General features: G+C 41.1%; 1 long non-coding RNA gene across 1 annotated transcript; it reads right to left on the bottom strand.

Moving 5' to 3' along the window:
- Positions 1 to 101,041: 101,041 nt before the first annotated feature.
- LOC141992880 (uncharacterized) lies at positions 101,042 to 570,747 on the bottom strand. Its single transcript, XR_012640682.1, has 3 exons — positions 570,719 to 570,747; positions 215,640 to 215,761; positions 101,042 to 101,512 (listed from the first exon to the last, which is right to left on the bottom strand). It is a non-coding gene; the product is annotated as an uncharacterized LOC141992880 (long non-coding RNA).
- Between the last annotated feature and the right edge of the window lie 5,969 nt (positions 570,748 to 576,716).

Genomic DNA, 576,716 nt, shown 5'->3' with positions numbered 1-576,716 from the left:
AGTTGCTTTCTGCTAAGTCTGCAGCTTTGGGGCACGTGGTTCAGACCCTGGGTCTGTGTTGGAGAAGATGGGCGAATCCCAAGCTGGCAGGGAAAGCAGGGGCAGAAGTAGTCTTCGCACATCAGTTGGCAACCCCAAGGGGGTTTCTGTGATCCAATCTGTCACACAGGCTCACCAAAAATCATTAGATTGGCTTTAAAATCATGAGAGTATATAAAGAGAATAGATTTGGTGTTCTTTTTATTTGCCTTCTGCTTTTTGAGCCATTAGGTGCACTGGGGTTACATTTTGAAGCTTTCTCCACAACCATGAGGGCTAAAAATATACATTTTCTTTAAGAATGAAGGCTGAAATAATCACATATTCAATTGACTCCAGGAGCTGGGGCTTTAAGGAAAACAATAATCATCATTAGACTCATGACAACATCGTAAGAGTTGACAACACTGGAATTTCAAAAGTGCTTAGCATTTAAGTGCCTAAAACATTGACTTCAGCAGCCTAATTTTACTCACCCAGTTTTGAAAAGTCATGTACATATTTCCACTTCCATGATGTTACTGCAAATGTTTGGGGGTTTTTTTTATTAACCATGTATAATACAGCACAGCAAGTCATTTTAAACTCTTTTAATTAAAATAATTTTTTTGAAAAAAAAATTATTACTTGGAGAACCGAAAATTTAAAATGGATATTTACAAAACTTTCCAATTTTACCGATATGGATGGGAAAAGATTGAGTTCCACAAAGATAAACTATTAAGCTTTTGTTTAGCTGACATGAATGATTACTGAAACTATTTGTCTGAAAGTTCTTGCAGACAGGTACATAATGTATTTAAATCATTAAAGTCTTCTGTCTATATTTATAATTACAACTTGGGAGCTGGTAAACTCTTGGCTCATTTAAACTGAAAAAATGTGGTCATATAATCATGATGGTTCTCCAATGACTGTGCCCTTTTCTGCATGCTGCGCAGCTTTGCCTGGACTCTTGGATGCTATTATAGACACAGTCAAAAATGTAAGTCACTTTCACAAGCTTCTTAGTTTAAAAACAATATTATCAACAAGGAAAAAGGTGAACATGAGCCTGTTCTTTTAATTGCTTTGGCTCTTATACCCCTCTCTTCTGAATGAGATATAAAACTGAGGTCCTGACTCTTGGTTATGAAAAGCAGAATTTTCGAAAACTTGCGTGTATGACCTTGGCTAACTGTGTATCTAAAAGTCACTTTAAAGCGAATATGGCTACACAGAACATTGTCAGAGGTCTAGAGCAATGGCTGTGTGCGCGCAGAGGATGACTCAGCCAAAGGCTTGGTTCTGGGGTATTGTGACATTGTCGGGTGCTCCTGTGGGAATTTCAAAAGTATCCCAGGGGTTTCACATCTGTGCAACAAGGTACTGCTGAGATGGTAATCCCTGTGGCATGACTAACTTAGAAGAACCAAGCTGATTCTTCTCCGCCTTTCACCTCCCCGAACCAGGCAGGACTGGCTTGAGAGCATGACAAAAGGATAAATGCAGGCTTGGCTCAACTTCCCCCCCCCACCAATCTCACTACCTCTAGTAGACACCAGGATAACAACAAAATCATCATTTTATAGTTCGTTGTTTTAAGAAAGCAGGAGGAAAAAGATTGTTCACTTCACATGGTTCAGGCTGCAGAACATCTATAACTACACTAGTAAGGAGGCAGCTTTCCCTTCTCCCACACAAAACCAGTTACCTTAATCTATGCTGCCCAGGGTGTTCAGGCCCTCTGGCAGAGCGTAACTAGTCATCTGGAGTATTTAAAGGAGCAAGACAGAGCACAGATATAAGTGAAGAGATGGATTTTGGGTCTGCATTCCCAGTTCCCACCTTCGGCAAGCTTCAAACTGTTTTTCAGAATCACATACTAATGTACACGCAATGTAGATCATATTCAATTCACCAAATACCCTAGATACAGCTGTCTCTGGGATGACATGAAGCAGCCATAGCAACAGCAACACTACACAATAGTTTAAAGCAAGAAGCAAGAAAGAATAAAGTGAAATGTTCTTATCTTGGAGAGTCTCATGCTTTTTTCATAGCCTGGGCCATATCTAAAGAGGTGTCTCATGGATTGCATTTCATTCCCATTTGTGATCAGTGATATGATGACATGGAAAAATAATAGAAAAATATTTTATATATATTAGCCGCTTTTAGTGCAATTTAGCATCTGGACACTAAGAAGAGGAGGAGCCAGCAGCCAACTCACCACAGACCACCAATAGGGTACTCCACTGCCCACTAATGACTGCAGTTTGGGAACCTCTTTTTAATACGATTAAATAAAAAAAATTATGCAGCCAGAATACAATTATCTATGATGAATTAGGCCAGCACAGTGTGGCTAATATCACTGCACGTGTAATTAAAAACTATTCAATCTCTAAACACCCAAGATCTAAATTTTATGTCTTCTCCCCAAAGACAATAGCTAAAATAGTGCTGTGGCCCATAGCAATATCCTGGGAACTGGTTCAAATCTAGGTCATTCTACAATACCATCTACTGTATCACCCACGCCACATTTTGAAAATCTTTGTTTTGCTTTAGAAAGTTTCTCCCCATGCAAGTATTGACCGAACCTAACTCAACCCAAAAGTATTCAGATTTCACTACATTCCATCCATTCTCAGTCATACTTCCTCTAATGGGGATCAAGATGGGTTAAGGTTTTGTCCTGCATACACTAGCAGGTAAATTATTTTTAACTGCAGCTGAGGGACAGCCAAGAATGCGAACAACAGTTGTTGTTGTTGGCTCCATAGGCCATGCTTATGGAGCACACAGTCCCCTAGAATCCTAGATAAGCAGCTGTCTCAATTAAGAGGTAGTGTTAAATAAATCTGCAAACAAACAAAATACTATAGTGAATTAACAATTCAAAAATCCAAAATAATGTCAACTCCTTTACATTTTTATTCCTTTAAAACAGGTATTTGGCTACTTCCATCTTAAATGACAAGACCTTAGAATTGTACCCTACTTACCACCTGGTTAAACACCACTTAACCCCATGTCACTGGATGCCTACATTCATAGAAGCTGAATTTTGACTAATAATGTCTCAGTTAAGCAGCAATCATTGCCATTCATTATTGTTAGGGTAAAGTGGCTTCTTGGGAGACGTCCCAATATAGCAGTCATCCTGGTTAAGTGCTTCCCAATTAAGTAGGATGTGATGAAGCGAAAAGGAATTGTAAATGGAAAAAACCACAACCATCACTTATTATTGTTATTTCTATTTTGATTATTTTCTAAATTACTGCAGTTGTTCAGTTACAAAAGTATCAAAATCATATGCAGGAGCAGAGAAGTTAGATTATTAGTGGCTAAAACAATGCTTTCCAGATATGAAAGTGTCAGCGCGAGTGCCCTCCCTCACTAAACCCAGTGTAATGTATGGTGAAAAATACTGTATGTACTGTGACATGGAGGAAAAACTAAAACAAGCAATGGATCAAGAAAATTCCATGGGAGAAGATATGAGAGGCTTATTTACTGTGTCCTCTGTATTTAACAATACAGCTAGAGGGTAACATTTTCAAAATCACCGACCTTGACTTGGAAACCTAAGTTTCATTTTCAAAAGGGATTTAGACACTTTGGGTCAGTTTTACAAAAGTATTTATATACCTAAAGATGCAGAGAGGTGTCCAAAACTGCCTAAGTGTGTTAGACACCTAACTTCAGTGGAATGTCAAGACTTAGGCTCCTAAACACTGAAGTTACTTTTGAAAGTGGGACTTATGTGCCTAAATCACTTAGGTGCCTTGAAAATTTTACCCATAGTCATCTACTTTTTATTATGCTTCTATGCAATACGCACAAAACTATAGCTACACCTCTCTCATCTGCTTTTTCACCTCAGCAAAATGGCAGATAGACCATTTTACCCTGTCCACGTGAACTGGAACTGGTGCAACAAACAACTCAATGCAACAGCCAGTTTAGTTCTTGTTGTTCATGTGTTTAAAACAAAGTGGTGAATAAAGGTTATTGGGTTTCATGTTGGAGTTCCATTAAAAAAATCAGGAGAATGGAGGACTGGGAAAGAAAAATGTGAAGCTAGGAGTAGGGGATGTGGGAAGTATTTTGCTGAGACACACACACAGAAAGGAGTGCAGCTTGAGAGAGCAGGTGAAAAAATGGATGAGGATTCTAACGTAATTTAAAGGAGGAAGGCAAAAAATTCCCAAACTTCTCTATCAATCATGTTCAGTAAGTTTACTCTCAAACTGCAAATCGCCGAGCACCCTAACCTCTAGTTGAGGGCACTTTACCATTTGAATCTCTACTCCAAAGAAAGAGTCAGTCCAAGGAAAACTTCACGCAAGAGGCTCATTCTGTGCAGTAGGAAGCAATCCCAGGTTCCATCGTGAAGATGGTCATCCTCCTTTGCAGCAGCTGTTAATGGTAGGTTTGTACCACACAGACTGCAAGCAGATGTGTGCACACAGATCACTGGCAGGTGTAGGAAAGTCACATGCAGAGATAATTTGCTGAGGAAAACAGTGGTTTTACATTCTATTTTTTCCTTTCAAAATGTAACATTCATCATGTGGATTTATGCAACATGGGTCTAGTGGGATTCAGGAGACTTGGCTCCCTACTCTGCCACTGACTTGCTGTATCATCTTGGGGGAGGCATTTGACCTCTGCACCGGTTTCCTCCATCCCCTCCTCCATCTTTGTTTGTCTTGTCTACTTAGTTCCTGCCTGGAAAGCTTACACTGTCACTCACTATGTGTATATACAGTGCCTAGCACAATGAGGCCCTGCTCTCCATGAGAGCTTCTCGATGCTACTGGAAATCAAAAAATAAATCACAGTGATTATGAGGCGGGAGGCAGAATCATGGCATGGCCACACTACACAATTAAGGTGACCTAATTAACATCAGCAGACAGCCTTCCCAATAATGACATCGCTTGTGCGCAGCTACACTTTACTTCTCCTGTTGGCGGTGTGCATCTTCACCAGGAGCAATTGTATCGATTGTACGATCAGTGTGGGGCATTGCGGGACGACTTCTGACAGCCAGTATCAATCGACGTAAGCAACGCAGTGAGTGCACTGGCACTGCACCAACCTAACTACATCGACATTGACTCGACGCTTCTCGTGGAGCTGGAGTTAAGTGAGGGCTAGACTACACTAGAAACACTACAATGCTGCAGCTGTGCCACTGTAACACATCTGGTGAAGATGTTCTAAGATTAAGGGAGAGAGCTCTCCCGTCGGCATAATAAAACCACCTCAGCGAGAAGCAGTAGCTATGTCGGTGGGAGAAGCTCTCCTGCCAACATAGCGCTGTCCACACTGGCGCTTAGGTCAGTGTCACTTATGTCACTCGGGGGGTGGCTTATTCACATCTAGGGTTGCCAACCCTCCAGGATTGGCCTGGAATCTCCAGGAATTAAAGATTAATCTTTAATTAAAGATTATGTCATGTGATGAAATCTCCAGGAATAGATCTAACCAAAATTGGCAACCCTACCTGAGCGATGTAAGTTATACTGACATAAGTGGTAGTGTGTACAAGCCTTCAGTGTAACGGGCAGTTATGTCGGCAGGAGTGAAATTTTAGTGTAGTTGCTTCTATAGTTAGCTCGACATAAGTGCCTTGCGTCAGCCTAGCTCTGTAGCATAGACTAGGCCTCAGATTCAGAACAGACATTAGGAACCACTCGGGACCTTGCAGAATCAGACATTTTCCAAGGCATACCCCTTGCATTAGGGGTTGTGATATAGAGGTGGCAAGTCTGGCTCTTTGCAACTTGGAGATACCCTCTCCCTAGAGGAATCCTCAGTAGCCACTGGAGCCAGCTTTAAAGCTGCTGCATGCCACTGGAGCTGGCATGAGCTTTATCAGGGCTGATGATCTGGCCTTTTCATCTTCTGTTCTTAGAGCAATAAAAATACAGCAGCGAGTCTAAGAGGAATCCAATAATTTACCCATATTTTTCATATTGTTTACCTGATCATTAAAACAAACTAAAGCTGAATAGCTGTATATAAATCTCACAGCGCCTTGGGCAGATGAATAGGTTAGAGACTATTATACAGTATAGTATCCAGTATTCAATTATGGCAAACAGATCTAAGATGGCCTAGCATAATGTATGGTTCTTAGACAACAATGTGATAAATTAAGCTCATCCTACTATTTTGTGCGGGGTGAGATTCCAGCCTATATCACTGTTTAGACCTTGAATCTGAAATAAATAGTCAGCTCAGGGCTAGCTTAAGACAATTTTGGGCACTAGGCACAGCAAGACATGCCTCCCCCCTCAATATGACATGATTCTGTCACTGACTTGAAGTAGCAGTGACAGGCAGCACCCTCTTGTTGCAGAGAGGCAGCATTGGAGCAGTGGCATGGGGACTCCCCCTCCTCCACCCCAAAGGATGGCAGGAAGCATGTATTAGCTTGGGTGGATGGTCCACACCCAGAGGCCTTTGCTGGGTGGTACTGGCAGGGCACCCCACAGCAGTCAGTCTTACAAAGAACACTCCATTGGAGATACATAGGGCAGTTTGTCCCTCTCAGAGCATTGGGTTCAAGTTTCTCTTCTGACCCAGGGAGATATCACTGCATTGGTTACACTGGTGAGCAATTTTTGAAGCGTTTTTTTGTTTGATTGTTTTTTGCAACCGGCATGAATAGACACTTACTTAAAAAAAAAAAAAAAAAAAAACCCCTGTGATTCGAACATAACCATGTAGCTTCAGGAGCTAGGACTTTAGGCTTGAGCTTATAATGCTGATGCCTTAAACTGGCCCTGGACCAGCTTTCGTACTGCTCAAGATTGGGGAAGCCTATTTTTCTAATTAAACCTACAATTAAGTTTGTAAAATTATTTTTTTTCTTTGTTATGGAAATGCTGTCTGCCAATGCTGACTGTGAGGAAATTAGAAAACAAGCAAACATGACATATTTTAAAAAGGGCATTCTGAAAAGGTGCACTGGGAGATGCCACAGTCTTTGTTGGAAATTATCTGCCTAGAAATGAAGCAGTGTTTGCAGAGGCTGCTGTTGACTTCAGGGACTAATGCACGGTTAGGTTTTTTCCCCAGAGACCCTACAGAAACTGAGACACTGAAATGCAGCAGGGATGCATGTGGAGCTAAAGGGCTGTTTTGGGAAAACGGACACTGCCAGATGTTCCAACTCTCTCACAGTGTCGCTCTACTGTACGCTTCTTTGTATTTCAGATGTTATCGTACTTTAAAAGGATTATATGCTCAGCTATGTTCACCCAACTGTACAGCCCCAAACTGGAATGCCATTTCAGGGGTTTGGTGACACCATAAAACCATGTAAATGAAACTCATTTTTGTATACGTATACAACCCCACCCCCAACATCCAAAACCCATGAATCAGTTCCTACCACCCTCTCAAAACTTGTGACTTTTTAAGACAAAAAAATATATATTTTGAGTCCTTTTCACTCTGCTTTCTGAGCCTTTCCGCTGCCCTCAGGTCACATTTTAAAGATTTTCTCTGTAACCAGGAGGCCTAGAAAGTTACTTGAAACCTCAGGGTTTTTTGAGATTTTCTAAGATTCTTATGAAATCTCCTGATTCCAACAACTACATTTTGGGAAGAATACTGATATGAGAAGTGGCAACACTGTACCTGTTTTGTAGAGTTCATGATGGAATGCCACCTGTCATGAGTGGGTCCTTTGCAGCTGGAGTCCTTCTGCTGCAGGGGTGAGAATCACCCCATTCACCATTATTCCTGGTCTGCCCCATGAAAGGGGTGGGATTCTCCCCTGCCCCTCCCTCAGGTAACTCTGATATTATCCAGCTTTGGTGCTCTTGGGGATCTGATTGTGCTGCTCATCTCCTCCGGGCTCTGAGTCTATGGTGCAGTGCAGTATGGCACAGTCTACACTTGTTTGCTGTCCTCCCCCTGTCACCATATACTTTATGAGCGTGGTCATTTAACTCATAGGTTGGTGTGCGCAGAAGAGGCTCCCCTTTTGCTTTGGCTATGAGCAAATCTCCTCTGGAGTCAAGAGGGAATTTCCTGGACTGCAGACTGACCTAGCCATTGTTTTTCACTGGCCCCAGAACATTTGGCAGGGCTATGGTTTGGGATTAGAAGGGGTTATGATTTATTGTTTTGCACATATGTCACAAATGTGTGGTTGCTGTAAGAGCAGTGGCAGCAAGTATGGAAGCCATTTACTTAGCAGGTTTTGGCTGCGTGCTGATGTAACGGCTGGTCATAAAAGTAGAAAGCTACCAGGTCAAAACTGCAATGGGGTTCTGCACAGGTGCAGCATTCAGGGCCAGGGCCAAAATGCAGGACCAGGGCCACAGAGCTTGTGTAAGTATGGATCATTAAATCATCCCCCATCCTGCTGAAGCTTCCTGTTGCATTTAGAATTACATAGAACCTTTTAACTTTGAATTTGTTTTTGGGCAGAGGGGACAAGGGAAGGAAGAAAAATCAGGATGTTAAAGCTCTTAATTTAGATTTCTTAACAGAAAATAGGCATTTAATGTTGCTATAGCCCCTAATAGCTACAATGCACATTTCAATGGAAGGAGACCCCCCCACACACACTCCTTTTTACGTTTCTTTGCAATAATGTCTTTATTACTATTTATTCAGTGACACTGTTTCATTTCTCATTTCACATGGATGCCACTGCCAAACAGTAATAGTATTGATCTGAAGAGGTTTATTTCAATAGTACTATACATTAGCAATGTATTAATGAGCACTGCTAACTCCCCATTTGTCACATTCTGCTGGTATCTAACTAATAATCTGTGCACCTTCAACATCCTATCAATATCACAGGAACACAGCAAGTTGCTCATGCAAATTTATGTATGGACTTCTGTCCTGCATTTCATCAGCAATAACTGCATAATAGATAAATGCCTGAAATTTTAAACTCATTGGAATACTTTTAATGTGAAGTGACCTTTGGTATTGATTGCAGTTCCTTCTGGTGCTTGCTTTAAAAATAACTGAAAGGATTAATGAGTTCTTGAGGCTTTTATGCCAAGCTGGGTGTTCCTGGCTGTATAGATCTTCTTTTCAATCCAATAAAATGATTAAAACAAATTATGGTTCTACACAGGAAATAATCAGGCAAATGACTTTGAAATAAAGAAAAGTGCTTTTAAAGAGACAAAATGAATCTAGAGAAGAGATATCCTGGGTTCCTTGAACATGGGGTGCCCATACTATGTTGTAAAATGAGTGAAGGGATAGAAGTTGCTACTCACCTCCGGATTCCTTGTCAGAGTGACATTGCATCTCTTAATATGCAAGAGTATACAGCACGTTCAGTAATGATGCCTTAGCATGGTGGACTGAGAGGCCAGTGACATACTGCAGGCTAAGGCATACACCTCTTATATTTTTTTCTGGTCATGTTACAGAGTAAAAGAATTTCAGTATATTAGGATGGGTTATTTGTCCCAAAGGAGCAACCTGTCCCCAGTCTAATAACCTGGATAGGCATAAGCCCTTCCCAAATCTCTGTAAGATATCTCATCATCCTCTGTCTTTCAGTGTTTGCCTGTCTGATCCTTGTCGGTACTTAGATTGGTCTGTAAGTTTCTCAGTGTAGGAGCTCTGTCCTCCTGCAAGTTAACAGGACTTGCAGGAGCTCATGCACTCTCTCTTCAACTCATCTCCAAGCAGTGTTTGAGATCCTCCCCTGCTACAAGGTCTAGACTGTAGCCACTCTAAGCGCCTCCTACCCAGGGACATAACAGGCAGAAATGTATGGCACACCCCTGATACTAGATTCTTCCTGCTCCCTCCCCTAGATCTCAACAACCCGAAGATTGACCTTTTCTCCTCTAGCCCAGGTCCTCCATGTTTTATAACATTTTGGGGGGCACAGGGGAATCTTGGGCCTGCCAGAATTCCTTATTGCAAGCTAGGCCCATACCTGCTAAAAGAAAAATAGGGACCATGAAATGTTTAGGGCAGCATTTCTCAAACTGTGGTCGTGACACCATTTTAATGGGGTCACTAGGGCTAACTTAGACTTGCTGGGGCCAGGTGCCAAAGCCAAAGCCCAAGCCCCACTGTCCGGGGCTGAAGTCTGAGAGCAGCAGTCTTGGGCAGTGGGGCTGAGATTACAGGCCCCCTGCCTGGCGCTGAAGTCCTTGGACTTCGGCTTGCCCCCCCTCCCACCTACCCCAAGGGTGGCAGGGATCAGGCGGGCTCTACTACCCCAACCCCTCTGGGGTCGTGGAGTAATTTTTTATTTTTTTTTTTTTGGTCAGAAAGGGGTCGCAGTGCAATGAAGTTTGAGAACCCCTGGTTTAGGGTGTTCAGTTTTAGTTGTAATAGTTGCTCAGTTTTAAGTATCTGAAAGTATGGGTTTTCCTAAGGAAGGCCTGAGAGTGCAAAAAAAAATGGGGAGGGAGTATAAAGAGCCTTCAAGGAGCGAGGCTGAAGAGTCAGTAGGGAGGTGACATGAGAATCCACAGATTAGTGGGTAAAATGACAGAAGATGTAAAAAGAGGAGTACAACAAGCCCTCAGAAACCCAACAAGCACCAGAGTGAGGCACCACCAGGAATGGGAAAGGCAATAAGGAGCCTTCAGGAGAAAAATGGTCAAGGGATTGAGACTGTAAAGAATGGGGTATGAAAATCCTTCCAGGATCCATTGGGCAGGACACCTAAGAAGTTGAGGGACACTAGGAACCATCAAGTGCAGAATGTACCTAGAATAATCTATATTCTTTCTGGCTTCAATGATAGGACATGCCATAAATAAAGTCAGCTTCTTTGTGGGGGAGGACCTGGTTTTATCAAGGTTGTCTGATCAACCACACAATGTAGGCCCATCGTGTTTTCACTGAACTTAAGTATCAAACTGTTGTGCTTGTAGACAAGTAGGGTACCATCATGGAAAATGGTCGGATACTTTGTCTCTGTTTGCTACTTAATGCTTCCATGAATTTGTGGCAAAACATACAGGTTATATTCCTATTTTATCTCTAACACGGGTCTCTGTCTCATTTTTCTCTTTCAGCACCTTTTCCCTCTCCACTCTGCATGGAGAAAAGATGACCAGAGGCTGATTTGGTTATCCCTGTAAGATCAATGCAGACTATGTGATCATTTTTAGGATGACATTTCACTTACATTTTCCTTTGTATTCTTTGCATGGGTGAAATTCAACCTGTGGAGAGGGCCAACACCAGGCTTATGCACTGGGGCTAAAGTGAGACTTAAGTGATGCACAGGCTTTGTGCTGCTGATGCTCTGTACAGTATGAGTTCCACCCAAAGTGAATAGTGTAGACCCAATTGCATCTCATAGTACTTTACGGCAGAGCAAAAAGAATGGAAAGTGGGTTTAAAATACTAACAAATCAGTTTACACTAGTGTAAATGACTACACAAAAAATGCAAGGCAATTGTGAATCAGGTCCTGTTGTGGAACATATTCAGTATATAGTAAAAGATGTGAAATCTTAAAGTATTGAACTGCAGTATAAAAACTATTTGTGATAGTAACAACTTTCAGGAACTGCTTAAAACACCTTATCATCCATTTTTAATCTGTGCACTTGTAACCCATACACCTTCTGGGTGTGGTGTTCTGTCCCATCTAGTGGCACTGAGACCACTTAGAGAGATTAAGGAGTCTGCTCAACAGTCTAAGCAAAGAGGCAGCTGGCTTTTGGCTCATGTGGTAGAGGCTCATGCACTAATCTCCCAGGTTCAATCCTGCCCGACAACAACCGGGATCTGTCAGTGTTACACAATACAATTAGAAACACTTCCAAGTGAATAGCCTGAAAATTTAAACCTACAACAGAATGTTGGCCATTATAAAGTCAGCATTCACTAACAGTTACCAGACCAATATCTGAGATTATACTAAGAACAGGAAATGTTTGTGGTGACTGATGATAGTTGGCAAAAGTTGGCTTTTACAGTATCTTACCTTATAATGTGATATGTAATGTACTCTGGACACTACAAACTCATTTATTTAAACTCACTATTTCTCCACAAGAAAGATCTACTCTTTTTGCAGGACCCACAAACACCTATTTGGTTCTTTTTGTTTTTTCCTTATGGCTATGCTGCATTACTTAAACATTATTCCCATTCAGTGTTTGTTTCACCAATGCATAAAAAAACAAGGAAGCTAAAATAGCCATATTGTTTCCAACTCTAAAAATAGTCATCATGTTAGGTTGAATAGCAAAGGATATTGTTGGTAGAGAAAGTGTGATTCCCCAGCTTCTGTATTACATAAATACAAAGAAAGCTATGAAAAGAGGAGTCTTAAGGGAAAAAGAAAAGGAGTACTTGTGGCACCTTAGAGACTAACCAATTTATTTGAGCATAAGCTTTCGTGAGCTACAGCTCACTTCATCGGATGCATCCGATGAAGTGAGCTGTAGCTCACGAAAGCTTATGCTCAAATAAATTGGTTAGTCTCTAAGGTGCCACAAGTACTCCTTTTCTTTTTGCGAATACAGACTAACACGGCTGTTACTCTGAAACCTGTCATTAAGGGAAAGCTTTTCAGTATTAATGTTTGGAGTGGGATCCACAATTTACAGTAGACCTTTTAAAAACCTTGATTGTAGTAAGCAATTTACAAGTCATCATTTCATCTGAACAAAGGAGGGGAAATGAAAAGTAAAAAAAAAAAAAAATGGTCAAGTCACATTTTGTTGAACAATGAAATAAATTTAAGCAGAAATAGTTCATTTCATGGTTTTTGTTAATTTCTAGCAGCACGGAATATGTTTGCAATGAAAATTTCTCTATGATTCTGAAAGCCTTTTGTGAATACAAACAGCCTCCTGCTGCATTCTCATTATGGTCCAAATTCATCCCTGATGTAGTTCCAGAGTTACACCAGGAATGAATTTGACTCATGTTTTAGATTAGATTACTCACCCATGTGATGTCAGCAGATCAGATGCCAACTCATGCCAAGATCCCAGTGTCTCAACTGAACGTTGACAAATACATATCTGGAATCAGTCGGTCTCACTTGTATGTTAGTATTGTTAAAAATTATATTATATTATTAGAATTATAAAAATGTGTTTAGTGTCTAGACTTTATTGAATGCTTGTGAGTTGCTGAATACATTAATCTCACTTATAACATTAGTATCACACACTGAGCAGTTGTATTGTGAGGCTCTGTGACTGTGTAAGTGACCAGACAGGAGAGAGGCATTAATTAAGATGAAGGGCTGATCTTCAACAAAAGGTGTTATGCCCTTCCGAAAAAAAAAAAGGGTCCATTGATACCAAGAGGACTATTGTGGGACATTGCACCTAGAATTTCCCTGTGTACCATCAACAAGAGGACAGAAAGACTTTTGTTGTTGTTCTGCCTCCTCCCCATGGAGAAGAGTCATGCAAGGAACTCCTCCCATCAGCTGAGCTTTGCAGCTGAAAGCAGGTGGGATGAGGATAATAAAACCCCTAACAAGAAGGAACTGATTATCTCTATGGTGCTTGGACTCTGGAGGGCAAGGTATTTCTAGGCAAAGCAAGAGATAGTCAGCTGCTTGTCCTTTAGAGCTAACCCAGGCTATGTCTACACTGCAATTAAAAACCCACAGCTGGCGTGTGCCAGCTAACTCAAATTCGCAGGGCTCAGGCTAAGGGGCTGTTTAATTGTGGTGTAGACATTCGGGCTCACTCTGGAGCCCAGACTCTGGGACCCCACCAGTGGGGAGGGGCTCAGAACCCGGGCTCCAGCCTGGGCATAGAAGTCTATACTGCAATTCTATAGCCCTGCAGCTGAGCACCACAAGCCCAAGTCAGTTGACACAGGCTTGCTGCACATATTTGATTGAAGTGTAGACATACCCATAGACATTGGAGCCCCAGGCTGGGATCTAGGGTTCAATCCTGAGCCTGGGGTTATAAATGAGTCTAGATGCTCAAGCCCTAAATTAAAAAAAATTTAAAGCTAACTTGAGTTCTACTAACCCTGGGCTTACATTGCAGTGTGCACATACATTATGGATAACTCATTTGTGTATCTGTTTACCTGCTTTACCCTTGTAAAGAACTTGTTTCCTTTTGCTATTTAATAAATCTTTGTATAGTTTATTATAGGTTTGGCTATAAGTAGCGCTATCAAGCGATTAAAAAAATTAATCGCACAATTAAAAAAATTGTTAAACAATAAATACCATTTATTTAAATATTTTTGGTTGTTTTCTACATTTTCAAATATATTGATTTCAATTACAACACAGAATACAAAGTGCACAGTGCTCGCTTCATATTTATTTTTGATTACAAGTTTTTGTACTATAAAATACAAAAGAAATAGTATTTTTCAATTTACCTCATACAAGTACTATAGTACAATCTCTTTATCATGAAAGCTGAACTTACAAATAGAGAATTATGTACAAAAATACTGCATTAAAAAACAATGTAAAATTTTTAGACCTCGCAAGTCGACTCAGTCATACTTCTTGTTCAGCCAATCGCTCAGAGAAACAGGTTCATTTACATTTGCAAGAGATTATACTGCCTTGTTTACAAGGTCACCTGAAAGTGAGAACAGGTGTTCTCATGGCACTATTGTCGCTGGCATCACAAGATATTTATGTGCCAGATGCACATCCTTCAACCACCATTCCAGGGGACATGCGTCCATGTTGATGATGGGTTCTGCTAGAAAACCATCCAAAGCAGTGCAGACCAAGGCATGTTCATTTTATCTGAGTCAGATGCCACCAGCGGAAGGTTGATTTTCTTTTTTGGTGGTTCGGGTTCTGTAGTTTCCACATTGGAGTGTTGCCCTTTTGAGACTTCCAAAAGCATGCTCCCTACCTCGTCCCTCTCAAATTTTGACAGGCACTTCAGATTCGTAAATCTTGGGTCAAGGGCTGTAGCTATCTTTAGAAATCTCACATTGGTACCTTCTTTGCATTTTGTAAAATCTGCAGTGAAAGTGTTCTTAAAATGAACATGTGCTCGGTCATCATCCGAAACTGCTATAGCATGAAATATATGGCAGAATGTGGGTAAAATAGAGCAGGAGACACACTATTCTCTCCGAAGGAGTTCAGTCACAAATTTAATTAACGCATTTTTTTTTATGAGCATCATCAGCATGGAAGCATGTCCTCTGGAATGGTTGCCGAAGCATGAAGGGGCATACATATGTTTGGCATATCTGGCACATAAATACCTTGCAATGCCGGCTACAAAAGTGCCATGCAAATGCCGGTTCTCACTTTCTGGTGACATTGTAAATAAGAAGAGGGCAGCATTATCTCCTGTAAACAAACTTGTTTGTCTTAGCAATTGGCTGAACAAGAAGTAGGACCGAGTGGACTTGTAGCTGCTGAAGTTTTACTTGGTTTTGTTTTTGGGTGCAGTTATGTAACAAACAAAATCTACATTTGTAAGTTGCACTTTCAGGATAAAAAGATTGCACTACAGTACTTGTATGAGGTGAATAGAAAAATACTATTTCTTCTGTTTACAAATATTTGCACTGTAAAAATGATAATCAAAAGATACACTTCGATTTCAATTACAACACAGAATACAAGATATATATGAAAATGTAGAAAAATCCAAAATATTTAATAAATTTCAATTGGTAGTCTCTTGTCTAACAGTGCGATTAAAACTGCGATTAATTTTTTTTAGTTAGTTAATCGCGATAAATCAATAGCCCTAGCTATAAGCATTATCTTTGATGTAAGATCTAAGGTGCAATTTACCTGGGATAAGTGACTAGTCCTTTGAGACTGGGAGTAACCTGAATATTACTCTGATGCTTGGTGTAGCTATCACACAGGTATACTCACCTAGGTGGTGAGATAAATCAGAGTACCCCAGGGGATTATCTGTGAGTCCACATTAAGGCTATTATATGCCTGAGGAGTTTACACTTAGTAATTGATTGGTGAATTCTAAGTATAGAACTCACAACCAATTTGAGGTTTCTGCCCTGGTTGCTAAGTCGGCAGAGATTGGTACTCAAGCTCTTGCATCACTGCAGGCAGCATTACCCACCCCCACACCCAATATGAGTTACACTGAGAATAATAATAGTCCACAATGTTCATTTACACCAACACAGCAAAGTCTATGGCATGCAAGTCTAATAGATGTTAATGTAATAAAAACATTGTCCTGTGCGCCATAAGAGCAAAGCAACAATGTACGCTATTAGAATCTAATGCAACATAATGCTCAAACATTCCAGAGGGAAATGAGAGATTTACATCAGTGGAACAAGCAGCAGTGTATAGGATTTAGAGCAGATTTAACCCACTAAAAGAAACTAAGTGTGATCATATTTCACACTAACAGGATGTGAATTTGATTTCCCTGTGAGTCTAATACAATCCAAAGCTCATATCACATTAACTAACATCTCATCCTATTCTTAATACAAAAGCACGTTCCTTCCTCTTATGCTTCTTTAAATGTGCTTATATTATATTATCTCTTGAATAGTATATTTATGTTGACCACATTATTTATAGATGCTTCATTTATTCTAACCTTTGTTCCCTCTAAAAGCAAAATCTGCAGTATTACACAACACACCAATTATCTGTCAAGTGGATAATAACTAGAACAATTTAAAAACACAGTGATTTTACTTCAGTGGTTCACGTGACCTTTTCCTAATCCAAAAATCTCAAAGTGAAAAATACATGTTTACATTTTTAGATCATCCCCTCTTTAGAAGGAACATAATTGCCATGTTTTGGTTCTATTCCTTCATATTATTACAATTTTTAGGATAATGATTTTCTATATATGTGTATATGGTTTGAAATACACACACAGAAAATTATCCTAAAAATTGGTTTGAAAAAATTATATATATATATCATACTAACACCAGTTGTGGGTGGAACTTGTGCTAAATTTTTCACACTCCAATTGCTGGTAAATGAGCATAATATAGGCATATCACTATTAGACTGAACTGTGATTGGCTGTTTTCCTGGATGACAGAGAAATGAATGGACACAGACAAAAGGTAATTTTTCCCAGCCTATAGTCTCTGAGCATATCTGTGGATGAAATAACCATCTATATCTGGAGGTATTAAGGCCCTGATCCTGCAAAGTCTTATGCACATGCTTAACTTTACACACTCCGAGTAGTCCATTGACTTAATGGATAAGAATAGACCGGGTAGAAAATATAAAGGAGGTTTAGCAATGAGCCCTGAATTCCAGAAAAAGGGTGGAGTGAACATGGGCAGCCCAAGATGTGCTGGTGCATGGCAGGCTTTGGGAAGAGAGGATTCAGACAGATTCTGGTGGGTTTACATTAAATTAACCCGAGTTCACATGGTTTCGCATTGTGTGTGTTTTTTTTTTATCTTAATGAACTGAATCTCAACACAAACTCAGGGGTCTGGAAACTGCGTGACTCTATAGATAAGGTTAGCTGAAATGGTTCCAAATAGCCCTAGTCCTTGCTGCCAGTCCTCACTGATCTTACCACTAGATAAAAAAAACCTCTCTCCTATTTTGTGTCCTGCAGAGAGACCTCTTTAATTTAATTTACTTATTGCACTGGGGCATTCACAGGTAGAGACAGAAACATGCAAGATTTTTTATGTTCCTGATTGTGGTAAATGAGTATAGGTTGTGACTTTTTGACACAATTACTAATAATTAGCACTATTTATTACTTATATTATGGCAGAATCTACATGCCCCATTAAGAATGAGGGCCTCCTTGTATGAGACATTATACTGACATATAGAAAGACACCATCTCTGCCCCTTACAATCCACCTAGACAAGGTGAAGGAGTTAAAAAACAATAGAAAGATAGGGAGAATAGACAAGGGCTAGTCCATTTTGTGCCTTTCTTGACATCAGGGAAGATTATATCATGGTGGTAGATTATTGTTCTTAATATATATTAAGACAGTTCAGAGGTTTTTGGGGGTGATAATGGGAAAATCTCAGAGAAAAATGTAAGGGGGCAGCGGGAATTCTGCACCAGCTGAGACTCCATTCTCCTTTGTCAAAACCAAATCTAAACTATGGAAATCTGAATATAAATTTTTACTTCCACCCATCAACTTCCAAATCCCTTGGATATCTGGCCTGTCAATGTATCGGTCGGTAGGCCTATAAATAGCTGCCAAGTTTCATGCACCTCAGTAACATTTTATACAACTTGTATGTAACTCTTGCTGACACAACGTGGTGCTCTTTCCCTCTCTAGTAATTGGACTGCAGAGAGGCTGATGAGTACAAGCCATCACACTAAGACCGTAGTCTTCTATGTCAGGCAGAAGAGGATCAAACGTTTAGAACCAAAAGTTCTGGGGTTGATCCATGATGCAGACAACCCACCCAGGGGTGTCAGATTAATACATAATGCCTTAAATTTGCATATCACAGAATAGAATCTTAGAAATATAGGGCTAGAAGGGACCTTGAGAGGTCATCTAGTCCAGCCCTCCCACCTTGAGGCAACACATGGTGCCTCAAGTAGTTGCAGGGATACGGCACACAGCTGCACAAAATTTGGCAGCGGTGGCTGGGTTGTACTGCAGTAGGTAGGTAGGCGGGTGCCTGGGGTGCTGGACTGGTGAATATTAGCATGACTGTCTGGGGAAAGCTGTGGCCTGAAAGGGTGTTGGGGTTGGAGTGGAGCTGGAGTCTATAAACCAGCCAGTACTGGGCCTCTCACGTTTATCAATGGCTACTGCTGCTTGTCACTCCTCCTATCCATCCCTTTCCCATTGTGATCCAGCAGAGGGGGACAGAGACCACATAGCTGTCCAGCTAGTGGCAAAGCAGATGTCACTGTGGCCTCTGGAATCTGCCAGCAGTAACGGCAGTGCATTCCTGCAGCATGCGTGACATCACAGCTGTGCTGTGGGAACGAGTGAAATGGATGCCAAATACATGAGTGTCACAAGAGATCCGCAACACTTGGCAACCCTACTAGGCACTGCCGTGCCCTCTACCTAGAGCTGTACAAGAATTGGAATTTCAGTTTCATGGGGAGTATTGTAATTTCATTTTTGAAAATTCCAAATCAGAACAAAAGATCAAATTTTGAAATTTTCCAAAAAATGAATGTTTTTGAACATTCTTTGGTCATTCAAAATACTTTGTTTCATTATCAAATTTTAAATATTACATTATAATTTGTGATATAAAATAAATTTCAAAGTAACTTTTTGCTTTTAAGAAACTTTGTTTCTTTTTATTTTGTTTTGGAAACAAGATGTTGTTGAATTCCACATGCTCCTGCAGGAATGTGTCCTTTTTGATGGATTTGGCATTTTCTGATGTGAAAAGCATTCTACAGAAAATCTGACCAGCTCTTCCTCCACTTTTATCATCCTGAGTTCAGGCCCCTTAGAACACCAAAGATCATCTCACAAGGTTATGCATGTGAGTTAAAGAAAAGAAATAACAGTGACCCAAGTTCTGACCTTTCACAGCTAGGGGATCCTTTCTCTGCTCTGACTGACTACTGGACACAGGCAGGGTTTTCCAGAAATGGAGTCTGGTTTGACCCTCCTGCAATCACTGCACCACAGGGTGTCCTCTTACCCTCTTAAAAAGACAGCTCTTATTAATGTTGTTAAGCATTTATATTATGGGTTAATGTAACAGGGCATCTACGGCAGAAATGGAAACTACAGAACTACAATAGGAAAAATAAATATTAAAAACATTCCCATTCACTTCTAGATCTAAAATGAAGCATCCTACAAGTGAAAACCCATTTCAACAGCGTAAACTTTTCCAGGTTCCTCTCACATGTTGAGAAAACCCTAGGATTCCTAGGCTGTCTAAATTAGGCTGATAGTGTTGCCCATGGACAGAAGCATCAGTTTAATCAGGGAGAGGAATACAAAAGTATAAGAGACTAGCTAGGGTTTAACTGGACAGATGAGCTTTCTGGGCAGCTACTGAGGCTGGGATGAAGGGACAGAGATCTTAACATAGTTATCATTGTAAATCTACTGATCTCCAGTATGAAAACAATGATAATGTCTGAAGCACATCAACACTGCACCTTTAGCAGCAAAAAATAAATAAATAAAGGAAGCTATATATGAATATCAGACATCTAGCAGCCACTTGGGATGCTTGAATAAGTACAGGATCCTTCTGGAGCTTATCCAAATGTTCTGAGACTCCACCATCACTACTGGAATTCATAACAACCAATAGATACCCATATTCTGTAGGCAGAAAGGTAAAGGAGCAGGTATCATTACATGTGCTGATATCAGCATTTTCCTAATGTGTCTCTTCGTTCCAATCAGCTTTGATTTTCGTTTGACTTTCTCACCTAAACATCTACTTCCTTTAAGAAATACACAGTCGTACTAAATATGAAACAAAATAGAGAGCCACTGCAACAATATCTAAAGAACAAATTAAAATGCATTCACATTAGAGAAGAATAAACTGTATTTACTGTTTTCTCTCTCTCTATTTCAAAAATAATTTTCCTTAATGAAAGCACTAATAGGATGAAACTGGACAATAATGCAATGCGAAAAAGGGTTTTATTAAACCAAATTACTTTGCCATCAGTTTAATGACATCAGTATTTTGGATAACGGGATTCCACGTTAACAGTGGAGGTTAATTAAAAGTGCACCTTCAAAACATTTCATATATAATTTGCATTATTTTTGTCTTTTTGCCCTATGTAATTTTTACGTAACTTTTGTTTTCTAAAATTTCTCCTTGACTATGTAAGAGAAGGTTATTTAGCTAAACTCAGTGCTTCCTTTTTATAAAACTCTGTAGTAAATTAACCATTGCTGGCAAATTCCCATACCACTTGTTAAACACAGTGCCTCCGTTTAGCTTTAGCCAGCCGATTTGGTGTCTCAGAACTGGGGAGCCTTCAGGGTATGTCTACACTGCAATGAAACACCCACAGCTGGCCTGTGTCAGCTGAGTTGGGCTTTCAGGGCTATAATACTGCAATGTAGATGTGGGCTCTGGTACCTTCCCCCCTCATGAGATTCCAGAGCCCAGGGTCCAACCCAAGCCTGAACATCTACGCTGCACATTTATAGCCCTGCAGCCCAAGCCCTGCAAGCCAGTGTCAGCTGATACAGGCCAGCCACTGGTGTTTTATTTCATTGTAGACATACCCTCAGACTTACAGTCTTGTTCACTGAGTAAAGCAGTGCCCCAATGGTAGCATCACAACTGGAGAGGCCAGTAGTGAGGCTGGCTGAATTCTATATAAAGATAGGCATTTTTAAAAATAGCTTATTTGCCAAAACAATGCAGATTCAATCAGCCTGAAACAGTTCACGAATTTGACACAAGTTCACTGAATGGTTTTGGACAGATATATATGTATTTTTCAGACTACATTAGCAGAAAGGATAGGGAGGTGGGGTGCAAGAGAGAGAAGTAGGTGGCTTTTCCTCACCTCTTATAATGGATGTAAGAGACCCAGGTTTGAATCCTGTAGAGGAGGGATTTGAACCCAGGTCTCTTGCATGCCACATGATCATCCTAATCACCAGGCTATAACCTATTCGGGGGCAGGGTTCTCCTGGTCTCTCCTGCTGAAGCTGTTCCACTTTGTATAAATAATTCAACATTCATTGGATCAATATTTGGTGTCTCCCACCTCCAAGGTGAGTGCCCTAGACACCAGGCTAAAGAGTCATATTCTCTCTCTGTGACTGTTACAAAATGCAATACAAAGCTGAACTTGAAACAGACTTCTTTGGTTCACTGACATACTTTTTAATTCTGATCCACCCACACATTGTGTGTTTTTTCCAGAATTGCCAGCAAACCAAAACATTAGTTATTTTCCCAGCTCTGGCTGTAGATGATTTCTAGTACACTTGCATTTCTAGTACATTCTGAAAGTGTTACATGCTTGGATGGACAGGAAAGATAGCAAAGGGACGCACTGGCTCCTAGGAACTGGCTAAGATAGATTAGTTACCGTTGGATCCAAATCACACAGTGTTTGTATTTATTTTTAACAGGGCTGACGACTGGGTAATTTAAACTTGAAATCAGAGCAAGAGAAAGTAGAGGAGGGTATAGCAGACAGAACAAAGAGCTGAAGCACTCCCCCCCCCCTTACCCCACCAATTTTGCTAAAATATTTCTGATGAGAAATTTTCAGTAACACCTTCAAGAATTTAAGAGTTTTCTTGTAAAATTGGCACAAGCTGAAACTATGTCCATACTGTAAGCTTGCATTAAGACAAGGGTAAAAATATTGGCTAGCACAAATCCTTCTAGCATTCCCTACTCCTAATATATTTATCTATTTATTGCTCCAGAATCAATTTTTTTAAACCCGAGATTGGATTTTACCATAGGTTATTTTTTGTTTGGCGATTCTCACACATTATAATGAAGTGAACATTGCCTGAATGGTTGAGCTATACGCTACAAAGATGAATTATACATTTAGCAAATGTTCTGTATTTGAAATATTATTGTTTTAAAAAACTGTCCAAGCAAATTAATCTCTTTTTAAAGTGTTTACATGGAGAATAAAGCTACTTAGTTCAGCAGGCAGAAAATCACTGTTGCATAGAATCAATAAACATTCACCTGCCAAATAAAATAAAATAAAATAAAAGGGATAATCATTCCCCATAAGGGATCATAAAAGGGGGATCTGAACCAGAAGTCCAAGAGGATGCAGTGTCACATAAGGGATGGCATGGCTTGTTCAGAAACTGAATGTGCTCTTCTGATGGCAGATTTCTTGCCAAACCAAGGCCTTGTCATTGGATTCCCCTGATGCTGGAATCAGGGTGAGACTTTGCATAAGAGTTTGCAGGATTAGGGCCTAAATTAGTTGTTCAAGGTGACACTAGCAACTGTGGTAGATGTATGAATGTCACCCACCTTTCAAAAGTTCTAGTCCAGTTCCTCAACCCACAAGACCATCCTTCCTCATCTCGGTGTGCTGAAAGCACTTCACCTTCCACTTCAGTCCTAACATCTGAAAATTCAGATATGACTTTACAAATAAAAAAAGTTTCACCCTGCTTCCAGCATCAGGGGAATCCAATGACAAGGCCCTGGTTTTCAAAGAAATCTGTCATGAGAAGAGCACATTCAGTTTATGAACAACCCATGCCACCACTTATGTGACACAGCATCCTCTTGGACTTGTGGTTCTGTCATAAATATAAAGGGAAGGGTAATCACCTTTAAAATCCCTCCTGGCCAGAGGAAAAACCCTTTCACCTGTAAGGGTTAAGAAGCTATGATAACTTCGCTGGCACCTGACCAAAATGACCAATGAGGAGACAAGATACTTTCAAAAGCTGGGAGGAGGGAGAAAAACAAAGGGTCTGTGTCTGTCTGTGTGATGCTTTTGCCGGGGACAGAACAGGAATGGAATATTAGAATTTAGTAAGTAATCTAGCTAGATATGCATTAGATTATGATTTCTTTAAATGGCTGAGAAAATTAAGCTGAGCTGAATAGAATGGATATTCCTGTCTGTGTGTCTTTTTTGTAACTTAAGGTTTTGCCTGGAGGGAGTCTCTATGTTTTGAATCTAATTACCCTGTAAAGTATTTACCATCCTGATTTTACAGAGGTGATTCTTTTTACTGTTTCTTCTATTAAAATGGTTCTTTTCAAGAACTGAATGTTTTTTCATTGGTCTAAGATCCAAGGGTTTGGGTCTGTGGTCACCTATGCAAATTGGTGAGGATTTTTACCAAACCTTCCCCAGGAAGTGGGGTGCAAGGGTTGGGAGGGTTTGGGGGGGGGGGGGGAGACGTTTCCAAACAACATTTTCCCAATAAACCCAGATAAATGTTTGGTGGTGGCAGTGGAAGTCCAAGAGCAAAGGGTAAAATAGTTTGTACCTTGGGGAAGTTTTAACCTAAGCTGGTAAAAGTAAGCTTAGGAGGTTTTCATGCAGGTCCCCACATCTGTACCCTAGAGTTCAGAGTGGGGAAGGAACCTTGACAGGTTCATATTCACCCTTTTATGATCTCTTATGGGGAATGATTATCCCTTTTTTATTTTATTTTATTTGGCAGGTGAATGTTTATAGATTCTATGCAACAGTGATTTTCTGCCTGCTGAACTAAGTAGCTTTATTGTGCATGTAAACACTTAAGTGGCCCCACTGAAATCAATGAGGTTATCGAGGTGCTTAAAGCTAAGCATGCATATGTTCAGAGGACTAGGACTTTTTGCTTTCTGTGCCCCAGTTACCCATTTTACAGATGAGGTATAATAATATTTCCTTACTTCATAGCATTACTGGGCTGATGAACTCATAATGTTTGTGAAGTGGGCCATATAAACAGATAGATAGAACATAGGCTTTTACTGACATCAGTGAAGGATGGGAAAGTGGCTGCAGTGGCATTTCTCTAGTTACTACTCTGGCATTGGGGGAAAATGAGTGGCGTACCTGTGACATTTAAAAATTACCATGAGATCCATACTTCTATTGCACTGCTTTTAACTCATTCACTTTATGCCACTTTAACCCAAGCTGCTGGTGGTGCCAAACACGGACTCTTAAAAATGGTTCTACCAGCATCCGATGAAGTGAGCTGTAGCTCACGAAAGCTCATGCTCACATAAATTGGTTAGTCTCTAAGGTGCCACAAGTCCTCCTTTTCTTTTTGCAGATACAGACTAACACAGCTGTTACTCTGAAACCAGCTATATAATGTATCTCACAAAGTGATTAAAAACAGTGAGTGAAGTGGTGTAAAAATAATTTACATAGAAAATAAATTGATACGGTCTAGCTTGTAATATTTTCCTTCCTAGCGTGCATGCACACACACAAAATCAGTTTATGTCTTTTCAAGGCAGCCTGCTGATTTTTGCAACTGCTATTTTTATAACACCTTGTGTGTTACAGTGGCAGGTCAAAAGGTAAAATCTGCTTGCTGTAACATCTCTTGTGAGATGGTCCTATTTTGATCTGAGCACTGAGAAACTTGCTAAGGGACTGGAGAGTGGCAGAGCTTTAGCAGGGTGTGTGAAAGAAAATTTTAACACCTTCTTGTACATGGAAAGAAAAAAATCATTTGAGGAAGGCTGTGTTGCAGGTTAATTATTGACAAATACATGACAACACATGCAATATGTAATGATGATACTGGCATAGTTATTTATGTGCTCTAAATTGGCATATTTTAATTAGATTTAAAAAGTGCAAGTTAAAGTTATCTATTTTTGGAGCTACCCCAACGTACCATAAAGGTTAGCACTTGCTACATGAAACCTACGTGGTTGCTATAAATAATTTTAGGATACATATCAGTGCTTATAAAATGAAGTGGTACCAAACACAGACTCCCAGGTGACAGCTCTTAAAAATAATTCTCAAACCACTAAACTGAGAGACTGATTGTGCTATACTAATGTGCTTGAATAGTTTATTTTATTGTCCCTAGGTGATATCAATGAATATATGGAGGAGTATGTATGTCACCTCCAAGTGCCTTAGAGTGATGCTTTTACCAATAACAATCTCTCTCTACCTTTCTCTTTCTGCTGTTTAATTAGGAAAGAGATGGTTTTCAAATGAAGACAAGAACGTCTGAGATACAGATGTGCCTGGACTCAAAGCCCAACGCTGCCTGTAAAGTAATTTCATTTATCTGCTCCACAAACCCAAGGTAATCCAACTCAATAGCTACAAATGTAAAAGGAAAACAAATCTTTACTTCAATTGGGGAAGAAAGAATTAAAAAACCCTCAACAACTTTAAAATAGTTCTCATTACATTGATATACATGTACATAAGTAGTGACAGTCTCACCTTACTCCTAAGGAATTAAAAAGTTACTAGAACTCTGGATTTAGGGAGCAGGCAACCCAGGTGACCGCCTGGTGTGATGGGCTTGGGGGGAGGGGGGCATTGGGCTCGGGGTGCTGTAAGCTATTCAAAAGTTTAACAAATGGAGGGGGAGGGGCACTGAAGACACTCCTTGCCTGGGGCACCATTTGGTCTGGGGGACCAGCCCGGTTCCTGAGTTTCCTTTTATTGTTAACTGAAACGACAACAGAAAAGTATAAAATTCAGACTAAGCCTTCTCATGATCTTGGCTAGGAAAAACTGAGTTTTTCGTAACTTTTGCCCCATCTCAGCAAGGCACTCAAAATCTTTTTATATTACTAGCTAGCAGCTATTAGTACCCACCTGATCAGTAAGCAGAATGAGTCAGCCTATAACTCTCCAGCTCTGCGCAGGATCCTGGCACCTAATATTAGCATGAGTAGGCAAGAAGAACCCTACATCTATATGCGGTCATCTAAATTCTCAGAGGGGTAGCAGTGTTAGTCTGTATCCACAAAAACAATGAGGAGTCTTTAAGGTGCCACCAGACTAACAGATTTATTTGGGCATAACTCCGTGCATCTGAAGAAGTGCATTTTTTACCCACGAAAGTTTATGCCCAAATAAATCTGTTAGTCTATGGAATCTGTTAGTCTTTAAGGTGCCACTGGACTCCACATCTAAACACCTGGTGAGACTGGCCTCATGGAGTGTCTACCCTTCTCATGCATCAGCCTCTCTCATCATCTCTGCCTCCCTATTTCAGAAAGAAGATGAATCAGTTGTGTGGTTGGGGGACTCTCTCATTCAGATCAGATGCAGGTCCACTCAGAAGTGAAATCTGCCTCAGCTCCATCCAATATCTGTGTCCACCTGAAATCCCACAGTCTCCCTGTTTTCTTGACCTCTACATCAAACCCGGAAACTATATTCACATACATTACATTGTTCTGATTACCACCACATTTAGTTGACAACAGCAAAGTGTGACAGTAATGCCATTAGGTGTGAGAATGCTAAGATAGTCACAATGGTGTCTATTTTATTGTTCAAAATGCTTAAAATTCCTGGATAATAATAATAATACCTCAAAATTAAAGTCAGAGAAATATATCCACATCAACAATATTTATTACTTTAGAGAGACTGAATGTCAGAAATATATTAAAGTTAAATATCAGTAGAACACCTGATAGATTAATTTCAACCCATTCACAAAAAGATGACAGGTAAGGGCTGAGAGTGAACAAGGTATAAATTCAGGTAAGGCATACCTGGCTTATTTCCAGTGAAGAATGCAAAAGGCAAGATATCTGAGCTGGGATATCACTGTCATCCAATCTTTGTTGCAGTGCAGAAGGTGCTTTAAAGGGAGATTTAGCTTTTTGAGCACCTTTCATAGGCTTCCTCAGAGTTTTAATTAGTAAGAGATCCAAGCAGTAGCTGACAGCTGGCAGAATCTCCTGTCGTGAGTTAAAGTCAACCTAATTAAGATTCTAGACGGAAAACATATTCCTTCCAGCACCCTTAATCAGTCAGCCTTGGTTAGAAAAGCAATATGGAACTTTTTGCCTTAACAACTGCATAACCTTGGAAATGTGAAACTTCTCCATTTTGAGAAATCAGTCAATTATTTAGATTCTGATTTCTTCAGTAAAGCCATTAAATACATGTTCCACCATTTCACTTAATAATGTTAATGTCATAAAAAACTGGTATTCAATGGCTGAGTAAGGTCACTTTGCGCTGCTACAGTGCTGCGCAGTGACATTAACGTTGCTCTAGGGGGCAACTAAAGATTCCTCTCCCACCCTCAATTTGCAGAGGTCATATTGGAACAGGGTGGAAATGGGCTAGAGTGCAATGTGTTGTGCTGATCACCGGCTGATGGAATGGCCCCAATAGTACCAATCTAGCTGGTCTAAATTAGAGTACCCTTGTGGTTGCTGTAGCTTGCTCGAAGGATTGAGTCAGCCCCCAACCAGCCTCAGACCACAGGAAAGGCAAAGGTGGCTTTGAACAAAATCAGATTTTGAAATACAAGGCTTCGTTTTCCTGATACCCTATGTACCCTTTTACAGCGTGCAAGGATTTGGTAGGATTTATACCTACCTTGTACTCATTTTGCACAGGGTCTGGTTCTCCACAGCCTTCACAATGTACAGTCATTTACTCCTGTGCAAATTTAGAGCAAAATTCAACACGTGCTACCATTTAGACCAGTGGTGCTCAAACCTTTCCAGTCACGCCCCCCCCCCCATTATCATTAGCAGAATCGGTCCATGCTCCTGCTCCATTACTGCACATCTAAGGCTTCTTCACCAGCGGACCTTGGGCTGAAGGTTGAACTGAGGGTGGAACTGGGGCTGCAGGAGGAGCTGGGGCCAGAGGCAGAGCTAGTCTGGGGTCAGAGAGGAAATGAAGGCAAAGATGGGCTGGGGGCAGGGCAGAGGACAAAGTGAAACTGGTGCTAGGAGAGGAGTGGACTGGGGGTGGAAAAGGACTGAGGGCTGTATGGGATTGGGGGAAGAGCGAGTCTGGGTGCGGAGCAGGGCTGGAAGTGTAGTGTTCCCTCCCTGCGAGGGCTGGCCTGGGCCCCACCGTGTGCCCCCCAAAGCAGAACGTGCTCCATAGTTTGGGGACCACAGATATAGACAGTAGCAAATGACTACACAAGGTTTAAGGCAGTTGAGAAACAGGCCCGCAGTACTTAGTAAAGTAATTACCATAGGGATGGCAGTAATCCTGGTCTTTGTAAAACAAAATCCTAGCAAACGTGCATATGCTGAGGTTAAAGCTTCCTGGAGCAGTTGCTAAGATGCTGTTTAGACTACTAAATTATATTTTAAACTGACAGTCTAGCAAGTGTTTTGAGTCCAGGATTTCCTCTATACATAATATGTGAAGTAGAGGACAACATTGGTTTTGATAATGGGGGAGATACAAAAATGCCCCAGCTAGTGAATGCTACAAACTATTAAGAGAGCAGTTCCCTTTCCTATTTCCCCAGTTTCTCCCTCCCCACGCCCCAAGTAATCCTGCCTGCACAACCAATTTGGCTTTAGATATTAAATCAGCCTCGTAGCTCACATCCAAGTGTTTCACTTTAATTTTCAGGGCCAAGTCATGCAAGGTCCCAGGTTCCTCACACAAGATGCAGAGTGCCGTGAGGGAAATCAATGGGATTTGAGGGTGTTCAGCAAGTCACAGGATTGGGCCCTGACCATGAAACAGACTAAGCCACATTCTGAGTACAAATGAGGGCAAGATTGAATCCATAATTTGATCATGTTTGTAACAAAAGTAGCTAAACAGTTAATATCTGAGCCATTTTTAAAATTAATAACTTCTAGATTGTGCCTTCTTACTTGTAGCACAGATATCACCTAGCAAAGGCAAAGGAAGAGCTGTATTATATTAATGATGCACGATGTTGGTCTTTAGGTATTTGGATGGGCACGCACAGGGCAATAGCCAGGAAAACTACATTTCATTGAAGCTGCCTACCCTACTGAAGCAGACTCTCTGCTTTACATTTTCAGTAATACATGCCTCTGTTTCTTAAGTCAGCTAATTTCACTTCTGCCTTTTTCACTTCAGCTCAATTTACACTTCCAAGTCCAGTCTAGTTAACATCTTATTTTCTGTCTTTCCATCACAGTATTTTCCTCTGCACATATGCAACACAATGATTTATTTCCATTACCAGGAAACCTCCCTTGACATAAGCTGCTGTGGCGTTCATGTTGAGCACAGAGTTACAACATTTCTACTTCTATTTGACCCTAAGTGCCAGCGGGTGGCAGGACAGAGATGGCGGTTCTCCCAGTTTAAGGTAATTTTTCCCACCCAGTCCAGTCCACCCCTTCTTTGGTCACTGTCATCGCCCTCTGTCATTGTGACTCACCACGAGTGCTTCCATGATCCTTCTTTTGCATTTTAATCACTCAGTTTTGCCAGGATATATTATCTATCAGCTACCTTTGAGGAAAAGGGTCCGGCTAACACAATTCATACCATTATGCTGAAATTTAAACTTTACTGGTGTGAAGTCTATTTACAGTAGCAGGAATACTGGATTACTGGTGGTATGAGAGGATTAATATAGGTCCCATGCATATGTATACTGTCCACACAAACACTAGGATTATATTCTCCTCTTGATCTACACATACCTCCCATTTATATCAGGGGCATGTTTATGTGGTAACAGACAACTTTGGTATACAGGTTAGATTAGAAATTAAATTACAGTAGGCTCTCTATACAATATTTATATTCAAGTTATACAATACACGTACCATATGTGTGTGCATTGTCCATCTGTCTTTCCCAAGCCGTTAACAAGATATCTGTAACATTGTGAACATGACAAGTACTACAGAAAGCCTGAACCAAAGCCAGTTAAAGTCAATTGAAGAAATCCCACTGACAGGAATGTACTTTGGGCAGGCCCTAATTGACGACTAATTATTATTTTTAGTATTTTTATGGCAACTATTCATACCGTATGCATGGAATTTTATGTCATACCATATTCATACCATTGTACCGTATGCATGGAAGCTAACTTCTGACCCAGTCCCCCTTGCTGCCCCCTTTTCCCTTCTCTTTCAACTTCCTTCTTAAAAAAAAAACACAACCCCTACTTAAACATAAGCAATATCATTATTAGAAAACCCACCCTCCTTCAAAAAACAAAAACTACCAAGTCACACTTCAGTTCCCAATCATCTGGCTTTATGTTGTAATCCTTCTTCCCACCTTTGTCTATTTGTTCTTTGATATGATTGTGTGCCCCACAGGACATGGAACTTATTTGTAGGCATCTGTAAATCACCTAGCACACTTCAGGGGCTAGCTTAGTGCTATCACAAACCAGAACGTCAAAGGCAAGCAATTCCTCCTTGTCTGAATTTCAAAAGATTGTTGGATTTGGATGCCCAGAGCTTCAGGACAATAAGAATAAGAAGGCAGAGGTAAGCTATTTCATGAGATTTCTATCATTTTAGCCTGTAATTTCATAAAAATCACATATAATAAAAAAGATATCGTACAACTGGAACAGTTAAACCTCTCATCTGCAGGACCCTCAGAGCACAGTCAATACCTTATAACTTTGAATATGTGGAGGTGTCTTCTGCCACTCCCCCAGGAAATCCCACTCAAAACTATTCCCTATCCTTGACTGTGTGATCAGGCCCTTCTGCTATTGAGGTACCTGCTAGAACACACGTGCACCTGCTTCCTGTTTGGGGAAGGCCAGGAAAAACAAAATAGAGCCACGAACCAGAGTCAGTAGATGTCTTGCCTGTCCTTTCCCCTAGCTGTCTATAGCTACAGAAAGCAGCTCTTCCAGCAGTGCTACATTACTAGAGATGTATTTGCCAGAAATGCAAGGAGAAATGCGGGAAACACTAGGCAATTAAGATAAGAAGGATGGAGAGCAGAGTTCATCTGGGACCTTGAAAGGAGATCTCTGAAAGCAGAGAAATTTGGGGAGGAGAAACTGTGGGGACAATGAGGGCTTGAAAAGGGGGCATATTGGGGTCAAAGAAAAGGGACATCTGAAGCACTTCTGAAAAATCAAGCCACCTATTTAAGTATATGAATATGGATATAGGATCCTAAAGACACCCATTTAAAAAAAACACAACCTCTTGCTCTTGGTCACACAACTCAGCAAGACAGTAAAGTCCCCAATGAAGACAACGGGAGTCTTTTTACTGATTTAAAACAAAAAACACAGATCCAACCTTGATAAAGGAAATGAGGCATCAATATAGCAATATCATGTATTGGTGACTTTCAAAATTGAATGTTAGCAAGTTGTGGAGTGTTTACATTATGCTACTGGGACCGGTGTGTGTGGGAGGGGTGTATGGATCAAGAGGAGACAAAATCCCCAGGTTTGCAACGTATATCAACAGGTTAGGGCTAAGGATATCAAATGACTGTAGCAGAATAATTTAAATAAATAATGAGTCCTCAATTTTCACAGAAAATTTTCACTTTGGTTTACTTTTAAAACCTCTTACCTGACCAAGACGTTGGTTAGCTTCCATTTATTTTAGATGTATTTTTCCCTTAAAGCGGTTTGATAAATAACTAATAAATTAAATGAACAACATCTATTATTCACCAGACATGGTCAAGATGTCAAAGTATCAGGACACAAAGTAAATCCTATTCTGAATCCAAAATACATTGGAGTAGAACTTCTTATACATGCATGTTTTTAAATATGCCTCACTCTGAAGTGTACATTGAATATCGTCAGTAGGATAGATGGGCAGTAAGTGCCCTCAAATGTGAACAAAAAGGACTGGCATAGTAATAGAGAAATGCGTCAGTGGCTACATCTTCAGTGTACTGTCCACACTGTGACATGATGCCCGGACCTCAAATATTTGTAGAGGTTTCTTATTATATGAATCAGAAAACAAAGGGATTTAATAATTATGGGCTACACCCTGAGCTGATGTAAACTGTTGTAGCTCCATTAACTTGACTGAGCTCTGGTAACATACATTAACTGAGGACCTACTCCAAAGAGCATTTGATTGTTGTTAACTGCCTTCTAGGAGTATTTATAAGCAGATATACTAACCAGGGGGTTGTAATTATAGTACACAGAATAGTGAATACAATATAGACTAAGACTAAATAAGAATCTAATGCAAACCGTTTGCTCTCAATTATAGGGGTCCTCCCTCTCCCTCATTTGTCATGTTTAGAAATAAAATATAGATAATTGCCCTCTTTTACGTATTAGACCATTGGTCTATATGATCCTGCCACAAGGAGTGGACAAACACTGATGCTTCAAAAGAAACTCTTTTTTCCTGACCCATAACAACTCCAGGCAGTTCAATGATGCAGTATAAGAGGTAAGTGTATGGAGATGAATTCTTCCTGGCCCCTGCAGGCAATCAGTGTACTCCCTGGAGCATGAAATTTGATTACACTTATTATCTTAGCTTGCATAACTATGACTGTCATTAGTGTGCATAAAATCTTTCAATCCTCTTAGAAATCCTGTGACAATATTTGACTTGATGGCTTCTTCTGGCAGTGAATTCCACAGGTGGACTGTACAATGTGAAATCCCACTGAGCTGAATGCCATAATATTAGATTTCACCACTAGAAGTGACTCCCCAGGGCCAAAGCGGAAGTACATTACTGAAGCAGCATGGTGAAGCTTGAATTGCCATTGCTCATACAGCAACTGTTCTGTAAATAAAATATATGTATACTCCAGCCTTTGTGGTTGCCAGTGTTGGTCCTTTCATGAACACTAAAATTAATTTTATAGTTGGCAAGAAGAGCGAAACGATTGAACCTAACTGAATAAGAAATCACAAAATACCTGAAATGAAGAATCATGTTTTTAGTTGCTTACTTCTCTCCCTCTCTCTAAGGTCTGTCTATGATGGATGATGTGACAAAAGAAGCCTCACTAAAATCTAAGTAAATTAAGATTAGCAGAAGTGCCACTACATTTATCTTCTTCAGTAATGGACCTATTGTTTCTCTTTGGCACCATCCCTTTGCTTTACTTTGTGGCATTAGTCAGTGCAGGGGCTGAGATAAAAAGGCTAGGAGATTAATGGAGTGGGATGAAGGGGTGAAGGCCAAGTCTTCTGATAATGGTGCGTTGTATGTGTTTAGCAAATGTTTTACCATCAAAACCTGCCTTTCCCCCAAAGATAACATCTGTGAAACTACCCAAGGGTGAGCGGTGACATTTTTGTAGTTCACACACTTTGTTCTGCCTATTGCTGGCAAAAGGTTACATTTTATAAATGAAAATATACAAAGTGAGATTTAATGTATTCATTGTCCAACTACCATACAAAAGAGATTAACATAAATTACTTAAACAGCAGCAATTTTCTAAGGCTATTGACGTCAATGGGAGCTGCTGGTGCCCAGTACCTTCGAAAATCAGGCATTATTATTTCTTCATTTTGCAAGGTGTTGCACAATTAAATAGCAAGCATTATTATATCTATATGGAACATTGACATATTGTATTATATAACATCTCAGAAATGGGGGCATTGGTTAAATGCTGGCTAAAAAGGAAGAAATGATACACCTTGAAGTTACTAATACCGTATATTACAGGAGAACTCCATTATTTGGCTTCCAGTGAAGACATATGTGCAATGGCTTTGAGAACACAGTAGTGACTCAGATGGCATGGTAACTGCAAGTTCATTTATTCACTCAGATACTTACAGTACTACAGGTTTCAGAGTAGCAGCCGGGTTAGTCTGTATTCGCAAAAAGAAAAGGAGTACTTCTGGCACCTTAGAGACTAAACACATTTATTTGAGCATAAGCTTTCGTGAGCTACAGCTCACTTCATCGGATGCATTCAGTGGAAAATACAGTGGGGAGAGTTATATACATAGAGAACATGAAACAATGGGTGGTACCACACACACTGTAATGAGAGTGATCACGTAAGGTGAGCTATTACCAGCAGGGGAGCGGGGGAAGAGGGAACGGGGGGGGGGGGGGGGGGGCTTTTGTAGTGATAATCAAGGTGGGCCATTTCCAGCAGTTGACAAGAACGTGTGAGGAACAGTGGGCAGTGGTGGGGGGGAAATAAACATAGGGACACAGTCGGCAACGGGCTTTGTTGCAAGGATAGGTTCCTGGGTTAGTGGTTCTGTTGTGTGGTTGCTGGTGAGTATTTGCCTCAGGTTGGGGGGCTGTCTGTAAGCAAGGACTGGCCTGTCTTCCAAGACATGTAGGTAGGAATAGCGGTCAGTAGGTTTCCAGATGAGATGTCATCAATGTAGCGCAAGTAGAGTAGGGGCATTAGGGGACGAGAGCTGAGGAAGCATTGTTCTAAGTCAGCTCTCGTCCCCTAATGGCCCTACCCTTCATCTGGACCCATGGAAAAGAAGCCCTTGAGGAATTCCACCGTGATTTCAACAATTTCCATCCCACCATCAACCTCAGCCTGGACCAGTCCACACAAGAGATCCACTTCCTAGACACTACGGTGCTAATTAGCGATGGTCACATAAACACCACCCTATACCGCAAACCTACTGACCACTATTCCTACCTACATGCCTCCAGCTTTCATCCAGACCACACCACATGATCCATTGTCTACAGCCAAGCTCTACGATACAACCGCATTTGCTCCAACCCCTCAGACAGAGACAAACACCTACAAGATCTCTATCAAGCATTCTTACATCTACAATACCCAACTGCTGAAGTGAAGAAAAAGATTGACAGAGCCAGAAGAGTACCCAGAAGTCATCTACTACAGGACAGGCCCAACAAAGAAAACAACAGAACGCCGCTAGCTGTCACCTTCATCCCCCAACTCAAACCTCTCCAACGCATCATCAAGGATCTACAACCTATCCTGAAGGACGACTCATCACTCTCACAGATCTTGGGAGACAGGCCAGTCCTTGCTTACAGACAGCCCCCCAACCTGAAGCAAATACTCACCAGCCACCACACAACAGAACCACTAACCCAGGAACCTATCCTTGCAACAAAGCCCGTTGCCAACATTGTCCACGTATCTATTCAGGAGACATCATCATAGGGCCTAATCACATCAGCCATGCCATCAGAGGCTTGTTCACCTATGCATCTACCAATGTGATATGTGCCATCATGTGCCAGCAATGCCCCTCTGCCATGTACATTGGTCAAACTGGACAGTCTCTACGTAAAAGAATAAATGGACACAAATCAGACGTCAAGAATTATAACGTTCAAAAACCAGTTGGAGAACACTTCAAATCTCTTTGGTCACTCGATTACAGACCTAGAAGTTGCAATTTTTCAACAAAAAAACTTCAAAAACAGACTGCAACGAGAGACTGCTGAATTGGAATTAATTTGCAAACTGGATACAATTAACTTAGGCTTGAATAGAGACTGGGAGTGGATGGGTCATTACACAAAGTAAAACTATTTCCCCATGTTTATTCCCCCCACCACCCCCCACTGTTCCTCAGATGTTCTTATCAACTGCTGGAAATGGCCCACCTTGATTATCACTACAAAAGGTTCCCCCCTCCCCCCCCACGCTCTCCTGATGGCAATAGCTCACCTTAAGCGATCACTCTCGTTACAGTGTGTATGGTAACAGCCCATTGTTTCATGTTCTCTGTGTATATAAATCTCCCCACTGTATTTTCCACTGAATGCATGCACTGATGAAGTGAGCTATAGCTCACGAAAGCTTATGCGCAAATAAATTTGTTAGTCTCTAAGGTGCCACAAGTCCTCCTTTTCTTTTTACAGTACTACAGTATTCATTCGCTGCAATACTACATGAGCACCTCAGAACATAGGAATAATTATTTAACAAAATGCATGCTGCTAAGGTTGGTAGAAATTAATTTTGGAAACACACAGTATATACATGAGTGTGTTTTCATTACTATTTGTGTGCCTTCAACAGTATCCTAGTAAGTACTTTTGGAGAAATAATTGACTTGGCCATTGAATCTGAACATGTATATGATGGTTATTAAACTCAGACACATGTCCATGGAATTCAAATATTCAAAGCTCAATTAAAATTGAAATACAAAAATCAGTCTTCCATTCATAATACAATTGTGCACTGTTATGACAGTATAATATAACCACCTTCATATCAGCTGCTGACACTTAATTCCACTTGTTGTTCTTGAACCACTCTCTCTCTCTCTTTTGGCAAGTTCCCAACTCCTCCAAAGATTGACTAGTACAGATTTAAATACCTGCAGTTGCAAGTAACCGTCTGTTAATTAGAAAAGTGTGCTCTACTTACTGCTAACAATGATCTGGACACGCTATGAGCAACTCTAAACTTGGGAGTAAACAGCATGCCTGATGAGGTCAAGGTGTTTTCATGCCCCCCATTTTCTATGAAATATGGATCTGTATGGCTATGAATACGCAGATGTATACTTGGCATGGCTCAGCTGTGTCACCGCGGCTGCTACGCACGCTACTATGGCTATGCTGCTATTTATACTCCAGCTAGCTTGACAAGAGCTAGGGAGAATATATGTACATTAACCAGGGAATCGCACCCCTAGCTCGTAGTGTAGACATAGTGTAAGTCACCACTTCAAATCAATCCCACATTGGCAATAGCTAAATTTATTGCTATCTAATGGATAGTCTGTAGTCTACCATACCTTAAATGAATTAGTTGTCATAGTTCATTTTCTAGTAGACTAGTACCTACTGAACAACACTCACACAATTACAGCTGGCCCTGAGCAGTATCCTTGTAGTACTCTCAATAGAAATGCCAAAAGCAGCACAGGACTACATCCTTTGCCCCCTTCTAACAGTCCCTGCTGCATGAGTTGAGGCATATAAGGGGGTCAGTTTGTGGGAGCCTGCACTGCCCCCATTCTGGGAACCAATAAAGTATTTTGGCCATTAAGGTTGTCCATTTGGCAATATTCATGAGAATAAGTTCTTAGTCCTTTGTTCCTTCCTCTTCTTTAAAGTGATCCAATTTAGGAGCATGCAATTCCTTACAAAATAGTAAATAGTGCAAGGTTTGGGGAGGACACTTTTCTCCTCAGTGGCACAGCTGCAGTCTGAATAAGCTCATCCGCTGGGACGGAACCATGCTAGCCTTTCTGTGAAAGCAGCAGCATCTATAAATTCCATCTAAGGAACAGTTATTTACAGGAACTGAACCATGCACTACTTATAATCATCATCTCCAAACTCACTCCTTTAGCAGCCACATTTTTCTCACTCCCAGATAACTCCTGGTTTAGTTGCCTGTGAGTGAGTCCTCTTACAAGGTCGAGCAGATACATCAGGACATTCTATACAACCAATAGCCCGCGCAGTATACACCAGTTCCTAATTTAGGGTCACATTCTGGTCAGGCCTCAGTGAATGCAAGGAGTGTAAACTCCCTTCTCTTTTGCATTCCTGCCAAGTGGCTAGCCAGAATCTACAAGGGAGTGTAATCTCTGTTCCTTCTTAATGCGCATATGCATGCTATGTGTCTGAAAAGAGTGTGGCCATAGCCCCATGCTCCTTCTCAACCAGGTTCACAGGACAGGAGTATGCTGCACCCTCTGCATTCTATGCAGTACTCCTCACAGTGCAGGCGGGATCCAGCCATAATGGGTTTTAAGCAGAAAGAGGTGGCACCTTGCATAGGAGAAGTTTAGCATATACATATGATTTATTGATTTGTCACAAATGTTACATTAAACCTCAAACTGCAAAATTCAATCATCATAATTCAATAGTGATCAGATTTGAGGGTTTGGTTCAACCCATCATAAATATAGGGGCCATTTGCAAAATGTGGGTCTAGAATCAAGTTTGGCATTTCTCAAACTTGGGGTTTTTGCTTGGTCCAATTGACAAAGTAAGTAAATATTAGCACAAATATTACTAATTATTAATTGGTCATTTTTAATATATCCACCATGCAAATTCACATGTTAAGTAACAGAAGATGGGACTACAAATTCCATATAATTGGAAAATTTGTCCTATAATACATCACTACTAAACAAATAGTGAGAGCTGGATTGTGCCTTTTAACATCTGAGTCAAGATCAAGAATGATTTCTGTAGACTTTGTTTCTATAGGCTGGGGGTTGATACATTCACAATGAAAGAGCATATCCAATTTCCTAGTAGACTTTTGGTGAGGTTAGATATACATTCAGTGGAAAAATGTAGTTTATCAGGTTTTTTTGTAATCTTTCCAAGGGACTAGCCTAGATGCAAGACTCTTAATTTGATCTCAGTGAAATCACGAATTCTTTGTTTTGTTTTTTGTTTCAACTTTCACTGTGACCAAGACCTCACATGTGAAGTTTCAAGCCCAAGAAAAGTTTTATGATTGAGTTAGATTCTTGAGACTACACCAGGGGTGCTGGAACAATTTGTATCGTGGGGGTGCTGAGAGCCATTGAACCAAACTGTAAACCCTGTGTATAATGGAAACCACTTCAAGCCAGGGGGTGCAACAAGCACCCCCAGTACCTCTACCTATGTTCTACACTGGTAAACTTGAAGACTCAGCTGAAAAAAATGCATAATGGAAAATATTACTTGAGGCTCTGTAAATTACTAATCATATTTTCTACTCACAAAATCAATCATTTTGGTGATAACAGTGGCAGTTATCACAAATCAATCAAGGGAAGTTTGTGACAGCAGTAACAAAGTTTAAGACTATCCTACACAACTTTCCCCAATATTTCTCAGAATTATTTCACAAGTGGGATTTTTCTGACAAAGCAGTTTGACGCACAGTGTAAGAGTCTCTCAGTAGCGGATATCAGGGTGAAACACACCCCCATGTTCTGTGCGGGTGGTGTATTTCCATATTATTGTGTCTGGTCTAATATTAGGTTAGATCAAGAGTCTGGCCTACCAGTTAGAGCTGGACTCAGAAGGGACAGGTCCTGAAGCAGAGCCAAGGACTGGAACCGGGAATCAGAAGCCAAAGCCAAAGGGTTAACCAGAATCACAGTCAGGAGGTGTAGGCGAGGGTCAGAGCTGAAAGTCTGAAGCCAGGACAAAGCTGGGGGATGGGCAGGAACGGCTACAGGCTGGGACTGCAGCTGAAGCAGGGCTAGAGACAGCAGAGGCAGGGACAGGACCAAGCACAGCATTGGGCAAGAGCACATCGAGCTGTTGTTGCTGCTAAGCTTATAAAGCTGGCTGCTGTCCCTGCAGCCAACTGGTCACTGTGATTAATCAAGCAGTTCCAGGGCAGGGCGTCTAGGCCTATGAGTTGCCTAGCAGCAAAGTTAGCAGGGAAGCAGGGCAGTAGCTGTTCCTAGCTGGTCTACCCCCCCCCCCCAAACAGCTGTGTGGCACTGTTTAGCATCCACCATCTCTACAGAATCATGGAGCTGGCACAGGTCTGTACTATTCTCATGAATGTTGCCATGACAGGAGGCATGATTCTCCAGTAATATCAGAGCTGCAGCAGTGGAGGACATGATGAGGTTGTTGAGGACAGACTGCTAAGAACCATAGAGAAAAACATTTCAAGGCTTTTCATGTGGTGCTGGTGAAGCAGTTGAAGATGGTGGAGCACTGCTTCCGGGCCCAAGAAACGAGCTCTGGCTGGTGGGATTGCATCACAATGCATGCCTGGACAACGAGCAGTGGCTGCAGAACTTTCAGATTCGAAAGGCCACATTCCTGGATCTGTGTGTTGAGCTCGCCCCAGCCCTCCACACACAGACACCAGAACGAGAGCTGTGTTGACAGTTGGGAAGCAAGTGGTGATCACACTCTGCAAGCTTGCAACACTGGACTGCGAATGGTCAGGGGATTTTGGAGTTGGGAAATCCACAATGGGGGCTGTTGCCATGCAAGTATGTAGGGCCATTAATCATGGCCTGCAGGACTCTGACTCTCGTCCTCTTCTTTCTCCTCTGAATCAGGGTCAGGAGTTCCATGGGTGTGGAGGGAGCAACATTCAAGTCCACAGTGTCAGCAGGTACAGATAAAACAGAGAGCTGTGTCATTGTATTTATAGTCACATCAGAAAGCAGAAAATAAGTCAAGACTCCCTTCCCTGATTCTCAATGATTTTTTATTAAGACATGCTTATTGACACTTCAGCAGTGGAGTGCCTCTGCACCTGCACAGCTCCACTCTCCAGCCCCAGCCAGGGTGAGTATCACCTACAAGTGGCAGGGGGGCAGAAGAAGAAAGGAGGGCATTAATATTTCCACTATTACAAGTACAGGGCAATATCCCCCACTTAATCCTACAGGGAATGAAAAGCAGATGCAAACTCTACCTCTGTTTGTTGCACCTCTACCTCTTCTCATAGAATTAAAACAATGAAGAGTCAATATGTGCGTTTGATAATTTGGGATAGGTTGGGAGCTATCTTTACATGCACACACTTGCCCAAGGTTTCTTCCCATGGATTGGGCTCACCTGGGTTTGGCTGGCAGGACTGGCTAGACTGTGGTTGCTCTTCTGGCTTGTGGCATAGCTGGACCTTTCTGCCATGTCTCCTTCCTCCTCCTCACTGTTCATAGCAGGCGTCTCTGGCTCCACTGAGATATCCACAGTGGCCTGCAGAGTGTTGGTAAGGTCTCCACCAAGGATGGCATGCAGCTCCTCGTAAAAGAGGCAGGACTCACCACAGCACCAGATCAGTTGTTGACCTTCCTGGCCTTAGGGTATGCCTACCTCAGTTTCTGTGCTTTCATGAAGTGTTCCTGGTGATCCCTGTTGTACCCCTTCACCTCTGCACCCCTGTGCAGTTCTTTTGTAGGGGGTCCATGTTTATATGACTCCTTTGTAGCTGTGCCTGCACAGCCTCTTCTCCCCAAAGGCCCAGGAGATCCCATAAATTGTCTACTCCACACGGGAGGGTGTCTAAAGCAGTGGCTTTCCACCTGTGGTGTGTGGACCCCTCAGGTCTGTGCCTCAATTTGAAAATGTTTAGGGGTCTGCGAATGAAAACAAGGTTGACAACCACTGGTCTAAAGTATGGTTTCAGAGTATCTCCCCACTGTATTTTCCACTGAATGCATCTGATGAAGTGAGCTGTAGCTCACGAAAGCTTATGCTCAAATAAATTTGTTAGTGTCTAAGGTGCCACAAGTACTCCTTTTCTTTTTGATCTGAAGTATGTAGCCAACATGGTTGGTTGGGCAGTGCACACAACAAGGGAGAGCTGCTAGGCATGCTTACCAAGCTGGACAATCAGGAAAAGGCATTTCAAAAAATACACGGGGTTTGTTTGGTTGGTTGGTTTTTTTTTTTTTTGGGGGGGGGGGGAAGGGGCAGAGAGAGTGGCTTCTAGTCTCCATAACCAATGGGCAGTGGAGTTCACGACTGACCAGAGCAGTGAGCGATGGGCATCTTGGGACAGCTGCTGGAGGACCGTTAGGCTATGCAGTGTCTATACTCACATTGACCAGGGCTCAACACAATTCGGAAAAGTAGTTTTACTGTGTCACCGTAATAGGACGCTTACAGTGGTGTGAGAAAAAATTGAGTGTAACCTGCATAAATAGATAAATGTAAGTTGCCTTGCATCGAGCTAACTTTGTGGTGTAGACCAGTGTTGTGAGCTTCGGCAAATCATTTAAGCTCTCTATGCTATAAAATGCAGTTTTGTCTTGCCTAAATTTAGATTGAACCAAAGAGTTTACAAGGTCAGGAACTGTTTGTTACTGTGTGCATAACAGGGCACTGATCTCTCATGTTGCTTCTAAGAACGCAGTAACTAATGGTAATTCAAGTAATTTAACTATCCTAATTCAGGAACAAAGATAGTGTGATAGTGGCTGGGAACAGATGCATGTATATTTGGTTACCCTATGACTAATCTTCACTGCAGAAAAACAGAGTGAAACATGCAAACTCAACACCACATGGCTCTTCCAATGCGTCTGATTTTGAGAAGGGCAAGTGAACAAATCTCTGAGTGCTAGTATTTCAATATAGACATGCAACGTATGAAGGAACAAATTTACTTTGACACATTATCTTAAAAAAAAAAAAAAGAAATTAAACAGCACCTTTGGGTGCTGCCAATTCATTCAGTTTCGATCACACTTGATTTGAATATCAGACTTCAGCTGTAATAAAATTGAGTGCGTTAATATAAGATAGTTTCCTTTGTTTACTTAATGCAGAGCAATTACCACTTTTCATTCCACCAATCACAATTTTCTCATAAATGGTGAGTGTTTCTGCCTCTTGCTTACAGTGTTCAAATGATAAGGGTCATTACTCACATTTTATTGTTGCCCAGAGCTCTTGGTTATAGTGAAATAGAGGAGTTGTGGTGATTTAAATAGGTAACATGTAGCCTAACTAATCAGGTTTGTTTGAAAGAGGTATGATTAACAATATGATTAAAAAAGCATAACGTATAAAACATTCTATAAATTTAATCTTGGAATGTTCTATCCACTCATAACAATATTCCAATAGTGTGTGTATATTACAGACAATTTCTCATCAGCTCAAATATTATAAATAGGACTAACATTCATGAGTCATCAATATTGCATTCTATCAGCAATGCCCTTTTCAAAATGGGCTTAGGTCACCCTAATTTAATTTCTCAGTTGTTGGATTCTCACAAAATAAAAGTATTTCAAGTTGGATTTTAAAAAGCACTCTTTGATTACCACCATAACCCGGTGGGATACTGCAGATTTATTTTTCAGTTACTACCATAATTTCTCTCTGGTGATACTTCTGTGCTTTAGCCAAATAACTTCAACCAAAGACTTTCCACAGGGAATAGTGATACTATTTTTTTTTTTTCCTGTTCAATCTTCATTATAGGGGCCTGATCCTCCTCTATCCTAAGGTTACTTTACATCACTCTGGCACCCTTAAAGTGGGAGTACATTATTTTAACTCACTTTAAGATCCCTTTGTACTACTAGAGTGGTGTAAAGAAGTCTTAGTATCAATGGGAATCAGGTCCCAGGAGTGAAATTCTGCAACCAAGGAATTTTGCCATTGACTTCAGTGGGGCTGGGATTTTACCCTCTCTTTCTTCCATGCTGAGGCTCTTATTGCCTATTCTGAAATTGTTCTGTTTGTATAATAGAGGGACAATCAATTTGAGGTCCTTTTTGCCTTCTCGGGTGAAAGTAAAGAACTCCATGACACTTTCAAACAATTACTCTGGTATCTTGCCCATTTATCCTTCTTTTAAATTAAGACAAGTCAAAATGTGTGAGTGAGCTATTTCTAAGGGCTAGATCCAAAACCCACCTAAATCCAAAAGGAGCTTTGGATCAGGCTCTAAGTGCCTGATGGCTGAAATAATCACTTACACAATCACTAATTCCAGGAAATAACTTGTTCATAGTAGATATCTTGAGTACCGGAGGCCTATATGTGAGTAATTTTATTCAGAGTCTAAAATGGCACTGAAAAGAACAGAAAGAGTTAAACTGTGCAGTTCTGAGGGAAAAAAGAAAAAGCAGGTCAAAAGATTTTCAAAAAGATTTTAGTAACAGATGACGTGAGAGAAGTACAACAGAGCCACGAAAGTTTGATGATTTTCCTGCTCTCTGTCACCAGGCATGCCGATTGCTCCCTGCTATCTACAGCTGGGACACGATTCTTTTAAAAAAAAAAAAAAAACCACACATTTTTGTAATCCTAAACTTCACACTTATGTTTTTATGAAGCCCACTCACAAGGGAGCTGCAATAGCTTCTTTGAAAAGAAGAGAGTATATTAAAGAGGGATTTAACTTTGCAAATCTGCTATCTGTAAACAGGAAGGGGAAAGATAACAAATACAATAAAATATAAACACTGGAAAAACAACCAGGCATATATTTTAACTAGAGCTCTGCTGGTTTTAAAATACCTACTGCTTTGGGTTGGCCTCTTCCAAATGAGGCAGACTCAGCTCATCCACATTAGGGATATCTGCTCAAAAGCAATTACACAGTGCAAACCACTAATGTAGGTGGACGACCCCGGTGTAAAGCAGAGTCTGTTCTGGTGGGACTTACCATGGTTCAATATATGATTGAAGTGCTACGACATGCAACAAAACTGGAGTGCCTAGAAAAAACCTAGTAATCCTATTATTAGGGTGTCTTTTGATATTTCCATAAAACATTTAGATGCAATATATTGCATTACTATTTACTGTCCTGCTTCATGGAGAGTGGGAGTCTGTGTCCTAGGCTCTACTGCTAGATAACCTTGGGCAAGTAGCTTCAATCTGTGCCTCAGTTTCCCCATTTGTAAAAACTGGGGATAATGAGATCGACCTCCTTGCTAAAGCACTTTGAGATCTACTGATGAAAAGTGCTATATAAGAGCTAGGTATTACATTCTTCATCGTGTAACCCATAATAATGTTACTGATGAACCAAAAACAACACACCATAAACTGCAGCTTTAGAAGTAACATGGACACATTTCAATCATTCTAAATAAAATGTCACTGAGATAAATATTATTGGAAAACAGTTTCAGGGCCTGATCCTCTTGCTCTCTGGTTCTGAGCTTCAAGCCACTTTTGCCCCTTATAAATGCTGGCCCCCAGAGACGACCCGTACCTGCCAATAGTGTGTGGGACGGGGTGTGTGTGCGTGCGCGCGCAGAGTGATGGCAGCAGCTTCAGCATATGTTACTGAACATGCTCAGTACAAGCCAAGCAGCAACACATGACCCCATGTGCCCCCCCATGTGTTGCCTCTGCTGGCCCCAGCTGCAGACCTTGCTGGCCCCTCCTGCTGGCCACGGCCCAGTTCTGATACTCCCCACACAATGCCACAGGGCTGGAGGGCAGCCAGAAAAAAAAAGATCTATGCTGCCAAACACAGGGGTTTCTCTGGGGACTGTTTGCATCCTTGTATATGGATAGAGAATCTTTTCTGATAGAAGATATTGGAATGAGTTACTCTGTACTGGATGAGGCTGCCCATCCATGTGCTCGACACCCAAGTGTTGTACTAAAAAGACCTGGAGAAATACCACAAAAAATATTCACAAAAGTTTGTTTGAATAACTCTGTGACATGATTTGATGATGTTTGTGAATCCTTTTATTTGCTTTCACAAAAACATGAAATTTTGTTTGCAAGGATATTTGTAGAAAGGAAAAAGGTGCTGTGAATATTCATTTGCATGTGTTTCTGAATTTGAATATTTTTATGAATACTTCCATTCTAACAAGTACCTACAAACGCTTGTGGTGGTTTTTTTTTTGTTTGTTTGTTTGTTTTTTTAAAAAGACTGTTTGTGGGAAGTAAAACACAATACAATGTGACTTGGAGCCGTGATTAGGTGTCCAATCACAGAGCACCACAACTAACAGAAACTTGAAGCTAGAGTAGCAGAAATTGCTTACAAGCAGTGTCTAGGGTGAACTATACGAACATAAGTATGGCCACACTGGATCAGACCAAAGGTCCATCCAGCCCAGTATCCTGTCTGCCAACAGTGGCCAATTCCAGGTGCCCCAGAGGGAGTGAACTCTCTCCTGCCATCCATCTCTACCCTCTGACAAACAGAAGCTAGGGACACCATTCCTTACCCATCCTGGCTAATAGCCATTAATGGATTTAACTGGATAAATTCATGGAGGTTCTCTTTTAAACCCTGTTATAGTCCTAGCCATCACAACCTCCTCAGGCAAGGAATTCCACAGGTTGACTGTGCGCTGAGTGAAGAACTTCTTTTTATTTGTTTTAAACCTGCTACCCATTAATGTCATTTGGTAGCCCCTAGTTCTTATATTATGGGAACAAGTAAATAACTTTTCCTTATTCACTTTCTCCACACCACTCTGGTTTTATATACCTATCCTATCCCGCCTTAGTCTCCTCTGTTCCAAGCTGAAGAGTCCTAGCCTCTTTAATCTCTCCTCAAATGGGACCCATTCCAAACCCCTAATCATTTTAGTTGTCCCTTTTCTGAACCTTTTCTAATGCCAGTAGCTTTTTTGAGATGAGGGGACTACATCTGTATGCAGATGTTTCAACAATTTGAAGTAAGGGGCACTCAATCAGTGGGAAAAGAGGGCACTCCGCATCTCTTAGGACAGACCATTTCTCCCATTGCTATCTTCCACTCTGTACGAATTTGCTAAGGTTTCCTAAATGATGCTAACAGTTCAGCTTTTATGATGATCATCATCTGATCAAAAGAAAAAGAAAGACATCCCTTAATAGCACCACATCTGAGGAATCAGAGAGAGAATTGATATAGTCACATTCATCTGGCAGAAAAGCAATTCAAGTACAGTGAGCAAAGGTCCACTTATAGTAATTACAATACATTTCCTTTAAATGACACTGCTGTTTTAAGTATCAGGGGGTAGCTGTGTTAGTCTGTATCCACAAAAACAAGGAGTCCGGTGGCACCTTAAAGACTAACAGATTTATTTGGGCATAAGTAAAAAACCCACTTCTTCACTTATGCCCAAATAAATCTGTTAGTCTTTAAGGTACCACTGATGTTTTAAGAAAAGGAGTACTTGTGGCACCTTAGAGACTAACCAATTTATTTGAGCATAAGCTTTCGTGAATACTACTGGAAGACTGAGAAGTACAAGTGTTATCAGATACCAGGAGGGAGGTCCTGTGGTGAGAATAAAGAAGGTGTTGGGAGGAGGCCATGGGGGAAGTAGCCCAGGGAGTTGTAGCTGTCATGCAGCTCTTACAGGAGCCACTGTAGACACCTGCAATCCACAGGGCCCTGGGCCGGAACCCAGAATAGAGGGCGGGCCTGGGTTTCCCCCATCCCCCCAACTCCCTACTTGATACCGGAGGAGTTGAACTGGACTGTGGGGACCACCAGAGGGGAAGGTCGCTGGCCTGTTCCCCGATCCACTAGGTGGATCAGCAGAGACTGCGGGGATTGTTCTTCTTCCTTTCCCCATGCTGGCCAGTGATGAGGCTAACTGAGGGAACGGCAGAGTTGAGCTATGAAAGTGGTGAAATTGAGGGCTGCCGTGAACCTCTGAGGTGAGAAAATCTGCCAATAAGCACAGGACCCACCAAAGCAGGAGGAACTTTGTCACAACTGGTGTGAGAAGTGGGATTTGGTGCGTACAGCACGGAGGAAGAAGGAGGGTGTTATTTCCCCCCCCACCCCAATGGAGGACATAGTGCGGGCACTGATACAAGCCACGGCTGCCCAGCAGGAAGCTACCTGTGTCCAGGCAGCCGCTCAACAGGAGGCATAGCAGCTGCAGCAAGAGACTAATCGCCTGCTGATGGACCAGGCTGCTCAAGACCGGGCTATATTGCGGGAACTGGTAAATCAAGTGAAGGCCCTTACGGAGATGAACCATGGCCATGATGGGACGTGGATCATACGGGCCAGCAATTGCCTGCAGAAAATGACAGGGGAGGATGACAGAGGCATATCTCCAGGCCTTTGAGAGGACAGCCCTACGGGAGGCCTGGCCTCAAGATCAGTGGTCTGGCATCCTCGCCCCATTCCTGGGGGGGGCGGGGAGGGGCAGAAGGCCTACTATGATCTGCCTGAAGAAGCTGCAGCAGACTACCCCCAGCTGAAAGCAGAGATCCTGGCCAGATCTGGAGTAACGACCACAGTGCGGGCCCAGCGGTATCACGAGTGGAGGTACCAGGAAAACAAAACCCCGCGGTCCCAATTGTTTGACCTCATCCATCTCACATGAAAGTGGTTGCGAACTTAGTCCTGGAGGCTGGAGGAGATACTAGAGGTTCTAGTCATCGACCAGTACATGAGGGGACTACCGCCAGACCTTCGCACATGGGTAAGCCAGAATGAACCTTCCACCTATGATGAGGTTGTTGCACTGGTAGAGAGGCAAAGGACAGCAAGGGAGCTGACCTGACCAGTTAAGGAAGAAGCACCCCGGGTTAAACTAGAAGCACCAAGCCCTAGAGCTTGGGTGACTGGGCCACCAGGAGAGCCCAGGTGGAAAAAGAGAGGGGCTGAAGGCCCACCAGAAGCCACAAAGAGTCGGAGCACTGAGGGAGAAGAGGATCATGATGTTAGAAGACCAAAACCAAGAGACTGGGGAATGCCTAGGGCTCCACACAGATGTTATGCCTGCGGGGAGTGGGGACACATAGCTACACAGTGTCCCAATGCCAAGGAGCCTATGCAGTGTAACCTGGGGAACTGGGTAGACCCATGCTCCCTAATCCACCTTGAGGGGGTCTCACTAACCCCATATAGGTACACCAGACCAGTGAAACTGAATGGGGTAGAGACAACAGCACTGGTTGATTCGGGGAGTGCTATCACGCTTGTCTCTGGGAAGCAAGTGAAGCATAGTCAGCTGCTGTGGGCTAAGCATATGGGTAGAACATGCGTCCATAGGACAGTTGGTTATTACCCCACCATCCCAGTTAAAAAAAAAAAATCAAATAGAGATTCAGGGGAACACTACTGAGGTAGCAGCAGGTGCAGTCCCTAAACTCCCATACCCGGTGCTCATAGGGAGGGACTTCCAAGGGTTTGGAGACTTACTCCTGGTAGGGGAATTGGAGAAAGGGGGGAGCCCTGAAGTTAGTGAGGCATCCACAGTGGACTGTCAACCCCCAATCTTCTCTGAAATATCCCCAGATTTGTTCTCCACTCCCAGACAGGGTAGAAAGTCAAAAAGGGAAAGGAAGGCAGCTAAGGCCTTGGGAACCCGAATCCTGACCCAAACCCAGAGGGTTGCTCTTGTAGGTAGGCGGACCCGAGCAGCTGAAAAAGAGGCCACCCAGAAGGGAGAAGCACCCAGGTCTGACCCACACCCTAACGCCTCTGAACCAGTAGAGGCAACAGAGACTGGCCCCCCTAGATCTCAGGCAGATTAGCCCCAGGAGAGGAAATTTTGGACAGGACCAGGCTGAAGACCCAAGGTTTGACAACATTAGGAAGGAGGTTACCGAAATAGATGGGGTCCCCGTGGAACGGAAAACCCAGGGACCAGGACCCTACTTCATAATGAAGAAGAATCTCTTATACCGGATTGCACCAGTGCAGGGGCAGAAGGTACAGCAGATCCTAATACCTCAAACACACCTGTCAAGGTTCCTTCCCCACTCTGAACTCTAGGGTACAGATGTGGGGACCTGAATGAAAGACCCCCTAACCTAAGCTGGTAAGAAAAAGCTTAAGAACTTCCTCAAGGTACAAACTTTGCCTTGTCCTTGAATCCTATGCTGCCACCACTAAGCGTGTTAAAGAACAGGGAAGGAGCCCACTTGGAGACATCTTCCCAACCAAAATATCCCCCCCAAGCCCTACACCCCCTTTCCTGGGGAAGGCTTGATGATAATATCCTCACTAATTAGTACAGGTGAACACTGACCCAAACCCTTGGATCTTAAGAACAATGAAAAAATCAATCAGGTTCTTAAAAGAAGAATTTTAATTAAAGAAAAGGTAAAAGAATCACCTCTATAAAATCAGGATGGTAAATACTTTACAGGGTAATCAGATTCAAAACATAGAGAATCCCTCTAGGCAAAACCTTAAGTTACAAAAAGACACAAAAACAGGAATATACATTCCATTCAGCACAGCTATTTTACCAGCCATTAAACAAAAGGAAATCCAATGCATTTCTAGCTAGATTACTTACTAATTTAAGTAGCTATGAAGAGCATTCCTGATCTGTTCCCGGCAAAAGCATCACTCAGACAGACCGACCCTGTGTTTCCCCCCCACCGCACCTTTGAAAGTATCTGGTCTCCTCGTTGGTCATTTTGGTCAGGTGCCAGCGAGGTTATCTTAGTTTCTTAACCCTTAATCCCTGGCCAGGAGGGATTTTATAGTTCTGTCTACAGAAAGGTGGTTACCCTTCCCTTTATGACAACACCAGAATGCTGTATTAAGTCTTGCCCATTGTCATCTTTTTGGGGGGCATTTGGGGGTAGAGAAGACCCTGGCATGGGTCCTGCAACGATTCTTCTGGCCTGGAGTACATGAAGAAGTGCAGAGGTACTGTGCATCCTGCCCAGAGTGCCAGCTGCACAGTCCCTGTCCCCACCTGAGGGCACCTTTAGTACCCCTTCCCATCATAGAGGTCCCCTTCGAGCAAATAGCCATGGACCTAGTGGGACCTCTGGAGAAGACAGCCCAAGGCAGAGGAGGAACTTTGTCACAAAGGATTGTAGGCTAGCATCAATGACAAACTGTAACCTATCATTATTAGATTAGTTAGTAGTATGCCAAAAAAAACAACTTCCTGGTATTACATGAGTCTCTTAGTAGAAGAGACAAAGAAGGATATAATGTATAACATGTACAGGAAAGAAAACACTAATTTTTTTTCAGCATTTCAAAGTAAATGTACCCTATTTTATATTTCAGGGTGATGTATACTATCACTTTATGGGACGGTTTAGTCATAGCAAATGTTAAACTAAAAAAAAAATTCATATAAGAAACCTCTATTTTTACCTCCTTTATTTTCCTATCACTGCTAAAAATGGATGATCTGAACCCTCAGTAGCATTTCTCAACCCAGCAACCTCAATATGTATGTTGTTAAAGATGAATGGATAAGGTGTTCAGAGTTAATGATCTGTATCATATTGCATCCATTTAGCTAAAGATATATAATCTCACACTGTTTGGTTTATATTGACTCTTATTCAGGAACCACACTTCAAAAGGCCGTCATGCTACCCTGACAGGTTGGAAGATTAAAATAAATAAGACAATAAAGTCCACTTTCTGTTTTTTAGATAAACCTGACAGAGTATTTGATGTAGTTACTCCTTTCTGTTTTATACTGGTATTAGAATTATAGATCACCAAATCACTATCACACTGCATTTCATCACCTCAGCTTTATTTCTTCTTTGGAAATATTTACAGTTCATTACATTTTTGCTAGCATACACAGATTTCTGTGTATGTGTGCATGTAAGTTTCTACAGTCAAAGCAAATGCATTAAGCTTTATTCATCTTGAGGGCCCAACCAGGTGCAATTTGAAACGCTTTGCATCTGCGGAGCGACATTCATCCCCAATGAATGTCAATGGAAATCAAATACCACTGTGGCTATTGCACTCTCCAGGAGTTGTGCCAGGGAGTAAAACAGCCTTAAGTTTCAGAAAAGTCTTCATAGAAGACCACTGGTAGGGGTTTCCTAGGACATGAGTAAACTAGAACCATTGCCGACTGCTGTGGCCTCTCCGGCTAATTCTGCTTTTTGAGTTGCACTGGCCAGCTTTCAGTCAACTGATAAGCCATGGATGGTGGACAGGTTGAACCACTTCTACCTGCCTCTCTCTTAATGGACTTTCTGCCAGTTGGAGCCCACAACCCTTATTTTGCTTCTAAAAGTGAACTGGGTCCATTGTACTTATACATGACATTCTCATTCAGTGTAACCAGCTCATTTCATGAGGCTGTAACTAGATGGGAGCAAAGTAAAGTGACTCACCTAGGTGAGCTCTTTAAAAAACCTGTTAGCAATTAAATCTTCAAAGAACTTTGAGTGTGAAATCTGAAAGTTCCAATTATCATAAATTTTTAACATTTGAGGCCTGACACCCATTCAAATTAATGGAAGGACTCCCTCTTACTCAAGTGAGCAGAAGTATTAACTCCACATCAGCACAGACCTAGCAGATATACTACAGACCAGGCCCAAATCCAAAAACAAACTGTACAATGCAAAGAAGCAGGAAAAGTTAAGGAGAAATTGCCATTCTCCATGAAGTTCTATAATACATACAGACACAAAACAAAAAGTAAGCAGCAGAATTTTCAGATACCATAGACCTTTGTGGAAATCCTCAAAAACCACATTCACTGCCACTTCCTATCCATTGTGGAAAAAAATCTCTCTGAAAAGCAGCCATATCCTTTGCCCACAGCCCACTAATCACCACAAATAACTAACTGAAATTATCTTAATTCCCCAGAGAGGACATGGGCCTGTAGATTACTCCTCATAGATTTCCTGGGACTACTGAGAAAGCCAAACATTTTGGTTATACACATATAAGAGACCACAGAATATTTTCAACATACATTTTGACAAAGACACCCAATCTATTATGTTCTAGGAAACACACCCTGCACCACCAACGAACCAACTCTGTGCAGTATCCGCAAAAAGGATCATCCTTCTGGAAAGGAGCAGTGTAGCCGGGCGCAGACTCACCAGCAGCACCTCCACCACCACCAGCAGGTTGTCTCAGGGAATTAGCTCACCAGCCCCCGGAGCACCCTCTTCCGGCTGGTGTCTCGCCTTGCTGCTGGCTCCTATGTCCCTCCCAGGAACCCGGTGCCCCTTTCACTGGGTGCTGCCCCCTAGCAGTACCCCACAGTTCTGGGTCTCCCCCTCTCAGGGGAACCCCCACCCACTATCCCTACCTTACCTCAGTCGTAGGCTCCTGCCAGTCACCAGCTAGCCCCCGTGCCCTGGGACAGACTGCAGTATGAGCCACTCATCACAGGCAAGGTTGGGTTTGGACCTGCTGCCTCTGCCTACCTGTGGCTGCCCCTGCAACCCCCGTACCTAATAGGCCTTCCCAGGCCTGCAGCCTAGGGCTTTCCTAGGCCAGAGCTCCCCGGCTCCCTTGGCCTTTCCCCAGCCCTGCTCCAAACTAGGTCCTCTAGTCGGTCCCTGCAGCCAGTTCCCTCCCTCTGAGAGTGAGAGAGAGAGAGAGAATGTTCCTCTGCTCCTGGCTTCCTGGGCTTTTATAAGCCCTGCCGGGTCTGTTAGGGGCATGGCCCCCAGCTGCAGCTGCTCTGGGAATCAACCCAGCTTTTCCCCTGCCCCAGCCCTCTCCCAGGGCTATTTTAAACCCCTCTGGGCCCGAGCATGTGTCCACCCCACTACAGGCAGTCATATAATTTGGAAGAGAAAACACTGCTAATCCTTTGAACATGCACTTCTTTATAGAATATATGCTGTATGAGGCACCAGGCAGCAAGCAGATCTAACTATAGTCCTGTTACCACTTGGCCTAAGTGGTTAGCCAATATTCAGGGTCTTGCCAGGCTGTTTCCAGTAGGAGGAAAAATTGATTATATACTTCCAAGTATTTCTTTGGTATACTCCTCACCTCTAGGACAGCCTCTCATGCATGGACATGGCCTTGCAGGGGACTTTGCCTCTCGCTCTCCACCCCCTAGAAGCCACTTCCTTGGCCCTGCAATGGTCTGTCCCAGGCGACATTTTCTCCCAATTCCCTCTCTGGGTTTTCTGTGGTTCAGCCCTCTGGCCAAATCACATGACAGTTCACATGTCCTTCTGGGCTAACTAAAGCTCCAACTTAAAGTTCTCAACATATCCAGATTTATAGCTCTTTTGCCCCCTCAGCCTCATTTGAAATCCTCTGCTTCCGGCCCCTTCTGAGAGTCCCTTGAACCTGCTCCTTATAGGCTCCCGCAACAGGCATCTACTCTAATCTTTGTGGGTCTCTCTCTCCTGTTGAAGACACTAACTCAAGGCTCACCCCAAAAGGAGCACACACTGCTCCCTATGGGTGAATCAGCATGACTGCCTCAGGCTCTTCGCAATTGGAACTCCTCTTGTTCCCCTCTACACTGAGTTCCCAGTTCTATTTCATTTGTTTTCTTCTTGCTTTACCACCACATCTGGGATCAGTTTTTCTAATTAAGCCCTATTACACCCAGTTGGGGCCAGTAACTAGCCTTTATGTTGCCAGCTCATCAGTGAGGTTGAGGGATTGTTGCTAAGTCATGGGCAAGATTGAGCCCAGCTTGCCTCAAGGGGCCAGCCAGCCCATGACAGTCCTGTTTCCCTGAACACAGTAGAAACAAACAACATCAGGTAATTTCTAAGCCTGCCTTTCCAGTCAGCCTGTACTGCTGCGCAGAGCCTCTGTCTCTGCTCCCTGTCAGGGCCACACTCATGACTGCTTCTCAACTGTCTGTTGCCTTTCTCTTGTCTTTCTGCCTTGTCATACACAGACATATACAGCTACAACCATTCAACACCCCAGCCTCTGTGTTTTCAATCAGTCCCAGGAAAATCCCTCAGTTATCACTGAATTAGTTCAAGCTCAGGCCTTTCCACATGGCCCAGTGCCTTGGGTGGAGGCTTCTTATTATTTCCAGGCATCTACTCCATTAAGGGGCTTAATTGCTTCTTCCATTTAGCCTGAATGAAGGCTGGTCATCATCCCCATCTGCTTTAATGAGATCTTTGATTGCCTATAGATCAAAGACATGCTTGAAGGCAGCCATTAATACCTTCCAGCATAACAGCACCTTACTGGCAGATTTTGTGTCTATGGTTTGGCAGCTGGAAAAATAGCTATTGCTTCCTCAGCTCCCAAATTAATGCTAGAATAGACTCCTACATGTGTGTTATCCTGGGGGTAAAAGTTTCCCCATGTCCTCTTCCCCTACACACATACCCACGTACTACAGAGCAGGATTTGGCCCTAAGTTAAGAAATGAGGCCCCACAAACCAAAACCTCTGATTTTTGTACACTCTACTAGGCAAATCTCCCATGTGACAATCTCTCTGAGATATGCCTTCTCCTAGGCAGACAGCAAGATTTTTCTCCTCTCCAGTTATGTAATTCTGCATACCTCAGCTTCTCAGCTGACAGCCCTCTCTCACACTTGCCTGATCTATTTTTCCTCACCTCAGATAGGATTTCTCTCTATCAGGCACTTCACATAGCACTAAAAATGTCGGAAATAGAATGGGCAAGAGGGGATTGTTTTGATGCTACAAATGTTAGTGCATAGAGGACATTGATTCAAAATCAAAAGCGAATTTCGATACGGTCACGTAACCCTTACATATAACCTTTCCGTGGACATTTAAGTGGTAGATAGAATCTGGGTCGGATTTTCATCTTATTTGTGACTTGATCTAGCAAGATACATAAGTACATGTGAAACTTTAAACAGCCAATTTGGTTTCAAGCCTTCCCATTTGGGACAACTCAGGTGCCTACATTTATGTACGTGTTTTTCTGATTTGGCCCCATATTGGTATAAGTCAGGAACAACTCCACTGATGTTAACAGAATTAGGCTGAAGATAAACCCAGGTAAGTGAGACAAAAACCACTTGAATTAAAATGTACATGTTCCATTCCCATATGTGGCAATGACCCATGTTATTTAGAGAGGATTTAGCCTTTAGATTTTGTCAAGTCTTTACATCTCTGTTTCCAAGGTGCTTTGTTATTTTGATCATAAGTCTTGCTGTGTTTAGTGATGAACTATATAATAATAGACATTATACTCTAGGCTTGAATTACATAACAGTTGTTTCACCCAAGGAATGCAGTTCCTTGTATAACACAATACTGAAATACATATGTTATTAGCAAACTAATTTCTCTCTAGTTTTATGTTTAAAATAATGCAAATGGCATGTTCAATTATGTTTATGCTGTTTTTAAGTGTATTTCATAACATTTTATGAGGCTTTCTACTATTACCATTGGACCTGAGGGTTTCATTAAAAGCCTAGTGAGTGACTCTAGGCCAATGACAATAACAGAAAAAGGGAAAAGCTTATTCTGTCAGAAGCATGGATTGTATTATAGAGACTTTGTTTGCAGTAGTGAGCCCTAGAACAATGGTTTAATACTGGGTTAGAACTTTCCGTCAGCTCACAGTGAAATCAGTTTAGAAAAGGGTTGATAAGCAGCAAAGGGAAAATGAGGAAAATCTGTATGATGGTTTCAGGATTTACTCATACAAAGCCATCAGCTTTTCATAGTGATAGTTTTATCATGTAGAGAAGTCCTTAATATTACTTATATATGTTACACAAGAGGGGGAAGCAAGAAATTAAATTTTCCCATAGGTGAAACATGATTTAGAAGTGTATATAAATAAATTTAACATTGAGCACACACATATATAATATGCTCAATGTTAAATATATGTATATATATAAAATACATGAATGAATGTTGAATAAATATGCTGTGGAACATATCAGAATTGCATTTTTAGTGTCTCTCTAAAACTGATGGACTGATTTTTACTGATGGTTAATTTTACTGGAATGCCATTGTATTATCAGAATATGATTCAAATAAAATTTTACATACAGGATTATAGTGGTTGCTTACCATTCAGAATAGTTTTGCCTTATGACTACCAAATTTTTTTCTATCAACTACTAATCAGATTCTCCTATCTTCCTCCTTTCACTGTCACAGAAGTTATCACTACCTTTCTCCCTGCCAGTCAACCATATAATCTTGGCTTTATCTCTGATATGGCCTTCTCTTTTGATTCCCACATCTAGGCTGCATTTAAATCTTGCAACTTCTTCCTGCACAGCATCTCCAAGATCTTACCTTTCCTCCTGCCTGCACTGCCAAAAATCAGATTAACCCTGATCATTTTTCACCTTAACTACTCCAATTCCTCTTCTGTGGTCTTGATGCCTGTAACTTCACTCCCTTAAATCCATTCAAAATGTTGCTGTTAAAATAATCTTCCTGGATCATCACTGATTAGGTCGCTCCCTGTTTAAGTCCCCCTCCACTGGCTCCCCCTCCTTCCACCACTTCTCATGCAAACTTTTTGTCCTTCCTTTTAAAGCCCCTCACTATCTGACCTGTTATCAGGTTACAAGGTCAGCTCATGCCTTCACACCGCCAGTGATGCCAGACTTCATCTCCCACTTCTCTGACAAGCACATCAATGCTTCCTCCCATACCTACTGGGAAAAGCTCCTAATCAAAGCCTGGAAAGACACCTGCTTCATGGCGCTCCTCAAAACTCACCTCTTCCATAATGCCGTCAGAAAATTGCAGCTGGATAACTGATTACTGCTCCTGATTGGCTAAAAATTGTAAATATCCCATTATTGTTTTCCTTACTAACCTGCATCCCCCTCCTTATCACCCCCATAGATCCCCTTGTTTATTCATCCATCTGTTGTTTCTTGACTTTTAGATTACAATCTCTTTGCATATGGGCTATCATTTGCTATATATTTGTGCAGCACCTAACACAATGGGGACCCACCTGGTTAGTCTCTAGCCACAACAATAATAGAAATGTCAAATAATAACTATTAGTTTTATTTGTAGCCAACATGAATGAGAACTTTACATCAGAGCAAGAGGGAATCACTCTTTAAATGGTAGGATTATTTATCCCCCTGGATCAGTTAGCAGTGGCTACCAACTGAAGAAACACTGAGAACTTGTTTTTTACCTTTTAATTTCTACTATTTCCTAACACCTTTCCATTTACAAAGAGAAACAGAGTCCACTTAGTTACAATGATGTAAATCCAGAGTAACTACATTGGCTGCTAGTGAATGTTCCAACGTAATGGAGAGCAGAATGCCAGACTGCCCCCACAAATGGAGAGAAAAGACAAGACTGAATACAAAAGAGGGGAGAGAGAGAGAGAGAGAGGAGGAAAAAAGGGAGGGGAAGCAGAGTGAGAATGTAAGTGAATGAACACTGATGGCAGAATTAGAGAAGACAGAATGATGTTTAATCCTCACCACATTCAGAAATAAGGCCCTGATCCTGTGACTTCCAAACACAAAGGCAGACGCCTTCCCCTGCATGGAGCCCCATCAGAGTCACCAGGCCCAGCGGCCCGCCCATGTGCACCCATAGAACTGGGGGCTAAATTCAAACGTCATCTCTGATAGCTGTCTTGCAATAACTCTTGCGATCACAGCAGCACCCTCACTTTACACATAAGTTTAAAAAAAACCAACCACTTGGTAGGAGTTAGGTTTATTCCTGCCAAAAGGGCTGGGGGTGGGGGGGAGAGAGATTTTAGTGTTTATTTCTACACGATGGCGCTCAGATGCCATGGTGAAGGGTGACCTTATGAAAAATTAAACAGACATATTGATAAAGAAAGGCTGAATTAGGAAGAGGGGGAAATGGCATGAGGATTGAGATAGTGTTTTAGAAGGAAAAATGGAAAGCAATTAAAGACGATTGAAAATTACAGAAAATTAGCCTGGGGGAAAAAACACAGCTACTATAAAAGATTGAAGAAAAGACATAAAGCTGTTGAGAGGAGGTAAAAAGGGAAAGGAGGAAGAAACAGCACAGAGGTGTAGTAAGTCATTCTAGCCCTCTTGCTTTATCATGGGCTTAACTTTATTCCAAACTTTGCAATCTATGATTTCATGGTGATTTTAGCTTAGGATTACCGGACAGGAAGTGTGAAAAATCGGGACGGGGTGGGGGGGTAATAGGCACCTATATAAGACACAGCCCCAAATATCGGGACTGTCCTATAAAATTGGGACATCTGGTCACCCTATTTTAGCCACTTTCAATGCAGTAAAATGACACTTTCTGGCCCTTCACCAGCGATGCACTTGTGGTATATGTAGCTATTAGGGTGACCAGATGTCCCAATTTTATAGGGAGAGTCCCGATTTTGGGGTCTTTTTCTTATTTAGGCTCTATTACCCCCGTCCCGGTTTTTCACACTTGCTGTCTGGTCACCCTAGTAGCTATGTAACTGAAAAGATATGATGTCCTTCTGTTTTGTGAACACTGCTCCTTTAAAAGGACCAGAGTCTCCCTGCCTGCTAAGGTGGCAGCTGTGAGGCCACTGCCATGCTGTCTTTCAGTTCCAATGTAGAATTGAGTTACTGTTGCCTCTTTAATTTATGGAGACATTAGGTAGGTTCTCTCTTTGCTATTTGCCTTAAGCCTTTTTTTCCTGCATCTAGATTGAAAATGTTTTGCTCCATATGTAGCAGGGAAATCAGGTCAGTGGTGATAGCTGTTTAGTTGCCCTGACTGTATTTCTATACTGTAGATTGATATATTATCTATATAGACAATCTGAGAAGCTGACTGGCATGCAACTGCAACTTCCTAAGTGGACTAGCCTGTCTGCTTTCTTCCTCTTCAGCTTCTCTACTCTTCCCCTACACCTGTCATTGGTCCCCCAGCACCAAGTAGTTTCTCAGTGACTCTTTATGTTTACATCTGCACTTGTCCCCTAATAGCTGCAAATACTTCTACTGAGAAGCAGTGTCCACAAGAGACGTGTAACCAAAATTTGTGACCTGTGTAAGGTATGAGTGTCTACCTCACTCAGTACACGTCATTCCAGGGTTGAGTCTTTTTATATTAAAGCAAATTACACGTACTCCCACCACTGCCAGAGTGATGTAAGGGGGTATGGAAGGGGGCTTAGTCTGAATGAGAGTCATGCCATATATGTCCTTTTACCACTTTGGTGAGGGAATCACACTCATCATTCCCTGAACCCCTGTCAGTCTCTTAGCATTAGTGGACTTCTTCTGAAGACCATTAACTTGGGGTGGGGCAGCATGGCTTCCAACAGGATTCCACTGTCTACATATGTAGATAGGACCCAGCATATCTAATAACTTGTGTGAGAGCAAGATAATTCAACATAGCTGGAAGCCCAATGAAGAGCCAACAGATTCACAGCTGCATGAATAATTTTGGATCTTTTCCTCCTTCTGACCTTTTGCGGTTTGTTCAACTCCAATATATAACTTCGCTTTCATAAGTGAAAGATATTATTTAATGAATTATGAAACTGAAAGCCAGATTCACCAATACAGTGTTGCACAGCCAAATGGATAGTTCTAGTTAACACAATTTTCCATTTTAAATTGTTCCAACTATTCTGCACCACCAAAAAATGAATAGTAATGTTAACATAAAATTTCAGAAATCTATAAAATATATCCTAATTTCTGATATTGCCAATTACACCTCTTTGGGACAAATATTCTACCAACTTCAAGAGGGTTTAAATTGTTAAGTGTAAACCAGTTTGTTTGACTCGAGTATTTTTCTTCTTTTCTTTAAAATAAAATAAATAAATAAAGTACATGCCTCCCAGGGAACAGACTTTGTAAAATCTTAAATTAGGATTTTACCTCAGAGCAAAAATGGAAAAAAATTAGAATAAGACTTTTGCATGGAACTTTGCATTGCACTTTAACCTATCAGAATTACATCAGGCTTGGATTTTCACACTGGCAAGGGATATGCTGTAGAATTCTGAATAGGATTCTTTATCTTAGAGTGACACCTGAGAGTGTTAAATTACAGAATAATTTCTAAGTTCAAGTACTGGAAAAACTTCTTCTTGGGTTAGTGGCAATTCGCAAGCAGGGACCATTTTGTACTTTCAGTGACATCTTTTAATAATAAAAAAGCTCTCTGTCTCCTAGAGTTTTTGTCTTAGGTTGTTGCTAGAAGACTTACATTTTAAAATGTCAAAGTCTATTAGGAATGAAAATATTCCTATGGGAAAGTGAATCAACTCATGTATTAATCATCAAGGGACAACCTGACATGGGAAAGACCTTTACATTTAGAGAAAAAACTGGTACTATAGGCAAAGCAGCTGCTCAGCTCCAACTCTGCAGTCAAGACTGACTTAATGGGACCAGTCCCATGCATGAAGTTAAGAACTTGGTTAAGTGTTTGCAGGATTGGGGCCTTAGTGTTAAGGGAAGCTGCACATATTGATAAAAGAGTCCCAATATGAGACTAATACTAAAGCACAGTTACACTACATTACAATACTAAAGCACAGTAACAAACATTAATTCTGGATGGGTTTCAGAGTAGCAGCTGTGTTAGTCTGTATTCACAAAAAGAAAAGGAGTACTTGTGGCACCTTAGAGACTAACCAATTTATTTGAGCATAAGCTTAATTCTGGAGTGAAATTATCAATAGCGATACTTTCATGGGACTTCAAGGCCCAGGATTCCATCCATGTCCTTTAAAAAAAACGTGTAGTATATAACCTGAAAAAACACCACCACTTAATCTCCCTCTAAGGAAGGACAGCAGGATTTTCATGGGGACATGTTTGTATGCAGAGTATGAAGTCATTGAGCTTAATATTTTTTTAGCATTTATGACATTTTTTTGGCAATTTTTTTGTATTTTCACCTAGATCAGCGATCGGCAACCTTTGGCCTGCGGCCTGCCAGGGCAAGCCCCCTGGCGGGCTGGGCCAGTTTGTTTACCTGCCACGTCCACAGGTTCGGCCAATTGCAGCTCCCACTGGCCGCGGTTCACCGCTCCAGTCTAAGGACTCAGTCCTGCAAACACTGAAGCACGTGCATAACTTTACTCACATGAATAAAGTTATGAACATGTGATTCATGTTTGCAGGACTGAGTCCTTAGATTGATTTATATTTCTAACTTCAGCTTTCACTACAGAAACCATTGTCAATTTTGGATTATAAACTACTGTTTAATGTGCATTTTAGTGCATATTGCACTTCAGTGGGCTATTATAAGTTTTGTTATATTGTTTACTATGAATTTTAGTAAATATACTACATTGGGGAATATTGCAAGTAGTAATAAGATAGAGTTTTTGTGAGGCTGGCAGACCAGGTCATGTCAGAGTGTATTCAGGCTAGTTCACTTGTGTATTAGTATAGATCAAAGCGATTGTTAAATGTATAAGTGTATTGGGTGTTTAAACTTCATAAAACGAATGGGACATTATGTGCATTGTTTTCTCTTATCTGTATTCTCATGATGCAGCAACAAACATTTACATTGTAAATACCCCTATAACTAAATAACTCATCAAATATCAAAGAAGCTTTGTGGAATGCTAATGAAGGAAGGGCTTGAACAGAAAAAAGTGCTAATTCCAAAGCAAATGGCCATTGTGTGGGATGACCAGAGGTGAGAGACTCAAAGTGCATTCCTCTCTCACCATCATCAAAGTAAAAGCCCAAATGGGTAGAGAGTCTGTCAGCTTGTTTTCTGTGAGAAACAGCAATAAGAAGGGATTCAAAGAAAGATCCTGCATCTATGGACTGTTTGGACTCTTACAGGGAAGTGTACCAGATGCAAAGCAGAGATCCCCAGAGACAATCTGGGTACCCTGAAAAGACTTTTGGGAAACTGGCACTTTATCACATCACTGCCACCATTTGGAATTACAAACTGTAATTCACCTGTATATATATTTTACCAGCTTTAACCACTCAATAACTCATTTAATTTTCTTAGCTAATAAATCTTTAATTGTCTTTGAGGTAAGATCAGGAGTACCAATTGATCTGGGGTAAGTGATTCATATCTTGGGCTGGGAGAAACCTGATCTGGTGTGATTTTAGGTTTAAGTGACCTTTTACCACAAAGTCCAGTTTGTCTGAGTGGCAAGATAGAATGGAGAGTCTGAGGGAACTGTCTTTGACTCCATGGTAAGACTGGTACAGTAGTCCAGGAGTTCACATTTGATACTGGCTTGGTGAAATCTAATTATAGAACACTGAGATGATAGCTTATATGGTGTGGAGTCCTCAGAGTGTGAGAGTATTCAATCAGGGGGGAGCAAATACAAGTTGCTCATAAGCTTTTTACTAGGACAAATAATTGTTGCACTCTAGAAGTAATAGATATTGTCTGGCACAAGGAAGGAGCTATATAAGAAATGAACTGGAATATTAATTGATACAGTTATAGGTCTGTTAAAATCTTAGTAATACTGACATACACATTTGTAGCACCATATGCTTTAAAGCAGTAGTGGGCAACCTGGGGCCTGTCAGGGTAACCCGCTGGCGGGCTGCAAGAAAGTTTGTTTACATTGACCGTCCACAGACCCGGCTGCCTGCATTGGCAGGGAACAGGAGCTGTGGGCGGCCGTGCCTGCAGATGGTAAATGTAAACAAACTGTCTCGCCACCCGCCAGGGGATTATCCTGACGGGCACAGGTTGCCCACCACTGCTTCAAAGGCTCTGTTCAGTACAGTGAAAAGTACGCACGCTGACATATTGCATGATGTCTTAAAGAGTGATACGCTGCATGAGGTAATATCTTTTACTGGACCAACTTCTGATGGTGAAAAAGACAAGTTTGAAGAATTCTGTGAAGCTCAGAGAAGGTTTTTTAAGTTTGTCAGATTTTTAAGTATATCATAAAAATCATAACCACTCAAACTGATGGTGAAGCTTTCTGGTAATATTGTTCTTTTAATACCTGAGAAACAATCCTTAAAATGTTTATTGGTATGAGCAATTCTTACTCCTGTGAGCAATCAATCAATCTCATTGAAGCCAATGAAAATTTGATGCAGACACAGCAGAGATACAAGGAGAGACACATTGATGGAGTTTAAGCCGCAGGCTGCAACTTTTAGAAAAAAATAAATACAGGGAAGAACCACTACCCAGCCATCACCCATAGTCTCCTGTACCAGACATTTAATTGGTTCCATAGTGGGGTACAAGGCTCCTACCATATAACTCATAACCAGTGGAAGGGCTACAGGGATTCTAGCATACAACTGGTAACTTGGGTTAGGCTTGCCTCAGCCTATGCCCCAGGACTCAGCTCGTTCTGAGTCCTACCACCACCACCCCTGTAAAGAAAGGGTGCAGAATGGTGGTGACCTCGGCCCGCGAGGGCCACAAGGTCTCACCCTATCTCATGAGCCCCAAGCCCCTCCGCAAAATCCCAGATCTTATCTCTGGGAAATGTTCATTTTATCCTTTTAACTGCACTGGAAACCAACCACAAACTGCAATAAATTAACTACGCAAGCAAGTACCTCAGTTAGGTACTAAGCACATTCCCACAAGCCTAACCCACTGTGGCTTGAAGGTGCTGCAAGAAAGGCAAAAAACTCGCTGATCCTCTGCCAATTTGCTCATGGCAGAAAAATTTCCTTGCTGACCTCAAAACAGGCAATTGGCTAGACCTGCAACATTCTCAGGCCAGATTCCCCTTACCAGTTTGGGGTGGAGCTGCTTGAATGGAGCCAAAAGGGGCTCCAAATGGTCCTTGTTCTCGGTAAAATTGGAGGCGCTAGGGAATACTAGTCAATCAGAACTCCTCCCCCACAACTGCCTAATGGATGCCAGAGACTCCAAAGGGCATGGGGGGGAAGGAGCTATCTGATGTCCCCCACCAGGTAACAAATTTCCTTGCTGATGGGGCTGTCCTCCTTTCACTGCTGGCCCCATCAAATTCTCCCACCCACTCAGGCAGGTGGGTGACATGTGTGAGTGAGTAAGGACTACTAATATAGTCATATGTTTTTAAGACCAGAAGGAACCATTATGATGATCTTTTCTGACCACCTGTACAACACAGGCCATAGAAATCCCCCCAGTAATTCCTGCATCAAGCATAAAAGGCCTAGATGAGCTAAAGCATATCTTTTAGAAAGACATCCAGTCTTGATTCAAAGACTTCCAAGTCACAGAGAGGCTACCACACATCTAGGAAAGCTATTCCAATGACTAATTACCATTAATGTTAAAAAAATTGTTTCCAACTATCTCCACTTTGAGTTTGTCCATCTTCAGCTTCTGGCCATTGGATTTTTGTCTGCTATTGCTATCAGAAATCTTCTCTCCATGATGTTACTTCTATATTATGATCATCTCATCTCTTAATGTTCCCTTGGATGAACCAAATAGATTGTTGCATTGGAGTGAGACTAAAAAAAAAAAAAAATCAATCGGTCAACATCCTTTTTTAAAGTGTGGACACAGTATTTCAGAAGTGATCTCATTACTACTATATTCTGTGGTAATATCACCTCCCCACTTCTACTCTATATTCCCTTGCTGATACATCCAAAGGTCTCATTAGATCTCTTAGCCACTGCATTGCATTGGCAGCTCATGTTTATTTAGTTATCCACTGTGATGCATAAATCCTTTTCAGACTCACTGCTTGACCAAATACAGTCTCCTATCCTGTAAGTGTGACCGCCATTTCTGGTTCCCAGATGTATGACCTCTCATTTGGTGGTATAAAAATGCATATTGTTCAAGTGAACCCATCTTTGTAGATCTCTCCTGTCCTAAATAGCCTGTATATGATTGTTCACGGCTTAAGACCAAAGTACATATTGTGAAAGAGCAAACAAGAGGGCTGTATATAATTCAATAGCATCTTTATTATATAGAAAACTATGCTTATGAAAAATTGGCTATAGTACACAGTGACACACATTAAATGGAAAAATTAATTTGTTCTAGTGTCACATGTGATACCACAAGGATTTCAGAGCCCATATGTGGCATGTAATAGCACCAGAGCAGTCATTTACACATCACAGAACCTACAAACGGGCAGTGTCCTATTGTAAGGGATATATAGAACAGATATGCCTAGAACGATGCATAACTACTGATTCCTTCTGGTCCTCAAAAATTGGAAAAAGCTATCCATCTCTGTTTATCCCAAAATTGGATCCACTAAGAAAGTATGAAAAATGTTTCACATCATGTGAGACACTTTATCTAAGGACCCACAGATCAGCCAAGGTCACGAGTTCCTCACCTCAAGAATAGAAACTAAACAGGCTAAATGAGAATATTGTTAACTGCCTAGGCAAGAATATTTCATAATTTTCATATGGATACTTTCTCCCTCCCAACCTAGTTAAAAAGAACTCTAAGTTAGCAAACTACGATGACACCCTGCTTTCCTATGGAAAGTGGCTCATTGCATGTTGAGTGGATTAGGAGATGGGTGGGGAAGATGAAAATTAAGCAATCTAGAAATGACTGGCTGTAAGATTAAACGTCAAACTGGGTACACTACCTGTTATCCCAAGAAATCCAAGCTGTGTGTTTTCACCCCAAATTATGAACTTTACATGGTTTTCCTTGTAAATCCAACATACCATGGATAGTCTTTCACCTCAAATTAGATGTCACACATTTGTTTGCCTTGAGACTCCGAACTATATCATTCTATATATGGATAACGTTTCTTGTTCTACAGTTTGTCCTAAATAATGTGAAATGCTTTTGTACTATCAAAGAATGTATGTAATGTGTCCTCCACATTTAGAAGATTATAAAGGATTTTGTTGGTTTTTCTTGTAAATAATTGTTGCAGTCTAAAAATAATAGAAGTTGTCTGGCATAAGGAAGAAGGAATGTTCAAAGATATAATCCAGGGTATGATTTTGGAATATTAAGAAAACACTCTTAAAGGGGGATCCCAACTGATAGCAGGGGCTAATAATAAAATACAGTACTTGAAATGAAACAAATATAAAAAGCCTCCGATATGAAAAGGATTGAAGAAATTTATTATACACTAGTGCCATCTACTGGATACCAATGGAAGCAGCAGAGAAACTGAGCTGAAAGCTGAGCACTCACTTGGCATGTGTCCAATAGAAATCAGAGGGTGGCCCCATCCTGCAAACCCTGCAATAAGGTATATAAAATGGAGGTCACCCTGTACAACTGCAGAGTTGACTGAACCTGACAAAAGCTCCAGAATCCTAAGTGTGACTGATGCTCAGACCAGCCATGTGGAAAAGACTCCCCTTCTCGCAATACCAGGGTTAAGAAGATAAAAAAAAAAAAAAAAAACCTCACCACATCTTATTTTCCCCTCGATTGTATTTCCCCTTCTGTTCCTTAATATAAAGGACTGTGGGTTATTTTGCCAAATCTGCATTCTCTAGTGAGACCTACTAACCATATTTTAGATTTCAACTCCTTTATAAATCCAAGCAAATTGGCCGGAGAGAGACTGAAAACAATAACTTCAAGCAATTGCTTTTGATATTCTAAACTTTGTCCCTTTTGGACCAATCCATTCAAAAAGTACTAACCACATGGTTAAAAAAACGTTTTAAGACAAACACATCCTTGGAGGTGTGATAAAAATGTGCAGGGTGACCATATTTCCCAAAGGGGAAATGGGACACTGCATTGGGCCAGCCTGAGCCTCCCCCACTCCCTGTGGAGCTGGCCTGAGCTGCTTGTCTGAGCCCTGCACTCCCCTTCCAGCGTGCTTGCCCGGGCCGTGCCTTCCCTCCGTGTGAAGCTGGGGCTGGCGTTGCTGCTTGCTCAAGCCCTGCCTGCCCCATGTCTGAGCCCTGCCTCTCCCTCTGTGGGGCTGGCATTGCTGCTTGACCCCCCCATGTTCCTCCACACCCCACTTTTTTTTTTTTTTTTGGACAAAAGTGGGCAACGGGACAAATACACACTTCTGTCAAAAAAGTTGTGACAGCCAGGACAGGGCTTAAAAAAAAAAAAAAGGGATTGTCCTGGCTAAAACAGGATGTATGGTAATTCTAAAAAATGTGTTTGTACCAAGAAACAATGCAAATTGCCTCGATTTTGTATTACATGTACTTATGATAATTCATTTTCATTTATTTAGTACTAACTGCTGAGTCTCAACTCTAGTCCGTGATAATTGCTTGCAAGACTGTATTGTGTCTACTACACAAAGAACATTGGTTGTGTTTACACTTGAGTGATGAAGTATTGATTGTAAGTAATGTGGGTCTGGGTGAATTAGTACATTGTTGATTAAGAATAAGCAAGTGTCCTGATTTGAGAAATACTGTTCAAGTTTAAAGTTGACCTGAAAAGAACCCAACGTTAAAATTAGTAAGTTAATTTACCCTAGACTCCATTCTATATTGGCTACAATGCTTACTCAATTGGCAAACCTAGTCAATTAGATTTTAGATTGCACCTCAAGAAATTTATAAATACCCCCTTTCACACTGACACCATTTAGCTTCATATTTCCATCTGTAACATTATGGAGGCAGAAAATGTAAAAAGATGTAATATATTCTCCCTAGAGTTCATTTGGCTGCAATCTCAAAAACACCAGCATTCTATCAGTTAAGAAACCACATGGTACAGTGAATCTAGGGTTGACAACTTTCCCCACCCCTTGCCCAATCCCTTTTATGAGGCCACGCCCCTGCACACTCCATTCCCCTCCCTCCGTCGCTCATTCGCCCCCACCGTCGGGGCTGGGTTGTGGGAGGAGTGGCAGGGAGAGCTCTGGCTGTGGGTACAGGCTCTGGGGTGAGGCCAAAGATGTAGGGTTTGGGGTGCAGGAGAGGGCAGGGGATTGGTGTGTGGGAGGGAGTGGGGGTGTGGGATCTGGGGTGGGGATGGAGATGAGAGGTTTGGAGTGCAGGACAGGGCTCCAGGCTGGGGGTGTGGGCACCTGGGTGGGCCATAAATGAGGGGCTCAGGGTGCTGGAGGGGGATCCGGGATGGGGCCAGGGGTTGGGGTGCAGGCTCCAGCTGTGGGTATGGGCTCTGGTGTGGGGCTGGAGATTAGGGATTTGGGGTGCAGGAGAGGGCTCCGGGCTGGGGAAGGGGGTTGGGGTGCAGGAGGAGGTGAGGGCTCTAGCTGGGGGTGTGGGCTCTGGGGTGGGGCCAGGGATGAGTTTGGGGTGCTGGAGAAGGCTCTGGGCTGAGGAGGAGGTATGGACTCTGGGTGGTGCTTACCTCAGGCGGCTCCCAGGAAGCTGCCAGTGTCTCCCTCCAGCTCCTAAGTGGAGGCACACCCACGTGGCTCTGGGTGCCTGCAGGCACTGGCCTCTCAACTCCTATTGGCCATGGTTCCTGGCCAATGGGAGCAGCTGAGCTGGAGCTGGGGGTCGGGGCTGTGCTCAGAGTCCCTGTGGTCATCCCTCCACCTAGGAGCCAGAATGAGATACTAGCAGTTTCCCGGGAGTTGCACAGAAGTGGGTAGGCAGCCTGCCTGGGCTGCCAACTTGATTTTTAACGGCCCAATCAGCAGTGCTGACCAGAGCTGCCAGGGTCCCTTTGCAACTGGGCATTCCGATCGAAAACCAGACACCTGGCAACCCTAAGTGAATCATATGCTACTCAGAATGCAGCACCATTCATCGGGGTCACAACAAGTTCAAGCTTGCAGCTTTTAAGAGATTTGGCCCATCATGTTGCACTAGGTTGGTTTTTGGACTCAAATACTATTAAGATAATAGCAATGCCAGATTACGGTGTTTGACTTTAAACAAAAAGACCAAAAATAATATGACTGGATTCTAAGGTAGTGACCCTGACCTTAAAAAACTCCCTCCCAAGCAGGCTAAATATTAATTCATTGTTTGCCAAATATTATACTTATGGCAAGTATGAAAGTACATAGCTGGAATATTCCCAAAGCTTATATATTATGCAGGCAGAACAGAACAATGATTATAAATCTCTCCAGATGCAGTAGCTAAAGACCCTACCAGCCCTCTCTTATTTTGAGGGGGAAGGAGGAGAGGAAATTTAGTCGGAGAACTTTGTTGTTGCCTCACAAATTACTTCATCCATTGCCACTAATTCAGCTCGGTTAGCCTGTATTAATTTCTTTGCCACCATGGTCTCTTCTTCTAGTGCAGAGATCAAGGTCACGTTACATCAGCAGAACATCAAACAGCTGTGTATTACTCTTCATGAGACATCCCAGTTTTTATTCTTGAGCTGGTAGTCACTAGTGGCTTATTAACAATTATATATTGTAAGGTCTTTCATACATTACTGTTATTCACAGCTCCTACAAACTGCCTCTGCACACTGTAGTAATACATCTGGCTTAGAAAACTGACCTCTAAAGAATATTAAACAGCGATGTGGCAGCTAAAAAGCAATTAACTTTGTGACTATTTAGATACACCTAAGTAATTTTTAGCATTTATAGTGTTAGTAATGGTTCCTCTCAGTATCTTGATATACCAAATCGCAGTTAATCTATTCCCAATTTTTGTGTGTTACAAATGCAAATGTGTTTGTATTGATATAAATATTAGATGAAATTAATAAGACATTAATTTCATTTTAAGTTTATACATGCACAGCTACTTGGAGCTGTCATTTTCTTTTCTATGATCTAATTACGAGGCCTTGAGTGATCTGAAGAGGGAAGAAAGCACCTGAGAAACTGGGATAAGAAGTCTCCAAGGTTAGTCAAGAGTTCACCAAGCAGTGTTAATAGGGCCCAACCATTCTAAAACTCCTACATTAACATTCACTAGAAAACATAACAATGATAAATTATATTTAGAATTATAAATGAAAAAAATTATAGGAGAATGTCACCATGCAATGTAACTAAACTTGTATGAAGGCAAAACATTTTTATATAGGGTATTAACAGAGAAACAAAAAGAAAAAAGGAGTCAGAGGTAATTCTCCCCACTCCTAGCCTGCTGTACATCTGCCCAGTGCCTGAACTGGGCTGGATGCTAAGTAAAGGATTTACCCATTTTAATGGCTACTGCTGCAAAATACAGCAGTCACAAAATTGGCAAAAGATATTTAGTTTTTCCTAAGAGTTCTCCCATCTATTAACATTAATGTTTAATTTCACAGAGACTTTAATACAATTTAATATGGCTCCTTTCCTTAACAGATTCGTCAGTATGCCTGAAGACAAATCCTATCACAATAATAAAGAGAGCCATTTAGCATGCCTAAGGGATATTTTTGTAAGGGGAAAAATGACTATGAAATGGAGAACAAAATTGATATAAGGCCAAATTTTGCCATCTTGCTCACATTGAGAAGTACCTCAAAAGCAGTGCCACTGAAGAAAAGGAGAGTATTCAGCCAATAAGGTACTACTCGATTTAAGGATGGCAGGATCCTGCCCATAGTGAATAAGCATATATTCATCACTGTAGCTCTGTTAGTAGCAATCCCTCTCTGTGACTCGACTTTCTTGATCAAGGCCCAAAACTTCTTTGAATTTGGATCAAAAAGGGATCAAAACATTACGCAGTCAGCACTTCAGTATATTTTGGAGCCATTCTCACCTGACTGATGACACAAATGTTTTAATTATCCTGTATAGTGTAGAGAGCTATGGGTATATCATTTGATTTTATTTTCACCTTATTCCAAACTTTAGAAATTAGCTCTGAAACTTTCCAACTTTCATGCAAGTTGCTTCTATAACAGTAGAAATTTAAAAACCCTGTGGAAGGATGTGTTGGAAATTGCCTGTTCTAAGAAATTTATGATTTTATTATAGCTGCATATTGACTATTCCTGCAATAACCTGAAGGCAGAACCAAACACTTTATTTATTTAAACTGCAAATGAAATTGGGCAAGAAAAGTAATTAGCAAGCAACAAAAAAAATAATGGAAAAGCACCATAAAAGCAGTTCTGAATTTATGTGGGTTGTCAGATGGTTAGAAAAATAACAACTTACATTTAAAAAGATCAACTTTTTATATGCATACCAACTGCATACAGCGTATAGAGATTTACCACAAACTTGGCTTAAAAAAAGCCCAGCACCCTTGATTCATATTGCATCTAGTCTAGCCATTTCTCCTGCTTTTAAATGGCTGAAGTACTAGCTCACAGACAAGTAGTAAGTGCTTCTGGAAAGTCAAACTAGAGCATATACAAAAACAAAAAACAAAAAAAACACAAACTGACCAAACATAACCTAAAATATTTTCACTAAAAAGGAAGATGTTGCTGATGGGCCTTCCCAGAGATTTTTATATTCAAAACTGACATTTTGCCATCAGTTGACAGGTTCAAGGCCAGGTGAAGCTATGCAGGGGATCTGGCCCCTTTTCCTTAACTTCTCCATTCAAGCATGTACCTAACATCACAGGATTCGATTGTCCCTCGTGGGCACAGCCCAGCATATGGAGCTGCAGCACCATAGCCGTAATGCTGAATGACCCCTGGAGCTCCTGGCCATGCTGTGGTAGCTTCAATGCTACAATGCCTATTCAAGGAGTACACCTTTCTCTCCTTTGCACACTGGCCCTACTCTGTTGGTGCCAAACCATTTCTCCACCTCCTCTGTATCAACTTTGAGGCACTATTCATCTCTAAGAAGGCACGGATTGCAGCTCTGCTTGGCCCTCTAAACCATCTCTCTTCCCCACTTCCTTCATTTCCACTGACAACTCCATCAAGCTCCCAGTCACTCAAGTTGTTAAGCTTAGGTAAGTTTTGACTGTCTGTTGAATTTCCACCCATAATGTTTAGGGTCAGATCCTCAGCTGGTATAAAGTGACATAGCCATGTTACTTTGTCATATGTAAGCTCCTCCATTCCATTTATCAACTTGTTTACTTCATACAGTTCTGTCTCCAACTAAATGGTCTTTTTTCCCCCAAGTAGAGTGACTAGGAAGTAGGCATCGTACTCTAAAGGTGGTTGAACCCAGGGGTTCTCACAACAAATATTTTGGTGGCCTCAGAGCGCTGCTACCAACTCTTGCTGGTGGCTACTCTGACAAATTTTCCGAAAATACTTAATTAACTCTAGGAAAAAAAAATATGCACATATACATGTCCAAATCATTGTAATTTATTCACATAGGTCGCTTTTTGTAGACTCAATAATAGAAGTAATGTACAGTTGTATTTTGTTGGCCTTGGCCCTCGCTGCCTCCCCCCGGTCCCCACTGCCTCCCCCCAGGCTCCCCATCACCCCCTGTGGGCCTGCTCCTTCCTTCCCATTGCTCCGAGCTCCCTTCCACGGCCTCACACCCCAAGCTCACCCCGCTCCTTGCCTCTTGACCATGGCGCCTGGTAAGTCTCGCCCTGCTGAAGCCCCACCACCCTGGGCTGAAGCTCAGAGCCAGAGCCCCGTGGCTGGATTTGGGGTGGGGAGCTGAAGCGTGGACCTGCCGCCAGAGCCCCAAGGCTGAAGAGGGGAAAGTGGGTTAAGCCTGCCCCTGGAACCATGCAGCTGATTTGGGGGGAAGGTGAAGCCTGCTGCCGGAGTCCCTCAGCTGAAGCTAGACAGGGAGGCCTGAACCCCTCCCACTGAGCCCCCGGGCACTGCATTGAGGGGTCACTGCTTTTCCCCCTCCTCCATCTCTGCCCAGGAGGCTGTCACTGGTCACAGGCATAATGCGGGAACTAGGAGTGCTGGGGGTGCTGCTACACCCCTAGCTTGAAGTGGATTCCATTATATTCAGGGTTTACAATTTGGTTTTATGGCTCTCAACATACCCACTATAAAAATTGTTCCAGCATCCCTGGCCACAGGAAAAAACCCTGGTGGCCGCATGCAGCTGTGTTGGCTTCATTTAAGAAATGTGGGTCTAACCAATGCTTCACTAAGTAGTAGCCCAATATTCTTTGATTAATATAACAGATCCTATTTGATACAAACCAGCATTCCATTAACCTATTTACTGCAGCTGCCAGAGTTTAATGTTGGATCTATAGAACATACCTTGCTCCTTTTCCTCTAATATCTTAACTGATTCAATATAGTTTAAACTGTACTTATCTTGGATATTATTTCTACCCAATTATAAGACATTCTACTTACATTTAAATTTTATATTCCATCTCCAAGCCTATTCACCTAAACCCATCCTATCACTCCAAACATGTCTTCACTGCTCAGAAAGGTAGAGTTATTTACAGTAAAGAACACATGCATATTAGCTTTCTCTCTGTAAAATCCTAGCGGAGACGAGGTGCAGATAATTTTTACAGCAATGTAGCAAGGCAAAGTCAACTGCAGGTAGGGGAGGGATAGTGTTAATCTTGCCTAGCTACACTGAGGTAAAAATTACTTGCACCTTGTCTGCACTACAATTTTACAGGAAGATAGTTAACTCACATTATCTATCTCACTTTTTTTGGCAGTGAAGACGTAGCCTGAGTTTTAACTACTATCCGCAGTAGTAACTCCTGGAAATGCATTGATCACCGGCAGCAGGTATGCCAAAATATTAACATATTGTAGCAAGGCACTTCTTGGCAACTTCCATCTAAAACAGGGGTGGGCAAACTACAGCCCGTGGGCCGGATACGGCCTGCCAGCCATTTGAAGCTGGCCCTCGAGCTCCCGCTGGGGAGCGGGGTCTGGAGCTTGCCCCGCTCCAGCACTCTAGCCATGGCGAGGGTCGGGAGCCACTCCACGCTTCTCCTGGAAGCAGCAGCATGGTCCCACTCCGGCACTCCAGACAGGGACCAGGGTCGGGGGCTGCTCCATGCGGCTCCCGGAAGCAGTGGCCTGGCCTCCCTCTGGCTCCTACACATAGGGGCAGCCAGGGAGCTCCACTTTGCACGCTACCCCTGCCCCAAGCACTGCCACCATAGCTCCCATTGGCCAGGAACTGCAGCCAATGGGAGCTGCAGGGGTGGTGCCTGCAGATGGAGCAGCGTGCAGAGCCACCTGGCCACGCCTCTGTGTAGGAGCCGAAGAAGGATATGCTGCTGCTTCCGGGATCCGCTTGAGATAAGCGCTGCCTGGAGCCTGCACCCCTAAGCCTCTCCCCCTGACCCAGCCCTGATTACCCTCCGAACCCCTTGGTCCCAGCCCAGAGCACCCGCCTACACCCCAAACCCCTCATCCCCAGCCCCAATCCTGCACCCCTAGCTGGAAGCCTTCACCCCCTCCCACCCCAACCCCAATTTTGTGAGCATTCATGGCCCACCATACAATTTGTATTCCCTGATGTGGCCCTCAGGCCAAAAAGTTTTCCCACCCCAATCTAAAATACACACTTCTAGGTCCAACTTTGCTTCCTTCCTACCGCCTTAATTGTTCATCTTTTTCTTTATTTTTCATTGACTCATTGCTGTGTTGGCTTTAATTCTCTCACTTCTGTTAGTAATTCACCTGCATTTGCCCAATCAACATCTAAATCCCACAGAGGTCCAACTCTTATTTATTAGAGCTCTGTTTCCGTTTCACCTTAACTGACCTTTTACAGTTACTTAAATGTGTTTTACCAATTCCCAGTCTCCACTTTCTCCTCTCCCCACTGTCCAATCTCACCTAAGTATTTGTGTGCTGTTTAATATAGCCATGAATTTTGAAATATTCAAGGAAAAAGAGGGAATGAGGGTTTCAAAAAACAGCTGTGGTGTGTCTTTGGCAGTTCCCCTTTGTGTGGTCACTTTGCTCTCACTGTGGAAAGGACATAAATGATGGCTATTAAGATTTTAATAAATCAGCCCCTACAACCTTTTCAACTGTGAGCACGTGATGAGTGTTTTTGTGAATAAAAAAAAGGAATTCTCATTTCTGATAATTTTGTTTGTGTGGGGGGGGAGGGGGGGACACGACAACCTTCATGCTCACTCACATTCCACTATATTTTACTAGGTGGGTGTATTCTTTTTGAATATGCCTTAACAACATAATATCCAAACCATATATCATCCATGCATTATAATTATATAATAATAAATACACATATATACACACACACACACACTAAATTCAGACTTACCATCATTTTCAATGAAACTGTAGTAAGTTGCACAGTTTGATTATTATGACTACACTACATCAGTTAAAAGCAGTCCCAAATGTTCAATATTTTCTTCACAATCATGAGGGTTAGAAACATTTTATTTTGAAAGAAATCTGTGCTTCTTATGTCATCATATGCTCCGGCAGCTGAAGCCATAGGCATGTGACTGTAGCACATAAGCCTATGCCTATAATAGCCTTGCATCTAAAGCATAGAAGCTGAAGGAAAACATTGAGGAACCAAAATATTTTACCTTCCAAAGTTTGTCCATTAAAACATTCATAGGTAAAACATGCCAAAGGGAACATGTTTCATGCACAGGAAACACAGCATTCTTTGTGTAGGGATTTTTTTCTCTTTTGGATGTGCTGTTCTTTTAATCATTTATAGCTTCATGCTTTTTCCTCCCTAGGAGAGCATGCAAGACAGAGCATCCAAACTGTGTCAAGTGGCAACAATGTATATTAAATGGCAGAATCATTCCACAAATAGACTCAGTAATGTTCTGATTCCAAGCCCACACAGACTGGTGATTTGCTATGTACATTCTGGTAAATGGTGACATTTATTTGGAGCCAATGATTCACTGAATGCTGCAAATGAATTTAATGAGTTTTTTGGTACATTTTATGTTTTAAACAAAAACACATTCACCTGCTAGAGAGCTTCTCTGGGCAGCGTGGAGAGTCTCTGGGTAAAAAAGTCAAATGACTTCAGAAATAGAATCTGTTGTGCTCCTTGGCCTGACAAAAAATAGAGTAGTTATATACAATCATTTAATTAAAAGTAATACTTTATATACTACTAATGTGCTTACAAATAAGTATGGGCAAAGAGGCCCAGATTCAGCAAAATGTTTAAGCAATTTTTAGCATACACTTAAGTCCCATGGAATCAGTGGGACTTATGTGCATGGTTGTCTTCAGCTGCATAGGAGCCAGAGAGAATCTCATATACATGTTATATCATGTCCATATAATACACTGAGATTATTGGATGAAAATACAAATTACTTTAAAATACCTTAGAACACCTCTGGTAGATAACTATTAGAGTGCCTGTTTTAGAGATAGGAAAACTGAAGTGCAGACAGGGCTAGAGACAAGTTATATACAGATTTTGGTGGCAAGACTAAGCATAGACACCAGGAATCCAATTCCATTTTTTTTTTTGGTATTTTTCTCATAACAAAGCTGCAGATTTAAAGAGTTCTCTGAAAAGCAGCGGTGAGCTGGTATTGCCATAGAGTGATGCATCTCCACAGGTGAAGACATACCTTCTCAGTGCTTTCCCTATTGTCAATTCTTCCGAACAGGTGAAAGTCATTTGTTTAATGTACGGACCGGTTCAATAGTTCAATTCACTCCCCTAGCAATATGTCCATTGAGTGAAATCCTGGCCTCACTGAAGTCAACAGTAAAACTCCCATTGAGGTGGTTGGGGTGCAGGAGGGGGCTCTGGGCTGGGGCAGTGGGTTGGGGTGTGTGAGGGGGTGAGGGCTCCGTCTGGCAGTGTGGGCTCTGGGGTGGGGCCAGGGATGAGAGGTTTGGGGTGCGGGAGAGGACTCCGGGCTGGGGCAGGGGTGTGGGAGCAGGGGGCAGGGTCCTGGCGGCACTTAACCACAGCTCTGAGGAAGCGGCCACCAGGTCCCTGTGGCCCCTAGGCACATGGGCGACCAGGGAGGTTCTGTGCACTGCCTTCTCGCCCTCAGGCCCTGCTCCCTGCAGCTCCCATTCATCATGGTTCCTGGCCAATGGGAGTGCAAAGGTGGCACTGGGGCGTGGGCAGTGTGCAGAGCCTCCGAGTCCCGGTCCGCAGGGACCTGGCTGCTGTTTCCAGGAGCGGCATGGAGCTAGGGCAGGCAGGGAGCCTGCCTTAGCCCCAGGCTCCCACTGCACTGTCGACCGGACATTTAATGGTCCGGTCGGCAGTGCCAACCAGAGCTGCAAGGGTCCCATTTCAACCGAACGTTCCGGTTGAACACTGGACACCTGGCAACCCTAAGTTATACTGATCTAACCCTCCATGTAGACTGCGTTATGTTGGCAGAAGACAAGTACGTGTATGTGAAGACAAGCCCCCAGTCTCACCCCCAATCTCCCCACAGGTTTGGCTCTTGTCCCTTCTGCATTTGAATCAGGCATTTTCTTCCCTCATGCTGCCTGAGGTTTATTAATTATTATTAATATTGTTGAAAGAACAGAAGATACAGCCTTCCTGCTCTTAGTTCAGGTTCCAGACTGCATCAGCCTAAAACTGTAATTGCACGAAAAGTTCTGCTCAGCCCTAGGCTGGAGCATGCTCACTGTGGGTGGAATCAGCTGCTAAAATCTAAGAACTCTACTGAGTATGTGCAAACTGTGACTATTCCATCGGCTTATAACTTTGCCAAATGAGGGTGGATTTTCACAGGGACAGCAATAGGCAAAAGCCAATATAACCACCACCCCTCTGCCAAATTTCAAGTTTGTGCTCCAACATATGGGGTCACTATAGCTATTCAAAGAAAAGGTTGCCAGAACTTTTTGAACTTTAAGTTTAGCTTCTTTGTAAATTGTAATTAATTGAACTAGGGCCACTTTAATTCTGAATGAGGGTGTCCACACAGGGATTTGATGCAGTATAACTAATCCACTTTAAATTCACATCTTTAGTTAATTTGGATTAATTTCCCTAGATGTGCCAATGTAGACAAGCCTAAAACTGATTTTTTTCACCTAAGCTATGGTAGCCTTACTTTGTATTATATTTGTGAAAATGAATACATACTTAATTCAATAATGGGACAGTGAAAAATGTCGTTCACGTTTATTAATACATATTTCTCCTTCCACTTCTTTTTCTATACTTCCCCCAAATACAGGCCCTGAATTTATAGTTACTCTGATAAAAGACTCCAGGACTCACCCCTAAACTAAAGGTTGAATGTACAAAGTCAAAAATGGAACCTACAAATAACTTCTGATGCAGCTCCATAAGTAGCAGCAAGGGTGGAATGCCATCATAGACAGGGCTTATCCGATTTCAAGCCTGTGTACCACTGTGCCATTTAACCCTGCAGCTTCCACCATTGTTCCCACCACTAGAGATACACCAGTAATGAATGACAGTAGACAAGACCATAATGTCCTTCAGTTTTGATGAAGTTCCACTCACATTATGTCTTCAATTTATATGTGCTTTTCATTCCAAAGAATTTTTAAAAAAACACTTTAAAACCTGTACCCAGTACCATTACAATGCAGCCACGTAGTAGCAGCTGGGTGGATGGCTAACATATAGCTCATTGCCTAACACTGATGGCATAGAATATTTGGCCATTGCAACTGGTACAAGCCCCTCCTCTTATAAAAAGAAAACTGTCATGGGATTTTAGTGACCTCACTAAGCAGACAGAACCTCATTTTTTAAATGACTCAACTGACAAATCTCTCCACGGTAAACTGCCTGGAACCAATGTATCGACCTTGGAAGGCTAAAGGAAGGAATTAAAATCTCTCAACCAGAGTTCTTCTTTGGCACATAAACTACATAGTGTGGGTCAAAGTTAGCCTTGGCATATCCAGATACAATTCCTATTGTGTATAAGCTACACCTGCTTAAGGCCTGATTCTGGTTCCACATCTCCAGATTTCTTTTGCTTTCCAGCCTTTTGGCTTTGGCCTTAAACAAGTCATTTATTCCATAACTTCCTTGGCATACTGAATCAAGATGATAAAAACCAGTTAGAGGTCCCTATATGACAATAATGGATGCAATGGAGCTGTCTCAAAGAATTACATTTATGAATAAATGCCAATTACAGGCCTGAAACATCATGATGAATTTACTTCATTATTGTAAATGTAATTATACATTTATTGCTAATATGACTAAGTTTCCATCTCAGCTGATCTCTTGTACACCTATTAAACATATTGTACATGCTTTATTTCATTATCAAATGATATAACATACAATCGCTTTATTAAATCAGGATAAAATGCTTAATTTTGACACTTCATTTTACCTCAAAAATGTACACACATCAGCTATTTATAAATTTTTAGTGTGTAGTCGGTAAATTTTGCTAACCTTGGAAAGTGCACTGTCTAAATGTCATGCTACACAATTAGGCAAATATATACAAGTTCTGAATGGCTTAATTACAGCAGTATATACTTGGGTAGCATTTAGAGAACAGAACTGGAATTGTTGGCATTGTTTGTTCCTGATATATAGTGGAATATTAGAAATATGTCAATAGTTAGAACTATAATTTTCTCTGTAATATTTCTGTAACTGCAACTATAATTTCAGTTGATCAATAAGCCCATGTTGAGTAAGCTGTTTGGACTTCCCATTTTTTCTTGGGAATACAGTACTTATTAAAATAATCTGTACGGCAGAGTTGTATCTCCATACTTATATCATACTTAGAGTATAAATACCAGGAGAAATGTTTCCTTCCGTCCTTCATATATGCATGTGCAATTCCCAATGAAACCAAGGGGAGACAAGTGTAGAACTTGGATCCTGCATCTTTAACATTCAGAAGTCCCTTTATGCTGTGAATTAAATAGCATAGATTTACTCTTATTAATGACCTTTTTTGCGTGGTTTTGGTGGAGAATAAGATCATTTTTGTTGGTAATTACTGGTATTCAGTTTCATCCCATTGCAGAAAGCCTTTAAAAGGCTCAGCTCCATGGCCTTAGGAGGGATTGTGTCAAAGTTTCTCTGCTGCATGCCCCCAGCCATACATTATTCATATATGCATTATGGAAAAATTTACTTAAAAGTAACCCTCGGAAATTTCATTGTTTCTTTTTTGAGTGAAAGACTTGTCCCAAAGAAAAAATGGAATGATCAATTAGAGACAATTTATTAAAAAGCAAAGAGGATAGAACTAACAACTCATCCTATCCAACTGCAAAATTCCATTATTAAAAAAGGAAGAGCAAGAGGCAATTTTCAGATAGGTCTAAAGTTTAAACAGCAGCAGCAAGGGATGCCTTTGAGAGTCTCATGCAGGGAGCAGACTAGACAGTAAAGACCTGCAGGAGGTCACTGCGTGATAAGTATTTTAAGCAGCGATGTTTGCTAATTTGAAACATTTTAATTTTATTTCACTTCCATGTAAAAATTTTTTAATAGAAACGTATCCTTTCATGTCACATAGGGGGCACAGATCTCTAGTCACGTCACTCATTCAAATCTAGGAATCCAGAGACCTACTACTTTGCCACCTTGTGACTGAAAAGTAGAACTTGAAGTGAGGCAGCAGCTGCTTTACAGCTCAAACAGAAGTGATGACTGGGAGACAACACCACAGCATACCTTTCACTCTTCTTCTCTGTCCCATTCAGTCACACGTTGTAATATCTCCATAGGCCAAATCCACCAACTGCTTAATCTTAGGACTTGTCTATATGGTGGCATAATACGCTGTACAGGGGTACGGTTTCTGAAGTGTAGTAACTTTAGTTACTTAGTGCTGCACATTAATTGGTTCGTGTAGACCTTGCTGGTGCACACTAAAGGTTTCCTAGAGCACTTTTCTGCGAGTAGTAGTGTAATGTAGCACAGTAAGTAATATATGACATGACTCACGCAGGCCAAGAGAGACATCGGTATTAAAACTGCTTCCCTACACACTAGGAAGTGGATATTGCAATATTTTGTTGTTTGACTCACTCCAAAGTCTCTTCAGAGGAAAGAAACTTGCACTATGATTATTTCTCAGTTCTCCTTTCATTAAACTTTTGCACCAGAATAGAAGCGGACTTGGTAGTGCTATGCCCTGTAGACCTATTTTCCTCACTCACCATGTTTCAATGAATGACATGGCTTTAGCAGTGAAACAGTTGCTTGTGGATCTTTCTTCACAACAAACACAAAAACCAAAAAAAAAAAAAGAAGGACCACGATTTGGCATGACTAGCAGAAGTTCAGAAGATGCATACATTAGATCAGACCCTTACAGGAAAATGCAGGTTTGCTAGATTTCAGAGATGGAGTGTTTTGGAAAAGGTGTTTGGGAAATACCTACTTACACTTAAAAATACCTGTGGGATCTATTGATACTTTGCATAACTATTTACATTTGTCCAAACTGATTACAAGAAGGGAAGAGCAACACATTTTTCTATTGCTACTTTAACAATTCACAAACAAACCATGGCTTATTTAGGCTGCCAGTACTTAGTATGAGTCTCTCTCTCTCTCCCTTCCCTCCACCCTAAGCAAACAACTTGTGATACACCCACATGGTTAGCACTTTAAAAGAGAATTGTGATAGAAGTCTTGCCAGTAGCTTCCTTTATATCTTCCTTTATCTACTCTCAATGATCTAAATTCTGATTTACATCTGATGGTTACATCACTGTCAATCTTGAGTAATTGCATGGTGGTAAACTGGGTTATTTTAATTTACATCCTTGCAACTGAGAGCAAAAAATCTGCTCAATCTACTTTGCTAGAAGAACTGAAAAAGGCAGCTTTTGGAACGGTACCATTTACAACCACTAGTTTCTTTTCTTGATTCATTTTACTTAGCTGTTGTGAGCTCTGCCTAAGTCCATGACAAAACAGAATGGAATGTACAAAGAGGAAGAAAAAAAAAATCGGCTCTTCCCCTCTACTTGCCTTACCTGAGTATCAGAAGCAACTTTTCTTAGGAAACACTGAGACCCAGCCTATCGGATGGAAGTATGTGATGCACTGAGGGGCAAGAATGAATTCTATATACAAGATGATTTAATGTCTATTAAAAGACAAAGGTACTTTAACTATTGCTCAGAGTGTGTGATGTGTCAGGGAGTAATGCCATCCCTGTAGCAGTGGGTAATCAGGTTACATAGCTACCTCATTTTCGGGAGCTATAGGACTTTCACCTTGCATATATTTCTAATAATTATGTGACACAGGGGTTCTGGGAAAAAGCTGAACTTTATTGCCTGACTTCAGTCACCCAACCTTGGTCAGAGTTACAAAAATGAATATCCTGGCTGTCACATGATTGGCTCAGTATCTACTGACTCCATTGAGTACAATGTCTCAACAAGGGTCTCGTCAGCTAGAAAGGTGGTGGGGAGGTATATAACTTGATGCTAGTTAGGTTATTTCTTAACTTTATCCAAAAGTTAAATATAACTTTCATGAAGAATATCCTTAACTGTGGCACTATTTAGACAGTATAAGAGATTTTTCTTCTCAACAAACATAGTATAGGTTTAATAAAAAAAACACCAATTGGTGGCTACATGAACCAATAAAAGCTTAAAGGAATGCACATAAAAACTATGTGCAAGTATCAAGTTGAATTCTCAAAGAAAAAAGTCATTAAGGTGAAATTAAAATCATAGGGAAAGAATAGCCTGAATAAGAGATTTAATCATGAGGTTGATTGAGATGTCCATGAAATTTGATAATGAGTGGCAATAAGATTTATAAGTAAATTAGGTATAATAAAAAGGTGTTAATTTTTAATGAGATGAGTTCTCATTAGAGATTAAAAAAGAACACCAGAGTTTGAAAGTTTCACATTTCTTTTATGAAGTACCGGTACTCTGAATTTGGTCTGAAATATGTCACTTCTTTGTTGAAATTACAGCAAATATTTTATAAAATGTGGAAGGTTGTTCTGTATGTGAGTTGGTATAAAAGTGCGATAACCATTAGCTACAGTATACATTAGTTAATCCCAATTTTATTTTGCACAAAGGGAGGGTTTTTCCCCTTAAAGATTTACAGTGATATGTTTATACGGTTTTTTTATCTGCAGAATATTCTGCATGTTGCTAATGTGTTGAGTTTTAAATGAGTTAACAACTAGCACCATAGCTCAACACACAGGGGAGAACTGGGGGTGAGTTTACATCACAGTTTGAGTCCTACATAGCTAATCAAGATAAAAATCAAACTTCAGGGAGCATGGCGCTCCTGGATGATACAAGAGTTGTTCTTAAGAAAACATGGACTCCAGGGAACCTGTAAATACTATAGAAAAAGTGAGAGAAAAAGAAAACTGTAAGTAAACTAAACAGCTATGCGACCAGGAACCTAAATCCAAACATTTCAAGCTCTGAAAGTTGGGCAGGATAAAAATATTGGTTTTAGACACAGTCGACACTGTGAAAAGGATCAAGGACACAAAATGTGACTGCCCTCAGTATGGTGGATTAAGGGGTGGGAAGATACAATGAGTGTCCTCAGCTTGTGTCTTCTGTGAGGAGGCCAGGGCACAATATCCATCTCTGCACTAATTTTCTCCCTCCCTCCTGGCAATGCTGGCCAGGGAAGCAGGGGGCAGCAGTCTACATAAAAAACAGTACATCAGGCATTTATGCCAGAGATCCATGAGAAATTGTTCTTTTTTTGCCATGTTCTCTGCCAGAATTCCCCCCAGGATAGTGGAGAGCCACACCACCCCCAACTGCTTAAAAATAACCACAATGGAAATTAAAAAAAAATGTTAGGCTACCATTTTGTGAGCAGGGGGAAGAGGGATGTACAGTGCATTAAATACACACACACGTCCATTAACAAATAAGGCATGCTAGTTCATGTAGAATTTATAATTAATGCACAGGCAAAACTTTCATGTGCGAGTAGGGACTAGAAGTTTGCCTCTAAGGAAGAAGTAGCAGGTAAGGGGAGAATTTCAACAGATCTCTCTGCATAAGGTACTGGCAACAGAACTTCAACCAGATTGCACTCTTCCACACAGTTCTGAGATCTTAAGGTTTTTACAGAACCACATTTCCGAAACAGAGGGTCACTATTCAGACAATAAAAAACTTCCAATAATGTGACTAGATTTAAACACAGTGTTGATTTGTGTTGTCATATTCTGATATCACACACACGCTATCCTAGTTATTTTCTTATCTGCAGATACTGTATTGAATCTCTTTCCTGACCTGGTAGTAGCATCAACTAAAGTGCCTTTATGTTGTTGCTAAAATAGCAGATTTCCAAAAGACACAGTACCTGAAGTTATTATTGCATACTAGATTATCCCAGAAATTCAGCAAATCTATCACAAGTTGTATAATTAATTTATGCTTAAGGGTATAGTCATGTTCTTTTCTAAGACCATCTTTCACCAAAAGTCTATGAAGACTTTGAGCCAGATTTTTTATGTTAGTGGGTATCTAAATTTGCATGGACCTATGATTATACACAAATATCTGGCCATGCACGGTGAAATCAGGATTTCTCTATGTATATTCCCAGTTGGGTGCGTTTTCAGCACAAATTAGACACATAAAAGTATGTGGACACAACTATGCATTTTGAACTTTGAAAACCCACCCATATGTTTGTGTAATATGCCTGCTTTAGGAAAATATAACACAGCCTGTGTGCATCACATCCTCCTGTAATGGTTTTCTCACACAGAAGACAAGAACCCATTACTGTGCCTAACTTATACTACTACTCCTCTAGTTCAAGCCACAAATGCTTGAATTACTTAAACATCTCTGGTTCTATTGCCAATGATGGCCAGCTGTGGGGTCCTTACAGAAAAGGAATAATTACAGTCATTTCTTTCTCTTGAGCGGCAGAATTTTACTTTAATTTTGGTTCTTTTCCTCAAAAGAAGGGGAAAGAAGATAAAAAAGCCAATCCTACTTTTTATCCAGTTCTCCTCCTTCAAGCCCACTGTTACTTATTTTGAGCCAAAATGACTACATTCAGGATAAACCCAAGAGGCAAATGACCTAGGGCTCATGACACACAGCTTGCACCTGCCTAGTGACTTGCTTGAAATGCTGGTGACTCATTAGCTGCTATATACAGCATAGGACTGCAATTAGTAGTAGTATTCTGATTTCTCTGTATGCCATTTCATATATCACATTTGACCAAGAAATTGATCTCCCTAAGAGCCATCAGGCACAATTTAATCACGTGATTAATGGGCCCAAAAGACTCTTGCATTCCTCTGGAGGGGTGGCAGGTCAGTTTCTGCAGCACTGCCAATATAGTATTAATTAAAATTTACATACATTTAAAAAAAAAAGGCAAAAACAGGCATCAAAGACCAAAATTAACTGTTAGAACCAAATCCAAAGACAAATCCAAGAATCCCATGCACTGCTACAGAATAGGGACCGAGTGGCTAGGAAGCAGTTCTGCAGAAAAGGATCTAGGGGTTACAGTGAACGAGAAGCTGGATATGAGTCAGTGTGTCCTTGTTGCCAAAAAGGCTAACAGTATTTTGGGCTGTATAAGTAGGAGCATTGCCAGCAGGGGTGGTGGGCAGGGGAGTGGATGGGGTCAGGGCGGTCAGAGGGTGGGGAACAGAGGGGTTGAATGGGGGCAGGAGTCCCCGGGGAGGGGCAGTCAGGAAGAAGGTTTGGTTGGAGGGGGTAGGGATCCCAGGGGTCGGGGGGGCAGTCAGGAATGAGAGGAGGGGTTGGATGGGCAGCGGAAGGGATAGGGGGCGGGGACCAGGCCACGCCACGCCTGGCTGTTTGGGAAGGCACAGCCTCCCCTAACCGGCCTTTCATACAATTTCCAAAGCACGATGTGGCCCTCAGGCCAAAAAGTTTGCCCACCCTGATCTAGACTGTTCTCAGTGGTAGCAGATGACAGAACAAGGAGTAATGGTCTCAAGTTGCAATGGGGGAGGTTTAAGTTGGATATTAGGAAAAACTATTTCACTCTGAGCGTGGTGAAGCACTGGAATGGGTTACCTAGGGAGGTGGTGGAAACCTTAGAGGTTTTTAAGGTCAGGCTTGACAAAGCCCTGGCTGGGATGATTTAGTTGGGGATTGGTCCTGCTTTGAGCAGGGGGTTGGACTAGATGACCTCCTGAGGTCCCTTCCAACCCTGATATTCTATGATAGTTTGAATAAAATCTCACTTACTGACCTAACAGGCTCAATGATAAATAGCACATAAAAAAGGCTATTTCCTCTTGGTTCATTGTGGGAAATTATTTTCCCCACATAATTTATGAATGTAACTTTGTTTTTAAATGTAAGTAATGAAGTCTTTTATTCTACCCTGGATATGGATGCATTGGGCTTCTGAAGAGAAGGGAAATACAACCAACCAATAAAGGTGGGTTATTACACGTCCTTCTCAAAGTTTCATTGCACAAGAGGACTAGACCACAGAAAAATTTAAGTAATGGAAAGCATGGCTGTTCTGTTTTCCCTTGTTTTTCTACAGTAAATAGTATTGGCCTCTATATATTAATCTTATTGATTTTTTAAATGATATGCACAGAAAAGTAATGCCCAAATGTTCACGCTGTCACTATGACTAATCATTTTTCCCCTGCTCTAGATTTTACACCTTGAGGAAACAGTTGTGACAATGATGCTTTCCACTAAAGTGTCCTGCAGATGTCAAGAGGAACACATTAATGGCCAGATAAACCTTATAAATGGCAAGCATGCTGTTTAAATACTAAATACAAAGAATAGTCAATAGAAAAGGCAGTACCAGGGTATGAATTTGCCCATTTTAAATAATTTCCGGCAGTCAGATAAAAAGCAGTTGCTGACTTTTTAAAATCCTATTTCCCCCTAACTTTTTCAATGAAAATTTATTTATGGTCTTTTGGCTTCCCTCTCATGGGTCATTTTAATGATCATATAAATATAGCTGTAAACTGACACTACTGAGGAGTGCTGCTAACTCACTACAAGTAGATAGCTATGGCTTTTTAGAATGTAAACTGCTTGAGTAACAAGTTGGGATGGAATTTGAAGAACAGAGTATGTCCTGACATGTAAAGAGGGCAGAAAGCTGCCAGAAAAAACAGCCTCGGAAGCTCAAATAATAGTTTTACATGCATTATTATTGTTTACAAAGAAAAATTTATAATTTAAGAATAAATGGCATGTGAAAAAATGTTAAGCAGTTTTAAGAACACCAGTTAGCTGTGCACAAGTCACATGCAGAAACAGTGGGATAATCCTGTTCTTAAAAGTAAGTATCCTTTTGAAGATACAATTAAAAACGTTTAAAGAAAAGGAAAACCCATATAGTCTACCTATTGCCAAAAAAAAAAAAAAAACATGATACACCTCAATCTAAGTCCTAAAGCAAGGAGGAAAACACCCAGCTTTGGGGATAATTATTGTTTCTACCTCCTGTTGAAATCTGATGTTTCTTATGTGTCATATGACGTGCTCTATTCTGACCGATTTTGAAGCATGCATGGATTTGGATCACAACTAAAAAGAAACAGCATTTTTAAAAGTAGTACAACAAGATACTTAGCAGGCTGGTAGCAGTATACAAATTTGCTGCGACATAGCATGGTATATCTTTTCCCCTGGAATTCACAAAGAATCTTGCCATGATCATTAAGGGTTATGCCATATAGGTATAACCCACAATAAGTAATGGTGCAGTCACACTGCTCTGGGTGTAGCATCAGGAGATATTCTGCCTCAAGGGGGCAAAGTGGTTCTGACTTTCTCACATCTGCATAACCAATACTATACCCCTTTGTGTGTGCAGCTTACACCCTCTCTGGAAGGCTGCCAAGCTGTGCTTTCCTGTGTGTGGAGAGGACTGAGCCATGGCACGGCCCAGCCCTGTCTGAATCCTAAAATAAATGGGGATGTAGGAGCTGTTCCACCCCTCAGAAGGCAGGGGTTGCAATTTTCCTGGACCCTTGTATAGGCTTGAAAATGCAAGGAGGAAACACTCCTTATGCCTTCTACCCCCACACTGCACGCTCACATAAAAGCCAGGTAGAGTCTGGCTCTAAAAGAATGACTTCCATGTATTGTCAACAACGTCTTGAGAGGCCCATTGGGGGTGGATTTTTCCAAAGTGCTCACATTGGCCTAAATCTGTTCTTATTGAATGGGAGTTTTACCACTATCTGCAATGCAAACAGACTAGGTCAATGCTGAACTCATCCACATTTTCAGATCATGGTGGCTGAATAAGTATAAGAATCAAAAGACGTGGATATAGAGTGACATATGGACATGATATATGAGTGGGTGGAGAGCTGTAATCCTTCTCAATGATAAATTTTGTATCTTTTGAATTAAATTATTCACTTCTCTGACTTTAAAAAAATTTTTCAAGCAGTCTTTTGAAAAAAATAACCCCCTTTCCCAATGTCAATCATTTACTCACTGCCAATTTACAGACTTATACTGTAGGTCAGTCATTTCTGGAAGAACAAACAATGTTCCTTAGACTTCAAAGATAAAATTGCAAATGTATGTGTAAAATTCAAACAAGAAAACTACCTGAACATGGGAGATTCATTCCCAAATATCACTTAAAAGGAACACATGTATGTCCTGCAGAATGCTGGCAGCACTCTGAGTGGATGGCAATTAGACCCATTCTAGAAATGCACCCTTATAGAGCACAGAACAAGGAAGGCATGAGGAAAATCTGGAATTTTAGATTTCTGGATAGAGCTTTCATAAGCCATGGCAAGAATATTCTTACAGCAGGTTAGCTTCCCTCATGGCACTCTCCTATGAGCCAGCTATCAGAAGCAGTGTTGGGCCAAGGGTGTTCTAGGCCCAGTTTGAAGACGCAATCCTCCCTCCCCCCGGTCACCCATACTCACCACTAGGTACTTTTACAAAGGGACCATGTAGGGACAGGATTTTATAATTGTACTATAAAAATAGATGGAAACCTTGATTTCATTCTGCCAGCCACTCTTTTTGAATAAAAAAAGGAATGACTGTCCGAGACTGGGATCTTGTTTCCTATATGCATTATAAACTTCCCTCTAGTCATTTCTTTGGTTTAAGGTTTAGTGAGTAAAAGACAGGATCTTGTATTGTGTCTATGTTAATTAGATTAAAGGAATGTTAAAAGGCCTGAGCCACAATATAAACTGTTTTGACCACAAGATTTAGTGAAGTTTAATTTACAATGTATTCTGCTGAACTTAAAATAGTGCTGTCTTCTCTGTGAGAGATTGTGTGTGTGAATGAGGAATGCATGCATCAGGAAAAGACAAGGTGTGAAAGCCATCACAAATGTCCAGATGGTCAAGAAAGAGAGAGACTTGGAAACACCAGGAGACAATCAGAAAACATCCATTGTATCTGAGGCTAAACATGTTAGCGGCATTGACGGCCTCAGAGGTGAGGCAACCACCCCTGAAGGCAAGACAACAAATAGCAGATAACATGGGAAGCCCGACAATAACCATCAAATGATAACAGCGGAAAATCCCAAGATTACCACCACTTCAGGACTAATGATTACAGGAGGACATTGCAAAATGCATCAACTCAAATGGGAATTTACAAGTATAAAGCTAGGGTGTTTTGCCTTGAAACTCTGGGTTCAGTCCTGCCAAAACCTCGGAGCATTGGATCGCGACCGACAGAGCCCAGCTCCTCACTCGTGGTCAATCTGATGTGTGGCTGATGTGATTAGGCCCCATCAGAGGCTCATTCACCTGCCCATCTACCAATGTGATATATGCCATCATGTACATTGGCCAAACTGGACAGTCTCTACATAAAAAGACTAAATGGACACAAATCAGACGTCAAGAATTATAACATTCAAAAACCAGTCGGAGAACACTTCAATCTCTTTGGTCACTCGATTACAGACCTAAAAGTGGCAATTCTTCAACAAAAAAACCTTCAAAACCAGACTCCAGCGAGAGACTGCTGAATTGGAATTAATTTGCAAACTGGACATAATAAACTTAGACTTGAATAAAGACTGGGAGTGGATGTGTCATTACACAAAGTAAAATTTCCCCATGTTTATTCCCCCCCCCCCCCCCCCACACACACACACTGTTCCTCAATTGCTGGAAATGGCCCACCTTGATCATCACTACAAAGGGTTCCCTCCCCCCGGTAATAGCTCACCTTACCTGATCACTCTCTTTACAGTGTGTATGGTAACACCCATTGTTTCATGTTTTCTGTGGATATAAAAATCTCCCCACTGTATTTTCTACTGCATGCATCTGATGAAGTGAGCTGTAGCTCACGAAAGCTTATGCTCAAATAAATTTGTTAGTCTAAGATGCCACAAGTACTCCTTTTCTCTTTGCAGGGTGACACCAACAACCCTTTCAGTCCCAACTCTCTCCAAATATATCCTCCTTGAATTTGTAATTAATAGACACTCTGACCATTCCCCTCTGGTTTGTCACCCCTAAAGGAGTGAAAACAGCCACTTGTTTATCAGCCTTCTTTGGCATATGCACTCCACACAGTTTGCACACCAGAGAAAACATTTATTGAATAGAAAAATCAGATTCAAAAGATGAAAGAGTAAGGGAAAGCAAACATATACAAGTTACACAGAAAAGAAACAAAGACAAATTCAGGCTTTACACTTTCATATTAGATAAAATCCATTTTCTAAGAAGAGTTACCCATTGCCTTGAAACAGTTTGAGAGTACTCCATAGCTATAAGAGGGATCCAGCGTTCACAAACGGCCTCCCATCTCAAGACTGCCCCTTAAGTTCTGGATAAAAAAACCCTCAGTCCCAATCCCACATTTACAAGACTTTTTTTATTTAAACTCTGTCCACCTTGACTCATGATTAAGCAGAGGGGGAAATTCCCTCCTGATCTGGTGTTTGGGGGCCAGGATGTTCGTTTCAATATCGAGTTGTCTCAATGTATTTCCATTTACTGACTAATTGTAATTGCCCACACATTCTAGACAGACTTGATTTCAGTGACAGCTCTTCCTGTAGGTGTAGCTACTCTGTTTCTAAGTGCTATTGTTCACTGGCAGCAAGTGACTGAAGAGGATATCTTCATGCTTAGAGATTTTCACTCATTGGGCCTTATCACATAAGTCAATGGGAGCAGAGAGTGCTCAGCATCGTATGGGGCATTCAAAAACTTGCAGGCACAAACAGGCCCCACAATCTCTATTTTTTACTTGTTGTCCTTATCTGGACTGACCCTGTGCCTCATCCAAACTTCTCCAGCTCTCTCAGGAAGTACCATTTTGAATACAGTCTCCCAGGTTTATGAAGATGAATTCAGCAATCCTACAAAATAATCTTGTGTTTCTCAGATTCTGGGCAGGCCACATAAATGTAAGTATATTTTTCCCAGATATTCCAGACAATGACCATTATTACACTGTCATTCTATAGCGTATCTGCGGAAAACATTAGCATTACAGATATCTTACACGATTAAAGTTTATTTTACATATTACCACTGAAACTGTTTCTTCTCTAGCCTTTCCCCCTAGACTAGAGAAGACTAGATATCATGTCAGCACTTACCCCTTCATATATCTGACTTGCGCAGACTTCAGTCAGAATAGTGACAGTCTTGTCTGTCACTTGCACAAACACCCCTTGACTTGCCAAACCATGATTTAGGATGGGCCTCACCCAATTTGTTAAAATGGAGTTAAGGTTGTGAGTTTCTGTCAGTTACTTAAAAGGAAAAATATAGCTTGAGAGAATGTTGCAGTTTCTCTTAATAATAAAATATTAGAAATCCTGGAAATTCAAAGTATGTTCTCTTTAACAAAAGAAAGCAAAAACCCACCACAAAGCAAATGAATGCTCATACAGGAAATTCATTGTTGAAGTTCACACAAGGAATGTTATTGTTGCTACATACAGAATAGAAAACCAGGATACAATCCTATCCTCAAAAATATGCATATTTTCATTGCATCAAGGATTCATGACATTGAGAAGAGATCTAACTAGACTGCCTTGCTCTAATGGATGCATTATACAGTGATGATCATGATGATAGAGTCTCCCATCAATGTTGACGTACAACATGTACGGTCAGACCAATACAAGAATCACAATCATGGTTGTGTGTGGGACTAACAGGATTGTCCAGGACCATTGTATCTTTGCTTTGTGCTGTTCATGTTTTTCACATAAGGTGTTAATGCCCTTTGCTTCCAAGTGGTTAAGAGCAACATGACAAATCTGCTGCCACCTTGCTCTGTCATGGACTGTTGCTTCCCAATTGCTGAGGTCAGACTGACATGCTTTCAAGTATGACTTCAACGTGTCTTTATATTGTTAGTGCTGGCCACCATGAGAACTGACCATAAAAATATAGCTTTGGGTGTTCGAGTTGGCCAGACAAATACGATGCCCAGATCAACACAGCTGAGCTTCTGAGCATGCTTTGAATGCCAAACATACAACAATTAAGGATTTTTATATTGGGAATCTTGTCCCATTGTTTAACCCTGCAAACTCTGAAGACTGTGCATATGGAACTGAACAAAATTCCTAATGTGGCAGCAATATGTTGTCCAGGTCTCAACTATATAGAAGCATTGTAAGCATGACTGCCCAATAGACATTTAGCTTGGTATTTATTCTGACACCCCTATCACTCCATAGGCGCAGTGACAGCATTCCAATGCAGAGCTGTCCTTGGCTATGCGATAGGTAATCGCATCAATTGTGGCATTCTGTGACAGCACATTCCCTAGGTAGGAAAATATCTCCACAGACTTGAGAGGAGTGATGTTGATCTTCATAATTGGATAGACGTAATTGGCTCCCCCAGCACACATTCAGCTCTCTTTAGGCTGATTGTAAAACCAAAACAATTGACTGCATGAGTTAAGTGATCAGTTATAAACTGAAGGTCATCAATTGAGTGAGCGACCAGTGCACAGTATCAACAAATAAAAGCTCCTTAAAAAAAAAAAAAAAAAAAAAAGAGAGAGTAAATCTTCCACTTTTGTGCAAATGGAAGTGTTGCAGATTAAACAGCCTCCCATCAGTGCAGAACTGGATAAATATGCCACTATCAGTGTAATGATGGCATCCATAAGCATACCCCCCCAAAAAAGGATGGAAAAGAATGTAAGAATGTGTGGTATCATTAGTAACTGGAAAGGGATCAGATCTCTCACAATTTTCCCCCCACTCTGGCCATCATAAGTCCAAGTGATGGAAATAAACTTTGCAAGACACCCAAAGATGAACAAAAGTTTCCAGATTCAGTCACAATTTACAGAGTCAAAAGCATTATCTAAGTCAATGAACACCACAAAGACCATGGTTTTGCTCCTGGCACTTTTCCTGAAATTGATGGGCTGTGAAGATCAAGTCTATCATGCCCCCATCCAGACCGAAATCCACACTGAAACTCAGATGATGGTTTCCACAAGTCTATTCAATATGATCCTTGCAAGAATTTTCCCAGCAACAGAGTAAGGAAATACCATGGTAGTTATCACAGTTTGCCCTTCCACCCTTACGTTTACAGAGATGGACAATGTTGGCATCCTTCAAATCCTGTGGCAAGGACTCTTGCTTTCAGATACCACAGACAGGCCACGTGAGGGGTCTCGCAGCATGGTAACCATCCTGCTTATAGATCTCTGCTGGAATTCCATCTGGTCTAGGTGCTTTCCCTTGTGACATCTGCTCAACTGCTGCCATGGTCACATAAGCTGGGGCGAGTGCAAGTTCTTTTTAACAAATGTTGTGGAAGAGAATTAATTACTTCCTTGAAAATGTTGGAAGGATGATTGAGACGCAAACTGAAATGTTTCCTTCATCAGTCAATGCCTCTGTCATCTGAGAGTTGATTGCAGTCTAATGTGCATACAGTGGTTATCCCATTGCACCTGGGATCATCCACCACGTGAAGGCCAGCAAAAAAGCTGTTGGTGTCTTTGAGGTCTCCTGCCAGTTGTAACTTCACTGCTTTCTTTTCTCACCACTGGGTTTTTCATTTGCTGAACTCTGGTCTGAGCCATCTGTTTTGTGCAATGATATGTGGCCTTCCTAGTTGCTGAATTCTTGTCCACTATGTAGGCTCGATGGATGGCATGCAGTGAATTCAAAAGCCAATATATTTTGGGACCTTTTTCCATCAAACAAGACCTCATGTTTCCTCATAACGAAGCTGAGAGTTTCAGGAGCCTTATTACAAGTTATACCCTAAAAATTATTCCAGGCTGTCTCAACACCAGCAGAGGCTTCTGTTATTGAGGGAAAAGGCTTTCCATGAGTTTTAGTTAGAATTCAGTGTGTCACAGTTTTCCAGGCTTGAAATACTGATTTTCTTCACTGACTTGAATCACTATGTTGCTTGAGGAAAAAAAAAAAGGGAGGGAAATTTGACTTCTCACAAGTCTACAATCTGATCCATAGTCAGCATCTCGCATGACCCAAGTGAGTCTGGCATTGCAGAGATCCCTTCACTGTAAAAATATCGTAATCGATTATGTGCCAGTGTTTTGAACAAGGGTGCATCCAGGCCATCTTATACTTGTTGGCCTGCTGAAACCCTGTGTTTGTGATGACCAGGTTGTACACGGTGCATTCAGAAAGTAATAGCAACCTGTTAGGGTTTGTGTTGCCAACTCTGTGATGACCTATTGCATTGGCCCATGATGCATAGTCACTACCAACTCTGGCATTGAAATCACCTAAAATGATTGTAGTTGTAAAGCTAAATGCATGTACCTTCATTAGACCACACTACTTCTGCCTTCTTTGAGGCCATACATATCAACAGAAACAGCCAGGTTTTTAAAATATTTCTTAAGCAAAAATGACCACATTCAGGATAATCCTTAAGGACAATTCTCTAAAAGTACATGGAGTTGCATATATTAAAAATGTTGTTATAACTAACTAAAATAGATCTTATCTTAATCCTCTTCCAGACTGTAGCAATAATTAACTAACTTACCAACCAGAACAAAGGTTGGAAGAGGAATTTCATATATCATACCCATACGTATCAAAACACAGCCATGTATTTCAGTGTTCCTTGACTCCAATTCAAGAACTCCACAACCTGCAAACGTCTTAAAGTCTTGATTAAAAAAAAAAATCTCCTTAATGGAAATGTTCACACCTTTCTTGTGAGACAAAAACAACAAAGGTGGAAAGTCACCAGGAGACAGGGTCACAGTTAACACTGATTGGAAATTCAAAGTTAGTATTATACTTTTAGCAAAATAAAAAAATATGGAAATGCAAAGTTATCCAGACTATTATGTTTGTGTTCATGGAGAATATTTAAAGGTCTTACCCCCTAAGTACTAGATAGATTATAATTCCAGTTTTATATTTTTGCATGATAGTAATTTTCATTTCAATCTAAACTGAAGTGAGCAGAGGTAATCTAGAAAGAGTAAAATACTCAGCAGTTCTATAGACCAGGAATCAAACCTGAAGCATGGCCTCCTGAGACCAGGGGGCAGATCCTTAGGTGGTATAAGCTCCAAAGACGACACTGGAACTATATCAGTTTATACCAGCTGAAGATCTGATCCCATCTGATAGCTCAAGGAATAAGCTGGTCGTGGCTGACTTCACATAAAGGAATCATAACTAGAGCGAGTTGGGAATTTTGCAACTCATTTTTTTCCCCCCCTCAAAAAATGTAGAGCCCACAAATCTGACACCGTATGCAGGAAAGGATCAGTTTTGCTGAATTTCCTAACTCAAACACAGTTGGAAAACTACCAAAATTATTAAAACATCCCATTTTAACCACTTCTGAAGTTAAAACTTTAAAGTTTTTGGTTTGAAACAGCTTTTATATATCAACGTTTAACTTAATTTATACAAACAAAGGTTTACACAGAATAAATGGTCAAAATCCAAATGAAGTGTTTCAAAATTATCAAAATGAAATGTTTAGAGTGACCTGAACTGGTTGGGTTGCTAGTGTTTTTTGGTTTGTCATTTTGCAATTTTTTTTTTTTAAGCTTTGACTTTAAAACTTGAATTGGGACAGGAAAATTTTTGAAATCTCGAAAATTCTGACAAGACAGGAAGGCTTTCCCCATGTAGCCCTAATCATAACCTGTATACAGCAAGTTGAGATGTTTGGGTTCTGAATTGCAAGTCTGCTGTTTTGGGAAGAAGATGGACTCAAATTTTTGTTCAGACTGTACCCAGCTGATTTAAAAGAAAAAAAAACCAAACATCTGTTTTTTAGCCAGGAACATAAAAGACACTACTCATGGTAAAGACAGATAGGCACAGAAAAAAAAAAATGTCTTTCACATATGGGTTCTGAATACTCTATATGTGCTACTTTCCTTATCTGCAAAGCTGATTGAATAGTGTTTGCCAGAATATATTAAGCAAAATGTACCACTTTTAATTTAATAGTTTATTCAATGAATATTTATGGTTGCATTCAGAGCACATTGATTATTTATTATTGTTTGGATTCTGGTAACACCTAGAAGGCCCCAAGTTAGGATCAGGGCCACACTGAGCTGAGCAATGTGCACACACATAATCGAACGACATCCCTTGCCCCAAAGAATTTACAATCCTACTACTGTAGGGGTATGTCTACACTACGGAATAAGGTCGAATTTATAGAAGTCGGTTTTTTAGAAATCGGTTTTATATATTCGAGTGTGTGTGTCCCCACAGAAGTGCATTAAGTGCATTAACTCGGCGGAGTGCTTCCACAGTACCGAGGCTAGAGTCGACTTCTGGAGCGTTGCACTGTGGGTAGCTATCCCACAGTTCCCGCAGTCTCCGCTGCCCATTGGAATTCTGGATTGAGATCCCAATGCCTGATGGGGCTGAAACATTGTCGCGGGTGGTTCTGGGTACATATCGTCAGTCCCCCCCTTCCCTCCCTCCCTCCGTGAAAGCAAGGGCAGACAATTGTTTCGTGCCTTTTTTCCTGAGTTACCTGTGCGGACGCCATACCACCGCAAGCATGGAGCCCGCTCAGGTAACCGTCACCGTATGTCTCCTGGGTGCTGGCAGATGCGGCACGGCATTGCTACACAGTAGCAGCAACCCATTGCCTTGTGGCAGCAGACGGTACAATACGACTGGTAGCCGTCCTCGTCATGTCCGAGGTGTTCCTGGTCGCCTGTGTGATCAGGAGCGCCTGGGCAGACATGGGCGCAGGGACTAAATTTTTGGTGACTTGACCAGGTCATTTTTTTTAGTCCGGCAGTCAGTCCTATTGAACCGTCTTATGGTGAGCAGGCAGGCAATATGTCCTTCTGCACCGTCTGCTGCCAGCCAAAGATGTAAAAGATAGATGGAGTGGATCAAAACAAGAAATAGACCAGATTTGTTTGTACTCATTTGCCTCCTCCCCTGTCTAGGGGAATCATTCCTCTAGGTCACACTGCAGTCACCCACAGAGAAGGTGCAGCGAGGTAGATCTAGCCATGTATCAATCAGAGGCCAGGCTAACCTCCTTGTTCCAATAAGAACAATAACTTAGGTGCACCATTTCTTATTGGAACCCTCCGTGAAGTCAACCCTGTAAGCCGTGTCCTCAGTCGCCCCTCCCTGCATCAGAGCAACGGCAAACAATCGTGCATCTGAGTTGAGAGTGCTGTCCAGAGCAGTCACAATGGAGCACTCTGATTGGGCTAAAACATTGTCGCGGGTGGTTCTGGGTACATATTGTCCGGCCCCTGTTCCTTCCCTCCCTCCGTGAAGGCAAGGGCAGACAATTGTTTCGCGCCTTTTTTCCTGAGTTACCTGTGCGGACGCCATACCACCGCAAGCATGGAGCCCGCTCAGGTAACCGTCACCATATGTCTCCTGGGTGCTGGCAGACGCGGTACGGCATTGCTACACAGTAGCAGCAACCCATTGCCTTCTGGCAGCAGACGGTACAGTACGACTGGTAGCCGTCCTCGTTATGTCCGAGGTGTTCCTGGTCGCCTGTGTGAGGTCGATCAGGAGCGCCTGGGCAGACATGGGCGCAGGGACTAAATTTTTAGTGACTTGACCAGGTCATTTTTTTTAGTCCGGCAGTCAGTCCTATTGAACCGTCTTATGGTGAGCAGGCAGGCAATATGGATTGCTAGCAGTCCTATTGCACCGTCTTCTGCCGAGCAGCCATGAGATGTGGATGGCATGCAGTCCTTCTGCACCGTCTGCTGCTAGCCAAAGATGTAAAAGATAGATGGAGTGGATCAAAACAAGAAATAGACCAGATTTGTTTTGTACTCATTTGCCTTCTCCCCTGTCTAGGGGAATCATTCCTCTAGGTCACACTGCAGTCACGCACAGAGAAGGTGCAGCGAGGTAGATCTAGCCATGTATCAATCAGAGGCCAGGCTAACCTCCTTGTTCCAATAAGAACAATAACTTAGGTGCACCATTTCTTATTGGAACCCTCCGTGAACTCTACCCTTGTAAGCCGTGTCCTCAGTCGCCCCTCCCTGCGTCAGAGCAACGGCAAACAATCGTGCATCTGAGTTGAGAGTGCTGTCCAGAGCAGCCCAATGGAGCACTCTGATTGGGCTAAAACATTGTCGCGGGTGGTTCTGGGTACATATTGTCCGGCCCCTGTTCCCTCCCTCCCTCCGTGAAGGCAAGGGCAGACAATTGTTTCGCGCCTTTTTTCCTGAGTTACCTGTGCGGACGCCATACCACCGCAAGCATGGAGCCCGCTCAGGTAACCGTCACCGTATGTCTCCTGGGTGCTGGCAGACGCGGTACGGCATTGCTACACAGTAGCAGCAACCCATTGCCTTCTGGCAGCAGACGGTGCAGTATGACTGGTACCCGTCCTCGTCATGTCCGAGGTGCTCCTGGCCACGTCGGCTGGGAGCGCCTGGGCAGACATGGGCGCAGGGACTAAATTTTTGGTGACTTGACCAGGTCATTCTCTTTAGTCCTGCAGTCAGTCGTATTGAACCGTCTAATGGTGAGCAGGCAGGCAATACGGATTGCTAGCAGTCGTATTGTACCATCTTCTGCCGGGCAGGCAAGAGATGACGATGGCTAGCAATCGTATTGTACCATCTTCTGCCGGGCAGGCAAGAGATGACGATGGCTAGCAATCGTACTGTGCCATCTTCTGCCAGGCAGGCAAGAGATGAGGATGGCTTGCAGTCCTTCTGCACCGTCTGCTGCCAGCCAAAGATGTAAAAGATAGATGGAGTGGATCAAAACAAGAAATAGACCAGATTTGTTTTGTACTCATTTGCCTCCTGCCCTGTCTAGGGGACTCATTCCTCTAGGTCACACTGCAGTCACTCACAGAGAAGGTGCTGCGAGGTAGATCTAGCCATGTATCAATCAGAGGCCAGGCTAACCTCCTTGTTCCAATAAGAACAATAACTTAGGTGCACCATTTCTTATTGGAACCCTCCGTGAAGTCCTGCCTGAACTACTCCTTGATGTAAAGCCACCCCCTTTGTGGATTTTAGCCTCCTGAAGCCAACCCTGTAAGCCGTGTCGTCAGTCGCCCCTCCCTCCGTCAGAGCAACGGCAGACAATCATTCCGCGCCTTTTTTCTGTGCGGACGCCATACCAAGGCAAGCATGGAGTCCGCTCAGCTCACTTTGGCAATTAGGAGCACATTAAACACCACACGCATTATCCAGCAGTATATGCAGCACCAGAACTGGCAAAGCGCTACCGGGCGAGGAGGCGACGTCAGCGCGGTCACGTGAGTGATCAGGACATGGACACAGATTTCTCTGAAAGCATGGGCCCTGCCAATGCATGCATAATGGTGCTAATGGGGCAGGTTCATGCTGTGGAACGCCGATTCTGGGCTCGGGAAACAAGCACAGACTGGTGGGACCGCATAGTGTTGCAGGTCTGGGACGATTCCCAGTGGCTGCGAAACTTTCGCATGCGTAAGGGCACTTTCATGGAACTTTGTGACTTGCTTTCCCCTGCCCTGAAGCGCATGAATACCAAGATGAGAGCAGCCCTCACAGTTGAGAAACGAGTGCCGATAGCCCTGTGGAAGCTTGCAACGCCAGACAGCTACCGGTCAGTTGGGAATCAATTTGGAGTGGGCAAATCTACTGTGGGGGCTGCTGTGATGCAAGTAGCCCACGCAATCAAAGATCTGCTGATATCAAGGGTAGTGACCTTGGGAAATGTGCAGGTCATAGTGGATGGCTTTGCTGCAATGGGATTCCCTAACTGTGGTGGGGCCATAGACGGAACCCATATCCCTATCTTGGCACCGGAGCACCAAGCCGGCGAGTACATAAACCGCAAGGGGTACTTTTCAATAGTGCTGCAAGCTCTGGTGGATCACAAGGGACGTTTCACCAACATCAACGTGGGATGGCCGGGAAAGGTACATGACGCTCGCATCTTCAGGAACTCTGGTCTGTTTCAAAAGCTGCAAGAAGGGACTTTATTCCCAGACCAGAAAATAACTGTTGGTGATGTTGAAATGCCTATATGTATCCTTTGGGACCCAGCCTACCCCTTAATGCCATGGCTCATGAAGCCGTACACAGGCAGCCTGGACAGCAGTCAGGAGCTGTTCAACTACAGGCTGAGCAAGTGCAGAATGGTGGTAGAATGTGCATTTGGACGTTTAAAGGCGCGCTGGCGCAGTTTACTGACTCGGTTAGACCTCAGCGAAACCAATATTCCCACTGTTATTACTGCTTGCTGTGTGCTCCACAATATCTGTGAGAGTAAGGGGGAGACGTTTATGGCGGGGTGGGAGGTTGAGGCAAATCGCCTGGCTGCTGGTTATGCGCAGCCAGACACCAGGGCGGTTAGAAGAGCACAGGAGGGTGCGGTACGCATCAGAGAGGCTTTGAAAACCAGTTTCATGACTGGCCAGGCTACGGTGTGAAAGTTCTGTTTGTTTCTCCTTGATGAAACCCCCCGCCCCTTGGTTCACTCTACTTCCTTGTAAGCTAACCACCCTCCCCTCCTCCCTTTGATCACCTCTTGCAGAGGCAATAAAGTCATTGTTGCTTCACATTCATGCATTCTTTATTCATTCATCACACAAATAGGGGGATGACTACCAAGGTAGCCCAGGAGGGGTGGTGGAGGAGGGAAGGAAAATGCCACACAGCACTTTAAAAGTTATTGAATGACAGCCTTCTTTTTTTGGGGCAATCCTCTGTGGTGGAGTGGCTGGTTGGCCGGTGGCCCCCCCACCGCGTTCTTGGGCGTCTGGGTGTGGAGGCTATGGAACTTGGGGAGGAGGGCGGTTGGTTACACAGGGGCTGTAGTGGCAGTCTGTGCTCCAGCTGCCTTTGCTGCAGCTCAACCATACACTGGAGCATACTGGTTTGGTCCTCCAGCAGCCTCAGCATTGAATCCTGCCTCCTCTCATCACGCTGTCGCCACATTCGAGCTTCAGCCCTCTCTTCAGCCCGCCACTTACTCTCTTCAGCCCGCCACCTCTCCTCCTGGTCATTTTGTGCTTTCCTGCAGTCTGACATTATTTGCCTCCACGCATTCGTCTGTGCTCTGTCAGTGTGGGAGGACAGCATGAGCTCGGAGAACATTTCATCTCGAGTGCGTTTTTTTTTCTTTCTAATCTTCACTAGCCTCTGGGAAGGAGAAGATCCTGTGATCATTGAAACACAGGCAGCTGGTGGAGAAAAGAAAAGGGACAGCGGTATTTAAAAAGACACATTTTATAAAACACTGGCTACACTCTTTCAGGGTAAACCTTGCTGTTAACATTACATACATAGCACATGTGCTTTCGTTACAAGGTCGCATTTTGCCTCCCCCCACCGCGTGGCTACCCCCTCAACCCTCCCCCCTCCCTGTGGCTAACAGCGGGGAACATTTCTGTTCAGCCGCAGGCAAACAGCCCAGCAGGAATGGGCTCCTCTGAGTGTCCCCTGAAGAAAAGCACCCTATTTCAACCAGGTGACCATGGATTATATCTCACTCTCCTGAGGATAACACATGAACGGATGTTGCTTGAACGCCAGCAAACATACACTGCAATGCTTTGTTGTACAATGATTCCCGAGTACGTGTTACTGGCCTGGAGTGGTATAGTGTCCTACCATGAAGGACGCAATAAGTCTGCCCTCCCCAGAAACCTTTTGCAAAGGCTTTGGGAGTATATCCAGGAGAGCCGCGAATGCCAGGGCAGAGTAATCCTTTCACATGCTTGCTTTTAAACCATGTATAGTATTTTAAAAGGTCCCTTTTCCGCCTGCTGGGTCCAGGAGGCAGCCTTGGGTGGGTTCAGGGGGTACTGGCTCCAGGTCCAGGGTGAGAAACAGTTCCTGGCTGTCGGGAAAACCGGTTTCTCCGCTTGCTTGCTGTGAGCTATCATCTTCTTCGTCCCCAAAACCTGCTTCCGTATTGCCTCCATCTCCATTGAAGGAGTCAAACAACACGGCTGGGGTAGTGGTGGCTGAACCCCCTAAAATGGCATGCAGCTCATCATAGAAGCGGCATGTTTGGGGCTCTGACCCGGAGTGGCTGTTCGCCTCTCTGGTTTTCTGATAGGCTTGCCTCAGCTCCTTCAGTTTCACGCGGCACTGCTTCGGGTCCCTGTTATGGCCTCTGTCCTTCATGCCCTGGGAGATCTTGACAAAGGTTTTGGCATTTCGAAAACTGGAACGGAGTTCTGATAGCACGGATTCCTCTCCCCATACAGCGATCAGATCCTGTACCTCCCGTTCGGTCCATGCTGGAGCTCTTTTGTGATTCTGAGACTCCATCATGGTCACCTCTGCTGATGAGCTCTGCATGGTCACCTGCAGCTTGCCACGCTGGCCAAACAGGAAATGAGATTCAAAAGTTCGCGGTTCTTTTCCTGTCTACCTGGCCAGTGCATCTGAGTTGAGAGTGCTGTCCAGAGCGGTCAAAATGGAGCACTCTGGGATAGCTCCCGGAGGCCAATACCGTCGAATTGTGTCCATAGTACCCCAAATTCGACCCGGCAAGGCCGATTTAAGCGCTAATCCGCTTGTCAGGGGTGGAGTAAGGAAATCGATTTTAAGAGCCCTTTAAGTCGAAATAAAGGGCTTCATCGTGTGGACGGGTGCAGGTTTACATCGATTTAATGCTGCTAAATTCGACCTAAAGTCCTAGTGTAGACCAGGGCTAGTAAACAAAACAGCAAGACATGGTTTGTGCCCAGGCAAGTATACTGAATGCCTCTGCTATATACTCATAAGAAAATACATAGTTTTCTCTTGGAAGTTGGGTGCTCTTTTCTTTTCCAGTTCACAGCTTTTTAGTGAGTAGTTTGCAGAAGTGACTAGTTGAGTATGAAGCAAGTGGGATTTCATGCATCTCCAAAGCCCAAACCTAACCTGAAAAGGCCATATTTTCTGAGTAAACAGTGGAAGTCCTGTGCCAGTTAGGCATGATTGTTTTATGAACTGGACTGAATGACATTAGCAACACTGTGCAACAGTTGCTCATGGTCTCAGATGCTATATCTGTGCACCATTATTTTAGGATGGTGGTGGTGGTGGTGCTGGGGCGTGTATGTGTGTGTGGATGGGTCTAATTCAGCACTGCCCAACAACTTGGGCAGTCATTTTACTCCAGTGTCAAGTGCATATAAAATGCTACTGAATCAGAACTATGACATTTTACATTCATATTACAATGATGTCAAATAACTACACAAATTGCAGGCCAGCGGTGGAATTAGGCTCAACATGAGTAAATCAGGCTCATAACTCAGGCAAGAAAAAAAATGAAAATATGAGTTTTGTTGAAAATATATAGAGACTTCCATGAAGCAAAAAGAACGCAATAATGGTACTAGTCCCTAAAAATGGTCAATGACAATAACCCATAGCCTTTTTAATTTTCAGTAAATTTAATAAGACAGTGACTATGAAAGTGGATTGTGTCTTTAACTTCTGCCCTCCGATTCACAAAAAAAAAAAGCTTTGGAAATCACAGGATATTGTGTTTATCTGTTGCCTACCAGCCATTATTCCTGATGTCTAAACTATTTGCTGGCAGTATGAGAGTAACACGTGTATCTGTCAACAAAATGGGTCATCTCTATACTCCTCTATATTTTCTTTAGTTGAAATCAATAAAGAAGAAATCAGAAACATCAGACACTGGAGGGCAAGAATGATGAAGTGTTTAACATTGCTCCCTGGTGTCTCTATCCCAAGGCACGTTGCCAGTTCATAACTATTTTAGCAGATTTCATGTTTTACTCGACCATGTGTCAGCCAACCCTTCAGACTGCTTTATATACTAACATTTTTCTGTCTATGTCATACATTTATGGGCAATAATTAGAAATCTGAAGCAGATTATTGATTCTGTTCTTAACGCTCTGTATAACATTGTTATGCAAACAGATTTTCAGATTGCATCTCCTTCTGTGTATCAGGCATACACAAATTATATCTGATAACAAAAAAAAAAATCTGTAAACAAGGCCTTGCTAATATTTTTGGAATGAGCATATATGGTTTTCATTCATAAGCAAATGAAGACTGGGTTATAATTACAGCCCTGTGAAAATAAATATTGAGGATAATTCATTCATTTATTCCCAATCACTTCTGAGATAAGCCTTTATGACCTAGAGTAAAAACTATGTTTTGTCTTCTAATGTTATTACATCACATACAGTGAAATGTAGATCAATATTAATGCAAAGTGGGAGGGGGGAAAAACAGCAATAAAAGTCACAGAAACACAAAGAGACATTAAATTCCACAACTGCTAAAGTGAATCTCCAGAGCATGCATCAACTGCAAGGTCAACTACTGCAGATATGACCTTAAAGCATTATTCCTTGGCAGAGATGGCATAATGGATGATTGAATAGGTAACTGATTATGACATCTGGCAAAGCATAAAGGTAAATTTGAAAGTGACTGGATGATTAAAATGCATATTTATCAGAAGTATTGTTTTTAGAAACGCCAACAGAAATAATTGCATCTACCACAATGAACTAAGTACAGAATGTGTTAGGGACAGTGTTTCTTGTGCTACTGTGAATATTGTTCCATATTTACCACAGGGTAAAAACATGAGAAAGTAACAGCATGGTTCTGGCACAGCTGCAAAATTCATATTCTCATCCAAATTTCAAATCCCTCACCGTTCAATGGGATTTGGATAAAAATCTCTGATTCAGCTAATTATAGACAACCCTAAAGTGTAGCTCAGGATCCCAAACCACTCTGCAGTTCAAGAGCATTTGGATTTGGGGATTTTTGTTCAGGCTAATCTCTGTAAGCTGAAAACATGGAGAGAGAGTGTGGTATCAAAAGTGTTCAGCCTGGCACACACAAGCAGCTCAGTGGCAGCCATTGCAGTGCGGAAGCTTACAAGTACTCCAGTCATATTTCCTAATGGCAATCACTGGAAGACATTGCCTGTGTATATTAGAAGTGCCAGTGATGGCAGTAGGAGATAATGGAAAACAAATACCAGAAAATATTATAACAACACCTGTGACAAAATATTGAGTATAGCACATTTCTTTTAGGAAAATATTCAGAAAAACATATTCTAATCAGAGCTCAAAATGCAGTGAAGTTATTGGAATTCTTGCTGTTACAGTAGGAGCAGCAAATATTCCCAGTGTTTGTTTAATATAAGTGATCACGATGAATCATAAGGCTGGCAACGCATAAGTCATGTTCTTTCCTTATTAAGCAAGCTTTGATTGTGTAGGGCTCCACAGATCTAAAACTCAAACCTCTAGACCTCCCAGGCAACTGACATCTCCAGGCTGCCAACAACAGAAGCTGTAACCAACTTGTGCTCCACTTCCTAGGACCTGCTGTGGCCCATGGAAAGCTCGACCTCAAAGGTTTGATGGACAGCAGCCCCATGGCTCCCTGCCCTATATAAACTCAAGGCGCATTCTAGGAAGTGTCCAGACAACAGTGCAGATCTTCTGTACTTGTCATAACTGTTCCAGCTCCTTGCTCTTGAATTCCTGGCTTGACTTGGACTTTGCCTCCTGACTCAGACCCTGAAACCTGATTCTGACCCTTAGTATCAACCCTGCGTGGATTGGATTACGAACTCCTCTGGTACTCCCAGTCTCAGTTTTGCCCCTGACTGCCCTTGCTGGGATCCAGACAAAAAGAAAGAAAAAATAATGGAATGTTTTGTAATGCACTTGTGTTTAAAACCACAAAAATCAAAACAGAAAGATCTACAAATTGGTCGTTGTCAAAATAGTCTAACAACATACATGGTTATGGCTCTCCTGAATAATCCCTCATTTAGGAGCATCTAGAAAAAGATTTTAGTGATCAATTTTAGAAAAGAGAAATGCCTGTGAACTTCCACAGTCTCATTTTCTTGAACAATTGAAAGAAATATAAATAACCCGTAACTAGTATGCAATTAGCTAGAAGTACAGTGCCTGCAATTTTTTTGCCTTTACATTCTGTATTTCTACCTTTTAGATTAGGTACTGAATTAGGGTACCATGTGTGATGGTGAGCTACCAGTGAAAACAACACAGCAGGAGGTGTCTGCTATGTGTATCTGTAGCATGGCAAGACTCACCCCTGCGGCACCTCCCACTGGTCATGCAGGGAATTAGCTCATCAGCCTCCAGAGCTCCCCCTGCCGACCGGTGTCCCGCCTCTCACTGTCCCCTGTGTCCCTTCCAGACCCCAGTGCCCCTTTATCTGGGGGGTTCTGCCCCAGCAGTATCCACCCAGTCTCTGGGTCTCCTCTTCCCAGGGAACCCCAAAGCCCCCTAATCCCACCTTGCCTCAGCCTATGGGCTACTGCCAGTCACCATCTAGCCCCCTTTCACTGGGGCCGACAACAATCTGTTAAAGCCAGTCATTATAGGCAAGGGGGGGTAGGACCCACTGTCTCTACCCAGCCCCAGCCTGCCCCTTTGCAGCCCCAGAACCTGTTTATGCCCCGCACAAGGCCCTGCAGCCTGGGGGGTTTCCAGGAGGGAGCTCCCCAGCTCCTCTTGCCTTTCCCCCAGCACTGCCCCACCTCAGGTTCCTGTTTAGCTCCCAGGCAGCCAGGTCCTTCCCTCTCTGCCATCAGAAAGAGACTACCTGCTCCTGGCCCACTGCCCTCTTATAAGGGCCAGCTGGGCCCTGATTGAACTGGCCACAGCTGCGGCTGCTCCGTTAATTAGCCTGGGCTTTTCTCCCAGCCCCTAGCCCTCTACCAGGGCTGGCTTTAACCCTATCAGGGCTGGAGCAGGTCACCGCCCCGCTACAGTATCTATGACTTTTACTGGAATTTGAATCAGCCTGAAGTATTAAAGTATGGCATACAATGCATGTTCAAGTTAATATACTGATAGAGTGGAAAATTCTTAATGACATTGTAAAATGCTGCTCCCCTGGGATAATTAAGAAGATGTAAAGACATAACCTTGGATGCAACAAAGCCTCCAATTCTGAAAATAAAAATAACGGAGTGGTCACAATTGTCAAGGACATGATGGCACACTCCACAAGACGGTACATCAGCCAGAGAGTGGAAATGGAAAACTATATTTTCTTTTAGAAATAATGGAAATCAAAACCAAGAACTGCTTTAATTACTGTAAAAAGAATGAGGAATACTTGTAACACCTCAGAGACTAACAAATTTATGTGAGAATAAGCTTTCGTGGGCTAAAACCTACTTCATCAGATACATGGATACATACAGGCATCTGATGAAATGGGTTTTAGCCCACGAAAGCTTATGCCGAAATAAATTTGTTAGTCTCTAAGTACTCCTCATTCTTTTTGCTGATACAGACTAACACGGCTACCACTCTGAAACCTTTAATTACTATGTTCATCCGGTCTTGTGATATTGATACCACTTTGAAAGTGTTCTAGAGAGTCTTAAGTTGAATTCCTATCTGAATTCTTCCAAATGCGTGTTGGTGGGTATGAACCTCTTTAAAAGGCAAGATCCAGCAACAGAAAGTTATTGTCCTCTATTTTGACCTTTCTTGCACCCCATGCAGACCCAGTGCCATGTGTTTCACTGGTGCACCTGCAAATTAGTGTATGAGGATTTAGCTGTATGACTCAAACTGGTGTAAAACAAGGTTTGTGCTCCTAAATTCACTCCATCATTTCCAGTGGTGTTTCACTGAAGCAGTACAATTTAACTAATAGGACATAGGGCCTTATGGAGGCTATACTAGGGGGACATATGCTGTACATAAAAAGGCATTAAAGTGATGAAATTTCTGGTGAATTATTATGTGCAGTCAAAGTTCAACCTTAAGATATGTTTGGTTAAACCTTGGGCCTACAGTTTCATATGTCAATGGGATATGTCAAAAGTCTTCAGGTAGGCCTAAAAAAAAAGTTGATTTTACTAGAGGCAGTGAGCAATTACTCCACTCATTAGCTACTGACAATGGCACTTTCCCATAGGTTATAGATGCTTGCTGTGTATCAAGTTGCCTATTTATACCATCCAAGCAGTTCACAAGAGGCTGATTAAGGTATTCTGCATGATTTACCTTTTATTTGTCTTTGTATGCCTCTCTCTTTTTTGCTCTCTAAATCTGCCACAGGCCTCAAGAAAGGAAATGTTGCCAGTCTGCTGTTGTCATAATTAGCCTACTCAGACATTATCAGACACCATCCATGCTACTTAAAAACAAAGATGCATATGAATTGTTTTTCATGGCTTCCTGAAATGCTAGTGCTGCACAAACAAACATCCCTTTCCCAACACATTAACACGTTCATTGTATAGTACTCAATTACCAGGAACTTTAAATATAAATACTCTATGGCAACAGACTTACAAACCCTGTACCCGATAAAAGTTGCCAATCTTTTGATTAAATGTTACATTCCAATTATCTGTGACTGTGCAAAGTTATACACTCCAGTTGATCATTTCACATATAGAAATCATAAGTGATATTCAAACTCAGCACCCAGGGCATCAAAGCACTGCTACCACACCCATTAATGTTAAAAACAAAAAAAGAAAAAAGAAAAAAAAAGGAGCTCTGGTAGCTCAGCTAATAGGCTTTTTGTATTTTTCTATCATAGATAAATACTGTGTATTAAGAAACACTGCTCTTAACATTTTAAATAACGTTTTAAAAAAGGTTTCAGAGTAACAGCCGTGTTAGTCTGTATTCGCAAAAAGAAAAGGAGTACTTGTGGCACCTTAGAGACTAACCAATTTATTTGAGCATAAGCTTTCGTGAGCTACAGCTCACTTAAAAAAGAGTTGATACATTTAATAAACTTCCAGTGTTCTGTGTTCCAGGGTGGCTGGCCAAGGCTACCAGTGATCGGCTTTTTTAAAGCGAACAAGCCCTTCTTGTCCCACCTGTTAGTAATGAATCACCTAGGCGGCTGACTGGCAGCTTATTGGCTAACAAGCACCTGGACTTAATAAAAGGCTACCAGAGCTCAGCTGGACGGGTGACACTAAAGAGAGAGAAGGGCCTAGGGAGAAGTCTCTTATGTTGTTGTTGAACTTGCTGTTAATAAATAAGACCCCCAGAAAGGGGGGAGGGGCACTGTTCGATAATAAAAACCTTACTAAACCTATCATCAACCCAGTTGTGGAAATTAAGGACTGAAATACCTGCAGCACTGCATCTGGCCTCAAGGCCATGTGTGGGGATGGTAGGCGCCTTTTACTTTCTCATTCAAATATGCACATATTGAAATGCAATGTAATACTCAACCTCATATTGGTGTAATGATTCATGACAATGCCAAGCTTAGGTTCTGGAAGAACTGCTCACAGAAAACTCCAGATTTAAAACTCTATCCAAAGAAAAAAAGAGAAGCATCCTCTGATTGCCATGGTGATTGAGGTTAAAGTCTCTCCAAATTCAGATTCGGAGGTGCTTTAATTTTTTTCATGCCCAACTATTTCAGAGACTTCATACAATCTCTCAGTTTTCTTGCCATGTATCATCAAAGGCCAGCAAATTTTTAGTTAAAATTGTTAAAGCTTTGCTCTAGTCCTTCAAGACACATCACAGCCAAAAGAAACCCAGCATTTCACTGAATCCAGTGATTATGGAAGCAGCACCTTTCTCAATTTTTGCATCAACTTTTGCATCTAAAAGAAAACATTTAACATATCCAGATATTTTGGCACATCCCTGATAGTTATGTAAGCAAAATGGAAAATAATATCCAGCTGGCTATACAGTAACTCCTCACTTAACGTTGTAGTTATATTTCTGAAAAATGTGACTTTAACGATGTTAAGCAAATCTAATTTCCCCATAAGAATTAATGTAAATGGGGGCAGGGGGGTGTTAAGGTTCCAAGGAATTTTTTTTTTTGCCAGACAAAAGGCAGTGTATACATCTACAGTATAAGTTTTAAACAATTTTAAACAAGCAATTTAATACAGGTATAAGTTTGAAATGGTTTTAAACAAACAATTTAATACTACAATCATCATTGCTGAGTATGAAGCTTGGTGGAGTCAGAGAGTGGAAGAGGGTGGATTGTCCAGCTGCTCCTCTTGCTGAACTTTCCAAACTTGAAAAAACACACCTAGAGATTGTTGTTTTGCTTTCCTTTTTTTTTTTCTTGGTAAACATTTTTCTAGCAAGTCATTAGATGACCAACTCCCCTAATCACTTTGGAGCTGCGTTCCCTGTCCAGGATTGTCTTCAATCATCTGGAAAGCTTCAGAAAGATGTTTATTAGTCAAATTTCGATGGGTTGGTTCTTCTTTTACTTCTTGGCCCTCTTCTTCCATTGCTCTCATCACCTCTCGTTGCATCAGATCTTCATTGGTTAGCTCTTCTCCATGTGATTGCAGAAGTTGTGTAACATCAGCTTCTTCCACTCATCAAAACCTGCTTTCTTGGCCAAGCTGAGGATAGCTTTCTTCATAGCGGGAACAACATTTTAAAATCCTTTTAAGTCATTGACACATTCAGGCCACAACTTCTCCCACACGCCATTCATGCATGCCTGAGTAACTTAAGCCCAGGACTCACCAATATTATTGATGCACTTGCGGATGTTGTAGTCACACCAAAATTGCTGAATTGTAGGTTTGCCTTCCCCATCGGTGCCTCTGATGAGCTGGTCGAAAGTACGGTGTAAGTAATATGCCTTACATGCAGTGATGGCTCCATGGTCCATGGGTTGGATGAGTGATGTGGTGTTAGGTGGACAACATTGATGTTTTTGCACAGGTCATCCAGGATGATTGGATGAGCCGTTGCATTATCAATAAGCAATAAAATCTTGAAATCAAGATTTCCCTTGGCACAGTATTTCTTTCATGCAGGGGCGGCATAGAGAGTCAGCCACTCTGAAAAAATAGCTCCAATTATCCATGCCTTCTTACTGGATCTCCAAATGACTGGAAGGTGTTCGTTTGAAAATCCCTGGAGAGTGTGTGGTGTTTCAGATTGGTACACTGTCAGTGGCTTCATCTTCCTGTCTCCGGCAGCATTACCCCGTAGAAGCAAAGTTAGGTGGTTTTTAGCTGCTTTAAATCCAGGTGCTGTCTTCTTCTCTCGGGAAATGTAAGACAACACAGGTATCCTCTTCCAGTACAGGCCCATTTCACCAACATTGAAGACTTGTTTAGGGGAATAGCCACCTTCCTCAATTATTTTCTTGAGATAGTCGGGGAATTTTTTAGCTGCTGCTGCTGTATCAGCACTAGCTGCCTCACTGGACATCTTGATGTTATCCAGGTGGAAGCACATCTTGAACCAATCAAACCATCCCCGACTTGCTGTGAAAGTCTCTGTCTGTGATCCTTCACCTTGGTCTCTCTTCAAATTGTCGTACAAACTTTTTGCCTTAGCTTGTATCACTAGCAAACTTAGAGGTATGTTCTGCTGGTTTTGGTCCTCTATCCACAGTGAGAGAAGACACTCCATGTTTTCCAGTAAACTACTTCTTGATTGACTTCTTGTCGTAGCATTAAGTGGCGTTACACACCAAGCACTAGCCCTGGCCTTGTCGGAATTACTCCGAATTGTTCTCACAGTGGTTGGAGTACGATCTAGAGTGATGCCAATGTCTACCGCATGCTCACCTGCATCAAAACCCCTTAAAATATCTAATTTAGTACCCAAACTAATGGTTTTCTGGCTGCTAGTGGTACTGCTACTGCTAGGCACTCCACTATCACTTGCTGGACATTTTTGACTCATGATGCTGGGTGATGCTCCTCCGGACGGCACATGCAAGTGTTACTCTTCACTCCCTTCAGCCTGGAGTGGCCAGGGTCATGCAGCATCAATCAACTATTGCAAGGGAAAGAATTTGGAAAACCCATGTCATTCTCCATGGTAATCTGCTCTCCTACTGGAAGCCCTGTGTGCTTAGGCTAGGACTAGTTAAGGAGGTTCTTACTTCCTTGCAGGTTCTTACTTTCGCAGGAGCCCTGCTGGAGGACCAAAGGCCTGTCTTCTAGGGTGCCCTGGAGAAGCTGGCCCTGCTGTATCTCCCCTAGTAACCATGCACTCAGCACCTGAGCAGCATTGCAGCCAATGTAGTAAGAGGAGGAAAATAACATTTACTGCTGGGCTGTGCCCCTCCCTTCTGTGTGTGCATGCAGGGACAGGGAGATGCAGCTGGCATTAAAGTTAATGGCAAAGCTCTCGTGGATTTCCCAGACTTTCATAGGAGCAGGGCCAAGTTCTGTGCCTCTCTACGCTGCTTCTCCCCCTTGCTACAGCGAAGAAGGCACTGGAATGTTATTACTGTCACTTGCTTTGGGCTGGCTGCTGCCTCCTGTGTTCTTACCTCCCTCCAGCGAAGGGTGGGGGGAGCAGATGGAACATTGTTTATTCAGCCACAAGACAGCAAGGCAGGGCTGCTGCTGTGCACCCCCTTTGCAGGCAGCTGGTGGCCTCGCATGCGCTTGGCGTAGCGCCCTATTCCCGAGCAGGGCGGCGGCTGAGCCATAAAGCAACGGTGAATCGCTGTGGAGGCTGGGTAGAGTGCACGTGGTGTGTGTTTACAATACGTACTGTACAGTCCTGTAGTTGGGAGCTGCCCTCGCCTTACCCCACACAGGCACAGTCCACTGCAGACAATAAGGCAGGCAAGGAGGCTGCCATGTTAGGCTAGGAAGAGCCTTGAGCAGCAGCTTCCCCTACTGTGCAAGCACAGGCGCTGAATTTGCCAAGGGGTGCTCAACCCCCGGCTCTGCCTCAGGCCCACCCCCACCCCACCCCTTCCCCGAAGTCCCCTCCCCTGCCCTGTCTCTTCCCACCCCCACTCCACCTCCACCCCAGAGCACATCACGTCCTCGCTCCTCCCCCTACAAGCCTCCTGAACACAGCAGAACAGCTAATTGCCGCAGGCAGGAGGCAGGAGAAGGAGGAAGGGGGAAGGCACTGATCTGCGGAGTCTGCCAGTGGGTGGGAGGCGCTGGGAGGGGGGGGGAGTGTAGGGGAGCTGACTGGGGGGGCTGCCAGCCCACTCTGGTTACAAGTTGTGCAATGCAGTCTAATAAAGTCGCTGCTCTTCCAGAGAATCCTGCAAGCCCTGGACAAAGAAGGTAGCCAAATGACGTTATAAGGGAGCACTGCACAACTTTAAACGAGCATGTTCTCTAATAGAGCATGGATGTAACATCAAAACAACATTAACCGGGAGGACGTTAAGTGAGGAGCTACTGTATAAGAACTAAGGGCCAGAACTAAAGTTACTGTCATGATTACACAGCCACATGGTAGACATTAGTTATCATTAATGTTTGCAATGTGCATCTTTTCTGAGATGCTGAAGTTGCTTTTTATGTCAAAAACATAGTGGGATCTTCATAAGTGGTGAGGTGCCCAGGAGTTTGATGCCTAGGTGCTTTTGATAATCCCAGTAGGTGCCTATCTGTACCAACCTCTGAAAATGTGGCCTCAAAGCTAGAAGTGTCAGTGCATTGATCTTTGAAGAAATTGATGAGCAGCATACTGAAAGACACTTGTTGACATGAAAAGTGGCTTAAACATCTCTAAAAAGATGCAAATCTAAAACACTAATGATAACTAAAGGGTGTTGTTATGGTCCAGTAGCTGTTGGTATTTAATTAAAAAAAAAATAAAACAACAGCATTGTCCTCTCTCAACCTCTTCTGTGTGGCTGTGTAAACATGACAGTAACTTTAAATCTGGTTGACAACTACTTCTTCACCTGTCAGCACGCAGTGAGTTGCAGTTCAAACAGTGTTACACAGGAAAACATGTCCTAATCCCCCTCCTCTACTCCAAATCCAACAGGAAAAATTTGGAGCACAGTTGAATGCTGGGTCAAAAATGTCATAGCTTAGCAAGCAACTAAACAATTAAAAATGTAACTTTGGAACAAAGAAAGATGATTCACTAGAACAAGAAAATTAGCAAGAACTCGAAACAGGTTAGAATACACTTGCACGCTACCATTGTAGAGAATTACACTGAACTTGAAAAATTATAACCTTATGGAAATTAAATCTTCAACCTTGTACCCAGATTTTTATTTATATACACACACACACACGTGTGATATTAGCAAAAATCTTTGCTGATGGGTAATCTGGATTCTCATCGAAAGCTCCCGTGTCATTATTAGGGAGATGTTCTGAAAAGATAGGGAGACTCAGACAAGAGGCAATAAATGTCCCCTTGCTATGCTTAGCCATTATATAAATCAATGACATTCAAAATTACATAGAAAAGAATACATCTTATGATATTTAATTGAACTGCACTTATCCAACACATCTACATCTTCAGAAATGGTGATTCCTAGACTATGCAATCTGGAGTTTTGTAATACATTCAGCAAAATTTTGATTGAAATTGTCTAAAGTAACAATTTACATACAGCACCATCTTTATGAAGCAGACCTGCTGAAGCCCAGATACAATAGGCCTGTCTAATTGTAGGCGGAACATGATCATATGACACCTGAACTTACCAGAAATAATATAACTGCCTATAGCTTGTCAAGTGGTCCCAATAGTTTATTCCATTTTCTTTAGCAGGGTGTTGCTCTAAATAACCCCTTAAGTCCATGTGAATAACAAATCAAATCAAATCGACATTGTACTGGGAATGTTTGTCTTTTGATTTCTAAATTCTGCTGTGTTTTAATATTCATCCTCATAGTAATCTTAGCCACCAGCAGCATAAGTGCTTACAGGCTTCTAATACAGAAAAATTTCCATTGCAAAATTTGGCACATTTCTAATTATATTCCAACCCCCTAGAGACTGCTCTCATATTGTAACTGCAGACTGGGCATTAGTGTCTGGAATTTCTTGAACTAAAGGAAGGTAGCATTAGCAATTTGATTAGTGGAATCTGGTTGCTTTCCCTCAATATTACAGTATGTTGAACTAGAGTCTGCATAAAACAAATAAATGAAACAGGTGCAAGACAGATTCTGATTTGGAAGGCTGCCAACTGATCAGCTCCACCAAGGTTTTATAATCTAACCAGAAACACATTTTGTTGATACGTAGCTCTTCTCCCACAAGAATAACTTCTGCCAACCTTGGAAAGAGCTTAATGAATAGAATGCCCATATTGAAGGTTCAGGTAAATGCACTATAATACGTATTGTACCCAACAAGCTCTCTGCTCTACACACACAGATGACTAGTCTGACAATACATACCTATCTTTATGCCCGCCAGAAAATATCAACAGAAATGACAAAGGACTATCTAAAAGAGACACCCGTGTTTTTCATGCTCTTTTTGATAGACATTAACACAGTGATTGGACAGAAAATGTTACTCTCAGTAGCTTGGAGGATATATTTCCCAACTGGCTAGCTTTCCCTGGGTCCAGATAAACAATGGGAGGGAATGGATGGGGAATTTGGTAGCATTTTACACATGAACTTTATTTATCCTTCCATAAAATGTTTGAATGGTTCACAATACAAAACCATGTCTGTAACATCTCCCATTTCATCGTACAATGCCAGCATCATCTGCAAAGGATGTCTGGTGCTGTACTACTAACATGCTCATTGTATCATAGATTAATACTGTGTATTTATAGTTTTAACCGATATTTTTACGCTGTATCCAGCTTTTCTGCTACTATTTCCCACTGTTTCTTTCTAATTCCTATTTCCAGGCTTTTGGACTAATTTTCTTGTACCGTATGCTTTGTAGTGTTGAATCGGTCTAAGCTTTCTGATTTCTACACCTTTTGGTACATATGAAGACACAGCGAGTACTCTTTAAGTAGATGCCCAGGAGTTTGCAGTGGCAACAATAGCTAAGATTTTAGGTATCAGCTTTTTGAGCATAAAAGCTGGTAGTTTCAAGAGTCTCAAAATCAGCTGACTGTGCTAAGGCAATTCCTCCATTTTGTACTATAAAACCTGCCAACTAGTTTCTGTGCATTAGGCTGCCTCTTCGTTGCTCTATATAGTCCACTCGAGACTTAAATTGTTCTCTCGTGCTGTGAATCCGTGGCAAGGAAAATCATACACTATATTTGAAATCTACACTCAAACATGTGTTGAGGTTTCATTATAATTGATTATATATTTACCCACCTAGGTACTCTGCATGCAGAAGTTCCCATCATCTCGTGGAGCAATTCTGAAGGATGAATGGTCTACTTCTATACAGACTAACTGAAACAAATATACCTAGCTAGTCTCATTGTGCTGAATTTCATCACCTCTTAAAAAGGGGGAAAAGCAAGTCTCTAATCACCAAAGGTAAAATTTTCAAAAGTGCCTAAATGACTAAGGAACCTAAGTCCCACTGACTTTCAATCAGTGACTTTAGGCACTTCAGTACATTTTATCTCAAACCTGTGTATCAAAATATTATAATGAGTCCACGGTCTTTTCCCTCCCCAAAAGGTCTTTAAAGGAGCAAACATATAATTTTCAGAGAGATGGAGAAATTCCTGGTACCTATTCAAGGTGTTTATATGGCCGGAAGTTTAAAAAACTGCATCTTGCAAGTCCTTAGATAACTCCTTGGAACACACTCAAGAGGGCATCTGTGATCAAATTCAACCAGGTTAGAGAGGACACTTTCACCTTTCCATTCTGACATTGTTTACTTGCCAAGAGAGAGACTTGCTCTAACACAATTCATTTTGTCATCAAAACAAGATGGCAAATTGCTTACAACTTTCAAATGATGAGTCTGAATTAGGGAAAAATAAGTCTGGATGGAGCAGATTCTTCACTAGCCTGTATAACTTTATTGGGCAATTCTTTGCTGAATATACAGCAGATAGAACAGTATTTTATCTCCACTATAGCTCTGTACATGCCTGAACCAAACCTTGATAGAGCTTCCTGTCCCTCTCAAATCCAGTCTCTTTCAACCAACTATCCATTTTCTTCCATGCTTTTTCATTTCCAGAAGATGAGCCATATTGTAAGATTCCACAACGTCTGGCATTCTATCAGGAGTGAAGACACGTACAGGCAAATTTACAAAGGGCTCTAAATTTATATGCCTAGGTTTTGGCACACTTCCTTTTTGCTACCTTAGTTTAAGTGGACAGAAAACCTTAGCTGTGAATTTGCAAATGGTATTTGTGCTTGCAAACCAGGTAGTTGCATGCCTAATTACTAGAATTAGTGGTAAAATGGAGTGGGGAGCTTCATACAAAATGCTGACAGAGGAGAAAAATCCAAATCCAAATTATTTGAGTGAAAAAATGGATTCTGAAATACTGCCACAGTGCCTTGTGGATTTGTAGTTTGGCTGCCTTATGTTGCCCTTTTCCTCTGTAGACTGTGTCCTGTAATTTGACTACATCTCCCATGATGCACCATGCTCTCCCCCAATCTGAAATTTTAATGTATGATTTTTCCAAGAAACACAAGTAATCTTAAATTCTAACCACACTGATACTTCCTCAAATATAGATTTTCCCAGTAGACTAGCTATGTCCTGTACTGTGATATGCTTTATTTTGCCTCTCAGTAATTAATTGGGTAAAGCCCATCACTAAGGTGCAAAAAAAAAGTCTCCAGAAAAAAAAAAGCAGTAATCAGCATTTTTCTGTAATTAAAATTCACAAGAAGTTACCAACAGCCTTGAGGACTTGGAGAAATGAAGAGAGAAGCCCAACAATTGAAGAGAGAAATGCAGCAGCATACTCATGTAGATAATATACCAACAGAATTTTTAAGCAAGAATCTTCCCATGAGTACAACTTTAGGGACATATACTGAAAAGATCCACAATCTTGGGATGAACACCTAGAGCATATGGGATCTGATTATATTAACATAGTGATACTGCCCCTTTTATTTCCCCCAGGTCTGGACCCAGCCTGGATCAGATATCCAGCATGAGGCTCTATTTATAATTCAAGTTGAAACATGGCCCACGCAGCCACTAGAGCCTCAGATCAGTCCAGTCATGCCCACTGGCAGGCTGGAAAGATAATAAAAGTAAATAAACCACATTCCCAACAAATCCTTCCTTACTTACATCTATTCCACCTCCCACATGAAGAAGCCTATGCCATGAACTCCTCAGACCCATATGCAAGTATAACAACACTTCAGCAAAGATCTCAGCAGAGAAGAAGGCACCAAGGATTTCTCACAGTTGAATATTGATCATTTGTGTACTTATGACATTCAGCTTTGAAAGGTCCAGGCTTTAAAATACATTCCTGAGTGTTTGGAATCCTGGAGACTATTTAAACTAAAATGATGTGAAATATTATGTAAACAGTAACAATTATGTGTCATAATACTTAGGAATTGTTTTTAGGTCTGTCAAGAGATTAACAGTGCGATTAATCGTGATTCATTTTTTTAAACAATAATAGAATACCATTTATTTAAATATTTTGGATATTTTCTACATTTTTAAATATACTGATTTCAATTACAACACAGAATACAAAGTGTACAATGCTCACTTATTTTTTATTACAAATATTTGCACTGTAAAAACAAAAGAAATACTATATTTTAATTCACCTAATACAAATACTGTCATGCAATCTCTTTATAATGAAAGTTGAACTCACAAATGTAGAATTATGTACAAAAAATAACTGCATTCAAAAATAAAACAATGTAAAACTTTAGAACCTACAAGTCCACTCAGTCCTACTTCAGCCAATTGCTCAGACAAACAAGTTTGGTAACAATTTGCAGGAGTAATGCTGCTCATGTCTTGCTTACAATGTCACCTGAAAGTGAGAACAGGCATTCGCATAGCACAGTTGTAGCGGGCATCACAAGATATTTATGTGCCAGATGCGCTAAAAATTCATATGTCCCTTTCATGCTTCAATCACCATTCCAGAAGACATGCGTCCATGCTGATGACGGGTTCTGCTCGATAACAATCCAAAGCAGAGTGGACCGCCACATGTTCATTTTCATCATCTGAGTCAGATGCCACCAGCAGAAGGTTGATTTTCTTTTTTGGTGGTTCGGGTTCTGTAGTTTCCGCATCGGAGTGTTGCTCTTTTAAGACATCTGAAAGCATTCTCCACACCTCGTCCCTCTCAGATTTTGGAAGGCACGTCAGTTCTTAAACCTGGGTCGAGTACTGTATCTATCCTTAAAAATCTCACATTGGTACCATCTTTGTGTTTTGTCAAATCTGCTGTGAAAAGTGTTCTTAAAATGAACATGTGCTGGGTCATCATCTGAGACTGCTATAACATGAAATATATCGCAGAATGCAAGTAAAACAGAGCAGGGGACAGACAATTCTCTCCCAAGGAGTTCAGTCACAAATTTAATTAATGCATTCTTTTTTTAACGAGCATCATCAGCATGGAAGCATGTCTTCTGGAACGGGTGGCTGAAGCATGAAGGGGCACATGAATGTGTTGCATATCTGGTACGTAAATACCTTGCAATGCCGGCTACAAAAGTGCAATGCCATGCGAATGCCTGTTCTCATGTTCAGGTGATGTAAATAAGAAGCAGTCAGCAGTATCTCCCATAAATGTAAAGAAACTTGCTTGTCTTAGCTATTGGCTGAACAGGATGTAGGACTGAGTGGACCTGTAGGGTCTAAAGATTTACATTGTTTTGTTTTTGAGTGCAGTTATGTAACAAAAAAAAAATCTACATGTGTAAGTTACACTTTCACGATAAAGAGATTGCACTACAGTGTTTGTATGAGGTGAACTGAAAAACACTATTTCTTTTATCATTTTTACAGTGCAAATATTTGTAATAAAATAATAATATAAAGTAAGCACGTACACTTTGTATTCTGTGTTGTAATAGAAATCAATATATTTGAAAATGTAGAAAAACATCCAAAAATATTTAATAAATTTCAATTGGTATTCTATTGTTTAACAGTGTTAATTGTGTTTAATCACAATTAATTTTTTTAATCACAGTTAATTTTTTTAGTTAATCGCGTGAGTTAACTGTGATTAATCGACGGCCCTATTTTTTTTTAACTTTATCCTATTTGACTATATCAGAACTCACTTTCAACTTTTGAATGCTCAAATGTGGAAAACTGAAAAAAAGGGACTAAAAATAAGAGATACAAAAAACGTTATTCATGTAAGAAACTTAAGATGATCTGGGATTCATTTCTTTAGCGTAAATAACTATAATTACAGTTTCATGATACTTTATTTCTGATGTAAATAATTTTCAACAATAAAAGTGAGGGAATATGAAATTTGTCTTGAACCTGGGTAATTCTGGAACTAAAATAAATGATGCACCCCAAAACGAGGAACATTTGAGAGGTATGTATAGATTTACCAGATATCCCATTTTGATGTTTCTGTTTTTTTAATTTATTTTGCAGTGAGAGGGAGAAAGCAGTATTTTTAGAATTTTGTGACATTAACTCTAGGACTAAGTTTTGTCAGCACAGAAGATATGTTTAAACAGCAAGCATGGGCTAGCCTATCAGACCTACCTTAAATCTAGCTGAGCGCAGGTAACAATAGCAGTGAAGACAGTGCAATGCAGGCTTCAGCATGGGTCGTAGTAGCTCAGCACGGACACTGGTTATGGACTTGGCTTACTCTCCCACTCTGAAGTCTGTTCTGCACACTTAGTGTACAGCAGGCTGGAGCACTATAGATTTACACAGCAGCTTGCCATGCAGTAAATACTCGTGTAGTCACACTCCATATCTAGACCGTAGACAAACCAAAGCGCCTGTAAGCTCTTCAAGCCTCATTGATCTGGATATTTAATTTTTCCTTTGTTTCTGAACTCACACCACACCAGGAGGAACTCTGAGGCATTCTGAGCTCCCTGGAAAGCAGGGGGATGCATCATTCCTTAAAAAATTGTGGAACACCCACTCCCTCTGTGGCTCACCAGCCTTGCTAGTTAGCATAAGAAGGGAATGGGGTCATTACTACACTTTCTCCCTGGAGGTGCTAGAAGAACAAAGCTCATGTGCTCAAGAGATGCTGGAGAATGTAAATACGTCAGACTTATGCTCAGAGTCAAAAGAGATGTGAGTTGCTCTTTGTGCATCTACACAAAGGCCTAACCATAATATTATTTATCAATATCTGATCAACTATTCTGACAAATAACTTCTGTAAATTTCATTTGATCATAGTCTATAATCAGAAATTACTCATAGAAAAAAATCAGTCATCTAGTCCATCACTTTGTCAATTTAGGATTGTTTACTTCTGTATACTAATGTATACTCCAGTAATTTGCCAATCCAGATCTGAGTGACTCAACAAACAAAACATCTGTCACTTCTCTTGGGAGACCATTCCACATTAGAACCTCCTGGTGGGAATTATTTTCCCGATACGCAACCTACATTTCCAATCCATAGTCCTTAAGTGACATTTGCCCTCAACACCAGTTGCTCCACCACAGCACAACCAGCAGACTGTGTAAGTAAAGCACAGAGACAAGGTGAGGGAGGTAATATCTTTTATTGGACCAACATCGGCTGGTGAAAGAGAGAAGCTTTCGAGCTCACACAGAGCTCTTCTTCAAGTCTGAGTTATTTTAAAAAATGAAGCGCAGTCAGTACCAGAAACGCAAGCCGAGGTGCAGCATGTCAGGAGAGAGGCATAGTGGTGCAACGAAGTTGGGAAACTCACTCATGGCCTCTTTTGCTTAATCAAAAGCAAAACCAAAAAATGTACAGTTGTCTTACAACCAAAGCACTAAATTAATAAAGCTGGTACAGACGCAATTGCCTGGAGTATGTCTCAGAAAACTTAAAAAAACAGTCCCCAGCAGCCTGGACTGCTGAAACAGCAGGGCCCCTTGAGCAGCTGCTGCTACTTTGTCACCTTTCTCTGCTGACAGTTTTTTTAAAAATGCAGAAAAAAAAGCAGTCAATACCTACTACTACAGTTCAAAACTGGTGTTAAAATGGGCTTTGAACGGGAAACACAACTGCAGCGTCTCAAGGTAAAGAGAAGCCACTCTGCATCAGCTTGCATCTTTATGTAGGTTGAAAGGAGTGGCAAACATCACCATCCACATATAGTGAAAATGTTCTAAAATAAGTTAAAACATGTGCTCTCAGCAATTAGGATCAAACAAAACACTCCTACATTCTAACCCACCTGGTTTAAAATAGGAGGGACCATATTCTGCTCTCTTACACTCATGTAACTCCATCGTCCATGGATGTAACTTTGGTTCAATTACTTCAATTTCCACATCAAAAAAAGGAAGAAGAAAAAGGTGCGAGGAGAAGAGGATTAGAAACAAGGTGTGAGACAAGCAAAGTATACAGCTCACAGCGAAAGAAAAGAACCCCTCCTGGCATGCCCTTTTCTAGCTGAAGGAAGTGAAGCGTGCACAGTATGCATTTATTACCTACATCCAAGGATTTTCGTACAACAGGTCGAACCTTTAACATTTATTTATTTTGACTACAAATTCAATATTCTTAGGACTGGGTTGTCTAACTAGATTCAGTCCCTTTCCTTTCCTCAAGAGGCATAAAGGGGACACAATCTGGCCAGCAGAGAATTTTCGTGGTATAGAGGAAACCCCTGTTGGTGCAAGTATGCTGGCAAATACACTTTGTCACACAGAGGATTGCAGAGAAGGTAGGGGGAGAAGAGGGAGCATGAGGGAGCTTTGCTCTCCTCCACCTGCACAGGGTCTGTGAAGGACCCTAAACCAGTAGCGGAACTTAGAAATGCTTGACACATCTCTAAATGGTATCAGGGCCAGGACTATTCCCAGAAATAACACTTCCCACTCTCTCTTGCACCAAGCAGAGCTCTGGCACAGAAGAGAATCTTCTCCACATGTTAGCATTCTTATAAAATGACTCAAACACAAATCTCTAATGATCAGGTCCATTCTGCTGAGCTTTCTGAAACTGGACTTTTCAAATTGCAGTGAACAGGAATCTTAGCAAGAGCTCAGAGAGATTTTCCTCTTTTGATTTAAAAGATGTAGGCTAATGGTTTTGGAGCAGAAGATTTAGAATTTTGCTCCCAGTAGCTGGCAAACATGGTATGTCTATGAATGCTGCTATAGATTACCATTTGCAAGTCTGTTTTTGATGACACTCAGTACTGAAACAGAATTTCTTCTTGGTGAATCCCCTGGGCACTCAGCACTGTAAGCCATAGAAGCACATATACTTTGTGCCCCCAGCAGGAAATGTGCAGTGACCCATTGCCCAATTTTGACACCTGAAGACAAGATATATTCACTACATTCAGTTTGTTTAAAATAATTCTTTTTTATCAAGGCAAAATCTAAAAAATCCTCTGATGCTCTACAAAGTAGTTCAAAGGAAAGGGGTCATAAAAAAGCACTTACATGTTCAGTAGCTTAATATGTAGACAGGAATTTTTAAAAAAAAGTTTCTCTCCCATACACATACAATTCACCTAACTGGTTTGCCTCAAAGAAACTGATCTAGCCTAAAGATAACTGCTGCTTAATCAGGAAATAGTAGCATACCTTCTGCTTAATGGGGATGCAGTTGGCCAGTGCCAACCAGGGCTTACCCGGATATTACATAGATGTGAAATTCTAAGCTCCACCTTTTACTACAACCTAAGAAATAAAAGACCAAATGCATTAAATGTTTTAATTTTTGTATTCAGATTCATATTCAAAAGGACATATATTATATCATTTTCTGTCTTCATAAATGAGAACTGAGATGGCAGACCACCCACTAAGGGACCCTAATTAAAAGAATTTTGCGTGTGTATGTGTGTGTTGGGCAGTAATGCATGTTATATATACATAAAACAAAATAAACAGCCTTCTCCTCTTTATTTCATAATCAAATTAAGTTTACTGAGTAGAGCTGCGTGAATTTTTTTTTTACCAAACAATTTTCAGTGAAAAATCCAGATTTGGATCGACAAACATTTTGCAAATTCATATCAAATTCACTGAATTGTTTCTGTCAAAAAATCAAAAAAAAATCAGAATATTTTGTTTCAATATTTTCCAAATGAAACGTTTTGATGTTTGGATTCAAAATGACTTTTCATTTATATATTTCCTTCAATTTTATTTAAAACAAAAACCTTTAAAATCTTAAAAAGAAAAAAGAAAAGGAGTACTTGTGGCACCTTAGAGACTAACCAGTTTATTTGAGCATGAGCTTTCGTGAGCTACAGCTCACTTCATCGGATGCATAGCATATCGTGGAAACTGCAGAAGACATTATATACACACAGAGACCATGAAACAAAACTTCCTCCCACCCCACTGTCCTGCTGGTAACAGCTTATCTAAAGTGATCATCAAGGAGGGCCATTTCCAGCACAAATCCAGGTTTTCTCACCCTTCCCCCCCCCCCACAGACACACATACAAACTCACTCTCCTGCTGGTAATAGCCCATCCCTCTTTGAAACCTCTCTTTATAATGCGCATGATAATCAAGGTGGGTCATTTCCAGCACTAATCCAGGTTTTCTCACCACCACCACCCCCCCCCACACACACACCCCCCTCCAAAAACCACACACACAAACTCACTCTCCTGCTGGCAATAGCTCATCTTACAATGTGCACAGCAATAATCCAAGTTTAACCAGAACGTCTTGGGGGGGGGGTTTGTAGGAAAAAAACAAGGGGAGATAGGCTACCTTGCATAATGACTTAGCCACTCCCAGTCTCTATTCAAGCCCAAATTAATAGTATCCAATTTGCAAATGAATTCCAATTCAGCAGTTTCTCGCTGGAGCTGTAGCTCACGAAAGCTCATGCTCAAATAAACTGGTTAGTCTCTAAGGTGCCACAAGTACTCCTTTTCTTTTTTCTTTTTACGAATACAGACTAACACGGCTGTTACTCTGAAACCTTTAAAATCTTGAAACTGAAACATAATGCTTTGTTTTGGGTCAAATCAAAATGTTTAATTCAACCCCAAACAATTTTTTTTGACTTTTCACTTTGCCAAAAATTTGTCATCATTTTGGGTCAAAACATTTTTTTTCCAATTCTTCAGAACTGCCAGTGAACTGAAAAGTCAGTTACTTCACAGCTCTGTTACTGAGTAGCAACCATGTAGCATCACATGGTTCATCATCTGCAGCAGCCAAACACTTCAAACTAAGTAAGTGAATAGCTCAGGAGACTGTAAATCTTGCACTACATACATAGTAAACAAGTTATTCTTCTCAAGTATAAAGTAATGGACTTTCACAACACCATCTTTACTTTGAAAGAATACTATTTATTTTGGGTCAGAGTTAATAAACTAAACTCCACTGCAAAGCTGTATCTAGAGCCTACCATTTCAGCTAAAGGAAGCTCTTGCTTAGCTATCAGCTACACAAGGACTTGTATGTCCTGTCTAAGCAGCAGCTGCTGAAAATATTACAAGGGGACCAATTTTTACCTCCCAAAAGAATTCAGCTCCTATTTAGGCACATAAATAAAGGGCCAAATTTTCTGAAGTGTTCAGCCCCCAACTGCTCACACTGTGAGACTTATGGCCAGATTTTCAAAGGAGCCCAGCATGTTGGATGCTAAACTCTTTTGAAAATGTGGCCACCTATTTTGGAGCCCAAATGGGAGATGAACCGTTTCGAAAATCTCCCCCAGAGGATCCAAACCTGCTCCCTTTGAGGTCAATGGCAAAAGACCGCCCCAAAGAGATCAATGGGAACAGATTAGGACCCATAACTCCCTATGAAATCAAAAGAAGCAGTTCGAGACTCCAACAAAAATATAGCTTTGCTTAACTACAGTCTACTGGCTTTAAATACAGGCATTCACAAGCTTTTACATAGATTTAAATACATGGAAAGTTTACAGGGTAAGAAACAAGTTTGTTTGGAGCTAAAAGGACCCAAACAAATGGAAGACAAAAGTCAAAATTTCAAATACAATTATTTTAAATTACCTCTTAAAAATTAAAAAAATTGAAGAATTTTCTTTAACCTCATCATGAACATTCTCCTTTGCCATCATAGTAATGCTGGTAATTTTCTGGTCAGACCAGTTTTCCCAATCAAAGTCATAAGGACACTAAAGGAGGTTTACAACCTTAATTACGGCAAAGTGCTGCCACTACGTAATGCAGTAGCAGCAGGCACTTGGAATCACTTCACTTCCGTCATCTACTGAAATGTAACTTCCTTGGGCATGAAACATGCCAACTGCAAAACAATAAACCAAAATAAAACATTACCATGACTTCAAAACAATTTAAGAAAGGAATTGGAGAATACCCTGCCAAATGAGGCTGCAGGGAGACTGTAACTATGCACTGGGGAACCACACAAGCCCTTATTCAGAAAGTCTAACTTAAGCACCTTTGATTTCAATGTGACTATGCCTGTGCTTAACGTTAGGCTTATTTATGTCAAACCAACATCCCCAAATTGGAAAGTCACACCTCATAACCTTTCTCAAAAAAAAAAAAAAACAAAGTCACAATCTTTAATCCCTGCAAGTTTGGTACTGACCCAGAAGGAAGTCTGCCATCTGCTGATTCACAAACATCACTTCCGGTACAAAATGGGCAAAGGTAGCATACATCATTACGTCTCTTCCTTTCTTTTCTATTTATAGCAGTGACCGCACAGACAAGGATATGTTTTGCAGAATCAGACTCTTCATATTTGAGTGGCTCTATTTTAATAAAAAGAAGAGCAGCATTTTTGCAGGTAATTGGTTTGTTAAGCTTATCCACGGGTCATTTTTAAATGAAGGCACTAAATGGAAGTACTATTTACATTATGTTTTTTTTCCACAGGACATTGATAATACACAGTTCAGTTTAGAATTTCTGCCCCTGGACAACTGGGTCTAGAGTACCTTGTGAAAACCTAAGCCAAGAGGTAAAGTGAGGCAACCCTAACCAACAGTTTTATTGGCTGTTGCATGTTACAGTGTAGGCCAAAATGATCCTAACAGACTTTTTCTCCCATTAAATTCAAGAAATATTCTGTTGTCCAGGAATGGAGACACAGGAGCTTGAAGGTCAAAGAGGAGTGTTATGATGACCATGGGAGGAGGGGCTGATAATACAACTAACTGGTGTAGAGGGAATTGGGTATGCGTGTGGCATACATTGAATCCACAAGGGTGTTTATTCCCTAATTTAAAATAACACATTGCTCTTCCTCTGACATGAATTCTGCAGGAAAGATGTACAGGAGGTCTATAAATCAGCCTCAAGGCAAATTGGAGTAGATTAGAAATGGGATGACGCTCCAAAGATGGAGCTGCCTACTGTTCCTGTTGACGAGTAGATATATTAATCCCTGAATACATAAAAGAGCCATAATTTTCTCTTTTTGGCTCTTTTATATTTCCCTCCTTTTGTGATCCTCCAAGATGCTTTAAAAATCCGAAGGAATAACTAATTTTTTACACTACCAGCAACATAAATGTAAAAAGCTGGGCAGTCTAGAGTATTTACTTTCCCCATAGTTGCAAAATCACAAACTTTTCAGGAGGGTCATAACCAAGATGGGATGAAGGAAACCAGATGGACTACTTAAAGGTTATAAGAAGGAAGGTAGCTGTGGTCATTTAAGTAGTCAGAAGGATATATTTATCAGAATACATTAAAACCTGATACAAGTTTTTTGTTTTCTCTCTCCCGCTCTCATAGACATCCAGCTCTATTTTGTTTGTCTGCACAGGTGTGGTATCGGACCTTCAAATTTGAGTTAAGAGGATATAACTTCTATAACTCCTAGGGTGACCAGATGTCCCAATTTTACAGAGAGTGTCCTGATATTTGGGGCTTTGTCTTATACAGGTGCCTATTATGCTCCACTGCCTGTCCCGATTTTTCACACTTGCTGCCTGGTTACCCCAATAACTCTTGTGATGATTATTTGCCATGTGCAATCTTAGGAATGAGATATGCATCTTGGTATAATTACACTGAATGAGCAGCACAATCAGTAAAAAAGTTACTTTTCATTGACTGTGCTGTGCATAGTGATAAAATAGCTAGATGAATAGGAACGCTAACAGACTGTCAGGATGCTAGCATATGATATTGAAAACTGGGACTGGCTGTTCAGCAAACATTGTTTTTATTCAGGGTTGGCTTGCTGTTACAATTTCAAGAGAGGTCATCAATGAATCCAAGGAGGAAGGGAGAGTCTATGTCTGAACAGGGTATTTTACTTTGAAACAAGAGGACTTTCAGCTTACTCGGTAATTACACCAGACAGAATCCTCAAACTATGTTCTAGCGGGAGAATGGATGGCCCAGTGCTTAGGGTTCTAAGGTAGAACACAAGCTACAGCACTTGGGAGAGCTGTATTCAACTCCCTGGTCCACCAGGGACTTCCTGTGTGACCTCAGGCAAGTTACTCAATCTTATGGTGCCTTAGTTCCCCATCTGTGAAATGGAGAGAAAAGCACTTCCCTCCTTTCTGTGAGGATAAATGCATTAAAAGAACACAAAGCACAGATATATTATGGTAATGGATGCCATGTCAGTACATTACATAGCTATATTACCACCCCCTTACCTATTTAATGGCTTGTGTGCATTTGATGCATTGCTTCATATTTATATTGTCCTGAATTGACTGTTCATTGATGATGCTTGCTATATAGAGGATGTCTCCAAGATGTGGTCATCTTTCTAAGTCCATACTTGTGTGGATCTATAATTTCTTGCACGACAGAATAACATTAAACCACCATTCTTCTATTAAATGTATTATTAAAAAAGTTTTGAAAGAAATTAATTATTCCTAAAACTTATTTAACATTTTTCATTTAACCCCCCCCCCCAAGACACTATCTTCACATTTCAACATTAATTGGCTCCGTCTTTCCTTGTATGTCCAGCATAAATAATCAAAAATGGACTAGCAAAACTATGGAAATATTAAACACACATTACATTTTCTCTGTTGGACTTTCTGTTCTAGGAATCTTTCTGGTACAGAATCAGTTACTCTCATTAACAATGTTTAGGCCATGATGCAGGCTAAGCACTAAGCACATACTTAGATTTAAACACATAAGAAGCTCCAAAGAGTTCAATAGGAGTACTCATGTGCTTAAAGTTAAACTCAAGACAAATCAAATCATGTGTAAATGTTTGGTTGATTGGGGCCTTACTTCACTACTTTTCTAATGTGAAGTGCTCTATACTAAAACTATCACTACAGAAGAGGAAACTTCCATGGTATTATGCAAAAGTTTTCCAGAAGTGATTGAGGTGAATGAAATGTTTGGCCAGGAGTGGTACAAGTGATACTGTAATGTAACTTCACTTAGCACCAATCCAAGGACCCAGGATCCAGCACATGGTACCAGGTTATGCTTCTGCAGCTCAGAGATGAACTATAAAAGTATGTAATGTTCGTTACAGTGGTGAATGGCAGACACATTTGAAAACAATTACTGAGAAGTAGAAACAAACCACCAACCACCAGAAATTTGCTAATAGCTGCCTAAGACTATAATTCTGAAAGTAGTAACACCTGGCCACCAACCTACAAAAGCCAAACATTTAAAAATATCCAGATTAAAAAAAAAAGACTCTGAAGATTGATACTGTTTTATAATTGAATCATTTTAATATTCAGCGACTTTCTTTACAAACCAACCAAACAAATCCTCCTATGTATCCCTTACTACAGGGGGGTGAACAACTGAAAAAACAAACAAATTTGTAGCTTTTGACTAGCAATGTAGACAAATCAAACTTTTACCCTTTTTAGCCAAATCAATCTTTTATTTCAAAAATGCATATTTTGGAAGCAACAACTGTTTGCAAAAATAAGCCCAGAGTCTTTCACAGCAGCAAATAACTAACTTCTTGTAGGTGAATTTGCCATAAACACATATGCAAGCATACATAAATATCACATGTGTACACATTGTAGAAATACAATCCACACAAAGAAAAAAACATACTCTGGAAGGAGCAGCAGCTACCCTTCTATTAATGTTGACTAATACTTTCCATTATACAAATTCTTCTGGGCTTTTTTTAAAAGCTCTAAAACCTCCATGGTTTGCAGCAAGCATCTGAGGGTTGTCAGGGGGAATCATCCTAGGCTCGAGGTACTGATCCCTTGAAAATCCATACCTATTTGGGTAACTTATGAGCCTGAGAAAAATCTCCATTTCCCATCTATGTTTTGCTCAGTACAGTCATTCCAGGCTTGCTGCCAAAAATGCTGGACATTCTCTGAGCACTGCACATATGCCATTCCAGCATCTTCCTTTAGCAATGCTGCCAACCACAAGCATTCAAACCCATGAGTAAGGCTCCCCAAAATCTTGAGATTACTTTAAAATAATGAGAATTTACATGCAATACACGTGGGATTCTTTTTACTGGCCTTCTGGGTTTTGAGCCTTTGGGATTTATATTTTCAAGCTTTTCTCAGCAAAGAGGAGGCTAGACATTTACTTTTTAAAGAAATGAAAGATTTTCATGTAATCCTGACTCCTGGAGTTGGGGCTTTAAGAAAAGACATGCCAAATATTATGAAGTTTGTGAGAGTTAGTGACACTGTTAGAAGGCCACACAGAATGGCACCAGCGCGATAAGTGAGGAAGAAAAAGGGAGGGAGCAGCAGCAGCATCCTTCTCTAGTGTCTGGTAACAGCCTACTCATGCTACTAGCTACCATAATTAACTTTTTAGTTCAAATGCTATAGATCTGTGCTGCAGTGCTTCATGATGCTGATGCAATGGGCAAGGCAGCTTTGCCATTATGTGTAATAAAAACTGTTTGTTCTTTCTTTAAAAACCATTGGAAATTAAATATAGGTCCTCCATCCATGACCCAAAGAACAGCTCTATGAAAAAGAATGTAGTACGATTGCAAAGCAATGTATCCAGAAGTTAGGAAATGCCAGAATTAAAGTTGCTCAGACATCCTGAGTTCTGGCCTCGTGTATGCGTGCCTAGGGTGACCATGCATCCTGTTTTGGCTGGGACAGTCCCTTTTTTAAGCCCTATCCCAGCCCTTTTTTTTTTGGCCAAAATGGGCATTTGTCCCATGTGGTCTTGCCAACTTCATCAGTTGGCAAGAGTAAATGGGATAAATGCCCACTCTTGTCAAAAAAAAGTGGGGTGTGGAGGGATGTGCAGGGCGGGCAAGCGGTGATGTGTAGGGGGGAGGCAAGGCTTGGGCATGGGGGGCAGGCAGGGCTCAGGCGAGCAGTGACGCCAGGCCCAGCCTCATGCGGGGATGCAGGCAGGGCTCAGGTGTCACCCCTCCCGTTTTCCCTTTGGGAAATATGGTCACCCTATCCATGCATCATGATTCCCTCCTTAATAACATGATCACCTACTATTTTCTCCACAGGATCCCTACTTCATTCAGTGAACAAGATGGACAGATGGACCTTTCTCAGGACATGAAGCTGGGCTATGTCATGAATAAGTTGGAAGGTGTATAGAGAATGAGGCAGAGGACTGCAAAAAGAGATATGGTGGTCATACAAAAAGAACGAGGAGTACTTGTGGCACCTTAGAGACTAACAAATTTATTTGAGCACAAGCTAAAACCTTGTATGAGGTGGGTTTTAGCCCACAAAAGCTTATGCGCAAATACGTTTGTTAGTCTCTAAGGTACCACAGGTACTCCTCGTTCTTTTTGCTGATACAGACTAACATGGCTACCACTCTGAAACCGGTGATCATATAGTTAAAGCAATTGAATGCCACAAAGGAGAATTGGTTTTACTTCTGCCTCTGCCAAAAACTTCCTGGAGTGGAGACTGAGGCCGAAGATATATTTCATATTTTAAAAAAAAACTATTTTAAGAGATTAAGAGAACAAATTACACAGATATGCACTCCAAGTCAGTAAACAGAGTTGCATATGTGGACACACATCCACACATTAATGTTGCAACATCACAGTTACAGTTAAACCACTCCAAGTCAAGAAAATGGCTGTTAAGGATGAATATGTAACCTTAAAATAGAGCATGAATAGTGTGCATGAATTATGACACAGCCTTTAACTGTGTGAACACAAAATTATTTCTCCAACAAAATGCTATATGAAATATATATTTCCTTCAAACTAAACACTTGATAGTCAGTGAGGTACTGAGTATCTTCAACTCAACTGAGAGTGCTCAGCAGCAAGCAGAATTGGACCCATGGAATTACATGTATAACAACCCCTTCTAATATTTCTGTCTTTATTCTTACTCTAAAGACAAGATATTAAAAAATGGACACCTAAGGTTAAGCTCTTAAATTCATGATTAGGCACTTAATTGGCCCGATTTTCATAAGTGCTGAGCACCAAGTGTTCTCAGGGAGGTCTAAGAAGCTATCCCAGTTTACACCATCTGAGGCTCTGGCCCTTTATATCTGTATTTAGCCACACAAAAACACACAAATTGTGTGTCACACATGTATGCAATTTCTCTCTCCTCTCTCTGTCTCTCTCACACTCATGCACACCACACATTATATATGTTTAATGATAATATCTGAATATTTAACTAGTGTTCTATTGTGTTGGTTTGCTGCTTGGCATTCTTTGTTACTAACTCAGCTGATTTGGCAATAGCAGAACAGGACTGACACTAATGATAAGGAATTTCAGGCTAAGCTATTACTGTTTGCTCACAGGTGCCAGCAGATGTCACCCTTGCTAAAAGACTGTCAATACCATTGTATAGGAGGGGTAATCACCTGCTACAGTTATGATCAGATTCTCTAGTTGTGAAGAATTTAACCCTGACCCTCTTTTCACCTTACCATCTACTTTACACATACAATACTGACAACAGGCTCAGTAAATTAAAACTGTCAGCTGCCCTACCTCCAGTCTCCAAAGGTGCTTGGTCTAACTATAATTTATGGTCAATGCTTATATAAGAAGCGTTGCCAAATCTCATGAAGTGAGCTGTAGCCCATGAAAGCTTAAGCTCAAATAAATTTGTTAGTCTCTAAGGTGCCACAAGTACTCCTTTTCTTTTTGCGAATACAGACTAACACAGCTGCTACTCTGAAACCTATTACAGAGATGTAACTAGACACAGAAAATATTTTTCTACAAGTTTAAAGACAGCTCTGACATTACTGTAATTAGGCTCGTGATTCATGTCAGATGGGTCTTTTAGAAGGTTTCCACAATGGCTGCAGAAGTGAATTTCATTTTTCTGAGAAAAAGTAAATCCTGGAATTTAAGTGTGCTTTCAGGTATCAGAGATGCAGCTAGATTTTCAGCCGTTTTTTACTGAAAAGACCAACATGTTTTTTAAATCAGTGGTCTTGCATTATGTAGAATAGTGCCTTAACATTTTATTGGCGAAATCCTGTTTGTTGGAGAGATTTGTGGATTTAGGAGATTTTTTTGAGAGTCTGATGAATACTAATAAAATGAAATATTAAGATGAATGAAGCACTGTATCAATAGTTGCTGCTGATTTTAACATACCTGAAAGATTGAAGGTGTGATCTTTCCCACAAATTATGTTGGTGTGCATTGCTGAGCATCTTGTAAAATCACTTGTGAGCAAGAATACAATATACTAGTGCACATGGGTTGTTTTAAAAGAGATGGGCAAACTGCACTCAAACGCCCACAGGATCAAGCTAACTGGATGTTCTGCCAATATGCACTACGATGACAGTGAGAAATTGACAGTGAAATCAAACCCCAAAATGTATTTGCCTTTACATTTTAGCACAATGCATTGTATCTGTATGTTGTACTACTGATGTTTGCTCACTGCATATTGCATCCTCAGGCAGTGCAGAATCTGTTACATACAGAGTATGACCAGAGTAGCCTCAGAATGGTGCCATTCTTCACACAGCTGGTGACCTGCTCTACCAGAATTTAACCCATTTGTATAATTAGATCATCACAAAAGCAGCTGCTATTGAAACGTTTGGCAATATTCCAAAAATTCAGATAATCCAACACACTTGTCACACCACAATGGCCCCCTCCCTCAGGGAGTCTCCGGGGAAGGCAGATTAGCAGTGTATGTGGCTAACACTGTTGCAAGCAACGCAAAGCATTTTGGGGAGGGTGTGTAAGTGAAAAGTGAAAGTTTTCTTTGCAGAATATGAGAGGCTAGGGGGATGGGGGGAGAAAGAAGAAGAGCAGAGAACGGGTTAACTCAACACTTCAGCTAGCTCCATGTGAAAATAAGATGCTGGCCCTGGCCCAAGATTATGGGCTTGACAAAATATTAGTGGCTGCCCAGCCATGTGAAGAGGAGAACTAAGGTAAGCAGAGCTGCAGAGATAGCAGCGAGAACAGTGAGAGCAAATAAAACGGCGACAGCGAAGGCCAATATAAGGAAAAACAAGGTCTCTGGAGCCAGGATGTTTTGGGAAACTGAGGAGGCCACAGCAAGCCAGTTTGAACTGACACAAAAGGCACCAGAAGCAGAGGTCCCTGAGTAGAATCTCCCCCCCAAGAAGCCCAGAACTTAAAACCCTCCTGAGAGCTGGAGCAACTCGGAGATCAACAGCAGATCCTCGGATGACCTGGGCCCAGGACACCACTCCCATCCACCCTTCCCCACCTCTTTTTCTGACGTTACATCCAGGCCTGGCCAGTCTCAGGTAGTGCTTGCGTGAGTATGAAAGTGGGTTAGGGCTTGGGGCACTAACACTTTTTTTCCCCCCTGAGTGACATGGAAGTGTTCCCAGCACTCTCTGCTGTTATTTTATTATTTTATCAATAAAGCTTTAAAACTTAAACACTTAATGTGTCCGTACCTCCTCCCCAAACGATCCTGCGGCATCAGCCTAATCAACTAATGCCCCAGGCAGATTGGTAACAAAAATCTGTCACACATTCACACCAGCTCCGACAGTGCCCAGACTTTGTGCCCTTGTGCGTAGGTTGGGCATGACAATCCATGTGCACCAGAAGTGCAAGTAAGCCGGTGACCTGGGGAAAGCCGGTGTGCCGTACCAGATCGGCTTCCCCAGGTGGCAATTTAAAGGGCCTGGGGCTCCCAGCAGTGGCTGGCGCCCTGGGCCCTTTAAATTGCCGCCAGAGCCCCGCTGCCGGAGTCCCCAGGTAGTGGATGTGGCCGGGACCCCCGGGGCTCCAGCAGCGATTTAAAGGGCCCGGGGCTCTGGCAGCGGGGCTTGGGCAGTGATTTAAAGGGCCCAGGGCCAGAGCTGCGGCCAGAGCCCCAGACCCTTTAAATCGCCGCTGGAGCCCTGGGGTAGCAGCGGTCAGAGCCCTGGGCCCTTTAAATGGCCCCGAGCCCTGGGGCTCCCAGCCGCCTCTGCAGCTGGTAGCTCTGGCAGTGATTTAAAGGGTCCGGGGCTCCCAGCCACCACTACCACAGCTGGAGCCCGGGGCCCTTTAAATCTTGATTTAAAGGGCCCAGGGCTCTAACGGCTCCGCCTCTTCCAGTTGAGGCCATGCCCCTTCTGGTTGAGCCCCACCGTCCCACGCCCCCTGCTCAGGACTCAGGCATACCTGTAGGATTCATATAAGGTTCATGCACTTGGCAACATTCAGGGCACACCCGGAGTGTTGTGTAGGAGCAGTGCACACACTGCTCCATCCAAGGGCATGAACCTTGGAATCTCGCCCAGATGACATGAACCGTGGGAAGCCTCCCAGGACTGGGCTCAAGGCCCTAGAGCAAAGAATGCGGTAGATTGAAATTGGTAAATCAGAATGTTAAACAAAGCCAGTGTATTCCTTTTATCTGTTGGAGAATGTAATGCGCGGGGGGAGAGAAAGAATAAAGGAGAGGGTGGAAAGCTGACAGGACCAGTCCGTTGGCAGACCAGCCTGCTTGCTTGCTTAAAGCTTTGTGCTGTCTTGTCATTGAACTGCAACAACTGGTGCCCAAACATGGGGCCCTCAGCACTCACCTCGCCCGGCAAGGGTTTCAGACGCGTCACTCATCCGCTTCGCGGATCCCGGTGCGTATTTTTCATTGTGGTAAGTATGGGAAGCTCCCTCTCTGCTTTGCAAGTGCAACACTGTAATGAGCTACAGTATTTGCTGCGTAAGGCTCAGCATGACTTCCCCACTCGAGAACTCAATCTCCTGCTACAGGAGGTGAGTGCCCAATGCCCGTGGTACCCTGAAGCCGGAATCCTTAAGCTAGCGGACTGGGAGCGGTTGGGCCAGACATTGCACAAAGAGCCTCGGGCGCCCGTGCAGGCTTTACATGCCTGGCACCTCTGCCGCAACGCGATACAGCGTGTCGCCTAGGAAAGGCCCTCCCTCGCGGGGCTGGTGATCTCGCCTCCTGCAGCCATCCCCCCTCCTGGCGATGCGACACAGCGTGTCGCCTCGGCAAGGCCCTCTCCCGCGCCAACAGAGGGGCTGCCGATCTCGCCACCCCCATCCGCTCCTGCAGCCATCCCTCCCCCTGCTTCGCCCCCAGTGCCTCTATTACCACCGCCTCCCTTGCCTTCCCCACCGGAGCCGGTGTGTGATCACCATCCCCCCGTGGGGCCCCAAGCTCCGGGGCCCCCCGGGGGGTCGTCCGCGTCTGCTCAGGGGCTTTCGCTGGTGCAACAAATGGTTCATGCAGCGAAGACTCGCTCAGATATTACAGCAGAGCAGCTGGCTGATCTGGTCTCCGTTTGTCCGGTGATGATGGCCAGGGCAACCAGGTTGCAAACTGGGTCAATTTGCCCTACTCGGTGATCCGGGACGTAAAGAAAGCGATTCGCGAGTTCGGCCTGACTAGCACGTATGTATGTGGTCTCATTGAAGGGCTAGGTACTGGGTACACCCTGATCCCTGAAGATTGGAAGGCGCTGTTGCGCATGATGCTGACGCCCAGTCAGTATGTTATTTGGCTTAGTGAGTATCGGCAGATGGCGGAACGCCAAGCCCAGGTATATAGAGAGCAAGGTATCATTTATGAGCACTTGGCAGTGGAGGGCCAGTTTGCTACCGTTCAGATGCAGTCTCAACTCCCTCAGGCCGTCTTCCCCATTATTTCCGCCTGCGCCCAGCATGCTTTCCGGAAGGTCCCGGATTCAGGCAGGCCTACTAAAAGTTTTGCCAGTATCTGTCAGGGTGCATCAGAGTCCTTTATGGATTTTACCAACAGATTGCAGGAGGCTATCCTCCGACAGGTGGATAACCCTGCGGCAGCTCAGGAGATCCTGCTAAAAATGGCGGTTGAAAATGCGAACAAGGATTGCCGCCGTGCTCTCCAGGCGGCACAAGCCGCTTGCGTTCTAGAGCTGTCGGACATGCTGTGGGCGTGCCAAAACATCGGCACACAAGCACATAAAGCTGGGGTTCTGGCTGCCGCCCTGCGGAAAAGCAGGAAGGAGGGGAAGCGTTGTTACCACTGTGGTAAGGAGGGTCACTTTCAGCGGGAGTGCCGCTCATCGACGGCGCCCGCCCGCCCCTCAAAGAAGTGCCCCACGTGTCGGAAGGGCTATCACTGGGCTACTCAGTGTCGTAGCGGGTCGGGAAACCGCACGATGGGTTCCCCCCGAACCCAGGGCCAAACGGGGGTGTTTCCCACTCAGACAACTGTTCCTCTGCCTTAAAATCCATAGACTCCATGAGGGCGGCGACTGCCGGAAGTGCAGGGCTTGATTTGATTATGCAGGAGGAGGCTGATTTTCAGTTGCCAGGGGAGGTTTGCGCCATACCTACACAGGTGACGGGACCTCTCCCTGCCGGATTTGTGGGTCTGGTTCTCCCTCGCTCACACGCTGGGAAACAGGGCTTTTTTGTCATCCCAGGGGTCATTGACGCCGATTACACCGGCGTTATTAAGGTTCAGGTGTGGACCCATCTTCCGCAGTCGCTCCTGCGTGGACGGTCAATTGCACAATTGATTTTAGTCCCCTATCAGGTGCCAGCCGCAGAGGATCAAGCCCGGGGCGGGAACGGCTTTGGATCGACGCTGTCTCAGTTGTCGTCTCACAACACGTCCTCTCCACTTGTTGCTCTAACAATGTCGGTCCGCCCCTCGAAACCTCAGTTAACACTTCTCTTAAATAATGTTCCTTTTACAGGGCTGGTGGACACTGGAGCTGACGTTACGGTGATTCGTGATCCGGAGTGGCCGCTCAGTTGGCCAACAGTTCCTTCTAAAGAGTTGTGGGGGATCGGGGGTAGTAAACCCGGGCGCCAAAGTTTGTCTTGGGTCACGGTCTCTAAACCAGGAGGCCGTGCCATTGCTACGATCCGCCCTTTTGTGCTCCCTGTCCACCTCAATATTTGGGGCCGTGACTTACTTACAAAGCTGGACACCACCCTCGATATTAATATATAATGGCCCAAAATCCTCCCTCACCCACCTTGCCCTCCGCATTACCATTGGTATGGCAATCCTTAGAGCCCGTATGGATTGACCAGTGGCCCCTCCCTCTAGAAAAGCTGAAAGCGCTTCATTCGCTAGTGCAACAACATTTGCATGCACAGTGCTTGGAGAGCTTCACTAGTCCTTGGAACTAGCTACTGTTATTTTGGCCTTTCAACTTTTTGCTGATTGTCCCTTTAATTTGATCGTGGACACACATTATGTTTATCAGGTAATTGATCATTTACCCCTTGCCCTCATTACCCCTCAGGTCGATGCGGACCTTCTTCGCCTGTTTTTGTCCTTACAGTATCTCATCACCACTCGTAATTTCCCTTATTTTGTTGCTCATATTCGCAGTCACACCCCTCTGCCTGGGCTACTCACTGAGGGCAATGCGCACGCTGATCGCGCGTTACGTGGTCAGGTAAATTCCCTTTTTTCTGATCCCATTGAAAGCCATTCTTTTTTTCATCAGTCTGCCTCTGTTTTGGCCCAACAGTTTCACATTCCTGCTGATCATGCACGTTCTATTGTTCGTTCCTGCCCCCACTGTGCTGCTGCTGCCCCTACCTTTTCTTATGCCGTTAACCCTAGAGGTACCGCAGCGAATCAGCTGTGGCACATGGATGTCACTCACGTGCCACAATTCTGCCCCTATTTGTTTTTACATGTTTCCATTGATACCTATTCGGGATTCCTCTGGGCGACCCCACAGCGTGGGGAAGCCACTCCCAAAGTTATTCACCATTTGCTAGCCTGTTTTGCTGTTATGGGTCGCCCGAGCCAGATAAAAACGGATAATGCCCCAGCCTATTGCTCCATAGCCCTCTCCACCTTTTGTGTCCAATGGGATGTCCGTCTCAAACACGGGATCCCTTATAATTCCACAGGCCAAGCTATTGTTGAACGTGCAAATCGCACGCTAAAAACCTTGCTTGACAAAAAATTAAAACAAGGGGAGCTGCGTCTCCGAACCTTAGGAGACATTCAGCAACAATTGCATATCCTTTTGTTTACTTTAAATAATTTAACGCTGAACGCAGATCAGCAGACCCCCGCGGATCGGCATTTTCACAAATCTGAGGTACTGGAAAGACCGCGTGTCTATTACCGTCAGCTGCCCGATCCGCAATGGCTGGGCCCAGTGCCTTTAATCACTTGGGATCAGGGATATGCTGCTGTCTCTCTCCCTGCAGGACCGTTGTGGGTTCTGGTGTGTGCGACCGGCACTGAAACAGCATGGCGTGGCACCAGGGGCTATCGAACCCCATACCGGAGTTTCAGCTGACCTTGGAGGAGAACGCGGTGCCTCCCGGGTCGACAACGGCGGGACGGAAACGGAGGAGGCGTAGCGTCCCAAGCCAGCCCGTGACATGGGGAGCAGTAAAAGGATTGGTCGCCGCGACTCAATGAAGACTGGCAGCAAACCAACAGCCAGAGACTCCTGAGACTTTGTTTGTGGCAATTCTCGCCCAAATTACTGTTAATTCTGTATTGATTGTATGCCTTTTGTGCCTGCTATTTCCTGTAGGGGTTGGCTCGGGAGCGCTTCCTCCGTTACGGGCCCGAATGACATATAACCTATGGGAAAGATTGGCTTCAATAGCAAATGTTACCCACTTTTGTTTATTTGATTTTGTAGCAGCTGAAGAATTGTTAGGTACGTGCCTTATTCCAGTATGTCATCACCCTGAGGAAATAGGGAATGAGATGATGCTCGCTGCTTACGCGAACCTGTCTTCCCAGTACTCTAGCATAGCTAATTGGGGCCCGGCCAATTACACTTTACCTTCTTGGGCTTATTTTTTGCTGTTGCTGTGTGCAATGTATTTCCTTTTTGTTAAGACTTTGTCGAGACCCGCCCTGGCAGGCTCCACGAGTTATGACCTTGTCTGTCCGGGAGTTAATTGGCTTGCAAAAGCAAATTGATGGCTACCATGAGATGGCCGAGCACAAATAAACAAAAAAGGAGGGGATGTAGGATTCATACAAGGTTCATGCACTTGACAACATTCAGGGCACACCCGGAGTGTCATGTAGGAGCAGTGCACACACTGCTCCATCCTGGGCTCAAGGCCCGAGAGCAAAGAATGCGGTAGATAGAAATTGGTAACTAAGAATGTTAAACAAAGCCAGTGTATTCCTTTTATCTGTTGGAGAATGTAATGCGCAGGGGGAGAGAAAGAATAAAGGAGAGGGTGGAAAGCTGACAGGACCAGTCCGTTGGCAGACCAGCCTGCTTGCTTGCTTAAAGCTTTGTGCTGTCTTGTCATTGAACCGCAACACATACCGGTACCTCCTTTAAGTTACTTTCACCCCTGGTGCGCACCTCTGAAAGCAAGGCCTGCTTCAAGCAGCGTTGCTAGCAACTGTATCTTCCACAAATAGGGCAGGAGACGGACAAAGCAATGACCCCACACCTCTACCAGCTCATATGACACTCTGTGCTGTGGTGCAACAGCGGCTCTGCCCCTTCACTTGAGGCATTACACTTGTAAGAGGCAAAATGCCTCCTGGCAGGGCTTGTTCAAGTATATCTGGGGACCCTAGCTGAGCCATTAGGTCCATGTAATAGTTATACCCTTCTCCCCCACGCTTATAATTTGAATTGGGAGAGGAGATTCAGTGGCAGGAACAGGACCTGGCCTATAGGAGCTTCCTAAAGTGGAAGAAGAACATAAAGCAGCTAGCTGCTGAGGGCCCTAACCCCCATCCCAAATGCCATACATTCTTCCTTCTCTTGACCTCATGGCTCAGAGGGTCCACAGTTTCCAGCCTGTGCCTGGGGGTGGTTAGGGGTTGGGTCTCTTAATCTTTTTTATGAGGCACAACTTGCAAAATCTTAGGGTGTTGAGGAAGTGTGAGGAGCAAGACTTGAAAAATGTCCTTTTGGTCCAAGGCCTAAGCCTACTAGCCCAGGTGAAAAAACAAAAGCATTGCCAGGCCCCACAACAGCCACCCCACCAAAGTCATGAATATTTAATTGTCATATCTACACACACCCCCAGTAAATCAACCATTCCCAAATCCCACAAAACAAATTCAATCTTACCACTTTTCCCTCTTTTGACACAATAACTCTTGCTGCTGCCCCCTCTGTTCTCCTGGGCATATGGGAGGCTCTCAGCCACCCTACTTTTCCTCCTTCAGCTGGGCCCTCTACTCTTTGCTTCCCCTCCCCTATCAAGCAGCTAGAGATTGCTCTGCACTTTACCCTTCTTCCTGGTACAGGAGCAGCAGTACTTACTGCTTTTCCCCTGCAGTGAGGGCATAATTCTGTCACCTTATGGGGGCCATTCCTCACCTGGAGCCTTGCTTCCCACTTCAGATTGTGATAACCAACCTGCTTCTAGGAGTTCCCAGGCCAGGGCACCCCCACCTCAGGCTGACATTAAGTCCTAACATTCTTGTTGTCATAGGCCCTGTTCCACATATGTCATCTTTCGTCCATGGATTTTTACCAATGTTTCTTCTTTAGCTGGTGGCATAATTAAGAACACAAGAATGGCCATACTGGGTCAGACCGAAGGTCCATCTAGCCCATTATCCTGTCTTCTGACAGTGGCCAATGCCAGGGGCTTCAGAGGGAATGAACAGAACAGGTAATCATCAAGTGATCCATCCCCTGTTGCCCATTCCCAACTCCTGGCAAAATTTGGACACAATATTCTTTTCAACAGAGGAGAATTTACAAAGACAGTTAAACCTATCACGTCTCTTGGACTGAGTCTGAATTCCTCATGTTAACATTCTTTTTCATGCTTTAGCAAAGTTTGTTAAAAATTGGCTAACACGCTAAGTTTAGGCAGCATGTGAGAAACTGAAGTTCTCATTTTACATCATACTTGTAGCCTTCACTGCTCAAGTGAACCAGGAGCAAAATAGGAGTGCTTATAGAAGTACTAACGCTTAGACAACTTTTCTCATATTGACTGAAAATGGTTAGGCAGTTGGCCAGCAGGGATTATAGACTCCATTAATAATACCTATTGTTTATATACTGGAAAAATAAAGATTTACAATCTACAGGCTGGGAACATAGCTGGTCTCCCTAACTATATGTACCTTTCTCTATTAACTTCAGAAGCTCTCATATTGTTTGTTACAACCAGGTGTTGAGACTTGTCTTTGCTTCGATTTTGGCCTTGATTCTCCCTCTCACTTTCCCCAGTTTTCCACTCCCTTGACTTGGAGTTGCTCCTGATTTACTCTGGTACAAGCCAGAGGAGAATTATACCCAGTAAGCTCTTCACAGTAGGAATTGTTTTTCACTATGTGTCCAGTACAATGTGCCCTGCCCCTTAACAGAGGCCTCTTGCCATTAATGTAAATAGTAAGTACTTCTTTACAAATATTAATGCATACTTACAACAGCACTGGGAGGTGGGGCAAATATAGTGAGGTCTGATTCATCATTGCCTTGAACATCGTATAGTCATTTACACTTGTGCTACAATTCTGATACAGTAATGTTTCACATTGACCTTGCACATATGAATGATGACACAAGTTGAAAGGAAGTGAAGAATCAGACCCAATAACTCGATTAACTTCCATCAATAACAGTGAAATGGAGATAGGAAGTTTAAGTTAGCTGTTCAAGGCTATAGGCATCATTGTCAGAGTGGCACAAGAATTCAGGAACTCTTGGTAGCTATGCCTATGCTTAGACTTTTTGGCTCATCAGACCTAACTTGCAATCATCAGCACATTCCGGAGTCGTCCTCATCATCCCACTCTCTGTCCCTGAGGACAGCCCATTTGCTTTTCATCTTCAATTATTCCATCAGCGACCACACACTAAAATCCCGCTGAACCTAACTTTCAGTGAAGAAGAAAATCTGATCTAGAGTCTTTCTAGGGAAGAAATGTTCTTCCTCAGTCATTCATTGCTAAAGAACTACTTTTGGTGAACAGAAGCCATTAGAATAGATTCTAATGGCACCTACTGGCATTCCAGTAGTTGGAACCCATCTTTTTCTTTGCTTAGTTACTGTAGATCTCCAAATTACAGAAATTGCTGCTTCACCCTCTTGAAATAATGGGACATGCACCACTGGTCTGTTATGCTAATAAGCAAATTTTACAGTCATTCGTCTTATAACCAGATGGTAATGGATATCTATAAGACTTTCACAGTAATTCATAGCAAAACCTTGCAAAGAAAATAGTTTTAATAAGGAATCGAACATGGCAAGTAGCACAGACATGTTTTAGTCTTGCAAGCTAAAGGTCTGCTTGTCTTAGACAATTTATCCTTAAAATTTTATGATGAAAAATAAACCTAAATTGCATTTCCTTTAAAAGAAATAAATTCATTGTTACCCTCAACATAAACAATTGTATCAATCCTAATTCTCCATTCTATGACATTATTTAGGATAAAAAGCTGTTTTCATGTCAGCTTGTGATTTTATATTCCCACAAATGTTATTTGGGAAATAAGATTGAAAGATGAAGCATGCAAGAAAATGACATTTGTGTACCATCTAATTACCAATTATCTGCCAGTGGAACTAATCAAATTGTATAAATTTAGACCGCAGATTCATCAGCCAATTACCTTAGAGAACATGCTATGCCCCTTGTCAGTGATTCAACCAACAGTCCAAGTATTAAGCAACTTACTAAGATATTACGGGGATCCAGTTTGATAGAATAAACACATCCCCAAGCACAATATTTAAAAGTGGATGCAAATTATATTTTTGCTAAAGTCATAGTACAGATGTAAGCATATTTCAAAATAACCTAATATTTGTTTATTATTTAAGCTATAGAAAAGGAGAGATGCACTGTATTTTACCAATTCACTTTTGGTAACCTATGATTATTACATAAGTTTAATTAACTGATGAAATAAAGCTAGAAACTAGCTTAAGTCTTTGTGCATTCAGTTTGATGATTTGTTTAAATTTAGAAGAAAGATTTGGAAACTACACCAGGCCAGCTTATATCTAATGTAATAATCTTTCTGCTTTATGAAAATGTTCCATTTTAAACAATTTTTATTTTTGTAGAACAGCAACTTCAACTAAAGTTACTCTGCAGAAGTTCATTTGAAAAAAAATCACTTGCCATCTTTGAAAGTACTCTAAAAATATGTCTTAGAAGAAGAAAAATAAAATATTTCCCTTTTTATTCCATCAGCTAATAGAGTCTCATATAAATACTAATTAAAAGCACTAGTGCATCTATCCATCATCACCAAATCTCAGCCATCTGTGATTTTTCCTCTCCTGCTTGCTGGATTCATTTTCATATCATTTTGTAAATACTGTTACAAAATTATTCCCAACATAATAGATAATGAAAACATAAGTATTCTCAATATGCTGAGGCTGACACTGTCTGGAACAAACAATTGTAATTTTTGTAGACAGACAGCCCATTCAACCAATGCAGTGAAGGAAATGCAATGCAAGCCACTAACTAAATTATATGTGGATAATTCACAAATTTCTTATTTGACTAGATAATAGTTTTTTTGTTCCAAAGAGAGAAAACTATCTAATGCCCAATTTCCAGTATATATCTATGACTCAGATGTAAGAAGGTGGTTCTAATTATTAATCCAAGCAGCAGAGATATAAAACTCATTTGCGTGACTTCATTAAAATTTTCACCACGTTGAACCTCTGTGCCTGGCAAATAAAGTGCAGCATGGTACAGATTTTCCCTAGTTCTTTCAGGGTAAACAGGTAGTAAGTGAGTTTAACAAGCCTTCTTCACTCTCCACTCTCTCCTTCCCCCTTCCTCCTCTGCCACCCTGTCATGGAGAGGCCAGCTAATATCATAGTCCCAGCAATTTCCTGAGTACAGGTACTGCTCCCAGTGGTGTCAACCACCCCAAAATGTAGAGGGGAGAGGTGGTCAGGCTGTGGCCATTCCCCAGTCTGCACAAGCCCGTGGAGTTGGCTGGATATGCAGAGGAAAGCATGCTGTGCCCCTCAGAGGGAAAATGTAGTATTGCACTCCCTTACATGATAGGAAGGCCCATTCTAGCACAATGTCTCTCACAGCTGTCCCTTGAGCAGCATAGTTCTACACCTTCTTCAACCCCAGCCCTGTGCCTTGAGGTCAGGATTTTCAGTGCACTCAACATTGACCCAACTCTGCTCCCATTAATGTCCATACCTAACAGCACAATTTACCCCATGTGTGGACAGTATGTAAGTGCAAATACTTTCCCCATCTATTACATTTCAGCATGCTACATCAAAAATAACTCCTCAACTTCTCTAAACAGATTTGGGAATGTCTGCTCCACCAGGGTATTAATTAGAGCTGGACAAAAGTTTGTTATTAATACCCGAACCAGGCAAAAATTATGTGAATCCAGTTCACCCACAGAAAAAAAGAAAGAAAAAAAAGAAAAAAAAGACTTCCATTAAATTAGCAGTCTTTTCTCCAAATTTGGGGGCACGGATGTCAGGATGAGGTTACCAACCTTGCAATATAATTTTTGCTCTGTCATCTTTAGGCATATATTTCACTTTTGCTTTTGTTTTGGAAGAGGCTCCTGGTTTCAGGTTAACTGAACACACAATTAGTGGACATTTTTGAAGATATCAGAATTTTTAATTTGGGGTACTCAACCTGAGACCTTTATGACCTGATTTTTAAAAATGCTGAGCACCTCCTTTTCCCTTGACTTGAATGGGAGCTGTGGGTGCTCAGTGCCTCTGAAAATCAGGCCACATGAACTGAGACCTCTGTTTTCTTTCCCCACTAAAGGTCTCAATCTGCAGGTACTTAGTATATTGTAGTTTGAGAATAATATACACACTGAAAATGAGCACTGGGGATTCCTTTTCTATTATTAACATGGATGTAATATCTCCACATCACTCTTCTGACAATATTGTCAGTAAGAGTTTGTCTAGTTATAATGCCCCCTTTGGGAGTTAGGTACAAAGGGAAGCTCACTTTACAACTTAATTAAAGGCAACAAAGGGGAAAAATAATAATAAAGCTTGGCTAAGCGGCTACATAAAAGTTAGATACAAAGGAGGAGATTGCCAAGTGTCTTACCACTATCATCCCAAACTCTTTTCCCAGTTTTGATTTATTGTAGATAAATACTCTGGTAGGGTCTGTGCTGCAGGTCTGAGCTGTTGCCCCATCATTGGCATCTCTACACTTATATACCATATATTTAAAGAAGAATGAGGCTAATGAGATGTGTTTTAAGCAGATGAATAACATAAGCATATTTGTGACACACCCCATGGCCAGTTATGCATTGGGGACATGACAAAGCCTGACGGGGTAGTCACCAGGTTCTTCAGGAGGCCATTGAGGGTGTTGTGCCAGCAAGCAGGGAAGGTCTTTAGTAACGGGGAAGAGGAAGCCAGGTCAGGACTCCTGTAAAGAGCCATTGCTACTGACTCCCTGTCAGGAACAAGGACTTGCAGCTTCACCTGCTCAGTCTCCAGCCATGGGTCCAGGCTCCCTGTCTCTCCTACTGGGAGCATGGAAGCCATGGAAGCCCTGGCTCTCAGTGTCTAGGTTCCCATTACCACAACAGGGAGCCTGGGAGCCCAGACAGCGGCAACTCAAGCTGAGGCTCTCAAGGTTTCCAGGCTTCCTGCCACTGAGCCAGACTCCCAGGCCAACTGGTTCCTTGGAGCAGCAGGAGTCAGGCAGCCCACGGAATCAGCTGGCCCTGAAATTTAGAAGCTCTGAGGTCCCTAGCCCTGGGGTAGTCCACATGGCTAGGTGTTCCCAGAACCAGCAGACTCCAAGATCCCCAGCAGCTGCAGGGCATATGAAGAGCATATTTTGTTTCAGAAACATCATGTTGCAACATTTCCAAACATTTTCTTTTGCAAAATCTCTGATTCACATGAATTTTTTTTGGGGTGGGGGGGAATGGTTTCAGTCCAAATCAGTTCCTATTGTGTCTGTGGTCAGAAGTCACATCTATCCATGATACCTAGGTTTTTGGTCTCCACTGTTCACATGGCAACAAAGTGCATACAGGATGTGATAGGCGACATTCTTGTATATCAACATTTTAAAGCCAACTTAATGGCAATGGCAATTAATATCTTACATATATCTTTTCTCATTAGTTTACTCACCAATACTGGAATGGCAAAGGAGGAATCTTCTTCAGCCATAGAAGGCTGAATGTAAGTCATGACAAGTTCAAAGGCAAACAGAATCAGAACCTTATAGGAACATATCAGAGGTAATGCCAGGTAAATCATTATGTCAGTAGGACTGATTAAATATTAGCAAAGAATGTGTATTGATCTTAAGAGAGAGAAGAAATAAGCTTTGTATTTTATTACACTGTAAATATTTCCTTACTATGCTGCTATTACCGTATTATTGACCTTATGATAAAAACACGTTTGTCTCAATAAGGTTGAGCAAATTTTAATTTAAAATCCATAAAGGTGAATCTCAAGTAAAAATAATTCACAGCTAGCCAATACTATATAATTCTTATTCAAAACATTGTAATCCTTTCACATAAATCTAGAAGAATAAATCTTGGAACCCACTGTAAATCTCAAATCCAAGCATTGACTTTCATGTGATTAATGTGCAAGCAAAACTGTCATATTTCAAGTGTAACAAGGAAATCACCACCAGTCTCATTGCCTCAAATTATGGGGTCAGTGTAAATTGAATATGATTAAGTAACGGTGTTGGAAACAGCAACAAGGAAAATGTTGATATAAAAAAAATATCTATCACCCATGAATATAGAGGAGAGTCAGATGCATAAACATGCTGATGATGAGAATGTTTCTGTGTTGCTCTATGTTTTTCAAAATTCCAGAGAAGTTCCTTTTAGTTTCCACACTTTGGGGAAGAAGTAGAGTTTCCACTGTGACTTATTGTAAATCCTAAGCACATGGGGGTTTATTAGAAACGTCATCTTGTGACACTGCGGAGTAACAGAAAACAGCCCAATTTGTAACTAAAATCATAGAGCATAAGGTGCTGCCGTAACTGATTAGATTTAAAGGAAAAATTGTATGAAAAAAGTAAAACCTGTATTAAAGATTTCTTCCATACCTTGTTTAAAAAGATTTTCTAAGTACTGTACCTACGTGCAAAGGCAAGGAAATGACTCATTTCCTTTAACAAAATGAATAACTAACAAGGAAAGCACCAATCTGAGAGCCTAGCTGTAAAATCCCAAGGTTACTGGAGCCATGGAAGAGGTGGGGGAGTTTAAGACAAAGAAAGTGTAGCTCAGCCATTGAAAGGCAGAAGTTCAACAGGGCTGGACAGGCTACCTGGTAGATTTTTACGAGCATCACAATGAACTAACAGTCACATATTGTCTAGAATACTGTAGAACTCTAAGCTTTTAAAAATAGATTTTCTTGGCTTAGAAACTTGATGCAGTGAAGGAGGTGGCAACATGTAGGAAAACAAATGAACACATCAAAGTATGGTAGAACATCAGTTATTTGGAGTCAAAAGTCATTTAAAGGTCGATAACTTAAGTCCATAAACCTGAGTAACTAATTTTCAGTACTAGGATTTAAGGCTGATGGGGCTTACTCAGCATCTTGTAGCCTGAGCCGGGGTGCATAACTGTAGAGCAGCCCCTTGGCAGAAAATACTCTGCACTGGAGCAGCAGCTCCAGCCTTTCCACACTTGGCGATAGTGAATCTGCATCATCATGGTTCCAATAGCCCCTCCAATAGCCCAACTCCCAAAGCCTCCCTCTATGCTGACCCCCAATTCTTGCTAACTCGAGCAACACCTCTTCCCTCTCCCTCCCTCCCTCACCCAACACACACACACACACACGTAGGAAATTTGGGGTTTACGTGTCACAGAGAGCCTTGCATGATCTTACTAGACGGGAGTGAACCTGGAAGAACAGAATATTCTTTTCAGACTATTTAATTGGGTCACTCTTAGCAAATTTAATCCTTAAGGTTATTTATTAATCTAACCATACTGTAATGGACAAGATGGCTACCAGTAGTTTTGCTGATGGTTTGATAGCTCTTCAAAAACAATAGCCCCCTGAGATGGTCTCAGGAACAGCTTCACGAACCTTTGCTGACATCATCAGTCTTTTCTGTGGGGGATTTTGGTAAGGTGTGCAATTAAGCTGCATACTGCAAGTTTTGCTCTGTGAGAATTTCTTTTGTTAAGTATTCATTATGGCTCTGTACCATTAAAACCTATGTCAGAAAAGCAGAACCTCAGACTGAGGCAGAGACTTACAGCAGGTGGCTTTATAATGAGAGTGATAAATATCCATTTTATATGACTTTTTTCTTAAATCATCTTCATAAGAGATAAACTATCCATTAGAAATGTATTGGCTAGGTAGTGCTTATCTGAGCCTTTTGATGCACATTGTATTTCTATTACCATACGAGCCAGGGGGCTTTACAAAGCATTGGTTACTGTATTCTTAGATTTAATACAATCACATTCTCCACTAACCTAGCTAGTAGCTGACTACAGATTAAAAATATATGAAAGGCTACATTTGTAAAAAGAGAAACTGTAATATAGCTGATAATGAGATTTTCTAGATTTTTGCCATTCCTTGGTCAACAGCAAGTGTTCTATATGCATTTGAAAATCAAAATGATCTTCTTCATTAGAAAACAGTTGGCTCCCTGACTATGCAACTGTAGAAGCTGCTCCCTTATACCAAGGGGCACTGCCCTTTCAGTAACAACCCATAATGCCAATTTAGACCCTAAGTAGCCACCTTACAATACCTGCCACCCACAGACAATGTGGAGTAGCTGTTTAGGGCCTAATTGGCATAACTTGCATGTTAGTGAATGGGTAGTACCCATTGGTATAAGGGAGCAGTTACTACAGTTGCACAGTTAAGGAGCTAACTGTTTTCTGATGGAGAAGACTGTTTCTAGTATGTATTGTAAATTGTAGACGCTACACAGACTGATTGACATATACAGCAATTGAGCTCATAGGAATCACACTGGGGGACACACTGAGTGGGTTTGAAGAGACAGTCATTATTACTTATAATTATTTATAGAGCCCCATAGATGCACAAAGCACTTTACACATGAAAGAGAGAGAGAGAGGCCCTGTCTTCAGGAGTTTACAGTCTAATTGAGACAGAGCAGAGCAATAGATGACATGAACCAGGATGTGTAATGGTCAGATATAGAGGATTAGGACTATAACAGTGGAAGACTGAAATGTTCTTCTATTAGGTGTACATCATGTTAGTTCCCTTTTCATTTTAAAAGTAAGATGGGCTTTTTAGTCAGGACTGAAAGATTATCTAAAAGTATTTAAGACTCTTCAGGACAAGGACTGTGTTTTATTACATGTGTGCATAGTGTCTACTATTATTACAGCCGTATTGCATAGCTTGAAAGCTTGTCTCTCTGACCAACAAAAGTTGGTCCAATAAAAGAGATTATCCCACCCATCTTGTCTCTCTATAGTGCCCACTGTAATATGGCCTCAACCTGGCTGGGATCTCTGGGTACTAGTGTAACACAAATATTGTAATAAAAGTAGTGAGTCTCAAGGAAGGGCATGAAGGAAGAGAATATGGTTGAACGGCATACCACAACATGGAGAGGAAACAGTGGGAGTAAAAGAAGCATTGGTATGGTGGTCCAGGATTGAAAAAGACATGGTCAGAAGCAAGGAGAGGAAACAAGAAGAAGCAGAGCTGAGAGAAAGATCTGCAAGAGAGGGAATGGTATTGCTGGGTGTGGCAGTTGGTTAATAAGAAAGTAAAGTTGCTGGATGGCAAAGAAGTGAGGAAGGAGAATAGATTAATGGTAAAGGGAGACTGGGGTAGGATTGCGGTGACTAAAGATGGAGAGAAGGAGCAGATGCAGAGGAGAAGGATGAGGAGCATGGTGTAAGTTCAGTATATAATTACACTGAAATTGGGTAGGACACTATTCTTCATGCTGCACAACTGCTCATGTGGAAGGTTCTCTGTTTGTTCTCTAAGAGAGGGACAGGCTGTTCCATGTAAGACTGACTTTCTGTCAACCACAAACCAAATATTCAGAAGCTGTTTATCATCCTGGCTGACAGCTGCATTGCTTAGCTCAGCAAGGGAGAAGAGAAGGGCAACTGTCAGAGAATCTCTCTCAGAACCTTGCCTTAATCAAGTGATTGAGCTGTGTGATCACTTGGATGGATTTGGGGATCCAGTAGCAAGAGCGTACGAGCAGCTTGCCCGCCCCAACAGACAGGTCATTTTTGTTCAGATGGCACGTAAGCCAGTAAAGGAAGCAAGATTCTTCTCAACTTTGGTACTGCTCATAGGATTACTCCAGCTCTAGGGCTGCAGAACCTACCTTAGGTTACATGATTGTAGAGCAAGGGATATGGGAAGCTCATTTATATAACTTGCTCCCAAAGCTATTCTACAACATCTCGCTCTATGTTACTGGTTTATTTACATGGCCTGCCAGTGCAAGTCAAATTCCCCTTGCATACTATTGCCAAAGCTACTAATCAAACAAAAAACACTGAAGTGATCTCCCAGCAAAACACCAAGCTTTCTGATGTGTAATAGGAAATATAAATCACTGATTAAACTCTATCATGACAAACAGACTCAGAAGCTAGGAAACCTGCTTCTTTTGACTATTACCAAGTTACAGCCACCATCAGAATGCATTGCATGGATGGAAGGGCATGGCTATTTTCTACTGGATGGATTTAAATGCAATTAAGTCTTTTAAATTTAAAAGCAAATTCCACTTTAAATACATTAATTTTGCAAATTATTATTATTTTTCTCAGTGAGAGTTTTTAGGGCATGATCCTAAAAGGTACTAAGTGGCACAAAGCACTCACTTGAGTGGAAGATGAAAGCTATTTAGCCCTTGAAGGGTCAGGCTCATACTTTGTATAAAAATGCAAACAGAAGTTAACACGCTGACCTTTGAATGGTATAACGTTCCACTGAGGTATTTTTCAGCATTCAAATAAAGAGTATATATTTAACTGTAAAATTTGCATAATATTTATTTCACCTTGGGATAATGAAACATTTTAAGAACTAGGTTTAATTGCACATAACAATCCTTTAAATCCTGTGAATAGTATGCAGATGTCCTTCACTATGATCTAGTGATAGTGATTTTCAAACAATCTAAAGTTATGTTTAATCTATGCTTCACAATTATTCCTCTAGCTTTTCTTTAAAACATAACACAGCTCAGTAGCTTTATATTCCGGCAAAAAGACCAAAATTGATACAAAGGAATATTTCTATCTAACCATAAAATGCTGCCAGAAACCCAACAGGGACTGAACACCATGTTGGAACAAAAATAGTCCAGAGATACACTTTTAAAGTTGAGCACCTGCTGTAAAATAACCATCTGTGTTTAACTGTAATTTAATTATAGGTTCATTCCTTTTGTGTATACTGGAAGGATCTCATAGGTCTTCCCCAGTTGGCCTGCAATCAACTTCTGGCATTTTGCAAAGGCAACAGACATGTTCTCTTAATAACACCTGCTAACTCTGTCTCATTCCAGTTTCAGTAAAGGACTTCTGGGATTTTACAATGGTGTTGATAGGCAAAATAAAATATTATTAAATCTGGAATAAAAAGCTGCATTAATTAATCCCTATTTAGGAAGTGAATGTCCTTGGTTAACATACAGATCAATTTTACACTTTGTAAAACCAATCTAAGAACCACAAAGCTGAAGCATTTTAGTTTTACTTTTGGGGAGAGAAATATCAGTAGTCTCTGAAGATCACCAAGCTACTACTGCAGAGACAAAATGATCTTTAATATCTGCTGAAACCAAACCCTTTATTTTATTTTTGTTTGTTTGTTTTTAATTATAAAATTCCAGTAACACTAAGGCTAATACATTTACTTCTAGCGGGTAAAGCAAGTGACTGGGAGACAGGAGTCCTGTGTTCTAATTTTGATTTGGCCACAATATGATGGAAGATAAGCAAGACAGCCAGGGATGCAACCCTATGATCTGGGTGTCCCTATACTTCTGACTGCTAGAAGCTGGGACTGGACAACAGGAGATTGGATCACTCGATAAATGCCCTGTTCTTTTCATTACCTCTGAGGCATCTGGCACTGGCCACTGTTGGAAGACAGGATATTGGGCTAGATAAACCATTAGTATGACCCAGTATGGCCATTCTTATGATTTTATGTGATAGAAGCCAACTGACTTAGACCAAATTTTTCAAACCTGCCAAATTACCCAAATTTAGGCACCTAAATAAAAGTAACTTGATTTCAGAGTTGCCCAGAAAAATCAGGGCACTTATTTAAATCCCTGATTTTAGGTATCCAAGTTTGAAAAACGTGTTGTAATCTTTTTGTGCCTCAATTTATTTGTATGTAAAATGAACATAATAATAATGCTGACCTACTTGCCAGTGGTGCTGTTGATCTAACTTGTTTAATGAATGGGGGTAAAGACCTTTGAAATCCTTGAAGAAAGATACAAATACAAAGATAATACATTAAAATACACAGGAATAATTTTAAGGGTATGGGGAGTCCCTGAGTCTGAACTGATTTGTACCCTGTACTGCCACATACATATTCAAACAAATCAGCTTCCCAACTTTACCAGTATATAAATAATGTATGCTTAAAATGGTGATCACACATCATGATTCTAAATAAGGTTCAGTTCCTTCCCTCTCCTCCTTTTTCATACTGTAGCTACTGACCTCACTCCAGGTCTCTGCTAAGGCTTCCAGTTGCTCTCTCCTGCTGTCCAACACTCTCACACCAAAACTCCCCAGTGCCCGAGACACTCTCTTCTTTCCCCAGCTGCCTGGCTCCATGATAATCAGTGGCTGTACTGAGATTCAGTATCCATCAGATACAAATAACTACACTCTGGTCTTCAAAAAAGGCAAAGTACATGGATTCATCATCACCATTATTATCCATCCTTTATTAATTATAACTCTTTAATTCTGACATATTATTAAAGTAGTTCATTGAATACATCTTGATTAAAAGGTTGTAGCTACCTCACAGCAGTGCAACTGTCTTTGTAGAAGAACAGTCTGTCCTGAGCTGGCTCTGCTGATGGTGCCCCGGCAGGGCAACTCCATATAGTTGTGTAGGTGCCCTACCAACAAGTTCGATCCCTTCACTTACTAGCTTACTCTGCTTGGCACCTGCCTCTTCTATTCTACTCTTTCCCCCTTTCAGCCCCGGGAACATAAAATACATACACACAGCTGCCACGCTACCCACCCAAATCCTACTCACCAATTTTCCCTAACCACTAGCTTCCCCATTACTCAATTTTTTACATGATCAGGAATGAATGGAGTTAATACATGATCTACCAGCACTATGTTCAGAAAGCATAAGATACTTTATAGAGCATGAACAGTGTGCTATGGAAAGTATGATATGATGCTGATTAGTGGAAGGTATCAAAAACCAATTATTTATGATTTGTGGCAACAACAAGTTAAGAACTTTACGGAGTGGTATGAAGACAAGGTCTTTTGCAACAAGTGTTTCTAAATGGAAAATATGCAGACAAAGAGAAGGAATGGGATGCAATGAGTGGGTGGTGAAATTGGGAATGTATCTTGTTATTTCCATGATTTTTGTTGGAAACTGTATGTGTCTGTGTTGTGCTGTGTTTCAAACTTTCAGTTGCCTGGTTAGTTACCACCTCATTCTGGAGGGGACTAAGCTTTATTGGCCTTTAGGAATGGGTGTGTTTTGAGAAGAGACTTGGAGGACAAGAGGATATAGGTATAGCAGAAGGGTTTGGGAGTGCATTTCAGGCCTATGGAACAGTGTATAAAGAGCCCTGAGATGAGAGTGAGAGGACACCGTGTGCAAAGTCAAAGAAAACTAGCAGGTTATAACCCCAAGTTGGAATACAAAAACTGAAAAGACAGAGCAAAACTACTCCTTTAACAAATCTATATGACCTCACTTACTTTGTATTTCTTCCACACAAAAATATGTGCCCAGTTTGTTAGGTCAGATTACCATTTGAAATATATGCCATCTGGCCAAAATGCCATCTTCTAAGGATCACTCACATCATTACGGTAAGGAGTCATTTCACTGAACCACTGTATATTACATCAACTTCTGGCAGACCCAGCAAGCAGAACCAGGGAGAGGGAGAAGTCTGGATATTCAGGACTGCCGAGAGATGTGTCAGACTAGACATTTTGCAGGCCGGGACATGAGTAAAGTGTATGTGACAGACTCCCTCTCTGCTGATGACTCCTCTGGCATTTACTGTCCTCAGCAGGGTTATAACTTTTCTCGGGACCATTGAATTGACTGAAAATCTTATTCTGAAGTAACCTTGAAGACAGAGATAGAGAGTTTGAAGTATTTTTGACATTTAGCCAAATGGTCTTGCAGATATTGTCCGACAAAAGGATTTGTATTTTTGTTTCCCATTTAATGGAAGTTTAATATTATGGTTACCAATATATTGTAAGAAGTGAAGACACCAATATATTGCAAGACAGAGAGCTCCACAAATATGACTGTAAATAGTGTTAATAATTGAGTGAGGTTATGTTTACCTTATCTCCCATTTACTTGTTTTATCCACCTGTTGTGTCTCATCCAATGTATCAACTATAAAGTCTTTGGAGCTGAGCACAGTGGAAACTTGATCCCTGACTGGAGCTTCTAGGAACTAATATTAATAAAATAATAATAGCATAAAAGAAATGTTAAAACTACACAATTTATAGTCATCTTATCTACCATAGACCTTTGTTCCGATATCAATGCTTTCTTCAACTGAAATGCAAATACGCAAGCAACCAATAAGTAAAAGCTTATGATAACATCACCTTATCTGAACAAATTGGAAGGCAAGCAGCCATGTGTCCTGGAATGTATGTCAGAACAGAACAAAATAGGGCTACATGAAAATAAGATTCAGGGAACATAAAATACATACACTTCAAGGGAAAAGGTGAGCAATATCTATTAGAGCTAGTTCGAGAAACTTTGACCTAACCATATTCCCTCGGAATATGGTATTTCATTGAAATCAAAATACTTCACAAAATCGGATCAGTTTTGCCAGAATTTTGTTTTTGTAGAAAACTGGAAAAAGCTTCAACATTTTCGGAATCAGATGTTTAGATTTTTTGTTTTGAAATGACTTTGTTTTGATTTTTAAAAAATATATATTATAATACACATTTTTTTTAAAAGTCAAAATCAAAACAAAGCATTTCAATTACCTTAACAATGACACCATCATATTTTCCTTTCTTGCAATAGCCTTGTTTCATTCACTACACACTTTCTATCTTCTGCAACAAATGAAGCAGGAGTGCTAAAGACAACAGCTTCCTTCACTACACAACCTTGATTCAACCCCAGAGCAGGTCTATCCTGTGCACCGAATAAAGCAGGGGTCCTATTGAAAAAAAATGTATGTGATCATGTAATTGAAGACTGCATCATAATGTACAGGCACAGAGGGCCAAGTTAAAGTTTCACAGGCAACTTTAAGTCTGACATTTCCTAACTTTTGGGTTCTTGACTTTGCAACTTTAATAATGTTATTTTAACATAGTGTCTTTGTTTGTTAATAATTCCCTAGAAATTATTTCCTTAAAAAAATGAACTGAACAAATCTGAAATTCCATTATGTGGCATCATACTGACACTCACATGGTCCATCAACAGGGTTGAAACCTTCAGATTTACTGCGCAGACCTCTACCACTTGAGTAACTGATAGTAGGAAGCTGTCATCTTACATGTGAACAGATACTGGAGGAAGATGGGACATACAATTTGCCCGTGGGCTTCACTGATGTCTGCTGAGGAATGATGAGACTCAGGACTTCTTTCTTGTCCCTGGTAATGTGTATCTGTCCTAGCTCTTCCCCACTCCTGGCTCCTTTTACTAGTTCCAAGTTTCTTTCCTACCGAGTCTCAGTCTCCACTTCAAAGGCTTCTTGACCTCGTCTCCTTTCCCAGCCATTAACAGTTCTCTCCTGTATCCCCAAGCTCCTTATCCAACCTGAGTGTCTCCACCTCCAGCCTGGTTTCCAGTCTTGTTTCCCTCACTGGCTCCCATTCCCAGCCTCCCTCCCATTCCCAGCCTCCCCTTCTCACACCTGCCTCACCATCCAAGTCTCCTTTGCCAACCAGGCTCAATTTCTCTTCCCAACCCCTGTCATAGTCTTACCAGTTTCCTTGTGCCAATCTACTCCTTTCCCACCCCCTGGATTAGCTTTTGATCCCACTACAATCAAAATAGATGACTTCTTCCTTCATGCAGTGTGGGTGTCAGCGGGGGCACTGAGAGCTACATAGAGTCAGGCTCCCTGCTCCCAGTTCAAGTACCTGACCCAGACCCAGGGAAAGTCCACCTTCCCTCCTGTAGCCCTGGGAGAGAGGGAGAATGCTCCATCACTGTAGGCATGGTGCATGTGCAATCTGGTCAGTGCTAGGAGCTTTGGGAAGCTCAAGAATGTGGATGTGAGAATGGAATCTGCAGAGATTTTAGCTGCTAAAAGTGAAGATGTCTCTACAGAGCTGGTGCAATCTGCACTTTTTCAAAGGTTTATAACTTAGCCAAATTTTGTCAGATTTTCCTAGGGAGGGGAAAAGGCCTGTTGCTGACACAAAGGCCACTCCCCTGATAAATTTCAAGTTTTTGATCACGTTGGTGGAATTTTTTAACATGGGCAATGATATATATTTTCCCCATGTCTTCTTTTTGGAAATATCTGATCAGCTTTGGTTAAAATTTTCCAGAAAAGTTCAGCCAGAGGTAGACACCTGTCATGTAAAATTTCATCCCAAACACTAAAGTTTTATATTCAACTGAAAACAGACTTTTATAATGGAAAATGTCAAGCAACTTTAATAACAGAGAGCACTACCAGCCTTGCCTAAAATACTTAACAACTTCTGCTAAGCAGATATCATGAGTGGTTGGTGCATTAACACCACTGACAGTTATTGCAGATAAAATGGAATCCTTACAGAAGGTCAAGGATAAGTGTTTAAAAATTAACTTAAACTGACATGAAGGATAAGCTCTGGAAAACATTTATGTGTTGGCCCTGATTCAGGAAGGAGCTCATACATGAGTGTAAGTTTAAGCACGATTGCTCGTACTGATTTCAATAGGACTATTTGCTTGCTCCTAATTAAGCCCATGTGGAAGGACCTTGCTGAACTAGCAGCATTATCTCTGATCACTGGACTTATGCTATGCGGTGATATGAGGAGAGTTCCTCCATCAGAAGGAAACTAACAGGCATCTTTCATCCTACAACTGGATAAAAAGTCTAGAATGGCTAAATCTGTTTCCATTGTACAAGCTGGAGGCAAGAGATGACTATTTTGGCTGGCTGCTGAAGGCTCTGTCTAATGGTACCAATGGAGACATCACAGCTAAGCACCTTATTGATTCTCTCTTTTAAAATCCCTAAGGGAAGGTTATAGTGATACTAGTCAGAGTTACTAACTGCCTAGAGACACCAGCATTGTAACATATATATGTGTATGCCATGGAGCAATGAGCCTCTTATTGCCTAGTACTTGATACCCACTCATACTGCTGAGCTACTATCCCTGGAGCAGGTAGGCAGGGAGTAAGAAGACAGAAGCACGGAGTAGTTGGAGCCTTGGTTTCAACTTCTAAATACATGGACCAGTACAACTGACTTCTGCTCTGTGAGTCTCACTGTGATCGCTGCTCAGCTCCTGAGGCAGTGTAACTGTATGTTGCCCCTTGCTTTAAAAGTGGCCCCATAGGTTTTAATACTATGTTTACCCCATTGATCTGAGACAGCATTACTGGCAAAGGGCTTTTCTTTTCTAAGTCAGTTTTCTCAGACTCTCTACTGATGAGGAAAGACTTGCCATTTGTCATTCCCTATCAAGATGCAATTGTGGCTTAAATTGCAGTTGCCTCTGAAACAGAAAACATGCAGGATAGCAATTTTACTTATTATATGGTATGGCAGTTCAATCTTATTTTTTAATCACTGGGGCTTCAATTTTCACAATGCCTTTTTTTTCCTAGTATGTGATATTAGTCCCTGTTTTAATGTCAAATTATATATAACCAAGATTAGTTTCAAATTGTTTCTGGAACCATTCCTTATTCCTTCATGGCAACAACAAAAATAATAATAATAAAAAGGAAAAACTTTGTCAGAGTATAAAGTTATATTCAGCCAAACTGTAAGTAGAACATTTCCCTCAGCCTTCAGTATTTCTTCATGACATGCTCACCCATTGACTCTGAATGATACTCACTTGTTATTTTCTAAATTTTAATTGCAGAGAACTGTTGGCCAGAGCTGAAAACTCATATGATTAAGCCTCTCAAACCCTGCAAGCTGTTTGCTGTTCTCCAACTTGGCTCAGTCTTCATCACGATTCTGAATGTTCCTAAGAAACTTGCAAGGAAGGAATGTGTTTAAGGTGAATATATTGGGCGGGGGGAAAGGAATGTGCGTTCAGCCTTTATGAACTTCACCATTTAGAAGCATAGGATCCTATTCTTCTAGGCTGCTGAAATGAAAAAAAAAATGCTCCCATTCCATGGCTCCATCCTTTCATTGCTTGACTGGCTTCACAACTCTTACCACATAAAATCCAAGCCCTTTGTACTCATTTACGGGCCCTACATAATTTTGTTCCACCTACATCCTATACTTATTTTCCCTTGTACTACACCTCCTGCTTATGATACCACTTTCTAATCCTCTCAGTTTACACTTCCATTTGTGTCTTTCTCAGTCTTGATTTTTTTTTCTCATTGTACTGCCCTCTGCTCCTTGTAGCACTTCCATGTTATTAGCCATGGGCCTTCTCACAATTTAAAATCTTTCCTTCAGATTCACCTTCCCATGAAACCTTCCTCCCTTTCTGTACCATTAATAATCTCCAGTCCCTCTCTCTCCAAAACAGTTCCCTAGAACTTCTTTTGTATTTGATTTTTTCTCATTTGGGCTCTGATCCAATAAAGATTTATGCACATGCTTAGCTTTATACACTGTAAATAGCCCCATTGATTTCAATAGGACTCCTCACATGCATAAAACTAAGCACAGCTGTAAGTCTTTCAAGATCAAGGCTTTGTTAATTATTATTATTAATCAGTTTTATTACAGTAGTGCCTAAGGAGTAACCAAGAATGGGGTAGTATTTTGTTAGATAGCAGATACTTCCTGCCCCAAATAGCTTAGACCTCAGGCTACAAATTGTTCAGGGCAGTTACCTATGCTCTGTAAAACTGTGCATAAATTAAATTTGCAGTGCTTTATCATGAACTCCACACTACAAACATTGCTTTTTGTAGATGGTGGGTTTTTGGAGAGTTTCTAGTATTTGTAAGAAAGCTGAGTTTGGTGACTATCTAATGGGAAACTGTAAATGCAGAAAAGAGCATTAATTGAGATCTCTCTCAACATTTCAACCTGCATTCCTCCACATCCCGCCCCCTTCAAACTGCATTCAATACACTAAGAAAATGATAACATAGAGGGACAGATGTTTCAAAGTTTTACGTCTATATGTTTTTCTTTCCAAAAAGAAGCCATAAAACATAAGGAGAAAAGATGAGGAGAAATTAAAGTGCAATTATAGCCAGAGAGCTGGCTTTGTGGGGTTCTGTTTTCATTCCCTCCCAGTGACTTTTGGACAAAATATATTCAGCTTACAAGTTAAAAGAAGATTTTATAACTGGCCAGTCTCAGCCTGAGATTTTTCTGCCTCCTTTGCCATTACAAGTCTCAGTGATGAGGCAGACTCACTTATAAGAGGAAGGGTGAGAGAAAAAAATTGTTTGTATGCCTGCCCAAAAATGCTAAGGCTGTATCTGCTTTTTAAAAATGTCAGCCATCTATGAGACTGGGACTGTGCAAGCTGCTCGTTCCCAACAAAGAAGAATTCTTTATTTCATCCTGAACCTGCACAAGGAGGAGTACATGGGTAATTGTACCATGTTGTCATGTACCTCTCCTCAACAGGAGGAGCCAGACTGCTGCTGCTCTGTAAGGGGGTCAGCCACTGTAGCTGCAGGCCATCACCTGTCTGTCCAGCCCTAGCCTGGTGTTTGAAGAGTTCTAGGTGGAAGGCTGAAGCTCCATGTCTTTCTCCTAACTCCAACCTTCTACCACAAGCCCCTATGCTAGCTAAGGAAGACACAATCCCCTTCCCAAGAGTTAATAAAGTTCACCAGCAGTCAGGAAAGACTAGCTAATCTCAAGAGCTAAAGGAGACTAATTCCTTCTATGATCACTAGAGGGGACCCACCCCACACTCAGAGCCTCCAGGACAACCTGCCTGCCACCCCCACTGCTGCAGCGACGAAGATCCAGAGGGGTGGGTGAACTTGCTAGGGGAAGAGTATAGAATCAATAGATTATTTTGCAGGAGAATGAGTATTGGAATGATTGTTTTAAAGGAACATTTCTTTTCAGAAAAAAGAACAGGAGTACTTGTGGCACCTTAGAGACAAATAAATGTATTTGAGCATAAGCTTTCGTGGGCTACAGCTCACTTCATCGGATGCATGCTTATGCTCAAATAAATGTGTTATCCTCTAAGATGCCACAAGTACTCCTGTTCTTTTTGCGGATACAGACTAAGACGGCCGCCACTCTGAAACCTGCCATTTTTTTCAGAGAATGTGCAGAAAATATTTCAGAGAGCCCATGTTAATATTTTGGTAGCTCAGCACTGGGCAGAAGAGAATCCAGTTCACTTTGCAATAGCTTTACTAGTGTTGAAATAATGAACACTTGATTTGGCAGTACAGTAAGCAGCTATGATTCAAATACACAGAAGAAGCAGATATCTTGAGTAACACTGGCATTTGTTCATAGCCAGTTGTCTGACTATTGCTGCGTGTTAACAAAAACAACAGGAAGTTGGATGTGCCCTGGGGTATGGACAACCTGCCTTTTCCCTTTATTCAACAGCTGTGAATAAACAACCCCAGCAAACTTGTTGGATAGCAGCCCCATAATCAAATATGTATAGCAGATAAGCACAGCTGTAAGTGTGCTACATCTAATCAAGCTGATAAACTAGATAGAGGACTGATGTTTTACTTGGGTAAGTTGGGAGGAAGGATCCATTAGTGGGAGTTCCAGAACATAATTAAAAATTAACGTTTTGCTCATCTTCACCTTAGAATTCTCCCCTGACTATAAGAACTAGCTCAGTTTCTAAAATGAAAAATTTGATAAATATCTCACAGAAGGATGTGGAATTGCAATAACCCAATAACTACAAACCAGGAAGAGCTACACAAAAACAATTTTCTCAGTTTTTTCCCCCCATTTTTAATAAAAAATCTTTTCCCATTAATTCAAGTGACAGAGGCCTGAGTTGTGTGATAATATAGGTCTGAACTGTAACTAATGACCTTCGGTGGTGGTGGGGTGTTCAACATGATTCCACATGGTGGAATTTTTGTTTTGTTTTGTTTTCAGTTTGCTAAAAAAACAAAACAAGGAAATTACATTAGCTCCCTACACATACACACAATGTTCAAGGAACATTAAGGTCGCAAAGCCAAGCACTCAAAAGTTAGGAAATGCCAGAATTAAGGGTGCCTGTGCAACCTTAGTTTGGCCCCCTTGTTTGTATGCATTCTGAAACAGCCTTTAATTGCTTGATAATATTCTAATCTCAAGACCCCTGCCTCATTTGTTACATAGAATGGATGGTGTTTTGGGAATGATTCAGGGTTGTGCAGTGAATAAGACTGTTGTCGGTATAACTCCTGCCCCATTTGTTGCAGAAGTTGGAAGGGATGTAGTGAATGAGGTGAGAAGTGCAGGAAGAGAAAGGCTGGTCTCTTAGTTAAGGAAGTGTAATGTTTCCTTGGAGAACTGGATTTTATCCCTGCCTCTGCCACAGATTTCTTGTATAATGCTAGGCAAGTAACAAAAACCAACGTTTTCAAGGTGGTCACTAACCGTATGTTCCTCATTTTCTGAGTACCCAACATGAACCACCTGCAGAAGTACAGAGGCAACCTTAATTCTGGGTTTCCTTAATTTGGAGTGATTGACGTTGCAACACTAACAACCTTTTAACATAGTTTTTTGAATGTAATAAAATATTGTTCACAGACAGTTTTATCCGCAGGAAATTTCTTGGTAAATCTCTTAGATGCTTAGTTATTTGTAATTCTCTATTTTTGCCTTGAAGAAAGAACTGCATTCTTCTTCTGTTTACACTACGCTCTTAATTTCCTTACAGCTAGGATTGATTAAACACATAATAACTAAACCTCCTGTTGAAAGCCAATTTTCAATGGCTATGCTGCCATGCATTTAAGATTATATTTTTAAAATAACTCTGTTTCCTCAAGGGTATTATCTAACCTCCAATACCACTAAACAAATAGATGCTTGCATTTAACAATCCAATTTCATATAAAAATAGCTTTCTGTCTCTTATGATCTCAGCGTTCAAATTTCAACACTGTTGTACTTCTGTATGCATTGCTTAAATTCAAGAGCCATGATCCTGCAAACGCTTAGTCACATGCTTAACTTCAATGGAGCTACTCACAAGTTTAAAAGTTATTCATGGGCATAAGTGTTTGCAGGATCAGGGCCTAATTCTATAAAAGCTTGCTCCAAAGCCCATTTCAGTCAACAAGAATCTTTTGACTGATTTCTAATCTTTTGGATCAGATCCTTGAACTCTGTGGGTGTAATTCCCATTAATATGAATAGTAGTTGTCATACACATTGCTTCCATGATCAGACCCTTCTCTCCATTCATGCATTTCTAGTGCTTCCATCACCCATGATCTCTAAACTAAAAATATACCAACATGCAATTGCTTAACCAGAAGAGAGTGTGACAAAGGATAACGAAACAAAGTATGAAATTAAAAAAAAAAAACTAGACAGATGGATTATAATTGTTTCCCAGAATTTTTAAAAGATATTATCTCACATTTTACCTTTTTATTAAATGCAATATTCTAAAGCATATATTAGCTCCATATTATTTGTTTGGCATTTTCACAATTTTTGGTGAATTTTAATTACTAGAGCAATTAAGAAGATCCTAGAAAATACTTATAATGAGCTGAAGTCATATGCTTTAGTGTCACCCTGGAGCTTTAAGGCACCTGCCATATGTTCCCTTTAATAATTGCTACTTTTGCTTTCTGAATCCAGCAGAAGAATTTATTAACTTGTAGAGGCTTCTAAGATATATGCACTTGTGGCTGAAAATGTGAGAAGAATGTCAAAATGTATTTCAGTCTTAAGCAGACTGAGTTAATACGAGGTTATATCTAAGGACAAGGGCTAAATTGACACACTTCTATGAAAAAGCAGACACTAGATGAAAAATTATGCCATAAGAAAAAATAGGGAAACTCAGAATTAGCATCCATTGGGATTACCAGATCAAGGTTGGTTGCTTGGGATGTATTCAATATTTAAAAAGACTTCAAAATTAGTATGCTAATTTTTAGATTATTTAATTCTTGTATAAGTAGATTTTCAGTATTTAATATACTGAATGACTTAGTCCTTAATGTTCTTTACTTAAACAATACCATGTTTCCATAGATATGTTGTTATTCTGAATGTTTGCATATTGCAACTTGTATATCAATGCAGGGCAATTTGCTTATAACAGGACATCTATTAATTTTATATTTCATAATAAAATGTGATCTCAAACAGAGAAGTATACACAAATCTATATAAACATTAAAATTAATTTGAGGTATTTCAAAAGAACATTTAAAATAATTCTGTCATATATTTAACATGTTTTAATATGAAACATTCTAACATGGCTAATACATACAGGTAAATGTAAATTCAGAATATTCATCAGGGAAAATAACTGATCAATCAGATTAGGTCTATGTAATTTTTAAAATTACTACAAAAAACAGACCCAGCTTTGTATATATAATTAAATGTACAATTCATCAGATATTTTGTCCCCCAAAACTGCAGTACTTGAAAGACTGGTTCTAAATGAATGCTATTAAAATAAAGCGATTTACTTTTATTCCATTAGCAGAGCCCTAGGAATATACCAACCAAACTTTCACATCAATCTTATCCTTCATTATATTGTTTCTTGTGTTCAAAATAACATTGATTCTTCATTCCAAAACTGTCACGAAATATCTCAGAGTATTTTTTTTTGTTGAACACAAAGATTGACGATGAAATCCTGATTCTACTGGAGTCCATGGCAGTTGCTACTGACTTCAGTGGGGCCAGGATTTCACTCTAATGCTTTTTAATTTAGTGTAAATATAACTGACTATAGTGCACTTAAACCTATTCCAAAGCCTGAAGTTGTAATATGGAAAAGCAGAAGATAAGAGCTGTTTACAACTAGATTTTGTCATCTGAGGCCTGCTCCAGAGCCCATTAAAGAAAGTGGGAAACTTTCCAGTGGTTTCAATGGGCTTTGAAGCCCACTCACATTGAGGAATTAAAATCAGCTGCACCAAATATGAAAATTCAATATATGCAGGTACTGAAGAAAACAACTGTTTCAACTGTCCTTTCCAAATAAAAAATAGAGGTTAACAACAGATCACAAATGGATCTATATAGCTAATCTACATTTTTACACACACTTATTTATCATGATCTCCCTCTCTCTGCATATACATGTGGGGTTAGCGAGAGAGAGAGAGACAGCAAGGGAAGAAAGTATAGCTTTGCAGGAAGTAAAAATTGAAAGATTTTTGTCAAGAGAAAGTGCCAGAAACCATTCCTAATGAAAAAAACGAATGCCGAAAAGGACCTTCTCTTCAGCAAAACAAGTGCCAAACATCACACAAGCTGCTTTTAAACATCTTCATATTGTGATATGTTTAAAATTATTTTTAGCTTGATAACATAAGAGACACTCCAATTCCCAAAGCTTTGACATCTGCACTCTTTGCAAACCTTTGCCCAATGTTTTTATTAACTCCAATTTAATGGAACCTTTTTTTATGTGACCTTAAGAATTTAATAACTCCTCAATGCAAGGACAATACCACCTGCAGGCTCTGCAGGGATTAAACCGTGGTAGTTCAGTATGTTTGCCGGAAAACACACACACACACAATAGGGGGAGCCCCCACCCCCAAAAACTACACAAATCAGTCACTCAACCTTGCTTGGGTATTACAACTGGTTATGATGTCTGCTCCAAGACATGTGACATGAAATTCTGTGCTTCAAAGGTATGCTGCAACTCCATTACAGCTCTTTAATCATATTAATCTAGCTTTGATCATGTCAGATATGCTAGCAATTTTTAGTTCCAGAGTGTCTCCTTTTCTGACAAACACTCTGCATATCTTACCGATATAATCAATATGTTATTAGTCAAAAACCTGACAGAGGCCCATAAATTAATCCCTAGCATTTTCTATGGTGTAAACTCACCCTCACAATATGGAGAAGATTTATCTTAATCCAATTAGAAGTAAAATGAACTCTCCCCTCCCCATCCCCCCGGGTGGTGCTCTCCATCTATGTTAATTCAAACCTCTGAAGACAGCTGCTCTGAGGAAATAATTTTATGCTTGACCTTGTACGTGCAAGGTTAAAATCAGTAAAGATATATACACAAGGAAAGTCAATGAGCTTTCTTTCCCTTTCACCTTTCACCTCCAACTAATACCTGGAAAAATGCTACAGAACACTGATTTGAAAGTGACAATGAAATATTTCTTTTAGTTGAATACAGCGCTTGGTCACTTTAACTTCACAGTTAGTACACCCTGTACCTTTGTTTTGCTGAGAGGTAAATTAATAAGAAATGGTGACAGCCCCGTCTGCAGTATGGCAACATTTGACAAGCAGAAGATGTTAACAGCCTACAATATGCAAAACAAATAATTTCTGTTCCTTCTGATATAGTTATCTGATATAATGACAACACCAGTTAGGGAAACAAGCTTTGATTGTTACCATTATTTCTCCAATGGATAGTGTAATAGAAACAGGCACTTATGGGCATTTGGACCCTTAGCTGTAATAACAGAGATGAGTTAGGACTAAAATACTGTAGTAGTTGCTCAATATATGCTTTTCTTAGAGGAGCTCTAACTGAATTCTCTTGCTCACATAGGGTCCCTCATAAAAATGACGCATCTGACACTTTAAATAGGGAAAGGAAATTAATCTTCTTTCATTTCCATCTCCTTGAAATCCCTCCCCCATGACTCACTTCTCTTGGTTACGCTTACAGTGCTGACCTCCATTCTGTGATGCTTCCCTAACTTTTTCAAGAGGCCTCAGAAGGGAATGAACTGAGCAGCAGCAGGGGATAGTAAGCAGGGTGTGCTGCTGGCTCCAGTCAAAAGCTTCCATTCCTTTTGTCTGTGTTTCTGCATTCTGCATTCAGGCAGAACTCCTGGGAGGGAGCAGGAATAATGAAAGACTCAGAAAAATGGCTGCTGCAAACCACAATAATAGTGGCACTTGGATCATGCTTAGGGACACAGAGCTCGGTCACGCCCTCCTACCCTTCAGATATGAACAGTTTCTTCACTGCACACATGTGTATACACCAGCATGCCCATAAAGGAAGGGAGCTGTTATGCTTCTGCATGGTCTGTGGAAAGCTCCATGCTGTGTGAGAATCCTGCCATGCAGGTGCACTGCAGTGACACTAAACTGAGCATGCAAGAAGCCACGGTGCCTTCTGGCCCTTCTTAGACTAGAAAGAAAGCTGGATTTTGTGAAGGGTGTTCACAAATAAACACTATGCAACTTTTAATAACTTTAAAACACGGCACTGGTCATGGTCAACCTTGTATTCTGGGTAGTTCAGGGATGACTCTATCTTGTAAGGGGTAGAACAGCAAGCTAAGGCCATGCCCCAGCTACTCATCAAGCATACAAAATAAGACACAGAGAGGGAAGGATCATGTGGCGCCCACGAATGGAATGCCTTTTGGTGTTCTCTGTGGGTTGCTGTGACTATCTCTTAATTAACCATGCAGGTTTGTGCAGCACAGCTGTGACTATGTATGTGTGTACACTTGTAGTTTTAAGGAAATATTCTAATGTTCATGATCAGTATGCATTTCTCAAGAGTTTCACATTTTAGCCATTTTTGTTGCAGCCCTGTCTGAAATGTGTGACTAAAATATTAAAACCAGGAAACCCATCATTTTTCACATTCTTAATTAAAAATGGCTGAAGGGATTTGTCTGCGAATTTATACCTATCTATCTATCATCAGCTTTAGGAAAAGACCAAACAAGGAAAATTGTAATCCAAAATTTTGTTTCTGAGGTCTTACCTCTATTATCTATGATCTACCTACTTGCCTATTTATATTTCACCATAATATCTAAGTACAAATAAAACCTTTAAAGCTTCAGCACTTACCTGATTACAAGTGTGTTTTCTACTGTACAGTGGAATGAGTGAGAGGAGACCAAGTTTGTAAGTTTGGTGGTATATTAATGCATTTTTGTTCCATTTATTTAATTTTTAACTTTTTAAATTTATCCTATAGTGTATGAAGTGCTGCCTGATAGAGCTGATGGAAGAGAATGTCCAAGGCTTGGGGATGCAGGTGGGAACTATGGTTGAGTTTTGAAGAGGGTTCAAGAAGATGATGGAGCAAAGGCAAAAGAAGGTTGAAGGGAAAAGTCAAGATTTGCAGATGCAAGCTGGACTGGAGAACTGGGAGGGGAGACTTCTGGGTCAGGAAAATGGTCTGTGAAAGCATGTGACTACAAGAATTAGGCAGAGGAAAAGACCGGCTAGCGAAGGTGAAATAGAGCTCAGGAACAGGTTTGCTGAGTTGGAAAATGAAGAAGGGGCACAGCAGGCTGTAACTGAAGGAGGGAGGGCAAGGAAGAAGAGAAAAGTGGCTAGTCCTGTAAGAAGAGGGAGATACCCAGAGTTCTGAGCCCCAGGAGGATACAGGATGACTTGAGGAAGATTGCAAGGGAGAGTAAAATACAAGAGGACTTGCAGCCAGAAAGAACAGGAGGAAGACTGGAGAATTACACATCACCAGGAAAAGGCAGATCTACGTGACCGGGATCTCTCTACTAAGAAGACCAGATAGGCCTGTCACCACAACTGATCTGGAGAACAGAAGGCTGTGCTGTCTGCAGGGAGCGAAGATATGGGATATGGACCTGAGGCTGAAAAAGGATCCTAAATGGAGCAGGAAAGAATCCACTTGTTGTCCCTCATGTGGGAACAAATGACACAGCTAGATTCTTGCTGGAACATGGCAAGGGAGACTATGCCAAGCTGTGGAAGACGTTTAAGGAAATGGAGGCTCAGGTGACCTTCAGTGGGATTCTGCCTGTCCCTAGAGGAAGAGAATGAAGGTGAGACAAGATTATGATGAACAACAGATGGCTCAGGCAGTGATGCTTTAAGGAGGGCTTGGGATGTTTGACCACTGGGAGGCATTCATTGACAGAGGACAGTTCTCGTGGGATGGACTCCACCTGAGTAGGGAGGGAAAGAGATTTCTGGGATGGAGGCTGGCACAACTGATTAAAAGAGCTTTAAAACTAGGAACTCAGGGGAGACCATTGTTTAATACTCATGTAATCTCCACTCCTGATTTTAACATTGACAGGAGGAAAATCAAGTAAGAAAGGATACAGCAACGGAGAAAGGAACAGCAGTGGGTGGGGGAATGGACAGTGCTGATACCAGTCAGATAGGTGATACTGGCAGCAGAATGACCAATCAGGCGAGGAATGTGAGTGAAGCCAAGGAGCAACAATTAAGATGTTTGTACACCAATGCAAGGAACCTGGGTAACAAAATGGAGGAACTAGAACTACTGGTGCAGGAAGTGAAACCAGGTATTATTGGGATAACAAGAAACATGATGGAATAGTAGTCATGACTGGAGTACACAAATTAAAAGGTATATTCTGTTCAGGAAAGACAGAAATAAAGGAAAAGATGGTGGAGTAATATTTATATTAATTGTGAGGTAGGCAGCAAAGAAATTAGAAGTGATTGAATAGATAAGACAGAGTCTGGGAAAAGATGGGTATTAATATGAGAATTGAAGGGTGACTACAGTGGATCATATGGAAAGGTGAACTGTCAGGCTGGAGGGAGGTTACTAGTGGAGTTCCTTGGGGATCAGTTTTGGGACCAGTCTTATTTAACATTTTTCTTACTGACCTGGGCACAAAAAGTGAGTGTGCACTAATAAAATTTGCAGTTGACACAAAGCTGGGAGGTATTGCCAATATGGAGAAGGACCAGAATATCATACCAAAAGATTTGGATGACCTTGAAAACTGGAATAGTAGAAAATTCATGAAATTTAATAGAGCAAAGTGCAAGGGACTAATGAGAAGTCCCCAACTTATAGCAAAAGTTCTTATTAGCTGGAAGCGATAGAGGAGGAGAAAAACCAGGGTGTATTGGTTAATCACAGAATAATTATGAGCCATCAATATGATGTGGCCAGGAAAAAGGCAAATGCAGTTCTAGGATGCATCAGGCGAGGTATTTCCAGTAGAGACAAGAAAGTATTAGTACCATTATACAAGGTACTGGTGAAATCTCATCTGGAATACTGTGTGCAATTCTGCTCCCCCACATTTAAGAAAGATTATTTCAAACTGGAACAGGTGCAGAGAAGGGCTACTAAGATGATCCGAGGAATGGAAAACCTATCTTATGAGAGGAGACTCAAAGAGCTTGGCTTGTTTAGCCTAAGCAAAAGAAGGCTATGGAGAGAGATGACTGCTCTCTATAAATACACCACAGGCATAAACACCAAGGAGGAAGAGGAGTTATTTAAGTTAAGCACCAAAGTGGACACAAGAACAAAGGGATATAAACTGGCCATCAACAAGTTTAGGCTCAAAATTAGACAAAGGTTTTTAACCGTTAGATGAGTGAAATTCTGGACCAGCTTTCCAAAGGAAGCAGTGGGGGCAAAAACCTAACTGGCTTCAAGACTGAGTTGGATAAGTTAATGGAGGGGATGGGATGATGGGGCGTCACACAATGGCATGTGGCCCATTGGCAACTGCCATTAGCAAAAATCCTCAACAGCCAGAGAGAGGACACTAAATGGGGAGGGCTCAGAGTTACTACAGAGAATTCTTTGCCAGACGTCTGGCTGGTGGGTCTTGTCCACATACTCAGGGTCTAACTGATCACCATATTTGGAGTCAGTAAGGAATTCCCCCCTCCCGGGTCAGACTGGCAGAGACCCTGGGGGGTTTCGGTTTCCTATGCAGCATGGGGCACAGGTCACTTGCAAGTTTAAACTTGTGCAAGTGGTGAATTCTCTGTAACTTGAAGTCTTTAAACCATGTTTTGAGGACTTCAGTAACTCAGCCAGAGCTTACAGGTCTATTACAGGAGCAGGTGGGTGAGATTCTGTGGCCTGCTATGTGCAGGACATCAGACTAGATGATCACGATGGTCCCTTCTGACTTTAAAGTCTATGAGTCTAAAAAGCAGCTTCTATAAACAACAACAAGAAAAGTATATGTGGCAGATAAGGAAAGTTCCTGCAAAAGCTGTGGGAGACCATACTGTATTAAGCATGTGAATGGTTTATGTATGATTGCGGACCAGAGGCTGTATGCACTTCATGGGGGGAGAGTAACTATAGCTCCTCCAGGAAATAAAACAGTAGGGGATGATGAAAGCAAATCACTCAGGTTATAACACTGCCACAGAAGTATCACCTCTTGGCTTACATATTCTGGTTCAAACTGGTTTCTCCAGAGCCCAATAGACAAAGAAAGGACTTTGGAATAAGTAGTCTGTGTTTAAACTGACTCAGTGTCTTCATTCTGGTTCCTGATCTAAAAACTGATATGAACTTGTAACTAAGGGAAAAATCAGGTGTGGGCTTGGAGGGACTGACACCCACCAGAGGCCTAGGTTGGAATTGGGGGTTACCTCTGGTAAGTTCTTCAGTCTGTACGTAGGTTCTTTTCGTATTTTATATGCTTTCTCTGTAATGCGTCTAGCTTAAAAATAAATGTGCTTGCCTAGAAAGAGTTGTGTAGTAACTTGTAACTGCTGGCAATATACTGTTCATAGCCCTCAGAGGGAAAGTAAAGCATAGGTGCTGGCCTTGTAGACAGACTGGCTTGCTGGGGATATCACAGTGTAGATCAGGGACCTGGGAAGCTTTAAAAACCCCAGTCAGAAGAGAGTGAGATGCAGGTATCAGCCCAGGAGAGGTGGTGGCTGGGAGCAAGAAACCTTTAAATGGGTGCCATTAAGGGACCGCAGAAGGGGACATGCAGGTGCAGTTACCCTGAAACTGGCAGAATATACCAAGAATTAAAGAAAATGATTATCTGGAGATGATGCAAAGATGTCTCATCAGCATTAAGCATCCCTTCATAAAGGATAAGAAACACAAAAACACGAGGAGAGGAGATTAAATGCAATCTCTGCTACATCTTTGGACTTTCTCTCTCTCTTTATTAGATTCTTTCCCAATTCAATCAAACTGCTAGGTGAGTCATCTGCAGATGGGGAGAGAGAATGTAATTCACTCAGTGTATAACTGTAGTTATCCTCAATGCCAACATGGTCAGCCACATCCTTTAAAGTGTAAATTATAGGAATGAATTATTGTAATTTGGGATATGTTCCACACTGATCTCTAAAAACATAAGGGGTACACTACTGACTGTACAACCAAGAGTTTTCTGTCTGTAACAAAGCAGTCAGCAGCATTGAATGTGTGCTCTAATTAATGATGGCATAACAGCTATTTCTGCTAGAGCTGGCCACACTGGATTTCTCAATTCCAAACACCTTTAATCATAATCATGAAAATGTCCTCCTGCAAACACTGAGGTAAGTTAGAATTTCCAAGATAGTCCTGCACAGAATGGAATACTGAGAAACGCTCAAGTTACCTGTGCATGGTTTCTGACATTCATAGTCATATTCATGGATTTAACATTTGTATTTACACAGAAACATAGGACCAGTCATGACATATCAAATATACTTCCCCTACTAGTGGCCAGTATCCCATGCTTCAGAAGTAAACTATATATCCAGCTGTGAACATTACACATACACAGACACATTCCTTTTGAATACCTGTTCTCATTAACATTGTAACTATGCTGTAAAAACAGGGACATTATTTTAACAGATACCACAGTGATTGTTGCAGCATAAGACCCAATACAGAATTGTTTTTAATACAAAATACTTGAAGTTTAACTATAGTGAAACTGGTATGTAAGTTTTATTTAAAAGTACATGGTGTATTAGAAGGCTTAACCACAATATACTCCCCCAAGCAGAACACATACCCAACATTTTAAGTCCAGTTTTTGAATGCACAATATTTTAGTGAATTCAGATTTATTCCATTCCAATTCACTAATCCCTCCTGACATCTTGCATAATCTCTCTCAGATGACCAATGGTGGTCTCTTATGTCAAGGGACAAGTCCCTCAAACATAATTCCCGAGATTTGGATGTTGGTGGCATTCTGCATTATGATGAACTTTGCCAACTTGAAATTTCACTCAGCAGAGGCAAGGGATGGAATTTAGGAGGAAGCTAGCGGATGGTATTTTATTTAATTAGAGGCAATTCTTGTCCCTTCTGACAATAAGAGTGTGTCTCAGCTGCCTTCTTCCTTAGTCCAAGCACTATCTTCATTGTCTTACTCCATCTTCCCTCACACATGGTAAGAAGAGTCAGCAATTTATGAAGCATGCAGCAAGAGATAGGGCTTCACCAGTTAAGAAGGGGAATTGTTACAGCATGCACAACCCAGGAAGTTTACAGAACTTCAAAAGACTAGCAGCGCTTGCAGCTCATTTGGCCCCTTGGCCTTTGGGAGTCCAGATATCAAGAGGCACAGAAAGATCCCTAGTGCACATTATATGTTTTGTCCAGCCTCAAAAAGTGCATAAGTACAGAATGGAAAACTGCAGGAAAATATGTTTACCCCTAAAGTTGGAATTTCTGAGGTGTGTGAATGAGTTCTGTTTCTTCATAACTTGTAGGGAGGCAAGAAGACCAGAACTCTGTAGTGAAGGAGAGAGAGAAAGAAGTTTTCAATCATTACTGTTTTCCTTATTCTAATAAAATTTCTTGTTTGTGGTGGGAAGAAAATTACTCTTACTGTGATTCTTTACCATTTTCACATGACCAGGGTACCTAGTGTCATAACACTTTGCTGTCTGTCTCACAGCAGGAATCTCACTGAAATGTACATTTTAATAGCCAGGAAAAGAATCCATGGCTAACCTTCCCCACCCCTTATCTTTCAGCACTCCTCTGCTTGAAATAGCTACTGTTTTTCTAATTGGAATGATTACTTAATGAAGCACCACAATGAACTGAATTGAATTAAGAAACACAAGTGCTTTAATGTTAACTGCAAGATGCAGTAACACAGAAATCAAAATACACTAGAAATGAATTACAGTAACGACACAAATTAGATAGATTTATAGCAGTGAAATGAATTTAGATGTTGGCTACTCCAGAGTAATATATGTAATAAGAAAAGGAGTACTTGTGGCACCTTAGAGATTAACCAGTTTATTTGAGCATAAGCTTTCGTGAGCTACAGCTCACTTCATCGGATGCAACTATAGCTCACGAAAGCTTATGCTCAAATAAATTGGATAGTCTCTAAGGTGCCACAAGTCCTCCTTTTCTTTTTGCGAATACAGACTAACACGGCTGCTACTCTGAAATATGTAATAAGTGAAGTTGCTTCATAATACAGCATGAAATGTATTATAGAGAATGGTATCATAGCTTATGTTTTTCTACTTGTTTGTCTGTTTACATTTTAACTCGTATATTTATACTGGTAGATCTGTTGCAACTTTTTCACTATTTGTTATAGTTTTATTTTCCTCAATAGCTATTTTTCCTGTCTTATCTTGTACCATTTAGGCAGCCTAAGTCGTAGAAAAAGAAGGACCATTGTCAATCATTTATACTTGAGTTCTAAAAATAAATCGCTTTACACAGAAAAGGAAGAAAAGCAAAACCATGTCTACATCTCTGTGGAGACAGCCTGATACAATAGACCAGGTCTCAAAAAGGGCAACTAACACGTTATTGTAGTCTTTAACACTGAGCAATGACTCTTTTCTTACATTTAAAACCATGAATGAGATTTTTCCTCCCAGAGGAGAGGGGAAATCAAACTATTTCCTTTTTTCCCCCCCATGGAGTGTTCAGTTTTTACTGCAAGTTGCAAGATTTTTTCGCTGTTCCTGGTTGAGAAGCATCCAGAAATACGTGCAACCTTTTCCTGTGCTCAAGATAACTGCTTTTGTAACAAGGCTGCTGAAGGCAGTCTGCAAGCTCCTGACACCAACAATAATAAAATATTTGATCATATGCTCTGTGAATCACAGAAATTTGAGATAGAAAAGAAATATCAGGTCATCTAGTCTATCTCCCTGTGTGCCAGAGTTGTATATTTTTCTTGTAATTTGCTTAAATGATTCCGCTCATAGGGCTTCCAACACTTCCTGGGAGAGATGATTAGATCTCAAATTGATAAAGTTTTTACTAACTTGATTTTTAAGGAGGCTACTAAAAAGCAATGGGATAGGGTGACCTATGCCTTCTATTTTTTCCTTTCCTCAATGGGGATCATACCTTCCAGAACCATAAGCAAAGGGACAAGCACAGATTTCACCCCTCAGCTCCAATCAACCTCATCCACCTCTGCAGCATCATTGTCCCTTTCCCTTTGCTGGGCCAGAAATTCTACAATGCAGACTCAATGGGTTGAGGGAGCAGTGCAAGGGCAAGGAAGCACATTGTTCCCCTGTCACTTTGTGGACCTTCTTTTCTATGGAGCATTATCCAGGGTGGGAAAACTCCTTTAAGTAAGGACCATGAGGCCAGGGAAAGTCCCTGGGGGCACAGTTCCATCAAAATAGAGAGGGGCCAGAGCTGCAGTGGAGGCAGATAACTCTAGCAGGGAGCAAATAACATAGCCTGTTTTGTGGAGAGCAGACAAATCCCACCTCCTCTAATGGAATAATATCAGACATACCTCTAAAAATATGGTCTCAGTGACAGTTGTCTGTGACCTGGCAGTCAAATTTTCTGTTGGAGGAGAAATCAGTGATGGAAAATTGGTATATACATTCTTAGTGCAACTTGTTTCCTTTACAGTGTACACATCAGTCCTGGGACAAAGGTGATCACAAACAGCATGCAGACAGCTCTCAGGAATCTCAGTTCAACAACAATGGCTGATTCCCAGAGAGCAACTCTGCCTCAAAATTGACTCTAGTCAGAGAAATTGAGGGAGGGTGAGCAAGTTCCTCTGCTGGTTGCCATAGCTCCCCCCAAAAGAAATTGCAGCACAAAACTAAGGATGGCACAGTCTTCCTTCCATGACAGTACAGTGTTTCAAAAGAAGAAAAAGGAGTGAAAAAACTATGTGTTACAGTGCCACTAGGTGACTCCCAATGTTCCATGAGGGAAAATTAGATTATATTATAGTGGCAATTCCTTCTCTTGAATCCCTTTCCTTTTTCCATGGGATGGAACAATCCAGTCCCTTAATTTCATCGCACTACTCCTAGTTTTACTCTTTTGTATCATCTCAAACAATTCCTCTCTTTCCTTAATCTTCACATTTCAGAGGTTTCAATATGAAATCTATTATTTCCTTCCCTTCCTGGCCCCAACTCCAGACCTAAATCAGGCTTTACTAATGGCCACAGTGCTAAACTCAGCCTGACAAGCCCTACTGGTCAGAACTCTAAGACTTCCCCAGGGCCACATATGGAATACATCTGTAACCCTAGCCCAGGGCCTTTCACTCCTGTGCAGTCCAAACTGATATAGAATTAATAAAGAATAAAGAATAATTCCATGTACATTTTAAAAAATGCTATTTTTGTACAACCTTAGCAGGAATACTTGTAGATCGCTTTTGCCAATCTCTTAATGATAGGGCAGTGAGTTTAAAATTAAGAAAATATTTGATATACAGTTAATGAGTGTTGTGCAAAGTGTCTACCCCAGTGAAGCAATTTTATAATATATATATAAAAACAGATTGTTCAGAAATGATTTGTTGGGGGAGGAATGGCTAATTTCCTCTAATAATTTATTAAGACCTGATAGTAATTCATACCCCATTCATCCCTGTTTACAGTCCCTAACTTATTTGAATATTGTAGACTGAAAATAGTTGCAATGCTGGTAATTAAAAATAAATAAAAACAAAATTTCCTCATATGGGACTCATAATTGGCCTCATATTTTGTATATTACTTTACAATACATCAGCCAGGTGATGTTGCCCTGCAAAGATCACGCATGTAGATTCTAATACCTTGTCTAGGCAACCTCTAACGATGCAGTGTAAATGAAGGCTCTGAATAGCAGAAGTTTGCTGTCATTAAAATGGAGCTTTCTATCTTGTGGCTATTCCATGCTACTTCAACAAGATATTTCTTCCCTTTTTCAAGAAGTAAAAATAATCTGGGATCAAATTAATACTTTATAGAGGTGTCTGGGCTGGAGACTAGAATTTTCTTCTGTAAGAGAGGAAGGATGGTCCCAGTGGTTAGGGTGTTAGCCTAGGACCTGGGTTCAAGTTCCTGCCTCATCACGGACTTGCTATGTAACGTAGGCAAAGTCACTAAGCCTCTCTGTGCCCCAGTTCCCTATTTGTAAAACTGGGATAATAGCTTACTCACAGGAGTGTTGTGACGATAATACACTAAAGATTCTGAGCTGCTCAGATACTATAGTGCCTAAGATAAATAGTAAATAAAATATAAGTAGCTAAGATAAATAGACAGATAACCAAGCTTCACACCATTAGACTATGTCTTAGAGGTTGGTTTGACCAAATAACTCCTTCTGAGAATTCTACAACTCCATTGTGATTATTTGGATTAGTATTGGAATTGATACTATAAGAGTACTGATAGTATAAGAATAAAAAGGGTGCTTGAATAATCTACATAAATATACTAAGCCATATGATGTAAAATAAAGTTAAATGAACACAAACCATTAACAGGACAAAATTGTGGCTGGTCCTACATGGTTGCACAAGAGTGAAGGAGAGATGGGGATTCAAGGACCCTTCTCCCCTAAATAGGACCAGAAACAATGAGACTAGGATCACTGATCCTCATTATCATTGATGGTGGAAGATGGCCCAAGAAGAATGGAGAAAAGGCAGGACCACATCCCTCTCCTTCCCAGTGAGAGATTTCATGCTGCATCCATTTAGAAGGTAGAAGAGCTCCCATTTTCAAGGTATTTCTAGTACATTTAGCACAATGGCACGAGGCAAGTGCTCAAATATCTTCTGCTGTATTGTGCATTCCCCCCAGAAGCCTCAAGGGTGTGTCAGAAACAGAAGACTCCATTGAATTCTTTCAGCTTAAATGTCAACATATTATTACTGACTAGGAAAATCTAATATCTGAAAGAAATAGCCCATTTAGCCTAAGGGTGGTTTTTCTGGTTCTCTCAAGCAAGAGAATATTGTTTCCCCCAGGAAAAGTATGGAACCCAGTTCTAGAATTAGAAATTTGAGAATTGGGAATCTTCAGAAAAACGGTGAAAAAGATGATCCAATTGTAGGTGTTCCTGGCATTTTGAAAAAAATAATAATCTAGAGCACAAATTTGATGTGTATGGAAAGGGTTTTTCAAGTTACTGTTTTTCTTATTTACAAGTGAAAGCCAATTAGCGTTGGGTAAAAAAAAAGAAGAAATCTTCTTCTTCCTGACAAAACACTTATTTTACCGAATTCACTTTTGACAAGGATAGAATATTACCAATTATAAAAAGTAGTTCATTACCAGTTTAAAGCATCCACCTATTTACAGATGATACTAGCATGACTATGATTAAAGAGAAAAATCTGAAGTGCTAGTATGTGAATAGGAATCACGTAGCATATAGGTTTTCTGCTGTTCCTCTGCACTCCACTTCAGATACTAATTAGCAAACAAAAACTATGTTTAGCAGCAGTCAAGGCCACATCTCGTCAACCCCAAACCTTAAATGTGTGGAAATAAGCAGTTAAGGGAAAAGACTTGTACATTCCTTTCCCCCTTCATATTGCTTATAATGCTGCCAATAATATACTCCAACACTCATCAGACTTTCACTGCCATCCCTAGCACACTCCCAAAGGCAATATTTACCCAACTAAATCAGACTTGCACTCTAATGGAAAATCTTAAGCCAGGTTACAAGGGTATTTGGTGACAGCTAGAATCTCTGACTCTGATTTGTCGTCAGATTCTGCAGGTTTAGTTTAGTGCACAAGTTTTCAGATATGGCTAAAATAGTTATAAAATACTCTATAGACACTCACCAATTTGTAATTGTTATTTGAGCAATTAGCTTCTGAAGAACAATAGTGTGCCCAAAGGCAGCTCCCAGAACACCTTAGATTTTTTTTACAAATGGGGTGAACCATGAGACAATCTAGTGAAAAATTGCCCAAAGAAGTGATTTTTGAGCTCTTATTCTTTTATCAATTCATTTTGCATCAAGCCATCATGAAAAATTCAAATTCCACTCACAGTTTATATGCTGTGTTTTGGATTTTGCCATTTCAATCGATTTTTACAAAAGAAATGTAAAAAGCTCTTGTTAACCTGAAGACTTACTCAATCTTAACTATGGAATCGTGATTAGCACCTCCACGATAGCTGAAGGCCCGAAATTTAAAATACCCTGTTTTTCAAAAAGAAGACAAAGATTTTAAGCTCAATCCATCTACCAGCATGCTATAGCAAAATCATAATGCCTGACTTGTGGTTTGATACCACTTACATTTCCCCATGCTTAGCCACATGTAATTTATTTGCAGTGAAATCTCTTGTCCTTTAATCTGACTAAACTGTGTTTTTTTTCCTGTTAAAATAAGATGCCTCATCTGTTTTATGTTTATTCCAAGTTAACATTTTTTACATATGAAAAGGTAGTTTAGAACATAAAAGTATCAAAAGTGCTTACTTTCTTGATGTCACTGGTTTTATTTAAACTTTTTCCTGTTTCCAACATAGGAGGTGCATATGCAAAAATCCATCTAAACCTATTGTACTGGAATCAGGTAGCTTTTCGTCCTACCAGCCTCTCAGTATGCATAATTATCCCCATTATTTAACAGGACCACAGAGGTTTGAGATGGAAAACAACTATCAGGTTATCCAGTTCATCCCCTGCCAATGCAGGATTGTTCTCTGTAGTAAATTTCTAGTCCTTGCACAGTCTTACATTTCTCAATGGATAGGACTTCCACAACATATTTGAGGGTCAGCAAATTTTCTCCTGGTAGTCCCCTGTATTTTTAAGAAAAAAAGGCATCATGACAACTAGAAATAAATATCAGTGAGAGAATCAATAATTAAATTAGAATAGTTCTGAAGCCTTTAGGGTGTGATTTGAAGGACTATAGAAGCAGTCAAAATTTGAAATAAGAATTCCAGAACTAGATCACACCAATTCCTACTAGTGAATTTAACTGATGTTACTTACAGAGGACCATACAATGCTGATAGATATTATACATTTTTATCATAAGCACTTATCATTTTGTTCTGACTACCCCATTATGATGACAAGGAATGGCTAAGAAAACAAATGTTCCTTTGAGCACATTACTTGTTGTCCCTGTATTCACTGGGGACCTGTAGAATGAAAGCCTAAAGCTGACAATCCAATTTTTCAGCAGCCTTTGCAGAGACTTCAGCAAGGTGTGTGACAGACATAGGGGGAATACTGTTCAAAACTCAAAGAAATAGATTTTTTTCCTCTGAGAGAGTAGAAGAGTTTAAAGTGATAAATGAAATAAGGAGGAATTTTAATTTTCCTTGAAAATATGTTTTCAAAAGCTTTTCAGTATTACTGCAGAAAGGAAATTAACAAGATGCCATTGTTAGTTGTCACAAAAAGTTTGGAGGTAGAAGGCTAAAAATAAAGTGTAAAAGACCCTCATGTTCATTTACTTTAGTTGGACACCTTATTACTCTGTCCTGTGTTGTTCTTTTTCATGTTATTTACTTGTACTAAGTGTCAATATATTACAGTGCACCAACATCAGTTAATTAATGGTTGCACAGGTACTGAAAAGAAATAAGATAATTGGGCAGCTGACTTTAACCACCTGCAGAAAAATACTTTCCTATTCTGGAAAGTAAAAACAGGGATAGTGGCTCCTAACCTGCAAATTTTACTCAGGCAAACGTTCCACTGCAGACAGGAATTTGACATGATTAGGGCCTATGGGATCAGGTTTATTGCAATTTCTTCGCAGTCATCCTGTTAAGTACTTTGTGAGTCCACCACTACATTTTAGTCATTTACATTTACACATTGAATTCTCCCTGGAATACTGTCAGTGTATTTCTTGCAAATCTCCTTCCAGGTGAGCACATCATCATAATCAGAAAGTCAATACGCTGCCTCAATCCTTCTGGTTGATCTAGATGTTTTTAGCTATGACCTTCCTTCAATTCATTTTAAAGTCTTCTGTATACGCTTGAACAGGCGACTGTGGAGACCACTAAAAATGTGTGCCAATGAGACATAGCCCTAACTAAGGGTTAGTGTGGAGCCCAACAGCTCTACACAGAACTCCACAAGGCATTATAACTCAGGGAACCACTATGCTTCCTGGAGCTATTCGGGAACGCAGCCATTGTCCCACACCTCAGGAAGGTACAGCATGCACCCATCTGAAGCCAGACAGCACTAGTGGTTGGTGCAGAGGGGGGAATGGTAATGCCACCTTTCTTTCCATGTTGAAGAGGACAGCACCCAGCAATGGCCACTCAACTGAAGGCCACAATCTGGCCCTTTATTTTCTCTCCCCAAGAAAATGTCTTTAAGTCCATGTTTCCTTTGAGTCATCATACTGTTGAAATATAAACTTCTATCCAAACTTTCTTAGAGATGTTATCATTTGTGTGGGTTACCATCTACTATGCACATGGACAAAGGAACAGAAGAATTGCCATCCTGGATCAGACCATTAACTTATCTGCGGTAGTAGCCAGTATCAGGTGCTTCAGAGGAAGGCATATGAACAACTGTAATAGACAATTTTGAAATAATCTGTTCATAGGAGGAATTTCTTCCTATCTTGCCTCCAACAACTAGAGCCTGGTTATGTCCTGAAGTATGTCAGTTTATGTCCCTCCTAATTTTTTAAATAATATTTTATGTAAGTGTGGATATTCTCATTATCACATCAAGGCAACAACCCACCAGTCTTACTAATGGAGACATGTCCCACACTATGTGATTGCTAGCCTTTCTTTCCTAAAATTATCTGCCAAGGCAGCTCTAGTGGTGGTGTTGACATTGGCAATGCTAGCAAACACAGGGCAAAGGTATTGTAGTGACTATGTAATCAAAGACGTCTAAAAGACATGATGGTTAAAATCCCAGTGGCTGCCAGTATCTTGCCTACATTTACATACCTGCACCACTACCCCTGGAGCACTTACACTAGTGTTAAGCAAAGTAAGCCTGGTTTAAACAAGGTCAAAGTCCATGGGCTGCTTAGTAGGAGGACCCAAGCATTTCACTTTGAGGGCTTTTCTTTCCCTTCTTCATACATACAAATTCCTAATCACTGTGGATATTGTTCATTTGCACTTCAGGAGACCACTTTGTACCAAAACATTTGGCTCTTTTCAGTCTTCTTAAACACTATTGTGTGCCTTATAATCTTTCTGTTATATCACATGCTTTTTATAGGCCAGTCTTTCCTTATCCCTCATCTCACAGTTTCTGCACTGGGATTAGCAACAATATTTTCCTTCCAAAACTCATTTGAATGTCTCAGTCTCTCCACTTTTCTTGTTTGCCTATTCAGTATTGCTCTTTTCACTCTATTGCTTACCTTGATATTTTTCAACCTTCTTGTTTTGACAACAAATTGTCTGTTCCATTATCATTTATGGAGCTGGGCAAATAGGTTGCAATTATATAATTGGTAAAATTCATTTAATTTTTAACTCCTGTTCAGAAATTGTATGTGAGCAGTGCTCAGTGCCATGGGTTGGGGCAAAGATGGCGCAAGGTTGCTTTAAACTGCTCAGTTGCAATGGCCCTAAGAGCAACATTCTGATAACATCCCTAAGAATGGGAGGAGGGTGGCACAGGAATGTCTTCCTGCAACCTAGGGATTCCCGCACATGCGGGAATTCTTCAGGTGACTGGATCTGCCAGTTGTCTGGCTAATTTACACTGTCAGAGTGCCACAAAGTGGCCAGTGCCCAATTGTTTCTCCATTCTTTTTTTATTTACAAGACAATCTGCAATAAAAAACCCCAATGTCCTGGAGGAAATACACAGCTAAAGTCATTATGATAATTTAATAGTAGTCACCTTTACTCATTAAATGGAACAAACCAATTTGGTAAATGAGGCACTGATATATGCAGAGCAGGCACCAGTCAGAGATGAAAATACATTGATTCATGAGTGGCATAGAGCAGCCTAATGTAATTAACTGATAAGACTGTCACTGATCTTGTTCACTATCTGGGATTCCAAGGAGAATGATGGGAAAGCCATGCCATGGCATTAATGACAACTGAGTGAAATGTGCCAACGAGGGCTAATAATATACCTGCATGATTCAGACCATTAAGCAGCCAGCTCACAATGGATCTTGAATAACAGAAACAAATGAAAATGACATTTATGGTCAAATACCTTGTCTTATTAAGCTGTGTTAAAAGCTTTTCAGAATAATTAATGCACTCTGAAACTGATCATTCAAATATTTAAGCAACTGCTCTATCTGCTTTTTCCTAGTTAGTAATTATTTAAGTCAGCACCGAGAGACAGTGAGTGAGGTGGCACTAAGCACAACAAGAAAACGCTTTCCGCAGCAACTGTGAAAGTCTAATGGTCTCCAGCAACAAACATGAAAAGACTTCTATTACCGTCAACTGGCATCACTGTTTATCCCAGCTATGTAAATCAAGTGTGTTTTTGTGCTAAGGACAGGGATATATAGAAAATATACCTATGTACAGACTACAGCAGGAAATGAGAAATATTATATGCAGTGTCTGGTCCTTCCTGACATTTTCCTGCTGTATTAGAAAGATTCTCCAATATCCTGTAATAGACGACTTTATAGAAAAAAAAACGTCCTCAATTGTCTCCAGTTTCCTTGAGTGGAGGCAACACTCAGCTGCCATATGGGGTAAGGAAATACCACTTCCACAGCAATATTTTCCCTCTGGAGGCCTTGTGAGCAATGTATTGGGTTTCAGGGGACAGGGACAGTGAGGGCCTGCTTTCCATGGCATTCCTGAAACCCTCACTAGAGATGTATAATACCTACTTAAATATGCATGCCAAAATCAGTGCTGTTTGTACCAGCCTTTATTTGCTTGATTCTCCATAAAGGGTAGATTTCCCCTGCCTGCTGGTTTCCTTCATGGGTGGGGCAACCTGGACATTAAGATTGGCTCTGAAATGTAAGTTATGAGCACCTGCAAATCCTACCAACTTCACCTGAGCTTTAGGTGCTCGGGTCCTAATATTGCAAGGACACTGTGCACGGAATTCCCATTATTGACACTGGGAGTTCTGCCTGGGGAACAATGAGCCATAAATGATCATTAGGAAGTCAGACTAACTAAAGCCAATTCTGCAAACCAAGGGCAGACCCTCTAATTAAAATAAATTATGTTGTTTCTCAGACATCTTAAATGCATTATTGCAATTATTATGTTTAATGTATCTCTAAAAATACATGTTAGATTTCTTTGTGCATAAATCTGTGTATACTTATTAATATTCAGCATCTTGTTGCAACAGACAAGATTTATAAAACAAATGTATGGCTTACTAAATGCCCAATTTAAATAGTTCCAGTGCTGTAATTTAATGTCATGCTTTTTCAAACATTGTTTTAAAAGTAAGGGCTCTTAATTAAATTTTTGTTGTGAGAAATAATGATAAAATACATTTTTATTAGGGAAGTCTAGATTTCATTCCAAACCAAATCAGTTCAGACAATATAATGTGAGCCTGTGCCTTTAAGTAAAATCATAATTTATGATCCTTCTAAAATGCAGTTCATTGACGAGTTTGTCATTAGAAAAACTTGAAAAATGAGACTGTATATGTTTCTGAATTAATTCCTAAATCGGAACAAAGATTATATTCCCCCCCCCCCCAATTAAAATCCTTTATGCAGGTTTATCCATTGTGAGTGGAGGATTGAGGCTACTGTGTATGTTCCACTCTTAAAAATTGGAGAGCAAATTCAAATCTGATTTACAGTGCAGATTAATAATCAACCATGCAGCTATGTAGGATAGCACAATTACTAACCTCCCATTCTACCCATTTACTGAGCTATTTAAAGCAATCTGTAAAATGTTATAACTGACTCCCATCTTGTTCTACTCTTCCTTTGTAATGTCACCTACTTAACTTGGTTTAGTTCAAGTGCATCTTTATCATTCTATTCAAATCCATTTGCTATGCTTTTTCCCCTTGGCTTGCTTCTTTTTTGCTACTGTCAGTCTGGTTGTAGAGTCTCTTGGGTAAAGACCGGTTGTTAATATGCAGAGCATCTCGCTTTGTAATCAGTAGTTCTGAAAGGTTGTTACTAATGTTCTCTGAGGACTACTACAAATCATGAATAAGTAGGAAGCCCTACACCATTTCAAGTAAGCTCTGCACCCTGGATATTAGATCATCTTTTATTCTCTGCTCTTTGCACATAGGCTCATACACCAACGACAAAATAAAAATCCTGGTCATATAGATGTCATTTAACTAAAAATGATAACGTTGAACTATCTTCCAATTTGATTCAAGTGGCCCTGTCTTGTTTTTAATGTTGTGTTCAAATCACTGTATACCATGAAAAAGTGAAGCCATCTTGCTTATCTACATGTTCCCCTTGGGGACACATTTCATTAAAAAGCCCTTCTGGTGCAGTATATGCTTTCTCTCTACCTCCAAGGAGATGTGAAAACAATTTGATACTGTAGCTTCTGCAGTGTCTCATAAATAAGTACCATGATTCTTAATATTATTTAAAAAATCCTTATATGGAAGCAAAACCCTTTAAAGTTCCTCTAAGTACTTTATAAATTATTAATTAGCTTGTTACGCTTATGCCTGCAAGGGGAACATAAAACAAGACAAAAAGTACATTGAAAGGTGAAATTCCAAATGGTCCTGTTAGGAAAAGGCATTCCAAAAGTGTAAATGTTCTCCTGGATTTGTGCTTATAATAAAACTTCTCTGTGTCATAGATCTATTTTACATATTAACTCATTTAAATCATTTAGATTCAAAATGCCTAGAAACAGTAAAAATAGAAGAATTGTAATAAAATCATAGCTATGCATAGACCAGATCTGATACAGCAGATTAAATTACAGAAAAGAGGAGGGGGAACATGGCATTCAGAGCAAGCATTGCCATAACACCATACAAATATGTTATCTGTGCACTGTTAAAAATAGTTTAATGCACTGATCTATTCAATTTATGTTCTACTGCAACCCAGCACCTATCTCAGTGCTTTATCACAAGCCTATATTGGTTAAAAGTGTTTGGCTAAATGTCTCACGTAGCTAATGGTATTCACATGTCATATTTCACTTTACAAATTTGCAAAGAGAGTACTACTGATAAATTCTAGATATTTTGGACACAAGAAAACACACTTGAGAGGCAAGAAGACAGATTGTTAGCCAGGAAAGGCCAAGAGGGTAACTCTACTCATAATAGAAATAGTGCAAGTAGCCAATAACTGTAGCGTGATTAAAGAAAATAAAGCATGTCATCATATTTCTGGGTGAAAAGAGTTGGAAACCAATCACATTTGGCATTAATGGTTGCAAAATTTCTTTGTAGCATAAATCTAACAAACTAGAAATAAAGTCTGTATTTTTAGAAACAAAACATTTGTGTGTCAACTATGAAACTCTGTAGCCTTTTCCTCACTTCAGCTTTCTTATCTTTTTCTAAAGTAAATATTTATGGTGAAGAACACACAGGATGTATTTATGGGCACGCCAATGTTCACAATAATAAATTAGTACATTTTTTATGATAAAATCCATTACAAAATCACTGTTAGTGAATTTAAGGCTCTTGGAAAGTGATGGATTGACAGCACGACAGACTGAAAGGTGCATCAGAGGCAGCAGCTGTAGAAGATTTCATATACTCCCCTACCAATTAGCTTGATAAATCCTGAAGTGATCACCCGTAATGGGTAAAAAAAAATATATAGTTTAAAAATAGAAGGGAGAGAACACTAGAAAATGCACTATAGAGGACTGTGACAGGGCGCATCTCAGCACTGTGACACCTTCTGCTGGCTGTCACAGAGATTAGCTCTCCTAGCCAGTGCGTTCTCTTCTGGTGGTGTCTGACCACCACCACTTCTGCTCCAGGACCCACATCGTTCCCAGGACTGCGGTGTCCTCTTCATGACACAACCCTCTGGCTGTGGCACACTCCATTCTCCCCCCTTCTGGGGGACCTGCAGTCCACTGTCCAACCACTTCCCTAAGTGGCAACTGCAGGCAATTGTCTGGCCACTTCCTCAGTGGCGAGAGGGAACCTGGGCCTGCCCACTACTTCGGGTCCCAGCTCAGGGACCCTGTACATGGCAGCCACATGCTGCGCCCCCTCCAGTACCTTTCCCTGGGCCCTTTCCCCGCAGCCCTCAGCACCTTCTTCGCCCTTGCGTCAGGGCTTCAGCCTGCCAGTCTTAGCAGCTAGCCAGGTGCTCTCTCTAGGTTCCCCGGTCCCTGCTGGCAGCACTGCTCTGTCCAGGGTGCTGGCACTCCTTCCTTCTGCTAAGAGCCTGTTCTTACCTCCTTGAGCTCCAGGCAGCTACTGAACTTGCTCTGCCCCGCAGCTCATCTTACATTGGCCTGCCCTTCCCTACCCTGCCCTGATTGACTGCTCCTCTCAGCCCTTCTCTGATTGGCTACCTCCTGCGCAACTTCCCGAAGACTATATTAACTCCTTATAGCCAATTGTGGGGCAGATGCCCCATCACAAGGACAATCCTGCTTGGGCAGAGGGATAGACTGGATAACCTAATATGTGTCTTTTTCTCTCTCTCGCTTTTATGATTCTACGGTTAGTTCAGCCTCCATCAGAGATAGTCAGAAAACGGAGGAACTATATGTGCTTTTTCCTGGTTTTTTAATTATATTTTTCCAACCAACCAACTCTAGTCTCTGTACTCATCCAATCCTCTGCTGGGACTTCTACTCTAAACTTGCAGCAGGACCCTTGGCCACAGGGGTTAAAGCCACTCATCAGACAAGCAGTCAAGCAAAAGAGCAAAGCACAAGCAGTTGGGCTTTGAGTGCCTCAAAACTGGTGGGATCTGGCAACAGTCTCAATACACCTATGCCTAGCCATTGTAAAGCGTTTTGTAGGCATCACAGCAGACTTGAGTCTTAAATCCCTTAAAGCTAGGTCTTGCTCCAGAAAAGCACAGCAGCTCATGCTTAACTTTGAAGTCAGTGGGCAACTTACCTGCTTAAAGTTAACTATGTGTTTCAGTGCTCTGCTAGTTCAAGAGCAGAGTGCTCAGCATCTTACAGGGATAAGCCCTTATGGCTGTTATTGTTCTAATCTTCGGGAACTTCCTCAAGTAATACTCAGGCAAAACTCCTATTCTGACTTCAGTAAAAGCTTTGAGTGAGTACAGAATTCAGGATTTGGCCCAGGTAAAAATATTTCCCTTTTGTAACTTAAAAATAAAAAAATGCCAGTGGAATAGGTCCAATAAAAACATTCTTTGTCAAGTAGACAGTACATAACATTTTAATGTGGTTATGCCCTATAATTAAATACCTAACCACTACAGTAACACATTATTTTTTAAGACTTTGCATTAGAGGTTTTTACATTCTGACACACTCCTTTTTAAATATCGTTAGAAGACTCATTCAGTGTTTGCAGCAGAAAGGTTCATAAAGATAAGTGGTCAGGGTAAACTGTACATTTGTATTAATATTTCTTAAATAACAGAGTTTACTAGTTGCATTAGAACTAACTCAATTTACTTTGAAGGCTATTAATATCTGAACAGTTAATGAATATTGTCTTATGCCCTTAACCTAATATCAGCTCTAATATGGGAAAAGAACATTAAAAGGAAGATATATGTAATATATATAAATAATTCAGCCTCTGTACCACATAGCTGAGTCTTAGGTCTCTACTGAATGGAGAAACATAATTGTGTCAAAGTGGGTGGAGTTATGTATGCTAATTTGATGTGTCAACTACAAAACTAGTCAGCTACAGATTCGACCCAAGGAAATTTAGCCTACCATTAACAAGACAGTCCAAATCCGGCTCTGAGAAAAACAACGACAACATATGGCCAGTCTCTGCCCTGTGCTATACTGTCATTTGCAGGGACATAGCAGGGTATGAGGCTCTCTGGAGATGGAAAGTCTGCCAGGAGAGGAACTGTGGCAATGCAAGACACCCACAACACCATCTCTGCCAAGGTTTGCATCTGGCTACCCCCAAAATGGGTTCTGCTGGCTCTCTGGAGGAGAGTATAAGTAGTCTGGAGGAACAGGGGGAGGCACAGATTCATGAAATCCCCCTTGAGCCTTCACCACTGGTTTCCCAGCATCCACAGTTTGAAAATGTCTTCCTATGGCAGAGCTCCCTACATGGGAGTCAGCCTCTCTTGATCAGGGCTAGGGGTGCAAACTGTACCCCTTTCAAACTTGCAAGAGCAAATCAAGTCCCCAAGCTTATGTGCAAAAAAAGGATGAAGTTGTGGTTAAGTCATTGGAGAGGGATTTAGTGGATCTGGGTTAAGTTCCTAGCTATGCCGCTGACCTCCTGCATAACCTTGGGCAAGCCACTTAGGGTCAAATTGTGCCACCCTTACTTACATTAAGTAGCACGTCACTCTGTACATAACTCTAACAGAACTAATTGAGCGTAAGGCACTACTACTCGGTATGAATAAGGGCAGCAGAATCTGACCTTTACTCTCTCTTTTTCTCAGTTCACCATCTATACAATGTGGACAATAATACTTACTTTACCCCGCTCTTTGGCTGGCTTGTCTATTTGAGATGGAAAAGGGATGGTCTCTTAATATGTGTATATACAGCAACTACCACAATAGGACTTTGATCTCAGCTGGAGGACTCTAGGCGCCACTGTGACACAAATAATAACCATAATTAATGTAAGATAGAAATGTTCAGAAAATCAGTGTCCAAGCATAGCTGATGTAGAACGTGAACCTTATCAAGAAAATCCATAGCCTAATTTCTAACTCGGCTGTATAAACATAGCAAACACTTCCATGTCTAAGCAAAAGCAATGCACAGCCAAAGAACAACAGAATGTATTTGGGACTGCACTGATACCCATCACCATGGCGCTGCGAGGATTACGTTAAGTATTCACACACACAAAAAGGTATTTACGCACAAAGACAATATATTCCTTGCAGAATTTTAGGCCTGCACTAGTTTTGTTAAACCCCGGTTGATTACCTTTGTCCTCTATGTAAGTGGTTGTAAAACATTTGGGCTCCTCATTGTCTGCATTAGAAAATGAAAGAATAGGAAACCTTGAGAGAAAGACTGAATCCCAGAACACTGCTTGTTAAAACACAAATGGTTCTTTTTTTAGGAAGAATTGATGTGTGCTGGTGTGCAGACATGTTTGTTTTTCTAAGTGGCCCCAACATCTCCAGCCTTTATTCTTGATTTCCAAAAATAAAAGTCAGCTGCAAGCTGATATTTTTCCAAGCAGACAGTACAGCACCTTAAGGGTTTGTAGTTCCTAATGTTTGTTGCAACACATACCTCATAGTCAATCAGTCTGGTGGAACTGCACTTTATTCACAAACAGTTCAACATGAAGGGAAATGATACAGACAATGGCCCTGTACACTTTAATTTGAAAAAAAAAAATAACACAAACCAGTATTGGACCAGATCCTTAGCTGGAGTAAATCAACTAGCTCCATTAAAGTCAATGTTACTATGCTGATTTACATAAGATGAGACTCTCACTTATTAATGCTTTTAATACATCAAGGTGGGCATTTCAAGATAGAATCATAGAATGTCAGAGTTGGAAGGGACCTCAGGAGGTCATCTAGTCCAATCCCCTGCTCAAAACAGGACCAATCCCCAATTTTTGCCCCAGATCCCTAAATGGCCCCCTCAAGGCTTGAACTCACAACCCTGGGTTTAGCAGGCAAATGCGCAAACCACTGAGCTATCCCTCCCCCCCAGGGAGTTTGAATTTGTGTGGGAGTTGGGCAACTAACCTCTTTAGGTTCCTTTGAAAGTGCCAGCCAGGTGTATACAGGTAAATAGTGGTGTTTTGCCATTATACAAGTACTCAGTCTGTCCCTGGAGGTCCCATTCATCTAACAGATTCAACCAAATACTTTGCCTAACAGTCACACAATGCCATGGAAAAACGGAGTCTTCACACAAATGTTTGCAAATATCCAATGTCTCACCTACGTACATTTATTATCCTCTCTGAATCTCAATGAAGGTTTTGAAGAAAAATTCTCTCCATTTTAAACTTTCTAGTCCACACTTTATGAGGAAGGATTACTCACAAACATATATCACTAGATACCTGCCTAATATTTCTGACAGATACAACCATACCTCCTTCCCCAAACCCTTGCCTGTGTCGTGAAAACAGGCAAAAGGGCAAGGAAAAGACTGTTCTAACTACAGCTGGGTGGAAATTGGTTTTCCTGTTCCATGATAATTTTTGCAACTTTGAAAAATTCCCCATTCTGCACTGGGACAAAACCAAGATCTTTCAATTCTTTTTGCAAAACACTTAGAGATAGAGAAAGAAAACTGTTTTTGTTGGAAAATTCCTGACCATCTCTTGATCTAACATGAATTGAAAAGCACTGGATCAGTAAATGCAGTATATACAAAAGAACTCTAAAGGGAGCTTAGGTAAAGAGTCAGAAAAAGAGAAAGACAAAATGGTGGAAGGCTGGTACATTTTGTGAGTTAATTTAAATAAAGAATCCAGCTTAATTCTACTGACTTCCAAATATATTTCCAGAAACAATAATCTCTTCTGCCTTTGCTTAGTGCACTATGTAGTCTTTATGCAAAGACCTAGCTATTAGAATTTCATTATTTTCTGCCTCATCTTGGAGAGCCAGTCCCAATGGAAGTGAATTACTTGCAAGCCACCAGAAGTGGTAACTTCTTTACAGAATAAAAATACACTCTTTTGCTGCATTAATTGGGGCATGAAAAAAAAAGAAGACAGACTTATAACTTGCTCATTCTAGAATATGAACTGAGTTGGGGTGATTCTCTATTGTCCTGCACTTTGTGTCAATATTTACATGAGTGCAAAGTAGATGCATCACACTATTTTGATTTGTGCCAGATGAATTTGGGGGACAGCTCAGGCACCATCAGTTTGTACGTGGAGACAGAACTGGAGAATTTCAGCAGGGAGAGCAACAGAGAGATTTAGGATTGAGATAGGGTATCCTGCCCAGCAGAACAAACCTGTTACCACAATGAGAGAGGGAGAAGGAAAGTAAGCGGCATAGAGGAAAGAATAGGGGAAGGAAAGAGAGAGATAGAGATCCCAGAATGGAAGGTGGAAATGGAATAGAATGGTGGGTGAGAGCACATTCACCTAGCATAGCAAAGTACCTAGAGCCAGTCCTGCCTCTTCCTTGCATAGACTCAAAATCTTGTGCCTGTACTATGGCCAGTTCAGTGATTAAAAAATCCTTAACCAGGCTACTCTGTATGCCAGGTGTTTTTGCACAGTAGGACAAGGTGTTGCCACAAGTGACTACTGCAGGCCAGTTAGTATTTCTAGTTTTAGAACAGAAATAATGGAAAGTTATACACATATGACTGGAAGCATTAAATTGGATGTTAGGAGTGGATTGCATTTTTTATGGAAATGTTATCTTGTATGTGCCAAATATATTCTGTAATGCATTCTAAAATTATTGCCAAAAATATAAAGGAAAAAAATCTCCAAAGTGAATGTCACACATTAATTCTCTTCAAATCTGAATATTTTTCTTTTACTTAGCTTAAACCTTCGTGACCTGCTTTATAACTGGCAGCATCTGATCACCCTTCATCTCCTTTCCTAAAATCCTCACCTGAGTCACTAATGTAGCATCCCCAAACCATTAAAGTGTTAATATGAAAAGGCAAATACTTGATTTCCATCATTAATTCATATTTGTGGTCTGTGGTTTTCTGTAAAGCAGACCACTGAGAGCAGAAAATAACCTTAAGTACTGTTACCCCAGAAGCATAGAAACCTCTTTCTTCCCTCCCTGTGTCACTCTATTTTATCCTATCTTAAAGCCTTATGATGCTTCTTCAAAACCATTAGGAAAACACAGTCTGTCTCCTTTCACTTGAATATCCTTCATATGAAGTACACTCTGGAGGAAAAAAATAATGATTACAGTAACAACACTGACACTCTCAACACACCAGAAATATAAGCAACGAAGGTCATTTTACAGGGAGCAACGTAAGGCACTGAACACAATCCACTCTTGTCTCCCAATCAGGTCATTAAAGAGGGTGAATCCTATACTTGACATCTTTACCAGATCCATTATTGTCAATTTTGTTTAAGTGAATTCAGTGCAGGTGAAAACGTGTTGGACTGATGATACTAAACCCTGAAGGGCTTGATATTCAAAGGTGCAGAGTACTTATGGAGCCTATTGACTTCAGCTGAAGTTTGTGGGTGGTCAGTGAAACCTGATCAGTGGAACTGGAGTCAGAGGGCCTATGTTCCCCGGAGGGATGTTAATCAGAGTCAGGACAAAGGGAAAACAGGAAACAAGTCTGGGAGTTGGCTGGAAGCAACTCAGCCACATGCACAGGGCAGTGCAAAGGTTTAATAAAGTTCCATTTCTTCAACTTAATCTGCATTCAGTTTCACTCTTTGTGACTGAAACATAATGTCAGCATCTGAGCTGTGAGTTCTCTGAAGTGCAGCAACCATGCAACTCTGTCTGAAGCCTCCTAGAGCCCTAGATTTGCAGACACAAGCCTACCCCAGCGATGGATATAAAAGTTTGAGCAGCACACAGAGCAGAGAGATGTGCATCACCTTGAAACTCCCCACTGTCTCAAGTCTCACAGCAGTCCTAGAATTCCTTGAAACCTATCACTCCCCAAAGCAGAATGAAACAGTGGAACAGGTTTTTCTTTGGAGACCAATCTGAAGTGGAGGGGACAGATCCCTATATTACAGCCTTATGCACAGTGGTGGCTACATGCAATTTTGGGGACTTGACAGACTCCCTAATTTGGGACGGGATAGTCTGCAGCAATGGAATTGCAACCTGCAGGAGTGACTGCTCCAAGAAGACAATCTCACATTAGACAGATGCTTAGACATGGGACATGTAGTGGAATAAAGTTTAATAAAGTTCCACTTGTTCAACTTAATCCACATTTAGCTTCACTCTTTGCTAATGAAACAGTCAACACTTGTGAAAATCAGTTGTCTATTTCTATACAGAACAGATATGATATGATCAGTGGCTGTTGTGACAGGATCGGGCCAGATGGCTACAGGAGAGTAATTTTTTTCTTTAAGCAGAAAAGAATTCCATTTGTGTAACACTTACAAAGAATCACCAAAAAGGATAAAGCAAAACTATGCAACAAAACAAAAGCAAACACAAGGTATGACACAGCAGCCTTCAGGAGGGAGAAGTGTTCAGGCTAGCCTGGGCCCAGAGCTGGGGGGCTTCCTCGACACTCATGGTCTTCCCCCCCCTCGAGTTACCTAGTGCCGCGCCCAGTGTAACCGATTATTCCTCTCCTGAGAGTGCCCGACAAGATGGGCATGGCTGCGGGGTGGGCGGTTTCAGGGTGGGGGGCACGTACACCCATGTGTCATAAGACCCCTCCTATGTGACAGTGATGATGGTATCCACAGCGGCAACGGCTGGGGCTGGGGTCTCTCGCTCTTCCCCTCAATCAAAGGGTCAGACGGAGGGAACCGGACGGGGTCACCGAGCAGAGAATCTCGGTCAGCGCCCACCGCTCCTCGAAGGCGTCAAGGGAGTCAGTGGACGCCGCCCAGAGGAACTCCGCCCGGATACGTGAATGTACTGAGGCTTGGAAAACGGCCCTACAATCGCAGGATGCTTCATTAGCCAACCTCCCCTCTCTGGTTTTATAAATGGCTGTTTTAGCTCGGGCTAGGAGGAGGTTAACCAGGAGATCTCGCGATTTTGTGGGGCCACAGATGGGGAGTGTGTAGATAAAAGGATGAGGGGAAAAGTGTAGCCAAAAGCGTAATAAAATATTTGTGAGGAGCCGGAAAAGGGGCTGCAGCCTGGCACACTCTAAATATACGTGCGCCAGGGTTTCCCTCACGTTGAAAAAGGGCAAGTATCCGGGATGGGGGTGAACCGTGTGAAAAACACGCCCATGCTCACAGCTCCGTGAAGGAGCCGCTAACTAATGTCCCCGACAGGTCTCAGGACCAAGGTGGAATACAGGCTGGCCCACCGGGGTTGCTCACCCTCCAAAGGTGGCAGGAGGTCCCGCCACTTTGTATTGGGGTGGGACACCATGGTGTGGGCGTGAAGGGTGTGAAGCGTGAGTGTATATAGATATTTCCGTGGCGCGATTTGGAAGCTGACCGGCTGCAGTTCATGCAGCCGACTCGCAGTGAAAGGGTGAGGGGTTTGTTGGGATCTACAGGGTAGGGGCCCAATTGAAAGGTCCGGCGGGCCTGGGGTACAGGGTGGACGGGGTGCGCACTCGCGCAGGGCTCGGTTGAGATAAGCCCGAGCAGCGGGCGTCAAGGTGGCCTTCACCTCCTGAAGTACGCGCCGGGGGGTACGAGGTCTGGAGAGCCCCATGCGCCGAGCAAGCGTCAGGGGATCCAGCCAGTCTCCCCGGTCGTAGTCCAGGAGGTCTCCGACTCTCATGACTTCTGCCAGGACCAAACTCTGGCGCACCGAGCGGGACTCCGCCACCTGCACACGGAGCTGGCGGTTGTGTAGCAGGGGCTACGCGAGGAGATTTGCTCCCACGGTGACCGCCACGGACCTGGTTGTTGAAAACAGTTTCCAGGTCCGGAGGAGGTCCTGGTAGAAGACCGGCAGCCCGGAGAGGTCTCGCGGAAAACCTCTCAGACAGAGATAAAAGAGCTGCCGGTTGTATTGGAGCCTTGGAAGCGGCGCAGGAAGGCGTGCGCCAATATGCTCCACGTCGAACTACCTGCACTATAAAGGAGCCTCTGCAGGGCCTGGAGGCGGAAGACACGGACCTGAGTGTGCAGACACTTCAGGCCGTGCCCTCCTTCCTTCAGGGGTAGATGAAGAACCCCAACAGGGGCCCAGTGCATTCCTGACCAAAAGAACTCTAGAATTGATGTCCGGAGGTTGGTCAGGAAACCCGGGGCCGGGACCAGGGTGTTGAGCTGGTACCAGAGCGTGGACAGGACTAGTTGGTTAAGCACCAGTGCTCTCCCTTGGAGGGAGAGACATCGGAGTAACCTTGTCCATTTCCGGAGCCGCTCTATCACCCCGCTTTCTAAACTTTGCCAGTTCTCCGGCGGAGAAGGGTGCGTGGCAGAAAGGTAAACACCTAGGTAGAGCAGTGGACCCGCGCTCCACCGGATGGTCTGAAGCACGGGTAGGAGGGAGCTCACCTGCCGCCAGTCCCCCACTGCCAAGCCAGAGCTCTTGACCCAGTTGACTCGGGCGGAGGAGGCTGCCGAATAGATGGCCTGGCAAGCCTCCACCCGCGCCAAGTCCCCCGGGTCCTGGACCACGAGAAGCACGTCATCGGCGTACGCCGACAGGACCAGCCGCAGCTCTGGCTCCCGCAGCACCAACCCCGTCAACCTCCTTCAGAGCAGACAGAGGAAGGGCTCGATTGCCAGAGCGTACAGCTGGCCCGAGAGGGGGCACCCCTGCCGTATTCCTCGCCCGAAGCTGACCGGTTCGGTCAGGGTCCAGTTGAGCCTAACCAGACACTCCGCAGAAGCGTACAGCACCTGGAGAAAACTCACAAACTGAGGTCCGAATCCAAATGCCTGCAGAGTGCCCAGGAGGTACCCATGGTCCACTCTATCGAACGCCTTCTCCTGATCAAGAGACAGGAGGGCGAACGAATGACCATCTCTACGCCCGAGTTCCAAAAGATCTCGGACTAGAAATAGGTTGTCAAAAATGCTGCGACCCGGGACAGTATAGGTCTGGTCTGGGTGGATCACATCCGCCATCACGGACCCTAGCCGCAGCGAGATTGCTTTCGCTATGATTTTGTAGTCCATGCTAAGGAGCGAGACGGGACGCCAGTTTCGTAAATTGTGGCGGTCCCCCTTCTTCGGCAACAAGGCAAGCACCGCTCGCCTGCACGAAAGAGGGAGGACCCCGCCCTGCAAAGACTCAGCCCAGACAGTGGCTAGGTCTGGGCCAAGGATGTCCCAGAACGCGTGGCAGAACTCCATGGTCAGCCCGTCCATGCCCGGAGATTTACTGGTGGGCATGCAACGGAGGGCTTCCGAGAACTCGGCCAGGGTGAGAGGCAGCTCTAGTCGGTCTCGGTCGCCCACGCTGACCATGAGGAGTTCCTCCCAGAGCACCTTGCAAGCGCCAGGATTGGTTGGATCTGGGGAGAAAAGGCTTGTGTAGAAGTCACGGGCCCTCCCACACATCTCCACCGGATCCGTGAGCGGGGCGCCGTCTTCTGCTAGAAGGCAGGTGATGTGTTTCTTGGCCCACCTTGTTTTCTGCAGGGCATAGAAGAAACGGGAGCTGCGATCCATCTCCTGAAGGAGGTGGATGCGGGATCGAACAAAGGCACCTCGGGCCCGATGGTCCTCTAGGGCCCGGAGCTCCTCCCGCTTCTCCCGGCACGCTCCGCAGAGGAACAGGTCCTTGGGGCTGGCGGCCAGACGCCTCTCCATCTCTAAGACCTCCCTTTCCAACTGCTCTATCGCTGCATTTCTCCGTCGGCTGGTGCCCCGAGTGTAGTCACGGCAGAAGAGCTTGGCGCGCACCTTCCCTAGATCCCACCATCGTCGCACCGAAGGAAAGGCACGCCACTGCTCTCGCCAGGCCAGCCAAAACTCCCGGAAGGATGTCACGAAGCCCTCATCCTCCAACAGGCTGTTGTTAAAATGCCAATAGGCCGGCCCCGACCTCTCTGCACGGAGGGAGGCTGTTATGGTGGCTAGATGATGGTCGGAAAATAGGGCTGGCCGAATGTTGGAGGAGTGGGCTTGTGAAAGATGGAAACAGGATAAATAAATACGGTCCAACCGAGAGTGGTGACCGATGGGCCTCCACCCGGACAAAGGTGAACGTGGAAGTGTCATCTGGGTGATGGTCACGCCAGACGTCCACTAGGGAGTGATGTTCGACTATTCCTCGGAGAATGTTCATGGTGGCTGGGCTCAGCTCGGCCCCTAAGCGGTCCTGTTCCTCGAGGGTGGTGTTAAAGTCCCCTCCCAGGACTAGGCACTCGTGAGACTCTAGGGTGCCGAGGAAGTCGGACACCCGCTGATAGAATTGCGGCCGCTTCGGGCTCGTTGTCGGGGCATAGATGTTAATGAGATTGACCACGAGCCCCTCCATACGGACTCGGAGATGCAGCAGGTGGCCCGGCACGGCCTCAGTGACCCCTAGCACCTCGGGCCGTAGGTTGGGGGAGAACAGGGTCACCACTCCAGCTTGTCAAATCGTGAAGTGGCTAAAGTAGACCCTGTCCCCCCTCTCCAGCGCCAGCTGTCCTCGGCGGTCGGATCCGTATGGGTCTCCTGCAGGAAAACCACAAAGTACCCCCCTTCCCAAAGGTAAGAGAGCACCTGGGACCTGCGGAGAGCCATCCTGCAGCCCCTGGTGTTCAAAGTTGCGATAATGAGAGGCGTCATGTGGCGGGCTGGGGGGGGGGGTTCCTTGTTGGCGGGGGTGTTTGCGGCCCACGGCGGGTCGTGCAACAATCCATGACCCATCCCGTAAGTGAGTAAATCATCCCGGAAGCTGCGGGCCCGCCCGTAGGCCGCGGCACCTTGCCTTCCTTTCCCTCTATCCTCCTTTACAAGGGCCCTTGTGGCCTGGAGGAGTTGATCAAAGTCCCCCCATAGCTGGAGAGCTAGCTGTACCCTGTTGCGGGAGCCACGGATGTCTTCTAAAAACTCCCGCAATGCTTTTCGCAGCTCATGGGGGGGTGGGGTTGCGATTTCCCGGTTATTCCCTAGTGGGGCTCTTAGTGCAGCCTCGTGGTCCGCTGAGGCGGGCAGGCAGGGTGCGGACCACCGACGGGGCGTCTGACAGGCTAAAGTTATTAGGTCCATCTCAAGCCTTGGGGTAGAAGGGGATGGCAGAGGGAAAATTGCAGCTCGTAATGGGTCGCGGCAGGAAAATGCAAAGGCTGCTCCTTCGGGAGAATCCACAAAAAACGGGAAAGAAATAACCCCAGGGGCAGCAATAACATTGCAGGAAGAGGTGAATTGGGCAGGGACAGGGGTGGGGGCAGGGTCAGAGGCGAGATTCTGGGCTTTGGGAGGCAAGCAGCTGAGAGGTGGTGCCTCCCGAACAGATTCGAGGGTTAAGGGGGTGGGGAGGGGGCTCCCAGTGATGCTAGGCACAGGCTCTGTGGTGGATTTGGCAGCCACGGCATCAGGCGGTGGACCACCTTCTGTAGGGTGCCCGCTCGGGAAGGCAGTTAGGGGGAGGGAACATGGGGAAAGGGGGACTGGGGTAAGGTTGCCCAGATTGAGGCCAGCCAGCAGTGGGTCATTCTCTCCCTGGGTGACCGGGGTCAAACCTAGGGCCTCGATCTCCTCATACATGGAGGAGAGGTCGTCTTCTGCCACCCCGGGGGTCTCCCCTCTGGCGCCCGCTACGACGGTCGCTTCGGGTGATATTCGGGCAGAAGGGGCTTCCTCAGGGGTCTCGGAGGAGAGGGTCTCCCGTGGAGGGGAGATTCTACCTTCCAGTGCTATTTTGTCTTCCCCTCCCGATACCGGCGGATGGATCTCACTCGTGGGCATAGCGGAAGGCTCAGTGTCAATGCCTCCCTTCCTGGTCTTCCGGGGGGCCTCCGCATCGGATGGGTGCAGCGGAGCTCGAGCCTTCCGCTTGCCTCGCTTTCCCTGGACTAGGGTCCAGCCCTCCATAGCATCGTCTTGGGGCTGGTTAGCAGGGGTCCTGTCGGGGGGCAGAGGCGATAGTTCAGGGGCTCGGGGGGGGGGTAACGGTGAGGCAGCATGGGGAGGGGCGGTTCTCCTTGGGGCAGGCCCTCTCCTATGCCCGGTAATATCTTTGCTGCATCCTCCTCCATAGGCTCTGCTACATTGTTAACAGCAAAGGCGGGGCTCCCTCGCTCATCTGGGCATTGTAGGGAAGGTGTCTCTTGGGCCTGGGCGGGAGCAGCGGTGGATCGAGCAGGAGGAGAGGTGGTTTCAGGTACCGGGCGGCCAAGGGCATCGGCAACGACGGAGCCGATGTCCTGCCAGGTCTCGGGGGTCTCGGGTGCCCCTCCCCGCCGGGCCAAGGGGCAGTCTCTTTGGACATGCCTCGCAGATCGGAGAGGTAGCACCGGGCCTCTCCTGTGGAGTAAAAGACCCAATAGCAGGCTCCCTGGTAGGGGACTAGGAAGGACCCCTCGAGCGCCTCTCCGTCACACGCCGCCGGCGGCGGTAGAAGCTGCACTTGCCGGCAGAACGAAAGGATGTGACGGAGGGTGGGGTCCTTGCAGCCCAACGGGAGAGGGCTGATGACAGAAACGGGTTTCCCCAGGGTGGAGAGAGCGGGTAACAGGGCAGCATTGGGTAGAAAAGGAGGGACGGAGGTCAGGACTAGGTGGACGCCCAGGTCCTCTAGCGGTTCCAGGGGAACGAACACCCCCCCCCCCACTGCCAGGCCCTTCTCCACCGCCTCCTGGGTGGCAGCCTCCGATGCTAAGAAGACGACGACCTTCCCGTACATTTTGGAGGCCGCCACAATAGCCGTGGGTCCTACCACCCTCGCCAACGCCTGCACGTATGTCTCCACGTGGGGCGAGGCGGACACCAGGAGGCAACGGATGCCATGCTTCCTGGTCATGGTGTGGAAGGGGCCCCGGCCGCTATTGATGGTAGCGGAGGCGGTGGGTGGGCGAGATGACGGGGCGGCAGGCGGGGGGGGCTGCTACCGCCTGGGCATATGCCCTGGGGGCCGGGAGAGGGACACTCGCAGAGCTGGTGGAGGCAACAGCAGGGAGAGATGCCATGGTCGATGACAAGGCCACAGTGGCAGGAGCAGCCCCTGCCATGGAGGGCCTGGTGGTTGTAGCGGGGCCCTTTCCCTTCTTCACACCCTGGCCTTTCCGGCCAACTGGGGGGGCTCTCCTAGAATCTGGGGGGGCGGTGGGCATAGCAGCGGCAGTAGTCGCCCCGGTGCCTCCTGCTGCCGATGCCCCAGCGGGGGCGGTGGCAGGTGTTTTGGCAGCAGTGGTGGGGGGGGGAGGCTTGGGGGTTGGGCAGGGGGGTAGGTGAGGGAGGGGCAGCTGAAGTTGTTAGAGGGGCCTCACCCCTCTCATTCCCTGCCATCATGAGCAGGAAGAGGCGGGGAGACACGAGAAGGAGGAGGGGGGGAGGGGGAAGCAGATTAATCACTTCTCCTGCTGGGCTGCAGGCGGGGGGAGGAGGCCCAAATGGGTCGGACTGGACAGGGGGAGGAAACAGGAGTTGGGGTCAGGTAGTAGGGGCAAACTATGGGGTGGGCAGTCCGGGGCAGGGGGGAAACGTGGACCCACGCGCGTTTGTCCAAAGAGTCTCGTTTGGTTGGCTGTTGTGTCTGGTCCGGATGACGAAATTCAGAGCAAGCAGCTGAATCCAGAGACAGATGGCAAGTTGCCAGCAGGGACGGACGGTGGCGGGGCCGTGACGGTTGTAGTAGTGTTGGGGGGGGGGCACCGATGGATCGGGGGGCAGCTCCGTGCCACAACCTCTGTGCCCCTACAAATGCAATTAAGACACAATCAAACTCCCCCCACACGAGAGTACAGTTCAGTTACTCAGTACAGTAAGTTACTCAGTCTTACGGCCCCCTCCACGATGGTTCGTAGCTTCCCTGGGCAATGTCTTTGTCGGCTGTCTTCTCTCCCGGGCTTTGTGGAGCATTCCAAAAAATGCCAAGTAGATAAGAAGAAAAAAGAATAACTTGTCGATTAATTACAGGTCCACAAACGAACAGCAAACAGCTGGGTCTGGGGGCTTCCACTCCCCTCCTCCGGGGAGCGGGTCGACAGTCCCCCCCCTCCTCCGGGGGTTTCAGCCGGAGCAGTAGCAGCGTCTGAGGGCAGGCATGGGGGAGCTGGCAGGCAAGCTGGTGGCTTGCCTGCAAAGAAAAACAGCAAAAAAAAAAACCAAAATGAAGAAAAAGCGTCTGGCCCGGTCGGGGCGGGGGGACTGAAGCGGGGTCAAAAAGTATGAAAAGCCCAGGCCAGGGGGCTTTAGGAGAGAATAGAAAGCAAATAGATGAGCAGCAAGCGAAGGAGGTCCCCTTTCCCTGGGTAAGGGAGCAGGGAACGTTTCAGAACAATCAGGAACCTTCTGGAGACAAGACAGACAGGCTGATTAGAACACCTGCAGCCAATCAAGAAGCTGCTAGAATCAATTAAGGCAGGCTAATCAGGGCACCTGGGTTTAAAAAGGAGCTCACTTCAGTTTGTGGTGTGTGTGTAAGGAGCTGGGAGCAAGAGGCGCTAGGAGCTGAGAGTGAGAATGCATACTCTTGGAGGACTGAGGAGTACAAGCATTATCAGACACCAGGAGGAAGGTCCTGTGGGGTGAGGATAAAGAAGGTGTTGGGAGGAGGCCATGGGGAAGTAGCCCAGGGAGTTGTAGCTGTCGCACAGCTGTTCCAGGAGGCATTCTAGACAGCTGCCTTCCACAGGCTGTCTAGGCTGGAACCTGGAGTAGAGGGCGGGCCCAGGTTCCCCCCAAATCCTCCCAACTCCTGGTCAGACACAGGAGGAGCTGACCTGGACTGTGGGTTCACGAAAACGGCCAAACTGAGGGCTACCGTGAAGCTCCAAGGCGAGCAAATCTGCCAATAAGCGCAAGACCCACCAAGGTAGAGGAGGAACTTTGTCACACTGTGTAAGTTTTATCATATTTCCCTTCCAATATACTTTAGAAAGTATTGTTCCCAAGGCCAGATTCTGATGTAATTTACTGTAAAAGGAGAAACAGGCCCCTATCTTTAAGAATGGTGGCAGGCTGATCCTGGGAATTCCAGACCACTGAATTTTGCTAGAGTATCCTGAAGGTTTGTTGAAACAATAATTACAAATATTAGAATACCTTGATGAGCATGGAATTCTGGACGCAGACCTGTATGACTTCCACTGAAGTTGATGGAGCAATGCTAATCTACACACGTTGAGGATCTGGCTGATAACTAAACTCTGGCAATTTTTATGAGAAGTTTATGACCAAAATATATATTGTCCACATAGGCAAGTTGTTGTATAGTGTGCATATGCATGAAGTGCAGAAGAAAGCTTTAAAATAAGCTAACACCAATGTACCTAATACAGAAATTATTACACTGCTGAACTCTTTATAAGAAGCATAGCATTTGGCAAACAAGTGATTACATGTTAAAGACATCAGGAATCAAATATGCACTTTTAGCTATGGATAACAATTATGATGTTTCGAACAAAGCAAAAGGATCACAAAATAAACAGATAGCTGTCTTCTGCAAACAATGTTATCCACATTGAGTGGGTATATGACCTACTGAATAGTCTACAAATAATTTTAAAGACTATACTTCTTTCAAATTATATTATCAGATGTTTAAACATTGAGATGCATCTACAATTAATATCTGACAGTCTTCATCAATCCTTAGCCATACTTACGGCAGTTCTTCAAATCAACATCCTCACTTATGGGCATTCTATATTATATCAATGGCCCAGATCCATCAAAGCCCTGAAGCACATTCTCAACATTAAGCATGTGAGTGGTCCCGTGACTCAGTGGTACCTTGCTGCTGATAATTACATCTCTCCAAGAGCAAGAGATGACAGAGGTCCTCCCTGAGCCACAATTTCCTGCATGTCTTGCTCCCGGAATGGTGCAGGAATGTGCTGACTCATGCTAAGGGCAGCAGCTGAGAACACAGTCTAGCCCAATGTATTTTTATGCATGCATAGGCAGACAGTAGGGTCAGCATTACAGTTGCCATTATGTTGTTGTTGTTACATGTATGAAGGTTGACATCATTTTTAAAGGTGTTTACCTCAGGATTTCAGGTATTTTTAATGGTTGTATTTATTTATTAATAGAATTCATTATTAACTTCATCTTAACTATTTTTTCTAATATTACAAAGGATTAAGCACCTCACATTTAAATGGCTTCTGTGTATGAACAGCCATCATGGGAAGCTTTTCAATGTAGTTCATTTTTCTCCCCAAGATATCACCCCAAAGACAGGAATTTTCAAAGCAGTACCCTGAAGTCAGGAAGAGAGCTATGGGAATAGGAGATATTTTTCTTAAATAAGAAAGACAGCATCCTTAGTGCATGAGATGTCCCACTGAGGGAAATGGAACTGTTTGCATAGTAAGGTACTGTAAGGGGGACAGAATCCATCTCAAATTAAAAATACAGGAGACATTGTTTCTTGTCTTTTCTATCCATGCATGAGAATAAGGCATGGATGTCATTTCAGAAAGCTTTGGGTGGAGGGAGGGAAAGAAAAGTTGTGTCAACACAGAGAACATTGTATGTGATTATATTATACCCTGAAAAGTCTGAAGGCAGATGGAGACATGCATAACGGAGCTTACAGGCCTTTGTAAACTCTGAGGGGCAATTGTCTTCCTTGTCCCAATAATGTCCCTGAAGTAAGGTACCCACTTATTCCTTGGCATGAGCTGATGGCATCACGGGTTACAGTGTGGAGCGGGGGTGTCAAAGGAAAGAGAAACCCCTGTGGGATTGCTTTTTGCAAAGCTGAATGAGGAGTAGAATGCACAGGAAATGTATATTCCCACTAATGCCGAGGTGGAGGTTGGGGTGGAGGGGAGGTAAAGCTAGGAAATAAGTAGTGAGTCAAGAGTGACTGTTCATTCCCAGTGTGCTCCTGGAACACAGCAGCTATGTGCTGCCCCTTACTCAGGGCAACATATGAGGATACAACTCAGCCCTAAAAAAGTCCCTTTTCCTGCTATCCCATCCACAATTCAACAACAACAACAGAAAGAAAAAACAAATTAAATGAAAATAGCCACAAAAAAGAAAAAGAAAAGAAAAGGCAGTAGCTAGTAATAGTTCCTCTTGGGCAGGGGAGGGGGAGAGGAAAGAAAGGATGAAGTACAATACATCAAAAGTCCTGTGTTTCCAGTCTCTGAACTACTAAGCAGCACAGTGATGAAAACCACCAAGTCACAAAGCTGCTTCACTGAATGTTGTATGAGAGAGGATTTTTGTTTACCGACTATAAAGTCCTAAGGAGATGTTGTTAGCTTTCTCTAGTATCTATCTGATTTGAGAGGAGTTGTTTTCCACCCCCCATGTTTTTTTGTTACATCCTTCCAAGGGGACTGCATGTTTTGGAATGAAAAAGATCTAACATGAAATAGATCTTTTTATAACCTTATAAAAACCTTGAATAAAATAACTTGAAGAAAAAGCTCCTAAATAATTAAAATGTATGACAGATCTGGGAGGGATTTCGACCCTCCTCCCCATGGCAAATTTCCTTGTTTTTAAATACTTGTCTTGGGGTAACCTTCACAATAATCTTTCTATGATTAATTGGGTTGTTCCATCCCTTGTATTAAAGGGAACTTCTTCCTGGATAATCCATAGTTCTCCCAGATGGATTCAAATATGTAATTTTAATACTACTTACACATTCAGTATACATATACACCTACTACATCCACGTCCACTTTATGTTTAGGAATTGTTTACATTTTTTTAAATTAATAACAGTATATTCATAAGTGTATTCAACATTATACCTTTCACTAATTATTGTCAAATTTCTTATTAAATTCATGAACTATCAATAGAAAGACAAGGTCCATACCTGCATTTGCTGCATACCTTCAAAACAAGTGCAAGTACTGAATGTATGCAATCCTTCCTTGGTTTTGTGGAAGTGCAACTGATGTTAGGTCTCTTAATAAGGGGAATTTGTTCCCCTTTTGATGGATTCCCAGCTGATTCTGAGGAGGTCTGGTCAAGAAATTTCTGTCAAAACTTTGTTCTTCAAATGAAAAATTGGATTTTCCACTAAACACAATTGTAAAAAATATCTGCATTCCACGGAATTTTTTAATTTTTACTCAATAAACACAATACCCAAAATATTTCAAGCTGGAAATGCTGCCCATGGTGCCCCATAGGCAGGGCCCTACCGAATTAGTGGCCATGAAAAACGCGTCAGGGAAATCTGAAATCTGGTCTCTGGAGTGCTTTTACCCTATACTATACAGATTTCACAGGGGAGACCAGTGTTTCTCAAATTGGGGCACCCAATCCAAAAGGGAGTTGCAGGGAAGTCGCAAGGTTATTTTAGGGGGGTTGTGGTATTGCCACCCTTACTTCTGCACTGCCTTCGGAGCTGGATGGCCGGAGAAGAGCAGCCCTTGGCCGGACACCCAGCTCTGAAGGCAGCATTTGGCCAGAGCAGCGCAGAAATAAGGGTGGCAATATCATACCATGCCACCCTTACTTCTGCACTGCTGCCTTCAGAGCTGGGTGGCTAGAGAGTGGTGGCTGCTGACTGAGGGCCCAGCTCTGCAGGCAGCAGAGCAGAAATAAGGGTGGCAATACCATATCATGCCATCCTTACTTCTGCATTGCTGCTGGCAGCAGCTCTGCCTTCAGAGCTGGGATCCCGGCCAGCAGCCTCCGCTCTCCAACTGCCCAGCTCTGAAAGCAGCACTGCCACCAGCAGCAGTGCAAAGTAAGGGTAGCAGTACTGCAACCCCCCCCCACCCCCACACGCAATAACCTTGTGACACCCCCACGATTCCTTTTTGGGTCAGGACCCCTAACAATTACAACACTGTGAAATTTCAGATGTAAATAGCTGAAATAATGAAATTTATGATTTTAAAAATCCTATGACCATGAAATTAAGCAAAATGGAGTGTGAATTTGATACAGCTCCACTCGTAGGATTGTACTTCACTGGCCTCATGTCTCCATTATCCAAAGGGAAGCTGTGCCTGACCAGGGAGCCTGGTGTAGCCTGACCAGGGAGCCTGGTCCACACAGAGAATGGGAGCATGAGGCACTCAAACAAACTCCCAGGAGGCACTGAGGCACTATTCCCAAAATGAATTTTTTTGATTTTCAGCTGAAAATTTTTGATAGTTGAATTTCTACTGACAGTTGATTTTTTTGGCAGAATTTTTTTTAACCAGACATACTTCTGAGGCACAGTATAGAGTAAGATTTAAAGGTGACTTCAGCTCCTTAAGATTTAAAAGTGCGTCCAGATCATTTTAGCTATTTTAGTCTAAATAGCATCTCTATAACTAATTAAGACAAGATAAATTGCACTTTAAAAATGCTAACTGACCGATTTAATGCCTAGAGGGAATCTAAAGTTTCAACTCAACCAGTCGAGCATGTGCTATATAGTACAACTCACCTTGTCTTGATTCAAGTTTTAGAAAGCATTAGTGAGATCAATATGGTCAGAACACATCTTTAAATCTTTGGGAAAAAAAAGACCTGAATAACCAGGCATCAGTAGTAGCCAGGAGCGGTTTTATTTCAGGAACAGACCTCACAACCATGACTAATAGTACTGTTGCGTTAGGACTGGATTCCTGCAATGCACTTTATATATATAGGACTACCACTTAAAGACCACTCAGAAATGTTAGTTGGTGCAGAATGCAAAAGTCCATTTGTAAAAGGGTGTCTAGGAGCACATTATATCTCGCCTACATCATCTGCATGGACGTCCATTTTGTTTCCAAATGAGATTTAAAGGGTTGGTTTAAACCTGTAACACTTTAAATAGACTGGTACCAGGCTACCTTAGAGATCACCCCTCTCCCCATGTGACACCACCACACACCTGAGGCATTCAAACCCCTTGTTTGAACAGAGAGGGGCTGGAGAAAGGCAGTTTTCTATGAGGTCCTAATTTTTCTCCCAGGGGTTTCCTGAGTAAGGAGAACAGAGAGCACTGTGCTGTGGCAATAGAAGTCCTTTATTAATACATGATATAGAAGTGACACAGGCGTATCACTACTTTGTGAGCAATGAGGCCTAGAGCATTAACTCTTAAAGTGCCTTCCAGAACACTATCATGTTGAGAGTTATCTGTAGTATTCTATACTGTTTTGTTTTAGGTTATTTGAGAATAGGAATAAACAACTGTCCAGTGCAAACTCCCTACTTTTGGGCTTCAAAAGTGTGTAAAAGTTCAACAAATGAATCTGTAAAAGAAATATTTTGATCTAGGCAGAGGTTGCGTCTTCTTGTTTGTGGGCACAAACTGTACCTGTAATTAAATCATGGGCAAATTCTATGCCTCTGTTTGAGTTACACCTGCAACCTGGGGTGCAACTTGTTGGATGTGTTTCCATAACATTTGTCAGCACGAACAGTTGGGTCCTACATTTGCCAGTGCAAATTCAGCCTACAAAAGGGAGGGAGGGCCTTGACTTTGAAAAATTGCTGTTAAATATTTGTTTATCTGGGACCAATTCTCCAAGGTGCTGAGTACCCTAAACTTCCATCAGTTTGAACTTCCAAAGCTGAGCACCTCTTAGGATCAGTTCCTAAATTGTTAGCTTCAGCCAACACTATAAAAACAGCTTTTACCTACATTCTGTCACACATTCTCCTGCTTTTATGTAAGTTTGAGTCAACTCTGCTGTCAGTCTTCTTGTGTTTAGACAAAATGTAGATGTGATCATGGATGGAACACTTACATTCATACAAGATGTAAAAATAATTGTACATCGTTATAGTGTCAAGTGGTAGATTGGTTAGCAAATAGACACACACTGATAGCAGAGATTATGTTCTTAAAGGAGTCCCTATGTCTTAAAAAGCAGAATAGAATTAGCAGATTGCCATTGTTGCTCCACATATACAGCAAAAGGGTCTTATTAAATCTGTGAGTATTTTCTGGCAGTTCTAGCCATTAGGTGCTGTATTTATCCTCTGTATATTCTGATGCATTTTAAAATAGCAAATATATTAGATGTAGTTGTTTAATATATAACATACACATGCGCACCTGACTTCACCCACATGGTTCCTTTATAAAATTTTCATGCACTATTTGGGCTACACCGGTTACCACTCACTGCCTGAAACAATAAATGAGAGCAGTTTATTATTATCTCTCTGAGGTATTTCTAAGAGATCTGTCACCTTGGTATCTAAACACCATATAACAGCAAACAGAGTGAAAGAAAGAGGAAGGAAGAGATCTTACATATCAGTTATACTACCAAGACCCCAATGCAAAAAAATGCACTTTTTGAAAATAAAATTTCTTTTTCTGAACAAGTAGGATGGGGGAAAATGCAACTCTGACTCCTACAGGCCTGTTTCTTGCAGTTGCTGTGGTAATGGAAAGCTGTAATGTTTTCTGTATTTCTTTTTATCTATTGAATGTCAAGATTCTACAGCTCAAGGCAACAACTCCTTTTCAAAAGGTGCTGAGAACATTGGTATGTTTTTGTAGTGAAAGTTATGAAATATATTATCCACACTGAAAGAACAGGAGTACTCGTGGCACCTTAGAGCCTAACAGATTTATTAGAGCATAAGCTTTCATGGGCTAAAGCCCACTTCATCAGATGCATAGAATGGAACATATAGTAAGACGATATATACACATACAGATAAGTTGGAAATTGCCATACAAACTGAGAAGCTAATTAGTTAAGATGAGCTATTATCAGCAGGAGAAAAAAACTTTTGTAGTCATAATCAAGATGGCCCATTTAGACAGTTGACAAGAAGGTGTGAGGATACTTAACTTAGGGAAATAGATTCAATATGTGTAATGACCCAGCCACTCTCAGACTCTATTCAAACCCAGGTTAACGGTATCTAGTTTGCATATTAGGGTTCATGTGCTCAGTTGACAACAGATGTTTGTACAGTATGTGTGCTGCTACTATGTGTTTCAATACACAGACTGGTAGGAAAGGGTCTGCATTTGGGGGGGAGAAAATTGTATCTCCAGTGAAGTGAATAGATCTCTGACAATGTACAACATGTGGGGATCTCCCCATTGCTGAGGTACTGGAAGAGCAAATAGCATACAATGCAGCCAACTTTAACATTTCAGTTTTTGTTTTTCATACTTTTTTTGGGTGCGGGAGGGGGGAGAATGAAGGAGGGACAGAAATGGCCTTTAAATCCTGCATGATATTAGATGTTCTGCATCTGCCAGGCACCTGGAAAACAGAAACTTCCAGAAACAGCCAGGAAAAACATCTGGAAAAATATTTTAGAACTCATCAGGAGGAAGAGGGCAAAATGGGCTTATTACAATCATCATAATCCATGTGTTTCTATACATAAGATTTAAGGGACATCAAAAATGCAGGTAAAAGAAAATACTCCCATAACGTTTGTGACCAAAAGCACCCCTCTCTTCACGCCCTACACATTACTGTAATTATCTTTGTACAGAATATGCCTTATGAGGTATCATTTGAAAACTAATGACTTATTGGTAAATAATATCATGGTGAAATGTATGTATGTATCAAAATTATATGTAAAGTTATTAATTCCCCCATGTGATGATGTTAGTATATGTCCAAATCCACACAGCACTGACTTGGCAAAAGTTGTTAAAGAGATCTATCCTAAACAAAGGAATGTGTGTTTACCTCAGTTTACACATACATAGTAAACAGAATCCTTGAGACAGCAAGAAGGGGAAATATCAGGAGACAAGGTAAATCTGCATTTCAGCATACACAGGGGAGAAGAAAGAGCATGGAGCCACCTTCACCACTATACTCCATGTCACCTTCTTTACTGTTTGGTTTGAGGGATAATCTTCTACTTTAGAGGGGCAGATTCTTCTACTTCAAAAGGTGACTGGACTATGAAAGAGATGGGCAAAACACCCCAAGGCATCTCTTCCTCTTTCTCTCTGGGAACATGTGTATAGTGGGGTGGTCACCTGCTCTGGCCTTAAAGGGCTTAAAACAGCCCAGGAGTGGGCTGTGGCCGGGAGCAAGCAGTTCCCAGGCTGATTGGGGGAAGAATGCTCAGGTGTGGCCATGCCCCAATCAGGGCTCAGCTGGCCCTTATAAGAGGGCAGTGGGCCAGGAGCAGGCTGTTTCCTCTAACAGTGGAGGGAGACAGGCCTGGCTGCTGGGGAGCGTACCAGAGTACCTGAGGTGGAGCAGGGCTAAGAAGCTCTGGCCTGGAAACCCCCCAGGCTGCAAGCCTAGGGTAAGGCAGGTACTGGGGTTGCAAGGGGCAGCCCAAAGGTAGGCGGAGGCAGCAGGTCCAAAGCCCCCTTGCCTGTGATGATGGCTTATGCACTGCAGTCTGCTCAATGGTGACTGGCAGTAGTCAAAGACTGAGATGAGGTGGGGATAGTGGGTGGGGGTGAGGTGGGGAGAGGAGACCCAGAGACTGTGGAGGTACTGCCAGGGTTTAGCACCCTGGGTAGAAGGGGCACTGGGGTCTGGGAGGAACATGCGGCAAGCAGGACACCGGCCTGCAGAGGGTGCTCTGGAGGCTGGAAGAGCTAATTCCCTGAGAGACCAGCAGGAGGCACCACAGGGGTGAGTCCTGCCCTGTGACAATGTGGTAAGGATTTTATCTTGAACCAAGTCTAATTTTAACAACTAGACAGCATTGTATCTTTATTTCTCTTGTAATGATCTCTGACTTTAAGACCATGTACTTCTACTCACTTAAAACCTCTTTGTTAAATAAATTTATTTTGTTTTTTAATCAAAACTAATCCAGATGTGTGTTTAAACTGAACTGCTTGGGTAACTCCAGTTAAACTATCAAATTGGGAGATATTGATTCTTTACAGGAGAAAAGGACCTCTCATATTTGAACTGCCCAGGAAAGGGCTAGACAGTAGGGGGGGAGGGGAAATTCAGGACTGGGAGTGCGTGTTGGGGCCACCTTGCAGGTAGTAACCAAGGCTGGTGGAAGCCAGTTGCTAACAGGCTGCTGGGCCAGGGCTGTACGTATACACAGACACTCAGGGTATGACCAGATACCATTAAACTGTTTGTGAGTGGCCCAAGTTGAAAGGTATAACAACAACAGCATTATAAGGCTGTTAGGATATAGATATTCAGGCCTGCCTGTAGAGGCTTATACTTTAAGAAGTATCATTTAGCTAGTAATAGAGGTATACAAGAAAGAATCTGTGTAAGGGCCTTCTCTCACTGTGACAGTCTGAGGCCCTGTTCTTAGGCCAATACTTTTCGCTAAGCAGCAGAGGCAGCCATAAGCTGGGAAGCGTACAGTCACATCCTCACATTCCAAACTAGTCAATATGAGGCTGTTAGCAAGGTGATCCAATCTATCACCTCCAGAGAAAGGGAAGAGCCTAGAAGATGTAAAAGGAAATTTCATTTGATAGTTTTCTGTCTGGTAAGAACTCACTTATCAATAGACACAGCTGGGAAACCCTTATGTCTTTATAGCTGTAGTTGTGAAATCCTTACTTCTGTATTCTTTTGTCATTATAGTTCCCACTTTGCTATTGTTTATTTGCATGGTCTCTGTCTGGTTCTGTGATTGTTTCTGTCTGCTGTATAATTAATTTTGCTGGGCGTAAACTAACTAAGGTGGTGGGATATAATTGGTTAGCTAATCATGTTCCAATATGTTAGGATTGGTTAGGTAAATTTCAGTAGAATGATTGGTTAAGGTATAGCTAAGAATATTACTATATAAATTAGCAGCAAACAGGAAGTAAGTTGGGATTCGAAAATAAGGAAAAAGGAACTTTGATTTAAGTTTGCTGGAAGTTCACCCCAACAAACATCGAATTATTTGAACCTTCGGACTTTTGGTATTGTTGCTCTCTGTTCATGAGAAAAGGACCAGGGAAGTGGAAGAGTGAAAGAATAAACTCTCTAACAAAGGCCCTCAGGGTTATGGTGCAGGTGGTGACAATCTCTCACTGGTCTGGATTGCACCTGAGAATCTGACAACATAATTTATTAACTTAATGTATTTTAGAAGTAGATTTAAAAGGCAGCATAAACATCGAACATGAATGGACACACTAAATATTACATGTCATAAAATGGTGTCGTGTTATTGTGTAATATGAGGTAAATGCTGAGGAGCTGGCAAAGTCTGTTCTTGTATTTATCTGTTAGGAGATAGATATCCACCACCTCTGACACTTTTCCCACTGTACTTTTCCCTCAGTTCCAACTTCACAAACCCATTGAGAAAGTATATCTATGTACATAAGGCCAGAACTGGCCAAGAAGGGAATAAAAACATGACACCAAAAAATCCACTAGGCACTTTGCTATTCCCAATCTACTTCATGTGGCAGATGCAACAGTAATGGAGGTGGGGGCAACACAAAATCCTCAAATATAGTCCCCAGTATCTCTCTTGCACTGTGTGTCAGGCACTTCCCAGGCCTGGCACTGCTAACAATCAAGTGTCTGGGAGTTTTAACATGGAATTCAATGGAAACAATTGAGCCATTTCCTCGTGGGTTTTTTGGAGGGGTGGTGGTGGTTTGTTTTGGTGAGGCTGGAGGTTTGTCATGTAACAACCAGCCTGACTACTAATAAAGTTCTGAGACCTGCCCAAGCACAAGCATTAGTAGTGTCTGCCTTTTCCTTGCTCCATTACCCCAGATAAAACTGGTTCAGACCCCCCCCTCCTGAAAAAAATCACATTTGAATAGCCCAAAACATTTTGTGAATTCATAGCAAAGTTGGTTTAAAAAAATTCCCCTCCCCTGAAATGTATGCATTTTGTTTCATTCTGAAAATGTCAAAACATTTCAATATTTTGGTTCAAAATGACTTTAAATTTAGAATTTTACTTTTTTTTAAAAAAAGTTTAAATACTCAAAACCAAAATGTTCCATCTTGGGGTCAAACTAAGCATTTTGTTTGACCCAAAACACTTTTCCCCCCAATGAAGTGAAAACTCCGTTATTTGCACAGCCCTAGCTCCAGACTCCTACATAAGATTATGCTGCACAGCAAATCATTATCAAGGTCCTTTGGGACAGGAGCATGACTTGGGATTCAGTATGCACCAGGACCTGAGTAATAACCGCCTTATTAAATAAATCTTATGTAGCAAGGGAATAGGAGACTTCAGCTACTCCATGGAATTATGACTAGTAAAAATGGGTGCATTTTAAGCGAAATTCTGCACAATTTCAAAGGAAGGCGGAAGTGTTCACCATTATTTTACTAAATGAAGCAACATTAATTATCCTTGCTGGAAATTCCTACACAAATACCTAGTTTATTTTTGTTTTTTAATTCAGACTTTTTTACAATCCAGATATTGGTGAGAATTTTTGTTTCAATATATACTAGAAATATACTTGTTTAGTTACAGATGCAGTTATTTTTCCCTTCAAAGGAAAGGATATTACATTTGGTTGAAAAGATCCTAAATCTAAAAAGATGCATCAGGGAATAAAAAGTAGCCTCCCAGCAGAATTTAGGAGCCTAACTTTAAGAACCAATTTCTGAAAATCTTGCCCAACAGGTTTTATGCCTGTGATCCCTTCCCAGCTCCCTTTCTTAAAGGGGATTATCATTCAGGGGAAGCATCAGACCATTTGTGGTCACTTTTATTGAGACGTTCTAGTCAAAGAGATGAGACTTACATTTTATCCTGTAAGTCACAAGAGTCAAGTTCACGCAGTAGGAGTTTCACATCTGAAGATGTACCACAGGGAATGTCCTTTCGGCCCTTGTATGCTTTTTTTGGCATATAGGTGAGTTACAAATGGCTGGAATAGCTTTTATTAAGCATCAAGTCCTTGCCTTATATTAGTTGAAAAACAAATTTTGAAATAAACAGGAAAATAAATCTGTTGGTTCCCCTGACCCCCAACACACACACACTATCCCACGTCTTTTGTTCCCAAAATGTATCTCTATGTACTCAAGCAAGTGACAGATTTAGGAATGAACTTGACTCAGTTGCAACAGGTAAGACAATTTTGTTCAAATATATTCTGGTATACCATGCTTCAGAGGGGAAAATTAAATGATCTCTTACCTGTCCTTTCTCTGCAGTAGAGGAGAAGACAGTGAGGCCTTCTCTTTGATGTGTGTGAAAAAGCATCTCTTTCAGCATGTCTCTCAAAATACCTTGCCAGGTTCCTGGTGTCTCTTCCTCTCCTGAAAAGGAAGGAATTCCCTGTTTTACACAGGCCTAAAACCTCAGTGTACATTTGGGCTTTATTAAATGAGGTTTATGAAACCATCTTGTAGATTTGTTTACTTCTGTCAAATTAGACTGGTGATTTAGCTGAGTGAAATCTGTTCTTGTATTCAAGAGAATGACTTCCAAGAATGTGTGAGATTAAAAATAATTGTGTGTCTAAACCCTAAATGCTCTATTCAAACATTTACTTATCTTTTTCACACACACGCACACCCCTTTCCTCTTTTTTTTGCTCTTACTTAGGTTCAGAATCATTTGGATTTTTCTTCCTGACCTCGATTGTAAATTCATGGATCTCAAGCAGCCATGTCTCATGTATACTGTAAGCACTAATATAGTAGATGAATTAATGAAAAAGAAGAGTGAGGCTCATTTTGTTTTACCAATTGCTATAAACAAATTAGATTTTTCTTAGTTTTTTTTGTTTGATTGTTTTGCTTTAATTCAATGCTCATGAAATTTAGGGACAATAAAGAGAGCTGAAGCCATGTATACTATGAATCGTTCTCATGCAAACTTTCTCAGAAAGCACACTCAATTTAATATTAAAGTGGAATATCACTGGTATTTGTTTTCCCAGGTCTGTTGAACAGAAGCTGCCAATTATATATATGCAGCGATTTTGTGATGTTGACAAAGATAAGACCAAGATCACATCATGGATTTTAGCCTCCCAATTTTGGACAAGGTATTGAGAAGATCACAGCAGAGCAACTCTGCTACCGTTTGGAATCTTCCAATGACCAAGACACCTGTCAGATTTTTGGACATGACATATTGCACCAGTGCTCCAAAGAACGCACAGATTCCTATTTATGTCTGGGAGTAATTTAGAGTGTTGATAATTATATTAAAAGGTTCCTGGGACAGCTCTCTCTGACATATTCCCTCCCCTTATTAGTTTAGAGCAGTTGGTACCCTTGTGCTAAGAGGCCATGGATCTGAACATCATGGGGCAGAACACTGTTAGTGAAAGGCCATCAACCTTGGAATTGGCTATTCTCATTAGTGTAGCAGAGTGAGAGTTGACTGACCTTCAGAGCATGGTGTGAAGCCCATCAGCTTACTCAAGTTTTTGTCTGAGATGTGTGGGGTGGAGACTGTTTTCAAGAGTTTAGTTTTGTCAACAAGTGTGGTTTTTGGGTGACCCTGCTTATTAGTTCATAGAAATATGATGGGAGGCACAAGTGACTATGATTTAGGTTATTTTACTGGTTTTAAGGAGGGTCCAGCCTAGTAATCTTTGAAGTCTTATGTCAATAGGAGCAGAATCAATGGCAAAATTCCCTTTGACTTCAGTAGAACTGAACTTGGCCATGGGTCCATGTACAGTTTTTGTATACAAATTAGGCCTTACATAAAAACTGTATAGGGACCTATGGCCTAATTCTGTTCTACTGAAGTCAGAGAATTTTGCCATGTTTGTCAATGGGAGCAGAATCAGACTCAAAACACCATCCTAGCCACTATGGATGTAGAAGCCCTCTACACCAACATTCCACATGAAGATGGACTACAGGCCATCAAACAGTATCCCTGATAATGTCACGGCAAACCTGGTGGCTGAACTTTGTGCCTTTGTCCTCAGCCATAACTGTTTCACATTTGGGGACAACGTATACCTTCAAATCAGCGGCACTGCTATGGGTACCCGCGTGGACCCACAGTATGCCAACATTTTTATGGCTGACTTAGAACAACGTTTCCTCAGCTCTCATCCCCTAACGCCCCTACTCTGCTTGCACTACATTGATGACATCATCATCTGGACCCATGGAAAAGAAGCCCTTGAGGAATTCCACCATGATTTCAACAATTTCCATCCCACCATCAACCTCAGCCTGGACCAGTCCACACAAGAGATCCACTTCTTGGACACTACGGTGCTAATAAGCGATGGTCACATAAACACCACCCTATACTGGAAACCTACTGACCGCTATTCCTACCTACATGCCTCCAGCTTTCATCCAGACCACACCACACGATCCATTGTCTACAGCCAAGCTCTACAATACAACCGCATTTGCTCCAACCCCTCAGACAGAGACAAATACCTACAAGATCTCTATCAAGCATTCTTACAACTGCAATACCCACCTGCTGAAGTGAAGAAACAGTTTGACAGAGCCAGAAGAGTTCCCAGAAGTCACCTACTACAGGACAGGCCCAACAAAGAAAACAACAGAACGCCACTAGCCGTCACCTTCATCCCCCAACTAAAACCTCTCCAACGCATCATCAAGGATCTACAACCTATCCTGAAGGACGACCCATCACTCTCACAGATCTTGGGAGACAGGCCAGTCCTTGCTTACAGACAGCCCCCCAACCTGAAGCAAATACTCACCAGAAACCACACAACAAAACCACTAACCCAGGAACCTATCCTTGCAACAAAGCCCGTTGCCAACACTGTCCATGTATCTATTCAGGGGACATCATCATAGGGCCTAATCACATCAGCCACACTATCAGAGGCTCGTTCACCTGCACATCTACCAATGTGATATATGCCATCATGTGCCAGCAATGCCCCTCTGCCATGTACATTGGTCAAACTGGACAGTCTCTACGTAAAAGAATAAATGGACACAAATCAGACGTCAAGAATTATAACATTCAAAAACCAGTCGGAGAACACTTCAGTCTCTTTGGTCACTTGATTACAGACCTAAAAGTGGCAATTCTTCAACAAAAAAAACTTCAAAACCAGACTCCAATGAGAGATTACTGAATTGGAATTAATTTGCAAACTGGATACAATTAATTTAGGCTTGAATAAATGGGAATGGATGTGTCATTACACAAAGTAAAACTATTTCCCCATGTTTGTTTCCCCCCACCCCCCCGTTCCTCACACGTTCTTGTGTCAACTGCTGGAAATGGCCCACCTTGATTATCACTACAAAAGGTTTTCTCTCCCTCCCCCCTCCCCCTGCTCTCCTGCTGGTAATAGCTCACCTTTCGTGATCACTTGTTAGTGTGTATGGTAACACCCATTGCTTCATGTTCTCTGTGTACATAAATCTCCCCACGGTATTTTCCACTGCATGCATCCAATGAAGTGAGCTGTAGCTCACGAAAGCTTATGCTCAAATAAATTTTTTAGTCTCTAAGGTGCCACAAGTGTTCTTCTTTTTGCAGACTCATAAATGTTACTAAGATGGGCACACCTTAAAACCAGTCAAATAAATTATCACTTGTGCCTTCCATTCAGAAATTGAACTATTGTCTAATTTTAGAGCAGAAAGTCTACAAAAGCACAACAAACTGGTTTCTGAAATCTTTTCAACTATAGATGCATAGGAAATCCCAAGCGGCATTTGAATGGCGAAAACATCTATGAGCTTGAAAATTTATTTAGGTTTATTAATTAGGAGTAAGAAATAATTTAGGCTGTGTATCACGAGAAATGTCCTGAAAGTTACTAGACTGTAGAAAAGTCCTCCAATGGTAGTGGAGTAGACCAGCATGAACAAAGAAATAGAAAATATACTAGAGGACATTCTTTCCCTGGCCCCCCATCTCTAATTTCCATGATTCTTTTTTGAGAGCAGCTATGAAGGTGAGTCACATGTAAGGGGATACATTGGAGGCCTGGCACGCTCTCCTTCAGCATCTGAAATCTCAGGCAGTGCCTGCAGTCATTTACTTTTCCACCTGAGGACCTTCTGAGCCCACAACACAGTTATACCTCCCACCTCAGTGTCCTATGCCTCTGCGTTTCTCAAGTGCCTCAAGGTTAGTCAACTGTCCCTAAAGGGCAATAGCATGCTATTTAAACACAGCCAAATAATGGGGTGTGTCAAGGTTCCTCCCCCACTCTGAACTCGAGTACAGATGTGGGGACCTGCATGAAAACCTCCTAAGCTTACTTTCACCAGCTTAGGTTAAAACTTCCCCAAGGTACAAATTAATTTTATCCTTTGTCCTTGGAATATCCACTATCACCACCAAACTCTAACTGGGTTTACTGGGAAACGCAGTTTGGACACGTTTTTCCCCCCAAAATCCTCCCAACCCTTGCACCCCACTTCCTGGGAAAGGTTTGGTAAAAATCCTCACCAATTTGCATAGGTGACCACAGACCCAAACCCTTGGATCTGAGAACAATGAAAAAGCATTCAGTTTTCTTACAAGAAGACTTTTAATAGAAATAGAAGTAAAGGAATCACCCCTGTAAAATCAGGATGGTAGATACCTTACAGGGTAATTAGATTCAAAACACAGAGAATCCCTCTAGGCAAAACCTTAAGTTACAAAAAAGACACACAGACAGAAATAGTCATTCTATTCAGCACAATTCTTTTCTCAGCCATTTAAAGAAATCATAATCTAACGCATACCTAGCTAGATTACTTACTAAAAGTTCTAAGACTCCATTCCTGTTCTATCCCCGACAAAAGCAGCATACCAACAGACACACAGACCCTTTGTTTCTCTCCCTCCTCCCAGCTTTTGAAAGTATCTTGTCTCCTCATTGGTCATTTTGATCAGGTGCCAGCGAGGTTACCTTTAGCTTCTTAACCCTTTACAGGTGAGAGGATTTTTCCTCTGGCCAGGAGGGATTTTAAAGGGGTTTACCTTTCCCTTTATATTTATGACAGGGTGTTACAGAGCTGCACCACCCTAGGGTCAGCAGGCCATCCGTTCAGTTTTCAACCAGACAGCCCTCTTTATTGATGGTTTTGTCCCTCATTTGGTACTGAGACAAAACCAGATGTGCTTTTGTTCTGTGTCAGATGAGGGATGCCATTTTGAAGTGTGCACAACTCTGTGCCACCAGTGTAACCTCAAGGCTGCACCAGCAGGGGCAGATACACACACTTCAAAATGGAATCCTCCATGCAGTGTGACCTCATACTCACCTTGCATGCAAGGTTACATCGGTGTGGGCATGTCCATGACATTCCCTGAAGTACCAACATGTCTGGTATTCTGGGATTGTGTGAGGGGCCAATGTACCCCGGGGGAAACTAGGCGGACATTCCTCTCTCTGAATTCCTGGTCTCACAAGGAGAGTATAACTGCTCAGGAGAGGCAGCTTACTTGTCTATGTTGTACCAATCCTGCTTCTCAGGCTGATGGGGGGTGGGGGTTCATAGCCCCTACTTCTTTTCACACCCCTTTTCAGACACTTTTCATCCTTGGGGATTAGGGATAGAACAGTCTCTGCACTTAGCTGGGTGCAACGACTGCAATTCTACCCAGCCCTTACATGGGCCATGAAGGCACTCAGATATCACAGTGACAGTCTTATACACACCTTGGCAGACATACAGACAAAATGAGGGGGAACCGGGGAAGACTCCTTATGTCTGACTTAGTTTCCCTTCATTGTCGCCAGAATTATTCACCTATGTAAGAGCCAGACAGAATCTGGCCCACAGATGTCAAACTGCTGCAGATAAATGCTATTGAGAAACTTTTATCTGGCAGTAAGAAATTGGTTTCTTAAGGATGGATGTTCAGAATTCTACTTTGGTTAATTCAGCACATTCCTGTATGGAGGAATAAAAAGTGCTGAATAAAAATACATTTGAGTCCTGTCCTGATACAATAATGAACAGGAGGGAAAATGTATTCCTAGGATGTCTGGGGAGAATCTATTTATCTGCTAAAAATATAGGCCTGGTTTTTCTGCCCCTCCTTCAGTTTAGAGGCAGATGGCAAATATTCTTAACTTGAATTGATCCCAGCTAACAAAATAGACGAGAGAGAGGTATTAGCACACATACTAAATAAAAAAATAAAGAACCAATAACCCAAGGTCATTTAAAAAAATTAGCATCTGACTAGACCTTTTATGGTTTCTATGCAATTCTACTAATAACATCAAGGAATTTTAATACAATTTCAAGAGCAACATTATACAATTTAGGCTTAAGATACATGACCAGCCTTTGATTTTACAAAACCATCTTTCCAATAAAAGTGAAAAAAATTCATAATTGGCATTTTAAAATCTGTTTGTACTGTTCTTTATAATCCTGTATGAAACACAAATGGCATTTCTTCTGTTAGTGTAATAGAGCTCATTTTTAGATAATTTTATCATATTGAAAACCTTTAGAAATGCAGTATTTTATTACAAACACAATTTAAACCTGTCAAATACCATGACTAATATTGTAAGAGGCAATATTTTGACTTTTGTTGATCTTAGTGGGTCCCATTCTGCTGCAAGCCTTACTCAGGAAGAAAAAAAATGATGGTGAAGTAAAAAGTAGTTTGCAGAACCCGTGTGAACTAAAAACCTGCCAAATTGTGACACCTCTAATTGGAACACATTTACTGAAGTTGAATCACTGTTTTATACATCTATTATACACTAGTCAAACCCATGTAAAGAAGGTTTGCGAATTAATTGATCTTTAATGTAAATCTGAGAATTGTCTTAAACTTTTCAGACAAAGTGGGAGAATATCAGATCATATAATTATAACTGTGATGGAGAAAGCAAGATTCTGCTCCTTTAAGACTATCACATTTAGAAAATCCAGTAGCCGTGGGACACTAGCATCATTACATATCCATCACCATCAAGTTTTAATCTTCCTGGCTCTGAATATGAATTCATACGTACCGCAGCTGAACACCATTGATGTCAATGGAGTTACTGCTGACTTGCTAAACTGTGACATCAGAATCAGGCCCATATTTCCACTTAATATCAGTCTTTGATATCTGTCCCCCATTACCACAGTATCTGAACACCTTACAGTCTTTAATGTACTTATCCTCACAACACCCTCATAAGATATGAAAGTACGATTGTCTCCATTTCACAGGTGGGTAATGGGGGAACAGACACATTAAGTGACTTACGCACGTTCAAACAGAAGTCTGTGGTGCAGCAGGTAACTGAACCTGAATCTCCTGAGACCTAGGCCAGCATCCTAACTATTGGACCATCCTTAAAATACTTCTAAATTGACCACCGCACTCTTTTATTATTTTCTTCTTTTGCCTGTGTGATATGCAATTCTTTAGTGTATTGATGTGATGTCCAGGGTCCTAAAGCCAGGCTTGGGAGTCCCCACGCAGCTGCCATATCCCCACCCAATGGCGACTGAAACCAGACAGGCTGGGAAGCTACTAGGGGTATAGCCCCAGCCAAGGCACCCCCCAAGGAAGCTCTGATTGGAAGATTGCCCAGCTCCACTGACTGGTCCAACTACACTATGTAAGCCAGTGGGGAAACAAGAAGTTTGTTCGAGCAACAAGGTGGTTGTGGTAGCATTGGACCCTACTCATGCCTACCTCCAGCACCCAACTCTGTTCTTGGTTCCACTCTTATTCCTGCCTTTGCTCCTGTTCCAACCATGCTCCTGCTCTGTGGTTGATCTTTTCCTTTCCTCCTGCCCTTACACCTTACCTCTAATCCTCAGTGACCAGTCCTGGCTCTGACCCCAGCCTCTGACTTCTGACGTTGTCTCTGGCTTGATGCTGGCTCTGGCATTTGATAGCTGTCCTCAGCTCTGACCTTCCGCTCTGATTCCTGTTTCTGACTCTGGCAACTGGCAGCCGACTCTGGTGCCAACCCTTGGCTTTGTTCCCCAACCTGGACACCTGCACCGCCCACTAGACATGACTCCTGCTCTGACCATTAAGCCAGACCACCTATATCCCAGGCCATAACAGTTTGCAGAACTGCAAGTTGTTTGTAACAAATCAGTTTCCTTTGCACAGACCAAAGAGTTATAAATAACATCTAACCAAACAAAACCCGCCAATAGTTGGTTTAATCTAAAGGTCTATAAAAATACCAGACTCAAACAATGTCAGTTTGAATATGTATTTTAACCTCAAAAAAGATGAGCTGCCAGTAAAGACAAAATTAAGGGTATGTCTGGATTTAAACTGCTACAACACTGCAACTGTGCCACTGTAGTGCTTCAGTGTAGAAACTACCTGTGCTGATGGGAGGGGTTCTCCCATCAATGTAGGTAATCCACCTCCCAGAGAGGCAGTAGTTAGGTCAAAAGAAGAACTTTTCCATTGACCTTGCACCGTCTAAACCGGGTATTAGGTTGGCATACCTACGTCTCTCAGGGGTATGAATTCTTCACAGCCCTGAGAGAAGTAGCTATGACAATGGGGAGAAAGCTCTCCTGCTGGAATAATTAAACCAGCCCTAATGAACAGCGGTACCAATGTTGGCAGGAAAGCATCTCCCACCAACATAGCATTGTCCCCACTGGCACTGTTGTCAGTAAAACTTTTGTCAGTCGGGGTGTGGAAAAAATCACACACCTGACCGACAAAAGTTTCACGGATAAAAGTGCAAGTGTAGACATAGCCTAAGTTCATAGAATAGAAAATAACCATGGGAATCATGTTTCACACACAATGGTCCAGTCTGAATCTCAGTTACACAAGTATTAAACAGGTTCAACACCACTAGGCCCAATTCAACACTGCCTGTTACCTTGTGTTGTCACAGCTGAGATAAATGGATGCAAAACCCTATCACTGATTTGGCAGCATTTTTACACCCACTTTGAACATACTGTAAATGACACACAGGGCTAGTTATCTCTTGCATCTATGCTTCATTTGGTGCAGAGGAATGGGGGAGGGGTGTGAGAGCTTCCGACACGATACCTTCTTTCCCAGAGCTGGTAACACAGGGGATATGCCAAAAGCAGTAGCTGCATGTGTTGAGGCAGGAAGAGGAGTGGCCAGATCAGGATGCTCTCTGGATATCCCTAGCTGGTATATGATTCATAGCTGGTGCATGATTCCAAGAGGACTATCCTCACCTGGCACAAGTTATAGAATACCCTATGCTGTTCAACCCTGTACTAAGGGTGGAGCTAGGGCAGAGAATCAGAGAGCTATTATTTGCTCCCTGACAGCCCTTTTGTTCTGCTGTGTCCAGCAGAAGCTGGGGCAGATTCCCCTCTCCTGGGGCCTGATCTTCTTCCTATTGAAATTAATGGCAAAACTTCCATTGTTGTCACTGGGAACAGGATTATACCCTCAAGTGGTAGTTGTCTTACCTGTTTGTGTGTCCTGTACACCAGGGGAGATGAAGTGGAAAATTTGTTTTCTACACTGATGTCCGAATTCCTGTGAATGCAGAGCATCCTCTGTCACGGAGTGTGGGGGAGTCAGGGCCCTGCACCCCCACCCCCTGCTGCGTCACACCCTCACAATTGGAATTGATTGGGCTCCAAGAGTGCAGAATGCTACCAGCCAAGCTATAGTGCTGACAATGTGAGAATCCTTTCATAGCAGTGCTAATCTAAATAACTTCTACAACAGCCAGCATTGTATAAAGTGCACTGGTGTTTTGGACAGTTGGTCATGGCCCTGCTAAATCACAGGCTTACAGAACAACAAGTTAGTTATATTCAGACTTCTACTATATGGCTGTGCAAAATAATACTTACTTACTTAATTTTATTGTATCTTAAGTGTTACCATTTTTAGAAAGATGCCCTTTAGGTTAATTTTTGAGTCCACACACACTCCTGGTTTTGAACTGAATGCCCACAATTTCATGTTGTTATACTCATCTTGCAATGGGAAGCCATTAGAAACAGAACTGAGGGCTCCTGCCCACCTTTAGAGTAAAGAAATCGCTGACTTTCAGCAAGTTGGGTGCATTCAAAATTTGTTTTCTGTTCAAAGTACATAAGTTGTAAGGATGAGTGAGAAGAAGATCTGTGTCTCCTCTGTCTTTGCCCTGCAACTTGATTTCCATTGAGAGGTTATTGAAGACACAAACTAAAACTTTTTACATCCCCCAAACTACCTAGAGATTTCACTGTTGGAAAGTGTTGTTCTCTTCTTAACGGTCAAACAGGGCAACTTCAAACACACAGCTAGGTTTTTGGCATAATATTTTCTTAACAGAGGCTTTCAATCTCAAAGAGATTCTGGAAATGTTCACAGGAGAATATGATCAGCAGTAGTGTCCTTGTGACTTTGATATCATGAGCTCACTATACCAATACAAGGTGTGCCATATTAATCACTAATGTCTGCTCATCACTGGATCGGATGCTAGACTCATCTGCCATAGTAAGGTCTATATCCCTTGATTGTTAGCAGCAGTCATCTTACTGAAATAAGAATTATAGGATGTTTGGTATCCTAAATATACATTTGACTGATACAAATGTTGTCTTGTTCAAAAGATGTAACAATCATTTTTATCACGTTCTCAACATAATGGCATTTGTGTCATTGTGCCATTATGATAACTAGTTGCCCTATTACCACCAGAGAATTGAAAAAACTCTGTGGTAATATTGAAGATAAGATTTACAACAAGGACTTTTCATCCAAATGATACAGACTTAGAAAGCTTTTGACAGCAGCGATGTTATGACTTCTGTGAACTCAGATTATCATAAATTGCTGTAACCTGTAAAAGATAGTACTTGGATTTTACAAATATGACAATTGTTTTAAATGTATGTTGAATGTTTTTAACACCCTAATGATTTGCCAAATGATTGAAACAGGGTTCTTAAATGAAAGGCCTCAGGATAGATCCAGTTGCCTTTCTTATTACATTTCTTAGAGTTCCAAAATTTGCATTTTAACTAATCTTTTAGGGAAACCAAATTTAAAGCTTTTATTTCAAACTTCAGTGAATGACCTTTGGGACTATTTATGTTTTTTCAGCTGAATATATTGCAAAATTTCACTGAACATATAATACTGTATATGCCCAAATGACCAGAGCGTCTTTTGTACTACTAAGAAAAGACAGAACAATACTGTAAATAAATGCAGTGTAGGACAATTTGCTTTAATTAAGTTGTTACAGTAATGAAACAGATGATGTTAAATGAGCAATAACAGGGCTTATCCCTTTGTGGTTAGCTGAAGCCAAATTCTATCATCACTTATACTGGTGTAAATCGGGAGTAACTTGGTTTCAATTAAATTCCTCTGGATTGATACTAGTGTAACAGAGGGCTGAATTTGGATTGTGGTTTTCAGGCTGGTATTTTTGTGTGCTTGCTATCTTATGGTTGAATATAAAGTATTACCAAAGTATTTTTACTTAAATAACCCTGAAGAAATAAGTGCTATAAATGGAATTCAGTTGCGTATTTTTATTGTGTGGCATTCTACTAAAAATGTTACATGTCATATTTCTTCCATGCCCAAATAACCGCAATTACAAATACTGTATATTCAAGTAAAAAGTCATATAAATAGAACAGAATATAAATAGAAACTTCTCACTAAAAAAATAAAAGGGGGGTGGGAACCTTTAGAGAATAGGATTATATTTCTCTGGAAGCTGACTATCATCATTTGAGCCAGATCCTATGTCTCCGAATAAAAACTGATTTCCCTTACAAGTCAGAGCAGTAAGGAGATAGCTTTCATGTTTAAGACAGAAACGTAACACATTTTAATCACTTCTATTTTTCCAAGGAAACTGAATGTTAAATCATCAGAGTTTGTCATGAGTGTTAAATTAATTGACGCTCAGGTAATGAAATAAAGTTTTAGTTCACTAAGATTTAGTGTTATGGCAGTAGTTTGGTCTTGCTAAAGACAATAGCTAATTTTAAATGTCACTTTTCATTAGTGTCATTTTTATGAGCCTCCTACCATTGCTAAGATCAGGATGGTTGTGACATATGGCAGACAAATTCAGTTTCTTGTCCTGCTCCATCTTGCTCCAGAAGCCAGCATTCTTATGAAGGTAGCTTATCTTCTGGAAGAAGAAGAGAAGGATGTGCTGCTTTCACACTGTAGCAAGTCTGTGGCCAGTTAATGAAAAACATTGGATTCCTCAGCTAAAAATATAATGGCTTTCACAAAGATGACCTCCAGGGAGAATAAGTAGTACTTTTATTAATTTTGCAACCTTTAAAGAATGCATTCATTATGACTGTAAGGGGCAGATCGTCAGCTGTTGTAAATTGTCATAGCTTTATTTAAGTCAATTTAAATGGTACATGACAAAGATATGGGGGAAATGGAATTTCCACCCAGTAATAAACCCATTACACTGCACTGAGTAAACAGATATACCTTGCATCACACCCTGTAGGCCAACAAACTCAGACTACAGACCTACAGTGAGAATGTCCCACTAGCAGCTACAGATATTCAAATCTAGGGATGATTTAGTGAAGATTGATCACTGGAGTGCATGGAATGAGAAACCTTCCCAGGCAGGGGAAGCTTTAAAAGATTAATATAATTGGCCTGAGTTGCAGCCAGTGCAATATACAGAGGACTTGTGTAATTTGTTCTGTTTTGCACAGGCCGCAGCTTTTGAGTGGTCTTCAGGGAAAGCAGCAGCCCCATGTAGCATGTTACCATAATGCAATCCTGGGGAGAAGTGGGGTGGGGCATTGGGGAATCACAAAGCCATGCATGTCAATCACAAAGGTCCACATCTGAGAAAAAATGCACAAACCAAGTGCAGATGGAGAAAAACTAGCTTGTCCACCACTGTGGACTGAGGCTCTGGGAGCAATTGAAATCTAGAATACATATAACTGAACCCTCAGTGGCTGGAGCAAGCACCATTCCTGCAATTATCTCTGGTTACTTCCCTCAACCAATTAGCAGCATTTATGTCTCAGGATTAAGTCTCCTTTTTATCTCGTTCCCTGTCTTGACAAGACACTAGAAAAGTAGACACATTGTACTGTCTAGTTCCAATGAAACAAATACATGTATCTAAGTGTTATCAGCACACAGTGGTGCCACTGCTGAGCAAATAGCCCCGCTGTCTCCCCATCAGTCATACATGCATGTTTGTGGGGACAGAGGGAGCAGGGCAAAAAGGGTGACAATCATATTCTGTATCATTTTTCAAGAGATTATTCCAGACTGAGGAGCCATTACCCACCATATTCTTTGGGATGTCATTGACAGCAAAAAAAAAAAAAAAAAAAAGCGGGGGAGGGGGTGTGTGGAGTAATTCCATTCTCTGGGGCCTGCAGTCACCAGTCAATTAAACCACCCTGGTCAAGCGTATCAGAGAGTGCTGATAGATTCTAAAACAACGAAAGTGGACAGCCATCTCCGTCCATCACACAGAAGAGACCTTCAACCAAAGGGGCCAGCACAAACCAGAATGAAAGGAATAAGAAAATCATGGAGCTCTAGATAGGGCAGAATACATTTTCCTGCCACCACCTTCTCAATCTTGCCCAAAATGCAAGTTTTTTAACTAGCAGACCACCATCACTGGGCTCCTAAATCCATATCTGGGCACCTAAATAAATGGGGATATTTTCAGAAGTGCTGAGCTCCTGCATCCCATTCAGATATAGTGTCACAAAAAGATATCTATTATATTGCCACCAGTAGCAAAGCAAACAACACTAAAACTATACTCTATGTACATCATATACAGCTCAAAATAAAAATAGGGCTATGGATGACTTCCCAGTTCCTAACACAGTCTTTTTTAATCGAAATATCCTTCTACCAATATAGAAACAAATTAAATTTGTTTTGCCTGGATGATCTTGATCCACATTTGGGTATTAAGAAAGGTCTAAGTTAGCCATATGGTGTTTAGTATTGAAACATAGGAGTACTAGCAATTTTTGATGCTGCTTCTGGCCTTAGCACTATCATTATGTCTATTTTTGGTCCGCTAGTCTTTTTGCCTACTTTGATGCTCCCTGAGAAACATGTTTTGTCATGAGAGGTCACAGAGGACAACATAGTTTCCTGAATTTCTTAGGAACACCTTGACACGGATTTATTTCACGACTAGGTGGAAGGATAGAATCCATTCTGTCTATGGCTTGTTAGTCAAGCAACGTCATTAAGCTTGGAAAAAGGATGTAATTTTTTTCACTTACATAAAAGTCAGTGGCCAGCTTAGGGTGCCTTTCCATATTCTGTCTTGCAGGAAGAGATGCAGTTGCTGAACAAGTGAAGACAAAAGAATCATACTCACATTTCCCCCATGGACTTCTTCGGCACTTAGTTTAAAATAGGCTGGAATGTTAAGTAAATAAGACTGAAAGTGAGAAAAAGTATCTCTTCTATTTGGGCTTGATAGTGTCAAAGTGCCAACATATGCAATGTATGAATTGTTGCTGTTTCAAAAGCCTCCAAAGTACACAAGTAGTACTGGACACGGAATCCTCACTTCTAATGTGCTCAAACATTCTTTGAGGTGACATTCTGACATATTGTTTTCTTCTTGGTTCTGAATCACGATTATTTTTGTTCTGACAGAATACGTCCACACCTCCTATATGATACTCATAATATGCTTCCAGCAATGTTTTTTTTTTTTAATCTGTAAGTGGGTCGTATTAAGGAAAGACTGGAATGTAACCTGAAAAGCTCAGGGCATTGTATTTGCTTTAAAAATGTAAGTTTCCATACAAATACTATCCTATCTTCATAAACCAATACAAGATGATGCTATGTGACTAGTCATTGTGTGGTATGATCAACTATACCCTAGTGCTGAAATGAGACTAATGTCCAATATGCCTAGACATATGAGCAAGATTCTCAGCTGGGCTCAGCGGGATAAAGGGCTGCAAAGGAGCCAGTACTGTCTCCACTGACTTTGGCATAGTCTGTAGCAGGTTTGAGACTGATCTAAACATGCAGGTCCTCTTAAGTTACCGTCCACCACCTGAGAATAAACAGCAGTGCTCCAGCCACTCCCTGAAGATACCCTCTACACTTGAGCAACTAGCTATGACCATTCTGCATTTACTGATCATGACTCCACCACACTGGAAGACTTCTCAGCTAAGGACAGCTAGCCACTTTCTGGTCCCTCTGTGCTGCCAGAGCAGCATAAAGGGGCTGGATTACAAGAGAGAATATGGGCCAATATGTACAGAAGTTCCATGGTGCCTCTGGATCCAAACTTCTCCAAAGTTTAAGAAGAATTTACAGGTCATAGTTGACATATGATGGGCAATTTTCTTTGTTTTAATTTTTCATACTGGATGAGGCCCAGCCCAGTGATTTCAGATAGACTACCATAAGACCTTACTTTGAAGACAGAGCTACATTTGTTCTTGACTGAAGGGACGGAAAAAAATACAATGAAACAAAGTGTGTAACAAATTAATAATGGAGAAAAATACTCTAAATAACTTAAGTTTTTTCCAACAGACTTTACCAGCAGGTAGAAAATGAAAAATGAAATCTATGCAAATGTGTCCAGCTTTCAAAACAACAACAACAACAATGTATTGCTCTTTCTTCTTTTTGTTAAGGATACATACTGACTTCATGGTATTATTCCAGCAAGCTGTGAATGATGATGCATGAAATGAAAAATCGCAGCCCAGTGCACAGCAAGAATACAGACAATGCTCTGCTGTCACTGCTCTACTTTTTAATAGTGTATTGATATACCATGTTCTCTTCTGACACAGCAGCATAGTAACAAGAACTCAGAGGAACTTCACTTTGTTAGTTATTGGAGCCCTTTCAGCAACTTGTACCCAACTTTATAGGAGAAAGACAACATTCCAATACTGCAACACAGCTCATAAAACTTAATTTGAACTCCCAGCTTAATTTGAGTAATATTCCCCCGCTTAATTGCAGGTAGCACCAGCTGGAGCCAATTGAAGACTTTTTTTTTTAAAGATACACATGACAAAAATCTCCCACTAAACAGACTAGTCATTCTGAGTGACTATGAGTACCTGTATTTCCCCTCTTGTACTTGGTGATAAGGACAGGCCTCTTCAGAAGAGAGACAAACAACTAGGCCCATTATAATCTTACAACCAGTGCATGTAAAGATAAGAAGTGTCTAAGCTCAATCAAAACACATGCCCTCTCTTCTAAGAAGCCACCTCAAAGAGACTTCAGGGAGGTGTGCAGGGTCAACCATAATCCCATTTTTCATCAGCAGAGCATTGCAGAATAGTTCTTAGTGAGTCAGAAGTTACATTGAACAGACTTTTGGATATTGGATGAACCATGGAACTGACAGAGTCAGCGCCCTAAATATGGAAGATAATGTGCAATCTGTGTGTACACTGAAGTCATGCAAGTTGTAGTCCCAGCAGGGAAATAAGACTGTGCCACAGATCATTTGCAGCAGCAGATGTGCGTTTGAATCCCCACCCAGGAAGAAACTAAGATTTCCCAGCATTTGGAAAAGAAATTTAGAAGTGTCAAAAAGAGAAACAGGAAAAGGAAAAAAAAATCCCACACCACACTATATGGGCCAATGCCTACTGGGAGAGGACAGATTTCAAACCCAAAGCAGCAAAAGGAAAACCCGTCCAAAATCCATGTATCACCAAGATATGAACTTCAGGCAGGGAAAAGACAATACTAGTGTTGCTAACAGAATTGGTCAGAAATTCTCCAACAGAACATTTAATTTTCCATTGACGAATGAATATTCATCAAAATCAAACATCTTTTTGGAGACCATTCAATTTTGACAAAGTTGTGATGGAATCCTCCTACCAGGCAGCTTTTGAAACCTGCCTCACGTCCTGCCTGCTTGTCCACCCAGCTCCTCGGCAGCATGCCTGATCGGCTGCTGGGAAGCTCAAACTTCCTGGCTCTTCAGCAGCCCACCTGAGGGGCTACTAGGGAGCTGAGAACCTGGAAGCCTGAGCTCCTAAACTCCTTGGGAATTGGCCTCATGGGGAGCTGGGAAGCACTTAGAAACCCCCTATATGGTAGCCCATCAGTCCACTGGGCAGGATGACTGGAAGCCTGGGAATGCCAGCCAGCAAGCTCCCAGCCTCATGGCTTCTTGGCAGGCTTAAGCTCCAAGAATGTGTGGCTCTGAGGAAGCCCACAACATAGACGGTCCAGAGCCAGGCTTCCATTCTCTCATGAATATCATAATGTTGGGGTTTTTTTCCCCAAATTGTAACAACTCCAGATTTCAAAATATCAAAATTCTCTGCAAAACAGAAGTACATTTTCCACACAGCTATATTTGCTAACCCCAAACGCTCAAAAACTATGAGTCAGAACCACCCCAAAAATGCACGAGGGGTTTAAAAATAACCCATTTTTGTTCTGTCCTTTTTAAATTTTTTATTATTATTAATAATAATTAGTATTATTTATTATTATTATTTCCCCCTGCCCTCAATCCAATGCATGCATGACAGTTACAACTTAAAAGCTTACCAAATGTGTGAATAAAAGTGCTGGCCCTGGCTCCTCCGTGCACCTACTTTCCCTCCCTTTCCTTCTACTACACAGAGCCATCCTCCAGCTCCCCATTGGCAGGCTCCCTCAGTCCCCCAATCCTTCAAGACCCATTTCCACTCTGGCAGGCCCCCATATTTCCCTTTGTTCCCCACAGCAGGCTTTAGCAGCTTCCCTCCTTTTCCAGCCTGCAGAAAATGGGGCTTCTCTTGGGCCCTTACCGCCATTAATTCCCCCTTCCTGCACTTCGATGAGGCTGCAGTTTCAAAGTTGCACCTGCTTCAGGGCTGTGCTCCACCCAGAGTGAACCAGATGCCTGGAGCACACTGCCACAGTGGTCTCTCTAGTCGCTGAAGCAGTTCAGTCAAAATTAATGAGCTGACCTTGTTTTTTTTCCATGAGATTTCCCTCAAATCGGCCCCAAATCACAGCATTCACAACATTGTTGTAGCTATGTTGGTCCCAGGATATTAGAGAGACAAGCCCTGAAGAACTCTGTTTAAGCTCAAAAGCTGATCCCTTTCACCAACAGAACTTGTTCCAGTCAACGACACTACCTCCCCTTGCCTTGTCTCTCTAACACTCACAACATTGAGAATGCTGGTACTGCTCTGATACAGATTCTGAGGAAGCTAAACACATCAAGACAATTGGAGGACAGTTTGTGGCCAGTCTGAACTGCAATGCAGAACTCTGAGAAAGACCTCTTATCTCCCTGCCCTCTTTAGAGTACAGTGCACCCTCTGGGAATTAGGGAGCAAGCAGCCACTGCGCTGCTCTGAGCGGAGAGTCTTCAGTTCAGCCTGGTTCTTCAATTCAGGCCACATAAAAGGGTGTGGTGGAAGCTCCATATAAAGACATCCTTCCACCACTGCACACTTGTGAAAGGATTCCGCTGAATCTGACCCTGTGACTATGCGGAAAAACTGGCAATAGAAAATACCCATCTGATGGAAATGCAGGTTTCCCTTATTTATTGGGATTTTAAAAAGTGTTGCAGACAAGGTTGCTCTCTTTTTGTTTAAATACAAGACACAGGTAGAGTTATAGACTAAATACGAACATATTTACTTTGAAGGCTCCCCACATCCTCCTCCTCCTTTGTCCTTACTGCAGAGCATTAGCGAATAAGGTAGTCTCCCAGAATACTTGAAGCTAATTAAGTATGCTAAATAAAATTACAGCTACTGAGAAGGTGCAATGTGCACAAATGTAACCACAGATTGGGGCTATCTTGCACAAGGGAGCATAAAACCAATCAGTATCTCATTCAGCTATATAAACCTCTGCTGATAGCATGTAACAAGACATAGACAAATAGCACTGCTTGAAATGCCAGGCAGATGATTTTCACTAAAACAAATGTTTCCCATTATTTCTGCGCAGTATACAAAAAGCATCTGAAGTCATTTCAAAGAAATGGTTCTTAGCCTACATGAAAGGAGCACAGACAATAGAATTGAAGAAAAAGGTTTTTAAACTCCATAAAAACAGTTTCTTTCCTGATTCTACATTAGCAATGTTTTTTGATGTTGCCATTCTATTTTTGACACACCCCCAGATCAGGAAATTTAGAGCCAGATCCAGGAAGTTTTGCCATTGGACTTCAAGGGACTGAGATTTGGTGCTTGCAGAATTAGTCTGATTTGATTTTTGTGTAAGAGGTTAAATTTAAAAAAAAAAACCATAGCTACTAATGACAGGTTCCACTGAGGAAAGATCTGGGGCTAAAGTCTCTGGAAGGACCCCCAATTAATTCAATCGGCTATGGATCAGGAATTATCTTAAGTAGTGAAGATGTCTCCCTAATGTATATCAACAGCCTATGAAAATAAAGTTTGATGGTTGTATAGATTGAAAAACAAATAGAAAACAATTTAGATTATATTATGATGAAATGATTCTGAACTATGGTACCCTCATCTACAATTTGGTCCTTTTACCTTAAGAAATGTATTGTAGATTATTGTTGCTCTGTCAAACTTTTCAGAGATTGTCAGGGGTATGTTGGGATGCAAAACATATCAATGGCTGCAAACAGTAGGATTGTTCAGCCTGGGAAAGAGAAGAGACTTCACTGAGAAATGTGAAATTCAGAAGAATGTGAAAACTGATCAGTCCATCTTTTTTCCCCCTCTTATATCATAACAAGAAACAGGATCCTAAAATAATTAAGAGGATAGTAAATTCAGAATCAATAAAAGGAAATACTGCTACATGCACAGTATGGTCAACCTGGGAAATACATTGTCTCAAGTTGTGAACTAGCAGACTTTAAAAGAGGTTGGCTAATTTTATGGCAAATAACATTTGTCACTACACACTAAAATAATAAGGGTAATCAAGTCCCAAGTTTTAGGCCATAAAATGATCACCTCTCTGTAGTCAGGAAGGAATTTTTTCCTCCATATACAGATGTTCAGTGCCTTAGGTGTTGACCTGTACCATGCAGCATATGCGTAAATCCCTTTACATATATGAGACCCCATTAAAGTCAATGGGCAACTGTGAGTGTGAAGATCTACCCACATAGATGCAGGTGCAGGTTGAGGTCTTTAGATATAAAGACTCTGGTTCTCAATCAGAGGTACAAGTACCCCTGGTAGTACTCAGAGGTCTTCCAGGGGGTACATTAACTCATCTAGTTTTACCACAGGCTGCTAGCAAAGTCAGTACAAACTACAATTTTATTCAATGACTTGTTTATACTGCTCTAAATATTATACACTGAAATGTAAGTACAATATTTATATTCCAATTGATTTATTTTAGAATTATATGGTAAAAATGAGAAAGTAGGCATTTTTTTCAGTAATAGTGTGCTGTGACACTTTTGTATTTTTAGATCTGATTTTGTAAGCAAGAAGTTTTTAAGTGAGGTGAAACTTGGGGGTATGCAAGACAAATCAGACTCCTGAAAGGGGTACAGTAGTCTGGAAAGGTTGAGAGCTACTGATCAAAAGCATCAAGTACACTAAGAAGCAAGATTCCAAACTAGTTGGACTAGTCATCTGGCCCAGTATGAGAACTCCTATTTTCCTACTACCTTTTAGTCTTTATGGTCTTTCCCTCTATCTAATATCATGGATTTAAAATAAATAAAAAGAACAAAATGTTAAAATTGAAAGTTAATTACAAAGTAAAAATAGGATTTCAGTAACTGGGTCTTTCAGAGTGGCGCAAACTACATGAGTCAGTAAATATGAAAGGAGCCTAAACTCCCAATTTTAAAAAAATATAAAGCTCACCCTATAGGAAATATTAATATAATATTATTGTGAATTAAACTGGAGAGGTGTAAAATAAAATCTCCTCTCCATATTCTACTCAGACTTCTCAGAGAAACTTCTCCTGTCTTTCATGAATATTGCTGTATAACCTCCTTAGGGTTGACTGTCTTTGGATCCATGCTCCAGTTGTCTTCACAAATCATCTGATGATGCTGGAATGAGATGCTGGAATGATGCTGGTCAAATTTCCACCTCTACTTTCTTTTCTCAGGAAAAGCTACAAGGAGCATGCACTAGGAGGCAGAATTTTGTAAAAATCTCATCAAAAGACATAAATAGATGGGATCAGGGTACAGAGGCATTCACAATCTCTGTCCCTGTCCCAATGACAATCTGTTGTCATTCATAGTGGCAATTCATAGTCATTCATGATGACAATAAATAGTCATTGGGCCAGGTAAAGAGAATAAGAATGACTGTATAACCTGGCAGTTAGGGCACTCACTCAGTATGTGGGAGACCCAGGATCAAGTCCCTACTCTAATGACTAAGAACAGCTTCAACAGGAGAGATTGAGAAACTCCCATCCCAGGAAATCCCATAGTTCAGTGGGTAGGGCACTTTCCTGCAATGTGGGAGACATAAGTTTAAACCACTTTGCCACATCCAGGTCTTCCATATCCCAGAAGAATACCATAACCAGTGGGGCAAAAGGTTATAAGGAAGGTTCTCCCTTTGAGTTTTGTGAATCTAGTCCTCCTTGGCTTTTGTCAAAATGCCCCAAATTTAAATGAAGTTTTTCATGTTGGGTCCAAACAAAATGTTTTGTCTGGACTCAATTTGAATTTTTCTAAATTTTTCAATTGACTAAATAATAAAATACAACAACAACAAAGAATGTGCTCAAACTGATTTTTTTCGGGGGGAGGAGTGGAGGTGGGAGAGGTGGAATTGCCAGAAACTGAAAAATCTATTATTTGCTAAGCTTAACTGTGAATCTGATAGGTACCTAAAAGCTTTTAAGGACCTCTAAAGAGTGGGGGAGGGGGCAGTGTTAGCCCCTCTCCCTTTCTATAGTTGCTGGGCTGTCTAAGTTTAGTAAAGTCATGCAACTCTTAAGGATACTTTTTATGGTCAAACAAGCAGCCTGGTAAATGATAACTGTGATTTTCCCCACAACATGCTAGTGATTCAGGAAAAATCAACCCAAGGGTTCCAGTCACTTTTGCATCTTTAAGTTAATGCTGCAGCCTTCCAATGTATCATTGTAAAATATTGCAATTTTTTTATGCAGCTGAAACTGTTTCAATTATTTTTCACTGGGTAACTCTTCAAGAGGTTCAGAGTCTTAATACCTTTTAATTGTAATTTGTGAACTGTCATCACAGGAGTTACTGATAGAAAATCAATTTTCTTAATACCAGAATTCCTGAGATTTCAGTTAACTTGATATTGATGAATTTAACCTTTTAATGTTTTTGATTTTACAGTATTAAATGTAACAGCTGAGAAAATGTTGCACCAAACAATTCCTTTAATAAGACAGCATTTAGGCCCTGATCCAGCAATGAGAAGTCAATAGTGCTACCACAGGCTTAAAGTTACACTCATACTTAAGTTCTTTGCTGGATTGGGGCCTTAGTCAAAAGTGCACAATTAAATGGTGCTATGGATATGTTATTCTTCATATGACTTCTCCTGATAGCATCTCTCAGAACTGCAAGTATAAATTATTGCACTTAAGAAGTTTCTTCTATTTGAAATGCATCCTGGAATATTTTGTTTGCAGTGATATTTTCCATTTTAATGTATAATGAATCTCTCTCAGAGACTCATACTGATGTCAATAGCTTCAAAGCGGAAGAAACACTTTAAAGTGCTACAAGCCTTAAGGATCTTACTTAAAACTCATTCATGGATCCACTGAAGTTAAGGGCAAAAATTCCATTGAGTTGAACAACGTAAGTGCATATTTTAGAGCATAATTAATTGTTAGTAATTTAATAAACACTCTTCATCCCAATTATTTCTATTCATTACTGGCTCAGTTTGAGAGAACTGCTTAGGCTTTCATTGTCTCTGCATTGCCCTTTTCACTGTACATATATCTGGAGCCTCACCCAAAGACCACTCAAATCAAGTGAGAGTTTTTCCATTTGAATGAACTTTGAATCCAGCCCTTGGTTATCTGAGACTGATTTAAGTGTGATTGAGGTCCACATACATGTGTTTCACTGTATTATTTGGGTAATGAAACATTATTCATGATTACTAAGAAGAATAACTGGTTTCCTTCAAACAGAATCATAATAGGACTTCAGCAACAGTTTGCAACATGGACAGAAAACTTGATTCACATCCTCAGAGTTTTGTTGGAGGAGGGAATAATGAGCATGTGGCCAAAGTCTTCAGTGGGAGAAGGTAATATGTAAAGAGGACTCAACAAATGTTATTAGTGTCTCCAACCTAAAACCGAACAAGACAGTGAAATCAAGACAGGGGAACAGGCTGCAGGAAATAATTTGAGCAGAGGACTCTTTAAAGGTTACAGTCAAATGGCAATATCTGGCTGCTCCCTACTTGTAACAAAAACAAAACAACAAAAAGTCGAAAGGAAATTGTTCTCACTCTGGAATTCCACATACGTTTTCTGTGCCTCAGGGTATGTCTACACTACGAAATTAGGTCGAATTTATAGAAGTCGTTTTTTTAGAAATCGGTTTGATATATTCGAGTGTGTGTGTCCCCACAGAAAATGCTCTAAGTGGATTAAGTGCATTAACTCGGCGGAGTGCTTCCACAGTACCGAGGCAAGCGTCAACTTCCGGAGTGTTGCACTGTGGGTAGCTATCCCACAGTTCCCGCAGTCTCCGCTGCCCATTGGAATTCTGGGTTGAGATCCCAATGCCTGATGGGGCTAAAACATTGTTGCGGGTGGTTCTGGGTACATATCGTCAGGCCCCCATTCCCTCCCCTCTCCGTGAAAGCAGCAGCAGACAATCATTTCGCGCCTTTTTTCTTGAGTTACCTGTGCAGACGCCATACCACGGCAAGCATGGAGCCCGCTCAGGTAACCGTCACCGTATGTCTCCTGGGTGCTGGCAGACATGGTACTGCTACACAGCAGCATCAACCCATTGCCTTGTGGCAGCAGACAGCACAGTAGGACTGGTAGCCGTCATCGTCATGTCCGAGGTGCTCCTGGCCACGTCGGCCAGGAGCACCTGGGCAGACATGGGCGCAGGGACTAAATTTGGAGTGACTTGATCAGGTCATTCTCTTTAGTCCTGCAGTCAGTCCTATTGAACCATCTTATGGTGAGCAGGCAGGCGGTACGGATTGCTAGCAGTCCTACTGTACCATCTTCTGCCAGGCAGGCAAGAGATGAGGATGGCTAGCAGTCCTACTGCACCATCTTCTGCCGAGCAGCCATGAGATGTGGATGGCTTGCAGTCCTTCTGCACCGTCTACTGCCAGCCAAAGATGTAAAAGATAGATGGAGTGGATCAAAACAAGAAATAGACCAGATTTGTTTTGTACTCATTTGCAAACCCCCCCCCCCCCCCGCCCTCCGTCTAGGGGACTCATTCCTCTAGGGCACTTTAAAAGTTTACAACTTTAAAATTTATTGAATGCCAGCCTTCTGTTTTTTGGGCAATCCGCTGTGGTGGAGTGGCTGGTTGGCCGGAGGCCCCCCCACCGCGTTCTTGGGCATCTGGGTGTGGAGGCTATGGAACTTGGGGAGGAGGGCGGTTGGTTACACAGGGGCTGTAGGGGCAGTCTGTGCTCCAGCTGCCTTTGCTGCAGCTCATCCATACACTGGAGCATACTGGTTTGATCTTCCAGCAGCCTCAGCATTGAATCCTGCCTCCTCTCATCACGCTGCCGCCACATTTGAGCTTCAGCCCGTCTTCAGCCCGCCACTTACTCTCTTCAGCCCGCCACCTCTCCTCCCGGTCATTTTGTGCTCTCCTGCACTCTGACATTATTTGCCCCCATGCATTTGTCTGTGCTCTGTCAGTGTGGGAGGACAGCATAAGCTCAGAGAACATTTCATCACGAGTGCGTTTTTTTTCTTTCTGATCTTCACTAGTCTCTGGGAAGGAGAAGATCCTGTGATCATTGAAACACATGCAGCTGGTGGAGAAAAAAAGGGACAGCGGTATTTAAAAAGACACATTTTATAAAACACTGGCTAAACTCTTCAGGGTAAACCTTGCTGTTAACATTACATACATAGCACATGTGCTTTCGTTACAAGATCACATTTTGCCTCCCCCTACCGCGTCGCTACCCCCTCAACCCTCCCCCCTCCCCGTGGCTAACAGCGGGGAACATTTCTGTTCAGCCACAGGCAAACAGCCCAGCAGGAACGGGCACGTCTGAGTGTCCCCTGAAGAAAAGCACCCTATTTCAACCAGGTGACCATGAATGATATCTCACTCTCCTGAGGATAACACAGAGAGATAAAGAACGGATGTTGTTTGAACACCAGCAAACATACACTGCAATGCTTTGTTGTACAATGATTCCTGAGTACGTGTTACTGGCCTGGAGTGCTAAAATGTCCTACCGTGGAGGATGCAATAAGGCTGCCCTCCCCAGAAACCTTTTGCAAAGGCTTTGGGAGTACATCCAGAAGAGCCGCAAATGCCAGGGCAAATTAATCCTTTCACATGCTTGCTTTTAAACCATGTATAGTATTTTAAAAGGTACACTCACCGGAGGTCCCTTCTCCGCCTGCCGTGTCCAGGAGGCAGCCTTGGGTGGGTTCGGGGGGTACTGGCTCCAGGTCCAGGGTGAGAAACAGTTCCTGGCTGTCGGGAAAACCGGTTTCTCCGCTTGGTTGCTGTGAGCTATCTACAACCTCATCATCATCATCATCATCTTCTTCGTCCCCAAAACCTGCTTCCGTGTTCCCTCCATCTCCATTGAAGGAGTCAAACAACACGGCTGGGGTAGTCGTGGCTGAACCCCCTAAAATGGCATGCAGCTCATCATAGAAGCGGCATGTTTGGGGCTCTGACCCGGAGCGGCCGTTCGCCTCTCTGGTTTTCTGGTAGGCTTGCCTCAGCTCCTTCAGTTTCACGCGGCACTGCTTCGGGTCCCTGTTATGGCCTCTGTCCTTCATACCCTGGGAGATTTTGACAAAGGTTTTGGCATTTCAAAAACTGGAACGGAGTTCTGATAGCACGGATTCCTCTCCCCATACAGCGATCAGATCCCGTACCTCCCATTCAGTCCATGCTGGAGCTCTTTTGCGATTCTGGGACTCCATCATGGTTACCTCTGCTGATGAGCTCTGTATGGTCACCTGCAGCTTGCCACGCTGGCCAAACAGGAAATGAAATTCAAAAGTTCGCGGTTCTTTTCCTGTCTACCTGGCCAGTGCATGTGAGTTGAGAGTGCTGTCCAGAGCGGTCACAATGGAGCACTCTGGGATAGCTCCCGGAGGCCAATACCGTCGAATTGTGTTCACAGTACCCCAAATTCGACCCGGCAAGGCCGATTTAAGCGCTAATCCACTTGTCAGGGGTGGAGTAAGGAAATCAATTTTAAGAGCCCTTTAAGTTGAAAAAAAGGGCTTCATCATGTGGAGGGATGCAGGTTTACATCGATTTAAAGCTGCTAAATTCGACCTAAAGTCCTAGTGTAGACCAGGGCTTAGTCCCGCCAGAAAAAAAAAGGCACATTATGCAAATGTAACTACCTCAGTTGATCTTATTTTCAATGGTGAATCACATATCAGATGTAAATGGAGTGACCTTGAACATTTGACAGGGTTCAGAGATGAATATTCATGCACATCCCCACTGGTGTATTTGTAAGTCTATCATGAGTCTGCATTATAGCTCTTCCGAATGAAAAAAGTAAAAAAAAAAAAAAATCTCATTAGGGCTATGTGCTAATCTTCAAACTGCTGCACATTAGTGGTATCCTTTTGACCTAAAATTTGTGCGTATATGCACTAAAATGTATGGGAAATAGCAGAAAAGGGGATTTCTGTATATCTCTTGGAGAAAAATGTAGAGGTTTTTTTTTTAACTTAAATCACAATTCTAAACAACATTTGCTGTTTACTTTATTTGTTTTGTAAATTATATCCATTTTAAATTGTAACTAGTTACAGTTTAATGTTCTTCAAATGATCTCTCTAGCTACACACCATCCCAAGAGCCTAACTAAAATTTCTTAGTTCTTATTCATGAAAAAGAATTCAGCTGGGTTAACAGATTGTAATGTGACAGCAATATTAAAATTAGATTACAAGGTATATAGGAGAACATTTTTCTACCATAGGGTAATATCATGTACTGAACTAATTCAAGTTAAAGAATGGGTTCTATTGTAAAGCCCTGTTATAAACTATTGCAATGCACAAATCCAAGTTAAATGTGGACTAAACAATCCAAACACCATTAGGTAATGAAAATATCTTTAAACCGTGGATCACTGAGCTGTAGAACTGTAATGTCATTTCCAGAATTACTGCTTGCAGACTAGTATAGTACTTCTAAAAATAGTATCAAACCCTTGTGGCATCCACCACTGTTGAAAAGAGATTAATTGTACAAACATATCCGGTCACGGTTCTTTAAACACCTGTCCAAGTTCACAGCCACTAGAATGCTTTTACAATCTGTTTATCCCTCTTCAGTTCTAAATGTAAATATAAACATGACTGTTCTTAATTAAATACTTTCTAAATAGGTCTAGTATAAAATGATAAAAATCTATGTCTAGCTAAGAATGTGTTCTTACGTCTTCCATTCTTCCAAAAAAATGTAAAACTGACTCCAATATTTGTTTTAGTAATGTGACATAACAGGGTCTCAATCCAGCCTCCTTAAAGTTGCAGACATGATTTTGCAAACATAAATATATGCATATGTCAGGTCTCATATTGGTACTCCAAGCGCATTTGTGCATCATAAGGCATCAAGCTACTATTTACATCTAGAATCATCGTCCCAGTTTTCAAATGCAAATACAGTTTACATAGACATAGCCGATTTTTTGTAAACTTGGCCATAGTGAACATTGCACACACACAAATTCGATATAGTTAAGAAAATGCTTTTGAAACATTGGCCCAGAATATTCCTAGGAATTTGATTAAATATTCATCTTCATGGAGGCTTGGTTTACTAGACTACCTACAGTAACTGTAGTTAATCTAAAGCCATCCTGCACAGACTGAAATAGGGCTGGCTGGTTTCTCATGCAACTAGTCAAAAAAGCCCTTTTCCCTCAAAATACGGAGCTTCACAAAGTTCACAAAGGGCAAGGCACCCACATAGTTGCTTTCCAACTTGAAAAGAAATATGAGAGCAGAATAGGAAAGATGGTGGGGGTGGAGAGGGCACAGGACTGGAACTCTGGGTTTGACTCCCAGCTCAGCCACAAACTTCCTGTGTGACTTTGGGTGCAATATACATAGGGTGAGCAGATGTCCCGTTTTTAAAGGGACAGTCCTGCTTTTTTGGGACTTTTTCTTATATAGGTGCCTATTACCCTCTACCCCCAGTTACTATCTGGTCACTCTACATATATATCACACAGGGGTGTTGCAAGCATAAGGTCCATTACTGATTATGGAGGCATTCAGATAATGGATAAGGAGGGCTATATCAGTGCCTAGATTACACACTGTATGACTATCACCCCCATCTGCCATCCTACCCCACCGGAAGAAAACTCTGTATGTATGCTGCCATTCTCATCCAGTGAAGAATTGCCCGTCTTTCAACCACATACTACTCCTCTATGTGAGGTTATGAATCCTTCCTGGGCCCCTGATCTGTTTAGTGTTATCTATATCCAGCATATCCTTATTGTAATATATAAATAATTGTAGCTAGTAATGTTTTTAGGCCAAGAAATGATACCACATTTTTTTCATTTTACACTTAAAGCACAGCTCATCAGAATCTGTAGGCAACTCTACTTAAAGCATATAAGAAAACAGCCCTTGACTAACTTCACTTTTCATTTTTGTATTAGCAGAGGTGATATATTGTTAGATAGAAGACTATAGTCTTCCTCATTCTAAATCAACATGTGAGAAATATAAGGTGTAATTTATTATTATAGAGGTCCTTGTATATAAAATGAAACTAGTGAAAAATCTCATTACAAAGTTATCTCCATCGAATTTGATCTCTCATACATTAAACAATGATATTTTCAATACCTAAACTTCAAAAAGACTAATCAAAATATTGGTACAAGTTGCTCATTTTGAAAATAAAGTTAGAGTGATGACAAAGTCCTGCAACAGATCTCAGCAGTAAATCAGATAGCTATTTGCTATCTTTTGCCACTTGTTATTCTGATGGTGTATGTTTATTACATACAACATAAAAGTACCTTGCACACAAAAAATGTAAAATTGATGATGCATAGGCTACATATTTTAAACTTAAGCTTAGCCTTCTCTAATACAGTTACAGTAGCTACTGAAAATAGTTTTTCCAAGGTCAGTGAAGAATAAAGGCAGTAGATCAGTTAACTTCAAATCAACATGAGTGAGTTCTCAGTACTAGTTTAGAGTACCATATAGAATATAATGAAACATATCTTATTAATAGTTTTCTATTCAATATGTTGTTGAAAAGATAAGATTTCAATATTTTTAGCAAAACCACAGAGGCCTTTACCTTCTCCTTGTCCAGACTAATAATGCTGAATATTAAACAACTGTTGAAAGCAATGGAAACATAAAGTATATTCTCAACATTGACTTAAAAGATGTATGCTCAAATAACCAAGGCATCTGTATCATCAATAACAGTTCTGCATCATCAGTAACACTTCTGACAAACCATGGTTCAAGCATGAGTTGTGCAAAACTTGAACATTTTTATTTGGAGAGGTTTTGGGCAATTTTTTTTTCAGTGTGGGTTCATTTGGTTACAGCCCTTGCCTCATTAAGTCTTGCTTTTTGGTAGCTTAGAGCTGAATGCATAACTCATAGCAAATAAAATTTATCCAATAAATGTATCCTATTTCTTGTTTCTAAATTTTCTTGACTGTTTTTAGTATTCACATTTAAAATAGGTGTGTGTGTGTGTGCGCATGTGTACAGATAATATGTACACACACATTTAAGGTGAATATTGAATAATGAATATATACTGAATGTAATATGCATTTTCAAACATATATTCCCAATCAATACACAAACTATATATTTAGTTACAATTGGTCAGCTAGAAGTCACCTTATATTGTCCCTGCCCTCTGAGCATGTAAGCTTTCAAGCACTTCAGGAGCTATTTGCATGTGTGAACTTAAAATCTAGTGTTGGTGTATACGCTCACTCATGGGACTTTGAAACTTTCTTTCATTAACATTTGTGCAACAAATTACACAAATGATAACACAAAGAGAACACCAAAAGAGGATGATGAAACATGGCTGAAGTGAATTCAGTTCAAAATCCAAATGAATATTCAGAGATAATGTACTGCATTATTTGCCCAGCACTAAGTTTTGATAGAGATGAGACTGTGCGGAAACATGTGGATCCATACCTATATCTGGATATCAAACATCATCATCTAGCTTTCAGATTGCCCCATTCTAGAGTCTCTAAGCCACAAAATTCAGATCCAAATCAGGGGTTGGATTTGATATTCTCCCCCCAGAGTTAGAGGGCATTTGGATCTAGGAGAAGGAGGCAATTCAGGCCAATCTCCGGTATCCAAATTCACCTGAATTAAAAAATCTCCAAGGATTCAAAATTTATGAGTCAGCCCCTTCCAAACAAAAAATAATTAAACAACAACAACAAACCAAGAGATTTTAAAGCGCAAGTTTGGAATTATTTTTCGTCTGTCTCCTGGTGCTTGAGTAGTGAGTGTTCACATTTCCCAAAGTTTCTGTAACTATAAATGTAGACATTTAACCTTTTTTTTTTAAAAAAAAGACAAGCCAAGGCTCTCACAGTTACATGACTCCAAAACACCAAATAATGCAAGACTTGAGCCAAGCTAAAATTGAGAGAGTTACCAACACAAACTCAGCCAGAAGTGTCACTTTCAAGGAGGTTTAAGTTCAAACTACGAGAAAACACTACGCTTCACATGGTTTCCACCCAAAACTCTACATGCACTACATTAATCCAAGGCCTGCTAAGCATGGTCCCCTCTCTGGAAGTCTTGTCATCTCACCAATTGCCAGTTATCTTTAGCAGGTTTTATCTTGACTATCTGGATGTCCCTTGGTCTAGGTAGACAAATGAACAGTCGTCTTGTATTTCAGCATAACTCCATCTTGCCATGGAATGGCTACTGCATTGTCTTGCAGCATCCTTTTGGCCAGTAGTTTGCTCAGGATGGAATTGCAATACATTTCCTGGACTTCCAGAAGCACAAGTTAGAAGAGTAAACAAGTGGCACAAAATTCCTCAGAAAACCTTTTCTTCCTAATTATTTGGTTCCAGGCCTACATAACTTGTCAACCGCTTTCACAGTTTTGCATTTCATAAGGGGGTAAAAAAGACAAATTCAGGCTGTTTACATTTTCAGAGACTTATAAAAATATCCATGTTGTAGCACAACATATTTTAAAATTCCAAATTAAGAATTTAATATAATTCTGATTAGTGGAGGAGACGAGTCAAAACTGGAACATCGACTCTTCCATTTCAAGGGCAAGGATGGCTGGGGAGGAAAGGGTTTAGATTCCAATGTCCAAAATCAAACCTTTCCCTACAGTTTTCATTCTGGGTCATTTTCAAAAACCAAAAGAAGGGTTCTATTTTCAGGCTGCAGTTCAAAGCCTAGCCTAAACTGCATAGAGCTTTGAACACCACTTCTTGAACAAAGTACACAAGTCCTGAACAAAAAATGAAATACACTTTCTGGAAAAATGTGTATTGCGTGCCAGTGCTATTCCTCTATAGAACATTCTATATGCCACTAGCTTAATTTAGGCTGGCTTTTGAGTGGGAAAGCACATAATATCAAATGAAATGTAGTATGTTTTTTTCTCATCATTATGATTTTTCTTCTTCACTTCCTCCACATATGTAATCCTCATTGACTTTTCTGAAGAGAAACTTGAATGGATTTAACCAAGGGGAAAGAATTTGCTCACTTTGCAGCCACCCCCTCCCCACATGGTTCCAAAAGCTCACATTTTTCGTATTTATTTAGAAAAGTATTTATCCAGAAACATCACCCCATTTTATAAGCACATACTAGACTTCTTTGAAAAGAAAAGCTATCAAGCAGAAAGGTAGTTTATAAGTATTTAGAATAATGACCTTAATGGTTAGCGGGGTTACTTTCATTCAGTAATAATACTTGTTTACTAGGTTTCAGAGTAGCAGCCGCATTAGTCTGTATCCGCAAAAAGAAAAGGAGTACTTGTGGCACCTTAGAGACTAACCAATTTATTTGACCATAAGCTTCCGTGAGCTACAGCTCGCTTCATCGGACATCCGATGAAGTGAGCTGTAGCTCACGAAAGCTTATGCTCAAATAAATTTATTAGTCTCTAAGGTGCCACAAATACTTGTTTAATAGTTTCTCTTTCAGAAAAGGAAAGAGAGGAAGATGATGAAGGGAGATTCTAGAACAAGTTTTTAAATACTTTTGAGCTAGAATGACAAATAGTGCTGAAAGGATTCAGATAGCTAAAGTATGTGTTCTTCGATACAGCATAGTTTATTACACAGTAAGAAAAGAAAGAATGCATACCTAAGAACTACTGTATACATCCTGAAGTGTTTGGGGGGTGGGAGGGGAGGAGGACAAAACAAAATTTCAACTCTGTTTTTATGGCAATAAGATAGGGAGAAATCTGGGTCTCTATTGAATAAAGGCTCTGGATCCCAATTCAACATAAAAGGTTATGATTATACAATAAATAATTAATAATTATGCAATAAAAAATTAATACAATTAAGGTTGCCTGACACTTTCCATTATAATACTGTAATTCCAGATATTTATACATTTGTCAGATTTTTGATTGTTCAGGTAAAAAATTTCCTGGCTGGTTTCTTGTAGGTGTGGTTTTTTAAGTTTTGTTTTTGTAAGTTTTAGCTAAAATGGTTCCAAGAATAAGATTAGAGAAAAAACACATTGTTTTGCCCATGTTAAAAAAATAAATTTTATTCTGTTGAGAAGCTGTAGCATCTCCATGCTTTGGATCAGGGACTGAAATTTGGCATGGAGGGTTCACCTTTATGTCAGGATGTGCCTTTTGCCATGCCTGTGAAAATTTGCCAACATTTGGCCAAATTATAAGCCTCCAAAAATCTCAATTCACCAGTGCACAGTAGACACATGTTAAAATTTAGCACTTAAATTCACTGAAGATTGTCTGCATTGAACATGCTCCATTCTGGAACTGCAGGGCCTAAGCAAAACTTTCTTGCAATTGCTCCTCCCAGTTGCCAAGATGGTGCCAGGCACGGGAATTGAGAGCAGGAAGACTTTCTCTCCTGTGCTCTTTTCAGGGCCCATCCTGCTAACACTCAGGCAGCAAGGTGGAGGAGGATATGGGCTGAAAGGAATGCAGAGGGGTGAGGGGAACAGTTGATGGTAGGAGAGCAGAGAGAGAGGAACTGATGGGGGATAGCAGAGGGATCTGGTGGACAGGAGCAGAAAAGTGTACAACCACTGTGGTACACTCCCTTTCAAAACCTGGAATGGAATCCTACATTCCTCCACTGTCAGCAAATGCCTGTGAAACCCACTGGAGATGTGTGCACCTCCTCCCCCTCTTATGGCTGGTTCACTGAGGATAACAAGTGATAGGGGTCTGTGCTGTGGATGTAAAGGTCCAAATCTTGCTGCTGACACAAGTTGCATAACAATACAGTTCCACAATGGAATTTCAATTTTTAGTCTGTTTTTTAAAAAACTTAGAAAATTACATTTACGGAAACGGGATGTTAAAAGAACATTATTCAAGTTGCAAAGTCCAGCTCTCAAAAGTTAAGAAATGCTGGAATTAAGGTTGACTTTGCAATCTTAATTGGCTACCTTTGTGCATATGCATTATGATACCATCTTTAAGTACATTGACACACTATTTTTTCCACAGGACCCATGTCTCATTCAGTGCACAGGATTGGCAGGGCTTTGGGAACAAATGAAGCTATTATCTATAGCAGTGGTTTTCAAACTTTTTTTCTCATGACCCAGTTGAAGAAAATTGTTGATGCCCATGACCCAACATAAGTATATCTTTTGACTAGAGTTTTCATAAAATCATAATAATGCAATACATTACAGCTTAACCCACTTTACATACCTAACACTAGACAAAGCCATTACTTTTAAACAAAACACTATAAAGGCGATCAGGTTGAGTTTCACTTACTTAATGTGACTGGGGGGCCTGTATGTTCCTCATGATCTTATTCCAATCAGGATCACAGGATGAAAGGGCTACCCCCATATCAGGTCCACTGTTCAGTTGGTTCCTTTCTTTGGTTTTAAATTGTCATAGTTGAAAATCCAACTTCACACATGCAGGTTGTTGTGAAAGGCAGTAACAAGAGCACACTTACTTTACTACCTCTCTCCTCTCCAGGTCCCTGCTGCGCAGCCCTTCAGAGCTGCTGTGTGCCAACAATCCTTATAATTTGAATCAGCAAGGCGACCCAGTGCCTGACATTATGTGACCCGTACTTTGAAAAACACTGATCTATAGCACCTCTGCCTCATTTATTGCAGAAACAGAAAGCTGTGTAGTGAAAGAGGCAAGGGCTTACAAGAAGAGAAGAATTAAGTAGGTTTAATGTCAACCTGGAGAACTAGTATCGATCCCTGCCTTTGCCAGAGAGTTCCTATATGATGCTGGGCAAGTCACTTAAAATATTTCACAGATTGAGTGTGCCCTTGTTTCTGGGAGCCCTATGAGAGACACGTGGGATCAAATTTGCAGGAGTGCCACACACTTAAAGTGGCAACTGAAGTTGACTGACACCCTGCTTTGACTATATAACTTATTATGAAAATGTTAAGTACTCTGAAAAACCAAGTCCTGTTTCTCTCAAGTTGGGCACCCACAATTAGTGGAGACTTCTGACTATTTTGCCTTTATTCTTTCTTTGCCTCAGCTCCCGAGCTGTAAAAAGGGAATAATGATGACATCTAATCTCACATGGAGCATTGTGAAGATAAATTCATTCATGTTTAGAAGCGATCAGCTATTATGGTACTATCACTATAGAAATGCTCAATAATTTTATATTCAGTGCAGAGCTTGGATGGTGGGTATTAAAAAAGGCCTTGGGACACACACGGAATGAGGAAAATAAAGGAATATTGAAAACCTAATTATGCAGTCACTGAACAAGGCAGGGAACCTGTTATTTTTTCCCCACATATGATCATGTAATTAAAGACAATTATAATGCATGCACAGAGAGAGGCCAAATTAAGGTTGCATTGGCAACCTGAATTCTGGCATTTCCTAACTGCTGAGTGCTTGATTTTGCAAACTTGATGTTCTTTTTAGGATATTATTATTCATGAACCGAAGTATATATAGTATCATGTGCATTACATTATCTAAGAAACAGCCATTGGGGGAGGAAAGAAATTTAAAAGATGAAAGGAGGAACTAAAAGCTAGATGACAAAAAGAAAAAAACGGGTTAGAAAAACTGCAGGAGGGCTAGAGTGTCACAGGGATAGTACCAAATGAGGGTAGTAAGACTTTTAATGTTGGACAGTTGACCCCCAGCCCAATTATTTCTGGATTTTTAGGAATAAGTGACCTATATACCCTAATTTAGATGTTTTTAAATATTGGGTGAAAACCTTGCCCCATTTAAGTAAACAGGAGCTTGCTATTGACTTCAATGTGGCCACAATTTTACTCTCTGATTTAAACTAAAATATCCCATTAACTTTAAACAAGTGAGTAGTCTTGCTGAAGGACGGATAGCTCAGTGGTTTGAGCATTGGCCTGCTAAACCCAGGGTTGTGAGTTCAGTCCTTGAGGGGGTCATTTAGGGATCTGGGGCAAACATCGGAGATTGGTCCTGCTTTGAGCAGGGGGTTGGACTAGATGACCTCCTGAGGTCCCTTCCAACCCTGATATTCTCTGATTAAGTGCTTGACTGGACGAGAATGTTGCAGGATTGAACCCTATGATTGTAGCTAAACAGCTTGTATGCTCTAATATAAGACTAAGTACTCTGGAGAGACATTTTCAATTCCTTTTATTGCTGACTGAGTTGGGTGTCACAACCACTATGAAAGGCAAGTTCTCAAGTCTTGACACACAAGGCAGGAAAGGATGGCCTTTAAGATCATTTCCCCAAGAGCTGCAGTGACCTTGCATTATTCAGTTTGCTTAGCAATTCAAAGGATAACAATTAGTACTTTGGGGTTTCAACCTTGCACGTTTGTTAGGGGGCTTATTCCTTCACCCACTTACTTCCCTGGTCCTTCTTGCATGAACAGAGAGCAACAATACCCGAAGTCCAAAGGTGCAAACAATTCGATGTCTACTGGGGTGAACTTCCAGCAAGCATGATTCCAGTTTCCTTCCTTAGTGTCCCCCTTTCCAGCTGTGACACCACAGAGCCTTACCTGTGTCCCTGTTCCCATTCCCCCCCTTCGCAAAACATGATTCCAATTTCCCCATTCCCCGCCTTACTTCCTGATTGACTGCAGACTATATAGTAACACTTGAGTTCTGCTTAGCTATACCTTAACCAATCATTTTCCTGAAATTTAACTAACCAATCCTAACATATTGTAACATGATCATTTAATCAATTATATCCCACCACCTTAGAATCATAGAATATCAGGGTTGGAAGGGATCTCAGGAGGTCATCTGGTCCAACCCTCTGCTCAAAGCAGGACCAATCCCCAACTAAATCATCCCAGCCAGGGCTTTGTCAAGCCTGACCTTAAACATTTTTAAGGAAGGAGATTCCACCACCTCCCTAGGTAACCCATTCCAGTGCTTCACCACCCTCCTAGTGAAAATGTTTCCTAAAATCCAACCTAAACCTCCCCCACTGCAACTTGAGACCATTGCTCCTTGTTCTGTCATCTGCTACCACTGAGAACAGTCTAGGTCCATCCTCTTTGGAACCCCCTTTTAGGTAGTTGAAAGCAGATATCAAATCCCCCCTCATTCTTCTCTTCTGCAGACTAAACAATCCCAGTTCCCTCAGCCTCTCCTCATAAATCATGTGTTCCAGTCCCCTAATCACTTTTGTTGCCCTCCGCTGGACGTGTTCCAATTTTTCTTAATTAGTTTACACCCAGCAAAATTAATTATACAGCAGACACAAACAATCACAGAACCAGACAGAGATTATACAGACAAACAATAGGGAAATGGGGACTACAATGATAGAACAACACAGAAATGGGGATTTCACATCCCAGCTATTGATAAGTGAGTTCTTGCCAGACAGGATGCTATCAAACTAAGTTTCCTGTTACATTTTCGAGGCACTTCCCTCTCTCTGGAGGCGATGGGCATTATCAGGACAGGACTGTATTCCTAACAGCCCAATAGCACCTTATTTCAATGTGACTAGTTTGGAATGTAAAGATGTGACCGTTCGCTTCCCAGCTTATGGCTGCCTCTGCTGCTTAGCCAAAGATCTTAGCCTAAGAACAGGGCCTCAGACTGTCACAGTGAGAAAAGGCCTTATACAGTCAGACAGTGATTTTGATTCTCTCTTTTATACCTCTAGAACTAGCTAAGTGACAAGCATACACCTAAATTCTTAGAGTTTGGCCTTTACGGACAGGCCTGAATATCTATGTCCTAACAACGTTTACCATATCAATGCTTGCCACTACCAATCTAGAAAAAAGTCTTCCTCATAGTCTAGCTGCATTACATCCTGCTACCACAATTGGCTTCAGAAACAGAAGTGTTAATTTCCACAGCAGAGCATACATCATTTCTCAGAAAAACCTCACAAAGGATGCATACTACACAATATGCAGCGCATGTGTGATAAGGTAATCATTTATTTTTAAATAATTGATAAAATACATCTACCATAAAATTATTGGTGGGTTATTAATACAGAATACATCAAAAATCAGCCTGGCTTCTGGATAAAGCAAGAACAGCTCTGTTGAACATTTAAAACAAGATGTTAAATATAACACCTATTTATCCACAGTCATCACCCTTAAAACACACAGACACACACACATTGAAACAGAGCCTCCTATAACCAGAGAAAGAAGTGGAGTCAGAGATTCCATAAAGTCCAGTAGTCACTGTTTTATGTGAAAGGTGTTCAAATGCTACAGTGGTCAGTGGCAGTACAAAGCCGTAAAATATTAGGCCTTGTCTACACTACAGAGTTTTGGTCCATAAAAGTTATGTCGACACTCAAAAGCACTATAATAAAAATCAGTATTGCATGTCCATACACACTCGCTCCATCGGCAGAGCACGTTCACAGTTGGGGCACTATCATTGACAGTGTGAACAATGCATTGTGGGTACCTTTCCCACAGTCCATCTTGACACCTTCTGCCACTACGTCTTGTGGGAAGGCAGAGCGGACTGCAGTACATCTTGGGACTGGGCTCAATGTCCCATTATGCATTGTTTTCTGTCCCAGCATTCCATGGGCTTCTGGCTTTCTTTCGCTGAATTTTTCAACGGCCCTTGTTTGTTGTTCTCTCTACCATATCTGTGTGAAGGGATGGATCCCACACTTCTCTCCTATGCTCTGATAACGGTCATGAAGACATCCCAGATGGCAGTGCAGTTAATCATGAAGTTCCTAATGGAACAAAACTCCCAGTTGCCTGAAATGCTGTGTGATATGGACAGGAGCGACGTTAGATTGCTTTTAGCATTCACGGAACAGCTGCAGATGGTGGACTGTCGCCTTTGGACTTGGAAAGCAAGCACTGAATGGTGGAATCATATCGGCATGCAGGTCTGGGATGACGAGCAGTGGCTACAAAACTTTTGGACGGGGAAAGCCACCTTCCTGGAACTGTGTGCGGAACTCACCCCAGCACTATGGCACAAAGACACCAGAATGAGAGCTGCCCTATCATTGGAGAAGCGTGTGGTAATTGCTGTGTGGAAGCTGGGAACTCCAGACTGCTACCAGTCAGTTGCAAATCAATTTGGAGTCAGGAGGTCAACTGTTGGGGCTGTGTTAATGCAAGTGTGCTGGGCAATTAATTGCAACCTCCTATGAAGGGCTGTGACTCTGGGAAATGTGCATGAAATAATGGATGACTTTGCAGAAATGGATTTCCCTAACTGTGGAGGGGAGATAGATGGCACACATGTTCCAGTTTTGGCACCAGACCACCTTGAGATGGAGTACATCAGTAGGAAGAGGTTCTTCACCATGGTGTTGCAGGTGCTTGTGGATAACCATTGGCATTTCACTGACATCAATGCAGGGTGGTCCAAGAAGGTGCATGACGCACGCATCTTCAGGAACACTGGCCTATATAGAAAACTACAAGTAGGGACTTTCTTTCCAGACCAGAAGATTACAGTGGGGGATGTTGAAATGCCCATAGTGATCCTGGGAGACCCGGCATACCCACTACAGCCATGGCTCATTAAACCTTACAGGGGAAACTTGGACAGCAGTAAGGAGCAGTTCAACAACAGGCTGAGTAGGTACCAGATGACAGTTGAATGTGCCTTTGGCAGATTAAAGGTGCGCTGGTGATGCCTTTATAGCAGGTTAGACCTCAATGAGGATAATATCCAAAGAGGATGGAGCTCGGCTGTTCTCAGCGGTGGCAGATGACAGAACAAGGAGCAATGGTCTCAAGTTAGGATCCCCTGGGGGACTAACATGAAGGGGAAAGGAGTCCAGGAGAGCTGGCTGTATTTCAAGGAATCTCTGTTGAGGTTACAAGGACAAACCATCCCGATGAGTCGAAAGAATAGTAAATATGGCAGGCGACCAGCTTGGCTTAACGGTGAAATCCTAGCGGATCTTAAACATAAAAAAGAAGCTTACAAGAAGTGGAAGGTTGGACATATGACCAGGGATGAGTATAAAAATATTGCTCGGGCATGTAGGAATGAAATCAGGAGGGCCAAATCGCACCTGGAGCTGCAGCTAGCAAGAGATGTCAAGAGTAACAAGAAGGGTTTCTTCAGGTATGTTGGCAACAAGAAGAAAGCCAAGGAAAGTGTGGGCCCCTTACTGAATGAGGGAGGCAATCTAGCGACAGAGGATGTGGAAAAAGCTAACGTACTCAATGCTTTTTTTGCCTCTGTCTTCACGAACAAGGTCAGCTCCCAGACTGCTGCGCTGGGCATCACAACATGGGGAGTAGATGGCCAGCCCTCAGTGGAGAAAGAGGTGGTTAGGGACTATTTAGAAAAGCTGGACGTGCACAAGTCCATGGGGCCGGACGAGTTGCATCCGAGAGTGCTAAAGGAATTGGCGGATGTGATTGCAGAGCCATTGGCCATTATCTTTGAAAACTCGTGGCAAACGGGGGAAGTCCCGGATGACTGGAAAAAGGCTAAATGTAGTGCCAATCTTTAAAAAAGGGAAGAAGGAGGATCCTGGGAACTACAGGCCAGTCAGCCTCACCTCAGTCCCCGGAAAAATCATGGAGCAGGTCCTCAAGGAATCAATCCTGAAGCACTTAGACGAGAGGAAAGTGATCAGGAACAGTCAGCATGGATTCACCAAGGGTAGGTCATGCCTGACTAATCTAATCGCCTTCTATGATGAGATTACTGATTCTGTGGATGAAGGGAAAGCAGTGGATGTATTGTTTCTTGACTTTAGCAAAGCTTTTGACACGGTCTCCCACAGTATTCTTGCCAGCAAGTTAAAGAAGTATGGGCTGGATGAATGCACTATAAGGTGGGTAGAAAGTTGGCTAGATTGTCGGGCTCAACGGGTAGTGATCAATGGCTCCATGTCTAGTTGGCAGCCGGTGTCAAGTGGAATGCCCCAGGGGTCGGTCCTGGGGCCGGTTTTGTTCAATATCTTCATAAATGATCTGGAGGATGGTGTGGATTGCACTCTCAGCAAATTTGCGGATGATACTAAACTGGGAGGAGTGGTAGATACGCTGGAGGGCAGGGATAGGATACAGAGGGACCTAGACAAATTGGAGGATTGGGCCAAAAGAAACCTGATGAGGTTCAATAAGGATAAGTGCAGGGTCCTGCACTTAGGACGGAAGAACCCAATGCACAGCTACAGACTAGGGACCGAATGGCTAGGCAGCAGTTCTGCGGAAAAGGACCTAGGGGTTACAGTGGACGAGAAGCTGGATATGAGTCAGCAGTGTGCCCTTGTTGCCAAGAAGGCCAATGGCATTTTCGGATGTATAAGTAGGGGCATAGAGAGCAGATCGAGGGACATGATCGTTCCCCTCTATTCGACATTGGTGAGGCCTCATCTGGAGTACTGTGTCCAGTTTTGGGGCCCACACTACAAGAAGGATGTGGATAAATTGGAAAGAGTCCAGCGAAGGGCAACAAAAATGATTAGGGGTCTGGAACACATGACTTATGAGGAGAGGCTGAGGGAACTGGAGATGTTAAGTCTACGGAAGAGAAGAATGAGGGGGGATTTGATAGCTGCTTTCAACTACCTGAGAGGTGGTTCCAGAGAGGATGGTTCTAGACTATTCTCAGTGGTAGAAGAGGACAGGACAAGGAGTAATGGTCTCAAGTTGCAGTGGGGGAGGTTTAGGCTGGATATTAGGAAAAACTTTTTCACTAGGAGGGTGGTGAAACACTGGAATGCGTTACCTATGGAGGTGGTAGAATCTCCTTCCTTGGAAGTTTTTAAGGTCAGGCTTGACAAAGCCCTGGCTGGGATGATTTGATTGGGGATTGGTCCTGCTTTGAGCAGGGGGTTGGACTAGATGACCTCCTGAGGTCCCTTCCAACCCTGATATTCTATGATTCTAAGTTGTAGTGGGGGAGGTCTAGGTTGGATATTAGGAAAAACTATTTCACTAGAAGTGTGTTGAGGCACTGGAATGGGTTACCTAGGGAGGTGGTGGAATCTCCATCCCTAAAGGTTTTTAAGACCCGGCTTGACAAAGCCCTGGCTGGGATGATTTAGTTGGGGTTGGTCTTGCTTTGAGCAGGGAGTTAGACTAGATGACCTCCTGAGGTCTCTTCCAACCCTAATCTTCTATGATTCTATTAATATTCCCATGGTCATAGCAGTGTGTTGTACATTGCATAATCTTTGGAAAGCTAAGGGTGAAAGTTTAGCTCAGGGGTGGAGTACTGAGGCACACCGCTTTGCTGCTGATTTTGAGCAGCCAGATACCAGGGCTATCACAGGGGCCCAGAGGGGAGCAATTCGAATCAGGGAGGTAACACTTTGAAAATGAGAACCAGTAATGTATATCTCAGTGATTGGTGCTGCAACGTTACATTACATGTAGTTTTCGTAGTAAGCAATGGTGACATTTGGGGCCTTACATTCCAGTACGCAAAACGATTAAAATGCCTGTGTATGTATCGGTAGTGCCGGCTATCTCAATTTGTAGGAAACAAATAAAGATGAGTGACCATTCAAAAACTTTGCTTTTATTGCATAAGAAAACACACACCACACAAAGATGCTTGCTGGGAAAGGAGGTACAAGGGAAAGGCAGACTTTTAGAGCTGTATGTAGGTCCAGCTATCATTTGGAAAGTTGTCTGAGAGGGTGGAGTGAAGGGGAAACTTGCTATATCCAGAAAGCTGAAAGGACTGTGCTGGAGGAGTTTTGGGGCGGGGGGGGGCACGGAAAAGAGTTCTGAATGTGATGCAGCGAAGGGCGGGCACGCATCTGCTCAGTCTGCAGCATTATTAAGGACTTCAGCATCTGTGTTTGCTCCTCCATGACTTTAATCATCCACTCAGCAGCATCCTGAGCAAACTCCAGATTTTCTTTTCTGTCCTGCCTTTTGGCTTCCCTCCACTCCTTGAGTTCCCTTTTCTCTGCATTGGAGAATACAAACAACATGTATTCTTTGATTTGTCTTGGGTGTTTTCTTATCTGGCAGAGATGCTGGGCCGATGTGTGTGGGATGTTCCTGAAGGCCACATCCGCTGAAGCACAAGGAACAATGCACAGAAGCATGATTGTTATGTTCACACACAGCATTGAAACATTTCAGTAAAATACACCTCTGGTAACATAACAATCACTTTCTCACTGACCCTTGGCAAGCACACATCTATAGTGAGCATTGGCTGTGGGGGCACTCTACATGGGGAAAAGAGCACTCTGCAAGGGTTGCATTCCAGCCGACTAGGGAAAAAATTCTCAAATTCTCCCATGCTTTTCCACGGGGGGCAGGAGGGAGAGTCACTGTAGCATATATCTCACTTCTGAGGGTAAGCAGGGAAGCAAGGGCACATCTACTACATGCTTGTGGCTCCTGCCCCAGTCCCTATGCTACTTCCCTGTGTGCCGCTCTGGTCCCTATACAAGTGATTGCCTAATGGCACAGGAAAGTTTCCAACAATGATGGAAGGAACAAAGCTGCTCTGCCAAGGAACCTTCATCAGAGGATTGACGAGTACCTCCTGGAGATCTCTCTGGAGCATTCCTGTGAGAGCTCAGCATGCATCAACACCCTGTTCCACCACACTGATTAGTTGCACAGGGAAACGTCCAGCACACAGAAATACAGCCAGTCTTGTACATTTCTGTACCCTGAACCCACCTCCACACTACAGAAACCACAACCACTTACCAAGCGTCTCCTCTCCTGCTTCTTGCTCGCCAGAGAGCAACTGCTGAGACTGGCTAGACACCTCGGGAGTGGTGAACAGTTCCTGGCTGTCTGCCCCACCGGGAGCTCCACATCATTGTCTAACTCCACCTCCTCATCAATGACTTCATCCTCCGGGTTAGGTCCTCTTTCCGCTGTCTCGAGGCCTGCTGAAGTATCCATGGGGCTCTTGGTGGCGGAGGTGCAGTCGCCACCAAGGACACCACCCAGCTCCTTGTAGAACTGGCAAATCTTGGGTACAGCACCGGAGTGACAGTTTGCCTCCCTTGCCTTATGGTATGCATGCCTCAGCTCCTTTATCTTAGCTCTGCAATGCAGCGTGTCCCGATCATAGCCCTTTTCGCACAAGCCTCCAGAAATTTGCCCATAGGTATCAAAATTCCTATGGCTCAAGCACAGCTGGGACTGCACAGCCTCCTCTCCCCAATATACTAAACAGATCCAGCAGCTCCACAGTGGTCCAAGCAGGAGAGTGCTTGCTGTGATAAGCCTCCATGGTCACCTGGGAATATGTAATGAGACCTCTCCATGCCAAGCCAATAGGAAATGGAATTTCAAAAATTCCCAGGGCTTCTAAGGGGGAGGGGTGGATGGTTGTTTACCTGGCTGCAGGGCAGTGGAGTTCAAACTGTTGACCAGAGCAGTCAGGATGGTCATTGTGGGACACCTCTTGGAGGCCAATTAAAGCGATAAAATCAAGCATGGTGTCCACACTGTCACTTTGTTGATAAAAAAATTGCGCAAAAAGCTTTACGTCTCTCATCAGGGTGGTTTTATTTTGTCGCCAAAACAGGGCATTTTTGCCACCAAAAGTTGCTTCACACTGTGTATGCATTCACTGTTTTGTTGACAAAAGCTGCCCTTTGTTGACAAAACCGTGTATTGTAGGTGAGGCCTTAGTTGTAGACATATGTTTTATAAGAATTCCTGCTATTGCAGGATGCAGCAGTGTTACATGACTTTCCCCGCTCCCCTCCCCAAGACGGGTTAGCAGTTTTTGTGTCAAACATGAATATATGATTTTGGTCCTTTTCACAAGATGCTGTCAAACAATAAATTTTATATGAAGTAACAAATTTCAATATACAGTATACCCAATGGCTAGCTGAAACAAAACCCAGTTCCTATGTGGCAAAAGATGCCTGGTAAGAATAGCAACAATGCTGCATAACAGGTAATTCATAGATGCAAATTACTTTCATCTATACGATGCTGTATTTAGTGTCATTTTACTTTGAAAGATGCTATGTCTTATTTACAAACTCTCCTCCCCTAAATCCACTTCCATCTTTTAACAAAACATATGTTCAAGTGCATCACATTAACTGAGCAATACAGAATAATTAAGTAATTTAATACCAACATAATGCTGCCATGTTTTCACATCACTCTTGGAAGTACCACTTTTAGAATCAAACTGTGGGATGGGATGAGTAGGTGCAGAACTGTTCATCACCTGGAGTCAGCTAATGTAAATCCTGCCTATCTTTAATTTGTTGAAAAATGTGATATTAAATTTAGGTTCCTATTCTACTTTCTCTGAACAGCAATGTCAAAGCAATGCAGAAGCTAGAAGGAAGTTGTTCTTTGATAGTTGCAACCATGTTTATGGATGTTTGAGAATGTGTTGCCAACACTTTCGTTTAGTAAAGATTTTCTGAATAGGTTCACTATTAAGGACCAAATATGCTTACCCGTCAATGCCAAATCTAAGCAAATATGGTATTTAAACAATTACAAACGGTTTCTTAGCTATTAGAAAACTATTTAAACTGAAGATTTAAAATAAATGTCACTTTGGTATTATTTCACCAGGTACATACGATTATGGCCTAACAGAAATACAAGTTATCCTAATTAAGACTATTCCCACATTTATAATTCTGGTTTTTTCTTAGACACAATTTTATAATGATTGGATAATATCTGCTTTTTCCAGAAAGTACATTAAACTTTGGTTCAGCTCAAAACTGTGAAGAAATACACCACTTTGTATTAAAATAATTAAACTTTAAAATGTGGATTTAGATCATGAAAATAGGCATTTCAGTTAACAGGATCTTATAATGATATCAGATAAACTTGCCTGTATCCCACCTTTTCAATTTAGTCAAAGTTTTCGGCAGCTGCTTGGGTGACAGGAAAAGTTATAATAAAAACAGTGACAAAGTGCTAGAAGAACAAATGCAAATGCTCTTTTTTGTACTACACAGTAGCCAATAAAACTAAGTTTCATATCAACATTAAATCAAAACTAATCAACTGCCTTTAAGTCATTATACTTGCATATGCAATGATATTTACAAACTCCAGAATTAATTATTTCTATTTTCTTCCACCAGACAGAAGACACTAAGAAGGAGGGGGACAAACTCATTGGTCGTTTCAAGCCTTCTTAAATAAACTTAATCGGAGTAAAATGCCGAAATACAATATAATTGTACTAAAGACCATGAAATGCCGAAATACAATGTAATTGTTCTAAATAGAATGTTAAGTAGGTATGTAGCTGAAACGAAGCCTGTTGATTTTTTGACCTACAACAGATTGCACTGTTCTTTCATTGAGTATCTGGACTCCCTAGGGATATAAGTGTTTGGTCAATGAGAACAATGTGACTTAATCATCATCGGATGAGCTCAAGTCCCTGTTGTTGTTGTTCTTTTGGAATATAGAATGTACACTTTAATGGAAGATTGTTCAAACCCTTCAGCAATATCCCATAGTCAAAACAGAGAGATTTCTACCAAAAAAAAAGTAAAGAACAAGATCCACCTTGCATCAATTATTCCTTCTCAACACATTGCTTAACACCATTCACAGCGGTCTTGCATCACTAAATCTCTTAATTTGTGATTAAATACATTTGATGATTATTCTGATTTAGTTAAACATTTGGATTGAAGATTGTGACCATAAGAGCTGCTCAATGACAACTGACAAAGGCTTCACTGTTCTATAACAACTTTTCTATCAGGCCTTACAAGCTCATTACATTTAACACATTGCTGTCATAGTATTTATCTATAAAGAATGTCATCTGAGATCTCAGATGATGGCCAGGATCACATGATCCTCATAACCAGTGTGATAGATGGTATTTAAGAAGCTGTGTATGTGTTTTAAATCCTGTATCCAAGGTAGAACTGACAAACAAGTTTCTTTCAGACAACAGATAAGATGTAGATCTCTCTATCAAATGTAAATTAAGCATTGTAAGTCAACTCACAGGAAGCCTATTTGCATATGACATCAACATGAGGATGTGAAGTCAACTTAAAGTCACCAGGCACAGAGAATAAAGATTAGGTTTTTTTCTGACTCGGGGGTCAAAAATAACGACTTTGGGGAATATAAGGGAAAGGCAAAAGGACACATCTCTATCCATCACTGAGAGAGCAAACAAGACAGTAGTTTTTCATGGACTCCAGCCATGTACATTGGTGACACTGGGAGAATGTTTTAGGAGAAAAACTACTTTAGACAAGGATTTTAGCCTATTGAAATTAAGTTTAGACTCCGAGAAGCATGTTATACTTTTTGTTTTATATGTAACCATTTCTATTTTCATTATCCTTACTTGGTATCTCGTAAATGTTAATCTTTGATAATAAATGTATGATTGTTTCACTATAAATATATCTCAGTGTTGCAATACTCTAAAGGACCTGATCCTGAATTGTACCAATCAAGCTGTGTGTATACTGTTCCCTTGGCAACAGAAAACCTGGTGATTACAGTGAGCATCCAACATGAGAGGCTGGATACTATAGGTGGATACTGTTTGAGAGGCGAAGGGACTGTGGTGCACCAATTGTTAACCTGCAATGCAAAATAAAGGCTGTTAGAGCTCTGAGGAAATTGTTTGGGTGGCTAACAAAATGGTTGTGTCAGGGAGCCGACACCCAGTTAAGCATCAGGAATTGTCTCTTTTGCTGAAGCAGAGGGGTTATCCATGGTGACTGTGGACCCTGAGGAACCATGACAGAGACCATATGTACTGATTGGATATTTTCTAAGAGAACTGAGGTCAGGGAAGAAATGATAGATAGGGATAAGTCAACTGCTCAGTGATAAGTAAAGGTCTATGACTTTAAGCGTTATAACTTGTGGCAAAAGGTTTTTCATAGCAAGTTATTGCTATAACAACTCATTAATTATTTTATTTTCAAATTTGGCTCATATGTTTATTGGGAGAGAAATATTGTTTTTATTATTCTAAACTATTGCACTACTTTTCTTAAGTGGTTTAAATAACTTGAAGATACAGGCAGGCAAGATAAACTTGATTAGATATTCTATGGCAGCATTTCTCAAACTGGGGGTCTGCGAGAGTCCCACTGATCAACTTCTCCCCCTCTCTCTCAGTGCCTCCTGCATGCTGCAGAACAGCTGTTCCCAGGTGGGCGGGAGCCGCTGGGAGGGAGGGAGAGAAGTGGAGATGGGGTGTGCTCGGGGGGGGGGGAAGGGGGTGGAATCATGTCTGGGGTCACCAGCCTCACTGATCAACTCCTCCCCCTCCCTCCCAGTGCCTCCGGCATGCCATGGAACAGCTGTTCCCCAGCATGCAGGAGGCGCTGGGAGGGAGGGTGAGGAGGGGTGATGGGGGGCACTCGGAGGAGAGGGTGGAAAGAAGTGGGGAAGAGGAGAGGTGGTGGAGTCAGAAGACGTGGGGTGGAGGTGGGGCCTTGGGGGAAAGGGTGGAGTGGGGGCTGGGCCTGGGCTCAGCAGGGGCTTTGGGGGTCCACAGCAAAATTTTAAATCAAAATGCGGGTCCTCGGGTTACTAAAGTTTGAGAACCGATGTTCTTTGGGAAGCTGGCGTAGGGAGTGAACACATGTTTTGTTGCATGCAGTAGCCATTGTTTCTGAGGAGACATACTCTGGTGTTATGTACTGGTTGGAATTTGCTAGACACTGAAGGCTTCATGCCCAGGTACACTGCATTGCTGTGGTCCAGCCAAGAGATAACAAAAGCATGAATAACTGAGGCCAGGTCATCGTTCGCCAGGATGAGACAGATTCTCCGAACAAAGTGAAAATGATAGACAGTATTACTTGTGGATATCACTATGTTGGAGTTTAACATCAGTGACGAATGCATGAGCACTCCTAAGCTATGGTCTTGAACTGACTGATTGCAGGTGTGTGCACCTTTATCCAAAGTGAATTGTAGTGTGGCTGCAAACTCTTCCAAATGCTTTCCTCTGTCCACAGCATCACCTCTGCCTTGCTCTGGGTTAGCTTCAACTAACTGGCCTTCATCCATGAGCTGATTTTGTGCAAGCACTGGGCCGTCTAGTAGTAGTGGTATGGACATAAGTGGTGAAAAACAGACGGAGATGTGTAGCATTTGCATATTGCTGGCACTTGAATCCATGTCATCTGACCAGTTCACCTACTTGCTCTATGTAGATGTTGAATAGGAATGGAGAGGGATAGATACTTGTAAGTCTCCACAAGACAGGTGTCTAGTGGGTGGAGGTGCAGTTTCCCATCAATACTCATTGGTTACGTCCCTCCAAGAAGGACTTAAACCATTTTAGTGCATTACTCAGGACCCTGTCACTTTTCTCAGGCAAGAGAGCAGTAATTAATGGTCAATAGTGTTGAATGCTGCACAGAGGTCCAAGAAGATAGGAATGGATGGCTGCCCTTTGAAAATTATCAGCAGGATATCATCCATCAGTGCCACGAAAGAGGTTTCAGTTCTGTGTCTTGACCTGAATACAGATTACACAGGTCAAAAATATTAGTTTCAATTACATTAACATTTGGCCATTCGTTAGCTTCTCTAAAGAGCTTGCTCAGGAATAGGGGTTTGACACTGAGTGAACTGATGTATCCACGGTGGGTCTCTTCAGTGATGGGTCAGACTATTCTGTCTCCCCATTCCAAGAAGAGTGCTCCAACCACCAGGCTATGGGCTATTCTTGGGTGGGTCTCACTCAATCTTTCCTGTTCAAGCTGTTCTGCTGTGTATGAAACAATTAACTAGTCACTGTTAGAGAGAGAGAGACTGAGACTTACTCTATAACTTGGGAGGCGGGAGACCCAAATTCAAGTCCCTGATCCACTGAATATTTAATTATTTTGTAACAAAGCTCTCTCCTTGCCTCCGTGGGTCCCGGGTTTCCTGGCGGATTTCGCTAGCCTCAGAGCCTCACTGTGACCCTCCACGTAACCCTTCTTTCTCTAGAGACAAGGGTCACAGTCTACTGAGCCATTTTCATCATAAGCCAGCAAGGGAGGTGAGGAGAAGTTATCCTTCCTTGCACAGTCTCTGTTGTCTCCCAGTCTCAGTGATTAATCAGGGGGAAAGGTGGGGGGGAGGGGGAAGACTGGGCCCACCCTCTACTCCGGGCTCCAGCCCAGGGACCCTAATAGTATCAGCTATGGTTGCTGACCTTTTAGAAACATGACATGTACAATTCCCTGGGCTACTTCCCCCCACAGCAGCCATCACTTCCTCAAGCTCCACTTCACCCTTACCTCAGGGCCTCCTTCCTTGTGCCTGATATGGTGTGTACTACTCAGTCTCTCCAACAGCGCAACTTCCTTCCACAGCTCCTGACATGCACACCCACCTGACTGACTGGGAGGCTTTTAACTAGTTTCAGCCAGCCCCTGATTGGCTTCAGGTGTCCCAATCAACCTAGCATTCTCCCTGCCTTCTGGAAAGTTCTTAATTGGCCCCAGGTGTCTTAATTGACCTGGAGCAGCTTCCATTTCACTTAACCTGGTACCAGGGATTTGTTTAGCCTGGAGCTAATATATCTATCTCCCACTACTTTTCTATAGCTCTTCCAACTAGAAGTTAAAAGGGTGGCACCACCATCTCCTCACCTTTTCCTTCTCCTCACTGTCATTTTTTGAATCTATCCTTTTAAAAAAATGCCTGGAGAATAGTTGTGCAAATCGGAGACACATGGCAAAGGGTTGGGAGGGCTGGGAAATAATTGAAGATGACCAAAAGAACTATTTGGATGTCAATAGTTATATGAATCTGACAACAGCTTAAAGTTCAGGAAAACTGTACTAATTCCATGATATTTTAAAATGTCCTTTTTATACTAAAGCAGGGTTTTCTTTTGGCTTTTGTTAAGCTTTCTAGGTGGTAAAAGTCACTTTGCCTTTGGCAACAATTTAAATTCTCCAGAAATGCTCTGCCTGTCATGTCCTATTGCTGAAATGAAACATTAGCAGCAAAATTCTGCCTTCAATTACATCTGTGCAACTCTACTGGAGTCACCAGGGCTATACAAGAGATAAGCCCCAATCTAGAAAAGTGTTTAACTTGAATAAACCCTTTGAATTAATTGTTAGGTTTGTTTACAGTGTGGAATAGAATAGAAAGTAAGTTACTTACACATGCTCCATTGCCATACTGTCTAAGCACATCACAGTCTTTAATGAAATTATCCTCACAACCCCTGTGGGATAGGACAGTGCTATTAGGCCCATTTTACAGGTGGGGAATGGAGGCATGGAGAGACTAAGAATATGTTTACACTGCAATTAAAAAAAGCATGGCACTGAGTCTCAGAGCTCAGGTCAGCTGACTGGGGTTTGAAGGGCTTAGGCTGTGGGGCTATAAAATTGCAGTGTAGACATTTGGTTTTGGGCTGGAGCTCAGAGAAAAAAAATGCAGTGATGGTGAAAAATATATGCTTCAAAACTAAAGCTTAAGAATCAGCTGTACGGGGGGGGGGATTGCATTCTCAGTTCCTCATTATTTTGACACTATTTGTAAACAGACTTTAGAACACATCAACAGCAAGAAATAGTTACAGCAAATGCAGAATAAAATGTTTCCTGCAAAGTGGACCATCTAAAACTTTTATAGTCTTATCATTCTGAGAATTTCTTGGTCATGATTCATTATCTACAATATATTCCAAAATGTCAGGAAAATACAGTAAAACATTAAATTACTGTTTTTAGTCTACAGAAAAGAGGATTTTCTGTCTTGATTGGCATCAGCATATGAATATATTATTGTTTAGAGGTAGCCCCTGGAGTATAAATTAATATGTACAGAATGATACTTCAGGGAAAATGGATGCTAAGAAAAAATGCTCCTCTTCTACCTTGCTCTTTCCTCTGGCTCCTGCCCTTTTCTTTCAGTCCCACTAAAAACTCCCTGTTTTCAATAGAAATTGCTCTCTTTCTTCCGGTCCTTTCCCTCTGCTTTTAAACATGCTGCATTATATTCTATCTGAAAAATTCCTTCCTTTAGTACTCCTTCCCTTCCTATACCACTAGCTTCTACTGCCAGAATTTTCCTCTCCTCAAATTCTTTCTTGGACTCTCCGCACTCTTACTTCTGCCCTCACTGATATACTGGCCATACTCTCACTGTTGACACTAATGATTCTCATGACCAAGTCCAGGATCCCAGCTCCACTATCATTCTCCTGTGACATGATCAGTCATGTCCTTACCCTCATACCCCTGCACCTTCATCCCTATACCAGTTGTAATGCTGACCCGGAGAGAGTGGAGGCAGCTTAATCCAGGGACTAGTTTGTCCACTCCATAGGCTAAGAAAGCCCTGAGGGCTGCCTTGACTTGTGCTCTGTGTTGCCATAGCTTGTATGAGATTTGCCAAATTAGGGAATTGCTGAGGTGCAATTCCAGCCCCTGGTACAGCTCCTCCCACCTCCGGCCTTGTTCTAGAATGCTCTAGCATGTTTTAAAATGCCTCTGAGAAGCAGCCCTGTGCCTGGCATAGAAGTTTCCTGTGCTGGAGATATTTTACAGAGTGTTTACATCTGCTTAGCTGATACAAGTGGGCCATAGGCTAACTCTGAATTTGGTCCTGTGTATCTAATGTATTTAACCTTTCTCCCCACATACTCAGTCCTGCATGTCCAGCTATCTTTCCAACAGCTGTTCCCAGTCAATTCAAATTGGACCAGGCAGCGGGGGGAGGGGGACTCCTTATCGTATCCCTCTCACCTCCAAACTGTCTTCTCTCCTTCCCTATCAGTAATTTTACCCTCTCCCCAGAGATGCAGCTTCATAACCTTAACTATTCTTTCTCTTCCTGCCATAAGTAGGCTGTTATGTCCTCTAAAGTATTCCAAAATTGGATCTTCCTCCTTTATCCCTGCTACTAAACCTTTGGTCCATGTCCTAATCATCTCTTACCTTCTTTCAGGCCTCTCTGATTCTCTCTTCTGCACTCCTCCAATCCATCTGACATTCTGCTGTTAAAAATAGTCTCCTTTGCCTCCCACTCCGACTTTATTACTGAGCCTTTACACTGGTTTCCAATCTCCTTCACAGGTACTTCATCCTCTATTTCCTACAGCTCTTCTGTCATACATAAAAAATATTATCTCCAATTACTCTTCCACTCACACCACAGGCTCTGTCAGATCAACATGCCAGGCTGCTCCCCGGTCTCTTTCTCAATAAGCAATCAGTACCTTTTCTCACACCACACTGTAATACTTCTGTTTATTCCTTCAAATCACTCATCTTTTTGACTAGTCTTGCAATACTGACCTCTGCTCCATCATTTCTGCTTCATTTCCCCACAGACTAGAAACATAGTGTAAGATTTCCCAAAGTGCTCACTGCTGACCTGTTGGCAGTCACCCTCGATCTTAGGTGCCCCTCATAGTGAAGACTACCACTCTCTGTGGCTCCTCAGCCTCTCTGGCAGCCACCCTGTCCTTCTGCTCTGCAGTCCTTTTGTCTTTGCAGCTGTTGTGAGTCTGCCAATCATCCACAATGGAGCTGGCAGTCAGTTTTCCTATTAACCCTTTAGCAGCTGAGACAGCACAGGGTCTGTACACCCCATGACATGGCTCAGTTCTGCTCCCAAAGAAACGAATAGGAGCAGAGGTAAGCCAGTGCTGTGCCCTCTTGAAGATCTCATCCATAATGTATCAAAACAATGAAAAAAGAGAAACCAATCAAAGCATAACCTGTGATTTGTATGGTTAACGGAGTCCTCTTTCCCACGTCCCCCTTCTACTTTATTTTCTACCCTTAGTCGTGCTATGGCTTAGGTTCCAATCCTGCATGGGTTCAGCCTTGTGCCATGTGGATTTCAGTGTCAAATACAGGGTTTTCGGGTTTTACCTTGTTTCTTTGTCTGTAAAGCGCCATGTACATCTATGTGGAACTGTAGCAATAATAAACAAAATACTAATTACTTATAGAGAACAGTGTCATCTTCTCACCAGCATTTCAGATGCCAGAACTACAAGCTGAGCTCCATCCCTATTTAATAAGCTGTTTCAATCAGAATTACCCCCACATATCTATAAATGCTTAAAAAAACCTACTATGGGCCAAATCCTCTTCACTTTACTCACAGAATAAGACTCACTGAAGTCAATGGGATTATGTGTGTGAGGCAGAAGGAGCTGTTTCTATAGATACATAGATATAACTATAATATTAATAAAAATACTTAGTACTTATATACTAGATCACTTTTCATCATCAAAGCAATTTACAGACATTCATCCTCATACTGCAGGGAAGTTGGTAAGAATCCTAGGGAGATTTTAGGTCTAATTTAGATTCTGTTTCACCATGGGGAAGGTCTGCTCAAATGGAAACTCAGAGAAAGTGAACTAGATCTTACAAGAGTATATTATACAATATAATTATTTAATGATTCTTCAGTACAGTCGAGACAAAATGAATTTTATGGTCCAGATTTTCCAAAAATCTACGTTGGGTGCTGCTGAGCACTTTAGACACCTGGCCATTTCTTTCTTTCTTTCTTTCTTTCTTTCTTTTTTAAAGATGCCTAAATGGGAATTTTGCTCAATGAGCACTTTTAACAATCTGGACCTATGGAATTACTAAGAGCAACCTCTTTCAGATAGGCTAAAAATACTAAGTCTCTGCATGGCCTAGATTCTCATCTCAACCCATGTTTGCAAAACCAGTGTATTTCTTATTGCACAGAACAGGGGACAGGTTCTAAGAAGCCTAGAAAGAGGTTATAGATCCTGTGTGCGCTCCACTCTAGCGCACCTGGGTATGTTTAGGGCATGATATAGAGGGACAATTGAAACTGGTGGGGATAAATGGGAAAATTTAGTTCCTGTTGTAGCAACCAGGCAAGCTACTAACAAACTTCAACAGGACTTTATTTTTAAAGTGGAAACCTCTTTATCAAGCTGCTGCTGCACCCTCGGTAGCTCTCACTCCGCCTCTTCAACTTCCCGCCCTCCTTCCTGTTTCCTGTCCTTTCAGACTCCCAACAGCCAGTGCTCCCAGTTCTAATAATGGCAAGCAGCATCTAAACACCACACTTCCCCACATCCCAAATCCTCAATAGATCACTCTTCTGTACAGCCAATATACACAAACTATATGCAGGTTCTAGGATTTTCCCATGCACTTTGAAATGCTACAGCTCCACATGCATTTTTGCTAATAGCTGGAAGAATTGGCAGATGTTTCCTCAAAAAACAAAAAAAAATGGTTTATACGATACAGTAAGATTTTGTGTTCATTTATCTTTGAAAGTAGAAGTATATTTCTAGACCTATTAAGCAACTAAATATGGATACATTTGTCCACACTATTATTTTTGGTGGGTAGAAGGAGGGATGAGATACCTCTATATATACCTTTATACCTCTATAAAATCTACAATAAGCTTATTCTTTGTTTCTCTCCAATGCTACCATATTGTTGCTGCAAAGGGACTCTAGGCTTCTCTTTTCTACCAAGCATTTTGCCTTTCAGCTCACTGCGAGCTGTTAGCAATTCATAACATTACAATGCTCTCTCTCCTGCATGTAACAATTTTTCTTTATAAATATACCCAGGTGGAAGCAGTTGCAGGATCTCTTAATGATCAGCGCTCCAGTCTCTCCCTTGTGTGGAAATCAGGATAGAGTGCTTATTTCCATTTCTTTATCTTTATTCACAGTCCTGTACCATGCCAAGAGAGTAAAAGACTGAAACAAACTGAGCCTCTCTCACAGTCTCTTCTGCATTGAATTGCAATGCTCCTTCGTTTTATCTGCAACTTTTCCCTTCAATAAGGCTACTAGTGCTCTCTGACTTCTAACTCCACTGAAGTCCTTTGTAGAATGCCTCTTTACAGCAAAGACTTCTCCCAAAGTGTGTGGCTGGGCAAGGCCTGCTTTATAGAGAGGGAACAGTGAAATTTAAATTCTAAGGGTGCTTTGCCACTTGTTTTTGTATCAGTCTATGTTCATGCTGTGCTCTAGGAAATTGGTAAAAGCAAAAGAGCAGATTCAGAATGTGCTGTTATTCTGTCAAAACTGCATTAGAGATGCGAAATAAATCTCCAGGTGCATTATTTTGTTAAGCATGAAAAGAATATCATCTCTTTCTAAAGTCCAGTTATTCTCTATCATTTCTAGAGCAGCCTCACATTGCCAGAACTGCCCTGTTTTTAAAATACCATCGCAGGAAACTTAAAGAATTTAGTTTTATTTTTGAAGAGTTTGTTTTTTGTGGGTAGATGATACATTCCATAGTCTTCCAGGCATGACATGAACTAATGGAGGATTCAGAGTTGATCAGATCTCTTTTTGAAGGCCAACACCTGGGCATCTAGTAGGAAACATATTTGAAAGAGGACGAACAGGAACAGTCTGTTTTGGGGAGCCCCACTGAAAACATAATTGAGAATCTTACCACTTCTATCCCACCCCCAAATATACTTGCATGGTTGAGAGAGTCTAAACTTCCTCCCCGCCCCCATGTGGGGAAGCTTAAATGTTAAATTCTCATCTTTTTTTAATATTTAAAAAAAATAAACAAAAGTAGCAAATAACATTATATATAAAGAATTGCACACATACATCTATAAGGCAAAGCAATGAGTTAGAATTTTCAGATATATTTAAACAACAAAACTATATTCTACTATTCCCATCTTCTTGACTCACTACTCTCAGTTTCAGATGTATTATCAACATACTGCGAGCCTGTGGACCATCATTTGCAAGGAAAAGAGCAATTTTAAAGTGTAATATGATAGCTCTTTAATACTGAACCGTATGCTGAGATCATCAAATGAAAAGTGGTGTATGCTTGTAAGTGGCAAAGTATTATTATCATCATCCCACATTGAATCTTTGCATGTTAGATATTCAGGTATTATTTTTACTAGCAGCTTTAGAGATATTTTTGAGCAGATGAACATCTAAGAACTATAAAAGGGAAAGTTAACAAAAGACCAAAAGGTCTCCTGAATCACCTTAACAGCAATTAAAACTAGTGAGCATAATAGGAGGTGTAAAAATGGATCAAAGCCATTTTTAAAACTTAGCAAGATCTCCCCGCCTGCTCTTTTCCTCCCAGGTAACAGACAAGTCATATGATGATCATGCACCCAAGTGGGTTAAGTATTTTGGTCTCAGACAGCCCTAGATACCACTGAAAACATTACTATTGTTTTATAAACATCTTAACCAGGCGCACTTATTTTTCAGTTTCTGAATAAAGTTCTCTGTCATAAAGTAAAGATTCATGACCACTTTCCCCTTCCCATCCAAAATAATATGAGAGGAAGTATGCTCTTGTGACTGATATACTGGACTGGGACTCAACGGATCTAGCTTCAGTTCCAGGCTCTGCCAATATTGCTGGTGTGATCCTACATACGTCACTTAGGGTCAGATTTTCAAGAGAGCTCAATACCTAAAATTTGGCCATTTATTTTGCTGCCTAATGGGAGCGGAGGTTTTTTTGGAAATCTTACCTTGAATGTGGATGCTAAGCCCATTTGAAAATCTGACCTTTAGTTTCTCTAAACTGCAGTTCCCATCTGTAAGATGAGGGATAAAAAACACTTCCTTTCCCCACTCACTACTTAGATTGTAAGCAAATGGGGCAGAGGCTGTCTTTGACTAAGTTTTTGTACACCATCTAGCACAGTGGCGTCTTGAGGTGCTAGCTTGTACAAATAATCATGATAACAACAAATACCTGAGAATACTCATACAATTCATGATCCCTATCATCATGTCATTTTTGAGAACACCTGAAAATATAACACAAACACACTACTTTACAAAATCTTTGAACACAATCTGTGTTTTAATTTCTCACGTCCTGTTTTTGAGTTTAAGAATATAATATCTACAGGTCAAACAAGCTCAAGGACCTCTCTGTTTTGTTTTGTTTTGAATTGGCTAGATGGATTTTGTTTGATGGCCACTCAAACTTCAGGACAGAAAGATTGGATACTTTAAATTTCACATAAATACGCAAGGATTGTACTGAAAGAAATAAACTATTAATGGAATACTTTTGAGTTGAGTATTTCTCACTGTGCTTTAAGAATAGCACATAATTTTGAGCGGGCCTTTACAGCAAACTAACTTTGATTCACTTCTACATGTCTGCGAGATACCTCGCACCTCTGCCAGATTATGCAAATCATTTCAAAGGGATCAGTCAGCTGCATAAATGGATGAATATTGCACAATGAAAAATTTTCCACCTCCAGTTGCTTCCTGCGTTGTTGTTGGCATATAGCGAAGTGGCAAGTCCCCCATGCAGTGCAAATGTTTTGGCTTGCTAGGGTAACATGGAGATTGTTAGGATGTGCCAGCTCCTCAAGAATAAATAAAAAAGGAAAAAAGAAAGCTATAACAGGAGCAAAGAAAACTCACCAGCTGGAAGGGAGGGAGGTGCAGCCTGCAGCAGTTCAAATGCAAAATGAGCACCTTAGGGCAGCAGCTGCTCATCTTTCCCAAAGTTAAAGGGCCAGGCACCACAAAAGCCTGCTGGAAAAGGCTCCTATAGAATGGCTGATTTATTTCAGAGTAAAAATAATGACAAACACAGAACAAACAAATATCAGTCCCCATAGGGAGCAAAGTGTGTTGCTCACACTGTTACAATTTCAATTCAATTTCACTGTTCATTTTCAATTCACTCACACCATTTGCCCACCCCACGCAGACAGGCAGGCAAATTCCTTAGATTTAAGGGTGCAATTCACAGAAAACAAAATGAGAGGACTTTTGTATTTCCCTGCACTGGGTTAGTCCCCCTATACTAATTAGAGCAGTCAGAGCGCTGTTCTAAATTGAATTGGTAGCCTATGCTTCCGGGGAATCATTGAGGTAGCTGGGGACTGCTGGAGCTCAGGCATACTGAGGCCATGCCCATTTTCCCCAGCCACACCCTCTGTTCTGACTGCAGCCAAGAGGTCTGGCACAAGAGCCCCTATGGCAGCAATGAACTGCCTAGGTCTCCCCTCCCCGTCTACAGGGGAAATCGTCCTTTGGTCACGTAAAGTTGGCTTTACAGCATCCTTGGGCTGATGAATCCATGCAAAAGCTGCCCTAACTCAAGGATAATTCTATTCTGTATGGATTCTTACACCACATTTATCATAGTCATATTTGAGCACCTTCTAGTAGTGCATTAAACAACATGACTAACATTTGTCATGTGTTTGTTCTCTCCTCCTCTCCCTGGGGGGAGAAGCGTGTGTAGTGAAGTGTCTTGTTTTGGTAGGGATTTTTGTTTTTGTTTTGTTGGGTTTTTTTGGGGGGGGGGACTTATAAAAATATACATGATGCTATGTGTCATAAAAATAAAGGGAAGGGTAAACCCCTTTGAAATCCCTCCTGGCCAAGGGAAAGCTCCTCTCACCTGTAAAGGGTTAAGAAGCTAAAGGTAACCTCGCTGGCACCTGACCAAAATGACCAATGAGGAGACAAGATACTTTCAAAAGCTGGGAGGAGGGAGAGAAACAAAGGGTCTGTGTGTCTGTCTATATTCTGTCTTTGCTGGGGATAGACCAGGAATGGAGTCTTAGAACTTTTAGTAAGTAATCTAGCTAGGTACGTGTTAGATTATGATTTCTTTAAATGGCTGAGAAAAGAACTGTGCTGAATAGAATAACTATTTCTGTCTGTGTATCTTTTTTGTAACTTAAGGTTTTGCCTAGAGGGGTTCTCTATGTTTTGAATCTAATTACCCTATAAGGTATCTTGATTTTACAGGGGGGATTTCTTTATTTCTATTTACTTCTATTTTTATTAAAAGTCTTCTTGTAAGAAAACTGAATGCTTTTTTCATTGTTCTCAGATCCAAGGGTTTGGGTCTGTGGTCACCTATGCAAACTGGTGAGGCTTTTTATCCAACATTTCCCAGGAAAGGGGGGGGTGCAAGTGTTGGGAGGATTGTTCATTGTTCTCAGATCCAAGGGTCTGGGTCTGTAGTCACCTAGGCAAATTGGTGAGGCTTTTTACCAAACCTTGTCCAGGAAGTGGGGTGAAAGGTTTTGGGAAGTATTTTGGGGGGAAAGATGTGTCCAAACAGCTCTTCCCCAGTAACCAGTATTAGTTTGGTGGTGGTAGCGGCCAATCCAAGGACAAAGGGTGGAATATTTTGTACCTTGGGGAAGTTTTGACCTAAGCTGGTAAAGATAAGCTTAGGAGGTTTTTCATGCAGGCCCCCACATCTGTACCCTAGAGTTCAGAGTGCGGGAGGAACCTTGACACTATGTATTTATGTTACAGAAGGCAAGGTAAAAGAAATGCCCCTTGTACTTGGAATAGGAGGTGTTGAGGTTTGTGATGGTCCTCAGTTCCTGGGGAAGTCCATTCTATAGTCTGACCTGCCCCCGAGAATGTTCTGTCTCCCACACAGATTCTAGCCCACAGCATCAGCCTCATATATTTACATAGCTACATACACCATCAGACTATATCCCAGTAAGCCTATATATTATGTATCAAAAAACAATTATTATTACTAATTATTTAGGCAGAGAGCAGAATAAAATGCCTCCTTTTCTTGATGACCAAGGATTCCGTTCCTCATCTAAATGGCTTCTTGTTTAGTTGATATACTATGTATAGAGACTAAGATAACTTGTGTTTATAAATATAATAGATTAAGTAGGTAAAGGTAAAACAGACTAGATGAGATAAACAGAACCCTTAATGAAGCCCTATCTTTAAGAGGACTGATTTTATTTGTAAATACCCTTTGTATTTGTACTTTTGCACACCATGTATGTATTTAGGAGCGGCCAGATAGCAAGATGCTTTCGCATATGTTCTTGACCGCAGAATTCACTGCGCACTTCTCAAGCTTTTCAAGAACCCAAGTTCTCTGACCCTCAGGGCATGGTGCAATGTCTATCTATATTATCTGTCTTTTTGCTGGAGTGTGATCCTACAGCAATAAAGTCAAGGGGAATTTTGCCATGGATTTCTCTGAGTGGGGCTGGGTGCTATGTGAAGAGGAAAATTTCAACCTCGTTTAGATGAAAGGGTTGGTGGTCAATATTTGCTCAACTTGATTTTTTAACTTTTTTTTTGGTATATATACCTAGGCACTTTCCCCCCTACTGCTTTAAAATAAGTTATTGGAGTTAGGGAGGAGGCAAAACAATGGATTAAAGCACTAGCTTTTCATGTATGAAGACCAGAGTTTCAGTTCCACTGACAAGAGATTGCAAGCAAGACTGCTTCAAGGGCTCGACTGTCATTTTAGCTGTGCTGGTGTAAATCAGGAGCAACTCCGAAGTCAATGGAATTACACTGTTGTAAAATCAGTTTAAATTAGAGAAGAGTTAAGCCCATTGTTCCAGCACAGTCCCTAGCAGAGGTTTGCTCAGAGCACCAATCAATACGCAGTCAAGCACAGCTGTTGTTTTCTCCTCATGACAGGCAGAGGACAGTAATAACAGCAATAGTGCAAGTCAGGATTGAGAAGCATCAGCAAATCTGCACAAATAACCTTACGCAGCATCTTCTCACATTATGACTGGCTTTATTCGTTTTTATATACAAACACCAAACATATATTAATATAGATTATTTCATACTGGACTTAATATTAATACTGATTTTCTTATGTGTCTTATTTGTTGTGCTAAATCACTGACGATGTTCTGGTAATCCTTTACTCAGATTTAAATTACTCAGATGACTTGGCGCTCTGAGTACATTTGATGTAAAGGCTCCCTGAGAAATAAAAAGTGCTGAGCCTCTAATTTGGAAATTTTGTTTCTCTTGGGCTACCAGGCACTATGGTTAATTTCAGCTGCTGGCAATAAACAACTCCAACGTGAGGGCTATTAAGAGACAATCATTCTAAGTAAGCCTCATGGGTGACACAGAGACTATGCTGCCAGGAATCAGTTTTAAAACTGAACAGACACAACTATGCAGAAAATGCAACTCAGCCACACGGATTAATGAGACACAGAAATAAAATTCTGGCTAACAAAACTTAATGTTCTGTTTTACCTGTATGTGATTTTATTAAGTATGTATCGTTAAACTTGAAAGTAACCTATTAGAGATTCTTTATTACTGTACTTAGACATGCTACTGAATTTAAAATCATCCATAAATAGTTTTCTATTCTAAGAATATTTTAATATGAAAATAGTGTTCTTTTCCCTAGAGCTTTTCATTGCTGTTTCTTTTATAGAAACCCAAAGAGATTTTGTAATGCTGAAACTAAACTGGTTTAGTATGGTAATAGTCTATTTTAATATTTTCATCTTATACGTGTTCAGAAACACTAAAAGTCAAACACTTCTAAGCATGCTCCCCCACCCTCCTCCTCCACACACACTTTCCTCAATGATTCTTTAAAACTGTTTTGTGGATTTTTAGACAGAGTAATACCACGGCTGTTTCACAGCATAGCCTGAGGCTGCAAATGCTCTGAGTCCTCAAACATTATCCTTCAAAATTTTTAGAAGTATCTCAATGCTTTGTTTAGCAATCTCATGGATTCTCACACTGAGGTTCAAGCAGCCAAGTATTCGCAATAATTAACAATCCGTCCAACTTTTTAAATAATACATATTAACATATTATATATTATACATAATAACATATACTCTGCTGATCACATCTCATTGTTAACTAGACACATCATCAACTGCTGATAACTGAGGGTCTTGTCTTCAGCTGGTATAAATCAGCATAGCTTTGTTGACTTCAGTGGAGATATATGAATTTACCCCTAAGAATATTTTCTATTTAAGTCTATTAGGGTTAGCAAATCCAGCATAAAGGGTTCAACAGGGTTATGAGTGGATATCTCCAAACATGAGAATATTTGGATGAATATTTACTTAAGAAAATCTAGTGGTAAGAAATTTCTACCTGCAGATGCTCCATTTTACTTCTGATAATAGATTTCTAGTTTGTCTTAATTTATGATAATATATCACTTTAAGAGCTGTAGCAGGAATTAATTATGGGAACAAATTAATTTGCTGATGAGAACCATGCTCTTCTCAAAATAAAAACAAAAGATATCAAAATCACCATAAAATCTAATTTGCAAAATTCTTACACACTGCAAGATTATAATTGTAATTAGCTAAGAGGCATTACATAATTTTGTTTAGAAACACACGAATGCGTTTAAAAGTAGGTTTGAATTGCAGCTGAGCACCTGCAGGATTCTCTTTCACCATGGGTACCACATGAACTCAGTTTCTGAGCCACTCAGGCCTCTCTCCACTAGGGTGGATTTTGCATTTATTCTCTAAGGAGTTGATCGCACAGCACTAAAATCATTATCACTGACTTCAATTAGTACAGGATCGAGCCCAAAGTCCCCAAGTACATTGAAAAGGGTTTCTGGAAGGGTATCTTGCATAATTTTGCAGAAACACACAGGCTGATTTTTAACTTGTATCAATAGGTGCTTTACCCCTGTTGTTGCTCCTAGCTTTGTCATTAGCAGCAGAGTGAATTTAGGAAAACTGGTCAGTTTCACTACTGCTATTAAGATCCTTTTGGGGAGCATTACACTTTTAAACATCATATTAGTTTTAGGCTGCTGTTACTGCTGCTTGGGAAAGTTACTAGCAACAGCTGTAACAAATGTAGACACTGCCATTACTGATAGGGGAAGAAGATAAAACATTAAAAAGGAAGGACTCGGGAGGAGTATATTAGCAGACAACATCTCCAACTCACAACAGCTCAGGTAGGCAGCTCTGGAAGAGGGGGAAAAAGGCAAAACAACTCCCTTCCAGCAGTTAGAGGGATGTGGTGTATCAACCAGGCAAGGTACTAACAAGCTTCAACAGGACTTTATTTTCAAAGTGGAAACCTCTTTACCAAGCTGCTGCTGCATCCTCTAGCTTTCTCCCAGCCTCCCAACTCCTCCCCCATCCTTCCTGTTTCCTGTCCTTTCAGACTCCCAACAGCCAGTGCTCCCAATTCTAATAATTACAAGCAAGATCTAAACACCACATTCCCTCCTCTCTTAAGAAACTCTCCCAATTAAAATAAACATGACTGTTCTAACCACAATAACAAAATATGAAACAAGACTCTATACTTTTGGCAGAAATATTACACTGAAAACACTGTAGATACTACATAACATAGTCTCTAGTCCAGACAGGTGGTCGTCTGGGTCTGACAGACTGTCTCTCAAGCCCCGGTTCCAGTGCAATGTCTTGTTGTGTTGGTACTATGGTGAAGTCATCCAATGCAGACTGGGTGTTGGCATAATCTCCTCTTGGTGCATAGGCAGGTGCAAGATAAGAAGCATTCCATACACACCCATCAAAAAGTCGGTAGGTGTAAGGTCCCTTCTTCTCTATGATTTTAAGAGGAGCTATGAATTTATGGTCCCTTTGCGTAAAATTCCAGGTTTTTGTATTCTAACGAAGAAACCACACTCAAACTTTGGTTCCTTAGCACCACACCGCTTGTCTATGAAAACCTTAGACTTCTGGTTCTGTTCAACTGTTTTTCCTCACATCATCCTCATTTGGGGCATCAGGTCGTGCCTTTAACAATCCAGCAATGTTCAGTTTAGTATTCATCTGTTTCCCATGCAGTAACTCTGTGGGTGATCCTTGCGTCGTGGCATGTCGTGTAGCCCGGTATGCCTGCAAGAAATCAGTAGTGAAGGGTGTCCACAATTGCCCTTCCAGTTTAGCCGTTTGCAAACTCTCTTTCAAACTTCTGTTAAATCGTTCAATTTCCCCATTGGCTTGAGGGTAATATAGGGATGACCTTCTGTGTAAAATGTTCCTCTGTGCTAGAAAAGTTTCAAACTCCAGGGAAGTAAATTGACTACCATTATCTGAAATCAGTTCTTTGGGGTTACCTTCCCGGCTAAAAACTGAAGAGAGGAACTTAATTACTGTAGCAGAAGAGATTTGCAATGTAAACACTACCTCAAGCCATTTACTGAAATAGTCTATTAAAGTGATGGCATAACAGCAGTCAATTGGAGCAGTATCAAAGGGTCCTACAATGTCAATCACCACTTTTTCCCATGCTGTCTTATCATGCGTTTGGCAAGTGACACAGAATTTTAGGTTTCAGAGTAGCAGCCGCGTTAGTCTGTATTCGCAAAAAGAAAAGGAGTACTTGTGGCACCTTAGAGACTAACAAATTTATTTGCGCATAAGCTTTCATGATGCATCCAATGAAGTGAGCTGTAGCTCACGAAAGCTTATGCTCAATTAAATTTGTTAGTCTCTAAGGTGCCACAGGATTTTATGAGTGCTTCAGTTTGAGAGTCCATTCCTGGCCACCAATACAGATCCTGTAGTCATTGTTTGGTTCTGACAATTCCTTGATGAGTATCGTGTGCCAGGTGTGAGTTTTGACTGTAATTATTCTGGCATAAGGAGCCGGTGTGTACCTTGTAGCACACAGCCATCAAAGAAAGCTCATCCCAAACTCTAAAATAAAGCAGCAAAACTGGGTCAAGGTTTTTAGGGTGACTGGGCCATCTCTTTGTCAGAAATTCCCATAGTTTTTATTGAATTGGACATGCTGAACAAGCAGCTTGAAATTGTTCTCTTGTAACTGCAGTGAGAGTGCTCGTAGTAAGGGCAACCACTACATCCTCATCCTCCGGTGGACCATCGGGTGAAGGCAAAGGCAGGCGAGAAAGGCAATCAGTGGCCACATTTTGGTTTCCAGGCTTATATTCCAGTTCCTAATTGAAAGAGAGTAGTCTTGCAGACCATCAAGCAATATGGTATCCTGCTCTTCCCAGTCCTTTCGTGGTGAGCAATGTCGTCAAAGGGCTGTGGTCTGTGTGCAACTTGAATGTGCAGCCCCACAGGTAAATTCTCCATTTTTCAGCAGCCCAGACACAAGCAAGTGCTTTTTTTTCACTGTAGAATATTTTCTCTCAGCATTACTTAGTGTCCTTGAAGCAAATGCAACAGTCCTCTCTGTGTTGTCCTCATGCAGTTGTGTGAGAACAGCCCCAAGTCCATAATCAGAAGCAACAGTAGTTACAATTGTGGGCAATGCAGGACTGAATATTGCAAGTACTGGACTATGTACAATCAAGTCTTTCACCATTTCAAAACTAGCTTGTGCATCCATTGTCCACACTAAGATTGAACTTCTCCATAGTAATTCCCGTAACGGTTCAATGACAGAAGCATAATTGGGAATAAATTTTGCATACCAGGAGGTAAGACCCAAGAAGGAACATAAGGTTTGCAAATCTGTTGGAGGAGGAGCATTTGAAATTGCCAGGATATGATCTGGATCAGGTTTTAGTCCAGCCTGTGAAATTGTATGCCCCAGAAAGGAGAGTTCAGTTTGTCTAAATGCAGTTTAGTACAGACAGCAGATTATTGTCATGCTCCTCAGAAGTATTTCCAAACGTGATAATATCATCCAGATAGCACTGAACTCCATGTTGATTCTTCAGAATCAATGACATCATTTTTTTGAAAGGCACTTGGGGCAGATGTGAGACCGTATGGAACATGTTTAAAACGAAATAGTCCCTCATGTAATAAATGCTGTGAGGTCTCTGTTATCTTCATGCAACATAACCTGGTGGTATGCACTCTGCAAATCAAGAGTAGAAAACATCTTTTCTCCACGGAGTTCTGCAAATACTTCTTCTATGTGAGGAAGAGGATGGCTGTCAATCACAATAGCTTTATTTGGCTCCCTTAAGTCCACACAAAGGCGAATGCCTCCAGCCTTCTTCTGCGTCACTACTATAGATGAAACTCATTCCGAGGAGTCTCTCTCTTCAATAATGTCCTTTTGAACAAGTTTTCTAAGTTTCTCTGAAACAGCTTCCCTGACTGAAAATGGTAAGTGCCATAACTTCTGTCGTACAGGCATCATCACATTATTCCGCATTTTAACTTTATGCAGAAACCCATAAGCACAGTTGAGTTTCTCCTCAACCTGGTGTTGGGTCCCAGGTGAAACTGGTGTGAGTACCGCAAGAGTGTTTTGTTGAGGAAGATCAATTCGTCCATTAACTACCCTGAGATTTAAAGCAGCCAATAAATCTCTGCCAAGGAAAGAAGTGCCTTTGTGGACAATGTAGAAGTCTGCAGTTACACAGCAATCACCAAAAGTAACTATTGCTGGCAGGCAGCCACATACTGGAATATGGTTTTTCAAATAGCACACCAAGTGAAGTTTGGGTTCAGTAAGAGGCACATCTTTAAAGTAACGCAGAGAGATTGAATCAGGTAGTATAGATACTGCTGAGTCAGTGTCCAACATTAGCTGAATAGAGTGTGGTTTGCTTGAGGGTATGGCGGAAACGTTTACAGTGCACTTTATCTGTTCTGGAATATGTGCAGTAGTGATTTTGTCCACTCTCAGCACAAAAACATCTGGTATTGTAACTGCATGCACCTGTTGATTGAACTGGCTACTGCGACATACTTTAGCAACACGTCCAATCTTTTTGCTATGATTGCGCTGAGCTACTTTTGCCAGACATCCTGTGTAGCTTGCAAGGTGTTGTGGGGATCCACAGCGAAAACATATTTTTACTGTATTTTGAATTTGCTGATTTGGTGGTTTTTCATTAGTTTTCCTTTTGCAATTGTGTGTCTGCAGTGGTAGGGAACTTTTCTGCAAAGGAGTCACAGCCTGGACTGTGCCTCCTGTATCCATGCTCATTATTTTGGCTTCAGCTGTAGTTGACTCAATCTGAGTAGCAATGGTTATTGCTTTTACTAGTGTGATTTGTGGTTCTAGAAGTAAGCGTTTTCTCAATGAGCTGGTCTCTAATCATCTCATCTGCCATATTCCCAAAGTCACAAATTACAATCAGACTCCTCAGGGAAGCAATATACTGCATTATAGTTTCCCCTGGTTTCTGCTCACGCTGATTAGCTACTACATTCACTTTTGGCACAAAAAAATTCTTTAATGCAGTGAAAGTGCAGTCTCATATTTATCATCTGCAAGGGGAAAAGTGTAAAATATACTCTGCCCTTCTGCTCCAAGGCAGTGGATTAGCAGAGCATGCTTTCTTACTTCAGAAAACTCTGTAGCACTGGTTGCAAGCAGATAAGTCTCAAACGTATGAATCCAGGTAGTAAAAGCAATTGGAGGCTCACCTGGGCTTTGCAGAAAGGGTGCAGGTGGGTTCAGAGGCAGAAGATCCATCCTCATCGCCAAAATGTTGTATCAACCAGACAAGGTACTAACAAGCTTCAACAGGACTTTATTTTCAAAGTGGAAACCTCTTTACCAAGCTGCTGCTGCAACCTCTGTAGCTATCTCCCAGTCTCCCAAGTCCTCCCCCGTCCTTCCTGTTTCCTGTCCTTTCAGACTCCCAACAGCCACTGCTCCCAATTCTAATAATTATAAGCAACATCTAAACACCACAACGGTGTTTCATATTTATAAGAGAGTTACTAGCCAGAGGCTGAGGTAAACGATAGAGCCTAAGTCCAGGGTCCTGGGACATTGTGGGGAGTTGACCCAAGGGAGAAGCTGGTTTAGAATTGCCTGGCATCATTGTGGTACATCTGATTCTATCTCCATGAGTGAGTCTGTAGGAGCTCTGCCAGCCAACACTGCCTGGGGGGCGGGGGGGAGGTGGCAAATCAGCTCATTTACCACCGCTCTAGCAATGTCCCCTTCCTGGGCAGTGCTGCTACATTTAGGGCTGTACTGTTTGGCAAAAGGCTCCCTAAGGAGCGGGTGGTTGTGAGTGCCTAATTATTTTCTGCCAACACCCATTTTCCCTAATGGACTTTCCAACACTGGGGCCCTACTCCAAGATCTGCACAAGCAAAAGCCAGTGCAGACCTTGAATGAATGGGACATATTCTGATCTGTTATTCTGGAGTAAATTGGCTTCAGTGGAGTTATTTCAGATTTATACTGGTGTAGTCGAGATCAGAATGTGGCCCATCTCAAGCAGCTTGGGGTATATACTACACAGGGCTTTAAAAAAAGTGCATGCACTATTCACTCACAGCAAGTCGAAGCTTTAAATTGTGACTTGGATATATAACCATGCAGCAGTGCTTGCATTTGTAGAATTGGAAAATAAATTTCTTTTCCATAGACATTCATTTGGAACAGCAATAATGTTTTAGCTTTTACTAATCTCAACCCTTCAGGTGTGATTAAGTAGTTCAGCACCAGAACCAAATGAAAAATTGAGTGACTTTACTTATTCGAGTTTAATAACTTCTTAATTTAAGAAAGGATATTTATTTTCTCATAAAATATTGGAAATTTTTTGGATTAAAACACCTTGCCTTTTAAAAACGCCAAGGAAAAGCTAGCTTGCTGGTGCTTTGACTCTGTGTTATCCTGCCATGTGAATGACCAGAGTTTTTCAGATGGAGTCTTGCTCTCAGAAAGCAGAATGACCAAGGTACAGATCAGGAAGATGTTGTGTTCTGTTTCCAATGCTTTGGCTCTTTACCATCCATCCTAGATGTAATCTTAACTAAAGCTATGCATGTGGCATTTATCCTTCCTCCGCCCTCCCACTTTGAAAATAGATGATTTAAAAATATTGTTAATTCTTGCAATATTGGGTGTTCTTTTTCAAGTTCCATCTGCTGGATCCTCTGATTATGCAATAATCTCAGCTTTCATTTTAAAAATTGAGTTTCTGGCTCTCATGGAGAAAAGCTTGAAAATGTGACCTCAGTGCATCCTAAGGCTTAAAATCCAGGAGATGAAAAATACCCAACTCCCCCACCAACCCACCCCCCCAAAAAATCCTGTAATTTTTAAATCAATTTCATAATTTTGGGGGGGCCCAACTCATTTTTGAACACTTGTGGATGGCAATATTGCTTTAAAACCTTATGTTTACATAGCTCTCAACAGCTAGAACAATCTATATGTGTTTTAAAGAATTTATATAGAGTACATCATAGTGAAAACTAGATTTTATTCCATAAAAATGCCCACATTGGCAGCACCTAGAAGTTGTGGGTAACAATAACAAAAAATAACACTATTCATATAGCAAATATAAGCAAAGAATTTATGGGGAAGCCAGGGATGTTCAGATTGGTGAGTATTTTCCTAACTACACATCATTTTTGCTAAAAACCCTACACTGTTTTGTATTTTCTTCTTGTTCTCCACTGTTCTGCATGACACCTGTGCCTTGCTGGAGTAGGTGGTTCAAGGCAATCTACAATTTTTCATAAACTTCATTTACAGGTATATAATAGCTAGTTATTACCTCTAGGTTAGAGGATAATCCCAAGAGTCTAATTAATGAGTTAGAAAGCAAAAGGTGTAAAAACTAGTTTATACCAAAAAACAAAACAAAAAAACAACCAAAAACCCTAATGAAATTGTACCCACTTGTTTAATAATTGATTGTACTAATTTTAAAATGTACTTCATAACTAAATCGGACATACATAACAGCACATTGTGCAAAGACATTGATGCATGATTGTTTTGTGACTACTTCCCAAGGACTGAGATTTGTTTCTCCCCAAGGACCATTCTTAGGACCAGAGGACGTAATGCTTTATGCTAAGGATAATATACCATGTGCAAAATTTTCTTTACAAGAGTGTTTTAGTGACTCTTTACAGCTTGCATATACATGTTTAATTTTCTTTCTGGCCAGGGAGGTCATTTAGAATTCAGAGATATGGAAAGGGTATTCTGAGTAGAACAACTTGTCTTTAAATTTGTTTCAGAAAATTTTGTTGGCTGTGCAAATTGAAAAATTGTGATTCCTAATATTTTTACAAGTTAGACCACTCATATAAAAAGAAAACAGACATTGAAAAAGAGGAAAACCTTGTTTGCTTCAGAAGTACAGAATGAATTAAACGGGTGAATCTGTAAATTTGGAGGCTTAGATTCAGATTACATCTAGAATAGCTTTTGTCAGGGTAAGGACATGGAGTTGTAGAAAGTACTCCAAATTCCTGTCTGTTGGGGAGCTGTAAGTAACTAATGCAGGCCAAACTGCAGGCCAGGAAAGGGGCATGCGCACAGATTACATTGATTCAGCACATACCTCGCCACTTATGAAAAGCTGCCCTCCCCAGCAAACACCCTGAGAGATGTCAGTTGGTTTTTCCGGCATAAATGACACCTCTCTACACCATCTTCAATGACACTAGCCCCAAGTTTGGACACAAGCCCTGACATTATAAGAGGATACATGTAGCTGAACACTTGTGGCTGTGTGAACCCTATTAAATTCAGTGGGGCTCTTTGTGAGCACAAGTGTCCATGTGTGGGGATCAGATTGTAAGCTTTATGCCTTAGTGAGCACTAAGCACTTGGGCCCAGATTCCCAAAAGTATTTTGGAAATCAGCAGGAGTTGAGTGCCTGAACACCTTTGAGGATCTGGGCCTTGGAATTTTGATTCATTTTCTTTAAGAAAAAATATACCTATTTTCATATAAGATTTCATACAAATTCTCTACAACCTGCAATGTCAACTAACCCGGTGAACATTTCTATATGCAGTTAAATATAAATCACCAATTAAAGGTGATGTAGTTTGTATTGTGCAAATGTTGTACAATTTAATAGACTAAATATTAGGGTCCCTTACTCTAGGTACATTTTTTTTTTAGTTATGGTTCATGAAGGCCAATTTTCCCCTGCACATTTCATCTTGTTAGTGCACAAAATACTGTTTGATCTCACTAGTTAACCAATGTACAGGTTACTGCTTGTTTTGTTGTTGTGGCATTGAAAGTAAATTCTAATACTCTTATTACTGCAGCTAAGGAAATGGGAAACAATCCTTCTGAGAACCTGTCAGGTTTCATGCTCATCACAAACCAGCTGGTGCTTAAAATTAATTACAAACGGTTACCAAGGTAACACTAAATCATGCTTGAAAGTTTCAATATTGTTTATCCTTACAAGTTTCCACAGCAATTTCAATCACATGGGTGCAAAATTGTGAACTTGAGGTTTAGTGAAGAATGCAATAATCAGGACCCTTTTTGTCTCCGCCTTCCACAACTAGCCATAGAGTTGTCTCTTGTTGCATGCTGTTTTAAAAACATTTGAACTGTGGATACCTACCTTAAAAAGGGTATTCATTAAATTCCTGCTGCTCACATCAAATGCCTGCTGTTCAAATCATGGATTCTTAGATCACTGTTAAGTTGATACGGATTTCATATGTTCAATTAAAAGGATACAATAATATAACTGTCTTGAAAGGAGAGAATGACTGTTTTGACATTATTTATAAATACAGAGGCATTGCACTACTGGCAATCATAATAGCCAACTCCCATCTGCTCTGCTTCTATCAACCTTGCATCAGGCAGTGCCAAACAAATCTTTTGTAATACTCAATTACTTACACTTGGAAGAGAAATTCTATTTTGAGTAGAGAGCTTGTTTTTTTGCTGCATGGGTTTACCCACTGTCTGTTTCTAAATTCTGGAGCTTGGTCTTTTTGTACACTTTGATCCCCAAAGTAGCATTTAAATGCTATAGTGATGGGCACTGAACATATCCTTTTATTCTGAAGCTGTGGAATTTGCAATACAATTCACCCCTAGCCATAGAGTTGGGCTCCAGAATCTCAGCTCTCAAAAATATAATTCCATTCCCAGCCCTTAGGGTTCTGCAGAAAACCTTGTAAAGATGCATTGAATGTGAATTGATGCCCCTCTCAATCTGGAAGGAGCTGAAACAATGGTTCTGAGAAGTAAGAACTGTCTCAGTCATCTCGCTCAAGGCTACATGAATTCTGCCATTCCACAGCCATGGGATTTGGCACCTTCCCCAAGATACAACAGAACTCAGCATTTCTGGTGCAGAATTCATTAGTTTGCTGCATCCAGGCACCTGGCATTTTCTTTTCTGTCTCCCTGCTCCGGTGGGACCCTAATGCAGCTGCCCCTTGCCTTGCACCTTTCCCCACAGGAGGAATTAAACTGGATTACACTGCATGCTCCCTGCACTGTTCTATAGACTAAAGCAACAGCTGAGGCTCAGGGAACTGAAAAGATGAACCACTTGAAGCAGACTACAAACTCCTCCCCACTGCTCCTGACACACTTGGACAGGGAAATCGGAGTGGGGGGAAAGATTCTGAGTTGAGCTGCAAAGCAACCTTGGGACTGCAGAGCCAGCTGGAGAACACAGTGAAAAAGCCTACTGTTAAAAAAAAATGATTGCTGAAAATAAGCATGGACAAATTGTTCATCAACAAGCATTTTCAGCTATAATCCATAGCTGTGTGTGTTTGGGAGGGGCGGAGAGATGAGATGCAATTAACCTTGCCTTAAAATTTAGGGGTGGTTGCTGTGAAATTTGTCCTATTGTGGCAAAGTGTACACAGGGCTCTGATAAGAGGACACTCCGGGTCTCAGAGTTATCCCACCGCAAACCCCCTACCACCCCCACATAGCTGAACCGTGAAACCCCAAATGGGAAGGGCCTCCGGGAAATAATTGTTGAGAATTTAAGACTTTGTGTTGGTCCCAGGATATTAGAGAGACATGATGGATGAGATAATATCTTTTATTGGACCAACTTCTGTTAGTGAGGGAGACACAGCTCTCTTCTTCAGCATGCGGTAGTAATGTTACTCAGAAAATACCTCTGTATTTGTTTATCATGACAGAGGTTTCAATATATTTCTTACTCAGCCAACATTATGGCATGGATTAAAAAAAAACAGTCAAAATTAACTTGGAATGCTTTTAGTGAAATAGAAACTATAGGCCTAATTATAGACAGAGCTGGGAGCACTGAGCATGCACCAGCCCTGGTCTGCAGGGCCTGAGGAGGAATTTCCCTGCAACTGTTCCCTCTTGGCTGCTAGGTGAGTCACTGGAAGTGAGAGCAGAGAGACTGCCTTACTTGTGTTTTCAGTGATTCTCCTACTGGTGCCCAGGCAGCATTGTGAAGGAAGAAGCTGCCTGGCTCGAATACAGAGGTGTGAGGATCACAGGGTATGTTGGGGAGGAGGAATACAAGCAGGATGGACAAAGACTGAAGGGGATTATTCTGAAGGGTGGGAGGGAAGGGAAAGAAAAGAGAGTTGTGGGCAGATGGGCATGTAATCACTACAGCATACTCCCCCTCCACTACCCAGAATAGAAGTCAGGATTCCTGAGCCTCAACATCCCTCTTCTAGCTAGCAAATAACACTGATATGAAGAGATGTAGGGAGCTCTCATCCTCCGCTAGTGACTCATCCACATAGTGGATAACAGCCTGCTATTGCTATCAGTTACTTGGTTAGATCAAGTGACAGAGATCTGAATTGTGCAACTTTAATTCAGCCCTCATGTGCATATGCATTGTGATACAGTCTTTAATTTCAGATTGTAGTAATTCAGGACTAATCAATAAGAATAAAGGTTGCAAAACTGGGCTGCGTGTTATGATGGTACATGTTACTGTCACAACGCCTGTCAAAGTTTGTGGTAGTCTTTCAGGTGGCTTTGGATAAGGGCCTTTGGTTTGGAATTAAAGAAACTCTACTTCCCATAACCTCCTCATCTTTAGTTAACTTAAAACAGCTTCCAAAAGTCAGTTGAAGCATTTGCCCCTTAATTATTTGTGCTATTACAATGCTAATGAATAAGAACTGTGACTAAAACCAGGTCAGCTTTTCCATACAGTTCTGATGCTGAGCCATGTTAATCCTGACCAACTACACTTTTATTTCAGCCAGAGGTTTCTTCTGAGGAGAAACCATGATCAAACTGAAATGACTATTAAGGCCAGGTCTACACTACAGACCTATATTGGTATAACTACGTCACTGAGGGGTGTGAAAAATCCACACCCCGGAAAGATGTAGTTATACCAACCTACCCCCCAGTCCCCCTCCCACACACATAGACAGTACTAAGCTGATGGGGAAGTTCTCCTGTGGGTGTTGGAACATCTTCACTAAAGTGCTGTATGTGAAGATAAGCCCTAAGATCTGGGATGAGCCATCCAAGTTCATTTCCACTGGTGACCTAAGCTACAGCTTGGACTCAGGTCTGAAGAAGTGACAGGTCAATACTGTAATACCACCATTCCACCTGGCTCTCAAGTTTGTTTTTCTTAATCTCATGCTGCATTGTATGAGTATATGTCCTCTGTGTGTGCTGCTTGTCAGATAATACGAGGTTGCTATAGCAATTGCTTTTAAAAAATGAATTGTGGGGAATCCCTCAGGCAAAAATGATGATAAATGACCAATCCTTAATAGAAAACTGCCCAACAGTATTAGGGCTAACTTATGTCCAATCTTTCTTGAATTCTATTGGAACCATTTGGGGAAAAGGATTAAATACACTGTACTTTATGAAAAGAGCTCTTCTTTTCTCCTATTAACTCTTCCTGTTTTGCACCTCTTTGGGGTAGGGGTGGGGGGAGAGAGGGAAATACAACAGTGAAGACAATCCACTATAATATCTGAGTGTGTTTCCATCCAGGAGCTTCAAGATCTTTAATACAGTGGAGATAATTATCCCATATTATAGAAAGGGAAAATGGGCCGGCAGAGAGGTTATGTGATTCAAACAAAGTCACACACACAGTCATTGTCAAAGCTGGGAAGAGAACCAACATCTCCCAACACCTGCTATTTGTGCTCTAGTATAACACAAATTCTGCCTCCAATATAGAAAAAATATATATTCTACACCTTACAAAAATCACATTTCCCCACAATGCTTTAGGTAATGAATATCTGAACATGTAATACAAATCAAATATGAAAAACACACGGACAAAATTCTGTCTTTTCCTGACTTAAGCCCTATATATACAACTTTGGAAGGCTTGAGCCTTGCAGGCTAAATAGTTTCACAAATGTCTCTCACTCCCAAAATAAACAAACAACTCCCACTGGAGCATTTGCACATCTTGGGCTGTGCTACCGCAGCCCACATACTATTGCCACCTGACTGAACTCAATGCCTCAGCATCCATCTGCCCCACTATTACCCAAGAGGTAGTTGACTGCAGTTCCCAGGTAGCCTCCTGGGATGATTTAAGAATTCAACAGTTTTAAAATAAATTAGCCAAGTCTCTAAACAAAGTTTCTGCTATATCAGAAGAGGAAAAGGAAGATGAAGATGGGACTAAACTAAGAGCCAGTGACACAAAAGGCAGCACCAGCATCCCCTTGGAGAACTCTACGGCTTTGAAGTATTTCCAACACCAAAAGTAATCTCATGGAACCTTATGACTCAAACTAGCTTCCTTGCCACAAGTAGAATTAATAATTATAGGTTATTAAATCAGCTGAAAGAAATAGTTGTCAGTAGCAGTATCTTCTCATAAGGTCATTATGGCTTTACCCAAGTGTTTGTAACTGCATTATGAACACAATTAATTCCAGAGCTGTGTGCATCTTCAGGTCTCTAATGTCCAGGAATGGGAAGCTTAATGGAAATATTTAGAAAGGATAATAATAATAATATGCAGCTCTCATATTGCTTTCATCTGTAGATATCAAGGCACTTTACAAACAAGGTCAGTATCATTATCATTTTACAGATGGGGAAACTGAGGCACAAAGTGGTTAAAGTGAGTTGCCCAAGGTGACCCCGCAACCCAGTTCCAGAGCAAGAGATAGAATCCTAGTCCCCTAAGTACCATTCCAGTGCTCTATCCATTAGGCCATGATAGACAAACTACTTTATACATTTAAAAACAGCATCATAGAGAAATCTATGTAATTCCTGCCCACCACTTAACCACAGTCCTGACTGCTCAGGAATCATGGCACAAGGGAATAAGTTATAGGAATTAATGGTACCCGTTGCTATGCCTTCCTAGTCCCAATGGTTTTCTCCAGTGATGACAGGCAAAGCAGGGTAACCAGAGTATGCTTCTGCCTAGCTGCATTCTAACAGAGAGCCTACATGTGTCTAGCTACATGTTTCTAGTTCTTACACTGCACCCATCACTATAATATTTGAGCATAATTTTAGTGGATTTACACTTTCCCCTTTTCCCCCTCTTACAGAGATTCAGCATTTAGACAACGCTGCACCAGCGTCTGCCAGAGTGTGATGCCACATGAAGGGCCAACAGCAGAACTACAGTGCCTATACTGTGGAAGACCAGGACACTTCACGTCGGGCTGCCCTGCTAAAGTCCGATCTGCACCCAGGTCAGGGAATGCCAAATCCTGGCCCCTCTAGGGGGTCTGGGATGGGGTGGCACTCTCCGCCTCTCATTGGTATCAAGCATCAGTACCTGTCTGCTGGTACCTTGGTGACAACCAAGCGGGTCCCAACACATTTCCAGCTCCCTCTGCAAGTCTGATACCCCTCCATCTCTGAGGTCTACCTGTAGACACTGGTGGTTTTGGGTCTCAGGCAACTGTATGGATCAAGACTTTGCATAAGTACATCAGATCCCCATCCAAAACAAGGACACACCGGACCTGATGGAGCCTATCGGTGGCTTGCTCCTTTCCATCAGGCCCGGTTATTCACCAGACTGCACCCTGGTGGTTGTGACTCTTCAAGGTCTCCAAGAGATCCTACAGTTTGGACTTAAATGAGCACCACACTTTCCAGTAGTTCTCAGCATGGTCTGGCTCACTACCCACAACCCATGCATTCAGAGGAGGGCAGGTGCGATACAGTTCAGCTCCCTACATTGCTGACAATTCTGTTTCCTGAAACCCAACTGTGCGGACCATAGACTGGAAGCCCTTTATGGTTCAACGTGTCTTCCTCATGGTTCTGAATCTGAACAGGTTAATCGCCAGGGAATCTTGTTACGTTCTGTGGTCTGGTCCACTGCCTCCACATTATTGCTTAAATACACGGATTTTGCCAATGTGTTTGAGAAAAAGAACACAAGACACTCTGCCACTCCGTCACAGCTATGACTGTCATAACCTTTAGCCCTGAGCAGAAGTCCCTTTTGGCCGCATTTACTCCCTTTTGGAGCCAGAACTTGAGGTTCTCCGTGACTACCTCCAGGAAAATCTACAAATGGGATTATCTGTCCTTCTACTTCTCCAGCCAATTTTCTTTTTAAAGACAAAGGTGGGTTACTAAGTCCCTATATCGACTATCAGGTGTTAAACAGAGTAATGATTTGACATAGATACCCTCTCCCTCTCATTAATGAGCTTTTCAAAAGATTTTGCTCTGCGACGGTTTTTCCTAAGCTGGACTTTCAAGGGACCTATAACTTGGTCCATATTAGAGAGGGAAATGCATACATGTATGAACACTGAGTACCTGTTCATGCTGTTCAGCCTGTGCAATGCCCCAGCAACATTCCAGCACCTTATAAACAATCTCTTCAGGGATATGTTAGACTGCTAAGTAGTCATTTATCTGGACAATATCCTCATCTTTTCTGACAATTAGGTTTCTCATGATCAGCATGTCTGTAGTGTCCTAGAAAAATTTCGCTAACACCATCTATATGTAAAGTCCAAAAAATGCACGTTTGGCAGGATACAATAGAATTCCTTAGTTACATTATCTCCCTCTAAGGGACTAACCATGGACCCAACCAAGGTGGCAGCCGTCTCTGATTGGGCTGCACCAAAAGACACCTGTGGTATCAAACAGTTCCTGGGCTTCTCTAATGTCAACTTACTAGGTTGGGATCAGGTGCCATCAGTACATTTAAATGTTGTAATGGCAAATGCATTCACACACTTACCCGAAGTTCCTTCTCCTGCACTGGGCTTGCTCATGCTCACTTGCCAGGACTGACTGGACTGAGGTGGAGTCTCAAACAAGTCCTGACACACAGCATAGCTGGATCCCTGGTCACATGTCCACCATCCTACTCCTCCATCTCCTCCTCACTGTTCGTGGCAGGGATCTGTGTGTAGGTTCCTCAGAGGTATCCACAGTACTCTGCAGGGTGCTGATGCGGTCGCACCAATTATGCGGGCAGCATATTGTAAAAGTGGCAGGTCTGCAGCTCAGCACTGGATTGACTGTTAGCCTCCTTGTTCTTCTGGTATACTAGCTGCAGTTCTTTTACTTTCACATGACACTGCTGCTGATCCCCTTTATAGCCTTCACTTGGATCCCCCATGCAATCTGCTTGTAGATGCTGACATATCTACAACTGCTTTACAGCTGTGCTTGCACAGCCTCTTCTCCCCACAGGCCCAGGAGATCCAATTTCTCCTGTCAGCTCCAGGAAGGAGCATGTTTGAAACGTGCAGCCTGCATGGTCGGTTGGGCAGTTGCACACAAGGGAGAGCTGCTAAGTGTGCTCACCAAGAAGGGCAATCAGGAAAAGGCATTGCAAAAATGTTCAGGGTTTGTATGGGGGGAAATTGGTTTCTGGTCTCTGTGACCCCTGGGCAGTAGAGTTCACAATTGTGACCACAGCAGTCAGTGTCAGACATTGTGGAACCGCTGTGGGAGGACTGTTAGGGTCTACACCTGCACTGCATCGACCTCGGTATGTTGACCATGACTCAACACTGTTCAGGGAAGTGATGTAACTGCATCATCATAACAAAGTGCTTACACTGGAAGGAGACAAATTTAAGCATAGACACATACACAACAAGGTCAACACAAGGCAGCTTATGTCAATCTAAACTTTGTAGTGTAGACCAGGCCTAAGATACATGAAATCAGTGGCCATGTTTGCAAATGTTATCCACAGTTGTTGTTGGTTTTTTTTTTCATGCAGATTTGTTATTCACACAACAGTTCATGTAACAGTATATGTGAAAAAAAAAACTGAGCTAATGGGTTCTTTACAAACTTTTCACTTCATCTACCACTGGACTTTATTTGTAGGGTATACTTGGTCACTCAAGTCTCATAGCTTTGTTTTTCCTCCCTGATTGGTTGATCAGCTTTTAAAGCAAAACAATGAGTGAATAGGAGAGAAACAGCAAATCCTTTCATTTGTGCCCGGATACCCATGTACTCATGTAACTATGTGTGCAATCATCACTATACAACTATTCATGAGAACAAAATATGGGTTCACAAGAATATTCAAACACAACAATGTTCACAAATATTCTTCATGCAGTATTTTAACACTGATAGATGCCATCAAGGTGAGAGTAGGGCCTTGCTTCATTCGGCCAATCAAAGAATCTAAAGACATGATCTGAAAAATATTTTAGACAATCTTTCTGAAAAATGGTGCAATTTATTGTTATTTTTCTGCTTATCTATTGTTCTGTTTTAAGACGAAAGAAGAAAGGTTAATATTAAAATTTACTACTTACTATACCCAAGCAAACAAACTCGTTTCACTTCTCTAGTATTAAAAGAAAAAAGAGAAAGGAGAAAGTAAACTGTTTGTCAACAAGCAGGTAATTTTAAGCTCATTACAATTTAGAGAACAAGAACTGTTTTATCTACATTTTAAGTAGCCACCTTCAGGTAACACATAATTTTTGAACCGCTGTAGCTCTAGAAATGTCTATGACAGCCACAGAATTCCATTACTGTAATGAAGTTAACTAAGGGGATTTAAAATGTCACTTCATAACCTAAAACTGAATAAAACCCCATAATTTCCATTATGAGTATTTACACATTTTGAGATGAAGTGACTATACAATGGGAATTCTAAAAGTAATTATTTCCCATACATTTATATTCAAGGCCAAACAGTTTGTACCTGCTGGTTTGCTTTCTCGACAAAGAATTACTTGAAAGATTTTGCATTCTCCCCCAGGGGTGAAATACAATAGGAATCCATGCAGAACATCAATTTTCTTTGCTTTTGTAATGTTTACAACTTCCCTGTAGTATTTATCAAGAAATATACAACTCCCTATAGTTAGAGCCATGCAGGCTAACAGTAGGAATTCTTGGTGTTGATGGAGCTATTGATCATACAAACATTAAAATTATGTCTCCTGTAGTAAATGCCAATGAAAGAGAGGTACATTAATCAGGAAATCAATATGCTCGTCAATAGAAAGGCTAAGTTTGACAACGTAATGCAGTTGGCAGACTGAGTGGATGGTGGACCAGGAGGTATGAAACCCAGGTAGTGACCTATTTGTTTGACTTCTGGCTGTGTTAAACCACTGTATAAAGAAACGATGTGCAGAAACAAAGAACAGGAAGCTAAGAAGTGAGCTGTTTCATTTGTTCCTCAAGAGCAAACTCTGAATTATTGCTGCAGTGACCTTTAGTTGAGCAATGAAAAAAAAAAAACCCCATGAACTTCTGGCTTGTGTTACCTAATACAACTTTGTTAATTGCCCTGAATGAAGGGGAACTGTGGGAGAAACAAGAAATCTAAAGTATTTGCATGCTTTTAAAAACTGAATAACTACTTCTTTTGTTTCATCTCCAAAAAACCCCTCCAGAAATTAACTTTTTTGTGGTAAACTTGCTACAGATGGTTTGTATTTTGTAATGTACTTTCAAGGGTTGAACTGTTCATGTAAGTAAAAAATTAAGCACATGCTTGAGTTTTTGCATGGTCTGTGCCTTGGTTGAAATATCTGGGCACATACAGATGGTGGTTTGTTTTTTTAAAAACCTCTTACATTTTGTCAGGTTAAATAGTTGAGTCCATCTATGCGAATCCCCTCTGGAGAAAGTTAGATTCTATTTCAATTATATATGGGGAAATGTAGACTTTTGTTTGCTTCAGAAGCTGTTCTTGCTATCTCTTATGGTATCTATGTATTTGCAGTACTAAGCATAAGGATCACTCTCTCTCTCTCTCTCTCTCTCTCTCTCTCTCTCTCTCTCTCTCTCACAAACATACGCACACATACCATTTTCCAGAGCATGATTTCTAATGCCTCAGAGGCATCCTGGTATAGGATATTTGCAATACGAAGTGATGAGGAAATTCTGGAACTCTTGTTCCATTAGCACATCTGTACTCACTTATAACAAATACAGTTAGAACATACATGTCACAACTTGCCAATATTTTTTAAAAAGTCATGACAGAGTTGAATGACATTAAGGAGGAGTTGTCACTTCATCCTGTACCTCCACTAAATGCATTGATAAAATAAGACCAAAAGCTGACTAGAATTAAAAACTAGCAGCTGGTGTGACTGCTTCTCTCCATCCAATTCCAGATCAATCACTAATCTTCTGCAAGAAGATTGCTCATTCTTGGGGCAGCGGGGGAGGAGAAGGAGACTGCTCATTGATTAGCTATATAGCATCACACACACACACACGTGCCACGTGAGCCATCTGCTGTGCACACTACATGGCATGTGTCTGAGGGGCATTAAAGAAAAAAGTCCTTAGACCGCTTAAGACATGTATAAGCAAAACATGCACATTAATGGAAGAATTCACTATGTACATATCAGGGAGCTTAATATAATTCATTTTAAAATATACTAAGGTGGTGCAATGCTTCTGTCCAATACAGACATATAGTAGCATCAGTTCAAAGTTATGTCAAATGTACAGAACACATTACTTATTTTTTTAAATATATCTTGTAAAAGTGAGAGTGAAAGACCAGGGTGCTGGAACAATGTGTACAGTGGCGGTGCTAAGGGTCATTGAACCAAACTGTAAACCCTGTGTTTGAAGGTAACCACTTCAAGCCAGGGGGTGTGGCAGTTCCAGCACCTCTGTAAGAGACTCCAGCAAGGAACAATTTTTAATTATTTAGGGGTTTTGTTTATAAATAGAAACTGAGGCGCAAAATGGCAAATGAAAGAGTTCTTGCTAAAGCTGCTCAACATTTTGAAAGTGTAGGTCAATTTTTCATTAATTATGTGCACAAGCTTTCATTAGTTATGCACATATTTGCATTTGTTAGTGGATACTTCCCACTGCCTATTTCCTGCAAGTCGCCACTTGCTTCCATGCATACGTGATCATGTATTTGTAAGCACAAATAGGTCCAGCTAACCAAAAATAAATAAATAAACTGACAGTCCGCTTTCAGATATCCTTTCAGATGTTTTATGAAAACTTGGTCCTTCATGTTCAATTCATACTGTCCATTTAAGTTAAACAGGCAGTTTGAACTAAACACAGAAATTTGGCATTATACAAATAGCTATGAAATATTCTAATATAGGGTGAATCCAGTACATTATTGGCAACTGATGTGTAGTGACGGGGCATGGATTTCGCAAAGCCAAAAAGTCTGCCATGCTTCTTAAAATGATAGGATAGCACATTGCTAGAATTATGATCTTATAAACAAAGTGGTGAAAGCCATTTTCTTCTTCTTCTTCTTCTCTCTAAAACAATTAAAAGACACAGGTTTTCACTCACTGTTCTCATTTTATCTCCTTCCCCATATCTCTTCTCCCTGTGTGTTATAGCATTGTGCTAAACATTAATGAAGCAATAATTGGTGAAAGCTCAGGCAGCTATTTTTAGGGCAATTTTGTTCAATTATTTATGAGCTTATAAAAACATCCTTAAGTACTAAAAATGCATTGCTTAAATGTTATGATACTCCCAAATTGTTCTGGAGAGAAGTCTGGAGAGGATTCAGACAATCCCACTAAAACAATAACTTCAAAGTCAAATGCTTCATTTAGCAATAAACTGTGACCTTGTAAAAGAAATAAAGTTTGGAGTGTTTCTTCTTTTGGGCGCAAATAGTCTTCAGCATAAAAGGGATTGACCTTGTAGCCTGATTTGATTAGCAAGTCATGCTGGTGCTCTCCACTGTTCTGCTGGAATACAAAACACCATTCAGTGGCACTAGAAATGTATCTTTTAACAAAGATTAATGTTGACCATTGTGCTGACTTCTCTCCAGTTTTATTTACTTTTCAGCGCTGGGACATGGGGACATGAAGCTGTTCCTACCCTTGCTGTGCATTCTTCCCAATCAAGCTCCTCCACTTTAATTTGTGGTCATTTTCCTCAATTTTAAAATACTTTTCCACTCATCACATGGCAGATTCTGTCATTATGTACACCTTTGGAAAAAGAGAGAGAATGCATAATGTGACTGTGGAAACCAGTTGCAAACGTTGATCATTTGCTAGTGGTATCTCAGGCTTCCACCAAGCCACTTCTGCAGCTACCCACTGGATTTGGCCTTTTGAACATTGTTAATCACGTTCTTCTGCCATACGAGAGAAGATGACTCATAATCCAGCATAAATGTCTATTTCAAGTATTTATAGAGTAGCAATCACCACAGTATCTAGGTACTTATAGATGGATAGATATAAGGTGTTGTATATCAACTACACTATTTCTGTATTGGTTATTTCTTTCTCCCCCACACCATCTAATTATTGAAGAACTGTTTTTTTATGTCATATTAAAAAACTCTTCAGCTACACTGAAAGCCAGTTCAGAGACTGACAGTCTGAGAACCGAGATTATAACTGTGATTATAACTTTATTCTTTTAATAATTACTACATTATTATAAGCACACTTGGCCTTCTCACTGTGGTATTTGGGCACATTACAAGGATTAAGTTGAGACATTGAGGTTCACAATGAGACCAAGCACTCTGCTGCAGTGCAGCTTTAGCTGGCAGCTAGGAAACCAGGATTTCATCTGTTGTGAAGGCTTGATCAGAGAGATGAGTCCCACCACTCTCTTTGTACAAATTAATGCCACGTTAATGCACAATCCAATTTGCACAAGGAGCAAGTTTCAGAGATGCAGGCTTACTACTAAGAAAACATCCAATGGCTTCACTAAAGCACTTGCCTTAAAGAAAAAAAAAGTCCCTGCTCTTTGCAGACTATTATCTATATAGTGGTCAACATAAAGTAGTCAGCATCTACCCACACATACCACACCTGAATGACCATAAATCTGAGCCCCATCAGGAGTAAACATAATACCCACCTCTTCAACTTAACTTTCCAACAGCAGCAACTCCTCCTTCTAACTAAGGGGCTGGAGGGACAGGGAGAGAGAGGGAAATAGAGAACTGCATTCACCACCTTACCATGTTCAGATATCACAACGATAAGCTCAATAGATGAGAGAGAGATACCATTTTTTTCCAATTCTAAGTAGTATCCACATACAACTGTGTGGTACCTGTTGGTAAATGACAACAACTGATGGTGATACAATATACCAAACACACATCATCAGGGACAAGGATGGCATTACAGTAAATAAGGGAGATTTTCTCACCTGGAGTTCTGCATCATCATAACCACAGGGGCAGATGATCAAAGGCACAAACGGCACTTAGACATCTAACTCCCACTGACTTTGAAAGTCTGTGGGAGTTAGGAACCCAATTGTTATTTGTGCCTTTAAAAGACTCCCCCCATGATGTTTTACCAAACAAACACAAAATTAAAAGCACTCTACCCTCACAATCTAATTCCACGTGTAGGAGCAGCCTAGAAGAACATACAGTGTTGCTTGCAGTGCAAGGCAGACAAATGGGATGTAGAGGCTGACATCATTAGTGGAATGGAAAGAAATAGGGACAGAGTAAATAAGACATGGGCAGATAAGTAGAGAAAGACAGATTTACGCAGGACCTAAAACGAAGAGATGCTTGATTTGGTGGAGATGGGAGAGCCAGTGGAATTTAAAAAAAAAACAAAAAACGGATGGTATGAGGGGCGATGATATTGACAGCAGTGTTTTGTGTGGAATGGAAGGAGCAATGTAGGTGTCAGGTAGGCCAGAGAAAAGGTGGTTATAATAAAGAAAATAGGGAGTGAATGAAGTGACTTATCTTGAAGTCTTTATACAGTTCTTCTCAGGCAAACTCACAAACAGTGAATAAGATTCAGATGTTCACCCTAGGACAGCAAATCATACAGTTGTTATTTTTCCTGGTATGTTATTTATTTATAATTTGTAATTATGTGCACTACTGTAGAGCCTGAAAGCCCCAGTCATGGACCAGGACCCCATTGTGCTAGATGCTGATAAACGTAGAACAAAGATGGTTCCTGCCACAAGAAGCTTTCAATCCAAGTATAAAAATAGAGATAACAGATGGATACGGACTGATGGGGGAGTACAAGGAAAAACAATGAGAGAATACTGGTCACCATGACAGGCAGTGGTCTCAGCACACCATCTGGTTAATAAAATACATGTAGCTTGGCAAATATCAATTACTTGGAATCCTATCTTTTGTTCAGAACAGAACAGGATAAATTTATGGCATAGGTTCCTTTTTAAAATGGCTCCACCAATGGATTTGATCATAAATAGAAGTCCTTATACATAAACTGAACCATAGATAAGATTTCCCCTTGATCAAGTCTTAAGACATCTGTAAAACTAAAGATTCTTATTCAGACAAGTTCTTTTATCAATAAAATCTTATGCCACTGGAAAGGAAATTTTAAATTCTGACAGTTTCTGGACTCTCTTTTTTTCTATTCAAAAGATGTCTGTTTCTCAGGGATAAATTCTAGCAGCTGCATAACAGCAGCAGTTTTTAACTAGTGGCCTGATAATTATTCAAAGAGGTGAGAGAAAATAAGGACCAAAGTCTGCTTATATAGAGAAACAGATTTTTCTTCCCGCTTCTTCATTCCTGAAAGCTTTTGGAGTTTACGGTGGTCCCTTTTCACAAATTAGGCAGTTTGTCACACTGCAGTGTCGTTGACAGGTAAGTATAGTAATTACTTGCATAGAATCCACACCTTGCAGACGAAAGTCTTGATTGGTAACAATTGTTATTTCTATTTATGTGTTTCTTATTAAATAGGTTTAAAATCAGTGCAAACCACAGAAATATTCAAAAGAACGAGGAGTACTTGTGGCACCTTAGAGACTAACAAATTTATTTGGGCATAAGCTTTCATGGGCTAAGCCCACTTCACCAGATGCATGCAGTGGAAAATACAGTAGAAAGAGATATTCAAATTACTCTAATCACTAAATGTCTGTCAACGGTGAGGTGGGACGCATGTCACTATATGGCACCTCTCCTGTAATTTGTCCATGGAAAGATTAGGGTCATTAGATTATTTTATGTACTTTTTGGTTAAAAATTGAATTACAAGAAAGTTATTTTTCCTTTTTCTTGAATTTTATTAAGCGGTTGGGCTGACATGTCCAAACCCTCTCACATCACCCCCAGAGGAACATACTTCTTACTGTTGTGGCTGCATTATGCAAATGTGGAAAAGCATTTTTTAAATATATATTTGTAGTTCTACTGGATGACATAATTTTTAACAGTAAGTCATGTAGGCACTGACCTAAAACCCACTGAAGTTAATGGGATTCCTTCTGCTGTTAAATAGTTGTATTACATTAGTACATAATATCCTGCTCTGAGACTGGAGGTCCATTGTACTAGGCCGTACAAACACACAGAGTCCCTGAACCAAGGTTTACAATCTAGATAGACAAGACAGAGTATGGGAGAAAGGAAAAAAATTGTGGGCCTGAGGCACAGAGGAAATGAAAGACAACATTTTCAAAAGTGCCTGAGTGATTTAGGAGCCTAACTCATATTTTCAAGTGTGATTTAGGCACTAGGAGTCATTTTTTTAAAGTGAGACTTGAACACTCCTTGTAATTTTACCCTACGGGTATGGCTACACTTTGAGCAATTTCCAGCTCCAGGACACATACCCATGCTAGCTCTGATTGAACTACCGTGTTAAAAATAAAAGTATAGCCACTGCAGCGTGAGTTGTGGGAAGGGCTAGACACCCTGAGTACATGTGTGATGTACATACCTTTTTTTAGGGGCAGCTAGACCTCCTCCTGCTACTCACACTGCTGTGGCTACACTTCTATTTTTAGCATGCTACTTCAATCTGATTAGCACAGGTATGCATCCCTGAGCTGGAAATTATACCTTCCAGCTCCACTGTGGACATACCCTAAGTGATTGGCCTATGGTTACACACGTAGTCTACAGTAAACATAGTAAGTGAAACTAGGGCTCCTTTGTCCCCTGCCTTACCCACAAGATCAACCTTCCTATTTAATAGCTGGAGGTTCAGGTTCAACACTTCACGGTTAAAGCTGAAGGCTTCCAGGGTCTCTTTTCAGTAGGACTGTCGATTAATCGCAGTTAACTCATGCGATTAGCTCAAAAAAATCAATCACGATTAATCGCAGTTTTAATCGCACTGTTAAAAAACAGAATACCAATTGAAATTTATTAAATATTTTTTGGATGTTTTCTACATTTTCAAATATATTGATTTCAATTGCAACACAGAATACATAGTGTACAGTGCTCACTTTGTATAATTATTTTTATTACAAATATCTGCACTGTAAAAATGATAAACAGAAGAAATAGTATTTTTCAATTAATCTCATACATCTACTGTAGTGCAATCTCTTTATTGTGAAAGTGAAACTTACAAATGTAGATTTTTGTGGTTGTTACATAACTGCACTCAAAAACAAAACAATGTAAAACTTTAGAGCCTACAAGTCCACTCAGTCCTACTTCTTGTTCAGCCAATTGCTAAGACAAACAAGTTTGTTTACATTTACGGGAAATATACTGCCTACTTCTTATTTACAATGTCACCTGAAAGTGAGAACAAACGTTCGCATGGCACTTTTGAGCTGGCATTGCAAGGTATTTATGTGCCAGATATGCTAAACATTCGTATACCCCTTCATGCTTCGGCCACCATTCCAGAGGACATGCTGGTGATGCTTTTTAAAAAAATGAGTTAATTAAATTTGTGACTGAGCTTCTTGGGGGAGAACTGTATGTCTCCTGCTCTGTTTTACCCACATTCTGCTATATATTTCATGTTACAGAAATCTCGGATAATGACCCAGCACATGTTATTCGTTTTAAGAACACTTTCACCGCAGATTTGACAAAATGCAAAGAAGATACCAATGTGAGATTTCTAAAGATACCTACAGCACTTGACCCAAGGTTTAAGAATCTGATGTGACTTCCAAAATCTGAGAGGGACAAGGGGTGGAACATGGTTTCAGAAGTCTTAAAAGATCAACACTCCAATGAGGAAACTACAGAACCTAAACCACCAAAAAAGAAAATCAACCTTCTGCTCAGATGATGAAAATGAACATGCGTTGGGCTCCACTGCTTTGGATCATTAGAGCAGAACCTTTCATCAGCATGGACGCATGTCCTCTGGAATGGTGGTTGAAGCATGAAGGGACATAAGAATCTTCAGTGCACCTGGCACATAAATATCTTGCGACGCCAGCTACAACAGTGCCATGTGAACACCTATTCTCACCTTCAGGTAACATTGTAAACAAGAAGAGGGCAGCATTATGTCCCACAAGTATTTTTCATGCAACCACTCTTCTACTTATAGCTGACTTTTTTACATTCAGGGCGCCACAGTTTTCTCCAAGTTTAACCTGAGGCAGAAGTCTCTGCAGATTCTATGTGCATCATTAAGTAGGAATACCAACAACTCTATACTCAAGAATGTTTTCTGTTTAATTTAGCTGAATGCTATTTAGGCTTTTACTAGCACACTAGCTTAGTAAATTACGAGTGTGATTGCTTGTTATTTGAGTGATGATACCATCATCAATAGTTCACCCATAAATAACCCCTTGCAAAGCCAATTTAGATTTGAGGAGTGTGATAACAAACACTGTGTAATTTACCATTCCATATTTGGTGGGAATGTCTTCCATACTATGTTAAAAACACAGTTTGTAATGGTAATAATTTTAAATTACGTTTTCGATGTTTTATTACAACCTAGCATTCAAGGTCTCCAGTGAGAAATATCAGATATGAACCTGACCGAAGAAGTTCAGATCTGCTACCAAACTTTCCCAAGGTTGTTTGGATAAATAGTTCTGGTTCAAAGCATTATCTACATAGATCGGAGCTGTGAAACTCAGATCTCTATCAACATCTGAACCTTCCCAAACTTTGGTGTGGGAGAATCTGGATTGCAGGAGGGATGCAGGGATTCCAGTCTGAACCCATCTTTGCAGTGTATGTGCTGTCCTGGACCTTAAAATTCTACTGTTTCTAAATAAATCGCCTTAAGTGAAAGGTAACCCCTTTCAGGACAAGAATAAATGTAAGACCCCAGGTCTATACCTTTTTTTGAAATGGACAGAGACTGGCTTACCCAGATTCTAATGGTCAAATATATCTAATGGTCAAATATATATCTAATGGTCAAATCTGAAAAATATCCAGATAATTAAATGTGCTCAATTTTATCCCTGCAAAATAAGTGAAGTTTGGCTGTTTGGATACCAAAGCTATTACCTGTGAATGACTGACTTAGTTTGCACTGAGTTTTGCCTCATCACCATTCAGCATCATATCTGCAGCCTGACAGGGAAAGAAAACATAAGAAAAAAGGAGAACAGGAGGTAAAGGGATAGTAGAGAGAGACACTATTGTTTCTCTGATATAGACTCTTTCTTTTCCGAACATATGCCCTCCCTCCAGATCCATGAAGTGTGTTTAGCAGATGGATTTGCTGAGGCAGAGGTATAGTAGTCCTACCTATAACCAGTCAAAACAAGTAGATGAGTTTGTCCTTAATTAGCTAACTAATTGACACTTTTATAGAGAAAATGAGGATTCACCGATAATTATTACACAGAAAAAACATTCCTCGTGTTAAACATTTTTTTTTTCTCCATACCAGATGAACTAGAGCCACTTCTCTCACTTTGCCCACACTGACTCCAGGCAACTCACAGATTCTAACCAGTTTGTAGAGACTAAGCAAGCCACGGACATTAGCAGGATTCAAATGAGAATTAGACATTTATGGATAAAAGCAACCACAGTTACATAAAATAGAATAAAGTGTAAAAGAGATCTAAACTCATGCTTCAGGTCAGAAACTGGCCACCAGCTGCCTGGATTTGGAAGAAATTTTTCTTAAGGGCAGGTTATTCCATGATTGCCCACCATGGGTTTTTCAGCACCTCTCTTTGAAGTAACTGGCGATGACCACTGTCAGAGACAGGACACCAGGCTACCTCTGATCCAGCCAGGGAATTTGTATGTTCCTAATCTAACCCATCCTTAGTTACATCTGTGAAGCTGGAAGAATGAAACCCCCGACCCCAGGAGATGCTTCCATTAATTTATGTTTAGGCCTGGACTTTAGAGGCCTCAATAGGCCAGAAAAAAACTTTAGGCCTAGTTAAGGTTAAAAGTTGCTTCAACAAGCTTCCTTTAAAATGAGAATTGGGTCACCATGGAAGTTTTTGTTTTGGCTTCAGTCTTGTGAAAGCCTACTAACCTGACCTATACCTTGCATAAGCCTACCAATCAGACCTATACCTTCCATAATTTTCATTCAAGCAAGGGCAGGCATGTTTAAAGTGTATCCATATGCAAATTAGACACCCCCACAATCAGAAACAAATAGTGCCTTCCACATACACAACTATTTTGTATCTCTACAGAAAAGTGAACACCAATAACGTTTTTCATGCTAGAGATGAGGGTCCCAAGCCATAAAATTTGGATCTAGGTTCAGGTGATGTTGTAGATCACCTCCAATGTAATAAGTATTCAGATGCTAAATTCACATTCAAGCCTATCTATAATTATTCTTTCTTGATATTAACACTAGGGCTGTCAAATGATTAAAAAAATAATTGCAACTAATCACAAGCTTCAAAATAGTTTTACATTGTTTTGTTTTGAGTGCAGTTATGTAAGAAAATTTATAATTCTACATTTGTAAGTTGCACTTTCACGATAAAGAGATTGCACTACAGTACTTGTATGAGGTGAATAGAAAAATACTATTTCTTTTATCTTTTTTTAATGTAAATATTTGTAATCAAAGGTAGTATCGAGTGAGCACTCTACACTTTGTACTTTGTGTTGTAATTGAAATCAATATATTTGAAAATGTAGAAAAACATTTATAATAAATTTACATTGGTATTCTATTATTGTTTAACAGTGCAATTAAAACTGTGATTAATTGAGACTGTTTTTAATCTAGTTAATTTGTTTTGCGTTAATTACTTGTGTTAACTGCAATTAAGTGACAGCCCTGATTCACACCTTTCCTTGTTTTTTTAAACTTATTTTTTACCTCTTACACCTTCATTCAACCACTCTGTCTCAATCAGCCAGTGGCAATTGCTGCAAAGGACATCTTTGTTCAGCTGCTTTCCACAGAGAAAAGGTCAGATTTTTTTTATTTTATTTTAATAGGGTAGAAGGTTTTTCCCTGCTAAATATGGTTGTATACCTGGAGCATTTCTAGAAAAAGCTCACAGTCAAAGACAAACAGAGATTGCAATTTAAGCCAGACAGTGCTTCCCAATTTAGTGCAAATGTTCTGTAAGTGCTGTTTCAGATGAAGGGCCTACTCAAAATGTGCTGATGGGCAACTAGTGATTCTCAAAAGAATCAAAGGTTACGTTTGGAGCAGTATCCAAACATTTCTAGGATTATGTGAAGAGTATCTAAACCTTTTTATGCTAAAAATTTCATGATCCAATTTCACATGAGACTTCTCACATTTTCTGGTTTCACCAGGAATGGTATTAACATAAGATCAACCCTTCTTGTTACACAGGTGTAACTTGGGTTGAAATCTGGCATGAGGATTTTAAATTCACTGCCAGTGGATCATCCTGACTAGGTTATTTAATTGCCCATAATTTGCTCCCTTGAAATCGTATCTTTTTTGTACTAGAGAACCTATTTCCAAAGGCAAATAACTCGTGGTCAGAAAAATGAAGGTTCCTCCTACTACTACAAGAGCTGTGCAAGACTCATTAGTTTCACTTGACAGAATCTTGAACAAAATTCTCTGCCTCTCTTTTGTAGTTCTCATCAGTTCACACCCTCCAAGTTTTGCTTTGAGTTTCAGGTTCACGTGAACACTGAACACAAAGCAAAACAGCAAATATTGCTTGTCACCTTTTTCCTGATCCGAGGTCCACGTGATAAAAAACCAACCAGCCAAACATCTACCACTTAATTTTGCATGCTATCAAGCAATACATCAACCAAAATCCAGTTGAAATTCAGCATCCTTTGACCAAAGGTTCACAAATTTGAGACAATCATTCAGAGAACCCTATTTCTGAGTTCTGCTCAAAAAATTCCGCATAGCTCTGCTTACAGCCAAACTACATTTTAGCAGGGCTGACCAGGGGCACAATTGTACTGGGGCCCTGAGCTCATGAGAACCCAAAACATCTGTAATGTCTTTATAAATAAAGTGAAATTGGAGGGGGTGGGGCCTAAGTGAACATCATGTACTGGGGCCACAAATTTCTCTTCAGAGGTCTACTTAATATTCTACCTATTTGGAATTAATTGAAGTTTTCCTCCTCCAGTTTAGAGTCGGACAAATGGAGGAATGGGTCCAGGTATATTATGGGAGCATAAAGGGGCTTGTTTGCTAGAGTCTAATTCTCTGATGAACAGCTCACTGCAGCTCTAGACATTAGCTATTTTCAACCCTTTGCTATTAAGCAACATTTAGTTCTACCAAATGCTTACGATCAAATTGCTGAAAAAAAATTCATGGTCTTGCCATTGCTCTTTCCTCTTACAGTTCTGCTCTGCAGATCTTTTATGGCAACCTTTTAAACTATGCACTCTAAAAGAACTTTGAACACATCTAAGCATACTTTTTTTAATTAAAAAAAATCTTAATTTTTCTAAGGTTTTCAAAGGGCTGCTGCTCACCTCACATTTCCCTCTTTTACCCAAACATGGAAAAAAAATACTGTGTATCATTTCTCTTATATTTCCTCAGTTCTTTTCATGACAATAATGATAAGGATTTTGCATCCTTTAGTCTCTCTGTTCCTCCCTGCCTATAGACATGTACAAATCCCCACATACCCTCTCTGATGTGAATCTGAGAGATTCCTATGACAGTGTCTCCATTCCACTTTGCAATATTCATATGCAAATATTTCTTTTAGTAAACAAATGGATCACACATAAATTCTGCTTTTCACATCTTATTTATTTTAAAGCCACATTTTTCTAATGTTTTAGTACATTAAAATAAATATCTGTGCAAATTGAGTGACAATATTAATACATATTACTCTCCGGTCAATTCCATCTGATGATTTACTTGCAAAAAAATGACAACTAAATTATCAATGGAAGATCTGCTTTGCTGAGCATCTGCCAGTGATTCAGCTATCAAATTAGCAACATTGTCATAGATTTGGCTCAATATTATCCTTGCCAGCAATTTTATAACTAAATTTTAAAAGGGTAATTACTTCACAGCTGTTGATTGATATCAAACTAACATCATCCTTGTACATTTTAAATACTGCAAGCGCTGCACCTGTTTCTCTTTTGAATTATTAATGTAATGGTCTATAACTCTTACCTTTATATTATTTTTTCTTAGCACAGTGTAAGAGATGACAGAAAAGCATCCCAACACCTATGTCTTTATGCCTTCTGGGGACTGAAATTAAAAGTTTACTTTTCTTAATAGTTGTGCTACACAGATGAAGCATTGGACTGATTTTGAAATAAAAAGCCTTCCCTTTGCTCCTCTTTTTCGCCCACAATATAAGTTAGTGTCAATGTCCGACCTGCATTTGCAAACGTTTTATTAGTGGCAGATGGTTTTCTGCTAGCGATCCTGTTATAGCCCATTGGAGTTCTGGTCCAATACATGCTATCCTACTAAACACAAATCCTATATTTCGTAAGCTAACCTACAGTAAAATGTGTAGTACATAGTGTTGGAACGATCATAGTTGTCTCTAATTAAACTATAATCACTGAAATTCTAATGTCAGAGGATTAACTGAGATTAAAGCAGACATGCAGAATGAATACGACAGAGAAGATAAATATTATGCTTGTATTTACCACTCATTATAAAAACACAGGGGACAGAAACTGAAAGACAACAGGGTTAATTTATACTTGAAATACTTTTTACATTACATGTAACTAGCTTGTGGAACTCAATATCCAGGAGATATGAGGCCAAGATCTTGCTGAGATTCAAGGATTAGATGTTTATAGGGACAGAAACTGGACAGAAACATAGGATAGGATCAAAACATATAAGGAATATAAACACATGTTTTAGGGTATAACTGTTTGGGACTAGGAAAAACATTCACTGTGGGCACTTGTCTATTGTGGGGTATCTTGCACCTTCCTATAAAGCATTTGTTACTGGCCACTGTCAGACAGGATACAGGACTAGATGGACAACAGCCTGAGCTAGTAAGCTGTTCTCATTGTGTACTCCTAATTAAAGTTGCATTACTGTGACTTATTGGTTATCCAGTTCTCTTTCAAATCCCAGTGATCAGTATTTTATAGCTTCAGCATGAATGCTACATATTTGAAAGTCAACATTTTTGGCAAGTATAGATTATAAATAGTAAATCATTCCCCAGTAATATCATAAATAAATAACTTTTTTTTTTTAAAAAGAAAAAAAAGGATGGAATTGTAAAGTTGCCTGTAAAGACAAAGAAATAGTTCTAGTGAGTATATTCATTACAGAAAGGACCCCTTTATCTTTCTCTTGGAGCTTTCTAACTTTTAATATACTGAACTATATTAAATAGACGCTGCGTTTGTGACTAATTTGCATTATCAGGCTGTTGCTTTGGTACTGAAATGAATTTGGTTGTATTTTCTAGTTCAGAAAATTACAAACGTTTCAACAATACCAATGCAGTAATCCCTACACTTCCTAGTATTAATATAAAATTCATATGAGGTTATGCAGGGGTTTAATGTTATTAAATAGCTCTGTACCTTAGGTTGAATAAAGGTGTCACAATTAATTATATTTTAACCTATTAGCAAGAAAGTGACTTAATTAAATTGTTGCTTAAAAAATTGGTATTGTTCCAACATGTTACCTAAGACCACAGGTACTACTAATTTGTTCAAACAAATTGTACTGTACATTCTTCTCATTAATTAGGTTGTTCACATTATCTTAATCTGTACCAATGAAAGTGGATGCGTCTGTCTCTCTGGCTGTTCATGCAAGAGCCCTAAAATCTAGTGACTTCTTCTCCTAATGGCTAGGTGCATTTAAAATCTCTAGAGTAGCCAAGTTAATTTCACTATAAAACAGTCAGTGTGGTAAATTTGACTTTTACTGCATTCTAATTCTCAGTACCAATTAGCACATTTTATGACTCCATTTGGAAAGGCTCCAAGTTTACATCCATATCACTGTTCTTCATAATTACTTTATTTAAACAGGCTTAGACCTTTGCTACTTTAAGGTGGTCTTCTATCAAGTTCTGGAAATATTGCATATATTAAACAGATGTCAACACTACATATTTTTAATTAGTGGCTCTGGCTTTGGAACATTTACTCAAGTTCCTGAGTCCGAGAAGCATTTGGTGCCAGACATACATGATATCACTCAAATTAGACAAGAGGGGCAAAGGCACATACTCTGGTTTGAGTGGCATAGCTACAAGACTCCACAGGAGTATGCTGGACATACAAGAAAAAAAGCCTTAGGGTCAATGGGTTTACTCCAGGGTTGAATCTGTCTCTTAGCTTTCAATGCACAGAAATTCGGAGGAGTTTCCTCAATGCTTCCCTCCACGCTGGCTTTGGAACTTGCTGTCCAGTGTTATAGCATCTACATCTTTGTTTCAACAAGGCCCAAAATGAATTTTAACCAAAGTTTTGGGGACACTGGAATTCCATCTCATTGGCAAATCTGGAATAGAAATTCCTGTATTAGGTGATCAGCAGACACACTTTGCTTGGACGGATGCAATGTGGTTTTGAGCCTCTAAGCAATGAGATCACTGTGGCCCCGGCAAAGTGTTAAAATGTGTGTGCTGGCGGCAGGGGAAGGGCAAGAGGCAGAAATGGTCCTAGTCTTTTTTTCTTTCTTTCTTTATCCTTGTTGGTGCAGCTGGTCAGAAAACAGAATTTCCAGTCTTTGGGAAACTCCAAGATTTCAGAAAACAAAAGATTTTTTCCAATTTGGAACAAAAAGCAGAAATTTGGAAATTTACCATGAAATGGAAATTCTGAAAAATTTCTTTTCAGAACCATCAAGAAGTTTTCTTTCAATAAGGTAAAAATGTTTCATTTTGTTAATATTGAAATATTATAATATTTCATATATTATAATATACTAAAATAATATAAAAGCCAACATAAACACTTAAAATTTTTCCCATCTAAAATTGCTGAAGTTGACACACACCCAGCAAAACATTTTGATTTCAACAAACAAAATTTTTTTGACAGAAAATTATTCTGTTAACATATTTTTGCCCAGCTCTACTTGTTGGTTTATGTTTGTGAGGAGGGAGTGATTTCTTATTTTTATCACTAACCACTCTGTCTCAAAATGTTTTGGTTTCACAGTCAGCCTGCAAAAGACAGAAGTCATGTACCAGCCAGTACCAGTACCAGACCACCAGCATCATGACTACCATGAGCCCATCATCGCAATCAACAACACACCCCTCAACTTGGTTAGGAAATTCCGCTACCTGGGTAGCATACTTTCCAGGAATGCCATGTTAGGTGATGATGAGATCATTCAGCACCTGGCAAAGGCCACCTTGGCATTTGGCAGGCTCATGAACAGGCTCTGGAGGAAATGTGGAGTCTGCCACAGAACCAAGATAAAAAAAAATCACACCGTTGTACTCATCCCATCCCTCTATGGCTGTGAGATATGGACGCTTTACTGATGACACATCAAATAACTGGAGAGCTTCCACCTTCAAGGCCTAAGTATATCTGCAACATCAAGTGGCAGAACAGGATCCCCAACACTGAAGTCCTTGAGAGGTGCCAAATCCCTGGTATTGAAGCCATGCTCATCAGGGCTCAACTTCATTGGATCAGACCCATGGTCCGCATGGAGGTTTCCTGTATACCGAAAGTATACAGCCAACTGAGCACAGCAACCTGCTCTAAGTGTCGACCCATCCTCCGATATAAAGACACCTTGAAGGCCAACCTCAAAGCATGCAAGATAGACATTGGAATTGGGGAATTTGTTGCACTGGACAGACCCATATGGATAGGTCTGTGACATAAGGCAGTGTCCATTTTTGAGGGGTGGCATTTGAGGTCCCTACACGAGAACAGAGCACGTCATAAGGCCAACCTCAACCCCTCCCCCCAACAACAACTACATTTGTAAGACATGCAACCACATTTGCAAATCCAGGACTGAACTTGCTTCCTATGCGAGAATCCATAAAAATTAATATACCCAGAACTCAAGTCAATACTAGCTGAACATTCATCTGTCAAAGTGATGGGAGAATCCAAGAATCCAGCTTGTTGGTTTTAGTTTGTGGGGAGCGAGTGAACTGAGAGGCAATGAGACTATGTAGGCGGCAGCAGCTGTGCCTCTCCAATGATCAACCTTAAGGTGCCTGAAGCAATTGGAGACCTGGGAAGTGGGAGAAAAGGTATGTTAGAAGGGTTTGGGGCTCCTTTGTTAGCCAGGAAGTGATCATTTTGTAAACTGAAGAATGGAAAAAATGAAAGGACTTTAAAAAAAAAAAAAAAAAAGAAATTAGGTTTTACTCTTGAAGGGACTGAATGGGTGTAGAATCTGTGAGTAGGAGGAGAGCAGTCGTGTAGGATGTCACATTCTGTTGGCTTTCAGAGGTAAAGTACTATTTATTTATATTTGTTTATTCCGGCCCCACCTTTTTAGGGCTATGCAAAACACATTGGTTTGGTTTTGCATGAGTTTTGTCATGCCTGACTGTATGGCCCCCTGAGTTTTGCTTTGATTGTGAATTTATTTACATCCAAAAAACTGTTTGAACCAAGGGAGTTTTGCTAAAGCTTTAGAAACTTGACTTGATTTCCCAACTCCGCTCGCTTCTCTGCCTACAAAATACACAAGCTTTCCAACTTTATCTGATGCCATCTTTTCTTGGCAGCTACAAGTGGGAAGTTGAGCAGAGTCCCAGTGGCCTTTAACTCTTACATCGCCTCACTTTCATCGCCTCACTTTCATCGTAGTAAAGCAGTTCAGCTGGCTCCTCCTTCACTCATCCCACATGTTAACAGGTGGGAGAGAAACAGTGGTCAGCAAGATAGGACCATCCCCATAACATCAATATCCTCTTTCTGCCTAAATGCCACGTTGTGTGGCAGAAGGGGTGGAAAGTACTCTACTGCACTGAGTCTTTCATCTTCAAGACTGAGAGATACATGCTGCTTACTGCACTAAGCTTAAGGGAATCACTGATTCCCCACAAAACCATATACTCTTTGGGGCATCTTTCAGCCCCAAAGGGTGTGTCTAAACTGCAGATGGCAGGTGAGATTCCCAGCATGGGCAGACAGACTTGCACTAGCTCAGCTAAACATAGAAGTATGGATGTGGCCACACATGTGGCAGTTTGGGCTAACCACCCGATCTTGGACCCAGCAGGTTAAGTGGGCTGCTCGCCCAGGTGGCTGTCAGTGCCACAATGTCCATATTGCTATTCTTAGTACTCTAGCTCCAGCTGAGTTAGCATGACTCTGCCTGCCCAAGCTGGAATCACATCACCCCTAAGCAGTGTCAACATACCCAGAGTTAAAGGGGTTTAGTAAAGCAATGGCAGCAGAAAGAACAAGTGTTGGAACAGGAAGGCCAGCCACAAACAGAAGACATCAATCAATTCTGGGAATAGGTAGAGGCTCTTCCCTGCTGGCACTCAAATGCAGATGGCCAGGATAAAAGACAAAGGCCTCCTCCCAGAAGATGGATCAGGTAAAGAAAGGAGCCAAGGCCTGTAGGGACAGGAAACTGTGGCTGGGTCAAAAAGCAAATGAAACCGAAAAATAGTCAAAATGCATCTGCTTTGGGGTTTCAGGGTTAGCATGGAAGATTTTGAGGTACAAAGAACATATGGGATTTTTTTTATGAACGCTGAAGATTTATAGCCTTATAACATAATCCAATGCTAGGAGATTTTTGCCTATTTCAGATTTCATTTTGGAAGGCTTGCTTAATCTCACTGGCTATATTTTGGGGAACTGGAATGATAAAAAAATTCTAGTGTTCTTTTCTTCCTTATAAAAATATCTTATCCCGGTTTGTGACTACATTTTATTCACCAAAAAATCTATACACAGGGCAAACACTTGGTAAAAAGATCTGTAAATGTTTTTAGGAGAGCATCAGAATTGACAGTTAAAAAATCTTCATGGGCAAAAGGACAAAACCTGAACAGAAACAGAAGTAAAGTGGTCACCATTCAAATCTCTAAAAGGATGTATTGTCAATTATTTTTATTCCTGGTTTTTCTATGAAATTTAAAGAATAGAGTAGTAATGTTAATTATTTTCAAATAAAAATTATGAAAATTTCAAAATGTGCAAAATTATAAGCACTAACAGAACATCAGTTTGATGTTTTTCTCGACAAAATATGAAATCAAGATAAATAAAATTGTTATTTTAAAACAAATAGCAATAAAACTAACACAGGAAAATCATAACTAGGCTATATGAATTATTCAAGCCCAGATAGCATTTCAAAATGCCGGAGAAAAACATGAACTCAGAGATCATCTAATGACAACAGTTACATGTGCTGCCTAAAAATTGCATGGTATACTTGTAACCTGATGATTGAATAAAATTTGCAGTGAATGTGAGCTAAGTGCATCTTCAGTCTCCATGCTGCTTATGAAGAGACAGTGATACACATGGATAATGTACAGAACTTTCCGCCATCTAAAACTTAAACCAGTTGTTTCACATTTGCCATTATTCAAAGTTTAACCCTAATGCCAATATTTTCCTGGTGGGTGATGGGACCATTTACAATAAACAATCTGTAAATAACCGGATGATAATTAATGAACTCTGGGGGCATGCACAGTAATCTTTGTGCATTTGAACTCCTTGCCAACTCAAATAATTTGGACAAATCTAATGTGTTTGTTTTGCATGGTGATATGTTTAATTAAGTGAACTCTAAAGGATGGGCTGATCTGATTTCGTTTTAGTGTTTCTGGACACTCCTTTTTAACTGCTATAGTTTAAAAAGCCATACCATTGTTTAGCACACTATACACAACAACATAATTCAAACTCAACATATAAGAGTCCAATTTTGCAACACTATAGGTATGCAACATATACTTTATCACAATATGTCAAATCTGTCTTTATGGTAAATATAGAAGACCAATTCCTCGAAATACAAACTAAAGTACACTTACTATTTTCTGCCAGGGAAATGGGAAAGTGTAAAAAGAAGAAAAAAAATTAGGTCAACTATATTTTTTTGGTTGAGGGAGATGTAATTTAAAATTGGTACAGCAGCCTTGGGGAAAGCTATGGGGGGATTCAAGAAGTAGGCCGCTGACAAGGCACGTGTACCTCCTTTAGATGGTAAAAGGGTCAGGTAGCATATAAAGTGGGTATAAAAAGATCAAACGGTAAAAAGCAATTAACCCCCTGGCATTGGGAATTGGGATTTCCTGACACCCACTGCTAATGCTGGCCTTAAGGGGTTATAAGATCAAATAATAATAAGCCAACTCCTGAAATAAAGACTGATCACTTTAGGCAGTGAGGGAAAGAATTTCAAGTACACATTTGGCTTCAGGACTCAGGACTAATATGTTGAAGGGGTGGAGGGGGTGGGGGAAGACCCTTTAAAGATAAAATAGGAAGAAAAATTGTAACTAGTTTCCCAAATTTCGGCTCTCTTTTTATATATATTCCTATTAATCAAGCTCTCCTTTCATTTGATAATAGAGTTTTCCCTCATATTTACATTATCTCTGCCTTAATTCTTTTCTTCTTCAAGACAGAAAAATATTTACTCCTCTCATAGTCTGAACATTGCCTTTATAGGCTGGGAATGGCCTGTTTATAGTGGCCCTCAAAATGTTGAGGTTCCTTTATATTCATGCCACATAAAAATCTCAGGAAAGTTACCTTAAATCAAGCAGCAACATCCAGCTAAAGTAACCAACCTGCTTTGGATCTGATATGAACTACAGAAACTACTGTATCTGAATCTCTACAAGCCTAATAATAGAATAGATTTTAGAGTGGTAAGCAGTCCTTCCCATGACCACTTTATCTGAAACAGCACATACTTGTTTCAGTACTATTCTATATTTTATTTCTATCTTTCATAATTTTTTAATATCTTTCCAACTATAATTGTTGCATTTGTATACAGCCAGGGTACAGCTTCAGAGTTGAAATGCTGCTTTGGATCCAGCCCTATATAAGCATCATGTATTTAGTTACTCTCCCTGGCATTTTTACAGCTTACAGTCACATAGTAACACCAGCACTAAAATGTGAGAAACAAAAATAAAATCCACAAACCCTTTTCTGTGGATTTTTTTCCTAACTAATTCTCTTTCCTGACTTCTATAAATGGAGGACAAAGGAGTTTATGAGATCACTTCAAGACATGTAAAAGTGGCTGAAATATGAATATCCAAAGGCTTTAAGGGACCCTTTCTACTTATTGCTCAGTAGGTCATAGGTTATGGCTTCCTAAAACAGAAGGATAACTTGTCCACTGAAATGTTACAGAAGCAAGTGCTTCGACCAAACTGTGTTCTATGATCTTTAATTTAGATGTAGCAGAAAATCACCCCACTAATTAACACTAAGTAATACTGCCAATGCTGCTGAATATCAAATGTTCTGCACTGAAAAAGAAAAAAATCCTGCACCGATGTTGTTTCATGCTATTTGTTGGTTTCCTAGAATTAAGATTCCCCTTCCAGGGATGTGACATGAAACTGACAGTTTTCATATAGTGCAAATTTAGGGGATTTAGTGGTATGTCCCCTTTGCATGGTTGAGTGCTATTGGCCCCACTAGCCAGTCCACCATTACTTATATGTGCTACTGTCCATTAAATAGTGCAGCAGAGTAGAGAAATTAAATGCAGAGGTTGCCATGCAGTAGCTAATGGAAAGGCCCAAAGCAATTGCCCACTAGAGCTGGCTAGGAATTTTTTGACTAAATATTTTTTCAATCAGAAAATGCTGATTTGTCAAATCCAAACCTTTTCAGAGGAATGTATGGGTTTTGATAAATTTTCATCAGGAATGTTTCTCAGGTCCAGGATAGAATTTCTGGGGAGGAGGGAGAGTGAGACAGAGAACCACTCCAAAATAGCGTGGGGCTAGGAAACTCATCTGGGATGCCGGAGAACCAGGTTCAAGGTCCCTGCTCCAAATCAGCCACATCCCAGGTGAGTACCCTAACCACTGGGCCATACAGTTGGTCTCTCTCTCTGGTCCAATTAATATTTCATTATTTATACAAAGTGGAACAACTCCAACAAGAAAGACTGGCAGACTGATTCTATAGTCCAATGGTTAGGGAACTTGCATGGGATGTTGGTGACTGATGTTCATGTCCCTGTTCTGAATCAGGCAGAGAGTCCCTACATATCCAGGTGAGTATCCTAACTACTAGGCTATTCTAGGGTGGGTCTCATGTTTTTTCACGCCAAAGGTCTCATTTTCATTCTGATGCAGAATGATAATTTTCCAAACCGCAAAATTTCTCCCCAAACAGAATTCTTGTTTTTTGTCCAGTCCTATTTTCTACTCTGTTCATATTATTATGATTTAAGGCCTCATCCTATGCTCACTGAATTCAATGGAAATATTCCCATAAACTTCGAGAAAAGCTCTCTAAGTATTGTCAAAGAGGAGACTAACAACTGAAGAATCCCACTGGGGGTAAGAGCAATAGACAGAGTAAAGGAACTGCAAAAAGACCTAATATAAAAGGAAGAAATAGAGAAAAAATGAACCAGGATGCTAAAGAATCTTGCAGTAATAGAATACTGCATGAATGACATTCTGAAAATGATACAAGACTCCTATCACATGTAAATATGAAATTGCTGCTCTGCAAAAACAGTGTTGCTGATAACACACTATCCTTATAAGACATGTAGTCTGAAACAAGTATTGCTTATGATGAGCAGGGGATAGAGGTCAACACACAGCCATGTGCTTTAAAAAACAACCTCCAAATAAAGTGCTTCCTTGCCAGTTAGCCTGAAAATATACCCAAAATCACTGATGAATAATGTAGGACTTTTTCCCCATAGATCAAGTGGATAACAGTAATGCAATCTGCTCTTGGTGTACAGGTGTCAGAGAAATAGCTCATAAAAGAAACGGCTTGAAAAATAACCAGATGTTAGTTCTGGGGAGGTAGGGAGAGGGACATCTCACTCTCTGCTTTCGGTAACAGTGGTGTAATTGAGAGCAGAATTTGGCTCAGAAAGTAAACCTCTGACAGTTCGGCAGAGGTGAGGAGAGAGAGAGAGAGAGAGATTCGAGTATTATTTTCTTCCTCTCTCCTATACTATTGTGTGGATCTCAGTAAATTAAGAATGTCTGCTTATCATAGAAGCCGTGTGCCTGGTAAACCAGAGGCGTCTAGCACATCAGAGCAGCTCACACACTGACATGGAGAGGAAGGGTGATTAAAAAGAAAGAGCTTGAGCCAATACCAGAAAACCATTAATGTATCCATTTTATTGAGTCACTCCCTCTAGAAAAAGCCATGGAGAGGCTAGATCCCTCTCCTCTAGAAAAAACCATGGAGAAGGATCAGAATTACAGGAAACTTTTTTGAAATTTACTCAGGATTGTTTCTCTTGAGGGACTGGGGTTTCCCCCCCGTAGCCCAAAGAATGAGTAATACACTAAGCTCCTAGACCCATGAAATCCTTTGTCTTTACACTGGCCTCTCCAACTCCCAGGCAGCAATGACATGCTCAGGTGGCTGCAGTCTCCTGAGCTCATTTTGAAGGGAAATTCCACTGGATGAAGGGACCCTGGGGCTATGCATGTATTGTACCAATATCTGGTTCAGGTTAATTCCCCCTTGCTCCCTCTCCTATGCAGGATCCAAGGACAGGACCCCTCCCCTCATGCCCACAGAAGCAGAGCGAGCCACATATGGATGGATAGCAATGATTGGACCTAGGATCTTAAATATCCTTACATCCTGATGTCCTGCTCATAGCTCAATGTAATGACATACATTTTCTTTCTCTGACCTCTGGTAAAAGGCCCTTGTAGACAGGATCAGGTCAGCTTTAGTCACATATTTTACCCAGAAAACCAAAAATCCCTTGTATCTGATTGTCAGATAAAAAACCACATACTTCATGTAAAAGTAGTTTGAAGCACCACTAATATTTTTGCAACGAGTCTGTGGTAACAGAATACCAGCTCTGACAACAGTGGCTCCTCTGTTAATGTATGCTAGAGAGTCAAAGGGTATATCCTCCTTGACTTTTAATGACTGATTGACAGATAGCATGCCATCTTTTATTCCATGGGGTGTGGCCAAGTCTAGAACACACTACAGAAAATTCCTAGAAGTAAAATTGCCAAAGGCATATCAGAGAAGATGAGCAAGATCTGTTGGAGAAACTCCCTCACCTTACATTTGGGGACAAACAGAAGTTTGTATCCCCCTGTCCTTATACATAGGTGTCTAGCATGTGTAGGTTAAGTATACTCTTATTTGCAGACTAAACTAACAAAATTTATACAAACAAAATCCTCAGCTGCACACAAACTGGCTGCGGATTGAGCACAAAAGGCCTTTACGCCAGTTCATTCTTGCATGCAGAATGGCTTGCATTAAGAATTGTGGACACAGCTGAGCACAAATTGCACACACAAATGTTAATGAACAAACAGTACAACTCCTGAAAATCTGGCCCTAGTATTTGGAATCTGGTCCTATCACTGTACACCCATAAAGGAGCATAGTGGAAGAGTGCATATACCTATTTTTTAATGTGTGGAATCGGGCACGTGTTGGTATGATTTACCAAGGAGCCCCACAACAATCTAGTATGAGTGTGAAATGTTCACTTCAAAGGTGCTTTACTTTGTGCAAAGGTGTCAACATGCTTTCATATAATCCATGAAAAACAGGTGCTTTTAGAGTTCAATTCTTCAATCCATCAGAGGTCTACTAACAAAGCCCACAAAGGACCAGAATTCAGAGTCTTTGTAGGAACTTCAAATAAGCAATTACATATCCACTTCAAGCTCTACTTTCACGTGGTCTGTTACATTAGTTGAAAGAAATTTCATTGTTCCCCCTTCTTCCTGGTAAACTCTAATCTAAAACAACCCAGAGGGGGAACTTTCCTTCTGCCTCTACCCCATCCCTTCATTGGGCTTGAAAGGCATTTGAAGCATTATTTGCCTACAGGAAGCCCTCCTAACTCCCACAGTGGAATACTGTAGCAACTTTTCTCTGCAAAATAGGTTTTGGGTTGCAATCCGTTTCTTTTTTGATCCCGAAAGACCCAGGTGTCTCTTTCAAATATTTATTATAAAATGCTGTGTAACAACAAGCCAGGCACCTGGATCCAGCTTCCCCCTGCTGGACCCTCCAGCTTCCACTGTAAGTATGTTTTAAAAAAATGTAACCCTATTTTTCCCCACACAATCTTCTGCTTGTCCCCAAATGTAAGATGAGGGAGTTTCCCTTCCTGATGAAACTGCTCACCAGCCTGAATCATTGTTATATTTTCAAATAGGGTGTATGCAATCTGATGAAAAACTTGATTAAATTCTTCTGTCCCTAGTATTCCTCTTTACCCCCAAGAGAATTCACCTTCTTCCTGCAAATGGCTCAAAGGCATCTTAATATTTCCAGCTTTCAGCAACCTAGAGCTCCCAGTCTATTCAATATTGGTGATGATGGGAACTCATGCTATCCCTGAAAAATATTTATCATGTGTAATCCTAAATATGTAATCATAAGATAAAGACAAATGTGTTATCATTAGAGTCTCTGAAAACGTTTTCTTTTTAGCAACTTTCTGTTTTTCTCTAGAATGAATACATCTGTAATTGCACAGGGTAATTTGGCATTGCATTTCATTTGGCAGAGATCAATTAGGCAACATTACATGAATATTCATTATCCTCTTCACAATTGCATATAATATTCACCAAATCATGCTGGTACTTTTAAAGACAGTCGAAAGCAACCATTCACACAGATATGAGTCACAACATTACATTGTTTACAGCAAATATTTCTCTTGCTTAAAAGATGCCTCCCACCCTTGAAAAAAACACCCGATCCCTGACAACATGATAATCCTACTCCATTTTACTAAAGGACTGAAATTAGCAGCAGGATAGGTCCAAGATGAAGGAGAGTCAGCATTGGTGCAAAAACTGTTTGAAACCATTAAGTCAAGTATCTTGCAACTGGAGCTTTATCTTTAACCACACTGAAAATTGCAAAATGGCTCATATAAAAATGCAGAACAGCTATGATAAAACAGGGAGAGTGGTTTCCTCAATCTACCTCCCATTAACCATCTGACCCAGTGTCAAGGTTCCTTCCCCGCTCTGAACTCTAGGGTACAGATGTGGGGACCTGCATGAAAACCTCCTAAGCTTATTTTTACCAGCTTAGGTTAAAACTTCCCCAAGGTACAAACTATTTTCCTTTTTCCCTTGGACTTTATTGCTGCCACCACCAAGCGTCTAACAGATATATAACCGGGAAAGAGCCCGCTTGGAAACGTCTTTTCCCCCAAAATCCTCCCCAAACCCTATACTCCCTTTCCTGGGGAAGGGTTGATAAAAATCCTCACCAATTTGCATAGGTGAACACAGACACAAACCCTTCAATCTTAAGAACAATGAAAAAGCAATCAGGTTCTTAAAAGAAGAATTTTAATTAAAGAAAAAATAAAATAATCACCTCTGTAAAATCAGGATGGTAAATACCTTACAGAGTAATTAGATTCAAAACACAGAGAATCCCTCTAGGCAAAACCTTAAGTTACAAAAAGACACAAAAACAGGAATATACATTCCATTCAGCACAGCTATTTTATCAGCCATTTAAACAAAACAGAATCTAACACATATCTAGCTAGATTACTTACTAAGTTCTAAGACTCCATTCCCGGCAAAAGCATCACACAGACAGAGAGAACCTTTGTTTCTCCCCCCGCTCCAGCTTTTTAGGTATCTTGTCTCCTCATTGGACATTTTGGTCAGGTGCCAGCGAGGTTATCTTAGCTTCTTAACCGTTTACAGGTGAAAGGGTTTTTCCTCTGATTTTAAAGGTGTTTACCCTTCCCTTTATATTTATGACACCCAGTATTGGTAGGATGCAGGGCCGTCCCTAAGGGGGTGTGAGGCCCAGGTTGGAAGTGACGTACTTCTGGGACCAACCTCTTTGGTGTCCAAAAACCTTTCAAGGCATTGTGAAGGGAAAAAAGAGCAAGACAAAATGTATAATAAAAAGTCAGGCAAGCTTTAAGGAAAAAATGTGCTAGAGAGTAAGTCCTTTAGGAAGTGTAGGACACAACGCTTCATAAAAAGAAAAGGAGGACTTGTGGCACCTTAGAGACTAACCAATTTATTTGAGCATGAAGTGAGCTGTAGCTCACGAAAGCTCATGCTCAAATAAATTGGTTAGTCTCTAAGGTGCCACAAGTCCTCCTTTTCTTTTTGCGAATACAGACTAACACGGCTGTTACTCTGAAACAACGCTTCATGTACATTCTAAATGAAATCTTTCATTTCCTGTAATACTTCCTGCTGCATGCAGAAGCAAAGAAGCCCAGGACAGGACAGTTGCAGGCTGCAGCTACAGTGAATAGTAGAAAGTTTTATTACCTCATTTCTGTACACAGCTCTGCACATAATAAAGGGTTTACCCTGACACTGGTTTGCTTGTGGAAGGCACAGTGGGCTGGAAGACCATGGAGAAAGGTAACATTGAAATAGCGGCTACAGATCCTGTGAAACTGTAAGTAACTCTCCAACCAGGCCTGGGAATCCAGGGAAATGCTGGATGTGCTTGGAAAAGGCTCAAGCAACAAATTGAACTGTATATTGAAAGCCATTGGGGCAAATAAAGTGAAGGATGAGAAAAGATTGATCTGCTCTCAACAGTGGCAGGCATGGAAGGCCTAGATAGATATATACAATGAATTCCTTGCTGATGATGGTGAGAAAAGAGAGAAAAGCTGGACAGAAATAATGAAACTGTGGAAGATCATTGTGTCCCTAAAAAAAAAAAATGTATGCTCAGGATAAGAATAAAGAATGAAGGAGAAACAATAGAGGAGTCTGTCACAGACTTAAAACTAAAAAGTCAGTCTTGTGATTATGGAATATTAAAAGACTCTCTCATTAAAGACCAGATTGTCCTGGGACACAACAGTAAAAAAGCATGCAAACAGTTGCTAAGGGAGATGGATCTGACACGAGCAAGAGCAAAATGTATATGCTAAGCAGCAGAACAAACAGCAACATAAATAAAAAGAATGGAGACGTACACAGAGAATGTGACTGCGAGTTCAACAGCTAAACCGGTAAGGGAAAAGTTCATAAATTAAAATTTCCCAGGGTCAGACAAACGGAAAGCAGGAAACAATGCCAGTGAACATGGAGTATAGGAAATTCCCAGAAGTAAGCAAATATATAGAAATTGTAATAATACCAATCATTATGCTAAAATGTGCAGATAAAGTAGGTAAGTGCATGTATTAAGTGCAAAAATGGATTGTTCAAGTGAAGAGGAAGAGCTGTTCTTTAGTACAGTAATGGAGCAAGCTGAACATTCAAAAGACTGGCTAATTAAATGTGCACAAATGGCACTTATGACATGCAAGATGGACACTGGGCACAGGTAAATATAATAACAGAAACTGAAATAGAGAGAGGTAAGGCTCATATAAATATGGACAAGTCAAAAGTATCTGAGAAAGACTACAGTGGAGGAACAATTCCAGTCCTGGGAGAATGCACGTTGAAACTTAAATACAAAGGCTACAAATACAAAAATGATAAAACAAGAGAGTTTGTGGTGATACACAGAGGCAAGCTACCAGTCTTGGGTCTGTACACCTGAATTGCTTGCTCTTGTTAAGAGGATATATGTCAGAGAGGCAGAGAGATGATGAAGAACCAGATCTGAAAATACTAATATCATGTGAAGATGTATTCATAGGAAATGGTTGCCTCTCAGTAACATACAAGATAGGGTTAAGAGAAGACCCATTACATGCTACATGAAAAGTTCCACAAGCCTTAAAGAAGATGCTAGAAGAAGAGCTGCAAAACATGACAGCAAATGGTATCACTCAGAGAAGAGAAGAATCAACAGATTGGGTTCACTTCTTAACTGTAGAGCAGTATTTCCCAAACTTGGGATGCCGCTCATTCAGGGAAAGCCCCTGGTGGGCCCAGCCAGTTTGTTTACCTGCCACATCTGCACGTTTGGCCAATCGCGGCTCCCACTGGCCGCAGTTCGCTGCACCAGGCCAATGTGGGCTGCGGGAAGTGGTGGCCAGTATGTCCCTTGGCCTGCGCCACTTCCCGCAGCCCCCATTGGTTGGGCACAGCGAAGTGCGGCCATTGGGAGCTGCGATTGGCCGAACCTGCAGACGTGGCAGGTAAACAAACCAGCTGGGCCCACCAGGGGCTTTCCCTGAACGAGCGGCATCCCAAGTTTGGGAACCACTGCTGTAGAGGAAAAAAGAGAGAGAGACTACAGCTGTGTACGGACCCTAAAGAACTGAACTAAAACATAAAGAGAGAACATTGTCACTTTCCCACAAGAAGTGAAATACTGTCAGATGGCAGGAGTCGAATTCTTCAGCAAAATTAAATGCATAGGCACGATTTTGACAGACACCCTTGGACACTAAGAGCTCCAAGAGCTTCACTTTCAATATACAATTTGGCAGATATTACCTTCTAAGACTGCCTTTTGGAATATGTTCAGCTCCAAAAGTAATTCAGCGTACAATGAGCCAGATGACAGAGGGTCTGGCGGGCATGGAAGTGTGCATTGATGACATAATAATTTGGGGCAAAACTGCCATGGAACATCAGGAAAGACTGTGGAGTTTACTGGAAAATGCAAGAGCTAATAACCTTAAATTGAATAATGCCAAATGTCAATTTCAAACAACGGAAATAATATACTTGGGAGAGAGACTGAACTCAAAGGGAATATTGCCCGATGAATCAAATATTCAGGTAATACTGCACAAGCTGAGACACGAAGATAAAAAGGGAATTAAAAGGCTGCTAAGAATGCTGAATTATGTCAGCAAGTTCATTCCTAACATTACAGCTCGCACAGTTCACCTAAGACCTCTTCTCCACAAGGACACCAAATGGGCATCGATGCCAGAGCATGAAAGAGAGTTCAGTGAGTTAAAGCACATTCCGACATCAGCTCCAGGGCTGCAATTTTTTGACCTATTGAAAGACATCAAAATCTCAATAGATGGTTCAAAAAGAGGGTTGAGAAAAGTACTATTATAGCCAAGGAACTGATTAATTGCCAGTTTCATTTACACCTAGGGCAAGGATAGCCACAGAGATGATGTATGCAAAAACTGAAGAAGACATGGGATCTGGTGTATGGATATACAAGATTTCATAATTTTCTCTGTGGTCGTAGCTTCAAAACAGGAACTTATCACGCTCCACTGACCGCAATACACAAAAAGGGACTTGGAGAACAATCACCCAGGACATAGTGACTACTTTTGAAAATATAGACGTAGGATGTGACCAACATGGAGTTCCAATCTGGCTGGCACTTAGTTACGGAGGGCACATTTTCTGCAGCACATGCACTGTCTGACAATACACAGCCTGATGGTCTGGAACAAGCAATAAACATGCATGTGAACATGATAAAAGTGCCATGTGCTGTATCTCCAGGCACAGGGGATGAGTGGGAGTCAGAAACAGCTAAAGATGAAATGCTGCAAACAATGATACAAGCACTGAGTGAAGGAGGGGAAAAAACCCAACCCTTCCTACCTGCCTATTCCCACTATAAAAATAAGCTCTCAATGATCTCAGGAGGGCTCTTGAAAGGGACACAAATCATGATTTCTACAATGATGAAAAGGAAACTATTGGAACAAATACGTGAAAGGCACCTGGGAATGACCAAATCAAAAAGGAGAGCTACAGAATTTGTATTCTGGACACAGATTAACAGTGACATTGAAGAAATGGTGAACAAGTGTGGAAAATATGTCAGAAGTACCAAGATTCCCAGCAGAGAGAACCAATGATACTGCATGAACAACTTGCAATTCCATGGGACAAAGTCAGAACTGGTATGCTCAACGTGAGAAGACAAGATTAGCTGTTTACTTTACCTGTTTCCCAGAAGTAGTCATACTTGAAGATACCACAGCAGCAACATTTGTCAGGCACATTAAATCTGTATTTGCTCAGCATGGAATTCCAAGAACAGTAATAACTGACAAAGGACCTCAGTTCCAGAATAGGGAATTCCTGGACTTTGATAAAATGTGCCACTTTCATAATGAGACATCTAGTCCCAGATATTCTCAAACCTATGGAATAGTTGAATGTGGAGTATGTATAGTGAAGACCTTGCTCAAAAAACCAGTGGAGGCAAGAGCAGATCCATATTGATTACTACTCAACTATAGTCACCGCTACTCAACTGTACTCACAACCACAATGTGCAAAGTCACCTACTGAACTCCTCAAAATAGCAGATGTATAAATATTTGATTACCAGATATGGGACAAAAACAAAGGTGACTAAGGAGTCTGCTAATGGTGAGAAAAATACTGGGAAAGTACAATCAGACGAAATATTATAGTAAAGGAGCAAGACCTCTTCTACAGTTGAAACAAAGACCCAATGAGAATCTGGCAAGATGGGCACTGCCCAGTTACAGCTACAATGATCAAATAGGAGTCACCTCTCTCATACTCAGTGATCACAGACACAGGCAACATCTTACAAAGGAAGTGTAAGCATCTGCTCAAGATACCTGACAACTTGACTGAGACCAATGAACTGAGTGCAGATGTACAAGTAGAAAACAATTCAAAAACTGACCCTGCTATTGACCGTGAGACTGAACAGTTTGTTACAGCCAAGGATTTGACCAAAGCGGGTTTGCAATACAGCAGGTCAGGAAGATTCCTTAGAGACTGATCAAGATGTGTTAGGGTTGTGTTTAAGCAACTTGAAGAGTTAAGTCAGTTATTGTATTTATTTCTCTCAGAAAATGTATAAACAAGGGATCTAAAAAAGTGAAGCTGTGTTATTAAGTCATCCAGGATATTTAGTGATGCCAAACTTCCTGTACATTCTAGATGCAGTCTGTTGTTTCCTGGGACACTTTCTGCTGGGGCAGAAGCAAAAAAACCCAGTACAGTGCAATTGCAGGCTGCAGCTACACAGAATAGTAAAACATTTTGTTACCTCATTTCTGTATATAGTTCCTGTTCATAGTAAAGCGTTTATCTTGAAATCGGTCTCCTCATCAATATAATACTACAGAAGGAAACTTGCCACATAAAAAAATTTTAAAGACTTTTTTTTTTCTATTTTAAACAGCCTGCTTTCTACATAAAGGAACCAGGAGGACAAAGTCCCAATACTTTAAAAAAAAAAAAGGTCTTTTAAAAAGCTGTTTGAAAAGCTAAACAGTTTTTACAAAGAGGCTTCCTGCAGCCTTTGAGAAGACAAACAGCTCTTTTAAAGTGCTACATTTTTATTCTTTTCAACTTGCAGATAGACTCTGTCTGATGAAGAATGTCCCCCACATGCAGCACATTGTTTTGCAAGAGACTGGGAAGCAGTTAAGAGACATCTATCTAATCAGTAGCATCATGAGTGCTAGTGTTTAATGAAAAGTTATGGACAGGGAAAGACAAAATGGTATTTGGAATCTCAACACTGTAAACTATTCACTAATAAATAAAATATAATGATAATAATAATAATAAATAAATGGAAGGTCTACTGAAATGAAACAATCTCAGTTGCTAGAGATAAATGGTGGTAAGATCATTATTACAGCTCATTGCAAAGGCAAGATAATCACATAGGAGAGCACTTAAGCACATGCTTATAAAGTCAGTGTGGCTTAAATACATGCATATGTGCTTTCCTTAATAGGGATGTTTTCCTTAATCAGGACCAGAGGTGAAATCCTGATCTCAGTTAAATCAATGGAGGTTTTGCCATTGACTTAAATGTGGTCAGGGTTTCACCCCAGATCTGTCTCTGATCTCATTGCAGGATCAGGGCCCTACAACATGATCCAACTCCCACTGAAGTCAATTGAAACAGTCCCACTTTAATACAGGGATTCCCAAACTTGGTTTGTGGTTCGTTCAGGGTAAGCCCCTGGCGGGCCGTGAGACACTTTCTTCACCTGAGCATCCGCAGGTACGACCGCTCGCAGCTGCCAGTGGCTACGGTTCGCAGTTCCTGGCCAACGGGAGTTGTGGGAAGTGGTGACCCGGCCCGCGCCGGTTCCCACAGCTCCCATTGGCCGGGAATGGTGAACTGCGGCCACTAGGAGCTGCGAGTGGTCACACCTTCGGATACTCAGGTAAACAAAGCATCTCGCGGCCCGCGAGGGGCTTACTCTGAACAAGCCATGTACCAAGTTTGGGAACACCTGCTTCAATAAGAACTGGATCTATCTACAGTTGGGTGATTAACTGAATTTTTGGTTAGCTGCCATTTAAAAAATAATATTTTTTGGTCAAATTGAAAATTATTTTTTTCTAAATTTCTGGAGAATCAAGAAGTCAAAAAATTTTCATTATGGATCCAAATTAATTTCTTTTGAATTTTTAAAAGATTTTTCCCTACCAAAACAAATTGGCAAAATTGACACAAATGCACAAAATGTTTGTGTTGCTGAATTGGCATTTACGCAAAAAAAAAAGTTTCAAGTGAAATATTTCACCAGCTTTACCTCTGCCATTGGTGTTTATGTTGGCTCATCACCATCACTTGTGGGGGGAAAAATGGAGAACAACAGTAATGGCAAGTAAACAGGTTTTCATTTATTTTAGTTTAAAGACAATGTCCTAAAAAGGCCACGTGAAGTCTAAATAGCCATCTGTAAAAATGAGGATTTATTATTCACATACAAGAGAGATTATATCGCATGAAGAGATAACTCTGCTGTTTTAAACATTATTACTCAGCTGTATTTCATTCTATGTAATGTATTTCAAGTTCAAGTCCTATTCACCCGCCATCTGTACAATTGCTAAGATCCAGTTCAAGCTCTGAATATGAAGGGATTTCTAAGAACATTTTTGTAAATTGTTGTTATTTAAAATAAATATGATGTACAGTATTAATTTAACAAGACACAGAACTGGCTATATCCCTTTAGGCACGCAGGAAACTAAAGAAGTCTGACTCCAAGTATAATAGCAAAAAGACATATAGGTTGAAACTTACATGAAACGGTTCAGAGAGGCTCAAATTTAGCTACTCAACTGGATTTGAGACTATGAAATGAGTCATTGGTCAATTATAAGTATCACAAGGAATGCATCTCATGAAGTGAGCTGTAGCTCACGAAAGCTTATGCTCAAATAAATTTGTTAGTCTCTAAGGTGCCACAAGTACTCCTTTTCTTTTTGCCGATAAAGACTAACACGGCTGCTACTCTGAAACAAGATGAGAAATCTACAAATATGACTGAAGTATCTCAGTCAGGAATCATTCCTCAGAGGTTCTGTTGTATGCTTGGTGTGTGATCTCCATTTTAAAATGAAAATACTTATATGATTCCCTAAAAGTGCAGGGATCATTCTTATAAAAACATTTACTTGTGAGAAATCTTAATATTCATCTTGTTATTTAGAACCATCTGGAGTTAATCCTGCAGATTAATTTAAAATGGAATAAATCTATAAAGAATTTATTTTGATTTGTAATAAGCATGCTCCATGAAGATTTGATATGGTGAAGGGAATTAACTTTAATGCAACACTCCTCATATATTTTTGACTTTAAAACCCTAGCACTGAGCCTTGGCCAGTTTCAGAAAATCTAAATCCCCCTGACAGTGGCAGTGATATTTAATATGTCTATATACTCATGCTGTACTGTGTGTGTGTGTGTGTGTGTCTGTACACCTATGGATGTATTACAGTTTACTGTTACAAATGAAGAACACTAAATTTACAACTAAACTTCCTTTTAACATCTTGTGTTCCCTTTCTCATCATCAATTGGTGAGAAATTCCCTTTTGGGCTTGTTCACCCCAAAGATGTCAAGCCTCTTCACTGCCAGAAAATTATAAGGAAAATCTGTTCTGTGATTTTCAAATTATAGCTTAAATCAAATTATATATGTATATACATAGTCACCATTAAAACAATACCTAGCTTGGGTGTATAGCACTTTCATCAGTAGATCGCAGTGTACTTCACAAAAGAGATCAGTATTGTTATCCCCATTTTAAATTGGGGAAACTGAGGCACACACAGGCAAAGTGACTTGCCCAGGGTCACGCAGCAGACCACTGGCTGAGCTGAGACTAGAACTCAGGTCTCCTGAGGTCCAGTCAACACAAAAATAACTTTTTGGTAACCAACAATTGAAAAAATGGCCCAGTATAAAAACATGCTGCTAGACTTCATTGAAGAACGGATAAATCTAAGAAAATAAATAAAATATGTAAATGAAAAAAAAGTTGTGTTTAACATCTATTACTGAACATAGTAGCCAGCATATTCCTAAAAATCCAATCAATCAATCAGAAAAACCTCTTCTTCTTTAACTGAGGACTTGAGGTCAATTAGGCCCAGGGAGAAAAGACTGTTACCTTTTCCGTAACAGGACACTCATTGAAACTGGTTACGAGGAAACTTAAGAATGATGCCTTATAAAGTGTATAATAAATCTGAGGAATTCAGTACCACAAAAATGATTGAATCCATCAGTTTAGAGGAATTTAAGAGATGTCTGGGTGAAAGCCAGTGTGATAGAAGAGCTAGGGTCTGTCAGATCTTAATAAAAGAAATTTTAAAATCCAAACTATCTCTTTGTTCAGAAGAAATGGAGAAGAGGAGTCTATGCAACTGGCGAGGGGTGAACACCCATGGACAAGAACTAAAGTACAGATCAAAAGCTAATCATCACACTTACTTTAAAGAAATTAAATCACCAGTGCTTTTGACATACCAGCCTTGGAACCAGGAAGTCACCTCCCAAATAGGATTTTGGATCACATTCTGTTGCATAAATATTAATGAAACCTTCACCTTGATGTGTTAATAGCCTCTAAAATTTTAGAGACACATTGGACAACCAAGAGCAGCCTGTTTGAACATGCAAGCTGACTCAATAGCAGGGACTTGAAAAGTGGGTCCTGGATTCAGGAAGGGAGTCGGTGTTTAATTAGCAAGTGATGTTGGCAGTCTGACCGAAGAGTGGTCAGAGAGAGAATTGCCTTGCCTGGTTTTGTTTGTTAGAAGAGCAAATCTATGTTAAGCACACAATTTCTATGCTTTTAATTCCATGTCCTCTCTATTTTTTAAATAAATCTTGGTTTTGGTGAAGACTAGTGTTATTTGGATAATTTCATTTGAGGTCCCAAGAGAAAACATCGGTAACATCTAAGGAGAGGTTGTGAAAGGTAAAGTTTCTGGAACCTCTCTGAGTCCCAGTCAAGATGCATGGACACAAGTGTCCTCTCCCAGTGAGGTGTGCTGCAAAAAGCTATGGCAGGTAGCACACAAGGGGATAATTCAAATGACAAAGCAGGAGATGAGTGTTGGTTCTAGTACTGGTCACAGCCAGCAAATAAGTATAGGGGGCAAAACAAACCTGCTGATTTAATCAGAGCTAAATCACTCTCATGGATTAGGAAACATACTGATCGCTTGTAGGGTGAGGGGTAAAGAGTGATTTTCTTTTCCCTTATACTAAGTGCTAACTTCGATAAGCGCAAAAGCAAGGCTAGTCTCATCCTAGGCCTCTTGCAGAGACTGGATACTGGACCATGGTTGTATTCCGCCAGGATAACTCATGTTCATAGCTCTTTTATTCTAACCATGGGGGTGAAGATTCGGTAGTAATATGTTTTCTGAAAAGACGACGAGAAATAAAAATGACAACTCACAACATGGCTAGAACGTTTTTATGGTTCTTGTTGTCTCCAAAGTCTGCAAAATAGCAGTTCTCAAAATTTTAACCATCACACTCTACTACTATAAAGAAAATCAGCATAGACCCCACCTTCATAGGGTGGAAGGGACCTTGAAAGGTCATCTAGTCCAGTCCCCTGCACTCATGACAGGACTAAGTATTATCTAGAAACCATGCCTAACAGGTGTTTGTCTAACCTGCTCTTAAAAATCTCCAATGATGGAGATTCCACAAGCTCCCTAGGCAATTTATTCCAGTGCTTAACCACTCTGAAAATTAGGAAGTTTTTCCTAATGTCCAACCTAAACCTCCCTTGCAGCAATTTAAGCCCATTACTTCTTGTCCTATCCTCAGAGGTTAAGAAAAACTATTTTTCTCCCTCCTCCTTGTAAAAAACCTTTTAATTACTTGAAAACTGTTATGATGTCCCCTCTCAGTCTTCTCTTTTCCAGACTAAAAAAACCCAATTTTTTCAATCTTCCCTCATGGGTCATGTTTTCTAGACCTTTAATCATTTTTGTTGCTCTTGTCTGGACTCTCTCCAGTTTGTTCACATCTTTCCTGAAATGTGGCACCCAGAACTGGACACAATACTCCAGTTGAGGTCTAATCAGCGCAGAGTAGAGCTGAAGAATTACTTCTCGTGTCTGGCTTACAACACTACTGCTAATACATACCAGAATGATGTGTGCTCTTTTTGCAACAGTGTTACACTGTTGACTCATATTTAGCTTGTAGTCCACTATGACGCTCAGATCCCTTTCCGCAGTACTCCTTCCTAGGCAGTCATTTCCCATTTTGTATGTATGCAGCCGATTGTTCCTTCCTAAATGGAGTACTTTGCATTTGTCCTTATTGAATTTCATCCTATTTACTTCAGACCATTTCTCCAGTTTGTACAGATAATTTTGAATTTTAATCCTATCCTCCAAAGCACTTGAAACCCCTCCCAGCTTGGTATCATCTGCAAACCTTATAAGTGTACTCTCTATGCCATTATCTAAATCATTGATGAAGTTATTGAACAGAACCGGACAGAAAGCTGATCCCTGAGGGACCCCACTCATTATGTCCTTCTACCATGACAGTGAACCACTGATAACTAATCTCTGGGAACGGTTTTCCAACCAGTTTTGCACCCACCTTATAGTAGCTCCATATGGGTTGCATTTTCCTAGTTTGTTTATGAGAAGGTCATGCGAGACAGTATCAAAAGCTTTACTAAAGTCAAGATATACCACGTCTATATATACCCCTTTCCCCCACCCACAAGGCTTGTTACCCTGTCAAAGAAAGCTATCATGTTGGTTTGACATGATTTGTTCTTGCCAATCCATACTGACTGTTACTTATCACCTTATTATCTTCTAGATGTTTGCAAATTGATTGCTTAATTATTTGCTCCATTATCTTTCCAGGTACAGAAGTTAAGCTGACTGGTCTGTAATTCCCTCGGTTGTCCTTATTTCCCTTTTTATAGATGGGCACTCTATTTGCCCTTTTCCAGTCTTCTGGAATCTCTCCTGTTTTCCATGACTTTTCAAAGATAATTGCTAATGGCTCAGATATCTCCACAGTCAGTTCCTTGAGTATTCTAGGATGCATTTCATCAGGCCCTGGTGACTTGAAGACACCTAATTTCTCTTAGTAATTTTTAACTTGTTCTTTGCTTATTTCAGTCTCTGCTGATCCTACCTCATTTTCACAGGTATTCACTATGCTAGATGTCCAATCACTGCCAACCTTCTTGGTGAAAACCGAAACAAAGACGTTATTAACCACCTTTGCCATTTCCACATTTTCTGTTATTGTGTTTCCCCCCTCAATGAGTAATGGCCCTACGCTGTCCTTGGTCTTCTCTTGCTTCTAAGGCATTTGTAGAATATTTTCTTGTTAGCCTTTATGTCTCTAGCAATTTGATCTAGTTTTGTGCCTTGGGCTTTCTAATTTTGTCCCTACATACTTGTGTTATTTGTTTATATTTATCCTTTGTAATTTGACCTTGTTTATACTTTTTGTAAGACACTTTTTTGATTTTTAGATCATTGAAGATCTCCTGGTTAAGTCAGAGTACTTCCTATCTTTCCTATGCAGCAGGATAGTTTGCTCTTGTACCCTTAATAATGTCTCTTTGAAAAACTGCCAACTGTCTTCAATTGTTTTCTCCCTTAGACTTGCTTCCCATGGGATCTTACCTACCAACTCCCTGAGTTTGCTGAAGTCCGCCTTCTTGAAATCCATTATCTTTATTTTGCTGTCCTCCCTCCTACCATTCCTTAGAATCATGAGCTCTATCACTTCATGATCACTTTCACCCAAGCTGCCTTCCACTTTCAAATTCTCAACCAGTTCTTCCCTATTTGTCAAAATCAAATCTAGAACAGCCTCTCCCCTAGTAGCTTTTTCCACCTTCTAAAATAAAAAATTGTATACAATACATTCCAATAATTTGTTGGATAATCTGTGCACTACTGTGTTGTTTTCCCAACAGATGTCTGAGTAGCTGAAGTCCCCCATCACCACCGAGTCCTGTGCTTTGGATGATTTTGATAGTTGTTTAAAAAATAGCCTCATCCACCTCTTCTTCCTGGTTAGGTGGTCTGTAGTAGACTCCTACCATGACATCACCCTTGTTTTTTACCCCTTTTATCCTTAACCAGAGACTTTCAACAAGTCTGTCTCCTATTTCCATCTCAACCTCAGTCGAAGTATATACATTTTTAATATATAAGGCAACACCTCCTCCCTTTTTCCCCTGCCTGTCCTTCCTGAGCAAGCTGTACTCTTCTATACCAATATTCCAATCATGCGTATTAACCCACCAGTCTCTGTGATGCCAACTATGTCATAGTTGTGTTTATTTACTAGCATTTCGAGTTCTTCCAGCTTATTCCCCATATTTGGAAGGATCGACAAGAACACCACCTGCGCTCCCAACTCCTTCACCCTTTCATTCTCTCATTTTCAAGACCATAAATAAAAAAAAGTAAGAGAAAAGTTCCAGGCCCCAATCAGACACTCTCCAAGCTCAATCAATGAAGTCAGGCCCCATAATTTGAGACAGCCTGCTTGAAGTTTAAAAGCTACGTTAAAATCAACTTTTAAAACAGACAGAAAATAGGAACTTTTCTAACAAATTATCTCACAATGCCATCTTTAGTGGAAGGCAGAATAATTTCTCTCCGAGGATTAAGGCTGCAGTTAAACAACAGACATTTTCTAACTTCTAAATATTGTCCAGCCACATGCCAGAGAACAGAATCCTTATTAGCACTCAGCCATCTCTCTCCATCTTGTCCCCGTGACCTCCTTCATGTTCCAGCCACACTGTCAAGGTTCCTTCCCCACTCTGAACTCTAGGGTACAGATGTGGGGACCTGCATGAAAGACCCCCTAAGCTTATTTTTCCAGCTTAGGTTAAAACTTCCCCAAGATATAAATTGTTTTACCTTTTGTCCCTGGACCTTATGCTGCCACCACCAAAGTGTCTAACAAAAATAGTAGGGGAAGGGTCTACTTGGAAACGTCTCCCCCCAAAAAATATCCCCCCAAGCCCTACACCCCCTTTCCTGGGGAAGGCTTGATAAAAATCCTCACCAATTTGCATAGGTGAACACAGACCCAAACCCTTGGATCTTAAGAACAATGAAAAAGCAATCAGCTTCTTAAAAGAAGAATTTTAATTAAAGAAAAAGTAAAAGAATCACCTCTGTAAAATCAGGATGGTAAATACCTTACAGGGTAATCAGATTCAAAACATAGAGAATCCCTCTAGGCAAAACCTTAAGTTACAAAGAGACACAAAAACAGGAATATACATTCCATTTAGCACAACGTATTTTATCAGCCATTTAAACAAAACAGAATCTAACGCATATCTAACTAGATTGCTTACTAACTCTTTACAGGCATTCTGACCTGCATTCCTGCTCTGGTCCCAGCAAAAGCATCACACAGACAGAGCCTTTGTTTCCCCCCTCCTCCAGCTTTGAAAGTATCTTGTCTCCTCATTGGTCATTTTGGTCAGGTGACAGCAAGGTTATCTTAGCTTCTTAACCCTTTACAGGTGAAAGGGTTTTTCCTCCGGCCAGGAGGGATTTAAAGGTGTTTACCCTTCCCTTTATATTTATGACACACACTATCTTGCTTGATCCAACAGTGGACCCAGCAGAGCTCTAGCCTTTCTGCTAAACACTAGGTCTGGTTTCCCTGGAAAACTTTTTTCGTGCTCTTGGTTTCCCCATAAATTGCCCTGGTTGTACACTATTATGTATACAGCATTGCACAACTGTTATGACTCTGCTTCTGATCTAGGAGCTTCATCTTCAGTCATCTAACAGGGTTTTATTTTTATCTGCAACCATTTTATACTCAGCTTAGAGTAGCCTGCTACTGAGGGAATACAATTAGGGAAGGAGACGTACTGTAACTCTGTCAGCTCATGCACCTATTGGATGTAGGTCCATTGAGGCATTCAAGAGAGAGCATGGCTAAGCAACCAGTGAGGGACTCCAGAAGGCAGTAATATAGCTCCAAAACTTCTATACAGAAATCTCCCTCCTTGGGTTTGTTCCCTTCTCCACTCCCTAAAACCTTGAAGGGCCTGTTGTGTACGGCACTCCAACTGAAGGAGGAGTCTGTGGAATAAAGAGTTGTGTAGCAGGGTGGTCACCCACTCCTGCCTGCCTGGAGGGGCTTAAAACAGCCCAGAGACGGCTGTGGCTGGGGGGCAAGTAGCTCCCAGGCTGATTGGGGAAGTAGGCACAGCTGGGGCCACGCTCCAAACAGACCACAGCTGGCCCTTATAAAAGGGCTGTGAGCCAGATGCTCAGACAGAGTCTCCTCTAGCTGTAGAGAGAGATGGGCCTGGCTGCTGGGGAGTGTACAAGGATACCTGAGGTGAAGCAGGGCCGGCAAAGGCCAGAGGAGCTGGGAGGCTCTAGGCTGGAAAAGTCCAGGCTGCAGGCCTGGCAAACGGCCTAAGACAAGGTACTAGGGTTGCAACTGGGCAGCCCAAGGGTAGGGGGAGACAGCAGGTCCAAACCTCCCTTGCCTGTGATGAGTGGCTTGTACACTGCAGTCCGCCCCAGTGAGCAGGGGCTAGGTGGTGACTAACAGTAGCCATATACTGAGGTGAGGTGGGGATAGGGGGTTGGAGGCTCCCTGGGGAGGGGAAACACGGAGACTGGGGGGGAGTACTGCTGGGGGGCAGGACCCAAGGGAAAGGGGCACCGTGGTCCAAGAGGGACATGGGGGGCAGAGACAGGTGAGACACCGGCTAACAGAGGGTGCTCTGGAGACTGGTGAGCTAATTCCCTGGACGACCAGCAGGAGGTGCTGCCGGATGAGTCCCACATCGCTACAAGCTGATTTTTTCTCCTCTCTTCTACATGCGCAGAGGAGAGTACCACCCATATAGCATAATCTCATGCAAAGCAGTTGTTTTGGCCTTGGATATTTAATCTGAAACTACATGCATGGGGGGGTGTCCATTCCACTACAGCCTATAAATAAAAGGGTAATAGTAAATCCGTCCTCCAAGGGGCTGAGGAACTCCTGGAGCTACTGAGCATCAGGAACCTGGGTTTTAATGCCTTTAAGAGCACCTAGAGAAAGTATCTTGCAAAATCATACCCTAAAGCACAGAGGTTAATTTTTTACAAGGTTACCCACTGATATCAGACCAATTGTAAAAACAATTAGTAAGTGCAGTGCATCTGTGTAAAATTATGGGTCTGATTGTTAAATCACTTCACAGAAGACACACGATTTCCAACTAAAACAGTAAACAACATTTAACATAATTACTGTCAGGAGCATTCATCAATGATAGCATAGCTAAACTAATTGCTGACCTGAGATTTACCCCATCATAAATATCGGGATTATGGTTAGTTATTTCATGGACTCTCCTAAACCACGCATTTAAGGACCCAGTCACCTTTACACAAAAATATCACTCACAAGTGATGGAAACACTATTTAGCTTTTAAAACCATTTACAACAAAGTTGGCCTGTGAGCTGACTTGGCAGCCCTCCTAGGTTATGTCTACATTGCATTTAGCAGTGAGCCTCCCTGCCTGGATAGACAGACACTTGCTAGTGGGGCTTGAGCTAGAGACTAAAAATAGCTGTATGGACATTGTGGCTCCGGCAAAGACTTGGGCTAGCCATCAAAGCTCAGACACCCCTGACTCCCTAGGCTTGAACTCAGTTCGCTAGCCCCAGTCTCCACTGGCACTGCAACATCCACACAGCTATTTATAGCAGTGGTTTTCAAACTTTTTTTCTGGAGACCCAGTTGAAGAAAATTGTTGATACCTGTGACCCAACAGAGCTGGGGATGAGGTGTTTGAGGTGTGGGAGGGGCTAGGGCTGGGGCAAGGGTTTGGGGTACAGGAGGGGGTCAGGGCTCTGGGCTGGGGGTACAGGCTTTGGGGTGTGGCCAGGGATGAGGGGTTTGGGGTGCAGGAAGGGACTCCAGGCTTGGAGGGGGGCTCAGGGCTAGGGCAGAGGTTTGGGCTGTGGGGTTGGGGCACGGGTTACCTCAGGCGGCTCCCAGTCAGCTGCGCAGTGGGGGTGCTAAGGCAAACTTCCTGTCTGGCCTGGCACTGCGGACCGAGCTGCGCCCCGGAAGCGGCCAGCAGCAGGTCCGGCTCCTAGGCAGAGGTACACAAGTGGCTCTGTGTGGCTCTCACCCACAGGCACTGCCTCCCCCAGCTCCCATTCATGGTTCCCAGCCAATGGGAGTACGGAGCCGGTGCTTGGGACGGGGGGCAGCACACAGAGCCCCATGGCCCCCTCGACGGGGGCAGCACAAGGAGCTGGACCTGCTGCTGGCCGCTTCCGAGGCTCAACGCAGTGTTGGAACAGGCAGGGACTAGCATGCCTTAGCCGGGCAGCACCACCGACAGGACTTTTAACCAGAGCCGCCACGACCCAGTGCCCTACATTCCGCACCCCAGTACTGGGTCGTGAACCGCAAATTGAAAACCACTTAATTTTAGTGTGCTAGCTCAAGTCCTAATAGCACAAGTCTGTCTACCCAGGCTGGAGGCTCGTTCCTAGCTGTAGCGTAGACATGCCCTGTGTGGTTGCATGTTATCTCCATCTGAGAGCTACTCAGACAGAAGGGAAGGCTTCAATCAAGTTAGAGAGAAATCCCCATAAAGTGAAACACATACTATCAGAAATTTTTTCTACTTTCATTGCTGTTGGCCCATGTTCTGACCCCCCTTGAGACCTCGTTTTAATTATGCTATTTGGTTTTCCCTAGCTGTTAATCTTTTGGTTTTTTTTATTTTATATATTTTACAAAAGAGTCTCACACTTTGTAGCTTCTATAGGCCAAGCTCACTGCACACATCTAAGGTTCCTTGCATCCCTCCATCCCCAACGTGTCCCCAGCAAGCTCCCAATGTGGCACCTTCCCACCCCCTCTATTTTATGGACTTTCCGTAGCCTCCCACGCCAGCCCTCAGGCCAGGCACTCTGTGTCCCCCCACATTTCCATCTCTTCCACATGGGTGCCCCCTATATTCATTTTCCCACCATTTCCCCCTTTCATACTATGCTAGGGGATTTGTGTGTCCCCAGTTTTCCCCATTCCCTATGCCAGAAACCCCAATACCCCCATGCCAGGGCTCTGTGTGCCCCTCCACATTTTTTTCATTCAGGGTGTCAACATTTTAAACTCTACTCAAACCAACATCGATAGGTTCTAGAACATTTCAGAATGGGCCTAGAACATTCCCTGACATTGTGGAACTGATCAGGTGAAAAGTTCAGAAGTTTCTGTATTATTTATAGACCGAGAAATAACATCAAATGGAGTATAGGGCATTGCAAACCCAGCCAACTCTTTTATTTATTGGGGCTGTATTTTAATGGTTTGTAAAGTGCCTGAGTACCTTGGGCATGGTTTGGACCACTTCCCGAATAAAGGCAGGCTGGCTGGCTATTCCAGGCTCCTGACTGCTGGATCTATCACATAAACAGTAACCAACCTGGGTGCTTATAAGAAAAGAAGAAGATTGGGAATGGAAACACAAGTGATCAGAGATATACAGGGAAGAGTCACACGCTGCTTCACACCACTACAGCAGTACTAGACAGCCATAAACAATAAAGTATGTGGAGAGTACTGTGGACCTAGCCCATAAATATTTTATAATTCTCCAACCTGGGCCTCATCCAAAGCCCTTTGAAAGGTCCAATTTACTTCAATGGGCTGTAGATCAGGATCAAAAGGCCTAACAGTGAGAGGTATTGAGTATCTTGTCTTCAACTGAGTTAAGGACATTCAGCTATTATCAGAATTGGACCCTCAGTGATCTTTTACTTATCCATTGTAAAAATAAAAAAAACAATTAAAGCAGAGATTTCTCTCTCGAACTATAATTTATCTTTCCCTACAACTATAGCTTTTTGAATTTCTTAGCTATGACACAGCATTGGGATGAGTTCCCTAGTGGGACACAGCACTTCAAGCCCTGGAAGGTGCCTAGATAATAGATTTTAAAGTATTATATTTGTATGCAACAAAGAGCTAATTCGTGTTTTCTGAGAGATTAGCATAGTTCCCCGAGAGCCCTGCACAGTTGGTCAACTAGTGAGGCCCCTGGTTTTACAGGTGAAGGGATGAAAAATAATCTCAATTTTTCTAAAGACAGGTTTCAGAGTAACAGCCGTGTTAGTCTGTATTCGTAAAAAGAAAAAAGAAAAGGAGTACTTGTGGCACCTTAGAGACTAACCAGTTTATTTGAGCATGAGCTTTCGTGAGCTACAGCTCACTTCATCGGATGCATAGCATATCGTGGAAACTGCAGAAGACATTATATACACACAGAGACCATGAAACAAAACTTCCTCCCACCCCACTGTCCTGCTGCTAACAGCTTATCTAAAGTGATCATCAAGGAAGGCCATTTCCAGCACAAATCCAGGTTTTCTCACCCTTCCCCCCCCTCCCCCCCCCCCCCACACACACACAGACACACATACAAACTCACTCTCCTGCTGGTAATAGCCCATCCCTCTTTGAAACCTCTCTTTATAATGCGCATGATAATCAAGGTGGGTCATTTCCAGCACTAATCCAGGTTTTCTCACCACCCCCCCCCCACATACACCCCCCTCCAAAAACCACACACACAAACTCACTCTCCTGCTGGCAATAGCTCATCTTACAATGTGCACAGCAATAATCCAAGTTTAACCAGAACGTCTTGGGGGGGGGGGTTTGTAGGAAAAAGCAAGGGGAGATAGGCTACCTTGCATAATGACTTAGCCACTCCCAGTCTCTATTCAAGCCCAAATTAATAGTATCCAATTTGCAAATGAATTCCAATTCAGCAGTTTCTCGCTGGAGTCTGGATTTGAAGTTTTTTTGCTTTAAGATAGCGACCCTCATGTCTGTGATTGCGTGACCAGAGAGATTGAAGTGTTCTCCGACTGGTTTATGAATGTTATAATTCTTAACATCTGATTTGTGTCCATTTATTCTTTTACGTAGAGACTGTCCAGTTTGACCAATGTACATGGCAGAGGGGCATTGCTGGCACATGATGGCATATATCACATTGGTGGATGTGCAGGTGAACGAGCCTCTGATAGTGTGGCTGATGTTGTTAGGCCCTGTGATGGTGTTCCCTGAATAGATATGTGGGCACAGTTGGCAACGGGCTTTGTTGCAAGGATAGGTTCCTGGGTTAGTGGTTCTGTTGTGTGGTATGTGGTTGTTGGTGAGTATTCGCTTCAGGTTGGGGGGCTGTCTGTAGGCAAGGACTGGCCTTTCTCCCAAGATTTGTGAGAGTGTTGGGTCATCCTTCAGGATAGGTTGTAGATCCTTAATAATGCGTTGGAGGGGTTTTAGTTGGGGGCTGAAGGTGACGGCTAGTGGCGTTCTGTTATTTTCTTTGTTAGGCCTGTCCTGTAGTAGGTGACTTCTGGGAACTCTTCTGGCTCTATCAATCTGTTTCTTCACTTCCGCAGGTGGGTATTGTAGTTGTAAGAATGCTTGATAGAGATCTTGTAGGTGTTTGTCTCTGTCTGAGGGGTTGGAGCAAATGCGGTTGTATCGCAGAGCTTGGCTGTAGACGATGGATCGTGTGGTGTGGTCAGGGTGAAAGCTGGAGGCATGTAGGTAGGAATAGCGGTCAGTAGGTTTCCGGTATAGGGTGGTGTTGATGTGACCATCGTTTATTAGCACTGTAGTGTCCAGGAAGTGGATCTCATGTGTGGACTGGACCAGGCTGAGGTTGATGGTGGGATGGAAATTGTTGAAATCATGGTGGAATTCCTCAAGGGCTTCTTTTCCATGGGTCCAGATGATGAAGATGTCATCAATATAGCGCAAGTAAAGTAGGGGCGTTAGGGGACGAGAGCTGAGGAAGCGTTGTTCTATGTGTGTCTGTGGGGGGGGGGGGAAGGGTGAGAAAACCTGGATTTGTGCTGGAAATGGCCTTCCTTGATGATCACTTTAGATAAGCTGTTAGCAGCAGGACAGTGGGGTGGGAGGAAGTTTTGTTTCATGGTCTCTGTGTGTATATAATGTCTTCTGCAGTTTCCACGATATGCTATGCATCCGATGAAGTGAGCTGTAGCTCACGAAAGCTCATGCTCAAATAAACTGGTTAGTCTCTAAGGTGCCACAAGTACTCCTTTTAATTTTTCTAAATGCTCTAAAACCTTCCTGAAATAGATTTTCTGTAAAATCTATATATGGCAAATACAGAATACATGGTGCATTATAACAGTTTTATTGGGACTCATTTGAAATGACATGAATTATGGTTTCATCTGAGTAATACAGTCATCCCAAACTCATGCCACCAAAATTTTATACCATCCCACATCATGTATTCTCTCCTTATGTATTGTTATATTCAAGGCATGTTAACATTTGCAATTGTTATCGCATTGATGTCTGAGGAAACGTCTTTCTTTGGTAATTGGAAATGTTTACAAAAGAGCAATGCTATTTGTACATAGCTAAACTTCTCATTCTATTGATGTATAAGAAATGATTGCTCCAAAGAAGTGGCTAGTGCTGGAGTGTAGGAAAACGCTTAAAAAGAAATGAGGGCAAACACAAAGTGCCTCGTAAAAAGATACATGGTGTTTGTTAGCAACACCGTGAACTGCATAGTGTACAACAGATGGAACAAAATACCCAAGGTCTATATACAGCAGTAAAGCAATTTAATTTAACAAGTTAAAATACATCAAGACATTTATGCAGTTCTACTCCCTCGCTTTACAAGAAGCCACAGTGCTTTACTTTGTGTTATCTCTGCAGTCCTACAGCTGTAAAACAAAGTAATAGCATCAAAGTGTGCCAGACATTTAATATTTGCGCAAATCCACAATATATAACTTTTCAGCTCACATTCTCCTGGGATTTAAAAACACCCTTGCTTCCTGTCTTGAAAAAAACTAAACAGTGTTTGCAGCCCCAAGTCTCCTGAGATTTAAAAGTCCTTCTAGCTTCCCATCTGAATCTTTTAAGAAATCTTTCGGAGGCCTGTAAGGCAATTTAGCTTGTCTTTTGGGATGGCATGTATTTTATCTACCTACCTGTCTACTGAGTGTGTAAGCTTTTTGGGGTAGGGACCCTATTTTTGTTCTGTGTTTGTCCAGCACCTAGCACAACAGGGTCCGTCACTGGAGCTCCTAGGTGCTAGGGCAACACAGATTGTATGCATGTGTGTTGGGGGGTGTATATCTGAGTGGGACAAACAGAATTTACATTCAGTGGGAAATTCTGACATTCTGAAATTAGCTTTCATTCCAGATTGGAAAGAAAAGCAGAAATTTAGAAATTTCCCACAAAATGAAAATTAAAAATAAATAGATTCAGACACATCAGAATCTTCTATTTCAAGCTCGAATAATTTTGATTAAATAATATCAAAATATATTGCTTCACAATAAGGTAAAACTGTTTCATTCAGATCATGCTGAAACACCACAATATTAACTATAATATATCATATATATTATACTATTAATACAATATAAAAGTAAAAACAAAATTAAATGTAACCAGAAAGTTTACATAAACATTACCTTATCAAAACAAAATGAGGGAGTGAAAATGATTAATTTTTCCTGTCAAAAGTTTGTTAAAGTTGTGAAACATTTAGATTTTTGAGAAAATTACATTTTCTTATGGAAAACTACTTTTCTTTCTTCATTTATAAAAAGGTGCTTGCATCTCAGCTGGAAAGAAAAGCTTTTTGTGTTTCTCACCATGTACATAGTCCTGTATTTCTTGACTTAGGTATATCTCTAGAGTTCTGAGAATTTATTATACATGAAAACTTATCAGCTAAAAGATTAGCCATTTACAAAATAATTTATTCTTAAAGGCATTCATGTAACTCCAAGTGAAATCAGTGAGATTGCATGTTTTTAACTTAGAAAAGAATATGTCCCTTAATATGTTGTAGTAAGCAAGAAATACTCCCAGGGTAAAAATCTATCCCCGGTCAGAGGGCCAGTACTAGGCCAATATACCATCTAAGTCCCACTAAGCCCTCAAAATAGAGCTTAAGTGGTGCATAGATTTTTCTGTTGGCTCTGCATAGGGCAAATTTCACTCAAAATGAGACCTGGCAAATGGACCAAAAGCAATGGACACTATTTCAGCTTCACCCTGGGATGGGCTATTTAAACTAGCTTGGATTTGTTACTCAATAAAAACTAGAGCTTTCCTTAGGTTTACATTTTGTAGCAATATAGATAATAGTAGTGCTTCCATTATATTTCCATTACCTCATATATTGCAAAGCAATCTTAAGTATTGGTTCAAAGCTTTGCTCTTCCCCAGATCAAAAATAAGTGTATTCCAGCAACTCTTCAAATTCAGAAATATAGTTATGAAACTAAAGTAAGAGGAACCCTTCTTAACATTAAAAATAGTGTCATATTTCCTTATCATTGGAACTTTCCTGCTTTATAGCACAATATGTTTTTCATTCTGTGCACTGTAACAGCTAGTCTGTATTATACTTTGGTCTTCTGTAGATTTAGCTGTATAGTTCCAACACGTGATTTTTAATGATCTGCACTGGCTGACAAAAATTTAGCTTTAATTCTACCATTCTCTATTACAGTGGTTCCCAAGCAGTGCGGGCCGAGGGACATACTGGCCGCCCCCAGCAGCTCACATTGGCCTGGAGCAGCGAACCGCAGCCACTGGGAGCCGCGATTGGCCACACCTGCAGACGCGGCAGGTAAACAAACCGGCCCGGCCCGCCAGGGGCTTTCCCTGCACAAGCAGCAGAACAAGTTTGGGAACCACTGCTCTATTACATTCAGATTTTAAACTGCATTTTACAAATTTTGATAATGTACGTTGCAAAGGCACCGAAGAGTTCAGATGAAAAATGTAGCTGTTTCTCTTGGTTGTAACTTTTTCAGTTTCTTGCATGTTGCACAGTACATCTCAAACACAAAGACCTGCCATTAACCCTAAACAGTGGCCTTTTATTTTTTGAAAAGTTATATTATAGATACTTTCCTGAGTCTTTGATCACAAACACTGGTGGGGAATCAATTTTCTATGTACTCCAGACCAAAAAAAAAAATTATTCCCCTCATATCAAGAATCCATTTTTCTTCAACATACCAGTGATAGACCTGGGCTCTCATCACTGATGCTAACACAAAGGTTAATGCTTTTCAGGCAGAGAGAGTACTGGTCTGAACTCACTGACCGGGATGTGGGTGGTTGTTGCCCAGTGGTTAGAGCACAGGTTGGTAGTCCGGAATCAGAGCAAAGGTCAGAGTGAGGCAAGGCTGGGCATGAGCAGGCACAGGAGCTATAACAGCCATGAGCAAATGCTTTGAGCAGCCACCGAAGTGCAGCTCCTGCTGCTGGGCTTAAGAGTCATTCTGCTGACTCCTACCTATCAATCAGGCAGTGTAGACAATGATGCAGCCTAATACAGGCCAGCTGTGCTGAATAGGTTGCCCAGAGACTGGCTCTGCTGCAGGCCCTGCTCCCTGACCTTTAGTAAATGTTAAAATGTAAATTTTTTTCCAGAATATCAACAACCAACTGGAACCAGATTCTCACTGACCTCTCTGGCAGTGTAAACGGGCTTCAAGTGGGTAACAAAGCAGCCCTAATGTGGGTGTGATAGAATTTTCACCCCCATTAAGGCCCCTTTACACTGTCAGAGTTAGTGTATATAAGAAACTGGCTATTATATTTTGCCTTCACCACAGCAACGGTTTGCAATGAAAACTATGGTTTATGGTTCAGCAATCAAGTATGAGATTATGAAATAAGCATTGAATTAATTCCTGTCACCACTTGACCAACAAAATACTAGCAGGAAACCTGCTAACTAGACAACTGTGGTGTTTGATACCATAACATTGCACCAGCTGTCTACTGCTTTTCACCTTTCTTAACCATCTGTACCTGTGCAAAGTGGTGCAAAAAACTACCAGTCTAATCTGAACATATGTAAATAACTACCCTGAAGCAGACCCACCAATGCCATTACATTCATTTAAAAAAAAAACCTAGCCAAAAATAATTAGCTAATCTGTTATCAATAAGTAATATATTTACAAGACAATATAAATTATACTTATATTGTTAGTCTGCACTCAAATGGTTTTGCTTTTCCCTTTTTTATTTGCTTAAATTGTATATCTCAGATATTCAATGCAGCTAGTATCAGATCACAGGGGCATTATTCTTGCTGTTGCTCTTAGTGAGAACCATTATCCAAAAGGGATCCAGAAGACAAGCTAGTGAACGGAATGGAAATATCTACCTTGGGTGGCATATTCAAAATTGAAAAAATAAATACAGTAAAACATGAGATGTCACTTTGGAAAAAATTTTGTTTATAATACTTATATATAATAGTATACAGTGGATAATATTTGTATTGTATGTTTCTGAAAGAGTTTGTAAAGTATAATCTAGATGCTGCAGCTCTACCACAGAGATTGTTTGCATATATATTTTTACTTTTACTCATTTGAAATTACTTAAAGCAACCACATCAGGCTCTGATTCTTTCTACCCTTTGAAACTAATGTATTTATGTGAAAAACATAAGAACACAAAAGGTATTTTGTTGATTTGAGGAGGAGGAAGATATTAATTCACTGTGACAAATATTAGTAGAATGACTCTTTCTAGCAAAACTAATTGATGATTTTATTTTCTCACCACAAATCATTTCTAGCCCTGATGCTGACTTCCAATACTCCCCATTGATTTTGAGTCTCATACTGAGGAGAAATTGATTACAAATCAATGAGATTATTGCCTAAGTAACAGCAGGATTGAGCTCTGTCCATAAATAGTGGAGTATTTCCACATCTTCCATTTCCATTGGTGTAAGGAGCTAATCTGGGGTGGTGACACATATTAGAGTAGGGTGTCTGGCATACTCTCTCTTTCTCTAGTCCCACAGAAAACCCTTCAGTCTGGAATCTAAACACCAGTGTGGCCCCAATTGGTGGCAAACCTCCTACCGACCTCATTCATATAGGTTTGAGTTCCATTGTTAATGAGGGCACAATGGCTTCCAGTTCAGGAGGGAACATGACATGGAAAAAACGCATGCCACCATATGGGGAAATTACGCATGCTCTGGCTGAAAATTCTTATTGTTACAACCATGTCTGGGGTTGAATATCAAATAAGAAAGTAAAAAAGGGCCACCTCTGAATACAAAAATCCTCTCTGCTTGACTGTATTCAAGAAATCCTTTTGTAAGCTGAGAGATCCTCTGAGACAAAATTGTCAGAACTCTCAAAGGGACACTCCACTTAAAATTAAGACTCACTACTAAATTGATAAAATGTCTCATTACTTTAATTTTGATCTCTTTTGTGTTAGGTCACAAGGAAGTTTGTTGAGGTTTCGACTGTGACGACATTTTTGTGACCCATGTTCAATCTTGCCAAAAGCTTCCATATTTTCTTGCTTGAGAATAAGGCATGTTATGCATTTCCAATCAGAGCTCTACTCTCGCTGACTTCATAGTGAAGAAAGAGGTGACATTCCAGAACTGTCTGTGCAAATTTATGCACTGCTACTGCTCATAAAGACCACTCCATTTATGACCCATATTTCCATTTCTTTCTTTGAGTGTAAAGACTAATTTTCCACACTCTTAACTAAGAATAAAATATTAATTGACTTTCAATTGTCAAATAAAATATTTCTATAAGAATCTGCTTGTGGGATGCACAAAACCAATATCTTAAAATCTTGATATGAGAAACACATTGAAGTCACATTTAAATGTATGTTATTAAATACTTTGGGCTTTGATCCTCCGATGCCTTGCACCTTTTACAGTCATCTACACATATGGAAAGTAAATTCAAAGCCCCACCAAACCATAATGGCAGCATTTTACACCTCTTCTGAATGGGGGTAAATGACCACACAAAGTGCAAGGCAGTGAAGAATTTGCTATAATAATCAATATGAAACCATAACTTTAATGCTTCAGTTTAATCTTCTGAGCCAGCCAATCCTCTCTACTGCAATCTTCTGTGGGACTAGATTCTGCTATTGAAGTCAATAGGAGCTTTGCCATTGATTTCAATCGGACCAAGTTTTTACCCTTAATATCTTTGTACCTCTCTGTGTAGAAAGGTAATGACTCACCTCACAGGGATGTTGAAAGGCTCAATTATTTTGTGTTCATAAAGATCATTGAGATCCTCTGATAAAAGACCATAAGGATATAGGTGCAAGAAATTATGATTGGAGTAGAATATGAGTTTTGTGAATTATCTTGTTTTTAAGTTTTGACACTAAATAAAACTAAAATGTGTCTAGATAATTTGCAAAGGAATTGGGTGTCCCTCTAGCCAACAATTTCTTTTATGAATGCTTTATAATAAAAAAAACCCACTAAGGATCTTGACAAGTTTATAGATTTTCCAGAATTGCCATTGCAGGAGAAGATCAAAATATATACTGAATTGCAATATAACAGCTGGATACTCACACCATCTCAAGCGTCTTTCAGGTTATTCACAGGGTGAGACAGAAAGGTCAACATGGTGGTTGATTTCACAGTGCCTTAAAATATTTCAAACATTTCTGGTAATCAGGTCAAAGTTAATGAGCATGGCCTGTGCTGACTGTATGCATAGCTAAGTTAGACAGGCAAATTTGAATTCTGACCTTGACCCTTAACAGGGCTAGTGAGGGATATAAGAGCATACTGTGGATTTCAGAGGAAGGCCAAACCTTGTGTTGCTCTGATAGATATCCTATTAGCAATACTGATGATCTCTGAAGCACAAGTGGTCAAGCTTTCCTGATCAAGAAACAGTTACAAAGATGTGTGACCTGTTTGAAGGGAACTGGGGATTGATTAACAGACAGGGGATTGATTCAGCTGGCCTTTCAAAGAGGAACACATCTAAATATCTTTCTGTATGTTTACATCATAAATAAAACTTTTTTTTTAATAAAAGGTCATTTCTAAACTCTAAATGAGAATAGTTAAGTTTCAAGTTCTTGGAGAAATGTGTCCTAGGTGCTCTCTGCATCATTTTTATATTTAATCTTAAATAAATCTTTAATACATTTCTTATTCTTTTTAATCATACATTTACCTTTGAAGTTCTTTTTTCCCCTATTCTAGCCCTAGGAGACCAAGCCAAGAAATCTGAAGACCGCCACCCCTTAGTATTCATTAAATTTATTTTAAATTTATTAAAAATTTAAGGAAATAAATGAAGCTCTGTGTAAACATCTTGAAGGCTTTAAACAGAATATAAAATGGCAAAAATGGGCATTCTTCATTAACTTTGGCATGTGAAAGCATGTTTATTTTTTTACTCTTATGACAGCTATATATCACTTCTCACCTCTCTCTGTGTGTGTGGAGAGAGCAAGAGTACATACATTTCTTGGAAATGCCGTTTTACACTTAACTGTACCTGAGACTTATAGAACATTTTAGCCCAATATGGCCTCACTGATTGAGATGGCCGTCATGAGAAGTAAACAGCTCTGTACAAGGTTGCCACTGTATTCCAATTAGATCAAGGAAGGGAAAAAAATCATCTGGGAACACTGATGCAGCAATCTCACACACAAGATCAGGAAGACATTTTAAACACTGCCAGAATAAAACATAATGGTAACACTGAAAGGAACAACAGAGTGAAATCTGGGCCTCTGTGAAGTCATTGGGAGTTTTACCATTGACTACAGTGAGGTCAGGATTAAAACTCAGAGCATGTATCCTTCTGTATCTCAGTCTAGCTACCCTAAAAAAGGACAAAGGAAGCAAGACTTCAGGAGGAAAATATAATGACAGCTGTGCTTTATCCTGATAAACTGTTTTTCGTAGCTGACACTGATTACCTGCTTTGGCATTCTGACTTCTCTTTTTAATTGCCGGACAGGATATGGTAGAAAAAGGCACACAACTGATTCTAGAGTTTCAGAAGAAGGGCAATAAATACCATCCCTCTGCTTTTTCTTAGATTTTGACAACCTGTTTATAAACATGAATTAGCTGATACTGGTTTACTGTGTTATGATATTGAGAAATATGTGCAGTGATTCCAAGCACAGAAATGTAGAGGTACTTTTTAATTATTAAAAATATCCATATAGCGTTCCAAATACTTTAAACTACATATAATGTATATTTTTAAATTAGGGATTTGTTTGTATGTTTTAAAATGTTAGGTTTGTGCTGCAGTGTAACACACAGACAGATCTATCATTTAGAACAGTCAGAATTTTTGAGCAATAGGATCTGTAACAGCTTTAGACCTTGATCCTGCAATCAGATTCACCAGACCCCTTCACCTGTACAGAACGCCTTTGATTGCAGTGGAGGAGAGACCTAAGATCTGATTGCAGGATTGGGGCCTAAAATTAATACATAAAAATATGTAAAATTCTGGAATGAAATTGCTAGGGAAGCAAGCTCTTCCCTGTGAGGAAAATTTAATCAAGCTTATGAACAAAGCTCTATAAATTTAAGTTAATTAAAAATGCATCTTTTGCGCCCTTGTTGACGTTGTGGATATAAACCAGGCATATTTTCAAGTGAACCAACTTCAAAACTCTTAAAATATTTATTTTGCTATTTATCCTTTTCAAAAACATATTCAATCACAAATAATTAAAATTTAAAAAATGTATGCTGAATATTTCTAAACAATTTTCACTTGTCATAATTCATGTGAAGCTAAAACAGACCTTCAAATATCATAGTAAAGAAAAAAATCTACACCATGACTGTGCAAATCATCATGCATGTATTCAGCTCCCACATACAAGCACTTATTATTACCCATCATTTGTATTACAGTAGCAGCTGGGAGGCCCAGTCAGAGACCAGGCCTCTTAGGGCACAGTATAAACACAGGACAAAAAGTTATTGAATTCACTGGTATTACTCATCCTAAGCATTAAACTCCCAAAACAGCAATTTTAAGCACAAGAATACTCCTACTGACTTCATTGGGACTATTCATGCTTACGTTAGACATATATTTAAGAATTTTACTGAATAAAGGCCTAATGCTGCTCCTATGTATGGCTTTTAATTTAGTCATCAGTATGAATATAAACCTGAGTGCTTCATAATGGATAGCAGAAAAAGACACTCTTCTGTCAAATTTGAGCCAAATGGACTGTCACACAGCCGTGATAAAGCTCCATCTCCCTGACTGGACACACAGCAGGATGCTATGTTTGGGGCACACCTAACAGGGTCATGTATTCTTTAAGCCTCCCAAGTCAGAACAGAGTACAGCACTGCTCCGGCCGGAGTCTCTAGACACACTCTCAGGGTGCTGATTCTCTGTCTAGCATACCTTCTGAAAGCTGAGATCCTATGATCCTAGTGCTTAAACTGTGGGACCAGTGCTAACCCCTAAGACTCTGTCATAGCATAAACACATTCTCTCCCAGAATTCCAGTCATGTGGGCACTCTGGGTCTACAGTTCACTTTTTCAGGGGCATGCAAGAGTGAAAGCTAACAGACACACAGAGTTTGCACTGGATGCTAAACATAGTTACTCTTTACTTAGCAAAAGAAATACACAAATCTAGCCAAAATAAGAAACACACCAACACTTACTTCCCTGCCTCAGTTTCCCCACCAATATTGAGACTTTTTTGGAAAGTGAGCAAAGACCTCTGGGGTTGCCAGAAACCTTCTCATGCAGCTCATAGGTTCTCTTCAGAAACATGGAGCTTCTCTCCCTCTTTAAGTTAACTCACCTTCCCCGACCTTGGCAGGTCCCACAGAACAGGACACGCCCACAAAAGATCATGCCTTTCTATCCTGCACAAAGCTTCTTTTATTACTCTGTGTGTCCTCAAATTTATAAGTCCCTACCAACATCTGGTTTCTTGTTCTACTGCTGGGGATTTTCCATTTATCCTCCCTGAAGAGAAGTTGGAGGGAACGAGCTTCTCACTCTTTCAGCCACCCTATTGTCACCAGTGTTTCCACCTGAATAGGCCAGTGTCTCTCAACATTTCTAGACTACGGAGTCCGATTTGTCTTGCACACCCCCAAGTTTAATCTCATTTAAAAATTATTTGCTTACAAAATCAGACATAAAAATACAAAAGTGTCACAGCACACTATTGCTAAAAAAATGCTTACTTTCTCATTTTAACCATATAATTATAAAATAAATCAACTGGAATATAAATATTGTACTTACATTTCGGTGTATACTATATAGAGCAGTATAAACAAGTCATTGTCTGTACGACTTCGTATTGTATTGTACTGACTTTGCTAGTGCTTTTTATGTAACCCTATTGTAAAACTGGGCAAATATCAGAAAGAGTTGATGTACCCCCTGGAAGACCTCTGTGTAGACTGGTTGAGAACCACTAGAATAAGCAACTGTTAAGGTTTAACAACTAACTATAGTCCTTGGTCTGGTAGAAATGTGCCACAGCCCCTTAACAGCAAATGGTCACATGGACTAATGAGTTAATGGAAGTGAACTTAAAACCTAAAACTTGTAGGCTTGGAAGGTTGTGTTTGCTAGAATCTAAATTGCTAGCAAGCAATTTTTTACAGCTTTAATAATAAATGAGTGGAAAAATTAAAAGATGAATTTTTAGGGATGGATGAAAATTGCAGCTAAAACAGAAAAAAAATAGAAGTGGGAAGACAGAAATTGCATTTTTTTCAGCCATAATTGTTTGTTTCCATGTTTTATTTTCATTATAAATAACATTATAAAATTACCTCACATACAGTGGAAGCAATGTATGGAAAAAGTGATTGGTTCAGTGTCTATTTTATTGTAGTATTGATAGAGAAATATACAGATTCATGAGTTTCTAGCCAAAACATTCTCTCAGTACAGCCCATGTGATGAGAAGGTCCATGAAGGCTCAAGATAGACAGTAATCACTATGGAGTCTTATTTCCTCTGAGGCCTGTCCTTTCTACCCATTAAAGTAGTAAGATGACTCTCCTTGGCTGTCCAATTAACTTATGCTCAAGCAAATCTACATAACAAATTGGAGAATTTGAGCACATGACCAAGAATTCTTAGATGGATCTGATAACCATACATTTCAAGAAAAACCTTCAGACAGACTGCAAGATTTAATAAGCCTTCCACTATGGTCATACCCGTATGGGTTATATTTTTAGCCAGGAAGACTCCTTTCTCTGAACCCTCTTCAGCAAAGTACATAAGCATGTGCTTAACATTAAGAAAATGGGTAGCCTCTCTGACTTCAAAGGAGTTACACAGGTAACTGGAGTAACACAGTGCTAAATGAAAGGCAGAGGGAGAACGAGAGAGGTGTGTATGTGTGTGACAGAGAGAGAGAGAGAGAGAGAGAGAGAAATTTGCAGCCATGCCTGAAGATCCCCCAGAAAAAATATCCAAGATTTCTTTTAGAAAGGGGACTAGTCCTTCACTTGGGGCATAGGTATTTATTACTGTCTCAGAATTACCTTCAGTCCTCCTCTGTGGATGGATGCGCCTACTCTTTTAATTCATTGTATTAAGTGTTTTTATGTGTTTCCTCCTTATAATGTACTTCCTTTTCAATAGGAAGTTAATGAATGTGTATGCAAGAATTACTACTCCTTTTGTTTTCTTTCAGAGACAAAAAGAACTTCTCCTGATTCAATTATGCTTCAATTTCCTGTGGTTTTGCAGAAACATGCATCCTCTGTAAACATGCCAGAGTAAGTCTTCTTCCTCTTTAAATAAGAAATAATTTTCTCTCTTCCTAGAATTGTTGATGCCATTTACATTAAATGATGCTATCTTGAGGAAAGATGTTGTTCAGGAGCATAAAGACAATGCAATGGAAAGAAAACCTAAGGAAGGGTAGACACAGAAATGCAGAAGTGGCGGGAGGGGAGAGGGAAAAAATTCTTCTCACAGCCCTTCCTTTCAGTTCTGTCTCTTAAGTACTTTAATGTGCTATTATATCTTTACATGAATGCTATTATGGAAAAAATATACAGAGGGACAGAATGTTAGCTGATGGAAGGGGGAATTCCTAGCTTTACCAGCTACTGTACTTTGTATCAGAAACATATCTGACAACTGGATCATATATTTTTGCTTCATAATTATTTCTAATGGGAAAAATATTGCCTTCTTCTTCTGCACTTTCAGGCAGAGATCTAAAAAAAAAAAAGATTTGTCATCCCCTTTATAGGAGTCACTACTTTATGAACTTCACTCAGAACAATTTTCTCTTGCTAAAGCAATAATTTTACAGTTATAGCCAGCAGACAGTCACCATCAGGGAGCCTTGATAATGAGGTCAAATAGGCTCTTTAAATTTCCTGTACAGTGCTGTAAAGAAGATCCAAGGAGATCCCAAAATAAAGCATAGAAATTAGAGATGTCATGCCTTGACATCCCAGTAACTTGCAGGTTGAAACTACAAGTGTGAAGGATGCAGAGAATAGCTTATCAAGAGTCCAGAATTGCCTGGCCACTACCTGTCTGATAGTCTGAGCCTTGTCATCTGCCTTGATCTCTCAGGCAGGTTTCAAGCAGCATCATTTTCTGATTAATACCTTTGAGAGCTGCAGTGTTACATTGAACTCGTTCAGCTATCTGCAGGACCTAAAAGCTGTATTTTTGCTAAGCCTGTGGTCTGTTCTGCCCTTGAGTGCGTGAGCACCCCTAATACTCATCCTGGGGAAAATGAGCAACCATAGTCCTCCCATGTTGCTTTCTGTCTGCATAGCTTAACCACAACAACAAAAAAACCCTCCAAACCAACACACAAAGACGCATCAAAAAAGCTTTAGGACTGAAATTAATAGAGTGCAGGGAAACCAGAGCTCATCTGCCACGTGCTCACATGGAAGATACTTCTACTATAGAGATTTGAGTTGCTGCAATTAAATACTAATACCTCCCTCTTGTATGGTACCTTTCATCTGTAGATCTCAAAACACTTTACAAAGGGAGGTAAGCAGGGGTGCTGGAACAATTTTTATCGTGGGGGTGCTGATGATGGAAACCATGCAAACCACGTATTTGGTGTTTGCTATTACTACACCAAGCCAGTGGACACGGTAGCACCGCTAGTTCCAGCACTACTGGAGGTAAGTGTCATTATCCTCATTTTACAGATGTGGAACCTGAGGCATAAAGAAGGGAAGTGACTTTGGCCAAAGTCATCCTATAAGCCAGTGGCAGAGGTACAATCCAAATGTGCCAATTCCCAGGCCAGTGCTCGAGCTGCTAGGCCATATTCCCTACCGTATACTCAGAAGTCTCTAGTATTCAATGATACCATTTATGTAATGGCTTCATAACTAATTCCATATGGATGGCTCTGAATGGAGTTTATATCCCTTTGGGTCTATGATCTTGTCTCTCCTTGGTTTTCACTTGGTTTTCAGCTATTTTCAGTTATTCAGAAGAAATTTTGGTTGAAATGCCTTGCTCAGAGAGTTTGCTGACAGTACCGTTGTATGACCTTGCAGTCTCCTTCTTGTAGGTTAGCACAGCAGTGAGACTCCCTGGAATGGTGCCACTAGCATGGTCTCATTAACAAAGCATGTATTATTTATTATTACTGTAAGAGGGTACTGAGGCAGCTCACCTCCAGCTGCTGCTGACTTTGCCTTCCTCAGGTACGAAACATCCCCTCACTTGACCATCCTCCCAGGGGTCCTTTCCCTCTCAGGCTGTCTGTGGATGTGACAAACCCAGCCAGCACCGTTACTCTGTTAAACTCCCTTAAAAGAAACTGAGGCCCAAACCTTCAAAAGGTATTTAGGCATCTAATTCCCATTGAAAATAATGAGAGTTAGATGCCTAAAGGATCTGGGCCTGAGCCTTTGTCTGTTGAAAGAAGCACAGGCTGGGACAAATTAAAGGGGATGCAGAAGCAGAGGATGGGACAAATTGGAATTATTCTCCTACTTGGTGATGAAACAGCCATCCTGTATGTGGTCAGCTGCTGCTTCCTCCTCCCCATCTGTGAATTTGGGTAATATTAATATACCAGATCTAATTCCTGATCAGTTTATGGCCCGATTTATCCTGTAAATGATTTTGCTGGAATCTACTGATATAAATGCTATCTTCTATGCCTATAATTTCCCACAGAAATAATGTAGTGTTTTATTTCTAATGGGTTTGAATTTATGAAGCAATAATAATGTGAGGTAAATCAAATTAAGAAATAAAAATATCACATTCCATTTTTCAACTCCACAGATCAGGTACTGGCTTAGTGCAATATAATGAAAATACTCTTTATAGCCCTCTGTCCTCAGTATAGGTACTGAAGTCCAGGTCAACAGTCTTTAGTGAGACCTTTGAGCCTGATACAAAAAATCCTTGGCTCGCTCAACTCCAATTCTAGTCAATGGGAGTTCTGCAAGTAGTGGGTTTGTAGGATCACGTCCCACGTTATGTTGATATGACACTTAATGCTCTAGGTTGATATTTAATGGAGGGTGAAAATATATGAAGTTTATTACTTACCATAAAAGCCAGAGTCAAGCACTATTGCCTATTGTAAAATGGAAAGCTTATGAATTCAGAAGAGTTTATCTAAGAGAACACAACAGATAGTCTAATGATTGTTCAATAAAAGTGACTAGGTTTTACCATTGATGAAATATTTCGTCTAGATCTCACCTTCTCTTACCTGACTGTGTAGATAAAAAGTATACTAGATTTAAGAACATATTTTATGGCACATTTGGTAAAAAATAGTACCAAAATAATTCTTTATTTTTCACATTTAAGTAGCACAGCTTTCTGTGTTTCTTTACTTGTCAAAGGTATTACTGTGTGCACATTTAGGGCTAGATTCTGAAAATGGATCTGCCCAAGTGCACCCTTGTGGAGCCCCACTGTCTCCAAAAGGCTCCAGAGGTGTTTCTAGGCAGACCTATTTACATCAGCTAGCCTTTAGCATGCAATCACCACTAGAATAAGTGGCCCTACCCCTTAGAAAATATAGAAGGGTAACACCACCAGCATGCCCCTTTGTGGCTGGACACAGCTTAGCAGTCCTTTCTGTGGAGCTCTTCTTCCCTGTGGCCAGCTCACACTCAGTCCTACCCATTCTGGGGTAGCAGAGAGTCCCACAAAATAGTCCAATAACCTTACACCAGGTTTTCAGCCTGACTCTAGGTTCAATCATCCTTACATTGCTTGCCTCAGGGGGCTTTCACACTACCTTCCTCAGTGGCCAGTAGGGAAACTCAGACTGTCCCTCTGTTCTGGGACCCAGTCCAAGGACCCTTGTAACAAGCAGTTAACAGATCTGCTTTTTGAGACTCCTGGCTGTCTCTCTGGACCTTTCCTACCTTGGCCTGTCTCTAGGACTTCTTCCCCAGCTCCTTCCCAGACTCACTCCTCCACAGACTCTTCACTCTTTCCTGGACCCTGCAGAGTTCTGTCTGTCCCTTGTACTCTGTAACACAGTTTATACCATGGATTCATAGATTCCAAGGCCAGAAGGAACCATTGTGATCATCTGACCTCCTGTACAGGCCATAGAACTGCCCTAAAATAATTCTTAGAGCAGATCTTTTAGAAAAAAAAAGTCCAATCTTGATTTAAAAATGGTCAGTAATGGAGAATCCACCACAAACCTTGGTAAATTGTTCCAGTGGTTAATGACTGTCACTGTTAAAAAGTTACACCTTATTTCCAGTCTGAATTTGTCTAGCTTCAACTTCCAGCCATTTAATCATGTTATACTTTTCTCTTACACATTGAAAAGTCCATTGTTAAATAATCGTTCCCCCTGTAGATACTTATAGACTGCAATTCCCTTAATTATCTCTTTGTTAAGATGAATTGATTAAATTTTTTGAGTCTATTAATATAAAGCATATGCTCGGATTCTTTAATCATCCTTGTGGATCTTTGAACCATTTCCTATTTATCAACATCCTTCTTGAATTCTGGACACCAGAACTGGACACTATTCCACCAGCTGTCACACCAGTTTATGCATCCAAGGACTGCATTCATCCTTGTGGCCATAGCATCGTATTGAGAGCTCATGTTCAGCTGATTATCTGTTATGACTCAGATATTTTGCATCCCAGGATAGACTCCCCCATCATGTAAGTATGGGTGACATACTTTTCTCCTAAATGTATACATTTACGTTTAGCCATATTAAAATGCATATTGTTTGTTTGTGCCAGGTTATCAAGCAGTCTAAATCACTCTGTATCAGTGACCGGTCCTCTTCATTATATATTCCCAATTTTTTTGTCATCTGCAAACTTAATCAGCAATGATTTTATGTTTTCTTCCAGGCACTTAATAAAAACTGTAAATAGAATGGGGCTAAGAACTGATCCCTTCAAGTCCCCACAGAAACACATCTGTTTGATGATTCCATTTATAATTACTATTTGAGACCTATCAGTTAGCCATCTTTTATTCTATTTAATGTGTGCCATGTTAATTTCGTATTGTTCTAGCTTTCTAATCAAAACATGATAAGGTGCAGAAGTCTAAATATATGTGATCAACACTATCATCTCTATCAACCAAATTTATAATCTCAACAAAAAAGGTATCAAGTTAGTTTGACGGGATCTATTTTCCATAAATTCATGTTGATTTGCATTAATTACATTACCCTCATTTAATTAGTTATTAATTGAATTCTGTATCAGCTACTCCATTATCTTACCCAGGACTGATGTCACACTGAAAGGCCTATAATTACCTGAGTCATCCCACTTACCCTTTTTAAATATTGATACAACAATAGCTTTCTTTTAGTCTTCTGGAACTTCCAAGGTGTTCCAAGACTTTTAAAAATCAACATTAGCAGTCTAGCAAGCTTCTCATCCAGCTCTTTTAAAACTCTTGGGTGCAAGTTATCCAGACCTGCTGATTTAAAAGTGGCTGACTTTAGTAGCTGCTGTTTAACATCCTCCTCAGATATTAGCTGTCAGTGCTTTCTCCCTGGTCTGACTCCTCCCTGGTCCAGGCTCTCTGTGTCAGTTTCTCTTTCCTCCAGCAACACAACCCCCTGTGCTGCTTCATGGGAGTCTTGCCCTTTTGTCAAGGCTCACCACAGGACCTTGCCCTACACCTCTGTGGCTTCCTGTTGTCTCACCTGGCCCTTTGCAGAACTCCCTTCTCAGGAGTGGATCCCAAAGCTCATTCTCCCTGTTGGTCTTCCTGCCTCCTTCTGCCCCTAAGCCCTTCCTTTATGTTAGTCACCCAGCTCCTCCCCAGCTAGGTCTCATCCTTAACTGAGCTTGACATACCCTATACTTGCCACCAGATATCCCAAACGAGCCTTCCAGCTCCCTTTAAAACTTTCATTGCCAGTATGGGGTATTCATCCAGTCACATATAGTAGTGGATGAAACACTTCATAAGTAAAGAATCACAGAAGAACAGAGCACTGGCTTGATCACTGTGAGACTTAGATAAGAGAAAGTATCTTATGCTGTATGAATACCAGGACAAATCCTCATTGGATAAACCAGACTGACTGATAAATAAAATTAGCTGAACGGTTGTTTTCCTCCTCCTATATTGGTAGGAATTGTGTGTTTAAAAATAAACAAACTTCCATGATAGGAATTTATGTTGTTATAGTTGTGTTGACAAAATGTCTGATTAATAGTAACTTCCTGTCAAAACTATATAATAGAGTATATGGAAGGCAGGGAGGGGGCAGCAAGCCATGCTAGTAATGCTGGAAATAATTTTTAGAAAACAAACAACATGCTTTTTTAGCCTCTATCAATTACTTGGGCCTTACACAAAACCAATTGAAGGCAACAGAGTCTTTCAATTTACTTTGGTGAACTTTGGACCAAGCTCCTTCTTGCTTACTGACTGACAGTACATTATGTTTCTTGATGTACATTACAGTAGGCAACAGTATATACAACTAGCCAAGCATAATAAAGAATTGTCTGCAAAAGGCATGGCCCTCCATATGCAGTAAATGGTTTACTTTAATACCTTGCTGCCTGGTGTAAATAAGTATATTTTTCCTAATGCCAAAACAAATGCAATTTCAGAAAGTACTGACCATGTGTTTGACACTAGAGCCATTGGCTCCATTCCATGATTTTTCTAAGGTGCTTGGAGCTGATATGGAGCTTTTTAAGTATGTTTTGCCATTTCAGAACAGTAAAAAGGTGAAAAATGCTACCTAAAACATAGTTTTACTAAAGTTGAATTGTTCCCATGATGCAGCATACAAGAAGTGCATGTGAAAAGTACATGCCTTTTAAACAATGATAAAGAAAGGTACTGAAGGACATTATGACGAGGCAGCAGGCATAGCATATTCTGAAAAGGCAGCCCTTGACCCTTGCCCTGTTCTGTCAGTTGCCAGATGGGTAGGGATTTGAACTTCATTGTGATAGCACAGGATAAGGGCCAATAAGGAATAAAAGGTTAGAGTGATTACAGCAAGATATATGTGCCTTTGACCCAAATTAGAAAAAAGCACATGTAACCAGCAAAATAATGATCTGCAGTATCCAGCAAAAGTCTGAGCAAAAAATGTTTAAATTGTTTTGCTTTTTATCCTCTCATTTCTCTAAAGGCTTTATGATACACTCACATAGATCTGAAGCTAAATGACTATTTTAATTATGATAGTTTGTTTTACAGTGATATAGATATACTCTCTCACTAGGCTGATTTCTTAGAAATTTCCATTTATTATTTTATTACTATTAGTCCCTCAAGGTAGCAATATTGAATTTTCCTAGTCTCTGAAGTAATGAATATTATAATTAAATCTTGGTTAGAAGCAGCTCATGACCAAATGTTGCTGAATTCTTCCAAGCATCTGGCTGCCAATACAAGTTTTATATTGTAGACTTTGAGAATTCTTTGACCCTGATCACAGAACTTTTCAGTTAATGACTAATTGCATGAAAAGGCAGATGGGGGAGGGGGAGTGCATCGTAAAAGGAAATTAGGCACTAAAATCCTGAATTGTCCTCTTCACAGAGGCACTATATCCTGCACACTGTATATTGTTCACCTTCAGGATAATCATCACACGGATACAGAGGTGAAAACAATAGGTGGGTTCAGTTAAAAACAAAGCTGTTCACTGCCCAAGAGGGACTACAAGTTACTTGAAGGAGTTGATCCTGCAGTCTCTAATCCCATGGAAGTCATCTGTAGTTCTGACTAATTAGTGAAGGAGTAGGCCCTAAATGATAAATATATGCAAAAAGGGGGAAAGATAAGTTAGAAGACACACTACTGAATTTAGCGGAATCTATTTAAGCTGCAACTGATGAAGTACTTGCCATATGTCATTTGAACTTGTGGCATGCGGTGATTCTAACTCTTTCAGGTACCATGTGGTGTTTACTCTTAGATTTAATCCCAAAACAAAAGCTATTACACACTTTGCAATACACCAGAGGGCAGAAGGACTGGCCTAATCCTTCTTGCTATGTACCTTCTTGCTATGGTCAGAGCTCAGATAGCATATTTTTTTTTTTTATTGTTCACTAGTTTCAGTTACATGGTTGTTCAACAGGCAAGATCAGATAACACTCCAATGTATTATGACAATGGTTCTCAGTCTGTTGCATGCGTCTTTTTGGTTCACCAAATAAAACATTTGGAGAATCAAGCACAGGCAAACTGGTGTATTGGGAGGTGGAAGTGGTCTATGAAAACCACTGTCACTCTTATGCAGGGGCTTTTAGAATGAACCAAGGTAATATCAAAAAGCAGTATCACAGATAGGTCACATTGAAAAGTTCAGATCTGCATTCAGATCTCCACAGATTAGAAGTTGGAGGAGGAATTGGATGTGGTATTCCACTTTGGGCCTATCTCTAATATTATTACATTTTAACACAAAGGGAGGAGATATGATTGTCACAGACTGAACGACTTTCCCAGTTATACCTTTTTCAGTTTTAGTTATTGTTTTCTCTTTTTGTATGCAAATATTTCTCTGCTTTTGCCATGAAGAATTTTATGCAAGATTAACTCAATATTCTCAAAAAAAAAACTACTTAAAAGCCTTTTAACAAATACAGTTAGATCTAGCAACTGAACACAACTCAACCCAAATAAATGTAAATTTTGCTTCCAGGTCACACTTCCTCTGATAATACCTACTGAAGTCTCTAAACCTTGCATGACTTTAGTGGTTTAAACCCGTGTACTTGAAATCAGATTTGGCTTGTGTCTACTTCAGTTCACTTCAAATTAGGATAATAATAATACCAAATATTTTCTAAAATCAAGGCACTACATAAAATATACACATGGTCAGATTAATATGCTATTATTTTGATCCCAGATACTAGAGTTTAATTATACATGAGGCTGGTAGAACCGCCTATTAAGGTTGCCCTACAGTTCCCATTGTAAGACCTTCTTTTCAGTTGCTTATAATATTCCCAAACTTTAACCATTAGTGCTGACATTGTCCAGGCTGAATATCTCAGGTTGAATTTTTGTGGAGAATTTCAGCCAGCTGTCCAGCTGTTCCTAAGAATAAGGCAAGTAAAAAAAAAAAAGTTGTTTTGCCATGTGTCATAAATATAAAGGGAAGGGTAAACACCTTTAAAATCCCTCCTGGCCAGAGGAAAAATCCTCTCACCTGTAAAGGGTTAAGAAACTAGGATAACCATGCTGGCACCTGACCAAAATGACCAATGAGGAGACAAGATACTTTCAAAAGCTGGGAGGAGGGAGAAAAACAAAAGGTCTGTGTCTGTCTGTGTGATGCTTTTACCGGGGACAGAACAGGCATGGAGTCTTAGAACTTAGTAAGTAATCTAGCTAGATAAGCATTAGATTATGATTTCTTTAAATGGCTGAGATATTAAGCTGTGCTGAATAGAATGGATATTCCTGTCTGTGTGTCTTTTTGTAACTTAAGGTTTTGCCTAGAGGGATTCTCCATGTTTTGAATCTAATCACCCTGTAAGGTATTTACCATCCTGATTTTACAGAGGTGATTCTTTTTTACTTTTTACTTCTATTAAAATCCTTCTTTTCAGAAACTGAATGCTTTTTCTTTGTTCTTAAGATCCAAGGGTTTGGGTCTGTGGTCACCTATGCAAATTGGTGAGGATTTTAACCAAACCTTCCCCAGGAAGTGGGGTGCAAGGGTTGGGAGGATTCTGGGGGGGAAGATGTTTCCAAACAACGCTTTCCTAATAAATAAACCCAGATAAACATTTGGTGGTGGCAGTGGAAGTCCAAGGGCAAAGGGTAAAATAGTTTGTACTTTGGGGAAGTTTTAACCTAAGCTGGTAAAAGTAAGCTTAGGAGGTTTTCATCCAGGTCCCCACATCTGTACCCTAGAGTTCAGAGTGGGGAAGGAACCTTGACACCATGTTAAAAAATTCTGGCAACCTTTTCTTTGAAAAGCACTAGTACACCTATGCTTCAGAACAGGAACTTGAATTTTGGCAGGGGGTTGGCTTTTGTGTCAAAGATGTGTCTTTTTGCCATCCCTGTCAATATTTGCCCAGATTGGGCCATGTTATAAGCCTTTGACAATCTCAGTATATACAGGGTCAGTAAGGACTTGTTACAGTTTTTCAGCTAAATCGCTAAAGATTCCATCCGCAATGAGCACAGTACAGCCTGAAGGTGCAGGGAGCTGAACAGGAATTTCTCTGCAATTGCATCTCTGGGTTGCTGTGGACCAGGCGAGGGCCAGACACCTGATCTAAAAACAGGAAGGCTGTCTCTCTTATGCTCTCAATGACCCACGCTGCTGGCATGAGGAAGCTGAATGATTCATAGATTCTAAAGACAGAAGGGACCATTATGGGCATTTAGTCTATCTCCTGCATATCACAGGCCTTAGGACTTCCTTGGATTAATTCAAGTTTGAAATAGAGCAACATTTTTAGAAAAGCATCCAGCTCCTCGGGGCTACTTCTGATGTTTTAAATTCCAGGGGAAATAGTGAGACTAGCTGGGCAAGGAAACTGGAACCTTGGAAGGACAACTGGGACTGTTTGGACAAGGAGATTGGAACTGGGAGCTGGATGGAGGGATACTGGAGCTGAGAGCCAGAGGATACACAGAGTTATAGAATTTAAGTCCCGAAGGGACCATTAGATCATCTAGTCTGACCTCAGAGAAGACTGGAACTGTCTGGACAAGGAGACTGGCAGACAGAGGGAGAGCTAGAGGGGAAAAGACTGAAATCAGAGGAGGAGCTGACAGGAGACACTGGGAACCAATGCAGTGGGAGGAAGGAGAGTAAGGGAGGAGAGACAGTTTTAGTGATGGACAGACACAAATCAGGAAATGCCAGAATTCAGATTGCCTGTGCAACCTTAATGTGGGCTCTTTGTGTGTGCATGCGTTATGATACAATCTTTAATAACATGACCACATACTATTTGTCCCCTGCCACATTCAGTACACATAATGGCTTTCTTCCGGGATTGAATGAGGAAACTTACTTTTAGTACCCCCGCTTCATTTGCTGCAGAAGTTGGAAGGTGTATAGTGAATGAGGCAGGGGACTGCAGGCAGAGAAATAATTGTTTCATGGTTAAGATAGCTGAAAGTTGCCCTGGAGAATTAGATTTTATACCTTCCTCTGACACAGAGTTCCTATGTGAAGCTAAGCAAGTCTCTTCAATCAAGCATTTCTGAGGTAGTCACTAAGTGTGTGTGCCTCATTTTCTGGGTTCCAGACTTGAGTCCAGGAGATTGATTTGCACAAGTGCTAAGCATTCACAATTGCAACTGAAGTCAATGGGAGCTGTGCTTTGAACACAACGTGTTATATCTGACACAAAGTACTTTGAGAAATCAGGTCCTAGGCATCTCATACAGGGTATGCAAAATTAGTGGCCACTTTTGATTGAAGTGATGGAACCAGAGAGGCTAGGGAGCTAACATCTGTGCAATTAAAGTATGTGCAGGGGGTAGAGACAAGAGCAGGACCCACAGAAGCAGCCACCATAGTGCATCAGTTTCGGCTGGCCACTGGGAAGCGGGTAGGAGCTCTCCTCTCACTGCCTTCCAGAAACTTCTGGTCCTGGCAGAGACACTTGGCCCAGGGGACAGGCAGAAGCATGTGCCCTAGGGTGGGGTGGGGGACAGGGCTTCAGCACTTGGGTGGGAGGCAGGGTGGTATTGATGCAAGGAGTGCCAGCTGCCAAGGAGGGAGGAGAGAGAACAGGGCACAGGGCACCAGCCACCAAGGAACTGCCTTAGCAACAGCCAGGATGCCTCTTCCCAGCCTGGAGCCGGCTTTCCTTGTTCCTCCTCCTATGCCTCTCTCCCTTCATTCACGGTGAGTTTCTACCACTTCCCCACTTTTGATCTGAATTTCTCTGCCTCAGTTCCCCATCTGTGAAATGGGATAATACCTCTCACCTCACCGGGATGTTGTGAAAATACCTGAATTGATGTCTGTAAAGCACTCAAATACCGTAGTGATAAGCAGAAAAGCTCATGAGGAAACAGAGTTCTATCTTCTGAGAAGGATTTGAATAGCGTGCAGTAAATAAGGCCTGGGGCCACACATTGAACAAGGAGGAGAAACAAAATTTTGAATAGCTGCTTATTAAGTGAACACCATCCATTCGGTATACTGAATGAGGCATAGTCCTATGGAAAAAAACTGTATTATAATGCACATGCACAAGAAGGCTGAATTAAGGTTGTTAGGGCAACCTGAATTCTGGCATTTCCTAGCTTTTGAGTGCTTGGCTTTGCAACCTTAATAATGTTCTTTCTATGTAGTTTTCTATGTGCATGTGATATAAAATTAATTTGTGAGTAGATTATAGAGTGATGCCACCTAGACAGCACTGTCATAGGTTATATATACTGCAGAAATAATTATGTATTTTCTTCTTTCCCTAAGCAATACATGATTACACTGTGGAACAATTTTAAAACATACATGTCACAGTTAGGTAGAATGTTTATTTCCATAACAATATTAAGATATCAAATATGCAAATATGCTGAGTAAAAAAATCTCAAAAGAAAATATGACATTTGATCACAATAAATATCCATATGTTTCATTAAACACAATTGTAATCTTTTATAGTAAACAAATGTGTGATTTCTTCAAACATACTAAAGAACTAAAATGTCACCTTTGTTAATTTCCTCATAAGAAAACAGCAGTGGAAACTAACTATGACTTGGCAGATCCCTGGACTGTGCACTTTATTTCTCTTGCAGGTCACTGCCTTATTGCTATGTCACAAAGAATGAGATACTGTCAATGCTTAGGCATGTTATGGGAAAAGAAGAATTTGGCTCTTGTGGTCTTATTTTTGGATGTTAGCCTGGTGAGTTCCATGGACCCCATCCCTGACTGTAGGGCATCCTCCCAAATTTAACAATTTTAAGGGGTACACAGTCATCACACCCAGAGAGCTGACCAACTGGATATTTATTCTCTTTAACTTACTACGTACTATTTTATATCTGAAAAGGCAAGGCAAGTGACAAGTGAAGGAAAATAAGGTACCCTGCAATGAACTCCCCATCTTTTCTGTGATGATGGAGACCACTGTTACTATTAATTTACATAACACAACTGTCTCTACTATAACCTTGCCTTCCCTCTCCCACTGCCTCCATTTATCTGTTTATTCACAGTTACATGTTGTCTAACTCCTAGGCTGGGATCTCCTGGGGACAGGTTCTGTCTGTGTTATTTGTTTTTACAGTGCCTCATACAATGAATCTGTAATCTCTGTTTGATGTCTTTAGATGATACTGCAATACAAATAATACATAAATTAACAACAATACTGGCAGAAAGGGATAAAGCATGTGCTCCCTTACTGCAGGCCAGCCAGACTACTGAGTGCCGAACCTCCTCTACCTTAAACTGATCATACATTTTTCAAAATAGTAATAATACCTTATTTAGCACTTTTCATCTGTAGATCTCCAAGTGGGCAAAGGAGGTCAGGATCATTATCCCAGTTTTACAGATGGAGAGACTGAGACATAGAGAAGTGAAGCGACTTGCCCCAGGTCACACTGGAGGCCACTAGCACAACTGTAAATAGAATTGAGGTCCCCTAAGCCTACTCTTGTAATCTACTACACCATGTTGCTATTACAACTATTTTGTAATAACCATACCCCCACCCTATTATGCATCATCAGCAGGATTAGAACACTGAACCTCTAGCACTACAGAATGCTACCATTTGAGCTACAGGACCAACTAATAAAACTAAAAGCCAAATCTGGTAGGAAGAAGAGTATGAATTGACATTAAACAAAGAATGGGTTCTTGGCACATACCGGATCTTTGTGAGGTGTTAAAAGAGATCCCACAAATTGATAAATCAGTGTAAGCATATAGCTTCAGTTATTTTTTTTTACTACCACAAAAACAAGAAGGTTAACATGTAAAGGCATGTGGACAAAAAAATTGTAGGTCTTTGTGTGGGTGCACAAAGTCTATGAGAAGTGGCAGGGTCTGGGGGGTTGTGGGAAGACTCTGGGGCAACCAAGTGTCTGGGGAAGTGGGAGATAGGACCTGGATGGAGCTAGGAGGAAGGAGGTTGAGAAGCCTGAGCAGGGAAGAAATATTATGAGGACAGTGTCCTCCAATATTCCCTTCCACAAACCCATAAATAGAAATAGGCCCATCTGAGGTCTAGATTGGACCCAAAACCAGCACTGCAAGTGTCAGCCCTCATGCTGACCCCAAAGTCCAAACAATCTGGACCAAAAGTTGAGGGGGGATTCAGATAATTTGGGGGCTAAGTGATGGTTCAGTGGTCCTCTAAAGGGTTTAGAATCTGAGCAGTTTTCAGTGATCAGATCTGCCTTTTGCTTAAGATAGAAGTGCCACCTATTCATCATAGCCATGAATGTGTATTATTTTCAGACACTGCCAAAAAAACCAAAACCCCTAAAACATGGGTGTTTATTTTATTTGGAAAAAAGCATTGGGAAATTTCTAAGAATCTGAGCTGTGTACTACAGTGTGTGAAAGCAATATATCTTTTGAAGGCAGGTACTGTATGTACCAGGGCAAAACCAGCTACATCGCTCATTCTTTTTCCCAGCATCAGCTACACAGTTCTTGTCCCTTGAGTTTTCCCAATTGGCTGTGGAACAGTGGCAATGACAGACACAGGAATTATATGAACAGTCTACACATCCAAGCATACAAGTCTTTTAGAAAGGATTTTCCTGTGAGGTTTTTGTAGTTCAAACAAATTAATGTATCGATGCTATGTTTCAACCCTTGGAAGAGATACATTTCTGGCAGTGTGACACTTGCCACAAGCCCAAGGCTTCCTGTTTCGCTAATCCTATTAGTTAAATAATCATGCTGGCATGTGGCACTGTCTCATAACTGGCACAGTATCAACATTTCCTATTACATTTCATTACTGGCAGAGCAAGCTATGTAAGCACATTATATCCTGTCCATGCTTGCAAGGCTCTCTCTTCCTTTGCAAAATACTATGATGGCTTTCATAGATATAAGCAGAGTATTGCATCTATAAACTCAAAGTAAGCATGGTAAGGAGTAAACAACTATCCAAACATGAAAGGAAGAAAAGACAATTATTCACTAAAAACACATAGCTAAAATTAGAATGTGCTACATTATTTAGTGAAAAATGGATTACTCACAAAGCTCTGTAGCAACTCAAAGTTTGTGAGAGTTAATTAAGCATTGAAGCAGATCAGAACCATGAGCAGATGAATAATTCCTGGAAACTTACTGAACAAGCCCTTTGGTTTGAAAATCTTTGCAATAGGAATATCATTAACATAATATACAATTCATCATGTATAATTAATGCTTGCAATCATTTAGTATTCACATCTCTCTACTTCATTCTCTTCATTAAGACAATACATTCCAATTTCAGCTTTATCTAGTGTGTGAATGTCATGTTTTTCAAAATATTTATTATTCAGTATAATTTATCCTGCTTTTTAATATGTGCACACCAAAGTACAGTTGGATGGGTCAGTGTCATGTGACCAAAAATACTGTTGCATTATTCACCACTTGACCACATTATTGACCTCTGGGTCACATGCCTAGTAGTCAGTAGTTTCTGAACTCTTGACATGAAGGGTACAGAGAGCCCATATAAGCTCTTGCACACCATTTAGCCCTTCAATTTTGTTTTAGAGAGGGTTAAAATGAGTCTTGGGCAGATGCTCTGCACTGGGGTGAATTTCATCCAGAGTTGGCATTTGGCTTAATCAGGCCATGCCAGCATGTCTCACCCAACTGCAGTGTGTTTGGCAATGCAAATATAGGGACCATTTGAAGTTCTTCTACCCCCTTTTCCAATGTCACAATTCCTGGAGAACGTTAAGGACATCTTCTCTATCCTCATTCTTATTGATCTGTTCAGTACCTGCCACACACTGAATCACAAACCTGATTGACCACTCCTGGTGCCAGTACTTCTGCTCAGTCTTGCATCACAAGCTGCCTTTGAAATATCTCACTCACGATGTCCCACCATGAACTCAAACTTAACATGTGCAAAAATGAGCTACACATTTTAGACCACAGTCTTCTCTGCATCTGAACTCTGTTAAGCAGGGAAGGGACAGGAGAAGTTATATCTCCCTGATTCTGCACTGGCCCAGTCCCAGTATGAGCTGGAGAAGTCTAGTTAGGCTTTTATTTCTAACTTCTTGCCCAATTGCTTCTTTCATTCCACCAATGCCTCTTCATTTACTTTTTCCTGACATCTTTCCATACTGCCCCTTATACTTAAAACTCCTTCTTCCACTTATGCAAAAGGTTTCTTCCACCAAAACTGGGAAGCCTACCATATCATTTACTAGTTTCTACATTACAATGTGAAGTAGGTTGGAGCTTCCTTTGATAGTGCAGGCGTCAAGCTTCTTTCCCCACTCTGAACTCTAGGGTACAGATGTGGGGACCTGCATGAAAACCCCCTAAGCTTATTTTTACCAGCTTAGGTTAAAACTTCCCCAAGGTACAAACTATTTTACCTTTTGCCCTTGGACTTTATTGCTGCCACCACTAAGCATCTAACAAATATATAACCGGGAAAGAGCCCGCTTGGAAACGTCTTTCCCCCAAAAATCCTCCCAAACCCTACACCCCCTTTCCTGGGGAAGGCTTGATAAAAATCCTCACCAATTTGCATAGGTGAGCACAGACCCAAACCCTTCGATCTTAAGAAGAATGAAAAAGCAATCAGGTTCTTAAAAGAAGAATTTTAATTGAAGAAAAAAAGTAAAAGAATCACCTCTGTAAAATTAGGATGGTAAATGCCTTACAGGATAATCAGATTCAAAACATAGAGAATCCCTCTAGGCAAAATCTTAAGTTACAAAAAGACACAAAACCAGGAATATACATTCCATTCACCACATCTTATTTTATCAGCCATTTAAACAAAACAGAATCGAATGCATATCTAGCTAGATTACTTACTAATTTCTAAGACTCCATTCCTTTTCTGTACCTGGCAAAAGCATCACACAGACAGAGGGAACCTTTGTTTCTCCCCCCCTCCAGCTTTGAAAGCATCTTGTCTCCTCATTGGTCATTTTGGTCAGGTGCCAGCGAGGTTATCCTAGCTTCTTAACCCTTTACAGGTGAAAGGGTTTTTCCTCTGGCCGGGAGGGATTTTATATTTATGACAGCAGGTGACTCACGAAAATGGAACAGAAACACTTCCCAGAAACATGAAAGCCTGACAGTCCTGGCTCTGTTGAGTTAATGTTCTAATTCACAATGGCTAGGCTTAGCCAGATTTATAGTGACATATTATTTACTTATACATCACTGTGACAGTGGTGTGAACTAGCAGCTGAACCAGCACTCTGGTCACTGAAAGTCCATTTAGTTTCCCCAGAGAAGGGTCTGAATCAGGAAAGCTGGGGTTAATTACTAAATCAGGCTAAACTGGTGAGAGCGAAGGAGCTAGGTAGCCCATTAACTGGAAGATTAGAAAGTCACACAGGAGGGAAGTGCAAAGAGAGGGAGGAAGGAGCTAGCAAGGCCAGGGCAAAGGGAGATCTCTGTGTGAAGAGATCTTTTCCCTCTGTTCTGTATGGCAAAATGATGTTTGTATGTCACTGTAAACAGTTGCTGAACAAGACTGTAAAGGGGTGGTGGTGGTAGAGATAACACAAAAACGACACGTTGGCATTTACAACCGTGATCGGAGGGAGGGCAGGTTCCCTTGCATAGTGGTTATTGTCTATGGTGGCAGTCTCCCCTAATGGGTCTGCTCCAGGGGGCAGTAACCCTGTCTAGTGGATACAGTCCTCAAGGCAGCAACCCCACTGAGTGGATATAGTGCAGGGTGGGGTACGGGAACCTGGGCCCTCCCACTCCACCAGGTTCCAACCCAGGGCCCTGGGAGGATGGTTTGAGCACTCATCTGTCGGCATGTGGAGTCAGCTTCCCTGGGTCACTTCCAACCTTAGTCTGCACGCAGTCCGACTGCTGCCTGTCTGTGGAGAACATCAATTTCCAGGCTTCCAGCCCTTGACCCTGTCACTGTGGCACCTCTGCTCCCCAGCTCAGCTCAGCTCAGCTCAGCTCAGCTCTGGTCTGGTCTGGTCTGGTCTGGTCTGGTCTGGTCTGGTCTGGTCTGGTCCTTCCCTAGAGCACCCAGGGCATGTCCTCCTTCCTGGCTTGCCAGCCTCTGACTGAGTTGCCTGGCTGGCTTTTATACCCCGCCTCCACCTGAGCATGCTCAGCAAAGGCCGAGGGGGGGAAGCCTCTTTAGCCCAGAACTGCTTCTTAGACACCCCGTCACAACAACCGAGAGGTATCAGAGCCATTTATACAAGAAAACAGAAGTGGAGGGGAAACGCTCCCTGTCACAATCACACATACACATTGTAATGTCCTAGAGTAGTTGTGTTTTCAAAGAACAATGTGAAAAATACAGCTCCCTTCTGGTACAACTGTTGGCTATCCTCTATTAAGATTTTAATGACAACAAATTCCACCCAATACCAGTTCAAGTGGAAAATTCAATTACCTCCCCAACTGTATGACAATGATATGATTATTGAACCAGACAGCTTCCAAAAGCTCACAGTCCCTTTTTTTGTCACAAGACATAAAATAAAAGAAAACCAGTGGTTTTTACTTCGGTATGTAGAATGGTCTCAAAAATATCATGAGAACACCACGTTTAAGTTAAATCAATAATACTAGAAATAAGCCTTAGAAAATCTCTTTAGCGCATCACAGCAGCAATGTCTTCATAGACTCATAGGCTGTAAGGTCAAAAGGGACCATTATCATTATCTAGTCTGACCTCCTCTACATTGCAGGCTACAGAACCTCACCCACCCACTCCTGTAATAGACCCCTAACCTCTGAGTTACTGAAGTCCTCAAATCATGATTTAAACAGTGGTGAGCTCGAGCCGGTTCACACTGGTTCGTTAGAACCGGTTGTTAAATTTAGAAGCCCTTTTAGAACCGGTTGTTCCATGAGGGACAACCGGTTCTAAAAGGGCTTCTAAATTTAACCGGCCAAAAGTGGTGCCTTAGGCGCCGACTCCATGGGTGCTCCAGGGCTGGAGCACCCAAGGGGAAAATTTGGTGGGTGCATAGCACCCACCGGCAGCTCCCCCCCCCCATCCCCAGCTCACCTCCACTCCGCCTCCGCCTCTGAATGCACCGGCCCCGCTTCTCCGTGCACCCCACCCTGGCTTCCCGCGAATCAGCTGTTCGGCAGGGAGCCTGGGAGGGCTGAGAAGCAGGCGGCGGCTTCCCGCTCAGGCCCAGGGAGGCGGAGGTGAGCTGGGGCAGGGGGGCGTGAGGACGGCCGCCCGTGCTGCAGCAGGTAACCGGGGGGGAGGCACGCAGGGGAACCGCTCCGCACCCCAGCTCACCTCCGCCACCCTCGGCCTGAGCGGGAAGCTGCCGCCTACTTCTCAGCCCTCCCAGGCTTCCTGCCGAACAGCTGATTCGCGGGAAGCCGGGGGAGGGGGCAGAGAAGCAGAGCAGGGCGGTGCATTCGGGGGTGGAGGCGGAGCAGAGGTGAGGTGAGTTGGGGCTGGGTGCGGGTTGGGGAGCTGCCGGTGGGTGCTCTGCACCCACCAAATTTTCCCTGTGGGTGCTCCAGCCCCGGAGCACCCACGGAGTCAGCACCTAAGGCGCCACTTTTGATGTGATCAGTGGGGGGAGCAGCCGCTCCCCCACCCCAAGGAGCCAGAGGGACCTGCCGAATGCTTCCTGGGAGCTGCCCCAGGTAAGCACCGCTGGGACTCCCTACCTCACCCCCCGGCATGTCCCTCTGGCTCTTAGGGGCACAGTGGGTACCCACTACGGTGGCCCACGAGACCCTCCTGCCCAGTTCTGGGGGCAGTCAGGGGACAGGTGTGGGGGGGTGGATGGGGCAGGGGTCATGAGAGGCAGGGTTGGGCAACGACCCCCTCGTGGGGTGAGGAGGGAACCAGTTGTTAAGATTTTGGGAGCTCATCACTGGATTTAAAGACTTAAAGTTACACAGAATTCACTATTTACACTAGTTTAAACCTGCAAGTGACCCATGCCCCATTATGAAGAGGAAGGTGAAAACACTCCAACATCTCTGCCAGTCTGACCAAGGGGAAAGTTCCTTACCGACACCAAATATGGCAATCACTTAGACCCTCAGCATGCGGGTAAGACTCACCAGCCAGACATTTGGCAAAGAATTCTCTGTAGTAACTCTGAGCCCTCCCCATCTAGTGTCCCGTCTCTGGCCATTGGGGACTTTTGCTACTGGCGTCGCAGATTGGCTACATGCCATTATAAGCAGTCTCATCATACCATCCTCTCCATAAACTTATCAAGCTCAGTCTTGAAGCCAGTTTGGGTTTTTGCCTCCACTGCTCCCCTTGGGAAGCTGTTCCAGAACTTCACTCCTCTGATGGTTGGAAACCTTCATCTAATGTCAAGCCTAAACTTGTTGATAGCCAGTGTACAGCCATTCATTCTTGTGTCCATGTTGGTGCTTAACTTAAATAACTACTCATCCTCCCTAGTATTCATCCCTCTGATATATTTTTAAAGAGCAGTCATATCTCCCCCCAGCCTTCTTTTGGTTAGGCTAAACAAGATAAACTCTTTGAGTCTCCTCTCATAAAGTAGAATCATAGAATATCAGGGTTGGAAAGGACCTCAGGAGGGCATCTAGTCCAACCCCCTGCTCAAAGCAGGACCAATCCCCAACTAAATCATCCCAGCCAGGGCTTTGTCAAGCCTGACCTTAAAAACCTCTAAGGAAGGAGATTCCACCACCTCCCTAGGTAACCCATTCCAGTGCTTCACCACCCTCCTAGTGAAAAAGTTTTTTCCTAATATCCAACCTAAACTTCCCCCACTGCAACTTGAGACCATTACTCCTTGTTCTGTCATCTGCTACCACTGAGAACAGTCTAGGTCCATCCTCTTTGGAACCCCTTTTCAGGTAGCTGAAAGCAGCAATCAAATCCCCCCTCATTCTTGTCTTCTGCAGACTAAATAATCCCAGTTCCCTCAGCCTCTCCTCATAAATTATGTGCTCCAGTCCCCTAATGATTTTTGTTGCCCTTCGTTGGACTCTTTCCAATTTTTCCACATCCTTCTTGTAGTGTGGGGCCCAAAAATAGACACAATATTCCAGATGAGGCCTCACCAATGCCAAATAGAGGGGAATGATCATGTCCCTCGATCTGCTGGCAATGCTCCTACTTATACAGCCTAAAATGCCATTAGCCTTCTTGGCAACAAGGGCACACTGTTGACTCATATCCAACTTCTCACCCACTGTAACCCCTAAGTCCTTTTCTGCAGAACTGCCGCCTAGCCATTCGGCCCCTAGTCTGTAGCAGTGCATGGGATTTTTCCGTCCTAAGTGCAGAATTCTGCACTTGTCCTTGTTGAACCTCATCAGATTTCTTTTGGCCCAATCCTCTAATTTGTCTAGATCCCTCTGTATCCTATCCCTACCCTCCAGCATATCTACCACTCCTCCCTGTTTAGTGTAATCTGCAAACTTGCTGAGGGTGCAGTCCACGCCATCCTCCAGATCATTAATGAAGATATTGAACAAAACTGGCCCCAATAGGTTTTCCATTCCTTGGATCATCCAAATACCCCTTCTCTGCACTATTCCAGTTTGAAATAATCTTTCTTAAACATGGGAGACCAGAATTGCATACAGCATCCAGATGAGGTCTCACCAGTACCTTGTGTAATGGTACTAACGCTTCTGTGACTACTGGAAATACTTTGCCTGATTCATCCTAGTATTAGCATTTTTCATGGCTACATCACATTGGTGGCTCATAGTCATCTTGTGATCAACCAATACACCAAGGTCTTTCTCCTTCTCTGACACTTCCAACTGACACATCCCCAGCTTATAGCAGAAATTCTTGTTGTTAGTCGCTAAATGCATACCTTGCACTTTGCATGATTAAATTTCATCTCATTTCTATTACTCTAGTTTACAAGGTTGTCCAGATGTTCTTATATGTTATTCTGGTCTCCTCCATATTGGCAACATCTCCCAATTTTGGATTGTTCACAAATTTTATTAGCACACTTCCACTTTTTGTGCAAAGGTCAGTAATAAAAATGTTAAATAAGATTGATCCCAAGACCAATCCCTGAGGAACTCCACTAGGAACCTCCCTCCAGCCTGACAATTCATCTTTCAGTATCACCCGTTGTAGTCTCCCTTTAACCAGCTCCTTATCCACCTTTCAATTCTGATATTAATCTTCATTTTCTCCAATTTAACTAATGATTTCCCTTGTGGAACTGTATCTAATGCCTTACTGAAATCCAGGTAAATTAGATCTACTGCATTTCCTTAGTCTAAATAATAAGTAATCTTCTCGAAGAAGGAGATCAGGTTGGACTGGCACAATCTATCTTTTGTAAAACCGTGTCCTTAACTACTTTCCCTTTCAAAATTTGTCCTAAGATCTTAAATACAATTGAGGTCAAACTAATAGGCCTTCAGTTTCATGGATCGCTTTTTCCCCTTTTCTTAAAAATAGGAACTATTTTAGCAATTCTCCAATCTAAGGGTACCAACCCTGAGTTTACAGATGAATTAAAAATTCTTGCTATTGGGCTTGCAATTGCATGTGCCAGTTCCTTTAATGTAGTGTGTTACACAACTATTTTCTTATGGTGAGACCATGTCCTATGTGGGTGCACTGCTGCTGTCCTCTGTTTTGTTAGTAGCTGGGTGGATTGTTGGAAAAGGCTTGTCCTTTGTAAACAGTACTACATTTCCCATGTAAACAGCTGTTCAAGAGAGTGCTAGGAGAAGTCCTGCAACCAAATTAGCTTCTGTAGGTTGTCCCCAAATGGGGTATATGCTGGCCCCTATCTGGTGAATGTAATGATCAGCACACATACATATTCAAAGGAGCATCAAAGTGTGCCCCCACCATACATCTTGATTAGAAGGATTACTGCAATGTATGGTGCAAAGAGTAACATCTCCATGCCCCACACTCTCTCTGCCACAGGCTGTGCAGCATTTGGCCCTTAAGGTGCTCTTGTACACACAAAAAACTAAATAAAGGCAATTCACTAACTAGAATATAATATACAAAGGACAGCAGCCTTCATCCCTCAGGACAGATGCCAATCACTAACTGACTTCAGTAGGAAGAAACTACCACCATGGATATGCCAATGCAGAATTGTCCATTATGCCACACTCCTCCAGGCCCTTTCACATTGTTCCATACTAATGCGTGCACAGCTATGCTCCTCTCCCTGGTATTATCATCACCCCAATCCCTGAAAAGCCATGCCTATCCCCAACGCCATCACAGTTCCATATTATGTCCCCTACTTCCCTCAGAAAATGTAGGAAACTCTACTAAAAAGACATACTTCCACTTTACAAATGTACTGTGTGTTAGTGGGTCCTAAAGAGAACAAAGTCAGAGTTTGTGTAGTTTGAGGGTGATTGTGAGGAATTTGATGTGTGTATTCTGGGTAATACTAGGTTGGAATTGAAAGAGTGTGTGTTGTGGAGAGGATGAGTATGTTAGTACTTTGGGGTATAATGGTAATTGAGTGATTAGACACAGGAATTGTATTAGGCCTGCTGGTTAATATTACCTTAACTATTGATTTCCTTGACGTTTCATGTTGTCTTGCTGGGATTTTCACTTGAGCAACATAAACCATAAACTAACAACTTTTGTTTAGGGAAATTAATACACAAATGAACAACAAAGCAAAAAAGTTGAACTGAATTATTCTTCTCAGAATCGGCTGCTGCCTTGGCTTCATAGAGTCGGACTGCTCAGCTCGCATCCTATGTTCTTTCTACTTCAGACTCAATATCCCCCAGTCAGGGAAGTCGCATTCTGAAGTATGCTTCCTCCCTTTTTATTTCCTTCTGGTGGAGGTCATTCCAATCAGGATTACTGTAGCTGGCAAGTATTACAGGGAAGGGGTGACATTAGCCCTTTTCAGAACAGTGTTTGTCCATCCCAGCATAGACCCAGGATTGGGCTTTAAGTTTATAAACCAGAGGCCAGATTCATTGGCATATTCCAGCTGTGTGGCACAAAAGAGCAGCCATACAAGTGTCCAGTTTAGCGAAGTTGGTATCACCTGTGTATAAATCTGAATTTGTCAAGCATCTGAGCCACTTCTGGGGTGAAAAACATGCTTTTTCAGTCCAACAGAAACATTGCCCACCAGTCAGCATCAGGCTCCAAGTTTGAGCAAGATGGTTACAGATTCAGTTTAGGAGCTAGAGTACAACAAAGCTATAGTTATTTAGTTTGCAGAAACATAGTAGTTGTATCCTGAGGTTGGCCTGCCTGTGTAGCATATTTCCATGTACACTGGCTTTGTTTAACTATTTTTCTATCTATATTAGTGCATTAATTTTAAAAAATGCCCCTTCCCCTCTAAAATCATATCACAATACATGGTTGTTTCTAGAACACACATTTTTAAAACAGTTAGCCAATATGGTATTATTGCAATACAATTTATGCATTATCAGATTTATGTAAAAGGTATGTGCAATTTATTTGATCAGAAAATAAAAACGTATTACCTAGGAAGTCATCCTATCACATCAAGCTTGTGAAAATGTCAGCTAACAGCCAACAGCACTGGGTTGAATAGAAACTTGGTTCGGAGACCTCTAATGAAAACATTGTTGTGGGAAGTGGTGTAGGTGATTGTCCATACTACCCTGTCTTTTAAATTAGGCCTGAATCAATGCCCATACATGGGCACTGTGCTATGCGATGTGCGGTTTTTCAGAGTAGAGGTAAACCAAGGTCCTGACCAGGTGTGGTAATTAAAAATTCCATAGCAATTTCTGAAAGAGTATGGGATTGTTAACCCTGGTGTCCTGGCCAAATTCCAATTTAAATAATCCTAATCAGCCTTTTAAAAATTCTTAGTATAATTCAGCTGGATGCAGCATACTTCACATCCTTTCTCTAATAGCCATGTAATGTCGGTGTGCTAACTTCAGGGCTATCCTTGCCAACTCTTATGTATGGGCTTAACTTTAAGAATGTAAGTAGTACCTTTGGAACTGCTCATGAGAATAAAGTTAGGCACATGAGTAACCGTTCGCAGGACTGGGGCCTTAGAGCCCAACCTTGAAAGATGCTGAACATCCTCAACTCCTAATGAAGTAAAGGGGAGTTGATGGTGCTCTTCAGCTTGCTGTTTCTGGCCCTTAAACATTTGTGGGCTTTAACCAGAAACAGATGCACTTCTGTAGATGACAATGTCATGTTTGTATACACACACGCGCGCGCACCCCTATAGGACCTGATCCAGCAAAGAGATCTGAATGCACCCTTATTTCCCCATAGAGTCAACCTCCACACCTCTGTGCTCCCCACCATGCCTCCCAAAGAGACTCCATGTAGGAATAAGAATGTATGCAGCTGGTGTTCTTTACAGGACTGGGGGCCTTATTTTGTACAATACCTTTGGGGATCCATTTGAATGAAAGGCACAATATATAAAAAGGCTTATATATAAAGTGAGATACTTAAGTTTACTTAAACCAAAAAAAAGAGTGAAAGTTTTGTAAGTGTCTGTAGTACACATATACACAATATATTTACACACACACTATCCTTACAGGAAAGGAAATGAGAATTGCTGCATCTAAATGAAACTACAGAGAAAGAAAGGTAGAATTATTCAAGTCGGAATTAGGCCAGGACAGCTGAGTTAGCAACCCCATACGTGCAAAAATATGCATACGCACACTGGTGTGTGTACGGAAGCATTAAATAAATCTTTCCATCTTTTGTTAGTTTAAGTAAATTAAAGTATATCATGTTACATATAAACTTTTGATATTATATAAATGTCTGTACTTCTGCAGTTTAAATATGCAAATTATTCTTTTATCTTCTGTGCAGCGCTGATTTTAGCTTGTATTTACAAAACCCAACAAATGTTATTTTTTGAAATAGTCTGACTTTTTAATGGATACAGTAAGGTTACCACATGGAGGACATTCATTTATATTTTGGTTTGTGGACTGAGTATATGCTGAATGATGCAGTGTCTTATTTATATTATGACCTCCATCCTCATTATAATGTCAGGCTTGGGAGTCAAGCTTTTTTAATCATTATGGAAAGTATTGCAGTTCAGATGGTTATAGTGAGATTTAATAAAGCAAGGAGGTCTTTTGGACAGAATGTCATACAACATTGGGCCTTATTAGATGTAGAAAGTGTATCTGGCTGCATTTGTAACATATTCAGGAGGGATTCTCAATAACTGTCGCAGTATCGGTCACTAATTGTGATTCATTGCTTTGAGAAATTTATTTTTAATTTAATTTTTTTTATATCTTCTGGAATTTTTCATTACATTTAGGATGCTAAAAATTCATACTGCCCTGAAGCAAATTTTAGAAAGCCAGAGACTTCAGGAAGGTTCTTCTCATTAAGGTGTGCAGAACTGTGGGGGAGGAGAAAATGAAGTTGGCCATCACTGACCTAGCTTAATATACTTTCTGCTGATGTGCATCAGCTAATGTCAGCAGAGGAATACATTTTTTTTCCTGCATTATTCTTTATAAACTTAACAGTTTCTTTTCTGCCACAGCAAATGCATCACCTAAACTTGCAAGAAAGCATTGCCCTAGCAAATGTAGTCTCCTTCTCTTTGCAGAATTAAACAAGAGTCACACTTTTATGTGCCACAAGAATGCAATTAATGTCACATTTGGTGACAATGTAACCTTCAAATCAGCGGCACTGCCACAGGTACCTGCATGGCCCCACAGTATGCCAACATTTTTATGGCTGACTTAGAACAACGCTTCCTCAGCTCTCATCCCCTAATGCCCCTACTCTACTTGTGCTACATTGATGACATCTTCATCATCTGGACCCATGGAAAAGAAGCCCTTGAGGAATTCCACCATGATTTCAACAATTTTCATCCCACCATCAACCTCAGCTTGGACTAGTCCACACAAGAGATCCACTTCCTGGACACTACGGTGCTAATAAGTGATGGTCACATAAACATCACCCTATACCGGAAACCTACTGACCGCTATTCCTACCTACATGCCTCCAGCTTTCATCCAGACCACACCACACGATCCATTGTCTACAGCCAAGCTCTACGATATAACCGCATTTGCTCCAATCCCTCAGACAGAGACAAACACCTACAAGATCTCTATCAAGCATTCTTACATCTACAATACCCACCTGCTGAAGTGAAGAAACAGATTGACAGAGCCAGAAGAGTACCCAGAAGTCACCTACTACAGGACAGGCCCAACAAAGAAAATAACAGAACGCCACTAGCCATCACCTTCAGCCCCCAACTAAAACCTCTCCAACGCATCATCAAGGATCTACAACCTATCCTGAAGGACGACCCATCACTCTCACAGATCTTGGGAGACAGGCCAGTCCTTGCTTACAGAGGGCCCCCCAACCTGAAGCAGATACTCACCAGCAACCACACACCACACAACAGAACCACTAACCCAGGAACCTATCCTTGCAACAAAGCCCGTTGCCAACATTGTCCACGTCTCTATTCAGGAGACACCATCATAGGGCCTAATCACATCAGCCATACCATCAGAGGCTTGTTCACCTGCACATCTACCAATGTGATATATGCCATCATGTGCCAGCAATGCCCCTCTGCCATGTACATAGGTCAAACTGGACAGTCTCTACGTAAAAGAATAAATGGACACAAATCAGACGTCAAGAATTATAACATTCAAAAACCAGTCGGAGAACACTTCAGTCTCTTTGGTCACTTGATTACAGACCTAAAAGTGGCAATTCTTCAACAAAAAAACTTCAAAAACAGACTCCAAGGAGAGACTGCTGAATTGGAATTAATTTGCAAACTGGATACAATTAACTTAGGCTTGAATAAAGACTGGGAGTGGACGGGTCATTATACAAAGGAAAACTATTTCCCCATGTTCCCCCCCCCCCCGCCACTGTTCCTCAGAGGTTCTTGTCAACTGCTGGAAATGACCCACCTTGATTATCACTACAAAATGTCCGCCCCCCCCGCTGGTAGTAGCTCACCTTACCTGATCACTCTTGTTACAGTGTGTATGGTAACACCCATTGTTTCATATTCTGTGTATATAAATCTCCCCACTGTATTTTCCACTGAATGCATCCGATGAAGTGAGCTGTAGCGCACGAAAGCTTATGCTCAAATAAACTGCTTAGTCTTTAAGGTGCCACAAGTCCTCCTTTCCTTTTTATTAATTTAGCTGCAATACAATATGCTTATTAACTAACAGTCTAGGAATACAAATGTTTTTCAATTTTACCAAATTTGTATATCACTGTTACACTTCTCTCAAGTCGCTAGTTTTCAAATGGTATTTGTTCAATGTGAAATCAGTGGGCCATGTTCTGTATTTCCTGTGCTGGCAAAGCTCCCAAACTAAGCAGTGGAAGTTTTGCCTGAATAAAGCTGAAGGCATTAGCCTATGGGTAATTTTTTTTCCTCACTGAAGCAGGCTTGCACAAGTCTCTTATTCTCTAAATAACAGCTTTAAGCCCTGATTCAGAAAGATTCTGCCATGGACAGAATGTGCTGTCAGAAACTAATGTTTTCACGGACAGCTGAGTTCCTTCTCCTCAGACAGTCAGATCACCTGGCACTCTCCCCCCCTCCACAAGGCAAGCCCACCACAACCTCAACCCCCCACCACAAGGCAACTCTGCAACCTCCTCCCCCTTAACAGCTGTTTATAGTATCTAGAGACAGAACACATATAGATAAGATTGATAACATAATTTTTTTATATAAACTGCAGAAGTGGGAATACTGCACCATCTTTAGCTGGACACAGACACTTCTAACATTAGATATCCCAGTGTATTGTGATAATATGCAAATCTTTAGACCCACATTAAAAAAACCTGGCAAATTCAATTATTTTTCTTGCAACTGGCAAACCCATAAAAGAAACTGGCCAGGCTGGTCAAATACCAGCCAGGTGGTAACCCCAGTTTACATACCTTACTGAACTGGGACATAAGTGGTATATAGGGCCTTTTGCAGAACCACTGTACCAAGTAAATTTCACGAAATAATAATTTAAATTTATAGCTACGTGCACTTAGAATGCAGTGTAAATGGCTTCTAATATTGAGGTGGGGTTTGTTTGTTTTGTGAGTAGACATGTCTGACCACTTTTCTTGCTATTGCAAAAAGGCAGAAGGAATAATCAGTTTTTGATGGTTCAATTTCAGAAGGTATTTGAAATCTGGATCTCAATTGTGTGGCTTGGGTCCATCTTATTTCTATAATGTTAGCATGTCCATATTGTCTTTCTTTAGAGCAATACTTGTCTGTCAGCTGAAGCTTCACCAGCAGAGAAAAAAAGGATGACACTTGTGATAGGGACATGTTTGCTTTCAAGGGAAAAGGGACATTTCTTGTTAACTAAAATGAATATAAAAGATTGAGTTAAAACAATGGGAAGGTAAAGTGTCATTCTTCATTTTCCCAGAAATCTGAGCTACACAATGGACCAGCTCCCTACCTTAACGTTATGCAGGTGATGGGGTGTTTCTTTCTGCCACACATGAATATGAAGAATTTTAATAAAACAACAACAGTACAAGAATTGACACTCCTGATAGCACCTTTCACCTAAGAATCTCAAAGCACTTGCCAAATTGTAAACAATCTTCACAACACCCTTGTGAATTACTTAAGGAGGAAAAAAAACATAAATCACCTCAGCTGAGTTTGGATTTTGGTGCTAAATTAAAAGCAAAGCCTTTATTGATTTTACTGTCACCAACCTTAAAAAGAGTTACAATGCTTATGGAAAGTATCATGAAGCTTCTCTAAATATGTTTGCTATGAGAAATGTATGTTCAGAACCAAATACAGAGAACTGGTATTTGGTGAAGGACACTAGGTAACTGAAATCTGGCTGCTTCTTGCTGAGATGGATGCAAAGAAAAAAGGCACTCCTTGAGAAGCTATATACATCTCTGTCCACAGAAGCACAGATCAGCAATTAAGTTATAATGTGTAACTTGCATGCCATTAAAGCTACTGAATGCTTTAAAAATGCTGTTAAGAGCATTTTGTATAGCTCTAGGAACCCCTTGGTGGATATTTCATCTTTTTGAGAATTGTGTATCCAACAAGATACTAAAGAGCTAATCCTCTACAAAACATGAGAGTTTCAAGAAAGTCAATTGCAAAAGTTCTGAAAAGTTTTGGACTTAGTGTATAGAGTAGAATGGTTTGGGCTTCATTTTGTTCCCCTTACTGATCTTTTCTTCCATAATAAGAGGTAATACAGTATCAGACAGGCAATCTGTTTATCTTACTGCTACTTTCTGTAATACCGAATGTTAGGATGATGAGGGAAAACCAACCACTTCATGTGGTGGCTTCCTCGGACCTAATTTTTTCTCTTACTGTGTTCTCATCTTTTCCTTTACTGAACTCATACATGCTAGCCATGCAGATGTTTCTCTCCAGTACTTCTTAGAAAAGCTGTTCTTAAGTGGTGTTCTCTAATTCCTTAACTGAACTCTTGCATGTTTTTCAAATGGGTATTTTCTTTCTTTCTAATGACCCTTAAGATAACTATTGACTGATGTGACACTAGATCTATACAGAAAATAAATGACCCCAATAATGTCTGTCTTTTTTCCACATGCTCTGATAGTGGCATGCATGTTTCTTTTCATCTCATCACTTTGACAAAAATTGCTTATGCAGGTATTTTCTCCTCTTCAAGCTTCAACTGAAATCTGAAACTGAGCTTTCTGCTGAATCTTTGATATCATTACGGAATTTCTCCAACATGAAGTCTTCATTATAATTTAGAATGTGTATATAGCATTTGCTTTTGAATGTAAGATCCTAGAGTAAGAGATTTTTTCCTTGATGTGTAGACATAAGTTATCTTTCCTCCTTGCTTCTGTTACTGTGGGTGACAAATTGTGACTCATAAAGCTGCCCTCTGCTTATTCTGAGGCTGGAAATAAGCTCCTTTTCATGGAGCAGCTTACTTGCTGCTTTGCACCTCATCAGCTACTCCAGTCATTGAGTGGGAAAGGTGAAACTATGGCTCCTCTCACTCCCTGTCCCTCTGGATCCCTTCTCCGCACAGTAGCTTGCACTACAGAATATCAGGTGATTCTTTCCCCCTTCTTAATAGTCTGAGTCACATGAGCAGGGAAGTAACAGAGACTTTGTTTTCCCTCCAGTGAGACGGAGGACTGTGATAATCTTGCTCTCTACATTGAATGGAAAAGCACCTCACACACAAAAATATTCCTCTTACTGGTCACCCACTTTCTGATCTAGAATCATTCTGACACTATGCATTTTCTAAATCACAGTTTTTTGGGGGCTTTTTTAGTGGTGTACAATTGGTACATTTGCAAAATAATCCGTTAACCTAAAGTGCTTTTTGTTTTTGTTTTTTTGCTTTTTACTATTGCTTCTCTTCCTCTCTTTTGCATCTCCAGCACTATATAGTACAAGAATCTACTCAGACACAACAAGAGATTGACTCTTACCGATATGGGGTAGGGGCTATAGGGGAGAAGAGGGCACTCAGATATTGCAGTGATGGGTGCCAATATAAGTCCCTGAAGAGAGAAAGTCCTTCCTGAAAACTGCCTTCCTCAAGACAAGTGCTCCTTCTAGGATAGGAACAAATGTGGGAGAATCATGAATTGATGAAGTTCAACTTCATCCTGCTGAGTGTCTTGAGTTTGCAAAATCTCATGAAGTTTCTTCTATTTCTGGCTGAACTCGCAATAGCACCTTTTTTGAGGGTGTGTGTGGGTGGGGGGAGGTAATATTTTAACAATTCTGCTTCCATGCCTGAGCAGGGACCCAGAGATGCAGGGACCCAGAGATAAAACAACTCATGGCAAACCAAATTTGTTAAACTTCAAAAGCGTTAGGGTTGAGATCCTCTTGATTCTTCACAGGTTAAATAAAGTGGAATTAGTAGGAGAGACGTGGAAATTGTTATGAATATAATTTATTACAGTGGTGTGGAAATAATGAATGTATTATGTTAAAGTTAATTAGGCTCAACATCTGTATAATCTGAATGGTTAAATTTCTTTAGTTCATGTATATTATTGACAAAATAAAAAGGTTTTCAAAGAACATTAAGTTCATATTTTGGATGAAATTTTGAGCATGTGGGGGAGTGGGAAGAAGCGTTATATTGTTATCCAATGCAGTTCTTCTGTTTCACTTGTACTAACAAATTCCACGGTCTTGATACATTCTGACTAGCCTCAGAATATTGTTTTATTGTCCTAAATTAAACTTCACAACAGGAAAGTAATGAAAATTAGGACTCTCTACATCATTCAAGATTGTGGGCCAGATTCTCAGCTGGTGTAAATTGGCATAGCTCTACTGAAATCAGTGGAGCTACATCAATTTTGGTGTTGAGCCTCAGTGTGAAGGAAATGTGGCCCTTTGTGGCTGATAAGGGTGCATATTTTGGAGCCCATTTTTTCTGAGCATATATCTGTCCTTCTGTTTCCGTCATACCCATCTTATTAGGAAACAAAACATGTATCAAGTGAGACTTAGACTTTCTACATTGGCTCTGAGCCATGCTATCCACTTGGAGTATGCTGTACCATAGTTGGTCAAAGCAGCTGCCTACTAAACAGAAGATCCCGGTCTCAAACCTGGGCAGTGCCTGGAGCAGGGTTAAGTCATTGGACCAATGATTGTGGTGGAGTCTGACCATTTTAAAATCAAGATTGGGTGTTTCCTGCTCCAGGAATTATTTTGGGGAAGTTCTATGGCTAGTGTTATAAAGGAGGTGAGACCAGATGATCACAATAGTCCTTTCTTGTATTGGAATCTATGAAACAGTTCCCTCCCACACACATTTATTTATCACCAATCAATGTAATATTTAAGCATAAATTTTCCCCTTACACTTCTGGTTGTACTCCTAGAGAGATTACTGGTTTCCAGACATTCTTGGAGACTGGTATTGATCTGGAACTGGAATCTATTTTTTTTTCAATCCCTGTTTAAATGTCAGTCAATTAATACTCATTTTGAGGGCATAAAGTATGAGCCAGAAGAGTAGATAGTATTATATAAGGACAGACACTTTGTTCGTCTGGTTTTGACTTTTTACTCTGTTTAATATTAGTTTCTCCTTCTGAATTCATTTGTTAATAAAGAATTACAATAAATGTCTTCAATGATTTTCACTTCCTACAGGCAGTTCTGACTTATCACTAGGTACCCCCATATCTCAACACATAATTTTCACTTAAACATCATTCACATCAGTATTGCAGAAAAAGGAGATGGTTTTTAGAGCCTCCCCAATCCCCAAAATGAAATGCCATGAGCATTGAGCAAAAAATGCTATTTTAACATTTCCAACAGAACCCAGTGAAACAATTCTATGGGCAGCACTAGTCTGGCAGACATACTATACCAGCTGCATATATCTTCAGCATATGACGGCAAAATGCACCCTGTTCCTGTTTAAATGCCCATGTTTTCAATAGATCAGGCAATCACTGGGCCTGACTTTCACAGAATCATAGAAGATTAGGGTTGTAAGAGACCTCAGGAGGTCATCTAGTCCAACCCCCTGCTCAACGCAGGACCAACCCCAAATAAATCATCCCAGCCAGGGCTTTGTCAAACTGGGCTTTAAAAACCTTTAAGGATGGAGATTCCACCACCTCCGTAGGTAACCCATTCCAGTGCTTCACCACCCTCCTAGTGAAATAGTTTTTCCTAATATCCAACCTAGACCTCCCCCACTGTAACTTGAGACTATGGCTCCTTGTTTTGTCATCTGCCACCACTGAGAACAGCCTAGCTCATTCCTCTTTGGAATCCCCCATCCAGTAGTTGAAGACTGCTATCAAATCCCCCCTCACTCTTCTCTTATGCAGACAAAATAAGGCCAGTTCCTTCAGCCTCTCCTCATAAGTCAAGTCCCTCAGACTCCTAATCATTTTCATTGCCCTCCGCTGGACTCTCTCCAATATGTCCACATCCTTTCTGTAGTGGGGGGCCCAAAACTGGATGCAATCTCCAGATGTGGCCTCACCAGTGCCGAATAGAGGAGAATAATCACTTCCCGTGATCTGCTGGCAATGCTCCTACTAATGCAGCCCAATATGATGTTAGCCTTCTGGGCAACAAGGGCACACTGTTGACTCATATCCAGCTTCTCGTCCACTGTAATCCCCAGGTCCTTTTCTGCAGAACTGCCACTTAGCCAGTCGGTCCCCAGCCTGTAGCAGTGCATGGGATTCTTCTGTCCTAAGTGCAGGTCTGTGCACTTGTCCTTGTTGAACCTCATCAGATTCTTTTAGCCCAATCCTCCAATTTGTCTAGGTCATTCAACCTATCCCTACCCTCCAGTATATCATAGAATCATAGAATAACAGGGTTGGAAGGGACCTCAGGAGGTCATCTAGCCCAACCCTCTGCTCAAAGCAGGACCAATCTCCAATTTTTGCCCCAGATCCCTAAATGGCCACCTCAGGGATTGAACTCACGACCCTGGGTTTAGCAGGCCAATGCTCAAACCACTGAGCTATCCCTCCCCGACAGCTTAGTGTCATCCGCAAACTTGCTAAGGATGCAAAGCATCCCATCATCCAGATAGTTAATGAAGATGTTGAACAAAACCGACTCCAGGACAGACCCCCCGAGGCACTCTGCTTGACACCGGCTGCCAACTAGACATCGAGCCGTTGACCACTACCCATTGAGACCGATGATCTAGCCAGCTTTCTATCCACTTTATAGTCCATTCAATCAATCCATACTTTTTTTAACTTGCTGGCAAGAATACTGTGGGAGACCATATCAAAAGCTTTGCTAAAGTCAAGGTATATCACGTCCACCATTTTTCCCATATCCAGAGAGACAGTTATCTCATCATAGAAGGCAATCAGGTTGGTCAGGCGAATCCATGTTGACTGTTCCTGATCACTTTCCTCTCCTCCAAGTGATTCAAAATTGATTCTTTGAGGACCTGCTCCTTGATTTTTCCAGGGACTGAGGTCAGGCTGACCGGTCCCTGGATTCTCCTTCTTCCCTTTTTTAAAGATGGGCAATACATTTGCCTTTTTACAATCATCCGGGACCTTCCCTGATCACCACGAGTTTTCAAAGATAATGGCTAATGGCTCTTGAATCACATCAGCCAATTCCCCCAGCACCCTCAGATGCATTAGATCCAGCCCCATGGACAAAGCATGTCTAGCTTTTCTAAATAGTCCTTAACCTGTCCTTTCACCACTGAGGGCTGCTCACCTCCTCCCCATACTGTGCTGCCCAGTACAGTAGTCTGGGAGCTGACCTTGTTTATGAAGACCCAGGCAAAAAAAGCATTAAATACTTCAACTTTTTCCATATAATCTGTCACTAGGTTGCCTCCCCCATTTAGTAAGGGTCCCACACTTTTCCTGACCACCTTCTTGTTGCTAACATACCTGTAGAAACCCTTCTTGTTACTCTTCACATCCGCTGCTAGCTGCAACTCCAATTGTGCTTTGGCTTTCCTGATTACACTCCTGCATGCTTGAGCAATATATTTATACTCCTCCCTAGTCATCTGTCCAAGTTTCCACTTCTTGTAAGCTTCCTTTTTGTGTTTAAACTCACCAAAGATTTCTCTGTTAAGCCAAGTTCAAGTTGGTCGCCTGCCATATTTGCTATTCTTTCTGCACTTTGGGATGGTTTGTTCCTGTGCCCTCAATAAGGCTTTCTTTAAAATATGGCCAGCTCTCCTGGACTCCTTTCCCCTCATATTAGCCTCCCAGGGGATCCTGCCCATCAGTTCCCTGAGGGAGTCAAAGTCTGCTTTTCTGAAGTTCAGGATCTGAATTCTGCTGCTCTTCTTTTTTCCTTTTGTCAGGATCCTGAACTCGACCATCTCATGGTCACAGCTGCCCAGGTTGCCACCCACTTCTACTTCCCCTACCAATTCTTCCCTGTTTGTGAGCAGCAGGTCAAGAGGAGCACGGCCCCGAGTTGGTTCCTCCAGGACTTGCACCAAGAAGTTGTCCCCAACACTCTCCAAAAACCTCCTGGATTGTCTGTGCACTGCTGTATTGCTCTCCCAGCAGATGTCAGGGTAACTGAAGTCCCCCATTAGAACCAGGGCCTGTGATCTGGAAACTTCTGTTAGTTGTCCGAAGAAAGCCTCATCCTCCTGGTCTGATGGCCTATAGCAGACGCCCACCATGACATCGCCCTTGTTGTTCTCACCTCTAAACTTAACCCAGAGACTCTCAACAGGCTTTTCTCCAGTTTCATCCTGGAGCGCTGAGCAGTCATACTGCTCTCTTACTTTATGAGGTGCTAAGTGCCCTCAGGGATGTCAATGGAAGTGGAGGGTTGTCAGTAGTCACAGGATTTTGCCCATTTTCCTTTGGTATCATAGCGGATAGTGTTTCTACGTATTAGTGTATCCAATGGCTGCCATTTAACTAGGACTCAAATATGGACTCCAACAGGTTTCCTAGCATTCCATGTTCTATGAGAAATATCAGCAATGTTATTGATAAACAGTAGTCTGTTAATCACTGCAAAAGGCCGTGGTTAATTTCTTTCCAGTTAACCGCCTTGCAGTTAGGATAATACAAAATGGTGTAATCAGTCAGTATCTCCCTCCCCACTTTAATTTCTATATGACGATTTACACATTCCGTTTCTCAGAAGGCCAAAACTTGCTCGACTGGGGGCAAGTTTTTCAACAGCACCTAAGTGACTTAAGCTCCTAAATTAATATGTAGATTGCTGTACACCTGCCATTCCCCAGTGAGATAAATGTTATTTGTTGGTGCTCAAAGCTTCTGAAACTCAGACCACTTTAGGAGCCTAACTTAAGGCATTATAGGCTTGAAAATTTTAACTTTCACACATAGCCAAAGCTTATCTGAACCATTTTGGACTAGAGATCTCATTCCCCAGATAATTACCTCATTTCCACATGTAAATATTCACTTTTCTGCATAAATGAAGATTTTTTTTGCCTGGTAGAACGGTACTAAACTGATCCAGAATAGTTCACCCAGCTCTAGTTAATAGCTAGAGTGCTCTTCCAAATCACAATTATTCCACAGCAGTGCAGATATCTGATTTTATTGGATTGGGGTAAGTTAATGAGATATCTGGATGGACTTTTATTTTCATGTGTAAGGTCAGCACACTTAGTGGTCAACATAGAAACTGCCATAGCTCAAACTGAGAAACTGTCAAAATCTTGCTTCAATTAGAAGCTTCAGTAGATGCTGGGGTATAGAAATTTTGAATAATTTCATATGTAAGTGATTAAATGCGTGTGTTCAGAGCTATTACAGTGAATATACGCAATGCAGAGCCATCTGTGAGAAGAGTCTTTGACATAAAAGATTAAACACTGTGCAGGCTAAGAAAGAATCCCATTGGAATATCTTGCACAATTGGAAACTTATGTTCAAGTGCACACAGTAGCATGCAAAATGAAAAAGAGGCACGGATTAATCTATTTAATCAAACATCTGTCAGTTTTATTTATTGTGACAGGGTTGGGCCAGATGGCTACAGAAGAGTGATAGAAGACAGATATATTTGCCCCGGGTTAAGTATGTCCCTTTTCCCTGGGTAAGGTAACAGGGAAGGTTCCAGAACAATCAGGAACTTTCTGGAAACAATTAAGACAGACAGACTGATTAGAACACCTGCAGCCAATCAAGAAGCTGCTAGAATCAATTAAGGCAGGCTAATCAGGGCACCTGGGTTTAAAAAGGAGCTCACTCCAGTTTGTGGAGAAACGTGTGAGGAGCTGGGAGCAAGAGGCTGAGAGTGAGAATGCGGACTGTTGGAAGACTGAGGAGTACAAGCATTATCAGACACCAGGAGGAAGGTCCTGTGGTGAGGATAAAGAAGGTGTTGGGAGGAGGCCATGGGGAAGTAGTCCAGGGAGTTGTAGCTGTCACACAGCTGTTCCAGGAAGCATTCTAGACAGCTGCATTCCACAGGGCCCTGGGCTGGAACCCGGAGTAGAGGGCAGGCCCGGGTTTCCCACAAATCCTCCCAACTCCTGGTCAGACACAGGAGAAGCTGACCTGGACTGTGGGTTCACGAAAACGGCCAAGCTGAGGGCTGCCATGACTCTCTGAGGCGAGCAAATCTGCTAATAAGTGCAAGACCCACCAAGGTAGAGGAGGAAATTAGTCACTATGTATGTATATAGTGACTAATATATACATACACACATGCATGCTGTCTATTCATATCTGACTATTTTGTAAACTGAAACAACATCTGAAGGTAGGAAACAGCCAGTTCTTTTACTTATCAGAAGAATCGATTCGTTTGCTTTCTAATCACAGTGGAATCCAACAGATTAAACCCAACGTGCACACTAGTAATTATCCCAGATTCCTCTTTATCAAAGTATGTAAATCTGTCCCCTTTCATCAGTCACACTAATTTCCAACACCATCATTCTCTAATATTTTTATAAGCTCTTGAGTCAATACAGTCAATACTCAGAAATATATTACTCGGCCTGGGAAGGTAAGAAATGTATGCAAACAATTAAAAGGCAGCTGTTCAGCATCTGTTAAAGCTAACTGAATATTTACAGGCAACACGTATGAATGGGATTGTTGATTTAAAAAGTAAAATAATTGTTCTTCAATTACAAGGACATTCAAATCTTCTTGGAAAAGCATGAGCAGCTGAGTAGAAAGTGAACAATTTAAAGTATTCCACTGTACATATCATTTTAAAATGCATTTTATAGAACTTTCCTTGGGGTAATGCTTTTCCTCCAGATGGCCACCATCTAATAGCAATCTATTTGCATTAATTTGTGGAATTATACCCTCTTACTGCCAGACACTTCCTGGAAGACAGAAGTTCATCTTGTTTTGATGAAAGTATCTATAAATAACATGGACAGTTAGACCACAAAAGACAATATTTTAATAAAGAAATTCTGCTTCTTTCACTTCATGTGTCTGAGACTGGTTAATATGCTGGGATATTTAATGTGTTATTCTATTAGAAATGACAATTATTGTTTATTACAAAATTAACCTTGAAGTCAAGTGCTAATAAGGGTAATATATTTTCATATTGAAGTGCCTTTCATTCAAAACATTGCAAACTATAGAATACACTTCTCCCATCATGGAAATGTAGCCGTTTTATGTGGCATATAGCAAAACACCACAACAGTTCAGGATGAAAACGGAAGATTAAGTCAGCCATTTAACACCTATAGGGGAATTTCAGGCAGACAGAACTTAACTGCCAAACTGGACTTTAGCCAGGAGACCAGGACTCAGTCCTATTCTCTTGTTAAAAGTGCCACTGAATGTTTAATAACCACACAGGATAAAGACTTTCATCTGATAAATGGACCTCTAAGAACAGCAGACAGTACTAACATCATACAGAGACATTATTGAAAGAGTGAGTGCCACCTGTTGAATTACCCCCTCAGCCTGCAGTGCCTAGGTTTTCCTCTGAAGTCTCCCCCTGACGCACTAATAGAAGCTGATCCCGCTTAGTTTATAAGACTGGATGAGATCACATGCATAAGCAGTTTGGCTGCAAGGTGGTATAGATCCCTAACTTTGGAAGCGCCTAAGTGACTTAGGGACTGATATCTCTGATTTTCAGAATGAATTTGGCACCGAAGTCATGTAGGCACTTTAAAAATATCCCCTTTATTCCCAGACTTGGCCTTTGGCTCTCAGAAGGTCAGAGTGTGCTGTTTAGGTCCAGCCTTCAAGGTGAACTTTTTGGAATCATCATTACTAATTATCTGTATTGCAGTAGCACCTAGAGGCCCTAGACACTGCACATACACACAGTAAAAGATAGTCCGTGCCCTGGAAAGTTCACAATCTACACAGACAAAGGGTAAGTGAGGCACAGAGAGGTGAAGTGACTTGGCCAAGCTCATAGAGCAGGTCAGTATTGGAGCTGGGAATACATTCCAGGTCTCCTATGTGCCAGTGGAATACGCTATCCTTTGGGCCGTGCTGCCTCTATACTGAATATTTATTCTAAAATAATATCACCGCCATACCAGGCTTTCTGCTACTTCTCAAGCTAAATTCCTAATAATTGTCAAAATATTTGCTTCCATAGTATGCAGTCTGGTACAACGTACACTGATGTAGGCATATTGGTTATGATTCGCCTGATGTACATTGCATGCCCATGGTCACCGTATAGGTTAATTTAATTAACAGCTGCAGGGTCAGGCAGGGATTTTCCCCAGCCTTGTTCAGTGGGCAGGATTCCATAAGTGGTGCATTATTGAAGTTTCATGCTATCCTCTGAAGCATTTCTCAATGACCACGCTATAGATTGAATTCTTGGACCCTAATCTAGGACAGCATATAAGTAGTCCACAAAAGCTTATGCTCTAATAAATTTGTTAGTCTCTAAGGTGCCACAAGTACTCCTGTTCTTTTTGTGGATACAGACTAACATGGCTGCTACTCTGAAACATGTAAGTATGTGCTTGATAAACCCAAGACCCAAGTCTGTCTGTCTCCTCTTTCCCCTGGTCCTTCTACTTCTGCATTATCTTTCCTGCTCAGTGCTGCTTTGATCCTATTCCATTTTGCTCTTCCAAGACTGGATATTTTTGGTCAAATACATCCATGGTTTCTCTTCATAAGTGCCATAGTTTTAGAAAGCAGTATTATAAGATATGCTCCTCCACTGTATTCATATTGCACATACTGTTTGATTCAGAAAAAATACCTAGGTTCCCTCTTGACCATATTTTGAAACAGAAAACAAGCATTAAAAATAACAAAAACAAGAGCCAAACATAATAAACCCTGAGAAAAAATATCAACCATATTAGAGCCTTAGAGTTAGGCATGACAGGTAAGTATTTCTTTCGCTTCGAAGACCCCAGTAAATCAAAACAATGGGGCTGATGGCATGGTATAATTGTCTCTGATATGCTGCAGTGAGTATTATTTATGGTTGTTTATAAAATATGCTGTCAGAATGGCAGGCTGCCTAGGACCTTAGAACTATTTATGGTTTCGCCTGCCTTCAGATGCCCTTTGGTATACCAAATTAAAAAAATAAAATAAAACTTCCAACTCCAAGTTGCATGTAAGGAGGCTCTGTCCTCCAAGCACATCTTCAGAAAACAAGAATGGTTGCACTCTGTATCTATCCCTTACATTTAAACTAGTCCCAGAATAATAATTTATTATGAGAATTGTTTACAATTTACGTGCAATTCCCCACCACACCCGTCGACATAAGGTCAAGGTCTGTACTGATTTATACGATATGCAGTTCCTCCTAGGGAGCTGCAGTAGGGCTGTGTTAGATGTAAGTCAGCAATAAATCTGGCCAGAAGCTTGGGCTTGTCAAAGATGCCTAAGGGAATTAGGCACCCAGCTCCTACTCAAGACAGACAGTGTCTCACTGAATAGGAGCTGGGTGCCTAATTCCCTTAGGCTTTTTAAAAATCCCAACCTAACTGTTTTGATTTACAGGTTGTTGTTTTTTCCTGAATGGGTTTTTATACAGAATGGTAACTCTCCTGTTTCTCAAACTCCACTTCTATTTATTTATTTATAATAAATTTTAGGCATTTCAAAAGACTTCAGGTTTCACTCTCTTTTCAAAAAGGCTTTAAGCAAATTGGAGTTTACAAGTTTATTAAATACCAGCCACATTGTTTTTTAGCTATTCTCTTCCCTCAGAAATTTTAATTTGGCAGCTGAATTTAGATACAAAAAAAGGATGCAAGATAGATGGAGCTGTTTGATTTGTAACACATCTGAAGTTCTGAGAAGCAGTACCCATGTGATCAGAGGAGATGGATTTGAAATATACACTGTAGATTTTTTTGAATGTTGTGACCCACAAGAAATTGTAGTAACCGTTGTCTCTTGAATCAAATCCTAAAGTGATATAAAATAAGCAGACTGATTTTTTCATAAATCCTTTCTTGTATTTTGGTTGTTTGTAGATTTCAGGCATTCTCTAATTAGATGTAATTTGTCAAGAACAAAATGCTAGTAAATAAAAGAACAAGGAAAGGTTATTTTACTTCTGGTATTCATAGCATATTTTAAAAAGAGAGAAAAACTTACTGAAACTTCTGTCACCAATTATTCAAAGTCCACATGAAATATATACTGCCTGAGACATGATAAAAGAGAGCATTTTAGTTCTTTCACCTTAAAAATGATTACTCTCTTCTAGGGATAGAGTATGGGCTAATATTCACATGCATATGATAGTCAGACCTTTGTAGCCTAATGCTTGCATGACTGACTGTGCTCATCAGCTTAATCGTCCATACATCTCTTCTCACCCAGACCTAAGCAGCCGCCACAACCAAGTGGCAAGACAGGAGATGCTCTTGGCCTTCCACTAGTGGTTAAATCAGTGAGGATTTCTTCTTCTTTTTGTACAGGACTCCAGCTGCATGTTACATATGTGCAGCTAGCCAACAATGCAGGCTATGACTAGCTCTAATACTGGCTTTCTTACCCATTTAACTGAGGAGATGGAACAGGCACGTAGTGTGGTCAGCTAAGCTAATGCAGACCAGGGAATGTTTAAAACTTACAGACCTTTGAAACTTTGCCCAACAGTACCCCAAACTCTGCCAGAATCCTGCTTGAGCACAAGCAGTGGTTTTATTTTTACTAATACGAAGCTAGATTTTCAAAACTATTCATGTAAATTTGTGTTTGCTCTGAGGCTCGTCTAACTTGTGCTGGACAATGAACCAGCCCCAGATGTCCCCAGGACTGGAGAATGGGCTGGAAGGTAACAGAAAAACAAAGGCCTCCTCTCTCTGTGCTTTGCCATCTTTAAAGGACACACTGACAGTCTCCAACATCAAAGAGCTGAGTATTTCCCCACTAGCTTTCACCAGCTGGTAAGTCGTAAGTCCAAAGCACAGGTTGTGGAACCAAGTTCTCCTAACCCTTCTAGAGCTTCAGTAAGCAAAACCAACTTCAATTCAAGCACAGGAGACCTCATCTTATGAAGACTCTGCTCTGTAACCACAGATGCAATAGATTGGTCTGAAGCTGTATGATAGTCTTTGCAAACTACGAAGAAATTTTCTCATCAGGAGAGGCACGCAAATAAGCTGCCAGGAAAAAACAAACTGGATTAAACAGGCCATCTTTTACACGGAATAAACCAACTATTCAAGATTATGCAGAGTTTATGGTACAGCCATGGAATAAGATATTAGAAAAGAAACGGTTACTTACTGAAAAAGCGACAAAGAGTCCTGTGGCACCTTATAGACTAACAGATGTATTGGAGCATAAGCTTTTGTGGGTGAATACCCACTTCGTCAGATGCATGTAGTGGAAATTTCCAGAGGCAGGTATAAATATGCAAGCAAGAATCAGGCTAGGGATAACGAGATTAGTTCAATCAGGGAGGATGAGGCCCTCTTCTAGCAGTTGAGGTATGAACACCAAGGGTTATTTACTGTTACTGTGGTTGCTCAAGATATGCTGCAGATGCATATTCCACTTAGGTGTGTGAGTGCCCTGCACACTGGAGCCAGAGAATGTTGACTAGCAGTACCCCTAGAGGTGTGGCGCTCACGCCTCTTGACCATAGACCCTACCCTGGCTAGATGAGGTAGCACTGCCCTGACCCCACTCTGAACCCACAGAGACTAGACTCTGTAGAAAGGACAGAGGGCGAGTTGTGGAATACATATCTGCATCACATATCCAAGAACCAGTTACAGTAAGCAGCCATTTCTTCTTCTTTGAGTAGATGCAGCCATGTATTCCATTTAGGTGATTTATAAGCTGTAGCCACAGGAGGTGGAGCTGAGAGTCCATTTAAACAATGACTGCAGGACCGCCTTCCCAAGTTTGCATCTGCTCTGGATGCCCCAATAATTACATAATGGTTTGTGAACATATGTATCAACGACCATGTGGCAGCCTGGCAAATATCTAATACTGAGACATCACTTAAAATGCTATTGACGTAGCTTGTGCTCTCACCTGTAGAGAGCATATCATCAAAGCTATTTTGTATGTAGTTTTGATGCGGGAGCTTGTTCACTTAGGGATTGTCTGTGAGGAGACTGCCTGTCCCTTCATATGGTCTTCATATGACACAAACAGATGAGGTGAAGCCTGAAAGGGTTTAGTCCTGTCCAGATAAAAGGCCAGACATTGTCTGATGTCTAACATATGAAGACGCTGCTCCTCTGAAGATGAGTGTGGCTTAAGAAAAAACACAGGCAAATACACTGCCTGGTTTAAATGAAACTGAGAGACCATTTTAGACACATTTTAGGTGCAGCCACAAAGTCATTTTGTCTTTGGAGAACTGCATGTAAGAAGTCTCTGTCCTCCAAGCCTTCAACTCACACACTCTCCTAGCAGATGTTATCACCAAGAGGAATGCAGTTTTTTGACATAAGAGAGGAAAGAAGCAGGAAGCCAGATGCTTGAACAGAGGTCACATGAAAGCCACTAAAACAGTGTTAAGATCCTTTCAAGAATCTCACCAACATGACATTGGAAAACACAAATCTTCCATGAATAGGTAGCTGAAAGGCTGAAATGCGCCCTCAGTGAAATAAGCATAAGGCCTGATGACTGAAGATGCAGCAAATACTCCAAGATGTTGTGAATATTAGCCAGCATTATCTGAGCCCTGAGGGCCAATGACCACTTTGAAAAAAAGCTTCTACTTTGACGAATTGGCCATCCTCGTAGAAGGTTTCCTATTGTGGAGTATGACCTATCGAACAGATGCCAAACATTGTTCTTTCTCCTCATTCAACCACGGAGCAGCCACAGATTGATATGCACAGAGCTGAGCGCAGATGCAAAGTGCGACTATGATTCTGTGTGAGCAGGTTGGGATGGAGAGGAAGGGATATAGGAAACTGAACCAATAGTGCAAGGTCAGAAAACCTGTACTGCTTTAGCCATGCTGGACAAATAAGGATGACCTTGGACAATCTGCTTTCAGCTTGAGGATGACCTGTGGAATGATCGGAATTGGAGGAAGAGTGTATAGGAGAGTTGACTGCCAACTGAGGTGGAAGGGGATGGTCAGGGAACCCACTCGAAAGCCCAGCAGATGGTATTTCCTCTTGCCCCTCCTAGTGAACAGGTCAATTGTCAGGATGCCCTATGCTGCACTGATGACTTGCAGAACACTGGGTTTCAGAGACCACTCATGATTCAGGTGAAAATTAGTGCTGTCCATGAGATGATTCTGGACCCTCAGCTATTGGAGTGATACTCTCATCAATGCAGAACTACCACAACTTGATTGCCTCTTGGCAGAGCATCCCTGAGTGTGCTCCCCCATGCTTATTCAGATATTACATGGCAGTGGTATTGTCAGTAATTATGGGAACTACCAAACCATTAATGTGGTCTGGGAAAAAGAGACAGGCATTGTAGATGGCTCAGAGCTCCAGCATACTGATATGCAGTGGAGATTCCTGCTATAGCAAGAGGCCAAAATCTTCAGTGACCCCAGATGTGCTCCCCAACCTATCAGGGAGGCACCAGTGGCAACAGTCCCAGTTGGTAAGGGCTGAGTGAAGGAAATGCCTTGATATACATTTCCCTGAACCATGCACTACTGAAGGAGTTGATGATCAGACAGACAGAGACTGAAACCAACCTATCTAGGAGGCGAAGGCTTGGACAGAAAACAGCCCTGAACCACATTAGAAGAGGGTGAAGGCACAACCTTGTGAATTGAACCACCTGCATACATGTGGACATGTGGCCTAAAAGCCTCAGGCACATACAAATTGTTGTGGTAGGTTGAGACTGCAGACCAAGACAAAGGCAGCAAATTGCCTGGAAATGGTCGGTCAGCAGAAATGCTCTCAAACTTGTAGAGTCTATTAGGGCCCCAATTAATTTGATTTTCTGAGTGGGGACCAATGTTGACTTTCTGGTGTTTAGAATGAGACCAAGACAGTCGAGCAAGCACTGTGTAATGCATACATGAGAAAGGACTTCTTCCCTGGACCTGCCCTAGAATAGCCAGTCATCCAGATACAAGAAGAAATGGATTCTCTTCTTCCTGAAAAAAGAAAAGGAGTACTTCTGGCACCTTAGAGACTAACAAATTTATTTGGGCATAAGCTTTCGTGAGCTACAGCTCACTGCATCCGATGAAGTGAGCTGTAGCTCACGAAAGCTTATGCTCAAATAGATCTGTTAGTCTCTAAGGTGCCAGAAGTACTCCTTTTCTTTTTGCAGATACAGACTAACACGGCTGCTACTCTTCCTGAGGCATACTGTTACCACAACCATACATTTGGTAAAAATCCAGGGGGCACAAGACAGACTTAAGGAAAGGACTGTGTACTGAAAATGGCAGTTCATCACAACGAACCAGAGAAATCTTCTGTGGCTTGGGAGAATTGCCACATGGAAGTGAGCATCCTAAAGGTACAGAGTAGCAAACTAATCATTGTGAGTCAACTCAGAGAGGGTAGTTGATAGGGTGATGACACGGAACCTCATGTATCTGATATATTTGTTGCAGATGCGGAGGTCAAGAATAGGTCTTACCCCTCTCTTGGATTTTGGGAACCAGGAAGTATCAGGAATAGAAGCCCTGTCTGATGGGATCCCCCCAGGGTGCAGCCTCGGACTGTGGGACCGCTGTGCCCCCTTAACTCTCTCCAGACTGGGCTGTCTCTCACAGTGCCTTGCTAGTGACAACAGCTAGCTCCTCCAGAAGCTGTGATCACTCAGCACAACAGCATGTGGAGCCCCACACCCAGCTATATTGCATGAATGCTCCCAGAGCCACTAATGAATCACTCAGAGAAAGTACCAGAGCCAAATCCCCCCAGCTCCCAGCACTGTACCCAGGAGTATGCCATCTTCCACTGCTCAAGATGGGCCATGCAAATTTATTAACTGGTTCACCTCTTCATCAATGGAAAGTGGACATACATCAGCCTTTGTCAAAAGCTGAGCAGATTTGCCCCATACTTCATACAAACTCACTGGTAAAGATAAACAATTAAACAAATTTATTGACTATAAAAGGTAGATTTTAAGTGACATTAAGTGATGGGCAAAAAGTCAGAGTTAGTTACCAAAAGAAATAATGTATAAGCACACAGTCTAAACTCTCAACCCTGTTAGACTGGACAGCAACTAGATTAAGCAGTTTTTCTCACCCCACTGGATATTGCAGTCCTTAATATACAGGTTTATTCCTTAAACCTGGGCCAATCTCCTCTGTTGGAGTTTTGTTTTCTTCCCAGGATCTTGGTTGCTTACAGTGTACGTGAGCACAGGAGAAGGGCCCCATATGTGTCCACTCTGTCTGTTTTATACTTTCAGTCCAGGTGCTTGGAAAACACAAGTCCAGGCACGTCTGGGGGCATCGCTGAGTCTCTCCAAGCAAGGTTGAACAATTCCCCTGGTGTAGCCTCATGCAGGCGAGTCATTGCATTGTAGTTCCCTTGCTGGACAATGGCTGTTGATGGGTCGTTTCACACCCCGCCCAGGTGTTGGTAACTTTCCTTGCTGTTGCCTCTGGGGAGCTAATATCTGCTTGATTCCCCAATTTACAGCATGTTTTAGTGACAACCATACAATACAATTCTCATAAGTTCACGTGCATTAATGATACACATATATGGATAGAGAAATGACTTTCCACAGACCGTAACCTTTCTCCTGATACCTTACCAGGCATGCTTTATAGGTAATATCACAATTATATACAGATGAGGAATATGGGGGTTACAGGGTGCTCCTTCAAGGTACAGAATGTCACACCCTGATCCCGGTGTTCCACAGGAACTTCCTCCACCGCTTCCAAGGCCAGTAAAGAGCAGACCTGTTTGAGGAGCATTATCTCATGAGAGGGATCCTTTGAAGAGGAATGGAGACGAAAGGTGGGAGAAAGGAAGAGTGGAGTCGAACTGGATGGAATAGCCCGATACGATAGTGCTTAGGATACAGATGTCAGTTGTAACTGAGCCCCAAACATTGTTAAAGCTAGCCAGCCTGTCCCTGAATAGAGACGGGGTAAAGGAAGTGATGACTGGACCACTGCTCTGGACCAAGAAGTCAAAATGGATGCTTGGAGGACACCAGGGGAGGCCTTGTCAACTGGCTAAACCCTGGACCCAACTGCCTTCTCCCCTGGGATCTATGCCCCTTTCTGGAGTAATCCTGCTGTGTTAAGAGAAGAAAATGCTGCCCAAAGATGAGCTGCAGATGTTATTGTTGCTGCTGTTGGCCACCAAAGTGATGCCTCTGCACTGCCAGCATATACACCCACAAGGAACATACTGTGGCCCTAGAATCCTTGAAGGAGTGCAGGGTCTCATCCGTCTTGTCTGAAAACAGCACCCAGCTATCGAAGGACAAATCCTCTATGCCCTGCTGCATGTTGGGAGCAATACTTGAATTCTGCAACCAGAACACATTTCTCTTGGTCACCACAGAGGCAATAACTCTAGCCAAAGCGTCCACAACATCCAACACAGACTGCAATGATGTTTTGGCCACTAAATATCCTTCACTGATAAATGCCAGAAATTCCTCTCTGGAGGTTTCAGGCAGCTGGTCTGCAAACTTAGACATAGTTGTCCAATTTACAAAGTCACATGTGGACAATAATGCCTGCTGGTTTACGATTCACATTGGTAGAGACGAGGAGGTATAAATCTTCCTGACCATTAAATCCGTCCTTTTAGAGTCCTTGTCCTTTGGAGTGGAATTAAACCTGCCTTTCCAGACTCTGCCATTCACTGCGATTACAACCAGGGAATCTGGGACCAGATAGGAATAAAAGACCTCAAATTCCTGCACCAGGATGAAATAGTGTTTCTCCATATGCTTTGTAGTAGGCAGTATCAAAGATGACATGCTCCCAGAGAAACCTTGCAGGCTCTAGGAACACATCATTGATAGGGAGGGCTACTTTCCCAGGAGCAGATAGCTGCACGATATCCACTAACTTATGAGTGTGGTTCTGCAGGAACTCTGCCTGAATGCCCAGGGAAGCAGCCACATGCAGCAAAAGGTCATGATAGGCCTTGAAATCCTCCGATATTGGAGGAGTGGAACACCTCGGCACTGCTGAATCATCTGTGGACGAAGAAGAGGAAGCTAACTGTACCAAGGCTGGCTCCCAATCCTGGACTGGTGGAGCTGGAAGGGATGGCTCTATGGGCTCCGCACAGGGAAGGGTCACTGGTGCCTGAACCTACCATGAGTTTGCAGTTCCTGCCACCAATCTGCCTGGCAACCTTGCCTTAAAATGACCTGAGAAGGGCAACCTCTGCAACCAAGTAGCAACCCATGGATTCCATGGAGGCTGCTGATAAGGGGAGGGCATTAGGTGCCTGGTTAGCGCCCCTGTCCTGACCATGAAATGAGGCCCAATCCTGGTACACATAGTGCTCCATAAATGGTCCCGACATGTGTGGGGGGCGATGGAGAGTGAGAGGAGGAAGATCCTTACCTCAATACCAAAAAGTCTCTGGTTTCTGGGGATAACAGTGGAGCCAGGTCTGAGGGAGTGCTCTGATTCATCCATCAAACAGAACAAGGCAGGAACCAGTGCCGATGATGGAAGCGGCTCCTCTGACACCAAGTATGCCAGTGCCAGAAGTGGTGTCAGCCTTGAAGTCAGCAGTGGTCCAGAAGTCGCTGGTGGTGCTGAAGTGGAGGGCCATGAAAGATGCCATGGTAATATCGGCGATGCTGACTGTAACAGTGCCAAGGAGTTTGGTGCCAAGGATGTCCCTTGTACTGGCCCCAATTCCACAGACTGTGAAAGGGGAACATCAAGGTGCAGTGCCAACTGACCTAAGGGTTCAGTGGCCCATCCAGTTGACGGAGCTATAAATGACACAGCCCTGGCAAAGTCCTGGACCAAGGAAGAGGTTGAGACTGAAAAACGGGAAGACAGTATCCACCTGGTATGCCACCAGTGTCAAAACAATAAGTGCCAGCATCGCCCTCATAAATTCCGGACTCAACCAATGCCCCAGAGCCAGTTGATGGTACAGGGTCTTAACCTCCATACTTAGTACCAGGAAGTGGTTGGCCCACACTCTTCCTGGGGTATGTGGAAGAGACGCCTGGAGTGGTCTCCATTGGTGACCTTTTCCTCAGCGCACACAGTGGGGAATGACTCCTCTGTGTCTTCGGAGAGGCACTTGCTCCACAGTGTGAAGTAGCAGCACTTTCGTAACCTAAGGGCGATCTCCAGTTGAACAAGGAATTCGGTACCAAAGCAGGCTGCATGGCCTGTCTGAGCAGGAGCTGCTTTAGGTGAAGGTCCCTAGCCACCTGAGTATATTTTGTGAACAATCTACAGATCGAATACCGTCTCCTGAAATGGGACTCACCCAAGCACAGCAAGCACTGTGTGTGAGGATCGTTGTTGGGGATTGCTCCCCCCACATGATGGACAATGTTTAAACCCGAATCAGGGCATCACAGGAGAATACTTAACAAAATACAACCAATGCTAATCTAACTAACACTAAGGGTACTACTAACTATATACAACTAGAAAAAGACACTAAAATTGTGAAAGATTGTGAAGGTTAAGACCACACAGAGCTCCGACTCCCACCACAGACCTCAAAGAAGGAACTGAGGGGAAACAGGGAGGTGCCACCTTATATAGCAAAGGAGGGGATATGGCCATGGGGCATGAGTATCACTCCTGTATGGGTACAGCTAGACACAATTATGCTCCAGTGCCCTGGGCATGCACACACCAAAGCGGAATACATGGCTGCATCTACTCAAAGAAGAATCTTTATGTCGTAATCAGTTATCTGTAGCCTAGACTCCTGCCACTGGCGTACCAGCTGTCTTCCTTCTCGCTTCATTTGTTGCTGATCATCAATAAACCAAGGTGACCTGTGAGGACAAAGCCGTGGGAAAGGAAGCCTAGGAGCCACTTTATCAATGGAGAGGATAAAAGATGATCAAGTTTACTAATCCATCAACGCAGGAGTCTGTTGGAGCCACAATATTCTCTTTTAGAGCCCTCTAGATCTCCATTTTCATCAGTCTCTGACAGCAGACCATTAATATTATTATTTATTTGCAAGTAGCACCTTGAGGCCCCAGTTGAGGATCAGGGCCCTCTAGTCAAAATAGGTCAATTACCCTAATAAGAGACTTGAGCCACCTGAGTTAATGATCAGACATGGGTACAAGTGTCTAACCTTCCAATTTCTAATCCCTTCTGAAACACCAAATCCAAAGCATGACTGTCTATATGAAATAAGCCTACAACTACCTAGTGCAGCATTGATCCCATCATCATTATGGTGCTACAAAATCCTGAGAAGACTTCACAAACTCATCTGTGTGGCTATTTGAAGGCACCAAGTACTTTCAAGTCCTGGGTTTTCCAAGCAGTCAGGAACTTCATAATCTTACAGGGTTCTCCAGAGTGCAACAGGGGATACGTACACCAGAACCAAGCACATCTTTATTCAACTCTGAGATTTACACACCTAATGGACACACTGTATGAGATCCAGTACTGGGACAGAGTTAGCATTAGTGTTCCCAATTTACGGTCTGAGTCACATGCCTCTTGCAAGGTGACAAGCATCTTCCATTCCCATTAATGTTAATGCGAGTTGAAGGAACTCAGATTATGACCTTGCATCCCTAGGCAGTGTTTGTCCTCATTACAAAGTTATCTTAACACTTTGCTCAATTCTTCTGAAGAGAGACTCAGGACTGAAACAGCATATTTTTTCCAACTTAAAGATGAGGCACATTCACAGAGCCATCAGTGGGGAAGTTTGCAGCTCATCTGCCCATACCATATTTCATTCTAGTCAATGTTATTAGCCCCTTACATTCAAGAGCACAACATTTTCACATGGCCTTGGGAGCAGAGGAAAAAGGGAGTGGAAAAATATCTGGAGGGGCAGAGCTAGTCCTTAGTTCTAAAAACTACACTTCCATCAGACCATCAAGACATACCTTATGGTTCCAAGACAAAGTAGCTGACCACACACCACATGGCTGGTGGTTTATGACTTCAAAACCACAAAACATCGCCTCAGTAAAATGGGTGAGGAAACAATTATCAGAGCTAATCAAACTGCATTGGCTGCTAGACATGAACACATAAAATGCAGCTGGACTCGGGTAGAAAAGGAAGAAAAAAATACAAAGGAAAAAGAAAAAAATAGTTAAGTTTGTGCTGCAACCAAGAACAAGTAATGGAATTGTGATTAATCTGAACATTAAGGAGTCAGACAGTCCCACTGAGGAAGGATTCTATAAAGAAATGTTTCCCATTTCCAACTTGAAGGATAAGATCCAGCATCTGGCCAGAAGCCACTCCTCCCTTTTCCCTCCCTTACCCCAGTGATTGTATGTCACTTAGAAATCATGCGGGTTTTTTGCTTGTTGGCTTCATCTCGGCACAAGGACAGGTGCAGTGAGCCTCCCATTAGCACCATGCAGACACTAGCAGCACTTGTAAATCAACCAGAAAGATTATGCTGGGGAATAACCTGAATCTGATTTCAGTATCAGGCATCATGGAAACACAGAGATAGGCTCTTTGGCATTCCTATAGCAGCTCACTATTTTTGTTCTCATTCTCTATTTTGCAAATGAATGAAGAGGTTTGTTTGGTGTTTTTGAAGTCATACACTGAGGCCATATATTAGTAAGTAAGAGAATATATTTAACCTTGTGTGAAACATCAACAACATACAAAAGTGATACGAAATATCATTGCAAAATTATAACTTCACAGGCAACACTAGGCTACTTGTTTCAGAGTGGTAGCCATGTTAGTCTGTATCAGCAAAAACAATGAGGAATCCTTATGGCACCTTAGAGACTAACACATTTATTTGGGCATAAGCTTTCGTGGGCTGAAATCCACTTCATCAGATGCATGGAGTGGAAAATACAGTAGCAGGTATATATACACAGTCCGGGAAAAGATGGGAGTTGCCTTACCAAGTGAGGGGTTAGTGCTACTGTTAATTGAATTGTCTCGTTGACACTGACCCCCCACTTGGTAAGGCAACTCCCATCTTTTCATGTACTTTGTATATTTTCCTGCTCCTGTATTTTCCACTCTATGCATCTGATGAAGTGGGTTTTAGGCCACAAAAGCTTATGCCCAATAAATGTGTTAGTCTCTAAGGTGCCACAAGGACACCTCACTGTTTTTAGGTTACTTGGAGTTTTCCTGGTATCGTATATTTTATATATGTGATCTTAAAACAGATATAGGAAGAATCCTTCCATCCGTTAGCAAAATAAATCATATTTCCCAACTATGATTTAATCAGAAGGCTGACTTTCACAGATGCAAGGTCATGCAGTAACTGTGAAATGACTTTTTAAAGCACAAAGGAATGTACAGATCAACCTTTACAGAATTTTAACAAAAAAGATTGCAACATGTTGATATGTTTAGTGAGTTGTATCTGATTTTGCAATCCCACCCACTCTTTCTTCACTCAGCCTGAATTTTCTAAAGTCAAGCTGGAAATTTACAAAATTATCTACATAGATTATTTCCTCCTCCTACCCATTTTCCTGTTTTTCTACAAAAGTAAAAATAAATAATGATGTACAAGAACATTCTGTTTTGCAGTTAGCATCCTGCAATGCTGTTCAAATATATAAATTACATAACAGAAAGACCCTCCATTAAGCAGTATGAAAGGTTCTGATCACATCATCAACTGTGTGTGTGTGTGTGACTACCAATATGTAATTGCCATCTTGGATTACTGGTGTGTGGGGGATGTGAGAGGGTGGTTGGTATGGGTATGTAGTCTGTATCCTTTTTTAACTCTCATTATGGCCTCTTTATTCAACACATTTCACATACAAAACATCACATTAATAAAATCATTTTCAGTCATTAATGTGTCACACAGTTAAATAAAGAAAGATTCAGTCAAGTTAGAAAAGCTTGAACTGCTTACAGTCTGGTCAAAAGTTCATTGAAATCAACAGAAAGGTTTCCACTGACTTCAGTGAGCTTTGGATCAGGTCAAGCTGAACAAGGTAATTAGAAATATATTTCCCTGTCCTTCATGTTGATAAACCCAAAGGTAGATGATGTTACACCTATTATTTCCTTGAATTTGGCCATTTAATGAGCTAATACCTTTTCTAACCTGGATGTCTGAGTAAGCATCACATGTTTACAATACATATTGGATTAACTTGGCAGTTTGACATGTGAATATTCTGGATTATACAGTTTTTTATGTACTTTAGAAAAACAGTGATTATGAATCGATAATTGCACTGATGGAAAAAGTAAACAGAAATTGGATTTTGGTGCCCCATCTTGGAACAAGATGCACCTGTTTCCATCAGTGGTGCACCTTTTCCATTATTTTCTGTGATTAGCATTGGTGGGAAGATACAAAGGTACAACTTTGATCACCAGGAGCCTGATTTCAATAGTGCAGGATTAAACTCTATAGAATTTCCTATCTTCTTATGAGGGATTATTTTTTTAAAAAAAGTAAGATATTGATTAGAGATGATATAGACAAGATCCTAACTCTGAGATAAGGCCTTAACAAAAGGATTTTGCTCCAAAAAGTGGAGCTGAAGCATAGTGGAACCAAGGGTAAGAAACATCAGTGAAATACCTGGTCCTTTGTTTGGCTATAGGAAGTGGATCTTTGAAACATGTTCCTATTCATGCTTATGATAGTAGTTTTAGGGCATTCAGATGTGTCTTAAAGGTGTTTTTGCAGCAAAAGTGCAGACTCATTTTGTGGCAATTTGCATCTCCTCCCAATTTTGAGTCTGATTTTGGCCTTATTTCCAGATTGCACAACACATTTAAGGTTCACATAATATTACCATATTATGCTCTGAAATCAATTGAGTTATACCAACAACTTAAGAATGGCCATACTGGGTCAGACGAAAGGTCCATCTAGCCTGTCTTCCAAAAGTGGCCAATGCCAGGTGCCCCAGAGGGAATGAACAGAACAGGTTATCATCAAGTGATTCATCCCCTGTTGCCCATTCCCAGCTTCTGGCAAACGGAAGCTAGGGACACCATCTCTGCCCATCCTGGCTAATAGACATTGATGGACCTATCCTCCATGAATTTATCTAGTTCTTTTTTGAACCTTCACAAGTTCCACAGGTTGACTGTGCGTTGTGTGAAAAAATACTTCCTTTTGTTTGTTTTAAACCTGCTGGCTATTAATTTCATTTGGTAACCCCTAGTTCTTGCATTATGAGAAGGAATAAACAACACTTCTTTATTTACTTTCTCCACACCAGTCATGATTTTATAGACCTCTATCATATCCCCACTGTAGCAGGGCAAGCACCCCGCTCCAGAGAGAAAGGGGTTAAAACCAGCTCTGGGAAAGGGTGCCCCGAAGAGCCAATCAGGGGAAGGCAGGTAGCAGCCAATCCGGGCCTGGTAGGGCTGGTATAAAGAGGGCTGTGAGCTAGGAGGCAGGCAGTCTCACTCCAGCCTTGGGGTGGGGAGGACTAGGAGCATAGGGTACCTTCAACAGAGATGTGCTGGGGAAGGGGCAGGCTGAGCTGGGGAGCTCATGCCTGGAAACCTCTCAGGCTGAGGCCTGACAGGAAGGCCTAAAGAGGTACTGGGGCTGCAGGGAAAAGGCAACAGGTCCAACCCCCTAGCCAATGATAAGTGGCCACTTCAGACTGCAGTTTCCCCTGAGGGATGGGGCTAGATGAAGACTGGCAGTGGATCACTGAGGTGAGGTGGGCTCAGGGGAATGGGTTTCCCTGGGTGAGGGGCAGCACCCAAGGTAAGGGGCACTGTAGTCTGGGTGGGATGTGGGGCCTACACATAGTGGAGATAAAGGGACTGCAGAGGGGCAGGTAACAGAGGGTGAGACACTGGCCCATAGAGGGTGCTCCAGGGCTGAGAGCTAATTCCTGAATGACCAGCAGGAGGTGCCACACTGGTGAGTCAGTGCCTTACTATACCCCTTTAGTCCTCTCTTTTCCAAGCTGAAAAGTCCCAGTCTTATTAATCTCTCCTCATATGGAAGCTGTTCCATACCCCTAATCATTTTTGTTGCCCTTTTCTGAATGTTTTCCAACTCCAATATTTCTTTTTTGAGATGGGGTAACTACATCTGCATGTAGTACAGTGCAGTCAAGATGTGGGTGTACTATGAATTTATATAGAGGCAATATGATATTTTCTGTCTTATTATCTATCCCTTTCTTAATGATTCCCAACATTCTGTTTGCTTTTTTGACTGCACATTGAGTGGATGTTTTCAGAGAACTATCCACAATGTGGCACAATCCTAGAGTAATGCACTAGTGAATCAGGCCTTATATATTTACATTAGGTGCAGAATAGTTGTGGGGATGAAAGATGTCATAGGCCATTTGTTCCCAAGAAGGGGAAAAAGTAAAGCATTTACCTAAATACATCATCAAAGCAGCACTTGATTAAACACTATTGACATGTAAAATAAGCACTTTGTTAACCAAAAGCACTATTGCCTAGTGGACAATGAAAAGAGTTAAATTAACTACAGAATGTCTTTAATAGTTTCTTGAATACAATGTAAATATACTGAAAAATGTGTGTAGGTGTCAGGGGGCAAGTACATAAGAACAGCCATACTAGGTCAGACCAAAGTTCCATCTAGCCCAGTACCCTGTCTTCAAACAGTGGCCAATGCCAGGTGCCCCAGAGGGAATGAACAGAACAGGTAATTATCAAAAAGAAAAGGAGTACTTGTGGCACCTTAGAGACTAACAAATTTATTTGAGCATAAGCTTTAGCTGTAGCTCACGAAAGCTTATGCTCAAATAAATTTGTTAGTCCCTAAGGTGCTACAAGTACTCATTTTCTTTTTGCAAATACAGACTAACACGGCTGCTACTCTGAAACCGGTAATTATCAAGTGATCCATTCCCTGTCACCCATTTCCCAAGGAGGGAAAACACACTGACTGATACCCCTAAAGAAGCAACAAAATGCTATTAGAAATAGCTCCCTTACTTTTTTCTAAAGGCATTACAGATGTGCTTATCTATTTTTCTCTGCAGGTTTCTTTTTTCATTTGTAAATTCAAAATAAATGGTGCAGATTAAATTGGTTAAAGAGAATGGAAAGGTCCTGACATCAATCAGTATTGTACATTTCTGTATATACACAAAGAATGCAATTGAGTTGCAAAATGGAATCATAAACCACTTTTGAAAAAAGACTATACTGTATCAAATCATGCCTGTTTTGTGATTCACTCTGACCATGATGTATCAGCAACCTGAGGATTAAGTTATCAGGTGTATTATCATAAGTTTCAGAGTAACAGCCGTGTTAGTCTGTATTCGTAAAAAGAAAAAAGAAAAGGAGTACTTGTGGCACCTTAGAGACTAACCAGTTTATTTGAGCATGAGCTTTTGTGAGCTACAGCTCACTTCATTGGTGGGAGGAAGTTTTGTTTCATGGTCTGTGTGTATATAATGTCTTCTGCAGTTTCCACGATATGCTATGCATCCGATGAAGTGAGCTGTAGCTCACAAAAGCTCATGCTCAAATAAACTGGTTAGTCTCTAAGGTGCCACAAGTACTCCTTTTCTATTATCATAAGTGTTGTTATATTGAGTCTAGCTACAATGCAACTTTGTGTAGCTGGAAGTCAAGACTATTTTTTTGAGTTGACATAGCATCGAGCATCTCAGTGAAGGTAGCATGAACTTGTTTGACCAATTCAATCTAATGGAATAAGTCATATGTGAACCCATTAATGAAGCGTAAGATGATTTCTCAAGACTGATGGGGCAGTCTAAATGTTTTAAGAGTGTTCTGTTCCTTTGCCAGCCTGTTCCACTGATGCCAGCTCAAAGATTCTGCCCAATTTTGAAGGATGGATGGATAAGCCAACTGGTTGAGGGAAAGTTGTGTTTATCCTTTCATACTTCCCCCTCCATAGTAATGGAGGCCAAAGACCTGCTTTATAGTGCCACGTACCTTGTATTCATCATTTCCAATTTGCACCGGTAGAAATGACGACAAAAGGTGTAAGATAATGGAGAACGAAGTCCCATGGCTTCTGCTATTCCATTTGCAATGAGAACTCTCTTGTTGCAAGGAGTCATGATACACCAAGCTATACTAAGAACAATTATGGGATATGTGTAACCAAACGCAGCTTAAAATAATCATTTTTGGAACCAGTATGAAACTACAGCATTCAATAATGAGTAACCAATTAAACCCTATAATATTAAACATTAAATATAGTCTAGATTACAGGCCTACATTTTTCAGTTGAAGTATGTTTCCTTGCTTGCTTTTTTTTCTTACCAATAACAAAACTCCCCTACTATACAACAATTAAAGAGAATCTTAGACCTCAATGTAGCATTCATCTAATTTATACTTTGTGTCATGCATCCTTTCAATGAGAAAAATCAATTTTGACAATCTTTTCAACAGAAGTTTTAGTACTTCTTTATCATGTAGATGTTTTACTTTTATAATTTTATTAAATAGTATTAACATGCTATATTCGGTCATTTCTTCTCCTTAATGAAGTAGTTTTCTAACTACAGTTGCTACTTTATAAGATTATGAAGCAAACCTGTGAAACTATTTTGAACATTTTTACTTTTAAATTATTTGAGAAGACAAAAAAAAAATCCCGCCAAGTAGTAGTTTATTCACTACTAGGTCACTCCATTGATCCCAGTGAAGTAATACCAGTGAAAAGCACATACAGAAGCATATATGGAGTAATGCTGTAATGATTCAGGCCTTCAGGCTCTATTCAGACTTTTTATATCTATGCACATGGGATGAAATTCTCGGGGGGGGGGGGGGGAGAAGAGGACCTACACAGCATTCTGTGCGCTGTTACTCCTTTACAGTGGAGTTTAAGGTCTATACAGGAAAGTGTTGCCAGTTATACCAATACATTTATATACCCCCGTGTGGACTGTCCTATTTCACTACCAGTGGCTTTTGTTGTTGGTGTTGAGCTTAAATCCCTTCCCAAGCAACATAAGCTAAACAGGAAAAACGTGTCAAGTACACAAGGCCCAAGAGAGGGTTAATGTTACCCAGTGGAGGATTTAGACTTTTTTGCAGAGAAGTTACTTTCAGCCAGACTATATCCTTTACAGACTGCAGAGACAGACCCTCAGCTGGTGTAAATCAGCATAGCTCCATTCACTTTAGTAAAAATATACAGATGTATAGCAGCTAAGGATCCAACCCTATGTGTTTTTCCCTGTACAATGCCAGTGATGTGGATGGCATTTTTACTGGTAAGTACAGATAAGATTTAATTATGGTTTGGGGCATCCAGTCAGGTAAGCCATGTCTGTAAATTCTCACACATGTATGCAATTCTACAATTTGTGGGCTAGGTTGTGCCTGTTAGACACTGCCAAGGAGCAGTACCAGGAGGCATTCTGCTTCATCACCCTTTGCTACACTAGGGAAGTCTACAGAAAAAAATTCCCACTGAGTCTATCATTAGTACGCCAAGTGTAGCCAGGTTCTGGTGGCTTCTGGCTCTTCAGTATTTTTAACAAATATAGTGATAAAAACTTCTGAAGCAGCTGGAGCCTGATCTATATTAGGACTCCCAGTCACCTGAACCACCAGCACAAATTCCTTTTGAAAATTCCTCAATGAAAATGTGGTCACGGAAGCAGGGACTGCCTTCTGACTCTGTGTTTGTACTGTACAGAGCACAGTGGGGTCCTGGTCCATGACTAGAGCTCCTAGGTATTATAATTGTTAATTATTGTAGAGCCTATCTGTTTTCCCCCTGGAGGTACTGTACCAATAAACACAGCATGACTCTTGCTCACTACAATGTGGGAATATGGGGAGGACTTTGGAGGGAGAGCCCCACCTGTTCTCCATTCTGTTCAGGGTCCATGTATCCCTAGGAGAGCAGAGCATCTACTTTGCCAAGCAAAGACTGTGCTTATGCCTAGCTATTATGCAGACAGAAAATGGGGAGCCAGAGGGAGGGGAGGCAATAAGTGCTCCTTGCACTTTACCTTAGATGTGCGCCACTGTGAAGGTTTGGCAAAATCTGTCTCTGTATATTTTGCATTAATACAATAATTATCCTACACCTATACTTCAATTCAACAACCTAAGAGAACACTAGGAAGAGTAAATAAAATTGTCACTCTTGTCAGTTTTGCTTCTTTCCATTGCAGAGTAATATCTAGAGTGCCCTTTAAATATGGTTTCCCATGACAGCATAAGGAGCCCATTGATGCTACTGTAATGGCTTTGCATTAGCATGAGACTGTGTTTATTTAATTCACATATCAACTTTCTGGCCTTCATTTTATTCTTATTTAAAAGAAATATCTCTAGGTCATTAGGAGGGTTTGAACTTCGTGCTATTTCATATAGCTTTTTCACTGCAACACTGCTCTCTCAATCTCTTTCTACTTTACTCAGGGTTATGCAGCCCTTCCGCAGAGATTTAATTTATATTACTTGTCCTCCTACCCCCAAAAAACACTTCCCCTGGACTGTCCAAAAATCACTTCTTCTGAGCACTTGATTAGGCTGGAGATGAACTAAGCTATCTTTGACGCCAGTTTCCTTTAATAAACTTTGATTCTGAGCAATTTGAATATCCACCTATTTGGGAATAATTTCTTTGTTAGACCCTTACGCAAGTTAGTTTATGGTAAAGAGTTGACTCATTCTGAATAAATCTGCATGCAGTATTTTAGGATCGTCTTTGTGTCAATGGATATACTATTCATTTAAATGCTGTATTGCATTTGTGGCTCAGAAAATAAAATGTGTAGCATCTTTCCCCTTGATGTGCTGAGCATTTTTCCAGCATATGCCAGGAAGCTATTTCTTTCTGAAAAGCCCTGAGATCTGTTTTTCTGTACATGTTAGTAACACGCAAATATGAAGAAATAAAATCACTATTGATTTACAACACAGATAATTAAAGATGAATGTGTGATCAGACTCTCTAATAGAATTCTGTCAATCAATTCCAAACACAAACTTTCCTATTATGCATTTCCTGAAACTATATGATGGAATTCTGCTGGTGACATTTGAGTGATAGTGACTTTGATTTCAAAGGAAATGTTTCAGGTTCATTTCATTACCTTCAAAAAGTAAAAGCAAATTTGCCTTATAAAAAGCAATTACTTCTTAGCTGACCAGTGCACAATAGCAATATAAAAAAGACTTCTCATTCCACTATTCAAATCCTGAACTAGCAAAATAGTGTTTGATTTTGCTTTAAACCAATTTTACCTTGTTTGAATTGCAAAACCATTTAATCTTCATAAAGTAGGTTATTATAATGGAGATCATATTGCATTGGTACAGTACACCAGCTATGGGACAAACAGGATTTTTTTATGAGAAGAATGCTTAAAATTTGAAAAGACAGTTTTTAGTATGCAAATTTGCAAACTTTTCAAAAGATCTATAGGAAATGCAAGTCTTTGGAGATTAATAAATCACTAAATAATGACGACATTAATTTGGATACATTCTATAACTTATAATGTTCCCTTCTGAAGTCACTAAAATACAATAGTATAATCTCTTAAAACCTCTTTCGCATCCAAGATTTTATTACAGGAACATTCCTATTATGAGAGGAACATATACTGCCCCTGTTGACTTTCAAAGTCAGTGGGACCTTAGCATCCAACTCCCTTAGGTGCCTTTAAAAATCCTAGGCTTAATGGGTTTTCACAATCTGCATATGATTTCCCACTCTGTGTCCAGTCTTGCAAACTCTAATTCACAAGTAGTTGCACAGCAGTTAAGTAATAAAGAATTTTAATTAGACCTAGAGATAACGATCTCAAACACCAACCATTTTGGGTATATAGTTAAGGATTGTCTTATCTTTGTCAATGTTTAAACACAATGGAAGATACTGTATGGCTATTTGTTTTTAGTTTTTAATGGTTTCTATTAAATTAGCTAGTTAAATTCAACAGGACTATCTATGTGAATATTAACCAGTTAAGTGAGTATCATCACAGCAATTTATAGCACCTTCCATTTTAAAGTAACTTTGGAAAAATAGATCAATATGCAATTATAACAATAGTGCTAGTTTTATCACTCCATGACAACCAAAGTAATTAACTGGATAGAAATAACTGAATGACAAGAAGTTGCCATATTTTCTCCTTGTATTTAACAAGGGACAATAATTTCCCTAATTATTTGTGGAATGTAATGTAGCCAAGATGTATAAACTACAAAGGATCTGGAATGATGACTATTTTATCTAAACATCAGTTCACTTGGAAATCTGGAGCTAGAAGAGCAGATAGTAAAAGTGGAAAGGAGATACGAATCCATAATCAGCTATGTTCCACAAAATGAAGTAGAGAGGTCTTAAAATCAATACAAGCATGAAATAGGAATCACAGTAAAAGTTTTTACAAGTAGTAATATAGGAAGTGGGAACAACTGAAGAACAATCTATGATGAAGCTCTATCAGTCTTTAGGAAGAAGGAAAACAAGACCGACGACTGGTTTGATGCATATTCCAGTGTATTGACACCAGTCATAGAGGTCAAACGCAAAGCCCAAACCAAATGAGAGATACCCACATGAAAAAACCTTACAAGCATTGAGAGTGGCAAGAACCAAGGTACAACAAATTGCCAAGACTTAGGAGGCCCTTATCCAACACCTCCTCTTTGCTGATGACACAGTAGTGACAACCCACACGGAAGCTCGATGTACCAGTGACTATTGGGGCACTTATGTGAAAGCATCCAAGTAGCAGCTGATGCAGGTAACATCAGAAACAAGCATGAGGGGATCAAGAAATCCAACTTCAAAGATGACAGCCCCTTCAAATCAACAACAGGGGAAACAATCAATGACTGCATCAAGCAGATGGATTGCTGGGTAGAACACTGCTCTGAGCTTTACTCTCATGAAAATATTGTTATGGTTGCAGCCATCAAAAGCCTGCCTGTCATGAACCAACTTGACGATGAAGTGACTGTTGAGAAGCTTAGCCTTGCCATAGATGGCCTCCGCAATGTTAAGGCCCCCAGAAAAGACTGCATACCATCCAAGGTCATAAAATGCAGAAAACCTATTCCACTGCGACATCTTGATGAGTTGTTCTGCCTGTTCTGGAAAGAAGGCAAAGTACCACAAGAAATGAGACACCAACATCATCACCCCCTATAAAAACAAGGGTGACAGGAGTGACTGTAACAACTATCATGGCATTTACCTTCCTAGTATTATCGGGAAAAGCCTTTGCCCAAGTTGTCCTGAACACACCTCAGACCCTTGCAGATAGAATCTATCCTGAATCACAGTGAGGCTTCAGAGCTGAAAGGTCTACTATCAACATGATCTTCTCGCTGAGACAACTACAAGAGAAATGCAGAGAACAAAAAAAGGCCCTCTGCATAGCTTTTTACTTTGTCAGTAGAAGTGGACTATTTACGCTTCTAGAAAAGATTGGATGTCTCCCTAAGCTCTTAAGCATGATTCAATCCTTCTATGAAAACACGTATGGCACAGTCCATTACGATGGCTTAGTGTCTGAGGCTTTCCAGATTCGTAGCCTAGTTACACGAGGCTGTGTACTTTCCCCAACTCTGTTTAGGATCATCTTCTCCCTGCTACTGAAACAAGGTTTTTGGAAAGCTGTTCAATCTTGCAAGACTCAGGTCTAAAACTAAGACTCGGGAGGCCCTTATCCAACACCTTCTCTTTGCTGATGACGCAACAGTAACAACCCACATGGAAGCTCATCTTCAAAACCTAATGGACAGTTTTTCCAAAGCCTACCAAGACTTCGGGCTTACTATAAGCCTAAAAAAGACTAACCTAATGTGCCAAGGAGCTGAGGAAGCATCCTCCATCAAGATCAACAATTATGAACTTGAAGTGGTGAACAAGTTCACATACCTGGGGTCCACTATAGCAGTCAACCTTTCACTTGAAATGGAACTCAGCATCCACATTGGAAAAGCCGCCACAACAAACTGACAGAACACACAAAGATCTTTTGTATGGGAGCAAGACATGGGCCTTATACTCTTATCAGGAGAAGAGGCTCAACAGCTTTTATATGCATTGCCTTCATTGAATCTTTGGAATCTCCTGGAGGGACAGAGTCGCCAACGCTGAGGTGCTCAAACGGGCCACCATACCCAGTATGCAAACACTCCTCAAACAGAAATGTGTCTGCTGGCTTGGGCTTGTGTGCTGAATGAATGATGGGCGCATCCCAAAGGACATTCTCTATGGCAAACTGGCATATGGAAAAAGACCCTAAGGATGCCCAAAATTGCATTTCAAGGATGTGTGCAAGCGAGACCTCAAAGAAATGGACATCGATGTGGACAAATGGGAAGATCACACTCAAGACCACAGCCTTTGGAAACAAGAGCTTAACAAAGGTCTCCAGAGTTACGAGAGGAAGCCTTCCAGCTTAGCAGAGGAGAAAAGAGCTCACAGTAGGCAGACCCCAAAGGGTCGAAACATCACCTTTAAATGTAACAGATGCGGCAGAGATTGTCTCCCTTGAGTGGGTCTCTTCAGCCACCTTCGTGGCTGCCATAAAACCAACTGAGTAAATTCTTTAACTCTCAAGGGTGCATACCCACGATCTCTCGAGAGTGAAGGATGCCTACTACTAATATAGGAACTATCTTGAACTCTAACTGGGGCAGTGAGTGTTTTTAATTCAAGACTCAGTTCAAGAGGTTTACAAGTACATGCATGTAAGAGTTAATATAAAGGCTTTGGAAATTCGGTTCTAACGAACATTCCTCAACATCTTTATATGGGATGATACAGCAGTTTTCTTTGGTGTAGGGAAAAGTGTGCCTCTGTTAACACTAAGGCCTTGATCTTGTTCAACATGCAGCATGAAACACAAAACTTTTACTCCAGCACAAAGGTGAGCAAAGGCTACACAAGTGCAAACAACATGAATGCTAGGGACAGCCCTCTGAGCTGAGTGAAGTCTCAATTCCCTTTCATATCTGCTTCCAGAGCATGAGGTATAATAAAGGGCAGGATTATGACAAGAGATTAGACAAGTCTGATGAGACACAGGGTTAAGTGTTCTTCTCAGCCTGTAAATGAAGTGTTCAGCAATTCACCCCTTTTGGCCTTACTCACATTCCTAGTTGGGAGTAACTTGCTGCTATATCGCAGCAGCCACCTTAATAAAGGAGAACTTTTGTTACCCTGGGTCTCTGCCCAATTCATCCTTTTTACTTTACATGTATGTGTGCAATTGTCTAAATCTGCACCATGCAGGATCAATCTTGCCTGGTTTTTTATTAGAGCTAGTCACAAAATCGTTTCTTCTCCCACAGAAAATGTCAAGGAAACTATTTTTTCCATTTTTGTCTAGATTTTTTCCCTTTTTTTAAAAAAAAAAAAAAAAAGAACAAACAAATTTTTGGCAACTGAAAACCAGGAAAAAAAAAATTCAGCTGAAAACTAAATTTTCAAGCAATATTTTCCTCAAAAATATGATTCTAATTGAAAACCAAATTATCTATCAGAAAAATGGCAGGTAATTTTCAATCAGTACCAATTGTTATATTTGTTTATAGTTTTTAGCCTTAATTATTTGGGTAAAATTTTTCTGTGTCTGTATAATTATATAATTACATTAAAGAATTATAATGTGTATAATTACATTAAAGAATTTCTTTGTGTAATATGAATCTGAAAGAACTTAGCTCCCCAAAAGACCAAAAAAACCAAGAACTGAACAGCTAATTAAAATCCCCAGATGACTCTCTTCATTTACATCCACAGGATTTAAAGTCTGGTTTGGGCTGAGAAAGGATTCTGGAATTAGACGGTTCTGACTGTTGTTGGCCCTACGCTTGTGCACATAAAAAGTGAATGCAATTGATTATTTGAGTCAAGAAGCCTTCCCCTCTTCACCCAGGATGCAGACACAATCCCAGGAGAAAGTACAGACAGAGGACAAACCTACCCATCAGCAGAGCTAAGAGCCACAAAGGACCTAGGAGGGCAGAACCACAGCTCAACTCCTTTCGCACCAAGCAAGAAAGGTAGGCCATCATACTGCATTGTGTAAGCAAATGTTACAGCTTCTGTAGTGTGCACTCCTCAGAGCTCACTGAAGAATTCTGCCTGATTCAGCCAGAATATCTTGCAGGCTTCCCACTCTTCACCCCTCTGTATCTTTGCTCCAGAGAACACAGGCTTATATCGACCATCAAAGTTCTAAAGGAAATAGGGAAACTCAATCTGTAAACTCAAATAATAGGGCTGTTTTGTGCTCTGATTTGGCTTCTGATAATTGATTCTTTTCCTAAAATTCTGGTACCAGTATTACAGAAACTGCATGTGTTAGAAAGGTCTGCTATTACCAGTTTTCTCCAAAGTACTTGATTACACCTGAACAAAAGTGTCTCTCTTATGAGAGATTACAAATTATTTAATCTGGAACTCTGTAATTGATTTTTACTTCTCAATATTTTACAACTATTAAAGTTCAAGATGAGGGTGATGATTTGTGTGCGTATGGATATTCTCCTTTAATTAATACAAGATGTGCTTGTGCGATCAGAAGTAAAACCTAAATTTAGTTAAAATAAAGCTCTAAATTTACAAATATAAGGGAGTGAGAGGTAGGAACATAATCAATGTTTTATGAATGTTAGAGAATTTTCTCTTTTGAAAATCATTTCAGCAAATTAACTTATACTGCATAAGTCAAAATCTGAAGGAGAGACACATCAGGAACGTAGTTCCATAAAAAGATTAAAATCTGCAAATTTAACAGAATTTTATTGGTCGTCAACAAGTTACAATTTGTTTTGCACAGACTGAGATGCAGCCAATTCCCTTCCATCAAATGATGAACATCACAAAACCAGGCAGAGATGAACTACAGCATTGTCCCTGAATCAAGAGAAATGTCAAGTGCAGTTGTGTATCATCTACATAAGAACAAAAAGACAAATTATTACCGTGAATGATACCTCTGAGTGGCATCATATAAATATTAAACAAAGGGAACCATGCATTTGTAAAAGACAGATGGATGTAAATCATCCAAATATAACAGAATAAGTCCAATAGGATACAAAGGGAATGGAACCAAGAAAGTGAATGGTTAGACAAATGAGGTCCCTGCTTCACTCATAGTACAAGATTCTTTTCTCTTTTGATCAACATTACTGAATTTCAGAGATATATCTAACATATCAACATGACCATTGAGTGAAACAGGAGGTTATTTCACACCAGTCAGAGAGAGGCTACCTCATCATTACAGGTGCAGAATGTATAACCAGACTGATGTTTTTTTTTTGGAAAGGAACAGCAAATATTCGCAAAACTGTATTTCAGTTACATTCTGTATGATTTTAGAAAGAAATGAATGGTACTTTAGGAAAAGAGTATAAGAAATAGTCTGTGGGAAAAAATGATGATTTATTTTAATTAAATAATTATAGTAAAATTCATTTATAAAGGTGAAATTTTCTCTTGTGCAGTATAAGGCAGTTCCACCACTGAAGTCTCACATAAGCCATGTTTTACAGTTATCCACAGCAGTAAGCCCTTTTAAAAGGTCTCTTTAAATAGAAGTAGCAGCAGAAGTGCCATAAATCAAGGTGGGTCCAGAATGACACTGTACACATAGCAAAGTGGTGCTAAGATTGAATGAAGAGCACATACAAACCATCTTAGGAGGGTCAAAAGATACCACTGGGAACATCCATCTGTCGTCTTTCATCTTATATTTCTATAGTAAGCTTTTTGGGGTGTGTGTGTGTGTGTACGTACGTACAGGGCCTAGAACAACAGGAATTGGGCATCTAAGTGCTACTTCAATTCATATAAGAAATGCTGGAAGTGTGCTTGAAATGTCTATTGATTTTAGCTGTCAGAGGATATGCTACCAATTAAAATAAAGCAATGGGAAATATATGGTCTACAATAGCTAATATATATTTACAAAAACAAAAGACTTGTCAGCAGTGACAGCTCTAAGATCAAAATGATGCCGTTTCAAAATCTTTGGTGAAATTCTGGCTCCACTGAAGTCAATGGCAAAATTCCCATTTACATCAGGGCAACCAGGAGTTTCACCCCTGGTATTTTTACTCTGATTTAGAAACATATTTCCCTTCAAAATAATGGAGAATTGCTTTTTATTTTTAAAAGACCTATGTTAACCCAAGGTGGTAGCAAAGATTTCAAGAACTTTTGCATAATAGTGCAACCACACAATTTAATCTGTAACAGAGCAGTTAGAATAACCCACTTCAGCTTGAGCTGAATCAGATGGGTGCTCATTAAAATTTGGAGTTGAAAGTTCAAAGAAAGAATTTGGGGAAATCAGGCTGTCCTGAGGTCTAAGACACTTTTTGATGAGAGATGGAGGTGAGTAAATAGAATTTAACCAAAGGAGAGAAATTAATAATCATCGATTTTAAAAAAGGCAAGAAACCACCACACCAGAAAGAGGAAGATTAAGGTAAAAAGTGACTCTTTTTTTTCTTTTAATTTAGTTTAGTGCTTATGAAAAAAAGCCAGACTGGAATCACTGGAAACTAGAACACTTGTTCATGCAGCAAGTATAACTGTGGCCTGGTCTACACTTAAAATTTAGATTGACATAGCTACATCGCTCAGGATGTGAAAAATTTATACACCTGAGTGCTGTAGCTCGGCTGACCTAACCCCTGGTGTAGATGTGTCTAGATCAATGGAAAAATGCTTCCATCGATCTAGCTACTGCCACTCAGGGATGTGGATTAACAACAACAGAAAATCCCCTTCCATTGCTGTAGGAAGCATCTAAGCTGTGGTGCTCCAGTGGCATAGCTATAGTACCATAGCTGTGCCAATACAGTGTCCGTACAGCAGATAATCCCACAGTCAGCACCAGGGAGTGCAAATTTCCCTCTCTAATGTAGCTCAACCCTGCTCCAGAGGGCAAACCTCCACCAGGGATAAAAGGCTAATTCATTCTCCATTCCCATTGACTCCTTGTTCTCTCTGCTGAGACTGCCGGTAATAAATGGGTATAACTGATTTTAATTCCTGCTGTGTTATTGTGACCCTAACAGAATCCCAGTGCAAGAGGGCAACGGGCTCATGGTATCTAATGAGTTTCAGCTGGCCTGACCAGTTCAGTGTGTCCTAATTCATTAATGTCAAACTGTATCTGATATGTGTCATGTAAGATATCCTTGGAAAACTAATAACACACTGATCATTAATGTTCTTGATGGTGTATGTATGGTAAACACCCAAGAGGACATACAAATATGAATGAAATTTAGAACTAAGTAGTGCTCACCAGAGAAGTCTGGGAGTGGATAAACACGTTTCTCCCAGACAAAGGGCAGGCCGATGTCTCCAGCCAGGTGTCAGACTCGATTAGCAATCACATGTCAGGTGGCCATTTATTTGCACATTAGCAAACACAAGCAGGGGAAGAAACCAGCATGAAACTTCCTTCACCAGGAGACTCCATGTTGCCTTCCTCACAGCTTGAATGAACTTTACTTTGGGGAGTAACCTCCAGAAGAATCCATCTCAAAAGTTCACTGAACTATACAAGAGCAGGGCAAAAAATCCCAAGTTATCTTTCACCTAAGAAGACAAAAGAACTGAGCAATTTGGATTTTGTGGGAGATCCTGACCAGAGTGCTGGAAGTAAGAAAACTACCTTGAATAAAGGCTGTAGCTTATAGTGTTAAGTTTTAGCCAGTAGAAAACATTTTTCACTTTTATTTGAACGTAACCATTTCTAACACTATCTTTTATATTTGAATTCACTTAAAATCCTATCTCCTTTTGTTAATAAACTTGTTTGATTTTTTTTACCTGAACAAACCAGTGCTCAGTTTGAACTGAAGTGTTAGTTAACTCCTATCAAAGTGATAAGCTGTGCATTTTGTCTCTTTAGAAAAGCAAATGAACTGTACTATTTCTCTAAGTGTTCCTGGGGGGGGCCAGACACTTCAGGGCAGACAGTTTTTGGGAAATTTGAGACAGTGTGTTGGGGTCACCCTTGCACAAGGTAACTAGGTGAGTGAGACTACAGTGGGACTGCTTGTGGTGTAACAAGCAGGCTGCAGGAATCAGAGCGGCTGAGACAGAGCTGCTTAATACAGATGGTGCACTCTTGGCTGCAGACTGTTGGAGTCCAGGCTATGAGCCAAAGCAGCAGAGCATTTAAGGCAACCATGATTATAGGACAGGCAATGACAACCCCCCACTGGTTGGGATTGCACCCCAAAACATGACAGTTATTCTGCAATATAGACATCCGAGCATTATAAATTAGTGTGTCTGAGCACTATAAATTAGACTGAGATCAGCAATTCATGTTATGCAAGTGACTGGGGCCCAGAATCACAAAGGAACTTAGGTGTTGCTACACTGAACATTGTGGTGCCTAACTTTTAGCCACCTAGAAAAATCACAGGAACATCACTCTAACCCACTAAACCTGAGTTAGGTCCTTACACTCCTATACAATAAGCTTTCATGGGCTAAAACCCACTTCATCAGATGCATGGAGTGACAAACACAGTAAGCAGTATATATATCACAGCACATGAACAGATGGGAATTACTTTACCAAGTGGGGGGGTCAGTGCTAACAAGGCCAATTCAATTAAAGTGGAAGTGGCCTATTCTCAACAGTTGACAAGAAGGGGTGAATATCAAGAGAGGGAAAATTACTTTTATAGTGCTAACAAGGCCAATGCAATCCAGTTGGATGACACCCATTTCCAACAGTACTCACACCTTCTTGTCAACTAGGGTGTTCTTGCCTGTACAACAATCCTGCCTCCATTTTTGTGCATTTAAAGTGGCAGCTTCATTTGCAGGATGCTCTTGTGGAGCATCAGCACCTGCATGTACAATTGATCTATTCCACATGTTAATATTTAGAAGGTATGTATAAACATTTTTGCAAGTCCACTCACACACCCAGAGGGAGGTCACTTTATGACTGCTTGGCCTTATGTATGTGATGTCTGTTTTCTTTATTACAGACTACAAACATATTTTGATCAATTGTCAAAACCTTTCTGTGCTGATCATGAGCCACAAACATGAATTTTACTTAGGTGCTGATAAAAATTATGTGACTCTCTGTACCTCGGGGGAATACCCAGCACCCCCATGTTCATCCTTGTAAAATGATTGTGTGGTATCCAATGCAAAGTTTGTCATGTCGGGTGTCTTCGGAAGGCTCATGATATACTGAGTATTGTTGTTATAGGGTATAATTGTATGCATATAGTTATGAGGCTGAAAACGTATCCTCATGGCTTAAAGCAAACCCAGACAAAAACTCTCGAGAAGCAGAGGGGCATTTCACACCTCATCAGGGCATGAATGGGACAAACCCAGGCCAGCCTCACAGGAACAAAAGATACTGGTCTAGGCAACAACAAAAGAATCTGTTAGATTCTTCAGTGAGTCACACCGCTTCCTTTGGTCAGTTGGAACTGTGATGAGCTAATGCACACCAGATTCTGAAAGGGGTGGGGGGGCAAAGCCAAGAGGGAAGAAAGGACATGATAAAAAGGAGAGACATTTGCCATGCTCTCTCTTCCACCTACATCTACAGAAACCACCACCACCAAGCGACTGAAGCCCTGATCAAAGGGGAGAGCTTGGATGAAGGGCAACCAGCCAGCCTGTGGTGAGAAGCATCTAAGTTTGTAAGGGCACTGAAAGTGTTAAGATCAGCTTAGAATGCATTTTGCTTTTATTTCATTTGACCAAATCTAACTTGTTATGCTCTGACTTATAATCACTTAAAATCTATCTTTATAGTTAATACATTTGTTTGTTTATTCTACCTGAAGCAGTGTGTTTGGTTTGAAGTATGTCAGAAGCTCCCCTTGGGATAACAAGCCTGGTACATATCAATTTCTTTGTTAAATTTATGAACTCATATAAGCTTGCAGTGTCCAGAAGGCATAACTGAACACTGCAAAACAGAGGTTCCTAGAGTTGTGTCTAGGACTGGAGATATTGGCTAGTGTCATTCGGTTGCAAGTAGCTGGGAGCAGCTTACATGCCAGAGGCTGTGCGTGAACAGCCCAGGAGTGGGGGTTCTCACAGCAGAGCAGGGTAAGGCTGGCTCCCAGAGTCAAGGATTGGAGTGACCTAGCAGATCACTGGTCCAGACAACACCAGAGGGGAACGTCACAGTGTATATAAACATTTTTGAAGTCTACTCACCGACCCAGAGGGAGCTCACTTTATGACTGCTTGGCCTTATGTATGTGTTATCTGTTTTCTTCATTACAGACTGCAAACATATTTTGAGCAAATGTCAAAACCTTTCTGTGCTGTTCATGAGCCACAAACAGGAATTTTACTTGCGTGCTGATAAAAATTATACCAGCTTAACCAGCGATGACAATGACCATATTTATTAGTTTCAGTTCTCCAAAATGCCTGCAAAATAGTATAACTCATCCCAGTGTACCTCTCTTCACTTAGTATGTTAATAATATTTGTACCAAGTATTACACTGGAGCCCCTGCTGTCAATGTAATAGTCTTCCTCTGCAATGATTTGGTAAGATTTTACTGCTTCAAATAGTTAGCATCTCCAAGGAGACACTGTAAAAATAAAAATAATTTTCTTCTCCTCCTTGATTACTCATATAGCATCTCAATGAAATTTTAAATGAATTTAAACATATTTCAGCTGCTATTGAATTACTTTTAGTTGCTTCTGAATAGCAGTTAACTTACAGGTTCTGACAGGTACAGAATTCCAACAGCTAACTCTCATAGAGAAAACTTTTGATTATAATGTATTAAAATTCAAGGCTTTAGTGTAGGGAATTCCTAAGATGTCTGAACATGATAACACATGCTGATTGATACTTTGTTATATATATTGATTGTTGGAAGCAGGGCTAGAATTAGTTTGCCAGAAATGTGTGGTCCCACTTTCAGCTGACCTGACCTTCCATTATAACAGGGGCCAGGACTTCACTACTAGCAGTTCTTTCAGACCTTGACAAAATGCAGCAGTTGATGGAAATAATTAGATTAATATGGTGAACTTTGCAAACATCATACAGGGACAGCTTCAAAATAAAAGGAGGGTGCTTAGTATCTCACATGAGATGTTCAGCATCTTGCAGTATTAAGGCTATGATTACTAAAAATGTTGATAACTTAATCATAGTTTTGAACACTCGACTGTCAGAGTGCACTCATCACTGGTGCACCCCCTAACGGCTAGTGATTGCATAGCAGGCTCTCCTCATCTAGCGCCTCCTACCAACAGCCATTCCAGTGGTCTGCCCCCTCTTGTGACTCAGTCCTCTGGCCAGGTCACTTTTAGTCCCATCCCTTCCAGGGTAATGAAAACTCTAACAAACAGTAGTCCCACAGCCCTAAGCAAAGTCTTTGGCCTGAGTCTTGATTCAGTAGTCCTTTCATCCCTGATCTCTGGAGTCTTTGTGCCTGGTAGGGGAACCCAGGCCCTCCTTCTTCTTAGGGTTCCTGCCCAGGGACCCTGTAATAAACAAATAAGGTCTGACTTTTCAGGCCCCCTGCATCCTCCTTCAGCTTGTCTGCAGGCTTTTTCCACAGTCCTTTCCTGGGCTCACTGTGTGTCAGCATTCCTCTGAGGCTCCCAGAGTCCTCAGGCTTTGCCCTGCTTTCACGATTGTGGCTCTCAGGATTTCCCCTGGAATTCTCCAGCAACTGCCAAACCAAAAGTACAAACCTAAACCACTTCCACCCTTCCAGGCCTTGTACACAGCTCCCGCAGTATTCTGCATCAAAGGTGAACCCTGACAGCCACCTCCCTGGAGTCTCAACCCTAATTTGAAACCCACCATCCAGTGGCTTTTCCCAATTCTCCTCTCTTCTGACTCTATCAGACCATTTTCAGAGAGCAGGAACCCCCCTACCTGAGCTTCCTCAGTCCTTCTAAGGAAACCTGACTCCTTTCCAGGTGAACCTGTTAACTGCACTACTTCACTCCCCTTCAGGCTCCTGTGAAGCCTCTGTACCAGTGTGGGGTTTATATCCCATCACAACGACAAAGTGAAATTTCCCTAATTTAGTTCCAACTTAATCAAATCTTAAACAAATGCATGAGTTGTTCAGATTCAACTCTCTACCCCAAGGAAGGACAGGCAAAACAAAGGCACAAATGGGCTACCAGGATTCTTTCTTATGAGTATTTAATTAATGTCTGCCAATTTTCCTATTCAAATAAATTCTGACAGGAATTAAAAACAGATAAAAATCTCAAAGGCTCAGTCCTAAGCTGAGACCCACACCTGTACATTGACCAAAGTACATTGCTGCAAAGAGTGTGATGGGCATGGTACAGGGTAGAGTATGTAGAAGAAACAGTAGAGAAGAGGGATTCTGAGACGAGACAGAATAGCACATTGGACTGGTAATACAGTCTGGGAGTTGGCTAGAAAAAAAAAAGGCAGAGGTCTGAGATGAGCACTTGATTTCTAAAGTTCACAAGAAATGAGCCAGAGAGCAGAAGTTATTCCAAGTCTGACATGGAATAATATATTCACTTCACTTTCTTTCAAAATTCATGGAAGTCCCATTATGTGCACAGAAGAGCCAGATGCCACACATGTGGTCAAACTTTTGTATCACCAGGTCCAGGCATCTGCAACAATATTACACTAATTTCTCCTTCCAGAAGGGCCAAGTACATTTGTGACTGCTGAATATCCATTTGGAGAGAGAGGGACTATGGTCCCAGTTCTGGAAAGTTTTTAAGCATGTGTTTAACTCCAGCCATATTCAGGAAAGCATTTATGCATATACTTAACTATAAACATGCACTTAACTCCTGCTGAAATCAATGAAACTGAAGCACATGCTTAAGTGCTTTCCTAAATAGGGATGCTTTCTTGAATCAGAGCTTAAATTGAGCAGTTTACTATGGTCACCATTCAAACCCCATGTTTAGCCATCAGATAGGACAATTATTTCCTAGTTCTATTCAACCTCGGGTATCACTGTGCACCTACTATTGGATCATACTGATTTTGAATGGTGACCACTGCATGTTCTTACTAATATAAGAGCCACCAGCTACTTCGAAGGGGCTAACCACTGACTGTCAGCTACTCAGTAAAGGTATCCTGCCTGAGAAGCAACTCAAATTCCTATAGAATCTGTCGTAACTTTTCTCTTCCCACAACCTCAAACAAAATGTGAGTGAAGCACAACCCAAGCATATCCAAACACCTCATTCAGGTATGGGGTTAAACATGCAGACACATACTATGGAGAGTTCCTTACAGAGGAGATACCAAATCTGGGAGTGATGTGAATAGTTTGATCCATCTGCAATAGACTTCTGACACATCTGAAAACCATTTCAGATTAGTGAGAGTACATCTGCACTGGGGGGTTGCATGGGTGTAGTTAGATCAGTTTAGCTAGTCCTGTGCAAAACCTCCCAAAATACACAAGCCCTGAATCAAGCTGCACCATCGGAGCCAACAGTTATTCTTTTTCCATGTGTCTAGCTGTGTGCCACTTCCATCACAATATGCATCCCACTAACTTCAACCAACAAGTAGGTGAAGGATCTCAACTGTGCATAAGCCTTTATGAGCTAATTTCTGGAGAAGGGTCTAGAAATCACAACTGCATTAAAAGGGCAAAAAGAAAAGCAACAGGGCAGTCTGCAAAATATCTTTAATGCCTGTATATAATTGCAAGGAGCCTGGAGAACAAGCAGGGTGAACTGGAAGTCATGGCAGATGAAGAAAATTATGAGTTAATTGGCACGGAGACTTGGGTGGGACAACTCCCATGACCAGAGTACCAGCATTGAAGGATATAGCTCGTTCTGAAAGGAAAAGTATGGGGGAAAAGAAGGAGGTGTTATGCTATATGTCAAAAATGTATACACTTGCTCCAAGATCCCAGGGGAAGTGAGCGACAGACCTACTGAGAGTCTCTGGGTGAGGATAACAAGGAAAAGAATAGTAGTGATGTTATGGTGGGGGGGGTCTATTTTAGACCACCAAATCAGGAAGAGGAAATGGATGAGTCATTCTACAAGTAGGCAACAACATTAGCTAACATACAAACTAGTATTAATGGGGGATATTAACTTCCCTGACCTCTGTTGGAAGATTATTGCAGCAAAACATAATACGTCCTACAAATTCTTAGCGTGTGTAGGGGACAGCTTTCTGATTCAGCAAGTTGAGGAAACAACTAGGGGGTTGTCCATTTTGGATCTGGTTTTGACCAACAGGGATGAATTAGTTGTGAATGTGAAGGTGGTCAGGAACTTGGGAGGAAGTGATCATGATCTGAGATTATTTAAGAACGTATGGAAAGGAGGACATGAGAACAGCAAAACAAGGACACTGGACTTCAGAAAGGTGGATTTCAACTGACTCCGAGAAATAGTAGGCAAGGTCCCATGGAAAGACCAATTAGGAAGAAAAGGAGTTGAAGCGTGCTGGCAGTTTTAAAAAGACATAATATTAGAAGCTCAACATAAAGCTATTCCGATACGGAAGAAAGATAAGAAGAGCCACAGGAGGCCAATGTGGCTGCATAAGAGGCTTTTTAGTGATCTAAAACCCAAAATGGATACATACAGAAAATGGAAGGAGGGGCATGTCACCAAGGAAGTATACATAGAAATAGCATGAGCATGTAGGGACAAAATCAGGAAAGCCAAGTCAAAGAATGAGTTATAGCTGGCAAGAAATGTTAGACACAAATGGAAGGGAGTTCTTCAAATATGTCAGACAAAAAAGAAAGATCAGGGATGGTGTAGGTCTGCTACTCAATGGAGAAGACAAGCTGGTAACAAAAGGTAACAGGAAGGTACTGCTGCTCAATGCTTACATTGCTTCAGTCTTCTCACAAAAAACAACATGTAATTGGATGACTAGCAAAGGTATCATAGACAATAAAGGGGAAGGGATGCAGATTAAGGTAAGTAAAGAACATGTCAAAGTCTTTGACCAATTTGAATGATTTCAAATCTGCGGGGCCGGATACTATTAACTTGAGGGTATTGAAGGAAATAGCTGTAGAAATCTTAGAGCCACTGGCAATAATATTTACTGGAAGACTGGAGCAGGGCTAATATAGTGCCCATCTTTAAAAGGGGGAAAGGAGGAGCTGGGGAACTATAGACCAATCAGCCTGACTTTGATACTGGGGGAAGCTCCTCGAGCAATGTATAAAGCACTCAATTTGCGAATACCTGGAGGATGAAGGGATTAATCACTAGCAGCCAGCAATGATTTACCAAGAACCAGTCATGCCAAACAGTATTGATTTCCTTCAATAGAATAACTGATTTTGTGGATGGGGGAAAGCAGTAGACATAATATACCTGAATTTCAGAAAGGCTTTTGACACAGTCCCACATGACATTTTAATAAGTAAGATGGAGAAATGCAGGCTTAACAGAACCAAGTAGATTAAGTGGATACATAATTGATTAAAGAATCACAAACAAAGAGTCACTATTAATGGAATTATGTCAGGTTGGAGGGAGGTCTCAAGTGGGGTTCCACATGGATCTGATCTGGGTCCAGTGTTTAGCATCTTTTTTAATGACCTGGATGTAGGTATAGAGAGCACACTGATCAAGCTTGCAGATGACACAAAGCTCCGGGGAGGGGGCTAGCCAATACTTTGGAGGATAGAGTTAAAATTCAGAGGGATCTTGATAAATTGGAGAACTGGGCTATAGACAACAAAAAGAAATTTAACAAAGACAAAGGTAAGGTGCTACACTTAGGGAAGAAAAATCAAATGCACAAATACAGAATGGCAGAAAACTGGCTTGGTAGCAGCACTGCTGAGAAGGATCTGGGAGTTGTGGTGGATCGCAACCTCAACATGAGTCAGCAATGTGATGCTGTTGCAAAAAAAATGTAATTTTAGGTTACATTAATGATGCATAGCATGCAAGTCATGGGAGGTGATAGTACCGCTCTACTCGGCACTGGTTAGGCCTCAGCTGGAGTACTGTATCCAATTTTGGTCACCAATGCTAGAAAGGACATATAGAAACTGCAAAAGATCCACAGGTGAGTGACAAAGATGATCAAAGGGATGGAATGCAAACCATATGAGCAAAGGCTGAAGGAACTGGGTATGTTTAGTTTGGGAAAGAGGAGATTAACAGTCTTCAGATACTTGAAAAGCTGCTGTCAAGGTTCCTCCCCAAGCCTGAACTCTAGGGTACAGATGTGGGGACCTGCATGAAAACCTCCTAAGCTTACTTTCACCAGCTTAGGTTAAAACTTCCCCAAGGTACAAATTAATTTTATCCTTTGTCCCTGGATCTCCACTGCCACCAACAAACTCTAACTGGGTTTACTGGGAAACGTAGGTTGGACACGTCTTTCCCCCCAAAATCCTCCCAACCCTTGCACCCCACTTCCTGGGGAAGGTTTGGTAAAAATCCTCACCAATTTGCATAGGTGACCACAGACCCAAACCCTTGGATCTGAGAACAATGAAAAAGCATTCAGTTTTCTTACAAGAAGATTTTTAATAGAAGTAAAGAAATCACCTCTGTAAAATCAGGATGGTAGATACCTTACAGGGTCATTAGATTCAAAACATAGAGAATCCCTCTAGGCAAAACCTTAAGTTACAAAAAAGACACACAGACAGGAATAGTCATTCTATTCAGCACAGTTCTTTTCTCAGCCATTTAAAGAAATCATAATCTAACACATACCTAGCTAGATTACTTACTAAAGTTCTAAGACTCCATTCCTGTTCTATTCCCGGCAAAAGCAGCATACAGACAGACACAGACCCTTTGTTTCTCTCCCTCCTCCCAGCTTTTGAAAATATCTTGTCTCCTCATTGGTCATTTTGGTCAGGTGCCAGCGAGGTTACCTTTAGCTTCTTAACCCTTTACAGGTGAGAGGATTTTTCCTCTGGCCAGAAGGGATTTTAAAGGGGTTTACCCTTTCCTTTATATTTATGACAGCTGCCATACAAAAGATGGAGAAAAGTTGTTGTCTTTTGCCACAGAGGGCAGGACAAGAGGCAATGGGTTCAAACTACAGCACAGAAACTTTAGATAAAATCCCAGGAAAAACTTCCTAACTGTAAGAACCGTAAGACAATGGAACAGACTGCCCTGGGAAGTTGTGGAAGCTTCTTCACTGGAGGCTTTCAAAAGGAAGCTGGATGGCCATCTACCTTGGATGGTTTAGACACAAGAAATCCTACATCTTGGCAGGGGGTTAGATGACTATTCTAACCCTACAGTTCTATGAGTTTTGTGACTTGGTAATCCCTGCCAGAATTTATTTCTGCAAGAAAATCTATTGTTCTCTGGATAAGCATTAAGCAAAAAGCCTCCGACCCACACCTATACATAGAGATTTTGCTTGTGGTTGGGATCATGTCAGGTGAGGAGACTGCAAATATACACCCTCCTACCTGTTTCTCCTGGACACACTACAGCAGATCCACCTATGAACAAAAATGGGCTGGATCTAATTTTCAAAAGGTGCCTGTCTCCCTCTCTTAGGCTGAATTTCTCCACATTAACTCTGGATTAATCCCCAAGAAGTGATATTTTCACTGATCAGTAATGGCTAAATTTTCAAAATGCTGCTTTTGCACACAAAATGTGAGAAGAATTACAATTTAAAATGTGTGTAGATAAGCGAATTTGTCCACTCCTCACAAAGAGATGGAGGGTGAAGGGGGTTATGCATGTAACCCACCCAAAGTAATTTTCATTGATAAAATTGCAGATGCAATTTTCACCCCAACCAAGCAATTTTAAAGTAGTAAAAATCTCAACTCAGAAACATTAGAAGTGTATGAATTGCAGAAGACAGTGTCTATTCATTACTTACTTTAAGGTACAAGCCATTTGGAATTAGAAAAGTGATCCTTAAAATAATCAAGATTCAATATCCCATAGATCAAATAGAGAGATAGGAATACCATACTTTACTCTGTTCTGAACGCTACCGAGGAAACAGTAATAGATGAACATAAGACCAAACCATCATTTTGGATCACTGATGTAACATTCAACAAAGTTAGATACGGAGGTCCTATATATCTGCCAGATCTTCAGTCCAAATAAGGCTGCTTTGCCACTCTCCTTTGGCACAGAGAAGGCTTAAAGATAGTTGAAATGGCCAGCTGGAGACATCCTAGCAAAAGGGAAACATTTTATGGCATAGGCAGATTTCACAGACCCCAATGTAGGGGGGTACACTGGCAGGGTGCCAGTGAGGAGAGAAGATGAGGCCAAAACTTGCTGCACTCTGGCAATCTCATGCATTCTCGGGTGTCTTCATAAATGAAGCAGCACCAAGGCTCTCTCTAATTATACCAGTAGCCAAACTGACACCCAGGGATTGAGGCATCATAGATGGGTCTTGTGCTGAGCACAGCTTGGCCAGCCCTGAGCCTCAGTGTCTTTATCTGTAATGGTAAAATGTCATCATTTATAACCTTTATAACCTTTTTAGCAACAGATTTATTGAATACCACATTAATAAATGTTACTCTTAGAGACAGTCTTTGAATTTGTTTTACTTTAAACATACAGCTGCAATAGAAAGCCATGTCTAATCCCAATACCATCTGAAAATATGGTATTGGGGTCTAGGATAAATGAAAATATAGAACTAACCAGCTGAGCCTCAAAATGATAACTTATGTCAAGAGATGAAAAGCATTCCATTACTTAAAAATGAAAAGAAGGTGTAAATTAAAATGCCATGCTTTGGATGTCTGAGCAGGACTTCTATAGTCAGTCATTCCAAAATAAGCTGGAACTTATTTGAAAGCAGACAAACTGAAAACATGTTCTTCCATAATGCAAAAAGGGGTTTATAATATCTCATATCTACATTATTTTATTTGTATTTATTTTTTACATATACAGAACATATTGAGCTATCCTTCAATGAATTCACAATATATGGCTGCTTGCAGTCATAAATGAATAAAATATCATGGATTAAATGGGTTTGGGATCTATTAAAGTAAGAGAGAAAGAGAGAGAGAGAGAGTGTGTGTGTGTGTGAGAGAGAATATAATATCCAAATAATTGGCTAGGCATTTTTATAAATATAAATAAATATAAATATGCACTGGTATAAACCCAGATTGATAAAACTTTTTACAACTATCACAATGCTAGCCATTTTTGAATGTGTATTTGTTTACAAGCACTGTCCCACCCAATATATTTCATTCATGATATCTTGAAAAGCTAGGTCTGTTTGTATAATGTGTGTGCATTGTAGCAATCTGCCAATGAGAAAGCGAAAGCTCAATGAGGGAGCCACTGAAGGCTCAACTTGAAGATTATTCTGATTATAATTCAGTCCTTCCCTGACTCTAATACAAAGCCCCATAAAACAGAGAAAGCAAAACTAGATATACACCTTTTATAGCCCTGACTCATCTGACTGGGGGCCAGGAGCAAAGCACTTCTGTAATCACACCTTTATCACAAGGTATACATTTCCATATGAGGTGTACTTACTCCTATGCCACATGTATGATTATCACTTAGATGAACAGAGTGGTCCTTCCTTGCCTTATAATCTATGGAACACTTTTAAAGTTTTAGAGTTACCATATGTCAATCATTAATTGTTACTACTATACTTATAGTATTTCAAATACTTTTGTAATATTTAGTACAAAGGCAAAATTGAAACAATGTTAATTATCACTTCTTTGTTTTGAGTTACACAATGACTATTTTCAGTATATTGTGAATACATTTTAGTATATGTAATTTCCAGTAAAAAATAAGGCATACAAAAAGAGGGTACACATGAATTTATATCTCAAGGGCTCCTTATATAGACCAATCCTCCATATCAAATATAACTAAGAACTGGAAGTTAATATCCATTCCTTTACTTCCTCAGAGACAAATGTAGCAGTTTTAGTTACCAGTTTCCAAATAGCTAAATTTCTCACAAGGCTACTTTGCAGTTCTTTATATTACTATAAGAAGCTTTGTATTCATATGCTAAGTCTAGGAAACGAAAATATATATTCACGTTACTCCAGCTGATACAGCAACATATCTTCTATTATCATAAAATAAAGCGGATGACTTGCTACTTCAGCTATAGTAAATACTCTTAAAATTGGTTGTCTTGATTACAGCAAAACAAATTTCCTTCAACCAGCTGCATCACTACATATTGAAAAAGGATCACATTTGGCATGTATTTCAGATGCATGCTTGCTATATACAGCCTTATTTATTATACAGTCTTGCCTTCTATTTAATTATGTATTTTATTTTTCAAATTCTTAAAATTATGGAGAACACTATGATGAATTATTGTATTTTCAACAGACATAGACTGTATTTACACAAGGACTACAGCCACTTTTGGATTTTTTTCCTCACAACAATAGAGGGATAAAGGTCACTGATGCTTCATTCTTTTATTCTGTTATTTCTAAAATCTTTCTTTTTATCCACAGATTTTTCTGAGTAATGGTTTAAAAAGACTCTTTAAATATCAGTGGATTAAATGAGACCCAGTTTGATAATCATAATGCACAAAGTTTTCTCTGAGTGTGCTTAACACCAGCTTTAGGGAGGATGCCATGCATTTTAAAATAGACTTAGTTTCATTATCATAGATTCCCCCCCCCCCCGAATCATTTAGTCACCAAAATATTAATATTAATTTCCCAGCTAGTAACCTCCCAGCGGGATAATCTTCTACCAATCCATACATGGAAGGCAATTTTTCAGATCAACAAATCCTACCATTATTTGATTTGATCTAAGAACAACAATTGAAACAACAAAAACACACAAATATAGTTTTTAAATACATTCTAGTTAAGATTAACGAAAAATAGCTAAAAAATGAAAATAATTTTATGACCAATAGGTGAATCCATCCTCATATGAAACAAATCCAGAATTTTATTCCTCATATAGTGCACTATACTTGCTCACAGATATTGGTTAGTTTTATATATGAAAGGGAGTGAACTTTTATAACCACTTATGTTCTTCACTATCTGATTGCTACAGTACAAAACTGAAGCCAGTACAAATATTCAAGATAATCAGAATTATATCCAAAGATATACTAATGGAAAGGCTCTGAAACTCACTATGTATATAAAGGAGTGTTATTTTGAATCTATAATGATTCATCTGCCATGAAACATGCCTCATGAAAATACAGCTGCTAATGCATTTGATCAAACTACCTTTACAATTGAAGCAAACACAATCCCTTAGTCTTTAGCATTTAGATACCATTTAAGGGAATTAAGCTAGAGACATTAATAATCCATTGTAATATATTAAAACTACAAGGAAAAGGGCTATGTTCAAATATAGGTTCCTAGTGGACTCTAAGGTCCACATGACTGCATCCCTTACTGAATCTACTGCATGCATTACTTCTTCAGAACAAAATGAAGGAGAACAAGAAGTTTTCTACCTTTTAGCTATATGTTTATCCATAAACAGAATACCCATGAAAGTGATCTTTGCATGTAATGTCAGTATGATTGCTTACACACAGATATACATGAAAAGATTTAAATACTGGGCATTGTCAGGGCAATACTGCAGAATCATCATCTAGGCCTAGAACATCCTCTCCCATGGAAATACTGCAAAGGGATGCAATTTGAGGGAGGAAAATTAATGAGGATTTCCTGGTGGAGTTCTGCTAAATCATTCCAAGTGAGAAGTGGGGCAGAGGTGTCCTACTCCCATCCCCACCGCAAGACTAGTAATGAATTGTACTCTCATACTCAGAAACAATGGACCTCAGAAGATTTCTAGAGGAGATCAGGGCTAGCTGCATGGAGTTCCCAACCAGCTCCCCGTAAAGTAAAGCTGTCCTCTGACTGTAGCGGCCCTCTGTATTCTCCTTAAAAGGGGTCCGCCAGTGTGCAGAGGGTCTGAGGATGTGATATTTTATGATGATAAGATAGCTAAGATGTATATTTTATGATGAAATTGCACAGAGTTCTTGGGGATGATGCCCTATCCTGCTCCCACTACAAGCCTGCAAACTTCCCAGCTTCAGCAGAGACCCAACAGCAGAGTCCTGGAGGTCGAAAGGGAGGAAGGGGATTGCATCAATCATGAAAGGGGAAAGATCTGTGCATGCTGCAGCCTCCCTCTGTAAGGATCTTGGGGGCAAAATCTGACACAAGGTTTTGTCCTTCATGGACAGTAAAGAGAAAGCTTTGCAGATACTGTAAATGAAAAGGAATCAGTTAAAAATTCATCTATATTTTGAAATTAATTTATTGCAATCCATTTGTAGTGACTCTCTACAAATATTCATGAAGTCATGAATATTACTAGCATGGATGTTCACAGAAAGGGAATTTCAAAGTTACATGCAAATATATTCATGGAAATATGAATATAAATGTGTACATACAAGTATTAACCAAGCACTGCTATCCAACATGGCACAGACAGTAAACATCACGAAACTGGGGAATCAAGCTACTGAGTTAAAAATGCTCTCTCTCTCTCACACACACACACACACACACACACACACACACACACACACACACACACACTATATACACTGATACTTCCAGTTTGCAAAACCTACAAACTGTATTCCTGGATATCATAGGAGCAGACAGAGTGGCTAAAATAATCAGATAAGTTATCTGCTGAAATCATACACTTAGCTCTAAATAACAACATTTATGTTGTGGCAAATTGCCGCAACTACTTTGATGTGTCTTGTGCTTTCTCTTCTTGGGAAGGGTTCTGGGCACCATTTCTCACCCCTGAACTAGGGTATTAACTGCCCCACTAGTGTCCTAGAAGAGGGGAGTGGAGAGGGAGAGACCCTGGCCCACCCCCTACTCCGGGTCCCAGCCCAGGGGCCCTAGGGATAGCAGTAAACCGCTTGAACCAGCGGTTGCTTCCCCTGGGCTACTTCCGTCTCCTGCCCTTCAGCTTGTGGGGCTTCCTGCCTTCCCTCTGCACAAACCAGGTGTCCCTTTACCTAGGATCTTGGTCTTCTTAGCCCACCACAGCACTTCTCCAAACTCTCCTCTGCTTCCCTCCAAACTGCTCTCTGCTCCAACACCAATCCATGCTGTTTCAACTCCTCCCCTTGTCTGATTGAAGCAGGGGGAGTTTTATCAGGTGATTGGCTTCAGGTGCTTTAATTAATCTATAGCAAACTTTCTTCTCTCTACAGGGAATAAGGCTCTTTTGTAACACTCTCCTGCTGCCCTCTGGCCATGCTGTATCACATATCCCCCGCCCCCGCTCAACACCATGGAGTTGGGCTACTTGGCATGAGAGGCAGTGCCATCGTGATAGGCCATCAGCGTTGCCGTGTTGGCTTCCAGCCCTATGCTGTACCCGGAAATGGAAGGGCTGCAGGGATAGGAACCACCTAGTCACTCTTGCGTTCTTCTCCTTGTTTCTGTGCACCCACTGGAGTGGGGCATGGTCTGTCACGAGGGTAAACCACCACCCCAGTAGGTAGTAGCGGAGAGTCTCCATAGCCCATTTTACTGCCAGACATTCCTTTTCAACAATGGCATACTTTTGTTCCCTGGGGAGGAGTTTCCGGCTGAGGTACAAGATCGGGAGTTCCTCCTCCCCTACTATCTGCAAAAGGACAGCTCCTAGCCCTACCCTCGAGGCATCTGTTTGTAGGATGAAGTCCTTCTTGAAGTCTGAGGCTATGAATATTGGATGGCAGCAAAGGGCAGTCCTTAAATCTGCAAATGCTTCTTCTGCCACATCAGTCCACTTTACTATCTCAGGGCCTCGAGCCTTTATCAAATCTGTCAATGGCCCTGCTCTTGTGGCGAAATGAGGGATGAATCTCCGATAGTATCCTACTATCCTAGAAATGCTCTGACCTGCTTTTTGCAGACTGGTCGAGGCCAGCCTTGTATTGCCTCCACTTTGTTCCATTGGGGTTTCACCAAATCTCTCCCTACTACATACCCGAGGTATCTGGCCTCAGTTAATCCTATCATGAGAGGGTTGGCAATGAGGCCGGCCTTCCGCAGGGCATCTAGCACTGCTTCTACTTTTCCGAGGTGCATTTCCCAGTCAGGGCTATGGAAGAATATGTTGTCTAGATAGGCAGCAGCATACTTGGCATGGGGTCGCAGCAATTTGTCCATAAGTCGTAGGAATGTTACATGGGCCCCATGGAGTCCAAAAGGGAGGACAGTGTATTGGAACAGGCCATCGGGTGTAGAGAAGACAGTCTTTTCCTTGGCATTCTTGGCCAGGGGAATTTGCCAATATCCTTTGGTCAGGTCTAGAGTGGTTAGGTATCGGGTCTCGCCTAACTGATCAACTAGCTCATCAATGCTTGGTATCGGATAGGCATCGAATTGGGATACTTCATTCAACTTCTGGAAGTCATTGCAAAACCCCAGGGTGCCGTCAGGCTTGGGGACTAGGACGATAGGGCTGGAACACTGGCTGTGGGATTCTTCAATAACCCCGAGTTCCAGCATCTTCTTCACTTCTGTCCTAATTTCGTTCCTTTTAGCTTCCAGTATTCGGTATGGTCTTATCATCACCCTTACTCTGGGACTGGTGAGAATATGATGTTGGACCAGTGTCGTACAGCCCGGCTGTGTACAGAACACGTCCTGGTTCTATTGGATCATATCAATGACCTCTGTTCATTGTTCTGGAGTTAACTCAGAAGATATCTTCACCTGCCCCTGTGGGTCATCTGTCATGCCCGGGCTTCAGTAAGTTGATGTGGTACATTTGCTCTGGCCTTCAGTGGTCTGGTTGTCTGACCTTATAGTCCACCTCCCCAATGGCTTCCACGATCTCATACGGTCCATGCCAGCTGGCTAGGAGCTTGCTTTCTGCTGTCAGTACTAGCACCATTAGCCGTTCCCCCAGCTGAAATCTCCGTACTTTCATCCGACAGTTGCAATATGTCCGCTGGGCCTCTTGTGCTTTTTCCAAATGTTCTCATACTATAGGGGTTACTCGAGTTATTCGCTCTCTCATCTGTGTCACATGCTCAGTGACATTCTTTCCAATCTTCCTTGGCAATATCTAATATTCCGCGTGGGTGGCGCCCGTATAGTAGTTCAAAAGGAGAGAAACCAGTGGATGCCTGGGGGACTTCCCGTATAGCAAACATTAGATTCGGTAGAAGGTTATCCCAGTCTTTTCTGTCCTGTGCTAACACCTTCCGGATCATACTTTTAAGGGTACGATTAAACCGCTTGACCAGTCCATCTGTTTGTGGATGGTAGACTGAGGTAAGTATGGCCTGGATGCGGAGTAGGGTACATAAGTAATTCATTAATTTTGACATGAACGGGGTTCCTTGGTCTGTCAGGATCTCCTTAGGGATGCCCACTCTGGAAAAAACCTGGAGTAGTTCTTTTGCTATTGCCTTGGATGTGGGGTTTCTTAAAGGAATGGCTTCTGGATACCGCATGGCATAGTCAAGGATGACTAATACATTTCGGTGGCCCCGCACCAATCTTTCCAGTGGGCCCACTATGTACATTGCTATCCTCTCGAAAGGGACTTCAATAATAGGCAAAGGTACTAATGGGGCCCGCAAGTGAGGTCAGGGGCTATGCAACTGGCAATCAGGGCAGGAGGCACAATAGCGCTGGACCTCTGCATGTATTCCTCACCAATAAAACCTTCTTAGGACTCTATCCAGTGTCTTGTCTACTCCTAGATGTCCCCCAAATAGATGACTGTGAGCTAACTCTAGTACTGCCCTTGTGTGTTTCCATGGGAGTAAGGGTTGCTCTACTACTTTTCCTCGTATTTGCGCTACCCTGTTCAACAGATCGCTTTTGAGCACCCAATATGGTCTTGGGCCTTTGGTCTTTCCTTCCACAGGTATGCCATTTACTTCCACTACCTCCTCCCTCACATTCGCATATAGCGGGTCATTGGCTTGGTCCTGCCCGAAATTCTCACAGGCGGTACCAATCTGACCTAATTCCAGGGGAGCTGATTCTATTCCGCCCCCTGGGTTGCCCCTACTTGGTGTTAGGGGGCTTATTCCTTCACCCACTTACTTCCCTGGTCCTTCTCGCATGAACAGAGAGCAACAACACCTGAAGTCCAAAGGTGCAAACAATTCAATGTTTATTGGGGTGAACTTCCAGCAAGCATGATTCCAGTTTCCTTCCTTAGTGTCCCCCTTCCCAGCTCTGACACCACAGAGCCTTACCTGTGTCCCTGTTCCCATTTCCCCCCTTATCAAAACATGATTCCAATTCCCCCACCCCCATTCCCTGCTCCCATTCCCTGTTCCCATTCCCCCCCCCACTCCACTCACTTCCTGATTGACTGCAGACTATATAGTAAAACTTGAGTTCTGCTTAGCTATATCTAACCAATCATTTTCCTGAAATTTAACTAACCAATCCTAACATATTGTAACATGATTATGTAACCAATTATATCCCACCACCTTAATTAGTTTACACCCAGCAAAATTAATTATACAGCAGACAGGAACAATCACAGAACCAGACAGAGATTATACAGACAAACAATAGCAAAGTGGGAACTATAATGACAAAACAATACAGAAGTGAGGATTTCACATCCCAGCTATTGATAAGTGAGTTCTTGTCAGACAGGATGCTATCAAACTAAGTTTCCTTTTACATTTTCTAGGCACTTCCCTTTCTCTGGAAGTGATAGGCACTATCAGGATAGGACTGTATTCCTAACAGCCCAATAGCACCTTATTTCAATGTGACTAGTTTGGAATGTGAGGATGTGACCGTTCGCTTCCCAACTTATGGCTGCCTCTGCTGTTTAGCCAAAGATCTTAGCTTAAGCACAGGGCCTCAGACTGTCACAGTAAGAGAAGGACCTTACACCGGCAGACAAGTGATTTTGATTCTTTCTTTTATACCCTAACTAGCCAAGTGATAAGAATACACATAAATTCTTAGAGTATAGGCCTTTACAGACAGGCCTGAATATCTATATCCTAACACTTGGGCTAGGAATTGCCTCCGAGTCCTCACTGACCTGAATTATCTCCTGGAGTTCTCGACAGTCCGGGGCCTTGGGTTTGGGACTGGCTTCCTGGTTTGCCGTGTCTCACCCCCTGGGGTCTGGAACAGTTCGCGGGCTACCAGCTGTCTTTCCACAAGGGAGACCAACTGATCATAGATGGAGGAGTCATTCTGGCCAACCCAAGCCCGGAGGCATGGTGGTAGCCCCCTCATATACTGGTCCAGTACCAGGAGCTCCATCATCTTCTCGGAGCTGAGGACCTCAGGGTGCAGCCACTTCTGGGTCAGGTGGATCAGGTCAAACAATTGCGATCGGGGTGTTTTGTCCTCCGTATACTGCCACTTATGGAACCTCTGGGCTCACAACACCTTCGTTACTCTGGATCTGGCCAGGATCTCTGCCTTCAGCTGGGGGTAATCTGCTGCAGTCTCCGCAGCCATATCATAGTAGACCTTCTGGGCCTCCCCACACAGGAATGGGGCGAGGATACCAGACCACTGATCTCGGGGCCAGGCCTCCCGCAGGGCTGCTCTTTCAAAAGCCAGGAGGTATGCCTCCACATCATCCTCCCGCGTCATTTTCTGTAGGCAGTGGCTGGCCCGTATGGTCCAGGTCCCATCACAGTTGCGGTTCAGATCCATAAGGGCCTTCATCTGGTTCATCAGCTCTTGCAGCAGGGCTCGGTCCTGGGCAGCCTGACTCATCAACAGACGATTAGTCTCCTGCTGCATCCGAGTCGCCTCCTGTTGGGCAGTTGCTTGGACCCGGGTAGCCTCCTACTGGGCTGCGGAGACTTGTATTAGGGCCTTGACCATGTCATCCATCTTAGGGATGGGAGAGTTTTGGCTAACCCTGGTTTAAGTCCCCAGCACATAGATCCCACCTCTGACACCATGTGTGGCAAATTGCCGGCACTACTTTCATGGGTCTTGTGCTTTCTCTTCTTGGGGAGGGTTCATGGCACCTTTTCTCACCTCTGAACTGGGGTATTAACTGCCCCACTCGTGTCCTAGAGGAGGGGAGTGGAGAGGGAGGGACCCTGGCCTGCCCTCTACTCCGGGTCCCAGCCCAGGGGCCCTAGGGATAGCAGTAAACTGCTTGAACTAGTGGTTCCTTCCCCTGGGCTACTTCCCTCTGCTGCCCTTCAGCTTGTGGGGCTTCCTGCCCTCCCCCTGCACAAACCAGGTGTCCCTTTACCTAGGGTCTTGGTCTTCTTAGCCCACCACAGTATTTCTCCAAACTCTTCTCTGCTTCCCTCCAAACTGCTCTCTGCTCCAACACCAATCCACTCTGCTTCAACTCCTTCAAACTGCTCTCTACTCCAGCACCAATCCACGCTGTTTCAACTCCTTCCCTTGTCTGATTGAAGCAGGGGGGTTGTATCAGTGACTGGCTTCAGGTGCTCTAATTGGCTTCAGGTGCTCTAATTAATCTATAGCAAACTTTCCTCCCTCTACAGGGAATGAGGCTTCCTTCTTACACTCTCCTGCTGCCCTCTGGCCATGCTGTATCACGATGTCTATAGCTATGTATTTCAGGGTAATGTGGGTAACAGGTGTTTGCTGCCTCAGAGAAAGCAATGAATCTTTTTAATATTACACCACGATTCCACAAGTTCACTTTACACACATGTAAGTGCAGAATCAGATCTATGTTTATCTTTTCACTGAGGTTCAACAATTTTTAACCTGAGTTTTCTATATAACAGATATATTGGCACACAATCATCTTTATTCCCTGAGAAAAACACCTGGCTAATGAAAGTAATTTGTCTTTTAGTTCATTGCCTCTCTCATCTCCTAGGTTAAGCTCGGTATAAGAAAGGTGGTGTACATCCTAGTGATAACCAAGTGTAGGTATGTGGGCCCACACTCACCAATGTAAATGGACTACTGCAATTTAAACCATCTGAAATTCTGGTCCATGAAGTTTGCAGATGGGATTTCTAAAGTGCGTTGCACTGGCTCCTATGGAAGCAGAATTAGGCCAAAGGCAAGTTCTTTGAAAACACTAGTCCCAAATGTTTAGAAAAAATAATGTGTTACCATCAAGTGACTGACATATCTGAGTTGCTTAAAAATCTAAGCTATAGTACTTTATGTTTAATACAAATAAGACCCTACAGAGGAAATTAATTTAAGCACTAAACCTGTAAGTAGCTTGCAGGATGGAATGTTAGGCCATATCATATGCAGTATGATAGACAGTATCACATGCAACATGACTGTAGCTGTGTGAGCTTAAGTAAACTTCTGGGAGGTGAAAACAAAGACATACCTCTTTGCAAAATACTGTTTAATATTTTTGGCTTCTAAAAAATTTGCTGCCTGATTAATACCATTTTCATCACCTTTGTGAAAGGCAAGAGTGACATCTATTGGTCAGCCAAGTTCTATGAGGAGGGCATGTTGTTGATATTTTAAACATTTCAAGCGGGGAAGATTGATGGGAGTGCATATTTCTATGCCCTGCTGGTAGAAATATGTTATATGGGAGGGGAGGGGAGGGGAGGGAGGGAAAGCAAAGAAAAACCTATGCTACTCTGTGACATTTTGATTAGTGTGGTATTCCTATATTGCACACTCAGGGGTTTGGGCTAATGTCTCAAACTAAATTTAACTTCTAACAAAAAGATCTAAGAATGTATTTTTACAGCAAAATTCAATTCTGTACTTCTAATCAGGTGACAGATAACTACAAATTGCCTTGGCAAATCATACTAGCTTCACTGAAAGCAGAATGGTGCAAATGCAGAATATTTCACTTCAGAATTTGGCTCTGGCAAACCTCTGTTCCCAGTTTATTTCATGCCATCTGACCAGTCTGTACTGTTACCTCATTAGCTGTCCTTTACAGTTTACCAAGATAATAAAAAAATAAATATTTCTCAGAGGCATCAGGTCTCCTAAAGGAACAACATATGAGACCATTTATTTCAAATCAACTATCCATATTGTGGAAAGTACAATTCAATATTTTATATCAATTAAACACAAACAAGCCTGTAGATGAAGAAATATACTTTCCCCACCTAAAACAGTTTTTTATATTAACATGCACTTTTGTCATGAAAATAGGTTGCTTGCTTTTAAAATTTCATCTGCTCTTTATCTGAAATCATAATCCTGTGGCTGTGACATCACAATCGGTTACCGTGGAGATGATTACGGTGCTGAAAATAGAGGATTATTACTCCAGGTGAGGAATAAATTGCAGGAGTGGATGAACTACAGTAAGAAACAAAGATCCTGTTATTTGTGAAAAGCCTTTAGCAATAACAAATGAGTAGACAAAAGGACGGTGGTTGATACACAAGCAGAATTGTTTAAGTAGAATGTTTCCCACAAGGCATCTGCTGCTCTTTCAAACACAAAAGTATATTTAAGTAGAGCTAAAATTGGGGGAAAATAAGCAGGAAGAGAACATTCAAAGTTAGGACAAACTCTCACTCTCTAATTCATTTTGTTGGGTCGTTCCAATATATTACAACATATGTGTCATGTGATCACTCTCTAAAACCCTGATTCAGGAAAGCACCAAAGTACAGTTCTTAACTCTAAATTAAAGTTAAGCATGTACTTTGGTGCTTTCCTGAATTAGTGACTGAATTGTGACTTCTATAAAAGTTAGATACAGCTAGATGGGGTTTCTGTTAAATTATCCAGCTATTTAAAATATCACTTCTCTCTCTGTATTCACAAGGCCATATATTTAGAATTATGATGCTTTAATGGAAAACCTAAAAGGAATAATTTTGTATACTGCTCTGGAAAAGCTAGGTTCTCTGAATCCCCATGCAATCACACAGTATAGACAGTGCAACAGTCTCTACTATTATTGGCGAGTGGAGGAGTAGATCAGCTCTTCTCCCATACTGACTCACTATGATGTGATCCATTCTAACGATGCACCAACCTGAGGAGGTTATAAAGGCCACTGCCTTGCACTTTCAGCTCCGAGTGGATGGTTACCCATATGCTCAGAGGTACCTGAATTTTCCTAAGGGCAGTTCAACAGATCAACACATAAAACAACTGCATTCATATAATGTACCTTTCTTCCCTGGGGAGATAGAGTGATTGATTGATTGACTGATTAATTACATTTATTGAACCACAATACCCACACTCTACAATGTCACATCTCATTTCTAATCTGGTTGTTGTCACAGCAGCGTTATTTACTAGACATGTTGTTTAAGATCCATATTTTTGTGGCAGACATAAAATGTCTACAAACTAGAGGAAGATAAAGAATAGTAGCAGAACACAAAGCTACAACAAGGAGGGCTATATGTCAGCCAACCAGAATGAGGGAAGGGTAGCCCAGTGATCTAAGCAGGCATTGGGAACCAAGGAGTAGGGCAGGAGTTTTCAGAACAATTTTTTTAGTGGCCTCAGAGTGTGGCCACCAACTCTTGCTGGTGGCCGCTCTCATATTTTTCCCTAAAATACTTGTGGGCTAAAGTATGAAGCCCTGGGTCCAGATCCCAAAGTCCCATGGACAGGGTATGAGGCCTGGGGATGGAGCCTGAAGCCGTGCAGCTGGAGCCTGGGGCCTGCTGCTGCACAGCTGGAACCCAGGGCTGGAGCCTGAAGCCCCATGGCCAGAGCCTGCCGCCCCGTCTCCCCAGGGATGAAGCCCAAAGCCTGAGTGCCACCACTCCTGTGAAGGTGGGGAACTCACCAGCTGCCTGCTCCTTCAGCGTTGTGCCCCAGGTGTCTCCAGAGGGGGGCAGGGTCCAACCCCTGCTGGCAGCCCTAGCAACCAACACAACGGCAGTGCATCCAGGAGCAACAGGGAGGGGCTGCTACTTTGCCACTCCTTCTTCCCCTCCCCCCCACCATAGCCCAGGAGGCTGTGGCTGCAAGAACAGCCCCTGGTGGCTACATTTGAGAAATGCTGGATTAGGGTCACAGCCAGTTGTCGAAAGCTAGAGCCCAGGGTCAAGCCAAAGGTCAGGAGCTGGATGTCAGAGCCAAGGGTCAAGCCAGAGTCCATAGTCAGATACCAGACGGACAGGTCAAACTGGAGGTCAGGCACTGAAGGAAGCAGGGTTCAAGGCCGGGGCAGCAGGAACAAGGTAACACAGCAGCAGGCACAGTGGTGGGTATGAACATTGAGCAGCCAGTGAGCTGCTGCTGCTAGTGGCTTAAGAGCCAGCCTGCTGGCTCCTCCAGTCAATCAGGTGACATGGCCAATGATGCACCATGGCCAATCAGGCGGCCTGCTGAAGGCCAGCTGTTCTGATGAGGCTGCCTGGAGACTAGCTCTGCTGCAGGTCTGACTCCTGAGACTGTAGGTTAGTTATCAGCAGCAATGCACATTATAATGTTGATCATTCTTATTGAAGTCAGTTGTGCCAGAGAACGGAATCACTTACTGGAAGTGTTATAGCACAAAGGCAGATTGAAACTTACGTTTCCCCAAGTTTTGCAAAGTAATGGTGGATGTGTGCTTTGCACAACATTAGATCTAAATAAAAGGTTAATTCGTTTTCTCACCATAGATTGGCTAAGCAAAGACCCTATGGGTATGTCTACACTGAAATGTAAGCCTTGGGTTAGTAGAACTTGAGTTAGAAGACCCTGGGTTTGTTAACCTCGGGTTTGAGAGTCTACACTCATTTGTAACCCTCGGTCTACATTGCATTATACTGGCCTGAGTCCAACTCCCTATATCCCAGGCTCTCTAGCACCCTCCCAAAATGTGGCCTCTCTAGCCCTTTATTCATGGGGTAGTGTGGGAAAACTTGACTGTCCACAGAACTTGATTGTCCAAAGGACAAAAAGTCAGCCTGGTGGGGTTCTCGGATACTTTGGGTGGACTCCCAGAGCACAGATCCAATGGGGCTGCAGCTACACTGCAAAGCAATAGGGCTTGAACCCTGAGTCCGGCTTGATTCAGGCTTGGACCCTCCACTCCTGTGAGGTCTTGGTAGCCTGAGTCTGAGCCGTGGATTGTCGCGATTTGTGTGTAGACAGAAAATGGGGAGGGTAGGCTTGAGTCTGAATTCAAGCCCTGTTTTTGGACAAAAATTCTGAGTTCAAGCACACTCTTGACACTCCACAAGCAAATCGTTGCTATTATTAAGATCAACAGTAAATATCTGGAACAAGTTCAGTACGTCTTGCAATCAGAAGAACCTATAGGACTTGGATATAAATGGAAAGAAATATTTCTTGTCATTGTTAGTTTGTTCTTGATTCTTTCTTGAAACTATGCAAGACATGTATCCTTTGGCCCTGTAATGCTTAAAAAATTCAGGAAGGGCTTGATCCTGTCTATTTAAGTTAAAGGAAAGATTCACATTTATTTCAACGGATTTAGCATCAGGCCTTAGGCTCAGCTCCTCAGAGGTATTCAGGTGCCTATTTGCCTCTTTAGGTATCTAACCCCACCACTCAAACAACATTAACATTTTCTCAGTAGCCTAACATTTAACTGCTCAGCTGCCACCTAACCACAGTCACCTAAATTTCCACTGGTTGGCATTTTCAAAGAGGTGTAATCCCTGACACCGTCAGAGCTAACAAGAAGCTCAGAGCCTTCGCTCAAGCCAAAACCCTGGAGGCCTTGAAGCAGAATTCTTAAACTAGGCAGGAGAATATCTATCTCAGCAGTGGGGGTATGAACATGCCTAAGACCTGACACCTATCAGACCCCACAGCAGGAGGCCCTGGATATAGGCCACCAGTGTGGGGGTGGGGATGGGGGGAGAAGAGGGCAGCACAATATCCACCCAGAAAACAGGCAGGAGCACAGAGAAATGTAGGGTGAGTATGAGCAGGAGAAAGACTATTTCAGCTGCAAAGGCTGCTTATTGTGGCTGACCTGCCTTAGGTTCCTAAATCCAGGAGAGGGTTCGCAGCTGAGGATCCCAAGTAGGAGAGGTGCTTATCTCTGGTGCATTAGCCAGGTGCACCAGGTCAGCCAGAGCACCTAACCTCCTCTCCTCTCCCCACTCCTCTCTTCAGCATTTCCTATTGGCTAGCTTAGGCAGTTCCCTGCTCAGCCTGGCTAGCTTCTGAGGACCCATTCCTGAGGCATCTGACTCTCCCCAGGCACTGTATGAGGAGCCTGGGTGCCTAGCTTGGGGCTGAGGATTCCACTAGGCAGCAGGCCACCTAGTGGTTGGGCTTTGCAATGCTGAGCAGAAAAATGCCTAACTACCTTCGAGGGCTTAAATCTTCCAGCTTCATTTGCTATATATGTCTCAATCCTCCAAGTTAAAATGACAGAGAGCACTTTAGCCTTCAGTGCTGACTTGATACAAACACTGAGTCTTATTTGTGTGCTTTCATGAAGTTTTCTTGTTTAACACACGCTTTTCTAGTCTCCTCTACTTCCCTTGGGACCTCTTCCAATGCATGGTCTTGTCCAGCCTGGTGAACAGTGCAAATTTTCTCAGTAGCCTAACAAGAAGAAAATTAGATAGCAATAATACATTTGTAATCCATAAACCACTACAGACTTCCTGCAAGAGGAAATGTAAAGAAAAGAAAAGAAAAATGAAAGAAGAGATACAGAGAAATCAGGAGAGGGGAGACCTATGCACTGCTTGAGTTAGCCAGAAGGGGTCCCTCTGCTGAAGACCTGGCAAGGTTTCACAGGTTAGATTTGGTTTGGTTTCTAAATAATGGCTTTCTGCAATCTCTCCTGCTCTCTCTCAGCACATTCAATTAACACACCATAGTAGAGTACTTTAAAAACACCGTATTTCACCTACTTTGCTGCCTGTGCAGCGGAATGAACAACCACTAGAGATGGAAGGACCTTGTTCTATCGGCACTGAAATGACTTAAATATTTGTGGCTGATATTGTGTGTCCCCAAAATTTTAGGACAACCTGTTGCAGTCCCACTGCAAAGGACTTATTCAACCAGCACACATTTATTGTTCTTCAATTACATTTATATTACAGGGGCAAACTCTGAAATGTCTAATTTATTTATGGACCAGCAAATATCCTCACTTCACAAGCTTTCAAATTACTGAACAATTTTGACACTATTGACGTTTTGTAGTACACATATGAAATTGGTAATTATAAATGATGTTGCCCTTACCTGAGCCTAATGAGTTTTCCATTTGTGATTCATTCAATTTTCCTGTCTTAGGTAAACTGAATAAATCATGCATAATTGAAGCACCAGAGGCTCTTTATTATGCTTATTATCATTATTATTACTAGAAGTAGTACCGTAATGTTTAGTTACTCCATTGTGCTAGGTACTGTACAAACACAGAACAAAAAAATGGTCCCTCCCCCAAAGATCTCACAATCAAGCATAAGACAAGAGACAATGGATGACTACAGACAGATGGGGGAGTACAAGGGAACCATAGGACAATATTGGTCAGCATGGCGGACAGAGGTCTTGGTACCCTAGTGGCCTACCCACTTCTATCTTATTAACCAGGAAGGTGTTAATTCCTCCCAAGAGCCCTGGGTAGGGCAATTCTGAAGCTACACAGTGGAGGATCCTGTGGGTAAAAGTCATACACATTCAAGTTTCTGAGACTGGCAAAGTACAGTAATGGGATTATTTTAATTTCATTTTCACCTTCAAAGTTTCTCATTCTTCTCTCCATAACTCGAGCAGAACACTTGAATATCATCTAATAGAGCAGTACTCATTTTATTATTTATATTTAAATGAAGAGCCTATGAATAGCTTATTATTATTATTATACTTATACTGTAGTAGCACTTTGAAGCCTCAATCAAGAATTCAGGGCCCATTGTGCTGGGCACTAATACACACACACAATTAAAAGATGGTCTTTGCCCCCAAAGAGCTTAAAAATCTAAGTATGAGATGAAAGGCCACAGGTATACACAACAACCAAAAGGAGAAGCAAGAGGAAACAGTGAGATGATTGTGACAGGCAAAGCAAGCAGCAATCACAGTTCTAGGTGGTTTAACAGTAATTAAAATATGCAACATTAAAACTAAAATCTATATTCATACTTACTCCACATAGTATTTGTCTGTTGTGATCAGACTAATCATAGCCACCTTAATCCCTCAAGTTCAACTCCACCACCAAAGTTTGAGAAACTAAAGATGTGTGTAACAGTATCTGGCAACTTAATCTAGGCTTTGGAGGATGAAAGAAAAGAGTTCTACAACTAAATCTGGGGGTTTGGTTCTGGCCAGCCTTGAATAAAATATGGTGAGCATAATTATTAGCAGATGTATCATTCAATATTACAAATGTTATGATTATCAAATGTTCCTGGGGATTGTTATGACAGCCAAGTCTCCAGTACATAGCACATTAATCAGACTATCAAGGAAGAAAACCAGCCAACAATTGCTTCACCAGCAGAGTGTAAAACTCAGAAAGCAGCAAGAACATACTGGATCTGAGTGCTCTCTCTCACTCACTTTCTTTTAAAACAGAACAAAACAAAATAAAATCCACTTTATTTAACATGGACTCCAAGTATTACTAAAAGCAAAGAGTCCCCCTAGAGAATGGATGTTTTTACTAATTGTATTTAACACTTTATAAATAAGCCAAAGGGCAATTGAATCATCCTGTGAAATTACAGTGGTTAGGATGTATTCCCCACTGGAGTTTGGGAAAGTGCTTTTCTTGTATTGCCTCAGGCTCCAGTAGGATCATCCCATCCTTGGTATAAAACAGAATTTGTCAATGCCATGCAATGTGCTTGATGCCCCTCAAGAAACAAAATCACCTACATCTGCAGAGAAACCTCCCCAGTGTAGAATATACTTGCTTCTTTGTTTTCACTGAAGTATTTAAATTAAAGTAAGACTTCATTAAAAATGAACTAATCCATGTGAAAATACATAACACATCCTAAAACAAAGTTGGAAGCGGGGGTGGCAACTAGTCTAGAAAATTATATACAGGTAGATGACTACAGATCTAACGGTACAGTTCACCTCTATAATCACAAACATATGATACATCAAACATTTGATGATACAGGAGCTCACCCAAAGAGGAGACTATTAATAAAAATAAACTGAAAAGATCATATAAACAAGAAAGCCAAGTATTTTCTCCATCAGACAGCCAATGCCTCTAAGACAAAACCTCCCCACAGGCAGCAAGCGACAGCAATAATGAATGGTTCACAGTGCTTCTGTGCTTCGTGTGTTGCAGTGGAGAGAACGTAGGCAATAAAGTGAAAGACAAGATACAAGATATCAGGCTACCGAAGAAGACTGTAACTGGCAGCGAATCGGGGATTCCAAACCAAAATGTCAAAAAGAGGTTTCCTGATTTTCTCCAATGTATTTGAGGGTCACCAAAAGCATGGATTGCAAGGCAGGATGATTCAGTGGATAAGACTCTGGACTGTAAGCCAGAAGACTACTGTGTTCCATTCCTGACCTATTGTGTGACCTGGAGTATGTTACTTCACCTCTCTTTGCTTCTGTTGTGTGTCCCACCCTTTGTCTTATTTATTTAGATTGCAAATTTTGACCGACGGGGACTATATACTACAATGCGTTTGTACAATTCCTAGCACAACAGGGCTCAGATCTCAGTTGGGGACTCTAGGCATCACCCTAACACAAAAAGTAAACAACGATAGTAGTGGCATATGGTGAAACTGGCCATCAGACAAAGAATTCCAGATCACTCAGATAATTATAGTTCACAGCATTATTAGGTCTTATTCTCCTTTATACTTTTCATCTCATCCACCTATTATAACATAACAATGTGGAGTTAACTTTTAAAGGGGTGCAAGAGATATTTTCAGGTTTCAGGGTTTTCAAATGCTAAAGACTTGCTTGCAACCACCATGGAAAAAAGGGAGCAAAGTAGGGATTTAGAATGGAGTTTTTCAGACAGTGATAGTTTTATGCTTATCCGACCTATGTGGTGGTGTTTATAGCTCAACACTTCAAGAATCCTCACTGCAGTCACACACACACACACACACACTCACCCATAGTTGTGTTCCAGTGATCAGCCTGTGCCAGTAAGCAATGGCAGAAATTAAGTTTACCAAATGAATTTCTCTACTTGGGAAGAGTCTCGTTGGTTCTGAATACTTGACTTCTGAAGTCCATGTTGGTGAGGGCCATCAGAAGCCAAAGAGGTGAAAGGGGAGTTTCCACTGTATGAGGAAAGCAGGTGGAAATAGGCTGGAAGTGAGACTCTCATGAATGCATAGGGATGGAAGGACCTGGTAATAGGAGTGAAGGGACTTGGATGGGATCTCACACTTTACTATGCATAGGGGCTAGGCAAAGTCTAGTATCAGACCTGCTTTCCAAACTTTGTTCATGGCAGTTAGGTTGCCACTCACTCTCACAGGAAACCAAGACATCAGCAGCTTTTTTTTTTTTGTTAGCAATTGCCTCAAACGCTGTTGAAATACAGTGTGTGAAATTTTGGCACCACTGAAGTCAGTGGGAGTTTTGCCATTGACTTCAAAAAGATAGAATACCCTTTTTGCCTTAGATGGACATATCAGGGGCTTTCCAGTGTCTAACTTTTAAAGCTAATCAATACTCTTTATGGTGTACACCTTCACACCTGTCATGTTGAGTGGATTAATTATGTGATACACAGACTCAGTACTAAGTTCACAGTGATGTGGAAAACCACCTTATCTATATGAGATAATAGCCTCTCCATGCTTCACTTACTGGTTGGGAATTACACTGGGCATAGAGGTGGAATTAAATAATTATATTGCTTAAGAATTATTCCCTCTTGCCAATCTGCTACGGACCATTTGTTTGATTGTAGGAAATTATATTCTATAATAGTCATAAAAGCCCTGTCTACACTGTGTAGAAAAATGGGGAGCTTTCATGGACATGGATCTTTCATTTTTCACCTTCAAAATTTGGGGTTGGGTAGGATGCTACAATAGAACTCTGCAAAAGAGACAATAACTGTAACTTCAGAGGAATGTTGACATGTTACTTTCACTTTTGTGCTCCACTGTAGCAGAGCCCTTCTTGAAATGACCCAGAAAGATGTGTCTTTTTCTCCTTCCCCCACCCGATACGGACAGATGGATATACCAGGGAACACTAAGACTTTGAAAAACAAATTATGCACCTCACCTAACTTGCTCCATTCTGATTTTGTGGAGAAATCCAAGGTGCGCACAGATGCCCATGAACCAACCCTCAGGCCAACCTTGGTCAATCTGGTGTGAAATATTTAGTCACATTTCCCTGACACAAACTAACAATGATATAAGGAAAACATTGTATAATGGAAAGAGAAAATGTTACTCTTATTTAGGAGATCAGGAAAGTGGAAGCATGTTCTTCAGAGACCTGTTTCAGAAACAGGTCTTTTCTCAATCCATAATATTTTAGATCCCAAACAAATGATATCTGGTAATACCTGAGGGCCCAACTGTGTAATACACTTCTATTCTGGTCACACATTCTCTATAAATGAATTTCAATTTGATTTCAAAGCTTACAATGTTTTGCTTCTTATTGAAAAGACTTCCTAGTATTTTCTGGTTTCACATCTACTATCTGTAGTTTAAAATAGAGATTTATTGAATGCTTGAAGATTGAAATGAGAGAGAGAGAAATGTATGGTTTGTGGGAGGGTGTTGGTTTATACTGTAGGGGAATATGATGTGGTGGGATGTGGGATGAGAATGTAAATGTGTATTATTATGTGTTGTTGTGAAGTTAGGCAGTGTGTGGGTGGGTTGGTTTGTAATGTTTCTTTGCTAGATTTTTAGTGTTTACACTGATGAGAAATGCACTTGTGAAGTCTTAATAGCTGATACATGTAAACATTTACAAGTGGAGCAGAGCAGGGGACTGTGGTGGGGTGCATGAGGTGTGGATAGTAAGGTCTGGGAATCTGGCTGAGGAGCCAAGGAGCTAGTCTGGACAGTGGGAATGGGAAGCCAAGAAGTCAAGTAACTCTCTCAACCAAGATACCCAGTTAGCCCCTCATGACCATTCCCCTGTTTTGCCTCCAGCCCACTGCCTCTCTCAGCTTCCAGTGACCTGTTAAGTATCACCAAAGGAAATGCTGACTAGAAAAATTCATCATTCTGAGATTGCTGTCTGGTTGACAATAGGATGTATACTAGCCACTGAAAGTACCTCTCCTATTTTCATCAACCATCTTCAGAGACTAGCTCTACTGGGGGAGCACCTTCCATGAGTGGCGGACACTCTATGTGCTGCTAGAGTGCAGCCTCAGTCCAAGGAACCTAACCTGGGGGTCTCTGGACTAGAGATCCCCCTGGTGAGCCTTAAGGCTTGAAAGGGGATATAAGTAGACAGGAGAGAGAGGGAGGTAGAGTGAGAAGCTGGCTGACTTATCCATGGAGCATAAGCAGTACGGCTGAGGTGCCAGTTAAGGCCGTGAAGTGCTCATGCGTCAGTACTTCATCCCTGGTGCTATAAGGTAGTTGTTTTATTTTCCATCTGCTTCCCTTGGTGAGAACAAAAGTACTTATGATGAAGAATGCTCAATGTTATTATTTGAATCTAAAATATATATGATAGAGCTTGTCAAAAATAGGAAGAAGCAGTGATTATTTGCTGAAATTGGAAATACATGAAAATATATTGAAAAGTCTAGACTGGAAACATTTTTGACCTGCTCTAATATAGACAGTGAGGGTGAGATTTTCAATAGCCTTGCATTGGCCAAACCCTCAGTGGTAAAGCTCTCACTGATTTCACTGTGAGCAGAGTTAAGCCAACGATGGGGCAGCACTCCAGTATTTTCACATCCAGGAAGTTCTGGTGCTGAGCAAGTTCCTGACAATGGAAGCTCTGATACATGCAGGAATGGTGATTTTGGTGTGGTGGCTGCTTCTCACTAAGGGAAAGAAACTATTTATATTTTAGAGTTGTTATTTTGGCCCTTTAAGCCACTGTGAGGAGAGAAATGAAATTCTGGAGCCCACAAGCAGCTGTTGTGCCCTCTTCAGGCTCTTGCTGTCTATTTTAGACTAGTGGTGGGAGGGGAGGTAGGTCCTTTTGTGTCTCTGTGGTTGTAAAGTGGGGAAGAAGATTTTTCAATTGCTTTGGCTTGCTATTCATGCCTTCATTTCAATTCAAGGTCTTCATTTTGGTCTGCAAAGGCCTCATAAGGTCTCATCCTGGCTATCTGAGTTGGTTTTGCATCCTCTGTGCAGCACCAACAGATGAAGTCATAGCTGGGCACTCAAGCCGGCAGTCCCCAGATTTAAATGATCTGGGACTCTAGCCTAGACACCCTCAATGGAGGGCCTTTGATTCTGGCATACACTTCTCCTATTAGTTTGATGCAGACAAAGTTTGTAAGTCTTCAGGACACAGTGCAAGACCCTTCACTTTTTCAAAAGCATTGGTAGAGAGGAGGGAGCTAGAACATTCTATTGGAGAGGAATGTATTTTTATTATTGAACATAATTAGAAATATATTTTTATTAGAAAAAAGAAAAGGAGTACTTGTAGCACCTTAGAGACTAACCAATGTATTTGAGCATAAGCTTTCGTGAGCTACAGCTCACTTCATCGAAAAGCTTATGCTCAAATACATTGGTTAGTCTCTAAGGTGCCACAAGTACTCCTTTTCTTTTTGCGAGTACAGACTAACACGGCTGCTACTCTGAAACCCTTTTTTATTAGAGTAGCTCCTAAAAGGGCCTTATCACAAACCAAGGCCCATTTTTCAAGGCACTATACATTCATGCAATTAAAAGAAAATCCCCTGCCAAAAAGTCCTTATAGTCTATATAATCTTGGTTTTTAAGTTTAAAAAAATCATTTTTGCTATATTGAGATTTTTTTTAAAAAAATGCACCAAGACCCTTTGGTATGGACATATTGTATAGATCCCTGAAACAAATTGCTCTGCCTCAGTATAAGGAACTAAACAATATGCTATTTTATGAGGCATTGATACAAATCAGAATATTGTATGTCATTTGAGTACTACAGCCATGCTCCTTGGCTTCTAAAACTTAAAAAAACCCACAACTGATGTTCAGACAGAACACTACTAACCTTCTGAAGTTGTCATTGTGAGACACAGACATATTTTAACATTACAGCATAGCCCTCCCATTACCTAAACTAAATGCCTCTCCAATTAGACATTCAAACATTTATTTTCAATTAAATCAAATAGAGTTTAGGATGATTTTTGTTTTCCAGACAGACTGAAAATAACCCCATTATATTGTTTTTGGAGGTTAGAGTGGAACTAGATACTCTCTGCCAACTGCTCACAAGAGAGCAGCAATTACTACCTATAGGGCTTTTTGTTCTCACTAACCGAAAATATCCGCTTCTGATGCAGCAGCGATAAACTGCTGCTGGGAGTCTATTTAAGTCTGATTTAAAAAAGATGGAGAAAAAAACTGGAAAAGCATGGCAGATTGCACTTTTATGGTACTTATAAGATGATCTTATCCTCACTGCAATATAGCCATTATATGGATTATGTTTGAAGTGGGGCAGGAAGGTCTGTTTCAGAACTGCATTATCTAAAGTACCATAAAGCATTTTTTTTCTTTTAACATTGGTGGCAGAAACTGTTGAAACTTTTTCTTGTCTATGTACTCACCTACCTAATGTGCCTGGCATTTATCTATATCTACTAAAAATGCCAAAGAGATCGTTACTGAGTTTATTATATAATACTTTATTATACAGTCAGCATTTTTAATTATAAGCCTGCAGTTTAACATAGATCCATGAGACAGACATGGTAGCATTCAAGCAGATGTTTAATCACCCAGCCACCCAAAAAGCCTTTATGTCTGGGGTAGGAGACAGGGATTAAGATGCAAACAAGTATATCCTATATATTAAAGTAATCATTAAAATACAAATCAGAACCGCAATCCATAGGGGCCTATTATATTAGTGGAGATATAAATAGATTTAATACATGTTTGGAATGAAAAGGAAAATATTTTAAATAGTGGCTGGTACATTAGCATTACATTGATTTTTCATGTGCTGATATTATTTTAAAATGAAATTCTTAATGGTATCTAACAATATTGTAGTTCCCAAAGCCTGAAACCAGTTAACTTCCTATGGCTGTATATTTACAAAATGTAAGACAATGCACCAAAACACTTTGATTTTTGCAGTCACAATACAAGATTAGGTTAACAGGTTGACCTGGTGATACTGGCTACACTACAGGCTGCAGAGCTGGAAATACAGGAACAGGAATGGGACTGAAGCCCAGATATTCACAGGGCTACAACCATATCTCCAAAACTGAAAGAACAATTTTCAGAATCCAAGTTTCTGAGCCCACACTTCCTGTATCCAAGTTTTGGCATGCAGCCTTCTGGAAAAGTGGGCCTGGATCAGTGCTTTCTGGGCCAGCAGCATTCTGGCTCTTTGTTGAATTGACCTTTTTAGTCTGCTGGTGAGTTACAGAGAAGATAATAGAAGAGGAGTACTTGTGGCATCTTAGAGACTAACAAATTTATTAGGGCATAAGCTTTCATGGGCTAAAACCCACTTCATCGGATGCATGCAGTGGAAAATACAGTAGGGATATATACACACACACACATATACAGAGAACATGAAAAAATGGGTGTTGTCATATCAACTCTAATGAGACTCATCAATTAAGTGGGCTATTATCAGCAGGAGAAAAATAGCCATTCAGCACCACATGATGGAGATGAGGAAAACAGGAAGTGTTACAATTGCATTTCCACAGAATGAGAGAGGAGCTATCTTGATTGAAGCAGATGTGGGCACAAAGGGATAAAGAGCCCCTGTTTAGCTGGCAGTTGAGAAGGGTACACTAGCCCCACACAGAAGAAATAAATATGAGCAAAGTGACACAATGTAAAATTTTTATGAGGGAGGAAAAGCAAGTGAGGGGAGCAAGAGGGAGCGAGTGATTTTTATTAGGGAGGAAAAGCAAACAAATAAAAACAAATACAGCTAGAACTGACAGGACTAAAGAACTCTGGGAATTAATGTTTCTCCCTTGGAACACTGCTTGAAATTGGATAGTGGCCAAAACTCATTACTATCAGATGACAGTAGAGAGGTCTATGTGAAATGTGATGGCATAGTAGACATGGCGTAGAGATAAGAAAACACTAGGGCAATAGATATCCTTGTAGGTAGTCTCAGGAGACAAAGCAAAAACAAAAGGACAGAGAAGGAATTGCCTTTTCGCTCTAAGATTGGAGTTGCCGCATCAAGGGGATAGTTTGGAAGAACTACCTGCGTCCAGTGTATCTGCCATACCCATTCTGTGAATAAATAAAGGGCGTCACTTTCCAGAATAGTCAATCTGATATCATTCAAGAGCACTGAAACATTTGTCAATAATTGCTGAAGCAGGTATTTTACAGTAAAGTGAAGATGAAAAGGGGAGGAGATGAGCAATCAGAAAAGTTGATTAGATGGGGTCAGGCTGAGGTTATAACGCAATAAGATGAATCTTAAATTTTACTTTCATAATCTACTGCACTTAGTCCATATGGTTGTAATATTTTCACCTAATGAAGCCAGGCATTTTTGCACTCTGGTAGTCTGTTTATAGTGTTTATTTTCTTGTTGGTCGTAAAGGAAAATATACATCCCTTCCAACCTTTTATAATTGTTTCAGGCCAATTAAGCCCTGAAAACCCAGAAACAAGACTAGAATGCAGAATGTTTAATTTGCATATCCAAAATTCCAATTATGTGTATAGCAATATGCAAATTAGATTGTTTCTCATTGTCAGGGAACTGAATGGCAACAGAACTGCCTCCTTATCCTTGTAAAATAACTTCCCCTATAAATAAACATCTTGATTAGATTCAGCACTGGATGCCTGGAATCGGAGAATCCATGATACATCTGAAAAAAGCAAATAATCCTGAGACTCAAACATTGATGTTTTCTGGGCTCCAGGAGAGAAAGAGCTAAAACAGAGACTCTGCCATTAAAATTGGGGTATTTGATAAGCATAGAAATCTTCTCCAGGCATCATCACTCAAAGCAGTAGATTTTGGAAAAAGGAGAAAAAAATGTTTCCCCAGATGCATAAATACTCAATCTCCGTGTTAGAAGTCTAAAGGATTACCTAAAAGGAGCAAGTCTGAAGCCCTTATATAACTCCTCTCTCTAATTAGCACATTGAGTGGGCTAATTTCTATGCAACATATACATCCTAGCAGGCTTTCTGATACATGTCACTTATGCGAGACCTACCCCTATAACTCCAACTATTATTCTTGGAGCCATAGCTAAAGCACATTGCTTAGGAGAAGTGTGAAGTGCGGGTAGGCATTCCAGTGGACCAAGACAGATACTCAAGAGAAGGGTTGGGAGAGAAGTCATCAGTGAGGAGGGAGTTGTGGTAGTAGAGATGCAGCGTACAATGATTTCACTCTGGGCCAGTTTCAGTGGGACTGAAGGTATAAAACAGCCTACATTAAAATCCCTGTTCTCAGAGACACATATTAAAGCTGGCTCTGCAGCAGAAATTCTCTTGTGATCTACAACGTTTTTCTTACAGACAGACTTGCCAATATTTTAGTTTTGAAACCAGGGACAACTGTATTCAATGCTAAACTTCATGCATGAGAGAGAAGCATACAGAGGGTACATGAGAAACTGGGCAATGTGTTCATTTGCTTTCAAATTTAAACAAAATGTTGTTTCCTAAGAATAAACTAAGGAAAGAGGGAAATACAGTTTGAAAAACAAATTTACTGCACATTAGATATAGTTGCTGGTGTTCTTTATATTTTGTTCCTAAAAGAATATAGGATTGAATTCAGGGCCCAGAAATGTCTGCATAGGAACATTACAGGAGATTTATTTATGGCGCACCTGAACTCCACAGCTATTGCAGGCTAATCACATCCTAAGAAGGAATAAACACACTATGAAATAGCTACATAGGGTAGGTCTACACTGTAGCTGGAAGAGAGCCTCCCAGCCCGGGTTGAGAGACACATGATAGCGCAGCCTGAGCTAGTGCACTAAAAATAGCAGCGTGAACATGGCGTCTCAAGGTAGGGATTTGGGGGGGGGGGGGGGAGGGCTTGAGAGCCTGAGTTTCAGCTTGAGCCAAATCACCCATGCTTCTATTTTAAGTGAGCTAACTTGAGGCCCACTAGGGTATGTCAACCTGGGCTGGAGGTCTTGATTCCAGCTGTAGTACAGATATATCCAGAAAGCTTATGAGACACCCATCCTCCCGTTCCCCATGGACTGGGTATGGTACCGGTTCGTTGAGGTTGATAGCAAAGGAGGCAGTGAGCCTATGGCATTCCTTGCTCAGTGTCCCAGCAGAGAGAGGGAGTGCTGTATTAGTTTCTTCTCCCTCTTCCTGTCTCTTTTCCAGTCCCTCTAAGCAGATCTAGATACTGGAGGAAGTCCTGACCCTGTTGAAGTCAATGGGAATTTTGCTATTGACTTCAGTGGGGTAAAATTTCAGCTACTATCTAAACACAGACATTATAAGATGGGTTCACAACTAGTTGAAAGACTATACACCAAAGTGTTTGCAACCCCTTTCAGCTTGGTGTCATCCACAAACCTTATGAGCATACTCTCCACTCCACTGTCCAAGTCATTAATAAAAATATTGACTAGTGCAGGACTCAGGACTGCATTACTAAGAATATGGTAGGTATTTTGACCACCCACCTTCCAAATTACTTAATTTGTGAGAAACATTTAGCCTTGAGCTCCTTCCTGTATTTCACAGCAATGCTTCCTTCCATAAGAAAGTATGTAAAATCAGTCACTTTGCTTGCAGGATTGAATTCAAAAGGTGAAACTAGAAGATTTGGGGCTACACAATATGAATAAAGAAGTCAAATATGTGCCTTTGTCTCCACTGAGGCTTTGACAATTTACTCATTGCAAAAAAAAAGCAGCCATTCTTTACAACCCAGCATAAAGGGGGCTTTTCCAGCTCTGCTTCCCAAATCTCTCTCAGGAATAAACACAGGCCTGAAATTAATTTATTTTCTGCCAGGGTACAAACACAACCACCAGAGGGGTTCTACATGTCCATTTATATCTCTTGCGACCAGTATAGTTTCCTCTCTGTTCTAACCCACAGAAACCTCTTCCTCACTGGTATATAAAACATCCCAGCCTGGCTGCCTGATGAACTCTGGCTCCCTCCCCTCCCAGACCCTTAATTCACTCCTGACTGATCCCTGAATCCTGATGATAAGCACAGGAGAGAAAGAGACATTTAGACATGATGCCTCTGCAATGGCCACAGACCCACTGTTCAAAACCTAAATGTGTAGTATTTCCCATTACAGTGCTCCTATAAGCATCCACAATCAACTATACGCACACAGAAACACACTCTCCACCTTGGTGACTGAGGGAAGTTTGTGCAGGCTGTGGCAGAGGTAACCAACGCCTCCATTACAAAGGGTATTTCCTAAACAGTATTAAAGCAAAGTTATATTTGAAAATTGAAACAAAAAAGTCAGAAAAACTCAACAAGCTACAAGTCAAGCACAATGTTAGCTTAGCACATTGCAACCCACATAAACAACAAGAAAGAGCCACGTCCTGGTATCTGGATAAAGCACATGCGCCATAGTTCAGGAAGAGTGTGGGGAGAAGGAAAGATAGCATAAAGCTCACCATTGCACTTCCCCCATCCTGGTGCTATTGTGCATGAAGCCAGTCCCCCAGTGTAAATTAGAGCAGCCCAAGGCACTTGAGCTGCAGCTGGAGATTAGTACAGTTTGGGACTTGCATAGTCTCTGAGAGCAGGGAGGGAGCAAGGGTCCAGATGGGAATTCTGTTAATTCAATCTCTCACAGAACCAAAGATCAATGGGGATGATTCTACAACTTTTTAAAAAAATTCCAGTGCAGGCAGTTTTTCTTCAGCAAACTTTTTTTGCTGAATTTGCATGCTAAACATTGAAGTCCTGAGGACCTTAAAGTGAAACTGATTGCAACCAACAGTGAAACTGACTCTTTTGATTTTCCTTACCCAAACTAAAACATGAAAAAAGGTAGACCGCATAAACAGTGAACAGTGAGTTGGATTTTTTAAATTCTGTCACTTTTAAAAATCTAAGATGACAAGGTATAGAAAAGATTATTCTTTCAGGGACAAAATGTATTTTTTAAAGTTAACGTTGTCCTTTGTGCTGAACAAATAATTATCTTCATTATTTTCCTCCTGTATTTTGGACAAAAGCTAATTTTTTTATCAGTGAATTATAAAACCCTGGGAAAAGGGTTTACAATGGGAGCACTGACATCCCCTTAATGGCAGAGGTGCCAGCTGAGGCAACTGTAATAGAGAAGATATTTCAAAGATAAGAATCAAAGTGTTTTATCAAGGTTGTTCATCCTATTATGATCTCTACCTCTACAAATCTTTTCATGTAGAAAGTCACCTGCTGGACGAGAGGCTGTTAGTATTAATCTGTATATAAAGCATTTTTCAGTTACAGTTTGTGCCTGAACTATCAATGAGATTTCCTGTGTGGATTTTTCTTTTAATGAATTTTAGCTTAAAATGTTCTAAGTTCTAGAATATTTTAGAACTTGTGAAAAGTTCAAACCTTTCATTCTGACACACAAAATTATACTTCCTGTAAGCAGTAAAGATCAGATTCTGTTCTCAGCTGCACTGGTACAAATCCAAGGTAACACCATTGAAATACTGTAACTGACCCTGGATTTACATTGTTGTAACTGAGCTCAGAATGTGGCCCAAAGTCGTTTCATGTTGTTCTGAGATGTTGCCAGACCTTGGAGGTATGAAGCTGAGGTTAAATGCTCCAGGCACCTGAGAAGTAGCAGTATCTCAGTACAATACACACTTTTGAACGTGTTATTGCAATTCTGAAATCTCCCAATGCAAATATTTTCAAATGTGGAAGAAAAATATATTACATGTTTTTTTCAATGTACTGTCAAACTCATAAAATAAATCCAAGAGGTAAATGAAATTAGTTAAATAGATTAAAAATAAAACTGGCTTCCATCCCCAACTGCCTTTGTGGTTCAGGGAACACCTAGTATATTTTCATTAAAGTTAACCAGTTAAAATGTCACTGGATTTCTTTTAACAAAGAGCTCTGGTAGATTGGCTAAAACACAGACTAAAACACCACAGGTCTCTTGTTTCATTGAGTGCTAGAATGGTGACTGCAGTATTATTATGTATTACTGTATTATGCATTTTAAAAATAAAAATAAAGTACCCTAACACACATTGTTATTACACACTATATGAACAGCATCCTTCTGACTATGTGTTTGGCTGGGCTCCATTATCTTCACACTATTGGACAGTGATACTAAAGAAATATTTCTCTGTGTGTGTGTGTGTTATAAAATAATGCTTTCACCCACTTACTATGATTGATGCACAGTTTGATTTAGTTGGGCATGCCTTCCATTATGATGAGATAAGTATTCAAAATATGTTAGCTCTAAGATTTAAGATACAGATGAGACTGAAAAGGTCTAGAGAAGGGCAGCAGAGTATTTTTATAAAGGTACAGTTGGACTGTCTAGAGATTGCAAAATCAGGATTATTTATCCATGAAAGAAAACTTAAAAGTATTCCTGCAAACATGTTTACACATGCTTAATTTTATACACACAAGTAGTCACAATGAAATCAAAGGGCCTACTCGTATGCTTAAAGAAAAGCACAAGCAGGAAGGAAAACTTGATTAAGAGAATGTATTAAAATTATGAATATTAGAAGTGAATGTGCATCAGCCCCAACTCTTTATCCTGTCCAGTAATAAAAGAACAAGCATTTACAGAGATTATAGACCCAGCACAACATGATTGGGGCGCCCTGACTTTATTTCTAGTTTAAACAGAATCTTACCTCATTGCTCTATCCCCCCTGGTGGCTGCTCTAAATATTTTTAACTAACACCACAATTTTCATATAGTATAATTAATGGTTCATAAGTTTAGAAGAACTTAAAAGAAATGTTTCTTTATATATGCCACTATAAGTGAGAGCCTGAGCTGGAGTGAGTAGCCTGTGAGGGCAGCATGTTTGACTGAGCACAAATGGAATTTCTAGAGAAGAAACTTAGTTCTTTTAGCTTTTTGGGTGCGGCGTACAGCTGGTTTGGAATTTTTTGTTGATTTTGGTTTTCCATCAAAAATAATTTAAAGTTTCTGCATAATTAAAATTTTCCAGAGGAACATTTTGATTTTGCTGAATTTCAGTTTTCCTTGGGAAAAGTGAAATGAAATATTGCATTTCAGGTTGTTTAAACCTGGGTCTATCCATTTCAATTTGTTGAACTGAACTGAAACATTTTGCTTAGAGTCAGTTTAACATTAAGCTGCTTATTCTCATGGAAGTTGTAATTCAGATACCTCAGGTACCCATTCTACCCTATGGTTCCTGGCTAGACTACATAATCCAGGAAACACTCTGGCAGAGCCATGTGTTGTCATATATATTTCCTGGGTCAATATGGTCTCTTCCTATATGTCCCAGTGGTCACCCCATATAGATCTTGTATCACTTCCTGCTGAGAACTTAGAGCTCAGAGCAGATTAGCTCTGTGACTTTTGGCTAGTAGTGGGCAGAACACTGGCAGGACACTATAGGCTCAAGTGACAGCAGGAATTTGGAGCCAGCACAGTCAACAGATTTCACACCCAGAGCTGGAGTCAAAATTTCAAAACTCTAGCACTGCCCACCCTCACCTATCTTCGTTAACACCCCAGTTTCCAGAGCGCTCAAGTTCCTGCTCTATGCCCAAAGCACCCCTTTGGAAATTCCCCTGACTCTACATATTCTATGTAGCATCTGATCCCTTTCAAGGACACAATAACTCATAATAAAGTAAGTTTTAATTAAGATCTCTCTTTGGCACAGAACTAGCCAGGGAACAGCTGCTCTATTCTGGGCTCTACGGGCCCACTGCGATAAAAGGGACATGCCAGCCATGCTAAATTTGTGTCAGGCTGGAAAGGACAACTTTTAGGAAAGGACTCATTACCTAATTGTTATTGAGGTTAGTGAGGCTAACATTTTATAACCCCAAAAAACTATTAAATCTAACTTCTTGTGAAACTGCAAGGTACCACTCATCACCACACTGAATCAAAACACATGTGAGATGCCTCTGACTATGCAAACTATTGGACATTTTGAAAAATACACATTGCTTCAGTGCTTCACAGGACTTACTTTTATCTTTCTCATCTCTTGCTGCTTCATTTCTTGACTTTCCCCTATCTTTCTTCTCCTTTGCCCCATTTTCTGGGTCTGTTTTCTATTTTTCATCTTGACAAGGAAACTAGGCTTGTGGGACAAGAGGCTTTCTATTACTCCACTGTAACAATGGATTTAACAGAGTGAGCTGGGTGTCTGTGTGGAATTTAAGAAAGAGTGGTGCATAAGCTAATACCATAGCACTGTTTGTGAATTTAAAAACTTTACAAGTATTTATAGCTGGCATTGTTGGTAAAGGGCAAAGGGCATCCATGAACCAGAAGAGTTAAATGGGCATGTAATTTCTAGATACGATTAAAAAACAAAAGCACCCCTCCCCAGATTTTCAAAATAGCTCAACACCAAGGATTTCCCATATGTACCCCTCCCCTGTCAAAGTCCCCAAAATGCATTCTCTACAAAAGCACAAATATGGAATTGCGGGGGGAGGGGTGAGTTATAAAATATGAAACATCTTAATTCTGGTGACCCCTCCCCCACCTTTATATCATTGGGGGAAGGGAGGAAGCAAAGGAAATGTAAGGTTGAATCTCTATTGTTTTATGATACACATGGTAGTGCAGGGCAGTTGAAATTAACAAATAGCCAGAGTTAAGCACATCCATCTCAAAAGCTACTAGGAGAATGTATGCTAAGAAATTAAGTGAGACTGTTTCTTTTGCAACAAACTAGAACATGGGGGAAAATATGTGGCCTTCTATCTAGGACTGAAAGACACTCAGATAACAGTGTGGTGAAAGGAGCCTAAACAGCTGAAAAGAAAGTGCATCCTTCCAGGGTGTTTTTGACATCCACCTACCATCCTATGGAAAGTCAGGGGTTATTTGTTAAAGGTGATGGTTGTATACATTTATAAGATGTGACTATATTCCAAGAGTCAAATTATCAAAAAACGGCCTCTAAATTTGAATCTGTAGTTTTGTCCATACAATCATTTGTGCCTTCTGAAGTGCCTGCAACAAAGATCATTTGCTTGAACAAACTGACTGTGTGCACAAAAATTATGCTTTTTGTGGGCCCATATATTTATCGATACTTTGCAGGTGCAGATTTAAGCTCTGATTGTGTGCTTCACATCAAGCACATGAGTAGTCCTGCTGACCTAAAGAGTGCTTGCAAGTGTCTGCAGAATCAGAGCCTGTGAGGCCACACTACAGACCCTTCCCTTTGAAAATCTGGGCCCAAGTATCAACTACCTATTCATATTTGTGAGAATACCGTGTTGGACTGAAGTATTTATCTTGCTTTTATTAGAAATTTAGGATTGTAAATGTTGGAGCTCGTGAAATAATAGAAAATCTTTTCCAAAATAGTTCACCCAAATAAGAAACCCAATTTTGACTTGGCCTGTTCATGAACTCCTATTTGTTGTTGTGTGTGAATATTGGCATGACCAAAATTTAGCTTGCACAAAACTTTGAAAATATTGAATGTTGGGTAAGTTCTAAACATTTCTTTAATCAAGAAACAAAACTCATTTGGGGAAAAAGTTCTAGAAGTTAGGTCATCTAGTCAGGGAACAGCAGCAATAACAGGTGGCTTATGTGACCAATCACAGAGTTCAAATAGCAAATTCTGACTATCAATAAACATACCATGCACAGTTTGCAAAAATTCCATCACACCCATGTGCTTGTAAAAACTGTAAGAACAGTTTCAAGTTAACCAAAAAATATATAAATATCCTGAAAACAGAAATGCAGGAGGAGGTTGAATAAATTGTTCGACCAATCTTAATCAAGACAAGATGATTGTTTTTACTCATTTATTGGCAAATGAGGCTAACATTGCTAGAGAATTTATTAAAAATATAGTAGCTTGTATTATGTAAGTGAAAAGAAGGGAGAGGGAAGAAAACACAAGGTGATAGTTGCCAGAGGATCTTTCCACGCCGTCAAAACTTTGGGGCCAAATTTTGGGGCAGATTATATTTCATGTGACCCCATTCAAGATTGGTCTGGATTGAGAACTGATCTGTTGTTACAGAGAAAGATTAAAGCTAATCTACTATGCTCATGATCAGCAACAACTGTGGGTAACTGTACCTTACCCCAAAGAACAACGTATCTGCTGGAGCTTCAGGTAACCACCAAGATGCAGTAAAATACTGGGGACAACAAGTCATGTCATGTATATACTCATATATGGTGTGTGTCGCACATGTACAACTGTTCCTTTTGCAGAAAAACATCCCACTGTGGCTGATTCTAAACCTGTGTCAACCTAGGAATCTTTGGGTTCTAGTAAGGGAATCCAGCTGGAAGAAAATTCACTGCATTATTAATAATAATTATTTCTCTTCTTCTCCTCATTATACTGCTTCTTCTCTAGTTTTGTCGGTTTGTTCTCCATGCCCTAGTTTTTTTTTCCCTTTCTTATAATTTTACATTCATTTAAAATAAGCTTTCCTGAGACTTGTGAGCTTTTTGAGATTGGGAAGGTTTTATTTAAATATGTGCGCTTGTCTGGCATTTCTCTTCAAGCTCTTACAGCTCTACTTAAGAGTTAAAAACTGTAATAAAATTGAAATATGTTAATATAAAAATGAAGAATGGGATTTGTCTTACCATATTAAGAAGATTAAGCAATGGCTAGATAGTCCTGGACCATCTAGGGTTTAACTTCTACTTGTCAAAGCTGCTTCCTCATCTCTATAAAGACACTAGATTATAGCCCTTTTCCAAGGTCAGGATACTCTGTCACTGCAAGTGAAAAGCATGAAAGAGATTTATTAGGCAGCAACACACATCTATGCATTTTATCTTTCTTCAGTATAAACACCTAGGAGAATCTTGAAGCAGTGTTCAGAGGAATTCAAATGAATTATAAATGATGATAAAGTCTAACTTGATTCAAAAGCGATGGGGTTGCTTCATTTAACATTTTCAGTAATGTGGGCTGCCATTTTTTACATAGCCTATTTTATGTTTGAGTATGTACCATATACCATCTATTAGCTGGATTTGTCAAAAATACAGTATGCTCCAAAAGTCGCGCTAGAGTTGGGAAAAAATCATCATGAGCATATTTTATTTTATAATGCGCTTTTAAAATTGTAATCACTTTGTGGAAAGGGGATCAAATCAGAGGAAAAGCACAGCAATGAGTCTCATAGCCATATAAATATACACCTCCAAATAGATAAAGCCAAATTAAATAAGGAATAGCAAAGCATTGGAATCCTTTGTAGGCAGTATTTGATGGCTAGACACCATGGTGATGGGTATATTAGGAATGCATAGATAGATAATATTGTATGTTAGTTAAATACAGGAAAGATACTCCATAACCAGGGAAATGTTGAGAGAAAGATTACTTCAGACTAGCACAGCAGTAAAAATCAACATCATACAATTTGTCCTTGGGCCTCTCAAAGGCAAAAACAACATAATCAGTATCCTGTGCTGTGCAATATTTCACCTTTGGAAAGAAAAATGATTGGAACTTTCTTTTAATTTCTTTCAGCTTTTAAACATGCAAATGGAACAGAAACAATGTCTTAAGTGTCAGTATTGATTAGTCTATTTTAGTCCACTGACTACAGGGAGAGCAGAAAAAAATTTAATTTAAAACTAACCATACAGATTCCAATCAATATAATAGATAAAGAAATTAATTGGTAAGCATACGCTAGCGAAGCACTACCAACTGTTAGCATAAATTAAATATCTGATAATCTTATGTGTCGGGTTTATTTACTGCTGATTCACAAAAGTGTGCAGGGTAGTATCAAGAAGGTTATGTTCACTTTCACAATTAATGTTAAAAGAGATCTTAGAATAATATGATTTTTTAAACAAAATCTGCTCCTTCCCTTCACGTTTTAACGGTTAAAGGAATAAGATATTAGAACTTTTATATCGGACTTTGCAGAGTGGTTTCTCTTCATGTCCTCTTCGGATTTCCTCATAAGCATTCAGAGCTAGGTTAAAAAAAACCACTCAGAAGATGATATCAAAGTATGGACCTACGTGTAACATTAATAAAAGCATAGGATTATTTTCAAATGATCCCCAATCGCCACAATTTCATTCTGAAGATAGTAATTTTATACAACTACAGATTAAATTGTAGCTTCACCCAGTTGGGTAAAGGGCAGTGTCTTTTTGTATTACCCCAGGATCAGCCAAGGAAGCAGAGTGTGACTCAGGGTATGCCTGCGCTACAGCTGTTACAGCATCATAGCTACAGCACTGCAGCTGTGGTGCTGTAGTGTAGACACTTCTTACCGCTACAGACAGGGTTTTTCCATCAGTGTAGTTAATCCCTCTGTCCGAGAGGTGGTAGGTAGGTCGATGGAAGAATGATTCCATTAACCTAGCCGCCTCTATACTGGAGGTTAGCTCTACCTAACTATAGCTTTCACGCCACAACATTTTTCATAGCCCTGAGTGATGTAAGCAGATTAATTTAATTTTTAAGTATAGATCAGAGTCACAATCTACCTTCAGGTTTTCCTTTGCTCAGAGATGGTGGGGACTGTACCATACTCTAGCCAAAACCTGGTGCATCTTATCTCCCCTGGCACGCTGGCATTGTGATAGCAGGGGAAAAGCATTCTCCTCCCTTTCTTGCCCACACGCACTGGGGTGGGGAGGACCATAGCAACTCCACAAACACTATTCTCTCCTCCATGCTGCTACCTGCAAACACTTATCTCAGTGTAAGCATGTGATTAGCTTCACTGACATCAACAGAACTACTCCAGTGTGTAAAGAGAAGCACATACATAAAAGTTACAGGATCAGGGCCTAAGGTTTAGAGGCTCCCTGCTCGTCACTGTGCAAGTTTTCTGTACTTTCTGTGTGTTTGCTATTTCTTTCTCCTCCTGTTGTGTGTTTTCTGTACTGTGTTTTTACCCATCATCCTTCACTCAAGATCAGTCTTTGACCCCAACCCAGAACATCACCATGGTATATGTCAGTTTGGATGATGTGTTTAACATACCATAAAGATCCCTGGAATTGGACTCCTGCAAAAAAATGTCATCCACACCCTTGTGCTTTGTATTTAGGCTGACACAGGCTATTTAAATGGTAATAGCTTCAAATGCCTGCATATGGTATTTATACCATAAGTACTGTCTTCCTAGCAGATTCAAAAAGCATCAGCAGTGGCTCTCTCAGGTCAAGACAAGGGATGGGAATCTTAAATATATTCAAGCTAGGTTAACAAAACACCTTAAAGTGTGATGCTTGGCTACACACTCTCAGAACTGCAGAAGAGGCTGGCAAGCTTATAAGAATAAACTCTTGTGTACTTCTTGCTTCATACAAAGAATGTATAGGATATTTAACAGTTACTGGTGGCCTCGACTTCCAGTTTACTTCTCATCTGAATAATACAGTGTCCCGTTAGACCACTCTTAGATTTTGGCCTTGCCATCCCTCATGCTGGAGCACGGACTCATCAGCAGTGACTCTGAGGAAAATATTCCCTTGCTGAATCACCAGCAACACTTCCTGCAGCAGCTAGATATTCTTAGTGGTTTCCAATGCAATTGTTGCAAAAGTTGAGCCCCCCCTTAGTTTATGGGACCTTATGGGATCACAGCACAAGGAGGTATCACTACAGGCCATCTATATCCAGCATCACTAAATCAGACAGAGACACATAGCAAGAACATAAACTAAAATAAACTACAGAATATGTTCAAACTCTAAAAAGCAAAGTGTTTTTCAAAAATTACCTGCCTCATCAGTCAACCAGATTTATCGCTCTGCAGTAACATCTTATTCTTAAATGATCAGCCTGTGGCTGTGTGAAAGCTGTATACGCCAATGCAGAATGGCCACTTCCCACTGTGTATTACTGGCATTTCATTGTACTTTTCCCTCTTTCATGGTTGATGCCTCTTTTTGCTTGGCACCCTGTTTATCGGCTGATGTTGATGCAGCTGACTCCTAGTGAGTGAATTTATTATGAAAGATGTCTCCAGCCTGTAACATCCTTGGATATGGATAGCCTGAGACCATCCCATATATCAGCAGTGATGTCCTGTAGCACTACTATGTCACTAAGTACACCACTCCTGCTTTAAAAACCCTTTTAGATTACATTAAAAAGAGAGGTTAAAAATCAAATAAACTTTTACAGACTTTGGGCCAGCTCCTTCCCTGGTGTAAATCAGCATAGCTCTATTTCAAGATGAGGATCTTGTCCTTAATGTTTTGCCTTATGCTCAGGATATGATTAAACTGCTCAGTAACAGTAATAAAGGCTAGACAGAAGACGGATATGTAATCATAGTAAATGAACCCCCAGATAGCATCCATTACCCATGGACCAGTAGATCTGAAAACCTAAGGAAAAGTCTCTAATCCATAGACTTTAATGGGTGGGATTTTCAAAAGCACCTCAATAATGAGGAAACGGCTATCAGGGGAAAGGGGGGACACCTGGACTCCTTCCCTTTTCCAGCAGTAGAAAGTGGGAAGGGTTTTGTTTTATTTTGAGTCTCTCTTTTGTTTATTAATAGATCTGCCCTTGAGGAAACTGAACTCAAGCATTTGGGGTTTATTTAGACAACCCCTACTGGCGAATACTATGGACCTAAATGGGCATTTAAAAAAAATATTGCTGCAGAGTGTCAGATACTCAATAGGGTTATTAATGAAATCAGAGGCTTTTCTTAAACCCTATCGTCACTGCGTGCAGTCCTTCAAAAATGTCAAGATCAGAGTACTGCTTATATCTACATTGTGTGTACATGTGTGTTAAAGAAAGCCCAATGTAACACAACAGTCAAATGTAGAGGTAATTCGAAGAATAATATATTGTGATAGTGGCAAATCATAACATAAAATACTGTAGGTCACCAGAGGATTTTATTTCCAGTACAAAACGTGTTTATTGTATATGTTCTGTGTGTTTAGGTGTATACATTTAATTTTGAAGATAATCCTTGGAAACATAATGATTCAAGTAAAGAGTGCTAGCGTAGCTACAAAGTTCACCAAATTTGCAGTAAAGAATGTGTCAAAGTCCTTGTTATGTGTAGTGGAGACTTAACCTTGCAAAAATGGTATCAGGTGTCATTCTGTTTAAAGGAATAAATTGTGTCATTACTGTTAATAAGTACATTTTTTCAGAGTCCCATACTGATGCAAGAAGAATAGGCCAATATTTCTAATCTCATTCATGTCATAGAAGAATATATAGACAGAGCATGATAAGCATGCTGAATCTATTGTTACTTGCTCAGTTGAACCACCCTATGAACCTACGCAATGTGCTAAAATAGGATTTTGCTGAATGTTTTCTCCAAGCATAGACAGTGCTGATTATATAAAGCTAAGAGGTTTTTCATTATTCAAATGTGATCAATAAGACAAATGAGGAGAGCTGTAGGATATTAAACCTGGCATGAAATCCAGAAGTGAGTTGGCCCTCTGGCCCTATATTTATTGCTTCATGCAAGGCATTCAGGTTTGATTCCCTGGCTTGGTGTCTACTTCTGCAGGAAAGCAGCAAAGCAAATGCTGCACAGATAGCATGCTCAGCCTCTGAGAAGGGGAGGCGCTTGCACTGATCTGCAGTGACTACTGGGACTGAACTAGGAGTGGTAGAAGTAACACATCCAAAGGAAGTCCCATTAGGTTTCCTGGGCTCCCCAGCTAGGTAATGACAGTGATGGAGGATGGGGCACAGAGGATTTACCAGTAGGATTCAACTACACAACTGTGGAAGAAGTCGACAACAGAAGATAAAATCATCATCATCATCCACAGAAGCCACAAGTTGTTTATCACTTTCAGGCACTGGTGAAGAAACATACCCACACTCACACTGGCATGCTGACTCCTGTTGTCTTTTTAGGCTCAGGCGGGTAGGAGTCAGTATGAGGGACTGGGAAAACAGCCATGGACGCAAGGGCAGGTTTTTATTTTCAGGGGTGAGGAGGGGCAGATTGTAGATGAGATCTGGCCTGAAAGCAGGGACCAGGAGCAGAGCAGTGGAGGCTGGAATTGCATGTCCATGGGTAGGGCAATTTTCTGAAACAAACATATGTTCACAGTCACTCTATAACAGCAGGTATAGATTATGCTGTTTCTGTTTCAAAACTGGCTAGGCACTACTTGTCCTGAGGAGCGTGCAAGTTGGGAGCACCTCCCACCTACAGTGGGAGAATTATGGAGAGCAGGGAATATTTTAATGTTAAAATCCGTTTGTTAGATTAATAATAAGAACGGAATTCAGCTGCTTATTGAGAGGGTCTGTGTGTTCCTCAAGACCTGGGGTGAGATTCTGCTGCTGGAAGGGAAGAGGGTAACGGATTAGTTGGTTTATTTTAAAATCAGTACAGAGCTGAAGATCTGCATTTAGGGCTGAATAGTCCCACTACTGCCAATCCTAAGAGTTCACAAATCCTGTCTCAGGCTTTTTAGCAGTCTCATAATTTTTAAGCCATAGATTTTGATTTCTTGACCTTTCTGAGCCTCCAGGGTCATGTTTTCAAATTTCACTTCACAATCAGAAGAGTTAGAAACTTATTTTTATTAAAAAAAAATCAGGAAAGCTGAGATTCTCTCCTAATAATTCCCCCCCCCCGCAAAGTTAAAAACTTAATTTAAACACTACAAATTGAGAGACTCATGCTAAAATGGCAAGAGTTGGCAACACTGTAGACAAGGAATAGACATGGGAGAGAATGGGGAGGGCAGACAAGGAGCATTATTCTTGTCCCTATGCAAGAGCCAAGGTTAGGTCATGCAGGAGCTGTTTCTTCTCTGTATTCCACAGGGCGCACATGGCCCCAAAAATAGCGTGGAAGAGGCAGGGCTATGGACTACTCCCAGCTCACCAACCCACAGATTAGTCCAAGAACACTCGGAGGGAGTGGGAAGTGCACAGCAGGAAGCCTGGGGAGGGACTGCAGCTCCACACTGTCTGCTACCCAAGGCTATCTGGCACAAATTAGCCCTTTGCACATAAAGGGCAAAGGAAGCTTACTCAGAAAATGTGCCATTTTAAACATATCTTCTATTTTTGAGCCTGCGAAGAACTATACTTGGCTGGGTGAATTTTGACAAGTTCTTCCAATTCTAATACAATTGTAGCCAATTTTGTTTAATATACAATTACCATATTTCCAAAAAAAAGCAGACAGAACACAGACCAGGAAAGCATACTAAGTGGGAATGGATGATGAAATTTACATTTACACAGTACTTTCGATGTAAGTTTAATTTTTTCCCCCACTTAGTACCATAAATATAAGTGTTTTAGAACCTCATTGCAGAAAGCATTATGTGCTCATTTAAGGAGTTTCATTTGCATTTAATTTGCCTTCAGTCACTGTATAGGATATTAAGTTTGGAGGCCTGTAAGCATTTCTTGTGAAATAATACTAAGAACCAAGCATGAGAAATCTCCATATTTATTGCAACAGTTTTCACTCAACAGTATCTATTTTTTATTACAGGCTCCAGAGTGGAAGCCCTTACTTAGCACAAAACAATTTAATCTGTTTAAAGATATATGATCTGTTGTTCATAATTTTGTTTGAAACCAGTTTTAATGAAGAAGATACTAGTAACCTTGTTTATTCTGGGAGATGTATACAATTATATCAATATTGCATGCACAGCAAGCTAGAGCTTTCTTTAGTGTCCGGGGCCTTTCAAATTCCCTTATTGTCTGAAGGCCGTGAAGTGCTGCCAGGGCTTGATCCAATGCATATTGAAGTCATACACCCATCCTTTGGAGCAGGCCCTAACTATAAGTGGCACTTTAAGCACATCTATGAGGCGAGGAGCTCTATTCATCCCTTGTGTAACTCCACTGATTTCTGTGGAGTCACATCTGGGATTGACTTGATCAATTGTCCCTGCCTGGAGAAGTTTACTATTTTAACAGACAAGTATGCTATATATGCTACCAGATTATACACAAAATGCCAAGGTGAAATCATCAGCACAGAGATCAGTACCAGAAAGATTTGCAAAGAAGCAGGAGAGGGAGGACAACTGGTATAAAAGAAGTAGGAGTTTATTCCAAGCACGAATGCAGAGATGGAGCTGGCCATTAGAGAAGGCTAAGAACCCAACCTTATGCTGGAACAGGACTCTGCACAGATGCAGGATTCTGCGTGAGTAGACCTGGATACAGGGTCAGGGCCTAAGGGGGAAGCTGGGAAAGAGGACTGGGAAGAGCATAGAGGGCAATGATAATGATTATAAATTTCACTGTTCTCAAAACAAAAGGTGAGATTCACTTATTTGATTTAAAGGAGTACTTGTGGCACCTTAGAGACTAACACATTTATTTGAGCATAAGCTTTCGTGAGCTACAGCTCACTTCATCGGATGCATCAAATGCATCCGATGAAGTGAGCTGTAGCTCACGAAAGCTTATGCTCAAATAAATGTGTTAGTCTCTAAGGTGCCACAAGTCCTCCCTTTCTTTTTGTGAATACAGACTAACACGACTGCTACTCTGAAACCTGTTATTTGCTTTAACTTTCTTACAATAATGGAAATGGCAAAACAAATACTAACCAAACCAAAGAAAATGAGGGGAGAGGAGGGGAGGGGAAGGAAGGGAGACTTAAGGCTTGTCTACACTTCAAATGCTACCGTGGCACAGGTGCACAGGCTGTGCTGCTGTAGTGTGTCAGGGTAGACCAGGGATCAGCAACCTTTGGCATGAGGTCCATCAGGGAAATCTGCTGGCAGGCTGGGATGGTTTATTTACCTGCAGCGTCTGCAGGTTTGGCCGATCGCAGCTCCCACTGGCCGCGGTTCACTGTTCCAGGCCCATGGGGGCTGCGGGAAGCGGTGGCCAGCACATCCCTTGGCCCACACCTCTTCCCGCAGCCCCCATTGGCCTGGAACGGCGAACTGCAGCCAGTGAGAGCTGCGATCGGCCAAACCTGCAGATGCTGCAGGTAAACAAAACGTCCTGGCCCGCCAGCAGATTTCCCTGCATGCCAAAGGTTGCTGATCCCTGGTCTTGACACTATCTATGCCAATGTGAGGGGTTCTCTCATTGGCGTAGGTAATCCACCTCCCTGAGAGTCAGTAGATAGGTCAATGGAAAAATTCTTCTATTAATCTGTTGCTGTCTACACTGGGGGGTTCAGTTGGCTTAACTACATTGCTCAGGGGGGTGAATTTTTCACACCTCTGAGTGACATAGCTGGGTCAATCTAATTTTCTAGCATAGACCAGCCCTTAGTCTTATTTGTTGTTGTTTTTTAATTAAGTTAAAACCGTATAAATTGCTCAGATATCATAGTGATGAGCAAGGTATAAATAAAAACCTTGCTAGATTAGAATAACTAGAGCAGGAGGAGGAGGAAAGGAGGGTAAAGATGTAAGAAGAGGCAGAGCTGTGGGGAGCCTGGCCCCTGAACATGAGAATGAGAAACCCAAATGCAAAGCATCATACGACAGGAATCCAGAGACAGGACCTGAGGAAGAAAGAGAAGAGGAATGTGTTCAGATCGGCAGCAAAAGAAGATAATAATAGCAGGGTCATTTTGGATGGACTGAAGTGAGAAGACTAGTACAGATGAAGAGGAAAGGGCCAATTTTAGCACAGAACTTCTGATTGGGTATTTTTTCCCTAGACAATGATCACTGTGACAGTTTGCCTAACCAATCCTGCTGAGCCTCTCATCCCTAGTCTCATTGTTGCATTATTTTGTGTGTCTTTGCAAAAGTTCTATTTCACATAATCACAGTACAATGAGCAAGCTCTCGCATCCAGTTTAGATGGGGGCAAGAACTCTTTTCTAGAGTTGGGCAGGAAATGGTTTTCCCATTGTGTAGAAAATGTTGAGTTTCGAAAAATTATCCTGTCCTGAATTGGAACAAAGAGTCGAAATCTTGAAATGTTTTGCAAATCAAAAATCTGAATTTTTGCTTTGGTTCAGGTCAATTGAAACGTTGTGTTTCAATTTAGATCCTTTTATAGTAAAATGGTGGGTTTTCTTACTCCAGTTACCTTAATATTCATTTAAGATTTTCTTTTGGGAGACTATTGTAGCTAATTTTATTTTATGAAATGCTTAATGTTCCTAGGGAATCAAACAACTCTGTGGCTGCTTTGCCATGTTTTTTCAGTTGCAAGAGCTCTGTCAGGGAAAGGAACAGAGCCAGTATCCATACTGGCTTATTTCTGGAACATTGGCTACTCGGAGTCATGTTCAGGTAGGTGTTCTGTGGGCTCAGACACTTAGCCAATTAACAAGAAAGAATTAGTTTATGGCATTTAGGCTTCCAAGGAGGATGGCTAACAGCTGGCTGATTCCAATGGCTCACTTAATTCAGTTTTTAGGGTCAAAAACAGATACAAGTTTAGTGTATTCAGGAACTGCTGCAAGGTAGTAGAAGATAGTTTTGTTCACAAATCCTTTGGTATTGATGAGCTGGCTGAGGTTTCATTAAAAGGAAATGAATGGCTAGCCATCTGTTATAGATGAACAGGAGGATGTACAGCAGCAATTTATGATGGGCCTAATGCGCAATTTATGGGCATACAGTATTCCAAGACTTAAACCTCTTTACACAAAAGGGGGGTGACTCCAAACACGAATAATTTTTTAACAGGAGAAAATTCATTATTTCTGAAATACTGGTGTGGGCCGGAAACACAGCTTACCATTAGAGGAGCTTTTATTGGGATGACTTTTCTTAGAGGCAGAGTGGGACTGGACAGATTGCATTTACAAATTAAGGTCCTGATCCTACAATTGACTTCAGTGGAGCTCCTTACAGATGCAGAGATTCACTCATGCAGAGTCAGCTGTAGCATCCGAGCCTTACATTATTTTCAGGAACTGATTCAAGATGGGATTTAGGCAAAGCAACTAAGAAAACTGACCTAATGCTCTCACCAGTGGTCATGTATGCCAGTCATGGGCATGTTTATTTTTAATTCCTCAGAACATTTTTTCTTTTTCCATTAAAACCAGATTCCTCTGAGGAAAAAAAAAGTGTTATTTATCTGAGTGGAGCAGACAAAATTAAAAAGGAAAATAAAACTCAGGTTGTGCGAGATTCTTTTTTCTTCCAGTAACAATAAATTGAGCACGCTTTAGGAATCATTCATTCTTCATGAAAACAGTGCAGAGCAGTGCAGCAGAGACAGGGGGAAGTTGCTGACTAGAAAGCGGTTTCATTTTTCTATTGGAGGTGGCAGTTGTAGAATTGGTCCGTATAACCGATTAGGATAGCGGAGTAGAGGCTGAACAGGAGTCTACAGCAGGGGTAGCTGGACCTTTCAATCACTACATGAGATGGCTGCTCATGCTTGCACCAGAGAGGAGAGGGCACTGCTGGAATCCGGTATTCCTTTGTGTTCAGTGGAGAAAGGGGAGGGCAGACAGGCCCTATTCACCCTTGCCTCCTCCACAGGAAAGATAATGGGGGCTGTAAGTGTTCTGTGTGACAGATATTGCAATCACATGCAGTATCTTTGGAGATCATATTTTAATAAGTCACTGTGGGCGAAGATTGTATGCAACTGTGTGTGTGTGTGTGTGTGTGTGTGTGTGTGTGTGTGTGTGTGTGTGTGTGTGTGTGTGTGTGTGTGTGTGTGTGCGCGCGATTACTACAGCTCCTTCATGAACTGTGGGGGGTGATTAAAGCAAATCCCACAGGCTGTAAACACCTTCAGAGTGGTACCACCCCTGGGGACATTTGCCTATACTGGTTCAAGCTGGGTTTTCCAGGGATCAACAGAGAAAGAATGGGTTTTTGATATAAAAAGGCTGTGTCTAAACTAACTCAAAGCCTTCTTTTGATAGAGCAAAAGGGCCTACAACCCTTACGGAAAGGTTAGAAAGACTTTGGCTTACTTGGGCCCCATAAGACTGACGGATGACTTCTGGTAAGCTTTTAACATGTGTATTGGAACGTTTATGGTTTTTTATAAGTTTTCTCTGTAATGTTTTTACACTAAGAATAAATGTACTTTGCTTTGTGAAGGCTGGTTGATAACTGATATACATTGTTGTAGGCCCTGGATAAAGGTTAACCACAGATGCTGGACCTCAGTCAGACCTGCTGCAGAAATCACAGTAAGGTGCAGAGGGACTGCATGCCTAAACCCCTGGTCTGGATGGAGAGACACACAGGTCTCTGCCAAGAGAGGTGACAGCTAGGAAGTCTGAAATCTTAAAGTGCGTTCCCTGGATGAAAAGCAGGAGGGTGTGACAGTCAAAGGTGCAGTTAATCCCTGAAACTGCCTGAAAAATCAGGCCCTCAATGTCTCAAGGTGGGCACCAAAAATTAAGGCACATGAAATTAATAGAGAGCCTGAAATTTTGGCTGTATGCCTCTTGACTGCACTAGACAGTTGGCCACCTTCCATAATATGATCATAGTGGATTAAACCAGAGTAAAATTTGCTTCACCTACACAAGTTTCTAGTAAATACAAGTTCCTCCATGGACCTGAATACATGGTTGTCCATGCCATTCAGCGTGGTACAGAAAGCCTCTCTGAAGTGCACAGAAAAAAACACAACCTACTCCCCACTGGCTCACCCTGTGCACCTCCTAGTGGGGAACTGTGGGGCTATACTGTGAACAACAGCAAGTGATTGCTGCAAGCTCTGATATGAGGGAGCTCTGGTAGGAGTAATCAGGCCTCGTGATCATTGTATTGCTGTTGCAAGGTAATCACAGAGTTAATAAAAGCACAATCTGTGCAAACTGCAAAACTGGAACTAAAAATAACACCACAGTTTTTGACCCAGACCCAACACATGGCTTTCCATGGAAAAGCTGAACATGATACCAAGATTCCTAACCTGACTCACCACCTGTGGATGAATCCCTTCTGGGAGCAGGCTCACAAAAAAAAAAAAGGGGGGGGGGAAGTGCCCTCAAAGCATCACCAGGGGATGATACTCTGTCCAAGCCAGATACTGATGTATTATCTAGTACACAATGTATTCTATAGTCATTCTAGCTTCTGAGGGTTGAATTTCTAGAGTAAGATATACTGCAATAGCAAATGCTGACCAGAGTGTGTGTTCCCTTGTATTGCTGGATCAGTTATATTGAGAGCACTGATACACAAACTCCTGTTTGCTGTCCCATTTACTTGAATTCAATGGCTTTTCCTGGTTCCTTTTCATCCTAAAATTTCCAGTGTTGTATCTCTTATGCCAAAAAGAAAGTTTGATCAAAATATTATAGTATAATGATTTGATTTCCAGGGCCTCACTTTCTACTCCGTTACTCCAGTTTTACAACAATGTAACTCTGCAGAAATCAATGGTGTTGCACTGGCATAACAAAGAGAACTCTGTTGATTTCAGTGGAATTAGGCTGGCATAAGAGATTGAAGAATGAGGCCCCAGAAATAAATTCTGTTGAAATCAATTGAATTACACTGGTATAAACATGGTGTGATGTAATACAGAATCAGGTTCCCAATTTCTATGAATTCTTGAGAAAGCAAAGTGGTGATGAAAAATATGAATGTATAATACTGATTTCTGCATTACATCCCGTTTCATCAGACTATCCTAAAATATACTTAGGATTATTTGTACTATTTTTTTTCCTGTTAAAGACCACATGCCACTAGGCAACCATTTTTTGCAGGTGTCTTGTCTGATTGCTTAAGACAGGCTTCATTGTGTATGTAACATATGATCAATAATTTTGTTTTGCAATTCTTTCCTAATTTAACTAGTTTTTTAAAATCTCATTGTTCTCCTCTTTATGAATCAGGATCTGCTACTAAAACACCCAGTATGCACCCTCCTTTCTGCCACCCATTATAATACATCCTTTGGCAGGGATGTTTCAGGGTGAGCCTGAGGATCTAAGTCCTGGCTACTCTTGTGCTCTAAAGAAAATCAACTGTGCGATTCAGCTCACTGAACCATGCACTGCTTGAAGACACTGGTCAGGGCCCATCAAATCCTAGTTTATCATTATAGCCATCCTTCCAAATGCCACTAGAGTTTCTGAACGCTCATTAGCATACCTCGTATATTCATTTATCACTAAAATCGCCGGCATTTTCACATCCTGCATATTCTTGGAACAGACACACATCCTTTCATTCTCTGTGAATGAAAACCACATTGTGGAAACTCCTTTACTGTTGCTTTGCACTTGAGGTTTATTTATAACAATGGCACTGCTCTGTCGTTTGAAAAGTAAATTAGCCCCTGCAGATGTTGATATTAAACAGCAGCTACTCAGGATAATAAATCAAATGTTAAGTAACACTTTTGACTGCTAGGTAGGCGAAATGTATTTGTAGCAGTAAATTACACTAATTGATCTATTTACGAAAGGCATCATTTGGGCAGCTGATCTAATAAAGAGCACTGACAATAGCACTCCGCTGAAAACTGGCCTGTGAAGCTCTCTGAATAAATATGAGATTTAACTTTCTGAATTGGAATTTAATGTCTGGATAATAAAAAGAAACTGTATTAATGCTAATACAAGATATCTAAGTCCCAAAGAGTTAATACCTACAAAGCTGAGGCTTTGTCTCTGCTGGGATTTGACCTGATTTCAGCTATGGGAAGCAAGCACTGGGGTAGCTGTATCACTGCAAAATCCAAGTGTGCGCAGACAAAACCACTCTGATTTCCTCTGGGGTAACTTACATCAGTCTCAAGCAGGAGTGAATTACAGTAGTGTAAAATCACAGATTAATGTGCTTTTGCCTCTCAAAAGTAAGGGCTCGCACTGTGCCTCTACACCTGATGGCTGAAATCCCAAATGCAGACAATTTAGGTTGTGATATAAACAATGAAAAATGGAAATGTGGGGAAGAGATTTTCAAGTGTTTATCACCCACAGCTGGGAGTCAGATTTTACAGTGAGCTCAGCATCCAGCATACTGAACTTTTTTAAAAATTTGGTCACTCATTTTGGCACATGAATGGGAGACACCCCTTTTGAAACACTGGCCTTGGTTTTGAATTAGACGAATAAAGTAAATTGGAAAGAGATGTATTACTGAAGGACAGGACCTCAGGGGCTTCCCATCTGTTTAACTGAGAAAGCCTTAGGTTCCATCATCACTGGTATAAGAGAAATTTACTTTTCCTGAATAGTAATGGCTCTTTTAAAATCATGAAGAGTAAATATATTTGGCAATCTAAAAACACTTTGGTACTGCATGCACAGTCAATGGTTTTATATGAAAAATAGCTACTGCACTTACACAGTTGATAACTGCCAAAGTTAAATATTTTAGAGGTTCTGTATCTCAGATGACAGGCCAGCATGCAGAATACTGACATAACCTTAATCATAACCATCCGAGTGGATACAGATGTAAATATTATTTAAATATGAATCCTATAAATATTACAATCATGATCTTGTGAAGTGTCTTTAGTGCATTTTAATATATACAACGAAAAAAGGCATAACAATGGGAATGGACATAGCAAAATTGTCTCATGATGTCTGTCTTTCCTTTACATGTCTTGAGATGAACACAATAGGTCAGATCCTGAAGTCCAGCCAAGTTACACTGAACACAGGACTCAAGGAGTGGAGGAAAGATGGGTTAAAACCAGCTTTGTGCTCCCTTGCTGTTGATGGTAGCTAGGGGCTGGTTTGAGAGTGGTGCAAAGGGTCAGAAGAAGGGACCAAGGACTTGGCCTATTATTTCTAGCAAGGATTGGTACCAGTATAATTGCTTTGTTTAGGGACAAAAAGCACTACCAGAGAGGTACGGTCTTTGAGCCTTAAAATCCCAGCTGTCCTGCAGGAACTTGCTGTTCACCAGAACTCATCCTTGTGGCAGGAACTCTCTTGCAATTATATTAAGGCTCCAGGACTTACAAATGCTGAGGAGGAACTATGCTGGATGAACCTTCAAAGAAACAAGCTGACTGAAAACATAATGAAGATTTATGGGCCAGATTCTCAGCTGGTATAAATTTACATAGCTCCTGATTCTGGTCCTCTCTTTCCATCGCACAGCATTTCAAGAAAATACAGTAATTGATGTGAATATCTGCAAGAGTAGCATTAGCTTATGAATCTCAGAAGATCAAGTTCACATTGGTTTGAAGGGCCTCGCATCGCCCTGGGGTGACATTCTGTCCAGGCCTCCAGGGCAGAAAGTCGTTTCAGTCATGAAAGCTGCTTTGGGCTACTGCAACCATTTCATGACAAAAAGCCAAGTTTCTGGTTTAATACTGAATAAGAAAATTTTACACAACGGTACTCATTGACCTTGTTACATCTGAAAGGTCCTTTCTTTATGTTAAGCTGAAGTTGCTTAAGACCATACAAGACCACCACCCACTCACATCCCACAATGTCGTCATCAAGCATGGCATACCAGGCAACTATATTTAAAGAAATTTCAACATATTTTGCATGCAGCAGCAGAAACAGTGTGCATTTCAATCCAAGGGTTCAAAATGTTATCAGTTCCCCATCATTTGCTATATGATACAGTATAGGGAGAAGTTTGCATTTATCTATTTTTTTTTCAAAACAGTTAATTACACAGGAGAGTATTTGCCATAACAATCAGAATGGCTCTGATATGGTAATCAATTATATTTAGTAACATTAGCATAGAAGTATATATTTTTATTAAAAAGCTACAAACAACATTCCAGCATTTCTCAAATCCACATCCTACCCAGAGCATCACTTCCCAAATACTCATCTCACATACCCTGGTGTCTAGCTATTTTTTTTTTTAATTCAGCCCAAGATGTAGGATCGTCAGGACCCAGGATCTGTGCATATTCAGACAGAATACTACTATGGAAAGGGATGAGAATGCCAGGCCAAAAGCCAACATTTAAAATGGCAATATTTACAGTTATTCATCACGAGTGAAATTTGCCTGAAATGCCCAAGGTGCTCCACACCACTGAAGCGATGCATGAGTGTGCTTTAGTTGCAGTTGATGCTGCCCATGTGCCCCTATGTATTATAGAATGGGTCTGTGTAGGGCTGTGTGGAAGGTCACCAGGGCCAGAGAAGGAGCCAAGCAACCCACATTTAGCATCAATCCTGCAAAAACTTAAGCTGCTTAATGTTATGCACCATGAGCAGTCCAACTGAAGGACCCACGGAGTATAAAGATAAGCATATGCACGTCATCACAGAATTGGGGCCTGTAGCAGAGCTAGTGCTCCCAACAGCCAAAAAAAGCCCCCAAAACAATCATCACACACAACCTTTCATAGAGGATGACTATGGCTATTGTTTCAGTACAGAGATTGGAAAAATTGTTTTAGGACAGATGTAGGATGACATGTTTTTGACCTGAAACAATTTTGCATCCAAGTGGTTATACGGCCTTAACTTAGACCATCTAAAATGGACAGCTGCAATAGCAGTTAGAACCTGGTGTACATACTAATTTAATCTCATGAATGGACATGGTATGGAAGCTTGAAACAAAAATGTGGGATGTTTATACACATTGGTGATGCGATATTGTTTTGGGGGAGCTGGCAGTTATATAAAATTTAAAAAAATATCTGTTCTATCGGTGCCTGTTTAGGAAACTCTAATCTATTGTGTTGGACTCAGGGCTGAAAGGAGTGTTCCACAAATCCTCTGGATTTAATTATTAGAGCATAACATAGCAAAAAATGAAATTACTACCCTTAAAAAGCTATCAGTTAATTCTGTGCACCTACCCACCTATTGTTCTTAGGAACATGGGCCAATAAGGACTCATCTTACTGACATGCTGCTATTTATGATGCTTAGCACTGTGTCATATTCACGGCTTGGTTTTTGATTGTGTATGGACTCACTCCAGACCATCTAGAATATTGTCTCACCATCGACATCCATGAGTACCATCTACAGCTACATTCTTCTGGAGCAATGGAATTACCAAACAAAAGACTGACACTAGTGAGAGTTCAAAACAGAGTGGTCCACTAATAAATCTACTTAAATGCAGTTTCTTGGATTTTAAAATAGTATTTTAATTGGGATTTTTTTTGGTCATACTGTGGCTCTTATGAAAAAAAATCAATTATAAGTTACTGTGCTAATTTATGAATTTAGAAAACCTGGAGCATTGTAGGAGGTATTTTAATCAATTTCCTGTCAAACAGCTTTGTAACAAATATCACATGATAGGTAATAAATGTATAGTGTGACATTTGCCTGAGATGTGCTGGGAAGCCTCCAGCATGCAAATAATATGTACAGGACAATGGCAGTCTGGCACATTAGGTTAAGTACACTACTTATATGGCTATTTTAGTGCTCTAACTTATGATTTCCAAACTGGATAAGATCCTATGCCTGTATGGTTTAGAATCCATGAGCGCCACTCAGCTTGCTTCCTCAAACACAATTGTTTCCCTCTTCCATATGCAATTAATTTTCTGTGGGATCAATCCAAATGGTACTATGGTGAAAGATTTTTTTTTTGTCTCGTGTCTAATTTTATCTTGTATTCCTGAAGCCATTAACGTAAAAAAACGAACCCATGTGAGCATTTGTGTAGTATATAACACAATCACTTTACCCAACATGGAACTGCAAACCTCTCTAAGACAGAATAAAGCACTCATTTACTGTGCCCACAGTGCCACACAATACCAAAGCTTTGATTGTGTGACATTGCAACGGGAATTTTAATGTCAGGTGGTTGTGTGTGGACCTTGGTTTAATGGTTGAGGTTTGAGCACAGGCTAAGTCTGTAGAACACAGAAGTGATACTGATTGGCAAAAGGAAGAGCTTTGAAGAAGTGATTAGGACAATGCCTGCTCCTTCAGTTGAGGGTATCTTCTCATCTATAGTCAAAGTGGTTCACAACCTCAGCTTCTTTTTGAAGTCTTACTGTGCCTGTGCATCCAAAGAACAGCCATTACTAGGAATGTCTATTTGAATCTGCAGTTGGAGAGAAGACAGCTGCAAGAGCAGGGAAAATGCTGCAAAACTTTTTCCAGCAGTATTTGCCTAAACATTTATACAAGTTAATTTAATTTGTGTTTGCCCAGTTGAGTATTCACTGTTCTCAAATATTCTTTCAGAGAAGTTTCTAGACAGGACAGTTTACTGGCACACTGTGTTAAGCAAATACTAGACAGTTATCATGGCTGTTTTCATTCTGCCCATGGTAATATTGTTAAATCTGGAGAAGGACCCCATGACACCTCATTTTAGTTTTGCTGGAAACAAAATTTTCCTTTTTAGTCAAATCTGAACATTGGCAGGTACATGGGGACTATTGATGGAATGTCACCAGCTGAGTACTGACAAGGATCTGTGGGATCAATCCAAATGGTACTTTGATGAAAGATTTTTTTTTGTTTCCTGTCTAATTTTATCTTGTATTCCTGTAGCCATTAACATAAAAAAATGAACCGATGTGAGCATTTGTGCAGTATATAACACAATCACTTTACCCAACATGGAACTGCAAACCTCTCTAAGATAGAATAAAGCACTCATTTACTGTGCCTACAGTGCCACACAACTATTTACATCTGGAAACAAAGAACAGTTTATCCGGCTGGTATGAGGTGTGAGAAGTTAAATATACTGAAGATGTTAAGTATCCATTTCTTTTGGATGAATAGTCAGTACAACCTCTGTAAAGTCCCCTGTGTCAGATTCAGAGTAGTTAATAAAAGAAATGTGAATACTGTTTGGCACAGCCCATTAGTTCAACAAAGCAGCTGCTCTAGATTTCCACGATGTATCACTTCAGCCACCTACTCCCACAAATACCAAAATCAATCCAATCATGTCCAAAATTTAAAAGAATTTGTGAAGCATGCCAAACCTCTTATAGCTAAAGCTGGCTGAAATCCAAATATATCCTTTCAGAGCAAAATAAATCTTAATTAGCTTAAAAGCGGATCACTTTCTTGGAGTTATGGGGCCAAGTTTTTCCTCAGTGACTAGTCATTTTGAGTGCTTCATTGTTCAATTTCCCATACTTTGAAGTGGCTTGATATCCAGACTGCATATATTCAGGACTTTCTGAAAATCAATCTCCTTCCACAGTACCTCAAACTAAGAACCCAAAAGTGGAGGCATCCAAAGTCACTAGTAACTTTCAAATCTCTTGTCCTTAGGTTCTATTCCTCTATCCAATCATCAGAGAAGATTGTGGGAAATTAATTAAGTAGAGCAGGTCAGCTTATGCATGTTAACTAGGCTGGGTATTTAATCAGAAATTGATTTATTTTCTTGTAAATGACCATTTGGAATTGCCTTACATTAAAGAAAATAGTATCAATAATGGTATTTCATGCATTGTCATGTTAGTTGTATCAACTCATTTAACCCATATTAAGAATGAAAATGCTGCTACTTCCAACAGATGGAAACAGCTTGTCTCTGATTGTAGTTGTTGGGCTGGTTGATCTGCTCCTGATGCCAATTTAACAAGTGATTCTCAGATCAGGTTTTGCCAATAAAAATAATTTTGAATGTAAAAGATGAAAGCTTATTTCCCTGGTTGTCAAGCCAATATCTTCTTTTCCCCACCCTCCCCATGTACAACTGAACTTTAAACATCATCTTAAAAAAATCACTTAATTAAATAATGTATAGGTGTTTTAGGTGTTCTGCTCTTCTTGAATTTGATGAAAAAGCATGTACCAGTTGACAAGCTCTTGAACTTAAAAGGGAATACATCTTTGATGTCAAGTGTGTCTAAAGGATTCTTGAGTAAGAGTTATATGAAAATGGCCTCACCACCACACAATCTATTCCCAACAGTTACCTGCCAGTCTAAGTGCCTCTGTACCATTATAAAAATCTGTCAAGCATTCAAAATCAATTACACACAGGATGTCAAGTGCTGTCATGCCAGCTGTCCCTTCAGTCCACAGGGGCTCTTACTACCCATTTCCAGTTAAAAATACATTCAACTACATTGTTGTTTTTCTCAACAATGGTTCACTGTATTATGGTAATCTTCCTCATTTCTATGCACTTTAATATATTAGTGTATGGAAATAACAGTATAGTTGTGACTGAGAATTAAATAATATATATCGAAAATTACAAGAGATTAACACAGAACTATTCCAATATTTGCATACTTATAAGGATAAGAGTGAAATGCTATTTCACAACATATTGTACTGGATCGTCCAGACATATTCCTAAAGTTACTTTTTAAGGGATTACATGGAAAAGGTCAACTACTTAAAACATTTCCATTGTGTTGTTCTTTTCTAGGCTTGTGCTAGATTTCTTTAGAAAATAGGTCTGGAAATCAGACTAAATAATCAATATTACATAAAAATGATGGAAAGTACTCCAAATACATCCGACGAAGTGGGTATTCACCCACAAAAGCTTATGCTTCAATACGTCTGTTAGTCTATAAGGTGCCACAGGACTCTTTGCCGCCTTTACAGATCCAGAATAACACGGCTACCCCTCTGATACTCCAAATAGTCCCTCCTGACTGCTCTTTACACACTGGCACAGGGACAGTACACTTCCATTCATTTGCCCTGACATGCAGGAGGACTGCTTAAGACTCAGTTTACCACAAAAAGAATGGCTACTTTTGCCTAAGGTAGATTTCTGGCTACATCATTAAATTATGCTGAGTCATGTTCTGTTTCCCATGCAACATTACCATTTCTGTACCCAGCAATTTAGAGGGATAAATTGATGGGATAGGTTTTGGTTGCAGTACATGTAATTCAATTTAATCAATGATTTGAGAAAAATAATCTAAACAATGAAATATTATACCGCTACACATCACTTTCATATTATTTGTTGGCTTAGGTTCCTTTTTCTTACCATAGGAATTAAGGCAAGGACTTCAATGGGAGAAAGATCTGATCCTATAACAGGAATAACTCCTTAATAAACAGCAAGCTGTCGCCCCAGAGAAGCTCCCATAGGTAGCTTTGATCTCACACGCAGTGCAATCTTAATACCTTGCCAACCTTATTATTCAACTACAGTAGTTCTTACTTTGTGTCCTGATCCTGAGATGGATCCTACATAAATATCTCCAACTGATGTTAAAGATGATGTGGAAAGGCGAAAATTGATTTCTAATACATAAAGAAAATCTAAAAGCATAAAAGTTTGAAAAAAAATAGTCCCCAGGGTATTTTTTCCTCCTTGTTCTATACTACCTTAGAACTATCAAGAATATAAAATGTTGTTATTAAAACTGGTCAGAACATTTGACAAAAATTTCATTTTTACAGAAACATATCAGTTTTGATGGCATTTTCATGGGGAAGGTTTTTGAGGTCCAGGGTTCTCTGGTCACTTCTGACAAGAGACAGAGAGAGAGAGGCAGAGACACACAGAGAGAAAAATCAAATACTATTCAGCATACATTGATTATATATGAAATAGCATAGGAGTTAACCATAACACTAAATAACACAAAGACACAGTGGAACCTCAGAGTTACAAACCCCAGAGTTACAAACTGACTGGTCAACCACACACCTCATTTGGAACCAGAAATATACAACCAATCAGCAGCAGAGACAAAAAAAAAAAGAAAGCAAATGCGGTTCGGTACTGTATTAAACATAAAGTACTAAAAATAAAGGGAAAGTTAAAAAAAAATTTGACAACGTAAGGAAACTGTTTCTGTCCTTGTTTCATTTAAAATAAGCTGGCTAAAAGCAGCATTTTTCTTCAGCATAGTAAAGTTTCAAAACTGTTTTAATTCAATGATCAGTTGTAGACTTTTGAAAGAACCACCATAATGTTTTGTTCAGAGTTACAAACATTTCTGAGTTATGAACAACCACCATACCCAAGGTGTTCATAACTCTGAGGTTCTACTATAAATGGATGATAAAATGAACTAATTGGCTACACTAATATTTTTGATCTGGAAACAGTCATTTCTACACAAGTCTGTTTTGCCAAAATGTTCAAAAACATTTGGTTTAGCTCCAATGTGGAACAAAACCCAATTTTGAATCGTTGAAAGATGTTTTGAAATGGAATTGTCATTCTCTAGACAGGTCTAATAGTTTCCCATGATTTTAAAAGAGAATTTATTGGCGGTCTAAGAGATACATAGACGGTTAGTGGTACGAAATATTTGTCATTCTAAATTGATATCTTTGTCTATCCAATCCTGCTCTCAATGAAGATAATGGCAAAAATCCCTTTGATTTCAGTCAAAGCCGAACTGACCCCCAACACAGAACATAGCAATGCAAATCTTTGCATAGTATTGAAGATGTCCTGTGTCAATCAGATATTTTCTTTTAGTGTTCCACCAAATTCAGGATTGCTTTGCAGAAAAATATTGGAATATCTATTGCATGTTCTAAAAGACCCTAATCTTATCACATGGCTGTTTTTATTATTTCTGGTATAGTTCACTCTCTCACTGGCAGTCTTTTGTAGCTAAGCTAATCTTGTATCTTGGCTAATGTAATGAGAAAGCAAATGTTAGGTTTTTAGAACTGTCTGGATCTGGAGTAGATAACAAGCACTATGATTACATCCTGTCTCTGATATGCATAGTATTATAACAAAATAAAGCATATTTAGATCTTTTACTCCCATTTGAAAATGGTAGGCTTATTAGAAATAGTGATAACTGTGTTTAACTTGTGTCTGGATTTGTGTGTGCATGTGTGTGCACGCACAAGCACACACTAGGCTATTTCTCCCTTACCGCACATGCAGAACAAATATCGACATAAGGAGGAAACCCACGAACAAGTTCATGACTCTGTAGAAACACATTTTAAATAAATCAGAAATTGAATAAAAAATAAGGTTGACAGTTCAGTCATTAAGTTATATAATAAGGTCAACGTTATACAATGTTAATACATTTGTTGTTAAACAAAAGAAGGGTATTTCATTGCTATTTCATCACTATATCCATTTGCTTGTTTATTACATTCTTATTCTCAAAAAGAAAAGGAGTACTTGTGGCACCTTAGAGACTAACCAGTTGGACTACTCAGCTGTGGTAAATTAGTGTTTAGTAAATTAGTAAATTAGTAAATTAGTGTTGCTCCATGGGCTTCAAGGGATCTCTGCTGATTGAGACCAGCTAAGAATATGGCCCCATATCCTTCCAAAGAATCTAAGAGAAGCTTGTGTATATATCTGTGACAGGACTCTACTTGATACAACGGCAGATTAGAACAAGTGTCTGGATCAAAAGTTTCTGTTTAAGTGCAAGGCCTCTGTTTCTGGAGCAGATTCCACATGTTGAATGTGTAGTCAATAATTGATGTAGATGGTCAGGGCTATTACACTATTTAATAGTATTATCACATTATATTGTCACACCACATATTCAGGACCACAGTTGGTATTATAATAGGAAAATATAGACACACTGTTGGGCATACTGCTTTCTCATTAAAGATTAATCTGCAACTCTTCACACATTATACATCTGCCTTCTCTAATTTATACCCAGATGATAAAGCTGTAGAGTGAGCACTCAGGACAATTACTTGAAACAGCTTTGTAACAGTAGACTTCCCTCTCTCTTTCACTGTAACAGCTATTGGTAGTTCTCTCAAAAGATGTGAAACTAACTTGTCGCTGAAACAAACCAAAGCAAAGGTTTGACAGCTGTTTACAGTGTTTGTGGTCTTACTGTTGCCTTTTGGGTCCATGTCCTAACCTGTTCTCTCCCTGGTGCTGTAAATATGTCAGAACGAGTACTGGGATCTCTAAGCAAGAGCATCTTGCTGCTGTCTTTGTCTACCACCAACTTTCACATCTGGCTAAACTCTCCTCTCCATCCTGTGCTGATGCAAATCTCAGCCTACAAGCCTTCAGAATGTGTGTGTCTCATTATAATGTAATCATCAACCATATGTTCATACAGCAGATGGAGATGTATGGGGAGTGTCTTACAGCAGGACAGCATAGTGAAGGAAGAATAGCTCAACAGATATGGTGTTATATCAGGGAGTGAGGTGAGAAGCAAGATTTAAGGCAAGTTTTAAGACAGAAGATCTGAAGTTAATTGAGGCAGAAGAGGAACTGAGCCAAGGAGAACCTAAAGGAGTCCCCTTCTCCAGCTAGAAAAAAAATCTTTGTAAATGTAAGCGGGGGAATAGTCCCGCTATTGTGGGGAACTTTCCTGGCTTCTGCACTACCCCGGTGAAGTGGGCTAGCGAAAGGATCTGAGTCCTCGCTCCCACTTCCTTTACCCAGTGGCCTCCCTGCCCTTGAGGACTCCCCTTCCACTCTCCTGTCTGGCAGAGTCCTCGTAACCCCAACAAGGCTGGGCCCAGGATTCCTGGGGGGCTTGACCCCAACCCTGCTGTGGTCACCTAGGACAGGGGCTAGGGTGTCCCCACTCCGGGGTACTCTCTCTGCACTGGGCACTTCTCTGACTCATTGACCATTACATACAAGTTAAAGCAAATGCAAGTTATTTAATCAACAATTACTTTTAAAAAGAATAAGGAAAAATGGGAAAGGTTAAAGGAAACACATCACCCTGCTCTGTGGCAGGGAAGATCACAAACAGTGTCTCTGGAATGTCAGGGTAGTTCACAGTCTGTTCCTTGTAAGTCCCAGGCCTCCTTCTCAGGCCCTGGCTGTGCTGTAGGGATGCTGTGGGTTGGACACTTGCTCTGGTGGTGGCCACACACACTCAGGCTCTAGGTGGTAGGAACCTTCTTCCCAGTGTCGCCTACGCCCTGTCGGGATTACGATCCAAGCCTGGCCTGCATAGCCTCTTGGCTGAGGCGTCTCCCTGTGCTGGGCCCGCTGCCCAGGGTCCCCCTCGCTCTCTCCAGCTGCTCACCACACCCAGCTCCGGACTGCTCCAGCCCCAGCTCCACCACTCTGTCTCAGCACTGCTGCTGCTCTGCCTCCAGCTCCCTGGGCTGCTTCTCTGGCCCCTCTGCCTCTGGTTGCTACAGCTCTGCTCCCAGGACAGGTCTGCTCTGCAGGCTGCTTCTGTGACTCTGCTCCCAGCAATGACCTGCTTCCTGGGCTGCTTTTCTGGCCCCTCTGGCTCTCATTCCTGCAGCTCTGCTCCCAGGGCAAGTCTGCTCTCTCTGGGCTGCTTTTATGGTCCCTCTGGATCTGGCACAGCTCTGCTCCCCAGCTTAGTTTGGGCCCCTGCTTTCTCCTTAGCTCAGCCCCACTCTGTCTGACCCAGGCAAATCTAGCTCGCACGGAGGATAGGACCTCCCTGGCCTCCTGACTCCCTGATTAGCCTGCCCGCCCTGTCATTCAGGCTGACCTGGAGCATTGGCCTCTCCCCATTGTTCCTGGGGACTATCAGTCTCGGGGTCCTGCTTTCCCATAGACCCTTCCCCTTTTAGTACTGGGAGCTAGCCAACCAAAACACCCCCACTGTATGTTAGTAAGGGGGCAACAGTCCCCTTACATAAAGTAAAAAGATATATTTATATGGATTACCACAGACTTCCTCATATCATCAGGGTCAAAAAAGGGAGAAAGGAGATATGCAAAAAAGAAAAATTGAGAGAACTAAAACATGTAGTCATGGAAAAATCAAATTACAGTTGGACAGTTATTCCCCGTTTGTGGATTTGTAATTGTGTGAAAAAACTGAGGGAAGGAACACAAAAACACACATGAAATTTCTAAATTTGTTTATGAAAAATGGAGTCAGCTTTCTCACATCTATACAAGCATATTAAAGATGACAGCCTGGGTAGAGTGGGAACAGTTTTCTGTGTTTCTACTCTTGGAATCCAAAAATCTAAAAGACTATCAAATTATGTGACCATTCCGACGGCTGAACTAATAGGGGTAGTGTTGTCACTAACCTCGATAAGAGATGTGCAACCAGCTGCAGCTGAATTTTTATCTGATTTCATGTCAGGCATTATAATGATCAGAACAGTGATTTCAGAAAGCAGAAATGACATAATAAATGTAAGAATGTTTATAGCTATGGAAATAATGCAGGCAAGTATCTGTAACAATAGCATGGATTCCAGTGCAATTCTATACCTGGAAATGTAATGGCTGACAAAGCAAGCTATAAAAAATGAGGAGGTGAATATTAAGATAACCTGAAGTAGAAAAGAATTTAAAAGTGTGGTAATGAAGAAGCATATGAATAGCAAGGTATAGCAAGAACTATGGAATTAGGAAACAAAAGGACAAAGATTTTATGATGTATGCTCAAAAATCGAAGATAATACTACACTTTCCGGTCATGATAGAAAAAAAGTGAAGTAGTCATTTTCAGAGTGTTAACAGATCATTGTGCCTTAAATGATAAGTTAAACTTATTAAAAAGACAAAGATGGGCTGTGTAATGTGTGCAAACTCAAAGAAGCTGTTCATCCTGTTCTATGGCATTGTGGGCAACATTCAATGGAAAGAAAGTCTCTAAGAAAAATTGAGTCAGTTTGGAATCAAAGGATTTTTCCAAAACGGACGAGTAAGAATGTCAGGAAAATGGAACAGTGCAAAAACAGCCTTGCTGCATTTCCTTACGGATTCTAGACTGAGGGTAAGTCCACACTTAACATACTAGTGACACAGCTGTGCTGCAGCAGTGCTTCAGTGTAGAAAGGTTTCAGAGTAGCAGCCGTGTTAGTCTGTATTCGCAAAAAGAAAAGGAGGACTTGTGGCACCTTAGAGACTAACCAATTTATTTGAGCATAAGCTTTCGTGAGCTACAGCTCACTTCATCGGATGCATACTGCGGAAAGTGTAGAAGAGCTTTTTATACACACAAAGCATGAAAAAATACCTCCCCCCCACTCTCCTGCTGGTAATAGCTTATCTAAAGTGATCACTCTCCTTACAATGTGTATGATAATCAAGTTGGGCCATTTCCAGCACAAATCCAGGTTTTCTCCCCACACACACACACACAAACCCACTCTCCTGTTGGTAATAACTTATCTGAAGTGACCACTCTCCTTACAATGTGTATGATAATCAAGGTGGGCCATTTCCAGCACAAATCCAGGGTTTAACAAGAACGTCGGGGGGGGGGGGGGTAGGAAAGAGGGTAAGGGTATGAAAGCTGGATTTTGGAAGAAGGCCTAGATTAAAGGAGAAAGGAACAATAGGTCTTGCAGGAAGAAGCTTGTACCCTGAGACTGTCCCTGAAGGGAGAAGGCAGCTGGTGAGGAGGTTCCTAAAACAGGTCCAAGAAAAGAGAGGTTCTAGGGAAGAAGCCTTGCTGGTCAATGGCTCAGTGGAAGCTGGACCTCCAGGGAGAAGGCCCTGGGAGACAGTCTTCTGTGATAGTAAGGAGAAATCCTGAAGAGCCTGGTAGTGGAGGGAAGTATGTGCAGATTCCGGGAAAAACAGAAGATTTTTTGTTCCTTTGAGTTTGAACATTATTACCCCAGAAAGAGTGGACTAAATTATGACCTGGCTGGGGGCCGAGTCACAGGAAGAAAAACCACCCTGGCATCAGACTGAGCAGGGGCTGCCAGATGGGGGGAGACAGAAACGCTATGCCATGCCCCTCCACAAAGAGGCACTCCTGCAGTGAGCGATTTCCTTCACAGCCATGTTTGAAAATTTGGTTTTCCTGAAGAAAGCTCTCGACTATAAAAGCTGAACTCAATGTTCATAGCTTGATAGACTGTACCTGCAAAAGGAACATTTTATTCTTCAAACTTCAGACTGTATTATGGAGTCTACAGACTCCATAATATTTAATCTTTTAACATACAATGGTGATTCAGACTCGATAACATTGAAATGTATGTTTTTGAAAAGACTTGGACTGCAAGCTATTAAGCTAGAGCACCTAGACTGCTAATTCCCTATTACCATCTGTAGTTGTAGGCTTGTGACAGAATTTTGACTGATCCATCTCCACTGAGACCATTCACCATTTTTTTCAGTGTTTAATAACATGTAACATTGTTCCCCAGACAATATGGATTTGTTTTTTAGCAACAGGTTCTACTTGTGGACCTCACAGTCCTTAGCTAATTTAGATATAAGTCCAAAAAACAAAAGTGAAGTTATTGGTATTACTTGAGACTGAAACAATATTGAGAAAGGAAAAGAGGAACAATTTCTAAATTCAAATTAAACCCTGGCTGGTACATGAGAAATGAAATTGAAATATGGAAGTTTGATGTATAACATTCTACATAAAACTTCTGACAGTACATCATTTCGGAAGGGGGACAACACAAACAACAGACATCTTGGCCACCAATGAGGGAGTGGCAACAAGACAACGTTAGAGAAGCTGAAATGAAATTTTCTTGAAGGGTATAATGTCCAAATTCATACCCCAAAAAGCAGTGCAATACATTCAGCTTCAATTAGAGATAGGCACAAACTGCAAAATTCAGATTTACATTCCACTAGGGATGGATGATCTTGTGATTAACTCAACAGCTTGGGACTCATAAAATCTAGGTTCAGTTTGCAGCTCCACCACAGCCTTCAAGTGTGACCTTGGTAAGTCACTTTTCCTCAGTTCCCCACCTATAAAACTAGGAGAATACTACTTTTTTGTTCCCACCCTTTGTCAGTTCAGCCTATAAACTCTTGAATGCCAAGTTTGTCTCTTACATGTTGGTTGACTACCACTATGGGGCCTCTTGGTGCTACTGTAATATAGATAATAAACCTGGCATAGATTGAAGCTAGGATTATGATTTAGGATCCTCTTAAAGTAAGATTTTAATAAGACCCAGTGATGGTATGTTGCATAAATATTAGGGCTCTATGAAGCTTTCATAATGAAAAGACCAACTGCTGCCAGTACTCCAGCTCTGTAACAAGAAGAATGTAAACATTAACTCCTGGTGTTCTTTCTGACTGTTAGCTCATTCTGGGGCTGAGAGATACTTCAGACTGCTCCACATGGAGCCTCTGCGGATTCTGTGCCATCTACTTTGTTTCTCCAAGAGAACAAATGAGGTCAGAGCCATATTAAACATGGCCAACAGCGTCTGCACAGCAATTCCTTTCCTGGTCAGTAGGCAGGTCACCCATGCCCAGAAGAATTCCTTACCGCTTATTAGGAACACAGTGGGCATTTTGATCTTTCCTTGACAGTCAAAAAGTGAATTAGTGAGCAACCTCTCATGGAAGTTTGAGGGAAGGAAAGGGCACCCTCGGCTTCCCCCCAAGACACTGCTGGGTAAGGAGGCAGGTATTATCTTTGATTCAGGGAAGCTGGCCTGTGTTCTCCAGGTTTTGTTGTAGTTTCGCTTTGAAGTTTCACTTTTGAATACACCTGAAAGTCAAAGCAAAATTCAGGAGTAGGGATATGATGTGAACCTGGCTGCTTTCCTGTAGCTCTAAGACATTCCTACACACTGCCCTAGGACACAAAGCTCTAAATCTTCCCAAAATGAAGCAGTGATGTGAATCTGTATTTTAGTTGAGATTTAACATTAAAAATGTCAAGTACTAGATTTTTTTTTTATTCAACAATCGTGCTGCACATTCTGAAAATATGTACTATGGAGTAGCCTTTTTATATGGAGACATATTAGGCTGCGTTTGTTACGATTTTTAATTGAAAACAATATGTGGACACAGTCCTGTGTGAAGGGAAGAACATAAGATTCCTACTCTATTAGGCTTCTCATATTATTGGAGCCAGATAATACAATTCAGATATAAAATATACATGTTGATCCACTACATTAACAGTCTATTTTTCAAGAAAATACTAAGGTCTACAGGGTCAGTTGTTGCTAAAAGTCTGCAGACATGCACTTTTAGGAGGGATCTGAACATAGGGCTTGGTCCTACTTTCATAAAAGTTAATGGCAAAGTTCCCACTGATTTTAATACTGCGGGATCAGGACCACAAGGAGGTTGACTGGCAGTGTACAAGAAGAGGCCAGAGTGGAAGAGGTTTCATTTGTCAAAGTGGCTGATGACTAGGGAATAGCTAAGTATTTCAGCTACCAGCATAGAGACTGTATGTACTACAAGCTAACTGAATATCAATTTGATTATTATGAATATATATTGTTATGGCTATATTTACTAACTGATTAAAACATTTATTCATGTACACATATGAACACAGTGAGTGATCCAAAGTCCACTGAAATCAATCAGTCCCACAGCATCTTGTTAAAGACTCAGGACTAGATCCTGAGCTGTGCCCGAGGAGCACTCAGGACAGCTCAAGGTGGAGGGATGTGAAGTTGACTTTAACCAGTTGTTGAACTACACGAGTCCTGGAACCATTCAGGTGTTGATCCAGTACCTGGCATAAATATAGTTTGAAGGTTGCTCAGACTTTAGCTGGTTGCCAATGACTCCATGGGAGCCTCAGCCATAGCCATTTCCCCCAGCCATGTTTGCATGCCAGTGGCCAATGAAAAGGTGTGATGTAGGAGTGACTATGTTGTTTCTATGTCACCAGAAGATTCCCTGCACAGGCAGAATCCTGAACTGGCCAAGGTACACTGGCTTCAGCTCAGCTTGGCACTGCCAGTACACTCCAGAGTGCTCCATCTTATGGGAGACTTAGGACCATTGAACTGGAAGTATTTACCTGGTTTCTCTAAAAGAACTTTCATGGGTACTACCAATAAGTGAACAATAAATAACTAAATTGTATGGTAAAAAGCCCAGTATATTGATAAGCCCTTCACAGTCAAAACAAGGTAATATCTGGATCTTCTGCAAGGGTCTCAATTAAGCAGTCAACATTAAACAGTTCCACCATGAGTCCTGAGAGAAACAGTTATTTCCTGTTCTAAATATAATGAAATGTTGTATTACTATTTATTATTTGTATTATGATAGCACCTAAACGGCCCTACCAAGTTCAGAGCCCCATTGTTCTATGCACTCTATGGACAAAACGAAGAAAGGAGAGCAGCAGAATACGAACCCTGGACTTCAGAAAAGCAGACTTTGACTTCCTCAGGGAACTGATGGGCAGGATCCCCTGCGAGAATAACATGAGGGGGAAAGGAGTCCAGGAGAGCTGGCTGTATTTTAAAGAATCCTTATTGAGGTTGCAGGAACAAACCATCCCGATGTGTAGAAAGAATAGTAAATATGGCTGGTGACCAGCTTGGCTTAACAGTGAAATCCTTGCTGATCTTAAACACAAAAAAAAGAAGCTTACAAGAAGTGGAAGCTTGGACAAATGTCCAGGGAGGAGTATAAAGATATTGCTCAGGCATGCAGAGGTGAAGCAGGAAGGCCAAATCACAGTTGGAGTTGCAACAAGCAAGGGATGTTAAGAGTAACAAGAAGGGTTTCTACAGGTATGTTAGCAACAAGAAGGTGATTAGGGAAAGTGTGGGACCCTTACTGAATGGGGGAGGCAACCTAGTGACAGAGGATGTGGAAAAAGCTAATGTACTCAATGCTTTTTTCCCCTCTGTCTTCACAAACAAGGTCAGCTCCCAGACTACTGCACAGGGCAGCACAGTATGGGGAGGAGGTGACCAGCCCTCTGTGGAGAAAAAGGTCGTTCAGTACTATTTAGAAAAGCTGGACAAGCACAAGTCCATGGGGCTCGATGCACTGCATCCGAGGGTGCTAAATGAGCTGGCGGATGTGATTGCAGAGCCATTGGCCATTATCTTTGAAAACTCATGGAGATTGGGGGAGGTCCCAGATGACTGGAAAAAGGCTAATGTAGTGCCCATCTTTTAAAAAGGGAAGGAGGAGGATCTGGGGAACTACAGGCCAGTCAGCCTCACTTCAGTCCCTGGAAAAATCATGGAGCAGGTCCTCAAGGAATCAATTCTGAAGCACTTCGAGGAGACGAAAGTGATCAGGAACAGTCAGCATGGATTCACCGAGGGCAAATCATGCCTGACTAATGTAATTGCCTTCTATGATGAGATAACTGGCTCTGTGGATGAGGGGAAAGCAGTGGACGTATTATTCCTTGACTTTAGCAAACCTTTTGATACGGTCTCCCACAGTATTCTTGCCAGCAAATATGGGCTGGATGAATGTGGATAGAAAGCTGGCTAGATTGTCAGGCTCAATGGATAGTGATCAATGGCTCCATGTCTAGTTGGCAGTCGGTATCAAGCGGAGTGCCCCAAGGGTAGATCCTGGGGCCGGTTTTGTTCAATATCTTCATTAATGATCTGGACGATGGTGTGGATTGCACCCTCAGCAAGTTTGCAGATGACTCTAAACTGGGAGGAGTGGTAGATATGCTGAAGGGTAGGGATAGGATACAGAGGAATCTAGACAAATTAGAGGATTGGGCCAAAAGAAATCTGATGAGGTTCAACAAGGACAAGTGCAGAGTCCTGCACTTAGGACGGAAGAATCTCATGTACTGGTACAGACTAGGAACTGAGCGGCAGGGCAGCAGTTCTGCAGAAAAGGACCTAGGGGTTACAGTGGACGAGAAGCTGGATATGAGTCAACAGTGTGCCCTTGTTGCCAAGAAGGCTAACAGCATTTTGGGCTGTATAAGTAGAAACATTGCCAGCAGATCGAGGGACATGATCATCCCCCTCTATTCGGCATTGGTGAGGCCTCATCTGGAGTACTGTGTCCAGTTTGAGGCCCCACACTACAAGAAGGATGTGGAAAAATTGGGAAGAGTCCAGTGGACAACAAAAATGATTAGGGGGCTGGAGCACATGACTTATGAGGAGAGGCTGAGGGAACTGGGATTATTTAGTCTGCAGAAGACAAGAATGAGAGGGGATTTGATAGCTACTTTCAACTACCTGAAAGGGGGTTCCAAAGAGGATGGATATAGACTGTTCTCAGTGGTAGCAGATGACAGAACAAGGAGTAATGGTCTCAAGTTGCAGTAGGGAGGTTTAGATTGGATATTAGGAAAAACTTTTTCACTAGGAGGGTGGTGAAGCACTGGAATGGGTTACCTAGGGAGCTGGTGGAATCTCCTTCCTTAGAGGTTTTCAAGGTCAGGGTTTTCAAGGCTTGACAAAACCTTGGCTGGAATGATTTAGTTGGGGATTGGTCCTGCTTTGAGCAGGGGGTTGGACTAGATGACCTCCTGAGGTCCCTTCCAACCCTGATACTCTATGATTCTTTGGACACACTGTAACAGTTCTCTGGTCACCCAGGAGTGTGAGTTCTTGTTACCTCCTGCCTCCAGTGAAGAGGAGTCTTTCCTGTGGAAGATGGGTGTCCACTCCCTACCACCACCAGCCTTTCAGCCATTCAAGCACTCTCTTCTGGGCTCTGACAGCCTTAACTTCCCAAGTCCCTCTGAATCTTTTCCCTGTGATATCCAGTCCCTGATACTGGCTACCCACAGAAATTCCAGATTCTCTGCACCCAAAGGTGCACTGTACCTCAATTTACCAGTTTTACCTTAAGCCCCCACTCTTGTAAACCACTCAGCACTTGTGAGCAGTTATTACAAAACAAAAGTAGGTTTATTGAAGAAACAACGAAGATTTGACTGGAAATGAGAGAAAGTGATGGAAACAAGGGGTTACGACACAAATCATAAAACATGAACCTGGGCCAACAGTTAACTTTCCTATATAATAAAATAGATCCTCCCACCCCTGCCCAAAGTTCAGTCGGTTGCAGACATAGGCGCCGACTCCATAGATGCTTCAGGGCTGGAGAGCCCACGGAGAAATATTAGCGGGTGCTTAGCACCCATCGGCAGCCAAGCTCCGCTTCCCTCCCTCCCCCCTCCACTACCACCCACCGGTGGCACCCACTGATCAACTCCTCCCCCTCCCTCCAAGCGCCTCCTGAATACTTCAGAACAGCTGTTTCGCGTTGTGCAGGAGGCACTGGGCGGGGGGAAGAGGCGGGCCAGAGGTGGGGCCTTGGGGGAAGGGGTGGAGTGTGGGCAGGGCGTAGGTGAAGTTGGGATGGGAAGATGCAGGGCCAGGGAAAATTAGAAGTCAGCATCTGTGGTTGCAGAGCTGGCTGGTTTCACAAGATCCAGAGGTCCATAAAAGCCTCCACTCCTTGGGGTTTCCTCAGTGAATGGAATCCAGAGTGCCTTTCTCTACACTCTGTTATACTGAAACAATCTTTTGTCTTTATTCATAGCCAGGGCATCTCCTGCCTGCCCTAATGTTCCTTTTCACCTGCAAGTGACTTAGATCGTTTGCAATGGTCTCTGATGGTTTTCCATTGACTATTCTGGGAATGTGGCAAGGGTAGACAATAGAACCATTCAAAACCTTGCCAGCTGACTAGGGCGGGTTTACCATTACCTCTTCCTTGAATAGGCCATCACCTAGATAAATTTATCCCTGGTGACTAATTTTTGCTCCACGTCCATAAAGCATGCTTTCAATTTAAATATATTATTCCCTAAATATTGTCTGTACATCCATCTCACAATGACTGAGAGTCTTTCTGTAGATTACTAGCTTTCTGTACATGCTTATATTATTCTTTATAGATAAATATCCTATAAAACATGTTTGGTGTAGTGAGTTTCTCAAGTGTGAGGTGGGAGTTGTTTGCAAATAGCGACCTGTTGGCAAGGAGTCTCTGGGTCACACATAAAAAGAAAATATATTCTTTAAGTGCCTACAGTCTAAACAGGTGGAAGAGGAAACCAGGACCCAGAGTGACTTGCCCTAAGCCAGAGGGATCAGTGGCATAGCAAAGAATAGAACTCATGTCCCAGTCCAGTACCATGTCCAGTGAACTCTGTCAGATATCATAGTGTACTAACTGGATTTTTTTAATGGTAACAACTGCATTTTTATTTGGAAGACATTTAGGGATTGGGAATGTTTATGTCCAGTGTATTTAATGGACATACTTGAGGAAGAAATACATGGCAAACAATACATTTAGAGGATGAGAGATGCAGAATTGAAAGTTTTTAACATAATAGAGAAAAACAGAAGATATTTAAAACATGAGCCAGAAAAATCTCATTTTGATCCTGACACTTTGAAAAACTCTGACAGCAAAATGATAGTGAGAACATTAAAAATACACAACTATTCTAATATGTAACTAAAAAAGAACTGTCAACAATACAAGTGAAATCTTCAAAATGTTCAGCCAACTTCAGATTTTCCTGTTTCATTTTTAGAGTAAAAAGAAATGACTTTCAGGAAACTGACTTTGTTTGATTTGTGCTTCCGAAGCACTTTGCATGTATGAAGCAAAATTGACTGAAAGCGCAAAGAAAGGGTCACTCTTCCCTTCTGATAGTATGTATTTCATAAAATCCCCAGAAAGTTTTCACCACTGCAACTATTCACTGTCATGACCACTGAATGGAAAGTGCCAGAAGCAGACAGAAAAGGATATGTATTATCCACTCTAGTTTTAATGTGCTATCCATAAGTATCTGGTGAATAGCATAGTATTTGAAAGTCTTTTCTAGTCAATGTCTGCATTTCCCTCTGTAAAACTAGACAAAGAGAAGAAGCTTAGAAAGGGTATAGATAAAGCCACTTAAGTGTATTGATTTTTTTTTAATAGAATCATTCAATGCAGTTGGGAGTACATAGCACAGATTAATAAAATGGAGCATGCAAGAGGGTGGAAAAAAGACCTAGCTAAATCATACTTTCAGATGCCAGGATTTGGCTTTTAATATACTAAAGATAAAGAAGAGAAGCAGGTAAGGAAAAGAAAACATCAGTTAAGTTCAACATAGCAAAAAGAAAACATGAATTAAAAACTCTCAGATTAATCCACATGATATAGCTATATGTTTACAAAATATTTCTTTGGTTGACAGCAGAATTGCTTATCTCACATGCCTTTGTTCTACCAACCCAGTGGATCAAAAGACAGCCAAAAAAAGAAGAGGATAATTATTTTAGTTTGTGGAAAGGAAGACTGTATTACTCTTGACTGGAGAGAATTGAAACGAACAGCTCTTAAATGGCTAGTATCTTTCATGGAAACCAAGGAGTTCTTCAGATGCAAAAATCAACAAAATAGGTGGACAACTGGGAACACTGTGGCAGTGCTATCCATGTTTGGAAGGAAATTACTTTCAAAATGTTCATTCATTTGGCCACTTCTTTAGTTTCAGTGGGCCTCTCAGCCCAGTTTTCAGAATGTCCTCATCCTAGAACTTGTCTACATTTAAAATGCTGCAGCTGAACCACTGCTGCTGCTCCACTGCAACACTTTGGTGAAGACAGTACCTACGCCAACGGGAGGGTTCTCCCATCAGCGTAGGTAAACCACCTCCCCAAGAGGCAGTAGCTATGTCAACGGGAGAATTTTCTCACCAACCTACCACTGCCTATACCAGGGGTTTAGGTTGGTTTAACGGTGTCGTTCATGGATCTGGATTTTTCACATTCCTGAATGGCATAGTTATACTGAGCTAATTTTCTTATGTAGACCAGGACCCAGTCTCCACATTTGCAACCAGTTTCTCAACATGCACATTTAAATTTGAGGGAAGGGAGAACACAGCATGGTGGATGCAAATTTAGAGGCTGCTCTTGGAAATTGGGCCTTTTGTGTTGATGGAAATGCAGTTATGTAATTGAGATGTTATTAAAGTAGGTTTTACTGTATTTTCTAGATTGTGAGTCTATTTGAAAGTGCTTAGCCCTTTTGTCAGCAAAGATAACCATCCCATTGTAATAAATGCATGAGTATCTTGTGTCTACAGCCTGAACGAATGAAAGAGTAGCAGTAAAATATGTAAAGTCCCATCCCACACAATCCATTGAATTTGTACATCAACATGTAGAGATTATTAATTATTATTAGAATGATTTTACACTTATATATTAGTTACTACTGATAATTGCTAAAGGCTCCAGAATGCAGATACACAGAAGTGGGCAGTGGAGGCAACCCAGACCAATCCCAATCCTTTTTTGGATACTGCATTGTAATAGAAAACATTCCTGTCTATTCAGCAGGAGATGTGAGTGATAAGTAGCAAACCAAATCATGTTTTATGAGAGCAATTAAGATTAAACATTCCACTAAAATTAAACCATTCCAAAACAACTAACAAAACCAGTGCCTAGTGTCAAATACTTACCAAAATCCAGGGAGACAGTAGGGTTTGCATACTTTTGGCCACATGTAAATGCACCATATGCATATTGTATATATACACACACTATATTGATACATAAATTCTTTATATAAAATGATCCTGTGGCCTTAAGTTGTGCTTCTGACAAGGGAAATCACTTGTGGAGCATTGCAGCACACTAATGGCCCCCTACATACCTCACAAGAGGCACGCAGGGGTATGACTGGATGACAAAATCTGTCTCTGATAGTACAAATGAATACGCATTTACATAGCACTTTTCATCCACAGATCTCAAAACATTTTACATAATTGACTGAGTATTCTTAGTCATATATTGCAGATGGTGAATCTGAGGCTCAGAAAAGTTGTGTGATTTGTCTCAGGTCAGATGACAATTCATGACAGAGTTGAGAACAGAACCCAGAGCTCCTGACTCCTAGTTTGGCCCTGTGATGGGGTGTACAAATCCCACACCAGAAAGAGCTACTCTGTGATCAGTTGGCCCAACCCTGCCACACTAGCAAAATATGCATGGACTGGACGAAGAGCATAAAAAGGATTCAGAGTAGCTCAGTAGAAGACCCACGGGGAAGTGAAGGGGCCTACATTTTGAGCTCCTGGGAAGGAGCACTGCAGGAGCTCCAGCTGCCCAAGGTCTGACTAAAATGACTTGGTCAAACGCACAAAGCGGGGACTTGCGATTCTGCAAAGGTCTGACACTTTACCTCTGAGTTCAGTTATTTAATATGTTTACTTTATCCATTGGCAAGAGGGGATTGGTAAGAAGTGATGGAGGGAGACAACAGTATTGCACTTTGAGGTGCAGGACTTAGCTGCTTACCACTGGGCTCTGGATCACAACCTGGTAGACAGTGTGGGCCCTACTAACCCCGAGGGAGAGCCAAAGATAGAAGTCTACCCCTGTTGCAGGTTAGGTTAGACTGTTACCAAAAATCACATTTTTACTATCCCAAAGCAGAAATGCTTTGCACATAATTACTGCATAGTAATTCTGTTAAAATACAGGAATATTTCCTATTCGGAACAGCTGCATTTTTTCTGTAAGAGAAGAGGAGAAAAGAAGCTTAGAATAGCTATAGATAAAGGCACTTCAGGATGTTTTGTTTTGTTTTGTTTTTAATAGAAAGTCACTCAGCAAAGCTGGGTTTGCACAGTGCAAATTAATAAAATGGAACAAACAGACCTTTATAAATCAAGATTACAGATTAAAGGATTTGCCACTGAAAATTCTCTAAAAATAAAAGTGGGTAAAGCTTTTGGCAACACCTAAATTGGAGCAGCATAAAGAAAAACATTCCACTGATTAAAAGTTCTTGGATTAATCTATGTGATGTTGCTGTCATATTTTCACTGCTCTGGCTAAAAGAGGATTTGGTTATTACATTTGTCTTTGTTCTTCCAATAGTAGATTAAAAGCAGACATAAAACAGGATAGGATTCTTTTGTTTTCCTCTTTATCACTTCACTACTATTTACTCAAGATTCCTTGCAAATTAATGAAGGCTCAAGTGATGTACAATTTAATGCTGAAAAGGCCACGTTATTTCAATTACGTTCAAGGGGTTTTGAAAACACTGGGTGGATATATACAATGAAAGGTGAAATGGGAGTTTTAGGCATGCTGGTAATCCAGAAGTAGTCAATTACAATACATCCACATGAGTGGATATACACAAGGCTAATTTTCAGTGTAATATGTAAAGAACTATACCGTGTATGCATAAGTTGGATGAACTCATTTACCTTATTTTTAGGTAATAGGAAATTAAGAAAACATGTATAGATGTCTGAAGATTTTCTTTTAGAAATTTCAAAGATTTCTTGTATTTTAAGGTCTCAATTTGAAATAGCAATTCATGAAGACAGCATGTGGTACGATAGATTAGCACACTAGACTACTGTCTGTGGACACATGGGTTAGTATCCTGGCATTTCATTACAAATTAAAGGTATTTTTTCCCCTTTTGCTGACATCATAAATCATCACACAATTTGGTACAGTTGACAGTGTCAGCTCACCACACTCACACAGGACTATAAATGCAAGAATATGAATCAACAGATCTATTGAAATAAACACCTGAGATGAGATTTCCTCAGAAGTTTGGAATAGAAGGATCATTGCTGGAATCCGAGTAAGTTCATGACTTAGACCTAGATCATCTTTCTGTGATGTTTTAAGACAGACCACTCTTCCTTCTCACTCTTCTCAGTGGTAGCTGATGACAGAACAAGAAGTAATGGTCTCAAGTTGCAGTGGGGGAGGTTTAGGTTGGATATTAGGAATAACTTTTTCACTAAGAAGGTGGTGAAACACTGGAATGCGTTACCTAGGGAGGTGGTGGAATCTCCTTCCTTAGATATTTTTAAGGTCAGGCTTGACAAAGCCCTGGCTGGGATGATTTAGTTGGGGATTGGTCCTGCTTTGAGCAGGGGGTTGGACTAGATGCCCTCCTGAGGTCCCTTCCAACCCTGATATTCTATGATTCCTGGATGGCTCTTTCCTTGCCTGCATGAAGGGGATTTGGTTTCTTCCACACCACCATTCTCTCATCCCTGAAAAAGGAAGATCCACAGTTCTAAGGAGCACGTTTGAAGAAATGGCAGGGCGGTGGGATCATGTATCAAACCTTTTGACCTTCCTTGTGCAGCTCCCTATATGCCCTGGAATGCCCCTTAAACAGGAGAGCTTCAGCTTCATTGCAGTGTATTGGGCTAGATCCTCATCTGGTATAAATTAGAGTAGCTCCGTCAAAGTCAGTGGAGCAATACTCATTTACACCAACTGAGGATCTGGCTTGTATAGTCTCAAAAGGTCCAAACCTGACTGTCATTGGTCAGTCTAGGTGAGCAAGGCTTGCAGAACTAGACCTAATACGTGTGTATCCATTTTAAAAATACACAGCCACTAACAGAACAAAAGAATCAAATGTGAAGCGCTGCAAGTCACACCAATGATGTTTGCACACAAGTTACCCGTTCTGAGATATTTTCTTTTGTATGTTGCAAACTGATAGACAACAAAATCTGTCTCCCCTCACCTGCGTTTCTTTTCTGCCCCTGTGTTCCAATAGAAATATATAGTTGACTCTGAAACTCCCTATTTCAAAATGTCTTCATATGTGGCTTCTCTTCATTGTTACTGGACCAGGGGTCATTTTAAAGAGACACAGAATGCATTCATTATAATTACTGAAATACTAGTTATGTCTTAGGAAAACAAACAAAATCTTGGCAGCCTCTCTCAACAACAGCCCATTGTTTAATAACAAAACACCAACACATTTCCTTTTTGTTAATGTCCAGAACAAATTAGACTATTATAAGTATCATCCAGGAATAGAAGAAAATATTTTTTTTTGACACTGATGGATTGGAATTAAAAAATAAATGAATTTGATACATTATAGATAGTTGCTTTCATAACTGCAATTACTAGGTGTCAGAATTTCAGTGCAAATCTCATGTTGAATATTATTTTCCAACTTCCCTTGACAAACAGATGGTCTTCTCCAATGAGAGAGGGGAGAGAAAGAATGAAGCCGTGGTTTATTCTGACAGTATAAATTAAAGATAAATTAAGCATCTCTTCAGTCTCAGTTTAAATGGAACATTTTGGGACCAAATCAGTAATAGACAACGTTTGGCTTCCGTATTATAGAATCCCACACAATGCCACAGAGGCCTTCAACAGCCCGGCATGACCATCTGCAACGTAGGAGCCTGAACATATTTTTTTTCTTTAAAGTGAATTGTACCCTTTGATGGTAGCTACTCAGGTACTAAAATTATCCAGCAGTGCAAATGTTTGCTTTAAAAAAGATGGGAGACGTGTGTGTCTGTGGGAGTCGGGGGAGGCAGTAATTATATAATTGCTTCGTAGAGGACTAGATTGTGCCATTTAGGTATAGGCTATAGTGAAAGTGTCTCACAAAGCTCTCAGGCATACAGAGGCAGCAGGTCCAACACTATATTCCTCTGTGTGCTGATACTTGCACCCCACCAATTAGAGCTAGACGCATTTTTTTGACCACAACTTTTTGAGTGAGAAACGCAGACTCAGTGACACAAACATTTAATGAATTTGTGCAAATTTTGCTGAATTATTTCAGTTGAGGGGAAAAAACTAAAAAAAATAATTCCCCCATTTGAAATGTGTCCAATGACACAACTTTGTTTCAAAATTTCCTTTAATAGGTTTTAAAATTAAAAATGTTAAAACTACTCAAAATCTAAAAGCACTTCATTTCATCTCACCTTACCACCACCCTTCCCCATACACCATTTTGAATTTTTATTATTTACTCTTTCATTTGCCAAAAAAAAATAATGTTTAGGTTGACCTGAAACAATTTTTTAAAAAACTTTTCTGAATTGCCAGTGAGCTAAAAAACCTGTTATTTGTACAACTCCCTGCACTCAGCTGGGATGGGGGCAGAGTCATAGACCAGGCCCTGGTGCACCCATTTTTTCCTCACTTAGTCGTGTTGTGCACTCCTCAGAAAGTTGGGAAGGAACAGACCTTGGCTTCTCATAACCATGGGGTACGCAGTTCTATCTGGCTTGTCTACAGGATGTGCAAGTTAGGGTCTAGGGGACTCCTTACACCTTCCCCTGCATTTGGCACCCATAGAAGGCCTGGCATCAGAATGATTAGTGCCTTTTAGAGAAGCGATCCTAGCCCACTCCCCACTTGCTCAGATGACAAATAGTAATAACAATACTCAGCTTTTGTGCCTGTACTGTCCATTACATACTGTAGAAGTAAAGTATTAGAAAAGCAGCTGGTGAAGAAAGGGGAACAATAATAATTTAAAAAGCCAGTTTGTCTGATCCCTGTGTTCCCTCTGACTTTCAGACCACTCAGGGTATGTCTACATGGCAGAAGGCAAACAAACAAAAACAAGTGTGGTAGCAAGACTTGGGCTCTCATAATGGCGCTACTACACCATGGCACACAGTTTAAGCCTACAGTTGGGCAGGTGCTGGACACCTTCGTGTTCTATGGCCATCATTTAACAAGAAGATACTTTTTGTCTGTAGATTAGTTAAATTAAATATGCATGTCAGTCATTAACTAATCAATAAATTTGCTGCAATGAAAACTAGCTAGCCTACCCATATGGGGTCCAATCCTGTGGTCTGCTGAGCAGTTTCAATTCAAACAGCAGCATTTCAGCACTTTACAGGAAGGGGCTCTTTTAGGTAGTCAGTCATTTTTTGTGAGATGAATTTTAAAACTCAATAACATTCTTCTTTGCTTTGTCTTTTAAAAATAATATGAAATGAATCTTTCTAGGCAATAATAACGGAATTGCTGTAAATAGGACACTCTGTTATAAGAGATACTAGCACAATATGATGTTATGACACTATGGCTGTCTGTACCGAAATTCAGTCCTCATTAGAATTATTTATTAAAACTCCGAGTTCTTCTGCTGAAGATCACCAACTCATTTAAGCAGGCTTACGGATATCCAACATATACCCATGCCATTTATTAGTTAAAAAACATCTACAAACAAAAATCATCTATCTGTTTATACCTTTCATGAATCTGACCTTACAACACCAGCAGAGAAGTTACATTCCCCTCATTCATCTTAATGGGCATTTAACTACTATGCTTCATTATGATGACCATCATAAATACTACCACTGTTAGAAAAAGAAAGCAGCCAAAAACAAATATACAGCTAGAGTCATTAAAACTAAATTACTGCATTATGGGTTGCTGGGTCTAGTATTTCTCTTGAGCCCTGTTTAGGATCAAACCAGAAAATGCACACACGAAACTGTGTCGCTGTTAGGTGTGTGAATGCCTGTGAAGTGGGAGAGGCGGCATGTCTAGCCAGGAGGACAAGGCACTGCACATCAGCTCTAATCCACAGTACCTAACACAATTTCAGTGCTCTGACCCAGAATGGGTGGTTTTACACTACTGGTAAATCGCCATTAAAGCTGATAAAAGCACAGGATGAACTAATCACAAAAAAAGCTAAACTTTTTTTTTGTTTCGGTTTCCTATTTTTCAACCAGTATAATATTTTCTGGCCAGGGTAGTTATTGTGTACTCTTCAAATATACCAAGTAAATGGACTGAACCCACTAGTCTCCATTTCATGTCATGATGTCATCAGTCACCTAACACATGCTTCCACTGCTTAACTATCCCTCTTATAATGCCTTTGTCTTCCTCACTTCTGCTTATCTTTTAGGGCCAGACTTCAGACCTCTTGCTTCTATCAGTGAGCAGATAGAGGAGTCCCACTTATGTGAGGAGTCCCACTGAAATCAAAGACCCTTATTTTGTTAGCAAAACCACTTTACTAATATTATTGTTGCCACCCTTCTCCCTGCCTCTTGTCACTCCCAAACACACAAAGTCTGTGTATATCCCAAGGTACTTTGCCAAGTAGCATGAATAATTGTATTCAACCAGAATGTGTACAATCCTTTGCAGAAAAGTGAATGAAATGGGCTACAAATAATGGCCAAAAAGGAAAAGTAATTCAGAATTTGAAAAAAAAAAAAGTTTGCAAGTAAATATTCACCCAGCTATACTCTTACCTTAATAAACTTATTCTTTGTACTATCATTTTTAATATGTGCCATTTATAGTTGAGGTTGTCTGACATGTTCTACAAGATCCTGTTTTCAGTTGCTTGTGATTTGTGAAACTTTAATTGTGTGGAAAGAAATTTTTCATGGTTGGCATTTATCTCAGGCTAAATTATTTTGGAAAGTTTCAGGAAAACTGTCAAGATCCATTTCTCAGAACAAGATTTCGGGAAAATATTTTATTCTGTCCATGTTAAAGCCTTATAACTATTTTGCTGAGAAGCTTTGGGCCCTGAAATTTAGCAAGGTGGCCACCTGGTTGACAGAGTAGTGCTTGCTGTTCCTGTTTTAAAAAAAAAACTATCCAAATTTGGCCAAATTACAAGTCTTTGAAAAATCTCAGTTCATACATATGCAATAGAAGCTTCTTAGAGTTCGGCAAGTATACTCTCCAAAGATTCCATCTGCACTGGGCGTGCTCCATCCCAAGCTGCAAGGACTAAGTAGACCTTTCCCTGAAATTGCTGCTCCCAGCCAATGTGGTGCCCATCACCAGAATGGAGAGCAAAGGTGACTATCTCTCCTGTGCTTTCAACAATCCCTTTGCTTGTGCCTAGGCAGCAAAGAGAAGGAAGCACCCTGAAGCAGGCGAAGTTAAGGTTCCATAAGGAACCTTAATTTTGGCATTTCATAACTTCTGAAAACTGAACTTTACACAACCGTGATGTTCTTTCAACATAGTTTTGTGTGTAATTCTAGACATCTACATGGACACATGGTTTCCCCTCCTAAAATGATTTCTAAAGGTCAGATTTTCAAGTGCGTGGCACACATATTTCGGACCAGATTTTCCAGAGAGCTCACCTCTCCTTTAGGCATCTAAGTGATGTGGCCAGATTTTCAGAAGGGCTCAGCACCCAGAAGCTCCCATTGTTTTCATGAAGAATTGGTTGTCCATAATGGACACTTCTATACTGGCTTCAAGCAGCTTCTGAATTTGCTCACTAATCTACCAACCCCACCTCTAATGGATTTTACTGGGCATTTTGTAGCTGAGTTTCATGATCTGCTCAGGTACAGCAACACAGATGATCCCAACACACTTCCTTCTTCCTACTCCTGCTTTGCTTTTCACCAGTCTTGGAAAATAAAATGTAATTAAAAGCAAGTGGGTTATCAATATTCTTGTGAAATAGTTATCTGTACAAGTATTCATGGCACACACTTTCCACAAATATTCTTGTGAATAAAACTATCATCCATATATTTTGCAAATATGGTGGGGGAAATGAGATCTATGAATACCAGTGAAATACATTGGTGCATTTTATTTACAAGAATGTCCACAATATTTCCCCCCAGCTCTATCAGATTCCATGATTCTTTAATGGTGACAGTTGTTTGATGGATACAATTGTATGGTGTCTCAAAAGACCCTACATTTTTCCATCACACTTCTTTATACAGGTTTCAGCCACTTCCTTTAGTTTCTCATCTCTAGGGATATTTCTAAACTCTACCCACAACCTTGAAAATGAAGCAGAAACTAACCTCATTAAAGGAGCTTTTTACAGTGGTGTTTGAAAATATTTCTGTTAGTCTAAAGAAAATTACATCAAATGATGAACTGATATCCAATTTGAATCCAAAATTGCACATCTCTCCTCATTTGGCTTGGTACATAAACTAAACAAACACTGACAGTTTCTAGCAGGAGAGAAAATTCAAACATGTACTATTTGTTTATGCATGGAAAAGGCAACACGTAATGTCTTTACCCTGTTCGTGCCCTTGTTGTCAAGATATCACTATCTCACAATTAAGCATGCCATATAGACAGCATATCCAACATGAACATCACCCTTTAGCTTAAGCCACTTTGCTATTTCTGCTTATGTATCCTTTGATTGACTGCATTAAGAATGGAATTTATTCTCTGGGCTGATATGCAGCTCTAGATCCTTCAAAATTCTACTTGTCCTGTTAGATGAGAACAAAAATTCAATGTTTTTGACGGAATTTACCCCACAGGGCAAGCAGCTCAGGGGCCCAGTTCATCAAGGTACTTAAGCATTTGTCTAACAATGAAGCCAATGGGAGCAGTCTCATGTGTTTAAATATCTGGCTGAATTTGGGTCCTGAAGCGCTACCACTTAAAAGCCCTGGAACACAATTCAAAGCCACCATTTGTGTTTGCTCTTGGCAAACGCTTGTTTTCAAAAGATTATTTTCCCACTTTACAAGGCCTCTGTGAGCATTGTCCCTATCAGTCAGACTTTAAAATGGGAGAACATTTTCAGTGTTTCAAAAACAGCTGCGGACTTATAGATATACAGTCCCTCAGACAATCCTATTTCAGCTTCACAGAGAAGGAAAACATTTGTTTTAAAGTGGGGTGATAAAGAGGGGAAAAAAAGAAGCTTCTGCTGATCCACAGCAATCACACATGGCCCCGATGCTGTAATTCATTGTTCCTGGGCAGAAACCCACTAATGTCAGCCTGCCCATGCACAGTGAATTGCCGAATTGAGGTTTTAGCATGGAAGCTTGTTCTGGCAGGGTCCATCTGTTCATTAATGGCCTGCATAAAGGGTTCCCAACCCTGACTGTGGCCTTAAATGTTGAGACAATTTTTGGAAATACATTTTGTCTTTAATTTTGTCCTATGTGCTAAAGTGACACTAACTACGAATGGGCTTGTTATTTTGAAACCTAAGAAATAAAGAACTCAAGTGCCAGATTGTGCTCTATCATCAGTTTACACCAAAGCAAAACCTGTTAAAAATAATTCAGAGGATTTTGTGCTACAAGGAGTTGCAATAAAACAACCATACAAATAACTATTCTGGAAGGAAATGGCAAAAAGAAAAGAAATAAATAATACACTTACATAAAAGAAGGCACAGAGTCAGATCCTTTAAGCCCAAACGTTTAATTGAATTACATGCTGGTCACAATAAAGATCAGAGCTCTCTCAGAGTGAAGTTCTAGCTGTCATGAACTTTAAATAAAGGCAGTGGGAAATGTCTGTGTCTCAGCGTATCCAGAGCTAGATGACTTTCACAGAGCTTTGGAAAACTTTTCAACAATGATTTTTTTAATTGTTTTTCCATTAAAACCCAGTCTCTCATCAGAGAGACTGTATCGTTCCCTTCAGGTGTTTCTCTAGACACAGTATGTGAGAGATGACTGCAGATCACAGGGAGTAGCTTTCTTAGCAAGAGTCATGCTCATTTCAAGAGACACAAATGATGCTTTGGGGTATTGAATTTTCTAAGCAAATTTATTTTTTAAATTGTACAATAATATATTTCTGCTAATAACATGCCTCCTTTAAGTCTTTGACTGGCATCAAAAGAAAAAAAATATGGGTTTTGCAATATTTGTTCCTTTCCAAATTGAGGATCATATACATTTTTGATATTTAAACAAAATACAAGATTTAGTTTTCCCACATTGTAGCAAGGTAAAATAATCTACTGGAATTAAACATCGACCCTTTATCATTCTGCACATGTGGTACACCGTCAACTATCATGTTTATACACTAGCGTGAAAAACACCAAATGATTTTGAAATCAGTTCAATAAAAAGTATTCTGCAAACAAAATCTATTTATTTAGTGAAAAAAGGAAGAAGAAAAAAAAGAAAGAAATGGATTTCCACAATGAGGCAAATTAAACAAGCAGCAGTTAGAAAAAATACAGAAATCCGGGTAACAACTGAAGGTTGTGTGCTTACTTCTGAACCCTACATTTCTCTTTGAAAGGGTACCCCAGTGAGTTGCAATAGCTGAAAGGCAGCAGTAACCTTTGCAGGAAGCTTTATGTGCCTATTTATTCTGCTATTCAATAAAAAAAAATACCCATTAGTTACTAGCATTTGCCACTTCACATGGTGTGTGTGCTAGTGAGGAGATACAGAAGAGCCTGTAAAAGGAGCCTGTGCAGCTCTGCCGCATGTAGAATGTTTGATCTTACTGATATTTAACTTTGTTTTTGTGTGCTATTTTGCTGTGGGCAAATTAATTACTCCATAAATTATCCAACCCAAGTCAAAGGTGAGGGTGCATTACAGCAAGTTAAGACGTGACTGTGCTAATCTCTACCCCCATGAGCAGCCCTTTTTCTGCTGTCTAATCTCACTGAAGTCACTGGGAGTAGCCAAGTGAGTAAGGATTACCCTGTGAATAGCAGCTTTCGTAATGCAGATCCTTCACTTTCTCCAGTTAAAGAGGCAACAAAGGCAACGTTTTTGAAGAATAGCACTAGGGTCCTTTTCCTGCAACCACTGAAGACAATGGCAAAACTTCCAGAGTGAAATCCTGGCCCCATTGAACTTCAATGGAGCCAGGATTTCACCCTCATTATTTTTAATATGAAGGAGATAAGACCTCTGCCTTTTCAATTTCACTGCTATCCCTCAATACAGATATGTTTCACTCTGGGAAATAGCTAATCCCGAAAGATTTAATACAACCCATATTAGAGCTGTATCCAGACAGACAGTCTTCATTCTGGGAAATATTTTATTCTAGAAGTTTTAATACATCATCTCTAACATGTTTTAGGGTCCTATCCAGAAAAAAAAATGCAGGCAGACTATGTAGTCTGTTGAACAAATGGACCTATTCCTGGAAAGGAATAAAAAGAAGCCAACTCGGATAATAATAGCAGCCTGTGTTGTCAGAGCAGGAAATTCTGGGCTCTACATCTGCTGTCACTATGAAGGTAGTGGCCATGTTGTTCAACATAATGACACCTGTGAAGTTCTGCAAAGTTATGGATTCATTACAATATAATAAAAGACAAGAGAAGGACAAGAGGAACTTTTATCAATGCAAAGTTGCTCTTTACAATATATCCCGTCCAATATGTCTGTTGGTAAGACTCAACTTATTTGTGTGTGGGGGGAGGGTGCAGTTAAACACTTTTAAAGGTATTTAAAATAAATACTGTATCCATTACTGAACATGTAATAGAGGAGATGTTTACAAAGGGCTATCAGATGGAGCAACTAATTTGGCAAGGTGCACTCCATAAAACTAAAAGTGTTCTTACAATATTATATGTTGAGAAACATACAATGATTTCCAGTTATAGTAGTTTCGAATCCAGACAGGATCTCACTTTCCCACTACAATTTCATTCAGAATTGTGGCTGTTAAGCTAAAAATCAGTCTGAGTGCTGAGCTGTTGACATACTAGATGTTAGCTGGGGGGTCTCTCTGCCCACAGTCACCCAAAGCAGTTTGCATTCTCTGGAAAGGCCAAATACAGTAAAGGAAGTGTGATGTACACCAGAAATTCATACCAAGTGATTCATGCTTCTGCCAATAAATCTTCTAACTGTGCTTGCAGTTGCTCACACACTATTGGACTATCGTCCGCTGAGTTCACAATGAAGAACAATTCAGAATTCCATTTCTGAACATCAGAATATTTACACTGCAGCAAAAGGAGCTGTAGAAATCCTAAGGGAATGGCAGGAATTAGATAACTGCACCACAATCTCATTCTGAGCAGCTTCCCCAAGCCTCTGCAGTTTAGCTGAGTTGTACTTCTGATGAGGAGAGGTCCATATGTAGATAATATAACTTTTGAAAATGTAGCTTTCAAGAAACCTGTCTCTCAAATGTCATTTCTGGAATATATGTTATAACCTGAAGACTGTGTGTTTCAGGTTTGTGAGCACAAAAGAGCTGTTCTGTGTGCTTTAAGAATAGCTCAGTTTAGAATAGATAGGCAGAAAGTCAAGTAAAAAATAACCTTGACAAATGCTGAAGAAAACACACAGTTTATTGGAAGAGAGTGAGAAAACATGAGGACAAATCCTGGACTCAAGGTGACATTTTTAATCTCAGTTTTGACAAATAAATTTAGTTCTTTACTTTAAATGTGCTACAACATATGTGTTTTATTCATTAGCATAAGTGCAGGTTACATATGTAACTATTTGCCCACTGGGAGAAGTCTGTATTATAGTAATGCAAGAAAACCTTATTTTGTATAGCATTTTCCATGCAAGCATATTTTCCTTCTACTTTCCCTATTTACAGGTCCAATGATGCTGCTGTTGAAATCCAGGGTACTTTTCCAATTGACTTTAATGAGATCAGGCCCTTAGATACTAAATAAAAACAGAGGGTGAAAGAAATAAAGTAGTATAAACTACGGATAAAACCTTTATAAGATTTTCAAAGGGATGGCTGGTTGATGAGGCAGAAAGATACACGAAGAATACAGGAAGAAATAGTTCTTCCAAAGGCAGGATACTGTACAGACACGCAGAAGACGACACGACAGGGAGGAGGACCCCAATTAGAAAGAAAACTACATCCTCTTAATTTACAAAGAAATCACACACTGAGAGCCTGATTCACCAAAGACAGGTAGACAGACAGTTCAGTCTGTCCAGCTTTCATGCTATAAATGAACCCTGACCCTCACAAATACATTTACAATGGGTTAGAAGAATCTGCATAGCAAGGGTTGCCAACATTTTAATTGCAGAAAACTGAACACCTTGTCCCATGCCCTTTCCTGCCCTGCTCCTTCCCCGAGGCCCCACACCCCACTCACTCCAGCCCCCTTCCCTTCATCGTTCACTCTCCCCAACCCTCACTCCTTTTAACTGGGCTAGTGCAGGGGTTTGGGGTGTGGGAGGAGGTTAGGGCTCTGGTGGGGGTCTGTGGGCTCTGGGGTGGGGCCAGAAATGAGGGCTCCCATGGTATGGGAGGGGTTCTGGACTGGGGCAGGGAGTTGGGGTGCGGAAGGGAGTGAGAGCTCCAGATGGAGGTATGGGCTTTGGTGTGGGGCTGGGGATGAGGAATTTGGAGTGCAGGAAAGGGCTCTGGGCTGGGGCTGAGGGGTTTGGAGTGAGGGAGGGGGTTCTGACCTGTGGCAGAGGGTTGGGATGTGGGGTTTTGGAGGGAGTTAGGGTGCGGGAGGGGGTTCCGACCTGCAGCAGGGGGTTGGGATGTGGGGTCTTGGAGGGAGTTAGGGTGCGGGAGGGGGTTCTGACCTGCAGCAGGGGGTTTGGGTTCTGGAAGGTGTTAGGGTGTAGGAGAGAGTTGTGAGTGCGGGTTCCGGCCAGGCGGCACTTATCTCAGATGGCTCCTGGTCGGCAGCACAGCAGGGCTAAGGCAGGCTCCCTGCCTGCCCTGGTTATGTGCTGCTCCCGGAAGCAATCATCATGTCCGGCCCCTAGGCGGAGGTGCGGCCAGGCATCTCTGCGCAGTGCGCGCACCCGCAGGCACTACCTCCGCAGCTCCCATTCGCTGCAGTTTCCAACCAATGGGAGCTGCAGAGATTATGCTGGGGGTAGGGGCAGCACGCGGAGCCCCTCTGATCAACCCTATGCCTAGGGACTGGACATGCTGGTCATTTCCAGGGAGCCGTGCATAGCCAGGGCAAGCAGGGAGCCCCGCTGTGCCGCCAACTGGACTTTTAATGACTGGCGCTGACCAGAGCCACGAGAGTCCCTTTTCAACCTGGCATTCCAGTTTAAAACCGGATGCCTGGCAACTCCCTGCATAGCTTGGAAGTCAGAAGGAATCTGGTATAACTGAACATAGTACCAAATACTTAATATTTTTAGGTGACAATTTATTTTTTATCCAGAGAGAAAAAGGAAATTTTATTAGCCTAAAACAAATAATGATAGAACAGCTTCAACTAAGTGCATATTGGTTCTTAATGATTTCAGTTATTTAATTTTTTATCTTCAAGACAGAGTCATTGTAAGCCTCAGACAATAAATAGAACACATCTAAGTATAATTTTTTCTACATACCATAACGGCAATTTGAGTTTTAGTATCCAGTATTTGATTATGTTCTATTACCCTCATTATTTCTCACTTTAAAATTTTTTATTGAATTTTCTTCAGTTTGCTAAAGGCTCCAAAGCCTGAAGAATTTTTCTTTCAGGGAAGAAAAAGAAAGAAAATCTTACTAACTGGGTGGGTTTTCCCCCCAGCTCTTGCTTTCGTGAACTTTTAATCCTCATAAAAGTGTGTGTGTGTGTTCCTGTAACATGGTAGCAGATTCAGTGTTTTACTTTATATTGTCTTAGGAAGATGCCACTTCCTTCTCAATTATATAGTCCCAGTACGAAACATTTGCTTTAATGATCCCCAAGAGCAAGATTCCTCATTTGGCTAATTTTTCTCTCTGGAATCACTTTCTTTTATTATCTGAGCCTTTTCTTTTTATATCTTGTAGTATATATCTGCATTTAGAGTTGAAAGGAATAGATGAGCCTCTTTACTTTTCATCTAGCCCATTCCCTCAACAAGAAAGCTTGCTGGTTCTTTCCTCTCTTTCCTCCCTCCTCCCCCACCCCTCCACTCCTTTACCATTTGTTGTTTCTTACTCTTTGAAATACACTTGTTTAAGGCTTTTTAAGAGTCCACTAACAGTATGAAAATCAGTCTAAAACCTAAATGTTAAGTAAGCATAATGAGACCACTCTGAGGTTTTTGATAAAAAGAAAAGACAAGATAAACTTATTTTTTAATAGTTGTGTCAGAAAAAGTTACCAGGTACTTTAATACACTACTAAAATGGATTCATTCAAAAATAGATCATTCAGTTCTTATATTACTATGACAATTTGGAAACAAGGAAATTTTAAAATTGTTTAGATAGAAATTATACTGTGTGAAGTAATAGAATAACCCCCTTGGCAAATCAAAGGACTTCTGAAATGAGTTTAAAGCACCTATCTGCATCTTTAGGCATTTAAGCCCCTTTAAAAATTGGCACCTAAGTCATTCTTGGAAATGGGACTTTTGAAAACATACCATTCAAGATCCATGAGTTTTACACATAACTATCACAACATGTGGTGTATCTCATCCATTGCAATAAATGCCCCCAATAACAACTGTGTGAGTGAGAAACAAGACATTCACTATGCTCTCCAAAGACCTCAAACAGAAAAATGATAAAAGACAAAAACACCATATGATCCATGGGTGAATATGTCTCACAAAACAATCACTCTGTATCTGACTTCTTAGTCCTCATCCTCAAGAGAAACGTTCACATCACTTTCAAAAGACAAGCCTGGGAACTTAAATTCATAACTTTGTTAGACACTAAAAATCATAGACTTAATAAAGTCACTGGATTTATGGCTCATTTCAACAATCTATAACCCACTAGCCCTCCTTTGTCCTATGACTGCCAAGATATTAACTGTCCACTTTGCCTTGAATGATCTCTTACAACATGTTAATGCCTTATGCTTAACAATCTGTTCCACTTTGTATTTAGCTGTGACACTCCTGAGTACCTATCCCAGCCATGAAGAAGAGCTCTCTGTAAACTCGAAAGCTTGTCTTTTTCAGTGACATAGCGGGTCCAATAAAAGATATTACCTCACCCACCTTGTCTCCCTTATACTGTCACATAATGCACTGAGAGTAAGACATTCCATTTGAAGAGGGAATGCCAAGGTTATTTCTGTTGTAGTGTTAGAGACTAAAACAGGATTAAAGCCACAGACTACCTCATCATTTTAACAGTATCTTAGCTAAAGTAATTTAGAAGATGGATTTTTGAAGGCATTTGCTAAATATTTCATGTGTTTATTTTGTTTTATATGAAAATAAATGAACCTATCCCAAACACTAGGCTCCGTGTTAACAAAAAGAAAATCAGTCAACTTATGTCACAAAAGTTACTCCAGAAGATAACACAGTCCCCACGAAGCACTCCTTGAATAAATCAATACTTGGAAAAAAATATTCCAACATATGCTCCCAAAACGTACCACCCCAATAAAAAGTTGGCCACCAACTCTTCCCAAAGAGCCTGAACAAATGGGTAGGATTTGCAATGTCCCCTAAAGGACAACAATTACAGGCATGCCACATGGTAGCAAGATCAACTTTGGAGAGGTGGATGAACCCCACTCCCCGAACACTGAAGTCAATGGAGCTGCCCATGCAGATAACCCTGCTGGACTGGTTTCCTATACTGCAAAGCAGAGTAACAAATCGTGGACAAACACCTTCAGATGAGTTGATCCAGTTCCTCTGATTACTTCCCCAAAACTACCATCATAACCTTAGTCTTACCTGGATTGAGCCAAAGTCAGCTCACTTGCATCCCCATTAGCAAGATGATACAGAGAAGCTTGCTCTGCTGTCACTTACACTGTACCTGTTCTTTACACAACTAGACATATCAATATGTCTTGTCAGTCACCTTTTGTGAACATTCCATTCCTTGAACTAGAGTTTCAGCAAGGTCCACAAGACCAGAGATCCTTTCAAACATTTTTTGGTGTGGCAATTTTTTTACTCAATTCTCCCAACTTTGCCTTTTAGCTATCTCATAACTTGGAACATTAAGTTTTGTAAGAAAGCACAAAGTCCCAGGTTAGTTAATTACTCTTGGAAAGATTTTTTGTATGCATCGTCATATTTACATATCAAAAATACAATCTAATTTGCTAAAAGAACTCTTATAAATTGCATTTTGCAACACTGCAGCCCGTAGAATTAATTAACTCATTTTAAATTCCTCAGAGACTCTTTTCTTTCACACCTTTTTGAAGAAAGTTTTGCTTTTTAGTTTCTTGTCTTCCACAGGGATGAGGATAATGCCTCCGCACCTAAGAATCATTTTATTAAGTATAAATTAGCAATAGGTGTTGAACAATTAATTGAATATTTATGACATGACGTAGAAAGAGCATTTTAGGGCATTTACACTGCAAATATTTGAAAAAAGAAGTTAAAATATAAATGATGCCATCTAATTAGACAGGTTGTGTTGTTAATTCAGATTATGCCAAGCAGTGTGGGAATCCTCTTTCAAGGTACCTTGATCAGGTTAATTGGGCACTGAAGAACTTGCCAGAATTTGTTGGTAAAAACACGGTTTTTAACTAAAAAAAAAAGGCTTATAACTGTTACAGAAGTTAAACAGCAATTATTACAATTTAAAAGATTGTTTTAAACTGCTAGGGAACTGAAAACTTTGAAAGCACTTTGCTTCACCAAACCACTAGTTTCTCTCATAAATATGAATGTGGTTTTGAGGTTGTCTGTCTGTTAGTTAATTAGTTAATGGATACCCTGTCTATTTTGTGTTTATGACAAGCATTTGAAACTCATATTCCAAGCTACAGATATGCTGTTACCAGTCTGGCTATTGTTGTTATGTAATATTAAGGTGCACCAAAATGGGATATCTCAAGGCTTGTCCACATTAGAAATAGTAGTACCAATTTAACTAAATCAATCTAGCTAAACTTATGCAAACTCCTAGTGTAGATGTACCTACAGTGGTTTAAATCATTGCTTAAATTATTTGAGCCTCCACTGGTATGTTACAGTATTGACACCCATTTAAGAGAATGTTAAATGAGTTTAAATGAATCTATAGTGGGGGTTTGTACCAATTTAACAAGATTGATTTAATTAACTGTTTTAACTTTGTATTGGTTATTCAGAGTAGCAGCCGTGTTAGTCTGTATCCACAAAAAGAACAGGAGTACTTATTCTTGTGGTAGAGTACACATCTACCAATGTGATATGTGCCATCATGTGCCAGCAATGCCCCTCTGCCATGTACATTGGCCAAACCGGACAGTCTCTACGTAAAAGAATAAATGGACATAAATCAGACGTCAAGAATTATAACATTCAAAAACCAGTCGGAGAACACTTCAATCTCTCTGGTCACTCTATTACGGGCCTAAAAGTTTCAATATTACAACAAAAAAACTTCAGAAACAGACTCCAAAGGGAGACTGCTGAATTGGATGCAAACTGGTCACCATTAAATTAGGCTTGAATAAAGACTGGGAGTGGATGTGTCATTACACAAAGTAAAACTATTTCCCCATGTTTATTCCCCTCCTCCCCCGACTGTTCCTTACACGTTCTTGTCAACTGCTGGAAATGGTCCATCTTGATTATCACTACAAAAGTTTCTCTCTCTCTCCTGCTGGTAATAGCTCACCTTAACTGATCACTCCCATTATAGTGTGTACGGTAACATCCATTGTTTCATGTTCTCTGTGTATATAAAATTGTCCTACTGTGTTTTCCACTGCATGCATCTAATGAAGTGGGCTGTAGCCCACGAAAGCTTATGCTCAAATAAATTTGTTAGTCTCTAAGGTGCCACAAGTACTCCTGTAACTTTTTATGGTAGACCAGGCATCCGCAAAGTAAAAGGCAGGGATGCACTACAATTAATAAACATAACCAGGCACGGTACATAGTTCCCTAAACATAATTGGTTCCAAATGTCTGAACTGCATAATCACAATGCAGTTATTTCTCAGCTTGGACCCTGATCCTGAAATGTGCACCTGTCCACATTTTCACAGAGTTTGTTGCTTTTTACAGTATGTAAATTCCTGTATTGTGACTGGTTGGCATTGGTGGTCATAGTACTGGAATTTACGTAATCTCTGTGTGGTTATTTCTCGGAAATCATATATGTTAATATGCAAATCTCTCTACTGTATGCAGCTCAACTCAAACTAGATCATGTACTTGGAATTTCCAAGTAACACAAGTGCCACCTCAGTTCCTCATGAACAGCTGAAGTAAAAACTTCAAAATGTATATATAAAACCCTTGAGAACAGACACTGCAACTTCCGGTGTGCGAGAGTGGTGGAGGGACAGAAACTGGGACTGGAGGCTGGCAGAGGAATAGAGACAGTGGCTTGCTGGCAAGGAGACTGAGTCAGTTACCCGAGGAGAGAAATGGGTGGGAGGGAAGTGAGTTTGGATAAGGATCATGCAGGGAGACTGAGACCGGCACAGCAAAGAGACTTGGGAAGCAGTGGGGTTGGAGGGGGGGGGAAAGGTGGGGGAGAGGAGAGATAGAAGGAGCTGGGGGGCAGGGAAAGAACTTGGCCTGGCTGGATAAAGAGACTTGAACAAAGAGCCAGGGAGGTGAGGACACTAATGCTTGATGAGAAGCCCAAGGAATGAAGGGACAGGGAACAGTGGGGACAAGGAAGTATGTGTGGGAGGGACAGCCACACACAACACACAAAATTTAGGAAATGCTGGAATCAAAGTTGCCTGTGCAATCTCAATTTGGCCCCTTTGTGCATCTGTATTACGAAACAGGCTTTAATTACTATTTTGTCCACAGGACCTCTGCTTCAGTCAGTGCCCAGGATGGACAGTGCTCACTGAATGAGCAACCAACCAGCAAGTTTTTTATCCTTGATTGATGTGTGGCCCTGTACTTTATTTCTTGCATGCTATTCAAACCATGATTTGGAGAAAGAATTATTAATTTCTTCACATAGCGTTCATCACTAGAGTATCTGAATGCTTCACACCCATTAATGCATTAATATCTTCATGACAAACTTGTGAGATAAGTGGGTATTATCATGCCCATTTTACAGATGGAGAACTGAGGCTGAGAAAAATTAAGGTCAGAAATGTCCACTAATTTTGAGTGCCCAATTTGAGATATATAGGGCCTGATTTTTCAGAGTATTTACCATTTCATAAATTCAAAGCAGAGCTCCTACGGAGTTCATTTCCAGCTGTTGAGTAAAACTATCTTTTCTCTTCCTGAAATCCCCCTGCTTCGTTCAACAAATAAGGCCGGGGTCCCAGACAGACAGCAGACTTCTTCACTGCACGACCCTGATTCATCCTCAGAGGAAGTCCAGACTGTGCACTGAAAGAGGTAGGGGTCCTGTAGAAAAAAATCTATGATCATGTAACTAAAGCCTGTATGATAAAGCCTGTATGCACACAAGGAAGCTAAATTAAGATTGAACAGGAAATCTTAGTTCTGGCATTTCCTAACTTCTGAGTGCTTCACTTTGCAACCTTTATAATGTAGTTTTAAAATAGATTTGTGTGTATAAAAGGAGAGATTTAGTATTGTTGAACCTGGGGTTTACTTTTTATGTTTCATTTTTTCAACTTTATGCTAGAAGAAGCTGAATAATTATATGCAAGGTAAAATTAGTTTATTTTAGCTGAATAGTGTCACAAACTACTCTCTTTTGTCTCTGGAAAGGAAAAACATAACATTTGCCAAAACCTAAAAACAGTCACCTAAATCCATCTCTATAACTATGCTCTTCTGCACAGAAAGTCAGACACATGTTTATAAACTTTTTAAAGTAATACAAATGTTTTATTCTTTTCACAGTGTTAGCCACAGTTAAATACTGCATTAAATAATTACATGGTTTGGCAAAAAGGAATTTGACATAATCACCAATGAATATATTAATATTCTAATTTTACAGTTTTGTTTAGGGTATATGTGGTATTACATTTGTAAATTAATTAAGCAATGGTTCATCTGTTGAGTGTTAACTACCTTCACAAGCAATCAGCAAAGAAAACAGAAAAAAATTCACATTATCCGAAAAATTCATTTCACCACACTATTCTTTGATCCATTTAATGTGTTGCACATTCATTAACTCTTCATTATATTTTCATGATTGTATTCTGTGTGTAGCTGAAAACAAATCTGACTTCCTTCAGGCAAACATTTGCAATCTAAGAAAGTCAATTTCTATAAACACAATCAATCTTATGCATGAAATTTTAATAGCCAAAAAAAAATTCCAGAGCAACATAAATTTTAGGCTGCTTCATTGCCAATAGCCACACCATACTAATTCAGAACACAACATAATTAACGGCTACTGATGGACAACATGATACCTGAAATTTCATTTTATATCATGTCACACCATGGATTATGGATAGTTTGGGCTAAATTCTTCTCCAGTGCAACATCAGGGATGAATGTGTCTCCTTCAGTCTAGGAAGATGTCAGCCCAGATTCTCTATGGGTGTAATTCAAACGAATCCAACAGAGTTATGCCAGCAGAGAATTTTGGCGTAATAATTTGTAGTTTGTGGAATTTTGCCACATGATGTTGGAGTAAAATAATTGAACATGCTTGGTTTAAGTATCTTTATGTTTCCTGAGAGATGGTCAATAGTCTGAAATCACTTTAGAAAGATTTTTTTTCAATGCATCTATGGATTTTTTTTTTTAAAGAGGCAAAGCCAACTTGTTCTGGACTACTGAGTGATTGTTTATACAGTAACATTTTTTGCAGGTTGTTTCTTCTGTTGAAAGCCGTATCCTCCCAAAATTTCAGAATAAGAGAAGGATTTTTATATCATAATATTGGCATGTGAACCCATCTTCAAATTAAGTTAAGGACTTTTTAATCTAGAGTGAGAAGCCAGGATAGAGATTTTGTTTTAGAGAAAGCACAATAGCTCCAACACAAGTACAAAGCCTGTTTTTGGAGGCCAGCATTATGGAAGTATGGAAGTTGTTCCAGAGACTGTAGCTAGCTTTTCATAATAAACCTGTCTGTTGGCCACTCTCTAACTCCCTCATAATAGGAAATTTCCATCTGAAGCTTTTCATATATATTCTCAAGCCACAGAGAGAAATTTGTGGAAGGATGTGTGCAAAGCTGGAGGTTTTTCAGAAAAGGGGATATACTGGAGCTTGAAACAGGAGATATTTTTGTCTTTGGAAGTGTGACAAAGTTCCTCCTCTGCATTGGTGGGTCCTGCGCTTATTGCTGGATTTTCTCACCTCAGAGGTTCATGGCAGCCCTCAGTTTCACGACTTTCATGGCTCAAATCTGCCGTTCACTCAGCCTCATCACTGGCCAGCATGGGGAAAGGAAGAACAACAATCCCCGCAGTCTCTGCTGATCCACCTAGTGGATCGGGGAACAGGCCAGAGACCTTCCCCTCTGGTGGAACCCACAGTCCAGTTCAACTCCTCCGGTATCAAGTAGGGAGTTGGAGGGATGAGGGGAACCTGGGCCCGCCCTCTACTCCGGGTTCCAGCCCAGGGCCCTGTGGATTACAGCTGTCTACAGTGGCTCCTGTAAGAGCTGCATGACAGCTACAACTCCCTGGGCTACTTCCCCCAGGCCTCCTCCCAACACCTTCTTTATTCTCACCGCAGGACCTTCCCCCTGATCTCTGATAATGCTTGTACTTCTTAGTCTTCCAGTAGTACGCCTTCTCACTCTCAGCTCCTCGCATGCACACCACAAACTGAAGTGAGCTCCTTTTTAAACCCAGGTGCCCTGATTAGCCTGTTTTAATTGATTGTAGCAGCTTCTTGATTGGCTGAAAGTGTTCTAATCAGTGTGTCTGCCTTAATTGTTTCCAGCAAGTTCCTGATTGTTCTGGAACCTTCCCTGTTACCTTACCCAGGGAAAAGGGACCTACTTAACCTGGGGCTAATATATCTGCCTTCTATCAGTCTCCTGTAGCCATCTGACCTGACCTTGTCACAGAAATCATAACATCTTTTGGGGGAACATATGAGTAAAGTTTTTACTTCAATGAGACAACTCAAGGAGTAAGTTTACAGAGACTTTTTTGGGGTGTGGGGTTGGGCAAAGACAATCTTGAAATTAAAACCTGTTGATGGGACAGAAGGAGCCACAGATATTTCACAGATTGGCCTTTCTTTGAAAAATGAGTGGTATAAATTCTGATGCTACAAGGTAAAAACCAACCATTAAATGACAAGGGCAAACAATTTCCACCATGGGGTTTCTAGTACCTGCATCTGAAGCATCTGATACTAGCTATTGTCAGAGACATAAAACTGAAGTAATGGACCTCTGGTCTGATCTAACATACCAATTCTTATCTTTCCTTTCCCTTCTCAGGGAATGTGTTTATTATCCAGAAGGAGATTGCTAAGAGCACCATAATCAGTAACCAATGCTTGCTATTCAATGAGCCTATTAGGTCAACCTGAAATTGGCAAGGAACTCTTCATCCGTTCTCACATTTGCCAGCTCCATGGCTCATGCTCTGGTGTCACCTACTAGAAATGAAAATAAAAGGAAAATGCAGAGATGTTGCATGGACTATAAATGCCCCCACAATAGAACAACTGTTAACAGAAGCAGTGTGTAAATTGTCTCAGACAGCACTGATTATGCAACCTTACTGTATTTCAATAAGTTAAAATATCAGTTCCTTAAAGTATTGAGTCAAAATTATGTTTTGCATGTGATTGACAATTAATAGCCATTATCTACCCTGAACATTGTTTTATCTAAATATAAGGATTTTGAAAATAATTGGACAAAATGCAGATTTCGTAATCCATACTATTCAGCTCATTAGTGTTTAATCCTTTCCCAATCCTCTGATTTAATTGCAGCTGTTTGGTTCAGTGAAGCTAATATCTTTTTCATCATTATTGTTCAGTTAAAATCAACATGATGTTGCAAAAGATATAGATTACCAATAAAGGTTTATCCTTTTATAATTACTCTAAAGCTCAGAGCAAGCAAACAAAAGTCATTATTATGCAGACTAAATAAGATAACAAAGGATTTTGTAAAGCAGAACAACATGATGAATCAATTTCGATGCCTTGTCTTCATAAACACATTACTGTAGTTCCAAATGTTAAAGTATCTTTGCAGCAACATTTAGATCTTCCTGATGTCAACAATCTTGCAATGGTGTAAATTTAACTGATTTTGAAAACCTTACAGTACATTTTTTCTATGTTTTCACAGAGACTAAGCCAAAATTAAAATTTTAACTTCTGAACCCATGACACATTTTGATTGCTATTTATGACCTTAATAAAACCTGTAACAGTCTTAGACGTACAATATTTAATACTTTCTCTTTTTAATCTGATTTGTGTGAGTCTGAGCAAGTAAAATCACAGAATTAACTCAACTGGTCAACTAATCCATTCGAAAAGCTACTATGATTAGGTGAACTGCACTGGGAATAAGAGATTGCTCTAGTAGTAAAATTAATCACCTACAGATAATAATCTTTTCAAAATGTTATAACTATTTAACTAGATAACTCCATTCTAATAAGATTTTAAATGAATACAAAGTAAAGATGATTTTTTCAATGTTATGTCATGCCGCTGTATCTATCCCATGCACTGCAGGCATGAAAATGAAGACACATTAATATGTGGGATAGAATAACATTATTAATTTCCACCTGATGCACGGTACAGAAGTAAGCTCATGGGGGGACACAGAGCCAACAGATTGCCCTTTGTGGGCTGGCAATTAGGAAAAAGGTTATCAATCGATTTAGTATAACATAGCAGCTAAATAGACACTTCAGGACTTACAAGGTGAGAGAGAGGGAAAGTGGTATATTCCAGCAATCGTCCTTATAAGTATCAGGTGTGACTCATATCATGGCAGAAAGTGGTCTTGGAAGGAGGACAGGCAGCACAGAGCTTTTTGCCCTTTCTTTGGGACAGGGATGGTAGTAATAAGCAGGAGAGAGCTCCCTCAGGCAAATATTTTGCCGACAACACTGAAAAGCTGGCTGTTTAGTTGGTAAAGCTAATTTTGCAGTTTGTCTATATTTTCATCATGATTGTAATAATAATAGTAACACCTAGCTATTGTTAGGTTTAATAAATATGTTCATAGGCACTTTAAAAAGAAACTACAAATATATGTCCAGAACCAATTATTATCAATGCACTTGGTCTCCTTCATGTTGTACCTGGAGCTTCCCCCCCGGCACCCCCAAAATTCAACCTGGTCAGGAATTTTTCAAAACATTTTTTTTTTTTTTTTTTTTACAAAAATGCCTGTTCATCCAAATCAAAAAATTTTGCAGGAATGTATCAGTTTCAAAGAAATTATCCTCAAGAAATTTTCTCAGGTCCAGGATGGACGGAGTGCAAGTTATGTGAGTGTCCAAAAGAACCTGCTGGTTAGGACACTCACCTGGGGATATGGGAGACCCAAGTTCAAGTTCCTGATCTGCCTATTTAGAGCAGTGACTTGAAGCCAACTCTCCTACTCTGTGTCCTAACCACCAGGCTGCTAGTTATTCTGAGGTGGGCCTTGCTCAGTCTGTCCTGTTGGCGCTTGTTCCACTTTGTATAAATGTGTAATCATTAGTCAGAGCAGGCACTTGAATCTGGCATCGCATCCCGGCTGAGTGTCATAATCACTAGCCTAAAAAGTCAGTCGCTCTTAGAACCAATGAGTATTTAATTATTTATAAAGCATGAAACAATTCCAACAGGAGAGACTGAAAAAAGCAACCAAGTGACTTTATAGCCAAGTATTTAGGGCAAGGATCTGTGATTTGAGGCACATGGGTTCAAGTCAGGCAGAGGAAGGACTTTTAAATCTAGGTCTCCCACATACCAGATAAGTGCCCTAACCACTGGGCCATTGGTTATTCCAGGGTACTCTTCAAAAGTACTTGAGAGGTCTGTTTTGTCCCAAGACAGAACAGAAATTTGCTTTGAAATCTCAAAAATGAGTGTGATAGGAAATCCATTTTCTGTCCAGCTGCTTCCAAAATCCAGAATGAAAAAAGGTACTCCCCTCTCATTTCATGACTGATGTGTTCAGGATGGTTTCCTGCTCCCCCACACACTTTGTTCATGAAAGGAAAGGATTCCTTTTCTTCTTCCAGTCCTGTATATTTAAGCTACAGTGGACTAGATTTCCAAAAGAGCTCAGGCTAAATGAAGTTGCCAGATTGAAAGTGTGCTGCACCCAGCATTTTCCATTGTTCATAGGGAAGTAAAATAACACACAAAATAAGAGAAACTGTGTAGCAAGAAACGAGAAGAGCATTTGTTTTGATTTTCGTCGTTATTAGGAGCTGTTGGGTGCTCAGCACCCACCTCATTTAAGTGCCTAAATGGGAGTTCTTTTGAAATCCATCCTGTGATCTCCTTGCTACTTCTACCTGACTGGTCTCCAGAATAAAACTACTTGCAGCAGAAATCTAGCACTTTCAGACTTTTCCCTCTAATAAAAAGATATCAACTGGGGGAGAACCTGATCCATTTAGATAGACAGATACATAGATTCCAGCCCTCAAAGCGTTCCCTCCTCCCTTTCATCCCAGTGATACCATGTTTTTTTGACACTGAAGTCTGAACTATATTTTGTGTAGATCAAGGTTCTACATTGGTTGGAGAAAGTTTCTAATATAGATTAATCAAACCGTTAATGCTTCTTTTAAAACAGACTTCTGATTACTTTTTATATGACAGCTGATGGCCAAGAATTTGTTTAATTAAAGTAAGAAAGAGCCTTGAGTGTATGTTACAATATCTAATTATTGCTGATTAAAGTGACATCTTGATACCTTGCATCTGTTTGTTTGAGAAGACAACATGAATTATGAAGTACTGGGCTTTTGGGCACGATGCAGACATCAATGATTGTAACTTTCAAACAAGTCTCAAGAGATTTAATACTCTCCTGCTAAGGTCAAAGTAACTGGCACTATTTTGTAAGTACAATGTAAATACATGGCTGTGTTTTCATTAGAAGTCCTCTAGTAAGTGTTATTTTCTAGAGATGGTTAGAAAACCTAGTTTTCCCTGTGAATAATTTCATAGGAAAAAAAAACTGTTTTGACATGTTTGACTGAAAATTTTCAGGTTTTCATCGGGATTTTCCAAAAATACCGGGGGAAAAATCATTTCATTTTGTTTTGAAATGAATTTAAAAAATGAAAAAAGTTTTGTTTCCAATTGTTGAAATGAATATTTTTATTTCATTTAGATTTGTGACAACATAGGATATGTTTATCAAATTATTTCCATTTTGTACCCCATCTTTCATTTTGTGTGCTGATTACCTATGTAATCAATTATGTATTGAAAAACTAACCTGACCCTGACAATGTCAATCTATTATGCTGCACTGCAGACAGGTGCCTGTCCCAGGAAAGTGCCTGATACCTAGCTGAATGACTATGACTGAGAAACCATCATCTTTCATAGTCTCTTGACCAATGGCCCAACCCATGGATCAATGAACTCTCTTCAGAGAAGCCTGATTGGAGGACAGGGCTGCAATTTTTCAGACTGGAGAAGACACATGGCAAAAGGGGATAGACTGTATTTTAAAAGGTGTGATTCTTTGTAGAGCTGGGGGCAGGTACCCACTGCCGCATTCAAGAAGAACTGGTTGGAGAACCAGCCTGAAATGCTGGCAAGACCTTTAGACACAGAGAAGAAGCCAAATGGACTATAGGGAGGTGAAGTTTTGTGACACTTCACATAACTGGACACTCACAGAATTTTCATTATTTGCAAAGATCTGTAACTCTCTTTTTAAGAATAAAGTGTCTGTGGTTAAGTAATTCCTTTGCTAAACCTGTATTCCTTGCCTGATTGTCATGATGTTCCCAGGGGGATTTAAACTAGAAGGCCAGATTCACCGCAGCCTAGGTGGAACTCTGAGGGAGGATATGTAAGCAACTAGGAGGCTCAGAAGGTTGGAAATACCGATTCCAGGGACTGGGAGCAGTAGGATAGTAGAGTCCCATGCCCCTAAGAAGGGCTGAGACAAGGGGTCTGAGCCTGGGAGCATCCATTAGAATGTGCAGCTGGTTTAAAATCAGGTAGGATACAGCAGTTGGGTCCACTCACAATAGACTGGCATCCACCTAGAAGGGGACTGGACCAAGTTGTGACAGGACTTAATGTAATTTTGTTTTGGTTTCTGGAAACCAAACATTTTTGGTTTTCCATCTTTGATTTCAGAATATTTGGGTCCCTCTCCCTCTTTTATTTTCCACTGGAAATAGAAGCAAAAGGTAAAACAAGTATGTCATAGGCGGGGGGACCCCTCTTTTCATGCATTTTTTCAAGGAACTTGTATTTTGTGAAGCACCCAGCACATTTGTGGGCACTATAAAATAATAATACTGATCTCCACACTTATTTAGTGTGAAAGAAATTCACTGCACTTTACCACTACACATGATATATTATTCTTAGTCATGTCTAAGCAATGAAATGTAGAACTCTGTAATAATAGCTAATTATATCTTTCCTACAAGTTTGATGTCATGACTGGATCCATGACTAAAGAACCGTGATGCTGAGATGGGATTCAGGACTTCAGAGGCCGGAACACCATATGGAGCACTGATCCTGAAGACCTGATTACACTGAATTCCAAATGGCATGCAGTATAAATGCAAGCACAGTCAAGCATGGCCCAGCTTTTCATCTTAATTTGAAAATTACCAAACACGGTATTTCTCCCCTGACATTTCATGCAATGAATAAAAAGACCTGTATTCTGTTCCAAAACACAAATCAAATCTGCAAAACAAAGCATGAATCTATTGTTTCTTCCTTGTAGGTTTTGCAGTCCTGAATGTCCCTAAAATCAAATACTCTTCCTTCCTCCTCCTCCCCTTTGGGAAAAACAACTCCGGGGGTGGGGGGGGAATAGTGAGTTTTCATACCACCCTTTGCATCATCTGCCAGCCAGAGCTCTCCAGGGCCTCTAGAAGTTCCTTGACAATGATAAATGATGGGAAAAATACCAATAAAAATGCCAAACAAAACCCTGTGCAACCTTTCCCCTCCCCAACTAGCTCCACAATTGCCTCTACCCAGCAAGCAGATGCTCTCCCTACCTTATACAGTGTTCTTGAATGACAGGCTCAATAGTCTACTACTCAATAGCCATGGGTTCCTACGAGGGATGGCTGAGAGACCCTCTCTACACCATTCCTTTGTTAGCTGGAGGCCCCTCACTGCTGTGGGATAATCTAGGGGTAGTTGGACAGACAATTTTTGTACTTTCCAAAGCTGTATGTTAGCTTTACAAAGACAGCAGGTTGGGCATTCTCACCAACTGTGTTATCACATGAAGGTCAGATAGGCAGCCTTTCCTCTTCAGTCAACTCTTTTTCCATGGTGTGGCAACAGGACCCAGAAATGCCTCAATGGGCCCAGTCACTCCTGGCCCTGTAAAATGTGGAGGGCAAAAACTTTCCAACATAATGTCAAGAGTAGAGGACAACTAATATTCATATTGTTCGTCTCTCAATAGAACTTAGACTCCTAAGTCATTTGGAGGAGTTGGAAAATGTTACCCTGTACCTTATTTTTTACTCCCAATTGAAGCCAAAAAATTATTTTGTATTTACATTGGTGTAGTTGGAAACAGAATTTCCCCAGCTAATTTCCCCAGTAAAACTATATCACACAGGCCAGCTGGGAAAAAAATACTATATCCAAGTATCATTTATTGAGTACTGACAAAGACCTTGGTTCTGTATAAACAAATAAGAGTACAAAATTCCTTGTTCATTGGTAGAGGAATCTCTGTGATTCCTTACAAATGTCCAATCAGAGATAAACTGGTTCAGACACACTCTGTGCACTGGGTACTCTTACAAGTTAGAGATGGTGCAGAAATCTCAAAGATTATTGCAGAGAGGCTACGCTTTCAGCCCTCATGCTATTTTGATAAGATGCAGAGAGGTGAAAGTAATAACTTTTCCCCTACCTCAGCAAGAGTAGCCCAGGCTTAGCAAAGGAGATTCTTACAAATCAATTTCCATTTGTGTAACTGATGGAGAGAGTCCTTGAATGTCAGCTAACTGTATATTTTTACTGCTATCCTGTTGGACAAAAAGGAGACATTGAGCGATGGTTGTGTTTGTGTAAATACAGATATAATGGTAGGGAAGAAGTGAGGGCTGAATATTATATCTAATCCAAGTTTTTGTACTGTACTCACTGACAAAGTATTTGAGGACCCTTAGCCCCTAAGTCTGGAACAGAGAGAAGAATTCCATCTTCCCTTCAAAGAGTCTAGAGGAGGGAGAGTAGCCCCTTTGTCTTCCTTCCCACCCAAAAAGTAGTGAGCTTACTATCAATATTTTAAACAGATGCAACATTTTTAAATGTTGTGTTCAGCATCAGAATGAAAGCAACATTTTAAGTATCTGTGTTTGTAAGTGCTGTAAGTGTTTTTAAGCCAAATTCAAGCTTAAAAATAATAAAAAATAAAAATCCATCTGTGTGACTATCCAATCTTACTCTATTTCAGTGTGTAATGTTACTAAAGCTTAAAATATTATTCTTTCTTTGGGCTTTAAAGAGTTCATATTTTGTTCTCTTATTTATTTTTTTAAAAGGACTTAGATGTAGTTGATCATATTGGGGTTTCATTACAAGTAACATACTGCTTCCTACAGCTTTTGCCCCATGGCAGGCCAGTAGAGGATTAGGTACAGTAGGTGGGAGGCGTCCAACTGTGACCATACTTAGTGCAATTATAAAAACAACATTGGCTTCTAAAAAGAGGGGTGTGTTGTTTTGGGGAGGGGAAAAGATAGCAGTCATAAATACGGATAGTCACTTGATTTTTTTCCTTGGTAGCCAGGCAGAAGATAATCATACTAGGGGAAGTAGAAGATGTGAACAGAATTATTCTTTACAAAAGGAGCTGTTTTTTATAATTTTTAATTCTACATGATTTGTTTCCAGTGTATTTCGCTTTTAAATAGAGGAAGGCCTCTTTCCCTGCTGCAGAACTAGTTGCCATGTTGTGGTTAGATAAGGCCTGCTATAAAAGGGAAACTGCTGACCTGATTCTTCACTGCCTTGTACCTTGTGCAGTCATTTACATCTGTGCAAAAGTGGGCGCAAAACACTATCAGATCAGGGCCGTGATATTAATGGCACACTATGAGTGCTCAGTGTGGAGGAGCACCAGCTAGAGAGTCCAGTATAAAGTTAAAACAAGAGGGAGAGCTTTAAAATAGATAATAGCGATAGTAAAGCCAGGACCGGCTCTAGGCACCAGCAAAGCAAGCACATGCTTGGGGAGGAACAATTCCAAGGGCGGCATTCCAGCCATCCTTTTTTTTTTTTTGTTGCTTGGACAGTTGCGCTCTCGGAGCTTGGGGCAGCAAATTTTTTGCTTGGGGCGGCAAAAAACCTAGAGTCGGCCCTGAGTAAGGCCATAAAAGTTTGCTCTGGTCACCCATACTGATCCACCTATTTTGTTGTCTGTTTTGCTGTATGTTCTTACTGTAAAGAATTTAACAAGACCCAATTTAAAAACTTTTATTTCATTAGCTTCAGACTACAATCTACAGAGACAGTGAATGATTTCTTTCCTTCATATATGTTTTACCTTGAAGGTATTTAACGATTTTTTTTTTTTTTTTGGTAAAAGGTATCCTGTTCCCCTCAGTTTTCTTGTTGTCTGTACAACTGTAGCTCCCACAGTCTCATTTCATCCATGTTACCCTCTAATTCTGAATGATTTTTGTTAACATTCTTTATATTTTCCACAGGTTTTTCTATATCTTTCCTTGAGTGTGAAGGCTAGAACTGCACCCACTATTAGAGGAAAAGTCATAAAAATATTTTGCAGATTGGAACAATTTTCACCATAATTTTATATGTATATAGTATACCCAAAATGTATTGGCTCTTTCTGCAATATGAATCATACTGAAAGATGAGAGGAGCTCTTCCACCAATAGCAAATTCTTACATTTACTACTTTCCAGGTAGTTGTCTCCCAATTTGTGACTATGCTGCTCATTTGCATTTCTCAGGTATGTGACTTTACATTTAGTATGATGCCTTACGTCTGCTCTGGGATGCCATAATTTCTCTACGTCATTTTGTAGTTTGAATCCATTGTTCTGTGTTTTTGCCACCCACCAGATTTGTCACTCAGAAATCTGAAAATAGTAGAATTTATGCCTCGATCTATATTTCCAGTGGAAATATTAAGTACTACAGGACTTAATTCATTGGGTACAGTCATTAAGATCACTGTGATACCTCCCTTGAAATTGCTCCCCACTATGAAGTCCTGTAATTAATACCATGTTTCCTATTAATCAACTTCTAGTCTCTAATGTAGTTGGTACTTATCCTGCTTCAAGCTAATGGATATTACATAAAAAATACCTCACTGAAATCAATGTACACCATAACCAGTGTATTCCTTCTTTCTACTAAACCAGTAATTATATTGAAGTAGGCTATTAGATTAGTTTGGCCTCACCTATTTTTAATAAAACTTCCTTGACTGTCCATTAATAAATTGGTTTTGACAAGGAGTTTGGTGAGGTAATCCTACCTTAAGCTTCAGAACTCCAAAACATTAAAGCAACTGTCATGAGGTCCACATGGGATAAGGAGAGTCTAAAATAAACCTTAGTTTAAAATAACTAATAATAAAGTTTATTCATATGGTATGACTGGAAGTTGTAGTCATTCCAACTCAAAAAGATGAAAAGAGAGTGAATTTTCACTTTTTAAGGACCAGCACATTCATCACTCCTACTAATGGAGCAAATTAGACATAGCCAGGAAATTTATATGTACAGCTAGACTCATAGATGAATGACTAAGGATAGTATGAAAAAGTTCTAAGATGACATCTTATCCATCTTCCTGGCCTAGGTCTTTAAATTATATGGGTAAAATGATAGAAATGAAAGGTTGGTTGGAGCAAATCATGGCTGATGAGTGAAATGATTTTTACAGTTCATAAAGAGGACTCAAAGGAAGACTAGATGCTTTTTAATATACTTTACAAATAGTCTAAGAGTAAGAAATACAGTAGATATGGATACAAGAATCATTCAAAAGATATCTGGGTTTGAAACAAGCCATCAAACTATATTTTTAGTTTAAATAAATCTTTGATTTACATAAAACCTTAGCAGAAAAATAAGTTACAGTTTATATAAAGATTACAGTCATAAAGAGTTTATAAATTATAATAAATAATGAATAAGTACATTAAAGGCACAAGTAGCACATGCCACAGATGGTTAGAATAAAATCTGCAGAAGGTGTATTAGACTATTATTAGCAACCTATTTGCCAGGTGGACTGTAACAGTTGAACAATCATTTACTGAAACATCTATTAATCATTTATAAACATACACAATATAAAAGTGTGATCAAAAAAAGATAACATATAGCTTCAACACTGGACTTAAAAGCCTCAGGAGATTAGGATCCATAAAAGGTCAAGGCTAAATGTAGATTCTCAGTTTGTTATTTTTGAAGATGTTTGTAGCCATTTTCATTATGAAGATAGTCTTTAAAATGTCAATACATCACTCCAGGTGAATGTCATCGTTATCTTTCTTGAAAAGAAGAACTAAAACCCACAGGTCATACTCTCCCCAAGCATAGCCAACCACTTTTAGAAACACCTCAATACTTCTCCACCCCCACCAGAACATCTGGCTGAAAAATGAAAGATAACTCTCTACATTGTTATTATCCTGGCTTGCTGAGCAGAAGTTCTACTGTACTCATGAAATGGAACCTTTAGGCTCCACCAGCAGGACCGCATACACTGTTCAGATATTTAGCACTCTAGCAGTAGCACAATGAAACATTCCAGAGCACCAGGATGAAAATAAAGCATCACTGAAAAGAGTAACCTCCACTGAGGGTGCCATGTGACAGTTTGTTCTAGAAAGACGGTAACATGGTATTGATTTCTGGGCTACTTTAAACATTTATCAGATAAGGCATAGTGAGTTTTCATTCCTAAAAGAAAGTGTTGAATACCTGTGGTTCTTGGGTTAGGCTGACAAATCAGTAGATCTGACACAAACACATTGGGAGAGTTGTATTGTTTTTCCTAAGTGAAAATAATTCCTTTTCCTATTTTCTTTCTTTTCTGATTTTAAAAAACTAGATATATTTTTAAAAGTTAATAGGATAGAATCTAATAAAACACAAATCCAAGAAGTGAAGAAACCAAATCTAAGTTCCTGTCATTTGCTGTTCATGTTGAAGACTCTACAAAATTGCTTCCCTGGGATTTCTATTCATGTGACTAACAACTGTACTGTCACTTCTGGTGCCATAGTACATAATACGGAATACATGCCAAAGCAGACAGTACTTGATCATGTAGTCTGCAAAAGCATCTGACATGGAAAGAAGACAAAACAAGAAAATTATTATTCTCAAGTCACCAACAGTCTCTGATAGAGTATCTATCATATTCTGATTTATTTTCTAAAGCATAATGTGACTATAATCTAGCATTAAAAGAATGTGTGATTGTGAGGCTGGAGGGGCAGTTTCCCCTTTAAATTCAGATGTCTCAAACATCAACTATAAGATGACATTGGAACATTGTGTCAAAACCTTTTCACCAGAGGAATGCACCTATCTACTAAGGCTGAAACCAGTGCTATGTGTGTGGCTGACATGTTGAGTGAGGACAATCAGGGAACAACAGATTGGGGATATCAGGTTTTTCATGCCTGTTCAACAGAAGCGATTAACAGGTTTACAATGGAACATCATTCATGAAGAGGTGAAAATATGTCAGTGTAAAATGTTAATGGAATAAAAATCACTGAGCTTCTCCCCACCCCAAGCATTTTAAAGTATTTCACAAATATTAATTAGTGTCACCTGTATCAATTAAGCCTCATAAGCCCCGATTAAGAAAATAAGCAGTATTTCTCCATTTTAAAAATAGGGGAATAGGCACAGAGAATTTAAATGACTTGTTCAAGATTACATACTGAGTTAGTGGTATAGCCAGGAATAGAATCCAGACCTCCTGACTTTCAGGCCCAGGATTTTATAACCAGAGTACGCAATGGTTCTGTTTAGATGGAGCCACCTCTATGATAAGATTCCTTAAGGGTGCTTTTAAAAGGTCAAATAGTTCGCTACCTGTTTAGTGAGATTATGGAATCCAAACACACATTGTCAGCGCTTAACAAATAAATTATTATTATGGGACAGATTGTGATACCCTTATTTACAGTGAGTGATATTTTAATCTGCAAATCCCCTTAATCTGCACCATATCTCAAAAATTAACAGATCAGTCCCCAAGGATTCTAGTCCAACACGACGATAATGCTTGCCAAATGCTAAGAGGCCAGAAATGTGAACCTCTTTCAGTTATAGTGTTGATTGAAAGCTTACAAAAAGATTGGCAAAGTAACAGGCACTAAGACTGTCCTTCCACAGAACTATAAAGAACAATATGCATTGTTGGCCCAAAGCAGCTGCTTTTAGATTGAGATAAAAATGTCTACTCTATATGGGATAAATTCTAGGCTTGTGCAATACTACATCCGCAGAGTGGAACAGCTATCTAATTGCTGCTGAATTACTGCCAAGAGTCATTTATTATCCCGGACAGTGCTGCGACACCTAGTCTGAACAGTTACCTGTCTAAAGCAGGGAAGCCAAACAATATATTTAGATGGCTGCAATTCAGAGAAATGTTAGAAACTCAGCGGGAGGAGGAAGCGGTGTGGAGGTGTGTGTGGGTGTTCATGCACACAGTTGTCTGTTTATTTTTTAAGCCCTGGCTCCTGGAGACAAGTAATTAGGTCAGAAGGCAAAGAAAAATAACCATTTTTTCTAATCCCCTGAAGTTTTAAACACTTTAGACTGACTGCACTGGAAGAGTACATTTGTACATGGCAATATCTTGGGACACACAAAAAGGAAGACTAGAAAGGATGGTGATTTTAAACTTTCTATGCTGCATCCATTTTAAAAGAACTATGGATTTATATTTGTAGAACCTTAAAAATTTTCTCTGAAATATTGCAGTAAACAAGATTGCATGGATAGTGCACCTGCCCTTATAAAATTGGGAGAGAACTTTACGACCATATTTAATTAGTAAAATGTGATGCAACAAGCAGAGCAGAGTGGTAAGAAACAATTCTTTAATGCTATGTCAGATGTATTAGTGCTCAGACTGCTTGTTATTTCCATGCCTCACCAAGGAGCCATCTCAGGTTTATATCCCAAGTCTCTAATTGTGCACCTATATATTTCCCTTCTGAAACCCAAACTTCTTTCCCTAGTCCTGTCCATTACACTATACCATATCTCCTCCCTTCCTGGTGCATGCCCTTGGGAAGAGCAAGCAGAAACACCACCAATGGTGAGTTTAGTATTTGACAGGAGTACAGGATTGAGGTATCTGCTAAGAGTAGCAATAATGCAAAACCATCCCTTAATTTATTGGTAAACTGTAAGTCAGTGGGTTAACTCACCAGCCTGTGCAGCTAAGAACACACTCCAGCTACAGGACTCCAGGCTCCTTTTCTTCAGGGCTTCAGTTTTATTTCTTCAAAATAATACACGTTCAATATATCAGACATGTCCTTTCCCCTTGACCCAGGGTCTTCTGTAGGAGCTATCTATTCTCTGTAGCAGTGGTTTTCAAACTTTTTAGGCTATGTACCACTTTCCAAATAATGCAATCTACCACATATCCCCCATCTGAGATAGGCAGAGGTGATTCATGGGGGCGGGGGCACACAGAGTCACGTGGCCTCGTCTCAGATTTCTACCTTCTATTTAGCAACAGCTTCTAGAGGTTTCAAACTATGCCCTAGGAGGGTACAGAAGAACTTTCTGGAGGAGTGAATGGTGACTCTAGGTGGCTTGGGCCAGCTCCATACCTTGGGTCTCGGGGAGGGAATGCCACCTCCGTCCCCTGAGTCACCTCAGTGGGCCACCCAGCCTGTCTGAGTTGAGGGGGGGGCACAACCAAAAATTTTAACTCAAAGGAGGCTCAGCTTTTTTTTTTTTTTTTTTTTTTTTTTTTTTTTACAATTTTTGTTTCCTTCCCCGTCTTCCCGCAACCCAGACAGGCTGGGTGGCCCAAGCCACCCAGCGTCACCACTCCCCACCCCGAAAACTTGCTCTATACTAAATAAAACCTCTGTACTAAATAAAATGTGTTGTTCACAATTACAGGGATTTTCCTCACATACCCTTCGGGGTATGTGTACCCCAGTTAGAAAACCACTGCTCTATAGGGTTACGTTCCACAGGCTATCTTCTTGGAGTCAGGGCATGCCTCTCCGCACGCTTCTTTTTGGTAGCTTACTTCCTACAAGATTACACTAAGCAGGCCATCTGCCTAAGTCATATATAAAGAGAGAGTGTGAGAGGCTATAGGATGGTGGTTAGGCCTGGATGCTGGAGATCCTTGGGTTCGCACACCTCATGTGAGTACCTAACCACTGGGCTATACGGTCACACTCCTATATCCCAAGGTGTCTAAAAGCCCTTTCTCCACCTGACCTCTCAGCTGTGCCAAGCATGTTCTCAGCCTTATGTCTTGTATTACATAGCAATATCATTGAACACATCTCTCTCTTCAGCACACTTGAGAAATGAATACAATAATGATGTCTTGCAAAAAATTCAGATCCACATCAGGATTTTGAGCACCCCCAAATTTTCCTTCACTCAGATCCAGTGCTTCAGTTGGGCCTATCCCCATTTATATGTGGAGTCAGTATCATGACTCAGGGGTCAAAAATCAAGAAGATGCTTGAAAACCTACTGCTATATCATCATACGGCTGACAGAGAAGGAAACAATTTTTCACTAAATAGTTTACTAATTCCTGTGAAGATACGCAGCCTGTGAAGTCATTTTCTTTTTTTAACATAGCAATTCATCTCCCCAAAACTTAAGAAGACAGAAGAAATATATGTTTTTCCCCCACAGTAGGTTTAATTCTATATATTTAAGCATAGTTTGCTGATTCGCAATGCTAGTTGAGCTAGAACAAATATTGCATTTTAAAACTTTATGGAACTAATTTATAGTGTAGGGCAGGCACAGACTTGATCTCATGGCAGCAAAATTTTATGTTTCCATTTCAGCAATACTGCCTAACACAATAATATCAGGCCAGCAAACCTTAAATATAAGTTAAGCTAACATGATCCATTGCCTTATAAAGCAAGAGCACCCTGTGGAGTCATACTGAATATGCCAAGTGATTTTTCAAAATTTAATCATCCTAAATGTCAGATAAAGGTGCTTTTGCTGTCATTCTTTAAAGCCAAGGAAAATCCTGAGTGTGCCTGCAAGTTACACAGCAAGACTGTTCCAGATAGCTATAGTAAAGTATCAGTCTGCTGTTTGCGAAATATAAAGAAGGAAATATTGAAATGTTTTATTGCAAAACAAACTATTGCATATTTTTTCTATAAAGATCACCAGTGCTCATATCAAGCTAAATTTTGCTGTTACCTTTTAAGATCAACTTAACTTCTGATACAGCTTCTACTATATTGTGCAATGACAGCACTGACATTACAAGTACATTTGTGTGCTTCAAATCAAACTTTTGTTCATTTTAACTGCTGACTTGGTCAAATAAATAGATGGGCAGATCCTGCATCCACCTGCACCCTCAAGTAACCTTAATCACGTGAGTAGTATATATTCCATTAATAGGACTACTCACATAAGTCAGGCAGCTCAAGTGTGTAAGAGCTTCCAGAATCGAGCGCAAGGTGACTGGGTAGGAAAACATGCCTTTAATTAGATTTGGGAAGGTGAAATGAATATTTGGAAAAGCAAATTATCTGCAGACAATTTAAAATATTTGCCTCTTATAAATACCAGATTTGTTTTACTTATTTTAGAGTGTGAATGTCATTATCCAAAACTGAATTAAATAAATAAATAAATAATCACCAGCTCCATAACTATTGAGACTAAAGACGTGGCAAAAATCACAATGGATGAGAACAGGTTTTAAATACATTTGAGAAAATGGAAAGTACCAAAAAAGAAATGCTACTGACAGTAAGAGGGCTAGATGAACAGCTTGCTTGGAATGTATGGTACTATGTATGTGAGCTATAGATAAATGTTTAAAGATCTAAATCCTATTTAGGACTGTTCTTTCAAATGTACACAAGTATGTGGTTCTACAGACACAAGGCCAGGAAGATAAATAGCAAATATGCTCCACTAATGTCACATATAAAACACTTTCACATTTCCTTTTCGCACTATTCAAGCAAGATTTTTGAACGGGACACATGTGCTAGGAAAAAGGAAATCAAGCTATAAGACCAAGTTAGTTTGCATCACAACAAAAACACTGTGTAGCAAAATTACTATTAAAATTTGCAGTCTGACATGGAAATATACCAATTCAAGAAGAAATGCTCATATTCAGATAATAAAACTATACATAAAAGACTCTTAAGGTTAGAATGGAAAATAAAAGACAGAAAATTCATAGTTAAGATTGATGTATACTGTGTAGCATGTGTTCTCTGACATTCGGGAACACTGGGATACAATAAAAAAAAAACAGTTACGGTAACCTTCAGCTGCGTCTATGGAATGGAGGACCCCTGAAATGCTTACCAACCAGCACTGTCGAAATGTGATTCTAAGAGGTACCTCAGGAAAGAGGTACTCCTAGAAATTGTTATAACTAGCATATCAGCATTTCCTTGAAGAACATTTCTGTATTCTGTGAACAACAAGAAATCAAGGGCCCAGTTCTAATCTCATTTACCAGCACTAATTCCATTGAAATCGATGGACCTATGCCAGCACAGAACTGGTATAAATTGAGAATCGATCCTAGGGAGTCTGATCCAAAGACCACTGAAGACAGTGGAAAGACTCCCATTGACTTCAATGGACATTGAATCAGGAAAGATGATATCATTTGCCCTCTAAGTCTTGTTACATCTGTTTAATTTTGTTATCCTATCCTTTGTGAACTCCGCAGCTCAGAGTGATGTTGAATATAGAATCCATGCAAACAGAAGCAAAAGTGGTTAATAACTGGGAGTACTGCCTCATTCTTCAGTGTCTTGTTACAATACACTTTCCCTCCAACACACAGTATTTTCTATAAGCATAGTGCAGTCCAACTTTCTGGGAATAAGATTTTCTTGTTTTTGTAGCAAATGGCCGGCTAGTTAAATCTTTTATTAATTATTATTATTATTTTCCTCAAATGACATAAATGGAGCTCATGACAAGATCTAAAGCAGGGTTATAAATGTGTGAAGACTAACATCTTCTGTCAATGAAACTCAACCACAAGACAAGAGGCCTCCAGTGAGCAACTAATGGAACCACTGCCATAATTCACAATCACTATAGTGATGCCTTCAATAGCTACAAATAAGACATAAAAAGCAGCTTTGGAAACTTTATGTTATATATTGTAGACAATAATCTTTTACTTGTCATAAAAAGATTCCCAGCTGTCAAATGAACAGCCACAGGTTTGACCATTTATTCATATATACTATTTCACATCACTTCAGCAAAGTAATGAGTGGAGTTTTTGAAGCACTCCAGCCAATAGATTACCACATCAACGGCCCTAGGTTTTCAGTTAACCAACAGAAGAGAGGAACAACTTTCCCCAGAGCAAAGAGAATATAATCATTGAAATGCACAGAATCTGCTACTCCATATCTAATCTGTTTAGTCAAATAGCTTGAATAATGAGCATCTACAAATGGCTACCCTCTTTGTTAACTGCTGTGCTGCAGGTACTCTAAGATGCTGATTCAACATTTCTTTGGGTGGAAAATTATGTGTACCAAGATGGAAAGTGAAACTCTACAGAATTCCTTAGCACCTAAGCATGTTACTTGTCTTTAGGAGTGTCATAAATATAAAGGGAAGGGTAAACCCCTTTAAAATCCCTCCTGGCCAGAGGAAAAATCCTCTCACCTGTAAAGGGTTAAGAAGCTAAAGGTAACCTCGCTGGCACCTGACCAAAATGACCAATGAGGAGACAAGATGCTTTCAAAAGCTGGGAGGAGGGAGAGAAACAAAGGGTCTGTGTCTGTCTGTATGCTGCTTTTGCCAGGGATAGAACAGGAATGGAGTCTTAGAACTTTTAGTAAGTAATCTAGCTAGGTATGTGTTAGATTATGACTTCTTTAAATGGCTGAGAAAGGAACTGTGCTGAATAGAATGACTATTCCTGTCTGTGTGTCTTTTTTGTAACTTAAGGTTTTGCCTAGAGGGATTCTCTATGTTTTGAATCTAATGACCCTGTAAGGTATCTACCATCCTGATTTTACAGAGGTGATTTCTTTACTTCTATTAAAAGTCTTCTTGTAAGAAAACTGAATGCTTTTTCATTGTTCTCAGATCCAAGGGTTTGGGTCTGTGGTCACCTACGCAAATTGGTGAGGATTTTTACCAAACCTTCCCCAGGAAGTGGGCTGCAAGGGTTGGGAGGATTTTGGGGGGAAAGATGTGTCCAAACTACGTTTCCCAGTAAACCCAGTTAGAGTTTGGTGGTGGCAATGGAGATCCAGGGACAAAGGATAAAATTAATTTGTACCTTGAAGAAGTTTTAACCTAAGCTGGTGAAAGTAAGCTTAGGAGGTTTTCATGCAGGTCCCCACATCTGTACCCTAGAGTTCAGAGTGGGGAGGAACCTTAACAAGGAGATACCCAACAGGCAAGCTCCTGCCAAAAGAACCCACTACCCCTATAGGATTCTCCTTGCCTTCTAAAAGTATTAACGTACCTATGAGGCCAAATCTTGGCTCCTTATTCTTCCTTTTTTACACTACCCTCACTGGCTTCACTGGAGTGGAGGGGGATCCCCAAGTTGTTATGCTGGCACAGTGTCATCCTTCTACATCACAGTCTTGGCATAGGGCACTTGTTGGCGTAAAGGAGAGCGGTGAGAGCACAGCAATGCTCCAGTGATCCCAATTGGTGGAAGGGATTACCAACCACAGCACCCTAAAGTAGCCCAAGGCTGCTGAATGTTGGGCCAGAGGCGAAACTAGGCTTTGGGAAGCCCCAGGATTTGAGTGGAGGCACACAGTTAATTAGCTTTTGGGCACAAGGACTGTCTCTACTTATATCTGCGGGACAGTGTCTAGCACACAATAGCTACTACCAGAATACAAATAATAAAAAATGTTGAATAAGTTTTCTATCTTCATGATCCTGAAGGATTTGATTAAAATGGGAAAGCTCCTGGCAAGAATAACTTGAATGCAGAATTGTTCAAGGTAAATCCTAAATTAGCAGCATCTATCCTGGCCCCTCTATTTACATCAGTCTGGAAAGGGAAAAAGTACCAGATGAGTGGACCAATGGGGTTATAGTGAAAATACCAAAGAAAGGAATTCTCAGTGATTGTAATAACTGGTGTGGTATCACACTTTTATCTGTGCCAAGCAAAGTGTTGTGTAAGATAATAGTCCAGCGTATATCAGAGGCAGTTGATAGCATTCTCAGAAAAGAGCAACCTGGTTTTTGGAAAGGATGTGGATGCACAGACCAGATCTTCACTCTAGGAAAAATAGAACAGTGCTTAAAATGGCAACATCAACTCTACATAAATTTCATAGACTTTGAGAAGGCTTTTGATAGTATCCACAGGACCAGCCTATGGTGCATTCTGCAGGCATATGGAATTCCTTTCCATATAATCAACATCATCAAAAGCTTCTATTTCAACTTTACATGCAGTGTTGATCACAGTGAGCTCAGTTTTGAAGTCAAAACAGGAGTACGTCAGGGGTGTGTCATGTCTGCAATCCTCTTCAACATTGCCATCGACTGGGTAATGTGGCATACAACAGAAGACACGCCAAGAGGCATTAAATGGACACTCTTCTCATCCCTTGAAGACCAGGACTTTGCAGATGATGTCGCTTTCCTATCACATACCCAATACCATATACCAGAAAAAACAATTCGACTCAACGCATTCAGCCAGCAAATTGGACTGAAAATCAACCTCAATAAGACAGATATCATGACCTTTAGTATTGCCTCACATTCACCAGTACGGATAGAGGATTATGTTCTCCTCAATGCAGAAACATTCACATATTTGGGCAGCACGATCAGCCAGGATGGTGGAACAAGTCAGGACATCCGGAACAAAATCAATAAAGCCAGGAATACCTTCAGGAGCTTAAACACAGTCTGGAAATCATCAAAATACAACACCAAAACCAAACTCAAGATTTATCAGAGCTGCGTACTTTCAACACTATGTTATAGTGCAGAATGCTGGGGAATGAGAAAGTGTGACATGTCCAAACTGTCTTCATTCCATACAACCTGCCTCAGAAAAATCCTCTGTATCTTTTGGCCTAGAACAATCTCAAGCCAAGATCTATTGACACAGTGCAGCCATGAGGATCTGAGCACCATCACTGCCAGGAGGTGTTGGAGATGGACTGGCCATGTGCTTCGGATGGAAACTGATTCCATCACCAGAGTAGCAATAAGATGGACACCTGAAAGCAAGCGAAAATGAGGCAGCCCGAAAACAACATGGCAAAGAGCTGTGGAAGTCGAGCTGAAAAACCTGTGGCACAGCTGGGGAACCATTCAAAGACTTGCCAGAAACAGACAGGAATGGAAGAGCTTTGTCACTTCCCTAAACGCCAGAGGCTTAATAGGAACATGATGATGATGATGATCCTGAAGAATGGCTAATTCAGGAAACCAATAAAGAACAACAGAAGCAAAAATTTTTTCTTATCAGTCCTCTTGTATAATCCCCAGAATGTTCCAAAACATGCATCAAACTCACTTTGGGCAATAGCCACCTCTCACACATACACCCCTCCCTGTATACCACAATCTACATATACACTGTCACTACAACATTTGGAGAATTAAAACGAGGAGTACTTGTAGCACCTTAGAGACTAATAAATTTATTTGGGCATAAGCTTTTCTGGGCTAAAACCCACCTCATCGGATGTATGCAGTGGAAAATACGGTAGGAAGATATATATACACAGAGAACATGAAAAAATGGGTGTTGCCATACCAACTCTAACGAGACCAATCAATTAAGGTGGGCTATTATCAGCAGGAGAAAAAAAAAACCTTTTGTAGTGATAATCAGGATGGCCCATTTCAAACACTTGACAAGAAGGTGTGAGTAACAATAGGGGAAAAAAATAGCAAGGGGAAATAGTTATTACTTTGTGTAATGACCCATCCACTCCCAGTCTTTATTCAAGCCTAATTTAATGGTGTGCAGTTTGCAAATTAATTCCAATTCTGCAGTTTCTTGTTGGAGTCGGTTTTTGAAGTCTTTTTGTTGGAGAATTGCAACTTTTAGGTCTGAAATTGAGCGACCAGGGAGGTTGAACTGTTCTCTGACTGGTTTTTGAATGTTGTAATTCTTGATGTCTGATTTGTGTCCATTTATTCTTTTGCGTAAAGATTGTCTGGTTTGGCCAATGTACATGGCAGAGGAGCATTGTTGGCACATGATGGCATATATCACATTGGTAGATGTGCAGGAGAACGAGCCTCTTATGGTGTGCCTGATGTGATTAGGTCCTATGATGGTGTGCCTTAAATAGATACGTGGACAGAGTTGGCAACGGGCTTTGTTGCAAGGATAGGTTCCTGGGTTAGTGTTTTTGTTGTGTGGTTGCTGGTGAGTATTTGCTTCAGGTTGGGGGGCTGTCCGTAAGTGAGGACTGGCCTGTCTCCAATAGCAAATCAGAAATGGAGCTTGGGACTATCCTTTGCTGTCTTTTGTTTAGCTAATATATAAAAGACTATTCCTGGTGCTAAATTTTGAAGATCAGCAAGGTTTTTCAGGTGATTCAGAGACAGTTCATGTGAGTGGAAATATAAAAGTCCATAGAACAACTTCAAACAATAGACACTCAGAGGCTGTCAGTTGTAAGAATAAGTATTACATTCTGTAAAGGGAAAGAAAATGGTTTATGGTTGACTGATTTTTCTACTAAATCTGCAAATTACTTGTCACTTTATCCTTTTTAGAATTATATCCTTAATTTTCATTACTGCAATTGCAATTCACATGTGCACTCTTTAGGACTGCATGTTATGTGGATGTAGTTTTCCTAGTCAGTTTTGTTAATATGTCTTCTTGTAGCTGTCAATTATATTTTCTTTCCACCTAAGTTCTTCCCACAGTATCTCATGTAGATAGGAGAGACCAGAAACTTAAAATCAATGTAATACATTTGTATTGCACAATCATGTATGAAAACGTCTCAGTTCTTGTGACTTATTTTAATATAAAATATCACAATTATAATCAGTGGTAAGAAACACTGTCTTCTCTGTGTTGCTAGCCAAACACGGTGCCCTTTTTACTTAGATAATGGCAAAGCCACTATGATTCATGCATTTGTGACCTCCAAGTCTGCCTATTGCAACATGCTGTATTTAGGGATGAAAACACTAGTCTTGAAAAAATGCCATGTAGTTCATAATGCAGCAGCCTGTCTACTTGTCTCATCCTTGCAGTCCAAACACTACCTCAGCTCCCAGCTGAACACAGATACAAATTCAAGTGTTTGCTCCTAATGTGGGCCCCAGAGCAGCCATAACCAATATGAGTTTACATATAAACATCATAATGAAAAAGCAAGAGCAAAGAACAAATGGTGATATGGCAGGATGTCCGTACATTTGGATTGAGGCACTGGAGGTGAAAAGAATGCAAGTTATATCAAAACAAATACTTCAACTATAAGTTCCTCTGGGGAGGCGATGTCTTTTAGTTTGTACAACACATAGCACGATCTTATCCTGCTCTATGGTTGGGTCCCACAATACAAATAAATAAATAAATAAATAAATAATACAATTCAAAGAGTCACAAAGTACATGTAAGTGGGAGCAAGGTCATGTGACCAGCAAGTGGTAAGGTGGGCACTCAATGCACAAAAGGCTGGAATGTATCTGAACAGGTAAAAGAAGAATTTATCTGAGCAACTAGGAGAGTCAGGTGGGCCGGCCATTGTGTATTGGGCTGGCGCATTGGGTATTACCATATATTTGGGAAATCGGGGGCACAGTGAGATGCTCATAAACCATTTTTTGTGACTGTGGCACAGAAGGTACCGTTGTTGACAGTGACCCTTTTTCTTGCAGCAAGTCAGTCCACTGCTAGCCAACGGGAGGAGATCCATTACCAGTACTGATACCTCCTCTGCTTCTTGAGTCTGGAGATCTGCTGTCAAGGAAGTGAACTCACTGCAGTTCTGAGATGGTGTAGTGGGGCAGCTGCCCCACTCCTGCAGAACAGCGGTTGAAAGCAGCCTTGGAGAGGGCTGCAGCTGGGAAAAGGAGTGAAAGCACCTGAGTGAGTAGCTGACCACAGCAGCTGGCCCTGATAAGAGGACTGGGGGCCAGAAGCTGAAGGACTCTCTCTCTCTCCAGCTTTGGAGGGAGAAGGACCTAGCTGTTTGGAAGAAAAGGGTACCTGAAGTAGAACAGGGCTGGGGAAAGGCAAGAGGGGCTGGGGAGCTCCAGCCTGGCAACTCCCCAGGCTGCAGGCCTTTTTACAGGCCAAAGAAAGGTACTGGGGGCTGCAGAGGGGCAGCCTGTGGATAGGCAAAGGCAGCAGGTCCTACCCCCTTGCCGATGATGAGTGGCCATTACAGACTGCAGTTTGCCCCAGTGAGAGTGGGCTAGATGACGACTGGCAGTAGCCACTGAGGCAAGGTGGGGTTAGAGGGTTGGGGGTCCCCCTGTAAGGGGAGACCCAGCGTGTGAGGGCACTGCCAGGGGGCAGCACCCCAAGGAAAAGGAGCACAGGGGTCCGGGAGGGACATGGGGGCCTAAGGCAGGAGGGACATGGGCCAGCAGAGAGCACGCCAAAGCTGGAGTTGAGCTAATTCCCTGGATGACCAGCAGGAGGCACCGTGGCTGTGAGTCTTCGCTTCGCTACGGATGGCTTTATAAAATTATTTTGTTGTGATGCATTGTTTCCCACTGCAAGTATGGGCAAGGTTGTGTGCAGCCACCGACAGTTAGTTTCAATGCATTTTTGTGCTCATTGTTTCCCTCTATATGCTTTTTTACACTAAAGGATCTTTCTTGTTCTATGACCTATCAATTGTTTAACAGAAATATTCCTACCAAAGGAGGATATAAAAAATCTGATGCTTTGATAGGACCCTCTGTTTCTTAGTTTGTTTGGTTTTTAAAGCATTTTATCCTAAACATTTGCATCTGCACAAATGATTATTTTTATTTATTATATTTGTAACCCAAATAGGAGTCTGCATCAGAGGCGAAGAGTCTACAACATGCACCTTACACATTTTCATTAAAAACCTTTCCTTTTAAAAAATGTTTTAAATGCAGCACACAGGTTACACTAATACTAGAAGCATCAGTATTAGTTTAGAAATGGTTTCTTTTTACTTTCATTATATTGAAATAGTTGCTTATCTGTTCAGTACAGAGACATGCTTACTAAGGCAATTTCCTTTCATCATACATTATGTACAAAAATTCATCCATCCCTGATTTGAATACTAAGTTATTCAAAAGGGCTAAGCACAGCTCTCCTTGACTTCATTAGTTGTTTTGGATGTTCGTTACCTCATTATAAGATCACTTACTTAGGTACCTAACTATGGACGTAGGTGCCTAAACTTTAAGTAGCCAAGTTTTAAAAGACTGGCTATAACAACATCCAGCATTTCAGAACACAGAAACACAAACATTCACTGGGTTCTTGCGCATAATTAATTTGTGTACAAACACCAATACAAATAACTTTTTCATAAACATGAAAAAAGAAGATTTGACAAGATTGATGTCTTGTAGAAAATAACTGGCTCATTAGCCTAAATTATAGCAGCCTGGTTACATTATAAAGAACAAATAAAAGAACAGATATAAACTTTGGGCACACATTGTTTTAGCAGATATTAACCAGAATACTGCAATTATTCCTTTGGCAGAACTGACATACGTGGAATAGCACAATAAGGGCATTAAAACAGAAATAATAATGAAAAACATACAATCTGATGGAGAGACATAAAACACAAGAGCGGGTCAGAGGAATCTGTCTGAGAAATGAGCACCTAAAAATGATTAAATAGAAGAGAAAAATGATAGACACAGTATTATTAGTGTAATGGATGCACAATAAAGACCAGCTCTGATAGGCCATAGGTTGTTATTTTATCACCTATCATATGACCATCCTGAGAAGATGGCTTTGCAGTTAAATTTGGACTGAAGACCACAGGCAGTAAGAAGTGAGATAGCCTTTCCATAATTAAGGTTGCAACAGAGTTTCCACTATAAGCCCAATTTTGGATCTTCCTCTAAAATCCACAAATATTTGGAATTGATGAAATAGGTCCAGAGTGGAGGTAGAATGTAGAAAAGATAACCAACTTAAATATGTCTGAGCTACCACTTTTGCAATAGAAGAATGCCAGCAGGCATGATTGTATACATAACAAAACAAAAAGTAGGAAGCAACCAATGTAATATCAACCCATGAAATATTTTCATTACAGTAAAAAGAAAAGGAGTACTAGTGGCACCTTAGAGACTAACCAATTTATTTGAGCATAAGCTTTCGTGAGCTACAGCTCACTTCATCGGATGCATTCAGTGGTTAACTGCAATAAAAAAAATGCATGAGTCAGGCAAATGACTGGCTCATGTTACTAGATCAGATCATTCACAGAACAAGGTGGGGTAATTGTCAGCAAAGATGTCTTCATTAAAAAAATATGCAGAAATGTTTTTTCTCCCTTCAGTATTTCAGTGTGAACGTAGCCAATTTTGTTTACTTTTGTCATAAAGCACAGCGTGGGTTGTTTGAAATCATGCAAGACAGAGCATTTCAGTAAGAAGCTCCATGAAACAAAAATTCTGAAATTCACCCATCTCTGCAGTCCCTCTCCTCAAAAAATGTAGCTGATCCTAGCAAAACAGAAATCATGCAGTCACACATAGCACCTCCTGGACAAGCTGAAAAGCAGTAAGAAACTGTCTGGAAAAAGAGCTCCCATCTGCCTCCAACAGATATGGCTACTTTTTGTAATGCGCCTCCCCTAGTAGCCAAGCTGTTGTAGCAATAGCTGCCTGTTGCTCTTTTCCCCTCCCCAACAGGCCTTGGTAGTTGCCTCTTAGCTGTGCAGGGAAAGGAAGTTGGTACTGAGCAAGTGCCTGGCTGGCTTCACCAAAGGAACCTTTGGGCCTTCTCAGGCTCTGCTTCATGAATCTTCTGGTCAGTTTTGCCCCAAATGGTAGCAGGAAGGCACAGACAACCTAAAGAAAGGACTTGAAGAGGAGGAAAGAAAAGAGATGGAAGGGGTGGGGGGGGGGAAGGAGAGTAGAAAGATCTGCAATGGGAGTTGAAGAAGGAAGACACATGCACTGACATTTCTATCTTCTGATTCCCTCTGTGGGAATGGAAGACTCAAGATGCAGTTGCAATGCCATTTTTACTTTTTGGACTCACAGGAAGCACTCACAGGTCTGTTCTGGCTCTGTATGCAGAAACACAGATAATAGGTAGTGGGCAGCCAGAGGAGTGGCGGGTGCATGCCCTGTGGGTTTGTACACAAAGAAGTAGTGGCTGCATGAAGTGGATCCATGCCAGCCATAGCAGTTTAGGGCTAGAAATTCTATTTCTTATGCCTCTGTGCATTTATTTGAGCACAAAGCCCATTTTCTCAGGCTCTGACCTCTGCTCAATGAATTGGCCCCAAGATTCCAAACGTAAGCAGAGTGTGAATGAGTTCTCCCAACAGTTAGCTGGGGGGGCCGGGGGGAGACTTCAGGAGCAAACTGTATTTACAGGAACACACCTACTCTGGCTAGGTATCCAGCAGATAGAGCAGTGTTGCTCAAAGTGATCAACTTTGGCTGAAAGAAAAGGAGTACTTGTGGCACCTTAGAGACTAACCAATTTATTTGAGCATAAGCTTTCGTGAGCTACAGCTCACTTCATCGGATGCATATATAATAAGATCTTCTACACTTTCCACAGTATGCATCCGATGAAGTGAGCTGTAGCTCACGAAAGCTTATGCTCAAATAAATTGGTTAGTCTCTAAGGTGCCACAAGTACTCCTTTTCTTTTTGCGAATACAGACTAACACGGCTGTTACTCTGAAATCAACTTTGGCTGGTGTTGGATTACAAATCACTTTAGTACTGAATGCAGAGGTAGTGAAATGTTATCAATGTTGCTGTCTTTATGTTATGAATAAAGGGGAGAAGAACTGTGCTTAACCTGTCCCAAATGAGGGGGTCACCCTCAGCTGAAAGGGGCTTGAATGCCAGACCCCCTGTGAAAGTAAGAGGGGTGGGGCAGGTATCCCAGCCAGAAGGAATGGACTCTCCCTAAGGGTCCCTGGTTTGGTTTAACCTGTTTCTTCCCACTGTTCAAACATAGGGCTAAATAGGCTCCATTATGAGTCTTTTGTTATTTTAAGTGCTCAAAACAAGTGACAATCACTTGTGGTGGGACAGCATTTCCACACAGTCTAAGAGCTGAAAATCACAGAGCTGGGTGGAACCTCAAAAGACGGACCTGCAGAGGTCACAGCAGAGAGGCAGGCGGCAGCAGGTGACTAACGAGTGGAACGAGCAGTTAGCGGGGCGGCCAGCGGAGAGGAATCACGGCTGGCGGGGTGGCCAGGTAGAGAAAGTGCTCAGATGGTGGAGCAATCAAGGTACCTTCTTCCCCAGGTGGGAGGTGAACTCACAGAGATTCACATCTGAACCCTGTGTCCTCACTGACCAGGGACAACCACTGTGAATGGGGTATGGTGAGGGAGCAGAGAGGGGCACAGAAAAGAAACTTTTGGTTGTAGAACTCAAGAACATGAGGCAGAAGGCACTGCCCCACACACTCATAGGGTGACCAGATGTCCTGATATTTGGAGCTTTGTCTTACATAGGTGCCAATTACTCCTCACCCTCTCCCAATTTTTCACCCTTGCTATCTGGTCACCCTACACACTCTGCAGTGGGCATCCAGCACACAGTTTTATGATTACGAATCCTGCTTGTGGCATTTTCTCTAATTAATGTCTGGTGACTTCCCTCCTTTCATTAAAAGTTTCATTTCTACACTCAGACTCTGTGCTTGCGAGTGGGGAAGTATTGCCTCTCAGAGGTGCCCAGGGTGGTGTGCAATTTTCCCAAGTGACTGGATGGGGGCTCAAGCAAGGTCTGTGTTGTATTGTTGAAAAGGAACTCTTAGACATTGAACCCAGCCCTGATTGCTGCTGGCTCCACATGGCAGAAGGCATGTTTTTGTCTTTACACAAAAAAGACAAAAGCAGACAGCATTCAAAGAATGGCAAAAGCAGCAGCAGCAAGAGATATGGAAACAATGGCAGCAAATGCAAAACAGCTACATTAGGTATTGCATCTTATTTATTTCTCCTGATAACACCTGAAGAGAGAACAGTTGACCCTGAAGGTTTCTGAACAGAAATCTTCCAGCTGAGGCATCTCTTTCACCTATTAGTTTGTGACTTATGCAGCTGCATTGCAAGAATCTCACAAATCACTCACATAAGGGTTAATGATATAGTTGCTGCATATTTAGAGAGAGTGCATCAATGATCAGCTTTGCCGATTCTGAGTCAGCTTCAAATCTCTCTGCCACTGCAGGTTCAATGAAAGCCAAGAGTTAAGCCAAACATGAGCAGTGATGCACCAGGTGCTGTTGATGCTGCTTCAAAAGAAAGGGATTTTTAATAAAGAAATTTAAGGTGGCTTAAATTCAGTAATGTTGGTTAACTCCTACTTTTATTTATTTATTTATACACACACATACATACATACACACAAACACACTGTATATATATAGTAACAGGGTCGGGCCAGATGGCTACGGGAGAGTGATAGAATGCAGATGTATTAACCCCAGGTTAAGTAGGTCCCTTTTCCACGGGTAAGGTAACAGGGAAGGTTCCAGAACAATCAGGAACTTTCTGGAAACAATTAAAGCAGACAAGCTGATCAGAACACCTGCGGCCAATCAGGAAGCTTCTAGAATCAATTAAGACAGGCAGGCTAATCAGGGCACCTGGGTTTAAAAAGGAGCTCACTTCAGTTTGTGGTGTGCATGCGAGGAGCTGGGAGCAAGAGGCGCAAGAAGCTGAGAGTGAGAAGGTGTACTACTGGAAGACTGAGAAGTACAAGAAAAGGAGTACTTGTGGCACCTTAGAGACTAACCAATTTATTTGAGCATGAGCTTTCGTGAGCTACAGCTCACTTCATCGGATGCATACTGTGGAAACTGCAGAAGACATTATATACACAGAGACCATGAAACAATACCTCCTCCCACCCCACTCTCCTGCTGGTAATAGCTTATCTAAAGTGATAATCAAGGTGGGCCATTTCCAGCACAAATCCAGGTTTTCTCACCCCCCCCCCCAACCCCCTCCAAAAACCACACACACAAACTCACTCTCCTGCTGGTAATAGCTTATCCAAAGTGACCACTCTCCTTACAATGTGTATGAAAATCAAGGTGGGCCATTTCCAGCACAAATCCAGGTTTTCTCACCCCCCCCCCCCAAAAAAAAACCACACACACACAAACTCACTCTCCTGCTGGTAATACCTTATCCAAAGTGACCACTCTCCCTACAATGTGCATGATAATCAAGGTGGGCCATTTCCAGCCCAAATCCAAGTTTTCTCACCCACCCACCCACCCCCACACACACAAACTCACTCTCCTGCTGGCAATAGCTCATCCAAACTGACCACTCTCCTTACAATGTGTATGATAATCAAGGTGGGCCATTTCCAGCATAAATCCAAGTGTAACCAGAATGTCTGGGGGGGGGGGTAGGAAAAAACAAGGGGAAATAGGCTACCTTGCATAATGACTTAGCCACTCCCAGTCTCTATTTAAGCCTAAATTAATAGTATCCAATTTGCAAATGAATTCCAATTCAGCAGTTTCTCGCTGGAGTCTGGATTTGAAGTTTTTTTGTTGTAAGATAGCAACCTTCATGTCTGTGATTGCGTGACCAGAGAGACTGAAGTGTTCTCCGACTGGTTTATGAATGTTATAATTCTTGACATCTGATTTGTGTCCATTTATTCTTTTACATAGAGACTGTCCAGTTTGACCAATGTACATGGCAGAGGGGCATTGCTGGCACATGATGGCATATATCACATTGGTGGATGTGCAGGTGAACGAGCCTCTGATAGTGTGGCTGATGTTATTAGGCCCTGTGATGGTGTCCCCTGAATAGATATGTGGGCACAGTTGGCAACGGGCTTTGTTGCAAGGATAGGTTCCTGGGTTAGTGGTTCTGTTGTGTGGTATGTGGTTGTTGGTGAGTATTTGCTTCAGGTTGGGGGGCTGTCTGTAGGCAAGGCCTGGCCTGTCTCTCAAGATTTGTGAGAGTGTTGGGTCATCCTTCAGGATAGGTTGTAGATCCTTAATAATGCGTTGGAGGGGTTTTAGTTGGGGGCTGAAGGTGACGGCTAGTGGCGTTCTGTTATTTTCTGTGTTAGGCCTGTCTTGTAGCAGGTGACTTCTGGGAACTCTTCTGGCTCTATCAATCTGTTTCTTCACTTCCGCAGGTGGGTATTGTAGTTGTAAGAATGCTTGATAGAGATCTTGTAGGTGTTTGTCTCTGTCTGAGGGGTTGGAGCAAATGCGGTTGTATCGCAAAGCTTGGCTGTAGACAATGGATCGTGTGGTGTGGTCAGGGTGAAAGCTGGAGGCATGTAGGTAGGAATAGCGGTCAGTAGGTTTCCGGTATAGGGTGGTGTTTATGTGACCATCGTTTATTAGCACTGTAGTGTCCAGAAAGTGGATCTCTTGTGTGGACTGGACCAGGCTGAGGTTGATGGTGGGATGGAAATTGTTGAAATCATGGTGGAATTCCTCAAGGGCTTGTTTTCCATGGGTCCAGATGATGAAGATGTCATCAATATAGCACAAGTAGAGTAGGGGCGTTAGGGGACGAGAGCTGAGGAAGCGTTGTTCTAAATCAGCCATAAAAATGTTGGCATACTGTGGGGCCATGCGGTACCCATAGCAGTGCCGCTCATCTGAAGGTATACATTGTCCCCAAATGTAAAATAGTTATGGGTACAAGCATTATCAGACATCAGGAGGGAGGTCCTGTGGTGAGAATAAAGAAGGTGTTGGGAGGAGGCCATGGGGAAGTAGCCCAGGGAGTGGTAGCTGTCCCACAGCTCTTACAAGAGCCACTGTAGATAGCTGCAATCCACAGGGCCCTGGGCTGGAACCCGGAGTAGAGGGTGGGCCTGGGTTCCCTCCATCCCTCCAACTCCCTACTTGATACCAGAGGAGTTGAACTGGACTATAGGTTCCACCAGAGTGGAAGGTCTCTGGCCTGTTCCCCGATCCACTAGGTGGATCAGCAGAGACTGCAGGGATTGTTCTTCTTCCTTTCCCATGCTGGCCAGTGATGAGGCTAACTGAGTGAAAGGCAGATTTGAGCCATGAAAGTGGCCAAACTGAGGGCTGCCGTGAACCTCTGAGGCAAGAAAATCCACCAATAAGCGCAGGACCCACCAAGGCAGAAGAAGAACTTTGTCACTATATATATAGAGAGAGAGAGATAGGGCTTAACCTAACATTACTGATTTTAGGTTTATTGATATAAATCAGTGATAATAAAACAAATAAAAAAGTGACAAGAAATGTCCACAACAGAACCTGGGAACTGTGCACACAGCTTACCTGGTTTGGGATTCTATTATAAACTCAGAGCTCAGACCAGATTGTTGAAAGTTCTCTAAGCCTTTCAGAGAAGCAGGGAGCCAATTCATGTCCAAGTCATAAGGAATTAGTGGTTTAGAGCTATTTCAACCTTGAAAGAAATTTAGTTTCAACTCAGATGAAATTCAACAGAGTTTCATTTTGAGATTTTTGGTTTGCTCAAATCGAAATCTCAAACCAAAATCGTAAGGGCTCCAGAGCCATACAAATCAGAACTGAATATTGTATTTGCAAAGAGCCCTTTGGAGCAAAACCCATGGAATTTAACACAGCTCTGCTCAACATGTAAGCCACAGTTATTGCTCTGTAACAATATATCAATAATGAAACAATGTTCCACCGTACAGTGACATTGAGACAAAACCACAGACTTTCATCTACTTAAAAAACTAAACAGATGGCTCTGAGCCAGAGTAACAAGAGTCATAAGGGTAAGTTGAATACTGCTTTACTAAAGCCTTTTAGTCCTTATTCCTCATGTTAAAGTAGTGATTTAACTCTGATAAAGCAGTCACTGATTTGGATATGACCATCAGTTTATTTTATGACATTTTCATAATCAAAGGTTTAAAATAGAAGATTTGTAATCAAGTCCAAAGGCCAGTCCAGGGACTGGCAGGGAGAGGGTTAATATTCATTCTCTCTCTCTCTCTCTCTCTCTCTCTCTCCATAACAAAGACCACAGCTGCATTCATTCCCTATATGACTGTCTAGGTAGTCCGGCTGGAGAAGGGTTGACATTGATGGCCTAAAGTAAAAATTCCATAATACACTGTAGGAGTTATGGACTCCAGGGAGCTGGAGCTACAAGCAAGGAGGACAATGCAAACTGGAAAAGCTCTGCGAAATGATAGACTCAAAGTTTGACTACACAAAGATGTTATTTTCTAGTTACATGCATTTAGAAGCCCATTTGAAGGAAGCTTTTTTTGACCTCTTAATTTAAAATCTTGAATGGGAAAACCACCCGTTTTCTCATTGTAGAAATAAGAAAAATGAAAACTCTCCCTCTCAAGCACACCAAATGTGATGGTTAACTAATACGCTCGTATCAATTACCCAACTGCAAAATCAAAATGTAGCATTTGTAGCCCATTCTTAATCTCACTGGAATTCAGGCTTGGAACTGTGAAGAATATGGGTTGGAATTAGAGGCAGGAAACTGTTTTTCCTCACACTGAATATATATTTGGCAAAAGATACCAATTCAGCAACACCACAACATTTTGTGAATTTGTGTTGATTTTGCCAAATTATTTGTTTTGAAAAAAAAAATCTGCAAAAAACAACACTTTTTTTGACATTTTCAAAATGAAGTGTTTTGGGTTTTTTTGTTTTGAATCAACTTATTTCCAAATGTCCTTTGATTTTCTTAAAAATGATCAAAATCTAAATGAAAACTTTTGATTTTTGTCAAAAAGAATGTTTCAATCAACCCACAACTTTTTTTCTTATTTGAGTCACTGAAAATTTTAGTTTTTGGTCCAACCTAAAACAATTTTTTTTCTTCAACTTTTCAAAGTTTCCAATGAATCAAAAAATGGGTTATTCAACCAACTCTAATCAGGATGATCCATGTGTTCCCTCCACCACAGCTGTGTCATATGTTTGGAAACGCTTACTATAACCTCTCTCGGTCATAAATAACTTGCAGGGAAAATCTCAATACTTGTGCACATTTCACACCAAATCTGAAAGAAATATGTGATCTACTTTCTATATAAAAATATCTATCAGCATACTCAGTCTGGAGAAAGTCTTTTTGGCTATTCAATTTCCTGAAAAATGTACTATTACCCTTACATATTGTGTACAGCTTTTAATACCAAAATCTAATTATTTCCATGCATTAGCCACAAAGGTATTATTTTTAGGAATCATAAATAATAAGTGAACAGACTAAATCTGACAAGCTATTTTTAAGGTTGTTAAAGGTCCGTTAAATACCCCACCAGCTGTCTGACCTCCAAACATCTCCCATACCTTTCCTGAAAATTGTCTGGGGTGGTGTTGCAGGTCTTAAAATTTCTTCTGGCCTCAGACATCAAATCTTTCAAGCTCTGAAGCTTTGCTGCGGATAGAAATGTATGGGGGATAGATGGGGGGAGGATATAGGATGCCACACATTTTGCAGCACCTCTAATTTGAGACAGCTTTGAAATTTGAAACAGGCTGGAAAACAGGGCAGACTTCAAAAAGCTCAGATAAATAACAGAATGTTGATCGCTACAACGAACAGATTTGCTTAAACCAGGCATAAAAACTTAATTGCTAAGTCTCATTTTTCCCTAGCTCATCAAAGGATCTACTCCTATAACAAGTCAATCAGCTTCTTTGATTGATGCAATTCATAGCTTAAACCAAGAGAGAATTAGAGTAAGTAGAATCACTCCATCAGGGCAAGGTGATAACATTTTCAACTACTTCATCAAGGAACTTCACATGTCCAAAGGCACCCCAGCTTATAAACCATTTAGGATTTGTAGCTCCTTTAACCTTCTGCATGTTTTCACTTATAGCTTAATCAGAGGAATGAAGTCCTTGATGCCAGGATCTAGATTCCCCTGGGAAAATTTCCTACAATATTTTGACAAGTGCTTTATATAACTAACATACTACTGTAGCATAAAGGAAGTAAAGAAGTCTGTACTATGGTAACCTCTGCAAGTGCAAGAGAAAAAGTTTCTTAAACTAAGCAAAAGATCCTCCTTTGTCTTTTTTCCCCCTGCAGACAGTTAAAGAACTCCATCAAACAAATATCTTAATATAAAATATATTTTTCCCTAAGAAATAGTACAAAATTCACTTCATGGAAAATGTATGAAAAAATACTATTTTATGTAGAATTTACTCTAAAAGCACTGGACATCATTTTCTAATATTAGTGTTTATACTGTATATCTTATAATAAAAACAAAAGAAAGTATATTTTTTTCTTTATAGTTCATTGTGGATTCTTTCTACTTATTCTCCTACTGAATTTATAATCTGTAGTGCCCGGAACTAAAAATAATATTCCAGAAGTAGTCTCACCAAAGTTGTTTACAGACAGTGTTTCTTCCTTGCCTAATGAGTTAAAGCTTAGGCGAATTCAGTATAAAAGTCACATCGACCTTTTTCATGACCACATTGCACTGCAAACTCTCAGTATTACTGCTGTACAGGCTCTTCTGTTCTATTGAATGTCTGTTTCAGATTTTTTCCCCCCACAGGATATTTTGTTTGCAATTCTACAAGTCAAGTGTGATTTTTATTATGGTCTGTATACATCCCAGATCATCTCCTACATGATAAAAAAACATTGTGTTGGGGAATTGGAAACTCCACAAGGTCCATCTTACTGAAGGCCTGATTCAAAGCTACTAAAGTTAATGAGATTGTTTCCATTGACTTTGGATCAAGCCCTGAGTTTCCTTTATGCTCTCCAAGTGAATGAGGTTTTGCCCAGCTCAGGATGGATAGTGTTTGGGGTGTACTTACATGGTAATTAAAGCCCCACAGTATGGCCCCAGTTGGCCCAGGTCAGCTGACTTGAGCTCCCAGGGTTTGGATTCTGGAGCTAAACATTTTTTGTAAACATTTGGATTTATACTGGAGCCCAAGCTCAGGGACTGTCCACCCTCACAGGATCCCAGAACTTGGGCTCTAGTCCGAGCCCAAACATCTACACAGCAATTTCTCAGCTGACCCTGGCCAGCTGTGGGTTTTTTATCCCTCTGTAGACATACCCCTTGGTGCTCAAGCTCTGCAAAATCCCCTGGGATGTAATAGAGACCTGGGCCATCTGTGTGTAAACCCTTAGCAGCTACACTCCCTCTAGGTTCCACTAAACGTTTATTGAGCTCCACAGGGATGGAGGGGACAATTTGGGCCTCTATTTCTAACCTCTGTAGGTCTAATTAATTTTTTTTCTCATGTGTTCTAACTCCTCCGAATTTATCTTAAGTTCAATAACATGCTGTTTAATACAGCTGGTGGAAATTTTTCAAATTTTGTGTAATCAAAAAGTGACCTTTTTTCAAAATTTCAGACATTTTTGCATTTTCTGTAATTTGTCGTTTATCAAAAAACTGTTCTTTTTCAGAAAACAATTTACCAAACATATCAATGAAAAAAAGTCTTAAGTGTATTTTCAATTTGTGATCAGTTCTGTTTACTCCTTCTTCCAGATCATTAACAGAGATATTAGATAACATAGGCATATATTAAAGAGCAGTCAAAGACTGGATGGGCATAGCCTCTCAGTTCTAGAGAAGGAGCCTTAAGCCCAGAGTTGCAAGACATTTTGGCAGGACTGGAGAGAGAGAGAGTGTGCACGCTGTATTGTGCATGTCCACACTGCGCCTCTTCTCAGGATAAGTAAAGGAGCTTGGTCTCCAGGACTTTGTCCAACAGTTTTTGCTGCTGTAAACTGAATGATTTTTTTTTTATGTTGTTTATATGCAGTGATTTTTCTGAGAAATCAAAATACATAAAATATCACTAATGAGCAGAATTTGTTCCAAATTAGATGTTTTTTGAAGTTTTCCATACTGAGTCACTGGATCTTTATGGTGAGATTGAAATGACTATTTTAAGGTCAATTCAAAATATAAATTGTGGATTAAATCAAAATAGTCAAACACTGTGGATACTGTCCCAAGTACAATAGCAGATGTAGTGCCTTCGCTATCTTCTTCATAGAATACGAGGGTTCGAAGGGACCTCAGGACATCATCTAGTCCAACCCCCTGATCAAAGCAATCCCCAATTTTTGCCCCGATCCCTAAATGGCCCCCTCAAGGATTGAACTCACAACCCTGGGTTTAGCAGGCCAGTGCTCAAACCACTGAGCTATCCCTCCCCCCAATTTGGATAACAAATCATTAACAAAGACATTTAAAAAGCCTACACCTATTATTATTACCATGACCACATTCCTAATTGCCTACACCCAGTGTTTAATTTTTCTTTCTTGATAGGTTCAATGCCAGACTACTGAATATGGAGCAGCAACACCAACTCTGTCAACCTTTAGCACACATAATAAATCTTTTTAAGCACAAGCTGATTTCCTTCTCCATGGAAAATTGCCAAGGTGATTCCCCTCTATAATGGAAGTGATGGATCAGACACAAGTAACTACTTACCTGTGTATGTCATGCTTCTTCTATCCAAAATTATTGAAAAGGCAGTACACAAGCAGATTTACAACTATATTATGATTTGAAATTTAATAGATGTTTAACCGTCTGGATTTCACCCAAAAGAGTGTACCTTCATAACATTACTGAAATTTACCATCCAAGTATGTATTAATATAGATAAGTGACATCTGTGTGGGATTGTGTTTCTAGGATCTGAAGAATGCCTTAAATACTTTCAGCCACTCCATACTCTGCATTAAATTACGTGCATTCAGAATATCTAATAATACTATTCAGTGGCTTCTGCTGTTTCCTGGAAACAGACTCCAAAGAACTTTTTGAAAATATACTACAGGAGATGTGTTCATATGAAATTAGTGATACATAGGAGAGAGGCCTCTAACCATGTCTTTATTGTGCCTTATGAATGACCTGCCAAAATCTGCTCAAGTCAAAGGATACAGTAATTTCTCACTCAAGCAAGTCAAATGTGTCTTAAACAAAATGAATCTCCAAAGAAAATGGCTAGGTTTACCAAAAAGAATTAGTTGAATTTCAATGCAGTAAATCAATGTGTTTAATTCCTATCTCACCAAAAACTCAACAGTCACATTCCCATTACCATCCTGATTTAGAAAATGTGCTTTAAATAGTATTTCATCTAGAAATGACCAAGACTGGGAACATTTTGGGTTTGCAAAACCTTCTGTTTAGCAAAACCAAAACCAGACCTGGGTTGAGAAGAAGGGACTTCCAGAAATAATTTCAGGTTTCATAAAGTCATCAATTTCAAGGCCAGAAGGAAACACTGATCATTAGCCTAACCTCCTATATAACACAGGTCACAGAACTTCTCCAAAATAATTCCTCTTAGAGCATATCTTTTAGAAAAACATCCAATCCTGATTTAGAAATCAATCAGTGGTGGAGAATCCATTTGACCCATCTCTTCTTGGGTACACTGAACTGACAGAACCACTGAAAAATCATTTGACCTAAAGCAATAATACCTTGTACGGCATTTTTGTCAAAACTCAGAACCTAAGCAGGGTTTCACCTCATCACCACTTGAACATGTGACCTCTAAGGCATACGTACTGGTGCTGGTGATTCAGACTGTGGATCTCTTCACCCTTAATCAATGCTAAATATGTGCCCCATTATGATGAAAAGCCCTTTGCGGCTGACATGTTGATTTCCAAAGAGACATAAATCCAAACGTTCTGACTGCTTGTGATAAATAATAAGGTTACTTTTTTAAAGAGTCAGAGTGTGAATGCTTGGCATAGTTATGTACCCCTTTCAGTTTCAAATAGACTGCCTCCTTCAGTTCCTGTCAAACTGTTGTGTAGTGTTGAACACTAATAAGGAGCCCACATCCAGGGCCATTCTCTAAGTTTCAGAAAAGTATATACTGTAGGAAAATGATCAAACCCTATTCACATTAATGAAGATTGTACATCTACATTATCCTAAAATCTACCCAAGAGATGTCTGTTATTCACATAGCAAGGAATCATTATTTAACATTACATAGATTCATATGGAGCCCATCATAGTTGCATCTGCAAGTGGGAAGGATGTTATGGATCTAGTCATTAAGAAATTTAACATCCTTCTTGAATTTACACCAACATTCAGTAACATATTCATTTCCACAGCCACTCACTCTATGTTTAAGCAAATGATCTGGGCATAGTTTGCAGTAATATTATCTGGCCTGTTAAGCAGATGTAATATTAAGCACTCCATGAGGCTGCCAAATTGGCAATTTGGAGGAGTAAATCTCGTCATGGAAATTAATTCTCTGGAAGTCTATTAATTTGTGTTAAATGCCAGTGTGAATTTATGATGTCATAGTACAAAAATACAAATAATGCAGAATTGTCTGGGTACATGTAACTCTTCCTTCACTGACATCCCTTCCAACTCCCTCTGTGGAATAGATACGTAAATGTACACAATTTTTATATCATCCTTGTACCCTCTTGCTAGTTTTGCCATAGCAACTAAGCTAACTCTTCCTTACTTGGCATCATTAGCTTGATGATTTGGCTGTTGTGGAAAAAAAGCTGGTATTTTAAAGAGTCTCTGAATCATCTCCAAATGGAAATCTGCAGAGAATAATTTCTTGGCCTGGGGTTAGGGTAAGCAACTCTGTCAGGGATCTGAATATATCCTCTATTACAATACAGGACTGGCCTCACTCCAAATGTTCTACACTTGAACCTGGAGGGCTTTGTGCATTCCTGCTAGCAGCAGTATTTGGTCTGCCCAGGCAAGAGATAAGGGAGAGAGTCTGTGCTATCATCAGGATGGGTATCTTGGGCACGCATTGGAGAAAATACTGTCCCTGACATAATTTGTTGTAGAAACATTGTGGTTTCACTGAACAAGAGGGAGGCCAGATTCAGGGGATTGTGAATGGAGTCTGTGCACCCACTACCTGGTAAGAGGCTCAGCTCCATAGGGATTCATTCAGTGTGGAGGCCATCGCAGAGGCACAATGAGTGGATGTACTACTACACAGATTCTTTTTTCCCCCTTCAAGGAAGTTATGTGCTTTGGACATCTATTACAGCCTCAGAGCTGCTATACTGCTGCTCTGCAAGGTGGGCGGAGAATTTCTTCACAGCACAGCAGTGCATATTGGCCTGACACTTGGGATGTCCACTGCTGCTTGGGATTTGGCCTTAGTGAAAGTAAATTTGCAAACAAATCATAGCTAAAAATTATTAGTTGAGATTAATGTCTGCAGCTCTGCAATACATTTGCATATAAGAGGAATTATTTGCTAACCAAAAAAAGGCTAAATTTGTAATAAATATTATTTGAAATGAATGATTCAACCAGCTCTGTAAAAGTGACAAGATCACACCACTTCAAAGAACAATACACTTTAGCCAGAAGTCACTGGGGAATATACAGACACATTCTAAGCGCCTTATGGTAAAACAAGAGGTTAATTCAAAATAAATGTCAGAAGAACTTCACTCTCAGTCTCTAGGAAAGTCCCTTCTAATGCTCACAGATGTCCATAGGACTGGGATCCATAATGCATCAAACCCCTTCTCTCATGCTAACTTGGAATAGCAAGCTGTGTTACCTGAGGGATGATCTTGAGGAAGGCCTCTCCTGGTTCTCAGAAGTTGTCAGGTGCCCAGCTTGTCTGGTTAGTCCTATTCCTCCAAGGATAACCCCATCTTAGGTCCAGTTCCAGACTCCTGTTTCCGCAGCTGAACTATGAAAACATTAAAGAACAATGAACTACACCAGTCTCCCGTGCATCAGACTTCCTTATTGCTTCCTTATTGCTTTTCCACATGGCAGACTCCAACCTCCACTAGTCTTTCCAAGGTAGAGTGGCCAATATGAGCAACACCTCATTCTCCCTGAGTTTGGCTAACACCCCGAATATGTAGCCCAGGTCAATACATATGAAAATGGTCTTATTTTTTTAAAGCAAACATTTTTAATTCAAAATCCACACTGTTGCTACTGAAAAAATAGCAGCCTTTTGAGTGTCCTACACATGCAAATTTTAAAATCTAATATGACAGAAATTGTATGTGGATCAAAGCTATTTCACTTGAGAAGTTATTCTTTGTGAATTCGGTAGAGGAGGAGACTATTTATTAAAGGATGATTAAAGAGAAACATCAGATTAATTAAATAGTGAAAGTTTTTATTTTACTGAAAGAGGTTGTGAACTCTGATAACGTCAATAACATTAAGTGCAGATTTAAAACTACTCAATAATAGTTATTCTGGATTTAGAGAACAGTATTTGGGGAGAGAAGCTGCATAACAAACAATAAGATTAGACAATTTAAATAAATAGCTTTTCCATTTCTGCCGTCACTGAAATAATGTCACCCAATAGCAGTATTTAAGCCATAAAAGGGAAAAAAGAAAAAGCAGCATTGGAAGCACAAAAGCCCATAAACTGTGAGTTAGCCCTCTATGGATACTCAGATATGAATCTTGGTCGATCTACATGAATGTCTAAGTTAGGGATCACCTCTCCATTTCCATCACCATTTCATATTGGTTTGTCTTTCTCTTTCTGCCCCATCTTTGCATGGTAGTTTACAGTCACCTTTCAGGAGCTAACCGTAGAAGTTATGTCTCTTGTCCAAGAGAGAGAGTGAACATGAGTGTGAGTATGTACTCAAACAATGAATTTTACCCCACCACGTTCTGCACAAAGTCAGACTCAGCCGCCATTCCTGCACTCAGAGCCCAGAAGCGTGTAAATCAGTTCACAGGGATGATACAGTGTGTGCATTCCCCTTGTATGCTGGGGATCTCAGGTGGGGATTGTTCATCCTGAGGTACAGTCTTACACTACCCCAAGCTTTGTGTTGAGCAACTCCCGACCAATTCCAATACAGGTAAGTGCCTACAAGACACAATCTGTTTAGTAACAACAGGCTCCAGTGTAGTTCACATTGCCTTACATAGTGTTCCCGGATGGTTTATTCACAAGTGATGTATTGTTATCTCGGAGGGCTATATAGAATGTACAGGAGAGGTTACACACAGCATTTACTGTTGGTCCACAGATTGCTGTAGTTTGGGCAGTCTTGGTAGCAATGCCTTCTGACAGAGTGGAATTATGTCTAAGTGAGAAGTGAGCCACATTCAGAATGTGATGTAAGATATACCAGATTGTCCAGGATTTTCATTATCAGTTGGCTGCATTACTCCTAGTATTTAGTCTAATTGGCAAGTTTGTGTTATCTTGGTACTTAAAGCAGAGGCACTGCAGAGTCATAGATGTTTTATTCCCTGTAGTCGAGGAAAAAAATAGTTTTATTTCAATCCCTATATCATGCCCCGATACTACTACGATGGGCACATTATAAATTATTAATAATAAATATTAAATAATAAAAATAGATTATGCTCAAATTGCCAGCATATTCACATGGTAACATTATACTTCATTACTTGATTTTCCAAAAACGTGGTTAACATTAAATACCTTTTTTTTTTACCTTGATGGTTTTCAATAGAAGTAAGCTGGGAGGCATTAGTTTCCTTCCTTGTCCTTTTAAATCAGTGATCAATCAGTAACATCCATACCACCCTCCAGGGCAATAGGTAAATCTAGGATTAACTTTTTAAGATTGGTATCTATTCACACTATGATGACTGGAGAGAGTCAATCTTCAGACCTGCTGCCACCACTTTGTAACCTAGCAGGATTTTCTGGTAGACCACACGTATCCTTTGTTAGTAAAGATAAAAGTCTACGAAGAACAATGTCCCTTAAATCTGAACTTGAATATTTGGAGAAGAATGACAAAACAAAACTAATCAGCTAAATGTAGAGAGTGTTCCAGATCAACATATTTTACCTTTGAGTGTACCAGGTCTTGTAGTTAACACAGATACAGATATTGCACCTGGAATTCCAGTGAAAATCTCAGGAACGGATCGACTGACTTTTCTATAAGCATAATAGGATCCAACAAACCCATGTTCTTCTAATTCCTATCACCTTAAGAATTTCCTCAACCCCCTTTACTGTGTCTAGACTTATCCAATTCCTTAATATTAGCTTCAAAATCTGGATGCTTTATACCTTCTCTATATAAATAAGGGCAAACCCAGCTGCCTATTCTAACTGGCTGTTGAACACACTTCTTTCAAGTCCTTCCTCAGTTCATGCTATTTTTATGTTGCTTTTAACCTCAAATTGCACAGAAAGTGCTCTCACATTCAGTTATGCCTAAACTTCCTTATATATACAATTTTAAGCAAAGAAAACCTGCAACAGCGTTTGTGGAAATTCTAACATATCAGTTAGCTTTATATCACCAATATAGCAAATATTTAGCATCCATTCGTCATTACAAAAGTTACATTTCCTCTATTGCAAAGCAAAATGATTCTGCAGCACCATCTAGTGAGATGACATCACTATCTGCCATGTTATTTTCATTCTCCAATTACCATTGATTACTATTTCTAGATGTGGTAAGACCTGGAGAAACACTGAGATCTCAAGATTTTGATTCAGAGTTTAAAAAAAGAGCAATTTAATGAGATGGTGTGTTTGCCAGGGAGGCATAAGGGAAATGCCTCAGATTACACCACACTAAGTCTGTAGCCTGCACTTCCCTGAAGGAGCTCTAGGGTCTGGTATGGAGGTGGAATAAGACTATGGTTCCACTTCTTTCACCAAGCATGGTATGTTCCTGGGGGGCAACTTGAAGAAACAGTCCCAGGACTCCATTAAGTGAGGGGACCTCCAACTGTGACATTCTTCTGCAAGATGCCCACCTTAGTACCAATGGTGATCTGAAGGCGATCTCTGGCACCTATCCAATGATGAGGGAGAGGACAATCCTGGATCTTGAGGAGTCCCAAAGGTTCTCTGGTGACAACTGAGGAGTCAACACCGAAGGGGCAAACAGTCAGACTCATCTGAAGCCCAGTATGAGGGCAGCATCGGCGCTGAAGAGGAATGGGGGATCAGCTTTGGCGGTACCATATGAAAGAGACTCCCATCTGTTACCAGGAGAGGCCTTGCTTCCAAGGCTAAGGGCAGTACTGAGCTCAATGAAGGGTTCTGCCACCAAGACAATGACCATGCCAAAGGACTCACCAGTGTCAAACAGGCCATCAGTGCTGTGCCCAGTGTCCACCTCAACTCCACAGTCTGAGGTTTGGGTATTGTGAGCTGTGGTGCCAATGAGTCCAGTAGCTCTGCAATGCACCAGAAAGCACCAACCACCAAGGGAACGATGAGGATGAGATGGTCGAAGCTTGGAGCACCAGCGAACTCTTGAACCAGTGGAGAGTATGGGACTGAGAGGCAAGACAGGTCTGATGTCACCTGGTAAACCACCAACATGCAGACAGTCGGTGCTATTAACAATGTCATTGCTACCAGACTCGACATACACCCCATGACCAGAACCGAAGTCGATGGTACAGTCTCTTGCTACTCCCAGCACAGTACCAGGGAGCATTTAAACAGATCTGCTCCACCCCATGTGCTCCTTCAGCCATAAGTCTCTCTCCACCTGAGTCCTCTTTGTGAATGACTTGCAGATAGAGTGCTACTCTTTAATGTGTTCTTCACTGAGGCACAAGCACCTCGGGTGGGAATCACTGTTGGGGTGTGTCCCCCCCAATATGACAGACAATGCTTGATCCCTGAGATGAGGGCATCACACAAAGCAGCCAACTACTCTAATAATGAACTAACACTAAAAACTTAACCTAAGTTACCACTAACTACTATATACATGAACATTTTCTCAGAAACTGAGATGAAAAGACCAAGAAACCACACAGAGCTCCAACTCTAGCCATGGGTGGTGAGAAGGAACTGAAGGGGTTAGGTTAGGATGGCCCTGCCCTTCTTCGGCCAGGGGATGGGCTCAGGCGGCAGGGCACAAGCACCTCCCACATGGGGACTGCTATGCAAAGTTCTCTGGCTCCAGCATATTGGGCGCACATGCACCTACAGAGAATACATGGCTGGACCTACTTGAAGAACAAAAATTCTCTTATAAATTTGTCTTTCATCAAAACATGAATATTTTGTTTGTTTTGTTGCTGAAAACTAAAACATTTGAGTTTTCTGTTTTCTGATGAAAACTGAAAAAATTATGAAGAAACAATGACAATGAAAAATATGCTTTTGTCCATTTTTTTTTTGAAGGGGGGAAAAATGTCCCACTCAACTTAAGTAACAAGTTTAGTGAGGCTCTTTACCTGCACCCATCTTGTCATCACAGGTAGTCTGGACAAAGGCTTTATTTGAACTGGAAATAAAATCACCACTCAGGCAAAACTCCCATTTTAGTTCACAGCAGATTCACATGTGTACAGATGGCAGAAACAAGCCCCAAAATATTCTATTAATTTAGATGAGCAAAGGATTTTATTGAAGTAAACTAGATACTGCACAACCAAGGAAAATAATGTGTAAATATGTTACAGATAACACAAGCATATTTTATACCCCAGTCTAAATAGAGAGCGTTAGTTTTGTGTTTATATCCCAAAAAGAAAGAAATGTAAGATTATAAAGGGAAAATTATAAAGACGTGTTAGTAGTTGACAGAAAATGTTTGCATATATTCTTTAAATTCAGTATGTCAGCACACTGGTAGCAAGCTGTTACATTTTGTGTGGGGGGGGGGGAAATCAACTTTTCCTTCCTATGTAAACTAATTTTAGATAGATAACCATACATTGTGCTCCTTTGTCTCTGAAAGAAACCGGATTATCAAATCCCCAGCTGAAGCAAAGCTCATACTGGTTTGCTTTCCTTCAAATACTGCTAAAAATCTGAAAATGCAGGGAAGCTATTTGACAAACTGGCTCCTTGTAATTCAGATAGTGGAAATGTAGTGTTTGGAAGTGACCCTTTGATAATGCAGGTGTTTTATTATCTGCTCTGACATATCTGTTTCTAAAATGAAATTGTTATTTTTTTAATAGCTTTGTAATTTTTTTTCTAAAGAGGACATTCAATACTTGTGAAAGAGATGGGCTAACAGTTGTTGATATTTTTTGAGCCATGTACAGTGAAATCTGGAATTGTGCAGGTTAGCGTCCCCATATATTTCCAACATAACTTGTTCCTAGCCTGCCACACAACTACATTTCCAGTGTTCTGCCTTTTTTTTTTTGATTCATGAACAGAGTTTGATTAAATAATAGTAATAGAAAGGATTTCAGTGACAATTGTCTTTTTCCGAGTTCACCGGATGACTACAAAAGGAAGCAATTTCAGTGAAGATTTTGAATGAAATTTTATTTAAAAACTCTGATAATTGAAATGTGACACCCGTTTGTGTAACTTTTCTTCAAATTTCTACCTTGTTTGGGAGATTATGATTATACACAAAGATGTAACAATTTTGACCAGTTCTATCTTTGAATTCCAGATGATTTAGTTGGGGACTGGTCCTGCTTTGAGCAGGGAGTTGGACTAGATGACCTCCTGAGGTCCCTTCTAACCCTGATATTCTATGATTCTATTATCTGAGTTGTGCCAGGTTATGTGCTGGTTATTGTCTCTTTAAATGGTTGTTGAGCCAGAATGTTATACATGAACAACAGAAAGTGGAAAAATA

This window comes from Natator depressus, chromosome 8, assembly GCF_965152275.1.
Source record: "Natator depressus isolate rNatDep1 chromosome 8, rNatDep2.hap1, whole genome shotgun sequence".
NCBI classification, from domain to species: Eukaryota; Metazoa; Chordata; order Testudines; family Cheloniidae; genus Natator; species Natator depressus.
Note: the sequence above shows the minus strand (reverse complement) of the source record. Positions and strands in the feature narration are given on the sequence as shown.